A 427,181-nucleotide genomic window follows, 5' to 3' on the forward strand; every position below is an offset into this window, starting at 1 on the left:
AATTTTTGTTACAACCTGTTAGTGTTTGTTACTGTATTTCTACATAAATTCGACAATTTGAACCATAAAAACCCCAAATATATAATTTTTTTAAAAATAAATATTTACAATTAAATAACTTAATTCATTTATATGACTACCTATAATTTAAAATACTCTCTGTGTTTTTAACCATCCATATTTTTAAAATAATTTACACTAAAAAACTTAGTTTTTAATTTTTAAACAGAAAAAGATTTTTTTTTAAATTAAATTATAATTCTTTGAGTTCAGCTCTGGCCTTTCTCAACAAATATGAGGAGTTATCGTTGGTGATCTCAGCCAAATCACCATCTACTTCTAAATTATTTTCTAGATCTTTTCCTTCTATCAACAGATTTGTATTTTTCAACTTCAACGTATTATCAGGTATTATATCTAATAAATCGTTTAACAACTTTTTCACTGTTACATACATTTCGTCTGTTACTTTAATAACTTCATCTATACCCTTGTTATCTTCTGAGGAATCTGTAGTAGCAATATCCAACAGGACGTCTTCAGTTGTATTATTTAGTTTTGTAATTTCACTTCTACGAGCACCTGAATTATTATCAGCATGTTCTCCTTCCGATAGTTTTGTAGAAAAAACTACATCTTCAGATTTAATTGTATTATTCATAATGCTAGTTATGCTCTCCATGTTTTCATTAAACCTAGGTTCAACAGATTTTGCTTCTTGAATTTCTTCAGTGATCAATAATTCTCCTTGTAAGCTCTCAAATTTTTGTAATTTATAATCTTTGCCATTGTCATTGTTCTGTGCAATAACATCGAGTAGAGAAATAGTTTCTTTTTTAAGATCTACACAGCCAATCTCAACTTCATTTGAGCTCTCATTCTCACATATTTTATCAAATTTTGTAACAGATAAAGAGCCATTCTCTGCAGTTTCAATCTCCTCCTCAGAGAAGAGCTTGCTAGTTTCTACTTCCAGAAATTCAACCTTTGGTTGCTCAAAAGATTCTAAAGATTTGTTATTCAAAGAACTATAAACATGATCACTGCTTTGTAAAGAATTCGATTTGGTTTCTTCTATTTCTAAGAAATATTTTGTGTTCAGAGAATTATTAATGTGACAACTGTTTTGCAGAGAATTTGATCTTTCATTCATTTCTATTAAATCAGTAGACGACACTTTGTCAAAATTTTCGCTATCATCCTCCATATCGTATGTAGTTTGCGAAATTATTTCAATCAAAGGTTTTGTTACCATTTTGTTGCTGCTATTTCGATAAAATAAACTTTCGGAATTCTTTTCACAAATTTCTAAGAAAACATTGTCATCTTTATTAGATTTGGATTTATTTTTTATGGTTAATTGCATTGTTTCTTCATCAATATCTGACTCATCACTAGAAGTCTGTTGATCAGTGTTGGTAAAATCTATAATATTCATCAAAGTTCTAAAATTTTCGTTTGAACTTTCTTCTTTTCGTTCACTAAATAAATTTTCATTTAATACAAGATTTGTATTTGTATTTATTTCTACAATCTTTGAATTAGTGGTCATAGTACAATCAATTTCCTCGATGTTGAGAAGTGTATTCGAAGATTCTTGTTCATGAGGCTGACTTTCATCTAAAATTCCTTTAGAACTGACTTCTAAAAAACTTATTGATTGCGCAGAAGCTGGATTGTCACATTCAGGTGTAACTTTGGTCAGTTTATTTTTATTTGATTCATTGAGGTCTGAATAATAATTTACATTGTTGAACTGATCAGCAGAATCTTGAACAATTGGTCCATTTAAAGACTTAGTAAGATTAGAACTATCTTCAGCTTTCTTTTGTGCAAGTATATTTTGTTCAGTTGGTTCTTCTGTCGTGTCACTTCCGCCAGAAGTGATAAGATTATTAATGCTTTCATATAATTGTGAATTCCTGTCTTTTTCCAACAGCTGATTATTACCATCTGGTTTTAAATTAACACTGTTTTCCATCGAATTTGAGTACTCCTTGAATTCTTTTGTTGCTTCTATTTTAAAGTGACCATCAGAACAACTTACCTTGTCATAAAGGTGATCTACTGAATCTTGTGCTATTTTTTCCACTAATGGCTTTTTACTATTAGAGCAGCTATCAACAGAATTTTCTAGCGCAAGTACATTCTCTTGTATAACCTTGTGCAGGACTTCATCTTTCGAATCTTTAACCACTTTCTCAACTAAAGACATAGGTTCAGATACTATCTGTAAAATTTCATTTTCATGTGCCATTTCGTTATTGACAGCAGTAGAGTTTGAGGTACCTCCAAAATTTCCTGCAATTATCTCATCGTCTGACAGTGTTCCAATAACAAAACTCTCTTTAGGTTCAGCAATTTCCGCACCAACAAGATTAGCTACATTTTTGCTCGCCAATTTTGGTTCCTGCGGTTTTAATATCGAAAAACTACTAAATTCAACATCACTTTCACCTTCACTGCTCATATCTTCTAACGGAGGTACGTCTAAATTTTTGTGCTCCAGTACTTGATTTGAAGTTTGATTTTCATCACCTGACTTACCATCTTCTTTTTGAGCTTTAAATAAATTTAGGAATTTAGAAATTTCGTCATCACTCTTTTCATCACGGCTCATTTTCTCCGAAGTTAGTTGCATTTGAGTGGTCTGATTATCTGGTTTTTTAAATGGTGATTGAACTTTTGCATCTGCCGAAAAAACTTTAGTGAAATCAACCTTTGAAAAATCGGTTCTTTTCTCTTCATTTTGTGAATTACTATTTTCGCGTTCATTTCTCTCTTTCAGGAAATCTTCAACGTTAGCCTTTATATCTTTGTGTTCCTCTAAGAATGTAGAATTTTCTTCGAGAAATTTGGCCTGTTTTTTAGACTGTATATTTTCATCTTCTTCCAAATTTCTTTTGGAACCTCCCTGTTCTTCTAATGATGAATCAGAAGAATCTGGATTATTAGATATTTCCTTCTCAAGATTAGCAAAATCTTGCCGATTATCCGCAGCCTTCATGAACTCCTAAAAAATAAAATACATCAAATTAATGTATAATATGTAAATGTTACTTTAGACTATGCTCCTAAAATTATTTTCCCTTATAGCTAGCTCCAAAGTGCCTTGCTAGTCAAGGAATTGCGAACGGCAATCATTCCTGCCTTAAGTGGCTTCGGTTTGTGTAAGAAAATGTTTTGAAGGGCCCTAATGACAAAGAAATGGATTTTTTTTCTTTCTATTGATAGGTTTCCTAAATGACACGAATGGGAATTTGCTTCAAGGGCACAGTTTACACATAAATTACTAAAAACGTTCTGTTACAGTGTTTAGCAAGTCCTAGACTCTCCGACAAGAATTTGAGTTCATGCAGTAAAAACTAAAGTTGTTAAAATTAAATTGAATTTGTCAAAACATACCGAGATCGAAGGAGTGGAATTAATGGCATTCCATTATCTTTCCCCACAAGTCAAACTCGAAATGGGCTATTATCGACAAGAAGTCTTACACAACATCCTACTTATTATTTTAGATCAGTTTTCCCATTGTACATTCTGTTGTCTCCTTGATTTATACGACAATCACCAAAATCATCAGATGTCACAGATGTACTTTCTTAATTAAACACTAAAATGTCCATTTAATTTTTATAAACATACCCCTTCTCCTTTTTCTTTATAGAACTGACTAATTTCTTCCATCTTTTTGTCAGAGTTGTTCATCCGACGTTTATAATTTAGCACAGCTGTTACAAGTAAATTATATTTTCATTATGGTATAGTTTTATTAAACAAAGTAATAATTTACAAATAAATGAACTGACCTAATCCGCAGTTTGTTATCCTGTTATGTTCATCCTCTCGCCATTTTTTCCTAGTTGCCCTTTCTGCTTCAACACCTCCTACAGACCTTAAAGAATACGCTGTGAATTATTTACTCCAAATGACACCAAATGAAAAAAAAAGTGTTTATAAGTTGGACTAGGGCAAATCTTTCTATTTACTACTGACCATATTATGTGGCGTAATTTATTACCAAAAGGTTAGCATTCTATAGTTTAAATTTTAGGATTTTAGGGAAATATAAGTTTGAATACTGTCAGCAAAAATCCAATGGTTTTAAAATTTGGAGTGCTAAGAAAGGAGAAAGTCGTGAGAAAATGTTCAGATTCTTTTATTTTAAGGCGCATCAACATCAAAATCTTTGATCCCGAAGATTTTTTCAGTGCACTACAGGTCTTCTGATAATGTCTGAAAAGAGGCTCATAAAGAAAATCTGTGGGAAAGGCAACAGGGCTCGAACCCGGAATGTCAGCGTTCGAAATCACGAAGTTTTAAATCTCTTCCTCCTTTCCTCTTTTGAATATTACAAAATAATAATCATAATACTGATAACAGATAAAATAAACAAAAATAAATAATAACTCCGTTTACCAAGCTTCTGCCGCCGCTTTATCTTCTGGAAATACAGGTCTGTCGTCTAAGTAAGTTAGTTGTTTCTGAAAATAAAATATTCGCGCTAAAATTTAGCACCTGTTTTATTTAAAAGTGTATTAACAGAAAGGTATTCAAAATTAAGTAAATAAAGCAGCTTACACATTTAATAGTGAAATTGTTCCGATAAAACTGAATCTTCCTAACCACAGGATTCCCTATCAAACAGAGTACTCTGAGATTACACATAGCGCTAAAAATCTGAAACGTTGCATGCATCATCATTTTCAAATATGGATTAATTAAAATATCTATTAAATATTAAAGAGACATTTCAATTGATTTCACTATGATTTCCATTTCAAGTAAGTATTTATATTGTGTTGTATTGGTTATCATTAAAACAAAACAAAATTCTTAACAAAAATTGTACTTACGTCTATGATTGATGGATCTTCCAGCCTATTGTGAGATAACTCCACTACGCACAATGCTTTGCAGTCTCTTAAGTGGACGATATCATCGTAATAGCGAAGCTTATTGTGTGTTATATGCAATGTACTTAAAGCGGAAAGGCAACCTTGACCAAGAAATATGTATTGATAACAGAATAAGTACAACTTACACGGTACATTGTGGATTTAATCAAAATAGGTTTAAACAGTACGGTAATGCATGGTGAGTAGGAATACACACGATCACTAACTGTGAGGTACGGCCAATGTGAGGATATGATAATTTTATTAGTGTTTTTTTTTTAATTTCTCTAAAAATTCAGAGAATTATTTTCTTTAATCTGAACCATCTGTAAACAAACAATTTGATGTACTTTCCGTTCTTTCGGTTTCTTTGGACGCATAGAAGCTAGCATCCATGGTTTTACCTCCTTCGTTCGTAAAACGTAAGCTTCGGAACGATTGGGGTATTAAAAGGGAGTCAGGAAAGGCAGAATGAGAGAGAACAATCGAATGGATCATGCACCATCAGGGTCCTACTGTCCCGCAAAAAAGTTAGTGATGTTAAATTAAAATCTGAGGACACACGATCAAAACAAAATGTGAACCAATATGGACACAATCTCAAATTGTTCTTTAAAAAATAATAGTAATAAACATTTTGATACATAAATCATAATATTAAAAAACATACTTAGATTCTCAATTTTTTCAATGAAATTGTAGCTAACATTCAAGGTATCCAAGTTTTTCATGTTTTCCAAATTTTCAATACGTTTTAGAACATTATAATGAAGAAATAAACTCCTCATTTCTGGCTGGCAATCTAGATTTTCAATTTTTTCAATACCATTATTTTCTAGCCACAGGCATCGTAATCCAGTATATTCTTCCAAATTTTCAATTCTTGGAACACCTGTAATTTAAAGAATTTAATGAATAACAACAATAGATGCGGACGAGATTAGGAAAGTGGTTGGCGAATATTAGATTATAAAGCGGAGATCACGGGTTCGAATTCAGCTGCTGGTCCTAAGATTTTCTCTTCATAGGGGCTTCTTATAGTTCTCTATTCTGCCGTTTCAATGGATATTGAAAGAGTGCTTCACTCTGGATAGTGATAGTGATGGCCAAGCATTGGTTAGCTTGTTAACCGTTGCCTCTGAGAAACAGTTGGATGATCTCTACTACTACGTTACTGGCGCTCTAAAGCTTAGAGCACTTTCCATAAATGAGTGAATTATGAAGGCTATGAAGTTTGATGGGTAGTTGTAGATGCCTAGGTTATCATTAAATATAATATATGTAATAATAATAAATTTAAGATAATCATTATATATACATATTATACAGATATTATTATATTGAAATTCCAAGTATAATTTTCTTCATTTTCATTTTTAAAAGTTCATTTTAGTTTTGTTTATAGTTTGTTTCATTGTAGTATCTATTTTTTGTTTTTGTTCTGTATAAATATGTTCTGTTCTTTTATTTCTGTGTTACAGAACCCCTGTAATGTTTTTTTATATAAAAAAACAAAATACAGTATTTTTCTATCTATCTATCTATCTATAGTTCTCAATCCGGTGACCGGAGGCCGGCAGTGCACTGGAAAAAAAACTACGGGCGCCAATAACCTCAAGATGACCTGCCTTAAATAAAATTAAAAAAAAAATAATTAAAGTAAATAATTTTCCATTTTCTTAGAGAAAAAATGTGATACACACTCTCGTTACTTCCTCTTACGACAGTAGGTTCCCTGTAGTTTTTTTTAATAACCACAAATTTTTACTAAATGTCTTTAGCTTCATCTTTATTAAAACGTACGTTCATTATTATAAAGAAAACACCTTCTCTGACCAAGAACTCTCGCTTTAAATCAACCCTCAAATCAAAAAAAAAAATTTTAAAAAAGCCACAGTTCTTTTATTCAAGTAGACTGTTTAAGAACATAAACAATAAGTCGAGAGGTTCATACTTCCGGTCTACTTTCTTTAACCTCACGAGTTTTAAAAACATAATTGTTATTAATCCTACATAGATAATGTATCTTACGAGTTTGGGGTGAAGGCAAATGAAACATCCTTCAGAGAACTCGAAGGTAGGTACCTGGCCTCGAATCTAGAGGTCAATAACTGACCCCGGAACACGCCGAGCGCTCAAGCCGAGTCTCAATCTAGCATTTGGCCTCTATTGTACGGAAAGCGATAAGCTTAGGAGAAAACAACTCCAATGCAGAATTATTTCTTTCCAGTCTCCTTTAAAGACCTTTCATTTTCTATCTCATTGTGTAGATATTGTTAGCTTTCGGAACGGAACATTTTTACCTTTGGCACTAGAGGAGATAATTTGCTAAATATGATTTGTGGGAAACTTGGAACTAACAAATAGAAGAGATTTCTGCTCCTAGACTTCACAAAGAGTAAGCACAATAAGCTTCTTTAGACTGCATTCAAAACCGGCTTCCTCAACAGTTTAACTTAATCTCTTAAAAAAAAAAGCACGGTATAAAAACAAACACATACCTTGAAAATGAAGATAAAGTACATCGTTTAGATAAGGTGTTGAACAGAGGTCGTGCTTCGCACACAGTTCTTTCAAAAGTTTTGGAGTAATTCTTTAAAGAAATAAATTGAATAATTAGTAATTGTTTAATTTTAATTTTAAAAATGAATAAAACGGTTCTTTAAAATAATATTATACTACAAAATTTTTGGCAGTTTTTATGTAGCATTTTATTACATATATAATTTCTTAGGCGGCACGATAGCGGAGCGGCGAGGCCCATAAAGCTAATACCTATTGTGGTACTGGGTTCGATTACCGGTCTAGGCCTTGTATTTTATTAAATGGCTAATATAAGAAATTGTAAGTATGTTTGCAATGTTTCTCCGTCAAAGTCACCTGATAGATATTTAGAAGTCTACCTGAGAAAAGGTACAGAACATTTTTACTTCTTTTTTTTTTTATATAATTCTATTTTTTATAAATCAAATATAAGTTCAGTTCTTCATACGTCGTAAATCAGTCTTGGTTTCAGCCTTCTAGAGACTGTAGGCTCGCCAAGGAGATAATGAGATGTTGACAGCAGGTGTTGAAGGTGAGGAAGAAGTTCGTCTATTAGTTTGGTAATGTGAATGGTTTAAATGTCGAGTTCTCTGTATATTTGTGAGTTCCTAGTGAACCATGGGGGCTTTCTATGTAATTCGTAGTATGTACTTAATTTTGAAAAATTTTTATTCATTCGTTAGTATGTAATAATCCAGACTAGGCAAGCGTATGGTTAAAAGAGGTCTAAAAGTCTACAGCGCGAGGTTTTGATCGGTGTCTATTTGTTAATTAGTAGATATCACTGTTTCAGTCTAGTGCACACTTGTTGAAATTTTGTGTTGGCATAAACAAACTGCAATTTCATGTGTAGATAGCAAGCAGGACTTAGGACAGCAATAAATTAGATCAAGATTATAACTGATACATTAATTTTTCAATATAAATAATGCAATTTATTAAATCATAAATAAATGTACGTAAAACACTAAAAGAGAAGTAAAGTAAAATACACTAACCTTCTCTCAAAGGCTTCCTTATCGTCCGAAATCACCATTATTTTAGAATCTACTTTAAATAACAATGAAAGAATTAATATAGCATATCGATTGTTGAATCAATACCATAGTAACCGACCGTAGTAGTCATGTGTACACTAGTTTTTCTTTTCACAAATTATTTTTTATCCCCTTTTGAATAAGTTAGGGATGTTTGTGATATTTATCCTAATTAATAATTTATATAAATTATTATAAAATAAGATTATTTGATTCGTTTGGAAGGCATTCTAAACGCCGTTAAGATGGTTGGATTAGTTTCTAAAAGATTTCCATAAAGAACAAAAAATGAATATGGAATTTTACAGTCGTTTCTGTTACGCTTATAGGTAATGTTGTCTTAGCAAATTACCAGATAGGCAATTTCAGCATCGAAGTTGATGATAAATTATGATAATCTTGTAGAGGGAAGCTTTCATTACATCGGTCTTAGGCTAGGCCGTTGAGAAGCGCAGGTCTAAATAGTTATAAAGCAGCTAATATCTATTAAGAAGATAAGAGATAATTATTTATAATATTTACAAGCCAAAGGATAACAATTCTGAGTATATAGGAATCTGAGAAACCAAACAACAGAATCGCCTATAGGGAATTCAAAAATGATTTATTAGTACTGTACGATCGATCTCCACGACATTTCATGCAGAAGGATGTTCCAAGGAAACACATTAAACTAAAAATCGATACTTTGGAGAATAAGCGACATTACAAAGTGATTCGTACAAAGTGATTAAATTAGGCAAAAAGAAAATTAAATAAATCTACATTGACAACTAAGATCACGAATAAGTAAGACATGTTAATTTTCTTCGCGGACTAAATTAAAAGCTGAAAAAATATTACTTTATTTTCAGCACAACCGTGAAATTTATAACCCTTAAATATGTATAAAATGAATCGGAAATGGCAGTTTATCATTTATATAAGTAAGTTTTAATATCTTATAATTTAAAAGAAAAAAAAAATATAAACGACTTGTACAAAGTGGCGTGTTAATAAATAGTGTTCACTTAAAACGGAAGTAAAAGGGAGTATAACAAACTGGGTGTATTATTGAAGGACATTGCTCCAATATTAGAAGGACAATTAATAAGTATTTCTTCATATGCCTATTTTATTGGCAGGGTTAATAATTAGATTAGTCTAGATTAGAAGAATGATTAATAAAATGTATAGCTAATATTTGCACAATAATTTAAGTAAAATTTACATTCCTCTTCATTTTTCACTTTCGCAGTAGTAAAATTATTTATCGATTTATTATGCTATTATATTTACATATTACTCGTATAAGTACATCCTTAAGTGAAGTTAATTGATTTTTGGTTCTATAAAACTATGCGCTAAATCTCTCGAACATGACCTCCTCAGTGTGCGAAACGAATTATTGGTAGCCTTACTTGAAAAGTATAACTAATTAGGGATTGAGTGTAAACTATTGTCAGTAAGTCGGAAGCGGCGTGTCAAATATTAGGGTTGTATGTAAAATCACGTTTTCTTCATAACATGATGTGTCTCTCAAGTGATCAACTTTAAGATCGATTTCAATGCCCTACACTGGAGCTATGCTTCGATTTTTTTTCAACAACCCAGATTGCTTAAGACTAATGCCCATGCAGATTTCAGTTGACTTATTCATGATTAAGTTAAAGTAATGTTTCTCATCGTAGGTGTGCGCAGTATTGGGTTGTTAACAAAGAGTTCGATTGACCAAAGTTTCTCTCAGAATAGTAAATGAGTTTGGAGCAAGCTTTTTGTGGGTAAAGATACTTTTGCAGTCTAGTCAGCACTTGTAGCAGTGAGTAGGCTTATATTCCATCAAGAAAAGATGAGTTCACGAATAAATCTACTAAGTATTCGCCTGCTTTATAGCAACGAATTAAACGTAACAAAATATTACTTTTATTGCAGTGAACATTTGAAGCCAGCAAACAATTAGGAAACGTTTGAAAAGTAAAGAGTTTTAAGATGTCAAAAAGATTCAGTTTCTCAGCCTCTCCTCTACTCAAATCTGTCGAAACAGGTGGGTAATTTCTAACCAATAATAAATTAATACAAGTATCATAAATTTAAAAATAAAAAGATATGTATGATGTATGATAATTATACTGCGTGTGCAATAAACTTATCTTGACGTCTAAAACTACAAGGAAAACTACTGGCCAAACAGGGAGGTTTGTGGTGGTTGGCATTAATAATGATCTAAGGCTTTTTATTTCGAGTGGTAACGGAACTGCGTAACATTCCTTATGTAATGCAATTATTATTTTTTTTTGCAACCATAAACTCTCCAATCTACGTGTTCGTCCTGCAATTGAAAAACATCCTTTTTATGTAAAGAACACTTCGATAATTTCTTTAGATTTAGATTTGTGCAATTAATAGCTCTTTTTTATAGATTAACAAGATGCAACAAAAGCTTTATAAAATCTAAGCAAACGAATACTCACATGGTTTTTTAAAAAAAAGGATCTGACATATCTTTTCTTTAAACTTTGGCCTTTTCCTGAAATGTTAGTTGGGTTCAATATAAACATAGTAGTTTACGGATGGACGGGTATTCCTCTTCTCGTACTCGTATCACAGATCTAGAATGTATTGAACAATATATTAAAATTATCGCTACCAATTTCTTTACAAAGTGTGGACTCTATACACAAAGTAATTAGAATACAATCATAGCTGTACGAGTATAGGCGACTAGGACGATATTTACGGACTTAGAATAATGAAAAACGCTCAAATATAAATATGCCTAATCCCAACTTGGCTTTAAAAAAAAATACATTTTTCTCAAATACATCAATTGTTCGCAAATTCATTTATAATTCGAAGAAGGAGTTATATTTGATACAGAAACTAAAGTTTATGGTATTTACAAAATAATTTTTTCTCTTATATGCGGCTCCTGTGTGGTCCAATACTTGTTGCACCAACTACGGGAAGTTACAAAGAGTTCAAAACAAATGTTTAAGACTGGTTGGGTCATATCCCCGATGGACACCCATAGACTACATGCATGTGGCACTTGATGTTGCCAGCATGTCTACATTTATCTACAATGCCATGGACAAGCTTGTAACTTCCTTTATAATAGTCCCTCCCTATTCGTATGTAACAAGTATTGAAGACTACAACTTAAGCTCACTCAGTTATAAAAAATATAAGCATAAAAGGTTTAAGCATATCTTGCTTTAATTAACTGTATATAGTAAGGTTTTTTAAAGTTTTTTTTGCCTTAGTATTAAGTTTGACAGATTTACCAATGTAAATATTTAAGTTGTGGAGAATATATAGGCACTGCAGCCTGAAACCTCCTTTTGAATATACATTTGTACAACTGTTTGTAAATTGTAAATAAACTTTTAAATTTCAATTATAAATATTCTTTTATATTTATCACATTTAAATATTTATATTAAACACATTTTATATTTATATATACAGGTTGACCAGAGTTATATGCTCCACCCACTTTTTCTAAGTGGGATCGTTAAGATCCCTGAAGAATGGCCTGTCCATTTCCCCTGTCCATGTGGTACAGTTAGCGGACAAGAGAAAAAGAGATGGCTGAAGGAAAAATTAGAAAAATAGACATACAAGAACTGTTTTTCTAATGGAACTGTAATACAAAATAGTAGCCAGCAGTAGTTACCGCCGTAGAACAGAATAAATAAATTTTGTAAATATTTTGACAATGATATATTAGTCATCTTTGAATAACTTTTGTTGGTGTATACGACCCCATGATGTCTGAGGCATTGGAAACATTTCTGTAAATTGCCAAGAGATAACAGATACCAAAATTAGTTTGAAGCAAACCAGTTCCAGTGAATTTATTTTTTACACAGTTACAAATGAACGGAAGGAACAATCTGTGCATTACATAAAACGTGATCGCATTCAGAAGCACAAAAAAAAAAAGAAAGTAAAAATACATTTGGACACCACACCTTTGCATGAACGGAAATACCCAATGAATTAAGTGTAAGTGCACGCATTTCACTCCTACATACGTTTTACATTTTTTCCCCCATATTTTTCTTGGCAAAGTGCCATAAAAATTTGATGACGTAAAAACAATTCTATGAATAGATAATAAAATAAAATTATTACTGCATTTTAAATTAAAAAAAAGTACTCAAAAGGACTGGCCTTACGTGCCCAGGTGAAAGTTGTCTCTGATTTTGTGATTATAACAGAAACGTAGACGGAAAAGAAAATTTAGAGTAACTTATTCTAATGAATTATACTTTAATGAAAAACTGTTTAGGTTTTCAATCAGTTTTTGGGCAATCATAAGTTTTTCAATTAAAACTACAAACTGAAATTTAAACACAACATATAGCTCATTGTTTGGTCGGTCATAAAAATGGAGTATTAAATAAAACTTTTCTCTTACCTTTCACGAAAGATGAAATATTCCATTGGCGCACATTTCGAATTTTCACCAGATATGAAGGTTTGGAAATCACATGAGCACGAAAAGGTGATTGTTACAAATCGGATTGTGTGTGCATGCAAGACGATCTGCCTGTTGTGCGCGAGAACAGCATTGGGTTTTCGCTGATTCCTGGCGTTCGTGAAATTATATCGTACCTATTCCGCTAAGACACGTAAACTCCATTCTGGCTGAAAAATATTATCTCTAAGTAGATAATCAAAAAAGAATTCTAAAAATTATAGAGCCAGTACTTACATCGACCGTCCTCTTCCGTAAACGGAATGTTTGGAGCAGTTTAGTCAACAAACTTGTACATTTATCACATGAAAACAATATTTTGAACATTGCAATGTGAATAATAGATGGCAGAAATTCCTCAAAATAATAATTTCTATAAGAGAAAGTAATAATCATATCTGTTATGGACACGTTCTCTAGGATTTAGCGGAAGGTTACCGATACATCATACTTTCAAGGACATCGCAGATAACCAGGATAAGTATCCCATCAGAAATACCTCTCTCCAACACTCACTCTCTCTCTTTCTAAGGAGCACTTTGGATTATTACAATAAAAATGAAATGGATATGTACTCGTATGTGTATGATATAACCACGATAGTATCAAGATAATAAATGCAGAACTTCGGTTAAATAAGAAATTTTTGAAATGATATTTGGTTTCTCCTTTTCAACCTTTAACAAAATTTTTGTTTAAGACTAGCAAGAAGACAAGTCGATTCGTAAGGCCAATCTTAAACTTAAAATAAGTCAACAATGGGCGCCAATAGATGATGAAGTGACTTAATTTAAAATAAACCATAAAAATGAGGAAAAACAAACAGGACGTCATTTAATTCACTCTGTGGGAATTAGTTTCCTATTGTTCTCTTTTGTAATATTGTCTTTGAACTTGACCTTTGTATAATTTTTTTACATGTAACAACCCATTTTGCGTAGTATGTACGTAAGAGTGTCCAGATACTATGTTCTGTTAAGATGTTTTTAGCAATTAAATTTTAAATACTGTTTTAAGGAAGAAATTACTACGTAAGCAAAAATTATTGCTTTCCATCATGCATTGAGAAAGTTACGCCAATTTTATAGAGAATAAAATTACTTAAGAAATACCTGGATGTTGCATTAAAGTGCAAAATAAAATGAGAAGTGTAGGGATGAGTTATTGAGAACAACGCGAAAACAATATAAGTTCAGGGATTTGCAGCTGAAGTTAAGCGATTTCCTTCAAAAATGGTATCTCAGTAACGTATTTATTACTTATTTTCTTCAGTAAGTAAGATGCAGTAAAATCCAGTAATTCAAAATGCGGTAATTCTCTTTTTATTATTTAGATTTTTGATTAGCAGTTGATCGGCCAGTTTACCCAGTTTGGAAGGGAAGATGGCCTACTCAGAATCTTCTGAAGCTTCTGTTTGTTCGACAAGTTCAAGTTCAAATAGTTAGGGTACCTGCTATCATGTGCTCCACTCCTAGTCGGAAATTTTAATGCTCGCTTTTTTGAAGCATAGAACACACTTTTATTTTAGTTAGTCTAATTTTAGTTTATATCAGTTAGTTTTAGTTATGTTAGTATTAAAGTGTAACAGGTAGTTTTATTTTCTATTTTAAAAGGTAGGAAATAATTCACAAAAGAGAATTATTTTTTATACGTATCTCGTAAAAATATGGATCATTATTAATTCCTTGGTGATGGTTCTCTCGCAAGGGAAAATGAGAGAGGAGAGAGAGAGAGAGGGGTGAAGGATATCTTCTAAAAAATCACTTCTCGAATTCACTTCCCCAAAAAAATTTTACGCATTTCTACACAAACTACACATTGCTCTAGTTCAACCTACAGAAGTGGAGGTTCTTCTATGTATGGAGGTTCTACTCCATTGTGGTTACAATCAGGTAATTGCAACATCTGCTTTCTTTGTTTTGTTTATGTAGTTATGTATTTAGGATTAAATTATTTTTGTTTCATAATAAAATAAATGGAACAAAAATAAATGGTGTATTATTTGTAATATATTTTTTATTTATTTTTTGAAAAATATTGTGATATTTTTCAGTATGTTTTGGTCAGGGTGCTCGGTCAATTAGCAGTTTCAGATAATGAGAAGATGGAAATATAAATTAATTAGGCGCCTCTCTTTCTTTTATTGGTCCCGAACCTGCGGAGGCTTTATGATGCTCATACCAGAACCATTTTTTTCAGTTGGTGAAATTAATAAAAAACACTTATTAATGAAGAATTGTTACATTGTGAGATTAGGTTCAGGTTCTTCGACAGAACAGATTAATGGTGGGAGAGCCTCAGCTTGTTTCCCCTTAAATTAATTTGTCCGGACAGCTGTGAATCTGAGATGTTCAAGCTAGGGTCTCTATTTTTGTCCAAAACTCGACTTGGGTTGATGTTTTTCTTTCGGGTAGCTAAATGGGTTGATGAGCTTTGCAAAGCTTATACTTCCAACCTACAGACCAATAATTTTAACAATAATAACCCACAAAACATATTTTTGATAAATATATAAATCCTCTCACTTCTGGAAAAATGAGGTTTGATATCACGTTGTCTAATTTCTTATACCTAAAAAATTAATGGTACATGGACCACTTAACACCAACAGCAAAACCAGAAAATAAAATAAGTATAAAGTATATATAAGTATGATTATAAAATTATAAATTGTTTTCAATAAGTTTCACGAACTTACGAGTATATTTATTTTAAACGATTCTGTATCTAATTGAAATGTGAATGCATGGAAATAAATTCTTATTGTTGAGTACACTTTAAAATAGAAAATTAGTTTTTCCAATACAAAACTGATTATCATTAAGACTCAAGGGCATTAACAATTTGTCTTGAGTATCAACAATATCATCTAATTTTAGTTTCTGTTCTGCTAATTAGGGATCATTTTATATGATTGTAGATAAATAAGCTCCTGGACATTAAATGCCTTTGATTGCAATCTTTTGTTTCAGGCATTATTCAATTTTCAAATACAAGGAATAAGCTGTTGGTATTAAAACAATCTATGGAGATATATTCAAGAAAAGCTGGCAAAATAAAAAATAAAATAAAATAATTCAGTAAAATAAATCTTCTAGAAGTCAGATTACCGTCCAGACCAAGGAGTAAGATGCTGAAATAATAAATAGAATACCCCTAAGGTAGTATAGTTTTGGTCAACAGCAGTTCCTACTTTACGTACACTCATTTGTACTGATCTAAAACTTTTTTTTTCGAACGTACTTTAATCTGAATTTTAACGTGGTCTTACCTTTCTTGAAGATAATGTGCAAGAAGGACGTCCCGAATCAGCAATTACAGATGAAAACATCGAAAAGGTACACAGTATTGGATGATCGATAATTAAACGTGTTCAAGGTAGTTCACACCTCAGGCATATCTGGAAGAAGAGAAAATTTACATTAAGAATTATTATTAGAAACTTTCTAGTAAGATGTGCGCTGTATTTGATACATGATGGCCAAAAACAAATTTTGCCAACCTTTAAAAAAATATATATTAATTGATTTTGAGCACAAATTTGATTTATCTACCAATGCATAACAGAAACGATTTTTATGGGTGGAAACCATTGATTGGGTTCACACTAACATGGGTGTTTCATCAAACAGAAAAGAGCTGGTCAACCTCTGGGATTTGCAAGGGAACCTTGCATTGCAAACAGAAAAACCTGATTGGCAGATACTAGACAAGTATGGAAAAAATTGTCAATTAGGATGTTTTTTTCTCTTATAGCCCAAGAGAAAATTGTATGAGGCATAAGAATTTTTTATATTCATGGAGAACAAAACTATAACATTAACTTTTACTATTCGGCAATTTTTTTTTAGCGAGGCATAGAAGAAAGTAAAACCGAAAAAGTCACATAAAATTTGAAGATTCCCTCGTTTAAATAATCAGAAAAGAAATCAGCAAACAAAAAACTGAGAAAAAGAAAACTCTTATTATTACTGCAAACAATTTATTGTTATTACACAGTGCTTATTTAATGCCATAGAAGTTTTTCCACAGGAAATTAAAAATTGCAGGTAAGAAATTTTCTAGTAACGAACAATGAAAACGGAAGTCAAGAATTGGTGTTTCAAAAATAATTTACATGATAGCGAATAACAAGTACTTTAAGTTGTCCACTTTACAATGAGAGAGAGAGAGAGAGACAACAATTAAGTTGGAATTAAATGTTAATATCTGACATGGAGTTATGACAGCCATTGTATTGAACATGAAGGAGGCCTGTCGTCACAATTATTCGTTACAATTTCTTAACACAAATAGGAAATTCTGTAGACGTAACACTAACAGAAATGTACCCAAGCTACAATAGCGCATTTACAAATTGGAAATTTCCCTTCCTATAGTCTATCTAACTTATCAAAAGTGATTTTAAGAATTTACTTTAATTTTAAGTTTTTTGACATATTAACCAATTAAAAACTTTCATATTAATGAAATAAGGCATTTTTAATTTTTCTTACCAGTATGAGATTTTAATTGTAACTTACTTATTTTCAATTTTGACTTTTCACCAGAAATACAGTTTGTGCGAAAAGTCTGGTTTGTTAAGTCACACAACTTTGTGTAACTACTATATTAAGGTTCTAACACTAATTTTTTTTCGAACTCCGAACATTTGAGTCATATTTAACCAACATCATGAGTTTTTATCCACTCATTACTCTCATTAGTCAATGTAACCTTACAAGGAAACCTCTCTGAGAACTGCCCGTAAATGAAATTTCCAAGAAAAAATTGTGAAAGATTAAGTTATAAATCTATATGTATAAAATTTATATTCCAAGTTTACATCATAGTCTAAGAGCCAATATAAAATATAATTGACAGTTGCAGGCAATGGAATCTAACAGTAATCACTTACGTTCACTGTCCGGCGACAGCCTGTGTTTTCTGTAACAAGAGAGAACAAGGTCCGAGGAGCGGGCAGGGCATTGAAAGAAGTGCTCAGCGCCAATACACAGATGTTGACGCGCCTTGAATTACAAAAAAAAATAAAAATAAATAAAGGATTTACCCAGTACAAATTAAAAACATTATCTGGTACTAAGAAGATATTGCCAGAGATGAATGTATAATAAACGAATTATAACCGCAGATCTACATAAAAACTGAAGGTCAACTACTTCTTTTCAATTATTTATTTGAAATCTTCTGAACAAATCGCGACAATATTCAGTAAAAGGCCACCAGAATTGTCAAAAACTGAATTACAATTCTATTTTTAATTGGATTTTAATATTTGATTACAAAAGGAAAATTTTTAACGGTTTCTGATTTAGAGTAATTTTGCAAAATTTCATACGTAGTTTTCTATTTTAAAAAGATTCAAGGTCATTCTAGATAAGCATTTAGTTCGGAATAACGGAAATAACCTTGCTACTATTGCATTCTGTGATTTAGGGCTTTATTGTGGAAATGCGCTCCATGTAGAGAGTTTGTTGTACTATTGCAGCTCAATCCTAATTAATTCGAGAATTCATTTCAAAATCCATTTGGAAATCTATTTTCAAGTGAATCTAAAGAACAGGGAATTTAATGAACAGGCAAAATGAGCCTTTTTAGACTTTTCTATCGCCTGCCTGGGTATTTCTGCTAAATACGTACCATGCACGTCACAAGTTGATTTGCATCCACGCTGGCTATTCAGCATCCACAGCTGAACTCTGCATTGGCTCCAATCTTGAAATGATGCACAGATATTCGCCTTAAGTGACGAAAGTCAGGCAGCAGTTCTTGGCGTCCCACTAATGTGATTGTCCGCAAAGTTCGATCATAATAGTTGATTTTATCCGTCGAGGCTGGCAGGTTTTTTTATTTGTTATTTATTTTATTTTATTTCGGAGCGATTTAGGATTTTCATCTTGATTAATCAGTTTGATGTACAGAATTTGACTACCACCATGTTTCTGTCATTCACTTTTGAGTCAGCAACTACAGTTAATTACAGAAACCTAGAAGAAGTAAAATTTTATAAGAAAGCAAACAATCAACGTCTGATGATGGAGGAACCGGTGACGAAATGTATGCTAAAATAAAAAATATATATATTTTATAAATAATTCAAAAAAAAAAAAGAAAGTAATATATACAAGAGTAAAGCAATAAATTACTACTATTCAAGAAAATAATAATCTAGTATCCGGGTGTATATAAAAAGTTAATAAGAGGAGTATGTTTTAATAAGAACTGATAGTTCAAATCCGGGAGAATCCTCAGGAAACCTTTGGAACCGATATGCAGGATATGAGAAGACTAGCTGACTACACCATATAGACAACCTCTTAGTCCGTGACTGGATTAGAAGCAATATTCTTGGTACTTAATTAGACGCATGTTATAAGAAACAAAATATTGATTCATCACATTAATCTATGAAAAAAAATAAAATAAATAAATAAAATAGATAAATATAAAGGAAATTAATTTTTTTACAACTTTCACACCAATAGGAATTAAAATTCTTATTAATAAACTTTCTTCTAATCAGAAATTTCCTCCTTCACTTCAGATAAACATACAGATAGACTATCAATTAGAATTACTGGTATTTTCGTTTAGTTTATCGGAACGGGATTTACATTATGTGAGGCGTCCTCAGCTTAATCACGTGAACAAGTGTGCTACAGAGTGGAAAAGCAGGATAATCAGAAGTTACTGTAAGCTGAGTCATCTAATAAAAAAAATCAAAAGTTAAAAGTAAAAGGAGTTCTATGATACAAAGTTTTTGTCTGTTCGGACTACCGAAATAAATCTATTTTTAAACGCAAGTAAACAACGTTTGAATGAAATGAAAATCACTCAGTATTTGGAAAAATATTAGGCTGCAATGTACAGTTTTTCAAACTATATAATGTTAGCGCAAGAAATAAACATATTAATCTCTGAATATGAAAAATATACATAAGTTAGAACTTTGAAGATTATAGTAAGTGAAAATCAAGTGTGTGTTCAAAACTGGTTATCTTTTGTTTTAGCAACGCAAATCGCTGGGATTTCTAGATTCTACTTATCTATTTTTTTTAAATCGCGTAGATCTTTTCATAAGCTGAGACAAGAGTAAATTGGGTAACTTAAAAGGAACTTTAGGTAAACATGTTTGTAAGCTAAGAGAAATACAGTTTTGGATTAATATATAAAAATAAATAAACACGGCAAACTTTTCACCGATTTAATTTATTTAAACAACAACCATTAATAATGCAAACTTGATTGGCTCGATTACTTTGAATAATAATCTCATTCACACATCTTTTCCCTAGCTACCACTTACATTGAAATATAGAAAATTAATTATACACAACTCCTCTGTTACAATACACATAGTACAATACGTAGAATTCAAAAATCTCGGTTGTACGTGAAAGAATTTACTAACAGTTCATTACTTTATTCTAAGAATTTGATTGATCATAGTATAAAATACCATAAATTTCTAATTAAAACCTAGCAGTATAAATGCCAATTATGGCAATACTAACTTCAGCACAGTGACCACAAGTTTCGTTATCAATCTCAATATAAAATAATATATGAATGGATATTCGTTTATACGAGTGCCAGTCTGTAAGCAAACAGTAAAGCTTCATATGCCGACACTTCGAGACATTTGTATCTATCATTTCTTAAAAATTTCAAAATATTTTCCTTTATTTTTTAAGAAAGGTAGGCAGAAGAATGAACATTCTAGAAATGCGATCAAGTTGCTTTATTCAAGAAAGTGACCAATCAGAAATTAATAAAAATGAGTTAAATTAAAATGTCTACAGGAAATGAATTACCTGTTCTTCTACCCATTTTTTTGTTTAATTCTTCGAAGTTGTCTGATTTCACCTTTAAAGGTTCCACTTCCAGTACAATTCCAAATTGCAGATAATCTTGGTAGCAATAATTATAATGCAATAATAAATCACCGAAGAATTTTTACTCACTGTTGCTTAATACACATGACACAAATTTCTAAGGACAACAGTAGTTGGAAAATCCAACTTATCCATAGCCATATTTGGAAATGACAAGTTCAGAAATGAGGATTTATTATTTTGTTATATATTTTTTAAGGTTTTCTTGTTAATTGTGCACATACGATTATATGTCAATTACTCCGGAAATGGTTGATCTATCGGAAATAAAACATCTCTTAGACAAATTAAATGCGGATTACCGTGAAACATCAGAAATTGACAAGGTCTTTCATTGGAAGCAACTTTTGCAAGGCAAAAGTTTTGAAACTCACAGGCGTTTCACTTCCAAGGAAATCCAAATTGTGGGGAAATATATGTTGTGACAGATTATACATCTTGAGCCTCTCTTCGAATGGATTTTTTTTTTGGCAATAGTTTCCAAATTGGATCTTTCTGTCCTTCCTTCTATGTTTGGCTCTACCCTACTTCTCTTCTGAGCCCTGACTGCTCACATCACATCTTGCAACTTGTAGGGGGCGCTTTGACGCCACTTGGCCCATTCGTAATCAATGTAATGATTTAGGGTCAGAATGTTTTTTTTTTGTCTTTCAACTATAACAGCCGTTGCTCGTTCGCCTATAAAGACAAATGATGTAGATTTATTGAAATTAAAAATACACAGAAAAAAGTTAAACAAAATGAATCTTCAGCAGGTATTTCACCGTCAGTCACATTAAATAGTAACATTATTACACCGTAGTATTATTCGTGTTAAGTAACTGCAACTAGTTTTCTTCAGGTTCTTATAGTATACATAAATGTATTTAAATACTAAACTGAATGATAAAAATTCTCTGTATTATTACGGTACGTTTGATACGCTAGCGGTTCTTATGTTCAACAGATGCAAAAGGCGATTTTGTAGCAATGGATTCCGGAACTATCAGCCCTTTTAATTAACTATAGATGCTGTCGAAGTTTACACAATCATAATTTAATAAAATGAAATCGTATATGTTACACATTATCTCTGTGTCAATATATATTACTATATTTTTAATTATTTCTTTGGCAAGGAGTCTTGTTGATCTAGCACTTGGTAATGATAAGTTTTAATATACAGTAAACAGTTTTATTATATGTGAAAACGTGGATTGAAAGAAAAGCAGATTCGAGGTAGGTATTTAGCCTAGGGAATGTTTGCGTGCCAATGAAAAGCACTTTTTTTGTAGACAAAAAATTGAACTTTCTTCTTCTTCAAAAAATCTGACTGACACCTTATGTACCGCTTAACAAATAATCGCGTGAACTTCAGCACTGAAGTCTTCTACTTTCTTTAAAATATTGTTAACACATTTAAGACTTCATAATGAAAAAGATTACTACAGCAAACAGAAGAGCTCCAGTTGTTATAGTAGTACACATTAAAAAAGCAAAATAAAAAGCACAGCCTTAATCTATTGGCGCTACTTATATTAATTTCCTTCTGATGTGGTTATTCAGGATTTAATTCAGAATTCAGGTTATTCAGCATTTATTGCCAGATGATACTATTTAACTGACTTCTTATGAAGTACCCTAATTTGCTGATATTAGAGATCAAAAATTAGTAAATTCTCAAACATTTTCGCAGACAAAATTGCCTACTATAAAAGGTGTCGAAAAGTCATGGTCATTAGGAAAAAAATTAGGTTTACAATACATCAACCAAAAATAAAATTCAGCTATCAATAGTTTCCATTGGTCCATCCTATAATATCGAAAGTCATTTGATTAAAATGTCACAGCTGTTCGGACTTACAAAATACTGGGCCATAGGTTGCGGTTTCTTTACGAGCAGCATTAATTGAACTCAAGGGGAAAGTGAAGGTTTTAATTACCGAAAATAAGGGAAATATTAATTTGAGATATTTTATTTTTTTTAAATTATCTAATTTGATAAAAACTAATAAAACGACAATACGAACCTTATCAATTATTTAACTAATGTTTTGTAAGGTTAGATTATTTGGTTATCTCATATAAACTAAACTATTGAACAATAAGTAAACGTTACCTCTTTGAAAGTAGATTAAAAAACAAAATTCTTACTTAAATATTAACAAATCCATAAATCTAACACTTCCCTTAATATCTTAATTTGCCAAAACTAAGACTAACTGTACTAATTCAAGTTAACTTTCGCCTCATCATTTTTGAAGCATCAAGTTCATTAAGCATTTTTAGCCTCAGACATTTAGTGTGTCGGTCTTGGAACTGTACTTGTAGATAATCAAATTAATGTTTTCCTAGATGAGAATTTATACTGTATTTTAGAAGTGGGAGTCTCTATCCTAATCAACAAATTTTCCCATTTTCATGCTTATTATCTTTATTCCTGCTAATCTCATTACAATACCTTTTCAAATCCGTCATATTAATAAACTTGTCCCCTAGAATGACACCCAATAAAAATGATTCTGGTTAACAAAACCCTATGAAGCTTAGATCCTTCCTACTCCATTTAATATTAATAAGCTCCATGGAGTCCTTAACAAAGGCAAAAAAATCTTCGAACAGGTGCACGAGTTAATTTGGCCCAAACTCATCCTTCGTATTATACACTCTTTTGCCCTTTTATTAGCTGCCAGTGTTGTGAAATCGAAGGTTCTAGGCCCAAGATTTAAGAAAACCCATAATCGCCATCTCATTAGCTTTTTCTATAACTAAATGAGGATTTCTCAAAAAATAAATAAACTAAGGAGAGTTTTTCTAACGATCCTCACCGTTACAAATGTATATCTGGCTGGATACAATTACTATAGGTTTTAGAATGATCTTATACATCGCCGATTTTGCTCCTCTAGAGCACTTCACAGTTTTCCTGAACACCAAATTGCAACCATTATTCTGATTTTAATTTGCAATTGTTTTTCTTCGTTAAGGGTTTGGAGGCATCATTAACCACAGAAAGTACACAGTCGAAAAAGATTGCTGATAATGAAAGGACAATATCTCAGACACGCTAAAATGTATCTAAGAAAACAATGAACACATGATGTAATTCATATGTTTATGAAAAAAATTACTGTATTCATTCATTCAACCTTTGTACGAATCAGACTAAAATAAAGAGAAAACAGTTTTATGCTTCACTGCCTACTTTCCATGATAGAAAATTTACGAAAACAACCTCTAAAAGACTTGAAGCACTTGACCTTTTGGCAATTATAGTACCTTCTTCTAGCTTCGAACAATAAGAAGAAATACGTCAGAGAACTTAAACCACAAATAGTGCCGTGTCGCCATATGAAATCCTACCTTACAGAAATAAACGCATACCTGTGACCTTCTATGAATTATAACTACAACTTTACACCACTATATTCTATATATAGAGAGCAATATAATTTAAAAACTAAGATTCAGTGCGATTCTAAGAAATAAATTACATTTACAATATTGTTGGCAACATAATTGAATGGTTGGTTTGGGATAACGTATGCTCATGTATTCGTAAATACATCAATCTCCACCACTTTTTTTTACACTCCTGAATTCATAATCACTATTGAGAAGTAAACAATATCTGATTCGTCTCTTTAGGGGATTTACAATATTCTTATATAAGTTTTACAATATATATCTTATTTTACCCGTCGCAGCACGCATGTTTACTGTATACATGACCGGTTTCGAAATTTAATTCATCATCAGAGGCAGTCTGGTGAAAAGACTTTACTTTCTCCCACTACAGTTGCTTAACAAATTTTTATAGTATATTATTAGCCAAACTAATTTTAGTAAATAATTCCCATAGGAAATCATAAATTACTTCCTCCAATCGCTCATATTACGTATATTACGTGCAAGTCTATATTTGATGATGAGTTTAGGTCGGAATTTCACGTTTTCAGCATTCCTATTCATCACCATCTTGCTTTAGCCAAAAATGTAAAATACACCAACAAGAGTTTTGATTTTTTTTTCCAGTTTTTGCAATAACTACTGTTATCTATAAAAGTACAACATCTGAAGAAAAATTCAAATAATATCTGATGGTGTGTAACTGCTTAATTTTAATTACCTAGTGAAAATTTTGATTTTCCACCAAACGGACTTACTGTCAGCACAAAATATTGCATTAATTCTTTAAGAATTGCTTTCAAGTGTAGCCAGGGGACGCAACAATAATGTTTTGGTCAAATCAGTGTAACAGAAATACAACTTCACAGGATCGTTTCTCCCTCAACGAGGCTTTCATCTAACTCGTGTGACGGAGAAAGTTTAACAAAGTTTGTGTTTAGATTATGCTGAAAAAAATGCGTCTGAACGAATGATGAAGAACATAAAAGTGAAGCAGTTGCCAAATAAATTGTCAGAGAAATCTGAGTAATTAACCCATAACAGTGCCTTACAAAATTTTGTAAAAAGAAGAATGTTAACACTAACAATGCTTGGTCTGCAATCAAGAAGAACAAAACCACTGCTGAACCGTGAGTAAGGAACCGATTAAATCACTCCTTAAATCCTAAATTTGATTTAAATCGATTCTCATGAAGAACACGTCTGCATAGAATGTATTTTCAGTTAATTATCATTTTCTGTAGAATTCATGAACATTCGAAAATAATAATGAATTGAAAAAATAAAGTAAATAAATAATACAAATAAAAATAACATAATTTTCTTCTTCAGTAACTGAACAATTTTTTACAAAAATCGAAAATATTAAAGAATTTTTAGAATACTTACTTAAAATACAAAAAAAAAAAAATTGTGTAAACACTCTTACAACATTCTCTTATAGCGAATTACGAATCACTTTTCTTGAAATGTACTAGCAATGCAGTTGGCTTCAATATCATAACATGTTCTCTCGATTAAATCTCAAAATCTCACTCAAATTCACTGATTTTCCATAAATAAGAAATTTCTATGTACTTTACATAATAACATGTTACTCATGGGCAAAGGATAAAATCCCACCATATGATGAAGATTAGGGGACAGTACGATAATTTCTAATGGCGCTTCCACGGAAATTAATAGAAGGTAAAACAATCCATAATAGTAAGGGATCACAAATATTCACAAAAACATAACTACATACCTGAACATAGACGTAAATAGAGAATTACTCCACAAATAACATCCAAATATAAAGACAGTTTTAATCAGGTGCCTGTACGGTCCAAGAAAATGGGGATCAATATTACGTCTTAAAGCAGAACTTTTGGGTACTCCAGCTATTCTGAACAACCAAATTATCAGTAGGACTATACATACATAAGATTAGAATAAGTTGAAATCAAAATATAATGATAACAAACATACCAGTTTACTAGTTGCGCATAGTCAATCATAACGTCAGTAACAATGTAATGAAGACAAATAGTTCTAATCTCCGTGGGCTCATTTAATAGGAATAGTTGACCTCTATAAGTTCTTAAGCGCCATCATCACGTACCAACAATACTAAAACATTCCAAATAATTCTGTTGATTTACGATAAATAAACCTTCATGTAAATAGGTTAATAAAGTTAGGTACAGTATCGATACAACTGCAGTAATTGTCAATATGTTTATGATATTAGCGTCAAGTTTACAATTCTATTGAATAGATTTTCATATTTATGAGATGATAACTATTTCTCACACACACAAATGTAAATACACACGTCTCCTTTCAGCATCCATGACTTACTTTTATATAAATAAGGTCATACAACAGTTTAAATTAGTTGTTCATCACCTCTTTTTTTTTATATAAGAGCAACTAATCCAATTTGTATCATATTTTGGGCATCGATTTATAGCTGGAAACATTTATTTCTGAGGTCATTCGAGCGGATAAAAGAAGTTTTTAAAAAATTTAAAAACCGATATTTCCGATAAACAAAAACCTGCACGATTAAACCATTTCCCTTCTCTAGCGTTAGCTGCTAGTTGGATTTGAGATTTGGATAGCTTCCTCGGTTGAAGATAGAAGATGCGAAAATACATTTTTTTTTATTAATATTTGAAACTGCACCATTTTTCTGTCTATATCCTGTTTTCAGCAGTTCCAGTTGTGGATTCAGGCTGCATTGCTTCTAGATTTTCCATTCCTGGTTACATCAATAACTTCTCCCATTCAAACGCGACGGTTTCGTTTCCTACACGCCTTTCGAAATAATATCAAGCTTACACTTTCCAATCGCAGATGATTTCTAATACTGTCAATTCTTTTCTCTAGTTTTCGGCGAAAATTAACAATCAGTTCTCAAAATTGAATATTTAAGAAAATTACCTACTAGAACTAAGATTTTTACCATCAACAACTCTCACACCCTCGCAATGACTCTTATGCACTCATCGCCCGGCCAGGTTACTCATCAAGAAATAATAGTGATTAACAGACGCCAATGATTACAGCTGTCAATGCGCAAAAAACAAAAATATATAATATATACGGTAAACCACATTGTAGTAAGTAAACTGCAATAATTAACGCATAGCTTAATAACCAGTAACATTAAATAGGCTATTAATTGACTTTAATTTAAAATTTATTTTTAATAAGTTAGAACTCCTCGCAGTAAACATGTGGATGCTTATCTTAAAACTTAGTAGGGCGTTGCTTCATTAATATTCAATTTATGCAAAATGTAAGAATTACACTGCTTTATCAGTCAGGGCAGCACAATATTACTGTGGTTCAACATTTGTAAACAATAATGCAATGTAAAAATGTGAACGAACTCTTTATAAATTTCAAAAGAATTGAGTATTAAATAATGACCAAAATAAAAAGATTTTTTTTTCTTCCAAATTTAAACATTTTATTCAATTCGCTATAACATTGAACTATTCCAGGAGCGCAATATAAAGCTGTTGGTATATTGTTTCTTTGTGCTGCAATGTGCGATTTTTCGTTCTGATGCCCCTGCACAATTCACTAAAATAAACCCCACAGGGTCAAAGAATAGTGTCGTCCTTGCGGTATCCCTGACTAACATCACAAAATAGCAGACAACACCGACACATCACACTCTCAACAACCAACTCTCCATTTCAACATGAGAAAATCACATTTCAGTTTTTTACCTTTCCAATGCACTTTAAACGATCAACATCAGCTGTGCAGATAAAGTCCAGTTGCTCCGCCATCCTCCTGAACTGATTACCATGGGGTCCTTAAAGCATTTATCTACCGATCGGTATGTGAGCTATCTTCGAGGTGAAAATTTCTGGTGCTCCAAACAGCATGAATTTCAGCAGAGCATTGTCCTTGATTTAACTCTTGAAAGAACATCGTCCGATTGTGTTTCTTAGCATACCACAATGGATCTAGAAAATTGGGAAAACAATAATGGTCTTCAATTTAATCTTCTACTAAACGCAACGCACAAGATATATGATGAAATAAATCAAGACCTTGTTGAAGACAAAGGAAAAAGGAATAATAATAAAAAAAAGATATCGAAGAATGTAAAGAACACTGACTACTTACCAATTCAGTTATGTGACTATGAAGATAAAAACAAAAAATAAAATCATTTCAAAAAAAGAACTTCTGCCGTCAGTAAACGAAAAAGAAGCAGTGCAATGAATCATATTGCAGGTCACGGGCTGAATTTCTAACAACTTTGTCATTTCCGAGAAACATTAAGTTATTAAAAATTTAGGGAAGGCGAAAAGTGCATATTCTTTTTTTAAAAAAATTAAAGCCAGGATTTGATACATTCCATTAATTTTCCTAATAAATTTTTTCATCAACTTGATAAACTTTTAAATATAATAAAAAATAATCTGAATAATCTACGAGGAAACAACTTTCTCCTGATTAATTATCTTAGTTTAAAATATTTTCATCCTTCGAAATACTAAATATTTCCAACGTCCAAGTTTATTAGTAAAAAATGGCTTATCTTAGAAATTTTCATATCAGTAATCTTCTTCTAAAGTCAAAGCAAATAATTAAATTTGCAGAAACATTCTCAAGATTGTCTATCGCCTTAATTTATATAATACAATATTTTGTATTTTTATTTTGAATTTCTTTTTTTTCAATCCATTTTTTGTAGTAATATGAAACTCCCAAATTTTATGTTTAGAAAATTTATCTATCTCACAAGAAATTGCGTGAATCAAAACAGGAGAAATTATAATTTTTGTATCTATCCAAAACTTTTATAAAGTTGCTGAATAAAGCACATTTAATGACGTATGGGAAATGCATTATGTTGTTCCACTACTGAGTAGATTTTTTTTCCGTTTTTTTATTTTCCCGATAATAGCTCCAACGATTTCTTTTAAACTTCGTACGCTCTTTTCCATGACTTTTACTCGAAGCATTTTCCAAGATGGGGTCAAACTTCGCTCTAAAATATCATTTAAGTATAATGTTTGTAAGGCAATTTCAATTGCCTTCATAACGCGGAAATTATATAAGCATATAACATATAAGTAAAAATTTAGATATAAATAAAATCGGTTTACCGGGAATGCTAATTTACTAAATAAATTTCGAGAATACTTCATTACGTACTTTGTGGTAAAATCAAGTTATATTAGCTTTACGCACAAGATTTGTGGGTGATTAATGTCAAAAATTCCAGCATTTCAACTTCAATAATTGGAATTATTAAAGACAGATTTCTGAGCCACCCTTCTCCAAGCAAATATTACAATGAACCTGGGCTATTTACCAGAGGGGAATGGGTGGTAGTAGGGAGGTGATATATATTTGAAACAGATCCTATACTAGTTACATTACTAGTGTTCTCAGTGAGGGGGGGAACTTTAAACCGTACGATTTGAAGTAGCCGGTCGTTCCAAGATTATCAATTAGTTATGTTTCTAACACTGCATCGTACATACTCCAAACTCTACACGGTAAGTAATTATATTTGTTATGTAACTGAAATTAAAGAAGTAGGTAAGATTCTTACTTTGACGAGAAGCGGTTATGCATATTTGTAAATCTAAATTACACTACAATGACTTTTTTTTTAAAGGGAAATTATTTCTGTGGCTTGGTACAAGAAGTGCCTGAGTCAATTTTTTCAATTTTTGTTTTTTTGTCTTAAGTGAATTAAAAAAAGCCCGTGCTTCATTTCAAGAAGTGTCCAAATAAATTCTACGTTTAGAAACACGATTCTATGAAATGAAAAGTAATTAAGTCACTTCTCAATTTTATCCAACTTTTCTGCAAGATCTGCCTATCTAAGACATAGTTAAATGTGGTTTACAAAATTTTGTGCAAGATTTGTATATGTGCACTTGAGCGTTTTTGTTATTTATTTTCAGTGTCAGAAATGCTTAAGTCATGACATAGGTATTTCTTGCACAAATATATTTATTTTTCATTACACGTGGCAGCAAGGCTGTTTGACTTAAGTCACACTGTAGGTCGCACTTTGATGCGGTTTTTGGCGGCAAATAATAGCAAACCAACCATTTTCCTTGTTACTTTTTACGCTGTATTAACACCGTGATAAATCTTACGCTCTATCATTTAAGTGATATAAAATGTATTCACACTTTTCACGCGGAAAAACTATGGTTAAGTTGTGTTCTGATGCGACGGATAAAGGTAAGTGTGAAATATTTAAGTTAAAGTACATTATGCATTAAGTTTTATATAAAATAAAATATTCTAGAAGAGATATGATTATGATTTTCATTTCAAGTTAAAAAGTGGGATGTACGATATCATTTAGAATTGGTTTTTTATTGCAATATTCTGATTTTTTATTATGTACAGATACTAATTTTGGAAATTTGTGAATAGTGTTTTTTTTTTTCAGTCAATTCAATTCACCGCGTTTTACCAGACGATACAATTGTGTTGGCTACACCATCAATCGCTGATGGGTCGTCTCATCATTCGGCGACTTCAGGGCCGTTAGCAAATATTCAGAATGTCAGTCTTTCAGAAGATCTTTTCATATCTGATGATAGTTCAGATGTTTATAATCCTTCGCATAGTGAGGAGTCATCTTCTGGTTATGAAGAAATAGAAAATGCTCAAGACATTCGAGAAGTTGAAGACTTGATTGCTGTAAACAACTCAGAATCAAGAATCCTGAATAAAAAAGGAAGAGGAAGAAATAAATTGGCCGAAAAAGACAAAACTAGAAAGAGGAAAAGAAATCCTAGTGGCTGGGAGAGAAATAGGCGTCATGAGGCAAGAAGCAAAGGTGACCCTTATTTCTCGACTTCAAAGAAGTATGTTCCGGGAAAAGCTCTAAAAGATGCTTGTACATGTAAAAGAAAGTGCAGAGAAAAACTTAGCGAAGAGATGAGATTACAAATTTTTCAAGACTTTTATGCATTGGATTCTAACTCTCAGAATCAGTTTCTTGCACAGAGCTTTGAAGAAATCGAAAAGAAAGTGGAACGGCTTCGTCAGAATCAAAAACCAAGTAAGCGACGATTTACTCTGTTATATTTTTTGTATAATTGCGAGGGGTATAAAATTCAAGTATGCCGCTCTATGTTTCTAAATACGTTAGATATCAAGCCGGGGAAAATTAAAGTTATAGCAAAAAAGAAAAGAGATTCTACAAGTGGTTTCATTTGCCCAGCCGATGAAAGGGGGAAACATGGTCACCAGCAGAGAATATGTGTTGATTCAGTTACAAAAATTGAAGAACATATAAAAAGTTTCCCTTCGTACATAAGTCATTATTCAAGATCACACACTGAAAAAAAGTACTTGCTCCAAGATTTGAACATTTCCAAAATGTATAAATTATACAAAGAACATTGTTCACATCAAAACATTGTACCAGAACTTGAATCATTTTATAGAAAAGTATTTGTCGAAAAATTCAATTTATCATTTCATCATCCTTCTAATGACACCTGCGCAAAATGCGACAAATATAAGATCCAGATTAATGCCTGTACAGATTTACAAGAAAAGGCAGTACTAGAAGAATCTTACACCCAACACCTTGCCTTGGCTGACCAGGCTTATAACGTAAAAAAAGAAGATAAAAGCCAAAGCTTCGATAATGGAGATGTAGCATTTTTAAGCTTTGATTTACAGAAATGTCTCCCAACTCCTATGCTTCAAAACAATATTTCTTTTTATAAAAGATGTTTGTGGACATTTAACTTAACTGTTTACAGTTGTGTTAGCAAGAAGAAACAAGCTTTATGTTACATCTGGGATGAATCTATTGGAGGCAGAGGAGGTCAAGAAATCGCATCCTGTTTAAGGCAGTACATCTTAACTTTACCAACAAATGTTTCTGAAATTAATATATTTAGTGATTGCTGTACGGGACAAACGAGAAATATTTATTTAACAGCCATGTTCTCACTTATAATAGAAAATTGCAGCAAAAATGGAAGAAAGCTTGTGATTAATCATAAATTTCTAGAACCCGGTCACACGCATCTAGAAGCGGATACTATACACGCGGCTATTGAAAAAGTAAAAAAAAATACAACTGCTAAAATAGAAATACCAAGAGACTGGGCAAACCTCATTAGATTAGTACCAAGGAAACCTCCGATAGAAGTGATAGAAATGAAACAAACAGATTTATTAAATTTCGAAAATCTTTTAAAAAGCCATTACGTACATCGAAAACTGAATTCAGAAAAAGAACGCATTAACTGGTTCCAGATAAAATGGTTACAATATTCAACCTTAACTCCTACAAAAGTTTCGTTTAAAAATTCATTTAGTTCTTCTGAACCGTTTAAAATATTGGACTTGGCCAGAAAGAACATTAGTAATGAAACATATTCCACCCGTTCAAGTACATTAACAAGAGTTAAAATGATAGAAACACCAACGCTAATCCCGATTAACAAAAACCGAATCCCTTTACCGGAAAAGAAAATGAAGGACTTAAAAGATTTGATGCCATTTTTGAGTGAAAGTAGCCGCTCCTTTTATGAGCCACTTATTTTAGGACCAACAGTGCCCCTTGAGGATGAATATTTACCAGATGAACGAGAAGATTAATCAACAGTTCATTTTAATATGGGGAACTTTCCTAATGTAATATTTTTAATTGTATAATTTAAAATAAAACAATGAATTAATTATTTAAATGTGTTTATCGCCTAAGTCAGTCTTTCATTCGGAGATTTATATCAAGAAGTTACTATGTCTGATAAAAATGTAAAGGTAAGCATAATTTTATTTTTTTTTACTGTAAAATTATTAATTCAGTGTTAACCTAACCATAAAACACAACTTTTTTTAAAAAATATCATAATATAAAAGATTTACATAAACATAAAAAAATCTTATGTGATAAATTGCCTTTCTTGAAAAATGATAAAATTTGACTTAGGCACTTCTTTTACCAAGCCACAGATTTATGTTATTAGAAAAATTATTCAAATAAAATTTGAATCTTCGGAAATATCTCTTATCTATAATTGAGAGAAAGTAAACAAATCTGGTGTGAATACTAAAACATTTTTTTGGTCGTAATGTTTGTAATTAATGAAATTTCTGTCCAGAATCACAGTCTGGCAAAATTTCAAGTGGTTGGCCTAACTTATGTTCATGAAACTTTTTAGCAATTCTCGAGCAAATTAAATCATATTTGAAACAGCCGTACTTTAAAGTACTTCCAGTTCATTCAACTCGGAATTTTCGCCACACAAAGTGAATATATAAATAATGAACATCAATAAACTTAGCGGAATAGCATGCTCTGGCAGTAGACATGATGTTTACAATCCTAGATTTACACATTTGAAAACATGACAATAAATTACTAGCATCCTATAATAAATAATTCGAACTGATCAATCACATATCATTTCTAAAATTTAGATTAATATACTCTAATGAGATTTAAATCCAACTATTGATTCAAATTTAATACTTTATATTTTTCAATCCCTAATACATTACCTATATGTTCAAATAAATAAATCTCCAATAATTGGCGCTATCTAAATCTTATTTTAGACTTGTCTTTTTTTATACAATGAATTGATAGTGAAGGGGTTATTTTTCAATGCGTCCTTTAAGAGGCTGGGATCAATATTTCAACGACTTTAAGAGAGAGCTTAATTCATCTCTTCCTAAAAAAAAAACCACCAAAATTTTCTCAGAGAATTATTCAAAATTTTAAATAAATAAAATACAAAATATTGATTTTGTGAAGTGGCCAATTTTCTTAAATATGCACTTTTGGTACTACAATTTAATTCCTGTCTTACTTACAAATGGTAAGACTGTATATTTCACGAAAATGACACAAAAGAAATAAGCCTAACCACCCACTTTTTCAGAAATGCCGCTAATCTTCTTTTTTTTCTTCTTCTTCTTCTTCTTCATATTAATATGGTAGGCCAATATAAGTATACTGTTGTGAACAAACTTTAAAGAAAATCGGGAAAGCACAAATTTACTAAATGGGTTTTTCAATTTTTTGAGACGCTCGAAAATGGTTCGCATTTTTTTTAAACTTGGTATACTCCATTTAATTACGGTATTCAATGTTTAGTTTATATTTTTTAAACGATAAATATTATTAAAGGCACTTCTAGGAAAGGGGATGGTTAGCTTTACTCTAAAAGTACCAATTTAATATGTATTTATTAAATTCGGTATTTAGTGAAGAAAATTGCACTTACAAAATTACCGCTTTATTGATTTTTATTGAAAATGGAACCAACAATTATTATTATTTTCTTCTAAACTATGTAGTATGTAGATGTCAAACTTTTATTTCCGAAAGTGGCTAAAGAGGCTTCTAAGGGAAGAAGGCTAACGTGAATTTCTCTCCAGAAATCTCAGAATAAATTTTTCTGGAACAAAACGAATTATAAGCACGGGATTAAAACATTTATTATGAATAAAATATATTTCAAAATTTGGAGATTGAAAAATGTATTGTATGAAATAAGAAAAAGTCATGTGAGTGTTCTTATCAGATTTTTTCCAACAACATTTGGGATCTATATATGGAAAACTATGTCATTATTTACTATTTAGTTCTTATCAAAGTAGTGATAGTGAATGGTTTGATAGTGCATTTTACAAGTTTTTTGTACAGTTTAGAATCATTAAATATTTCTTACATCCACTTTTGTTATGACGTCAGATTTTTTACTCGAGGGACCTCCAAATTTGGCGAAAATTCAAAATTGGCTATCTACATGGTCGCAATAATTCCTCTACTTATTCTAAAAGTAAAGTAAAATAAAGTAATCGCCTATTTTTTCAGGCGGGCTTTACGTCCAACTACCAATTAGGTGTCGTGGACGGAGGCGACTAGCAAACATACTTTACTGTAAATTTCTTTTTATTAACCATTAAATAAATTCCATGGCCTAAGACCGAGAATCGAACCCAGTACCACAATGCATATTAGCTTTACAGGTCTCGCCTCTAACCACTCGGCTACCGTGGCGCCTAATTCCTCTAGTTATTCTAGTTACAAGTAAAGTTTAAACCAGCCTACTTTAAAGATACAGCTGTTAGTCGAGCTTTTAATCCGCACTTAGTTCCAGGTAAATTTATTTTTTGAGATTTCTGGAAGTGCTACTTTCGCAAAATGAACTACCACTCGCGTCAAATGAATTCTAGAAAAAAATTTCGTCCCTCAGCTGCTTTCTGATTGGATTGGATGAACGATCTTAAGAGAAGAGTGTCAATGCGAATGGTTTACCATGGTATAATGTCATGTAGTCTCTAAATCACAATGACCATATTATATGGAAGGCCAAGTCGCATTGACTACATGAACTGCCACTAAATATTGATAAAAAATCCAGAAAAAGCCAGATTTATTATTTTTTCTAATGAAACTCATCAAATTTGTCGATTTTATCTAGCATTAAAAATGATGAATTGGGGAATAAGCAATCAAATAATAATTTATTTTGTTAATGCTAAAATTTTATCTTCTTTAACTAAGCAACCCATTCGCACATGACTGTAGAAAAATCAAATTATTTCTCTTACCAATAATGAATTCCAAGATTCTTACTTTCTAAATTCTTGTATCTGTTTACTAATGTAATTAACAGTGGTTAAGTTTTAAAAACTAAACTGAATTACGAAATTTGTTACAAATGTTTTAGATATTATATAAACAGATGAACTAGCAGATAGCGTAAAACAAACAAGGAATAAGCGAAAGTTAAAATCACTGAGCCGTTTATAAGTTACTTTTATAATTCATACTCGAAAAATATTTTGTGTTTTTTCCACTTTTTAAGAGAAAAGTAAATGAAAGTTTATCTCAAGGATCTTCTCCCAGACCTAACCTCCGGATTACGAACAATATCCCAACATAACTTCTAATACCATTTCCCATGTTTAACAGATACTGGTGAAATGGGTACACTGTTCTAAAATGAAATAGTGGTGAAATGGTTAATCTCAAATCCAAAATTCTAACATACTGACCGGTACCCCACTTGGTACATTTAAGGCAATGCATTAATGAAGATTAGTTAATTATTAATGGTATCCATGGATTATGTCAGCAAAAAAAAAAAAGTGAAGAGAATTCATGGCCACTAATGTGGGAGGGACTGTAATTCCTTCGTATTGTGTCTGTAAAACAGCTAAAGTGGACATATATAATCTACAGGTCTGTAATTTTGTTAATTTGCCTGCACCGAAATAATGAGAGATAACAATGCCGAGAGAACGTTTGCATCAAGATGGCCCATTATTGTTTGTATCCTGGTTGTAGTTATCCAATAAAGACCTTTCACTTAAGGGGCTTTAAGAGTCAGAGATGATGTCGCCATTATGATAACACTGAGTCACTGGGTTTGAGAATCCCTACTTTTCAAAAAAAAAAACCCTTTACCGGAAGTTGAGATAAATTCACAGGAGTTGATTTCAAGAAAAATCACAAAAATGTGGAAAAATATTTGGTCCTTCCAGTTTATTATAGTAATTTACTTCATATTAGGAATAGTAATAACTCACCTTAATATTACTATTACATGAGGCAAGACCCATAGACTTTAGGGCGAAATCTATCCATTTCCTCTCCCAGAAGTGTCACGCCCTTAAACGAATTCCTCTGAAAAAAATAAAAATAAACAAATCACAAAAGTAATCTATACATCGAGCATTAGGGGAAAAAAATTAAAGCAGGCTTTGACTCCCCTCTACCACCAAAAAAAAAAGAAGACAAAATATCCCTGATGAATTTCGGAGTTTAAAATAAAACTGAAAAGGATTTAGAATTCCATCTTCATTCCAAAAAAGAAAAACTGTACATTTAGGATTAATAAGAAAGGGATCATAATAAAATGAATTTCCGTCGAGTTAAGCTGATTACCCATAGCTTTTCTTTTTCTGGGATTGTCTCGATAGCTCAATTGGCCAAATAACTCCGGGCTCCTAAAAGCACTTCAGATGGTGGTGAAACACCTTAAATTATAATGGAAAATGAATATTGCTATATAAAAGTTTATAGGCAAACAAAATCGATTTATAGATATTTGGGATCTCTACTTTTATTGAAGACAATTTTTAACTGCTTTTTAAATAAGAGTGATTTATATGTGTGCCCCGTCTGTGAAATATTTTTTTCAGGTGGGTTTTACGTCCATTAGGTTGGAGGCGATTAGCGAACATACTTTACTGTAAATTTCTTTTATTAACCATTAAATAAAATCCAAGGACTAAGACCGGGAATCGAACTCAGTACCACAATTCATATTAGACCGTCTGTGAAATATAGATGTTTTGTTTTCGTGGAAAAAATAATAATGATGATTATTAGTAACCTTCACTCATAAGCATGTTAATACAGAATCCCCATTCCATCAAATATTTTTTAATAAATTAATCAATAGATATTAAAAGTAGATTCCAGATAAGTAAGATTAACATTTGAATTGATGTTGGGCCGCCTGTATGTGAAACCAACAAACCATCTGTGTAATGCGGGTCACAGCGCTAGCCAGATGATAACAGTTCTTTCTCCGAATGAAAAATTGTTGGGATTATTTAAGAAAGTAGAGTCTGAACGTAAAAAAATTAATTTGGCGAAGAAATGGGCTAGGGATAAAACTAGGGCTACAACCAGTTCTTGATAAAAACGGCGGTATAACCTGTAAAACATATTTTTTTATTGAGCGAAAAAATTTTCAAAATATTATAGAATCTTGAGATGCTGTAGCAATAGCAAGTTCATAAGTTTTTATTCAAGATTTTTTTTTTATCGCTAATTTCTTTTACAAATATTTTCTTTTGATGGTCCAGATAACAAATGGGAAAATAGTGATTCAATTATTTTGTCAAGATTTATAGCAAACCTAAATACAAATTATTAACACAAATATATATATATATATATATATATATAAAAAACCTCATTAAACCACCAGTTATACAGCCATAAATTTAAAAGTTAATTATTCAATTAATAACATAAAAACATTCGCTGATAATTAAGATCAAAATTTATCAATGACACTCCAATACACATATAGATAAAAAAAAAACTACCACCTAACTTATAAATAAATTTGATTAACAATTTCTAAAACCTTGCTTAATATCTTTTAAGATTAATATACTTTGTTTACTTTTACAAAAATTCGCAAACAAACAAAAAAATTAAAAATTTAATTAAATGTAAGAAATTTATAGCAAATATAATGTCCTTTGTGACAACGATTTAAATATGACCTTATGCGTCTGATAATATCGTGTCAAGAACGAGTAAACTCCCGCTGAAGCTACAGAAAGCTTAAAATGCGTCAAAACTATATTAATATCTGAACAAAAAGAAATGATTAGAAAATCCGGCTGGGTTACAAGATTTCAGCATTTTCGTTGAACTCAATGCTGCAGCTGCACATTTAATTAATATAATTACTGTAATATACAGAAATGTACTACACTGATATCTACTAGCAGGAAAGCCTAAAGGAATTCTCTGTAAAATAATTTTTTCTACCATTTTTCAATAATGTCACAATTATTGAAATCAAAAATCAAAGATTAACGATAAAGCGAGCATTCAATTTATTCTCGTGTTACTTTTATTTATTTATTTTTTTATTAAAGCTACTTTACAAAAGATATTTTGTGAACAAAGATAAGATTAGATTTTGAATGTTACAAAGAAATGCGCCAACAGCAACTGGCAGAGTGGGTATGAAAAAGAAAAAAAATCTGCAGAATTTAGAATTGTTGTGCACAAACTTAATAGACTGAGAATGAGTCAAATGTTTAATACAATTTTTTAAAAATTATCCTTTAATTGTGAAAAATCAAACAAATTTCTGAACAGATTCAGAACTTGACAGTTGGAGAGCTGAGAGAATCTTTACCTGATATCGCTTTTGATAAAGCACGATTCAAATTATCTTAGAAGGAAAACACGTTTTATGGGAGGCACGCACCGATTGCCAGGAAAACAGCAAATCGGTATGCGTGTATAAAATGCGCTAATGAGGTGAAATGATTTACTACTTATTTTTGTACTTCGAGTATAACAGCGTACTGCTACCTTAAGACTTATATTGCCACTATTACTGGTGGCAGGAGAGTCCCTATTTCACATCACCCATTTTCAGATGATGGAGGAATCCCAAAATGTGAGACGGTTCGAAGGAGGGTATCTGTATCTTCTGGACTAATGGCATAGCTAGTATTGGATTATATTGGAGTTTCCTCTATTTCCCTACAAAATTCTGCTTTGCAACATCATGCTTTAAACTAGGCTCCTACAGGTGCCCTCTGAGTCGACAATCCCATTAAGTTATAACTACCCACAAAGAAACTACTACGCTCAAAGTTATGAAGATTAACAGTGAAAAATTCAAACCTCTAACTATACTTCTTCAAATCGATTATTCTATGAATTTATTTATATTTTATTATTATTTATAATGATTATTCATTTATTATGAATTTCATGTACTATATAAGGTATATTGTTTTTAAAAATACATTGTATTTTAAATTTATTGTATACTGTTTCTTTTTTTAGATATCCAAGATATTTTGAGGTAGTTAGTGATAAACCTTGTGATACTGGTCGTACTCCATTTTATATTAATTATTTTCGCAACGTTTTACCTTCCAGGGCAAAACATGGACAATACCTTACTTAATAATATTAATTTACATATATTACAATCATTATTGCTAAAACTAACTTTTTCGCAATTTTTTCCCTCTCATGAACACCTTATTGGGTATATTATTAATGTAGATAGCATTTTTTTTTTTTTTTTTTTTTTTTAAATAATAAATTACGACCTTCTTATAACAATATGAAGTAGACACATATTCCCTTATTTTTCCCTACCAAAATTTGTGCATCAAAAATTTTAAGCCAGTGAATGTTTCCATTCAAAAGAATTTTTATTTTCATTTCATTTATTATTAATCTTGTATTCCAATTCAACGATATTAATTTAATATCCCTGTTAGCCCTGATGGTAGCCCTGGAAGGCTGAAACGATTGCAAATAAATAAAAAATTAGGACAAGAATTATAAGGTTATCATCAATCCAAAATAGACTTTGTTTTAAAACAAAAATTAGTAAAAAGCAGCTGTAGGCGTTTTGGTAGCTGAGCGAAATATAAAAATAGTACGTACTGCGGTTTTGAAACTGATTCTCGTGACTGAGCTCAGGTTTTAAATAAATGTTATAATATGATTGGTAGATATAAGTACAGTATGTTATCGAGAACTGATAGTAGTTATGACATAAAGGTTCCGCCAGAAGTTATTGTAAGCTTACATTTATATCCAGAATACTGGTGTAATTATAAGAATAACTTCACCGTTCATTGTAATAATTTATATTAAAATCACATTACCTGAAAAAGAATACCTTAATTATTAGTGTACTGGATTCTCAAGCGAAGATTGGAGTTCGAATTCAGCTGTCGGCTCCTAGATTTTCTCCTCCTGGGAGTTTCTTACAGCTCACTGTTCGGTGATGGTCAGTAACGAGGGAACATGGTCCGGAGGCCGGCAGTGCAAGGGAAAAAATCACCGGGCGCCAATGATCTCAGATGATGAAGCACCTTAAAAATAAAACATTAACATAACCAAAATTAATAATGAATAAATCATGATAATTTAACATGAGGGAAAGCTTTAGCAAGATTGGAAGCGGAGTACACTAGTAAGAAAGGAAGTCCTGGGTTCAAACTCAGGAAGGTTGTGAGACATTTCTCTTTCTAGGGGACCCCAAAGCTCACTACACTATGATGGACAATGTTGCTCTCCAGTAAAAGAACACTGCCCTCCGAGGCTAGAAGTGCACTGAAAAAGCTCAGAATGCCAATCACCTTTCACGTAATAATTCTATAATGAAGTGAAACTGACAATGACTAAAAAAAAATATTATTCAGGAAATCCCATTGCATCTATTTCTGTAACCAATTTTTGATTGATATGATTACAATAATTCCTCTTGTAAAGTAAAAGAATGATAAATAAAAGACAGCTGTTAACTCCAAACGTTAATTGTAAACATTAGTTTCACAAATGTTTCTTGTGCACTTTAATTTCCTTATTATATTAACAAAAAAACAAAAACAAACAAACAAAAACAAAAAAAGAAGATAAATATGCTTCTAATAAACACAGGCGGTTATAATTTCTACTCAAGGATGACACTGCTATCTATGCAACTAGATTCTATCGAAAAAACACATTGACCGCATGCAATTGCCACGGAAATAACGAGATAACCTCTTACACTTCAAGGTCGCCATCATATTTTAACGATACTTATTACATGAGATGATTTTCTTTAATAATAATTAATATGGCACATATACGTAGAAAAGATTCTCACAAGATTATGACAGGAATATTGTAAGAAAACAAAAAAACCTGGTTTGGAGTTTCTCTTTTTTTTCAAATCTCATATTTTGCCGCTGAAACACTTTCTTCAAATTTTTGAAATATTTTTTATTCTTACTAACATACAGTTATGTATTCTCAACTTCTGAAAGGCAATGACAAACCGAGGGTCCACATTGTATTAAAAACGTATTAACAACAAAAGATACCTTAGATATTTGAATTGATTTTCTTCTATTTAAGTTTTGCTTGCATCAACCATTAATTAAAGCGTCATATATGTACATATATGTTATAATAAACTCAATAAAATTTTGTTCAACCTTCATCATTAACCAGGTGGCTCCGCTTGAGGGATTTTTTTTTGTTTCAGAACGTTGGCATAAATTTTTGGATTGAATTATCGTAAGACTAAATCCATAGAATAGAAGGATCGGAACTAGATTTATAGCCGAAGGCTGCGCTTGGGTAAGCCTAGACAGTGTGCTAGAGTATTCCTTGCGGAGATTGATAGGACTAAGCATGCCTGGTTCAAAATTCTTATATCAATATAAATTGTTAAACAGTTAAGCTTGATTTTCTGAGAAAGACCAAAACCTTTATGGTCGCGTTCTAAGCGAAATATCAAACTTTATTGGATATGTATTATTTAGGTAATCACCAACGGATATTTTCAGTGGAATCGACTGAATAGCTGCCCGAGAAAACTTTCTTCATATGTGAAGTACAGAAAGTATGCGAATAAACAAGAGTTTGTTTAAGAAATGATGAAATAATAAATTAAAATAAATTATCTAATATGACCGTGGTTTGTTATTACTAAAACGGAAGTGATCGTATTCATAAAAATTAAAGAGAAGAAGTGGAAACTGTATTTCTGACTCATTTTGTTTCTGTAATGAGACTTCCCAACCCCCTCAGCATGTTAACTCAGTAGTTAGTAAGCTATTTGAGTGTATGTGATTAGTTAATGAAATTAGGTTATTGTGACCTCCAAGCTTGTGTGCAGCACACTTCCAATTCACTACTCAATACCCTCTCACTCTAATAAAACTCCAACACACGCACTAATATTAGCACAAGTAAATGTACGATCTAAATTTGAATAACACAACTACATCAACATTAATTTTATAAATAATTCTTCAAATAAATATTTCAATGAACAAATTTTTTATGTCCTTAACTTTTATTTTTCAGTGGACAAAAACAATATTGCATTAAAATGATTTGCATATGCTTTGGATATGCAAGCAGGGGTGGTAGCTGCCTTTTTCATGCATAGGGTTGCTTCGTTATTTCTATGAATCACGTCATGTCTGGGGCTAATTTAAGATTTCAGTCTGTATTTGGGTAAAAGACAGGGACGGGATCTCTCAGGAAGATTTTAAAACATCATCTGTCACTGACCCGATTCCTCTCAATGACAAAGTTCAGATATTTCTTGTACAAACTGGTAGAAGGAGGAGAAGATCTTTTATATCCTGTCTCATGCACTTACAGATCACAAGAGATAATAGAAAAAAAACACAAGTGAGAAAATTCTGCTTCTTGAAAGACGGAACGCCTACTTGTTCCAGTATAATCTAAATACGCATTCCAAATTTGAAAAAAGTGACCTAAAGGTAAGCTTAATCTCCTAGGAAGAGTTAGCATTACAAACAGCAATGTGTATAGGAAGCCCAAAAAGGACAATCGCTGAAAACCCCTTCAAGAAAACTGCGATTCCAGCCAAGCCAATTTTTCCAAACTCAGGATTTTAACAATCATTTAATTATTTCGAAATTATCCAAGTAACATTATCATTTATTTCATTAAAAATGGCACTTAAGAGAGAACCTATTCACGGAAAATCTTTGGATATAATGACCTCGTGTCATTTCGCTTGAATACTTGATGCTGACAATATGATACAATCACAATATTTATCCTTATTAGAAATAAGGGAAAGTAAAGAAAAATAATAAATAAAATGAAGCACATTCCAGAAAATTCAATTCATTAACTTCATGCAACTTATTTTTTATTGCAGATTAAAAAAAATATTCACAACAAATTAAAAATGCGAAATTATAAAGAAAATATAATTGTAGAACTGATGATGCGAACATTTCAGTGGTAGTAATACGAAGAGGAGATTAGAAAACACCGCAACACTTCATGCACAGCTAGGGAGTGTGTTCAATCCATTGTGGTCTATACCATTTTCCCTTTTAGTTCAAGGATGCCCACCAAATCTTGGTAATTATTGTATTTTTAAATAAATATGCAATGTGGTTTGCTTTTTAAATAAACAAAAATGCATATTTTTAGGCTACTTCAATAGTGTACTTCACAAACTGAATACACGAAATGTCTAACGTTCACAAGCAAGTCTACATTCTTATCTCCCTAATTAACAGAGCCAAATGCTCGAATTAGTTTTCAGGTATACTTTAAAACTTTATACTATTCCTGAAAAGTCCACATAAAAAACTGTTCGATTATTATTGTATATCTCTTCTTCTTGAACTAAAATTTTCACTAGGGAATATAGATAACTGTAAATATTGTCTTTTCCACGCTACGACGACTCACGCAACACCAACGATTAAGGATAGAAAAGAGTTCGCATCGAATTATATAAAAAAATTTCGAAGTCATCAAACCTGCGATTGTTTGGTTTGCACAAACGATGACCAATTTCTCAGTAGCTTCAAAACAATTATCTTAGTACTCAAAGAGATACTCCTGCTCTGCAAGCAGTTTTTAAAGTTACAGTATATTCAACTTATTGAATGAATGGAACATTAATTCTAAATTCACCTTAGCTCTTAATAGTATGTAGTATCGTTGAAGGTCAGCATGTTTGTGAACTTTAAATATAGTAATCTCCCACTTTACAGTAAAACTCCAAAATGAAAGATTTGGAGCATATTAAAATCCGTAATTAATGTGATCATCGTTCATCCCCCCAGACGATTAAAACGCCAGTGGCCTCACGATTTTCTCTCTTCTGAAGAGAGTAGCTAATCCTGGAGACGTCTTAGGAAGTGTTATCACTGGGTAACTTCTCCCCTCAGTTAGTGGAGTTTGTAGTGGTCAGTTATTGTCATATGTTACTTATGGCGTATCTAGCGCTGGTGTAACTTAACAAATAAATTTAAAAAAAAAAAAAAATGTGATCATCGTAAAGAACACCTGTACCTAATATCATCTACAATTAACAAACCATAAACAGGTGACGATAGAATACACTCCAATCATGAGAATATGCCACTAAGAGATTGAAATTCTGGTGAAAATAAAGGTCAAAATCAGATACAATTGCAATACTTTAAGGAGTGGAATTCATTTTCGAATTTAATTCACTCAATTTGAAAATTAATTCTAAAAGTTGTTTATAAATGAGCTTCCTCATTACATATACAAATAGCTTCAATATTACTTAACTAAACGGAAAATATTGATATTGTAACAAGTCTACAAAAGTTGATTAGCATAAAATTAAATAAAATGCAAAAATCATTGACAAATGCTTAAATTTAACAAGGCAAACATAACCAGAAATTTAACCTAAATTGGCACATTGACCGTGTTAGAGTTAATGGAAATTTTGAATTAATGCTTCTGGATAATGGCGAGTGGGGAGTCGATAAATCGAAACGAGCCTAGTCGATGGCATTCATGGGTGGCGGCAAGGTCACACTGATTTCCTTCTTTGCCAAAATCCTTAGTATTCTTTTATTTTAATAAGCCACACAAACATCATAATATCGCTTTTTGGATTCCAATAAGGTCATTTATTTCAAGCTCAAAAACATCTTAACTGATGGACATTGAATTAGCTTTGCTATTATATTCTGCAATATCTCTACATTTTTCTCTTTAATAAAACATATACACTTTTTTAACATTTTCTGCGATCTCGATAGTCTTGAGTACTAAAACATTGACTGAACCTGCGAAGAGCGTCACTTAACCTGAGACAAAGGGCTCCTATGGTTAAGGATATTGGAGGAAAAACCAAGGCCTGTGAGCTTTACCCAAGAGCCGCTTTCCAACATCAGGAGTCTGATTAAAAGGACAGGTCTGGAGGGTGAGCTTTAGAGTGAGGGGAGCCACAATAGGTCCAAAGGGGTCGCAGTGGCGTAGGCGTTGAGGCCGCCCTAGTTTAATCTATCTGTAAGCTGAGACAAATCCAAACCAGAAAATTCATCGGTTGTCCAAATCTTGTACGCAATCTTACTATACAAACTGACGAACTGACGTCATTCCTGCTATCTAGCTAAACCCACTTTTTACAGATTAAATTCCAGTCATGAAGCCCACTTTAACCTAACAAAATCTAGACCTGACACTCTCCTCTTTTTTGGTGAGGAGGGGTTCTTAGGCAAAGGATATTGGCATGTATCTTTTTTTCTTCAAAGAGCCGTACTCTAAGCTGTACCAGCCTATCGTAATATGCACAATGTCGGTTCATCTTCTTCTTGACAAACCTTAACAGGCTATTTTCTACCCTTGCCAATGCGAAGCATGTTAACTCACTATAGCCGTTTAGAAAAGCCTTCAATCTTTCAAAAGTCCGTCCAGCCTTGTTTTAATAATGCCTCAATAAGTTTAAGCGAGTAGCTATTAACAAACTTTTACGCCTGTCCCTAGATGGCTGCATTAGCAAGTCATTGTGCATTGCCGCAAAAGGTTCGTGTCCCTTGAGTACCCACAAAAGCACTCTGGAACCAAGTGATTACATACCTCTATATTCCCAATGATGGGGCAAAAAATACCTTACCCAACACTCGACGGGATTACAAATTCCACACTCGTCTTGAACAGATTCCATATACTGTAAGGCCACCCTGGCTGATCAAGAATATGGCCATCCTGGAATTAATTAAGTCGCCATCTTATCATCTCGGCAGCACAAAGATACATTGCGACTAGCTCCGCCTGAAAAAAAAAATATATAAATAAATAAAAGTAAATATTCTAAATTTGTAAAAAATCTTGAGTATTGAATAGAGAGAAAGTAGTGCTGGTATTGTCAGTTCCCCCCTTTTGAGTTATTCGATGTACCCAGAAAGAGTGAGTGTGAGCAATTTCTTCATGCTCAGTAAACTTTGATACACCTACGTTCGCAAAACTTAATGGTCGAGATTTGAAACTAACGTAAAACTTGAGAGAAAAAAAAGATAGTATTCAAACATGAATAAATTTTGTAAATTCACTGGCACGATAAATTTACCTGTTTAATTTATAAAGTAAACTTACATTATATGATAAATGAATAAAACTTTATGTACATATTAAAACGTACTACTAGCCAGCAGACATAGACTGCGGGACGCCAAAGCAAGGCCAAGTAGAAATTTATTTCACCAGCAATGAATCAGAACATGACCAGTTAACTTATTTAAATATCTGTGATAAATAATTCCTTTCTAAATTCGTTCATTAATATTTCAAAATTGCACAAATGTTACAAACTTGCAAAAATTGTTAGATACAGGGGATTACTTAAATGAAATTGGGATAAGATTGTTGAAGCAAAACAGTTTTTTTTTTTTTTTTTAATTGAAAAAAGTATGGATTCTTTTTTAGAAATTTTATCGTTAAGTTTACCGTAAACAGCCATTGAAGAATTTAAATGAAGTGTAAAATTTGAGCTATCTGTGATTTTACGTTAGGATTTTTCTTTCTAGGATTTTACGAATATTTAAATTAGGTATTCTTCACACATTTACAAGCTATACCCTAAAAACCAATTTTTTTGGACACAGCAGACCCCAAAAGCTGTATTAAATACAAGTGAAATGATGAAAAAACCAATTCTATACAAAGTGGAGAATTGGTTAAAAACTTTCTTATACAATAAAAAATTACAAGAAAAGAATATTACCTAATATCATAAATATTGAATGTTTTAAATAACAATCTATTGTTATATTGTTTGTACAATAGTGAATAGATAACTAAGTACGAGGCCACTAGAGGGCGCAAATTTGTTTTATGTCTTACACTACACAAAGAGTAGGGTGCCACAGACTAAAGAGAAAACCGTACAGAGTAAGTGTTAGCTCTTCTCTTCAAATATTTCCACAATCATTAGCTCAATAATGCTCTCGATTCTCTTTACTCAACTAGGTTTATAATGGGCCCATTCATTTGGTTCATATTGCAGAATATAGATAAATTATTGTAATGCAAAGGTGAAAGTCACCTGAATTTGTAATACGAAGTTTACAAATACAAAATTTTAACAATTCTTTTCTTTAAATGAATAATTAGTTCAAAATGTAAATTTTCTTCAAAACTTATACGTAAATGATGGTACTTTGTATAAAACTAGTTCAATGAACGTTTTATATCACGAGTACAGATCATTTTTCTGGTGATTTATGGAGATGAAACTCATGCATTTTGTGCCCTCGTGCAAATCATCGCGAAACGGCATTTGTTTAATCTTCTCAAAATAACCGCAGAAAAATATTGTACGATTGTATTTAATTGAATAATTTCATGAACACCTCTTATGATTGGAGTAAGCAAATTAGTTTTCTAAAATACTTTTTTTAAAATTCAATTTACAATTAAATTTTTAGCAAATTAATTCGTAAATTACAGCTGATGTGGTAGGAATAACCAACGTTAGTATTTCTGACTGGTTAAACAATTGAAATGGAGCAAATTTATTGGCAGTTGAGTTAGTGAATGAAATTACCAGATAAATATCCTCAGTTTTTGAAATTTCGAGAATTATTAAATGCTTAGAGGTTTTACGAAGTAATCTGTAAATTTATTTGGATTTCTGTTTAGTTGTTTGTTACTGCTAGACGTTTTCACAAAATATTAGAAATATCAACTAATGAGAAAGATTTGATTCTCCTTTGTAAAAAGACTAAGGTTGAGTATATATTTAATTCTACATCAGGATTATGTCAAGATTTTAATTCCTAAATAGTTAATTAGAACCGATCCAAAAAATTAAAGATAACATACATCAAAATTACTATAAAAACTCATTTATTCTAATCTTGCAGAAGACCACTCCCTGACCTTCGATTAAATATTAAAATTACAATGGCTTCAGGCTATACGAATCTAAGTTATAACTAAAAATTAGGAAAAAAAAGTAAAATGTTTCTACTTTTTTACAAACCTTAACAGTTCAAATACAGTGATTAAAACAAGTAAAATTACTTTGCTAACTGTTCCTATATTTACAACCTAAAGATTGCATATACATTTTTATTAATAATAGTAATAACAAAGGGAAGGGATTAGCTATGAGGTTAGCATACTGGACTCCCACGCGGAGGTCCCGGGTTCGAATCCAGCAGCTGACCCTTAGATTTTCTCTTCCTAGGAGCTTCTTACAGCTCACTGTCCGGTATTGTCTGTAACGAGAGAACAGACAATAAATAAAAAAAAAAAAAAAAAAAAAAACTGTTTCAGGTAAAAGGTTAAGGAAAATTCAATGCAACTACATATAAACAATTATTAAATAAAAAATAACATTAAAATAAAAGCTGGACGCATGTCATCAGCTGTGGTGGCGTTTAAACAAGTTAACGTTTATTGTTTAAAAATAACCTCTAAAATACAATATTAGAATTTCTAAGAATAAAAATAAGTTTATTATTTAATGATTAGTTAACTATTTATTCAATAATAAACGCTTAAATATAAATTATGTTTATTAAATAATAGCAGAGTTGGAGGTCAGCACCTCATATTAAGTAACACGTAATTTTCGTAACGTAACACAACTTTTGGAAAACAATGTTGAAAATAATACTGAATCTCTATTTATTTGGTTATTAATATTTATTTTTAAATTACACAACGATTTGGAATTTAAATTCAATTAAATGCATCACGATGATTCATTATTCATTAAGTCAGAAAGAACAAAAAAAAAAACTTATTTACTGCAATGTATGGGGTCAAATTTTACGAACAATATTAAGCACAATGAATGAGTAATCAGTACAATTATAAGCAATGTTGAACTTTATTTTAACTCTATTCCAAATTATTCTTCTGATTTATCTTTAATATGCCCTTTATTTTGAGTAGTCACATATAAATGCATGTTTAAGTAGAAAAAGACTAAGAGTCGGCTACTGTTTAAATTTGAATCAATGTTTTTGGATTTAAAACAATATTTCGGTCTTGAATTCGTCATACCGAAATATTCGTGAGCACAAATAACACACAGTTAATAAAAAGTAGATTATTCAACAATAATTATTCATTTCTCAATTGTAATTGAATTTAGTCCCCCTAATTTTACTTATAGTAAAATACTGGAACAATTAGCTGTCCTAAATATATGCATATCTTATTTATTTTATATATATTACATATATAACATTGTGGGAAGAAAACTTAGATTGAGAATGTAATTGAAGAAAACTATATTATTTATGATAAAGCCAGATTAATTTATTATCTATTATTATAAACGTTTGACTACTACATAAAATGACAATTACTTTAATCGAAGAATGAACTTAAACCGACAATTTTTATTTAAAAATACAAATAAATAAATAAAATAAACAAAATCATTAATATATGTTGGTGTGAGCATTTTTTTAAAAAAAGTATTTGAATTTTTTAGCCTCATATTTTCTATAACGTTTTTCTTTCTAACCTGTAATTAATAGTTTGATTATTATAGATAAATAGATATTATAGTCAATCTATAGTGCTACTTGAACAAATATTTTGTAGATGAAAAGGCCAGCATAAAGGTCTGTGACATCTAATAAATTTTAAAAAATATGAATGAAAATTAATGCAGTAAAATTACTTAAATAATATCAATGAAGTATAAATGAAATGTTGGGTACTTGCTGATTTGTGTACCTTTTGGCGTTCAATCAACCCTTATACTTAACTTTTTAAACTGTAAGTTTTTGTTAAGGAGATAGCAGAGTTGGAGGTCAGCACCTCATATTAAGTAACACGTAATTTTCGTAACGTAACACAACTTTTGGAAAACAATGTTGAAAATAATACTGAATCTCTATTTATTTGGTTATTAATATTTATTTTTAAATTACACAACGATTTGGAATTTAAATTCAATTAAATGCATCACGATGATTCATTATTCATTAAGTCAGAAAGAACAAAAAAAAAAACTTATTTACTGCAATGTATGGGGTCAAATTTTACGAACAATATTAAGCACAATGAATGAGTAATCAGTACAATTATAAGCAATGTTGATCCCAAAAAAAAGAATGAATTAAAAGTTATAGATCTGCACGTATGCAATGTTTAAACGAAGTTTTTAAAAAATTAGTTGGTTACCATTTCGGGAAAATTCCCAAAAACTGAAAAATCGATTCATTAGAAAAGCAATTCTTCTGTTTAGCTGACTTTTTCCAAAGGCCTTTCTAAGAATGGACGGGATATCTGAGTTTTTTTTTTTTTATATGCAACTACTTTTCACTTTTGATTTGAATTATTTTTTCGCAGAAAAACTAGTTTTAAAGTTTACTTTAAAAGATCCCTTTGATTAAGAAGTTTTAAGTTTACTGCGTTAAGAAATTTTCCATTTCTAAATAATTTCTTGGAAATATTTTATTTAGAAAACTTTGATTCCGGCATACTGGCTTATCAATCCGTATCCAAGACTCCCACGTTGTCAAATTTGGCAAACAAGTAACTAGCTTGAATGAGTTTGAGTAATTTATAGATTAACAGTTTCTTAATGGCTGAAGGCCCTGAGATATTAAAGTGTTGTCACTTAAACGCTTTCTAAATGTTAACCAAAACCTCTGAAAAAATGTTCCTATCTCATGTGGTTTCACGAATTTTTTATCAAATCATTAAAATAATAAGTTTTTAATTCGTGAAACTACTGAACCTGAAAAAATTTACTTTTTAATAAAGAATTTCATTTCATTTAATTAATAAATAAAATAAAATAGGAAAAAATAAAAAATGTTTAGTTACGTATTATTCACATCACTTTTCTTACTGCAATCTCCAATTTTCTTTCACTTGTATTATTTTCACTTGTATAACTTGTAAGTTATTTGGCTTTACTTCTGCAACTCTGTAATTTTAAAAAAAATCTGGTTTAAACACTCGCATAACTAAAAATTCTCAATATTACCACTATCTCTTACCACAATTCTCCAAATAAGTTATACATTTTTTCAAACTTCGAATTTTACGATACAATAAATTCTTACAAATAGTAAAGTACAGTTAAGTAATGCCTATTTTTTCAGGCGGGCTTTACGTCTTTCCAAAGTAGGTGTCTTGGACGGAGGCGACTAGCAAACGTCTTTTACTATAAATATCTCATATAAAGTATAAAGTATGATCTAAGACCAAGACCGGGAATTGTACCAGCACCAAAAAATACATTTTCAACTGTGCATTTTTAACAGCTCAGCTCACCTCAGCGCCTTCTTATTAATATTTAGATTGCAAAACTGCACATTACACCTTAAAATGACCTTTAAACCCAGCGGAAAATGAATACAGCATCCTCTCTTAATACCTTGCTTATACGGACGATGTGTCAAAACCAACAGTCTGCAACAGCGCTCAAATCCGTCATCAAGTATTTGAATGAAGAAGCGCCGTTATTTGTACAATAGGTTAACAAAGATGAGACTTAATATGTATTGAAAAGGAGGGTGACCTACAGATTGAAAAATATACCTTCAAAACCTCAAGTTAATTACCTTACTTCCCTTTACTTGGACTACCATAAATTAAATATAGGGAACATACAAAAAATTAGCTGATTAACTTTGTGAGAAATTTTAATTATTTTATGTTAGTTGTACGATTACGTTCAGTTCAATCAACTTAGTTATGGTTTTTCTTAGTCTCAAGAAAATTTAAATACATTAATTGGAATAAGAGAAAGTTGAGTTGATTGACTGACTGTTCTTGACAAAATTATTTAGGGAACAGTAGAGCTCTAGTTCCACTTCACCTAACTTACCTTGAACTTGATACAGGAAGTGCATTTTCTCTTTCAATTCCTCTTTTGTTTACATAATCAGCATTGAAATGCGCAACACTGAGATATATAAATGCAATCAAGTGAAAGGAATTAAAATGTCCTGAATGGAAAGCGCAATATGCGTGCTTTTGTATGGAGCAGGTGGGGAATAGAGTGCAGCACTGACCCTGGTAAAAAAGTGTACCTTCGGCGTATTAGAGTACTGGTTCTCCTTGATCCGTACTCTGTCAACTAACGATCTTATTCATAAAAAGTTTATTGCCTAAATAGAACGCTTCATTTAGTACCTGAAAAAAAAAGCTTTGAAGAAACCACCCTTTCATCAACTAAGAGACGGATTTAAAAGGGGGCATCCGAAGCTTCATATTCAAAAGACTCGAAAAAAAACCAGATATATATAGTTGAATAAATATTTTTTTAGAGAATGAACTGGTCAAATTATGTTTTTATATTTTAAATGAACATAATTAGAACACTCACGACGTACTTAAGATAAAATAACACAGAATAACCGTTGCCTACTAACCTTAGGCATGTGGATTCATTCTCACCAAAACGTTTAATAGCTGAACTTTAATTTCATATATATTTAAACACAAATTATAGAGTTCAAAGACTACGAAGACCTAGGATGATAGCGTACAGAGCAATTTCTTATTCGGCATCTATCATACTAGCAGGTATATGCCGATTAATACTGAATTGCAAGAAGTTGCAACAATTTATGAAATAGAAGGAGAACGTAAAGAAATTTAGGGCGAAGACAAAAGCAAAAGCAGATTATCCAGAATAAATTTAAACTGAGATTCCCAATGCCCTTTTTTGTTTTTCGAGTCATCCTGGAAAAGTACAAAATAGAGAAATCGTAGTATAATGATGGAAATTCTGCTTGGAGTGTGTCCATAGACGGAAGGAAAAATTAGGACCAAATAAGGATTGTTTTTGTCGAGTATAATGGGTCCTGCCTTTATTCTCTTGCAGCCTTCAGGAGTCAACTGAGAGCCACTACTATTACTTATATTGATTTCTCTTTACATATTTTGTGGCTGTGCCGAGAGATATTTAATCACATACTTGGAGGTTTTAGATCGGGAAGGTAGTTATCTACTTAGTAAAAGGGATTGGTCATCTCACTAATCACCGATAGACAAGGCGAATGGTGCTTTTAATGTGGCCTATAGGTTCAGAAACATTCTCTTAAGAATTCTTGTTTAAGGCTTAATAGATTTAGTCAGGATGAGGTATACAATACGCAAAGATGGTAGGAAAATCGTTGACTTTGTAAAAATAAAATGATTCTCTTCTTAGGCTTACAAGAGGTAAGCACAATAAGCTTCTTTCGGCTCTAGCACTTCTCTTCCACTAATCTAGAATTTACTTAACTGGACTCTTTGTAGTTATAAATCATTAATGAAGCAAAAATAACAAAACAATTAGATCTTTGCACGCATTAGTAAGAACACGACGTAGGCAAGGGCAAAAACACGACTCTTCATTGCAGTAAACATAACCTTGGCCTTTAAAATAATAAAGTCGTGTCCTACGATATGGATCTACAATTCCTTGTTATAGACATCGATATCGTGCAAGTGGATATGATTTTTATGTTTAACATAAGTAAAACTGTTGCCTAGTCTTATTTTTTGTTTTTAAATATTATTGCTACCAAATAAACAAACTCATTTGGCGGACTAATCTGGTTGATTCAGCGACTTTTCACCTTCCTAAAAAAGATTGTAAACATAATTTCCGAAAGCAATTCAAACGATTCAGAGACCCTAAAGCAGCTTTTTACCCTTCCTTCTCCTTTCAAGAGCAACCTTGCTCTACATCAGAACCACTTCTCACAAGCCGCCAAAGTGCCTCCCACTACAAGCAAATTTTCCTTGTTGAGCACGATCTATTTGCTTATAGAGCAAACTAAATTACAAGTACATAAATAATTTTTTTTATATAAAATCAATAAAATGCCTAATTAAAAAACCCAGAATGGAAACTGAAAACAATTTCTACATTGTCTTGAAACTCCAAATCAAACATACATAATTGTTACTAACATTATATAATATATATCAGGTGTCTTAATAATTTTGTAAACATATTCTAAGCAATAAGAAATATCCTGTCCTTCTATAAAATAATATAGATCACACACTCAATAAGCAAAAATCTTAAGAATAACTAACCTATAAATGAATTCCTGTTGCTGTCTAATTGTGAATAATAAGCAACATTTGTCCAATAATCGGTACAAGATTTAATTTCCTTAAGTTCTCTACAAGCTGGACTGCTGGACAAAGGTTTATTTTAAAGCTCTGATATAAGATTCATTGATAGCTGAAATTTAAACATTATATTTTTATATTAAAATTATGTTGAAACTTGTTTATTTGCGTGTTTTTCCAAAACTTAAATATACCTTTTGAACATTGTCAACACTGCTAGAAATGATGGGTGCCTACGAAAACGTTCTTGTAGCCATAAGGGTCTTTTCAATTGTGCTGAAGATTGGCCAGTAATACCACCAAACGGTATTAATTCTTTCATTTCTTCATTTAACATAGCAAAGATCATTAACCAAACTGAAAATATTCTTTTTTATATAACATTTATTTATTAAATGAAAAATTAATGCTTTTACTTATCAAACCAAACCCTCTCCCCCAAATAATTTCTGAGTGCACCCCCTCGAGCGAGTGAAGAAAAGAAAATAATAGTGGATAAATATCAAGAAATTTAAAAGAAACTAAATTGAAGGAAAAATTGCCTATGCTATATTAGATAGATCAAGGTAGAAGCTTAGGTGAGAACACTACTACAGACAAACAGTTCTAGAAAAACAGCGATGCAAGCAAGGGATCTCGAAAGATCAGTATGTAGAAGAAATGCCAGGAAAGTTGGAAATACCGAATGATTTAATTAACCAAACTGGATTTGTATGGAGATACAATAAAACGCCCTCTAGAGGTTCTCTAACTTATATTTCTTCTACCACCCACTTTGAGAATCAATTATTTTTTAGCGCCCCCTAAATTTTTTTAATTTACCAAATCTTAAAACTTACAATCGCAATCATTACTTTAATTTAATTATAGCGTGTCATATGAGTCTTATCCTGTTTTTGAGTTCAAACTTACATTTTAAATGAGACTGTTCTAATGAGAGCAATAAAAAGCAACTTTATAAATAATATTAAAAACAAACATTTCAATTTAAATTTTAAAACTACAATAATCTAATGTGAAGGATGAATTTTAAACAGATTTGTTAGTACCAGGCTCGAATTTAGTCAAAAACAGCCGTAAGTCGATGGTAATGCTATGAAAAATCGTTGAATAAATCGACCACAATCCAGGATTAAATTGTGGAATTAGCTTTTATTGCCAGAATTAACTAATCAACGAAATAATCGATGTAGTGTAGTAAGCAGATTTTGATTTTAGTTTAAAATATTAGACAAACACAAATAGCCATCGCCTCCCTGAACCACTTCAACACCCCCAATTTTCTCTGGGCCCTTTACCGCCCCCCTGTAGGCCACTAGCGCGCAGAAGGGGGCGTTATCGCCCTCTTTGATGAAAGACTGCTCTAATAAAACAATATTGTTGGCAATGGCAAATATCGATAAACACTCAGAATTGAATTAAATTTGGAAAAAAAAAATCGTGTTCTAAAAAAATTAATTGAAATAAACTTAGCAGACAGTTCGTTGTTTTCTATAACAAAGAAGTAAACAGAAAAGATGCCTATAAATTCACTTGATAAATTTATATCCTTGATCTTTACTACAACTAAATCTTGATAAGGTCTTAAAATTTGCATTAAACCAAAGTACTGAATAGCAATTCTCTCTAATAGTTATTTAATTGGTGGTAGTTACTCTAAATGACCGGTAGTCTTTGTTTCCATAGTGAACAATTAAGATTTAGAAAGTGAATCTCTTAACATGCAAACTGTAAATAATACAGTCCGTTAATTTACTTACCAGTCTTAAATAATTATTACAATATTCTTCAATATAATCAGTCAATCATTATTATGGGTCTTTTCTGGCATTTTTTTTTTCTTATATCACTGCACGGGCTTTTCTTTATCTGTAATTAATATAAAATTATTATGAATCTAAATGGGACAGGTTATTGCGGAGATCCTCTATTTCCCTAAAACAATCTACACCTGACATGCACTCCTTTTATTCCCATACAAATTGTAATAGCATAATTTTTTTCTAAATTTTAACTTTACTCTCGCTAAGTAACTTAAATCAGTGCTTTTCAATCTTTTGAAATTCGTGGACTGGCTAAAATAAAGAAATTATGTTATGGGCCGGCGGTCTATCAAGACGGAAATAAAAACGTAAAGTTAAAGAAAAAAATGATTATATGAATATATGAATGAATTATGAATATAAATACAAATTTATGACATTATTGGGAGTTGCTTCTTTGTTAGCAAAGAAAAGTGCAAAAAAAAAAAAAAAAATATGAGGCCACTGCTAATTTGTAATTTACTTAATTTTTCACGGACCACAGGTTGAAAAACACTGACTTAGATTATTTTCGGAGATCATCACCAAACCAGCAGCGTTTTAATCTACTTGGGACGTACTGGAATGTCGTGGAGATATGATTTTGTACATAAGGATTTGTGCAGAAAGGCGGATAGTCGAAGTGGAATCAGGATATTGAAGTCGTTGTGGGCAGTATATAGAGAATAACGGAGAATTCGTCATCTGATGAAGTATTTATGATGGAAAAGACTATCTTTTGTGAATTGAAAGTTTAGTTGCACCCCACAATTCAAATCCGTAAGTCCAGATCGCTGTTGTATATCGTTTGAGTTACAAACATCTACAAAAGTAGCTTTGATTGTCAGCCAATTAGTCGCAGTAGTAATTTGTTCCGTTAGTTAAGTTCAAGTTAAGTATTGATATTTTTGCAAATTAAATTTGATTGTTTTTGGCCCATGGTACTAATTTATTTGGCCAATGGTACTAATTTAACATATATCGTAGAGAAGCGGTCCGAGTATACTACCTTAAGTACCAACCCGCGATAATAATCGAGCAGGCTGATCCACCAGTAATCTGAAAGAAACGACCAGTCAGGAATGATTATATGAGATAATAGGTTGACAAAAGACTTCTTTTTAACTTCCACAATAATCCAGGGAGTCAAACTCGCTTAAAGGCCTGAGCTATGTCGAGAAAAGCCCCACATCATCTAATGGCAGTTTAAAGTTAAGATTATAAGCATTTAAACTTAGGATGGAAGATTTGCGAGGAATCGGTCAAATAAAACAACTCGTCTTTTTGCCAACGTTTCGACAAATATATTGTCCTCTTCAGGGCCTGGATATTTCAAATACAAAACAATTTACAGAGTCAGTAACACAGAAAAAACAGTAAAAATCAGTTCAAATCTTTTGGTTATTTGTTATTTAGTGCATAAGGGTTATATGGTTTCTCCTGTGTTTTGTGTTTAACGGTTTTTGTTGTTTAAAGAAATTTCCCAATATTTATTGTATTTACTCTTTTGTTGTAATTAGTCTATTGTATCTGTTCAATTGTAATTACCAAAATTCCCGTGTAAGTCCCGCTATATCTGTATATACTGTATATATGGTATATATATATATATATACCTGCTTCTCCATTTATGGCTCTTAGTTTCTGTAACTCAACTAACCCGCATAGCCACGTAAGTTTCAATAATTACAAAGAATTTATTGTATTTTACTGTTTATTTTTGTATTACTGATTTTTACTGTTTTTTCTATGTTACTGACTTTGCAAATTGTTTTGTATTTGTAATATCCAGGCCCTGAAGAGGACAATATATTTGTCGAAACGTTGGCATAAAGACGAGTTGTTTTATTTGACCGATTCCTCGCAAATTTCCATCCTAAGTTTAACAATTTGCGGTCACGAAAACTATACAGGGTGTCCCAAGCTATATGGATAACGACTTTTTCTCGGAAACTAAGATAGCTAGAAAAAAACTAAAAAATACGTGTTCCCTTAGTTTTTTGTTAGGAATCCAAATTTACTTTGTAAATTTTTTTCGGTGCTTCCAGAAGCGAGATACAGGCACCAACTTCATTTTTTCAAATGGGGAGGTGCGGTTTTTATTTCAGAAATAGATTCCTCTATTTTTTTTAAAGAAAAATTTACTTAAACGGTTTTTTTCTGTGAGCGATATTTTACAAGTTATGAATGAAAACATGATTCTTATAAGAAATTTCAAAATGATAATATTATAACGGTTTTTTGATAGAATAAGAAGAAAAGTACTATCTTATCATAAATTTTACTCCTCATTAATATTACAGATCATGCTCGAAATGGCTTCCACCATTAGAGATGCATAGACATGCACTTTCCTGCCAATTGCCCCTTACTGCCAAAGAAGTACATTCAGCTTTAACCGAGTTACAGGTATCTATTATTCTCTGCTTTAGTTCAACTACAGATGCAATCCCGGCTTGATTCTGATATACCTAGATTTAGAAATGCTTTTAGGTAAGCAGAAATAAGGAAAGAAAGAAAAAAGTTATGAATAATCACCTTTTTTCAGGTATCCCCAAAGGAAATAGTCCATAGGTGTCAAATCCGGTGAACGAGGTAGCCACTGAATAGCCCCCGTGATGGATATAACACCATCAGGCATGTAAAGAGATATCTCGATAGGCAATTTGATGGGCGTGTTATAACGACACGAGGGGAATTCAGTGACACCTCGTTCTGAATCAAGCCGGGTTGGGCATCTGTAGATGAACTAAAGCAGAGAATAATAGATACCTGTAAGTCGGTTGAAGCCGAATCTATTTCTTTGGCAGTAAGGGGCAAATGGCAGGAAAGTGCATGTCTATGCATCTCTAATGGTGGAAGCCATTTCGAGCATGATCTGTAATATTAATGAGGAGTAAAATTTATAATAAAATAGTACTTTTCTTCTTATTCTATCAAAAAACCGTTATAATATTATCATTTTGACATTTCTTATAAGAATCATGTTTACATTCATAACTTCTAAAATATCGCTCACAGAAAAAAAACCGTTCAAGTAAATTTTTCTTTAAAAAAATTGAGGAATCTATTTCTGAAATAAAAACCGCACCTTCCCATTTGAAAAAATGAAGTTGGTGCCTGTAACTCGCTTCTGGAAGCACCGAAAAAAATTTACAAAGTAAATTTGGATTTCTAACAAACAGAACTAAGGGAACACGTATTTTTTAGTTATTTTCTAGCTGTCTTAGTTTCCGAGAAAAAGTCGTTATCCATATAGCTTGGGACACCCTTTATATTCATATTATAAGCATTCTTGAACATACCAATATTAATTATACCCATTCAAAGTATCTATTAATTAATTGATTTGTGTCTATTAACTTAGTAAAATAAGTTTAAAAAGAATTTGATTTTGCAGGAAAGCTTGTCGTAAATACGCTTGGTCACTCCAAAGTAATTCAACCATTACCTTTAGATTTTTTTTTTCCTTACAAAAATATTATTTACGAGGTCTTGAAGAAGGGAACATTAGATCAGCAATCTTTCGAAACTTTCAAGTGCCTTAGTCAATCATAATGAAAATACCTAACAATACATCTTTAATAACAATGATGCATCTTAACTGTAAAAATACCGTTCTTATACTTTCTAATCAAGTTCCAAAAGTAATTAATAGTCCCTAACATTTTGTCCTAATATTAACTGATTAACTTTAATTAAAGCTGATTCGCCTTCCTATATCACTATAAAGTAATTGAATCATGGCAGTTTTAAGAAACTGTTTATTAAATGCTAATTCAGAGGTTGTCAGATTCAGAAAAAGAGTTTTGAAACAATTTTTCTGCTGTGTGGAATGGAAAGTCTCATTACTAATCGTAGAATGGAACAGCAAAAAGTCTTACGGAGTTTCCATGAAAGAAGTAGGGAAATTTGAACGAACCAGTAATCTGAAAAAATAACAGTTCAATGAATAATCCTATCCTTTGCACCGTCAAAGAAATTACTGCCAATGGGTACGTTATTTTCGATTTCATAACCACCCCATTTTGGGGGCTGGATAATCTCAAGTATTTTTGTAAATTCTTACAAGGAAGTGCTAAAAAAAATCGTGGTCAAAGATCACGATACATACTGTAATGAGTTGAAATTCTTGCAACTATTACAAGTCTATGTGTACAACTATAAGAAAGGAAAATTGCCTCACAAACTGGTTTTTCTTTGGTAAATATCAATAATAATTAGAATAAAGTTATTCAATTTCTATTATAGAGGAATTTCATGTTTTAGAGATAAATCTTAATAAATTAAATTAGTTGATGCATTTGAAAGAATGAGATGTTTTCAAATGAGATTATTTTTCAATTTAATGCGTGGTAAATTCTTCTTCTCTGCTTCTTAAAAAAAAGTACATTTCATAACAAGAGGAAATGAAGCTTTTGAATCAACAACTACATCTATTTTATATTACGGGGTCCAGTTTTATATTACAGCAATACCATGCTACTAAAAGGATTCAAAGAGTTTTTACGAAAAATTACATAAATAACTCCATAATTTCTTATGAGAAACGAACATTAATAAGTTTTCGCATATACACTTAATTGTCTATTAATTAAAACTGTCTTGTAGGACAGTTATGTAAGGGTTGATCGACAAAAAGTGCACGGAATTATATTTTAAAACCATCATAATTGTCGAAAGAATGAGTTGCAGTACAATAAGTCGAACGAAACGGTCGAAATAAATTCAGGAGACATGTTCAAGAAGATAGACGATTGAGAAATTTCTTACTTTTGTCAGTTCAATCATTAAAATCAAATAGAAATAATCGAAGAGCCGGGTTCTACAACGCTACTGCAAGGTAAAATATCTCGGTAAGCGTCTTTCAGACAGATCTACTTATAATTCGTTTGTGCCACTAGGTTATAAAATAATAGTAATTCAGGGTCTTAATTTTCGCACATATCTAGGCAGCGCTAATGGCTCCCAAGTCCAACCCTCGATGCACCTTTATGACGAAAGATGGACGGGAAACAAGGGGTAGTATTCTGGTATTGGCTTGTGTACCATTCCGTAAGAATGCCGTACATGTTGATTTCTTCAACCCTAGCCTGGATGTGCCTAAGAAGGCTACTGTAAAAGTGGAGACCAACATTCCCAGAGTGTAGTTTACGCTTGTTTATTTTGTGTGAAACTATGTCCAATTTTATTATACTTACTTGCTTTTTCTAATATGAATATTTTTTGCAGGTGTTGGTGGCGCTAGCAATTCATACGAACTCTATTTCAGTTGGTATGTCCCAAGGTTTTTCAGCGGTGCTTATACCACAGCTTCAATTACCAAATAGTTTTATTCGAGTAGACAGTCAAGATGCTTCATGGATAGGTAAAACTAAATTTGATTTAAAAAAAACTGAAAAAATGCGACTTTCTTACCTCTCATGTAGGCCGCCTGATTCTTCTTAGGTATCCGTGTTGAAACCCCCATTTACGCCTACATAAAATAATTTGATTTAAACGAAGTATGGCTAAAATTTAGAAACGTTCCTGGGTCACTACATTATCAGCTCGATACAAAAAGGAGTTTCGTTATTTTTGTCAGAAAATTGATGACTTTTTTTAGAGTCTTACTTTGTAATTTGTAAACTTATATTTCTGAGTCCAGATCAACCTCTAAGAAAGCAATTCATTCAAACAAATGTAATAAATAAAAAATTAAAAACACGACGATCCAATGTGCGGCCATGAAATTGAGACTGTTGCACAACTGAATATATCGAGTTACAGGAAATAGTACTTATATTAATTACAATAATAATCTGTAAGGTCAAGGTTATCATTTAAAACAAAAAATATTTTTTATTTTATAACTGAATTTTTTTGTTATCAAAAATCAATTGGTTCATATTACAGTTTCACAATGTAACAACCAAGCTTGTAGCACTTGTTTACACAACAAACATAACCTTTTTACTTGTCAATTTTGTCTTTCTAGAACTAACAAAAATCATACTTTTATATTGCATTAAAAATTAATAAAAAAAAAAGGGTCAAGTTGATAAATTCTTGTTCCAAATGTTTTTTACTTGCAACATCTTATTTCGACCCTGGTATGAATAAAGGTATTCTAAGTGATAAAGTAAAGACATAAATAAAACTTAAATCATTACTATTTGATGTTTCAGCCAGCTTAGGTGTAATTTCCACACCAGGAGGCGCTCTGGTTTCAGGCTTTATGGCCGAGACATTGGGTAGAAAAACTACTGTGCAAATTACAGCATTGCCGTTCCTTCTAGGATGTTTACTAATGGCACTTTCTTCTAATAAACTGTGGTTGTACATTGGAAGATTCATAACAGGATTTGCCATTGGTATTGAACTATTATTAATATTTATATTTATTTAATTAGTGTAGTATTTACTTACTTTTTAAAAAATGCTAGTCAACATCTCAGCTCATTGACGCCCGCAGCTTTTTTCAGTACATTGTTGGCCTCCGGAAAATGTTCTCTGTTACACACAACACTCAAAGAAGCTCCTTCGAAGAGAAAATCTAAGCGCCAAGAGCTAGATTCGAACAGTTTGAATCCAGCATACGCTAACCACTGAGCTAATCCCCCTATCTACTGATTATTAATATTTTTTGCGTAAGGTGCTACTACAACTAAGCTATTTTCAATTCATTGCCGGTTTTCTGAAAGTGTTCTCTCGTCACATAACTCTTTCGATCCCACGCTGTCACAAGAAACCCTTGGGCAAGGGCACGTAGCCTGAACGTGGGATCTCCGATCGGGAGTTCAATGCACTATCTCCGTTCTCCCTTTCTCCTTAATATTGCTATTTATTAAATATTAAGAATATAAAGAAACACTCCTCTTTACAAAACGTGAATAACTTTCTGTATTTAAAAGAAATTTATTTTATTTTTTGCAGGTATGGGTTCTACATGTTACGTCTACTTGGCTGAAATAAGTCAACCTGCAGAAAGGGGCATGTTGGCATCTCTTGGACCAGTATTTGTTTCGTTTGGTGTTTTACTTGTCTACTTATTTGGCTATATCCTGGATTGGCACCTAGTATCTGTAGCCTGCGCTGCTATTGCTGCATTTAGTTTAATAATTATCTATTTCCTACCAGAAACTCCTCCATGGCTAGCCCACAAAAAAAAATTTGAAAAGGCTCATCGTACCCTGTTAACTCTGAGAGGTTCCAAAGAATCAGCTGATAAAGAGATGGAACTTATTATGCAGTCAATCAACAATAAAACTAATTTAACTTTTTTAGAATATTTGAGTCAGCTAAGACAACCCGGAGTTTGGAAACCTTTTATTATTCTTATATTATTTTTTATTTGCCAAGAAGGTTCAGGAATGTACATTATTGTGTATTATGCTACTAGTATATTTAACGAAATTGGTTCTGTATTTGAGAGTTCTGTCGAATCGATAATTATAGGAGGAGTAAGGCTGGTTACCAGTGCAATTGGATCGATTTGTATTCAACATTTTGGTCGAAGACCTTTAGCAATGGGTTCGGGGCTAGGAATGGGCCTCTCGATGGGTTTGGCAGCTTGGTATGAATTCGAATTTGGCCATTTACCACCAATAGACAGACCTTGTCCTTATGTACCATTAATTTGTGTGATATTGAATGTAATAGCAAGTATGCTCGGTATGTTGCAACTTCCATGGCTTATGATCGGCGAATTGTTTCCATTGCCAGTTAGGGGTCTGATGAGTGGTACTGTCTCATCTCTAGCTTATCTGTTTATATTTACGATAATTAAAGTATATCCAGACATGATGACTTCATTACATCTGTCAGGAATGATGATACTTTTTAGTGCTGTATCAATAACAACAGTTCTGTTCGTATTTCTGTACTTGCCAGAAACTCAAGGTAAATCATTGCTTGATATAGAAAATTCATTCAAGAAAAAAACTGACTCAAACGAAGATGTACTCCCGGAAGTCATTAAAAGCTCGCCTTAAAAAAAAAAACTACAACACTTAGAAGAGAAGATAAAGGTGAGAAACGTTCATCTTTTTCATGTGGATTGAATATTTCTTTCTATTCTTTGCGCATCGATCATTGATACTTAGCGTGCTATGCAAGAAAGGAAGTTTTATTTTAATCAGAACGAAAAATTGGAGCACATAAGTGTTTCTCTCAAGTAGGAAGGAAGTTTTAAGCAATAAGGGGAACAGACCGTGATTAACATTAAAACTTACATCAGGACAAAATATACTTTCACCGTTCAGTATTTTATATATTTCTTAATTAGGTCTTAATTTTATAAGCATTCACCTTTATTAAGGAGATATTTAAAAAACAAAGTTACCTTTCCTATTTATCTGCAATGAGAATTAATTCTAGTATGAGAATTATTTGATTCAATACAAATATTACTTAGTTAACATTACATCAGTATTTTATTCATTATTTTTTATATCTTACAGCAAGCATCTTTTGTAATAAATGATCTGTTTTTATGTAATAAAATTTAAGAACTAAGGTGAATTGTTAACGTATAGGGAATAGTTCCTAATTTAACTATTTATTTTTATTTATTATTATTTTACCACGAAATCAACTTTGTGGCTTTATTGCAAAACAAATATAGATATTTTTTTTTCATAATTGACCGGATCCAGGTTTTCTTCCGTCTTAAACCTTTCCATCAGAAGATAAACTTTGTAAATGGAAGTCAAATTTTATAAACAAATCTGATGTATGAATTTATGAATTAGGATCAAAAACTGAACACCAAGAGGTTTAAGAACAGCAAGAATGAATGCTGTGATGGATAAAATCTTTGATATTGCAGTTCCGTCGTTCATGTATTTATTCAGTCTTTTAATTCAATAAAGTGTAGCAATAGGCGAACTATTACCATTTCTGTTTAAACCACAAATCGATCAATCTTTAAATGATTATTAAATAAATTCAATATTTGAAAACTTGCCCTACAAAATAGACTCGAAAAATTTAATGGGAATATTTAATGTAATTGAAATCATTTTGTTGTTAATAAAGGTTTTTGATATTGTACATAATATTGATGCTAAAAGATTAATCTAAATGGTTTCTGAAAAACTGTGTAACAAATTTTGCAATGAGCACGAAAAATATTATAAATGACTGTGATATTAATGTAAAAACTTTGTGATCGCATTAGAATGTTCACTTAGAATTCTTATTATTATTTTTAGATTTTAGTATTAAGAATTTAATGAAAACCGTCCAAAGAAAGGATAACGTTAAGCTTTGTTACTAAATATTAAAACTAATATTTTATATAAAATCTACAATTGGAATGAATATATTTTTTAGTTTTATAATTTTTTTTTTTTAAGGAATTCTTCAAATAAATGTGCTTTTTTTTTATCGAAATAATGTTTTTGTTAGATCAGATCTAGTAGTGAAAAAAGTAAGAAATTAAATCATCACAATGGTTAAAATATTTTTAATAAAACAATGCCTTTAAAAAATGCGATTATCTTTTTTTATTTGCCTTCGAATCCCATACCTAATTTTTACAACATTGTTTAAACATGCGGGCTCAACTTTTTCACTAAAAAGTTCTTTAAAATTTTAAAGTTTGATTTTTTCTTAACATATAATGCCATCGAAAAAAAAATTGAACCGTTAATTAAAAAGCTATTTAGAGGAACCTAAATTATCTGGTTTTCATACATCCCTGTACACAATATTCCAGAATAGACTTTTATTTATAAGAAACAGACCTGACTTTCGGCAGAGGCTACAAAACATTTAATGTACAACAGCATTGTGGAAAAATTAAAGGCAAGACTCCGCAAGCCCTTCTCATCACAGTTTTTTGTCCTGGTTCTAATTCAGTCTGTTGTTACCTGGTTACGCGAAAACACTAAAGCATCTAAAAAAACATCTAATCATACTGTAATTTAGTCTACGTTATATTTAATGGACTTGTACTAGTTCCATTAAAATCTAAGAATGTTTTCTTAAAAAAAGATTTTTACCTCCAGGTTTCCCAAGAAACAAATATTTTGTGCACAATTTTTAAAGTTCTATGAGCTTGGTTGGTGTACTTTTATCAGTAAGTGGTGTGTTTTGGAATAAAAAATAATAATTTAAAAAGTTCTGTCCAATTTTTTTAATCACTTATCTCTGAAAGCAGTGATGATGGATATTTTTATTAATTCGTTATTTTTATTTATTTATTTTGCGCATTAAAATCTGAGGACATTGGAGCACGAAGTTCTCACGTTAAGACAAAAACTTCATTAATTACTTTTCAAATTAGTATTAAATGAAATTAACTTGCATTAAAATATTTGTTTAATTTGTTTGGTTTCCATTTCGGAAAACCTGAAAAATTGAATATTTAGAATTTGAAGAACTCAAACAAAATTATTTTTCTGACAAGTAAGAGAACCTAATTATAAATATCCTAAGACAACTAGGAATATCCTAAGATAGCTATCTATAAGATTCCTTTAAATGTTTGAAGAGCTGCAGTTGTCCCATTCATTGTGGATGTTTAACAGGCCTCTACGCTTTTTGGATAGATTAATCCTTATGGTTCGGCATTGATTCGCATCGAATCAAATACAAAATTTCAAAATCTGAGATTTATTTGAGCAATTATTTTGGTGCAGCAATTCCCCTTTTTGTAATCAGATACTCTCTTCTCTATTAACCGGCTAATTTACTAAAAATCAAATTTAAAGCGGCATTTACTGTAGCTTATTTTAAAATGACTGGCTCTCATTAGCTCAGATATCTGAAAAGGCTGCTTTAGTTTATACTCCATTCCACCTTTCCTGGATACCTCTATCACCACTACTTATTGTCAACACCCTCATAAAAAAAAAACACTAATATTATTATAGAAATACCCTTCTAGAAAATTGTAAAAACTAAGGTGAAATAAATCTAAAGATAAACGCAGTTTTAAAAATGTTAATTAAGTTGTAAAACCAAAACATAAATCAAACATTACATATTTATATAACATTAGATATTACTTAAATTAACGAACTCCTTACAAATAATGCTTAATTTTTTGTAATGGTACCAAGTTTGAAGATATTAATTGATCATTTATAATTAAATCGATTATTTGATTACCTAAAAAGTTAAAGTATAAAATATTTATTTTTTTACCTCTTAATCATTTCGAAAAATCAGTGATAGATTCTATTTGTCTAACCGCAGATCTAAGATTTGCAACCAAGCTCTGCAGCTGGTGTATTGTGCAAACGAAGTTAATTCTTTGTGATTGCTGGTTATGTTCTGAATTAAACTGGTTGGTGACTAGTAATTCGATGAAATAAAGAGCTTTTTCGTCAAAATCCGAAAATGAAGACTAGAAATAAATACAAAGCAAATGAGAAAAAATAAAAATGCATGAATAACAGTTAAATAAAATGGACGTTACCTTGACACAATAACTCATTTTCCATTTTATATCATAGATATGTGGGGGATCACAGTTATAACTTTTAAGCGTTATCCGCAATGGAAGAGATTGGTTTGAATATAAATTTTGGATCTTCTCAATCTGATTCTTCGAAAAATTGTGATTCTTTAATAATTTAGAAAGTGTTTCTGTATCTGTTTGATGCCTTATAGACTCAATAATAAATGTCAAAAGGGAAGCATAACTTTCTTTAACTACATCAATCCTAGGGGTATCTGCAGGTATAGCTAAAAATTATACATTAGAAAACAGGAGAGCAGAAGAAAAATTCAGATTCAATACAAAAACTCATACATACCCACAGCATGGTTTAAACCCAATGGGTACTCTAAATATGAAGAAACCTCATTAAAAATTTGATCAAAATAATCTTCTGAAATTAAAGATGGATTTGTTAATCTTTTAAGTCCTGTACTTATTTCTTGTGACAATTCCATTTAAAAGCGCTTAAAAAGTCATAATAGAAATAACTTAATAATTAACTAAAACCAGTGTATTAAGTTAAAAAACCTTAATTATTTAAGCACTTATCAACTAACAACATCGGACAGAGCGAAGCGTGTTGGATAAAATCAGAACCCAACTGCTTACAATAACAAGGTTATAATAATGTCTCCTGTAGTGGGAAACGCTGTAAATGCATTATTTTGTTATTAATGATTCCCATCATGTTACAATTTATGATTTTTTTAATTATTTCGAAGTGAAACGTGTTAAAAATATGTTATGAAAATGACTTTTAAAAGTAAGCCAACGCACTTGTAAATATGGAATAAAATCTTTGAGGTCAGTGCCGTTCTTTAACCTATTTATTTTATTACTTTACTAAGGCGTATTTATTTAATCAAATTTTAATAAAGTATTTTTTTAATAAAATTAATTTTGCTGAAATTTCATATTGGTCGTGACATCTGATAAAGTTAAAATAATAAGTATTTTTCTTGTCCATTATTAGTCTTCATATTACTTAATCGGCATTTGTGTTTCTTGTAGGAAATCTAAAACATATAATAGAACAGTAAAGTGAAGCATTGCTCACTATGAAGTGTCATGCATATCACGATTTTTGGAATTGTAGAGTTTGCTACAATTGCTTCCGTTGTAAGTATTTTTTTACTAAGTTTATAACCTATTTAATGTTCATTGATAAATATAAAAAATAATGTTATATTTGACAAACCTTTTATTTGATAGATTTTGGCCAGTTGTAAATATACATAATGCACAGCCCTAAAAGAATTAAAATAACGGATGTTAATCCGCATTTGATTTGTGTGTTGTGCGGTGGTTATTACATAGATGCTACAACCATTATAGAATGCCTTCATTCATGTGAGTTACTTTTTCGAATTTGTTAAAAACAAACCTATGAATATATTTGTTAGAGTGTCCCATTATTAAGATTTTACTTTCTTTTTAGTTTGCAAAAGTTGCATTGTAAGGTACTTGCAAAAAAACAAGTATTGTCCCATATGTGATGTCCAGGTGCATAAAACTGCTCCTCTCTTAAACATTAGAAGTGATCGAACTTTACAAAATATTGTTTATAAACTAGTTCCATCACTTTTTAAAAGTAAGTAAGGATTTGTTCAAATGTTGTTAGTTATGTTCATTTAATTAAATGACGGCCTATCATTTGTCCTTAACTTTTTTTTTATTTGCAATGTGCTTTAAATATCAATTGCAAAAATTGTTAACACAAAAAGCATGTTTAAACTTGCTCTTTTTTTATCCCGGATTACATAGATGAAATGGAACGGAGGGTAGCATTCTATGAGAAGTATCCAGGAGCTATGCCTGCAGTGCCTGAGCAAAGGGGTGAAATTTCTGATGCAACACCTATCTTCTTTCCAGATGAACTATTAATAATTTGTTTAGAGTATCAATCGGACAAAAATAATGAACAGGTAAATTTTTTTCATTTATTTTAGTTAATAAAAATAAATTTCTTTTGCAAAAGCCATTCATAATTTTCATGATTTTAAAAATGAGGAATGCAAAATGCATTTCATGTTTGCAAATTATTAAACATTCAATCCAAGAAGTAGCACCTAATTGCTGCTAAAGAGATATTTGAAGTCCTTCCCAACAAAGCTTCGTTACAATCAGCCTCAAAACCGCTTTTTTTTAAAAATATAAATTAGTGGTTAGATAACTTCGTCTTGTGGGCAAACTTGCAGATCGCAGAAGAGAAATCTTCGTTTTGAGCCTAAACGAATTTGGCCGTAAGATATTGATTTCCCACTTTCTAGTGGCCTCCGGACTTTATCCATGAGTGTTACTTTTTTCTATCTTATTGAAAATCTGGATTATTTGCTCTAACTGAAATAGGTATATTTGTAACAATTTAATAAATTCAGCGAATATTTTAGGGCACAACACTTTGGCCAAAACGTTATCTCCATTGTCCAGCTGCAGTAACAGTGTCTCATTTGGTCAAATTAATAAGAGGAAAATTCGGTTTATCACATATTCATCGTGTTAGTTTGTTTTTCAAAGACGATTTGCTGCAGGATGACATCACAATTATGGATATTGCATATACCTACCAGTGTAGACGCGTAAGTAAATCATAGTTTATAATTACATAAAATTGTTGAATTCTCAACATTTATAGTTCTATTAAATGTAATTACGATTAATCTCTTTTCTTGTTCACATACGAAATGTTTTAGAAAATACCAATCCATTTGATGTACCGAATATTAGAGCTAAAGAAGAAGACTATTAGATTGATGCCACCAATTCCTCCAAACTGTCTTAATTCTTCGACTCAATTTGAACCGGTAGAGGAAAAGAAGGAGGAAGAACAAAAAGGCAAAGTAGATGTAAATCTTTTAATGGAAGGAATACCTTCTAAAAACGAAATAATTAAAGAGCAAAAGAGTGATGAAATGGTCTCAGCTCAAGGTAAAGATGCCAAAACTTCTCTTCAGATAGAAAAAGAAGCCTGTCAGAAAGAGCATGCTGAGAATAAAAATGGTATAAAAGAAAGCAGTATAAAAGAGGCTAATAACTCTGTGTCGGTAAGTAGTAAATCCCTAGAGGAAATAGAGGAAGTGAGTGAAAAAAGAGAAAATAAACTAGATTCAGAAAAAAACGAAAAGAAAGAAGAGCTAAACATAGTTAAGGACTCTAACGTGGAAGATTTAAAAAAGAATAAAATTAAACACGATCAAGCTTCTTCAACTGAGCCCGCAGGATCTTCTTCAGAAGGAGAATGGAAGGAAGTCCAATTACAAATAAGTGAAAATGGTGTAATGAGTGTACGTAACATGAAGAGTAGCGAATGTAGCCCAAAACCAGCTGTGGAAGCCCCAAATTGTCCCGTATCTCATCCAACAGCGACATCTCAAGCGAATTCTCAAGTAATGACTAATAAATTGTCATTTACCACAGTTCCCCAAAACAGAAATACTGAACCTATAGTCAGTGTTAGCAAAGTGAGCAAAGATCAAGTGAAAAAAGAAGTAAACCATACGATGATTCAATGTGAGAATAAGTTGAGCATAAGTAGGGTAACTCCGCCATCCACTACGACAAAAGGTGATGTGTTAAATAGGATTGTTAGCAAACTGAGTCCTAATGAGACGGTTATTGGTAATACAGGTGTTACTATAAGACCCGTTACAAAAGTATATCCCGGCATGAAATCTGTACAAGAAAGAAAAATTAGAGGAACGACAAATCATCTTCAGTCAAGGTACAAAACTATATCTTCTCCTACTTGGAATCCAAGTATAGATCGAACGACAATGTTGACGTTAAAACAAAACTGTGATCTTAACAAACCACCTAGATTTTTTAAAATGAGAAATGCGCCCAGATTTTTAGGTAATCCTGCTGAGGGCGTAAAACCAATGTATGGCAGTGCGGGCCGGCAGGAAGATTCACCACCCAAACAATCGCCTCCCAAATCTCCGGTAAAACAGCCGCCTCCGTACACTCCGCGTGGTCAGGATAAACCACCACCGCCTTACACACCTCGACCGGCTCACACGGGATGTGGGGGTGCTACAAGCTACCTTCCGCCAAATCCTTACCACCTACTTTATTCTGGATTCCCATTCTCAGGTGCTAGTCCTGAATTGTTGCGTTCGATGTGCGCATCGGCAGCATATCATCCATCGCTGCCGCCATCAATAAGTATGCTCTACAATAATCCTGGCTTACAACCAAACCCGCAAAGAGCACAGCCTCCACCACCCCCGCCCCTTCCACCGCATGAATTTAAAAGTGCACCATCCACTCCGCCTTCGATTCAGAGGATACCACCTTCTTCTTTATCACCCAAACCATCAGTAACTCTTGATGACAAGAAAAGAGATGTTCCACCAGTATCATCGTCGTCAACTTCTAGTGCCTGCCCCAGTTCTATAAAACCACACAAACCTTTGGAAGACAAGCCGCCACCACTACCCCCTCCACCTATACCGCTTCCTCCACCATCACCTCTTTCTTTGTCAGAAAAATCGACCACATTGCCTACTAATAATAACAATACAAAAGAATCTCCTCTCCCTGCAGCAACAATTAACCAACACACTTTAAAATAAAACCTCCATTCGTGATATTCTTGCTCAAAATTTCAAAATTCTCTTAATTTCCTTCCATACCCTAGCTTTTATTTTGTAAATAGTAATAAATATTTTATAAGAGACGACAGTCTTAAAACAGTATGACTTAAAGTAAATTGTAAATAACGTACATCACCGTGTACAAAAGTCATTGTATATTTCTTAATTAAAATAATTGGTAAAAAATATATTTTAGTCCTAAAAGATTTTTTCTCTAATATTTAAGGATAACTGAGTGAAAGCACCGTATTATAATTCTGATTTAAATGACAAATAATTAAAAAATAATAGTTGTTTTTAAGTTTAAGTAAATATATTAAGGGTGCATTTAGTTTGATTATTAAGGGGCCAGCTAATTACTAATTGGCAAATATTAGAAACAAGAATTATATTAAATGAATTTTTTTGTATAAATTTACAAAAATGTTTTAAATTTTTCTAAATAATCATAGCTCGATAACTTGATAGAATATATGTATTGTACCTTATATTTACAAAAATCCTCTTCAGCATATTTTTTCCTGACAGTGTTTTCCAATTACTCAGGTTTACTAAACATTCAGCTTTCTCTGTTTAAATGATATTAATTTAGTACCCATTCTCCTTTAAAAAAATATGTATATATATGTTTATATAAATTAAATCGTTTTAATTTTTATTTGGTTTTGAGATTATTAATTTTTTAAGTTAGTGAACAGAGGTGGACTTATAACTGATAAATTTAGCTACTACATACAGCTAAATTGATGTGAATGAAATTTATTTCTGTCTTTGTTATGTTATTAATCAAGTCATCGAGCTGTATGAAAATTTATACTTAATTTTAATTCTAGGTTGTAGTGCGTAAATTTAATATGTATATGTTTATTTTTGCAGTTGAAAGAATTCTCTTTTCTTTTCTTTTATTTGTCTTTAACAAGCCTTGCTTTATTTATTTATTATTTTTTTTATTCACAAACATTTTTTAAAGCATCATTGAATTTCACAAAGTATTAAAACTATTAAATTCACTTTTTATCTAAACACATTGCAACCACAGAGAGACAGTAAGCTAGCTATAAAGAAAAGAAAATTAAAGATCGTGCTGAACTGGAACCCGGAATCTCTGCATGGGAGTCCAAACCACTCAGCTAATCTCCTTCCAATTTTTCATTGTTATTGTTATTATTAACTAATAGATATTTTACCTTATTTTATTTGCAAGATGTTTGATAAACAACCCTCATATTATTTCTTTCCATGATTTGATTGAACAATCTTTTCTTTTGAAAACAATACTTGGTTGTTATAAAAGTTTTGTTGCTTGAAACGGTAAAATTACATAAATATTTCTGTTCAAAATAAAAACCACCTTTCTGCAAACATTTCCATATTTTTGAACTTACTATTCCTTTAGCTTTGAGTCTTAAAACATTGCAACCAGTTCGTATCGATTATTTTTTTTTTTAATAGGCGCATCGACTGCTTTGGTCATTATTATAACAATGCTTATTCATTCTGATACTGCTAATTTAATTTCACCTCAATTTGTATGTGGTTTCGCACATTAATTTTTGTTAACTTACCCTTCGGGTCCATTCTAGCGGCATGTCCTGTTTCCTTTGCTTCCCCAATTTTATCTCTTCACAATATCGTTTTCGTTAGCCTTTTCAGTTCAATGTTCAATGCTCCATTGGTTTGTGTGAACGCAACTTTCATCTGCCTTTGTTTTGTTCCGACCTTCACAAGCTAGAATTTGCAAAAGCTGGAGGTTAGAAAATTTGTATTTTCATCTCCCTCGATAGTAAGTGACTTGCAGAACTTTTTTAAATTTTAAGTTCTGTTGACAGTTAAAGCCTTTAACTTTACTTTAACTGACCTATTATGGGCTTATCGGTAGTGAACCCAGGAAAGTAAACCATCTACATTTTCAAAAGAGTATTGACTTCGTTCGAGGTAGGCTTGTTCTACCCGAAAGTCGTCAACGAAAATAAGTGAAACAGTTCCCGCTTAAGTTAGAATGATTTTTCAAATAACTAATATGAGATTACTTTTGATTAAAGCATCGTACAATTTTTTAAAACGTAGTTAAGCAATTTATTTACTATTACCTAGACCTTCTCATTGCTGAATACTTTCATTAGTGAAGATTACATTTTAATTTTGAAAAAACTCTTAGGAGTCCAACAGAAAGAAAGTCTCCTGTGCCGCAGTTTTTACAGATAGCACGACAGTAAAGTACAATGCATTGACATGAGATAGAGACTCACAATTCTTGATAATTTACCCTTCCTCTTTCCTTTCATGGTACCCCATAGTTACACTGTTTAACATTCTGCATTTAATGTATTACGCTTTCCTTGAAGTCAATAAAATGCCTTCAAAATTCCACAAAATCGCCGTAATGCCTTCCGGTGAATGTGACATTTCGCTTTTTTTAGAAGGTGGTCCAACACGACGCCATTCCATTGATCCTCTTTTTTCAGAGCATTTTAGTGGGGAATATTTTACTTATCTAAAATCCTATTAATGTAGTTATCAGTGAGACCCAGATATCTAACCTCTTCAATTCGTCTCGGTTTCAAAAACCTGATTTCCAATTTATACTTGCCCTTCATTTAAGTTTACAATCCTCTCCTTCCTCAGCACCAAATTTCTGATATCTCTTACTCTTGCAAAAATTTGCTAACGACCTAGTGATATTATTTTTTTTTCCTCAAAATATTCATGCATTGTTTTTTCTCGATTGTTCTATTATGTAAAATTGGTACATATTAGGCCGAAAAATTTTTTTTTATTTATTTAAGTCGTGTCAACATCTGAGGTTTTTGGCGCCCAGTAATAAGTGTATTTTCAGTGCACTGCCGGCCTCCGGACAGTGTTCTCTTGATGCAGATAACACTGTCCATCACCGGACAGTGAGCTGTAAGAAGCTCTAGGAAGAGATCATCTGAGGGCCAGCAGCTGGATTCGAACCCGTGATCTTCGCGTTGGAATCCAGTATTCGCTTACCACTCAGTAAACCCCCTCCCTCGTTAATGTTATTTAAAATGTTATTAGTGTTATCTTTTTGAAAGAGAACAGAATTGCTTTGCTTAATCTCAGGGCAAAACTGGAATAGCACCAACATAATAATATATTAATATATATTTTTAAATTATTAAAAAAATCAATATTTTTGGTTGTAGACTATAATATATGCCAAATTTGGCATTTTGTAATCAGAGTGACTTCTTGTGATATTTGCGCATTTTTTGTGCCTTAGCTATAAATGTATTTTATATTTCAAATGATAAAATAAATCTGGAAAATACCAAAGTGCAAAAATACTTTTTTGTATATATATATTTCTTTGAATTTGTTAATTTTTTTGTGGTAATCTAAAGAATAATAATTAGTACACATATATTTATTAATTTTACCTCAAATTTGTTTAAGATTTTCTTCCCATTAAGTATGCATATTTTTTACAATTTTAAAAATATTTTATTGAATCCCGTTTTTTTTAAATGGATAAAAAAAAATTACTTGCACCTTTGTTATTACTTAATATATTTATAGAAAATTTAAATTTTTCAATTTTGAAAACTTAGGCCTTCCGAACACCCTTTTATTGAAGCACCAGTGCCTTCAACTTTATTTTTTCTTTGAAAAAATAAGCAGTAAAATAAATTATTTATTTTTGTAATATATTAAGCACTCAGAATATGTAATATATTATACATAGATATATAAATACATATATAAAATATAAATAATATATTATAACAGTTATTCATAATTTTTGTCTTTAATAATAAACCTTTATATTTTTTCCTTTTTTTATTGAATTTGACCTTACAAATTATTTATTAAATTTAACTGCATGCCAAAAATAGAAATATTCTGCCATCGCTAATCTTTTTCTACCCATTATAGGCTTATTAAAATCCCCAGAGTTTCATGCAGCTATGAACCAGTTAAAACACTTATGATTCTAGATTTCTCTAAAGCCTTTGATCATAAAATAAACGGTTACCAGTATTCAATAATCTTAGTAATTTTCCTGTGGTTACAATCGTTTCTCCTTAATAACTCTAACTGCTCCTGTAAAATTCCTCACTTTCTGTTCAATTTTCCGTATTAAGAACCATTCTGCATTTTTAATATCACCTCTAAACTGTTGATTTTTACTTTTATTTATCCTTAGCATGCCTCGCAAAATGCCCCTTCCTTGGTTTGATGTGATTTTAACTATCTGAACGTCTGAAAGAAGAATCTACATACTTTATTTTTTGCAGTTCATCCAACATTGGCAACCTTCCGTCTTGAATACTGGGTGAATCACATCTTTACTAGCCCAATCCTTATCGGTCTCCTGACTTCTTCGGACTACCTAAAACTCAATATACTTTCTAAATAGGTTTGCCTTCTTAGAACCCGTATAATTAAATATGAAATCCTTAATTACCTTAAACAACATAAGTTTATTTCCTTCTCTAATACTTTCTCCAAGGGGCTTTTATACTTGGCATTCTGTTTTCATTATAGGTATCTTAGTTTTATTTATTAAGGCAATTATTACGACATATTCCAAGCTAAGTTCATCAACAGTACATATATTTCCTTCTGTAGATGTTCTTCAATGCACCTATTGTTATATAGATGTATATATACGAGTATGTATATTTATCAACGACATTTGAATTATACTTAGTTTATTTTTCAATTATTTTCTTATTTTCTCGTTAATTGTAAAATTTCATTGACTTTATCGTATTTCCACATTTCCTTTTGTAATCTACTTACAAACTTATTAATTCTATCATAACGGCGGGAAACTAAAAATTAACTTTAATCTGTACTATGATCCAGTCATGACAAAATCAGTATGTTTATTCAAAAGTAGTTTTATCAATTTTTAGCACATTGTATTTGAGGTAATGAACGCCTCTTTATCTTATACCTGGGTTTATTTACTAAGTTTTAGAAATGTTACACATTTCATCTCCCAAACAAATTTATTTGATTGGTACTAAAGACCGCTATTTGAACTTGAAACAAAGTACTTTTAGCACAATTGTATTTCATTGGCAGAAAGTTTTCACTAATTGAATCAAACAAACTTATGTTTTGCGTTATCACAACTGAAACATTTGAAACAGTTCTGCGATATCTACTGTTTCCATTTGCAAGCAATAAATGATTTGAGGTAATTAGGTAATATATTGATTAGCAAATAGTGGAAGAAAATTGCTTTCGTAATTGAGGAATTTATGTTCCTTAAACACTTTTAATCATCAAGCAAACGCATTGTTTAAAAACACCAGTTCTGAAGAATCTAAATATTCAAGTATCTTGGAATAGGCACTTCCTTAATCGATAATCTATTGGCGAAAGAATATTCAAATTCCATCAACTTCGAAGTAATAGTTCAATGCCTTTGACGAATGATGACATCATCAAAATTATGATATTATTAAACAAATAAAATATTTTAAGTATACCCTGATTAAGATAATAACCGTATATTTTTTCATAAAGCGTTTTTATTCCGTTGATGGAAAATTATTTTTAATTTTTAAGAAAGCTTTACCTTCTATTGCATTCTGGGATAGTAATGGTAGGCGCGTGATTTTGAACAAATAATTTTAAGATGTCCTAAGTAATTCAGGTTAGATGATTTAAATTAAATAAAATGCAAAAAACTATAGTGTTTGTATGTGTTAAGAAATTAAAGTAGTGCCTGGTCATGAAACATTAGGGAAAAAAATGGTATCGTAAGTACATCTTTACTTACGAATCAAAAAGCTGTGAGTATAGACAAGTTTGATTTCGTAGACATCCGTTACTGTAAATTCCTGACCGTTTTATGTCACCTGCTTTGAACATGAAGTTTGAATGATATGACTTCAACATGCATAATGAAAATTTATTAAATAACATTTAAAACATCGAATATTATTAACAATATATTTATTAATAATAGCTGCTTTTCTTAAATTCTTTCATCTCGTAACCTAACTAATTGAAATGGCGCCCATTACCTTCAAATTTTTCTTATGTGTTTTTATTTTAAATATAATAAAATAAAAATGAACTGGTTTTAGTTTCTTAAAAATAGAAGTTGGAAAACCTCATATAGAATTGGTAATATTCACGATGTATTTCCATTAATTCCTTCTAATGTTTTGCTTGAATATCTAAATGTTACAAAATGTCAGCTACGATCAGTTACTTATTTATGTTACACTTATTTAAATTTATAATTTTGGATATTAGTTTATACCTGGTTTTTGCTCTTTAAATTTAAAATATTTTCTTGCTTGCAGGTGTAATAAATCGAGATTATGACTGATTCCATGAATATTGACGCAGACATCGTTGAAAGTTTGGAAGAGTTTGAATCTTTGGATAGGATTCAAATGGATTACTTCCGTAAACCAGGCCACGACCATGGAAAACTCATAATACCAGATATAATGCCTGAAAGGTTATCAAAAGATGAAATTGAAATTAAGCCAGAACAAATTATTGTGAAGATGGAGGACGAAGATATGCATGAAGAGATCCATGAGAATATTTCCTCAGACATGATGGAAGAAACAATGTCTGATGAAGTTTGTGAAATGATACATAATGTAATGGAAGTAGAAATGAGTGAAGAAGGTGTGATTGAAGCCCATGACAGTCATGGATTATTCGCAGAAGGTGTTATTGGCGAAGAGATTATTGAGGATGAACAAGTTATTCAAGAAAGTGAAGAACCTAGGATGTACGAAGAAATGGAACAACATATAACTGAAGAAGAGGTAATAGTTTTATATTTTTTATGTGTGCTATAGTTGTTCTATCTATAATTTTTATAATAGCACTTCTTTCTTTAGTTTATTGCTTATCAAGGTCCTTTATAAATCGTGTCATTATTTTCTTTGCTCACATGTTGTAAACACATCCTAGCATTTGGCATACTTGACTATAAAAAGCATAATATAATCATAATTGTTTAGAGTGAAGTTTTTTCTTTTTTATGGTTTATGCAGTTTAAAGGACAAGGAATATATATGATGTTACCTAGGAGACTTCGGAATTAAAAACAGTCAAATTTAAATATTTTTACTTCATCAGAAGTATTTATGCAACTCCTAGATATGAAAGTACCAAAATATGAATAGGAATAACACATTAAAAAATTAAGCAATAAACTTCTATCCAATTTTTGAAAAAGGTAGAATGAAAGTAAAATAAATGGTTAAAAACAAGTAAATGTAGCTTATAATGTGTTCGGTTAAATGGGATTAGATAAACTAATTTGGATAGAATCAAACAATCAAATTTGGATAGAATAATGGGGAGCAAAAAAATCAATAGAATTGTTTGGACGAGTGAAATCTCCACCTCCAATAATTATGACTTCTGGGAACTGCCATTTTCTTTTTATTTTTTCATTCATTGTTATTGTAAGTATCTGGATCAACCAGTGCGTTATGCAACGAAGCTAATATCCTGGAGTTTTAACTTGGAGAGCCAAGAGCTGCCATAAAATAATTTCATCTAAAATTTTTGGTTAATAGGTTTAGGTTGTTTTTTTTTTTCAGATATTCATACCATCTTATGCCATTCACATGAATGACCTTTCCTAGCTTAATATATCTGCAGTGCCTTTAGAGGCTGAGTGGGAAAGAAAATAGGGCCGCCTCTTTGCCAAGTTTCTTTTAGAACATATATCCCTTAAATTAGGAAAGCAATAAAGTAATAATTATATATAATTCACTGTTTATTTACAGGTTTTGGAAGATGTAAGTAAAGATACCTATCATAGTACAATAGAAGATATTGTAAATGAGACAGTGGTTGGAGAAGAAACCGTAATAGAATCTACTCCTACGCAAATGCTGGAAGAAATTCAGGAAGAAGAAGAAGAAATATTGGACCAAAAACCACTAACTATAGAGACACATGTAATACAACAGCCATCAAATGATTCCCAACATCAGTTGCACCGAACTATTATTCCGCAGGTTACCACAATTAGAAAAAATGATAATCAAGGTAAAATAGGAACTTCTAGCGTGTACGTGATGAATACTACTACGGGAGCCATTACTGCGCAGTCACTTTTACAAGGCAATACTATACTTGCACCAAAAGATGCCGTAAGTTAATTTTTATCATTAAATTGATTTTTGAATTTAAAATGATCAAGAATGATTTAAATTGACTAGATTTGTAGGCTTTAATCTCTTCCCGGAAGGCTTCGAATTAGATGTTCCACGCAAAATATTATTTATGAAACTTTTATAGATCTACATGCATGCAATGGGTGTTAAGGAAAGTTAGAAGTCGTCCAACCAAAGTGGTGCCAAGGAGTTTGAAATCCGTTTTAACAAAGCATTAAATGTTCAGTATTAAGAATTTTCATGTGAACGTGGTAAAACTTTAGTCATGTTTATCCAATAGAAAAAGCTGCCAAAAAAATGTTTCGAAAAGGAATTATTATCAATCCATTAGGTTTTTTGGTTGTATTTTTTTTATATGTAGAAAAACCAAGAGTAGTTTCCACAATTTTTCATTTATTCAAAAGTAGTATAGCGGTTACTGATTAAATTAATATTAACTACTTTTGTAAAAATGAAAAAATAATTAAAATAATAAAATGTTTCTATATTTAAGAAAAATTACATACTAAGAAGCAAAACAAAATTGGTTTACAATAACTACATGGACGCTAATGATCGCAGCAGTGAAATAATTTTCATATAAAAATTATTGATTTAAAAGTTATAGATTTCTGAGTGTGTAATCCGAATAGGTAGTCTGATGTCGTGGACATCAGTGTCCAGAATTTCTCTGAAAAAACCCTAATTAAGTCTTAAAATCGTACTTAAAGCCGAAATGGCCCTTAAAAAGGAAGTTTCCTATCCTAAACCTTCTCTCTTCCATAAGTGCCCTTAAAGAATTTTACTTAAAAAAGTTTCAAATAAAAGTTTTAGTTCTACGATTTCAATGTACTCGCAAGTTTCAATTCATTGAGAAATCATTGGAGCCCATTCCGATAATATATTAATAAGAGAAGGAAATAAATATGTAAATGAGAAATGATTATTGGAAAGACAATTTCGGGCGGCAAGTCAAATCAAATTTCAGTTCGATGAGTTATAATCGCTTGCATTCTGTACTGTCGCACTGATACAGTTCCTTTGTTCTCTTAATGTAGAAATCAGTTGTCATGGCGCGATTTTGCAGTCGTTCCGTTAACTTTCAATGATTTTAGAGGCCTTCGGGATTAGATTATTTATCTTCCTCCTTATTATAAGAATAATAATTTTGCATGTTTTATTTATTCTTTTAGAAAATGACACGAGTAGTCCTGCCGAGTAATGTTGATACCGCACAAGCTATCAGAATAGTGGCTCCTCAAGGTAAAGTGCTTGGCAGTACTGCAAAAACGATCACACTTGCCCAAGCTAAGCAGATGGGAATATTACCTCAAGCTAAGATCAACCAGATCCTACCAGCTACAGCAAAGGTATACACATCCAAGTTTAAAATTTTTTTGTACGAATTACATAATATTTTGTTGGTTTATTGTAATTTGAAATAACAGGGTGGAAAACTAGTGGTACCTTCTAAGAAGACAGTCACTGTGGTAAAATCTCCTACTAAAATACTTCCAGCTCCTTTGGTAACTACAACTGTAGTTCCCACTCCTTCTGCTACAGTTGCTGCCACAGGACAGCACAAAACTCAGAAGGTTCTAATTAGAAGTAATTCTTTAAAACCTGGGGCAATTATTACCACGGCAGCTCCCGGGTCAAATACACCTTCAGCTGGTCAAGTAATTAGAATACCTACTAGTCAAGCATTGGCTGCTACTACTCTTCAGATTCCAAATGCAAAGTCTGTAAGTAAAATTAATTACTTAATTTTTACACTTCGTTTAAACTAATGTTTCCAGTCGACAGTCTAGTATTGTTCGCTTAAAGAGATAATGGATATTTTCTAAATATCTCGATAATGTGCGTAACCAACATTTTGAAGTTTCTGAACTAACTAATTATATTAAATATTGCTACAGGTGCAGTACGTGAAATTGGTTGGTAATAAATCTCAAACTTTGGTACCTGTCACTTTGTCAAAGACAGTTCCTTTAGCGTTATCTACGTCTCTGTTAAACAATTCTCAAACGGCATTTAAAGTTATACCTATATCAGCAACTCAAGGAAATCAACAAGCAACGGTAAATATTAAGAAATATTATTATTGTGTTGGAAAAATTATGTATATCACAACTATTTGAGATATTTATTCTCAAATATAAAGCGTCAGCATTGAGCTTCATCTTCCAAAGTCAGAATCTTTCAAACAATAATAGCTGTTCTTTGCAATGAAGTTTTTTTTTTTTTTGGCGGATTGTGCAAATGCCAATTTAACAATTAGCTTCTTTGACGTTCTTCTGTGAAAAGTACATTTTTCAAATGGCCTCAGAAACTACTTCAATGTGTTACAGCTGGTAATGTTCCGAGTTCAACAGCGAGCAGTTGGTAATTGCGCTTCTTCTCAACCACCGTTTGAGCTTATCTGTGATTTTGGCGGAGCACAACGTCTATTATTACGGCTTTGCATTTTTCTTTATCAAACAAAATGATATTGTGATATATTTGTCAATAATTAAATCAGAGTCAGATTAAAGCAGTATTATTGATCAGTCGTTTGGAAGCATTGGACGGATGAATGTGCTTCTGAAGTTAGTTAATCTTTGCAAAGGATGAGGGCCCTTTTTATTTACAGAGACGACAATCACAAAATATCCTGTTCCAAGATTGCTTCTTGAGTGTCTTCAATAGTATTGATGGCTTGGCGTTGGACGACTAACAATTAGGTGTTTTAATCATTTCCAAAAAAAAAAGTTTTGGAAAATAGTCTGTGTTTGTGTGTGTGTGTGTGAATATTACGTCTTAAACAGATAGCATTTTGGAACTTCCATTGGAACTAACGAAAAGTTGGTGATCAAATTCTCAAATCCCAAAATAACTTTTTTTCAGATCTTCTTGAACACTAAAATACAAGCTCTGCTTGTAACTTCGTTAGTGAGAATTGATCTTAGATAGATTTCGATCACTGAAGTGCTTCGCTACAAAGTGTCATTTTTGTAGCTTCAACTGATATACTCAAATAATCTTTTTTTATTATTTAAATAAATACTTATTTTTTTATTATTTAATAAATACGCTGCGAAACATCGGAGTTTGCGGAACTGTCATTTGTCACAATTGTTGAATTTTAAAGAGAAATTCTTATGAGTATTTCATACTACATTTTTATCTTTCACTCTGCTATTATATTACTTTCCTTGATTACTTTTCTTCAATGTAAAAATTGACAGTCAAACGACAGGGAGATTACGAATTACGTTATCGGATTCAAACTTCTGAATTATCCCAACTTTGAATTTAACTATGTTACTTAATTTAATCCTTAATTCCTTATTTTTTATTAGATTATAGACTTTATTAATAATTTTTTTTTCTAATGTTATTTTAATGGAAATTTCTATCAATTTAGACCACTCAAAGAGTTTTCATTCCTACATCCGCCGTCTCACAACAGCAGGCGGCAGGGGTTGGACAACAGTCACAGAGTATCGCTGTTATGGTGCCATCACATCTTATTCATCAAGTCAAAAAAGTATTTCTACTTTATTTAACTTCCTGCTAAATTTGAATAGATAATTAAGTCATTTAAATCTTAGAACTTGTGAAAATATTATAAATATCTGTTAAAGGTATTTTATTACTTCTTTGCATGCCTGCTTTCTTTATTATTATTATTATTATTATTATTATTATTATTATTATTATTATTATTATTATTATTTAAATGTACCACAATCCTAAATCAATATTGTTCTTAAGGAAAAAGTAGTTCCTGCAGTTAATACATTGAGGACCACTAATGGTAAAAGAGCGTCCACGCCAAGTGCCAAGGTTAGTTTGTGTTTAACTTATTAAATTAATCAAATTCTTTATTTCACTTTTCACTCAATTTTTGACTTTGAATTTGGTAACTTTGTATACTTCGAAGTTCATTGGTCCCTTCAAAATTCTCAGTACCATCAATAAGGAGAAAAGCAGAACGGTTACAGGCATTGCGATTTTGTAGTGATATCAATAAAGCCCCGAATAAATTAACGGCTGCACGATCTATCTTTTATTCAACTATAATACTTTCTTTTAGAATAGTAAAATGAGATAATTTTTTTTTAGAATAAGAAAAGTATCATAAATCAGAGATGCTTATTTTGGAAGCCAAATAAATTCATGTAATTCATTATTTTCTTTGTATAAATAAGAGAAATGATATTAAGGTATGTTGAATTTATGCTTTGCAGAAGGAATCTGTTAGTCCGCCAGCCCCTTCCACAACCACTGTTACCTCGAATAGTACCTCAGCTACTACTGCTGGAAATGCACAAACTGGAGCAGTTACTAACATCATTAAACATGATTTTATTATGAAAACTAATGATGCTTGGAGTGGCGACGAAGCTGTTCTTGAGGCTAATGGAATTCGTCCTAGAAAACCATGCAACTGTACCAAATCTATGTGCCTCAAATTGTATGTACTTTTTGTTTATATAATATTATTTTTAAAAAAAGGTTTATATAATTCTACCAGAACCTATTCTAACATTTAGAACAAATTCTACCAGAACCTATTCATTCAAGTCCTCGACAAAATCCTGTCTCTCTACCCTTACTATTTTTGTTCGTAAACATTTCAAATTTTAAACATAGATTGATCACTTTTTATAAGTGACAGCTTTCTAGTGAGTAAAAGTGGCAAATTTCATTTTAAATTATTACATACAATGAGTTGAACTAATTTACTTTCACTTTTTTCTCCTAGATATTGTGATTGCTTTGCTAATGGTGAATTCTGCAATCAGTGTAATTGCACCTGCTGTTCAAACAATCTTGAACATGAAGAAGAAAGGCAGAGAGCAATCAAATCATGTTTGGAAAGAAATCCCACTGCATTTCGACCTAAAATTGGTAAAACCTTTACGGGTAGTGAAGAGAGAAGGCATAATAAAGGTTGTAATTGCAGAAGATCTGGATGTCTAAAAAATTATTGCGAATGTTATGAGGTGATTTCTATTTTTTATTACAATTCTTTTTAATAATTTATGTATGTAAATACATAAGTGTATAATTCATACGTTTTTATTAAGGGACCTACTAGCAACTTTTGGAAGGCCACCCTAATTTTTGGGAAGCATGGCCATTCTTTTACTTTGATTCAGTCCGTTACACGTTAACAGGACTCCAATTTTGAAAAAAAGGATGTCTGGATTTTACATGTTGTGGAGAGGAATTGCAATAACTCCACCAATTGGATGCCTGTCGCAGTGCTCTTTCATTTTGTGCTATTTAAAAAATGTCCCTTCTGACTAATAGCGAAATCAATCCAAGCTGCATTTCCAGAGTGGTTATTAAGTTGAACGTTGGCAGCCAATGGGGCTAATTTTGGGTTCTGTCCAATTTTCGAGATTTGTCCGAGAAGCAGTTGTGAGCAGTTCTCATCCGCAATTATCAGCAGGCTCCACAAATGTCTTAAGTTACTAGTCATTTAGTCATAGTCAGGCTATAAAAGGAACATCTTTTTTTCTACCTTGCATTCATGAATTATCAATGGTCTTTGCACTTTGGAGCTTAGTATCTTAATGGACATCGCTTTATCCTGCAGTCTTAAGAAAAATATTATAAAATGTCAAAGAGAGAGATGGTTCTTGGATGGCAGGGTAAATGATTAAATGATAAAACACCCTTTCTTTTTCCATACTAGAACATATTTTATGATATCTGATTGATATTTTCAAGTTGCAAAACCTTTTCATTTATTTCTTTTACCCATTAGATAATAGAAATTCATGTTAACCTGTCCATCCCTGTAAAGTTAGTAAAAAAAAAAAATCTTGTTACAGAAATAAATGAAATATTGTTTTAAATATTATTAATTATTTCTTTTGTCGTTTACCTAGGCAAAGATTCCTTGCAGTAAAAACTGTAAATGTGTGGGTTGTAAAAACACTGAAGGAGCATCTGGTAAACGTGGTGGATCAGCTGCATTCGAAATAGGAGATGAACGTCTTAAAACAGAAAGTAATACTATGAAGCAAATCGAGTACAGCGTAAATACGCACAGGTATAATTTCTTAATAGATAGTAATTCTATCCTATAATTTTACTAACATTAAAGCGCTGAGTCACTTCAACTCTTGATTGATTCGGAAACGTATTGGTAACCTCAATCTGAGCAACAAAAAGAAAGTGAATATTTGGGTGACAGTGCATTCTACGGTTTATTAGAAAATTAGGCCGACTGTCTAGTTAGAGACTTTTCAAAAAGCTCTTGAAAGAGCAGAAAACCATCAAAACTAAGCTCTAAAAATGATTTTATGAAACCACTGAAAAATTTGGAGATTTGTCTGGACAGTTACAAACTAAAGAGATCTTAGGCTTTATCATACTAATTCTTAGAATTACATAATTTTTCTTTTTACTCAATTGTTTAATTAATGTGCAAAAAACTGTGTTTAAAACTGATCAAAATATTTTCAGGCAAGCTTTTAGCCAGATTACCGATGAGCTAGTTGAAGCTACATGCCAGTGTCTGGTGGCAAAAGCAGACAAATGGGAACGCCAATCAAGACACAGTGGTAGTAGTTCCAATGATGAAGATATTGCACAGTCTATGATTATTGAAGAATTCGGCCGTTGTTTAGTACAGATAATTGAAGTTGTAAAAAAATCTATAGCAAAACACCATCCACCAGTACCATCAGCAACGTAGACCTACCTGACTTGAGTTAGTAATATTTCATTTTATTATTATTTTTATTTATTTATTATTATTATTGTAAATAGCGTATTTTCAAAATTATGGGGCACTAAATCATGTTCAGATGAATAAATAATCGTAAACTTTTTTATGTTACAATTTGAGAAAGAATTTTGTTTTTGGACAAACAAATTTTTATTAGAAATGAAGGGTGCTAATTTAATTTTAAATAACAATATTATTATAGTTAGCTGTCACTCTACACTTTTCATTTACGTGATTTAGTGTGAAGTGATTATCAAACCCTAAGGCTTTCTTTAAACCTTTAAGTACCGTTATGATGAAACCGCAACTTAATTAACTTTCATTAGAGCTCTATTCTAAAGTTTTTTTGCAAATATTTTATTCTCTCGTTCAACATTGTGAGAGCAGTGATCTTTTCTGTATATCAATCGGTCAAATTTCTTTATAATATTCTGATCTTTTTACTGAGATTTCTAAAGACATTCAAATAATTATAAGTATAGGAAATATCATTGCTCAATAGAGAAAGTAAACAAATATTTGAATAAGTTAAGGTACTTTAAGATTCTTATCTAAAGGAAATCCTTGAGAACCCGAGCTAAATTTCTAGTAAAACAGCAGCTTTAGGATAGGTTGCAGTAGATGTTGTGATGAAGATGAGTTCTTGATAAGATTTCAGATGTATTCAACTGAAATGAATATATCTGTCAATGACAGTAGCAGATAAAGTAAGCTTGCTTGCTACAGCGTTTACTTTCTTAGATTCTTCTTAAAATTGCCAGATTTTATTTCCGTCAGAACTCGCATCCGCATTATTGTAGTATTATGCAATTTTTTGGGTTGCCCATAAACTGCGAAATGAAACTATTGTTAATATATCAAAGTATCGTGAGACATTTAACATTTTTATGGAGGAAAAATTTCCTCTTCTCAGCGGATTGAAATTGACATTAAATGAGTTTCTTCAGAATTCCAATTTCTTCATCTTATAAGCAGATGTCAAAGAGAATATCATAACAAAAGGTTTAATCAACAGTGAACTAAATTACCCGGCTTTGAAATAATTTACAAAGGTATCGCAATTTTTATTATTATCCGGTTAACATTGTGTCATATTCTCCATTCTAAAAATTATTTTTGCTCTTGAGATTACAAAATTTCTTTTTTTCAAATCTCTTGTGAATCACTTTTCTTTTCTTTTTTTTTACCAGAAAATATCAGGTTATACGTTTTATTAATAATTTCTTACTAAACTAAAGCATGCAACACTATTTAGCAAAACTTTTAAGATTTCTCTGAATAAAAATTATTGAATGTCCACTCTTTTATTATAGTGAAAACAAAACTTTTAAAGATTTAGGAGAATACTCAAGAATATATACATATATCTTTTAACTAGACAACAGCAACCTTAGGCATTTTTTTATCACTGGCTTTTAACAGTAAAACTATTAAAATCTGTTTAAACTACCTTTTTTGATTATATTTTAGATCATATAATTGATTTATAAAGTTATCATAGGATAGCTTCTGATCATTATTGTATTTTAGTATTTATTTGATGTTACATCTGTTATTGGACAATACTTAGAAAATAGTGATATGAACTTTCAGTTATTTATCTGATCATAATTTTAGACAATTCAATAAGAAATATTTTATTGTAATTATGAATGTATTGGGCGTAAAGACTAATAAAAAGTAAAATTCTTGCATTTTGATGATGCAGGATGATATCATAGTTAAAAAGAGTCTATTATCAGAACAAAAAAAAAAATTGCGCAGTTATTATTTTGTTGCAAAATTGTACTTTTTAAGTGATAAGATATCTTAAAAGTAAACCAACAATAATTCTGTAATATTCTTAATAATTCGCCCAAATTATTAAGGATTAGGAATAAGGAAGATTGAAATCGTTTTTATTTGAAGTTAAGGGCAAAAACAATCTGTCTTCATTAATTCTTAGAATGGCTCAATGTGCTTATCACTAAATTGATGAACTTTGAAATCAAAATTGAGAAAGTGACTTTTTTTTTCTCTCAAAAATGTAAGTAATTTTATAATGAACTAACAGTCTACTGTAAGTTTTGTTTAGTAGATCGATATGGAATCTTAGTTATACTATGTAAAAAAGCATTCGAATTTTAGCCTATATGTTATTTTCATTTTAATCGAACTACTTTCATATTTTTTTTCTAAAATAGTGTAGTAATTATAACTGTTGGCTATTACTCCAGAACATGTACTAAAAACACGTTAAATTTTCATTATGAATGAAAGTTATTTGTAGGGCTCACTAGACGTGATTTTTTGACAAATAATAATAATAATTACAAAATTAGTTGCTCCAAATTAAGTTTTCATTGAATATATCTATTTAAAATTTAAAAAATTCCTTGGTAAATACAAAGGGACCTAACAAAAATGACATACAAATAAATAAAATAACCTACATCCTCGCCCTGCCAAAATAGAGTGCAATTGGTGAGAGAGTTAGAGAAATGGGTTACCAATATTTTATGTAAATATTTTTAACATATAATGTGAACATTTTATAAAGATATATATATATATATATATATATATATATTTATATATTTTTTCTTTTTATTTTAAAGGTTTTATCTAGTGGCTATACATTCAGTGCGCATTTAAAGATATGTAAGCTTCTGGTTTGGTGACTAATATCTGCTGGGATTGGGATAAAATCTTATTTGACCAGATTTCTAAGAGCTTAGTATTTATCTGATATAACTTTTTTTTTAATTCCCCTCTCCTGGCAAGGTTTATTATAAATATAATCGCTGTTTCATGTTTTCATGATTCTAAGGACATTTAAATATTAGTTGGTTTTGTGAAACTTGTGGGAGGATTTTGTACGCAGAGGAGGGTTCCATTCTAGTTCGTTACAATTTTTTGAAAGTACAGTTGGTATCAATTCGTGAATCATTTTTTAAGTCAAACAGAAAGATCACATTAGAAATAAATAAAACCGTTTCTTTATTAGTTTCGCCTCCAAAAGTTGCCGTTTCCATGTAGTCTAACTGCCTTTAAATCATTAATACTTCTCACTTTAATTAATATTACATCGGAATCAAACGATTTTAATAAAATAATGACCGTTTACGATTATCATATCTTTTAACCAATCGGACGCTTTAAATCCGCTTATGAACCCTACATAGAAGTAGTTGGTCCACCATATTTTTTGAAATCTATTCAAAATTTTACGCCCAAAACCTTTCCAAGATATTTGGTCTCAATCTCGGAAACTTATAATAAACTTTCTCTTGTCAATAATTACATTTATTAAAATAAATAAAAACATTTACTGTTTTATACAAGCTCAAATGTGCAATTTTTCAGCATTGAAGTCATTATTTGAGCTTTTTTAAAAAAATTATAAAAATTATATGTAATTGAAAAAGCGAAAAATAACGTTAACTTTTCTATTTGTAAATGGCAACAAGTACAAAGCAGAAATAGCTATTATAAAAATAGCCAATGAGATTTGTAAGGTTTTTTTTATTATTTTTTTTAAATGTAAATTGAACAAAATTTATTCTTGTTATTTATTTTTTTGCGTTTATTATTGCGATAAATGTGAAAGATATTTGGATGTAAGTAGTAATTATAATTTACCATGAAATTTATTTATGCACTCTTGTAAAGTTTTAAAATAAAAAAATGTACATATGCATACAATAGCTTTCTTATATAGTGATCTCGCAAGAAAGAAATTAATAAAAATATTACTTTGCTAACAATTTTTGTATTGGAATGAATTGTTGGTTCATATTTGTTGTGTTTAACAGTTTTCTTAATTGTCCTAATTGAATTTGTAGTATACATTGTATAGAGAATAATATAGTTTGAATTATATTTATTTTTGACTTAATTTTTTTGTGTTATTCTATAATTTAAAATAGGGTGAAATTTCAAATGAACGAAGTTTAGCCAACGATATTCATGAGATTTTTAGGAAAATCCTATCCATTATTATTATTAGTTTAGTTTGCTTTTAGCTACCTTTGCTTTCAACTACCAGGAACCTTCATTGAATAACATAAAATTGCATAAGTTGAAATTTTCTACATATTCATCTTTTGTTAGTCTTTCAGCATCAAATTAAGATAAATGTCGGAGGCTGATTTGCAATAGGGATGGCATGATTCGTTCCATAATCTTCAAGATTCAGCTTAGCGTCAGCTCTTTATTGTCGTCAACATATAAAGAGATAGATAACTGGAAAACATTCTCTCTCTTTCTCTGCCCTATATTATCTAATATAACTTACCAGGTGAAATTTTGCGCCGTCAGTATGTATTGTGTATCTCAGCTTGCTGACAAATGGCTAAGATGCTATAGATAATAAAGGTACAAAACTAGGTGTTATTAATCTTCAAAATATAGCTCATTATGATAATTGTAAATTACCTTTCTGCTAGTTGCTGGATTTCGCGCTGAAACCATTCTCTAGATTTAAAATCAAAGAAAATTACTACACATCAGTGTCATTTTCGAAAAAGTTATCAAAGGAGGTTGGTTATAAAGTTTGGATAAAGGATAGGTTCATAGTACGTCGAGAACGTGTTCATGTTGAATTTCATATTTCAAAATGTTCTCTCTCTCCAGTCAAAAATCTGTTCGCGATCCAATTGATTGCTGTAAATGAATTTCTCAAAAGGTGCGCTTCATCATTTTCCTGCCACATTACTGAATAAGTAGACATAAAATAAAGACTTAGTTGGCAAGAACTCGAATTCTTCGTAGATTTAACCTCGTGAGAAACGATCCTACATCTCTGTTAACTTTTCTCAATTACGTTGGAAGCTGCCGGTCACCATACAAATTACCAGTTCTATAGCCAGTGAACTAATATACTTACGGTTTGACTTGAAAGAGTCTTAAATAAGCCTTTTGCTTAATGTTTCTTTTAAAACCTTATATACTGTAAAAACTATAATGCATCTTTGATATAAACAAATACAGGTCAAAAATAAATGAAACTTCCTTTCATTTAAAAAAAATTTATTCAAATTTTATAATTTTATTAACTCTTTTAGTGGGCACTGAAGATTGATTGCTTCTTAGTTTTCTATCTTCTTCTAAACTTTCTATCGAGTCTCCTATTGTACCCAAAGTGATAGTATTATATTTCTTTTTCTTTATTAATTCAGGACAGTCCCTTTTCAAATGAGTAACATCTCCACACACTCTACAGCCTCCTCCATTCGGATATAAACCTCTTGGATTGTCCGGGCACTGTTTTGATAGATGACCAACTTCATTACAAATAAAACACTTTGCAAATTTCAAATCATTACCAGGAATTTTACACTGATGTAGTAAATGCTCTGTAGATCCACATTTATAGCAGACCGATGATCCAACTGGACCATTTTGCCCATCTAGTTTGGGACATTGTGATAAATTGTGTTCACCTTCTCTACAATGAAAACATATTTTCTTCTTTTTTCTAGAGACAAACTTTTCCGCATTTCTTCGATGACGCCTGACAATTCCTTCAATTTCTTCTCTTGATCGTCCTTCATCAACCATTTTTTGCTTCAGTGTACGAATTCGTTCTGCATCAGTTTCTAATATGTAGAAACCATCAAACTTTGTCATCTTTACTTTTCTACCATCTACTTGCAAAGACATCTCATTTCCGAGACCTATTTTATTTTTTTTACTATTTTCTCCTTGGTTATGTTCGCTTCCGTATCGGTTCTTCTTCCTCGCTGGTACCCTGTCTACACTATCCACAACTTTTACTTTCTCCTTTTTATCATCTGAGATTTTATATTTTCTTTTATTTGAACAATTAGAACTTTCAGTAGTAAATGATTCCTGGTATCTTCGCTTTTTATTCTTAATTAAAGAATTCTCGGTTCCGAGACATAATTGTTCTTTATCGTCACAAATGACTGCAGAATTCTCCTCAGATTCACTAAGAAAAATCCTTTTCTTCGATTTAGATTTAGGGTTTACTTCGCTATCATTACCAGCCCAAAAATGTTCCTCTTTAAATTCAACATTTACATCTTTACTAAAATTGTTACGTTTCTGAAGCTTTCTTTTTTTTGATTTCCTAGGCGGCCCTTCCGCCTTATCGTCAAGCATTTCGTTATCTTCAATTCTTGTAGAATTCGTTTTACTACTTGTACTTTCTTCTGGTTCAAAATCACACCAACTACTTTTGTAAGTATTCTTAGAGTAATAATTATCATTTTCAGGGAATACACTTAAAACTTGTTGCTCAACTTGTGAAGTGTCTTTTTTATTTTTCATCTGTGCTTTGAATTCTGCCCATGATGTAGCTTCTTCAGGAGCCGCTTTGATATTTGCGCTCTTTTTTCTGTGTATCCTTGCAAATCTTGTCATTCTAAAAATAACATAATTATACATAATAATTTAGGGACATTAAAGTAGAAGAATGTGTAACTAATGTAGTCATATGAATGATTGTCAAAATACGGGAAATCAAAGAGCCATAAATTTTTAAAAAAGGAGTGACAAAAAAATATATCATATTTAAAAGTTTAACTTTTTTTTGACAAAGACAAGATTTTAATAAATAAAAACTGAGAAATAGAAGTAATGCCAGAACTAACAGAAGTGACTCCCTATAGAAAAACAAATCAATGCGAGGGAAAAGTAATATTTTTAACATAAATGTAACATGTAGAACGAAAGTTGCTGTTATTGCTCACAGGGATTCACAGTTGGTTCAAACATGTTTCATGAAAAGAGAAAAGTTGGCTGTTTGCTTAAAATAAGGTAGGAAAATGTTTCCAAACAGGCAAGTAGTAAAATTGCTCACAATGGAGGCGCAATAAGGAAATTCAGTATGAAAGAGAGAACAAATTACTTCAAGAGTTCAATGAGATATAAAAGCAAATCAGAATTAAATTTAATAGATAAATGTTATATCATGCAGTAAAAAGCATAACACACAAACTTTTCAAGTAGGCGTTCGCTTCAACATGAGAGTCTCGACCGCAAGCCTCTATTAATCTCTGTAATTATGAATACATTTCACCTCTTTATAGTTAGTGTGCTCTGATGCTGTAGGTATAAGGCAAGTGCTAATTGAAATCAATTTATTTCTACATTAAAAAAAAAAAAAAACTTTTTTTACCAATACGATAATCATTTAGATTGATTTCATTTACTTACTTATTTCTTATACTAACAAGTGCTACAACAGATCCTCTTGGTCGCGGTAAAGTATGCCTTATAGCCAATTTTCGTATAATTGGCTAATTATTTTGAAGAAAATTACTGGACATCTTGACACTGATTACTGATTTATTTATTTACGTTGCAAAGAGAAATTCGCTTTAACTGCAGAATTAATAAAAATCTTCCAAATCAAGTACTACACCTTGGGAACAGATTATGTACACTACATACTACATAACCTGCCCTACGTCGCATTTTCATATAACCTCCTTAAAGAGAAGGTTTCCCACTTAATTTAAATGCTTGCGAGGCCAATTATTCACTTCTTCCTACTGGATTCGTTTTAACATTTACAAAAAAAATATCTACATATACATATACACTCGATATATTAGTGAGTGGTGGATGCAAACAATGTTAAATTTTTTAGAATTATGTAATTTATTGAGGGAAAGAAGAAGAAAAGAAAATAATCTAATATCTTTAACAATTTTCTATTTTATGAGTTTGATAATAATTTAAACAAAAAAAAATTAAAAATGTACAGTCCTTTGGCACATCAGTAGGCTGCAGCAGTAGTCAGGAGCTCAGCGTCAGAAGTGAGAACCATAATAAATTTCTCGCTCCTTAATTGCTACTGGTGTAACTTATTAAACATTACAAATTTAAAACTGTTACTGATTTTTACAAAATCTTCTAATGCAAAATTGCAGAAATTAATTACTGTTGAATTAATTTCTGTAATTGCAACAGTAATTCTTTTATTTCTGAAAGCAATATTATTGTATTTTTTTATTCCTTTGTACAGATCCTAAGAATCTGGAAAGATAGAACTACATTTTGTTTTTTGTCTCTTACTATTTCTATTATTAAAGTTTTTATTCATTATTATATTTTTGTGATAGTGATAAACTCAAACAATTTTTTTTTCTGTAATTAATTAAAATGCTCTTAATAAACATTTTAAATAAACAATGTGGAACAGTGATAAGGATGCTATTTTTACAGTTGCAATCTCCATTCGATCTTGTATGGTACGAGTGAATTTTTTTGACATTCAGCCCCAGTGATGATTCTAAATTTAATATCTTTATAGCCTCCTCCAAAAAGGAGTAAGCTATTTTTCTATAACATTTTTTACATATTTCTGAATCTGTTGAAAAGAAATATAATTAAATTTTGGTGGAAAATAGTTTTGAATTTGGGATGTTAGCTTTTTATTTACTTATTATGAATTTGATTGCAGATGTCCTAGAAAAATATGTGACACATTTGAAAGAAAGCTTATAAATGCGATTAATCGACCAAAAATTCCTGACATAATAAAAAAAAGCGTAGTACATTCACGTTTCAGATGTTAGGGTTCATCAATTAATAATGAATGTAAGTAGACTTGGTAAGAGCACAGTTTCATAAAAGAATTATTATATTAACTAACTAAACTGAGAGATCAAGTAACTTATTTTGTTGATCCTATAAACATAAACATTTTAGAAATTGAGAACTTGAACAACTGCGGAAGTTAAAAACGTCGGGTTATTATCAGCTTCACAAACCATTAAGAAATTTGTCTTAATGAAAATGCCACATTAATGATTAGTTTTTCGGCACTCAACAACAAAATAACATCCTTTAGATTTGTCATCTAATACATTTTTCTACTAAAGTTAATTATCTTTTCTTATTTAAAAAAAAAAACAAACAAACAAATTTAACTATTTAACGGATGATTTTGCCAATCTAGTTATTTAAGAAGGTACAATTTTTTCTCTCTTTTTCTCTGCATACAATCTCTTTGTCCTTGTCACTATCTTAAATGTCCTTAAACTGCGTAATAAGATAACATTACATTAAAAGTTCTATATTTATCAAAGTTTCTTAAAAGTTTTCAAATAAAATTTAGATCTATCTTTCACTTTATTTCAACAAACTCTATAGAGACTTAAAACGAATTTAGCTGCCAGACGACAGCATTCGTTCCTCAGGTATTTGTTGGACAATGGACACAAATTACGTTTCAGTTGTCTATACAGGGTGAACCAGTAAGTATTGTCAATAGGCCTACAGCGTGTAGTACATCTAAAGTGGAGTTCAATGACGTGTTGGCCAACTTCATATTTTCCTCTGTTCTTGAGTGACGTCACTTTAAAGTTTTTTTCTAAAATCATTACTTTTTTCCAATAAAAATGTTATTACTCAGAAATTTTTAGTCCGAATTCGATTCTGATGACATGGTTAGAAAGACAGACAAATTTCCTAAAAATTGACACCATTTTGAAGCATAAATTATTCTCCAAACTGCCTTAATCTTCCACCGGAACCTAGGAAAATAAAAGTAATCGAAATTTTTAAGAAAACTCATTAGGCTCTTATGTGATCATTATCAGACCTAGGTGCTGGCACTTTTTACAAAAGTTTCCTTGTCTAATGGGCTTTCAAACGGTAGATCATTTTCCAGGATTCCTTTTATCTTCGTATGAGAAATTGCGTTTGTTTTGCAAGATAACGTGTTCACGAGCATACAGCAGTGATATTGTATTGTGTTGTTTAATTCATTAAACTCTTGTTTTAAACAAAAATTCATACAGTGGTATTTATTGACTCCAAATTACAATTTCACAAATAAACATAAACTAAAAATAAACTTCATAATAATACAAAAATAAGTCTTTACGTGTGCAGTATGCAAAAAGCATGAAACTCACCACAAAAACGAACAAGTCTTCATAAAAGATTTTCAAAGTGTCCACTTCTCTTATCTGTTAGACTTGGTATTTCAAAATTTTCTATTCTACCCTATTTGAAACTAAGCAAATTAGCCTTCGATTATAAAAATAGCACTTGTTTAAAATATTTTCTAACATTTTGTCAAATATTTCAGTCTAGATTTTTTTATTTGTGCAATAAGTAACCTTAGACTACCTTATTTTAAGACAATCTACTTTAAAAATTGACTACAACTCCATCTACAAGAGTTTAATGAATTAAACAACACAATACAATATCACTGCTGTATGCTCGTGAACACGTTTTCTTGCAAAACAAACGCAATTTCTCATACGAAGATAAAAGGAATCCTGGAAAATGATCTACAGTTTGAAAGCCCATTAGACAAGGAAACTTTTGTAAAAAGTGCCAGCACCTAGGTCTGATAATGATCACATAAGAGCCTAATGAGTTTTCTTAAAAATTTCGATTACTTTTATTTTCCTAGGTTCCGGTGGAAGATTAAGGCAGTTTGGAGAATAATTTATGCTTCAAAATGGTGTCAATTTTTAGGAAATTTGTCTGTCTTTCTAACCATGTCATCAAAATCGAATTCGGTCTAAAAATTTCTGAGTAATAACATTTTTATTGGAAAAAAGTAATGATTTTAGAAAAAAACTTTAAAGTGACGTCACTCAAGAACAGAGGAAAATATGAAGTTGGCCATCACGTCATTGAACTCCACTTTAGATGTACTACACGCAGTAGGCCTATTGACAATACTTACTGGTTCACCCTGTATAAGTATTAATGTCATATGTAAGTATTTCGATGTTATATTTCTTTCAAATTATTTAATAATTTATTGCTTTTGCAGAAGCTAAAATATTAATGTAAATGATTTCATCATAATTTTTTATTTTATAATTACATCAAATGAACTACGATTGTACGCCTCCCCTAAGATGGCTTCAAATTTATAGATTCTCTCTGAAAGAAGCAATCACTGAAGACCAGCTTGGAGATTAAAAATGATAGTACACGAAAAAAGGTTCATTGCTAAGAGAGAGTTCACCATAAGGTCAGAAATGATGGAATTACAGATACATATATCTGACTTCAGATGCACCTTTTAAGGAAGAGCTCATTTAAGTAAGTAAAAAACTTTGAATAATCAAGCACACTGGTATCTAGCTGACTGGATCATTAACGAATAATGTTATTTTAGATTGAAGCAATTTTTTGTTATTAAGGTTTAGTAATAGTTAATTGTTTAGCTTAAAAATGAATTCAGCCTCGTTCTGCTGCAATTTCCAAGCTCCAGTTACACCTTTAAAAAGATCTGGAAAATTTTATTTGTTACTTTTCCTTTTTCTTTGGTTCTAGAAAGAAGAATTATTGGGATTATATTGAATTTTTGAGATAGAGTTTTCGCCAGATGACTTGAGGGCTCTGTATGAGGAAAGATTGTAGCGTATTTTTTTTAGGAGCATTAGAATGCTTCTTAAGAAAGAAATTGGGGTATGCTTAAACTTGGTATTCTCTATACCACTTATACTCTGTTACAAAGAACCTATTACATAAAAAATTCGCATATTGCAATTAAAAGTTTTCATGTGATAGGAAAAAGTTGTGTGAAAGACACAATTAGTTAATAAAATGTGGATAGCATTCAATTCTTTTTGTTCTTGAGACGTATAATTTATTTGTTGAAATAACCCTCATTTTAATTATGGGTTCCCAATAAATCTTCTTCTTTTTTTACAGAAATATTTCATTATTAAAAAGAGTAATAGTTATCTGATTAACAAGCCTTCTTAAAAAACAGATAGTAAGAATTAAAAAACAGAAAAAAAAAACATCTTAAAAGAGAATGACATGACAGAAAATCGTATAACTAATTCAAACATTCAAGCCAAATTTTTTCTGTTTTAGTGAAGACCGTTTAGTTATCTAATGTCGTAAGAAAGTTCAGATAAATTATATTATTTGTTGTCTCATTATCTCCTTTTTTCTGACTTTCCAATTACAGAAGTAAAATTCTATCTTTCAGTTATCTAATTTTGATATTATAAAAATTTATCAAATTATGTTGTTAATTTTAGTTCTAGAATGTTCTGTAGAGGGAGCATTATGTATAAATGAACGGATTCAGAAGACATTTTGTATTTTAACTTAGTGCTACATTGTTCATCAAATCTTTTGTTTTGTTTTTCAAAATTTTAATAATAAAAGAGAATGGGATCATTAAGCAAAGTTTGTATAGAATCTGCTGGTGCAACATATAACGAAGATTACATCACAGTAACGAATTATCCATACTATACTTCTACTGTAAGCAAATCTTCAGGAGGAAGGTTGGTGGTAGGTTGATGATATTTCTATCTAAAACAGTATATGTCTTTAGTATTTTTTATTTGAACTAAGCATAATTTAGTAGCAATTATTAATTTAAATTAGAAAGTTTGAAGAAAATTGTAAAACTAGTTATCTATATAATTAAACATACAATTCATTGTTTTCGAATTGCTTATGAGCAGGATTATTTTGAAGTGATGTTGCAACATTGAAAAAATATAGTTTTATATATATATATGGTTAACACCTATTTTATATATTATATGTATGTAAATACTGTAAAATATATTTATATTCTTGCACTATAGATTTTATAATCAACATAGGAAATATAAAATAAATAGGATGGATGTGATTGGTTGAGCTAGTGAAGAGTAACTAGTGAGAATCTAGCCCAATGGTAGCATTTATCTTCTGATCAATCAAGAAGAGAAATTCTTGTATCTATTAGTGGTACATACGTTAGTCAGTGATCGTGCAAATCGTGACAAAAAGGAGTTGATAATTAAATCTTTCGACGAGTTTTGTTGTACACAAAAGTTTTCTTTTTAAATGAGAAGGTTTTGTAAAAAAAAAAAGTGAAAGAAGATTTATTAAAATTTTGTAATCGAAAAATTTTAAGGGTAGTTTTTGTCTAGACGTTGCTTTTGTTTTAATTTTTGTTTACGGATGCTAGTTATATTTTTATGAATAGTTCATACTACCGACTTCAAACAGTATCAGAGGATGTGGATTGTTATAAAGAATTTAGGAGTACAAGATTCCTGTTAAAGTGATGTAAAAACTAAGCAAAAGAAAGAATTATAGCTCGATCACGGAGGAACTTCAAATGTCAATCCGCCACCAATATCAGGTATTAACGATACTAAAAAAAATAATAGCCATTACAAATCATCCTAGCTTACCGAAATTGTAATGGCTACTTTTACAGATGACTTACGTGCTGCCAAGTTTAATGTATGTATTAACACAATAAAAACCCGAATGAAGCAGGGCTCATCCTCTGTTTTTCTGACTTTTTACCTGTATTCTTGTGCCGAGCGGACTATCTCACAATGACTCAAGATTTCTAAGATAGGATATTGTCATTGTTTAAGCTATTGGATGGCACAAAAATTAAAAATGTAAATAAATAAGTTATAGCCTCCATAAACATAGTCACTGTCGAAAAGAAAGCTGTTTACTAAATACTTCGTCTTAAAACATGGAAAAACCAACTTGAATATTGGAAACATAATATTCAAAATATTCTAGACATTCAAAGGAAATTGTCATTTTACATGGCTTTTATTTTTTGTCATGTAAAAATACCCATCAAAATTTTATTTCAATTGGTTTAAGGTCGTAAGAACAGTAGCTGACTCGTAATAGCCATTTTCTGTCAATTTTTCGACCTATCCTGTTTTCAGGCCCCTGAGGCCCATTCACATGAACGTCCGAATAAATGTGCCTTGTTTTTGACCTAGAGTAATCATAAAAAAATTTGAATGAATTTGGAGAGCGATTTACTGCGTCCTTTCCTTATAATTGTGTTTTGTCTTTAAATTTTCCTATCTAATTTATTTATTAATTTCTCAAAAATATTAATGAGATTTTCTTAGTTTTCTACAATGAATAATAGTGCTACGCTTTTGCTTCTATGTAATAATTTGTTAAATATGATAAGTAGGAGCTCTGATTTAATGAATGTTTTACGCAACAATTAAGCTTAACAATATTTTTTTATGTTAGTTGTGTTTTTAAGAGTACGACTTCTGCTTTTTATTTAAAGAGAAAATATTGTTGAAACCACTTAAACGCAAACTGTTTTGTAAGTCGTAATTGTGTACTGTACTTTTAATAAGAGTTAAACTTGTCATTTATTTTGTATTCCTTAAATCACTGAAGTTTTTGTTTGAATTGCTTAAAAAAAGCGGAATGAATTTTTATAGTAAAAAAAATAAAATAAATAACATTAAATTAATAAAGAAATTTACAATTCTCTTTTATGAAATAAATGGTATCTTTGTTTCGTGATTTAAGGAAATTAATAGTATTGTCCGTAAATTTAGTATTTAAATTTTAATAGAAAGCATAATTGCTGCATTTATTAGTTATTCATACGTATAAATTATTTATTACTTACGAAAATTATAATCCTCATAGTTTAACCAATTAATTGCGTGAATGTTTAGCAGATTTTGTACTTCTTCCCCAAATAACAGCGATTAGATAAGGAATCCAATTAATATTATTAATCCTTAGGTTTTAAAAAGTTATAATCAATTACACCATTGAACTAAAGAACAATTTTAATTTGGCTAGTTGCCAAAGTTATTACATTTAAAAGTGATAAAATTATAGGGTTCCATACATTTCTTGTCGTATTGTGGACAAAGGTCAGGGAAAAAAATTGAGTAATCGCGTTATGATTAATATTATTAATAAATTATCTGACGAAAACAAAACTATCAAACTAATATTGTAAATTTAATTTCATTGAAAGGTTTTTAAAATTATTTTATCAATGTATATGTATAAATAATATTGCTATCAATGCCTTTCTGTCAAATTTCTCCTAATTTTATGATCTTTAGAATTTTCATTCTCTTTTCTTGTTTAGGGAAAAAATTATTGGTCACAACTTTTTTTAATTTGTAAAGGTATGGATATAGATTGGTATTTGTTTTTAATGTAATTTTTCACGTTTACTAAGACAGTCCTTTCAATTATCAATTATTTCAATTATCTTAAAAGACTTTTCAGGAGGAATCCAAATACACTTTACCCATAACATAGATCCTTGGCAAAAATCTATATATTTTCTAATCCTGAAAGCTAATGTAAGAGAAATAAAGTTATGTTTATTTTTCTGAACCTACTTTTCAGAACAACTGCCGTTCCCTGTCTTCAGGGAAGAAGGCGGATAGCAAACATATTTTACTATGAATTTCTAAAACATTTCATAAAATGGAAGAACAAAGCGGAGGAAGAAGAAAGGGGAGGATGCACCCTTTCTTTGCCGTTCTTACCCCAAAAACGTTCAGCAATTATAAGGGAGTGGCTGGCTTTAAGATCAATTTATTTAAGTTATAAAAAATCAAAATGATTGGGAGTAGTGATCCTATGATCTTTGAATTTGGACGGCTGATTAAATTTTAATACGTGATTCTATTCAAATTTGGCATATGCCCCTAACCTTTCAGTTCGTCCTTTATCCAGATTATTTTCTATCAGTCTGTCAGCAATATTATTGTTGTATTTTAACAGCGTTATGTTATGTAGCAAAGTAAAATACATGATAATTAAACTCAAAGGGAAGCTTACTTCTCTTTTACTATATTTTACACTTATTTTAAAAAAATTAAATAACTTTTAATTTTTTTTTTATATTCTAAGATCAATTATTTTATTATTTCGGATATCGAGGTTACTATAAATTATGTTGACTACATATAAAGATATTGCTTTCAGTTATGGTCAGGTATGGTCAGAGAAAAATAAGAAATTAAAAAATAAAGAAGACGATCCACTGAAGTTGAAGAATGGAGAAGATCTAGAACATTGCTAATGTAATGTCAATTTTTTCATTTTTATTTATGAAAAAAACAAAACAAAAATTCGATAATAAGGTGATTTAAGTGTACAGTGTCTTTTTCAATACTACAGTTAATCAAATATTTCATTTCAGAATGAATGCCCCTAAAAACTAAAGTATCAATAATCATTTTTAATGAGGGAAGTGATTAGCTCAGTTTTAACTACACTGGACTCTATAAGGAGATCCCGAGATCGTGTATAGCTGCTTGCTCTTAGGTTTTCCTCTTCTTAGGAGCTTCCTAGCGCTTATTTTCTGGTGTGTTTGCTGAAGGGAACAAGAACGTCAATGGCATCAAATGTCGCGAGTAGATTAAAAAAAAAAATTTTTTTTCGTTATCATATTAACAGCTTTTTTAATAAAAGTAAAATGCATTTTGTATTTTGAACACTGTTACCTTACATCACCTTTAAATTTCTTAAAAAACAGGTTACTTTGACATTTTATATTTATATTGTACGTTTACATTACATTGCAGTTAGTGGTTTATATGTGATGACCATGAGCTGTTTTTTGTTTAAAAATTAATTTACATAATCTTGAATATTTTTTGTCTCTTAGGCTTTTTCTTATGAGGTGGCAGTTGTTCTAAAATCTGCACCCCTTTAAAACTACTTTTCTAAAGACATATTTTTAGTTTAATCTCAACAGAGTATTCTGTTGATGTGATATAAGGAGTAATTTCTTATTCTTCCATTCCGTTTCTATATTTTTAGAATTAATGCATTAATTTGTTAGGATTTGTTTAAAATAAAAATGGATGCATTCGCTTTTTTACAAATACCTGATAAACTAACTAAAGCTGGTTTTCATTGTAGGTCAGACCAGAAGTAAAACATTTGTCAATAAGAACAGAAAGGAAGGTACCCCGTTTAGGGGTAATGCTTGTAGGATGGGGCGGCAATAATGGTTCAACATTTACAGCAGCTGTTTTGGCAAACAGATTTGGCATCCATTGGGAAACAAAACGTGGCCAGCAAATGCCCAATTGGTATGGTTCTTTGACACAATGTTCTACGGTACGTCTTGGTCAGGATGGAGAAGGATGCGATGTATATGTACCTTTATGCGAAGTATTGCCAATGGTAGATCCAAATGCCATCGAAATAGATGGATGGGACATCTCTTCTTGCAATCTTGTAGAAGCTGTACAAAGAGCCAAAGTTTTAGAACCAGATTTGAAGAAAAAATTGCGACCACATTTGGAGAAGTTGAAACCAAGACCGTCCATATATTTTCCTCAATTTATTGCTTCTAATCAGGTGATTAATAAATCTCAATCAACTATTAAAAATATAGTAAAGTTTCTGTCAAGAATAGTTTTGGTAAACATCAATCAATGGTGATTTTAAGTAAATAATTTACAAGATCGAAATTAAGTGATTTTATTTTATCGAGTTCTAAAAAGGTTTAAAGAAGTTCTTGAGCCGCTTTCTTTGAAAATTGTATTTCTAAGTGAATGCTAGCTAGTGCTCTGCCTGGAAAGCTAATTTGTAGCAAAGTATTTCGTTTTTTATTAAGAAACAGCGTGGCGTTCAAAAATTCCAAATTTTAATGAATACAATATTTGACAGTTATACGCTTTTTGCTTGCATTTTGTATTCTTCGATTTTAGTTTATTCTAAAATTAATCTCCGCTCTTATTATGAATTGATCATATTACTTAAATTAGAAATAGCAAAATAGAAAAATCAAAATATATCAATGTGTTAAAATTAATATAAAATATATTTTTTAAGGCCACTCGTGCAGATCACGTATTACAAGGAACAATGACAGAAATGTTGGAGACCATTCGTCGTGATATTCGTGAAATGAAAGAACGTGTTGATAAAGTCATCGTAGTTTGGACAGCAAATACAGAAAGATTTTGTGAAATTGTGAAAGGAATTAATGATACAGCGGACAACCTATTAAATTGTATAAAAAATGAATCTTCTCATATCTCACCATCCACATTGTTCGCAGTTGCTGCCATATTAGAACAGGTAATTAATTACAAATGCTTATGTCATATTTTTTATTATTATTATTTCATATTTTTATTGTTTTACTTTAGTATCTGTAATGTGAGAATGCTAGAAAACAAAAAGATTTTTGTTACGTTGTATGACCGATTATTTTGATAAACTTCTCTTACCTTAGGAGATATCTTACATTCCCATGAGTTATTTTAGAAATTAAAATATGTGATTACTTAAAATCGGAATTATCAGAATTTATTTTTGATTACATCTGAAGGTCAAATTCCAAAGATCAGTTTTTACGAACTAGCAATGGAAAAATCTTTCTGAACTTATACCGTTTGCGTGGACTAAGAGGTTGGAAAACAATTGTTCTATAACTTTTAAACGAAATATCTGATTGAAAATTCCTACAATTTTTCGTTTAGAGTTATCATGACAACACACAGACTCCCATCCGAAAAATAGTGGGAAACCTCTATTTTTTACTTTGAGGTCTCAAACTTATATTATATTTCCCTTAAAGAAAGCAATTCTCTAAGGAAATATATATGAATATAATTAAAATCATCTCTTTTCTTGCAGTGCACCTTCATAAATGGTTCACCACAGAATACTTTTGTTCCTGGTTGTGAACAACTGGCTCAAAAAAAAGGTGTATTCATCGCTGGCGATGATTTTAAAACAGGTCAAACTAAAATCAAATCTGTTTTAGCTGACTTCTTAGTTAATGCTGGCATTAAACCAGTAGCAATCGCCAGTTACAACCATTTAGGCAACAATGATGGTGTAAATTTGTCAGCTCCACAACAGTTTAGATCCAAAGAGGTAATTTTATCTTCTAACCCAAATCATTTTGAAAAAAAAAAACAATTGGAGCTGTGATCAATATTTTATTATTATTTTTAAAAATGTTTCTAGGTTTCGAAAAGTAACGTCCTCGATGATATTTTAGCTACAAACCACATCCTTTACAAAGATGATGAAAAAGTTGACCATGTAGTTGTTATAAAGTATGTTCCATATGTAGGTAAGCTAATTTGAATATTTAATTTATGACAGATTTTTTAATATCTAACAATCGCTTAAGTAATGTAATAAGCATTAAGAAAATTGGTTATGTTACATTGAATTCAAAAAGAATTTGGCGAATTAGGAACAAAATTAACCTGCCAACACAACTTTCTCGTAATGTATTTATCAAAGTATTAACTTACAAATTTTACCCAAACTAGGATTTTTTACTTTCATTTATTTTTTATTACATATATTCATCAAAAGGATACGTTACTTTCACGAATAAAACGAAACATGGCATTTTCTCTAAATACTCTTATAAATAAAAATTATAGACATATGTACATGTGTTTAGTATCTACACAAACTTTTAAGAAAAAACAAAGATGTTTTAATGAAAATGCTGAAAACATCAAATATTATTTTTACCCTTTTCTCCTCGAATTTGTAATTATTAAACAGATAAGTTTGATATTAATTCAAAAATTAGAAACATAAAGTGTACTGTGAAGATGTTACAACACCCCTTATGAAATAGTAAAATTTCTGCTCTTTTAGTACGTTTGCAAATTATACTGCGTTCTGTTTCCGTTCGGACAAAATATCTCATATCTAAAGAAAATCTGTGAGGCTTTTTTTTTTTATATTTAAAGAATTCCGAACAATCCAAATATCCACTCTGAAAAGTTAAACTTCAATTCATAGATTGTATTCAAATTTTCAGTGATAGAAATACTGTTTTTCAACTTTGATTTTTTGCAAGCTAAATGTTTACTGCAAAAACCTAAATAAAAAATGCCAAGTTGTTAAACTTACGTCGTTGGTTAGTTCTGTTAATACTGCTTATGTATACGGCACACGCGAAAAGTCGTGTGAATATTCACACCACATTTTCTTGTTCTCCTTTTAAATAATGAATAATACATGAAGAGATTTTTTTGCATGCTATTCTCTTAAAAAATTTAAACAGTAGTAATACAATTGACAAAAAAAACAAAAAAAAACACATTTAAAAAATATCACAATTTATTGATATCGAATGTGGTTTTAATGTTCCATTCTCGGCTAATAAAAGATGTATTTTTCTTACAACAAAAATTCTTATAAATATTAATACTCCCATATGATTATTTAGGTGACAGCAAGCGGGCTATGGACGAATACACTTCAGAAATTCTAATGGGAGGCCTTAATACAATTGTTGTACACAATACTTGTGAAGATTCACTGCTAGCTGTACCAGTTATACTAGATCTTGTAATATTAGCGGAACTATGTTCAAGAATTACATTCAAAGCAGCTGTAGACAAAGATTATAAACCTTTTTCACATATACTTTCAATTTTAGGATATCTTTGTAAAGCACCACTTGTACAAAAAGGCAAGAATTTTTCGTTATTCATTTTATTTTAATTTTTTTATTTGTATTATTATGAAAAATAAGTCCTTCTTATTTGTCTTTAATTCCCATTAAAATTAATTTATCTCTTAAACTTCAAAGCAAGATGATCGAAGAGAATGAGGAGAGCGTTGTATTACAAAAGTATTTTCCTGGTTACGCGGATATGTTGAAGTAAAAACTTTCGCTTCTGTATTTATTTTTTATAATTTCATGCATGTATCCCAGTACATTATTCATTAGATTTAGATTAGAATCAACACGCGTTAATATCAATTAATAGCAAGTTACATTTTGTTATTCAGCTGCAGGATCCATATAGTTATGTTTAAATTTGTTCCTATTATAATTAAGAATATTTTTTATAGTTATCTAAATTTAATAATTATTTCAAACATAAGAACTAAAAAAAATCTGTTGTGTATCACATGTTTTTTTCTTAATACTATTTCCAGGTTCTATGCCACGAATATTATTTTAACTCATAATATTTTAGTCAAATTTAATTCTGACCAACATTATATCATTAACATTTATAGACCAAACTCTCACATGAAACCTATCGCTGTAGTTGAAATTTTATGAAAATAATTTCAATATTAGGTTTTGGTACATCATGCTTGCTTCCATTAATGGTAGTTAGTAGCAAATATGAAAGATAGTATTTATTAAAATGCTAAGTTTGAAAAAAATCGAGAATATTGTTGAAAGAAAAATTGTTCAATCCAGTTTATTTATTTGCACAACTTTAAAAACATTACGTTATGCTCACCAAATCCCTGAAAAGCGACTTAAAAAAAAAGAATTGAAACTTGCCAACTTATAAAAAAGATACATTGAAGAGAGTCAAAGGAAAATTTGTTCCTGCAAGAAGAAGACAGCTTTTTTTATGAAGTCCGTTTTGACGTAGTTTGTTAGCAATAAATAATTCCATGAAAAGAGAAAGAGTTTACGTTTGTTCAGGTGTATTTACTGATTATTTTATAGCTTTGTATTTATCCTTCAAACATTTTTTTAAATATTCAACTGAATGTTTAATGAATACAATTAAAATAGCAATTACTGGTCCAGAACTTATATACTAGATCACGCTACACTTTGCTAGCTTGTGTAACGATGCTTGATTTAGTAATTAAACTGAGTTACCGTTGTTTTGCAGGTGCCCCAGTGGTGAATGCCCTCGTAAAACAAAGAGCGTGTATTGAAAATATATTAAAAGCTTGCATAGGTTTGCCTCCAGAACATCATATGGATCTTGAACATAAGTTGACTTCAATATGGAAAGAAAAATATGCAAACTGTAACAGTAATTCAAAAAATACTAATGGATATATACCAAGTTTATTTTAAATTTAAAAAGCATAAAGTTATTAATTTTTTATTTGTTGATAAGGTCTTTGAAAAATTATTTAAGGTATTTAAAAAAAGGCATTAATGTATATGTCACCATTTAATATAAAAACATACTTCCTGAAATATGATTTATCTTACGAATAAATAGTTTATTTTATTTATATTTAAATGAAAAATTTATTATCAATTAAGAGCATTTATTGTGAGAAATGTTTTGTATTTTGTAATAATTTTTTTTATCTTTCTTTTTAATGCGTAAATCTAATAAAAGTGCCTAATAAGAATTTTGCATTCTTCATTGTAAATTCTTTTTCTTTATTTCATATTTTATTTTTTTTAAGATTAAGTACAAATTTTAAATTATGAGTTTCCTTGGATGTAAAAGTTTTTGTGTCCCGCCGAGATCGAGAATGGTTTTTTAAAAAAAATCGATAGTGATAAACTACAAAGGTAAAGTGGCCCTGCGGGACCTACAACAAGAAGCTTGCGATCTTTTCAACAAGAACACAAGTGTCACTTTACTGAACCAATTTTTCAATATTTTGTCGGTGTTTTCATTACTTATAAGTAGAGCCGCAAATCTCATTTAAAACATTTCCTTCATAAAAAATTCATTTAAGGGCTCTTTTGGGGTGAAGTAAAGGCTGCCTTTCCTCTGAAGAGCTATTTCTGAGCAATTTACGGGTCATCACATGTCTAATATTATCAAGAATTTAAATGTGCGAGTAAAATTACAAATTTGAACCATTTTAGGTCTCCTAACTTCGGGTCTTAGTAAACGTAAGTGGTTAATCACTTCGTTTTCGAATACCTCTGGCTTTAGTTTATCGTCCAGCATTTCTATGACTATTTGTATGGCCACGCTTTTTTGTTGCATTACTGCAGCATCTTACTTAACATAAATGCCTCAGGTTATTTGAGGTTTCCGAAGTGACTTATTGGGTCATACGTTTTTGTCCTGAATGCCTAGGCACCCGAACATATGTACTCATCAGATTGTCTATCCAAGCAGTTTCACATTGCTCGAATTAACTTCGCAGGACATGAAAACCAGCGAAGCAGTCTGGATGTCTGGAAAAATTACGACTCCGAAATTGATTGTCTTGTACAGTAAAAAAAATATCTTGTAATATCAGAAGCCCTAATGTATGCCACTAGTTCTGTCTGTACGGCCAATTTTCTTAACGCGATATTATATCTCGAATCGGTGCCGGAAAACCCAGCTCCGCTTCTTCTGACTTGGAGTTGTCCAAGACTCCGCAAAAGTAATAAAGACTAAGATTAGCCATGCCTTATTTTGCTTTAGTTCAAACTTTAAATATTGTATACAAAATGGTGTAATATGAATAAAGCGTTTATTATTATTAAGACTAAGATTAGGTCGTAAGTTTATGTAAATGAAAAATGTTAATTAGCCTACAGATTTCAGTTTACCTAAAAATTCTTTTAAGAAATTTAAAAATTCTTTACCTAAAAAACATATCTTTGGTTGGTGTTGCATCCTAAACGTATAGTTTGTTAAAAATAAAAAATTACTGGGTCTACTACTGTAACCCCCCAAAAAATGTCTGGGTTGTCCCTGTATGAATTCGTGTATAATGAACATTTTATTGTTGAAATGACGTTCGTCAAACAGAAATAGAATGCCTATAAAATCGTATTATTCTGCGTTCTACTGCTGCGTCTGCCATTGATTGCAGTGACAACTAGCGCTTGCGCATGCGTTTCTAAATGTACCTCTCTCGCCTTTCACGTAAAATGAAAATGGACACATAGTGTTATCATTGCTGTAGTGAGCCTGTGATCTAATTAGTTCATGTGTTCCTTATATTTAGTAGTTCAAAGACTTTAAATTTGTTATCATTTAGATTAAGGACAGTTTGTTTTAAACTTTACGACTCCCAAGATATGGCTATGATAACTTCACAAGTAACTAGGTGAGTTAACTTTTTTTTAAACAGCTTGATAGCATTGATTCGCAAGTATCTTCATTCTATCTAAACAGGAAAAATGAAAAAAATTAATTCATTTTTGACTCTTAACATTAAATTAGAAGTTTTCATTTTATAATATTTTATTTCCAGTTTCAATTACTTCTCTATTAAATTATAGATGAACGCAGATGATCAGTTATTGGTGCTGTTATCACACACCAAATAACTGACGTTTTAAAGAAGAATTTTTAAAATGAAACCATATGTTAACATTCTCATCGTTTATTTTTATCTTTCTTTTTCCTTTTATTGATAGAAAAATTACTGGAAAAGTTTTAATTTTCGTTTTATGTCATATAGTAATAATCATAGTGTCTGTTTTATATATTTTTGCCGATTTGCCTTATTGAAATTAGTAAGGTTAAGGAATTTAATAATAATGCAAGGTCGTAAAATGACCTTAATTTAAGGATTATTTGTTCATATCTTTTCTGAAGTATATATTTTTTATTAGTACTATAACGTAGAATTTATTGATCTGCGTTGAACTCCAACGATGTAAGTTTTCGATTTGTTTGGTTGTTTTCTCTTAGAAGTTTTAATCTGATAATTTACCTATAAATGCACTTCTCGCGCACTATTAAAATGACATTATTTATATTTAAGACCCATTAAATTTGTTGAGAGAGAAACACTCATTTCTTTTCGCCATCTGGAAAAAGAATATCCTGGCCAGATTGTTATCCATGTCTGTCAACTAAACCATTCAATAATATGACCTTTACTTTTTTTGATGACAAAACTAACGTAAAAGTAGTAGAATGGAGTTAAATGGAATAGGCAAATTTTGTTTATCTACCATTTGCAAGAACTTTAAGACATCGGAATTGAATGACTTGAAAAATTGAGGTTCACGATTTTGTGATAAAATCATTAGAAGTTTTTCTTCAATATTGACATTTTTATTGTATCTCAGAACAGAATGCAATACAAAAGTAAAAATACAAAATTTGTGCATACTTATTAATGATAGTAGGGAATGAAATTAAAATTTACCGGGAGTACTGACTTGAAAGAAATAAAAAAAATTAAAGTAAAATTATAATATAAATTTTAAACATTTTCAGCAAATGTGTTTGATGTTAGTATGTGCGTGAGAGAGGGAGAAGGAATAATGAACATATGTAACAAATGAAAATATAATTCGGCGAATGATCTGCTGTACTGATTTTCCGATGCAAAAGACTCTCTAGATCGCACTCCATCAGAGTAAATAACCTTTCTTAACTATTGCAGGATTGTATAGGTATTTTATTTTTCCTGAAGTTACCTGGTGGTGAGGGAGGTTTTGCTCTCTGTTTAGAAGGAAGAGTTTAGCACTAGGAATTCATATCCTACGCTACGGGCTCTCCTATTCCTTGGGTTTCCAGGATGTTACGAGCATTGGATAAGAGTAATCTCTCTGAAACCACTTTCTACTTCTTAATTTGGGCTGCTATCTTTGGGATATCTGGAGAGGGAGTTGTGGGGATACAGGAATAACTGAGCGAGATAAGTACGACAGTGAGGTCTTAAAGGCACTATAACATTTGAAAGATCTCCTTAAAACTTAATTTAGCAAAAAAGGTAGAATAATAAATATTTTTTTATTAAAATATCAATACTTTTTTTTATTATAAGCAATTTTGGCTGGATCGGATGTACCAGTTTATTCTGTTGAGACTTGTGTCAAATATTTTAATCACATCATCCAGGTTACGAACATAGATTGTTTTATGAAATTAAACTGATCAAAATTGAAATTTTTTAACATTTTAATTTCACACTCACATTGAGTTGCTCAGAATTTTAAGAAGTATTATTTAAATAAATCAATCAATTTTTTCTAACTTTTTAAAAAAAAATTCTGGAATAAATCTATTTAATTAAGCAAATTAAATAGCCGATTGGAAAACTGCGTAAAAATATTTAAAATAAGATTCAATGATAAGTTACTTTCATAAGGAGTTATGAAGCCGTTGACCCTAATTTGACTTGAAAGACACGAATCTATAACATTTTTAAGGTCTCCTTCAACACTTATTTTGGCAAAAAAGGAAATAATATGTTGTTAAACAGTTCATTTGAAACTGTATTATTTATTTTTTGTCTGTCCGGCCAGGGGTGTACCAACCAAATGTTTTATTGAAGTTAATTCTCTGAACCTTGCAGGAGGCGTGGTGACACTTAAATATAATTTTCAGTTTTAAAATCTAGATAATATTAGTAAGAATAAATATGTTTGGAAATCAGGTATTTGAAAGAAAATGTTAAAACGACGAAAATTTTAGTTAAAAAGTCTTATTGACGCCAGTTGTTTTATTTTTTTATTGTACGACTATCGTATTCATATCTCTTTGACGGCTACATTAGAAAACTATTTTTTTTAATGAATGTAAATAAATGTGGTAAAGAATTTAGTTTTATATTTAATTAGGAAGTCTTAATATTTCACAGATAACATTGCTGGTCATTATTTCTGTAAAATCAATTTCTTACTGGAGAAAGAGAATGTCCTCTCGAGCCAATGAAAAAGTCTTTCATTGGTGGTTTAATTTTTAGTTAATACTATAACATAAAAAACTTCTTTAAAAAAAAATCTGTGAAAATAAAAGAAAATTCAAGGGTCATAAACTCACAAAAATTGTTCTTAATTACAGTTATTTTTATTAGATTTCTAAGATTTAAAGGGGAAAGAAAAATAAATAATTAATGATTTTCGTTTTTGACGAAATTTTTGTTAAAATTTAAGATTATTTGCAAACAAAATGGATTCTTTATAAATAGAGCAATTATCCTTTAATTTTCTCCTTTATGATCGTCATACATAAGGGGTATATGGCACATTAATCCATAGGAGTTCGCAAAAAAACGACTGAAGGGCAAATCCTGGATATGCTAAAAAAAAAAGTAAGTTTCTCTTACTAGACCCGTTTTGCTTGAGAGTACAGGACCCACATCTAAACCTAATCTAATCTAAATAAATTCCTTCTTACTGTTCTTTTAATTTTGCGTTATTAAAGATACCTTTTATAGTTTCTCTTCCATTCAGCTTAGAATTCGGCAAGATTTTAGTGACCAAAATGTTTTAAAGTTGAACTCTATAAATTTTATTCTTCACTTTATGTGTTTGCCACAATTGTGCCAAACATATAGTAGATTTAGTGAATGGAAAACTTGTTTCAATGGTATTTGCGCGGTGAATGTGTAAAGAAGTTTATCGTAGCGGATAAAATATTCAGCAAATTTAAAAAGAGATAGTATTTTATTCATTCATGCAGAACTCAAAAATCATTAAAGTATTTAATTAAGTTATTTAAATAAATAAGTATTTAATTGTGTAGAATGACTTAATACAGCTTGAACTTTTTAACGATTTATATCCTTAATTTTTTTAAACCCCACATTACACTGAAAATTAACCTTACATAGAAGTCTACCAACCAATTCAAAGTTCATAGAAAAGCCTTGGAAAAGTGTAAATATCGTTTGAATAAAGACTGAATAACATAGTTAAATGTGAATATAAGTCCTGCGAGTCACCAACATGGTTATTTATGAGTCCTTATATTAAAGAATATTAATCTTACCCTAGATATTGAGAAATAATGCTAACCAATTGTTCGAAAAAACCATAATTCTCAATTTTCAAGAAATTTTTTATAAGTTAAGATAGTTTTCGCTAATAATAAATAGTTTCACTTTACTTTCTCATGAAAAGAATCTCGTATGAACACTCACTTGACTTTTTCTTACCATAATGTACGAATATAATTGAATTTTCTTGTAACTTAAAATTGCATAAGAAAAAAAGATCAATTTAATAATAATGTTGGTAGAATGCGACACATACCTTCTTAACCAAGCTATTAATTAAGAAAAAATTACAAGCCAAACTGACATTTCAGGATAAGTACGCCATTAGATCAGCTTCAAATGAATCCGTTTGGCTAATTCATAGTAAATTACAGGAAAAGCCTTTCTTTAAAATTGCATTTCCGGAGTATTGATATTCTATCTTCTTGGAAGTTGGTTAGAAATTTAATATTTAAATACTTAGAGGTTGTAAAACCTTAAAATATGTAAAATATAAGTGTAGAAAACCTCATTTGACCCTCGTAGAATGAGAGTATACTGTGGCCTCATGTGGGGTCTAGTGAGACACCATCATGTTCTACTATACCTAAGATGTAACAAAAGAGAGAGAAATATATAAGTTCTTCACAAATTTATTGATGGAATTATTAAAATCTAGAAAATAGAGTTAGGCAACTTTTGGTCCTAGAGGGCCAATTAGAAAGGGACAAAATCTGGTTTGAACTTCCACATTCTGTAAAGTAGAAAATACGCGAATGAATTACTTTAATTATGGACTTCTGCTACATCCTAATTTTACTAGATATTGTACATGATTTAGAACATAACTCGTTCTAAAGAGACGCTTGCCATGGTATTTTCCAGAGAACTTGCCAAATATTAAAGTAGTGGCTTTCCCGTTTAATTGAAACTGATATGATTAAACCAAAATCTTATTAGAAGCAACAAAATTTAAAACAAAGTAAGTTTGATCCTTCTACTTTCTACTCACTCACACTTTTACACACTAATACCTACAGACCATGCGATAAACACATTTTTTTTGCGTTCAGAATGCCTAAAAGCGAGATTGTGTGGAAACTTGGCCTTGGATTATATTTACGATGTGAAAAAAATGATTTATAATCAAGTATGTTTGCTTAACACCATCGTCCACGTCTCTGATCACCAGTGGGGCACAGAGCTCAGTAAATTAATAGGCCTTATTATTTTATTTTCTATACACAAGTTGCAGAACAATAAATTTAGTGAATATGGTTAATTTAAATATTTTATTATCCATTTTTTTTTTTGCGCAAGGGCTTGATAAAGAGTTGCAGAGTTATTTTTTTTTATAATCTCATACATAAGCACTTATGGAATAAATATTAAATTATTTAAAATAAAATGTTTCTATTTTTAGGTAAATAAAGATGAGTCGAACAGGCAAGAGAAGAGATAGTAGCGGCAGTGATGCTTCTATCAGCCGGATACCAGTATCTTACACACCTTCGTTACCGCGCAAACAAAGGCCAACCTTAAATAGACATAGAAGCTTGGTTAGTATGAGCTTAATTATTTTGTGGAAAATTATCTAGTTCGCTATTGACTGGTTTGTCAGTAAAGAATATTATCATTTTAATATGAAACATATGAGGGTAATCCGGAAAGTAAGGTAACAAGACGAATGGTCTCATAGGGATATGTTTTTCAAATAATTTTTTTCCAAGTTGGCACCATTGGAGTGAACGAGTATATCAGTAACTTCCCAACTCACATTGTTCTGAAGATAGAAATGTTAACATGAAGAGAGAAATGGACTGTTGTTCGCGGTCACTATTTTCGTTCTTATCGCCTGAATGTAGATCACCTGAACGAACTTTGAAGTCTCACGAATTGTCGTTCATTAAGTGATAGATTATCAATTGAAATATCGTAGGTAGTGGGAAAGATGCAGGATGATTGCAAGTGGCAGTGAGACACCAAAAAGAAAATTCGGTCCCGACACTTGGATTGCCACTGTTCTTACTATTAAAGCCTTTGGTTATTGTAGGAAGCATAAAGCCATCACGAGAAGTTCCTATCAGAAAGTTAAACACGATTTGAGTTTTTCCTGAGTTGGCCGTGTTTTCTAACCATGACAAATATCACCAGTTGGTTAACGGTGACGAAGGTGACTAATAAAAAGATTATACAATTTTAAGTTATTGTATTTTGTCTGTTGATGAATGAAGTCACTTTCATATCGAAGAAGATTGTTTTTAATTTTTTTTTTTTAAATAATTTGTAAAACTTTAATCTTTTTTAATTTTCACTAAATCAGTAGCATTAATTTTTAATTATTCATATGTTTTCGTTATTTCCGAAACATTAAAAGTGGTTAGTAATAATAAATTTTAATTTATAATTGTTAAATGTTTTTAAAATATTTTTATGATTTTTCAATCGCTTCTCTAATGGTGGGATGGGTTTTCGTGAGAAGTTGTTACCAAAACGTCTGTACTGCACGGAGGTAATTATTTTTAAAAAATTATAAGATATGTACTTAAATTTTTTGCTCATTTCAATTAAGGATAATTACTGTTATTGATTAATTGGATATGTTCGACGCATGGCAACGCTTTTAGCTTTAAATTAATTATTGTGTTTATCTGTAGTGGGGTTTTTGTTTAGTAATTTGCGAAGATTGTTCAGAAAATGTATTTTTTTTTCATTTGAATAACATTAGTTGGTGAAATGTACGTTAGAAGTTTTTGGAAGTTAGTCGCTACTTTTACATTGATTTAATGTTCCAGACATCTGTATCTATGTAACATGAATCATGTTGCGTTGGACATAATCTAAAATGTTGTCTTAACACTTCTTATCCAACTAATTAATTATTCGACAGTTTAAGAAAAGAAAGTAAAGTTACTTTCTTTAAGTAAACATGAGTATCAAAGAAATAAGCTAAAAGAGTAGTTTAAAGTAACCTTATTAGTACTGAAGATCCTAATTTCTTCGACGTCTAAAACGTTTGTAGGTCGGTATGTCGATAGACAAATTCAGTAGATTTGATAAGATTATCTTGTTGGTTCCAGGGTAAAACATTTGAATTTCAGGTACAGATCTTTGGTCAAAGGAAGAAAATATTCTTCTACTTGCTGGGGACTAGTGCATTTATAAAAAAGATATATTATATCTTTTTTAGAGAAATATTCCTTAAATATATGCAGGATTAAATCATTTTTTTTAAATATTAAGAAACAATATAATGGAGAGGCTTTCTTGTTCGTAATTTTACTGAAAACATTCTGTACAGCAAAGTTGGCTAGTTACTACTTCAGAAATCTGGTCCTGAGGGCATTCCAGTCTCTCACATGATAAGCAATACTCAATACGCTAGGATCTGCACAGGTAGTTGATATGAACAACTTTTGAGAGTTTAGCGAACCTACAGGCAAAATCTAGCTTATCATCATACACATACTCGTACAATCAGAAAGTGCTCATATTATGTAAACAAAATGTATTTATAAACAAACGCCTATTGTTTGTTCAAGCATTGACTTTAGGGAGTCACCGTGGACCTTATATGTAGCAATGAATTTAAAATGTAGCCCTTACTAAACAGTCAGTATATTTAAGAAAACAAAATTGGTAAACGAACTCATCTTAGGAACCTCTCTTCAAATTAATTCCAAAGACTTCTTGCTTTTGATATTGTTTAAGAAAACTAAACTTTTACTTCAAACAAAAAAAAAGTTTTAATATACTTTATCTGTAACAAAAATTTCAGAGATTAACACTTGAGTAATGTAACTCAGGGCTAGTTTCTAACAAAAAATTATAGAGTTAATTTGAGCCGAGCTGTGTAATCTTGAAGTTGCCCTAGTGACAAACGTCTGAAGTACGTATCTACCACGCTCATCACAATGAATGTAGCCTAAATAACTGGTACTCTCCGTAAGATTAAGCACCCGATGTGATCTTAATTTATAAATAAGTGAGAATACAAAGTGTTGGTCCCACTCAAGCGTTTGAAAGTTCAATAATCCTTGAAATAATTTCCTTAAGTGTTGCCCTTATCTATTTTCCAAAAAAAACTTGGGTCAAGACAGATCATTGACCGATAAAGATCAGAAAAAGGAAACTATTATTAGGATGGGCCTCAACAATCATCCTAATTGTCTTAGGCAAAAGCAGAAGCTCTCTCTCACTCTCACTTACATTTTGAGCTTCTATATTAATTAAGTTCCGTAATTTGTTACGAAATTGTGGTTGGAAATTATGTGATCCTCTAAATCAATATATTCATTTATCAGAAGTGTTATCCAAAGGATCGATTTCAATTACTTCAGTAAATATTTGTCTGGAGATTGCAAAATTGACTTTCATTTATCAAAATCTCTTTTCAGTCTGCAACTTTTTAAACCATTAATTTTATACCTTGTCAAAAGATAACAGTTTTATAGTTCCAGACTATGATATTATAATTTTTTGTTTTTATTCTTTTTTAAAAGTATTGTAGATTGTGAACTAATAATGAAGAAACTAATGAGATAGAACATAAATGTTGAGATTGCCTGTGTGTTCGCTAAATCCAAGAGTTTTATATCGCAAAATCTACTTTTGCATGTCCTGTAGTATTGCGTGAGGTCGGAGACAGTAGCAGAGTAGTTTTATTGTTAGTTTTAGATACCCGCATGGTAGCAGATATTCGTGTAGCGGGTGGCCATTTCTTCCGGTAGAGCGGTGAGGCTTATAGGGATTAAATAACACTGTTCAGTAGGACAGTTGGATAAAGGTCGTTCGATACAAATAGCACTAAAAAGTGTAATGTTGAGAAACAGCCAACTTAGACAAATTTTTTTCTCTTTTTATTAATTTTGAAAGCAAACTCCGTTTGACGATTCGATAATGATATTTAATTCATTGAATACAGATTTCATTCAACTTTCGGCATGATTAAGGTACTTCACTTATCTACTGTCTAGTTTTATATCGAAAAAAAAATCGAACATGGAAAATGCAGATATTATATAATTATTCTGGTCTGCCAGTCTGGAAGGAAAGTAAGTAGAAAGAAAAGGAGGTACAATTTTACTGTAGCCTATGCATTTGTAACAAATACTGTATTCTCTAAGTTGTTGCCACAAAATTCGTACATAGTAACAAAAGTAACTTAGAAAATTAAATTAAAATAACTAATTAATTTGTGAGAAATCTACAAAAAAAAAGATCGCTTTAACATCGATTCTTACTTCTTTTTTTTTGCTATTTAGAGGATGTGTTATACGAGGGTCGTTTGAAAAGTCCGTGCAAAAATAAAAACTACTTAATTTTTTGGGGTAAACCTTTTTTATTTTTCAACATAGTCTCCTTTTAGGCTTATACACTTCGTCCAACGCTGCTCTAGTTTGTTGATCCCTTCCGAATAATAGGATTTGTCCAAGTCTGAAAAATAGCCATTCGTTTCTGCAATCACCTCCTCGTTTGAATAAAATCTTTTCCTCGCCAGCCATTTCTTCTTATTAGGGAACAAATAGTAGTCCGAGGGAGCCAAGTCTGGAGAATAGGGGGGGATGTGAAACGAGTTGGAACCCTATTTCCATTAATTTTGCGACCACAACTGCTGAGGTGTGAGCTGGTGCGTTGTCGTGATGGAAAAGGACTTTTTTGTGGGCCAATCGTGGGCGTTTTTCTTGTAGCTCGGTTTTCAAACGGTCCAATAACGATGAATAATATGCACCTGTAATAGTTTTACCCTTTTCCAGATAGTCGATGAGGATTATTCCTTGCGAATCCCAAAAGACACTCGTCATAATCTTTCCGGCCGAAGGAACGGTCTTCGCCTTTTTTGGCGCAGATTCCCCCTTGGTAACCCATTGTTTAGATTGTTCTTTGGTCTCAGGAGTGTAGTGATGTATCCATGTTTCATCCACAGTGACGAAACGACGCTTAAAGTCCTGCGGATTCTTCTGGAACAGCTGCAAACCGTCCTTGCAACACTTCACACGATTTCGTTTTTGGTCAAAGTGTGAGCAATCGCGGCACCCATCTTGCGGATAGCTTTGTCATGTCCAAATGTTGATGCAAAATATTATGTACCCGTTCATTCGAGATGCCCACAGCACTAGCAATCTCACGCACCTTCATTCTTCTGTCATCCATCACCATATCATGGATTTTATCAATGATTTCTGGAGTAGTAACCTCAACAGGGCGTCCAGAACGTTCAGCGTCACTTGTGCCCATACGGCCACTCCGAAAATTTTGAAACCACTTATAAACTATTCTAATCGAACGTGCAGAGTCACCATAATGTTTATCAAGCTTCTCTTTAGTCTCCTGAGGCGTTTTGCCTTTCATAAAGTAGTGTTTAATCAACCCACGAAATTCTTTTTCGTCCATTTTTTTGAAAATCACTCGACTTCCTCGATTCAAACGAATGCTGAACACAAAGAAATAGACCGATTTGGCTGAAACTTGGTGTGTGTTCTTCCAAGAGATGCTACTAACTAAACATAACCTCGATACGCGCCAGTGGTGCTATCTCTCTGACTTTGCACGAACTTTTCAAACGACCCTCGTATTTGTATTAACCCGTTGAAATTTAAGTTTAAATGAGATACTCTTTTGAAGGTAGATTTAAATAGGCTGCCGTTTTTAAAGGAAAAAAGTTGAACATTTTGTGAGTTATCCTGGGGTTGGACTACAAAAGCATTATATTAAGAAGTGGTATCAAATGTGCAGACAACCAATCCATAATCGAAGAGACCTCCGTTAATTGCCAAAGATAAACCAGTGTACAAAGTGTTCCACTATAAGTAGCAACTGAATAAGCTATTTATGTAGAGTTCCATTCCTCAGAAATTAATGAGTTAAAAAGAAGAGATTAGGTTAAAAATTGGCCTGAAAGTAATTCAGCGCTTTAGCAGTATGTTAGCCTGATCTGATCAGGTAAGGTAGATCAGGGGAATCTTCCAGATCCAGAAAAAGGAGCCGACTTAAGGGGAGTACATTAGAAAAATAAGTGACAGGAGGAACAGAATGCTGAGAAGGACGAAAGGTGTGGAAGGTCTCAAAAAAAGGGATATGAAGGATAAAACAATGAAAAGATATAAAACTTTTATTTACAGCTATTCAAAACTTTTAGAAGCAATGAAACTGATCGTCATGCTTCCCTCTGAAGGCAATTTTCTAACAGCCATTATCAAGACAAATTGATAGTAAAAGCTTGACCTAAAGTTAATCGAATATTTTGAATGAAAATATGTAGTATTTTGAACAATTGATAAACTATTCAACGATATAATTATTATTTGCGCTTGAGGACGTATTTGATTATAATTGCTACATTCTCGATAATGTATGTTATATCTGCCTTGTCTTGTACTAGACAGTATTTTTTTTTTTTTAAGAGAGGCTTATAATAAAAGTTAATATCTAGTGCATGGAATGAAGGATAGTCGGTTGAGTGACCAGAAGACCGGATGTTAATGACAGTTCTTCTTTTGAAGGGTACGACGTACTTTTGGCCCACTTCTGTCACATACACAACATTACTGTACTTTAACATTACAGTAGAGTTATTGTTGTTGTATATTTATATTATTTTTTTTACAAAAAAGTGATGTGGTCGTAATAATTTTTAAAGGTTTCCTACCAATATTTCTTGTTAGATAATAATATGAGAAAAGTATTTCAGTTTTATTAAAACAGTTTAAGGAAAAATGCTTTGATGGAGCAGTAGAAGATTGAGCTTTGACTCAAAATTTAGCTTGCACAATCACGCAAAGATATTTGATTAAAATCATAACATGCTTTTTTTTTTTCTTTTTTTTTTTTAAAAAAAACTTCAATTTTGCACATTTATTTTCCTAAGTATACGATGTAGAGTTATCGTTCATACTGTTGAGCTAATGTATGAAACATTAATTATAATTAGCCTTTCTGCACTATTTAAGCTAGCTATTTTTATTCACTTTGCACAATCCAGATTATTCATAAATTTTAATTATTTGATGTATATGAATTCTAGATAAACTTATCTCTTTAGAAAGATGTTGATACTTTCTCATCCATTATGTAAAAACTGTGAATCAATAATATTGCAAAAATTGAAGCATACTTTCAACAAAGATAACTGATTTTTTTCTCTTTACAACAAGCCCAAACAATAAGAATAAAAACAATTATTTAGTTTCGAAAATTTATTTTTCAAGTACATTAATCTGGTGGGAAGAGAATGATAATTCGGTTTCATATCGTCCAATGATGTTTGACCAAAAGAATTGTGAAATCTGATAATTATTGTGTTTTTTCTTCTCTTCTCAGAGCAGTGGTTTATTTTTGTCATTATTATCTCCATTATATGATTGAAAGAATCATTATTTTTTTGCGGCCATCCGAAAAGCGGATATTCATCTTAACTTTGTTAGACAACTAGGTGCTCTCAACTTCAAGGAGGTGCAAGATGGTACTCATGATTTGTTATTCATTGCAATTCAGTTATTATTTTATTTATTTTTTATATCACAGAGAACATCACAACATATATTAATGAACTGCTATGATTCAGCATCAAACAACTTTTTTTCCAGCCTCGTTTTCCGATTAGGCACCACTACAGTTGGAAGTTTTTATAAGTAATTCCTGTAAGAGTAATCTATAAGAGTAATTTTACTAATCTAGTAAATTTTGTTGCATTTCCATTCTTTGAGGGTGTGATTTATCTGGGCTTGCTCATTACCCTTAGATAGAACGAATTTACTGGGAACCCTATGTAAATAATAGAAATAGAAATAGAAAAGAAATTTATTATTCTGGGACAATTGTCCCCTAAGAATAAATACAGGAACAAATAGAGGCCTTAATAGTTTGGCCTGTGATTATACAAAAATTAAATAAATAAATATTTACAAAAGTGAAAATATAATAAGTGAAAATGAAAGTAAAAATAAAATAATAAAACAGCAGAAATTAAGGAAATAAATTAAAACAATTAGAATTTCGGAGGAAGCTGAATAGAAAGTAGATAACTGAATAGACGGGATTTAAAGATGGATAGGGTAGGAGCATGGCGGACAGATGAAGGCAAGGAGTTCCAGAGAGAGGTAGCACGTATTAGGAAGGACTTGTCAAAGGATGAGGTACGGTGAGAGTGAATATAGAGATCAGATGAGCGAGATCTAGTGTTACGGGAATGGATGGAGGATTTAAACTTAAGGAGTTGAAAAATATAGGAAGGCCTTTGAGACTGGATGACTTGAACAAGGAAAGAAGCCAAAAAATATTGGCGGCGATAGACAAGAAAAAGCCACTTCAACTCATCGTAGCAATGCGAAATGCGAGAGTCTCTGGAAATGCTGAAAATAAATCTTATGAAGCAGTTCATGAGGCGCTTAAGCTTAGCTTCAATATCACCAGAAAGACCGCCATACACTAAACAACCATAGTCGAAATGGGGGAATATAAGAGAGGAAACTAGGAGTTGCCGGGTCTTAATTGGAAAAAGGTGATGGGAACTATTAAACTGCTTAAGGATATGGATGGAACGACGAGAGATTTGGGAAACATGGTTTTTCCAGGATAGGTTTTGATCGAAAGTGATACCAAGGTTTTTCACAGAGGAACAATATTTTATTGGGGTATTGTAAAGGAAAAGATTAGGAAGAGGAGCCAATGATTTAAGGAGTGGGTTGGAGCCAATAACTATAGCTTTGGTCTTTTCTACATTTAGGGTAAGCTTATTGTTCGTGGCCCATGCTGAGATATTATTGAGGTCTTCTTGAAGTTTCAATACAGCTTCAAACAAATCCGACGGGGAAATGGATAGGTAAATCTGAAAATCATCAGCATAGAGGTGATACTGGGAATGAGAGATGGAAAGAGGAAGGTCATTGATGTAAATTGAGAAGAGGGTGGGAGATAGGGAAGAACCTTGAGGTACACCGCGTGACAAAGGTAGAAGTGAAGAAGGATTACTATCGGGAGTGACAACGAATTGGGAACGATTAGACAGGAAGGATTAATACAGCATTCCTTCTTTCTACCTAATAATGGGATCAACCAAATCAAGCTAGGTCCTGCATTTCTATAATCTATTCCAGTTTTATTGAAAGGCATGCTATCAGCCAAAAGTATTCTCCACTTTAGGTATAATACCGCAATTCGTAGCACCTACTCTTCTTTTTCATCACAATGCTAGAGCAACTTAATTGCAGACCCTACTGAACTCTCGTACTCAAGGAGTAAATGTATTTTCAGAGCTATGTCGCTAGCTCTCCAGAGATGTTTCACCCCATTTTATTATAATTTGGGTATTCAAGATACAAGAGAAGGATTTACAATTAAAATTTTAGTGACATTTATAAAAAGTTTCTGTAAGAAGAATCGTTTCAAAAAAAATAAAATAAAATTACCAATTTTATTTTTTAACAAACATTATAGACGCCATATCTTCCTCTCTGGAGCGGAAACAATATTGCTGTGGGGCCTTTCTCGACGTGGCTCAGGCCTTTGATCGAGTCTGGCACCCAGGACTATTGTGGAAGTTAAAGAGTGCTCTTCCATCAACTTATTACTTAATTCTACTATCATTTCTTACCGACCGCTTCTTTAAGATAAGTTGTGGATCTGCCTCTTCCGACTACTCTCTGGCACGGGCTGGTGTACCTCAAGGTAGTATTCTCGGACCGCTCCTCTATACTGTGTACACATCCGACCTACCAACTGACTCAAACACACTGCTCTGCACTTACGCTGACGATACTGCTATTCTCTCTTCTAACTCAGACGCCACTACCGCTTCCTCTCATCTACAATCTCATATACACAAACTAGAACCCTGGGCCAAAAAGTGGAGAGTCAAATTCAATCCTCAAAAGTGCGAACAGATAACTTTTACTTTGCGTCGTAATTCTTGTCCCTCTATAAGTCTTAACTCAATTCCTCTTCCTTCTGCTAATTTAGTTCGCTACCTTGGGATGTACATCGACAAAAGACTAACGTGGAATCCGCACACTAAACTCAAAAGACTTGAACTCAACCGACGAAACAAATTACTACTGCGACTAATTGGCAGACAATCCAAACTACCACTGGAACATAAACGACTAATATACAACAGCGTACTTAAACCGATCTGGACTTATGGACTTGAACTGTGGGGTTCAGCCAAACATTCCAATTCACAAAGAATACAGTCCTTCCAATCAAAAATACTCCGTCAGATTACGAATTCTCCATTTTATGTCTCTAACTCCACCCTCCATAACGATCTCAAAATCTCATACGTAACTGACGAATCTAAATCTAAATATAGAAAATTCTTTGACTCTCTTCTATTCTGTACCAATCCTCTTATTCAAAATCTTGCCTCCACAACGATTCCAGATTGTCCTCCACGTCGATTGAAACGCTGTTGGCCTCGTGACCAGCTCCAGTAATGTAAGGAACTCCAGCGAGAGTGTTGCCGGAGGGCAGCTTCTCTCCTCAAGCTGATCCAGCCATAATGTCTTCTTTCATCTTATTCACTGATTGCATTTTATTCTTTTGTAGATTGTGAATAACAAATAAATTACAAAAAAAAAAAAAAAAAAAAAAAAAAACAAACATTATATTGTAACATATATATAATTTACTTTTCAGGGCTTATTGCTTAGAGAAAACATCTGCTTCAAAATTATCTACTAAAACCCTATTTATTGCGGCACAAATTATATTTACAGTTAAAATTGCATTTAAATTTAATAAATATTTTCCTACAGTGAATACATAGAATATAACCACAAGCTCGTATTTGCTTTCACCCACATTACTCTGGTTATATTTCGAAATAAAGAAACTACGGAATCAAGAAATTAACATAACTATATTATTATTAAATGTTATATTTTCTGATGTGAATGAAATTTCGTTATCTTAATAAAGTAAATATTCATTTAGAATAAATAAAAGTATGCTTAGTTCATTTGAATAGTACTAATTATTAAATAAATAAAATAATCTAATATTTATAAATTCTGATAAGAATGAAATTTGAACGTGAAAATTAAATAAAAATGGTTATAAAATTTTTCTAAAAGATTTCCTTTTTTAAAAAACTAAAAAGAAAAGCGTAATATTTATTTGAAGAGAAAAATTACTGAAAGTAAGCCTGAAGCCCTCTAGTTTGGGTCTGCCTGGGACTTGAATGGGTTTTAAAGCTGGAGAGCCTCAGGTAAGATCCTGAATGAATAGAAATAGACTTAGCAAGTTCTGCATAAGAATAGGGTATGTATTAAAAGGGTGGCGTCGCTTGCTAATATTTTACGAAATATCATTAAATGTACATCGAAGGAAAGATTAGCAATTTAAACATTAGATTTACATTTAAATTTCGCTCGCTTAGGTAAATAGAGACCAAAACAGCTGAAGTTATAGCTAACTTAACCACTCTGACGTGCCTGAGCCTCAGCCCTTCTCCAAGTAGGAGACGGATTGCCTAAGTAATTTTTGCAGGCCCAGGCAGCCATCTCGACCTAGATCTGCCTCGAATCATGCTTTCACTCTTATATTCTCCAGAGCCTCCCCATCGATCTGTACAAACCTCTCATGTAAGAAGAAATCTGTTATAAGATCGAGACTATTGTATCCGGTGAGATCAGATTACACTTTTGGCCCTTATCTGTTTCAAAGAGCCCTCAAGACTGGGCAAACCTAAAAGGACCTTCCACTAAAGGTTATTGCCCTATTTTACCCGGCACTGTAAATGTTGGATGGTTAAAACTAAAAATAGATTTGCTTTTAAAAACCTCTTTGTTCTCTTGGTGGTTTTGGATTTAAGACAGCTATTATAGCAGGCAAGAGAGCGGAACATAGTCAAGAAATTCATCGGTAGATTCAGCCAATTCCTTGGACTGTCTGAAGGTTATTATAAATGTGAAATTAAAAAAAAAGTATTTGAAATTAAAGTAGACAATTTTTTGTTTACAAGTTACATTTGATTAATAAATTTAGTTTGTTGGGTGAGAATTTTTAAATTTCTCTTCCTGTTTGTAGATTGTAGATCGAAGAAGGGTGTGGCTAAACAAAACCAAACCCGTTGCGACCATAAATGCCATCCCAGCTTTCATAATTTGAGAAGTACTTTTTTTACGTATGATTTTTTTTTGCAGCGCCAACAACATAATATAAAAAGTGAAAGTTCTTTATTATGGTCGTGTTGCAACATTTCTGCTTTAAAAGAAAACAAGAATTCTATTTATAGAATTACAATTAATATTTTCATAACGTGTTTTCTGGTTTTATTTTATACATTAAGACAATTTTTGAGCTAAGAGAGGTGTGAGAAGCATTGGAGAGATCTTATTTCTTACCAATCTTATCATGTTTGACATGACTTTTCAAATTTTGGCGCTTATTATATTTGGTCTTGATTTTAAGTTATATACATATGTAGGAAATTTATTTTACTGTGATCGTTATTGCTATTACAATTCGAACAATTGATATGATTTTAAAGTTTGCTTCAAAGAATGCATTAACACGTTCTTAATGTATTCTAGTCCTCCTATCGTGAATGTGCAAACTACCGGGGGTAAAAAAAAACTGAAACTCTAAGAGCATTTTTCTGTAACCTTCTCCAAACATCTCAATCCGTCTAATGACTGAAGGCGAGATCAGACTCATGTTAAAAGGCTACTTTTTTTCTTCAAATCTTTTCATTCAATCTCCAGCGTACGGTTCATTAGATCATCTAACCTCCACTGCAACTCTCGAAGAAGTTGGGATGATATAACTGCATCTTGAGCGTCAAAATTCTCGAACCTTGTTCTTTAATCAAAGTTTTCTTGATAATATTCCTGTCTTCCTGAAGCATTCTTAATTTGTTGTCATTGTCTCAGAAGGGCATTTATTGGCAAATAGAGTCTTCTTCCAAATTCACCACTGCTTCACATTTTGGGTGCTCTTAGAATGAAAGTACTCTTCTCTAAAATTAAAGGTTAAAAAAATTAAAATTTGCCAAAACAATGATACTTTATTTCTAGATTAATAAGTGGGAAGGACAACTTCTTAAGAGAAAGTTGAAGTCCAATATCTCATTTTACCGAAGAGTCAATGATTCCATCGACTTTATTATTTTTATTGTTGTAGCAAAGTATTTAGTTTTAGAAATAAAACATTCTTCTTTAAGGCTTTGTAAAAGAGACAAAAACTATTTTTAATGTTATTTTCACCATTCACAGCAATGTCTGAGTCAGAGCTTATGCAGTCCTCGTTCACCAGAAGAAGATACAGAATCCATACGAAGTGGCGTGAGTGGTTGTAGTCTGTCTTCGCAATGTGACCATGCTCATTTCGCTCGCAACGGCACAACATATTCAGGAAGAGATAAACGATTTATTGTCCATTGTTCACCAACACATGTGGAACCAGATAGATATCTTACCCCAACACAACGAGCTAATGCCACCATAAGAAGGCTTCAGGTAATCTGAATATAAATCTTTAAATTCATTTATTAACATTTTATGAAGAATCCTTTTGTTTCCAATTATAGCACTTCTGTAGGATTACTTATAACCTCTTTTAATTGTTAGTGTTTGATCTGTTTTCTTTAGTACAATTCTGACCTTAAAATTTCATTAACTACGTATTCTTTCATGGAAAAACTATTTTATGTATATCTTATTTTAACATTAAAAACACTAACTAATCAATGTTTGATCCCTGGTAGAATAAAATATCTTCTTACAAAATTTTAATAGTATGGTTCACTATAGTTGAAAACCACTCTAACATCGCAATAAATGTTTTATAGTCTGTGCTTAGCGACTCGCAGGCCGAGATCGCTGATAAGGAGCAAGAGATAGCAAAACTTACTAAGGAATTGGTCCAGTTACGTTTGATCAAAGCCGAATCACAAGCATTGACTAATGGACATTCAGCGGGTGGCGGGTAATTCATAATTCCATTATATAATTTTTTCCGAACAAAATTTGCAATCTGTTTTTTAATACTAGAGTATAACAAAAGTCTGAGCATTTTTGTTGTTGTTGACAAAAGTTAGCTACTTGCTAAAGTCCCTTAAACTTTATACTTGTATCACCTTATATGAAGATCTATGCGATCTAAATCTTAGCTCCCAACTTACAAGCTAATATTAGCGGGACTTTCACCTTGATCTCTTAGCTTCTAAATGCCTTCCAGTTTTTTTCAGTCTGTAGTTGCAAATATCTGCTGAAAATGTCGTTAAATAGCATCTAGTTACGTTTAATGATGCTACCTTCTAGACAATATTTCTTAGGTTTTGGTTCTTTCTGATCCCGTGTATCAGATTTTTCTGGATCAGACGTACATTATTCTTAATTATTTTGCTGTTCCTTGGTATTCAGTTTCGTACCATTTCACATAACGTCCAGGTCTCTGAGCTACACAGTAGTACTTAGCGTTGATGACTTATCGATAAATAGTGATTTTTGCTTTACCAACTACACCGTTTCAGCAGTAAATATGCAATAATATCTATGCCATGCCGCTGCTCGTTTTATTTAGTTAGCACAAGGACGTATGTAAATGTCACGTTATAGTAATATATGGTTGTAGACTATATGGAAATATATAGATTATTTCAATTTGAGCCTCTCCCTTGTTCAGATTTGTAATGCACTTATTTCGAGATTAAAAATTGGCAGATTTGGAGAAAGTGAAAGTGGAATTTTTTTAGTTTATTCCTGACTTGAAACAGAGTTTCTAATTATTGGCACTGGGTGAGTTCAGGTAAAGAAAATGATAACCTGTATTGAGAGGAATGAACTTAATAAGTGAATAAACAAACCATTTTTTTAAAACGACGATTGCATAGACTTTTGTTACATACTCGTTTTAGTATATAAAAAGAAGAAGGTATATTTATTTTCGAATTTTAGATTAAGTCGCTTGTGTTTAGTCTTACATTTCTTTTTCTTTCTTCTTAAATTAGTAACACTGACTTTATTTGTTATTATAGATCTTTGAATGATTAAATACTAAAAATAAAATGTTATATAACCTAATTTTCTTTTAACCTTTTTAACAAATAAAATTTCACTTTCATTTTAAAAGTGATTCATGCTGTTGATTCATGTTGGCTTTAATGTTTGTTTTTGTTTTATTTTCTGTGAGCCCCCAATAAATTAATTGTACAAAGTATTTCCTCTATACGAAGTACCATCGATCTTCAATCTCCAACATCTCCAATCGAAATTACAGCCTTTAAGGAGTCATGTCCGAGAAAAGATTTTTCCAGGACTTGCAACTTACAACGAGAATTGAAAGTATATAAAAAAAATTAGAAATTCATTGTTTATTATACAATTTGTATAGTCTTCCACTTTTCACTAAGTATATGGCGAATTGTTGCTGTCGTCTTTTTATGGTTGAAAGTATAGGATTGGGCCAGCCAGCATTTCGTGGGCTAACTTATCTCCTTCCTCATTTCTTAGACCCAAACGTTGATTTGCTTTTTTTCTATATTCATATCAACATGAATTCGATAGTTTAAATTCACCACAATGCCAAAATGTTCAACAATATTAGAATTAAAATTGAATTGGCAATAACTAAAGCACGAAATTAGCTAAGTCTAACTTATTGATCTTAAACCTGCACTGTAATGCTTCCTTAATATTTCCTTTTTTTTTAAAAAAAAAAGAAGGTTTTTGAAAATCATAATCCTATATGAAGTGCAATATTTACTATCAAAGACAAACAATTGACAGTGGTACAATTTTATTATTGTATAAAATTCGAGGAGTGAAGGAAAGTAAAAATATTCACTTTCTCTTTCTATAATTTTCAAGGTTATCTTTGGAGTTCTAAGTGTTATTGAAGTTAATTTAAGTCAAATGCGTTTGATAGACAGTTTACGAATTCTAAAATAACCAATCAAGTGATTCACTCTTAGGTTAATTAAAAATTATTTTAACTAGAAACTCTTTCTACATTTTTAATTTCCTTAATATTAAGAAGGTGGCAATTATGTTAAATGGTACATCAAAGGGTAGCAAACCCCCTTGCTGTTTGATTTAAATGTGAGTCAGACTTATTGATGAAGCATGACGTTCGAGAAACAAAGTTTTATTTATAAAACAAAGTTACAGCCTTTAGTAGGTAAAGTTCTCAGTCAAAAGTGCAGTAATGTATTATGTTCAAAGAAATCAGATGATATTGCTTTTGAGAATAATGCAGATAACTGTGAGAACACTTAAACGCTTCCGGTCTACCATTTTCTTCAAGCTCGGAATTTTAACCATCATTTATAAGCATCTTTAATATTACATATAGACATGGTAAAAGACCTTACATTATATCAAGATGGCTCTTAGTAGAGGGCCAAGTCTAACTTCCAACTCTCCCTAATCCTGCTTTTATTGCTTTTATCCTTTAGTTTTAAATGAATTTTCTTTAAATTTCAAGTAAAAGTTTTAGATCGAAAAAAAATTGCAAGAATGTTAGACATTTGTTCGTTAAAGTGGCACTTCTAGATAAGGAATTTACAGCTAATCTAAAGTATGAAAGTATTTTAAGAATTAATTAAAATTAAAAGAGATATGGGCTATTCTTATAGTGCAATTACAGAAATTATTTATATTTTCAAAAAAGATATTGCAACTATCTTATCGATCTTATTTTTAAACAAATTAAACGAGTACATTTATTTTAAAACAATATTTCACGCAAATAAACATTTTCAATATTTTCATTTTCCGTACCTTTTGAATATTTCGCTTATTCACAGGTTAAATTGGATATTCTCAAATAAAATATTTATGATCCTTGAAACCTTGCCTGAAATTTTATTCTTGTCTTTTATATCTACCATTTTATACAATTCAGTCTTCATTATAAGACACATTCACTTACAGAAAGAGTGAACATCGCATTTTCCTTTCTTTTGTTTTATGATTCTTTTTCTTTAAAATACTTATAGACCTTTTCAATTTAGTTTTAATCAATAGAATTTTTAAAAGTTTTATCTCAGTAACAAATATTTTTTATTCTGAATTTAGTGATGCAAGATTATCAGTAGAGACAACGCCTTGCTCTCTTGCAGATTCAGGTCATTTTGAGGACATAAGTCCTCAACCATCTCCAAGAAATACTCCGAACGGAGAAAAAGAAATTCTTAAAATCAAAACTCAATACGAAGATCAGGTAACTTTTTTAAGTAAAACAAGAATTTTCTTTTATTTTTTAAATATTATAACAAAAAAAGAGCTCCATGTAAAAAGTGACTTCACTTAAGAGCTGTACAAGAAATTGTTCTTTTAATTTTAACGTACTATTTCTTATTGATTTTTCTTAAAACTACCTTCTTCCTTGTCTTCAACACAGATCCAGGTCTACATGAGTCGGCGTTTCCATTAGTAATCCTTTTCATAATACTGTTAGTATCTACAGCTTTCTGTTTACAATTTCCCTTATCCTTCAAATTTTCAGCAACCTTGTTCTTGCTCTTCGTCTTGGGCCTCCCTCTTCTTCTCTACGTCTCAGCAATTTCTTTGTTGTCTAGACTATTTCCTACAACATCTCTTACTTTAGTCGATGGTACTGGAAATCTTAAATCTATGTGTTAACAAAGATTCTGTACGTTGACTTTCTGTCACTCACCCATTCATCTTCTCATTTCTATCTCTTTCAACTACTTCTCCTATCCCTTAAAATAGCCTGTTGTCAGATCATAGTGTTTTTTTTTTCAAATTAGTTTGGTAGCACTGTCTTCGCAGTTTTCAGCAATTTGTTTCCGAAGTTCTAGCTCCAGCATATCTTTATTAAATATTCTGACCTAATCTCTGATTAAATATTATCTTTATTAAATAGTTTGGCATCATTTAGCTTTTACTAAAGTAGTAATACTACTAAACTTTTTGCAGGTGCGATCCTTACAAGAGGCAAATAATGCCAAAATAGAAAGTCTAGTCCAAAGACTGGCAGAAGCCAATGATAAGTAAGTTCCGGATTGGTATGTAATACCTCTGTTGATAAAGTATCGTATTACATACTTAATGAAATTTGTGTTTCTAGATATTACGAATTAAGGCCACAGTATGATAAGTTACAAAAGAAGATTGAGGAATTAGAAAAAGAGAAAGAAGAATTAGTAGCCAAGTACAAAGATAATGAAGAAAAGCATAAGAGTACCTATCTTCAAATGTTCAACAAAGGACAAGAGGCGGCACTTTTTTCGGTCAGTATAGTTTTATCTTTTAAACGTTCAAATCCTTGTATTTACGCTTTCTAAGAAATCCCCTGGAAGACAGCAATCTGTGATAATCATGTCCTAATACAAGAACTGCTCATGTCAAGAAGCTAGCACATGATTGAGACTCGCTTTCATCAATCAAAAAGGGCATAAGCATTAATAAGACCAATTTATTCTCTTCCTTACTTCTCGAGAAATTCTGAATCTTAGAACTCATCACTAAACCCACTTTAAATTCATTATGCTTCTAACATTACATTGTGAAATTCAATTAGAAATCTACTTCTACGTAACAGTATAATTTTGTATTATAAAATACTGAAATTCAATATGTTTGTTGATAACAATTTATAGAATAAAAGAAACCGGACAGATTATTATGTGTTTTCTCTCTTTCTCTTATCATTTAAACATAAAAACAATGGAATATATGTGATACAGGTGGATGACACTGTTACTGATGGTCCTGCCAAAGCTGACACTTTACCTGCTCTTATCAAACAACTAGAAGTTACCAAATCAGAACTTGAGAGTGTTAAGGTAATTTTTTTTTTTTTAAATCTTAAAAACCTTCTTAATATTTACACTGCCATTGTTGTTATCTAAATTGCACCACTTTGTTTTCCGAAAAGATCCTTTTTATCCAACCCGATCGCATTTAAATGTTTTCTGCTGTAATAATCTATAACAGGCTGAAGCTTTTTTTAATTTTTAATAAAGTATAGATCGAAAATTTAATTTTGATTGTTTAGGAATATAATTAAGGTAGGAAATGAATAAATATTCTTAGAAAGATTTTCTAAAATAAATGTTTATTTTTAAGAATATTTTTTCATGCAGGCTACATTATACATCTTTAATAATAATTATATTTATAGTTACAGTAGAGAAATGAGTGTGTAAAAATAAAGAGCTATAATTTATGAATCTCTGCCATGACACCTAATTTAATTGGTAGTTGAACGTAAAGCCCACCTGGAAAAGTAGGCAATTACTTTACTTTTTATGAATCTCTGAAGATTAAAAAAGAACAATAATCTGAATTGTTTCAAAAAAACAGTTCAATGGTTGTCTTATTGATGTAAATATCAATAGCAGTTCTTACGTATCCATCTTTACATCATCTTCAATTAAAGGCAATGCTTGATTCATTCAATAAGAGAAGGAAGAGATTTTCGTGGGTCACTTTGTTCTACCAGTTTAAATTAAATGGCACAGGATGACACAGTGAGTTCTGGATTGGTCGTTACTTCTAACAAGCCTGGGTTAAGATACCAAAAGAAATCATATGGATACTTCATTCATATCAACTCACCCACATCGAGCATATACTATTATTAAAGTAAAATGGATGTCTCATTTTGACCAATACGAATTCCTCAGCGATTTTTTTCTGAAATGAATAATATCTCTGCAATACGACACGCAGTGTGTTGACTAATGCCTAATGTAAGATTCTACTTCGTCCACTTTATAACTAACATTGAAACCTTATGCACTTGATTCTCCATCCCATGGATTTTGACCATTCTCTCCCTTTCTAAGTGACTGGTTCTTTTATTTATTAAATTACTTTCAAGCACAATTACTTTTCAATCAGGTAAAACCAACATAAACGAAAGTTTTTTTCTTCGTTTTGATAATTAAAATGGCACTTGGATTCATTTTTACTTTCAAGTCCCCATCGGTTTTCTCAGAGATCATCTCAGATGTATTAGCTCCGGTTACAAAAGTAAATTAACTTTTTTACTCACTCATTTTATTTTTTAGAAATATTTTTCTTTTCTTTTGTTTTCTTTAAACAGTAAATGTGATTATTTTATTTTTATTTATTTTTCCTTAAAACTAACAAAGGTAACTGTTATGTGATGTGTTTTTTTTGGCAAAGCAGGATGTAGATTTCTGGGAGAGAGCGCGAGCTATAAGTGGAAAAGAGGCTGTTTCTATCTGGAATCTTTGTCGCAAGGTCTGTATCCTAGTGTCCAATGAATGCACGCTGTAAGCAATTGTATCTCGGACACAAAACAAAAGCATGTTAAAATTTAAACTAAAAAAAATCACCTTACCACTAAAGTCCTTTTTTTAAATAGATAAGTCCATATGCTGTGAATGTTTAATTTTAAAAGTTAATCTTAATTAGAACTGGTTATATCAATATTGGCTAGTACCTCTTTTTTGGAATATTTGTCCTAATTTTTCTTTAGACAGGGAGCATTTATGTTTTGAGTATTTATTTTTGTATTTCTCCTTCTAGTTTCGTTTGGTGATTCACAAATTTTGCCTTAAATACAGTCCCTTAAAATATTATTAATATGTTTTTAAAATTAGAATTAATCGACTAATTTTTTCTTACTCCAATAAAGGAGAGAGTGTTTTATCTGTATATGTATTCACCGGAAAAAACTTTTCTAGGTTTCTGAGACGAAAATAGATTATTTAGGAAATGGTCTGTGAAATATCGTACTAAGCTCACATTATCCGTTTTGATCCTTTTGTTGCTTCTTATATTAATTTTTCTGCAGAAATACAAAACAATTCGACTTCACTAAATCGTTTTTTAAGGTTTCAGCGATGTTCTCTAAAAAAAAAAAAAACTTTTAGAAGTATTCATGGTCGTAGATTGCTCAAGTAAGAGCAAGGCATCAGCTATCTCATTGCCGTGAATTCCTGACACCCGTTAAAGAAATTGCAGAAACTTATGCTAGTTAGTATGTTAATGCGGTTTAAATTTCTTTTAATATTTAATTAACATATTAGGAACCAATAACTTGAAGAACAGTCTTACGTTCTAAGAAATTGAGTTAGGAATCAATTAATGGTCGCCTACTTGAATCTCCTGCATGATGTTAGGCTTTTCTCTTAACATTCATTAATTCTATCTTATCATCTTTAGTTAAATGGATTATCAAATTTATATATTTAAGGAAGTTTGTTTGCGTAAACATTTTGCTTTAAAGTTTGTAAGAATGTCTTGAAAACCCATTGCTATTCACTTTCATTGTTGTTAATCTCTCACCCTGTATCATATTGTAAAATAATGTATATTATAAATATGTACGCTTTAATATTTTCTAATTTTCTGGTGTAAATTAAAGAAAGAAATATCTGTTCTTGCAATATTGAAGCATGTAATTTATTTATTTATTTGGTGGACGAGTTTTAGTAGTTTTTTGTAGATTTTTTTTTTAAATGTTACTTTTGTCTTATTGATTCATTATTCATGTTTTCTTTTTTTTCTATCCGAAACAATGATCCCTTTTCCATCTACCTGCATACCAATGATAGAAACAGCCTCAAGAAATAATTAAAATAATAAATTAATATATTATACGAGGTCAGGTAAGTTGCTTTATCACTGCTTCATTTATTTAAATTTTAATTATTACTTTTTTTTAATTTACTTTACTTTTAATTTAATTTACTTTTTTAGTTTTAATTTTAATCTTGTTTAATTTATGGTTTATAAAGGGCATGAATAGTATCGAGAGCACGACTGTAAATATAAATAATGCTTCTACACAATGTTTTGTAAATTTGAAAACAATTTGAATTGAAAGACAAGGCTTTTTTTGTTTTTCAAAAGTTGTTGTTTACACAGCAGTATTTTTAAATATTCAATTTATTCTGTGAAGCTGTAGTATATGAAAAATTTTACTGTTAGCTTTGCTTTCTTCTTTCTCCACTGCGAGGTTCACTTCCGTTCAGCCCCGATAATCGTCCAAATTAGCCGTCTTCTGAAACACGGCTTCCGAGCTCCCTGGTGTCCTTTATGCCTGTCTCGGTTCTGCTCTTCAATCATCCTGTGGAGATGTTTCATAGTAATACAGCCAGCCGTCTTTATTGCCGCGAGTCGAAAATGCGAAACACTTACTTTTTTTCAGCTGTGAGGATCCAAGTTTTCCAGCGCTGTACATGACTTTTGGTTACTGCTATGTTAATAATGCTGAAAAAACAACTATTCAGGTCGCAAGCCTATTCTTTTTACCTTTACAGTTTCGATTTTAATAGAGAGACTCGATTAGAATTCGGTAATCCTTTAGCCAGCTGTTTCCCCTCCTCAGGTCACACATGAATGCTTTAGATGATCACAATGTGTGCTTTTTAGATATAACCACTAATATTTCTTCCTTTACCGTAGGGTAAGAAATAATGTTATTTTCATGGAGCGTGAAAAACAGGGTGGACCTCCTTAGTTCGCTTTCATCCGCAGAAATTATTATTGCACTTCGTTTTTTCGATGAGCAAGTATAACAATAAAACTTAACCCGTCTTCAATACAGACGGGCGGTATTGCCATAAAATTACCTTTTATCTTCCTTGCCCATCATCAACCACTTAAGTTGTTTACGTTACTCTATCCACCCGCATGTGGTAGTTGTACCATTTAGCGCCGAACGGACCAATACAAACTAGCCTTTTCCGTCCATCTGACATCTGCCTCGTTGCCTCTGTTCAATGCTATGCATGACTCAAGTGCTCTGCAACATGCACATGCACAGGTATCTTTTAATGCCGAGTCGAAAATTAGCAGCCAAAGTTCTCTTTAGTAGTTCCGTTTTTCCTTTGACAAACTCTCATATTAATTAGACTGTTAATTGTCTAAAACCATTTCTTTTTTTGTATCAAGGTGATATGAAGTATTTTATAGGGAAAAACTTAAGACTTTTAAACTAAAAAATGAGGATGTGTTTTGAAATATTTACCATTCAAAAACTTAATGGATTTTTCTTCGTTTGATGTAAGATACCCAAGGATATAAGTAGCTCGGATCCATTAAGTTTGTTTTCATATAGGTTTTGAGGATCGTGTTGGTCTGTTCTTAAATATTTTATTTCTTCTTTAACTTTCAACAATTTATCTTCTTCCTTTATTACTACTTTTTTGACAATTAATATGTTAAACATGAAGCCGATGCACTTTAAAGCATATATGTATATATAATTAAGGAAAAAATAAAATAAAATAATAATCTTTTTTATAATTTTAAACAACTTTGAAGAAAAAAAAGGATAATTTTTTGTTCTAGACGATGTATCGTCGTTTGCTTGAATCAAGGAAACCAAGAAGCGAACAAGATGCTGAAGTGACTTTACAGTTCCTAAAATCGGCAGTCTATTATTTTTTGACTGATCGAGAGAATACAACTGGCCATCTTGCGGCCATACAAAGTATCCTTGGATTTACACGTGAAGAAAGAAATGCAATAGAACGAGCTTCGGCTGCTTACACATGGAAATAATATTAATCACCTTTAATTAAGATATAAAACTATATAAAATTTAAATTCCTCGTGACTTCTTTTTTTTTTTTTTTTTTATTGCCTCGGGTTGTTAAATTCCGTCCAAAAAAAGAAAATGATATTGAGAAAGAAAAGGAAGATAAGAGGGATTTTAAAGAAATTAACCTAGGGAAAAGTAGGTTTTTTACCGTTTGTATGTTCCTTAAATTTCTGAATTATGTATTGAAGGTTGTTTTGAATGCTAGTTGGTATTTAACGACCCATTACTTTCTTTTTAAAAAATGTTTCTATTTTTGTTTTAATGTATATAAATGTACATTGCACTTTTTTGTGATTATATTTGTTTTTTAATGTGCAATTTTTATTTATATATTTTAAGAAGATTAATTGAATATAATCTGAATGAATAAAATTTAATTTTTGACTGTCTGTTTAACTTTTTGTTACCGTAACTTCTTTTTTTATGGAAGCATTAACCCAAAGCATATAATTAGCATATGAGTATTTTTTAAATGTAATAGGAGCGAGTGAGTTGTGGAATCAGTTGAGAAACTCCCAAGTACCAACCATTTTCGACTCAACTTTGTAGAAGAAATTCCAGTTAAATGCACAGTTGTTTCGACGATAGGAAGCTCGTCCTTCTCCTTATAAAAATAAATAAATAAACAAAATCAAATACAATTACTTATAAGATTTTTAATGACTATGCGGTCCTAATGAATGAGTTTAGTTTGAACATTGTATCATCTCAAATTTTTGATTTATATAAATTAAAACTTTGTACATTAATTAACTGTCTATTTAGCAAAAATCTTGATGTCTGTGATTGTTATAATAAACCCCATAGAATCCTATTTCTTTCATTTCGCTGTCCTTCAGTAAAAAGTGCTTATAAGACCTTACTGCTTCAGGTTATTAATTTCTCTAGCGATTATGTTGATGGCCATAAAATAGTTCTTGTAGAATACACATGTATACAGCAAAACGTTATAACGTAAAATAAAATCAAAATAACATTTAACATTACAAAATTTGTACAGCAGTGGTATTTCCGATTTCCATTTTTTTCTTTCACTCGGAATTTCAGCATTACACTTAATCATTGCCTTTCAACCTGTCATCTATCGATACTCGATTTCGAGGGCACCCATCTTTGCAGGTACTTTGACAAATTTAAAAAGAAGGGATGCTAATCCCCACCTACACTCAACAAAAAAGAGTTTCAAATGCTAATTTAAAATGCGAAATAAAATGGTTATAGATGAAATTTAAACATTTGATTAATATTTCTGTTTGTATGCTACGCCAAACATGAAAGGAATAAATTAGATTTGTATTCAAAATATTTGTGCAGCAGCGGATCAAGAATGAATGGGTGGAGAGAAGACTGCTTGGAAACTGATTGTGATAAAATCATATTTCTCTAAGAAATACTTGGGATATTGGCTGACAGGTAAAAGTGAAAGTAGTTAGAGGAAAATTTCATCAATATTACTAACAAGAAAACTGAAGTACATCTGTATTTCCATTGCATTATAATGTATTATGGAAACTTTGAAGGGAGCATATTAAAATTTCCAAGTATATATTATAAAATAAATATATTTTCAAAGAAGCAGCAATTTTCACATTCTTTTTTTATTTGTATGAAGTAAAACTTGTTTTATCCAGATAGGGGACAGCGTTTCCCACAGCACTGTAATGTAAAATCCACTGCAACCTCAAAGATCTATTGAAGTTTTCTTGTTCATAGGTTGTAGGCGTCAAATATAAAGTAACTGTGTGATTGAACGTGTGTAGAAATATGCTAGAATTTCGGCTTTTAACCTGTGAAATTCAGTGATTCTTGAGACCATGCAATTCACCAATACAGCTTAGAGCCTGCAAATTTACGACAGCTGTGATAATTATTATCTTTCAACACGGTTTGGGTTTAGGAAAAGTAAATTATCTTTTTCATATTAAAAATGGTATGTAAGTTAAATATTCTTGAAGCTTGTAGGAATTTGATACTTAGCAGCAGATGAATAAAAAAAATAATTTGCAGTTAAAAATTAATGATTTAGATTTAGTATTGATTTATATGTATAATTTACCAATTTTGGTGAAAAGTTTCGTTTTATTGAAGAGCAGTATTAAAAAAATTTCCAATTCTAGCAAAACATAATTTGCTGTTAGAACATTAAAATATTACGATCGATGATTACTAAAATTAATTCTTAAATATTTGGTAACATTTACAATCCAAAACTTAGGTAAGGTAGTTATACCTTTAATATTATTTCAGCGTTGTGTTGGCAACACTGTCCATTGCCTACGTTATACGCCATTCGAAATCTCTCTTTTTAAGAAGGTTCCACATTAAAAATGGTGGTGGTGAGTTCGTATTAATGATTATTTTTTATCCAAATCCATCCTTATTTTATTTTGTTGTTTTTTATCGTGTTATTGCAAATTGATTCATACAATTTACGAGATTCTGAAATATATTGGTTAAAAATAAGATTGTGTCTACTATTCTTAGTAACCTTAAACATAAACAAGAACAATGTGTTTGAATCTCATGTATTGTATTTTTTTGTTATTTAGCAAGACAAAAAGAAGGAGGCTCCGGCCAAAAAATCCAAAAAGGAACCGAAAGATAAATCTAAAAATATCATGCGAGATGTTCGAATTCGTAAACTGTGTTTGAATATTTGTGTTGGTGAATCTGGTGATAGGCTTACAAGAGCTGCCAAGGTATTTATACTTTTTTGTTTGTATGTTAACTTGTCAGATAATTTGATGTTTTATTGTTATTATTTTAGTATACAGGAACGATGTATTTTAGGTTTTGGAGCAGTTAACTGGGCAGCAGCCAGTATTTTCGAAGGCAAGATATACTGTCAGATCGTTTGGCATTAGAAGAAATGAAAAGATAGCAGTTCATTGTACAGTTCGAGGTGCTAAGGCTGAAGAAATTCTTGAAAGAGGCCTTAAGGTAAATTTGTTTTTAAAATCTCTATGTTACTTAACAGCCAATTCCGTCAAATTTGTTGCTATTACATTTGTATGAAGTACCGTAGTTTTTAATATAAGTGTTTGTTCTGTCGGAATATTTCAACTAAAAATGGAAAACTGAAAGTTTCGACGGGCAGTCAATTATTTTGATTACTGGCGTGACATTTCTTTGTAAAGTATGCCCTACATTATTTTTCCCAATTGTGCGTATATGATGGATGCCAATATCATTACAATAATTTTTCTTGTTGGCACAATATCAACCAATTCTGTTGCAAACAACTAAGTAGTTGTTAACTAAGCTATATGTAGCTTATTACATCCGTTTATTAGACTGATGTTGCACTTAGGGAAGTTATGAAATGTCTTAAGAAAGCTGATCGCTAAGGTCCGCTTTCAAAGGGTCATGTCGAACATAAAAAAAGTTACAGAATGATGAATTTGCGATGAAAACATAAAACTTTTAAAAGGACATCGATGTTTCAGGAGAGATTTTTCTTTGTCATTTTGATGAAATTTGATTATAATCTGGCAGGTTTTTTAATGATTAAATGTAACTACTCAGTGTTATTTGACACTCGACTGCGTGTGTGTAATTAAACGTTACAATGTTTTCTTTATTTATATTTATCATACATTATCGCACGTTTAGGAGTAAACGCTAAATTTTAAGAAGGACTCTTTTGGTGAACCAAAACGTAATAAGAAAACTCCGTTTCGCACAATTCTAGATCATAATTTTGTCTAAGATAGTAATAAGCCATTTTGCGTATATTCCAGAGTACTCAAATACTACCAATGAAGTTACCTATGAAACAATAATTTAAAAAATAAAATTTACTTCTTGTTTGTTAACAGGTACGAGAATATGAGTTAAGAAAAGATAATTTCTCTGATACTGGAAACTTTGGATTTGGTATACAAGAACATATTGACTTGGGTATTAAATACGATCCCAGCATCGGTATTTATGGTCTTGACTTTTATGTAGTCCTTGGTAGACCAGGTAAGTTCCTATGAACTATATCAATTTAAAAAAAAATGCATTTACTTGAATCAGTAAATTTGTAAAAGTTACCATAATGAGGAAAACCCAATTTATGCACAAGTACAAATCTTATCTTATAATAAGATATGTATTAGTCGTTGTGCAAATAGTGAATTCTATTCGCAACTCCTCTTTACGTTCCATTGTACAGAGGCTACTTTATTCTAGAGACAATTTTAATGATAACTTATCCCAGCGCAGGAAAAAAATGTTTTTAAAGAAGTTTATATTGTATCTTTTAGTAAGATGTGTATTAGACGTTGCGTTAAATCATGTATTATATTTGCAACTCCTCTACGTTCTATTGTAAAGAGTATATCTTATTTTAGAAACAGTTTTTTATGTTACATAATTCAGCAAAATTTATCTGACAGTCTAGCACAAGTAGTGAACAGCCTAAAAAGTTCCAAAAGAAATAAATTATTTCATTCTGCAATGAGAAACTTATCTTATGCACAAGTACAAACCATATCTTATAATAAGGTGTGTATTAGTCGTTGTGCTAATAATGAATTCTATTTGCAACACCTCTTTACGTTCTATTGTACGGAATTTACTTTATTCTAGAGACATTGTTATTTATTAAAGTATTCTGCCTAGGAGAACAAACGTTCTGCTGCGCAAATACAAATAATTGTACTATCATGTATATATTATTTATCGTGCAGATAGTGTTATAGTAGTTAGAATCAAATATATTTAGTATAGACTAACAGAACAAATGATTCATTTGCACAAGTACAAATCTCATCTTGTAATAAGTTGAGCATTAGTCGTTGTGCAGATAGTGAATTCTATTTGCAACTCCTTTTTACGCATTATCGTATTGAGGCTACTTTATAATAGAAACAATTTGTTATTTATTTATACCTAGGAGAACAAAAATGCCTGCTGCGCAAGTACAAATCTCATCTTGTAATAAGTTGAGCATTAGTCGTTGTGCAGATAGTGAATTCTATTTGCAACTCCTTTTTACGCATTATCGTACTGAGGCTACTTTATACTAGAAACAATTTGTTATATGTTTATACCTAGGAGAACAAAAATTCCTGCTGCGCAAGTACAAATCTCATCTTGTAATAAGTTGAGCATTAGTCGTTGTGCAGATAGTGAATTCTATTTGCAACTCCTTTTTACGCATTATCGTACTGAGGCTACTTTATACTAGAAACAATTTGTTATATGTTTATACCTAGGAGAACAAAAATTCCTGCTGCACAAGTACAAATCTCATCTTGTAATAAGTTGAGCATTAGTCGTTGTGCAGATAGTGAATTCTATTTGCAACTCCTTTTTACGCATTATCGTATTGAGGCTACTTTATACTAGAAACAATTTGTTATATGTTTATACCTAGTAGAACAAAAATGCCTGCTGCGCAAGTACAAATCTCATCTTGTAATAAGTTGAGCATTAGTCGTTGTGCAGATAGTGAATTCTATTTGCAACTCCTTTTTACGCATTATCGTACTGAGGCTACTTTATACTAGAAACAATTTGTTATATGTTTATACCTAGTAGAACAAAAATGCCTGCTGCGCAAGTACAAATCTCATCTTGTAATAAGATGTGATTTGTCGTTGTGCAGATAGTGAATTCTATTTGCAACTCCTTTTTACGCATTATCGTACTGAGGCTACTTTATACTAGAAACAATTTGTTATATGTTTATACCTAGGAGAACAAAAATCCTGTTTTGCAAATTGAAATAATTGTAATAAGGTATGAATGGAAAGGGATTAACTGAGTTATTATCGAATACTAGATTCTAACGCGGTGATGCTGGTTCGAAATCAGTGCTGACCCTTAAATTTTCTCTTCTTAGAAGCGTATTTCAGTTGGTGATAGTCGTGTTTTACGTTACGGGAGAACCCCTTCCGGATGCTGGTGGCGCACTGAAAAAAGCTCCGAGTGCCAATAACCTCAAAAGTTGACGCGTCTTAAAAAATAAAATAAAGATACGTATTTGTAGTTATGGAAATAGTGAATTCCTTTTGCAACTCGTCTTTACATTATGGTGTTCAGAGGATTCTGTTATAGTTGAAACAATCAAAAATATTTAGTGTAGATTAACTGAATAACTATTCCGTTTGCATAAGTTCAAATCGTATCTTTATATAAGATATGTTTTAGACATTGTGCATATAGTGAAATCTATGTGCAACTCCTCTTTACGCAATATCGTACTGAGGCTACTTTATACTAGAGATAATGTTATTGTGTTTTTCTGCCTAGAAGGTCTAAAGTAGTTGCGCGCAATTGCTAATCTCATTTTGTATAAGGTAATTGTTAAGTCTAATTTATGTTAAAAGTTTCTACTTCGTAAGCTTAATTCTTTTATATATATTTTCGTAAAACGCGCTGATTGTAGCACAAATAAACGCAAAAAAAGATGACTAAGACTATTTTAGTATTTTATTTGCACACATTGGTAAGATGGCAATTATTAGTATTATTGTCTATTCAGTACGGAGTGCATATAGAAAAAAATATTTTTAGAAATATTAATTCACTTGGGCTACTAATATACATATTTGTATATTAATATATACTTATGTCTTTTCGTGAATACAGTATGTTTACTAATTCATTTTATCCAAACCTTACTATCTAAATTAGTTGTGCGGTTGTTGCTAGAATTTAACGTACACCACTGAGGTGATGAGCCTAGTCTCTGTGAAGTGCTGTTACTGTTACATCTCCGAAAAATTTGTCTTGTGTCTTTCACACTTTGGCAGGCATTCATTTGAACTCTTAAATCGAACTTCATAAGTAATTTGGGAGCTAATCATTGCCAAAATCAGCGAAGAAAAACTAACTTTTGGTTTGGAAGCAAAGGGAAGCACACCTCTAATCTATGTATGTCCATAATCTTATTCATTTAACTACTTGTGACTTGCCTTTCCAAAACTCAAAAAAAGCTATGAATTTTTCTATGTTCGTTGTTTATAATCTATGTTCGCGATTCCTTCTTTTAGCTTTTTTTTAACTTCGAGTAAAAGATGGTCATTCAACAGTAACTGAACTGACTTCTTAAAAAGAAAAAATGGTTCTTTGAGCTGTGGTTAAGAATGTCAATGTAGTTTGTGAAAAAATAGCAGATCGTTAGTGCGCGTCTATTATTACATTTTATTTTGTAATCCTCATTTATTTTTATGAATTATTTTATTTTTTAATCCTTCAGGTTTCAACGTAGCCCACAGGAGAAGAAAAACTGGCGTCGTTGGGTTCCAGCACAGGCTCACAAAAGAAGATGCCATGAAATGGTTCCAACAAAAGGTAGTATTTTTTTATTATATATATATATTTTTAAACATTTGATATCTTAAATTTTTTTCTTAATGTTTTGCACTTTTCTGTGTTTCAGTATGATGGTATCATTTTACCAGGGAAGAAGTAATTGTAAACTTCGTTTTTAAATAAATTTTTATTAATTAATTTTCTCTATTTACATTTTTTCTTTTTTTACAAATTTATTTATACATTTATACAAAATTAAGTACATCAATTTTTAGTGTAAATAACAGTAAACATCACATAATTTTTAAGTTAAAAAAAGTTTGATGAAGACTTAATTTTAAAAATTTACATTATAACATATAGAAAAGAAAATGGAATACAACAGTGTATTGGATGCAGTTGCACAAGGGAGAAAAGTTAAAGCAATTATCAAGCTGTTTGAAATTTTGTAAGTTCAGATATTATACAGTTACTTTTTCACGTTTAAAAGGCAAAAAGAAATTATTTAAGTAAATTACTCATTAAAAAAAAAAAGCTTTGAATCTTGGAACCAAAGATCTTCTTGACTGTATGAATATTTTTAATACGAGGGTTATTGATTATTGATCAATAAGTTAAAAAAGTTAGTGAAGAGAATCAATCATCAATCCCTTGCTAATAATCTTGATGCCTTCTTTACCCGAAAATACTTCATGTAATAAGAATATTTATATATAGGATAGGAATAGGCGTTGCTCCCAACAATCTTTAGAAATTATTGAATTCATGGTTATCAAAGAGAGGATTGGGAGAAATTATGATTATGATTCTCAAAAAATAGACAAATCTAACTCATCTTTTTTGAAGGTGGATGATATGAAAAATTATTGGTATGTAGAAAAACAATAGTATTGTTGCCTTCCATATTGTTAGTATTAAGATCATACACTTTCTTGGATTCCATATCTAACAAGTATAAATTTAAAAAATATTTTTCCAGAAAAAATACTATAAGTTTTCAAGACTAGAATTTTATTCGCCGTACAAACAACATATAAAATGAACTGAAAAATTGGAACCTGCTTTTTTTTTCCTTATTTTAAATGAGGTACAGACAGGTATTTAGCTATCAGTTATGTTTATAGTTATTTTCAGGCCTCACAATATTTTACTTTTATTAGCTTTATGTGCAGAAAATTAGTTTTAAAAGTGTTGGTAAAAGTCTCAATCTTATACACTTTAATTCTCAAAAAATAATAAAAATTCCAGCCCACCCAAACAACAATAACAAAATTGCTGGCTTAAAAGAAAAGTAAATCTAGAATGAATGCATACATTTGTGAGGTAGTGAAGTAATTCAATGAACAAAAGGGACCTTAGTAACCTTTTTAGAAGTTAAACCGAGAATGTAGCTTTTATCGTTGTAAAATTAAAGCTTATTGTTCTACAGTATATTTGCACAACCAATTTTCAAACCCCTACAATTTTATGGGATTTACTTCCAAGTGATTCAAAACAAAATTAATCGCGTATAACAGTAAAAGAAAACTCTTATATTACCATACTTTTGCAAACTTGGGAAAATCATACACATTGTGAACCATAATTTTTTTTTACATAAAATCTAAAGAGAGGCTTTGTATTTCATTTTTGTACAACATCCCTTCCGAATCTTTTAGTGGAGGCTAAATTCATTGGATCACAAAATTAATCAGTACACATTCCTATTAAGAATCAGAGGGCAGTTCTGTTTTTATTTCTCACGTTACCAGTTATTGTCCTTTGAAGTTCTTGTCTAAAATATGATACTGTTTGCTCCAGACCTTGTTTCAGAGGTACCTGAAAGAAAAAAAAAAATTATTAACTGATATTTAATCTAATACTGCAGTAATATGAAATAAAAACCTTCGGTTGCCAGTTCAGATAATTCTTGGCGCGTGAAATATCTGGTTTCCTTCTTTGAGGATCATCTTCTACCGCTTCTGTGCTTCCAATAGGATTGTTGTTTCCAACTAAGTTTCGAATTATCACAGCAAACTCTGTATAATGAAAAAAAAAATTAAAAAAGATAAAGATGCTTTTTATGAAATTTCTCCTCTGTAACAAATTTGTGACTTCTCAAATTCAAGTTTTTACGGACTGTAGTTCCCTAAAGGAAAATCGTAAAAGAAAACGGAACATCAACTTTTTAGTAACACCTTTGGTTTTTATTATATAGATTTGTAGAGCAAATTTATTGTCGTATCTATTGCACTTGCAATAAATAAATATTCGAAAGAACAAAAAATATCACACGTGATCATATATCTCTTGCAAGAGAATAAGTAATGTTTGAAGTACATTAAATTGAAGTATATTTCTCCTATAGACATAGTATTTCTAATATGCTCATTTTACCAGTGGAAGAATGCAAAATTTGTAAAACATTTTGTATTTTATTGAAATTTCAAAGATTTATCTTAACTACTGGTCCGGATTGGGTTTCACAGGAACGAGAACAAGATATTTATTAGTTGAGCCTAAAACTGAAGGGATCCTACTATTTCTAATATATCAATGACATTTAAAAAATTCAACATTAAAGGAATTGAAATTTACTAACCGGTGATCGAGTATTCAGTTGGATTGCCAATATTTACAGGCAGGGTATAATTGGAATCCATGAGAGCTATTAGGCCATCTATTAAATCTGAAACGTATTGAAATGATCTAGTTTGATTGCCATGACCATATACCTGAATTGAAAAGAAATGAATTTTGAATACACGTAAATTTTAAGTATACATAACATTACATTATAATAAACATTCAAGCGTGGAAATTTTTACTGACAGTAATAGTTTTGTTGTTTAACGCTTGTAAAATGAAATTGGACACAACTCGACCATCATCTACATGCATTCTAGGTCCGTATGTGTTAAAAATTCTAGCAACTCTGACAGAGACTCGATCATGTTTTGCATAAGCATAACTTAAAGTTTCAGCCACTCTCTTGCCTTCATCATAGCACGCCCTAGGTCCTGAAAATTATATTGTTCTCAATTTTATTTAATTATATATGGTTAAACAGCTAGAGAACCTTTTGAGGACCTTAAGCTGTAATTCATTTTCAATAGAGGACTTTTTTCAGGCGCTAATGAACAAGGTGTCGAAGCGCCGAAAAAAAATAGAGGACTTTTCTACTTTTAATAAAGATGTCGAAAAATCAGTACATTCCTTCGATGATTTAGGTGCATTAATAGCAATATTTCATGTAATTATTAGTACCAAAATTAGGGGAGTTGGGAGGATCAACAACGTTTTTCGGGTCATTTCTCGTTCCACTTGATTTTCATGAAAACAGTCGCTATTACGGTTCCTTATCTGAGAAAAAGTAAGACGAACGAACTCAATTAGAAAATGTGTCACAGCAGAGGGCAAGGCTGCATTTAATTTTATTTATTCAACAAACCTATGATATTCTCGAAGAGGAAGTGGTTTAGCCACTTCTTCTGGAATTTTGGTCTGCGGGTATCCAGTCTAACGATGAACATCACATACACCAATCCCTAAATACTCAATATACTCATAAGAATACCCAATAAACTAACTACCTGCGGAGATAGTTAAAGTGTAACAACTATCTGAGTTAAACTCGAGTTCATCACCTAAACACTCTCACACATTTAAAATATTTCAGGCGCCTGCAATTGCGTACGATCCCTAATAACCTAGGAAATTTCGACAGATATTTTAGGTCGCAAATTTTTGCTTTATATCTACTCCGTTTGTAATCTATAACTTTAAAATCAGCTTTAGCTCCGTGATTTTGATTTTCTATTTATTTTTTAGCAGATGCTAAAAGTGTTTCTAAAAATTGCAGTGCCTGACATTTTTCTAACCTTAACACTCTGAAAATTACACTTACATATGTAGATGATTCATTTTAAAATGTTAACTTTTTTCCCCTCTAATCAAAATATTTTTTTTTTTTGTTACTTAAAACAAAAACTAAATTGCTTACCAATTGGATTGACATGGCCCCAGTATGTTTCGGTTTGTGGATGAACTTCAGGATCTCCGTACACCTCAGAAGTGCTAGCTATTAAAATTTTAGCTCCAACTCTTTTAGCAAGGCCTGTATATTTTTAGGTGAAAATTAGCAAAAAAAGTTTAACTTGAAAAAAAAAATACTGAGAATAAAGACCATTCTTAAAAACCTTGTACAATTAGTACAATTTCTTTAGACAGTGGAATATTATTATTACCAAGCATTCAATAGGATGAAAAATTAATGCCATTTTCAGTCATGACAAACTTTATTATGCCGAGCTTTCGACCTAGTCCCTAAGTCGAAAGCTCGGCATAATAAAGTTTGTCATGACTGAAAATGGCATTAATTTTTCATCCTATTGAAATTATGATTCAGTCACCAAAAATAATGAACAGTAATACCAAGCATGTTAATAGTTCCGATAGTGTTGGTCTTGATAGTTTTCACAGGATTGTACATATAATGCGGAGGAGATGCTGGTGATGCTAAATGGTAAATTTCATCGACTTCAATATACAAGGGATTCACAATATCTTGATGTATCAATTCAAAATTCTCGTGACCTGACCAGTGTTCAATATTTCTTTTGCTGCCAGTGAAAAAGTTGTCCGCAACTATTACCTCATGTCCTTTCAGCATTAGGCGATCAACAAGATGAGAACCAACAAATCCTGCACCACCGGTTACCTGAATATTACAATCATTATCAGTAAAAATATTTTCCTACGTTAATTCAAAATAACTGCGCATTACGCACAAGAATCCTCTTTTTAGTGCGATAATTAAGAAATTTGACATTTGGAAATGGTTTAGGAACCCTTGACTCTAAAGACATCAGTTTTATCTCCAATGCTTTAATCCTTTCGTTCGCATCAGAAAGTTCTTTCAGCAAACTTAAATTAATTGATGGAAGTAAAATTTCTTTACGAGTTTTTGCGTGAGTTTTAATCTTGACATCAATTTCTGATTTGTCTTGAGTATAGAAAATCGTTGGGCTCAGGAGTACACCTTAAATTACATAATTATCAGTTAGATGTAATAAAACTTTAGTTATGTTATAAAAAAAGTATAATTACCGCTTATAAAAATGATCATGTATAGAACTGCTTTGAGTACAGAACGTTTCCAGATAATCATACTACAATTACTGATTACATTAATGTCAATTATCTAATGAAGTTCGAAATCTAATCCATGTTTCATTAATTTGAGTAAAATATCATTGCACACGTTAAAAATACTGTGTTTAACATTTTCTATTATGAAATTTGGTAATCAATAATTTGCACCTGCAGGATTATTAATAGTTACAACTCATTCATTCTTGTCACCTCGATAACATATTTACGAATAAATTAGTGAAAGAACCTAATCACAACCAGTTCCACATTAAAACTACTTTCAAACTGACATTCCATCAACCGTATTAAAACTCTGAACAGATGTTTTGAAAACATATGTTTATCGTTATCAATTGGTGTACGCATTCCCTCACGTGTTCACGTTCAGTACAGTCAGCTGTAGCTCGCCTGTCACAATCTCAGGACTTTTTGTCGGTCCTTATCAATTATCGTTGTTTTAATAGGCCATCAGTTTAGCTCATGACCGCAGCTTGTGCTGTCAATAATATGAGAAAGTGCAGTTCAAATGTTTAATAAGTCTGTAAAGTAAGGGATAAAAAACTTCGAGATAAAAATTATTTCTCCTCTGTTGTGTGATTATTGAGATGTCATATTTTCTATTGTAGTTTTCTCTAAGGTCCATTATTATATTTTGTGCAAGAAGCTATAAAGATAATGGTTACGTTTTTTGGTGCAGTGATGGTATGAGTGTTAAAAAAAAAAATCTAGTCAAAGATTTTTACACCATTCTCGTAGTTGTTGACAAACCTTGCACAAATTTTCAACAGATTTAAAATTTAACGATTATTATCGAATACACGTAACATAATACGCTTTCAAATTTGAGGAGCTTAAAAAACATTGTATGCATATGAATGTAGCTAAATGTGTGATACCCTTAAAACTATTAGTATCAGCTTGAGAATTTTAATTTAACTTGCTTAGGTTCGACAGAAAGCAGCTTTTTCTAAATAAAATAACCCTTCCCTCCCAATGTTTAGTGCTCCCAAGTTAAAGTTGAAAATCTGATCCTATTCATTACTTCTTTAAAGTATATTATTAGACGGCATTTGGAATAAAAATGTGAAAAAACACCAAGTTATAAATATATCTCTTTATTAAACAAACAATATTAAACATGTTTTGATGATTAATTTCTAACGAATAACATTCTTGGAATCTGTGAAATTATTTACATAAATAAATAATATATTATACATTTAAAAAGAAAAGAAAAAATTAACTTAAGTGATGTCGTCTATCGCGTCATCAAATTAACTTAATAGGAATGCCTCTAGCGACAAATCCAGCACCATTTGAGAAAAGTTCTGCGTGTTTTCTTACTTCAACAAGAGCTCTTAGAAGATCTGGTTCTTTTTTTATTTCCTCATTCTTTTGAAAAGCTTTTAAAAGAAAAACAGATATTTTAAGCATATTATAAAAATCTTAATAGTTTCAACTAGAAATTCCTAAACAAAATTTAGTAGTAAATTATAGCTTACTATTAATATCGATTGGTTCGCCTGGTAACCACATGTTTGCCAATACTAGAGTCATTCTATCAACATCACTGGATGTAACTGGCCACAGCATGCCCAAGGTGCAGCCACTACAAAGTTTAATGATGATAATCTTTTTAAAATTTTAGGTAAATACTAAGTGGGAAATAAAACAATGTACCTTCCTGCTATAGCAAACTGCAGAAAATCGCCAGTCATTTCTACACAACCTCCGTGGTCCTTTAAAGCTACGCTACTGCATCCAAATAATAACTGTACTGGTTTAACTTTTAAACGTTGAATACAATCACCCGTAAGATATTGGCATCCACTTCCATGACCACAATATCTGCAAGGTAAATATAAGCAGAGTACAATAGAACTTTCTAAATTTCAAGATAAATGAACAATTCAGTTCTAATTATAAAGGATTGATGTGAACCCAGTTTCAGCCTTGATTGCCACGAAAATAGAGAAAGTTCGCGGTCAAAGGATGTAGGTGAATATTGTATTATATAAATCGGCTCTATCATTAAGACTTCTTAATGTTTGAAAGTTGTAGAAACCAGTCGGCTAAAAAGAAAAAAAGAAGATATAACTTACATGAAAGCATTGCCACTTGTAAGAGCCTGGACTAGTTGTTCTTCAGTGGGTTTCTGCCCAACAATTCCAATCCATGATGGAAATCTTGTCTGAATAAACTTGCCTAAACGTTCTTCAACTGAGCGTAGATCTCCTCCAGGATTAAGTACATAATAGCATATACCATTGCTGTCTAACTCTCTGCAAAATAAATTTAAAAAATAGAACAATTTGGTTTACCAGATACTAAGTAATATGTTAGATACGTTTTTCCCATTTCTTTGGTAATGAACAACATAAAAGTAGCGAGCATCTAATTTGGCGAAATGGAAAAAAACTGTCAAATGCCCCCAAAAGAAACAAGCTAACTAAAATCTTATAATTTTATCTAGTATTATGAACCTTAGATTACTAAACAGTATTGAAAGCAATTGAATGTCAACTACCTGAGACCATTTTTTATTTCTTTAGCGTGAATTTTGTGGAGTGCATGAGCAAAATGCAACGATGGAACTCGACTAATAGGATGTCTCCTCAGTACAAGTAGACTCTCCCAAGGGATGAGATCCAGATGCTGAAATAATAAAGAAAAACTAATTTAAATTGTTGCCCCAAATTCTAAATGTCTGTATCTTGCTTTATTGACCTCATCCACGATAAGTATGACAGGATGTCTTCGGACAATGGCAAGGCATGGTTTTTCTCTTTTGATTTCAGCTAATACTTCAACAATTTCATCTTGAAGTTTTGTATCTTCTGGAAACAACTGAAGGAGTGCCAAATCTATTTCGTCATCAGAAACATGAGCTATTCCTTCAGCTAATAGGTGTGTCAAGTACTTCTGCCTTTTACTGACCCTAAGACATAAATATCTTAATTCAAAGATTGCTTACGAAAGGGTAACTAGATGAACCAAGCAATAACTTAGTATTTTTATTTTGTTTTTAATATTCAGTTGGACTAAAATTCAAAGTAAATATATATAATTTATTGCTACTTACCCTTCTCGTGGAGATAAAATCCTGTCTATTTTTCCTTTAATCCACGTTGAAAGACTTTTATCACATAATGTACCTAAGAATAAAACGAACCATTCTTTTAAACACACTTGACCTATTTCTCGGCAGTATTTCTGAAACAGTATAAAGCGAATGTTTCTAAGTCATAGAAATGGCGTTTAAAAGTTACTTTTATATGTAAATAGTCCTAACTTCAACATCTAATGCTGCTTCATTCCTTAACTTCCTAGTTAATTTACTTGAACCGCTAATTGTGCTAAGCTGTTTCTTTATTTTCCAGAATTCAGCAATCAAATCTTGTTGTGCACTTTCTGGCCATTCCCTTTCTACAGTAACAGGGCATCCAATTCTGCATTTATTATTTTAAGATGAGTTTTTATTAAAAAATATAAGTAGCGAAATAACCACAGTTTAACTTACTCCAATTCTAAACCACAAGGAAGTCTTGTCAGATGAAAGCCCTTTAGATGTGGTGTAGTTTCTGCAACCCTCATATTAAATGGTTCCATGATGTTAAATTCTCTTGTCAATTGCACTATCGTCCATTCTAAAATCAGAAAATCTTAACATATCGCTTTTTTCCTTTACAAAAGTTTATGCTTAGTATTAAAAAATACCTGATGGCATTTCTTTTAATCTCTGTATCATTCCCTTGGCTTCATTCTTTGCATATCCTTTCTCAAATGATATACAATCGGAATAGGATCTATAGAAGAAAACATTTAAGAACACCCACTGGAATAATTTTTTTCTATAATGTAAACTATTTTTATTTAAAAATAAAAGAAACATATTCAAAAAAAAATCGCTATTATGAGTAATAATTACTCACAGATAAATAAATGTTCGAACTGTTGAAGTGCTGTGCATGCCAATAGATAGATGTGGATGGAGTTAGAAGGATATGTGCTTAGATCAAGGATGTACGCAATTTAGTCAAAAGGGTGAATATCTGATTTGGCCAGTTATCTGTGAAATCATGTGATTTTCTGGTAGACTAAAAGGAAGTTGGTGCAGTGTGTAGAACATTATTTTAAATTGTGCATAATCATTAGCTGTTATCTAAACGAGGCAAGCGTTCCTCAGGAATAGGTAACAAAAACAGCTACTTCAAGTAGGTACATATATCTTTTATAGTACAATACTGATCTGCAGTTACCAAGCGAGACTTGAGTTCACAAGTCAGCACACTTCTTGGCCAGTCCGATTCAAATCAATTGCTCGGTTATTAACTAAGTAAAGGGGAACCTTCATTCCCAAATTTCCAAGAAGAAAAAAATATTGTTAATTTAGTTGTCTTTTCAAAGTAGTAGAGTTTAGAAGACCGTATATAGGCCAGATCGTGTACCAAGTTATCATGCAATAAAACCCTTTGTATTTCCTGTCCTCAAAGTTGTGTACGTAATTCTGTTTCTCATTTAGATCTTTTAAAGTGAACATAGGTCAGAAGCCAAACTGATGAGATTTAATTGTGATAGATAAGATAGAATTGTCGTGTGGCAACTAAGTTTTTTTAAGTAGAACTATAGTAAGATTTATTTTTTTTTAAATACTTACAATGCGTCTGATGTCCGAGCAGTCTGATTTATAGTAACCTGACGCAGCCCTACTCCATGAGATTCGGTTAAATTAAAAATACCGTTTATTTCATCTCCTTTATTTATATATATCATAGCCAAATGTCTTCTTGTATCTGAAAAGAAAAGCCTTTATTCGCTAAGTCCAAAAATTAAAGTAAGTGCATCATAAGTAAAATCATACTGCAATAAGTTGAGCTTGAAATCAATCCATGAGTGAAGTTTAAGGCATCTTTAATCTCTTTAATGTATGAATCATAATCCATAGTGGAATAAATTACAATAATTATTAAAGTCACATGCCACAGCAATACCAAATGTTATTAACTTTTAAGATTCAACTTGACAAAAGATGCAAAAGTTTGGCGCAAACACATCATTGTAGCCAACCTTCAACATGATAATATGAAAAAGATCATAAAATAATATTCTAAAAAGAACTGAAATCTGGTCGTTAGCTTTTTTTATATATAATTTCATGACTTCATACTTTCAAATTAACTTAAAATTTCTAGAAGAAATTAAGCAAAATATGAGGCGGAAAAATCAAGGAAGGTTATAACTGTTGATGTAGGTTTACACTGTGATAGTCTTCTCTGATTCTGAATTTTCCTTAATCAGCAAGAGTATATCTCGTAAGATGTATTTTAACAGAGTACGTTGTTTTTGAATAGGATGCTGTACTGTACCAATTATATTAGCTGTATTTAAAATTTGTCATTGTTTATTTAATTCTTTTTTTAAATAAAAATGGATTCTCTTATTACTGATTTAATTAATTGTTGTTCTGGCATTGATTCATCTAAAATTGCCGAAAGAAAGGTATGCCTGTTAAAGATGAACCTAAAATAGAAGTAAATCAAAACCAATTGTTTTATTTGAAATAAATTTCTTTCAGAAAAGGGTTGAAGAGATGAGAACATATTTGCAGAATCCCATCGTTATAGGTCGATTACATAATAAAATTGATAGTGACAAAAGTTCGTTAAATTGGAATCACCTCTATCAAGCAGTACATAGATCTATCCTCAAGGTTAAAATTAATTAATTTTATTTATTTGAAATGTTAAGGAAATTGCCGAATTTTATAAAGTTTTATTGTTCATAGGAAGGAGAAAGATATTTAGAAGAGGAAGCTAAAGGAAAAACCACTAATGCTTCTTTTACTGCATTAAAAAACAGTTCAAGTTTGCTAATATTAATTGCTTCTAAAGCAAATTCAGGTATTTAGAAATTTATTTGTTATAAGCATACAAGTAACAACAATCAAAAACTATGTTCTTAATGTTCTTCATCTATAAGAAATTTTCTGACCGTTTTGTAATAATTCTCAGGTAGCACTTTGAGTTCCTTTCTTGTCGCCCATTGGAATTCATCGCATAATTTTCTGTCTACTTGTCCCTCCAAGAGTTGTGCTTTAAAGAAAAAAATGTTTGCGCCTACAGAATGATTTCTTGCGTGCTTCGGATATTTGTATTTATAAAATCCACACGGACAGTTGCCTAAAAACCTAGCGTTGATGCTGTTTCCACATTTTTCCTGCAGTACTCGTTCGGCCGTTAGTCTTAGTGATTCCTCGCCTTTATAAACTCCTTGAGGAAGGATCCAATATTGCTTGTCACCAATTTTTTCTTTAATAAGAAGTAGTAATCGCCGATCTAGTGCTCTTCTAGTTGATTTTAAATCATTTTCTGCTTTTTCTTCCGCCTTGCGACTGCCAAATTTAAAAGATTTTAGTTCTTCATGACACATATCTAAAAAATCTTGAGCTGTTTGCTGTGGTGCTCCATCAAGATCAATATTTTCTAAAGTTCCTTCTTTCAGTTCTTTTGCTCTTTTCATATCATTTTCTAGGCGTACTTCAAAATTAGATTTGTGACTATTTTCAAGCTCTATTCGTGATAGAAGATTAAACATTTTTTGTTCATTTTCATCAAAATCCCTAGTTATGATAGGTAACCTCTCCAAACTTACGCCTGCTAGTAGGTCCCACTTCTCAGTTTCAGATTTTGCGTTTATTTCTTGAGTAAAGGCTCGGATTGCTGTATTCCTTCTTTTAAGTAGATTTCTTAACAACAAATTCATTTTTACTGTAATCATCATTAACTTATAACAAGTGGTTAGGTTATAAAGGTTACATATTGTTTTCCTTCACGAAAACATTGCTGCCAATAATGTATGTTAGTCGCATAAATTATCGTTCATTTAATTTGTGGAACCTTGCATTTTTTGTTTGTTTGTTTTGTTTTTGAATGGTTGTAGATTATATCCTTCAACATTGTATACGTAAATTATCTGTTTTTAGTAGAGAATTTTACTTTCACCATATTTCCATCATATATTACACTTGCTGCCTAATCAGGAAAAAAATCTCGAATAACAAAATCAGAAATAAGAAAGATTGAATGCTGTTTTGAATATTTAAATTCATTAAACTTAGATAATTGTGATCTTAATGTCAAGGAAGTTATTTTAATGTAACTTTAATGCAAAATGAATGCTTATACTTTCGGTTTAATGGAACTTTAAAAAACTTAGAATACACTTGTAGGGCAAATAGTGTTTTCATAAATCCACTGAGTAAATTTTTTGGTTTTTGCATCATTAGTAAGTAGTAGATTGTAGGCTGAGAACGCATTTGAAAGTGGAAGTATCCAAAAAACATCTCTTAACCCCAACAGAGAAATGTTACAGTTTTAAAACCAGTTACTGGAATAATTCATACCACACAACCCGCAACGCCTTACTTAATTTTCAGAGGTAAAACCTAGTAATCCTACAATTTTCGAATTATTAATTTCGTCGAATTGCCCGAAAATTAATTTTTCGCCTTTGTATAAAGAGAATCTTTCAGACCGGTTTAAAAGAAAGTCACAGAAAACTGAAAGAACTCTTCTGGAAATTCAAACTTTTGGTCACACCATTTTCTTCAAATTCATATTTTTTGCAACTCCTTTAATTATAAGTGTGATAGGCCCATATAACATACCCGAACAGCCCTCGAGAGGGAAGCTACATCTGTCCTAGAACTGCTTTCAAAGAAATTTTTCTAAGGAAATGTTTTTAAAATAGTTATAGACCTAAATGTATGTGAAGTAGTTTAATAAAGAAAAATCCGTGAACCATTTTAATATAATTCAGAAAACTACTTTTCTGAAAGTGGTAATTCAAATAACCGGTTTTAGCTAAATCCTTACCATTGCATTCGATGTTTTACATCAGTTCAAATATGTATCGCTAACACTTTTTGTGGTTTTCTACTTTTGGGTTTTGCTGACCTCACCACAATTATACACGCCGTTACTGAAACGTTTTTTAAAGTTGTACCTTGAAATTAAAAAAAAAAAAAAAAAAAATTAACCTTTCAGGTTAAGAGAAACCTAGAAAGCCTAATAAGAATAAAAATATCTTCTTCATGTAAATTTTATAATTTTGTGAGTGATCAGATTTGTCATTATAAAATAATATTTTTATTTTTAAGGATGTCCACAAAGTGTCAATATAAAATTCTATTTTAGCTAACATTTTCCTTTTGTTATTTAACAATACGGGCAATTAGCAAGGGCGATGTTATTGTGCTCTGTGCAACTTTTTACTTTATTAATTCCTCAATTGGAATTGGCTTTTTGTACAGTTTGGAATTACTTTTAATTAACGCCAAAATTAACCACCAAAGTCTTGAAACAATTACAGATCGACTTATTAGAACATGTAAGCAGAGCTAAATCTGAATTCGAAGCAGTGAAGTAATAAAGTTATTTTAGTTGAAATAATCGGAATATTTTGAGGCAAATCCTACTTTGGCCGAAATTATGGGCACCTAGTTTTACAAGTGACACGTTTACCCACTACATATTAAACATAATTCATTAATTAAACATTTATTTAATGAATATTAAAGTTTAAAGCAACGAAGGGAATTGAAATAATAGAATTGAAAAATAGAGGTAAAAGATACTTCTTAAAAATTATTAACATTATTATTATTAAAATTATTAGTAATAATTTGTTTTATGGAAACAATTGGGCTAAACCGATACCGAGAGTACTTATAAATTGAAAAGAAATAAATCCTTCTTGTAAATATGTGATATTCAGGACATTAAAAAAAAAAACAAGTTAACTAATTTTTAAGTTATTAGAACATTATAATGTAGCTAATTCATTTCCTTTAATTTAATAATTTCTTATAGTTAATTAAATAAAAGCTTTTTATATTTGTGAATTTTTTGGAATGTAATTGAATAAACTTATTTTTTTGTTTACTTTTTTTTAACAGACATTCCAAGGCTTTCATGCCGAGATGTGATTTCATCAGTTTTAGAAATTCTAGAAAATAATTGCTTTAGAAGAATTTCAGCAGTACCTTATATGACCATCTTAAATCAGTATGTTTTACTAAAACAGCGTTATTGGGGAGAAATTAATTTGTCACAGTGGATAGGTAAAGATAATTTAATAATTGAATGTGTTCATTAAATTTTAGTTGTTACTTTTTGTTTCTCTAACTCCTTGTAAGGAGTAAACTTCTGCGATGATTTCTAATCGATATTATTTTCTTTTAGATCTATTAGATTCAGTTTTACCAATGTTCGATGAAACAAATTCAGAAAAAGATAAATGTATTGTAATAGGTGTTCTTAACCAAGTATGTCTTCACGGCTCTCGATTAGCTGATTTTATGCCTCATTGTAAGAAAGTGTAAGTACCGTAAGTAAAATTACTGTAAGTGAGAGAGTTTTATATTAGGAAATTTTATGTACAAATGTATTGTAGGAAATTTCTAAATTTACGTTTTGAGAGTGAAAGTGGGATCGATCAGTTTATTGACAGTAAATTTTACGTCAATGTGCTATTACAGCTAATTTTAATGGTTTATTATTACAATTAATTTAAATTTTATTTTTTAGTTTAAAATGTTGTCCTGAAATAATTAAGCAAGTAGTATTTTCTACAAAATCTTCATTATTACAAAGTAATGTTCTTCAATTAGCATTGACTTTATGCAAATTGGTAAGTAACTAAGTATTATGATAACACAATTATTGTTACTGATAGATTTGAATTTGAATATTTATGAATATCTAATAGAATATCATATTATATGGTTTAAATATGATCTGATTTGTTGTTCCAGTTAAAAAAAGAATATCGCCTCTTCATCTGTAAGTTTGGTGAAGAAGTGATGGACTCAATAAACAAAATGATTGAATCTCGTGCTGGCGATGTCCTGAAAACTAAAGTAATTTTAATCATGAATTAGTCTACATTAGTATTCTATTTACAAAATAATAATTCTCTTTTATTGAGTTTTGTATGTGAGAAGGCAAGGGTTTTTCAACGCACTGCATTCTTTCTAGATCTGTTGTGCCAGATTACAGTGTCTCTTCTAAGAAAGTTAAGAATCTGGGACGGTTCTAGGGTGGCTAAGTCCAGTCTCCAGCAGTGGTTATTAGATGGACGTCTAAATCTGTTTTTTTTTTTAATGATGGCATTGCAGTACTTTGGAAATACAGTGTTTAGCTTTTTGATTTTTTCTTTTAAATTTCTGAATATTAAAAAGCTTACAATTCTAGCAATTTGTTACAACATCATACGGCAAAAGATCCCCCTAAAATATTGTTGCAAATATTTTACAAATCACAATTTTAATTCATTCAACATATTGTCTAATACAATTTTTTCATTTTTTTTTTATTTGTTCCAAGGAATTGGTTGCAAATTTGACATTAGAACTGATAACGGTGCACCATCCCTGTGGAATTTCAGCAAAGATGCCGGGCTCTATGGTGGCTACTTCTTGGAATTCTTGGATTACTAACCTTCGCTGCCTCTTTTTTGGTTTACAAAATGAATTAGATAATCTCGGCCATACTGCACCCTCTTCGGATTATCCTCCGATCATTGCTCTTACAGTTTCTGTTGCAAAGCTGGTATTGGTTAAAGTTGTCTATGTTTTTTTAAAAAATAGAAATTATTAAAAGATAATAATTTGATGAATATGATACTTGTTTTAGATAGTGAATGATACCAATGAGAACACGGATTGTAATCTAGACGTTTCTGGTGAAATGTCTTTCAATTCTCCAAGTGTCAAAAGAAGAAAATTGACTACTAATGTGTTAGGTATAGTGGACCACATTCGGTGCAAGAAGAGAAAGGTTGAAGCTTGGCCTTGGTAAATGATTTGTTTAATAATCATTTAGAAATTTACTTCCGCGTAGAGAATATTGTTAATCTTTGCGTTAATCTTTTGTTTTAGGCTTTTATTCATAGAACTGCTAATAACGAAATATCCAGAAATTTTGGAAGAAGTAGATTTTATTTCTATACTTCAATTAGTATCAGATTACCTTAGCTTTTGTCCTGATAAACATATCAGTATTAGTCTTTGGAGGTAAAACGTTCAATTGTGACTTTATTTACTTTTTAAGCTTCTAATACTTCGTAATTACTCTATTTTAAGTAAAGGACGAGTGTTTCAAAGTGTAAATTTGTAATATATTGGGCTCGTGAACAGATTCAAAGGAAAACAAATAAATGCTAATTTATTTATTATTTATTTATTTATTATTATTATTATTTATTTATTTAACAAATAAATGTTTCACTGGGCGATACTTTAGTATTTGAACGGATCTTTGGAACGACATATTTTTCTCATTCCAATTACCTCTTTACCAATATGTAATAATAACATTCTTTCTAGACTAATTGAACTTTTGAAGTAAGAGCAGATCGATCTCATTAGTTATCGACGACGGTGGTCCCCAGGCTTAATTCTCATACATATTTTATTTGCGTTCCTATATTTAACACTTCTGTTTTTATCTAGATGACCCTTTGTTCTCTAAGGTCAACAACATTTTTCCAAAATTATATTCTAAAGGAGTCAAAAGATTTAGGTTTGGATTTCCCCGCTGTAGTCACTTTACTGTTCTCATCTAAAATTTACTTTTAATCTGAAATAGTCACTAATAACTTTGAATAATTTTGAAATACGTTTAAAGAGAATAATATATCGTGTAAATTTTGTTGTCATTGATTTCTATCACAATAATTTTTTACTCAACAGATGTGCTAAAGCCTTATTGTTAGGAGAAAAGCAGAACAAAGAAATAACAAATGTCGAAGAAAAACAGAACCTTTGGACACATGTGTGGTCAACTGCATTGAGGTAATAGTTGTATCTACATATTGATTATTATCAGCAACACATTATAATCTATTAATGACCAACATTTGAAAATTACAGATTATTAAAAAGTAATTATTTTTTTAATTGTAATTTCATTGTTTTAAAGAGACTTCTCCAGACCTGAGATAAACTGTGATGCAGTAGCTTTGCATTTATTTATTCAAACAGCTTTAGAGATTAATTTTAGTTTTATTAATAGAGAAAAATTAGTGAGTTTGTATACGGAACAAATATTGACTGCTTCACGAGAAGCGGTAAAAACAATAGCAGTTTTATGTAGACACGCAGCTATCCCAGATTCTTCAGATGTAAGTTCGTACTTGTATTTTTGTAGTTCAATCATCCACATGGTATTTATATTTTGAGTTTTTGCTTTCTTTTTTTTTCAGAAGAAAATCTCTTTATTGATGCAGTTATTAGACAAGTGTGCAACAAATGACTGTGCATTCGCAATTGATTGTTCAATAGCTTCATTCGGACTTCTGATGAAGTCAAAGTTGCCGATATCCATTGAAAATGAAAATATTAGTTCATGGGATGAATTAGATATTTTTTATATGACTGTATCTTTAGAAACACTACCATCACTCAAGGATTTCTGCAAGAAAAATGGTACATTCTTCTTAGAAATTAGTTTAAGTGAAGAAGAAGGTAATTGAGTAAATAATATGTAATTGAGTTTTTGCTGAAAACAAGAAAAATAGTTTCTTGTGAGTTTTTCATGAATATCTCAATAGAGATAAATGCAGGGACTTGCTATTCCGTTTTGATACTATTGCCTGAAAAATCCGAAGCCTTTCTCAGGAAATATTTTAAAGGGACTATAAATACAACTTCCAAATTTGAAGGTGCGCTATGCAGTGTTGGGTAGAATAACCATTACTAATACTTACCTTTTTTGTTATTTATATTTAGTTATGCAGACTCAACTGAACTGACTTTTGTATAGTTTAGTATTATTCGTTTGTGTATTAGAATTGTGATAATAATAATAATAGGAGAAAGTCGCCAAATGTTTCCTGCAGATTTCTAGATCTGAAAATGCAGAAGCTTGGGTTCGGTGACAAGTAAAAGAAATTTGTGCTCTCAGGGAATGTCTACCCCCACAGAACTTCTAACAAGTAGTTCCTAAATTACATCACTTTTTTCATGCTGACCTTTTATTATTCCTAATTTCATCAGTGAATTAGGTATTTTAATTTCCTCGGAATGATAGGTGCTGAAGCCATACGAAAGTCTGTAAATTACATCTAATTTATTTTTAGATACCACAACAACTAAGCTGTTCGAGGCCACAGAGCTACATACGAATACTGTCGACTGGGTTAAGAAACCTTCGTCTTGGATTTGGTTAATTGCATTAAGAAAAATTTGTAGCGGAGAATGTTTTTTATCCCCTCAGTTCACGAAATTTGTTCGGACCAAAGCCCGCCAGAAAAAAAATATACGTTACTTGACTTTTATTTTTTCTTTTTAATGTCTAATTAGCATTTATTTATGAAAAAACTATTTTATTTATAACTATAGCACAAGTTTTACAGGACTATACGTACAATGAAAAATGAGTATAGAAGTAATAAGAAATATACATTTAGCTAATGAAAATACACATATAACCATCTGAATAGAGCGAGGTAGCTATACTATTTTTATTTATTTATTTTTTGTTTCTCAGACGAAACAAATGAAGTTAGTGTCATCGAAGATAAAAAAATGTGTCAAGAATTTATAAAACTTTGTAAAAATTTGGTTCAAAACATTGATGAGAGTAAATTGTTGAATTTCTGTTTTTTCCTACATCAACTTAAGTATTATGTGTCCAAATATGATTTATCTATAAAAAAAGAGTAAGTAATTATTTGAATTAATTTTTCGTTTTATTATTTTATTATTATTATAATAATTATACGTAATTTTTAGAGTGAGTATGGAATTTCAACTCATTTGCGATAGATTGTGGACCTACTTATTAAAAGAACTGAATAATTATGAAGTGAAGATTCCAATAACGTTAATAAAAGGATTCAATAGTTTTGTCTCACTAATAAGTGATAATCCAAATATATTTGCGGACAAAGATATAAAGACTGTAGGAAAATTACTTTTCAAGATTTTATTATGGCATCGAGAAAGTAGTAAGGATTTAATTTTTTGTATATTCAGTTTGGCAGTATTATTAATCACTATATTATCTTCAATCTTCAGAACAGAAAGTGGTAAATCTTATCTATTACATATTTTACTCAGAAATCATCTCTAATATTCAAAAATGTCGCCGAACTGTAGAAAATTTATCATTTGGAAAATTTCTTGACTGAAACAGTTGTAAATATTCATTTGGATGTGACGTTTGAAGCATTTAGTTTTAGGCATTTAGGTTTTTTGTAGTACATCTTAACCAATGATACTATTTTAATAAATTTTGTATTTTCAGTACATTCCAGTTCGCAGTCTTCTACTACTATTGAAGGTAAACATCATATTATCTAATATTGCATTGTTGATTGTTTGATTGCTATTATATAAAAGTGTGCGTGGTATTATCACATTTCTACCCCCATCTACCAATGACGCTTCGTTCCTGATAAAACCCGGCCTCTAAATATCCTTCTTTAACTCATCCCTATCTTTTGCCTTGGTCCTCGATCTCCTCTAGTGATCTTTACATCATCTCTTTTCTGACTCCTGCTAGTCCGCTATACAGTATGTGGATGGGCAAAGTTTTTGCTTCCATCTTTTCCACTTGCTACCCTAGTTTATTCTTAATTAATAAGAGAAATGTGGTTTCTTTCATGTACAATCGCCTCAATTCGGCATTTCTACGGATTATTTAATGACTACTTCATTTACCGAACGTATTTTTATATCCCTCTCTTCACTTTCTTTTGTAATTATCTATGTTTCGCTGGCGTGATCAACACCTGGTCTTATTAAAGTCTAGTGTACAACGAGCTTCGCCTTTTAGACTACGCCCTGAAGGGCAATACTTTTGGTGAGCGAACAGTCATCTTTTCCTTATCGCTATTCTGGCCTCCGCATTCGTTTCGTTCTGGGCTGACACAGTGTTCTTAAGAATGTTTTTTTCTTGTTAATTGGATTGAGTTAATTGCTTGTTTCCGCTTCAAGTTCTTGTAAAGCCTTACAGAGAGCTCCAAATGTGCGCATTGCAGTAACGATGTCTGGTATACGTCAGCTGTGGGGTACTCTTATTGTAAATCGGTGTTGGTTGGAATGCGCCTCATTGTAATCGCGTGCTATTTTATTTATTTTCCCCTGTCTGGGGCTGCATTGGTATTTACCAAGTACTCTGTCCTACCACGTCATAAGCCTTCGAATTATTGTGAGGTAACAAAAGCCTAAGATATAACCTCTATATTTCAGCATTACTTGTTACATCCCGTTGGTATGGGAGACTTGTTATTTTTGAGAACTTTTATTTTTTCCTGATCTCTTCCCTAACCAGTGGAAAGTTTTCATCCTCCACTTCGTTTCCTCCTTAATGATTATTAAAAAGGGACTCTCTCATGTATGGTTCAATTTCCAAACTCCTTTCCTGGGTTCCAAAATATTCTTAAATATCTTATGCACCTGATTTTCATATAGGTTTTCTACTTCATATTTGATAAAATCCACTAAATACTCTATCATAATTATGGTACTATCTTCTTTGGGCAGATAACTATGACAAGGAGCAGACGAAATATGATAAGTCATCCATGGAAAAAAACGTATTACTGCTAATAGCAAGCATTGGCTATTTGGAAGCAGCCATTCTTGGAAAGAGTATAACTGATTCAAACCTTATGAAATATTGTTCCGAAATGATTGATAAGAGTTCAGAAGAAGGTTTCCATATCGTTAGTGTTAAAAAAAATTAATTTGCATAGTTTTAAAAATGTCTTGCATAGTTTTTAAGAATGATACAGGTTATCATCAATATGACATAATTATTACAGGAAATTGATATATTGGCAATGATAGTTAAACGGAAATCTATCTCTGACAACTTGTTAGAATGGGCTATAAGTCTTTTGAAGGAGCTTTGTAGTATTTGGCGTAAACATACTGATGAATTCATAATTATATTACAAACATTAAGAGGTAAAAGCTATTTATTAAGTTTACGATCGTTCAACTTTGTAATAACTTTTTTTTTAACTTATTTTTATTTTTAGAATATATTCAGCATTTAAAAAAAAGCAATTTTAAAGAAAACCATATTAATTTTTGCGAACTTATCAGTAGATGCTCACAATTCATTGTTTCTAAAAATTTTGGTCCGAGATTAGTTAACGAATTTGCTACTGTCATTGGGACTATGATTAAGGTAAATTTAATGCTATTTACATCTTAAGCTGCAATGTTGAACTTCTATTAATAATAATAATAATAATAATAATAATATTAATAATAACGCAACATATTGTATATTTACATTTATTTCGTTTAAATGAGTGGAAAAAAATTCAATTTATGTGAGCAAAAGCTAAAATATAATAATATATTTTCAGGAAGATCATGACCGTAAATGGAGATTTTCATTTTCACAAGGTGAACCAGTTCTTGATGTAAGATTTCACCTAGTAGAATTTCTTAAAAGTAGATTTGTTGAAGTAAGTAAAAATTATTTTAATGATTTATACAATTTTATAAAGTTAATTTGTATAGTATTACTAATTTTATATTGTTACAGGTTCGTTCAAATGCCACACAATATGTGACTAATCTATTTGAAAATCAAGATGATAGGGAAATTCAGTCGGAATTGTTTGCTAAAATTATTAGTGTTACGATTGATCTGTTTACAGTACAGGTAACTTCTGGTCATAATTATTTTCCAAAAAGTTTTCGCTACTGTTTTCTCTACCCCCCAAAATTCGGGCCAATTTTCCACTACATTGGGACACTTATACACTCTTTATAAATATCTATTTTGTTATCACGTACTTCCTTTTCCTTTTTTAAATTACAATATAAGATTCAAAGCGAAATAATGAAACCAAGGCGAATCTGCAAACAAAGAAAAAGTGATGAATACCAGATCTTTTTGCCTTATACTTACCTTTGAAGAACTTATTTATTTTTCAAAGGCGCCACGGTAGCCGAGCGTGTTAAGTGGCGAGACCTGCAATACTAAGATGTATTGTTGGTTTAGTGGGTTCGATTCCCGGTCTTGGCCTTAGATTTTATTATAATGGTTAAATGAGAAATAGTAAAATACGTTTGCTAGACGCCTCCGTCCACGACACCTAATTGGTAGTTGGACGTTAAGCCCCGCCTGAAAAAATAGGCCTTTACTTTTACTTTAATTATTTTTCAATGAGGAAAACTTGAGAAATGATTGTTTTATTGTAAGCGTACTATGTTCTTACTAACAAGACAGGATCAAAGAACAAATGAAACCATGTTTTGAAATGCAATATCTGACTAATACGAACATATATGCTAGACCTGTTATTTTTATGTCAGAAAATCAATTATCAGACACAAAGCGGCAAAATATAAATGATATCAAATTTCTTTACGCAAACCTGTTGATTGAATCTCTGAAAGTGGCTGAAATTCCAAAATACATCGAAATGAAAGAAAATAGGCACATTTTGTTGGATAAAATTATTAAGATTTCTTAATTTGTAATCATAAACTGGGGAGCTTTTAATCACTCTCATAACAAATTCAGAAGTTCGTGCTGCAGCTGAATTTTTTTAATAAGTTTCTTGTTACAATTACAGGGAAATTTGTCTGAAACAGAAGTGAAGGAAGAAGGTATGATAATAACATCCAGTGTTCTGAGAATAATATTATGTTTAATAGTAAGCTCCACATATTGGCGCAGAACGTCTTTATACTTTTTATTTAAACTTATTTACGATAAAAAGATTAATAAAGGTAAATTATTTGTTAAAAAGAATTTAAAAAAAGAAGGTTGTAATGGTACATATAGACAGATAACTGCAGAGAATGTTTTTCTTTTTTAGTTTTGGCGCTAAAAATTCTTAACCAACTTGCACAAAAGTTAAATTTGACTAATGTGATAATATTTTTAGAACAAAATTTAGACTTTATCGCCGTATCTTGGCATAAAGATTACCTTAATTTTAGGGTAGGTTTGTGTAATTTTGTTTTTAGTAACTTTTATTTTAGCCAGTACAGAATATTTGAATAGTAAATACTTCCTTTTTAGGATTTTCCATACACTCTTTTGTCTTGTAATTCGAGGAAAATATTCTACACTGAATACAAAACATGTCTAATACCAATACTGTTGGAAAAAGGAGATGAAAGTACTTTAAAAGAAATTTGTGCCGAAATGGAAATTTCTGATCGAAAAGTAGTTGAGGTAAGTTTATAATTTTTTAGTTATGGTAAGTTTATTAATGTTAAAATATGTAAAATAAAATGTTAATGCACTTTGGTTAACGATAGGAATGTTTTCCTGAAGCAATTTCGTACCTTTTACCGAAACTTGGAGACCTTGAATGCAGACTTCAAGCTCAAGAAATGTACTATCTTATCGAACGAATTATAGGTTTGATATATTTTTTATCTTCTCCTTGCCTTAAATGTGACTTTGTGTATATCTTCATTGTTGTTTAAGTAGAAGATATGTTTACATGCAAGAAGAAGCAAATCATTTACATACATATATTTTTAAATATAGGTGCAGAAGCATTAAAAGATCTCTTGTCAGCAGAATTGGACAAAGTTTTAGTCTCATTGCATGAAAAATTACATGATGAAACACATTTTAAAGAACTTTGCTCAAGTGATTCTATAAAATTGGAATTCCCTCAGAGGACATCGTCCCATATTTATGTGAAAGGTGTAACATTTACGTTAGAATATTTGCAGGTAAGAGTTATTTTAAATTACTTAAAGCTCAACATTTCAATGAATTCAAAAAATGAAATAATATTTTTATATATGTGTTTATAAGATTATATTCTTAAATTTTTATAATAAGTTATAATAATACTCAATGTAAAATGGTCAAAGTCAATCAAAATAGTACCAAAAAATGTTGAAGGCGGAAGCTACATCTAGAAATATAGCTGCCATCAACTTTCTTCCTCGAAGTGGTGTATGATGTGAAGTGTACTCGATTAAATTTTTGGTCTAAATTCGAATTGATGTGGTGGTATTGTTTTTGATTCGGTCAGTTTTTTAGGAGTCGTTTATACATTATTTTTTCCAGTAGTTTAGGCAAATAATTTAAGAGACTGATTGGCCTGTAGCTATGGGATCACTTTTCGGCTTTCCATCTTTATGGAATACGATTTCTATTGTATTTTTCTAGCTTTCATTTTCGTATTCACCTCACTTTTACTATCTCCAGCCCACTTTGATACTTGAAGGAATGTTCAAACTCTGCGATGTAAAAAATCAAAACCGCAAAATATTGAATATTAACACAAAGACCGTTAAGTGATCGTTCAAATTTAATTTAGTAATTATGTTGCAAAAAAATATTTAGTATATTATAAAACGAATTAACACAAAACAGGATTGTAGTGTCTTAAGGAAAAAATTACTCCATTTAAAACCCTAATAGAAATTTTAATTTACAGAAAACTTCTCCAGATTCATCGATTCCATTGTTGGTATTTCTCTGCAAAGAATACCCTACACATATTCATCACATGGTGTACAGTTTGACCTGCAATATATTTGAAGCAGCTACCAAGGAGATAAAGTTCGTTTTAATGTTAATAATTTTTTTTAATTTATTTATTTTTTTTTAAATCTATAAATGTAATATTATGCTTATTTCTGTTTCATTAATAGATTACTTTGTTTTCATCAGTATGCTACTCTTTGCGATAATCTAGCCAAAAATATGGGTGATTTAGGAACTGTATCTGGTTACATCATTAGAAGCGTTGTTTACACACTTCTCTATTTGACGGACACAAATCTTACGATTCCTTCGCTATGCTTTTTGAACAGGTAGTTTTGTTGGTTGTTTCTAAATTTACATCAAACAGTAGTGTGGCTGACCTCAAAGTGCAATAAAACGATATATTGGTATCTTTTATCTCTTTAAAGCGGATGTAATTACAATGATATCGAGTCGTACTACTTGGCAATAAAGTTTAAGTCAAAATCTGTCGGCCGAAAGTTAACTTTTCCTTATTGATTTTTCAGTGAGATTTTCTCAAAAGTGGGTGTAACAATTTTTTTTATACATGAATAGTTATTGTAATACATGCAAGATGTATTACTGTTATTTGTAATGTTTTTGAAGAAAAATTCTTTTTAAGGCATTTTGTGGAATAGGGGGTAATTAAATCTCCCTCTGAAGTGCCAATAAAAGGAAATGTGTGGTCCATCACTTTTACAGTATTAATGCGAATTAAATTATTTGCTAAAATTTAGTTTTTAGAAAATAATTTTACTGAAAGTGCTCTTTTTTCACGATTTTCTATAAAACCTTTATATCTGGTTACATTATAGAAGTAACAGCTTTCCTAAAAGTCCTGTTTTTATTATAGTAAACTTTTTTAAATCTTTTTCTAGTCGATTAACATTCTAAACATTTGCAAGTTGAAATAACTTGGAACTATGCAGGAGGAAATCATTGAGATTCATATCATGCATTCTTTTCAGATTTTTAAGGCAGAGCCTTTCATCAACCACAAACCCTGAAAGTGAAGATGTGAAACACAATGATCTTCAAAGTAACAGGATTGTGAATAATCTCTTACATGTCATTGTATCCAAACTAGTACCAATGTCAAACATCGAAACTGGTGAAGGTAAATAAAAATTAACGTTGACAACATTTAGTTTTAATTTAAATAATGTTATTTTTTTTTAATTTTATGTTTTGGCAGGAAGAGCTAGTTTGCAAATATTGACATTATTATTGCTCACGCACAAAGATTCCTTACCAGCTGTTCGTGAATTGGATCCATTGCCTAATGAACCAATATTTTCTAAACTTAATTCTTCAGTATTAAGAGACAGTCTCGTAGCTGAACTTGAACATTTTTTGAAAGTGGGTCAACATCAAACAGTTGATCATTCCACGAGAGAATATGGACTTCGCCATCTTCATCAGCAGGTATGTAAGAATTTATTATATCTGGTTAAGATCTAGATTTATATGTATAATATTTAAAATGTACTTTAATCAATTTCTTATACTAACTTCTATTTTTGCAGTTGATAAATAGAAAGACAGAATTAATTGAATTATATTCTGAATTAAAGAACATGCGAGGATTTGCAGAGGATTGTGAGAAAAGTATTTTACACAGGACAATATCATCTTTAGTTTATTTTACTGGCAGTGCTAATGCAAGGGTAAGAATTGAAGACAACAGAGGTTGTCAACTTGTTTGTACTTGAAACCTACTTTTTTTTACAAAACTACTAATTTTACATTATTTATTTAGTGGGCATTAAGATTTTCCGCAAAAGGGTTTAGGTTCAAGAAGAGACTTTTTCTCTAAAACCATCTCATTGTTTCTTTGCTCATAGAAAGCGATGAATATAACCATTTTTAATGAATTTAACAATTTTTAATTAATTATCTTTATATTCTAGATAAGAGAGGTCGCCGGCAGATGTCTTGGAGAATTAGGTCCCAGAAATTTGTCTACCTTAGCTTTAAAACCTGCATGCAGCGAGAAATCTACAACACTCGCTGCAGATTTACTTGCCATTCTTTTACCTTTAATGGTAATTTTTTTATATAAATTACATTTTTAAATTCCATTTATTTTAGTATCGATTTTTGATTTCCATGTTATATGACGCAAACCATACTTAATTTTTTTTAAAACAAAAAATAAATATCGTAATAACTGTACATTATTTTAAAGAGAGAAAGTACATTACTTAAAAAATCAATCATTTCTGGATTTCTACAAAGTGATCCCGCGTTCGCATCCAGCTGCCTGTGCTTCAGGCTTAGGAGCCTCTTACAGCTGAATGAGAGCCACAATAGATTCATAGGGGTCGCGGTGGCGCAGGCCTTTAGGCCACCCTAATTTAAATCTACAGCTGAATGACTGGTGATGATGGGCAGTGAAATGTTTGGCGAAAGAACACTGCCTGTAGAGTATTGTTATTAATATTATGATCTTTCACATTTTTTCTAATACACTCGCGGAATGTGAACACATGCAAAATCACAGCAGATTTTAAGTTTGTTTTGATTAGGATCTGATAGTAAAGTAGCAATGAAAAACCCGGTAACGTCAATATTACCTTATTGGCTATTGTTTGTTTTTCCTTTTCACTTTCTTTGAGTTTATTTTGAAAACAATTCTGATTTTTTTTTTTCAAGTTGATAAATGCTAATTTCCTGAACAGTTTTTCAATTTCTCCACAAAATTCTCAAAAGCTAATCGAACAGAATTCTTTAAAATTTGGAGTACCACATATGGGATTATCAATTTCGCTTCGAACTTTTTTTTTTCGTAAAAATGAATTTAAGGAAAGTTTCAGGCATTGGGAGTGTTAGAGCTGCTCTGCAATGTATGATTTCTATATTAACATCTTCCTACCCTCATTGTGTTCTGCTTTTTATGTATTTTCCTAAATTTCTAAGTTTGTATAAAATGCAAATCATCTGTTCAAAGGTGCACAAAAATCCAAATGTTGCTGAAAGTTGTTGCGAAGTTCTGCGATCTTTACTTTTGACTAAGGAAGGGCATGATGCCGCAACAAGTAATAATTTTATTTATTTTGTCATACAAATCGAATTATTTTTTAAAAATATATATACTGTTATGAATATAGACTTCATTAGTGACACTACATGTAGACTAAATTCTATTAAAAAAATCGAAGTTTCGCATGATAACTTCACATTTATTTTAGGATTATCTGACATTGAAGCCAGTTATTTGTCACCATTGTTAAATGATCGAAGACAGAAAAGACCATACAGTGTAAATCTATGCGCCGATAGTTTAAAGAGAGCAATGAGATTTTGGTGTCCACAAGATGATTCAGAATCTCATTTTAAATGGATTTCTGAGCTCACTACCGCTTTATTAGGATCATTTCAGTCGGAAACTTGTTTCTTCAGACTACTCATACCTGTTGTCCAACACGAGGTAACGTATTTCTAAATAGTTGATTAATATTTTTTAGTTTTTGTTGCAATGAATATTTAATTTCTTAAGTCCATTCAGGCGGAAAGTAATTTGACTATATTAGTTCTAAATACAGTTTTAAATGGCTTCCTTCACTTTTTACTCCTTTTCCGTTTGATTTTCTGTTCGTTTTTTTTGGACTGTTGCTTTCCTTTCAGCTATTTCCGATCCTGCTTACAATCCTTGTTTTTTTTAATAAGTTGCTGCCTATACTTCAGTACGGTATTATGCAAGGGACTCTTCTGAGTACAAGTCTTGAGGCGCAACTTTGCTAGCCCATTAAAAAACAAACAGAGCTCCGCCTAATCAGTGTAATTTATTAATTTTCCTTAATGTCAAAAGCCGATCTCAAATCATATGTGCTAGGAACGGCTGCAGGCTGCAAGTCGTTGTGATTGCTTTTTTCCACTTGCCAGGAGAACAAGAATCTCGATCAACAACCTTTCGTTTCCAATAATCTACAAAATAAGCAATTAGATCTCGAATCTCAAATATTTGAATGTTCTTTATCTTGTGTTTGTTTGTTTGTTGTTTTAATTAAAGTACAGATAACATTATTTTTGCTTCAGGTTAAAGTGGCTGAAGCTGTTCTACCCTACATAACTTATATTGTACTTAAAGAGGTAGACGATATAATCCCAACATTACAAGAAAAGATCAACTCATTCTTTTATAACCATTTTCAATTAAACCGAAATTTAAGTTACCCTTACGAAAAAGAGAGTAAGTAATAGTTTAATTATAAATTTTTGTCTTAACCCTTAAGGGGACGACAAATTAAATTTATTTTATTTATTTTTTTTTGGTATATAAAAGGAGTGTATTAATTTCATTCTTTTATATAATACGATTTAAATGCCCTTCATTGTTAAAATGAGTGTCTGAGCATTTAGTTTTGATTAAAAGCATTAAGTTCAACCCGTAGGTATTTACTTTTATTGTAAGTTATTATTAATGTTGATAATAGTACAAATCTGAGCTATCACAAGAATATAACTAAATCAAAAGTGAGCAGCATCGACATCTGATTAGATTTTTGATCAGTCTTGCTCTATTAGCAACTTTTGATTAAATGGAATTAATAGTTAATGCAGTGAGAAAAAAAAATCTAGCACACATTTTATTTATTTTACCAATTTCATCGTCTTTTTTTCACATGGGAATAACAAACAATTAGGTGTTAAACATAAGAAAAGATTATACGTTAAATTGTAAAAAGATTATCCTGTCTTCGGTAGTCTTGATGCTGACATTATTAAAATCCAGACATGAAACAGACACAACTACACTATCGCCATTAAATGTTCTTCCTTTATCCAATTACTCTTTTGTAATTATGATTTTTATGTGAACTATTTTTAAATCATAGATATTTTGCAGGTAAATCAATATATATGAATAGAGCTTCACTTCAATGTATGCTTAGTGTAGTGAATTTCTATAGACAAAAAGAAATTAATGCCATTCAGAAGTAAGAATTTCGGAAATACCACTTACTCAAATATTACATGATAAACTATACGTTTAAAAATGTTACTTATAACCATAATATAATATTTAATTTGTCTAGATTCCAACAAAGCTTACATCTGAATTATTTGCACATATCAAAAGCAGCGCAATATTGTAGAGCCTACTTTACTTCAATTATGTACGCAGAATTGTGGACAGACTTCGCAATGCAGTATGAAGGATTTAATTAAATTATAAGTTGCTTTTTTGAAATTAATTTTTATTAATTAATTTAATTTAATTTATTTTTTAGTACAATAGAAAATAAAAATGTTAGTATAAAACAACGATCACCTCCTTTAGAATTGGTTTGCGAACATTTGGCTGACGAAGGTCTTGTTTTGCAAAATCTTCTTTGGGATGTAAGTAGACTCATTTATGATTCTAAATTAACCTTGTCAAACGAAATATTCATTAACTAATAATATTCAATAATTTTAAATTATCAACTGCCAGGCATACAAAGAGATTGGTGAACCTGACGCCGTTTATGGCTGTGGTAACATCCATTTACATGATAGCAATGGTAGAATTAAGTACTATAAACAGTTAGGACTTTGGTCAAAAATCATTGAAGAGTGTACACTGAACCAAGATAAACTTAACAATGACGGTATGATGATAGTTATTTATTAAGAAATGAGTGAAGTAATGTTTTTTGTTTAACTACGTGTATTATTAACATGATTTGTGAAATATATATATATATATATATATATTTGTTTCAATATTTCATTATGTAGAAATATATATAGCCTTTACATAGCCGCTCAAGTCAATTCACTTACATTTAAAATATATATATTTTTACTTTCGCGTATGCTAGAAGGTATCATTTGACATGTGAGAGAATAGGAGTCATTCTATATATCCCCAAGAAGTTTCTGGTGTTGGGCGCCTTGGGACCCGAAAGTAGAGGAACAATAAATTTTTTTAAAAAAAGATTATCTCTGGCCAAATAGTCCTCTAATAATTTAATATTTTAAGCCTAACGGATTGCTAATAAATCCGTAAATGGCTATGTTTAAAGAAAATTATTATTATTTTAAAGATCTTGTGCTGGCTTTGAAGATGAGCGGACAGTATGCCATTGCTATGAATGTTTCTTCGGACACTTCAGAAAGACTTGAATACGATTGTGCTTGGCGTTTAGGAAATTGGACTTTAGATGTACCCGTAAATGGTAAAAATAGTTACATATTTTACTGAGTTCTAATTTTAAACTTGAAAAAAAAGTATGTACTTGAATTTGAAAAATCCTATTTAAAAAAAAAAAATTACTTTTTAATGCATTACGTTTGTAGATACAGCAGATTACTCCGCTCTTTTGTACGGTGCTTTAAAAGCTGTTCAAATGGAAGATAGTGCTTCTATAAAAATGTTCGTTGATAAAGCAAGAATGCATGTTCTAGAAAACCTACAACATGCTAGTTTGGAAGTAGCTAACAGCATTTACTTGCCGTTATCCAGATTGCAAGCTCTTTCAGTAAAGAAAATCTGTATTTTTTTTTTTTTTATGTAATCAGTTAAATTATATAATTTTCTTAAACCATTTTTCAATTTCATTTTTCTTGTTTTTAGGAAATAGAATACATTTGTGGAAATAACAATTCTAACGATTTATTAGCAATTACTCAAGACTGCGTTAAATGGGAAATTATAGAACCTATTCTAGTTCAGAGAGCACTCCTGATGGATCCAGCCCCTCAAGTCTGGTTAGATGCAGCCAGATTTCAGGCTAGACATTCTTCTTCTTATGTTCTTGCACTCAGGTTAATAGAATTGTATTCATCCATTTTTTTTTTTTAATAATATGCTTGATGTGCGAATTAATAAAAGAAATCAACGCTTCCGTAACTCGGTCAAATAATAAATCATACTTGTTGGGTGACTTTTTAAAGAAAGTCGGCTGTGCGTCCATAACCATCTATTATTGTCTCAAATGAAGGCCTTCATCTGTAATTATAAAAAGTCTAGAAATATTTGTCGCCTTAGTGGTTGATACAAAAATAGTTCTGCGCTTCAAACAAATACCTTATTGTAATTGGCCTGGTTTTTATACTTCCAAAATTGTTCCAGGTCATTCATGACATTTGAAAATGTATAATTTGTTTTAAATAAGCTCTTCTTTTTTCTAATCTTCAAAAATGTGTGCTATTTACTTGCTTTTCAAGTAAATGCAGTCACAAAACTTAAACAATTATTATTTACTTTACTTAAAAAAAATTAGTGGTACTGGAATTATGTTTTGTTTATATAGTTAAATAGACTATTATACGTCAAATCTTATAATTATTTTTATAAGTATAGTTTTTCTATCCTTTACTATTAACTTACGTTTGATACTGATAGTCGTCTAACACCAGTGTGTTATATTGAGGTTTCTTCAGAGATTTGAAGTAAGAAACAAATCATCTTCTCCGGATTGTTCTTGATGAACTTATTTAAATAGAACATCGAGGCAAAAATCTAATTGAATATCCATTCAATATTAACACAATCAATCAATCCTGATCTATTTCACTTTAGAGAATTAAAAAACAAAATCTTTGTGATTTCTTTTAGGCTTATTCACTAAAAAGTGTTTATTATTTTCCAGTTACCTGAATAAAATAATGAAAATGGGTACCACAGGCCGATTACTTCATGAAGCAAAATTGGAAGAAGCTCAAATAGTTTGGACGGCTGGTGAACATCATCGGGCTAAGTAAGTCTATTTTTATTATCATTTTAACTTTTAAAGTTACATTTGCTTAATATATTTTTCTCGCTCTGTTGAAGGTACTTATTGAAAATGTTTTTTGCTGAAAATGATAATTTGAGCGATCCATATCTACAAACAGCTTTATTGACATATGGGCGATGGATGGCGGAAACAAAGACAGAAAAACCTTCAACTATTATCTATAAATATTTCCAAAAGGTTGGCTGCAGATATTTTTATTTTTTAAGTTAATTTTAGTGATTATTTATTATGTATCTATAATTTCGCATAATGTTTGATTTAGGCAGCTAGTTTATTTAACGAAAACAGTAAAGAAAGATTGGCTGCAGCAGGTTGCATAGCACGTTATGCTGATTCGGAATTTCAAAGAAAGCGTCAATACTTGGAATCAGGAGAATACGCAGCTAAGGTACCTAAACCAGTTATGATAACCCAAAAGCTCTTTTAGACAAGATAGAATTTAGTGAAACCATCTTTAGAGGTTTTCCATGATAAATTAGGAGATTCTTTCTTAATTCGTTAGACATTTTACTTAGTTCATTTAACATTTATAAATAATTGTTGATTTTAATTGGATGAAGGCGCTAATGGCCACAGATGTCGATGCGCCGGAAAAAAAAAATTGGATGAAAAATGAAGCTTTAAAAATTCTGTTAATATACCCGTTTTTGTTACCACATTTTTCTGTAAAAGAATATTTCTGGAGATTTCTGTGAAATCTGAGTGACGAAGTTTGCGAACGGAGAGATTTTAGAAGTTCGATTACCTATGGCATTTATACCTATGTGGAAAATTTTGTGTGCTATGAAGATTAAGATTTGTGTGTTAGGCTTATTTTAAAAAGTGTAGCAGGAGAAAGATGTGTATAAGGTTTAAAATTAAGTGAAGGTTTAATTCTTGATTCCCAATTTTAAGGTTTTATCTCAGCGCTTAACAAGTTTAAATGATTTTTATTATTACCGTTGTGTTGATTATTATAGAAGAATATTTTTTTAAGTCATTAATGTGTACGATGTCAGGTAAATTATTTAATTAACTGCCATTATAGTTATTAAAGAGCGATGAGATGCTAGGCTTTAAGGCAATTGGAGTAAGGGCCACTTCGGCCCCTAGATAGATTATGAACGATACCTAGATGCAGTCAGTACTAGAAGATTTGGTGGTTCAGTCTCCCAGTGCTTTGAGAGAGTACTTTTAATTTACTCTATTTACTATGATTGTTAATTTTATATAGCTTTATGTAGTTGTATTGGAGGCGCCACGGTAGCCGAGCGGTTAGAGGCGAGACTTGTAAAGCTAAGATGTATTGCTGGTTAGTGGGTTCGATTCCCGGTCTTAGTCCTTGAATTTTATTTAATGGTTAATAAAAGAAATTTACAGTAAAGTATGTTTGCTAGTCGCCTCCGTTCACGACACCTAATTGGTAGTTGGATGTGAAGCCCGCCTAAAAAAATAGGCATTTCTTTACTTTAGTTGTATTGGTTTCACTCGCCAAATAGCGTGTCCCCTCAACAATTGGACCAGCTGGCTCAACCGTAATCAACTGTAATTATGCAAAGCCGTCCTAGTCACACCAAGGACCTCCCTGGCGTGTCGACAGTCGGCATGGAATCTTCGGTAATTCATTAAAATTAATTTATAAATACCATCAGACTTCAACTTCAATTTTATTTCAGCTGAAAAACATACGTGACATTAACCAAACATTTGAGGAGTTAAAACAAGTGATAAGTAAAGATAAGGAAAAAGCAACTGTAGATAATAGAAAAGTTTTGTTGATCCACAAAGCTCAAGCGGAAAATGATGAAGAGGAAACACAGACAGTCCAAAAAGAATGTGCTGAATATCTGATGCTGGCTGTTAAGTGAGTCTATGTTTTTCTAAAATTTAAGAAAACATTGATTATTATTGTTCGTATTGTTATTGAAGTTGAAGTTGCCATTTATTAAAAATTATACATATAAATACATAATCTTTAAGTCAACCGAAGCTGTGGCCACTCGTATTGTTATTATATTGATTTATTTTTGATAATAGTGATTTCTGAGTGGTTTAGTTAATAAGATGCGCAAGTTTGTACCACCCTCTTCTTTAGAAGAGCACTTTATTTTATTTATTTATTTTTTTGATAACTTTGGTATTTTCTTTAAGAGAGACAATCTGTTCAATTCCTTAACTACGGTACTTATTCATAAATATTAAAATTTTTCAAATAAAATTTGTTCTGCAATTATTTACGGATTAGTTTAGATAACCTTCACATTTCCTTCCATTCATGGACTCTTATTTAAATATTCTCCATATCTTTTAGCTCTATGTTGATGGTGTACTTTAATATAACATAGAAGCAGCGTTTTATTTGAACTCGATTTCTTATTCATTATGTTCGTATCATCTGTTCATAAAATAATAAGTTCTTTTTGTTTTTATCTAGAGAATATTTAAAATGTCTACAGTGGGGTGAAGGTGATTCAAATAATCTGAAGATGTTTCGATTAGTTTCTCTGTGGTTCGATAATAAACAGAACGAAGGCGTAGAAGACATTTTGGATACTATGATTAATGAAATTCCAACTTATAAATTTCTACCCGTATTGCCACAGCTAGCTGTTAGAATTGCGCCGATGGACGGGTCACATTTTCTTACAACACTTAAAAAATTACTGAGTAAGTTAGAGCCAAATGTAGTTCTTAATTGTTAATTGCTATCTTCTACAGTAAATAATAGGATGAGGGAAAAAATAAAGAAGTACAGCTCATAATCACAACGTAGCTTTGTCAAGTTTTGTCCAACTTTCAGATGTTTTTGATCCCAATTATTGTAAAAAAGTTATGACTTGCTCTAATTGTTAAAACGTCGCCTGTGAAGAAATAGGAACAAATTCTAATCTGAGGTGCCAAATCGGAGAATTCAAGTACTTGAATTTTCTGCTTCATCAGACAGTTAACAGGGTATTCCATACCCGCTAGCATGTATTCATGAGCCATCGGAAATAAATTGTTAGTTCATAATTTTCTCGTAGTTTTCTAAAACATAACTTGTCTTGTATTTCAAATTGACATGTTTTCTATCGGCTGAATTGATTGACCAAGGCATTAATTAGGATGAAGCATCAATTTGGTCCGGATCGAAACGAAAGAAACGTTCGTCGAGTAAATTTTCAAACGGCAATTTCCCGAACATTCAGGATTTATGCTTGACTCATCTGGGTAGAACTATCTAATTCATCTTTACTATTCTTAATCGAACAAAAGAAATTGAAGGTGTTAGTATGTGGTAGTTTGGGGCGTCCCAGATTAGATATTATTTGTCGGATTTGTTCATATATTATTTAACTTTTGTAATGGTTCCTTATCTCTATTCTGCTACTGGAAGGAAAACTGTCGTCATCACTTTTGAAAATTGGAAACCAAAGATGAGCATATCGTTCATTCAGCCTCTCTTTTTAAAGAAAGAAAAAAAAAAAACTTTTTATCAAAGGTAAAGAATTAAGATTGTATGTGTTACTACTAGTTTAGTGAATAAACAGAATCCAATCGTCAATAAAGGTATTAAAACTTGAAAAACGTCTTATGTTTTTTCCCATTTAAAGATGTCAATGAAACTTCGAATATTAAAGAACATTAACGAATCTTTATTAATTGCAGTTCGTTGTTCTGAAGAACATCCTCATCATTCCTTGCCACAGTTGTTAGCCTTAGCTAATTCTGACAAAGATGAAGAAATAATTAACCAGAATATAAAAACTTCTAACAGAAAGAAAAAAGATTCTAAAGTGTCTGAGGTATTTCTTGTTTTATCAATTTAAAATTGTTGGTATCTTATTATTGCTACTACAATAAAGAAATTAGAGTTTAGATTTTCATTATTTTTTCCGATTTCAGGCTCGGGTATTGGGCTCACAAGAACTTTTAGAGATCTTATTAAAAAGAGGAAAAATTGGTGAATTAATTAAACTTTTACAAATACTATCAGTCGCTTACATTAGCCTGGCCAATTGTGATATCTCCAAAAATACAAAACCTGGTGGTAATTATATTCTTTGGATGAATTTAATTTATTATACTATCGGTTAAATGGAAAACTTCTTTTCTATGATTGTCTTCTAATGTGAAGCATTAGATTACTTAGATTTCTTTTTTAAAAACTTATGTTTATATTATTATGACTTGTGCTCCGTCTGAAAAACTTTGCAAACTCTTCTGTTTTATCATATAAGAAGTACAAATTATGATAAAAATAGTGATTGCAAATTTGATAAATTTGAATTGATTTGAGGGAGCATTCATTTAAGATAAGTAATAAAATCTTCGTGTAATTGTAACTTAATAAATTTACCTTGTGTCTTAAAGAAAAATCTTGCGAAGCTCAAACATTGTTTGATTCAGGGACTCAGTGTAATGAAAAGTTAAGGAGGATCTGTAGAAGCCATTTCTTAAAAGAAGTTGATTTTTAAAGATCGACTAGTTAGATGAAGCCATCATAACCAATATTATCTGTATCTGAAGTAATTCTCGACTTCATTCCTCTGTTATTTTATTTAATTTTTCATTTAATGATGTTGCAGATTATAAAATTCCTGCAAATGAACCAATTAGAAAACTTAAACGCTTGTCTAATATGCCTTGCATCACATTGACAGTACCTGTAAATAAAAATGGGAATTATAGCAATATTATTGGTAAGTATTTGATTTTTTGAGTTTAAGTAAGAGAAGGATTCACTGAACATCTAATCGTAGGCTTAGAGACAGTATTTTTCCTAAGATAAGCCAGTATTTTTCAGTTTTACTTAAAGAGATTAGCTAAAAGTCGAAAGATCATATAGGTAAATATTTTTAATCTCCCAGTCTTTTTGCTCATTTTGGGGCAATATCATGTACTAGCAAAATTGCACCTGTCACGGAGTATCATGTCGATCTTTCTAAGACAATAATTTTGGTAGGAGAATAATTTTTAATTTACTCTAGGTATAGAGAAATTCGACGATGTTTATACTCATGTTGGAGGACTTAATCAACCTAAAAAGGTGAGGTGTTGGTGTACTGATGGAATTTGTAGAGATCAACTGGTGAAGGTAACTTTATTTGTATTCTATTTAGTAATTTGTTGCATTTTACTTTTCTGTGACTTAATGTATTGAGGGAAACCTCAAACAGAAAGAAAAATCCTCTACATCTACAATAATTGATGATTTCTATTTACCTTCAACTGTCCAGTATTGGAATAACCAGTCATACTTTTTCTGTATGTAATGTGGTCCTTGAACCTCTTTTATTTTGATACGTTCTCTTTTTTTTTTTTACTGTTTGATCGATATTTATCAAAGGAAGAGCGACTTTGTTGAAGCGATTTTACAGTTTTCCGCGATTTTTCAAACAAGGCTTCGCCGATCATCTTTAAACTTTGCACAATATTTATCGAATTAAATGCCTCTTTTTTTATTTAACATTCCCAGTAGAATTTGTCAGGGAGTTCTGATAAAAAATGGTTTTTTAAGCTTTTTATTTGAAGTGCTCCTTCAGAACGCTTCAGTGCCGCCTGGGTAATGTCAAGATACAATAAAAGCATTTCTGAAATTCCAAATTTGAGGAAAATTAGTAAACTTATAGGAGTATCTGAGATATTTTACAGAGTATTATCTGTGAGTATTTTTTGGTATTTTCTCAGTAAGAGCTGCACTTACGCAAAACTAGTATTTGCCAAAATTTACTCTATATCTAACATTTTGCTGAAAAATCTATTTTTGGGGAGTTTCATTTAACCAAAATTTAAAAATTTAGCTTTCAGTTAGTTAAAATTAATTTAATTAGTTTCAATTTGTTCAATTTTAGTTTTAGACCTCTCTTTTGAAAATCTTTTTCACTATTGACGTACTATCCTAAATAAAATTTAGTTGTACTTAATAAATTATTAAAATAAATAAATAATTCTGGTAATGTAATTTGAATAGGGTAAAGATGATTTGAGACAAGATGCTGTGATGCAGCAGGTTTTTACAATTATGAACACTTTGTTGAGAAATGATGAAAAAACTGCCAACAGAAAACTAACCATAAGAACTTACAAGGTAAATTTGTTTCTTAAAATGTGAGAGGATTTGACCAAAAAACTAGATGGATTTTTTTAGATGCAAGCGAAAAGCAAAATTTATTCTACTTTTATGTAAATATATAATTCAGGAGAAATAAATAGATATATTTTTTGTTCAAATTATACAGAATGTGTAAAAGATAATTTTTACATAGGTATGAGAAAAGAGTTGAGTTAAGTGAATTGATTATCCATATTTAGAACATAAGCTTAGAATTAGTGGGAATGTCAGTCGTCATTACAGTGCTATTTCAAACAAGTGCTATTTACTTTTTGAGTTGTTTTAAATGTTATATTCTGTTAATTTGAAGCTGTTATGTTATTTTTTCTTTATCATTTGTTAGGAAATGCTGTTTTACATCATCGCTTTGGTTTTTTTCATATTTGTTTTTTCTCTTTTTCTAGCATAAATAATTTGATTTTTAACGAAAATTTTTACATTTTTTCTTAATTTTATTTTGCCATAAAAAAAGCATTAAATAATACTTTTAGTAAATCACTCTAGCGCTAATGTTCGCAGTAGTCGATGCATCCGTAAAATAAATAAATAAATCGCCCTCAAAATGTATCATTTCGAGCCGAGCCTTTTAAAAAGCTGGCAATTGAAAATATTAAAACTGTCCAGTAGGACAGTTCTATAAGGGTTGATCGTCAAAAAGTGCACGAAAAAGCGTAACGTTGAAAAACACTCAACTTTGACAATTTTTTCATCACCTTTTCCATAGAAGATAAAATTTCCAAATGTTCTGAATAATGTAGGGCAAATCCTCGTTTATAACTTTAATTTTTTCGTAATAACATACGTATGCATATATTTATATATACACTGGGCCAAAAAAGTCTGTGAACACTAACCTAAATTTTATTACTTTTATTATTATCTTATTAGAAACTTCTTTTATTTTCAAATGAAATATACTATTCGATAGAGAGAAACCAGAGTTTTTCATTTTATATTCAATCTTTTATTTTTGTTCAGCAGGAATATCACAATTAAATGTTTAACAAAACAACACCCCAAACGAATGCAAAAAAAGTCTGTGAACAGCTGTATAAATATGTAAAAACATTAAGATAACAAACAGAAAAACGATTGAATAAAGTTTCAAAGTTCTCTATTGTATTGTAGAAACCACTACAGTCAGTTTTGTGAATAAATAATCTAATTAGTACATATTTAACCACTAATATGGAAGTTCCCAGACCAATTCGAGAACTTATTGTGACGTTGCGAAATGAAAGAAAAAGTATTCGAGAAATAGGGAAGATAGTTCAAAAAAAACCCTTCAACGGTGCATAATATAATTAAAAAGTACGGAAATGTGATTAGTAGGCCACGCAGTGGACGGCCACCAAAACTTAATTCCTTTCATAAACGGCAAATTCTGAAGTCTGTTCGAGAAGAACCCAGGACAAGCGCTCAAAAAATCAGTCAAGAATTATCAAGTGGTTATGTGTAAGCGTAACACCACATACAATTAGAAATAAATTACATGAATACGATTATTGCGGTCGAGTCCCGAGGAAAAAACCTTTATCAATAAAATAAATAGTAACCGCCGATTGGATTTCGCGAAAGAATATGTTTCTAAGCCTTCTAGTTTCTGGGAAACCGTAATCTTTTCAGATGAGTCGAAATTCAATGTATGTGGGTCTGATTGACGACAAAAAGTGTGGCAAAAAAGAAATGAAGCTATGAAAATGAAAAATATGAAGCCTACTTTTAAGCATGGGGGAGGCAACATTCTGGTGTGGGGTGCATGAGTGCTAAAGGAGTGGGCAAGTTAGATCTAATTAATGGTATGATGGACCAATATGTGTATGTGGATATATTAAGACGCAATTTAAAAGAAAATTCAAAAAAATTAGGGTTGGAGGGAACGTTTGTCTTCCAACAAGACAATGACCCGAAACATACCGCACCAAAAACTCGGGAATGGCTTTTAAATAATACACTCTGGCGCCTAAACACCCCTCCACAAATGCCAGACCTTAACCCAATAGAACATTTGTGGGATGAAATCAGCCGCGAAATAAATAAACGAGGAATAAGAAACCGTGAACAACTAAAAAACGCTATTTTAGAAGAGTGGGATAAAATTCCAACATTGACGACCACAAAATTATTAGGATCGATGAAAGCTCGTTTGTTGGAAGTGATTAGGAACATAGGAGGTCCTACAAGTTTTTAAAATTTATAATTCACGTACAATGTGTAACAATGATTTATTTCTGCAAAGTGTTCACAGACTTTTTTTGCATTCGTTTGGGGTGTTGTTTTGTTAAACATTTAATTGTGATATTCCTGCTGAACAAAAATAAAAGATTGAATATAAAATGAAAAACTCTGGTTTCTCTCTATCGAATAGTATATTTCATTTGAAAATAAAAGAAGTTTCTAATAAGATAATAATAAAAGTAATAAAATTTAGGTTAGTGTTCACAGACTTTTTTGGCCCAGTGTACATATATATATTTATTTATAACCACTTATAACATCTACCAGTCAGCTGATCATATGGTCCACATTCAAACCTCTCTCACCGCTGAGGATATTTCCGTTCTTCTTTTAGAATAACTTAGGCCTAAAACCATTTATGTTTGCTGAGAGTGCGTTGTGATTATACATACATTAGCAATTACATTTTCCTCTTAAATAGAAGTAATGAAAAAATGTGTGGCAAGTGAATTGAACACACCTTCAACTTAATTTGCTAATCAAATTGAGAGCTGGTGATACTATAAGACTTATCTATCGGACAAATTCACCTTAATTAACAATAAAATTAATTTTCTCATTTTCAGGTGATACCATTATCACAGAGAAGTGGTGTGATAGAATGGGTGAAAGGTACTGAACCTTTTGGCAATTATCTATGTGGAAGTCAGCCTGATTATGGAGCACATACAAAGTATCGCCCCCAAGATTTGTTCCCAGTGGAATGTAGACAACGTCTGGCAAATGTAGCTGATTCTTCAAAAGATCGCAAAATTCAGGTGTTTAAAGAGATATGTGCGCGATTTAAACCTGTATTTAGGTATTTCTTTTTTGAAAAATATTCCACTCCTGGAGAATGGTTTGAAAGAAGACTTGCTTATACAAAAAGTGTGGCCACCAACTCCATGATAGGGTACATCTTAGGAATCGGTGACCGTCATGTAATCAACATATTAATCGATCAGATTACCGCCGAAATGGTCCACATTGATTTTGGTAAGTGTAACTGTTCGTTCTGTTTGAGTATACAAAATCCTGATATTTTCAAGGTTTAAGTTGTCATTTCCAAAATATTTATTTTTATTGGGCGCTAGGAAGTTACAGATAAGTATTACTTTCGAGTGTCATTAATTATGTTCACTCTAAATAGTAAGAAAACGATACAAGTTTTGAGAATTTTACTACCCAAATATCGCGAGTCATATCCGACGTATCACACATGCTATTTGAATTTCTGACTGGTTTTGGACTTACACTCATCATCAGAGGCTGATTATTCAGTTTAGGGTAGAAAATTTAACCCTATGTTTTCGTCAGACATTTTCAACCCAAATATGAGCGTAGATGGAACATTTGAAAAGGTAATTAGCTGTTTTGCAGTTACAAGTTAAAAAAAAAAACTGACGTGTTCTATAAATAAAATTAGACAAGTAGCTTAATATTTTTATTGAACTGTTAAAAGTTTGCTAATAACATAGGCTTTCACATTAAATTACTTCTAATGTCTCTTCCAACCAGACTAACTACATATTGACTTCAATGTTAGGCACTAAATGATAATAATAGTGGCAAGAAGCTGGTCATAAAAATTTGCTTTGAAAAAAGTGTTAAGTGAAATGAAGGTGATCAACTGAAGATGGTTGAATAAAAATAGAAACATAAAAAAATAGAACATAGAAACAGAATAAATGATAAAATTAATGATTTGGATTTTGAGTAAATGATTAGGTTTATTAATTTTCAATTCCCGAAGAAACAGTATTTTCTAAAGAAAAATTTAGAAACAAAAATAATGCGATGACGAGAAAGTTAAATCTTAAATTGGCTTTTGTAATGAACCTTACGTTTTTATAAAAAGATTGAAGATGTGAAAAGAACACACTCTCTTTGTTCAACATATTAATATTTGCATGAGCACGAGCGCTAGCAAATGTTTAATGGGAAGTGTTATGAGGCCGTTTATAAGGGGGTTAAGTTAATAAGATAGTCTCAGTCGAATTTTGGCCAGGCTAATCAATCCTCCTACTGCTGGCGAACTTTTTCTTATAATTTGCAATTTATTCTTAACTGTTAATTATAAAATTATTTTTTCAGGCATTGCTTTTGAGCAAGGAAAAAACTTACCATCTCCAGAAAAGGTGCCTTTTAGATTAACTAGAGACGTTGTAGATGGAATGGGTGTCTCTGGAGTTGAAGGAGTGTTCAGAAGGTAATAGTTTCTTTCGCTAGAAATAATATTATTTCTTGCAATTGAACTTTTTTGCCATATTTGAAAGAGATTGTTTTTAAACTTCCTTTTTTTTTCTAAGACTTCATTTCACCTGATTCTAACTTAATCAGGCTATAATGTCCTACACCTGCTAGAATTGTTTCAACGATAGCTACTTTGTTTTGTGCACATGTATTTTAACGTACACACATTTCAGTAAAAAATTTCAAAATGTCCAAGAATTTCTAAATTTTAAGTTTAACATACAGATCTATTTCCTTTAGGCTGATTCATTTTAAAACAAGTTAACCATTTAATTGAAAATCGTAAGGGCTTAAAAAAATAGAGGAAAACAGGCATTACTTTCGACGTACATTACTTTTATGAATGTAGACCAGCGAACAATGATTTCACGTCCTTTTAAGAGGAATCCTCATATAACCAAATATATATTTTCGCATATTCCAATCAGATTTAATTTTCTTAAAATATAACTTGTTTATCTTGTTTGAATCTCATTTTCTGTTTGATTTGAAGCAGTTAATAGTTAAATGTTTACTAAAATTAGCCGCAATTAGGTGGTTATAGGCATCACTCGATTTTTTTTTTTAGATCATAGAGGTTTAAAAACAATATATACTAGGAACTATTCTTTTTAAGCCAAATAATTTATTCTCTTTTATTGTTCAGATGTTGCGAAGAAACAATGACTGTGCTGAGAAAATGTCAGGAGCCGATACTAACCACACTTGAAGTCTTACTCTATGATCCTCTATACACCTGGACAGTTTCAACTATGAAAGCATCATCTTTAAGAGAACACAATACTATCCCATTAGAAACAGGTAGAAAGCAGTAGATTGTACTATCTCAAACTGGATGGTGATTGTAAATTTTTTAAATCTGTAAACATTTCCCTTTATGAAATTGATTCTATTTGTAGATGATGTTGCTGATAGAAATGTGAACAAGAAAAATGTATTGGCTGAAAGGGCCTTGCAAAGGTTGAAGGAAAAATTGGAAGGGATGGAAGATGGTTCTCATACAAGTGTTGAAGGTCAAGTAAATTTATTGATTAGAACGGCTAGAGAAACATCTAACTTGGCCGTTATGTATAGAGGATGGCAAGCTTATCTGTGATTTTCTTTTTCGAGTTATGCAAATAAGATAAACTTTCGATACTTCATTTCACCTAGGTATTCCAACTGTATCAGGTAATAATGCCCTTCACCTTCTAGTATTGTTTCAACAATAGCTACTTTATTTTGTCGACATGTTTTTTAATGTTCTCACATTTCAGTAAAAAAAGTTTCAAAATGTGTAAGACTTTCTGTATAAAAATGTACAGATATATTTCCTTTAGACTGATTCATTTTAAAAGAAGTTAAACTTCTTCGTATCAGTATAATTGAAAACCGTAAGGGCCTAAAAAAGAAGAAGAAAACTGTCAGTTCTTATGAGATTAAACATCACCCTTTTTTATAATGCTTTGGTTAAAGATCCAAATAAGTTACTTTAAATCAAACATCACCAGTTAGTTTAAATATGTGTGAAAATTGGTATTCGGACGTCAAGCCCGCCTGAAAAAATAGGGCGATTATTTACTTTTATTTATATGCAAACTTATATTTTATGTGCGAGAAATCTGTACTTAAAAAGTAATTCTTATATTTTTATTAAATTAAATGAAGAAAAATATGATTATTTTTAATAGTCTTTTATAAGAAAACGTATAATACATGTATATATTTCATTTTGTATGTCATCAATTATAAAGAAATACGTTTCTTGAGAAGATAACTGTGATTTTTATTATCGTCCAGCACAATAGAGGAAACTTCTAATGTGAATAGTTAGTTCATTGTTGAAAATAATGTTTTTTCCCTTAGAATAACGAAGGAAAAAGTGATAATTTGTAAAATGTGTTTTAGGTAAAATTTTCTTTGAATTTGTTGTAATAAGAACACATATCACAATTATGAAAGTCATTTATTTTAATAGTGCTACATTGCTTCTCTATTGCATTCTCTCCACCCAAACAAATTCAAGCTTCAAATTGACCACCACTCCTACAATTAATTAATTTAATCATTCAACATTAATGATTGATTTTTAACATCGAAAAATCAGGTAAGTTTCATTTGCTTTCTAAAAAGAGGAATCTTCATAAAAGGAAGGACAAATTGTAAGAAGAGAAAACAAGGCTGCGTACGAGCCGTCAAGAAAATTCAAAGTTGGAGCTTGTTATTGACTCAGTTTGCAGTCAAGACCGGATTTTTCTTGTACACTCTTTGTCATGTATTTCCTTCCAAAGCCGCTGGTAAAAATTAACAAATTCAGTGGTGGTATAAAAAAAAAGGTGTTTCTGTCTTCTAACGTCTTAAGATATCACCTAAAATCCTAAGGGGCTTTAAATGAGTTCAAATTCAAATGACAGAAAAAAGTGATGGTTTCCAACTCTAGCTTAATAGGTGAGTAAATGAAATATTTTGGAATGATATTGAAAATAAATAAAATTTCCTTACAATGTAATATTTTAAGTTAAAAATAATTTTTTTCCCTTCCATCTCCCTACGATAGCCCATGATTAGTTTATAATTTGAAGGTTCGGTAAGTTCTAACAGTTATTTTAAAATCTAGGTTTTAGCAAGAAACTGAATTGGGATACGTATCCCTTACAATTTAAATGTTTTTATTAGGTATTTTAATAGTAAAGTAATTCCTAATTTCTTTCCAGTGTCACAACGTCCAGTTACCGTTAGTATTCTAATGGTTTAAAGGTATATATATGTTTGGTTTGACATATTTTACTTTAGAAAAATTAAGTCATTAGACTTAAATGTATTATCTAAGTCATTAGACCATGTATTAACCTGGAGAAGGCGAAATTCTATCCATTCACACATACGATCGCACGAACATCTTCCTCGTCCTTCATATATAGCAACCCACAATCACTCCGCCTAGGCGAACCTAAAGCTTCAATAAGACTGAAACCATGACTTTATCAAGGTCTTTGAAGAACTGCACTCCATTTGGAAAATGCAATAACTTATAAAGCCGTACTGATTTGTGAGTAGACAAATAATAGAAACTACATTCTCATGCTATCTAGTGGCAAAAGAATAAACTAGTTTTCTAATAGTTCAAAAATATGCCGGTAGATAGCATTGATGTGCTATTTAAAAAGTACATGTGGTGGATGGACTAGTCAGACAATTTAATGAACTGAGACTTAAGAAGTTTTCACAAAATTCAATCTATGTATTTCGTTGAGCAAAACTTCACCCAAACATAAAAATAAAATAAAGCGTGAATATACCAGTGGGTTGCTTAATTTTCAGTGTTTAACGTTTTCAAGATTTTACTATTTACGTAATTTTCGTGAAGTAAATAGTACCACATATTGATCAATATTTAATTTTATAATAGTTTTTGTTAAATTTACAATAATTCCCAGTTTAAGTTAGTGTTTTCTGCTTACTTAAAGCGCCCCTCTAATGTAAAATACGATTCTAAAACAATACTTATAGGTATAAAAAAAAAATGCACAAGCTGTTAATTCATAATAAGTTTCATTTATTTTATTTCTACAAAAATTGTTTTACAGTTCATTAACTTTTTAATATCACACATAGACACCATATGGTAATGTAACCTCCCTCATTCAGTCGGTTTTAGTTGATGTCTGTACTTTGCACCGACGTATTGTCAGAACAGTATTACCGAAACAAAGTATAGTTCTGTAACAGAATAATATTGTTTTGTGTAGATTTTATAAATCTGGATGCGTTTCCACTATCAATTCGACAAACTCTAGATTTTATTTGTTGGTTAATTTGGCCTTATTTTTTTTAAATTCTATTTAACAACTTGCAACATAAATCGCGTGTTGAATGATTGTATTTGATTCACTTATAACATTCCGTCATTTCAAAATGTAAAACTTGTAGTAAAACATATGCCCAATGAAAAGTGTTAGCGATTATGAAATGTAAATATAATTTAAGGTATTGTTGTTTGTAAGCATTACTCGAGAAATTGTAATTAGTTTTAATAGTTCAAAAAGAATACTTAGATAATTCTTATTTTTTTAAAAAAGAATTATAATAAAGCCGTTAAAATTACGGAAACAATGAGTTGTTGAAAAAATAAAGAAAGAAAAGAAGAATTGAGAGTAAATAGAAGTTTGATTAGTTGTAAAGTTGCACATTTATCATTAAGTGTTGCTACCTGGTAGTCATCTCTTCAAGTAATTGATTTTTTAAAATTTTCTTTGTTTCTTTTAATTATCTATCATCTTGTACTTTTTTATTAATTATAAATTTTATTAAAACGTGGTATTATGTTGTTACTAACAGATTATAATAGAATTAAGTTGAAATAAAATAGATTTGTATGATTAAATCGCATTTAAATGAGGTTTCCTTCCCAAGTGGTCACACTGTCATCTCAGTTACTTAAGCAGGTAAAGTTCGCAGGGCGGGCGTGGTGGGGCGTTTAATATGTTACAATAATTACAACATAATCGTTGGACCGACACTTATCACTCTTACCTCTGATTAACCCTTTCCAGCTCGAATGATACCATATGGCATCACTAGTTTAAAATGCATTATTTCTTGCTTAAACCATAAGACATTTTGTTTTCCACGGTAACTTTTTTATTTTTTAGAGGTTTATTTGTAATAATAATTTCCTCAATATAAAAAAATGTTCTCTTTTAATCCGAACTAATCACACTAGTTGAGTGTATTCAGGCTCCAAACTTGAAACCTCCATTTATTATTTTTGTGTGCATAAAACAAAGTATTGTACATTAAATTGTTATTGAGATTCCATGAAACTTTTTCATGGTTAATGTTAGAAGACATATAAATATATCCAGATGGAGCGACGAGCGACAGAGCGATCTTCACTCGTCTAACACTAAAATCGTACTGAATGAAAATTGTCACATATAGAATAGAATTCCAGTGCTACCTAGTGGTCATCTTTAAAACTAATACTTGTACATGTCCAGGAAGTGTTGGTCTCTGGCGGCGCTTTTCGAAACTACATACATTTCCAAATCCAATAAGTGCTGTTATCTGGAGTCTTTTTCTGCAACTAATTTTTTATTTAATTTATATTTATAAATTTGGGTCCACACTACCCATACATTAAACCACGTGACATTCTAGATTTATATAGGTTTGTCTTACACTTATAATTTACTTAATTTTTACCGTGTCACATGCAACTTATTTGTTTTCTTTTTGTTGGTCAATTTATCTACTACATATGTTTCTATTTATTATTTGGACGACTAATTTTTATTAAAAACAGTTATAACAATTGATAAAGGTCTTTATTGTACGAAAGTTGAATGATTTCTTATTCCAATACAAAGACTAATCCAAAATTAATCATAAAAAAGGTTCTAGTTAAACGATTAAAACTTTGAAAGTTTTCGTGATAGTTCCAAGTCTGTTAAAAATTGTATTTCAGTATAAAATCTAAGTCCCATCAGTACTAACTATTTCCATTTTAATTTGCCGTAATTTTTTGGGCATTTTTCTGAACATCTATTTCCAAAACTAGCTTATCTAAAGAGTATGATCTAACCCTGGCATGAAAATCGACCTTCAAATAGAAACAACTTCAAATTAATGAATTATTAGTAGAATTAGCAAAGATTTTCCATTTTCCCTGTCTTTTCTGAAATTCTGTTTCCAAAAGTAGCCGACCTAATTTGTATAATCATCCATTGGCATAAAAATAAGGAATTTCTACTAAAACTAGAAGAGATTTTCCATTTTCCCTGTCTTTTCTGAAATTCCACTTCCAAAACTAGTCGACGTAATGAGTATGATCTATTTCTGGCCTAAAAACCGAACTATAAATGTTAGAAATAAGGAATTTTAATAAAATATTTATTTATAGATAATAAAATATTTATTTATAGATAATAAAATATTTATTTATAGATAATAATTTATAGTACTGAAAAGTAAGAAGTATAGGTTTGAATGTATTTTATTATTTAATATCCAGCTGAAATGGACAGCTCAGTTTGTTCCAACCCTGCCAGCTTGCAGCCTTGTAGTGCAAAGTTTCATCTGAAATGACGATCGCTATGGGCCCATCTTCAAATCCAGCAGCAGGTAAATAATAGGTGATACTCATCCTTTCTGTTATTGAGTATAAAGAAGTCAAGGAAATGTACCTACCACTCAGCCAGTGCAGGCCTGTTGTTCAGGTAGTCTTATCTTTCATGTTTTAATCCATTCTAACAATAAACTAAAACCATTTTTCTGATCATTTTTTCCTTTTAATATGAACAAAAATATAATTTTACTTACTTACGCATTTGTTATATTATTCACTACTTATTGTGAACCACTTATTCATCATTATTCCCAATACTTAAAAATAATTACTTTCCAGTACAAATGAAATAAATATTATTCTTGTGTTTTTTGTTATACAAACCCTCCAAATGATATTCAATTCCAGCTTTAAAACTTTTAAGTAGTACGAACGCACTAAACGTAAATTCCCTTTAATGAGTAGTAAATAAATAAATAAAGCCTTTATTCCAAAAAATATCATTCTTTCTTTTTTTTCTTTTCCATTTTGTTCTTTGATTTAATTTATTATTTTATTTAATGAGTAGTACGTTTCATTAATTTTTATTTTATTATTTTTACAAAACATTTTGCGATTTATTAACATTTTGAATAACACAAATGTAACACCATGTAATCTTCCTCAATTAGTCGGCAAGTGTAGTGCGTGATGGTAATATTACTAAAGTAGGTATACTTTATCATTTTGAACCAAGTTGTACTTTTTTTCAAGAAAATTGAGCACTGAATGGTTTAAATTGGTTGCTATGAACTCGAACTACTTGATAAAAGATTCACTTAAATAGAAATTGCTCGTATTTCTTTAGTCTTACAGAAGATTGAATTTAGTAAAAGTTCTTCAGGTAATCTTGTCCATTATTTAGTAAGTTTAAATCATAAAGTAAAACCTTTTTTATAATGATTAATCTTTCCTTTTCAATCAGAATAAGTAGTATTTCTACCTTCATAGAAGAAATGTTGAAGTTAAGGAAAAGTTGTAATGTTAGAGAAATTCAAATTTTATGTGTACTTTTTCGACAAATAAACCTCATTTTCAATAAAATAAAGTATTTTTGAAGATTTATTTCGATAATTGAGAGAGTTAAAGAAAAAGTTCAATTTGTTAATATTTACTGTTAATGTGTCTATTCTGTAGGTGTATTTCAACCACGATTATTAAGCTTACAAAATATACATGGGTGATTTAACTATCGTTTTTCAATCAGTTGAACCCTGTTGCTTTATTATATTTATTTATTTTTAAAAAAAGTTGAAAGGGGAATGGTTTAATTTTATTGGAAAAAAGTTGAGTTCAACAGTAAAATCCTACATTTATTCATTTTTACATTAATTATATACATTATTACATTAGTGTAAATTAAATTCAAATTATCTATTGAGGTTTTAATGTAGTATTTATTTTTAATTTTTTCCAGTGCTTTCTTCCTTGAGCTTATTTCATCTTTGTCAATTTGGAGCCCTGTTAAGCTCAGATTTAACGCGTTATGATTATTTTCAATGGTCTCTCTATACTTCCAGAGTTGATTCGCATCCAATCTATTTCCGACAATAAATTGAACCAGGCAATCAACTAAACTCCATCTGTGAAATTGTTCTGCAGGTACTTTTTATCTATTATTTAATAAATTAAAATATAAAATAAAAAACTATTTTTCAAGATTATTTATATCTTTTCCTTTGTATCTGAAGAAGAAAAGTTTTATATTTTTGGTTGAAAGAAGGTTTTTAATTTGAATTAACAATCAACAGCAAACGTGCATATAAATTGTGTATCATATTCCAATCACATTATTAGTCAAGAATTTTTAATTCATTTTCATAAAAATAAAAGAGAATATTAGAGAATAATGCGTGTTGTCTTAATGATAAGATAAAAAGGTTGTTTTTGGAATATTTTTCATTTCCATTGAAGTAAACTTAAGTTCTTTAAAAAATATTTAATTCTACATATCATTGCTTTACTTTAATTGCAGTCATATTTATTTCATTTTTATGAATTAATTTATCAATTGTTGTAGATGATTTTCCCTATTTATTTTATTTTAATTTTTTATATTCAAGTTCGAACTCAGTAAACACTTTATTTCAATAACATTAAGTAATGTTGATTTTCAGATTAAATATAGCAGATACTGGAATTCAGGATGGGAAACAGTTCATCAATTCAAGTCGAAGTAAAAAAGACGTAAAAACATTTATCCAGTGAAAGTATACAAATAAATTACCTAAGGAATCAATTAATAAAACAAGTATGTATTTATTGTAATTAATATGCATCTTTATATCACAATTATAAGGCTCTAGAGCAGTGGTTCTTAACCTTTTCAAAAACGCGGAACACAATTATGTATATATTTTTCTCGCGGAACACTAACATTAAAAAATTTGAAATTCGGTATTTAGCAAGAACTTAAAATTAATGAATAATAAAAAATCGAATATAATTTTAAAAAAAGATATATGTATTAATTAAAATTAAAAAGGATAAATTATTACATAGTTTTAAAAAATAAATTCTGAAAATGAAATTAATCAATAATGAACATAAAAAAACGTGACTACAAATAACGAAAAAAAAATCTTTTAATGAGAAATTTGTGCTTTGAGTGCCTTTCTTGACAAAGTTTCTAATTTTCAATACATTTAAAATTGAAATTTTGCGGAACACTTGGACCATATTCGCGGAACACCGGTTAAGAACCACTGGTCTTAGTGTGCAAATCAGTCGTATTTACTTATTTTAAATATTTCACATGCACACTCTCATGACTCTGCGGACCATTTTTACTTATTTTTAATATCATATTCTCATGACTTCCGACCATTTTTATTATTTCTTTCACATGCACACTCTCATGGCTCTACAGGCCATTTTTTACTTATTTTTAATCTTTTACATTGCACATTCTTGCGACTCTGATCATGTGAGAGATTGCGACCATTTGACTAAATATAAGTAAAAATGGTCGGCAGAGTCATTAGAGTTTGCATGTGAGAGACTGAATGTAAAAAAACATGGTCAGCAGAGTCATGAGAGTGTGCATGTGAAAGATTGAACGTAAGAAAACATGGTCAGCAGAGTCGTGAGAGTATGCATGTGAAACATTAAAAATAAGTTAAAATGGTTAACAGAGTCATGAGAGTGTGCATGTGAAAGATATAAGTAGAAATGGTCTGCAGAGTCGTGAGAGTGTACATGTCAAAGAAATAAGTAAAAGTTGTCAGCCGAGTCATGAGAGTGTGCATGTGAAAAAATGAACATAAGTAAATATGGTCGGCAGAGTCATGAGAGTGGGCATGAACATTAATAAAAATGGTCGGCAGAGTCGTGAGAGTGTGCGTGTGAAAGGTTAAAAATAAGTAAAAATGGCCGACAGAGTCATGAGAGTTTGCATGTAAAAGAAATAAGTAAAAATGGTCGGCAGAGTCGTGTGAGTGTGCAAGTGGAAGATTACAAATATGTAAAAATGGTCGGCAGAGTCGTGAGAGTGTGCATGTGGAAGTTTAAAAATAAGAAAAAATGGGCGGCAGAGTCGTGAGAGTGTGCATGTGAAAGAAATAAGTAAAAAATGGTCGGCAGAGTCGTGAGAGTGTGCAAGAAGAGCAACGCTTGCCATCTAGTGGGAGTGGCATTGTAGTGTGGCAGTTGTTATGGAGATATGGGCGGCGCATGCCATCTGGTGGGAGTGGCTTTGTACTTTGGAAGTTGTCATGGAGACATGACGCGCCGCCATCTTGCCTCCAGAGGGTATATAAGAAAGTTCGCGGCGCGGGCCGGGCCGGGTGGGGCGAATATTTGCCTTCCGACCGTCGAAGCGACAACATCTCCATAACCATTACACTACAATGATTTTTTGGAAGAGAAGTGACAGATGTCAAATTAGACGAGATATGTTTGGAGCGACGAGCGATATACCCCCCTGCATAACTCAAGTCGTACTGAAGAGAATTTGTTTATGTTTACGTATATATAGAGGACTAGCAGTGCTACCTGGTGGCGAATTTTGGAACTAGGTTGTTTATGTTTACATACTTTGTCAGCTGTTAAATTTGTTTGTTTACATATGTAAACAACTGGCAGTGCTACCTAGTGGTCATTTTTAGAACTATGAACTGCCAAACTTTCCTATGCACTCTCATGACTCTGCCAACCATTTTTATTTATGTTCATGCCCACTCTCACGACTCTGGCGACCATTTTTACTCATTTTTAAGGTTTCACTTGCCGACAATTTTTACTCATTTTTAAGGTTTCACTTGCACACTCTCATGACTCTGCCGACCATTTTTATTTATGTTCATGCCCACTCTCACGACTCTGCCGACCATTTTTAAGGTTTCACTTGCACACCCCATGACTCTGCCGACCATTTTTACTTATTTCTTTCACATGCACACTCTCACGCCTCTTCCGACCATTTTTACTTATTTTTAATCTTTCACAAGCACACTTTCATGGCGCTCTCTGACGCCTTTTTGTTGGAACTAATGCGTTATTTCTGTTTTTACGTCAACTTTCTTTAATTTTTCTTTGTATAAAGACTTTTTTGTATTTTAATTATTAATATAAGTATTTATGTCTATGAATATTAATGTATGTAAAAAATAGGTGTGCCAATAAAAAGACTTTTTTAAACAAATTATTGGTTTTTCTTTATTCTGCTCCTAAATAATACTATTTCTTGTTTACAATATTACTAATTATTGAATTAATTGGTAATTAATTAAGTTGTATTATAAACTTACATATTACAACTATATAATACATTTTTTAGTCATTGTTTTATAACAATAGCTGTTTGGATATTCACATTGGACGTTTTCTCAACGTCTTTTTCATTTTATCTGACGAACAGTTTTGCAGGAAGTACTCTCAGGATTGGCTGCTTTTAATCTGAAAATCATGATTATTTAATGAAATAGTGTTTATAAAAGTTAATCTTGAATTAAATATGTTCTATTCAACACAAATAAAAGTCGTTTTTTAATGATATATATTTATCTTCAGGAATGAATGAAATGAATTTAAACATTGAAAATAACGATTAAAGTTGAAATATTTTAAACAGATCAGTCTTTTAGAATGAAAACGTTGCATTGTATAACTCTGCCATCCATTTTTACTCATTTTTAATATTTCACAAGCACACTTTCATGATTCTGACGCCCATTTTTACTTATTTTTAATCTTCCACTAGCACTCTCTCACGTTTCTGCCAACCACTTCTACTCATGTTCATTCTTTCACATGCACACTATCATGCCGACAATTTTTACTTATGATGGTTAAATGTCAGTATAAGATAGAAGTACATAATTAAGTGAGTCTCCAACATAGTTAGATAAATGTAAGTTGGACCTATATAAGTTTAATGAATCTCCAACATAGATAAATTTAAGTGTAAGGTGAATATTTAGAGGTCTAGTGAGTCACCAACATGGTTAAATATGAGTCTGAGGTTGCAGTATATAAATCTAGTGAACCCTAATATGGTTATATATGAGTGCAAGCTGGTCGTCAATATGTCAAATATGAGTGTAAGGTGGTCCTATATAAGTTTAGTGAGTCGTCAACATGGTTAAATGTGCGAGTAAGGTGGTCGTATATAGGTCTAGAGAGTCAACAACATGGTTAAATATTAAGCTGAACGTACATAGATAGGTCTAGTGAGTCTCTATGGTGGTTAAAAATGCGTGTAATCTCAGATTAGTATTGTGAAATAAATATGCATATTACATGCAATTAATACATACTTGTTTTATTAATTGATCCTTAAGAAAATAAATTTGTATATTTTACCTTGATAAATGTTTTAACGTCTTTTTCACTTGGGTTTACGTTGATGAATAGTTGTGCAGCCTGCATTCCAGTATTTACGGCATTTAATCTGAAATTTAACAGTTTTTAAGGTAATTTAGAAAAAAAAAGTAAACTAAAGCATTGATATGCACATTTAAATCATTTTTTAAGAATTTAAACCTTTCCATCAAATAAAGTAAAAGTACAAAAAACATACAATTTATCAGTGGGACAATAATTCACATAATTAACTGATATTCCCTTTACTAATTTTTATGAAAATGAATTAAAAAATAATTAGCTCGACGGAAAACAGTTTTAAGTAATTGGTAAAATGATAAATACGTAAGAAATGCACGTGGTGTTGAATTTTTAATTCCAATTAAAACCTTCCTTCAACAAAAATGTAAAACTTTTCTTTATCAGATACAAAGGAAAAAATATAAATAATATTCAACAAATTTTAGTTGTTTTATAACATTAAACGTATTAAGCAATGGATTAAATTACCTTTAGAAAATTTCCACAAATGGAGTGTAGGTGTTTTCCTCATTTAGTTTACTATATCGGAAATAAGAGTGGATGCGAATCACATCACATTTACAGTCGTGCTGTTGGAAGTGTAGATGGATCCTAAAAAATAATCATTTCAGGTGAAAGCTGAGCTTATAGGGGCTACAAGTTGACGATAAAAAGGACGAAAGCACTGGATAGAAGGGAAAATAAATACTATATCTAAACCTCAGAAGACAATCCAAATTTAATTCACACTATTGTAATTATATCATAAACGTACGATTTTCAGTTGCACTTAACTTTTTTTTCGAGAAAATTAATCCATTCTGCTTTCAACTTACTTTAAAAAATATAAATAAATGAATAAAATAATAGGGTTCAAATTATCAAAAACGATAGACTAAATCCACACGTAAATCTGTTGTAAAGTAAATGAACGAGATTGAAATAAATCTACTGAATAGACACGTACTAATTAATCTTAACTTTAACATCTTAAACTTTATTTTAACAATAAAATCGAATTAAACTTTTAAAAATACTTAATTTTATTGTCAATTATGTTTATTTGTTCAAAAAATAAAATAAAATTCTTAAAATATTATGTTTTGAATAAAATTGAAACTTTTTTAATGAAGTTTAATAAAAAAAAGTTTAGATTTCAATACATAGAGAATAAATATTACTAAATATGGGCTGAAAAATAATTTCATTTGATTAAAAATGTTAGAGCATTCACATGAACGTTAAATGTTATATATTTAAATTAAACTCCTACATTCTTCTTCGAAAGCGGAAACATTACTTATTCCAATACAAAAGGAAAAATTAATCGAAATGTTAGATTTTAGTATATGATGTAAAACTTTGAACGCACTAAATAATGGATAAGACTACCAGAAGAACGTTTCTACAGGCAAGTGGTCAATAGACTTCCTTGACTTATTCATTCTCAAGAATATAATGGTTGAGAACTATCTAAAATACTATAGAGGTAATCATTTCACACGAAAGGTGAGCATTACTGGACTGTAAGCCGGCAAAGGATTAGAAAAGCCAATGGAAGAAAGGACAGGAAATTTATAAAGAATACATACATACCTTCATTATTAATTAATAATTTTAAGTAGATTCACACGTTTTGTAAGACAGCAGAAACCGGAGTGTTTATCTGTTAAAGTAAAACTTTAATCAAACAGTTTAATAAGTAGCAACCAAATTAAACTATACAATATTCACTTTTCTAAAAAAAAAATTAATTTGATTCTAAATGATTGCGTTTACCTATGCACTTCACTTACGTTCCCATCTCGCACTCCTCTTGCAAACTCTACCCCATCTTGCACTCCACTTGGGGAAGGTTACATGGTGTTATTCAAAATGTTAATAAATTGTAAAATTTTTGGTATAAGTTATGAAGTAAAAATTATTGAATCCTACTGCTTATTATAGGATATAATAACGTTCAGTGCATTGGTAACGCTTTAAAATTCTAAAATTGGAATCGTATTTCATTCTGAGCATTACTGGGTTGTAACCCGCCAATGGGTTAGAAAAGCCCATGGCAAAAAAGCAATGGGTATTTAAAAATAATAATTATATACATTATTAATTAATAATTTTCAGTAAATTCACATGTTTTGTAAGACTGCAAAAACCGGAGTATTTATTTGTTAAAGTAAATCTTTTATTAGGCAGTTTATGTACGCAGCAACTAAATTAAACTATCCTTTATTCAATTTTCTTGAAAAAAGTTCAATTTGGTTCAAAATGATTGTACATACGAGTATACCAACTTTACTCACGTTCCCATCTCGCACTTCACTGTTTTATGTGAGGAAGGTTACAAGGTGTTACATGTATGTTATTCAAAATGTTAATAAATCGTAAAATTTTTGATAAAAATTAAAGAAACCTACTACTTACTATAGGATTCTTAACGTTTAGTGCATTGGTAATGCTTTAAAATTCTAAAATTGAAATTGTATTTCATTCGGAGGGGGGCAAATTTAAGTAAACTCACAGAATTATAATTAATTTATTTTTATTGTGAAATAATGATTTTTAAATTAAATAATGCTGAATAAATGATTCAAATAATACAACAAGTATGTAAATAAGTAAAATCTTGAAAAAAAAACTTTATAAGAGTAAAAAACATGCAACATACTAGCTTATTCATATTGTGTACGCTTTTTAAGACAAAGGACTTAATGTCAAAACCAATAACCGCATCAAAAACACTGAAAATCAAACGATCAATGCAGGAATGGCAGTAACGTTACAACTCCATGATAAACAAGATTATAAATGACACTTAACGGCTGGAAAATATAAAAACAATACTGAAGACACAGAACTAAACAGACTATCGGGAACTACGCACAGCAAATAACTTAAAGACACAAATAATCTCGTATTAACTCTATTGGTAGTATTTACCCATTCAGACTGTGTTAACGAAAATACATCAATAAAAACAGACAAAGAGTTTAGCACGATCCTACACAAAACCCAACAGCAAATCTAAACATCTATAAAAAAAAAAATCAGCCACATTTATCATACCTAACTATAATGAGCAAAATTACGTATCCATGAATCCTACAACACCTAACCAGAGAGGACTCCCTTAAGCACACAAACCCTAAGACCCTTTTCAAAAAGTAATAGTAAAAAATCAAGGGTTTACTAATAAAGAAATGCTTATCAGGCATTAGAAGTAATTCCACTATTATCCAAAACTATTCCCTTTATTTTTTTTGAACTTTAACTTATAAAAATAAGTCGTCATAGCAAATACATGAAGTTAGGATTAAATAATAATAAAGATGAATATTTTGGCTTTCTGCATTTCACATGGCTTTTAACATTTTTTTGTCAAGTTTTTTGCATAAAGAACTTTTTTCCATTTTTACTTTATCTTTTTCCTTCATTTTTCTTTTTAAATATTTTTTAAAAAGTATTTAGTACCTTTTTTTTAGGGAATTTAATAATTTTTGGATTTTTATATGGTTCGTTACAGAAATTTGTGACGTTTTTATCATTTTTTTTTTTTAAATTTACAATTAACTATTTTTATCTTATTCTTTCGCAGCTCGTGCGACGTATTACTTTTGAGGTAATATAAATGATTCTTTCCTTTTTTATTGTAAAAAAATAAAATAAATTTGCAAATTACATTTCTATTCATCTATTTAAAAAAATAATAAATTATAAATGTAGAGTAAATACGCGTCATTAGGTAAAGCACATATTCAATAAATATAAACTATAATAAATTCTAAATCAAATAAAAACTTTTATTTACCTCTCTTAACCATATTTACTACATTTCGGCACAAATGACGAAACATGCAATGGTAGAATGTGAAGCTTCTGCTATAAGGGTACGTGCCCCAAGTTGTGTGGCGGGATTCCTCAAACACAAACTTTACTTCTACAGCACTCGGAGCAATATTCAAAAATAATTAAATCTCACAAAAAAAAAAAAAGCTTCTTAACAAGATATTTAACGATAAAATTAACCAGCAAGTATTATTTTTTTGTTTATTTTCGAATTATATCTCTTATTTTAGGCAGCTAATACATTTTTTTGGCGAATCGATTATTTAATCATCAGTAGTCAGTCAATGGTCCTTTTCATGTTTAAACATATGGTAGGCTACTTCAATCACTTTGCATGAATACCCATATTCATTATCGTACCTGTAAGGTTACTGATTATTATTATTTTGAAAAAATATTGGTATTAAAAAAAATAAATGCAGGAATTTGATTGTAAAAGGATATTTAAAGAGAGCATTTAAAAAAGAGGTATTTCTTTGTAAAAAATAAATATTCGTATTTTTTTTTTATTTATTCTCAAAAAATATGCAATATCCAACTGTAGACAAAAGTATAAAAACTATAGTATTGTTTATATAGTATAATACAGGAATACATGCTCGGGAAAACTTTAAATAATTAAGGCCTAATAGAGGTGAAGAAGAATAGTATCCAATTTTTCCAGCAACACTAAAACGTTAAAAAGACAAATATTCCGTTTATTTGGAATATTTTCTACAATCGAGAGAAAGCCAACCTCACTGGTCCTTTGACTGCATATGCAAGATTAGATCAACGACACGATTTGAATAGCCAAACTCATTGTCGTACCTAAAATGAACAAAAATAAATAAAAAGAAATGTATTAATAAGAAACATTAAAGACATTTAAAGAAAATTAATCCCGAAATGATAATTTCTGTGGAAAAATAATCCCCATTTCATTAAAAAAAAAACCTAAGAGCAACCCTAACGGGGGTTAAATCTTAGAATGTGGACTACAAGCACTTCGGAATACGGGTCAAATTGGTTGATCTTACAAGAAAGAGAGAAGATAACCGAACTTATGGGTGCCACCAATCAGCGCTGAAGGTGATAGTCTTAGATATTTAAAAAAAAAAAAGAAAAAAAATGTACCCAATGAAAGTATGATTTTTTTTTTAAAGTACGGAACAAAACTACAGCCAATCAATCCTAACTTACACTTTCGAAGTTACATTCCATGTATGCCAAATTAATTAATTTTGGACTTATTAGTGGTACATAATACAAATATTTTTTCAACGAAAGCTTTCAAGCATTTAAAGTTCATAAAAACCTAAACTATTAGCTCCACTGCATATCCTGGAGCTGTGGTGATGTCAGGCTACACTCACTGAACAATTTAAAGACGCGGAAAAATACGCTGGATGCGTGCAACTTCCAAACCTCAATTAAGACATTACTTTTCAAGAACATAATAATTAATTCAGTAGAGGACAGCTCTATCGGTCGAATAACTGAGTAATTTGTTATCTTTAACGCAAGCAAATGAAATAAAAATATAAAAAGCGATAGTAGAACTAATTTTATTTTAAATATGTTTCCCGCAAATAATAGGCTGCCAATTATATATATATATTTTTTTGTATTATGTTCTCTCCAATGCTTTTATGCCATAGCTCATTGCAATAAAAAATGTTAATTGAAAATTATCAAGAAGTCATAACGAAGATTAATTTGGGAAACCTTTCCGAATTCGTATCTGTTGAAAAATTCGACAATTACAAATGTCTAATTTCGATATTCAGAATTTTATAAATGCTAACACAGGATTGTGAGAAAGAATTATAATAAAACCATAAGTATTCCTATGACATTGTATAGCTTCACAAACGAAACTATCCTAAGCGACAATAATATTAAGTAAAATGAGAACTTACCATGAAATCAGCTTAACAAATTTCTTACTAAGCTGGATTCCAGCTTTTGCATCAAAAATCGAAGAATGAGTATCCCCATTAAAGTCCGATGACACCACTTCCTCTTCAACATAACCTAAAATACCCTTTAGTGGTCCTTCAGAAGCTTTTTTTACAGTTGCTTTGATTTCATCATAGGTTGCCTCTTTACACAATCTGGTTAAAAAAAAAATATTAATAGTTACTCGAAGGAGCTGGCCAATTTTGAAACATTTGTTCAGCAAAACATATAGGACAAGGTATCGTTAACAAGGTCGATCGCGAAGCGATCACAGACGACTGGAAACGACTTCAAAGCGCGCCCGTAACAGAGATATACATCGTTCTATACTTACTGATTCCCTCACTGAAGATTCCTTATTATTATCTTTGTCTGGATGATATACACCAAATTTTGATTCCTTGATTTCTCATTAGTGATAAAAGAGTCAAATAAAAAATAAATCTGTATTTTTCCTGTACTTATTTCTCAATTAATAAATATTATTAATAAGATATTTCGTTGATTTAATACACATTCCCCATTATTACTTATTTGTAAGTTTGTATTTATTAAATATCAGCACTTTATTAAGTGGATTGCGACAAATTTTTCAGAGAAAAAGTCGATCCTATATATACAGAAGTTGGCCACCCCTGACCCCTGATATTGACAGATGATTTTTCTAAAAGTGGAGAAGTTTAATTCCCTTCATGTTTAATTGACTTTACTATAAGTTTGTTCTAAAAAGCAATTTGTAATTAGTTTCAAATTGGAATGTGTTTATCTGACTGGTTTGAAGTTTAGTTCGGTTGGAACATTCTGATTGTTCTGCAAGCTCACGAATTTTGAAAGCCTCTGTAACCAGACAAGTGAATGCGACCGCTGTGCTGACTTTCAGTATATGGCTTGAGCACGATATATCAATTTTTTCACAATTTCTAAATCGTTATACCCATTAAGGAATACCCAAGGCAAAATATTTATTATGATGCATTACAATGCATTGATCATTCCGAAATACAAAATTACGTTTAGCTGTATCAACAGGGTAAGATTGGAAATGAGACAGTACTATAACTACTCATTAGTTGTTTATAAAATTACTTGAACACGCCTAAGACGATAAACCAAAACTTTTTTAAATCCGCAAGCATAGCCTTTGTTTTATAAATTGTTTTTAATTATCCACTACCCATCAACTTTAATGATTTATAATTTCATTGTACTCTCAGAACTGCCGTTTCATTTTCAATGACATTCATTGCAATAAAAATAAAATAAAAAATAATTAAATTCAACATACTTGACGGTTAAATCTACGACCGAAACATTGGGAACAGGAACTCTGAATGCCATGCCAGTCAGCTTGCCATTAAGATCTGGGATTACTTTACCAACTGCCTTAGCAGCACCGGTAGATGCTGGAATTATATTCTGGTTAGCTCCACGTCCATCACGCCAAAGCTAAAAAGCAGAAATATTAAATAAGGCGTAAAATAAATGATAAGATTATCATCAGGGAGCCTCAGCAAAGAGGCGGGTCCTTGCCTCTGGTACAATGTATGTTTCTCACATACTCAAGGACCTAAAGTGTTCATTAACAAACAGCTTCTTACGAACTCAAGCTTTATACTGGTGATAAGGCTTTCTGAAGAAAGTAGTAATATGATGTTTCACTAATTCGCTCACTCAGAACTGAATGACCTTCTAATTTTGAATAAATTGTTGTACAACCAAGCGAGCGTGCTCAATCAGCAATCCCACCAAAACTTAAACGGCAACCTACTAGGGAAGAACACTACATTTTTAATTATTTCCATCTAATTCCTTTTGTTATCTATATAACTTGGGAGGCACCCTTCTACGTTCCTTTAAGTTTTCAAAATCTTGTATACTCCTTTTTTTAATAACTCTAACACAAAATTACTTCTGTTCACTTAATTATGGAGCCAACTTGCAATTATTAATTAAAAAACTTAGAAAATATAATGATGAATAAAACAGACAAAGCCTACCTTTCCCGACGGTCCATCAACAGTCTTTTGAGTTGCAGTAATAGCATGTACAGTTGTCATCAGTCCTTCTTCAATGCCAAAGTTATCATGGATAACTTTAGCAAGTGGAGCTAGACAGTTGGTAGTGCAAGAAGCATTCGACACAATACACATTGATGGATTATAAGCGTCAAGATTGACCCCACATACAAACATTGGAGCATCAGCTGACGGGGCTGTTATTATTACTCTCTTGGCACCTCCATCCAAATGAGCCTGAAACATTTAAGATAACATTTTTGAGTTTTACTGTTTAATAAGTCCCTGTCCGGTTTTTGGAATTTCACCAATCTTCGTAGGTAGATTAATTAGTTTGGTGTAGAAATTTCGATTTCCCTTACGTTACAGCTATATACACTATATTTGCTGACTGAGCGAGGGAGTTATCATCATGTTATTCAAAATGTTGATGAATCATAAACTTGTTTTAAAAAAGTTTATTATTAAATAATAATAATTAAATAATTATAGTTACTATTTATCATTATAATTCAATGCAATATATATTAATAAAGTCTAGAACATGTTTAAGAGTTCTGTACTTTGGTGCAGGTGTTTTCGAATTGTAAAGTTGAGAGTTTCTTTATGTGGGGAGGAGGGCGAATTTAAGCGAAAACACGAAGCTGTACTTATGTATATCATTTACTGTTTATTAACCAACATTATTATTTATTCTAATATATTTAATAGAGAATAAAAGAAATCGCTTTAACTCTAAAAATTGTTGCACCAGCTCCAATGAGGAGGAAAAAAAGATTCCCAAACGTAAGGCACCAAAAAATTATTGTATTCTAAAGATCATTATCATTTACCAAAATACCTTTTTCTACCTTAAAGTTGGCTTTAATATTTTTGAAAGCAGAGAACCATTAAACTCGTTGAACGTGAATGCTGCAAGCTAATCATATTTAAAATAAGCCTTAACTGACAGTCCAATGAACAAAATAGAAGTCCTTAATTTCAACAGAAGGTCCAAAAATACGTTTTAACATGTTTCGAACGAAAAACTATTTGCAAATTGAGTCCAAAAAAAAAATCTTACCGATTACTAGAGTGTTTCGATATTATAAGAGAAGCTGAATAAAACTACTGTACTGGGTTCGATTCCGGGTCTTAGGCCTTGGATTTTATTTAATGGTTAATAAAAGAAATTTACAGTACAGTATGTTTGCTAGTCGCCTCTGTACACGACACCTAATTGGTAGTTGGACGTAAAGCCCGTCTAAAAAAATAGACATTACTCTTCTTTTATATTAAATCGTACATAATATAAAATTTATATCATTTAGTTACTTCCTATCATTATAATTGAATTCATAACTATATTTTATATATACTAAGGAAAGATTTGGACATTTAAAGAAATCCTCTATTCATTTTAAAACCGTTGTGGAACAATTCTAAACAAAAATAGTACCTTAGCTTTTTCCATAGTGGTAAACACGCCAGTTGATTCGACTATGTACTGGGCGCCATCATCGCCCCATGGAATGTTCTTGGGATCTTTCTCCTGGTGTACCACTATCTTCTTACCTATTAGATAAATGTAGTATGTAAAAAAAAACTATTGGTATCTTTAAATCAAAGGAGGGGACAAAAATGTCCTTCATCCCTGAATTAACAAAGTTTTCTTACTTTCATCATAAAGTTTCGTAGGGAACTTTTATATATTACTCCAATTATTCTAACTATAAATTTAAAATATGTAAAACAGAACAGTACAGGATGGGACAAAATATAAATTTCATATCTTTCTACTTGCGAGATACATGGGTCATACAGTTTCAATTAGTTTTAGAAGAAATACACAACAAATGCTCTCTCTGACTGTTATACGAGTATATACTGATGTCAAAATATAACACGAGTGATTTCAACTTCTATGATTTATGTATCGTGGATGTATACGATAAGTTGATTCTAATGTCAAAAATATGTAAACATCAGTGTTTCTTTGAAATGACTAGTAAAACAAAAACAAAAGATAAATACTTACCATTAATAACAAGGCAATTTCCTTCTACAGACACTTGTCCTTTGAATCTACCATGAGTGGAGTCGTACTTGAAAAGGTATGCCATATAATCAGGACCTAGGAAAGGGTCATTGACTGATACAACCTGCATATACAAAACAATAGGCATGAAATATTTAATATCTTTTTCTAATTCAGAAATTTTTTCCATTCAACTAAGCTTAGCTTAAAATAAAACCCATTTGGGCATTGAAACACAAGAATAAGGATACTTGAATGTCAGCAAACTGTAAACTGCACCCTTAAGGCAGTTTGGGAAAAAAAAATCAAGCTGGCAACAAATTCTATTTATTGAAGAGAGAGAAAATGAAAACATAATTAAATAAAACACATATTTTATGAAAATCGAAAACCTGTGACAGTTAAGGCATACATAAACTTTATAATAATCTACTATAAAGTTCCATTCTTTCATTGAGTCCAAAACTTGTAACGAAAAAAGAGTTATTTATAGAAAGTGAAACATGATTAAAAAGATTTCTTGGAACCGCAAAGCCATAAATCAAGCTTATAATAATGGCTTTGAATGAGAAAAGAGATAATTATTTTTGTTGACCTGCCAAAATAATACATTCATTATTTTTTGTCAAAGCAATTTATTACAAAGAGTCTCTTAGCAACATGTTCACTATTTAAAAGATGCTAACACCGAATGGGGGCAACTTCAGAAATAAACAGTTTGACATAGTACAACGTCGAAGGATTGTATTATGTATTAAGTATTATGTATTATTATTAAGTATGTATTATGTATTAGTTACGCCTTAGATTTAAAACATACATTACATTAACCAAGTCATTCCTCATTTCTTTGACTAAAATTGGACGAATCATTGGAAACAAAATAAAAAAAATCACTATCAATAAAACAGAATTTGGCAGTATTTTTTTTGGTAAGAAGAATTGAGAGGGAGAAAGGAGGAAGAGAGAAATTCTGAGTATAGTATCATGTTGATTAGTGTTATTAATTTTTAGTAAATACCTGAACTCCTTTTTCAAGAGCAGCTCTTAAGACAAGACGCCCAATCCTTCCAAATCCATTGATTCCGAGTTTAGCCATTGCCTTCTCACTAAAAATATTAAAAACCTACATTACTTTCTCTGAGGTAAAACAAGGATGAAAGGCATTATTACCTGAAAAAGTTATAAACCTCTTAAACCTGATGGAATACTTGATATTAACATTGTTTACCAAATATCTGAATCTATTAGCACACCACATTAAATTGAAAATAAAATCTTTTGATTAATTATAACTAAACCTCATTAATTATGTAGGGATTCTACTAAACATATGAGACAAGGGTTTACACCTGATAAAATTTTATTTCGCTTAATTTCTTGTATTGAAGGGCACTCACATACATAATTCTTATCCTTTTTCAAAGATAAATTACATTGCAGAATGTTCAATTAATGTGGACTACAATACTAAATGCAAATTTTTTACATGCTCTTGAGTGCTGCTATTAATGATTTCTTGAATTAAACTTACGTAAGATGTTGATAAAAATCTCTAAATTTAAAACAAGATAAGAATGGTCAAAAGAAAAGGTCACTTAAAGTATTCACCCGTAATTTAAAATAAAAGAAGAATGACATAATTCCAAAGAAAGATTTCAAGAATCTGTATTTTAATAAATTTAAAATAAAAATAAAAAGACAAGGTCGGAATGCCGGTCACGCCCGTCTACGTGCCATAAGCCGCTTTCTTCATTTAAACTTCTCTGTACAATTAAAATGGTGGAGAGCCTAGTTGAAAGAATTCCGAGGTAACTGATTCATATATTTGCCTTAAGTCATTAAATGGAATTAATGTAAAGATATGAAAGGAAAAATTCCCAAACCAGAGATTTCACAAATTTTATACTTTAATTACATACCTTTGTATTACTTGTTAAGAAAAAGTTTGGTCACCGAAGCTTTGATAATCACTGAAGGATAATGCGCTTTCTACTGAACAAATGCAACTGCCAACTGCACTATCGGACCGTTTCCTTTCCAATCCACTCCATTTGTCTCCTGTCACGTCCCACCAGCTTTACACAATAAGAGGGGATAATCAGCGCACCAGCTGCTGAACTCTATGAACTAATGCAGAATTAAACTTGTGGTAGTATTTTTTTAAATACAAATTCTTCTACGTGTTTAGCTGTTTAGACAAATTCCTTACGTTCAAATCATATAATCCACCTTAAATTAAAACTGAAAAAGTGAATACGATTAATCGATATAATAATTATGAGGTTTTATTTCTAATGGATTGCTGGCTCTGAGCGAGTATTTTCAATTTAAAATTTCTTCTTTAAACGATTTTTTTTTGGTATCCAACTAAGAAGATAGAGGCATCTCCCTCTTCTCCTTAGTCTTTCCACATCTCATTACTAAATTTCATTAGCTACCTCCATTTGTCTTTCGACTTACGTAGTCAAAACCAGGATTTAGAGTCCAGGGCAATCATTTTTTACATGTGTTGGTTTCAGTTCTTGGAAGTTTTTTCCCCTGGCTTTCCTTGCTGAGTGCCTCCTGAAATTTACCTCGCCCGGTAGGCAGTCAATTTGCAGTAGTTTCTTGACTGATCATATCTTCATCCCGTAAGAGATATGGTCTAACAGATTGTCTTAAAGATCAGAGATTGTTTTTAAAAAGGATAAGAGGGCTGAGTGCAACTGAGATCAAAAAGACAGCTGTCACTTTTTTCACACTCCTCTTCTTGTTTCTGTATCACAAAACCAAGATTTTAACTATGACCTAATTCCCTTGTCCTCGTACAGGTCTGGAAAGTTGTAAAATCAAGATAATAACAGTTTTTTTCGAATTCATTTGTTATGGGTTTAATAATTTTTACCTCAGCCGTTAACGGAGAAAAATTATATTTTAGTTACTAACCATAAACTCTAAATGAAAATTTGTAACCGTAAAAAGCCTCTTTGAAGCAGGACAGCGAATAGTCTCTTTAATTACGCTAATTCTTATTTACTGTAACATTCAATACAAAAACCAAGTGTACACAATGCATATTTTTGTTTCAGACTTCTTTCAGTTCATCCATGCGATATGGATGCATGTTAGGCGTTCTATCTGCTACAAATCCGTGAATTATCCACACTCAAAAGCATGTCCGAAAAGCACCAAGGGGGAAGACAATGGATAAATGAATTGAACGCTGTATATGAACATACTGATTGTATTGAGTTACTTGAAGCTTATTTCACTTGAGTTTTTTATATGATTTACTTAATGAATTTAAGAGGCAGGGTTAGTTCGAGATAGTGCGCGGTTGCCCCTTAAATTTTTCATTTTTATAGCTAACAAATTAATAAAGTAGAGTTGTCTTTCCCAGGGAATAATTATTACTGATAGTTTACAGCTTACAGTGAAAGCATCAACAAAGAAAAATTGTTAATACTAATTTGGAGCGTTGATTTTAAATAAATTCGTCAGATACAGCCAATAGTGAAATCAAGGAAGACTGAAAAAAACAATGTTCCCATTATAAAAGACAAAAGCCATGTATTCTGGAGGATTCCACTAAAGCGCAGACTTATAGAAGAAATTATTACAGAAACAAATGCCAAAAGCACAGTACTTCAGATTACAGAAAGAAGATGGATGAGGCAGAGTAATTTGCTAGCTCGATTGAAGTCCTAAACGTTAATGAATTTTCAAGGGAACTTACTCCTCATTTAGATCCATCATTGAATCTTAAGGAGAGAAAAAAAATGTTTGTATAGCGTAAACAAAATTAGTTAAAAAAAAGCACTAAAATGTTTCAACAGTAATTAAAGAAAATATTTTTATTTTCAATAACACTTGCAGTTAAAAGTTTAATTTTTTCCAGCAACTTATATTATTTATTCACAATAGAACATTTAACATTTAACAAATAATTGATAGAAATAAATAATATATTACAATTTCTTTTATAACAATCTTTTGGTTTTAAACTTGAAACAATTTTTAAAATTGCATTTCCACTCATGACTCTTTTACAGCCTTCTTTTATCATCCATTATTTGAGGGCTGTAATGATTAATTAAAAAAACAAATTTATTTACAAGTTTTTATGATTCTATAAGGCCACTATACGCTATATTGTGAAAAACAGTTAAGTAACACTTAAAAATCGCACCAAGACAACAATGATTTTCAGGAATTATTATTTTAGAAATTTTATTTTTTCATTTAAACCAAAATAATTTTTACCAAATTATCCAAGATTTTAATGTTTAACTCTGTTTATATTGTTAAAAAAAATAATACCTATGTTGTAGAAATTAATTTTGTTTTCTCTTTAAGTATCAAAGTACAAATTTAAATTTTCACATTGTGAAAATAAATATTAATAGAAAGTTTTTCACCCAATTAACACTGATAACTTACAATTTATGTATATTCAAGTTTTTTTAACTATTTTTTTTTTTGTATTATCGAAGAAAATACAATTGTCTTCTCAATATAATTGTATTTATTTAATTATTTTTACTTAATCACTGGAAGAAATAATATAGCACATGGTACTTGGCAGAGCAGGTTTATATTTATTTTTAAATTTTTCATTTTATATTTTATAAAAGAGCCTTATTTAGATTTGAATACAGTAAGATCTTCAATTATTTCTAAAATTAAAAATAAAAAAAAATCACAACCATTAACCCATTCTCAGCCAGAAATTTTACTAAATGAGGTGGGGATAACAGTAAGGTGGAAAAATTAATGTAGAAAGATCTTTCATACAGGGTTAAAAACCTATTTTTACAAGAACCTCAATTCGTTTGATAAAGAATATGATCTACTTTTATTAAAAGAATAAGGGGAAAAAAGTAAAAAAAATAACAACCGGTTTCAAATGCGACGTTTATAATTAAACTTAAAGCCAAACTTGGCCGGATGAACCCACCGGTGGTCAGACGTTGTCCTGAGAAGAGTTGCTTGCCGTATTAGCAGAGGCCACCGTTGTACTTGCTCCTCCAGAAGTACCAGCTGGTTCAACCCGTGGTGTCCTCGGACTCTGTAGCACAACAGCTGTTCCAAGCGCAAAATAACCACCTGGTTTTGGTTTAACGTGGCGATTATTCATTTCCATACTCACTATTCGCATGAATTCTATTTGTCCAGCAAGTTTTTGAATCTCCTCCTTGGCACATAGCAACAATATTAGAACATCACAGATAATCGTTTCTAAAAAAACATCATTTGATGGATCAATTAGAAAAATATCTGAGGTCCTATTCGTCAAAAGGGCTTCCATCAGTGTTTGCGGGCCCCAAAGGGCATCATTCTACATTGGGAGTGGTAGTTAAGTAATTCGTAGGATGGAACAAAAGTTTTCAAGTTTTTTCCCTCCCTTAACTGAATGAACTGTTTTTATAAACATAGCGTCATATCCTACTTGGTCACTTAACATTTCTTACAAGATATTAACTTTTCAGTAGGTTTTGTAGAATGTCTCAGCCCAAGAAATTCATAAAGTTCAGCTGTTTTGTAAATACGTGTAGCACTAAATAGGTTTTACAATTTTAGGGTTGGAGAATGTCTTGGAATTGAGGCAAGGAAATAAGGCATCTCTTGAACCACCTGTTTTAAGAAGCTATTTAAGCTGATTCTGAAAAGAAAACACTAGAAAACTTACCTCAGCAAAAAAAAAAAAAACACAAAAATTCTAAAAAAGTGTCAAACTTTTCTTAAAAATCCAGGTCATTTTCGATTTATAATGTGAATTGTCACTTGTCTTGAAAAGCACGCTTACTTTAACTCTCTAAAGTCTAAAAACTGTGAATTCTGTCTGGCCTATTAGCTCTTCCTTTGCGTCAAAAGAAAATGGTGCTGAACGTAACTTTAGAAGTACATTTCGAGTTGATGGCCGCGCTAACACTTTTTTATCTTGCTCTAAAATAACAATTGGAAAACCAAAAAACCATTATATCTAGAAGAAGGCGCCACGATAACCGAGCAGTCAGGGGCGGTACCCGCAAAACTAATACTTATTGCTTAACTAGGTTCGATTCTCGGTCTAGGCCTTGGATTTTATTTAATGGTTATTTAAAGAAATTTATAGTAAAGTACGTTTGTTAGCCCTGTGGCACGAGCTACAATTTGGTAATGGACGTAAAGCACGCCAGAAAAAACAGGCATTACTTTACATAAAGGAAATGTTCGGGATAAATGTAACTAACCAGCCGTTTCTGTAAAACTTTCTGGTAGTGAATAAATACATGAAGGACACAATGGCTGCTCCTACTGTACTCATGGCCAAGAAAGCATAATGAATAGGAAACCTCACTTTCACTGCAAACTACATTTTCATGCTGAGGCTGGAATCACTATATTCCCCATTACCTCTAGCGACAAAGATAGAATTATGAGTAAAACATCCAAACTCCAAATTAGGTTAGATTCTCACCTTCAGTTCCTCATTCTCTTGGTAGAGATCAGTAGTTTCTTCAGTGACCAGTCCAATACCATTTAGTGAAAATGATGCAGTAACGGCCCTAGCTCTTGCTCTTTTATCCCATTGATCACCTTGCCCTCTTAAAACTCGTACAACCTAAGAGAATATCATTGACTTTAATCTTTGATTGCTTGGATTAATTGGGACCATGCTAAGTAATCTCTGGGAAATTGCTGAGGGAAAGAAATATTTCGGTTAAAAAAAAATCTAAGGCTATTTGTTTAGATAAGAATGGGATTTTACGTCTATTATTAAATTTACGCGCAGCAACATCTGTGTTAAAAAATTAAAGGACCCACAACATTGGAATCAAATCCAAGATCCCCGGCAGACATCAGGACCAGTTTGCTACCATAGAGCTCATACTTTGTTAGAAGAACTCAATTTATTTATTAAAAATATTCTAGCACCCTGTAACTTTTTATAGTTCTACTAAAAACTCAATCGTATTAAACATGAAGTTAGGATCCGTGTACGTAGAAGATAAAAAAGATCTTTTCTAAGTGATCCTTTCACAGCTTTATTAAAAAACGTGGACAGCTTTATTAAATGAAGTTGAAAACTGGAATTGTCTTAGCGCATAAAAAGTATTGAGCATATAATTATGCAATTAAGAAAACATCGGCAAAAATTAGGGCTCAGATACAGTAAATAAGAAATAATAAATAAAAATACGTCTGTTGATGACCAATCTTACCTTGGGTCCAAACACTAAAGCTACTGTAACAGTTGTACTCAGTTGAGTTCTTATAAATCCAAGTAGATACTTAATGTCAGGTCCCGCTCTTGGGAAAAAAAACAGGCTGAAATGAAATAATAAGCGTTCATTGTATGTCACTCTCAAACTTTAGAAATCATTAAGTAATTACTTAATGCATCAATTTCAGTTTAGTTTTAACATTAACAAAACCGCTTTCTACTATATTTTTTAAAATTATTGAATTTATAAGGAAGAAATTACGAATGAAGAGATTAATTTGTATCATCTCGAACGATAAATAATTGTCTAGAAGCTGGTTATTCTCTGGTACTGGTGATTGTTCATTAACTAAATAACTTTTTAGCAATGTATCCTCTTATTCCAGACAATCAATACTCCAATTAGAGGGTTAGTAAAATTTTGTCAGGAGAAAGAAATCTGCCAACTTACAGGTTACAACCCAGTCTTGACTTTATGATTCAAGAATTTCACATGACTTATCTTTATCTTTATTATATTAAAATTCTCGTTTTTGACAATCTTCAGTTATTCTCAACGAAATTTATTCTGATTTGCATGTTTTAATCGCTACTTACTTAAACTTTTCACAGTTGTCCATAAAATTTGAACAAACGCCGTACAAGAATTTAAGACTTGATCTAACAAAATCCGATAGAAACAACTTCGTTTTTTTTTGTATCTTTTACTTGTAAGAGTAAGTATTGTGACAGTCTCAAATTTTCGTTATCGAATAAGGTCCGGAGTCCAAAAATGTGGCTTTATAAAACAGCCTTTGGGTGTACATGTGAACACTAGCTCAAAAATTGAAATACGCAGAAAGCTATATTCTATCATTTGAATATCAACATGGGATCTAACAGGAACTTGGGGAAAAAATATCTTTACCAGCATTTGTCTAACAGTTTTTGCTAACAGGATGAGAAATTTCCATCCACTCTTCGTACAAAATGAACAAAACAATAAAACTTTAATATTACAGCACTCAACAAAGATATTGTTTCTAAAGAATGGTGGAATGGTTGGTTCTGCTTACTCTAAAAGACTATATTTCGAATATATGACCTGTCCATCTGTCACTTTTCTCAAAATGACCAAACTACTAATCTCAAATAACAAATATTTCAGTTTTAAAGTTCAAAGTTGAAGAAACTTGCAAAGACACAAACTTACTGGAATGCAACCATGGCTGTATTGACCAGAGCGATATTATAAATGGCATAGCTTATGAGACGTGCTTCATTGAACAGCGATTCCGCATTACGAACACTATAGCACACTCTTATACCCCAAGCTAAAAAAAGTACTTCTCCTGGAATATAAATAATTCAGTATGACATCATCAGTGCTTTAAGTAACTGCAATAAAACTAAAACAAAAGACAAAAAAATCTCTATGCACTTACCAATCGCAATACTATGATCCCACCAATTGTAGGTGCACTGTTTAAAACTTAGACCATAATTATCGTGTATATCTTCACCAGTGGGTGGTGCGCTTAAGGTCCAAGTTCCAAGGTATATCAACATCACCAACAGAATGGGAAACATCCATTGTAACAGCTGTTTGTCGGTAAGTTTCACTTTGTGTGCTGATTTTACCCGATATGTCAGCGATACTCTATTATAAGCAAATTATATTAAGAAGTAAGACATTATCAAAAATTAATCGAAATAATTGGATACGGCTTTAAAAAATTGATTTCTGGTAGGCCTTCCAAATGTGTAACATAAAGATAATAGTAGGGTTCACTGCAAATGAATGTATCGCTTCTTGCTTTTAATTAAGTCTATTAAAAGCAGGTGTGGGACTCTTTAGATAACCTGACGAAAAATGACAACAAAAACAAGGTTTTTCTCGTATAGATACCACAGCACAGAGACAACGAGGCGGCGGATTGGTTAGCCCGGGAAGGGTCTTGTGCAGCTTTAACGGGAACTGAACTCTTTTGCGGCATTGTGATGCCTTATTGTTTTATGAGAAGCTACTCGTCTGAACTTACTTTGGCATTATTCTAGCAAGACGACCATGAAAAAGTAACAAGTAAACGCCCTTTAGAAAGTGAAACAGCACTATAAGTATTGTGTCAATTATGGCAAGTTTGGTTCAGGATACGACACTTGGGGCAAGAAAAATACTCGCCTTCAGCGCTCCGGAGTCACTCACCAGTCTAGCTAAACAGTCAGTACTGGAGGAAGTGCTCTAATTAGCAGCTTACAATAGACACTCTGCATCGGAATCGCGCTGATGAACGCTCTCTGGCGAACCTTTATAAAATCTGATCTAATTATTTAAGTAGTCCCAGTTATGCTTGCACAGGGAATTACAGGACTGGGCCATAACGATTTCTACCGTTAACCAAAAACGACTATTTGAACCACTCAAGTAAAAACCCTTTTCCTTATACAGACTAGGCCTTAAGGAATGCAAACCTCTGTACCTTCAATTAAGGCAAACAATATGGCACCCAAATCATCTTGTAAAACATTTAACGAAAATATTTTGATAAATTGCATGTTTTATAAAAGTTTTAGAATAAAAACAAAATTACAATAAAAAATAAAAAATGATTACCTCCAAGTCTTCATAAGAAGAGCTGTATATGTAATACAGAATCCCAGATGGCGGCTCCACTTGGTAGCAATGCAAGAGTACATGTCTAATATTGGATATATAGCTGCCATCTAACAAATTATAAATATCCATTTAGTAAAGTAAGAAGTGTTAGATAGGCACTTTACAAAATTACCTATTTATTTATTCTATTTACCGTCAACGGAGGAACATTAAAAATAAACACAATGAATAGCTGTACTTATATCAAATTGGCAACGTGATTAAATTCTGCACAATGGTAATTATAATGGCAATAATGATAACGTATACCTATACTTGAGTTTCGAAAAATTTAAAGACATTTGAAATAGAAGGCAGTTTCCAAATTTATTATTACTTTGCTATAGATCTAGGCCAAAAGAAAATATAATTTTCAAATTTACTGGTTGGTAGGGTTTTAATTGAACAATGCAAAAGTATATTCATTATTTCATTTGATTACTGTTAATTTTATTTATATTTGATTACAATCAATTCCTACTCGATCAATTTCTACTCGAACGGTTACGAATATTGTTTGTTATTATAGTACAATCTTCTTATTGCACTATTCTGTAAATTATATTTTACCGAAGGAGTTCTAATAATATTAATTTAAATTAAATATCTTTTATGTATTAGGTTTACTTGAAATTGCCAAAATAACTTCAGCACGTAAATTAAGGTCTTGAATTTTGAAAGAATAATACATTTTAGTAATTTGAAAATATTTCCTATAATCATATTATAATGATTACAATAAATAAAATAACTTCAATAATTTCTGTAAAATAAATTAAGAACTGTCACAATATGGACAAAATCCTCAAATTATTACTTACACACCTCAAGGTACATAATTGCACATCCGATCAATGTGATGCACAGGAATATTGGACTAGCAACTTTGAATACTTTTAAACGACGATGATGATATACATAGATTATGAGGCATAGAGTCATTGCAACACAGGTTGCAGAAACTGACAACAATGAAATTCTGAAAAAGAAAACAATTTCAACAATTTAGCCTCACTTTATTAGTATTATTATTATTTATTTTATTTCAAAAACAGTAGACCATTTTTTCTATAATGTTTACAATTATCAAATCATTTAACAAAACAAACAGGTAAATAAAATACTCCTAAAACACGTACTTGAATACAGAAAATGAATTTAATTTTGCTTTAAGAGTTTCTGTTTTTCCTTCAAATACTTATAAAATGATTACACAGAAAGCCATAAAAAAAAAAGAACACAAACTAAATGAGTTAGAAATGGAAAAATATTTTTAACGTAAATAATAAGATTTGAAATTAACTAATTCAATAAGCCATCAAATAGAAATTTACTTCGATTTACAAAACTACTTTTACACAAGCAGAACCGAAAATTGATTTAATGATACTCTTTCATATCTGAACACTTTCTGGATGATCTCTGTTTGATACATATTAATCTTTAATAAATGTCGCCTCAATCGCTCAAATACAAAGCTTAAATTGCAGCCTGTTTAACTACTATTATTGCTCACATTGACTAATCACACTCGGCATGCTTGTTCACATTGCACTAAAAAACGTATATGTATTTACACCATTCTAAAAACAAACTTTTCAATAAAGGTATTGTTTGGTTGAAGTAGAGTATACTAACATAGAGATATTATTAGGCGAACTTAATTTTAACCAGGATTAAAACAAAAAATAAATAAATTGTTTTAAGAGAAAAACTATTATCTAAATTGAACATTTGAATAACATAAGTGGATTTAAATGAGTTCACTGCTTTACGGAATTTTCTAGTTTCTTCAACACTTAACCTTATATATTGATTCAAATAAAATAATAACAACTTTGAAAAAATGGACTGTTGACCATAGCATTCGAATTCGCCCGGGAGTAAACTTTGAAAAGAGTTCCAAAGGATTTCACACATTAACTTCTCCAGTGCCTTTTAAATTTAATGAAACAAAAAATCTTTCTATATATACCCATAATTGTAGTCCAAAGATCTCGGGAATAGTAAAATGCTTTGAATTTAAAAATAATAATAATTTTGGCAAAACGAAGAGATCGAACAAGAGACAGTACACTCCATGAGGAGAGAATTTACTTCTTGCAAGAGCCTCTCAGCAACCTCTGCAGTTTTTTTAAGGACGGTAGATCAATGAAGGCCACAGTTCCACACCTTTTCATTAAAAAAAAAGAACTATTTCTAAAAGCCAAATCTTTTTCTCTCAGAGAAAAAGGGAAACGGACTCGAAGATTTTGATTTCAGTTGCTACGAAAAATCAGTTTGCTACGTTAGAATTTGTTTTTCTTTTTAAATTTTGAGTTAAGGCGTGACAACATCGGTGATCACTGGGTCCCCGGGACTCGGTATTTTTTTGTAGGTTATATGAAACTAGTATCTTAAAATAATTAATGTTAAAGAGAAGTAGGTTTGTGGTTACACCCAAAACGTTCAATTAAAAAAAAAAATAAATCATGCCATAACAACATCAAGTACTAAGACATATATGTACGAGTATGTATACATAATATATATTAAGGTTATAGCAGCAATCAACTTAATTTTAAAAATATGAATTAGTTTTTAGTTGTACAAATGTCATCTTGTAGAATTTTTTACTCTTTTTAATTAATTACAAAACATAAAAGGCAATTTTTATTTTTTTAAGACAGCTAAATGTGCAGCAAAAAACTCTGGTTAAATGGGCAGAATTACTTTATTGGAATTAATCACTGATTTTTTTAATATAGGTTTAAAAAAATAAAAGAGAGATTTGGGTTTTGTCAAGAAAAATATTGAATCTTCGTCATAAAGAAATCATTGTCATTTGAAAAAAAAAAGGTTTAAAAAGAAGTAGACTATTAATAAATAAGAAAAACTTTTTGACTAAGTATTTGTTAGTTAAAGAATAACTTCAATCTTTTACTAAATTCGCGACCGGCAGATCCTTACCACAAGATTAAGTCAATTGAAGCATTACTTGATTCAACAAGAGTATAGTTTAATTTTAATTTAAATAAATTGGGATGCCTCTAAATTGGGGGTTGGAGTGGAACACTTCAGAGTGTAGTTATTTCTGACAGTCGGCTCCTCTTTCTTAAAAACTTCTCTAGAGAAACTGGTTAGTTTGAAGATACACACCTCTTTGAGTGAACTGTTTAGACACCGGCTCCCCTCTCGTCCAGGAGCTCTGGAGTCAAGGTTACCAAGTTGTTTTTAGATAATAAGAGTGTTTCGGCAGAGGGAAGTTGGTAATCCCTAAATGCCAGCTTCCTATTCTATCTGGAGATTCTCTAGAAAGCCTAAGTACTTAGGGGTGGATAATTTTTAAAACTTTAACTTCGAAAAGCTGTATTCTGTCAATATCATAGCAATTAAAATGTTCCAACATTGTCTAAAGAATAATATACGTAGTTTGCAAGCGTATCGAGGCATTCTACAGCAAGTATGATATATTTTAATGGAATAGCTTTAGCAATAGTCTGGCAACTTGCAGCAAAAGAATATTTTTATTTCTTTACAAATACAAGTCACTTCTAAATTAAGTCCTTTAATTGCGCCTAGCTTTATTGAGCGATATCTAGATCTATATTTTTTTGTTACACTGCAATACATTAAATAAATTACCTATTTACTAAATAATATTGCTCAATTTGAATTATCAAATAAATATCTTTTTCTAGCGCAGGACTCTATAGAAGGGGTAAACGGGAGACGGTTACCGCGCTTGTCCGACCTGGGACGGCCTTACTTAATGATCGTACGGTAGATAGGGGAACTTCTGGAAATATACGCCTATGCAAGTGAATAAAGGCAGCCAATCATTGATGAAATGAAAAAGTCAGAAGTTACATTATAAGAGGATCATGCAAGATATATCAGAAGAAATTATGAAACCTGCAAGGTCAGAAGTAATATAGCGTATTTTTTTTTATATTCCAATGTTCATCAATGATTGAACAACATTACTTATCGATATTAACCGAGATTCTATATGTTAGTGAAGTACGACAGCTTACTTTAACCACTTGAAATGTGCATTCAAATGATTTTACTGCTTTCGAATTCTTAATTGAAAATGTTACTACGAGAATATATTCTTCTTCCTTGTTAAACTCACAATGAACACATATTTTACCATTATTTAGATGACATTTGTACAAACAAAAAAAAGAAGAAAGGAGGAATAAAATGGGGATATTAAGCTGGGAAAGAAGAGAAAGACCTGAAGGGCCAGTTGTAGTGAGCTAGGCAGGGTTCTGGGCCGAGGCAGGTGGCGCAACCCTCCGAGCAACGCTGGCACTCGAACTGTGTAGAGTAGGCCGAGGAGGAGTCGTTGGCCAGCCGCTCTAACCACGCCGCTGCAAACCGACACCCACCACCCATGTCATGCATCTCTCAAAGAACAAGCAACCACCGCTAACAGTTGTTTCTTTTCTCAAATCACAGTGTAAGGCGAAGAGAAATTTTTATCGCTGAATATTAAAAAACTAAAATCTTTATGGGAACATAAAGTAAGGTACAAAATTACAAGTCCTGGGGGATGCTAGTGATGTTCTAAACCCTGATTTGTTGGGTGTAAAGCCTTGGATATAAATCTTTCTTTACTTTCCAAACGATTCAACAAGGATGTGCCGTCAACAGTGATTCTCTGATATGATTGTCACTTAAGAAGAGTAGGTACATTTGGAGAAGTGTTACGCCAACCTCTAAAAAGTCATACAGGATAGGACTTGATTAGCATCTTCTTAGAGAATGACCTAATGACTGTTACTTAAAAAGTATACTATTATCATAATAATCGTAAGTTCGATTCTCGGTCTAGGCTTTGGATTTTATTTAATGTTTAATACCAGGACTTTTTAGTGAAGTATGTTAGCTAGTCGCCTGAAAAAATAGGCAGATACTTTACTTTTTTACTTACATTTGTTTACGCAATAAGTATCCCAATAATACGTCTTTGTAAAATAATTTCCGTACGCTTTTCTCTCATTTTGCTCGGTCATTGACAAGTACTGAACTAAATAAAGTAGATGATCATTTAAAAAAGGCTAATGAAAAGATCTTTACTGTTTGCCAGCACTAAAGTACCTCTACCTGCCATTCTGTCAACTTAAAGATGCTATCTGCCTACACAAAAGCTAATTTCTTAAAATAAACATTTGCAAAGGAAAGCTGCAAAGCTAGTGACCACTAAAAGTACTACTGCGATCCCCTTAAGTGTCAGAATTAGTGCATGGATTGTAGGAATGTTTCCACCATATACTTTTGAGAATTAATTCTTATAACATAAGATGTTACCATTTTTTTGTTTTACAGAAAATATTCATTCTGGGAGATTAATTATTGAAACTCGAAGTATAATAAAATCTTGTTCTTTCGTTCAAAATGATTAGAAATTATAAAACAGGAGAAGGGTTTTGGTTGCCTTACACTGTGACGTGAAAAAATTAATACTTCAATGATAAATGCTGTTAATTAAAACAAAAAAAATAACCTAATAGCAGGTTAAGAATTATTTCACATAACAAAATGAATTTCTTTTTACAAATAAAAAAATTGCTATTTAAGTGCACTTCTTAAAATTAGCATGTCATTATAGGGAAGAATTCCCACGTTAAAATAGTTTAAAAAAGTAAGTAAATAAATAATTACATAAATAATAATTTAAATTTTCATTGGAAATAAAATAAACAATTGCTGCATTCTCAAATTTGTGATTTAATACTTTTCATTTGAATATAAATATATTGTAAATGGTTTTTTTTCTTTTTATGTGCAAATTCGTCGTTCCTCAGGTATCTATCTTAAAAAGGAGGAAGAGTGGCCTCTATTGGTACAAAGTGCACAGTGCTAATTAGTTGTGCACAAAAGGAATTAAATTATAAAAGAAAGGATGTTTTACCTTCAACAAGACTGCCTAAAAAAGGCACTTGAGGCTGGCTCATATAGTAACCCGGTCTGCACAAACATACGTAATTTCCTCTTGACCAACTATGATGTTTTTCATTATGATATTTACACTAAAAACATAGTAATTGTCACTGTTAAAAAAAATAAATTATAAATCTTAAACATGTTTTGTAAGTTTTATTTCTGTTAATAAGTACTCCGTACCGTAGACTAACAATGTACATTCTTATTTTGAGAAGAATCATCATCTTTTCTCATTGCGAAACTTAATCTTTCAAAAATTTGCTGAATAAAATCAAGGACTGATATTTTTGAAAAAATCGAACTTGTTGATACCTTTTTTTTTTATTAAGCCCATGTTCATGTTTGAGAACCAGAAAGGAAATGTAAATTATTAGTACAATCTGAATGTGGCACAGATTCTGACTTTAAATGAAAACGAAAATAGAAAATTAGTTTTATAGGATCTATGTCTTTCTTAGATCACCTTTGTAAAAGTAAAAAAAACATTAAAAACTAAAGATATACACCAGTATTCTTAAAGAAAGCTCCACAGCAAGTTTAAAAATAATCTCCGAAAATGGTTCGCCTGAACTTCATCCAGGAATTTAAAAAATGTTATTTAGATTTGCTGGAAGATGTTTACTACGTACGACGGAAAGATCGGAACACTTGATGTATCTCTTTTCAATCAAATCCAATAGTAAACCAACAATTTACTATCACATCCAATAAAAAAAAGTTAATTTACAATAACAATAAAGAAAGATCATTCCTAACAGACTTTAGCACCAGTATCTTGTTAATTCTGAAAAATAAATAATCTGGAGATTTCAGCTTATTAGCCGATTAACTAAAAGCCTCCGAGCTATTCTACAGAGAAGATGATAGTTTTGCCAAAGCACAATCCTACGACCTCTATTCAATTTTTGTGAAATAAGTTTAGGAGAAAGTTAGAGTACCACAATTTCAATGTTCTTAATTAAACAATTAATAAAACTGGTTTTTTTACCTTCCGATAGTCATTATCTTAATAAAATAAATCTAAATAAAAGAAAAAATTTTCAACTAAAATCAACTGTGAACTTCAAATTAAAAAGACTTACTATTGTCGAATTATGGCATTTGTGTGATCCTTTGAATGTTATAATTTGATTAACGTCATCATTGTTGCTTGGATCACATTGATTTACTTGTAACTTGGAAATGTCAACATCAATGCTTAGAAAACCTCTTACACTGTGAGAAAAAAAAGTAATAATTTAATTAGGAAATGATTTCATAATTTTCCAATAACTATTTGCAATAAGAATTATGATGTATAATACAACTAGAAACTTTCTACAAAACAATTCTTAAAATTATTCCAGTTAAATTTCCAATATTTAGTTGCCTGCAACATTTATTTTACACGCTGTATAAGGACTTAGTTACTTATGGACTTTCTTTCACCAATGCATACGTTCAATTCTGTTTTATTGATTAAAGGAATCGAAAGAGAGTTTCTTTCATTAAGACTGCTTTGAACTATGATTATAAGTTGACTGTGATTTCGATAAAAATGCCAAAGGAGGTTATACTCAGATGGTGAGGTTATACACAGTGATGGCGGCGAATTTGGCGGGATTTTTGAATTTATAATATTAATATTTGAGCTAAACTTATGGTCTGTTCTTGGAATATCACTGAATCATTTAGTTAGCTATACGTTCCTAACAAATAACTTCAGTTGTTCATTACCAAAGCATTATATTCGAATTAAATCATATTTAGTATATTTTTTGGTAAATCATTTTGACGTAGCAAGCCAGGATTTTCATTATTCGGTTCTTTTAGGGGAGATAAACTAAATTAGCTTTTCTTTGGCTGTCATTTGTTAGGCACCCCGGTGGTTCTCAAGCGATTAAAGTGTTGATGAATGTTTATCTTTGAGCTAAATTATTTTCCCAGACACAACTTAGTTCCACTTTTTATGTACCATTTTATAGACTCTAAGGTTCTCAAAATAGATATAGGATCTGCAAAAAACTTGAGAACGAGAAGCTGATCCAATCACATAGGTAAGAGGAAAGTAGAAAAGTAGTAGTACTTACAAAAATCTAAAGCTGTCCTTAGATTTACCCTTCCTAGGATCTTTTAACTTCTAGTTTCTATTGATGGATATGGTTGCCAGAAAAGAAAGAACACAGATCCAGGGCCCCACCAGAAAGTTGTAGTGAAATATCCCTGGGAGCCCGTGAACTCAGATATTAATGCGCACAACAAATATACTCGTAGATAAAAGTTATACTTAAGAAAAACAATTTGTTAGTAAGGAGTAGAAAATTCTATTTCCAATTTTTGAGGGTTTCACGACAGACGATTTAAGTTGAGTAATTAGTACATTTCTAAAAAAGAGGAAGCTTAAAGGGGATTGTGAACTTCACAAGAAGGGAGAGTAGGTCACCAACCAACCCGCCACACATAATACCGACTGCATGATACACATGCAGATTCATCCCAATACTAGTGATTGTATGAGGTACCACACAACAATTTCTATTCTATTACATCTATCTGTACAGTTTGCCAGTGTGTATCTATAGAGGCTGACACCTGTTGGTTGTTTAACTTTGTGGATTGGTGATAAAAACGAAGTTGACAACGAGCCTAGGGTTTCACTCACCGTTCCCACATTCCATCCGCTTGTTTGGGTTTCGTTTTACATGATTTTAGCAAAAAAATAAACAAGCGATTTCTATATATTATTAGAATAAATAAAGAAAAGTAATTGCCTTAACACTCATCATATCTGTTACTCCATTTGCATTGCATGTAAACACAATTCGCAATACTAAATGCAATTAAAAAAATTGAAATAAATAAATAAGCCCTATTAGTTTAAAGGATACGTACGACTAAATATGAGAAAGGTTTTTTACTTCATTCATCGGAAATAGCCGTCCAAAAGTAGAACCTCTATAATCCAAAAAAGTGTTCTTTAGAAAATGTAACTTTGTGTATATATGTGATTGGGCAGTTCTGCGACTAGAGTGGTAATAGACTTTTTACTGAATTGTACAGTTTTATCACCGGTGTAATATTACAGATGAGAATTACGGTTCTGAAGAATGATAGCTTCAAATCCGAAACAAATTTATGAAGGAGATGGGTAGGTACGAATGGTGCCTCCAGGCTAAAAGGTATTTACAACGCTCAGAGGGGGAACCATAAAGATTCTTCTCTTCCTGAGTGAGTCGCCAAAGAGTTTTGGTAAATGTAGTGGCTGCGATCGCTGGTTAGTTATTCATCTACAGTCAAACCTGAAGGGTTAGGAGGTCGTCCGTGTACCATTATTATTCATTGTCTCGTCTCCTGAATAATCATGAGGTAATCAATGTTAACAATAATTAATTTAGGAACAACTCTGCTTACCCATGCTTTGTTGGTGGTATATGTACACCATAACTAAGAACCCATTTTCTAGCTTTACAAGAATAATATGGATAAGTCCAGAAGCCAGCCATATTTGCAGCCAGTTGTGGTGGTACTGCCATGATTCTACCATCATCGCTGGCACCATCTTCGTTTTCTGTATACCATGGTAATTCTAGAGGCAGTTCAACTTTGACCATCACCTCAGATGGTTGCCTCCACTCGGTCACCTTACCGCCTCTGTCTTCCCGTCTCCAAACGGCTGAACTGGTGACAAGATTTGTGGACACATTGACAGCGATCACTCTAGACGCCAATAAAGATCTTTCGGACACTAGTAGGCTGTAGGAAACACCGTCTACTACACCTGAAAACAACGAAAAAAAACTTGTATTATTTTGTCAGGTTCAAAAATAAAATTTTTAGTTATTTTACGCTTCTCATGCTAGCACCAACACAAGAACCTTGTTGCAGAGATAAGGCACCACTACATTCCCAATTTAAGATTCCGACCCCAGAGTCACAAATAAACTTGGAGCCATCTGTAAAACCAAAAATGTCCCAACATTTTTGACTTTTTAAAACATTTTGAAAGTCATTTACTTGAAAGCCGATGTTAAAAAACTAATAAATAAAATTACGAAAGAGTTAGTCAATGATATATTATTATAAAATTTAAGGACTACAAAGCCAAAATAAAGCAGAATAAATACTTAATAATTATGCTAAAACACAATAAACAATGACAATATTAAATAATTAAGCAATTATGGTTTGTTTTCTTCTGAATAGGTAATGAACTAAGTTCTGAAGGGAAATCAATACTGGCGAATTCTTTGTCTGACAACTATTCTGTGAGTTTTTAATAAATTGAAGACGCCATCTCTTCTAACATACTTTCAGAGGTGATAGCCTTCAATTCATTCTTTGCTCTCTCCTCACACGTTTCATACACAATAAGATCCAAATTTGCCCTTTGTAAAGCAGCGTAGATAAAAGGCTAGTAATGTGTAAATCATTGGAAAGATGTTGAACATATTTCATTTGTAATAATAATTATAAAATTTAATAAAAACAAACTATTTTAAATTACCTTCATTAAAATAAATTGAATTGCCGAAAGTTGAAACAAAATAATAGTACTATTTTTTTGAATTGATTAATTCAATTTTGTCTCATAACTTATCTACTTATTTTGCTTAAATAAATATTTCATTAATATTACAGGGGTAGAATTTGAATAATGACTATATGACTGTCAGTTGTAAAATGGAATGTAAAGTCAAATAAGTGGAAACACTTCTGTCTCAATTAGAACTCTTGAAAAATGCAGGTAAGTTCATCATCGTTACTTACTCTAACTAGGGCACTTCAGCGGAGAAGTCACCTGTTGCAGAGTAAATCATCATCATGTGGAATACTTTTCTTTCAAGCAGTGTCATTAAAAGACAAAAAGAAAACTCCACTAACTGCAATTCTCTCTCTAAAAATTGAAGATGAACCAGATATTTTTTACTTAACTTTGGATGGGTAGGCATCACAGAATGGTTTATTGAAATAAGATTTTATTATAGAAAGCCTATTGTGGATGTTTATGTTAGTTTGGGATGCCCGTGTAGAGGCTAAGCTCCCTGAAGAAGTGGCTAGTCTACTTCTCTCTACGAGAGCCATTCTCAAGCCATCACAACTTTCTGCGGTATTCTCTAGAGATAAGGCGCATTATTCTACAAAATTATTATTAACTATGTTATCTGTAAACAAAACTATCTATTATTATTTCAGAAATACAAAACCAATAGAAAAAGCTACTAACTGTACAATTGGGGATGTGAGATGGCCTGTGTGGAATGCCTGTGTGACAGTCCTAACTCCTGGAGCATGGTGGCGGCCAGATCAGCTTTTTGGCGGGCCATCTCGTACCTGAGAGGCGGCACTGGGGCTGGCAGCAAACGGTATCCCTCAGAGAAACATAAACTGCCCACATTGTTAGCGCCTACTTCCTCAATTATACGCAGTGCTTCTTCTATCTTCTCCTGTCATAGAAATTGTAGGCATATTATTAATACTACAGACATAGAAAGTGAAACTAACCTAGGATGTAACTATTTGACTTTGCAGAAGGCAAATGCACAGATTTCACACGGCTTAGCAAATAGGCGATTCTGTCTACTTAAATGCCATTTGCTTAGTCAAATAGTGATGGTTCCTCACGCAAAGGTTATGAATCTTATAAACTTTTTTTTTTAGGTACTCTTTATAAATACACAATAAGAGAATATATTTCTTTTGTTTTGTTTATTACTTTGTCCATAATCTTGGTGATCAAGTAACGTTTCTGAAAATTGTCGCGTTGAAGCTAAGGTGGTAGTTTTCTTTCTGTTAATTATATCTCTTCGCGCGTTGCCTCAATTCTTTTCTTCAAATTAAGCGAATTTTATCCAGTAAAGTCTTGGCAGATAATCTTTTGTGTTAAGTCAGTCTGTTTATTGTGTGACGACCTCCTGTCTTTAACCTCATGTTATCTATTCACCAAATTTCTTTTGAAAGCCATGAAAGAATGACAACTATAAATTATTTGATTTCGTGCGACCATTTATTTGAGGGATGTATGTATTATTTTTATACAGCAATTGAGAAGGACGAGCTATCCAAAAAAAACAGAGTTTAAAACATAAACGGTTAAAAAGAAGGGTCAACCAAGTAAAGCGAATAACAAATTTTATTGTTTTAATAAGAACCAGAGCGATTGTTTCTTGCTTTCGATTCGCTCGCCAATAAGTTATAAACAAATATGTAAATTTACAAATAAAAAATAACATTGAATCTGGGTCACATGTGGTCAAATAATCGCATGTCTGAACGAAGTTAACTGGAACAGAGTTAGCCATAGTTTTAAAAGAAAACTCTCCAAGTGAAGGGAATATAGTATCTAGGGAAGAGTTTATCTCGGGAAATATTCAATTATGCATACACATAATAATGAGGCCCTAAAGCAGGACTTTTTCTAAGCTTCAAGATTTCTTGGTCTATCGTATCAGGCAAGTGCTTAATTCCATTCTAGTCCCCATTTTATATATCCCAAGGGTAATGTAATCCACTTAGAACACTAACATATGGAACAAAATAATGAAACACATATTATTACTACTTTAATCTTAAAAACTTTTCTAAATTACCTAACTACAAATACGTAATGAAATACAACTATTGTGTGAAACTCGCACGAAAAGAGGTTCAAACCTAAGAATTAGCAAACATATGAACGTTACGTTCTAGTTCAAATGGTGCCCTTTGATGGCTGCCAAGAACATTGTAGCTTATATACATTTCCGGAGGAGTAACATTCTTCCCGTGCAATTAAAAACACTTTGTTTCTAATAATATCATGTCAAACGAAATTAAATCAGAACTCATAATTGGACTTTTACTGAATTCTGAAGCGTTCCTATTTGGCCAGAAACTTAAGATTTATTTTTCTCTTAACATCAACCTACTTTGATACTTTCATATCCTAACTAATTTTTATATTCCATTTATATTTTGGGCTTAGCCATGCAACCCACTACGTACAAAAAACTGAACTTCACCTCAAGTTTATTGTTGCATACTGTTATCAGGCACTTAATAGTACTGTAGCAATACTTAACATTATTTTTTGCTTTTCTTTCACACAAAGAACAGGTTTTTAACACTCAAATCTTCTTGCTTAATGAATTTAGGAAGTACTCATTATTGTTACTAAAACCAAACCTAATAGGCTCACAAGTACTAAATTTCCCTAAATAAAGCGCCTAATTAATATTTAAGAACAAAATTTCCAACTTCTACTGAATTTTGAAGGCAATATGAAAGAAGGTAATTTTTTCAGGCTTCGGGCCAAAGTAGGCCCTGTTGACGGTATATTTCTGAAATTCATATTAGGTATGTTAGTTAAAATTTAAGACAAATAAGAGGTATGAGGGTTAACAAAAGGTTTATTTACTTATTTTTTAATTCTAGGTGTTTCAATATTTATTCAAACTAGCGGAGATATGATTGGTTTGCGCCAATCTGAGCAAAACGAATCAAATAAACTGGAGATATTTCTGGACAGAGAGAACAAGTGGTAAACAAATAAATCAACTTTCTATATTTCTTCACAAAATATATTTCTGCTGTTTTAGAACACCCATCTAAATTGCATAATTTAACAAAATGAAAAATTAACCAGTAGAAAAACTGTTAATAGATAGAACATAATTCCTCAATATTAGTTGAAAGTAACAAACAAATTAGGAGCGAACAGAAGTTTTGGGATGCTAGGTGAAATTGTCGTTAGGGGATCTGGGACAACTAATTTTGGGATACGTCCAATTACTCAGATTGTAATCAACTAACATGGTTAGTGCTAGGGTCAATAAAGGTGTTTATTAAAGGGGCTTTACACTCACTGTCTGGCTTTGAAATGGAGACGGAGGCTTTGTACTTTGTAACAATGAGAGCAAGGTTCCTTGCTCCTAGTTTATTACATAATTGTGTAATCTTATATGTGTAAGAAGGGAACATGTCAAAGTGGGAAAATAAACCGTTTTTTCTTTTTGTGCTCTTCTAGGATTTTGGTCCAGTACTGTAAAATTCAAAACACAAAAAATTGATAACTTTAAAAACAGTACTGCTCGGATTTTTGAGAAAATCGTAGAAAGTTGAAAAACTTTGATGTCAGGTCAACTGTCTTTTGTTTTAACTTGGAATTATTAGCATATTATCGTTGTTAATACAACTTGGCTATAAAACACGATTTAAAGTTTGAACTAGGTTATTTCTGCCTGTGTAGATATCACATATAACTGTCCTATAACAATCGTTGGACTACTCAAAAATATTCTACTTGTTAATGCCTCATGTTTTATTTTAAGACTAACTCTAATATCTACAATACGGGCTTTTACATTCAAATTTAACCAAGGAAGCATTTTCTTTTCAATTGATCGATTTATGATGCTAAATCGTCAACTGCAGAATAATCTTCTTTCTGTGATGGAAACTTGATGACCGATACTCTTAGCACAGCAGACGCAGCGGCTTGACTTCTTTAAGAAAGAAAGTTTTTCATTTATGCTTTCTGTCTATCGTTAAAAGTTATCCACCATGTTTTATGAGTTGATTTTCTGGGTTCCCCACGATATTTTCAAAAAACTTTATATTAGGAATTTGCTAGTCATTGGTTTTCTAAACTACGAATCTTATTATTTCAGTTGATGTGAAAGAGATGGGTTACAGCCATGTCAAGAATTGTAGTTAAAATGCAATAACGAGAAATAATTACTGGAGGAGAGAAAGTGAGGAATAGAGAGTTGTCTATTCTACATTCCAGAATGAAAACCCGTTCGCGGGAGGGTGCCACGAGCAAATGAAATGGAGAATTAATTGTGTAATGAAGCCCCTGTTGAACTAATAACTAGGAATTGTAGCTAAAACGCACGACAAGTAAACAAATTGTGCTCACTTAAAGAGTATTTTCAGAGGATTCTTTTTCAATTACAATCCTCATTCACACAGTTATTCACAGCTCTATTGCCACTGTTTCTTTTTTCTTTTCTTTTTTTTTAATTAAAAAATTGTTTACTAACACAATTCTTTGTAAACATAAAACAAAATATTATTTTAATCAAACACATTAACCTAACTTTTTCTTAGCTTACTGTTTTTTTTTTTTTTTTTAAACAATGTCACACCACCTACAAAACAATGGGTAGTCGTAAAATTCAAAAATTGTATTCAAGGCTGTTTTAAGGTTAACAGCTATTTATTTTTAAAACTGTTTCTCACTTCTCAATTTCCAGAGTTCCATCTTCTTTCTTTTTCTGGTTGTCCTTGGGATAACTTTTTTTGGTGTATCCGTTTTCAGACATTCTTTCCAAGTGTTCGAACTTGATCCCGGTATAGGACTTTCAATTCCTCATTGAATCGTATCCTCCATCCTTCTTTCTCCTGAACAGGCCTTTAAAAAAAATCCTTCCAGAATTTTTCTCTTCCAAATAAAAAGCGGATGTTCGTTATCCTTTGTCTCAATCTCCTTGCAGCCAGCTAATGCTTACATATGTAACACTAGGCTTGCCACGTGATTGTCCCGACGATTAAGGAACGCACGTTACCCTCCACAATCCTAGCATTGATACCTACTACAAATAGAACCTCATTTTTCTTACTGATAATCAGCTCCTATATGCATATACTTTTCCAACATTCAAAAACGTTTAGGTACCTAGATTAACAAGAGCTTCATTACTGCATGAACCACTTTCTAATGTCCAAAATATATTTTGATTTGGGCTAATTATTGTAAATCTACTTCTTTACAAAACTATACTTTAAACTGTACTATACTTTAAAAAAACTATATTTAAAAAAAACTATACTTAAAAAAAAAATCCCAAGGATTTGGAGAAAATTGATAAATGAACGTCAATTACTTAGAACTAATACAGTTTAAGAATTAAGTATTTTATAAAATTAAAAAGAATATTTATGACGCAGTAGGTTTTCTTGCTTAGAAAAGTGGGGAGATTGGAAATGGCAGATATTCTCGAGGAACTTCCCCTCCTGATGTAGCTGTCAACCTGCCCCTACACCTGTAATCCACCAGTATCTCCTGCGGCAGTTATAACAAAAAAAAAAAAATAAATAAATTAACAAAAAAACTAAATGAAGAAGTTACCCTAACTGAATACACAATATCCATATAACTGCTGGTGACACGTTAAGCTCTTTTTTTTCTGACGTCATTACACAGACCTTCTTTACACCATTTAACTTGCAATTGTTATAACCACTCAAACAATATTAGCGCATTGATTTTTAAAATGTTAGCTTCGCTAAGACTCTGACGTAACACTCACAGGACTTACTTAGGATTATAGATAGCCTCGTAATAGCAGAAAAATAAATCTGCATTCCTGAGATTTTAGATTTTGAGTTCGCGCATTTCTCTAGTTGTCATGTTACAATGCTAATCACACGTGTTTATACACTGTACAAACGAAAAGTGATATTTATAATTAGTTAATTAACAAAAAAATAAAAATAAGACTATAAGCTGGCTAATTACAATTGCCTCTTCTCTTTTAAGTAAAATTTTAATGAGTTTCGCCATCAATAGATCAACAGGTTCTGGCTTATAGTTCTGAGTTACCAAGGTAGCAAGTAAATCTGGCGATATGCTGTAGTCCAAATTCCAAGCATAAAATTACTCTTATTTTATTGCAATTGACTCATGTTTACTGGATCCTTGACCACTTTCATCCACCATCAGAGGAGATTTAAATCAGTTTGATGAAACGGATGGTTCCGTCTCAGACTACACTTGCTGATTCTTTTATTGCAATCATATCCAAGTGATTGATATGTTCAAATATTTCGGGTTTCAATAGAAAATGATCTCTTTTAATGAAAAAAAAAATATATCTCAAAAACCTTAAGAAGCTGAAAATGCCTGTAACTAAGCGAACAATTTATTTCAACTGGAAGAATCATGTTAATGAATGGATTTTTCACTGATTTAAAAATTTCTTTGAAAATTGCTCCCACGTTGTTGTAAAAACTAGTTTTATTTATTATAAAAGTGCAATTCTAGAAGATTTAGTTGAAACATTTTTCTAGCAGAATTCAATTAAAGGTAGTACTTTTGGAAGAGGTACGGTGGGCAGGCTTCCCGACTTTCCTATTAAGTAAATCACTGAACAAAGGTCGGACTATGACATTATATAAAATATACTATTGTTGTTATACTTAGGGTAGAGTTCCAAACTATAGACGAAAATCTGTAAAGAAGCTTTCAATTTTTTGAACAATTGAAATCTATTTTAGATTGGTTGATACAATTTTTGGACTTTTTGAAAGAATAGTAATCGAATTCCTTACTTTTAACAAAAAAAAAAGAAGAAAAAGTAATCAGTCTTCTTTCAGACATAATTACGTCATCAGAGAATGTTATTAATAAAAGAAATAGAGGTTAAAAAAAAGAAGATAAAACTCCTTGCCAAGATATGAAGTGAACTAAGGTAATTCTGAGAACGAAGATCAATATATGGCTGGTAAAGGGATAAAGATAGACGGGTAGATTTAAAAAGAAATAATAAAGGAGAAATGGGTTTTGCAATGTAATAAAAGGTAGATAAAAGGTATGAAGAGTGGTATTCCACAGTACACGGAGGTGTGCGGGCATCAGATGATGAAATGATTGGAATTTTGACGAACATGGTGAATAAAGAAGGCAAACTATATGAGGGAAGAAAGGGATCTTCAGTATAGTTCTATACATACAGGCTCTGATCCTCTACATTAATGTATACGAAAAAAAGGGCAAAGTTCGATAGGTAATTTCCACATTTTACGTAACAGTAGCTAAGACGCTTGATTGAAATAACCATGAAATAGATGATAGAAAAGAAAAATCGTTTAGATCATAGATTCAAAGATACGATAGATCCGCATACTGCGAACAAATACTTAATAAACTAATCGGCCCGGTTGTTTAACTGACCTGGATTCTGGGGCTAGTTGGCATGGCAAGATATTTGCATTAACTCCCGCACAGTCTCAAACATATGCTTGCTAAAATAACTAATCACACTTCTTTCACAAATTGTCCCCTTACAAATCTAGATGCCACCCGGTGCATCCAACGTGATAGCGTAGATGCGCAGAATCTGTAAGGAGTACCAGGATACTCTGATACATCTTCTAAATATGGATGTCATCATTCAAGTCATGTACCACACAAAACGTCTCAAATTGCATATCCACACTTTACTTTAACTTTAGAGAAAAATCATCATCTTTCTGGGCTGATCCAGATCCACAGTTGATGGATGTGCAACAAATCTACGGGGAGTGTAATGAACTGACTGACGCTAATCCTCTAAACTTACTGGACTTAATTGTTTGGAGCTTAACACACACACACAAAAACGAGAAGCTCTTTTATAAATTACCTGCTTTAACTTGGTGCAGTGATGGTCACACATACCTTTCAGAGGAAACCAACACAGCCAAAGAATATGGACCTGTTGCTAGCAGAAGTTCTCCATCAGTTAGTTCGATTAATTGGAGAGAGAGAGAAACAATAAACTGTTGTCGACAGGTCGCCAAAGTACAGAAGAGTTTTGATACTTCTGACAAGCTTTTAAGGTCAAAAACTCTTTAAGGTTAAGGCTACTAATTTTCATTTGAATTTATTTTTAGCTGACCAGCTAAATTTACCTTTTTAACTGTTAGGGAGGCTTCGCTCTATGTGATCCCCATTTTATTACTAATTCGTGGGTTTCCTGCAGGATATATACCCAAGGTGCAAAAATTGTTCTTTCTCCCTCTAGCTCTCTGCATCAGTTAGTTTAATTATCCACCTTAGCTAAAAAACGAAAAATAGCAGATATATCCAAATAGATATTGGCTAAGTTTAACTAGAGATCGCGGAATAGAATTTCCAGTCTTTTGATATTTTATCGAAAACGACTCCAAATATATTTTTTTCTTCATATACTTCTCGCGCACAAATATATCCGAATCTTTTATTTGACACATTTTCCTGGATAACTGTACACTCTTAGCGAGAGTAGGTGCCTCTAAAATGCCACTTAAGCATAATTGAAGACCTTAGCAACTATTACTTATAATTAAATGTAATAAACTGAAGTTCTATTATGATGATAATTCTGAACGGAAATGGCACATTACTAAGTAGTATCTTAGTTTTTTCGATTTTTGTAACGCATTGCTTGGTTGGAAGATGGCACCGTTTAACAAATTTATTAAACTAGTCTAGATCTTGTCAATGTATCAATGATCACTAAATCTGCCTTAATATATGATCATTGAAAGACCTGATACCTAATGTCTACGTTACCCTTTACCGGGAGACCCTCCAGAGAACCTTATAAATGCCGATTTGGCTTCAAATAATAATTTTAAAGTTGAACCTTTCACCTTGGAACCAAATTGGGGACTCGTTACTAAAACTTACGTGGTGGACCTGCTGATGTCTTTCTTGGCACCATAGTGAATAGTGGCCTTCAAAATCGTCGGCGGAAGAGAAGACTTGCTTTTACGATGTATGTTCACAAGGGCATCTTTTGTTTAACCTAACTACCCCTATGGCTGGCCGAAAGTCTCACTTAAACGGAGGCTATTTCTTTCCCAAGAATGTCCACTCTGATGTTGGATGCCTTCCTCAGATTAAAATCTCCTTAGAAGTATGATTTGGGTTCAAAAGGGGGCGCGAATTCTTGGAAAGAGAATCCTACTGTATGAATACCGCCAATACTTCTCCGTTTCAAAGATGGTTAGATGTTGTCAAACGATTCTTGACGTTTCAGTAGATCACTACTCTACTTTCTCATAAATGTTTAGATTAAGAATGATTATTTTATTGAATTAACAATCACTAAAACTTAATTTGTTCCAGTATGACTTTTCTCCACCAATTTCTGGTTGAATAAACTGAAGAAGTTTAAAGTATCTCCCTTACTTAATGAGGCTAGTATTTTTTTTTGGCACGTAGTTTATTAATACTTTAATGATATATATATATATATAGTTATATATATATATAGTTATATATATATATAGTTATATAAGAAGAGAAAAAAAGTAAAAAGAAAAAGGAAAAAGAAGATGGACTCTGCGGAAGAAATGATTTGATTATTACCACGATAAAGTTGGCCAAGATGGAAGGAAACTTTTTAACTCTGACTTCTTCTACTAAATCAACAGATAAAATCTTTTATTGATTATTGATTTTATATGGAAATTCCATTGACAGATTTTATTAGAGCAGCTGAAAGCAGTGAAGCAAGGTGATGGTTTCTCTGAAACCAGATAGAAGTGACAAAATCACATGCAGCACAATTATCTGGGATTGATTTAGCAAGGACTGTAGTAGGGCAAGTTGAGGTTAAAGGGTCGACGCTTGATTAGCCTACTGGGAGGGTGACGCGAGTCGCTCACTCAACCCTCTCTCATTCTGCAGAATTGAGGAAACCTTACTTCCTGTTTAGAGAAACTAGATTGATTGATTAGTATCTCAGATAGTCCCTTTAGAATGTTGTTTTAAAATTTTTATTTTGTTACTCTCAACCCTGCGCGTAGGGCAGACGTAGCATTGTAATCGTGCTGATTTTCCGTTTTGATGTGTTTACAGTATGATCACGTTTAGAGGTTCCTAGAACATGTTAAACTGATTTAGAAAAAATGGTGTGCGCGTCAGTCTGGAATTTTATACCAATCACAATTCAAAGACGAAAAAATCGACGGTTAAAATATAACGCTATCAGTACTTATTTTATACCACACTTAACCTTGCTTGAATGAATTGTGTCAGAGAAAATTTAATGCATAGTAATGTCCTCCAAAATTTAGGTATATAAACGCTTACAGAGCTTGGCCTGACGAACCAAAAGAATCAGCCTATGCTGAACCAAGATTAGGGTACAGTTAAAGCACTCTAAGGAATATATTTCCGAATTTCTTGCCAGTTATTTCTTTAACGGAAAAAGTACCAACGATTTTTTTTCTAACAAGCTTGGCACCTAGCTCCAAGTAGCTCCACCACCTAATTTAAATTACCAAGTATACTAAAGAATGGGTCAAGAAGAGTTAAGAAGAGTCCACTTACACTTTTACAGATTAAAATTCTAGATAATATAGTGTAAGATCATTTGAAACAATGGATTAGTTTTTGCGAGAAAACAGCAACTATACTTTTTAAAGTTCAAAACAAGTTCCAAATGTAAGTCTTATTATCTCACTCCGAATTTCGTTATCGTTATTCGAGATCGTTATGAAATCTCTTACACTTTTATACAATAACATTTAACCACTTTTAATGAAGAACCCAAAAGTCCTTTTAAGGGAACGTGTGATACTACTTATTTGTGGTAAATTTTACTACACCTGCTTCTAAAAACAATAACCTTTATAGTTTTTGGTACCAGAACAAATTCTAAATTTCAAGTTAATTAATTTTTTTAAATAGCAAAAACAGAAAGTGGTGTGTCCACCCTTTTTTAATTTGTTTAGTTGAAGGATAAATCAATCAATCCCTAATGAAATATTAATTACAACCTATGTAGTTCACAACATAAGCCTATATAGTTCATTTGCAGACCAATCACAATGGTGTAGGTGAATACCTCATAACTGCGTAACAAAACTCAGTGATATGATTAACCATCGTCATAGAAGACCATACAATCATATCCAATTAATGGCTACTGCTAACTATTCAAAGTTGTAACAGTGCACTGCAGGTAAATGTACACACATTTACACGCGCAATTACAGCCAGGAAATTAATAATAACAATAGCAATTACCCTGGAAGTGTTGAGATAGGTGTGGTGTTGGGATAATCCACAGCACAATAGACACCACATGACCAGGGAGACGTCCCACAGCTCCATCTCCTGCACATTGGCCCTGCAAATTATACACATATTATATATATATATATTAGCTAGCTTGAACAGCGTTCGCATTAATCTTTATAATTTATATCGAAAGAAACTAAAATAAAGAATAACTATTAACATTTAGAATCATTAATACAAGATAATATAACATTACACGTTAATCTATAACTTTTTTTCATCAATTTTGTAAGAATTTTTTTTTGAAGCAGGCCTGGTGGGAGAGGGAAGCTTTCCTCCAAAATTTCATTTCAGTTTGTTATTACAGACTACAAACTTTAAAATGTTAGCAAACAAATTAATAAAAGTTTTAAAAGTTCTGAATTGGAAAAATGTTTCAATCTTGAATAAGCGAGAATAGAGCGAGTGTTTACACAATATTCTGCCCTATTGGGCCCCTCCCAAAGGAGGCCTTGCTTCATGCGGTGTCTTTTTCCATCTCAATGTAAATTAATGAAAAACTACATTAGCACAGCCTATGTTTGTCAGTAATCAGAAGTAAATTCAAACTACCAATTCTATGTGGCACGATCCCAATACTTATGTTAGAAAATATATTATTTTAAATTCAGTAAATATATATTGATCAAAAGGTTCATTCATTTGAAAATGTATCCTTTGAATTCAGGTATGCCCTACCAGTTGCTATGTTTAATAATGGCACAGTTTATAATTAACAACAGTTAATTAGAGAGTGCAAATTGCAGAGAGTATAAAAGCAAATGGCCAAAGCTTATAAATTAGGAGGAGAGAATTAAACACACTCACACACACATACACGTATATAACATGCAACATTTCAAAAACAAATATATAACTCTTTCTACAAAGAGAATTCACAATAACTGTCGTTCGTCAAATATGCAACAGAAATTCTCTTACTGTGATAACGTGTTGTATTGTTGTTGTATTTGTTGCTGTCAGTCATAAATAAGTAAGGAGTTAGAGAAAGTGCAGTTTTAGGCAACTAGGAGTGGTTAACCTGTTTGAAGTTTCTTTTCGTCTAAGGGTTTCTATTAAGAGCTTTATTTGAAGCTCTCTAAATTGTCGGTTGCTGCACTGAGCTGCACCATGTTAAGGAGTATTAAATGAGTTGCAATTTGTGAAGTGAACTTCTTAAAGTATTGAAGTGAACTAGTTTCTAGCACAAAATCCAAGTTGAATGAAAGAATAGTTATCTGTGGCTAAGGAAAATCGTGGGTGAGTTCAAATTAGAAGATTTTCAATTTCAGGAATTCAAAATAAGTATTTCCGGCAAAAACTTACATTACTAAAATTTGGAACGAATGCAGTACTTCCTTCCATTGCTAAAAAGAGTATTGAACTATTTTACTAATATTAGAGAAAAAAAATAAATTGTCTAAGCAATATTAAAACTTTATAAAATTTATTATGAATTATTCTGGTAACAAATGGTTCCTAATATTATGAAAACAAATTTCCAAAAAAGATAAATGTCCTTAAACAAAAGTACGGTCATTACTTTTTGACATTAAATACCATTTATTGTTTGAAAGTTTATTAATCCAATATTAGGGCCAGATTGTACAGATTATTCTCAATAGTCTAAAAGTGTTTTAAGCTCAATTAAAAGCTTATGGAGAGATCAAAGCCTTTTGATTGTTTATACTTAATCCACCTAAATATTAGCTTTTGTAGCTACCTTTCAGAACTTCGACTCTGTACTCTGAAAGTAATTTTCAAAAATGTAACTTTTTAACTTTTTTCATTCATAGATATAAGAAAATAAAAAGTTACTGCAAATTAATTAAATTATAATTCTTATGTAATGAATTTACTAAAGTTAAGGAGAACAATTTGAAGTTAAATTAATGGCTAGCTCCAACCTGGGAGTTTCCCTCTTGAGATTAGAAGAAAACTGCGAAGTTTTCGTCTTATTGTGGGCAGAATGGTGATCAAAAATCATCCAATAACTGGATAAATTTGTTATATAGGTACAAGAGTTTTGGAAAAAGACTGGCCTTTTGGAACAAACAGGGCGTATATTGGTATCCCCAAGGCACTGCAGCCATGATTTAATGAACAATCCCCGAGAAAGATTTAGTAGATATAACTCCTAGTCGTTTTTACAACATGACCTTCTCTAAGCTCAAGAGATCTCACGACCCTACCTAACGATTACATCGCCGGAAATCGGAGAGACCATTTTAACTTCTTACTCACACTGTATGGATAGAATTTCTGGGTTAAACAACCCTATCCTGAGAATTAAATGCTTGTTATAATGAACCTTAAAGTTCTAGCAGGAAAACCTTGCCTTTTTTACAAGGTCTCATGAGTGCATATGTTATCCCGACGCCAGACCTCAAAATTAGGTATCAAGCATCTCAGATTAAATTATCTATCTGCTCTAAATACTACTTACTGCTTCCTCATCGTGACCCCACCAAAGTCAGGAAATAAAGAGTGGTATTCGGACATGGTGAGAGGTATCTAATTCCCGCTAAAGAGCAAACATAGAAAGGGAACTCCAATTTAGCTCAAAGTCTTATATATGCATTAACTCGATCAGTAAGCCCCTAAATTTCCCATTATCGAAAACAATGTCTATTTTATCTCCTAAACTTAACAGCATACTTAGACTGACTCCATCAGGGTTATAACTATTTCACTTTTACTTCTTTTAGGTAAGTTTCCGACATGAGATGTTTGGCACTTGCGAGACCAGAAAGCCTCCCCCAAAAAATACCCCTGGACCTAAGAAAAGGAGAGACTCATTCTCCTTGGTCAACAAGCTGAAGTGCCAGAGGTAGAAACTGTCCCACGTTCTTATTTAATTATTCAAAATGTATCTGATCCAGGAAGTGAATAAACTACTTTTTCAACTCCAAAATTTACATCCCACTCAGCAATTTCACCTCAGTTCTTCACTTAATAAAAAAATCTCACCAAATTATTGAAGCTGACTAAGTTAAGCCGGGTATAATGGAACGACACACATACTCCCAGAGACCCAGCTGAAGTAATCATGTACACTGACGGAACATTGTTTTGTCTGTTAACTCTATACACTGAGTGAAGAGACAAACTTGTCTCTAACAAACGTTATTACTCTACGAGTTACCGACATTTTGAAGACACTATGTTCTACACAAATATACATTGTAGTCTGCTAACTATGTGGTCATAATTGTTGTATTCTGCGCATACAGAGTGAGTTACCAAGAAGACAAAAATATTTCTGCCGAACGTAAATTGGGACGAGGAATTAGATGAATGCCATAAATGGCGGGCTACTAGATTAGGCTCGGGATGGGACCCTGAAACCCCTGTGTCCTGTAGCCTTAGGAACCTCATTAAGCAGACATCTAGCGGATATCCCGTGTTCGAGCTCAGCCTAATTCTACGTACTAATAAGTTTCCGCCTAGTGATTCGAGAGAGCACTAGATAGACTGAGGTCGGCAATGTTCAGATCCTGGGCGCCAAGGATTATAAAAGTTGACTTGCCTGTAGTAATATTAATAATGAAAAAAAGAGCATTCGCATATTGCTAAATAAAAGAACATTTCGGCCTTTATTGATATTAATCCGCTGGTCAGAAGAAGACCTGTTTTTCTGCAGAAAAACACAACAATAAATTTACGCAGGATATAAATATTTTTTACTGTCATAATGATTATTGATTGATAGCCCACTGTAAAACTGCCTAAATAAAGGAAATAAGATAAATAAAAAGTTTATGTCAAAACTCATAAAAGAATTCAGAGAAAAATCATAGACAAGGAACTTCCTTGATAACTGTAAATATTAATGTAACTTCCTTCATACAAGTTCTGCAAGATTACAATTTCTAATGTAATCAACAAGAATGCTAAATATTAACTTGTGCTCAGTTATTACATAAAGAATTAGTAAGAAAAACAGATAAAACTTTCTTTGCTGTTAATGCTACTTACTGTAAGAGGAACACTTAATAAAAAAAAGAACAGAATCTTTTAACAGTGTTAACGTTCTTTCCTCAAGAGTGCCACTTCAACCTTTCTTTGAAGAAGCTGTTTTTCTTTAAGATTTACGGGGTTATTTTCTAACTTTTTAACTTCCTTACTTCATAATTTTAGTTTATTTAAAAATCAACTTTCTAATAATATCAACAGATTTTAAGTTTGGTTTAAAGATAATAATCCAATTAAAGCTAATTGGAGTACTGATAATGAATATTTTTTCACCAACATTTACAATACAACACAGTCCTAGGGCCTTAGATTTCTTCTAAACTTCTCTTTGTGAGATTAGCGTAATCGAAAAATAGTCTAATAAGATTGGTTATTCAAAAAAGCTATAAGATCTGGTTTTTAGTACAGATAAAATTTTTTATGAATTTTTCAACTTCCATTACCGTATATTCTGAAGCACTTTCTTCTCCTTGGTCACTATAAGGCCGGTTAAAAAGAAGTCAACATTTTGGTTTTATAATCGATTATAATAATAGTGTGAAAAAATTCGAACACATTTTTTTTATTCACAATTTACACGACGCAATTTTATAAAACTTAAGAATTTACATGGAAAACACCAAATTTATTTAAGAACGCGACTTTTCTGGCCATCCTATTTCTTTCATATTGGCAACTGAACTTAAATTTTTAATCCCTAATAATATTATGAAGAAATTTTACGAAGAAATAGTGTTACGACTGTTTCTGGTTCTTTCATTCTCTGTCTTTTTTATCATTGACTTTTTTTCCTGAATTCTTTCATTTAACCTTTACAACTTTGCTGTTCAATGTTTAGAATTTCAACAGCTTCTGCTGAGCGAAGTAAAAATTGTTCCAGGTGGGGACTCTTGCTTCTATTACATGATTCTTTTTTTTTTTTTAATTTTAATATTTATTTCTTTGAGTAACAAGGACTTGAAGTGGCCTGCTTTATTGATGTCAAGGCTACTATAACTCAATTATTTTACGTTTATACTTATATTTATACGTCTTCATCGTATACATCTTAGTAGCTTTTAGAACCTTGCGAGTCCCAGACCTCCTCAACGAGACTGTTTTCTTGTTTGACATTAATTTGCGATTACTTTTCCCTTTATGGAATCCAATTGAATTCTCGCAAAGTTGGACACAACCCCAGCCAGCCATTAAAATGCCGACTGACATGTTTTAGACATGGAATCTCTAGATTGATAAACGTGGTCAGAATACAAAAAATAAAAATCCCAGAAAAATAAAATTCAATATTTTGTTAGTTCTTAAAAACTCCTTTTTCAACGTTCAAGGGAACTTGAAGCATGTTTTTCCGGTGAACCCCAAATTACGATTACAATAATACCTTTTATGGAGGACAAGAGAAAGTAAAAGAACGAAAGGATGTAAATATAAACTATTAAAAAGTTCAATTCGCTTACCCTATTATTAAGTTTATCAAAAAATGATGACAACAAACTGAATTACATATAAATTACAAGACCATAAACTGATTTTTCTCAAATTCACTGATTAGCCCACATTGATTAAGATGTAATGCAGTTTACCGTTATCCACTATAGAAATCTCGCCACACACAGACATCACAGACTGGACAAAAACTTAAGCTGTTTCTGTGCACATTGCAATAAACAGAATATTATTTCCTAATTCTCTGTTTTTTAAAAACACTAATTAAACTCAGAAACGCGCATGCGTCAGCTAGTTGGAGATAATAGAAATGCTGATTAAATAATTGCTTCTTGAGATCTACTGCTTCCAAAACATTAATAGCAAGAATGAAGACTTTTTTTTTATTCTTTAGTTGAAATCTAGTTTAGGAGTCGAATGATACGCCCTACAGAAAGTTCTTTTTAATTTACTTTCTTACTAAAAGGATATGGTTTAATGAAAAAAAAACTGAAAACAATTTTATCATCTCCGCAAATCAATTAATCTTCAAAACTGGAAATCTAGCAACGCACTTAATAGATCAACTTCATTAAAGTGGTAGCACCTTTTCTGACCAGTCTTGCTTGTGTAAGCAGATTTCAAGCAGGGCAGGTGTCAAGGGAAGTATCTGTATCAAATAAAAAGAAGCAATAAAATGAATTGGGTTTACAAATATCCACGCTACGTGATCAGTAGACCAACCCCACCGATAGACGAGGTATAAATGTTTGGCTAAGTCAAGAAATTGTATTAGATCTTATTTTTATTTATTTTAACATAAGTAATATAGACATTTAACTAGCAAATAACATATTCTCGTCTGATAGGTGAACAAGATGGATGTACTATCCCATTATTGGACTATCACTTGAAACAAATTACCGTATAAGGTTGTAAAGTGGACTTAGGGTGAGAGGAGATTGGAGGCGGACGGATGATTTAGGGCGTACTACTCAAGGGCGAAAGTAAGTCCGCTGCTGGAGCTGTCTCTGGAGCTGTATAGGATGAAATAATCTCGGTTGAATGGGCAGACAAAGGGGGCCGACCCGGTGGACCGTACCGTGACACAGGAGGCCCGACCAACTGTGAATATTTCGTATCCACGTACTAACCTTTCTTAATTCTCCTGGTTTCATGTTAAGACTCTCATCTCGTATATTTTATTTATTTTAGTTTCTCCTTCAATCCTCTCTACTCCCCATCACTTCGTTGCAAAATCATGTTTGTTACACTAAAATCTATTTTGAAGATTTTTAATATTATTTTTTTAGAGGAAAAATTGTGTTTCACTTTATAATAAAGGGTCTTTACCATGTGACAAACTCTTTTAACTAAACCTAGATTTCTAAATTTGATGAAAATCAGTAAACTTGTAGAACAGGATTTAAGAAAATAGCTCCGATGAGTCATTAGAACATTATTAACTGTTTACTCAATAAATGATCATTTTATTTGAAACATTTTCCAGCGAATTTTATTTTATACGGTTGTGGCAGAATGTAGGGCTAAGTTTAAAGTCGCAGCCGTTCTGATACTGTTCAGAACTCGCTAAAAAGCTTAATGAATCCAGATCAATTATAAGCTCTGATCCAACTAAATTGCTACTAAGTTAAAGTTAAGTTTTTAAATTAGCTCTCAATTGGTGTAACTAAGTATAACTATAAGATCATTACGTAAAGTAGCCTATTTTTGACAAAAAAATATTAGCACTTTTTCTAAATAGCGGATGAGTGTATTAAATTAATAGATTTTGTAATTCTGTAAATACATTGACGAGGACAAGAAAAAGATTTTGTCCGTCTGGGAGGAACTAATATTTCCCAGCTCCATTCTGAAATATTACTCGGAGTCTGAATAACAACCAAGACTTAAAACTTCAAGTAAAGTTTGTAAAAACATAGAACAGCATAAAATAAAATAACGCAATAATGAAAGCTATATAACTTCCCAACAACACACCCGGACTTTACGAACCAGAATTTATGTCCATTGGCTGCTTAAAATGAAATGAATCCATCCTAGCTTCCACAGCATTATCTCCAAAAACATAAGTAGAAGATGGGAAAGAAGCTTTGTGAATTCCAAAAACTCTAAAAAAGAAAGGCAAATCTAAGCCGCTATCATATATAATATAAACCCTCCATGTATACTACTAAGTTCAGAAGACGCTAAAAGACTTTTGGTGTATCCGAGAAGCTAGTTTATTGATCATTTACTTGGTCTAGTCTTTGAGCTTATAAAAGGCTTCCTTTTCTTTTTCAGGGAGATCAAAATATATCTTGCAACTCTCCAATTGACACATATGTATAATATCTGGATGATTTAGCTAAAGTTATAACTTTAAGTCAGACAACTTTCTCTTACAGGAATACTCAACAAGGCAGGCAATTAGTTTATAGAATTAAAAAAAAAATGTTCGAGATGTTTTCGAGGAAACAACAAAAGACGATTAAAGTAAAATAGGCAAAGTAAGCTACCATATTGTCTTAATAATATCATTTCATAAACCTATTAGATAATAAAGAGAAATGACTATCGATATTTACTTTAGCTATGCAAAATAAAGCTTACTTTATTGCGAAAATATTGTAAATAGTGTTAATCAGTGTAAAAAAAACCCTCTCAAAACTTGCGCTTGGCACAAATTTTCTTTTTTTTTCACCCAACGAGAATCACATAACAGTAAGAAATACAAAAGATAAAGGCTGTCAAAGAAGGAAGTGGTAATACGGGAAAAGAATGCTGATCTAGCTCTGAGCCTACTCAGAGGATGGGGCATCATCATTTGTATTGGGACTAGAAAGTGCCCAACAACCTTTAGACGGAGAGGAGAGCTGGTTCTATAGTCACGACAAGAGTGGAAAAGCTAAACTTAACCCTATCGAAGGCTATAAACCGCACAAAATGCTACCCTGTCGAAACATTAGCTAGTTCACCACATGGGGTAAAACACCATGTTCCTTAACACATCCTCCTTATACTAGAACATCTCTTGACAAACTAATGTCTTCCCTAAACTGTGCATATTCCTTAGTTAGTACTAGGACCATGTTTTCTATAAATTTGATATTTATTTGTGCATGCGTTGCACAAAGTTTTTAACATTGTTCAGGTAAAGGGGCCGGAATTAGACTGGAATGGCACGTTAGAAGATAAGCCTGTGTCCAATCTTCCCTCTCTTAAATTGAATTTTCAGTGGTAAATTTTACAAATAATAGTTATTGATCTACATAAATGTGATTAGCCGCAGTTTTATATATTAATTCATTAATAGCACTTTTATATAATGTACAATTATTTTATTAATATCTGAAGTAATTTCTGCGCTATCATAATATTTTTTTTTTTTATTAATTGCACAAAATTTGTGCAAATAAATTGGGTCAGTTAGAAGTAATATTTATATTTGAAAAAAACTAATTGAGATTGATGGTAGCCGCGATGGTCGGATTAGTTATTGACAGCTGGGCGACAGCAAAGAGGAGCGCGCTACGTTAACTCAAAACACACGAACAAAGGGTGTGATCAAATATCGAGCGATGTCATGATCGACACTGATATCGAAGTGCTTCTAACACTTTCAACCTATACAATCATATATATCCTTTAATTGCTTATATCTATATAATAAAAATTTAATTCTATTAAACATGTTAAAACATTTATGAAGCAATTAAAACAAGAAAAAATTAATATCATTGTACATATTATGGAGTTAAAACCTTGGAAAATAGTAGAAGAAATTTCTGGAACAACTTCGAAATAACAGAACTCAGAAACTACTCAAAAGTTTTTCATTGCCCCAGAGGAAGCATTATGACGAACACTACTCCAAACAATGCCTGAAAAACAAAAGATTTTCATTAGAAATATTTTGCTAAAAAATTTAATTTTTTCAAATAAGAACTGTAACGCGTTTTATTAAATATAGCTTTATGCTCTATATCCATTTAGCAGTTAAGTAAAAATTCTATGCTTTTCTTGAACATTTTTAACTAGGTGTTAAGATAAAAATAGCAAAAGAAAGCCCAAACATCGGACTTTTTAAAACTTTAATTTGCTAAAATTACTGGAGTAATTTAACCTCTGTTTTCACTCCATTAATCATTTAACGTCTGCCAATCAACTTAATAGGCGCTTAATTAGCGAAGCTGATTAATTCATTACATTCTAAATTTTGAATGAGAAAATGTTCGGTGAAATTAACTGTTAACTAACTTCTTTCTTCTTTATTGTTAATGACTGGAATGATTGCGTCATGGTAGTTTGTAATTTTCTTAAGTTCTGTACCAAAAATACACTGATTTTAAGGGATTCTGGATACGAATAAAAAGTTTTTAGCTTATGTCCTTAACCTTCTCTCTTCCTGTGGGTGTTTCTCCTCTGTTTATGTATTAATATTTCCGGAAATTATAAATAATTCTTCTAGATTAAAAATAAATCCTTTCGTTCATTTCAAAGCGACAAATATTCCATGGAGCAGATACATTAATGCAAATAATATTTTATATAAAATATAAGCTAAACTTAAGAGACATGTTGAGAGGTGTTATCATGAGAACTGGTCCTCTGTAGTGCAGTGTAGTCGAAGAGTGCACCGCCGGTAGTGTACGTATGTTAGTGACTCCAGAGAGAGATATCTTGTCTTGGATACATTCCGCTACATCTTGATTGCACAACCCTCTCCCGGACAGCTGGCACACTTATCATCCTTATCAAGATACTACTTTCAAAAAGGAACATCATCTTTTGTTGATAACAACTTTTTCGTCCCATTCTGCAGTATTGTTTTTATTCATAACAGATTCTAGATATAGTTTTTCATCATTCTTTTTCTTCAATGACTTTTCTTAGATCTTTGCCCCCAGGAACTTGATTAAAAACAAAGTACACTAGATGATTACATTCGTCTGAAGTAATCTGGTAAGAACTATCGCTAGACTTTTTCTTTTTGCAATTCACATCAAAAAATTTTCTCCAAACTTACTATTTGCATTTTAAAAAAAAGAAGAAAAGATTACTTCATGTTACAAAGATCCTTATGGATCACCACGTCTGTACGCACTTTGGCCCCTACCCTCTTTTTTTAAATATCTATTTCAGTTTATTTCAATATTATACTTAATATAAATTAACTTTTTACTGAAGTTTGGTGTGCAGATATTTTTCGATAAAATAACAGACCATTATCTATTATTCAACGTAAATCCACAATTTTATAAATTTATTTGTAAATGACTGAAAATCCATTAATCTTCATAAGCGATAAAGCAAGTTTTTAAGCATTTTTAAATATATTTTTCGCAGGGAAGCTTTCTATTACTAGTACTTACTTTAAAAAATGTAATGTGGTTCAAATCTATTCTGCTTATATCTTTAATTATTAATATAATGATTAACTAACATCAACATCAGAATGAACAAAAACCACTCTACTTATGTTCCGTAACTACTAAACCAGTAAACAACAAGAAGTGTAAACTGGCGCTCGCAGACAACACAAATAAGACAGATCTAACATTACCAACATACAACCAAAATTCTATAATTAGATTGATTAATTCTACATTTATTAGTCAGAAAGAAAATCTCTAGGTTGCGCTACTGTCAAATAATAGGAACACGTTTGGTACTTAAAGAGTGAAATTATGAATTATGAAAATGAAGTTAACGGTTAAGTTTGATAGCGCTATCCACCGCCATTCACAACATCCTGTTGTGAAGGGGGGAGGGCTAATTGTACGTGTAGCACGCCTAAAAAATAAGGGCTACTAATTTTTTTTTTACCTATATTGTAAAGCCATGCAACCAGAGGCGAAAATATCAAACGAAAGCGCCTATAATATATTGATTGGCATTAGGATTTGCATCAGGATTCCTCGAACTAGTGGCAGAAAAATGTTGTTTATTCTTTTACCAAGTTTGCGGGAGGGAGGCAATTTACTAAAATTAAAAACAGGGCCCAAAGAGAAAATTAATTTGAGTAATAGCCAAGGATAATTTGTAGTGCTAAGAGAATTCTTTTTACAGAGAATATATATCAAGAAGTAGATAAAGCGGCGAGGTAAGATGCGAACGTAGGCCCTTATATATATGGCACAAGACATTATCCTAATAATATTAGACCCAGCTCTGTAAATAACCATGGAACAAAGTTCCTTTCATTCCCAGTGACGTGTTAATGCCTGCACTACATGTTCACGTCATCAATTAATTTACCTTCGCTGTTCCTACATCTCTCTCCCATTGGTGTGTGTGTGAAAGAGTACGATGTGTAAAGACGGTAAACTACATGGGGACCAATGATAAACTACTGTTTTATAAATTCTAATTGTCAGAGAGATACAATGAAAAAGTAAAAATGGAGCAAAAATCACAAATAAAACTGAAAACTATTGAAAATGGAATGAATTTTTTTTTTCTTTTATTTACTTCTACGAGCTAAAATGAAGAGAATAAAATTTAATCAAAATTAAATTTAAAGCAGATTTGATGAATAGAATATTTGTGGGCGATTATTATAACAGCCCTTCAGTTCTATCGGATAATCTCTTTGAAATGTATTTTCAATTAAAAAAAAAAGAAGAGAAAAGCCGTCCTAGAATGACGCAGAAATCAATAGATGAAATCCGACCATTAAACTCATTTTCTGGACAGTCTTTCTTAAAATAAAACATACATAAAATTACACTACGAATTCTAATTAAAATAAATAAATAAATTTGTGTCGCATGAGTTTCCCAAAAAAGTTTTAGAGGCGCAGGCTAATAAGACACATTTTAACATATACCACAAAATTGTACTAAACCAATTTTCCCAACATACAAACTAAATCTTTCTATAAATGGACGATGTTTAACGAAAATTAGTAAGCATTTTCGAGAAAAAAAAAAAATATCAGTTAACTTAAAAATCAATTCTGAAAATTCTGAAGTAGAGGGAAGAATACCAACCGGTTCCATCCAAAAGTTCTCTTAATCGAATTCTCCTGAAAAAATTTCGAAAACAAAAGGTAGACCAACAAACACTACACCAACACAGATCACTTTCTAAAAATCCATTTGATCTGACTCTAGGGACCTAAAAACGGATGTTCCTGCTGGAAATTAGAAATCAAAATGATTGCTATAGGCTTTACTATTCTTATGTTGTCAATAAAAGTATAAAAACGAGAAACAGTACTGTTAAAGAGAATTGTGGTTTACATTTTTAGATTATGTCTCAAGTTTTTGAGTGGGTCATTTTTTTTCTTTTAGACACAGTACAGAGGAATGGATACCTTCAATGACGATAAACAAAAGATTTTGTGTTCTTTTGAAAGCGCAGAATCCACAGCGCTGGCTGCAATATTCTTGTGATCTTTCTTGTTTCACCAATTCAATTCTAGATCATCTATTATAATCTAGCTCTATCCAACAAAGCCTAATCTATGCCTTCAAACTATCAAAACCTTCACTTGACAGCTTCCGCATCCCAAAATTGTTGGGGCTTCTTTATCTTGGGCGAGATCATCTGTAAAATAAAAAAAAGTCGATATTCTTCCAGTCGCTTAACTATTCTACACCATTATCATCTGTTGGTTTCTAAGCAACGCGATAAGTTGCGAGCCAAATCTGACAAACAAGCCATTGTATCAAATCGTATCAGTGAAATACGCCAGTTAGTAAAAAGTGGACATGTTGGCACATGATTATGTGACTAATTTTACCGCTCTCGACAAGGCTTAAGTTGCAGTTATTATTTTTTGTACAGAAGTTTTGTGGTGTGAAAAGTGGTTTTTGATAGCATAAGGAGAGTTGCTCCAATCAACTCCAAACCCCAAAGTTTATCAACTATATCTTAATTTAGTAAAAATTTGTTTATTTATATTGAGATGATTTCTACTTAACACAATTATTAAAAACATATGCAACACTAAATAGCAACAATAACGGTAATGTGGCGTAGAATGGCATACATATTTAGAATTATCACAGCGCTGAACGTATTAAAGCTTTAGATGGGTTTCCTTCCGTACTTGAGTTACCCGGGCAGTTACCATGACGACCTCCAACAATCTGCTGACAGTAAACAGTTCAGCTTTAATATCACTGCGTACCAAATATAAATTTCCTTACCTTTACCCACCTTGTACTTATATCATATATATATCCCAATTGTGGAAATAGAAATGAAATACCAGACATTTCATTGTGTTAGCTGTGGTATCGTAATAAAAGTGGTGAAGAAAAATTGTGTTGTGAATACTCGCCCCACAATCTACTGCTCCTCTCCGTTCTAATACATTTTCTAAAAATTCTGAATTTTCACTTACAAAGATACTTTTACATATGTTTGTAAAACCACACTCTTCATATAAATAATATTCTAGACCTTTAGTGGGTAGACGTATCTTCACCGAACTACGTTACTGCCCAAAAATAAAAATTTTTAGGAACAGGATTCGAATAAGTTATAAACATACCTGAATATAATTTACAAATGAGGAAGACCAAATCCGTTCTCCACCTTTTCGTGGTGTCTCCCAGATAACTGCTCCTAGAAGCAAGCTAAAGCACAGACGATATGAGTACTTGTCCAACAGCCAAGACTGAAGTAATCTTCAATCTCTCTCCTTCTTCTTCCCTAGTCCCTAGCCAAATCTAATGCGACCGATGCCGAAGAGTGAATCGCATACGAGTAACTGGGTCGAGTACGGTGCCACCAAGGTAGGTGCCCTTTTTTTTTGTAAAAGAAGCCTTTCTTGATTTGTTCTAGCTTCGTAGGGCATTAGAATAACCCCGGAAAGTCTGCATAATTACTAGTTAGAGGAGCGGATAAACTCTCTCTGTTTGAAAGGAGGGATTAACAGCTTTAGGGAATGGTTATCCAATTTTCCGACAGCTCCCTGGGAATTCTCTAGAGAGCCTGGACAGTTACCAGCGTTTAAAGAGGATGTATACCTTCCTTAGAACACTTTCAAATTTGGGATTCGATCTTTTGAATATAGGGGAAGAAAATACAACGGAATAAAGAAAAAATTGTTACCATTTCCGAAATACCAAAAATCCATTTAATGAAGCTTGTGAAATTTTGACCGCCAAGTTTTGCATAGGTCCCAATCAAAATATAAAATTTGAAGATCATGCGATTTTTAAGTTATTTTGTTCAAAGGCAATCTGATCACTTACTTAATTAAGTATACTTTTCTTTTATTGAAGGAAACTTCTCCCTGACAAAGATTATTTCATAATATGATTCCGTTTTTTTCAAAAATATTTCATTCATTAAATATTATACATTTAATAAAACCGTACATTGTATACCAATTGCACTTTGGAGGGTAGTTAACCCTCCGCATCCTTCCGTCCAAAAATGAATTTTTCCAGAAACGTTCCAAATGAACATCAACATCAACAACAAGAAAATCGAAAATCTCAAAACAGCGAAAAACTCATTCTTTATTTGAGAGGCAGGGATATCGAGGCAAACATTTTAACTCACTAATCACAATATCCAACTCAGTTTGTTAGTTCATGGCTATAATTGCTCAGCTAGAGTAGTGCCAGTGTAAAACTGTAAACTAATTCGTAACCAGCATAATTTTACTCTAATTTATACATAAATTGTTGGATTCATTTCGTCAAACTGGTTGAGTATCAATCTCAAAGTTGTCAAAACATGTTAATAATATATTTAATATATTAACGGATATATTTGCACCAGCTTTATTATCTATCTTGATTTGCATGTACTACATATGGCTTGAAATATGTAACCGCATAAATTACACACTCTGAACCATCCATAACTGAACAACCTCTCGTCACTGCCAGTTGTTACTCGTTAATTAACAAATTAAAGTCCTGAATATTTTAACTTATCGTTTCCTATCATGGCAATCGCAGAAAACATGTTTGGAATTCAGTTTTTAATTCATAAAATATTATATGTAACATAAATGCACGAAACACTGGAGTCCTGAAGTGTTCTAAAAGAAAACAGCTTTCTGTACAAATCAGTAAACCAAGTGCCAAAAAAAAGTTGATGTAAACAGGGACATCCCTGTCTCAAAAACCTAAGACCTGCATGATTGCATTACAAATAAGTAAAAAGACTTTTAGCCCTGTGTTGGTATTAAGAGAACCTCAAGTGTTAGTTTTAACAAGTTCTCAAATAAAAATTCAAGAACACAAAATTTATACTAAATGTAAAATTAAAATAAATAACAAAGACAAAATTTGATTAAAGAATGCATTATAACAGGAATAAATCAATTTTTAAAATTAAATCATGATAAGTTAATCTCGGGACATAGCTTAACTAAACGTCGAATATTAATTTGTGACATTTAAATTATAATTATTACTTTTGATCCATAATTATAAAAATTTCATTATAATTTACCTAATTTACTATTAAGTTCATGTTAAATTAAGTCTTTCTTACCTTGTTTAAAGGATTAAAATTATGGTTATCACAAAATTATTTGCTCTAAAACTGACTGCCACGCTTTAAGAATAAGTTATGCATACAACAAAATTGCGCTTCAAAACTGAAAAATATTCACAAAAATTAATAGAGAGGTAACATGTAAATGGTGCCAGTGGATGGCCTTATCAGCTGGTAAATAAAGGATATTTAGGCAGAGCGAGATGACGAAGGACATTTAGCCTAACTTAGATACGGATATTGAATTACATTTAATACTGCAAGCGTAAACAAAACAAACCTAAGTGTTCCAGGAATTAGCTTTTGCTCATAATCACTATTAACTTCTGTAATGAGCTATGTTTAAATCTTCTTCAATACTGTATCTAACAGGCTACAGCAAGCCCGAGCTTATTTCCAATTATTGCCTGTTAAAATTGGAGAACTATGCTTTATAATTGCCTTTGATTATTTATAAACCGCTAATAACAAATTACAAAAAAAAAAAATTAAAACATTACAAAAACCCAAATAAAAATCTCCACAGCGGACGATAAAAAAAAATTTATGAAAAATTACAAATTTAATGACTACTAAATGCAGTCACGTACCAAAAATTGCATTTTCTTAATTTAAAGTTTGCAACCAATTAGCAAACTGTTCGAACAAGTATAACTAGCGACGTCCACAATATTTTATTTGTAACCTCTATGAATTAGAAGAGTAAAGTCCGAAAAACTCGAAATAGCAACATGCTAAAGATGTAGGAAAAGTTGTAAATTTAAGTTCAAAAATTTCAATTTTCAATTCATTCCTATGTCAGACATTTTAATAAAATTAAAAGTCAAATTTTAAGATAAATCTAAGTTTACCAAATTTCTTCAAATAGTATAGACACGAAAACATTTGATTGTTTGAAAGGATATTTAAATAAATAAGACTTTTGATTTACTAATAAATCAGGAAAGGGTTTCTGCAATATGTACCAATCACTGGGTATCGTTCAGATCACACCTTAATATGAGTATATTGGTAACCGTCGCATAATTGTATATTAAATCTATGATCCAAAATAAGTCCATGTTTTATAAACATAATTGTTTTATATCTTTTCAGCATAAAATGTTCTTATTCCAGAAAATTGTATTTACCATCTAAACTTTATGGAAAAAATGTTCGTTGAGAATATAAAGTTAATAGAAAATCAGCGAAACCATTTTCAAGAACAAAAAAAGGGAAAATCATTGCAAAATACTACTTGAGAGGTTTTGTTGGAACTTCTATCAGATCCCAAGAGGATTCCCAAACGAAATGCCAAGTTTTAGCTCCCTGATAATTTTAATTTTTAAGCTAAAGGGATAACATCCATAATACACGCATGTATTATGCCACTTTTCCTTATTCAAGGAACCTGATAACAGATATTTTCTGTTAAAACGCAATTTCGAAGTTTTGACATAAACGTAGTACTTTTCTTACTAGTAGTAATAAGGAAGGAAAAAATATCCGCACCAAAAATTATAAGTTGCGTGGAAGTAAAAAAGAAAATACAATTACGTGCTCCTAAAAGCTTTAACTAAGGGCTCCTGTGTATGTAATTTACGCAACTCGAGGAAGCAAAATTAAACCTAAAAACCGCGCCAGAAGGAAGAAACTAAAACAAATATGATTGGTCCAGTGTAATTTGCTCCGAGGGTAATCTTGAGCGAGAAAACAGCTTTTCCTGTTACTTTCCTCCAAGGAATAAGAAAATCATCCTTACCAGTTCTAAACTGAGTTAGAAAAAGAGAGGAGACGAAAATTACTTAATTGCGTTAATTAATTTATCATTTGCCTAGCCACTTTTTTAATTAATAAAGACATCCATTTTATAATTTAAGCTTCTAGTAAGTTACATTTAATGAGTTGAGACATGATGGAAAGTTTAAAGAAGGGAAACAAAAGTCAGTCTGATTTATTTATTTCCAAAATTCCTAATCACCCAATGAATTTCAAAAAGATTAGGCTAATCTGTTATTCAAGTTTTTCTTTAAAATGTTTACTTAGAATTTTGGGCGAGTTTAGGTATAGGCGACTAAGAAATGATAAATAGATTCGGCCAAGATAAGAGAATGATATAAATTATATGTCCTTGTAGTGCGTAAGATCGGATTCCCGATGGATTCAAGAGAAGAAGGCATGGTGATAAGGAAATTGGCACAATCGAAGAAGCTTGAGAAAAGCGTCATCGAACGAACACCTGCACAAAGTTGAAAGACAAAATCCTACAACACCTTAAGAGTAGATACCCCAAAGAAAACAACTGCAACTACGTTTAGGAAGCAAAATCTAGATTTTGGACTTATAATTTTAACACTCATAGGGCCAAAACAAATCGGACGATAACCTGAAAAAGAAATGATGGGAGCTCTTGACGATAGTAGTTAGTAGATTTGTGGAATTGTCTTATTTAGCCAATCTACCTAACTCCTCTTATCGCGACGTATTACATTAAACTGGAACCGAAAGAATTTCCTTGTCAGAAGATACTTCTAGAACAATCCAGCACCAAGTTCGAGTTAAGACACAAGAATGGCCATTGGCGAATCCAGAACGTTCGTTTAGGAAGGGGAGAATCTAATAACGGGATGAGCCGAGATCGAAAAGTGAAGTCTGTAGGTTTAAAAATCTACAGATTGTTTTTTGTTTGGGTGTTTCATTAAAACTGATATAGAATATCTGTAGATATTGGCAATAATACTGAAGAAAGATCAGAAGTCAGTTGATTTGTCGGCAATGTGCTTAACACTGCTAAAAAGAGAAACCTAATTGTTTTCAATATTATTGATTTAGGGTTTCCCAATTGGAGCCTAAAGGGAATCATCATTTAATCTTAAGAATGATTTGACTACTCATTGTCTTCTTCGATTTTTGTTCGTTCTTCGCATGTAGTTAATTTAGTGAAAGATTTAAAATATTTTAATTAAATTTAATCGACATTGCAACAAGAAAACTTTGAAGCGTGAAGCAAGTAAAGGTAGTTTTTACTTCATCAATATGTAATGAACATTACAAAGGAGGCGATCGTCTCCTTCGCCCCTCTAGATACAACCTGCCTTCAGAACAGGCAAAAATCTGGTGGGAACACATATAGGACTTCTTCTCTTGTCACACTTATACGATTACGTTTACGTAATTACAATTTCCAGAAACTTGGGATTCCTTCTAAAAATATATTTGACATTCATATTATTCATGTTCGCAATAACAAAACTATTTTCGAAAAAAGTCGGGATGAACCTAGAAGAAATGTTTAATTTGAACTTTGTGTTATTTTCGATTCCGAGTTATTGTAGCAAAATAGTCACATGCTCATGAAGAGAGAGAAAGGATAGATTTTAAAACCTCTTAACATTCTCAGGGAGCCTCTAACTGAATATTTCCGATGAAAAGTTAAAAATAGGAAATGGGTAGTATTCTAACACTTTCTTTGTTAAAAATTAGATTTAATGAAAAGGTACATCTACCCCTTTTGTTGGAAACATTCGAAAAACCAGTTTTGATAGGATTCTGGACAATGGGAAGAGTGATCTCAGGCACATCTCTAATTTATTTGAGCGGAAATTGTCTCGCTCAAACCCTACCTAAATGTTGATTGGCAGATTATCGAAATAACTGGACCAAATGATTAATTGGTTTTTATCCAAAAGTTCGAGGTTATAATTGAAATTCCACTCGTACTCAAACGAATTTTTCTCTAGTGCTTTCGTTTTATTTTGCCAGATTTAAACTTCAGAGCTAAAAATCTTTTGATCATTGAATATTCCAGTATACCATTTGGTTCTTAAATTAATATTTACTCTAAGTAAGGACAATTTATACCTTTACCTCTTAACCATTTGTATTCAGTAAATATAGAATTAGTACTTTGTACATTTTGAAGAATACGGCGTGAATAAACACTTCTATTTATTTTCAAGGTTTACTTATAGAGAGTAATTTCTACTTACCAATAATATTTTTCACATCTTTGCTTCATATTCTAAAACTTTTGTATGACAATAGTCTTGCCTTTTATTTGAGTGAATAAATGGTGGTCCACTAAAGTGGAATATCAAAAATAAACTTGCCGTCAATAATGTCGGAAAAATTACCTCAGCGATATAACGTAGGGAAACTCGAGCTGCCATCTTCGTTACAAAAAGAGAAGAGGTTACAAAATTGTTATCGATCATTGTTATAATAGAATTAATGGGCAAGGCATATTTTCTGTCAACAGAGTGATCTTAATTTTTATTTTTCCTAAGGTTGGTGTGGCCAAAGAAAATCTAAACTAAAAAACATAATGTAGGTATGTGTCAAATAATTTATATAAGTCGGTGCCCCAGACAACCTCTAGCTTATCTCCACTCTCTTTCCTCACACTTACATATTGTCGCTCCGCAGACGACATAATTTTTAACCCAAACCAACTTCTTTCAAGAACAACTTGAATATTTCTAAGGTCAGATTGGTTTTGATGTAGCAACTTCATTGTTCCAATTTAAAACCCCTATTGTACCCCTACAGTGTATCACTTATAAAAACGTGTTGGTGGAGACTTATATTGACCAAAGGATTTTATGAAATGTCATACCTTGCTGATCCCTTCTTATATCCCACAGCGCCGCATACCAAGTATATTTTTTCACCAGGCTTTAAGGTTTTGCTTTCGTGTATGCTTTGGTCATTAATGAAGTAAACTTAACAAGATGAGCATTTTAATTATGTCCGTACTTCGAATTGCTAAAAAGAGCCCCGTCCGGTAAATCTAAGATCAATGTTTCCAGATTTAAGATTTGAACAACGAAATATTAAAAAAAAAAATGAAGATATACATAAAGGATGGTAACTTAAACTAACGAACAGCTTTTTCATATTGTAAAAAGTGTATGTTACTCAGTTTATACCATGATTTCTTTTGTGTCAGTGTAGATTCAAAATGTTTAAGAGTAATACTTTTGTGTGGCTTGTAAGGAACGAAATTTTTCTGGACTCTCCAGCAGTGTTTTAATATCCTGCGCCTTCGACTGGGAGCAGCAGTTTTGACATAATCGGTTAGTGATAAATTAATCAAAACGTGTTAAATTCTTTGTATGAAGTACTGAAAATTAAAAATGAGTTGAGAAAACAAATTTAGAAATTAAATAAATTGAGTGCTAATGGTAAATTTTGTATAGTTACATTCTACAGAACAAAATGATCCAGCATTGAACAAGAAATCTACCAATGAAATAACGTGCACCAAGAGTTTTTTGTGCATTTTGCTGCACTAATCATTTGTCTAAGTAAAGTGACCATTCATGGTGTTTCTATCTTGCTATTTCAATTTGCTCTCCTGGGAAACATACAGATCATTTGTCTCCTAGGTCAGGAAAGAAAAGATTTCTACTTCTCCCCTTCATTGCCTTTTACAGATTCAATACTTTAAGTTTTAAAATATGTCGAAGCTTTGAACAATTTATTCCTCTGCATTTCTCGACAGGAAAACAATTTTTAAATTAAACTAAAAGATATTGCGATTTATTTAATTTAATGGGAGGCTTTTAATAAACCACAGTAATGAAAACGTCCTATTACTGGGGAAACTATCGTTTTACCTCCCCAAGTACCTAGTATTTACCAAGTATTGTTACTGTGAATTAAATATATTGCTTAAATTAACACAATATTGCCACGTAGATCTATAAAAATTAGCGAAAAAGAAATTGTGTATATTAATTCATTATATTATTACTTTATTTTTTTTTATATATTTAAGGCACGTCGACAACTGAGGTCATAGGCGCCCGGAGCTTTTTTTGGTGCACTATCGGCTTCCGGACAATGTTATCTCGTTACAGACAACACTGTCCGGACAGATGATTAATTTACTCGTATGTCTATGTTTGGAGAAGCCTTGGACGGTATTTAACATGGGTATAATATTTGAAACTATAATGGCCAAGTTGAAGAAAATTGGATAAGGTGCATGTCACTTTTCTGACAAGGTCTTTTGTTTTGCCTTTCCCCCACCCCCAGATTTTCTTATGATAATTAAATTTTGTGAACAGAGTACAAGCAAGTAAATTCAATACTTTTTCTAGGCTCCATTAAAAAGATGAGTGAGAAGTCAAGCCTTCCTCTGACCCTGGAGGACCATTTCAGTTTACTGAGTGATTTTAGCAAATGAAAAATATTTAAGAGTTGGAAATGTGTAACCAAAATTCCGAAATGTTAGAATAAGCATTGCTAGTCAATGGAATCATGACAAAATAGTAATAGTAAGCCTTTTTGAGTTTTCTGTAATTTTCTTGGCAGTCGACAAAAAAATCTTTATTTGAACTTGGTTGTAACATATTTTAGATCTAACACTTTCGAATGTTGAAAAAAAAAATTAATTACAGTAAGAGAAATTGTGTATTTGCTACAGATGGTTGTTTTTTTACTTAAAGAACTTCAAAAACAAATCAGGAAAATGTAACATCTTAGTTTAAATTAGAAGCTTTGAAGTTTTCAAATTAGACTAATGGAAAATAATAAATTATGAGATGCATAACATTTAAACAAAAATCATTATATTATCAAACCAATGCTTAAAAAACTTAACTAAATTTGTAAATCCTAACTAAAGAATGTAAATTTCTTAAGTTGTCTGTTACTTAACAGATCGCATTCAAACTAAGTTAAGAATTATCGTGTATTGCTTAATGTTCAGATTTTGTACATCTGCTGCAATAATTGCTTCAAAGTAATAAACATTTAAGAAATGAATTGTACTAACTGCGATCTGAAAAACTTTCTCTTATACAACTTCATTTTCTTAAAACTTATAATTTTTACTGTAAGTTGTTTTCTTCAACATAATTTCTTTGTAATGTAATATAATCATTACTAGGCAAAGAAAAAGTGAAAATTTGAAGCAAATAATTTCATACTATCATAATTAATTTATTAAGTATAGTGATTTAAGTAAAATATCAATAATGTAGGAATACCGCAGAAAATGTTTAGTAAACAGGTGTTCAAATTATTTTGATATATTTAAATAAATGGTTGTAAAATAAACAAACTCCTTATCTATTGAACTACTGGATCAATATTTATTAAAGATATTTTTTGTGAGATAGATAAATGATGTTTTAAGGCAGATATAATTTTGAAATAGTTTATAAGATTATTACTATCTTTGATTGGAAGTGTTAACTTGGTTTTTTACTTTCTCATACTTTTTTTAGAAATTAGGAAATCTGCCTTTTGCGGTACCTTCTCTTACACGAACATGAGGAAGTAAAAACTTTTTAATCTGTTTTAATCTTATGAATTCATTCTAAATTGAATTGATTGTGAATTCCTGGTTTTCCCGTCATAGCTCGCATACAGTAGAGATTAGGTTCTTTATATACAAACAAATGATTACAATTTTTAATTATAATAGATTAAGAAAATGTTTGATCAGTTCTGAGAACCTTCATCAATTTAATTTGAGGCATTATACATTTTAAAGAATCAAGCACTGGATTAATTTTAATAATAATTAATCTAGAAATATTTTATTCCCAATCGAATTAAATGAACATGACCTTTAAATTGTGTTCGTAAACAGATACAATGAGTTATACTACTCAACTGATGATTGAAAACAACAATCAATTGTCCTGGAAGCAATCATTCGATTTCAATAGTTTTCAGCCTCTATTGATTGCCAATTTCAGTATGATGAATCTTATTCGTGTTTGCCAATCATATAACACATTCATTCATCTCTAAAGTTCATTGAATTCTCTCAATTTGTTATTTATCAACCAATAATAGAACATAACATTGTTATCATTACCATTTAGGTAAACAAATACTCAATTCTATTTAAATTAATTCATTTCCAATTAAGAACCATCTCATTATAGCCTGTTTATTATTTTTCTACAGGTACGATCATGACATTGTTTTTGTTTTCATAAACTAATTCTACTGCAGTGGGACTCAAAATTATCTATTTTGTTATCCTTAACTGATGTTAAGTATGATTACTCCCTCTTTAGCACTTCCGCGATATGAAACTAATTAGCCAGATACTTAAGAGGGGTGTACGGGATAAATAACCTTCTCTAGACTTAAACTTCTCTTCTTAAATTATTTTGGAGAAGAAGGAGACTCTCCTGAGCTAAAAGAAACTGGGAGGATCTTAAGATGGTTTAATTCTTCTCGAGATAACTACCCTCTAATAGTCAGATATGCTAAAGATAGAACTGTGGAGAAGTATTTGCGTTATAATACTTGATTCCTCGCTAGGATATTTCTATTTCTAGTGAAAACTCAGTATAGGAATTTTGGCATGAGTGCAATCTTTCTCTAAACAGGATTAAGAAAAGAATTCAATTTTAAAATTATAAATTGTAATGCTAATTCGCCGATTGTGAGTCAAAACAAATTCGATGTTCTACCGACTTGAAAGACCTATGCTTAGAGGATAAACAAGTCTTGTAAGACCAGTGTCAAGATTAAACAAATTCAAGTATTCATTCAATGAGATAGACATTTTAAGTGACCTCTCGTGCATTGTTTGGTTGAAGGAGTATTAATAGAATACTTGTAGATCTATAATCTTTAATAGAAATATTTTATCAGGAAAATTCATTTTAGAATACTTCTCTAAAAAATGTACTTTCATCTCCAGTATAATAACATTACAAATTTGAAGCACATCATTCAAAGTTTTACTTTACTTAAAGATTTTTTTTTGGATTTTCGTGCTTTTTTGAAAATGGTTCTGAATTTCTTTAAACTTTGTGTGTCCACATACATCATATAGATTTATTACATTTTTTTAAGGACATATTATAGCTGACTTAGAGATGGGTACAGTTAATCTTTCTTCTAAAGTGCTATTTTAATGTATTATAAGGTTCTAAAGCATTATACATTTTATTATCGATTTCAGGGGGTCCGTAATGTTCTATGTTGAAAAGGTGATAAGTATTTATTGATTTAGATATAAAGTGATAATTGCAATCACTAATTGAGTGGTCTGCTAAGAGTAGCTATAAAATATTTTATGCTTCAATTATTAAAGTTACTTTATTTGTTAACTAGAATATTTATTCTACATTTAAATAATCTATAATTACAAATACATGTATTTTTATAAAAATTTGGAAACATTACTGAAATTTTTTAAATGTACTTTCTTACTTTATAGAAAGAGATCTGGCTCTTGAATCTTCAACAAATTTTCAATCCGTTTGTGGTTTAAACTGTATCGAAGTTGTTAATTTGTTGATAAGGCTGAACTTATTGAAAATTCCTCGCGGTTGGATTTGAATTTTACCAAAGGAGTTAAAAATACTTTACTTCCATTCACAAGTATAAACATTTATGAAAAAATGTTTTCAACGTCAGTAACAGTTAAGAGAAAAACTGAATCGGCTGGATATCCACATGACATGGGCGACATCAGATTTCGGGTTATTATCTTTATTAATAATATTATCCTTTTAAAATTGTTTAAGAGTTTTACGTTTTTAAAAATATTATTCTGGAAAGGGGTTCGTGGAACAAAAAAAAAGCTTAAAAGGCCTATCTGTTGCAGCCTGGAAAGCTCCGAGGGCGCAGATGGACGGGTTTCCGTTACAACAGCCGCCAGATCTTCGCTGCTAGGGCCGAGTGTTCCTGCTCGCCCAATGCCTAACCACCTCCCAAGATGCCTCCTTCAACCGCCCAAGTAGATAGCTAGCATCCCATGCTAGAAAACTATCTCCTTAAATTCTAGTTCCTGCTTCTCTTCGTGACCCTACCTAAGTCTCATAAATGAAAAGAGAAACATGAGCAAGAAGGAAGTAGGGAAACGGTAGCCACTTCCCGTTTAGTGTGTGCCCTTAGAGGTTTTTAAAAATCTCTTTCTCATAGTCTTTCTTATTTTCAGTTTGTCAGAGCTCTACACAGTTCAACAAACAAAAAATTCTTTCATAAAATTATATCAGGTACCACCACGGGCATCTAGTAATAAAGTTTTTTTCAAAATTAATCAGAAAGTAGATTGAACAGATTAACACTGTATTAAATATTAGATTTTTCAGTGTTTTCACGGAAAATTGCTCTTACAAAGAATAAGCAAAAGTGATTAACTTTCACAACCTGTGTTGTAAAAGCTTGGTTGAGCAAAAGTGATGATCGTGTAATCCTGACGCAAGTATTAAAATTTTAATATTTTTTTCAGGTGCTCGGTAATTAGGTGGTTTTAAAGAAAATCGATCGTCCGGGGAAGTGCCATTTTTGGTGCAGTTTTTCTTCTTATCCCGATTTTTTTTTTTTTTTTTAAACTTCGTATATTATATATATGGACACTTTTATTTCAGTGAAAATTCATTTAATTATTTTTGACGAAGTATAATGTTTCAAAGCGCAATTTCCATGTATGGTGTTAACTCTTAAATACGTTATCGTTAAGAACACAATTCTGAGCTTGTAAGAAAGCTTGAAACTGGAAAGTTTTATTTTTTGGTTTCCTCCTCTCCATTTTCTATATAAAGATACCAATTTTCTTAGTTTTCTTTAACTTATTAATGAGAAAATAATGAAGAGTCGGCATACCTCTAGGTAATATTACAACTATTCAAATTCTCAGTTTAAAGTTTCATAAGGAGAGAAAGTAGTATTTATTTTTGTTTACAGATTATGTAAAAATAAGAAAAAAAATCCATTATTTGTAGAATGCTTGAATAATACAATTTTTGAAATATTCCATTTTGTAAATTTAAAGAAATCCATATTAAAAAAAAATCAAAATCAATAAAAGATTTACTGAAGCGTTATCAATGAATTGTGAACATTTTTTCAGTTAATGTTAAATGTTACGATTAATGAATTAAAAATATATTTTTTAGTTCAAATAAAAAATTAAACCAGAAAAAACGCCACATTGTAATTATTATAATTTTTTATAAACTAAAAATCAAAACGAACTCCATATAAAAGGAGTTGCTCTGTAAAGGTGAGGCTTTATCGAGGAGTAGGATACAGGTACTTATTGAAGTATGGTACCAGCGAGAAACGGTACTAAGAGCGATGTGTTTTTCTTTCTTTCTTTGTAGATAGTACCCAATTTAAAGAAAGACAAAGATTTGATTTACCAATGGTTTTGGACTAAATTATAAATATATTGTTATTAAAATTATAGCTTCATTAATTTTAAAATATAGTAATACTGACCTAATATGTCTTCCCCATGTTAATATTTTTTCGTTTTGTTTTTTTTTTTAGATGGCCAGCTTGTCTGGGTGAAAAATGAATTGAAGTGAAAAAAAAGAAATTAAATAAATCGATAAACAAAAAAGAAAATGATTTTTCTTTTTTTTTTTGTTCCGGGGAGAAAAATAAATATAGGATGCGAGCCAAAAAGAAAATTTCTTAAAGGGCGTACACGAGTTTAGGAGGTCCGAGACAAAACTGACGAGCTAGTGACTGGGCGAGATTCACGCGTGCGCTTTAGGGCGCAACCCTTCACATTAAAAAAGGGGGGCTATTTTCCCCTTTGGCCCTTTATCTTCTTTTTCATAAAATAATAATACAATAAAAAAAAACCTGAACTTTGTTTTTTATTGCTGTTGTCCAAGGCAAACCTTTTAGGGTATTGTTTTTTAGTAAACGTGAAAACGTCTGGCCAAAAAAAAAGAAAAGACCTGTACTGCACATTAATCATTTTAAGACTAATGTATTATGTGATTTTTTTTCTGACATATTTAAATTTATTTTAAATTGACTTCCTGTCACTTATAAAAACTTGTTTTTTTTTACCCCTAAAACAAAGAGGGGAAAAAAATAATTTTTATCAAAATGGAAAATCTCTTTTCTGTCCTAGGACTCGCAGGGAACAGTACTCCGACCGAGGTCTGTAATAACCGGTATTGATTTGTTCAGGCCCAACCTGTTGGACCAGAGCTGTCTCTTTCTACTGCCTCCCACCATACACTACATCCCACACCTTACAGTTTCCCGTTGCCGATGCTACCCCTCTTGATCTCGGTTGCTCAGTCAACACTACTACCATTAGCATCATAGGGGTCACGTCTGTTTCTACTGAATGGGCGCTCTCACAAAAGAGACTAATTCGTTGGCTGTCTTTTTTCATGTATGCTAATATTGTTGTTTATTGTAAGTACTTCAGGGGAGGGTCTCTGCAAAAGATGGTTCTCTCTAATGTACACTTGTCGTGAAAGCCCTGTTGAATATCAGCAGCTGAAGCAGTTAAAGACAAGAAGACAGGTTTTTTTTATGTTTTCTTTTTGCACATAAACAGGAGTTCGTTAAAGTAACAAAGGCCAGCTGCTCAGTCAAATCAAGCAGTGGAGCTAGAATGTCTTATAGTAAGTTAGTACTAAATAAACTTGAAGAACTTCTTCTTGAAGATTATGCAGCGAATAGAAAAAGACCAAGATGATTGTCTGACTACTCAGTATGTGGTGCTGGTAAGACATCAAACCAATTTGGACCTCCTGCAGAAAATCACTTCATGGAAGTACTACAAAGTCTGGAACTTCTTAAAAATAGGTTTCTGCGACATTAATAACATTTAACATCTAACTTTAATAACATTGTTCTTTACAGTACTAAGTATAAACCCTTAGAAACTATTTTGCAAATTCCTGGTTGTGGGCCAGTTCAGGAAGTACATATTCAGAATAAGTAAATCTATTTTGGAAATTTGCTACTAGACGCAATGCTAGTTAACCGAATTGAAAGAGGTTTTTTGGTAAGGGATACAGGTATACAGCCCCAAAACAAAAGTTACAACTAGAATGGATATTTATCTACTCCATCAATGCTGAAATATATCGAAAAGAAAGCCAGTTCAGTCACTTGAAAAAAGTTTTCCGCAAATGACAACAGAAGTAAATGGCTACTCGAGATGTTAAAACCAGGGTGGGGCCTTTTCTATTCACACGCTTCTGAAATCAAAGGAAATATTAGGAAAAGTCATATAGTTTGTCCAGTTTAAAGGGTTTTCCAACTTACAACAAGAAGTAAACAGGGCAACAAGTGATGTTAGAACCAAAGTGGACCTTTTTTATTCTCATACTGCTAAAAACGAAGGAAATATTTAAAAATGTGATATAGTTAGGCCACTTTAAAGGGTAATTCTGCTTATGACAAAAGAACGGCCAACACGAGATGTTAGTACCTGGATGGAAATTTTGTATACACATACTGCTGAAAACAAAGGCAATATTAGCAAATATGATAGAGTTTGGCCAGTTTAAAGGGTTTTTCCGCTTATGACAAGAAGTACAAAGGATAACGCAAGATATTAGAACCTGGATGGACCATTTTCTATTCACATACTGCTAAAACGAAGGAAATATAAGGTAATGTAATATAGCTAGGCCAGTTTAAAGGGTTTTTCCGCATATGACAAGAAGTACAAAAGCTAACACGAGATGTTAGAACCTAGATGGGCCCTTTTCTACTCACATAGTGCTAAAACGAAGGAAATATAAGGAAATGTAATATAGCTAGGCCAGTTTAAAGGGTTTTTCCGCATATGACAAGAAGTACAATGGCTAACACTAGATGTTAGAACCTAGATAGACACTACTCACATAGTGCTAAAACGAAGGAAATGTAATATAGCTAGGCCAGTTTAAGGGGGTTTTCCGCTTATGACAAGAAGTACAAATACTAACACGGAATGTTAGAACCTGGATGGACCATTTACTATTCACATACTGCTAAAAACCAAAGAAATATTACGAAAATTTATTTAGTTTGGCCAGTTTCGAGGGGTTTTTCGATTAAGACCAAATGTACAAAGGCCTACACGGGATGTTAGAACCAAGGTAGGCCTATTTGTATTCACAAACTTCTGAATACGAAGGAATATTAAGAAATGTAATAGTTTGGGCAGTTTAAATGGTTTTTTTGCTTCTGACAAGATATAGGCAGGCCAACAAGAGATGTTACAACCAGGGTGCACCTTTTTCTAATCATACACTTCTGAAAACGAAGAAAATATTACGAAAAGTGCTATAGTTTAGGCAGTTTAAAGGGTTTTTCTGCTTACGAAGGAAATATTAAAAAAGGAAATATTAGGAAATGTAATATAGTTTGGCCAGTTTAAAGGGTATTTCCGCTTATGACAAGAAGTACAATGGCTATCATGGGATGTTAGAACCTAGATGGGCTCTTTTCTACTCACACACTGCTAAAACCAAGGAAATATTAGGAAATGTAATATAGCTAGGCCAGTTTAAAGGGTTTTTCCGCATATGACAAGAAGTATAAAGGCTAACAAGAGATGTTACAACCAGCATGTACCTTTTCCTAATCTTACACTTCTGAAAACGAAGGAAATATTAAGAAATGAGATAAAGTTTGGCCAGTTTAAAGGGTATTTCCGCTTATGACAAGACATAGACAGCCCAGCGCGAGATGTTAAAATCAAGATGGACCAATTTCTATTCACATACTGCTAAAACGAAGGAAATATTAGAAAAATTGATATAGTTTGGCCAGTTTCGAGTTATTTTCCGCGTATGACAAGAACTAAACAGGGCAACGCGAGATGTTCCAACCACGGTGGACCTTTATCTATTCACACACTGCTAAAATTGAAGGAAATATAACGAAAAGTGATATAGTTTAGGGAATTTAAAGGTTTTTTTTGGTTATGACAAGAAGTACAATGGCTAACACGAGATGTTAGAACTTAGATGGGCCCTTTTCTACTCACATAGTGCTAAAACGAAGGAAATGTAATATAGTTTGGAAAGTTTAAAAGGTTTTTCCTAATGACAAGAAGTACAAAGGCTAACACGAGATTGTTACAATCAGGGTGTACCTTTTTCTAATCCCACACATCTGAAATCGAAGGAAATATTAGGAAAATTGATACAGTTTGGCCAGTTTCAAGGGTTTTTCCACTTATGAAAAGACGTAGACAGGTCAAAACGAGGTGTTAAAACCGGGGAGAACCTTTTTCTATTCACATACTGCTAAAAACGTTAGAAATGTTAAGAAGAGATATATTGTTTGGCTAGTTTATAGGGTTTTTTGCTTATGACAAGGAAAAGTGATAAATTTAAGTAAGTTTGAAGGGTTTTTCCGCTTATCACAAGAAGACCCAATGGGAGAAAAGATATAGGATGTACCTCATTATAGTCCATACAAACGTACGCATTGTCTTTCCCGAAAAATTCAATTTTTCTCGCCAAAGATCACTATTTTTCCTTCGTTTTCCACCAGAAAAGAAAAGTAAAATGTCTATTCCGGTTGTGAGATTTTCTATGAGGCATTTGACGTTACTGGTAAACAAGCTTTTCTCTCGTACTACTAGCTCACATTTACTTTGTTTTTGAAATGAAAGTAAATAAAAAGGTCTACCATTTCTAACACTTATTACTCTCCTATATTCAAAACCGTTCAAACTGGCCAAACTGTATCAATTTTCCTAATATTTCCTTCCTTTTTAGCAGTATGTGAATAGAAAAGGCTCACCCTGGTTGTAACATCTCGTGTTGGCCTGTCTACGTCTTGTCATAAGCGGAAAAAACCCTTCAAACTGGCCAAACTGTATCAATTTTCCTAATATTTCCTTCGTTATTAGCATTATGTGAATAGAAAAGGCCCACCCTGGTTGTAACATCTCGTGTTGGCCTGTTTACTTTTTGTCATAAGCGGAAAACCCTTCAAACTGGCCAAACAGTATCAATTTTCCTAATATTTCCTTCCTTTTTAGCAGTGTGTGAATAGAAAAAGGTCCACCCTAGTTGTAACATCTCTTGTTGGCCTGTCTACGTTTTGTCATAAGCGGAAAAACCCTTCAAACTGGCCAAACTGTAACAATTTTCCTAATATTTCCTTCGTTTTTAGCAGTATGTGAATAGAAAAGGCTCACCCTGGTTGTAACATCTGTACTGGCCTGTCTACGTCTTGTCATAAGCGGAAAAACCATTCAAACTGGCCAAACTGTATCAATTTTCCTAATATTTCCTTCATTTTTAGCAGTATGTGAATAGAAAAGGCCCACCCTGGTTGTAACATCTCTAGTGGCCTGTCTACGTCTTGTCATAAGCGGAAAAACCCTTCAAACTGGCCAAAATGTAACAATTTTCCTAATATTTCCTTCCTTTTTAGCAGTATGTGAATAGAAAAGGCTCACCCTGGTTGTAACATCTCGTGTTGGCCTGTCTACGTCTTGTCATAAGCGGAAAAACCCTTCAAACTGGCCAAACTGTATCAATTTTCCTAATATTACCTTCGTTTTTAGCATTATGTGAATAGAAAAGGCCCACCCTGGTTGTAACATCTCGTGTTGGCCTGTTTACTTTTTGTCATAAGCGGAAAACCCTTCAAACTGGCCAAAATGTTACAATTTTCCTAATATTTTCTTCGTTTTTAGCAGTATGTGAATAGAAAAGGCTCACCCTGGTTGTAACATCTCGTGTTGGCCTGTCTACATCTTGTCATAAGCGGAAAACCCTTCAAACTGGCCAAACAGTATCAATTTTCCTAATATTTCCTTCGTTTTTAGCAGTATGTGAATAGAAAAGGCTCACCCTGGTTGTAACATCTCGTGTTGGCCTGTCTACATCTTGTCATAAGCGGAAAACCCTTCAAACTGGCCAAACTGTATCAATTTTCCTAATATTTCCTTCGTTTTTAGCATTATGTGAATAAAAAAGGCCCACCCTGGTTGTAACATCTCGTGTTGGCCTGTTTACTTCTTGTCATAAGCGGAAAAACCCTTCAAACTGGCCAAACTTTATCAATTTTCCTAATATTTCCTTCCTTTTTAGCAGTATGTGAATAGAAAAGGCTCACCCTGGTTGTAACATCTCGTGTTGGCCTGTCTACATCTTGTCATAAGCGGAAAACCCTTCAAACTGGCCAAAATGTTACAATTTTCCTAATATTTTCTTCGTTTTTAGCAGTATGTGAATAGAAAAGGCTCACCCTGGTTGTAACATCTCGTGTTGGCCTGTCTACATCTTGTCATAAGCGGAAAACCCTTCAAACTGGCCAAAATGTTACAATTTTCCTAATATTTTCTTCGTTTTTAGCAGTATGTGAATAGAAAAGGCTCACCCTGGTTGTAACATCTCGTGTTGGCCTGTCTACGTCTTGTCATAAGCGGAAAAACCCTTCAAACTGGTCAAACTGTATCAATTTTCCTAATATTTCCTTCGTTTTTAGCAGTATGTGAATAGAAAAGGCTCACCCTGGTTGTAACAGACTTTTAAAATTTGTTATTTTATAGGTACAAATGGATATTGGAAAAAAAAGGATGCGAAATTCTTTTTTTCCACTTATTATGAGTACTTGCGAAGGCCATAAAATTTCACTAAGAATATAAGTCTCAAGTCAAATTTAAAATTTAAATCCCCTTCCTCTCTCCTTGCTCTAATCCTGTTGTACTGTTCTCTCGCCTCCTCTCAAACAATACTCGCCGACTGAATCGTAAATTGCCCGGCGACTTCCTTGCAGTCTGAAGACATAAAGATCATTATATCCTGAAAGATAGTGCTGGGTAGTTTCTCTCCTCCTGTCTTTCATGCATTCATTTATCTTTTATTCTTCCTATTTACTGATTGTATACATGTACGTATATGCAGATTGTAAATAACGAAATAAATTAAAAAAACAAAACAATCTCTTCTAAAAAAATTATGATTGCATTATTATTACATATTTGCTGAATTTAGTTACGTATTATTTACATGTATATTAAATAAAGCAATCTTTCAACCATTCCCTCCTTGTGATATTACTAATTTATTAATTTTTTCCACACACCAAATCATGGTAGGCATTACTAATAGAATTGCAAAAGAATTAGTTTTGATGACTTTGGAAAAATGACTTTTAAAATATATCTCTTTAAAAGAGTCTTCATTATTATCGGAGGTTGGAAAAAAAAATCAGTTATAATAATAAAGAATGATACAAGTTTCTAAGAAATAAAAAAAAAAAGAAATTTACTAAATAAAATTCATTTTATTTTACATAGGAGTGAATTGTTTATAAAACAATTTCTGTTTTTCTTCTTCTTTTCTTAAAACATGTTTGTTTTTCTCACATTTTGTATTTCTTCCAACAGGACAGAAGAATATGTCCTGTCTGATTTTATATATATATATATAATTTATATTTATAATATAAAACACAATAGTTTTGTCAAAATTTAAATAAAAACCTACATATGAACATCACTAACTTAGCGTAACTATTTACAACACAAAACAAAATATAATAATAATCATAATAATAATAATGATAAAACATACACTGTACAAATAATTAAATGAAATGTTTGTGAAAAGGAGAATAGAGATAGAAAGAGAGAGCTCAGATTTATTTGGAAAAGGGAAAGTAAATATTTGGCAGTAAATCTGAATTACAAGTTCTTCTTGTGATTGTTTTTATTACTGCTATGTGGTCTGCATATCTTCATTGTCGTGTATCCTTGATTTACTTCTAGACTGTAAGGAAATTTCCAGCCAACGCTGTTTATTGTCTCGAACTCCATCTACTAATGGAGCTAAAGCGTCTGATAGTTGGGCGAAAGCCTAGAAAATTAAAAATAAAATAAATAATGATAAGAATTTAAATAAGCATTTCAACTGAAATTTTTGTGGAATTATTGCTCTAGAAATTCATCATGCTGGGTATAAATTATTTATTTTGCTATATGCAATATTTTAAAATTTAAGAGTGAACTTATAGAACTTCATTGTATTATATAAACTAGATCTATAGAGGGTCGAAACCATAAGCTGTCATTTCACTGAAGTGTTTAAGGGAACAAGACCCACCTTCACTGAAGTGTTTAAGGGAACAAGACCCACCTTCACTGAAGTGTTTAAGGGAACAAGACCCACCTTCACTGAAGTGTTTAAGGGAACAAGACCCACCTTCACTGAAGTGTTTAAGGGAACAAGACCCACCTATGTTCTATTTATTACAAAAAACAAGTTACCTCATAAATAGGAAGGCAAATTGAATCGATGAATCCAACTTGCATCATCGGAAGTTCATCTTCTTTCTCTCTATTCATTATATCCTGTGAAAAAAATGGGAAAAATTACTCAGTATAAGTACTTCAAATTACTAGTAGACTGTTTTTATGTACAGTGTACTTCCAATAACCAAACTTATTTATTTACAACACGTGTCGAATCTCCAAGGAATCATCATTTTGAAATTAATAAGAAATAGATTCGGGAATATTTTTGTTTTTCTTCACACATATCAACTCTGAAAATGAACCCCTGGAGGTTCGAACGCTTTAAAATTAGAAAAAGTAGACTCGAAGTGCAGCTAATATTCATTCAAACAAAGAGCAAAAAAAAAAAAAACCTACAAACAGCTGAACCTTATTAAACACCAACTTAAAAAAAGTCAACATATCTAAGAACTTATATAAATTTTTTATTAATTCTTAAATAAATGTACATGTTAATATCAAAATTGTTACTTACAATAGGCGTAAGATTCAATTCATGCCTTTCTAAGTCTCCTTGTTCAAAAAACTCACTGGTCACCAAGTCTGCGACCTAATAAACAAGTATTTACAATTTGAAAAGAACACAAGAACAAACAATTTATCAACGATTCAGAAAAAAAAAAAAAAAAAAAAAAGAGATCACAATTAAATATTAAACAAAATCAATAAAGTCATTACAAACTTTTAAAGTATACATATGTACAGAAGTTCAAGAATTGTTTCAAATTGAAATTGTTTCGATCACAGGTACAAACTGGCAGCAAAAACAATATCTCTCTTTATAAGTTTAATTCCTTCATTGAATTTCGCTTCCAAATCTTGATTGCCAAGTGTTTTTGCTGCTTGAATTAATTGTCTTAATAGTTCTTCTAACAATCTCAAACATCTGATAATGTTTCCTTCAAACACGTCTGTCATTTTACAAATTTCTAAGAATGTAACACCATTACACCATGCTAACACAGCATCCATTAAGAATGGTTTCATTTGGTCAACATACATATCTCTATCCACCTCCATTTTAGCTTCAAGAAAGATATTCGCTATTCTTTTAGCAATATCTTTGCCCAAACGTAAAGGTTTCATCAATTCTTCGGCCATTTTTGTAGTACCTGGGTTTTTCTCTTCACAGACAAAACAACTGAGCAGACTGGTAGCTTGTTGTGGTGTTAGATCGTTGAAAACACCGCTAAATAAAAGTTCTGTCAGTAAAAGTTCATCGGCGCTACTGATCTCACAAGCCACTCGTCCTTTTAAAGTTATCACATCTGATTCTGTACAAAATTCCAACCTTCTAAGAACTCTTTTGCGACATTTTAATTCATCCATTTGTAGTAATGATAAACTTCTATCTATTTCTGCTTCTAGATTATTTCTTGCTGCAACTAATTTATCCTTTTCATGAAGAGTTTCTAATCTTTTATCTAGATCTTCAAAATCCTTAGCGTTGTGATCTTTTATTTTCTGTTCTAAAGATGCCAACTGTTCTTCAACAACTGCAATTCTAGGAGTAGAGTTACGGATCATTTTCAATGGATCAAGCAGCGGAAATTCACCTTTGAATCTCTCTTCAACTTCTTTGTAGGCAATTTTTGCCGTGGTCATATTGTCTTCAACTCGCAAATCCCGTGGCAGTACTACACAAACGCTGCTGAGCTGAAGTATATTTGTGTGAGGCATTGTAATGATCACCATTTGTCCAGTGATGCCGGGTAAACATTTCTGCGGATTTTTAGCCGTAGACTTTGGATCAATCATTATCAGAACATCTATATCGATGGTTGGGTTATCTTTTAACGGATGTGAGCTAGAGACATGTCTATAATTTAACAACATGGCCCATCCAAGTTCTTTATCGCCCACAGTTTTCACTTTTATTAGCCTACCTGGACGAAGGTATTGCTTCAGATTATTTGGTTTATGAACAAATGCCAGGTATTCTTTCATTAATACTTCCTTTTCCATGTTCAACTGTTTATACGAAGAAATCTTCTTTTCATCGGATATTTTAATTTGTGCAATTTTCTTTTCAAGTTCATCGTATTCTTCTCTCAACTTGGGTATTTTTGCATGATTCTGGAATTGGAAAAAACTTTTATCCAATAAATACTCTGGATTTATATCGTCTACACGAATAAGATTCAAAATCATGTTGTAACTTAAATGAAAAGCTGAATTCAATGCATCCGCTTTACCCTGCAACAGATCTTTTGCACTGGCAGGTGACAGTGGTTCATCAAACATAACAATTACTGTTCCTTTATCATCTAGACCTCTCCTTCCTGCCCTTCCGGACATCTGAATATATTCACCAGAAGTCAGACATCTGTTCTGTGATCCATCGAATTTTTTAATACTAGTAAATATAACTGTTCTTGCTGGCATATTTAATCCCATTGCAAAAGTTTCGGTAGCGAACAATGCTTTTATAAGACCTTCAGAGAAAAGAACTTCTATGGTTTCTTTCAATATTGGAAGAAGTCCTCCGTGATGTATACCAATTCCTCTTCTTAACAAAGGCAAAACATTTTCTACTTGCGGTAAACTGCGATCTTCCTCAGACAAGACGTCCATAGCATTTTCAAATATTTCATCCACTAATTTCTTTTCATCTCTTGTATTAAAATCAAGTTTAGCAATTTGCATAGCATAGATCTCACATTCTTTTTTACTAAATGAGAAAATAATAGCTGGTGCTAAATTTTTCTCCATAACCATACGAACAATTTTAAGGCATGCTGTTTCTTTACCTTCATTATTAAGCCCTCTGAATTGTTTATTTTCAGTCTTCTTCACTTTCCCAGTATTTGAAACTAACTTCATGACAATGTCAAAATTACGTTCATTAAAGGCACCTTTTTCGTCAACGACTAAATGAAGAGCATCACCACCAATTGGAAAGATGTAGTGTTGAAGAGGTGTAGGCCTGTAATCCGTGTATACTACATGACAAGGTTGATGGTGTAAATGTGCGACCCATTCGGCGAACTGCCTAGCATTTGGTATGGTAGCTGATAGGAACACAAAGTGAACGTTATCAGGTAAAAGTATTAATGTTTCTTCCCAAACTACCCCTCTCTCTTTGTCTCTCATATAGTGAATTTCATCAAAAATAACCCAAGATACTTCTCTTATTATCTCGGAACCTCTGTATAACATATTTCGTAAAATTTCTGTAGTCATTATCAAGCAACCGGCAGTTGGATTGATTGTAACATCACCAGTTATAAGTCCAACATCACCAAACTCCTCTTGAAATTCTCTGTATTTCTGATTACTCAACGCTTTAATTGGAGTTGTATATATCACACGCTGTTTTTGTTTTAATGATTTAATAATACTATATTCACCAACAACAGTTTTACCTGAAGAAGTATGGGCAGAAACTAGGACAGATTCATCATTCTCAATGCACATAATGGCTTCTTTTTGAAATGGATCCAACAAAAATTTATATTCTTTAAGAAGCTTTTTTGGTCTTGGCAATGGCCTGTAATCAATGTCAGGCGGAAGTGCTACCTCATGCACACATAATTCCAACGCTTCGACCACATGAACTTTTATCTGTGGACTTCTCAACTTGGCTCTGTTCAAAAGATTTGGGTCTAAACCTTTAACATGATTGTCGTCACATTCAATGAGATTTCCATTATTCTTAAACTCACCCACTTCATCAATTTTAAGTTCAGTAAAACTACTATCTTTTTCTGTATCATTTTCTATTGTTTCAGTGTTATCATTAACACTTTTATCAACATTGTTTTCTGTATTCTTAAGTTTTTTGTTTAAAAGCTTTTCATCTGCAACGTCTCTCTTTCTCTTCTCAATAATATCTCGCAGGCGAGATGAAGGTAAATCCGTTGATTCCTCTTCAGTATTATCTTCAAAAACATTGAACACGTCCATTTTAAAAAGTGGAACAAATCAAAGAGGTTGTTAAAATTTAAAACCTTAATTAAACAACACTACAATATTATATGCAACACGTAAACTTAACACAGCCTAACCTTAACCACATTCTTTCAATCACACGCCTGACCAATGCTACCAACTTAACCAATATTAATTTAAGTATATTTTTTCCCCGATTTGCGAAACAAATACTTTTTGTAGTAAACAGAAATAATTAGAATAATTTTTAATAAGATATATTTGATTACTATTTGTTTCAATTTAACCCTTAAGGCAAGGTTCATGGGGGGGTAACACCCATTAATTTATTTTTAACGGTGTAACCTTGAACTAAAACTGCAAGAATTAAAAACAAAATTCAACTATCCTGATGTTTAGAAAAAAAAGGTAATCTTTGATATTTACGTATTAGTTGGATGTTTAATTAGTATTCATTTTAAACAAAAATACATAATTATACAAAAACTCACTCTTATTTGGAATTCAAACATCAAATAATCAGACTTCTATAACGTTGAAGGCTACAAGAAACCAATAAATTGAGTTTAAATTACATTATCCTGTAGAATTATTATTCTAGTAATCTTTTGGGCCAAGAGTTCGACCAACAAACCAATACAACTTTCATTATACACGTTTTCCTACTTTCACTTTCTTTTCAATCTGTTTTTTACTACTTATGTTAAATTAGTATAAATAAACTGTTGTTTTAGTAAGACTTTTGTAGAACCTATGATCAAGGAAAATCCATTTTTTTTAAAGGTTTTAAAACGGTCATTAGCAGCAATTTACATTTTTTAGTTCAAAAATTGTAACTATAGAGAAATGTTTTTAAAGAAATTAAATAAAAAAAGATCAACATAGTTAAAATAAACCATGATTTACAAATTTTAAGCTTTCACAAACTATGTTCCTGGTTTTTCTGGGATTCGATGGTCAATATAACTTGCAGCGGCTTGATGACTAAATGTACAGTGAACTCGAACCTATGTAATTACAGTAGCATTATCTTTGGCAATATCCTCCTATCAATTGGCCAAACAAAACTTTTATTTTTCACCTTATAACTCACACGTAGCTACTTTGTTTACAAAACTTCGTTTAGAAGTATTCAGGTAGCGAAATCTTTTCAATCTCATAATATCTCTAGCCTTCAGATAATTAGTAATTTTATTGTTTAAAAATTACGGCAAAAAACAGACTAATATACAAGGCAAGATTGCAAATTACATACATCAGTAGCACTGAATTTTAGCTCGTCTTCATGAAACACCTGCTTGCTCTTCTTTCTAGATATAAAGTTCATCAGCCTCTCTATTTTTTTTTATAATAGTCCAACAATTCATTTTATCCAGAGCAAAAATTCACTCCTATTTTTAAATATTTGTTCCAACTGAATGTTTCTCTAGCTTCTGAATCATCAATTAAGATACAAGTTCTATCTGGTGATTTAATTATCCATATCTTATGACTATATTAATGTCCTGGCGAACCCTTGACTGGCAAGGTTTCGCGCAGTTCCTTAGTTGCAAAGGAAACTTTTGCGGAAAAACGATCGCAAATCATTTACATATCCTTTAAATAACTTTTTTCTCTTTTACTAAAATAAACCTCTCTGAGAACTTCTGGGAGACCAGCATTTTTCATAGACAGTGAATTTTAAAAATTTAAATGAACTTGTTCTCTTAAAACCTTCTCTAATATATTTAAAACATTTTACAATTTATTTTCATCTTTTTAATTAATTTTATAACTGTAAAAAATTGTCTAGTTACTTACAAATCATACAGCACTCAAAGCATTAAATAAACTTGTCACCAGTTGAATTGTCGAGAGAGAAAATTTATAATTTTTTAAAAACATCTAATATTTACCAAATATAAATTGCTTCAAAAGAATATTGTAATAAAGTGAAATCATTGTATAAAAAATGTCTCACCAGCTTCTTAAAACTCTCATAAAATAAACTTTCAAGATATAAAATTCACGACAAATGAAAAAAATACCTTTAGAGAATTCGCGCTTCTATTAAGACTTTTTTTTTTCAAACTGAAAATTTCTGGAAACGGAAACTTAAAATTTCTAGCTAGAATTTATTGTTCTTGTATTTTCGTTTAAGATATGCTTAGAGAAAGTTTCAAGAAAATAAAGGAAAATTATTTTCGAAAAAATAAAATACTAACCCTTTTCTCAATATGCCATGGCTTTGTAATGGCAGCCAAATCGCAGACTGTCATAGTCATGGCTCGAAGTAGTTCTCGATGTTCTTCTAATTCCCATCGATATGCTCTAGAAGTTACCAAACTCAAGAAAACACCTCGCTTCCTGAAGAGAAAGAAGAAAACAAGCCTCTCTCTAATTAAATTGTTCCGTTGATTACACAAAAAAAATAAATTCTGAAATTTTTGATAGAAATGCTGACAATTTCTAACATCTAGGCTACCTGAAATATACAGCAAGATCCGTCGAGAGTATGGCTTCTTCCAGCACTTTGATAACTCTGGAATATTCATCTGGTGAAAGATTTGCCAATATTTGATTTCCCTACATAAAAAAGAAGAAAAAGTAAATAATATTAAAAACAAAAAATAAGAGGTAATTAAACCTGTTATTTTTTTGTATTTATTAATATTTTACCGGACTATTAAGTATCATCAAACATTGGTCGAAATGATGATGTTCCATTGTAGAGGTAGAATATAACTGGGCCAACGGTGATGATGCCCTTAATTACCAGAAATCTCTTTTAATATTTCATCATTACAATAAATAAATATTTGAAATACAACATACTATAACATTAATAAAAACATACTTTATTTGGAAAGAATTATTTGTGCCTCTGTGATCCAGATCGTGACAGAGACAGGCAATAACTAGAGCTAAGCATTCAATATCTCCGAATATCTTCCACCATTGTGTCGCCTATAACAATAATAAAAAATATATATAAAGTGATGATTGAGATTTAAAAAAACATAAAATGAATCCTCAAAGAATTTTTCACTGCAGTTATTTAAGTTTTTAAACTATTTTTCGTTAAAAATCTGCCCGAAAATAATTCTGCCTGTTCCGTAGAGTAACAGGAAGAAGAGATTTATGAATTTTCATATTTCATACCGTAATAATGGAAAACATCATCTGGGCAACGTTGAAAGCGTGCCTCCAGTTATGGTAAGTAACATTTCTATAATTCTTTTTTACGCTCAACAACCATCTGCACAATACTTCATAGTCTATGTTGAATCTCTCCACAAAATCCAGATCCAGGAACATTCTTAGACATGACTGCACAGAATGGGAACAATTTATTTAAATAAACACTAAAATATTTGATTTTTATAAATATTTCAATATATATTTAATTTAAAGGAAATAATAAATCAAATTAGTAATACGTACCGTTAAAGTATCATCATCTGACAAATGAAGATCATCAAATTTAAAGTCGTACAACTGAAGTACCTGTGACGAAGGAACTCGGAAATCCTGTGAAATAATTTACATTAGCTTTTTAAATAATACCCATACTTTTGTACAAATCTCATATTGTAAGGAAATCTGTGGAATATTGTTAACTAAAAATTAAAGGGCTTTTTCTCTGGTGGCCTTCCGCCCTAGAATAAATTATTCTCGTAAGAGCAACCACATGCGAAAGACGTCAGTATGTTTTTTAGTTAAAGGCTCGTTTGAAAAGCTTGGTTTTAAAATTAGATAGCGAAAACTACATGATATGGAATCCTATAAAATTTGTCTTAGTATTAATTATCTAAAAAATAACGACTTATTCCTCATTGCTGACCTGCGATCAAGTAGTGGCAAAATGGCAGAGTCAGGTAAGAAAATACATTCAACTGTGGAAGAGGAAAAGTGGAGGAACCTCTTAAAACTTTTTGAATGTCATGTGGATGCATTTCTCGGAATAGACATAAAGAACTTGAGAAAAAAGTAGTTTTTGTACAATGGCTGCGACAGTGAAAGTCTTTTTGTATTACTTCCTTAACCAATAAATAACATTTTTATTTTTATATTTTCTTTAAAATCTACAATAAGAAAATTATCATTTCTCGTGACTGAATCAAAATGATTATAGTAATTTTAAGTATAAGTGAAAGAAATAATTTAAAAAACTAACCCTTAACCGTTGGGCATCTTCTAACGTCGCAGTTGCATGGTAACTAAGCACGTCTAATGTAACGCTTTGTTTAGCCATTGCTATCACAGCCTTTTCATACCTAAAGTGGGGATTAGAAATATATATTGGCTTTCAAAAGCTCTGATATTAACCACCATTAAATATATTGTTAATATATTGTTCACTTACATATGGGTATTGTGAATGCCCATGCCACAGAAGATAGCAAAGGCCTCTACAAAATTTTCATCGTTTTTAGAGAACGGTAAATCGTCAAATTTATTGATTAACTGTTAACAAAACATACGAGATAATAAAAATAATAATTTAACATTTAAAAAAAAAAAGAAAAGTAAAACAAAATTACCTGTATAACACCTATTATATCACCGGATGAATTTTTTATGGGCATACATAGGATACTTTTATGCCTAAATCCAGTTCCTTCATCTACACTGGCATCGAATCTTACATCATCGTAAGCATCCATTATGTTAACAGTCTGGGAATGGAATATTTTTATAACAATAAATATTTTGTTCATTCATTATTAAGCAATGATCCAGAAAAATTTGAAGGAAAGTTTAAATGTTTTTAAAGATTTTATGAAGGTTGCTTCTTCCTTAAGTGGACTCAGATATCTTTAAGAATTTCTAATCGATCGTTAAAAAGGTTAAACATTAAAAAAAAAAAATCAATGAATACCAACAAACCAAATTTTTGTTATTGAATATTTGGAATTCAGTTTACATATTTGTAAACTGCATATTGAAAAATTTAGATGATTAGATCTATTAAAAGACATCCTAGTTCATCCTTTAAAACGACCAAATTTAATAAAACTGTAGGACATACCTCACCAGTGGTGGCCACAAAACCCGTGATGCCAACATTAATAGGAAATCGGCTTTCAAATGGGCTATAACATAAACAAAATACAAAAAATAAAACTAAACGAAAAACACAAACTGAAATCAACACAATTTCTTAATTGTTATTATTATTATTATATGAAGGGAGTTTGTTTTTGTGTTCAATGTGTTTCACAAGGGTACTTTTTCAATTACATTTGGTTGGTGTCACCTTGTTCTCTCATCTTGATCCCTCTCCGCTAGGTCGTTGGCCTCGAAGTCGAATACTCTGGAGAAACTGCCCATGTTCGCTTTGTGCAGTAGCAAAACCTGCAATGAAAGAAAAGTTTTGTAGATAAGAAAATATTTTATACTAAATATAGATATATATATTTAAATTATTATTTTATAGAGTTGGCTTTTTATTTATTAATGGTACACACATTATTAAGATTTAAACTAGAAAGATTTTAACATGTTTTCAAACTCATTGTCATATGGCATAATCTGAAGACCAGAATTGGGACCGGCGCAAATTTAGTGTTATAAAGCCGGGGTTTAAATGAAAATGCTTACATTCAAGAATGAGGTAACTTCAAATGAGGCCTTCAAATCTTTAAGGAGAAGGCCATTACGTTGCACTTAGCAGAAGCCATTAGATAATCGTGACGTAGGATTGTTGTACTTTATGTACATATTATACTACACGCAATATTATGCCAATTAGAATAATGTGACGTAGACGTTTGGATGGAACAGTGTGCCAGGTTTTTTTTTGAAAAGGAATGGCTGAGACACATCAAGTAAGCCTGAAATAATGACAGCTTCACAATGGAATTTTATGGGTCTTTATAATATCCTTTGCTTGCCTTTTTTCAGACCGCTTTTCGATTAACCTTTATCTTTGGAGATTGGTGCATCTGGTTTAGATAGATTTTGACCGACCACTTATAAAGTTTCTGTCAAAATGGAAAGCGTGGGAAACAGCATGATAGTGTACTCAAATTATAAAAGAAACGTTTTCTAAATAAGATTAGCTGAAAGTAAATTCCTTTACATAAACCTGATAGGCTAACATTTGAAAATGGATCAAAACCAGAAACTGGTAAGCTACGATCAAGCATGCTATAATGAATAAAATCATTTTTAAAAAGGATTCATCATCATAAAAATGAAGGATATAAAAACTGTTTGAGCTTTAAAGGATGCTCGGAAAACACCTATGAGAAAGATACCAAACGTGGAAATGCCAAGGAGACTTCCAAAACGACACACCCTGGAAGCTGAGTAGATTTTAAGTTAAGGAAGTCACAATCACACAAACACACAAAAACAGAACATTACTTACTTGAACTCTTTGGCACTGGATAAGGGACTGAGTATGCGTAAGTATCCTGAACACCATGTGCTCTATTGTACTTTGCTCTTCAAATATCATCCTAGCCAGATCAAGTAATACCTGTAATGTAATTAAAAAAAATTGTAAAACCATAAAAGCTAACTGAAGACATTGAAATATTCTAAACTGTTTAAATTTTAATAGAATACTTTTTTAGATACTACCAATAGTAGGTATTAAGAGTAAATAAATTTACTTTGAGCTAAATAAAATACTGGGAGTGCACGTTAATCAAGAGACACAGATAAGCGTAATGGTCACAGAATTGATTTGTGACAACTTTGTTCCGAAAGATGGAAGAAGAAGAAGAAGTATTTAAGTCAAAAACTAAAGAAACGAGAAACATTATAAAGCAAATAAGAGGAGCATTTAACGCGTGAAATCACTCTATTCTAGGGTTCAATGCTGTACTGGCTCAGTCCTATGTTTAAAAAAAAGTGGCATATGGAAATATGGTATTTCGGAGAAAGTACAGAAAGATCATCAGAGCTAATATATCTTAGAAACTTCCAAAATACGGTGGAATGGAGAAAAACCGAAGGTTAGCATTTGGTCAGTCGTGAAATTATGATATGATTTTTCTTATTTATTTATTTTTTTAAATTTACCAGAATGCCATCTGAAGATGATTTTTATACGTTTATTTGTTTAAAAAGTACAAATTTCTTAATAATGGAAGAAATGGAGGAATTGAAATGTCTACAGTAAAGCAATATTTAAAAAAAAAATTAACAAAACATCTAAAAATTGAAAATTAACCGTTTTTATAAAAGAAATTCATTACACCGCATCTAGTGGTGAGACAAACAACTACTACATCAACAATTCGGTTTCTACTAAGAAAAAATTGAGTAACAAAAAGAAATTAATAAAACCATCTAAACGGATGCAAAAACTTCTACAAATTAAATCAGCTAAGAAGATTTAAATTAAACTAACTACTTCTGAGTCTGTGACAATATATATCCTATCTAAATAAGAAACTCACAAAGAAATCTCCAGGTAAAACTAGAGAAGGATAAGAAAGATGTTATGAACTTAAATTATTGCTTAAACAAATTACACACAAAAATGTAGCATGCAACAAATTTTAGGATTGCCAGAATTTTATGATTAAATAATCTGTGCAACGAACGAAAGCTGGATATCTGCTGCATGTACTCGTATATTTAATGCCACTGGCGGGGGCGGACTCCTTTTCTAGCATGACTGCCACTTTTTAGCCTCTATTGCCCCACATTGTAAGACAGAAGTTAAATGTACTTCTTTCGCGTTAGAGGCAAGCAGGTCTCTCTCTTCATAGTTTTAGGAAATTCATAGTCCTATAATGCTATCATTCGGCTAAAAGGTTTTCGAAAGCAGCACATTTCCTGAGAGAGACATTTCTTACATATATTCACACTTTTCTTCTAAATTTTTCTTCAAAAGTGAAATCTATTTTTAATCAGTTATTTTGGTAATCTATTTGGGAAATCTTGCCTTCTTCATTTATTGAATCTACTGCAAATTAAGGTGTGCAAAAATGATGAGTGAACGTGATCATATTTCAATCAAATTCAATTCAAACAATTCAATACAGAGTGTAGCTAAGCAATTCTAAGCAATCCTAAAATTGTCCTGGAAAACATCAACCGTTTGAAGTTACATTCTTTAATTTATAAATCATATTTTGCGAAAAAAAAACAAGAAAACGTGGACTAGTCCTCAAGTTTAGTTTCATTACGAAAACAATAAAAATATAAAGATGTTCGCAATTTAGTATTTACACGTACAAGATATCTTCCTTACTATTGACTTTTTTGATTGTTTTTTCCTAACTAATTTAAGTATATTCATTAAATTTTTTAGAAGAAATATACCTGAAAATAAATATTTATCTACGTATTTCTCACAAATATTTTTTAAAAACTAATGACTCCGTGTTCTTTTGGATTAAAAAATGTGATACAATAAAGTAAGTGGGAGGGATTCACATTTAAAACACTTCATTAAAATCTAATAATTATAAATTTTCTGGGTCTCTGCACTTCTCGAGATCCTCTTTGCCGGAAGATATGTAGATGTGTAAGAAACTGACTACTGCAGATATCAGGAGCTACAATGACACTATGATGAGGATTTTTTCCCTAATAATATAAAGATAATTAGTTGCTGCTACTCACAATCTGGTAGTACTTTTTGTAGTAAATATGTTGTTTTTTCAGTCATTAAGGAATAATAGTTGTTTAATGTTTATATAAAAACCTCATACGAATAAAATAAAACAATTATCGCAGCAATAAACAAATAATACTATAGACAAAAAAAGTTACAAACACTGACTAAGGAAGGTTATCATCATATTTCACCACAAATGCTTATATAGTAACAAAGCCATCTAGTCCTTGCATCGCAATGAGATTAGGTCAAATATAGACTAATCAATTTTCACGGGCAATACCCATTTAAGGTCCTCTGAATTCGAAAAAGTTCTTTTTGGAAAATTATTTGAGCGTGAGTATGAACACTATAGCTCAAAAAAAAAAAAAAAAAAAAAAATCGCAGGGAACTTTAATAAACTGAATTTTCATTTTTTTTTTGTGTGTGATTTTCTCGAAAACGGCACCAATTGAAGAACAAGGATAATAAATCTGGCTAAAATCAAAATCCAATTACCTGATTCCTCTTAACTTCAAGTTGACTTTTTTCATAAAGTTGTGCATTTCTGAGACCAATACCACAGAACTGCAGGTAACTACTAAATATTTTCTCATCATTACTCGTAAAATGAGAATCTCCCTGCTTATTAATAACCTGCAATAAATTGGAGAAATAAATAATTATTAGAAGCTAAAACAAAAAAAAAAAAAAATTGATGGCTTTTATAATAAAACAGACTTACCTGGGCAACTCCAATCACATCCCCATTGAGATCTTTGATCGGCATACAAAGAAGAGATCTAGTTTTGTAACCTGTCCTTGCATCAACATCTTGATTAAACCTTTCATCCTAATAAATACAAACTCAAAAATTTACTTCCATAATATTTTAAATATTTAAATTTTTATTTTGAATTAAATTTTTCATTACAAGGAAGTAAAAGTAAGAAGGAGGGGCTTAACGTCCAACCACTAATTAGGTGTCATGGAACATAATTTATTATTATCATTTTTTCTAACAAATAAAAGTAGCTAATAAACCCGGAATTCGAATTTAGGATCTCCTGTACTTACAAATCCACAGTTCATTACTGTAGTAACAGCAACACCCGCCCCAACACCAGGAATTTGATAAGAATTTGTGAGGACGATAGACTTGACTAAGTGAAGAGAAAGAGAAACGCAAGCAGAGGCATTATCAGGAAAGCCTAGGTCCCAACCCAGGGATGCAGAGCTGCTTAGTAAGTAAATTTTGAGTTTAGGTTAAGACCGAGAAAAAATATAGATAAATCACCTTATATGCATCAGGTATGTTAACAGGTTCACCAGTTTCCGCTACAAAACCTACAATACCAGTTCCCCAAGGTATTCGAATTTCTTCTTTACATTCCATTTCTTGTAAGGTAGATCTTGAACAAACATCGAATAGTTTCGATACTAAACATCTGTAAACAAACAAAAAAATGAAATACAGAATGATCATAAAAAGACTAATGTAAAAATAATTTTATCTTTCAATATTTAAAAGAAGACAAATTAAAATGTTTAAAAATAGCTAGTAAAAATTATTCTTAATGCTAGGTAAAAATAAATACACATCTCACGTAGTATGCAACGTACGTATGTACATGAAAAAAAAAATAATAATAAAAAATAATTTTGTGAGGGGATTGTATGTTTTATACGCTTTTTAACTCGTTAGTGCAAAAAGCACACTACTTAGTTTACAAGAATATCTCGACAATTATACTTTCCTCTGCTAATCTTCGAAGCTATCTTTTCTTGTTTCATATAGTATTATGTTACAACTTCAGAACATAATTATGATTTCATATCTGACTGTAACTAATTTTGGATGGAGAAAGAATAAATGGATCCTAGAATTTATGAAGAAAAAAGGAGAAATGAAGAGGGATGCGTCTAAAAAAAGGAAGCTGATGTAATCTCATGTGTAAAAAAAGGAAGATAAATACAGTCATGAAAACAAAGAGAATACTTTATGGTAAATCACAAGATAGAAAGAGGAAAACAGAAGGCTTGAAGACATGGAACTGAAAGATTGGCTGGAGAAGATGGCGGACAGACTAGTGTGTCGTACCGTGATCAATGAAATCTTGAGAAGGCACAGGTCCTTATAGGGCGCCCTCAAGTAAGTAAACATGAAGTTGTAAAGATGATAAATTAAAATTATTATTGTTTAAGAAAACATAAACATTTTGGTAAAAAGAACAATTCTTTATCATAGAATTAACAAAATGCCTTGCAGCCAGAGGAATGACTGTTAACTGAATACACTATATCTAAGTTGTAAAGGGCCTGGAAAGGTAACCTTTGTAGCTTTATTCAGGAAGAGGAAGTAACAGTAACTCTTCACTAAAAAGGGCTTATTTGCCTGAGAATTGGTAAACAAAAGAGGTCCTCAAGCCTCTCTTCGGTTGCGAAGTTTGATTGTAAAGAAATGGAGCTCTTTTACTGACTTTGATCGCCAAGAAATCCGATTGTAATGGTATATGCTGGCAGGCTACCCCTGTAGAGTATCAACCTGTAACGCGCATTAGTTTCAATTATCATTAAGCAGAATTTATAATTTGGACGCCTCGATAATTTTTAATTGTATTAATTTGTATTATCCTAAACCAAATTTTACTTTTGCCCTTAAAAAACATATGAATGAACGTAGAGTAGAGAAGATGGAGTTCAATGATCTTGAATGAACGATTTCTCTGGAGCAGCCTTTAAGAGACACGTCTGCAGACAGAAGGAAATGAAATTACGTGATGAAGATTAATGGAAGAAGGCAGCATCGAACTTTATTAGTTAATTTTAGATTGTGTGTGAGTGTGTAAAGATCTTCGTTTTATTTTTAGCAAATAATAAATGTCAAGAAGAATGTACTTTTTGCGCCATTTCCTTTTATAGCTAAATAAATAAAAATAATAAGTATAGGGGAAAAGAAAGCAAATATTTACCTAGAATGACATCCTGAAGGTTGAGGAGTATGAGGGGGCGTGGGAGGTGTAGTATCTTGTGGGTGTAGACAGCCGACAGGTCGGATATTACCTGAAGAAGTGGGATGAGGTCTTTCACCTTGTACCAGAAATAAAGATCCACGATCAGCATTCAGAAGTGTCCCGACGTTTTGCAAGATCTTGTGACAAAGTGACTTCACTTCCAATTCATTACAGATGTCCTTGACCTTCAAAATACGTAATAATAATAATTACTAGTTAGCCAAACGATAGATATGACGGTAATAACGGTAGATTTTTTTTTTTTTTTTAACGAACCTAAGCTGGTAAATTCAGAGGTATGATGCACTGACACCAAAATGTCTTAGTGCCGGAATGAGGCTTCACAACTCTTTCCAAGTCTAGCCCGCAAAATCCAAGAAGGTTCCTCGCTGTCCAACAGATATACTAGTAACTACGACCCCAAAGAATTATGGAATCCTATGTCCGTACAAAAACGTATAGCCCTCCTAATACATTAGCACACTCTAAAGCATGCTGCGGTAATTAGGAGGAATCTTTAATCCTTCCTTTATGTCAGAAACCTAAATATAAAACTTTCATTTCCCTTTATATTGTTTTTTATTAAGAAGTTCGATTTATTTTGACTATATAATCATTAACGAGTCTCTGATAGAACCTCCACTGCAGAATGATAAGTACTAGTCTTATAACAGTTAAAACAACATGCAGAAAATCTCTGCCTGAAATTGGTTAAAAAATGCAAGAATTTTGTGTCCTTATAAAATACAATTCACGTCACTTGCTTTATGAACAAATAAATATAGTTAAATAAGAGGCTTATTTGGCAAAGGTTATTACATATTTTGAAATTAATTTTAGTTACCAAATTACTTTCAATTATATTAAATCGGCATTAACTTCTGCATAATAAATCAATAATTTTTTTAAAAAAATGTACTACTTACCAATTCAAATATTAGCTCCTTTTCGTCAAGACTTCGAAGTTCATGCCAAGACTTCCTACAGTTATTCTGGTCAGCCTGGTTGACTGCTGTAGCAATTGGTGATGCAGACTGTGGTGGACTTACAGAAAGAAAGGTTGGCGTGCCATCTACAGTAGTTACCATTGGCTTAAGTAGGCCACCTTTCTCGAATTCATGAGCAGAAACTTTACGAACAGGTGTAGCAGCACCGGAGGAAGCTCGAGAAGTTGGACACGGAGTGGCCGGTCCGTCCGGACAACAGGATGGACCACCTGGAGAAGCATGACTAACTAACCAAGAATCGACCATTTGACGGGTCGCTTTCCTAAAACAGAAATATCAAAAATTATTTTTATTTTGTACTACAGATGTATACGTAAATAATGCACATTTAGTATTTTACATACAAGTATATTGTCTGCAGTTACGATAAAAAGTACGTGAAGTTTCCTGAAAACGAGAATCGATCGGGAAAAAATACAGACTTCAGCACTGGTGTACAGAATTCAAGAAAAGACATCACTATGTATTGAAATAAGAACCACAAGAAATCCGTCATTAGCTAAAAGTAAAGAACAGATTGTAATTAATCTGTGAGATGAAATCTTATAGGAAGTGCCAGTTAGCTATGTGAACATCCATCAATAATTCTGAAGAATTTGAAGAAATCAGTTCGTTGATTTTTAAAATCGATGATGAAAACATTTTTAATTATTTTTATTAAAGAAAATATAGCTGGGGTTTGTAACTTTAGTAAAAGACTTTTTACTTTAATAACGTTACCAAAGAATAATTAAATTGAAAAAGTTTTTTGAGGAACCACCCAATTAATTCAAGAGTTGCACTAAAAAATTAAATGAATAAAACATTTACAAAATGCAAAGTTACTGTAATTTTTTTTGTTTTTTTTTTTGTTTTGTTAAAATAAAAACAACGTGGTGACCAACGATATGTAAAGTAGGCTAAGTGCCAAAAAGAAAGGGTTTCTTCACCAAGCCTGGCACAATTTGGGAGAGCAAACGTATGACGTCACGAGTTCAAAATCCGAATTAATTTATATATATATATAAACACCTATAACAAAATACTGAAAGTAGATAGACCCTACGATAAATATAAATTGTTGCTGCCAAGTTTCTAATATATATTAGGAGAAATAAATGGATTATTTTTAATTTATTTTTGAAAAAAAAAGAGTTAAATCTAAATAGAATAAAATATATTCGGGAGAAAGAAGGAGAGTGCGTAGACAAGTCACAATTATTTAAACACAGAATGCCTCGACACCGGCGGGGAATTCTCAGGGCTACTCTTGACCCAAAAATAGTATTCACATTTATTAATACATGACTTAAGAATAGTTCTCGTTACAATAAATTATAAATAAATAAAACTATTTACTGCGGGACACAGTCTACATAGTTTATTGTTCAGACAATGGAGATCACTAACCAGTAAAATTTATTAATGGAAAATGATAAATGAAACAAACTTTTGCTAAAAATAGGGAAGGGCTTTTCAAAAATTAGAACTATAAGATTCTTTAATGAGAATCAAATAACTTGATCAAGAAAAAAATTCATTTTTAGCATCAATCTCCAAATCATCTAAATGATTTCTATAACCTATTCTCGAAACCTTATTCTATTTAGGAGCAGAAAAAAAACTAAACAATCCTAATGAAGAAACTATGTGCCGACCAAATAATTCAGGACCTTCAATTTTTTGATTGAACGAATTTTTTTTCAGCGTTAAAAAGGGCTATTATTTATTTATTTTGTCCCCAGCTGATCCCTTTACTTCCTTTTAAAATATAAGAGGGGAGGAAAAAATAACAAAAGCAATAATTGGAAAAGCATTGTGCCGCCGGTCCAGAGATTTGCAGCTCTAGGTCTGGTACAATCGAAGCTATTGGTCAGTGTGTTTACGTTATTAGATATTTTGCTATATTCAGCCAGAGAGTGGAATTTTCAGTTACGACCATTACTTAGCCAGAGATGGTGAAGTTCCATTTGATTTCGCTTGAACGAACTAAGAAATTCCGACAAAATACTAATTGTGTTAGCTGATCTGGAATTAGATTTCAAGTTTGGATTGAGAATTATAATTGTATTGATTAGACTTAAATTAATATAAAATATGCTGGCGATATAAAAAAGCCCCATAATAAATTTGGAGGGCATTTGACTTCTGATTTTTTATTTTTAATTTTGCTCCTTGATTCGACTGGAATTTTTGCTTCCAATTACTACAAAATTTTTGAGATATTTTCTTCACATACACAGAAAATGGAATACTACTTCTGAACATATTTTTTTATACGTTGAAATAAGCGCATAACTTGAACTTCCAATTAAAATTAAATTTCACCAGCACGGACATATTGGCTTCCCTTATAAATATAGTTTTGCTTATTGTACCTCAGCCTCTACAAAAACAATTCTACTTAAAATCTTGAAATTATTAATGATTTTGTAAACATTTAGTAATTCGCATTAAACTTATTATACTAATAATTCATCTTCAAAATTAAATCGAAATTATATCAAATCAATCAAGCGTTCAGATCGTATACTTGTCATTTCTTATCTGATTATATCATACACATCCACTTTTGCTTTTATTTATTTACTTTATTCCAACTCACTTTATAATATTTACTGTATCATTTATTAAGCAGTGAATCATTCTATTGCGTATTATCAAGGTTTAGTAAGTCCCAAGCCACAGAACTACAGAGAACACATGGAAAATTTTCTCAACCTAAAATGATCATATTCTAGAGACAAATTTTACACAGATTTTAAGAAACGTGTTTAGATTATGCTTTGGCCTGTCACACAACAAGTAGAAAAATTAAACTTAACACTACCAACCACCTTTCAGCGCCCATGTCAAATTCTAAAGAATCTATTCAAGTTCTTTTATCTAACCCGAAGTCTTTTAAAAATCATTTTGCTAGAAAAAAGCCTCATATAAAAGTGACATATTTATTATAATTTATAATTTTTCCATGAATTTCATTGCACTGAAAGCTTTCGCATTTATCCATTTTTTCTGTGTTAATCAAAAGTTTCTATACAAATAAGAAAAAATGGATGTCACTCAATGGAGAACTTACTAATAGAATCAAGGAAAACCTGTAAAAAAGGGAATGACGCAATACTCACAACAAAGAAGTATCATAAAACCACTTTAAAGATAATAAAAAAAATATTGCCTAATCTTTATTAGTCCTTGTGATTATTTAATGTATGAAATAAGAGTAATAATTACATGTTACGGTTATTTTGTGTTTTGGTTCACAATAATAACAAGAGTAAAGGAAAATTTTGAAGATAAGTTTGAGAGACGACTAACTGGGGACGTTGTACTAATGACGCTTTCTCAGAAACCAACATCTCTGTCTAAAAGCTCGTTTCCGTTTGATATGGGTTACTCATTAGATAACGATAAGAAAATATAATTGAGATTTTTTTTTGTTGTTGTTGTTGATCAATTTCTTATTCCAGACGAGAAAATGGAAAATTTCATTTGTACCTTCTAAGGGAATAAATACAAAGTGAATTTGACTGCTCTAGAAGCTTCAAATAACAATGTCTCAAAGATATGAACACAGATATCAAGCGATAATTTCAACATAAGCTCCTGATAATAAGTCTCCATCGTGTCGTGATTTTTTTTTTTTGTTTTGAACTGTCGCGATACAAAAATCTTCAATTCTTTAGTTTCCTATCCAAACGGGGAACATAATACTTGTTAAGCAATATTTCGTATTTAACATTTTGTATTTCGAGCCCAGTTTAAACTAGACTAAATAATTCTAAAATTTTAAATATAAGAAATCACTTAAACTGAAAAATATCACGTTACAGATCGCCAAAACTTACTAATAACAATTTATTGTAGCGAATAACAACTTTAACAGAAGGTTGTTAGCTCTACTAGCCTTCTAGAACATTCTAACACCAATTAGCGACTCAGAGATAAGACCAAGAGTACAGTAATAGTAGAAGCTGTCCACCCGAACAGATAAAAACATTTTTCCGGGGTGAATTGCAAATCTGCTCATACGAAGTACAATAATAAATACCCATTTTGAATCAATCTTTGTAATTCCCTATACTAATTATCAGGAATCATATCAGACGATGCCAGAGTTAACTAGTGTCCTCTAAATGGCAACCTCACACTATCAAAAAGGGTGAAAAGGTAATTTTTTTAGTTTTAACCATTTTAGGAAGGAATAGGAACTTTTACATCATCATCTGCCGATAAATGGAGAGTTGTACGTACCGCCTACCATGCCTGCTTAATTCTGCAATAGACTTTTGATGCCAAGATTTTCTTTATCTCCACAAAGAAAGAGACAGAATTCCCAACCAAGTACCCATAACAACTGAAATAGCAGCGCACTGGGTGACAGCCCAGTTAAATATTGCAAATAACCTTTTTCTAATAACAACTTTAAAAATCAAATTAAACATTATATGCTCACCTAATAAAATAATCATGCACAAAGTCAGTATGGTCATCCAGCCAAGCCTCCATTTGGGCATGCTCCTGATCATAACTCCTTTTTGCCTCCCCTTTGGGAGGACTTAAAGGCCACGTCTCCGCGGTCATCTCCACCCACCGGGACCCTGCAAACAAAAATATATTCATTTTTAAAAAAATTGTTTTCAAATAATTACTGACAAACATCCAAAATAAAAGTGAGAAATCCAAATCTTTTATTAAAGATTACACAGTACACTGCATAATGTTATAGATTTAAATTGATTGTAAACATTGTAACGCTATTTTATTCAAAAGGAAATTTGAATACAACACAGAAGTGTTTGGGATGAATAAATTCTGCAAACATTATTTCCTTCTTTTCAAATTGTGACCTTTTGTCTGTGACCTATTCATGTTTGTTTTGCACAAATAACCAAAAGATCCGAATATGTAAAGGGAAAAAAACGTATTGAATACTCATGGAGGCGTTCCTTTGTAAGTTTAAATTCAATAAAAAGAATCAATTTAATTATAAACATCGCAATTCTGTCAAAATTTTCAGAGATGCACATGCTTAAAAAAAAGCTAGAAGTTTAAGTTAACGATGAAGACATCACTTTAGAAAATATCCTAAAGTACTGATTTACCTGATTAATTGTAGAGAAGAATAAAATTGAATGTACTTTTATTGTAGAGAAGAATAACAAAACGTGTCAGCATTATTAACTAAGGAAGGCATAAGTTTTTTTTTTATCGTAAGTTATTGTTTTTAAAAATGATACTATACTTATAAACATGTGTTCACAGTGAAATACATTTTTTTAGCCAATAAAATTAACCAATTATTGTAATAAGATCTATTGGCGGTAATGGCCTAAGCAATCAATTAGTAAAAAAAAAAAAAAAAAAAAATTGTAAAAAATAATAATTATAAATAAGAAGGAAGCGCATTTGTAGCTCTATTTTATGGTTCAGCACACACTTCAGAATATAGAAACAACATGTGCAGCAAACACCTTAAATTATTAACATTTCTATACATAATAATTCACCATCAGACACTTAAAGAGTTGGATTGCAATATGTTAACAACACGAAGATTATCAATCTATTGATTAAAAGATTTTTGTTTTTTAAATAAAACTAGTAAACTTACACACCGAATGTGAAACAGAGATTGATTTTCATTACTACTAAAGAAAACAAAAATTTTAAATAGCTTTTGAAACACAATTAAGCACATCAAATGATGAACCCTCTATAAAACGCTTTCGTCAACTACTAAACAAGAAAAGAACCAAACCGGATGTGATTCTACATGGAATAGAAAATTTTCCCAATAGGAATTGATATGAAACCTGTTCACAACTTAATTAATTTTCTTAGAAATAAAAAAAGATTTCATTAAAATAAGAAAAAGGAAGTTATTCGCATTCATATTTTCTATTTTTTAATTTTTTTTTCTGAAACTTCCCTCTCATTTCGTTACAGTTGAATTCAGGGCCTCTGAACAGCGTTATTCGGACCTAGTCTAGCACAATGATGAGCAAATTGAATTCAAAAGATAATCATTTCTAAGTACCTGAGTGCTCCTTCAAAATCGCCAAAGCCAATGGAACCAGAACTTCTCCGAGCCTATGTGTTTCCTTTTTTACATGTAAGTGGACTTGTTTGAGGAAAAGAATCCAAGGGTTCGACGTCTTTATTATCACAATAATTTCATTAAGAAAATCGATTCCAGTGGCTGAGTGATTGCCAAAATAGTTTAACTTTAGGAAAACGGAATAAAGAAGCAAAACTATTAGCCCTAGGAAACAATTACTTGGTACATGAGTAAGTGGGGGCTTGAAGGCGCAGGACTGAATTAAGTAATTTCTGTAGTTGAGAAGGACTTGGGTCCTTAGTGGGCTGTATTACCAAAAAGATAGCGAGGTAGTAAGAGATCTGCTCTCAAATTCTTTTAGGAAAATCTTTGAGTCCTCCAAGAAGAGCTCCTTCATTGAACGTCTCTTCTTCTCTACTGCGCTTCAGAGGATTATGAAAAGAACAGGCCCAACTTAGCACTAAATAATCTGAAGGTGGAAACATAAGAAACAAGGCTGTAAAAAACCGCTTACAGAAACCTAATATCTTTCAAATCTCAAATTAAAAAAGAAAATATAGACAGTTCTACTTCTTGGCAAAAAAAAAATCCACAATAAAGAATAAATTAATCCTTTTAATTAAGAATTATACAATCTAGGAAGTGTTATTTGCAATTAATATACGATTATTATTTTAATTACTATCTCTACGATGTTGATTACCTTTGATTATATATCATCAAATAATAATAATAATAAACACAATTAAATCCGTTCTGATCCTTTAAATTCCATTAAACAATTTTTTCATATGAAATGAATTTTTAACCAACTTAAACTGTTTTATTTAAATAATTACGAAAACTGAATAGAAAACAATTACGGTTCTGAAATCAGATTTATTCGTTTAACCTTATTATTTATCGCTTATCCTTATTCGCTAAAACGAGACTCGAATATTCCCAGTTTCAAGAAAATGGAGTGATCGAGAATTTGATTGATTTATTTATTTTTTTAGGCTTAGGGAGCATGTATTATCAGTTTTGCTCTTTACGGTTTCTGGATGAGAATTTTCTCGGGGATTCCCTTGATACGAGTCATATCTGTGTATTCCGGGGATTTACTCGCACTGCAATGCATTGAATCAGATATCTGTTTAACCGAAATAATATTTTTTAAAAAAAAAAATATATAAAACATGCTTCCACAAGATGATTTGAGCATTCTCTGAAATTCGGCGCCTGGAGCGACCGCCCTTTTCGCCTCATCCTTCGCACGGCTCTGCCTAGGATATGACCATAGGTTTGTAAGAGAGGATTTCCAAATCTATTTCTGCATAACTCCGGTTAGGTTAGTTTTGATTTGAAGACTACCCACTCGTTCTAGCGCATTTACAAAAGATTTTTCGAATATTACCCCTTGTTATTCGCGTAATAAGACGCTTGAATAATTTCTTTTTTGATTTACAAGAAAAATTTTAAAAGTATTAAATTATACTCCTATAAGAATTTATAGCTATACTCAACCGTTTGATACTGATAATAGCGTATTATTTCTGGAGACAGCGAAGAGTGTTAACCACCCAAATAAGATGCTTTCTCAATAACGACTTCTTCATTTTGCAGAATAAATATATATTACAATTTGGAAGGATGAGCTGGTTCAGTTAGTTTTACAGCTAGCCTTAACTGAAAATTGATTGAAAAACCGGCAAAACACTCACTAAAAGAGATTTTTTTCTATTAGGTCCTTGAAGAAAGATGGACTCGAGATTTTTAACCGAAAAATATGATATTATTTTTAGAATTTATTTAAAAAAATTATAATTTGAATGTTTACTGGTAAAACACACAAAATGATGAATTTAATGAAGTTGAGATTTGGAATCTTCCATGAATTCGAAAATTAGTGCCACCTCAGAATCTAATCAAACTGAATTTTGTCATCTACAAGGCATTTTATTTAGTACAAGACAAAATACATGAAAACTGTTAATTCTAAATTATTGCATCTTGTTAGAGCACTAAAAAAAAAAAAAATTATTTAATAAAGGAAATTTCATAAACCTGATCAGTTGAAATATGTTTAGACGTGTACTTTTTTCTAATATTGTGGTATTTGTGGCCGAAATTAACATAAATACATTCACTTCCATTATAGCAATTTCAGTGATAACCTGTAAAAATGCAATCTATATTACTTAAATTAAAAAATTAAGAGTGTGGGTTTTGAAAATCAAAAGTCACCATTAAAGATAAATAATCATGAGTGAAGGGTAACAAGATTTGGTAAGATATATTTATAAACAAATCTCAAATACAAACTTAATTCTTGTAAATTTAGAATATACATAATTAATGCTAACAACGTCAAATTCTCATTTAGAAACTAAATTCCAAGAGTTAGTCGCTGGCGTACAAACATTGAATTACACAACTAATGGGGACATCCAAACTGGACGAGTATGTTCATTGATTATCAGGAATTATGTACGCGTCAAATGTTAATGTATACTTTTTTGGAGTGTTTTATTTTTTTCAAGGACTGTCATATTTATCTCAATAATATTGATATCATTCAAGAAAATAAAAAAAGTACGACTTTATGAATTAACACAACTAGTGATAAGTATTCAGTTTAAAGAGCGACAATCTCTAAAGGGGGAAGGCGCCCGAAATTTTCACTGTTCTCTCGCTATAAACAATACTGTGAACGCAGAAATTTTTTTGGAAAGAGAAAATCGAAGGCGCTACACGCCTGGATTTGATCTCTGGGCCCAGTCAACTGCTCTCACAAATATTATATTCAAATGCTTGGCAAAAAACTAAAAGTTTATACGCTACAAAAATAAATAAAGTCTAACTATCGTATCTTTTATTGCGCGCCACATGCAGTTAAACTAATGATCAAATAGTCTAACATACTTTTTTTACTTTTTGAATTTCTCCATTCGTAGATATTAGCTCAAATGTTTTTTTTTTTGTCTAATGTCTTCTTTTTTTTTTAAACATTTGTCAATGAAATATTATTATAGAGCTATTTCCATTTATAGTGCCTGTAAAAAATAAATATACAAATTTAATAACAATTAAAATTAAAATGCTAAACATTTCGAGCTTAAAACAAATCTCATGAAAGTAATTAAATTGAAATTTTTAGGAAGAACGCTTACCTAATAGCAAAAATTAAAGAAAAGCTAAACAAGAAATATCTGTTTAAAGACTGTACGACGATATTACCGCAGTTACCATTTTTGCGACTAAATTATTTATTTACCAACCGTTAAGCAGTGACACACGAAGGTTTGCTAGCTATCGAAAAGTATTAATAAAATATTGGAGCATTTTATTGAATCCTTGAATCATTTGTTTGCAATAAAATAATAATAATTTTTAATCATAAATGTAATCTTAAAAAATAATATAACAATGCAGTCCATATTAGAAATGAAAAGTTCTTTTCTAGTTCAAATCTGTAGCTATTTAAAAAACCAATAATCCCCTGGCTATTTAATATTTTTATTTTGACTTTTCAAAGTAGATTGCCTGCCCAACACTAACTTAAAATACTGTTTTTCTTAAGCATTACTTATTTTTCATCCTTAGTCAAGAACTCTACTCACTGGAAGAAGTGCCAATGCAGTAATAGGATAAATCTCGAAAAATTTGATTGGGCTACTGAAAAAATACGTGTGTAAGAACCTAAAAAGGTTTGGTAGACCTTTATTCTAGCATTTCATTTTACGGAGAGATCTGTTGTTTAGAAATGTAGCCCCTAATGGGTAGGATTTCTTAAAAGATCTATTAGTCTCTTACTCCAAAGTAACTTTGGCTTTTCCGAATCCATGAACAAGTGTGTAACTACTTAAAGGCAAACTCCGGTCTTTCGTCGCATACCAATCACACGCATTTACACCTAGTACACATTTATTTACACACTAGAAGAAAAGCCGGCCATCGAGGGGGGGCCAAACATTCGTGGGACGGGGTAGATTTGATTTCATAGCCAACACAAGAAGTTTTGCAATAGTGCAGATTTTAGATTCAGAGTTTACACCTTCTGTCTTACAATAGTTTTCATTTTCGTCCATTTTTTGAATTAATCAACTTTCCTGTAAAGCATGAAGTCAAAAATTCGACTTCTTTTTTGCTAGAAAATTGATTTAGTAATGAATCTCTGCACAGGTGGATGGGTGGTGGTAGGTGAATTAAGAAGGTAGAAGAATTCCAGAGGAAATTACAGAGTGAACTTGTGCTACTAAACATAAAGTTGCTATCGGTATGTAAAGGGGTATCGAGAAGTGTTTTACTAAACATTAGGCGCCTAAAAACCACTTATTCTTTTTTAAAACTACTAGCAAACGTGTTTGAGAAACACGTCTGAAAAACAACAACAGCTTACAAGATATAAAAGAAATACAAGAAGTCTCTCTCTCACACACAGCGCATGTACAAGAAGAAGAAGAAGAAGAAGAAGAAGAAGAAGAAGAAGAAGAAGAAGAAGAAGAAGAAGAAGAAGAAGAAGAAGAAGAAGAAGAAGAAGAAGAAGAAGAAGAAGAAGAAGAAGAAGAAGAAGAAGAAGAAGAAGAAGAAGAAGAAGAAGAAGAAGAAGAAGAAGAAGAAGAAGAAGAAGAAGAAGAAGAAGAAGAAGAAGAAGAAGAAGAAGAAGAAGAAGAAGAAGAAGAAGAAGAAGAAGAAGAAGAAGAAGAAGAAGAAGAAGAAGAAGAAGAAGAAGAAGAAGAAGAAGAAGAAGAAGAAGAAGAAGAAGAAGAAGAAGAAGAAGAAGAAGAAGAAGAAGAAGAAGAAGACGATGACGATGATGATGAAGAAGAAGTGAGGCCCGTACATGTACAAGGGGGCGGATCCTTGACCTCAACACTCCCCATTAATATATTCCACCACACATAACAATGCACATAACGCACAAGCAATACAAGAACAACAGGGTCAGACACGCCGTCTGTCTTAACTATTAACATTACATTATTACGCATACACTCACACAAGCATACATTATAATATATGTAATAAGTACTATACTATATACATGTGTATAATTCTGCTCCTCCTACTTGACGCCTTCTTATGTAACTGACATCGCACACATAGACACATGCAGTCTTTTATGTCTACAGTAATTACAAATTATTATACCTATAAAGGATGATTTTCGATTTGGAAGGACACGAAACATAACCTTTGAATATGGTTTCTCCTTTCCTTCAATATTTCGTTATCTTCTAAAAGAAACCAAACTTAAATAATTGTAATAATCTAAAAAAGAAAAAAAAATTAAGGAATGCAATCTTTGTACAAGACAAATCATTACAGTGCTTGGATTTTTGTAGATATGTTACTAACCACTTCCTTATTATACTCTTTCACTGAGGTTTGATATACTTTTGATTAATAAAAACCACCTCACCAATTTGAGCATTTCATTAATAACAACATAAGTTACAGTTCACTTCAGAAAAAAAATAAATTTAATCTTGACAATGGGTAAAATATTCTTCATTCCACGACCTTCGGATAAAAAGTGTCAAAACTGGATTTTCTTCTATTATTAAGAATGACTATGAGCTACCTGGTCCTAAAAAATATCCACGTGAGTTAATCCATTGAAATACATAAATAACTGAGGGCAAACAGCAAACAATGACACAAATTTCATATTGTCTGCTATTTCTGTGGTTATAAAGAATTTTTAAGTAGAATACCAGGCGATTGCATTGGAACTTGACAAATTACGAGTTTCGCACCGTTATTGAAAATGGAACGGAATTAATATCAAGAGAAGAGAATATTGCTGGATAAAAATAGTATAAAAATAGAGAATGTTTAGCCTTTGTAACCTTAAAGGCTATTAAGAGGTCTTAGCAAGTTGGCTCGACACGGCCCAATGAAGACCACCTTAGCTTTCAAATTAGCAAAACGTTAATAAATCCCGACTCAAAAGACTGAAGGTAAACCATAGTCTAGTCTAAAAACGAAATTCGGTAAAAATTTCGCCTATTTCAAGTCATACAAGCGTTATAATATAATCATTAAAAAAATGTTACCTTACATAATGAAATTAAATACTTGTTTAACTTACATGAAACTCCAATACTGCCATTGTCTTGTAAAACATCATCACAAACAACATGTTACGGACAATATGAACTACATACGTCATCAATATATTATTTCAAGGCACTATTATTAATGTATGAAATTATTCAAATTCATAATTTAAATAAATGAGAATCGAGATATATGTAGGAAAGTTGATTTTTAGCTTCCTCTTACTGTTCTTTTTCTTAGCAAGTCAAAAATATTTTCCTTCAACTTCTTCAAAATTATGTAAAATAAACTGAAGTCTTCCATAATAATGGGTTCCAACACATATCCAAGAAATCATTTAAACCAGCTCCATAACTACACAGAAACTCTTTTAAATCAATAATTCTGATTATCGAAAATTCACTTTAGGCTATTGTTTTTACTGTAAACCTTTCATGAATGGATGAAACTGAGATACAACGGATTCCAGCTTATAGATTGCACTGGATAACTAGATAATAGTGCTGTACTTCACCTACCTACTTACTACTGCGTGCAGATGTAACGGAAAGGTTAGAGATAACACTTCAGAAACCTATACATCATTCAGTACAAAGAAATTGTAATACAAATGTTTTCATATGTAAATTCTTCATTGGAAATCTGTGATTAGTGAAGTATTATTTAAAATTACAAGTTATTATCAAAATATCAAGTGGTAATCTTTTAATTTGTAGAGTTTTGGATTCTTGAATATTTCATCCGTTTTAAAATTTAATCACTCTAAATAGATTATCCTTGCAGTTATCAGGAGAGAAAGGTATTCCTTTTAATCAAAATAAATCACATAACGATTGCTTTCAGACAATAGTAAAAACAAGAACTGTAAATAGAATTGAGAATTTCAACAAAAATCTAGATAACTTTATAGGTATATCAGACATTCTTGTTGATTTTTGATAATTATTTGAAAACAACCTTAAGTGACAATTGGATAATTATATTGATAAAACAATATGAACTATTGCAAGCCAAATAGACAACATCAAAGGTACTATAATAATGGCTATCTGCTTGGGTACAGAAGGCCACAAAAAAAAAGAAGAAAAAAAAGTAGACATAAACAATAGAAACAAGTGATTGTTATTTAAATTGTAAACATGAAAATTTCTCACCCAATATTGAAAAATGAAAACTCTTACCATTCATGATCAACCGGCGAGATTAAAAACAAGGTTCTATTTTCGTTCAGTTTTTGATTGTCCTGCCGGACAGTTTTATTAAATAGATGTATTGTTTACAATAATTTCACATAGCATTTAAATATTTTCCATACATATGACAACAATTTCTTAAAAACGTAAGGTCCCAGGTAATAAAACAAGAAATTGATTAATTAGGTCATTATGACAAAAAGTGAAAATGACGTAATTATAAAAGTCAAAAGTGCCTGCATCAAAGGAACAAGAAGTTATTATTTATACGTGTATATGTATATATCTATCTACTAAATGAAAATTTCTAATTAATTTTAAATTTAAATTTCAGCTTGATTCTAAGAAAATTCATTTTGAAAATCTCTATTCTTGTGAATTTGGATTTCTAAAATATTATATTACATCACTGCCTCCTTCCTACACCATGTACAAGCGTATCTCAAGCCCATGATACGTCATCGTTCGACTTCTGTCTTCAATTGATGTAAGTAATTCAGTTTTGATAACTAATTATCGAATTAATTAATATCATTACCATGAAATTTTTAAAAACTAAAAAAATCTCTATTCAATCTTTCAAAATTTACTTAAACAATGGATTTATACTTTTAAAATGGAAACAAGTAAGGCAAATTATGTCTAATTGAAATTAAATATGGCGGGGGCTTATATATGGATTTAGATGATTTTTACTTAGCCCTATATTTTTGAAAAAAAGGTCATGAAATCTATTAAAAGGGTGAATGATACCTGAAAATTCAAGTACCTTGGTTCTGTTTCAAAGAGGAACCAAACTTGAGAAATGCAGATCTGGGTTTCCTTTAATTCGTTAAGTAGCACAAACATATGTTCAACATTTACGTGAACTTAGTTTTTTTTTTTTTTTAGGTTGAAGAGGAATTACAAACATATCCTAAGGCAAATTTCTCAAGAAAAGGTGACTGTATTTTTCTTCAATCTTATACTAAATCTTCTGCAAATTACTTCTAGATTTTCAGTTCAAGGACGATTATCTCAATTAGTAATTTTCATCAAATTATTATCAAAGATCGTAAGAAAAATCTTAATTATATGATAAAATTGCAAGCCGTAATTGTTTATTTTAGTTTTTTCATTGAGATATCCTACGAAAAAGGACAAATATATACATATTATGTGAATCTTGGTATCTATTAACAAGTATAAATTTCATAATTAAACATTTCAATTTCTGTCGGTAACCGGGTCATTCTCAACAGCTGTATACTGTTAATACATATATTTTGTTCTGTTGACGAAAGTAGTATTGACTAATTAATAAAATTGTAAATTTTAGGTTTCGTGGTTGATTGGCAGTGAACATTGAAGCATTGCAGTGAAGTGACTTCAGTGCTGCAATCTACATAATATTCTCACAAAATTTAGGTAAGAAAGTCACACAAAAATTGAATTCCTCTACTTGTTGCACTAATTAGAAAACTGATGATTATTATAATTTGTTTTTTACTCAAAGTATTTATTTTTTTCAATATCTTATTAATTATTTCCATCCAGTAACTTTTTTACTGAAAGAAAACTTGTTTGAAAAAGTGTATTTTAAAAACTACTATCTATATAAATAATATTTGTACTTATGACGTTGGTGAATTCAACTCTTGGATGTCGTGACATTTTATTTAGGTCAAATAGATCAGTAATAATTAAAATACAATAATTTTTATTTCTCTTTCAATTTTTTGTCGCAACGATCACTTGTGCCAAGAGTAAATCTTCATCTCTTATTTGCAATTTTGGTAAGAACTATGAGAAATACCCTCCCGTGTACTTCTTCAGGTATCCTGGCTCCCTACAAGTATCCCAGTCTTACAAACCAAAACAACAGCTAGGACCTGTAGGTAATCTGTGTTTGGCATTCAGCATACCCCACAGCTCTACGAGATTCACACTTACACATTGTACACTAACATTTATGCACAAACACTCGACACTTCAGGAAGTCACAATCGATTATCATTGACTCAGAAGGTTTGGCTTGTAGCCATTCTCTTTATTATCGATATCTAAAGGAACTACATTGAACAAAGTCTAATAAGAATGTTTAAAATTATGCTTCGCTTCTACCATATCACACTATTATGGAAGGTTAAATGTGTTGCACATATTTTGAGTTTGTAGACAATTACTTACACATTCGTAGATCTATCACATCTATTTGAGTAATTAATTTTAAGAAAATCGAAGTTTAGAACATTATTTTTTCAATCTTGAGAAATTAGTGTGTATTCGTATTAGATTTTGTATGTTTAAAAATTATTGTTTTTGAAGTAATACTTCTCTGGTTTCGCTGAAGCTAAGTTTATGTATGTTTTATTTTTATTTCAGCTATTTCAGCCAAGACTATTTCTTAATTTGAGCATTGATATAATATGTTTTTTATTCCTTCCTTACAAAATAAAAGCATTTTGTTGCACACATTTGATATTCGTCACAGTATATTTTTTTCCTCCCCTCTCTCCATGATCTGGGTGTATGGTTATCACGTTTAGTAGAAACGTTGTTTTTGTAAAGTTTTTGTGACATATAATACTTCAACGAATCGATTAGATTTAAGGAATAGTAACCTGCCATGACCAATACGATCTATTCTACTGTTATTGTGAACTCCATCAACAAATTCATAAGTCTCTGTCTGGCATGAGTAAAATCTGTGAGATAAGCACTTACTTGACTTTTTCTTTATTTTTAAGACAAATTTTTCTCAGATTTCGTATTTTTTTTTCCTAAATATTTATAGTAAGCAGTTAAAGTGAATCAGAATTTCTTAACTTTTCAAAATCAATTGATAGAAAAAATGTATGGGACCAAGTTAGATGATAATAACAATCTAGCAATCACTTCTTAAAGAATAAATGATTCTGTTAAAATAGACGTAAGATAGTATTAGTTCCCTATTGAGTTTATCCATTCCAAATGTAATCTCTTAAGAACGAATCTCTCAAATATGGATAAATTTGGATCCTTGGTTACTGCTTCGTTCAAAACAGAATTTACTTTGCGTTCAGCCACCAAGATTTCCATCGAATGCTGAATAATGTCATTTCGTTTATGTCATTTAGCTTAGTCGTTGCTACTATTTAATATTCCGTACGGTTTCTGAACTTCGTCAAGAAAAGGTTACATTCAAGGAAGTTTGGTTGTGGTGAATAGTCAATGCTATGTTTTGTTAGTCTTTATTTTCCTTAACTATATTAAGGAACCTTAAAATTTGGTCACAAATTTGATAACTAAGAACCATTTAATTTTTATTTTTCAGGAGTGCGAGAGTGCTAGACTATCGGGAGTGTTAGACTACCGGGAGTACTTGCAATGACCAAAGGGCTTTTGGTCTTTAGTTTAAGAAATTAATTGTTTTTTTTTTAATCAGTGCGCACAAAAGTAATTCGGATATTCCAAATTCATTCGAAAGAACAGTATTGCGATACAGTTTCTATTTGCGATATATAAATTTTAAACTGTGTCCAGTGAGGAATTGGAAGAAGACCTCAATGGTTATTGTAGTAACAGGTTTTTACTCATTTCGACCTTCAGCAATTCAAGGTAAGTTTTCTCAATGTATATTACATTATTTCTCGATTGATAATTAATAATTGTAATTGCATTATCATTTTCCAAGTTAAAGGGGCAAAAAAGATCGCTACAAACATTGACTCACAGTATAAAAGTAAAGTAATTGCCTATTTTTTTCAGGCGGGGCTTAAGGTCCAACTACCATTTACTAGGTGTCGCGGACGGAGGCGACTAGCAAACGTACTTTACTGTAAATTTCTTTTATTAATCATTAAATAAAATTCAGGGAATCAAACCCAATACTACAAAATACATCTTAGTATTGCGGGTCTCGCCTCTAACTGTTCGGCTACCGTGGTCCCTGTACTCATAATGTATATTTAGCACATTTTACTTAGTAAGGCGAACTGAGTTAAGAGTTTTAGATCGTAGAAGATTGTCTGGGACGACTCCTAGCCGAAGATAACGTCTCACGAGTTCTTGAAGATATTCTTCTGTTTTAAAACTTGTTAAAAACCTTTGTCAAAGCAAGTTGATTATGATGGCCTATGTGGGGAGGATGAGTAAAGTTTTTCGTATCATTTTTATTCGTCTCTCTTAAGGAATTGAAGAAATGAAGAATAGTGTTCAAAAAAATTGTGATCAAACAAATCTGAAGCAAAAATTAAATTGAAGCAAAGGAAATATTGAAAACATGGAAGAAGAAACAGGCATCAAAGAGGATGGGATGAAGCAGACTAAATGGCACCGAGGGGAAAACCTATTAAAAGTAGAAAAGGAACGGGGGATGAACTTGAAGAATATAAGGACCGTGATAATGAACAGTTTTAGTATCAAATAAAGGGACATAACCCAGAGAATACCTGTAGCCTCAGGGGTAATGGCAGCAACGTATCGAATTAAAATGTAATCTATACAAAAATCTGATAGTTATTAGATATTGTTTTGGTTACAAAAAGAAAAAAAAGAAAAGTCATTTGTGTTTTACGTAGCATTTAAGGTGCTATAAAATCTTTATATATTTTACTAGCGTATAATAAAACAATAAACTGCCTTGAAGAGAGTTTAATGCTGTTCATGACTACTCTACAAGGTGATGAATTATCCTAAATCTTAATAAATAGAGAGCCACCTCATCATATATGTCTCCCATAATCACTTAATACCTTAGGCACAAAAAAAAAGAAAAAGATAAAGGTGTAAATATTTAGGCATACATTTAGATTGTGGACGGTTCGCCTTCAACTACCAAATCAGAACTGCCAGAAGCCCCATGCAAGATCAGCTTTACCATTAACAATAAGTTTTTTTAGAATTGCAATGAATGGTGACATCTGTTTAGGAATAAATCAACAGATAATTTTGAAAATTGCCATTTCTTCGTTAGCGAAACTGTGAAAAGCAAGAGACAACGATCTTAGCAATTGATTCAACTAAAACCAATGCTTCAACATATTTTAGACTTATAATTGTAATTTTAATTCTTAGTTGCATTTAAAATATTCATATTTGGTCATGAAATTGTTTTCTTTGTTATGTCGTTGTTGCGGATATTGTTGAATATTAGTTTGTAAAAACTTGGCTTCCTTGATAATTAGGTGTTATTTTTAAAATATCATGCACTCATGTAGTGATTTCTTCTGGTCTACCAGTGTACTGACAGGAAAATCCAGGTATGGGACAGGTATGGGATGTTGCGGTCACCAAAGACGACCGGTACAATCGAAAATCAACAAGGCAGATATAATCTGGCTGGACAAGACTGTCCGGAGAACGTGGTGCTTATAGAGATTAAAAGCCGTAACATTATCCTTGTCATGACAGAGTTGGGCCGCATGTAGCTGGGTCTAGCCTGGCCGATATCTTGCATGATATGTGAGATCTAGCGGAAGTCGAGAGTGATGCCTGTGGTTATGTCTGTTCTTACGTTGTCTCCGCTGAGAGAATTGTCCTCGGAAGTGGTACGAGTGGGTTGCAAAGTGACGAGGTTCCTCAGTGTTTAGGTGAACTGAGAGGAAGTTTACCAAATTAATGGCTAGATAATCTTGGTTTCTTTTAGTTCCGTAGCTGCCTTTTTGTTCAATTATTATAATCAAATACTTTTAGCAAATAAATTCCTGTAAATCGTATATATTAAGTCCTTCTTCAGAACTTTTTTTTGAGTTTTAAAGAGCTGATTACGTTACAACTCCTCACAATTTAGGAGTAAAATTTTATTTATTTGTTAATTTTAGGAGTTCCTCAATTCTGAGGTTTTTTGGAACCAAATATTACTTTTAATTCCAGCCTTCCAACCTGGATCTATCTCTTAGTCTGCAACCTTGGAGGCTTTCTCGGACGCCATCTATCCTCTTTTCCTTGGGTCTGCTATTTCTTCTTCTTCTCCTTCGGCTTCTCAGTCTAGGATCTCTTTAGCCATTCATCCATCCTCCATTCCTTCTATATGGTCGCATTATGTTTCTTTTCCTCCACCTTCTGTTTTGAAACGTTCATTTTCTATCATGTTTCTTCGTTTCTTATTCTTTCTTAAGCCTTCATATTCGTGCTGCCCTTCCACCATTAATCCATCTCTTTGGCTAGAAGCTTTTTTTTTTTCTTAAAGCTTTATTCAAGTTCCAAGTCTCAGCAGCATATAGTAGCCTACTTTGTACTAAGCTACTATATGCTGGTACGGAGTTATGTAAGCTAATTGCTCTTTTTTTGCGCGCACATTTTTTTGCAACGCATCATTTTTACTTGCAGCATCCTTACCGAGCCCAACTATTTGAATTGCTCAATCCTTAGGATTTTTATGACTTCTGTAGTAAGTTCTTCCTCCGCTTGTTGTCGAAATGAAACATTTTTGCACAATTAAATAATAAATAATATCTATTTACTCAATAAACAGAATTATAGTTGTTTATATACAGATTTATTTGGCCAGTCAGCATCTCCTTCTTTGGAACTTCCAGGCCAAATAGAGTGAGGTCCATAATTGATTTATAATTGCATCTATTTCAACTGTTTCTTGAATACAACTGCAAGCTGTTCTTACACATGATGGCAGAATGTATTGACTTTGCTCTTCAGAGTTATTGCTTCTTCCACTTCTCTCTGCCCCTCTTCCAATATACAGTGCTTACAATGCTCTAGCATGTCACTAAAGAAGAGAGAATTTAGTTTACCCTTTTGCATTAACAAAAAAAACTATTTGGAACCTATTTCCGGAAAGCTGATTAAGGATATTTCAGGGTTTTGTACATTCCTGGTGGCACAGAACTCTTTAAGACATTTTTCTTCTATTTTTTTTATCCCCAATTCTTTTTCTACTGAACGAGAATAGGCACTCCTGTAATTATGAATTCTACAATCTTTTTAGAGTAGATATATGACTAAACCGAAGAACAAATACAAATGCCACACTGATCAGATCTCATCTACACATTCTTTCTCTTTTTCTTGGTCATTTCTGCCAAAAATCTTGGAGTTGTATTTGATTCCTCTAACTGTTCTTCTCTTTTGTTATTTTCTGCAATTTTGTCTGTTTGGGGGGGGGGGGGAGAGGCTCTCGAAAATCACATCATCCAGTCGTATAATACAGGTAGTCCTCGACTTACGACGTTGATCCGTTCCTACGCGGCGTCGCAAACCGTTTTTTCGACGTAAATCGGAACATACGTAAACTGTACCACATACAATACAGTACAATACTGTATTACCATAATAACAGTACAGTACTGTAAGCACTTAGCCTATCCTAGCACAGTACCCTACAAAATTATCAAAAACACACATAAAATACTTAAAGTACGTTTAATAATGAAATGAAACAGTAGAGTACTTTACGATATCTAATTTCACTTCCATGGTGATGGCCTTCCTTTTCTTCGATGCACCGCCGTCAGTAGAGTCTGCCTTACGTTTAGGAGCCATAATGAAGGGCAAAAAGTGATCTTGACAACGATGTTAATGGCTTACTGGGATGCTGGTGACGCCGTCTTCCTCGGTCCCGAGCCGCTGCACACCAAATCACGTACATTAAGTAGTTCGCGGGCTTTTCACTCTACTGTACAGTACATACTGCACACCAAAACATGTACAGTAGTTCGCGGGCTTTACATACTACTGTACAGTACTGCACACCAAAACATGTACAGTATTTCGCGGGAATGGGAGTCGTAACCACGAAACGTCGTAACTCGAGACCGTCGTAACCCGAGGACTACCTGTACTGAGTTACACTGGCTATACCCCGAATTCCCTAATCATTTTGGCCCTTTCTATTTCAAACTATTTAAATTAAGAATTTAATTTTACATCCTTTAATTCCTTCAGCCTTTAAATCCGCTGTGCTTGCTCTGGCCCTGCTGATCCTTATATTCCTTCCCAGCTCACAACAAATTCTACTTCATCCGCTTCATTTTACTTGAGACACATATAAGCGTGCGTTAACTAGGAATGTCTGCTTACTCCGTGAAGGCTTACTCCGTGACCAAGTAGTCACCACTGCACCATCCATCCTTCGTCGCTTAGAATTATGCTAGGGAAGTTATGCGAAGGGAGGAAAGCAGATGTCTGGAATATCTCACTCCCGTCTCTTCTCCCAGACATATTCCTTTGATGTTCTGGATATGTTTCTCTAACGCCCAGCTCTCAACCTGCGAGATTGAGGATCACCCTAATCCTGGTTATGGGACATCTTCTAGCGGAGGAGCTCCATAAAGAGCTAGAGTTGGATGTTTGCCTCCCCTGGCCAGCAGAGTTGCCCGTTAGCCGAATTCTAGGTTAACCACAAACTCAAACACTCCATTAAACGAGATAACCTTCCTATGCTCTTGAGGTCTTTTTAGGTAAAGAACCTTTTCTCAGAGAGGAAAGAAACACAGATCGTACTAGATTTGTAAACGCCTTTCGTTCTTGACTTCCTTTCCAGAAGTTCATGGCTACATAGTTTTACATTAAATTAGCATTGAGGTAACATAATCAACAGTATTAGATTCCTCACCATCTTGACGTAATGGAAATTAATATCGATACCAAAAAAAAAAATCAAAACAAAATTATAATGCTCTTATGTGAGAGTGTTGGTAACACTGTATGTTATGTTATTTAGAAAACAAGAAGAAAATATTCTTAATAATATAATAGCAAGGTCAGTGCAGTCAACATATAACAAACACGCACATTCTAGGCCTTCTTGATTATTACTAATACTATTGCTACTACTGAGTTATTAAAGAAATAATTGGGAACAAGTTGGCGCCAACCTCTCCCCGCAAACTGATAGCCATGGTCCTGTTGTACGCAATAGTAGTGGTACTTACAAGTTCTGATACTACACACTACCACTATCGCAACACTTCACCACTTACGGCGCCAGCTGTGACTTCTCCGTTAGCATATTTAAAAGAAAAAAAATATTATACACCGAAACATGGTAATTATAAAGTCAACATTTCTCTGCTCTCTCTTAAAAATTGAAAAAATAAAAATTACGTCAAAAGTTCGTTCTACCATCATCAGGATCTAAGAGAACTTATTGCAATCGTAAAGCAGTTTTTATTTTGAATTTCCATGGGCAATATCCGTTTTAAGTAAGCCTGAGAAAGAAAAAATGGATTTCCCAAACTGGTCGGTGCGTGCGTCTGTATATACGCCAAAAGTTTGTATCTGATAGTTTGCTGAGCACAACCAGAAACACGTCAACAAGTTTTGGGTCCAAAATAAGTTAACTGCAACTTGCAATATATCGATTTTTTTGTTTTTGTTCAAAAGAAAATTGCTACAATTGGTTTGTTTGTTACGCGCAAGATGGACATTTTAATAGGGGAATTCGATTGAGGGCACTTCCGGCCGAAGTGATGCCTTGGCCTTCCGTTTAAAGTAATATTTCCACGTAACGTAAGGACATATAAAGGCCCGGAGCTTGGTCCTAGTGGTTATGAAACTTGGCTTAGTCAATGGGAGATCCCCAGTTTCGAATCCTGTGTGTTGCTACTGTTTATTTGCTAGAAAAAAATGTTAATACAGTGGAGTCTCGGTTATCCGTCATGGCTGCGGGACCGGACACGTGACGGATAGTCGAATAGACGGATAATGGAAAAAAGCAGGAAAATTTCCAGATTCTTTTGTTTAACGTGTATAAAACTTTGTATTAAATGGTATACACATTTTATACGTTTATACGCTTAAGCCTTACAGGTCAGGTATCTTTCATTATTCAATTCATTCTATTGTGTATTAAAATTAATGAATACAATGTCTGCGACATAATTTTTTTTTTTTTTTTTTTTTAATTTTTAAACACTGAGGAGAGTGACGGTTAATTGGAATAGACAGATAAAAGGGTGACGGATAACAGAGACTCCACTGTATTTTGGCTAGTCGTCTCCGCCCACAACACCTAATTGGCTCAGTTGAACGTTAAGCCCCACCTGAAAAAAAGCATGTACATATTCTTAGGTTTAAAAATTTGGCTAAACGGAAGTGACAATTTATTAAGAGCTTTTTTGCGATTTTTTTTTTTCCGAAGTCCATACATCACTCTCGAAGGCGCCACGGTAGCCCGAGCGGCTAGAGGCGAGACCTGCGAAACTAATATGTATTGTGGTACTGGGTTCGATTCCCGGTCTTAGGCCTTGGATTTTATTTAATGGTTAATATGAGAAATTTACAGTAAAGTATGTTTGCTAGTCGTCTCCGTCCACGACACCTAATTGTGGTAGTTGGACATTAAGCCTGCCTGAAAAAATAGCAATTACTTTACTTACTTTACTTTTTACATCACTCTCGTTCATATCTTTAAAGGTGACTCTAGGGAGTAACCATGGTACCCAGCGGATGTTCCTTTCGCCCAGAAACCATACTCCCTCATCTATGCTGACGATACTGCAATCGTTCCTCCTCAAAGCAGCCTAAGTATTAGTCACCCACCGAAGTAGAAAAGAAAACAACTTTATAAGTTAATAACAGTGGAAAACTGTGCATATTAAATCGTAGTTATTCTTAAATAAAAATAATAGCGATAATTTAAATACTTAATATTACGAAAAGAGTAATGTTTAATTTAAAAGTTTAAAAGAAGTAATGATTAAAGTAATACGAATTTTATTACTGATTAATGATCATTTTGTATTTTAATTGCGCATTTTTAAAACAAATAAAAACTTTACATAAGAAATTATAGTCATTTTCGAAGCTGACTATAATTCATTAAAGGGGAAATTGTTGAAGTCGTTTTATGGTTCATTAAATATTAAATTACTCTTCAATAATTCTTCGACTTTTCTTTTTTTGGTCTTCGCTTAATGGTTAAGAATTTCCGTACGTCTGTAAATATTATGGAATATCTGTAAATAAATAGTAGGTAATAAATGATGCAGTTACTTCCGTAATTCCCTTAAATAAGCGATTGTTTTAATTATTATCTGCGAGGCAAGTTTTAAGTCATGAGAGAAATGTCTATCGCATTTCTTGTGAGTCATTTTTAGCTACAGGATGATGTACAGTTTTGAGATTATCACACGCATCTCCGTAAGCGTCACTGAGTAGAAATGAGCAGAAAACCACGATTCTAGGCTAAACAGTATACGAGGGTCGTTTGAAAAGTCCGTGCAAAGTCAGAGAGATAGCACCACTGGCGCGTATCGAGGTTATGTTTAGTTAGTAGCATCTCTTGAAAGAACACACACCAAGTTTCAGCCAGATCGGTCTATTTCTTTGTGTTTGGCAATAGTTTGAATCGAGGAAGTCGAGTGATTTTCAAAAAATGGACGAAAAAGAATTTCGTGTGTTGATTAACAACACTACTTTATGAAAGGCAAAACGCCTCAGGAGACTAAAGAGAAGCTTGATAAACATTATGGTGACTCTGCACCTTCGATTAGAACAGTTTATAAGTGGTTTCAAAATTTTCGGAGTGGCCATATGGGCACAAGTGACGCTGAACGTTCTGGACGCCCTGTTTGAGGTTATTACTCCAGAAATCATTGATAAAATCCATGATATGGTGATGGATGACAGAAGAGTGAAGGTGCGTGAGATTGCTAGTGCTGTGGGCATCTCGAATGAACGGGGTACATAATATTTTGCATCAACATTTGGACATGACAAAGCTATCCGCAAGATGGGTGCCGCGATTGCTCACACTTGACCAAAAACGAAATCGTGTGAAGTGTTGCAAGGACGGTTTGCAGCTGTTCCAGAAGAATCCGCAGGACTTTAAGCGTCGTTTCGTCACTGTTGATGAAACATGGATACATCACTACACTCCTGAGACCAAAGAACAATCTAAACAATGGGTTACCAAGGGGGAATCTGCGCCCAAAAAAGGCGAAGGCCGTTCCTTCGGCCGGAAAGATTATGGCGACTGTCTTTTGGGATTCGCAAGGAATAATCCTCATCGACTATCTGGAAAAGGGTAAAACTTATACAGGTGCATATTATTCATCGTTATTGGACCGTTTGAAAACCGAGCTGCAAGAAAAACGCCCACGATTGGCCCACAAAAAAGTCCTTTTCCATCATGACAACGCACCAGCTCACACCTCAGCAGTTGTGGTCGCAAAATTAATGGAAATAGGGTTCCAACTCGTTTCACATCCCCCCTATTCTCCAGACTTGGCTCTCTCGGACTACTATTTGTTCCCCAATATGAAGAAATGGCTGGCGGGAAAAAGATTTTATTCAAACGAGGAGGTGATTGCAGAAACGAATGGCTATTTTTCAGACTTGGACAAATCCTATTATTCGGAAGGGATCAACAAACTAGAGCAGCGTTGGACGAAGTGTATAAGCCTAAAAGGAGACTATGTTGAAAAATAAAAAAGGTTTACCCCAAAAAATTAAGTAGTTTTTATTTTTGCACGGACTTTTCAAACGACCCTCGTATGTACTAAGTGATTAAGTCACAATATTGGCATTATTTATTTATGTAAAAAAATATATTATGAAATTTGGTGCTTTAAAAAAAATATAATTGGTAAACAAAGAAAATGGACGTTACTTTGATGAAAACAAATCGTAATTCTGTGCTCTTTAAAACGTGAGATGTTGGTTTTGAGTATTTGAGCTGTGATGATTTCTGTTGCAAGTGTACGTACACTTTGAAGAAATGCCTTCGAAATTTTATTTTAAATGACCACTAGATTTGATCCTCACTTTTCTACCATCGTTCAATACATACACGATGTGAAATCCATGTAGAATGCTACTTTTCAAAAGAAATCCGACAGAAATCTTAATTCTAGAGTGTTAGTCACATTAATTGAGATTCTAAGGTTACCTACTTAGTTTTAAAGGTTAACAAATACTTCATAGTTCTATAGCTATTACGTCACACCTAAAACTACGTCTCAAAATGATGGATTTTTAAAATTGATAAATAAGATATTAACAGAATTTTGTTTACCATCTAACTTGAAACTTATGTGATAAAAGCAAAAAAAAAAAAAAAAAAATAAGAAATTTACTGATAAATTAAGAACAAAATGACATTGACATTAATTTTTTTTTGAAATTTCGAAGTATATTAAATTGTAACTAATATTAACTAGATTATAAAAAAAAAAAAAAACCGGAAATGGGACTTTAGAGGGTGGTGGTAACCCTGCTCTTACATTCCCAGAATGTCCTGAGAAAAACTATGCAAAATAAATAAATAATAAAAATCGATTTATAGCAAAGTGGCATTTTCTGGTTGCTGGGTTTTATTTTAAGATCCGATATTCGCGGTTACTAGAGATCAAATTTGGAACTTTCGGGGGGGGGGGGGATTTAGCGTCTTTTGCATTACACTAGGCTACACACTTCCGGGATCGTTTTCTGAAAAAAAATAATTTCCGATTCCGAGAAATTCAAGGTGGGTATTTCCGGTTTGAAAATTCTATTTTTGAAAGATTAGGCCAGATCGCAGCACAGTAAAGAAGAAAGTTGAAGTTAACGAGTAGTTTTGTTTTAAATGTTATGTTTATTTTATTTTATTTATTTCTGAGCTAAAGTGAAAGACAAGAGGCCAAAGAAAAGTGGCGTTAGAAATGAAAGTAATGAGAAACGTCCCGCAATGGAAACGAAGACAATAATTAGGATGCTGACAATGAAAAGTGGCCGCTAAGAAAAAAACCTGTCTCATTATTTGCGGTCAACACAGTTTTTTCTTTTACAGGTAAATAATACCTGCATCATACCAAATACTGCACAAATTACGAATTAGTAATGCATTTTTTATTCTGTTCGCTTTGATATATGGGGGAACTTCATATCTCATTAGAATAGTTGTGTTTACATAGATTTATTTACTTGTCTATTCGCCTCTTTTAACATTAGTTTTAGTTGGCAATTCGTTTTATCTCATTAACCAGAATGGAAGATATTTTTCTTCTTCTTTTTGTAATTTATGTCTTTTCTGGCAGAAACTTGCCAGTAATTGCAGTCAGTTTTATTGCACTTCTATTCTCATGCAGTTTTAATTTTAGTTTATTTATTATTATTATTATACAAAAAATTTTCGTTTACTACAAGTAAAACTATTTCCGTTTATTATGGTTTCTTTTTATGTTTTTTTTTAAATGATCGAGTAAATACCCAAAGATGGCCGTAACGTAAAGAAAACAGGAAACAAGAATAAGACTAAAAAAGACTTTTTTCCTGCAACCATGTAGGAATGTTCTCATTACTCAATTAAAATCAGCTGTGTATTGCCCAACTTTACCTCACCAGTGGGGAAAAATTCCCATTAGTGCCACTTTCCTCACTAGTGAGTGGAATAACTTTATTGTGCTTCCTTGATATAAGAAGTTTTGTTATTAAATATTTTCTGTAAAACTTTAATAAGCTTATTTAAATTTATTTTATCTAAATAATTAAAAAAATAAAATAAAAATTGAAAGGAATATAGAAATAAAAATAATACTTTAATAAATAATTAGATATTTTTAATTATAACAGTTAAAAAGGTTATAGTGTTACCTTATAGAAATTTAAAATGGATTCTAGTGATTCCTGTTTAGTTTTTTTTTTTTTTAGTTAATAACCCTAATGGTTGCAGAAAAAATATAATATTTAACTCGAGTGTAAAGTATTTTCCTCACTTAAACCCTGCCTCGCGTGAGGAAAAGTACTACTTTCCGCACTTGTTAAATAAATAACTATTTTTAAGACTAAAAATCCGAAATGTTTCTTATCTCATTGGATAAGTTGTAACAATAGAATTTCTGTTTTTTTTAACAATAATTATTTAATGCAAAACATATATGCAAGTTTGGTTAGTATAACCCTTGCTGTTATCTTGTACATAACTACTAATATAGAATGAAATGATTATGTTACTTACTAGCTCAGTTATGTTGCTGTAAAACAGCCTACTGTTCAATCAATCACGTTAGGTTACGTTTTATATCTCATTTCAAAATGGTGATTAAAATAATAATCATAATAACGAGTACGCGCTTAATGTAATTGAATCAACAAAATCAGTAAAAAGTACGGGCGGAAGTTATAAAAGTATAGGCGAATGACAATTAACTTGTTTTTGTTTTTTTAACAAATGAAATTATTATACCGCTAATTGGAGTTCTCCCCACTTACAAGACCACGCTTCCTCAACACTACATCAAAAACTGTCCCAAAATTGATAACAATACATTTTAATAAAGACGGAGTAGTTTAAAAAAAAAAACACATCTGTGAATAATTATTTAGTCAAATATGAAACGGAAGTGGGGAATTTGTCATCAATTTAAAACTAGTAGTTTGTCTTAGGGTGAACAAACTAGATCGTTTCGGTCTAAGAGAAGTTAGAAAGACGAAAGGCTGGTTTGGGACTGTCTGGGGGTGCCCTGAAGGAAACTAGTGACCAAAATAAGGTCTTTCTGGTTTGGGTACCTGGTCATTCAGGACAAAAGGGAAACGAAGTGGCAGATTTATTGGCCCCTGGAAGGCTCTGCAGAACACTTTGTTGGCCCGGAGCCCTGTTTTAGGTGTTCCGAAGTGTGTTAGAGACTTCGACCATTAACTTATGGGTGCAGAGTAGGTCTCAGGAGTGGTGGCTTGCCAGGCAAATGGCTAGCCTCTGTAGGTTCTGTCAGGAAGAGGAGGAAACGGCACTGCACTGGGGTTGTGTCAGCGTGAGGGGCTCGTGTGGCTAAGGATGTTACTTCTCGGGGGGAGGAAAAACCAAGGCCCGAGAGCTTTACCCAGGAGCCACTCTTCAGAATTAAGAGTCTGATCAAAAGGACAGGTCTGGAGGGTGAGCTTTAGAGTGAGGGGAGCCACAATAGATCCAAAGGGGTCGCAGTGACCCCTTAAGGCCGCCCTAGACTAATCTAATTTAATCTAGATAGACGAAATACTTATCGATTAATAATAATATTTATCGAACGTTAAGTTCTGTATAGTACAAGCTGGATAATTCTAGAGAAAGGAATCCATGAAAATTGTCTGCGATAAAAGCGATTGTTAAGTCTATTTCTAAACTTTCTGTGCACTGATATTTTTTTAAAAATATTTTATAATCAAGAGATTTGTAAAACTTTAATTCTTTTCACATAAAATGCCTTCATAATAATTTAACTCTAAGAGGAAGTGAATCTTTCGCGCCAAAAGGAAGGGTTCAGCTACTTAAACTATGTCGTTAACAAAAAATTCAACACTTAGTTGTAAAAAACAAAAAAAAAGAAGAAAAAGAAAACCTCTTACTGCCAATAGGAAAATAGAGTTCATGGATGGCCGTCATTGCTGGACAAAGATCTCCACCTAAAAACGCCAAATATCAAAATAAAGATAAAAAAATTAAAACAGCTAGTAGACAGAATGACAAACAAACCAGACTAGAAAAATAAATAAAATTAAAATAATATCAAAGCTGCTAATAATATATAAAACTAGAAAGCATGAAAAAAGAACGAAGTAAATTTTAGAAGAATTTAAAAAATGGATGAAGAACACGCTGAAGACTTTCTCAGTTACTGCAGTTAATACAAAATTTAAATACAAGAACTGGTTTCTAAATTGTCAATCAATTATTTTTCTCAACTGGTTTTCTAAATCAACTTTTTAATTCCTGATGAAGAGCCACCAATGGTATCTCAAAATGTAAGGAAGTAAAGATTTTACGAAAAAAGATTCTCAAATTAAAAGTTTATAAGTTCAGAAGTAAAGAATAGGATGTAACCTAAACTGTGTCACACCCAGCCGCTTAAACCTCCCTCTTTTAATATCAGTGATGAGACGAAAATAACTACAGGAAAGGGAAAGAGACTTCCGGTTTATCAGATTTTTTTTATTCAAATTCCGAACCTTTTGTAACCTATTTGATTCTAGCCAATAGTGCATGGGTGGTAATATGGTACAATTCTCTGAAATGCCAATTTAGAGGCTTCCCCGTCCCCCCACAAAATACTTTTAACAAAAATATAAGTACCAAATATTCATTTTAATACTTATATTGCTTCGAACATTATTCGTGAAGCTTGATCTAGGGGCAGCGGATCCCAATCTTTTTTCATTAGTGTACCCCTTTACCTGATTGTTTCCTTAGTGAATCACATTTATGAATAGGTAAACATTTCAAACCAATAACTATTGCAGGGGTCGTAAATTGAAACAGCAAAGCGTTAATAAAGGAGAAGTAAATTATATGCGGGCCATGTGTAATATTAGTCAAAACTAAAGCCACATTTTTTCGACATTTTTTACATTTTCCGCCATAATAACTTTTCTTTTTTTTTTTTTGCGTACCCCTAAACAATTTTTCACGTACCCCTAGGGGTACGCATACCCCAGGTTGGGGGAACCGCTGCACTAGGGAGATAAGGATATTTTTGAGAGTACCTGTTCTATGTGAACTCTACAATTACAAAATCATAACTGTTAAAATCTAAAATAAGGTAATGAAAGCCATTTGTTTCTGGCCTAATTTTTCTCTTATTCCGGGGAATTTTAAAATGCCTATTTCCTGTTAGTTTTTAACCGGAAGTCTGCCGTAAGAGAAAGTAAAAAAAGCGATTAAAAGAAAGCAAAAAAGTTTGTTGTTTACTAAAATTAAGGTTTTTGATATACAAGCAAATTGCCTTAAGCCTTAACATATAGTACGAGGGTCGTTTAAAAAGTCCGTGCAAAAATAAAAACTACTTAATTTTTTGGGGAAAACCTTTTTTATTTTTCAACATAGTCTCCTTTTAGGCTTATACACTTCGTCCAACGCTGCTCTAGTTTGTTGATCCCTTCCGAATAATAGGATTTGTCCAAGTCTGAAAAATAGCCATTCGTTTCTGCAATCACCTCCTCGTTTGAATAAAATCTTTTCCCCGCCAGCCTTTTCTTCATATTGGGGAACAAATAGTAGTCCGAGGGAGCCAAGTCTGGAGAATAGGGGGGATGTGAAACGAGTTGGAACCCTATTTCCATTAATTTTGCGACCATAACTGCTGAGGTGTGAGCTGGTGCGTTGTCGTGATGGAAAAGGACTTTTTTGTGGGCCAATCGTGGGCGTTTTTCTTGCAGCTTGGTTTTCAAACGGTCCAATAACGATGAATAATATGCACCTGTAATAGTTTTACCCTTTTCCAGATAGTCGATGAGGATTATTCCTTGCGAATCCCAAAAGACAGTCGCCATAATCTTTCCGGCCGAAGGAACGGTCTTCGCCTTTTTTTGGCGCAGATTCCCCCTTGGTAACCCATTGTTTAGATTGTTCTTTGGTCTCAGGAGTGTAGTGATGTATCCATGTTTCATCCACAGTGACGAAACGACGCTTAAAGTCCTGCGGACTTTCTTCTGGAACAGCTGCAAACCGTCCTTGCAACACTTCACACGATTTCGTTTTTGGTCAAGCGTGAGCAATCGCGGCACCCATCTTGCGGATAGCTTTGTCATGTCCAAATGTTGATGCAAAATATTATGTACCCGTTCATTCGAGATGCCCACAGCACTAGCAATCTCACGCACCTTCACTCTTCTGTCATCCATCACCATATCATGGATTTTATCAATGATTTCTGGAGTAGTAACCTCAACAGGGCGTCCAGAACGTTCAGCGTCACTTGTGCCCATATGGCCACTTCGAAAATTTTGAAACCACTTATAAACTGTTCTAATCGAAGGTGCAGAGTCACCATAATGTTTATCAAGCTTCTCTTTAGTCTTCTGAGGCGTTTTGCCTTTCATAAAGTAGTGTTTAATCAACACACGAAATTCTTTTTCGTCCATTTTTTGAAAATCACTCGACTTCCTCGATTCAAACGAATGCCAAACACAAAGAAATAGACCGATCTGGCTGAAACTTGGTGTGTGTTCTTCCAAGAGATGCTACTAACTAAACATAACCTCGATACGCGCCAGTGGTGCTATCTCTTTGACTTTGCACGGACTTTTCAAACGACCCTCGTATAATAACAGTAACAAGAAAGAGAACACAATAACAATTTTTTTGAGTGAGTGTGCGTTTTTTTTTTTTTACTATTACATTTACATACCTGTACCATTGTAGTAGTAGTAACTATAATGTTCACCTGTCATATTGTACCACTTTATTATTTTTAAACTTATAACACAAAAAAAAATGTTAAAATTTGGGGGAATCCATAATAGGTAGTTGTCTGTTTTTGATTCAACCAAAACACTCGCACATCACTGAACTCATGTATAATTCACTTCCGTTAACGAGCGCTAAACAAATCACACTGACTGCTGGAGGTACCTCGCTTAACAACATTTACCTTCTACAATTTTTATATTAAAAAAATTAAAAAAATGAAATCTCGACACTGATAAAAGACAATGCTACAATTTCAGTTAAATAAATAAATAAATAAATACAAATAAGACAATAGTGAGTTGGTCTTATAAATTAAAATGCATCTTATCTGTAGTATCAATTTGAAATAGATACGCAATTTAATTTTATTATTATTTATAATAAAAAGTCTTACAAAAAATTAATTAATTAAAAAACTAAAACGAAAAAGGAAGTAATGACTAAAAGAAAGGATGATTTAACCGCTTCCAATTTATTATTAATAATAAATGCTGCTTATCTATGATATCATTCATTGATTTTATCCTTACTTTAAGTGTTGTATATGTGTTTTTTTTAAGTACGTTGGTATGAAAGATAAAGGATGATAGAAGAAGGAGGTAAAAAAAAGACCTGATATGCAGTGTAAACAGAATGAATGCCAAGTTTTAAAAAAAAATAGGAAAAAAGATGAATCGCCAAGCTTTCGACCCAGGTGAATAGGTCCGTTTGGCGATAAAACAAATTTCGACTCAAATCGGTAATAATCGGTCTTTTTCTTTTTGGTTTTAACCAGTCACCAAGAAAACGATGAACAGTACTCTACAATTAGACTTGCACGACCTTTCTCTTACCGCCCAAAAAAAAACAAACAAAAACGCCAGCATCCTCGTTAGACTTCCGTAATTGTTGCACTATATTTGATTCTCACTAATAATTATATAAATAGTCAAAAAAAGCTAGAATTTACTGAAAAGTGTTGTGATATTAAGGTTGTTAAAACAAAAAATAACTTCCCGGCTTGTTTAGTCGAACCAGAGCTGAATCTCCCATATAAGGCAGTAGCCTACACCACTGCTAACTTGATTACTATTTAAGACTTACTTTTTACCACAATCTATCACTTCTAGAGAATTGCGGGTACAATCCATTAGTTTACAGGGCATTCTAAGTTTTACCGCTTTTTCTACAAAAATCTCCAGGTGCTTTTAGGCTCTTATCATTTTCAGCAACTTTTTGTTTTTTGCTGAAATCTATCAGATCTGGGTTGTTGCAAAAAATTACAGTTATAGAAGAGGATTTGCCCTGTATTTTAAAAGAAAAATTTGGGAATTTTATCTTTTATAGAAAAAGAGAAAAAATTATCAAAGTTGTGTGTTTTTCAACGTTACAGCTTTTTCGTGCAGTTTTTTGACGATCAACCCTTATAGATTGTAGATTGTATTAAAAGGGCGATTCCACCAAAAAAGGGGAAGGAACGCAGGCAATCCAAAATGCCCATTGTTCCCCGTCCAACCCTCATCTAATGAGAGATACCGGGGCTTTAAGACCAACAAATCCGGCTAAAGTTTGCCAGATGCTAATATAATAAACTAATAAAGTAGCATTAGGACACTAGGGAACGTGGCGACTCAATCGCTCAGTGCACTGGGTAAACCTAGAGAGTTCGTTAAGATTACCAGAATTGCCAGATGCTAATATAATAAACTAATAAAGTAGCAACAGGACACTAAGGAACGTGACGACTCAATCGCTCAGTGCACTGGGTAAACCTAGAGAGTTCGTTAAGATTACCAGATTTGTCAGATACTAATATTATAAACTAATAAAGTAGCAACAGGACACTAGGGAACGTGACGACTCCATCGCCCCAGTGCACTGGAATAAACCTAGAGAGTTCGTTAAGATTACCAGAATTGCCAGATGCTAATATAATAAACTAATAAAGTAGCAACAGGACACTAGGGAACGTGGCGACTCAATCGCTCAGTGCACTGGGTAAACCTAGAGAGTTCGTTAAGATTACCAGATGCCACAATCTCCTGTAGGGAGACATTTGACCTTCCGAAGACGCGATCAACCCTTAAACAAACTGTCTTACTGGGCACTTTTAATTTAAAGTATTATTATCTTTAGTTAATCGAAATTTATGTTAATTTTCATTCAGTAATTCGGTTCTAAGTTCAATACATTCACACACACATTGTCGTAACTAATAAGTTAAGCAATTAACTTTAAACCTTTTTTAGGAAAATTTAAGTTAAGCTTTCCTGTGTTGGAAGTACCAATTGAATAAATTGGTCGGCCAATCATCATTTGTGAAATTCGCCAATTTTAAGAAAAACATTTTTGCAGAATTACCACTTTACCAAATAAATTTATGGTTGTTTTTTAGCGATAATTTCAAACAAAATTATTTTCAATAAAAATTATATTTTTATTTCGTAAATTCTGATAAAAGAAGATTGAAAAATGTTTCCACAGCATCCAATTTTTGGTGGCACCTCTTTTCCCTCTCACCCCGCCACTTCGAGGAAAATTTTTGAAAATATTAAATTCAAGTGAAACATTTTAATGAATCAAAAAAGGTTTCCTACTAAATAAGATAATTAATAATACAAGTGTGTAAATACAAACAAAAATATTATTGTGTGCTCAGTGTGTGTATCTGTTATCAGTGGTATGGCGTCACACACTAAAACACGCCTCTTCTTCCATGCAGATTAGCCAGAAAATAAATATTATTTCATAGTTCATTGGTTCCTCCAATTGGATGGAGTAATTATTTCATAGAATAGGGAGTAAACCATGTTTTGTTGTTGATACTTGGAATGTGCCCCTAAACGTTACTCGTGAAATATGGTAGTTGTGGAAAGTAGAGGGACCAATCCCCCAAACCCTTCAGGAAAATGGCCATTTCCGGTTTAATAATTTTCCCGCTTTCAGCCGGTTTCTTGTTAAAACCTAAACAAATCCATTAAAGTTTCCAGGTACCTGCGTTTATACATTTTTTTCAAATTTTTGTCTACACCCAAATACACGTACGTTCGTACAAACATTTACTCAATTCGCCCTTTTTTTTGTCGAACCCTAGGAGCTTCAAAATTTCCAACTTAGAGAACACCCCATGATTGCAATGCTTCTCCTTACGGTAGTAAGAGAAAATAAAATATAGCCAGACCTGAGTACAGGCGCTCTATGCCTGAGTGATAAAAAATACTTGAAGCATTGGCTACTGCTGTCAAATTTGAGTTGAGCGGTTACATATCAGGAGAAATTTAGTAGTTTAACCGCAGTGCTTAGATGTATTGCGGGTAATAGGTGCAAGCTCGGATCTAGGCGTTTTTATTTAATGGTACATTGTCAGAAATTTATAGCAAAATACATAAAAAAAGGTTAACTCCTTTTGTCCTCGTCTCCCTGGTCGGCAGAAAGCCGATTGCTTTTTTTAAGAATGAGATAGATTAACAAGTAATTTTAAGAATCATAATTAGACTGACGTGTAACCTGCACGCATGACTTAAACGAACTGAAGTTAACAGGCGTTATCGACTGCTTAAAAGAGACTTACTAGACCAACGTTCAAATCTTTCACTTAACTCCTTAACAAAAACTTACAGTTTAAAAAGTTAAGTATAAGGGTTGATTAAGCGCCAAAAGGAACACAAATCAGCTAGTACCCAACATTTCATTCAAGCTTAGTTGATATAATTTAAGTAATTTTGCTGCATTAACTTTTCCTTCACATTTTTTAGAATTTATTAGATGTCACAGACCCTTATGCTGGCCAGTTCGTTGATAATATTATTTGGTTATAATTATGATAAAATGTATATTATATCTTCGTTTTTAAATAGGTACTTTATTTTAACTCTATTCCAAATTATTCTTCTGATTTATCTTTAATATGCCCTTTATTCTGAAGTTGTCACATCTTATACATGCATGTTAAAGTAGAAAAAGACAAAGTTAGAGTCGGCTACTGTTTAAATTTGAATCACGGAGGATTTAAAACAATATTTCAGACTTGAATTCGTCTTACCGAAATATTCGTGAGCACAAATAACACACAGTTAATAACAAGTAGATTATTCAACAACAATTATTCATTTCTCAATTGTAATTTAATTTTACTTATAGTAAAATACTGGAATAATTAGCTGTCCTAAAAGTATGCAATACTTATTTATTTTATATTACATAACATATATATAACATTGTGAGAAGAACAGCTACATTGAGAGTGTGATTGAAGAAAACTATATTATTTGCGATAGAGCCAGATAATTATTACCTATTATTATAAACGTTTGACTACTTCATAAAATAACAATTACTTTAATCGAAGAATGAACTTAAACCGACGATTTTTATTAAAAATAAAATAATCGAAATCATTGATGTATGTTGGTGTAAGCATTTTTTTAAAAAAGTTTTTAAATTTTGTAGCCTCGTAATTTTTTTTATTTTTTATACCGTTTTCTTTTTAACCTGTAATTAATAGTTTGATTATTATAGATTAATAGATATTAAAGTCAATCTACAGTGCTACTTGAACAAATATTTTGTAGATGAAAATGGCCAGCATAAGGGTCTGTGACATCTAATAAATTCTAAAAAATGTGAAGGAAAAGTTAATGCAGCAAAATTACTTAAATTATATCAACTAAGCTTGAATGAAATGTTGGGTACTAGCTGATTTGTGTACCTTTTGGCGCTTAATCAACCCTTATACTTAACTTTTTAAACTGTAAGTTTTTGTTAAGGAGATTTTTGTACCTTTTGGATAGATTTTCATTTTTGTCTATTTTGCTAAGTTACATATCTGCTTTACTGCTTTTTTTAAATTAGGAATAAGCAATTCTATCATTATAACCTGATAAGGTGTTAAGTAGGAACCGTAACTATCACTGGAGAGATCTTTTTAAAGAATGATTATAGTTGCGGTCCCCAAACCATCCTCAATAACAATTTTTTTGAGAAAGCCTTTTTATATAAAATAGGAAGGTATTTGTACGTAAAAAGCAAATTTAAACTGCGATTTCAGACCTTCCTTTTAAGAGGAGTAAGAAAAATAAACGGGCGATTACAGTACTTCTCCCTAAAAGGCAAAGAGGCAAAGATTTTGAATCGAACGACAATTCATTAATGTAAATAGGTTCATCCATTGATAATTTTAACGATTTCAGTACTTCCTCTTAGTAGGTGTAAGAGCATGATGGCACTTCACAGCCATGTAGAGGAGCTTTAATCACTTCTTCGTGCTAAATTTTATCAAAATCGGACAAAGCGTTATAGAAATATTGGTAATAATAGTTTTAGAAACGGCCATACTTGGGTGGGGCAAACTCCCCTCCATATGAGGCGTAGCGACGAGACTTTTAAAGTGCAAATCTGTACAAAATTTCGATTCGAATGACACTTCATTCATGAAAATCAGTTCACTTGTCGATAATTTGAAACGATTGCTATACTTCCCCTTAACTAGTGTAAGAGCAGATCGCCGCTTTAATGTTACGTAGGGGAGCCCTAACTCTATCATCCTACCAAATTTTATCAAAATCGGGCTAAGATTTACAGAGTAATTAGTAATAATAATTTTGAAGGGGGCCTTACATAAAGGGGGCTAACTCCTCTCTAATTCGGTGTACAGCGTCGAGACCCCCAAAAGGCACATCTACATAAAATTCCGAATCGAATGTCACCTCATTCATGAAAATCGGTTCTCGCGTTTAGGCGCTACGTAGTTTACAAAAAAGGTAACAACAACAACAACAAGAAGAAGAAGAAGAAGAAGAAGAAGAACAACAATTTCTGAAAATGCCGTTTTTGCTCATTTTCGGCAACTTTTTTCTCGAAATCTATTAGGTCTGGGGGGTTGCAAAAAAATTACAGTTATAAAGGAGGGTTTGCCCTATATTTTAAAGAAAATTTGGGAATTTTATCTTTTATAGAAAAAGAGAAAAAAATTGTCAAAGTTGGGTGTTTTTTAACGTTACGCTTTTTCGTGCAGTTTTTGACGATCAATCCTTATACAACTGTCCTACCGGACAGTTTTAATAACAAACGACTGATCTACAATTCTATACTAAAACCCGCCTGGATTAAACTGTGGGGTTCAACGATACGCTTCAATCTTCAAATTCAATCGCTTCAGTCTAAAATTCTCTGCACTATCGTTAATGCTCCATTTTACGTTTCAAATCTAACCATCCACACAGAGCCTGGAAATTCCGTTTGTAGGTCAGTTTGCCTCGAACTCGCTATAAAAGTTTTCATCCAGAACTTGCACACTCATTTCAATTTATCATCTCCTTCACCTTCCAGATCATCCTCTCTGACAATTGAAATCAGCCTGTGGCCTCGCGATTTTCTCTTTCTTCTGAAGAGAGTAGCTAATCCTGGGAGACGACTTAGGGAGTGTTTCCTCTGGGGTAACTTCTCCCCTCAATTAGTGGAGTTTGAAGTGGTGTCAGTTATTTCATTGCTACTAATATAGTGTATCTAGCGCTGGTGTAACTTAACAAATAATTTTTTTTTTAAATCTTACTTAATAATATTTGAATTTAATTTTACTAACAACTAAATAATATGAATGACTAATATTAAACACGAGCCACCAGTCTTATTATCTAGGAGCGAGCTAATAATTGAACCTGATGGGAACACTCTCACGACTTTGTCTTACTAATTTTTCAAAGGGGAAGGGGGTATATATTACTGGGCATCGTCAAACTGCTGGTTTCTAGAACAATATGCAAGCTTTATTTCATACAAATGGTTTTACAAGAATAAAACTCCAGATTGTGAAAATTTTTTAAAGGTGATTGTGGAGCCAGCCAGTAGTGCTTTGCCATTTCGTGCTTTGTACATTATTGGTTTGTGAGAAGGGGGGGGGGGATGTAAGCCTTGAAATTAAGACGACAAGGACGGGCCGTCCACAGGGTCCCTTGACCCACCTGAGTGAAGCTGTGGAGTAGATTTTTCTGACATGTTGTGGGCAGATTAGCAGATTGAATTAAAGCTAGATTAGATTGGACAGTACACAGGTTGTGTTGTCTGAAAGCTGTGCGATGATAAATCGTTGCCCATAGAAATAGTACTCGCAGGGATGAAGTTTTTACAAAAAGTCCTGGTGATTTTCAATTTAGGAAACGAACTGTCACCTCGTGATGGAAAAAATTGGTGAATTATTTTCTCTATTTTCTCTGTAATTAGAGGAAAACAAAGTTCTGGCCCCTGACAATGCAAGAACACACACTTTACTGCCTCAGACTGCCTTAAAAATATAATGTTCTGGAGATTGCATCTTCTTTCTCACTCTGTTTCTAGCCTAAACTCTTCGCTAAGTTCATTACTTTATGCTCATTAAAGTAAAACAGACAAAAAGGCGAACAATAATAGTGCACTAAAGAGGGAACACAACTAATCAGCCCACTTCTAAAAGAGAAAGTGTATCGAATAAAAGTTTATTTTAAATCGATAAGTGAGCGATCTGTGAAGTTTACAGAAAACTTCACGAGGCTTTAATTACTAGACAAACCACAATAGAATCGATTCAAATTCCGTTAGTATCAGTTATTGACGTGTATTCCAAATCGAAATATCAAAATTGAGCTATAAAAAACCAAATTTCCGTATTCATAAAACCTCAGAAGGCGTATATCTATTGGAATTAATAAAATCGAAAATCTGTAGACCAAATTAAAGTTTCTCTTACGAAAGTAAATTAAATAAAAAATATTCGATTAAAAATAAAATCGATACTAGTTGATAAACCCAGAGAGGAGAGAGAGATATTTGCTAGCGATATGTTTTATAAAGGACAGAACAGCTGAATGTGGTGGCAAGATGACTGAATCATTAGATAATGTTGGTAAGTTTGCAAATAGTTTTTGTTTACAACGAGTGTGAATTCTGAGAATGAGTTAACAAAAGCTTTGCGCGATCATGTAGGCAGTGGATTTGGTTTCTCAGAAAGATGGGTGAGTAGTTGTAGTTGTTGTTGTTGTTGGTGAGTAAGGTTGTAGAAATCATTGAAATTATTTGGGGTAGTTCTTGCAAGTTCATCCTAGTTTGTGAAAAACAATTCTTTAGCGCCTTCAGCTTGTATCGTGATTGTTCATCATTCAAAAACGTTCATCGTAAAAGAACTGGTTACACATAATAATTTTCTAGAGTTTAACAAAAAATATATTAGATATACAGGTGGCTCCAGAATCGAAATCCTATACGCATACTAAAGTATACTATAGCAGCGTTTCCCAACCTGTGGTACGTGAGTTGCTGGTTGGTGGTACGCGAAAAATAATCAATAATGGCGGACATCAAAAAATTTAAAAAAATGAAAGCATCAAAATATCATAAAAATGTTTTTTCCAATAATACTTAAAAATTGTTTTCATTAATAATATAAAATAATATAGTATAATATAACAGTAAAGTTGTTAATATGTACAGTAATAAGGTTGGTCTGTCTCAAGATATACGAGAAAATATAATAGCACATTTAACAGGATTAAAATTGTCTTTCATGGAAGTATTTTCCCAAAACCCGAAAACACAAATGATAATTGGATTTCAAACCCTTTCTATAAAGAAAATTTAGGAAAAGCTACATCATTATCGATAAGAGATAAAGAAAATTTAATAGAATTATTATGTGACAGAACTTAAATGATAACTATGTAAAAATCTGTTTAAAGAGACTGATTGTAATGAGTAAGCTCTATCCAAGCAACATTAAATTTAATTGGTACTTACAGGTAGTTGAATGCTTAAAAGAAATTAATTTAGAAGATTTGGTCAGGAATATAATAATCCTAAAGAAGAACTTTGTAAATTAATTAATAATTTTGAAGAGAAAAATATGTGCGTAATTTTTAATTATTTAAAAAAAGTTTTAAAACTAAGATCTTACACTTTACAAAGTTTATAAAGTGAACATGAACTTCTTTGTAACAGATACATTGGTATCTCTATATAAATAGAGATGATAATTTCATGAAATACAATCATTTTTACGAAGTGGTACAATTTAGCATGATGTACTACCAAGTGGTCTAAGCGAGCCAAAAAAGGATGGAAAACGATTTACTATAGTGCGTCCTTTAGATGTTTCGAGTACGTAGACTATACGACTTCTTATTGGTGAGAAGTGATGGTATTAATTTACCTAGTTCATCCTAATCAAATTTTACTGGGAAAATGAGTAAAATAATCTTGAGGCTACAGGAAACCGTTGAGTGTTAAGAGGAAAAACCAATCGCCTCAAGAATATGGTACTTCCGCCAGACATAAAGTTGCGATGCACACAAAAACTGTTTTTTGGCCTCAGGGAACCTCAACAAAAATATGTTCATCGAAATTAGTCTCGAAACTGGGAGTACGGAAGTGAGAGTAATTAACCAATTATTAACTGTAATTTATTTACAATAATAATGAATATTTTTTTACAAAACCAAAACAAACAAATGATACTAGGTTAAGAGTGGTGGTGGGGATGGGATGGGTTGCGGAATGGGATATTATAGCGGACGTTGTAGATTGGTGAGCTAGTCGCGAGATGGCGTTGTAGCGCGGCACATTACCGAGATAGTAATATAGGTTGTGGGCGCGCGTCAGTATGTGAAACGGCATGCTTGGGCAAAGCGGTGCGCTGAAAGGGAGAGGAGCGTGGATGCGATCGGCCGGCTCTAGGCGTGGTACTGTGGCGCCTCATGCAAGGTCGAACCTTCTCCAATCATCACCTCCCTCTATCCCGGCCTAGCCTGGCCACTCACACACTCACTAACTCAATATATCTATACACACATACACATACATACAGCTCCCCCCTCCTACCATCACTGATTACTTCACTCTCCCGTCGGTCAATTATTAACAATACCCTCGTATCAACACGCACAGCTTGTTGTTGTTGTTGTTGTTGTTGTGGCGCGAACGTCCCACCGACCGTTCTGGCGCCCAACGGCCGCGCCGCCGCCGTCTAACTTCCGCCTATCTTGCAACCGGTTTCCGTTTGTTCTCTCTCTCAATCCTTATACTCGTCAAACAGCTGACGCAATTTTTTTTATTTTTTTGGCAACTGTTTTCTTTTTCTTTTTTAAAAGCTTCTCTTTCATTTTATTTAACTTAAAAAATTGATTGTGGTTAGGAAAAGGTTATTTTAAAAAATAATTTATGAAAACAAAACTAAAGTTTTAAACTACGCACTTATGGATTAATATTCACAAAACATATTTTAAAGAGGCAAGTAGAAATATTATCTATTCCTCCAGGTTTTTTTCATTATTTAAGTTGAATGAATTGGAATCTTTTTTGGAATGTTTTTTCATTTTAAGTTCTAATTCAAAGGCCAAGGTTATCATCTACACTTAGTTAGGAGCCTAGTTATTTGTTTAGATTCAAAATTTTAAAATCTGCTTTGCGCATTGCTCACGAGAGGCTTTCTCTTAAATTTCAAGGTTCAACCCTAAAAATTTCTTTTAAACATTACGTTTTTTGTTAAATATTACCAGGTTAATCTGGCCATGGAGGTAGACACCTGTTGATTAAAGTGACGTACGTAACAACTGAGATGCACGATTTTAAGAAAGTGCACGGATTAGAATGTTCTTCACCAGATGGTTTCCTTTTGTGTAGTGGCTTTAACTTTCGAAGAGGATTAGAACTGGATGAATTCAATTCTACCAGAGAAAAAGGGCATTAAAATTTCTGTAGTATGATGATGTAATTTTTTCATAAAATTATTGCAAGGGGGAGTGATTATAACTCAATAGATCTTTTGAACTCCACTTTTTGGGCATCAGGTGATCACTACACTACTAATGAGAGCCGCCGATGCGGATAACCACTGTTTGAATCCAACTCAACACCCTGGACAAACGTCCTCCTTAAGAATTTCAAAGTAAGGCGTACTTTGGCTAATTGAACACTACCTTGTTTTTCCTTTCGCTATAAATTTAAAAATGTAAGTTCGTTTTTGTTTTGAAGTTATTTCACAATGAAGGGAAGTTGATTTGTTTTTTATGTCCTCTACTCCAAACTACAGGAACAGCAACCCTACAAACTAAATAAATGTACTCATTCCTTTTTTTTCTATCTTACGATATAATTAGTTCATCATTTTGATAGTTAAAGGCAGAAGTAGGGGGATTAAACGTCCAGATTAATCTACAGAGGGTGAAAAATCCACTGTTCAGGCATTGTCAGTGTAACGTGAGAACATTACTCTGAGACAATTTACTCTCGTAATGTGAATAAAAATGACGGGTTTAAAAAAAAAAAAAAATGGGCTCAAGTGATCGAAGCGATGGGGTGGATCAATTGGCGGCTTCATGAAATAAACTCCACGAGATATTAATTGGCAGTAACGTGATCCCCCAATATATTATCATTTTTTTGAGTATGACATATCCTTAATGACATAATGCCTGAAGAACTGGAAAACTCACACAGCTGCATTCACACTCAGATACACTCATCTCTGTTCTACCATAAATTTCCCATCTGACAGCTTCTCTTAGAAAAAGGAAACATTGCTTGATTTAAAATGACATTTTTTTTTATCAATGTTTACAATTTAATTAAATATTTCGAACTGGTGGACTCGCAGATTTTCGTAAAGTAAACGTAATGTGCACGGATTTTTGCTCATTAACTTTTATTTTCCATTTTCCGAACCAAGTTTCGAGAAAATTTAAATGGATTTGAATGTTCTGATTGGCTTGGACCGGATCGGAGTGGGATGAAAGAATTGCAGTATCCTGCGGAAAATCTAGAATGCACCAAACTACATCTCTGACCTTACCATACACACTGACCTTCACATCCCTTTCGTCACTGACCTAATAAAGTCTCGCTACCGCAACTTTCACAGCCTCCTAGCTCTCCATCCTAATCCTCTTGTCCAACAACTTTCCTCTCCTCACCTTCCCGACAATCCTCCTCGTCGCTTGAAGCGGAAGTGGCCTAGGGACCTATTGATGTGAGTGTAATATCCACCGAGAAAGAGTTTCACCAATTGGTGATTACTCTTATCACGACTTTCATGTGAATTTAACCTGTATGATCAAATTTACTTGATGCAACATTTGTTGTAGTTGTAAATATGGCTAATAAAGTGAAAAAATAATAATTAAAGATTTCATTTATCAGTTAAATAATTATTGGTGCGTACCATAAATAAGTTCTGATTATCCATAAACGGAGTTTTGGTCGGAATCCAGCCAAAATGACGTGGGTTAGCCTTTGGGCTGTGAATTGGGCTATTTACCTGGTTAATTAATCTGTTGTCTGGTTGGATACATGAACTATTATTATGGGAATTAATATTTACAAATAGTGACTGTACACGTAATAGTAACCTTCAACTGACAGCTGGTTCGACCTACCATAAATTGCACTTGCAGTTAATGCAACCGTGTCCTTAATTCACACCCAGAAACTTGTGGCGCCTACGTCGAATGTAAAAAAATTAACAATTTCTCTAAAAACAGAATTTTCTAGATAATTGTTGAAAATAAAAGGATTAGGAAAAATAGTGTACAAAATTTAGAGAAATAGTGGAAATTTTCCTGAAAATAAATGGTGAAAAAAAATCAAAATTGCTCAATAAGAGACCTTTATTGCCTAATTTCGATCAAATAATATATTTAGGGGGGGAGAATTTCAATTTTAGAATTTTAAAAAAAAAGTCAAATTCACACGGGTTTCAGGGAATATTTTTTCAAGTGCTTAATCGTATTTCCGGGACAACTCAGTTTCTAAAATTTCTCATGATTGCTGCTCAACTCTAAAGACAAAATCTTAGATACCAGCAAATTAACTATGGTGGCACTGTTGGAGAAGATACGAGTAGTTAAGAATTGGAAAGTAGTTGAAAGATCTTTAGAGATCGCTGCAAAAATGATGTGTAGAGTAACTCGAGCACGTGGTCCAGGATAAATGTGCCGGTGTTAGGAATTAAGACAGTTCCTAGAATGGAACTCGGAACTTAATAGAACGTGAAGCAGCAGGTGGAAGAGAGATGCCACTGCTGCCTAGAAAGACAATGCCTTCTGTATAGTTGAAGTGGCCATCATGGATGGTGGAAGAGCATAATATCGATTTTTTTTTAAAAGTTTCGAAAAATCACAAGCTCAAGTTTAATGACTTTTTTTTTTTATTATCTCATGCAATTTTCCATTAATAGATTCTGGTAACTGCATACTTCCATTAATGTAACATGATGGGGTAAAGTTCAAAGCGTAATCAAATAGGAAATACATAAAAATATTTTATTATAGAGTTAATTGCAACGAGCAGGTTATTGAACCTGGCCTTCTATAACCTAAGAATATTTAAAACCTTCATTAGATAGTAATTATGGAGAAGTACTATTAAAGCACCAGCTGAATGAGATGTGGCCGCAACAGCTGGCCTTCAGACCGGTTTCTTGTCCACATAAATTTTATTGTTTTAGTGTTGCACATTACCCCCTCCACCCAACTCCAAAAGAAATGTCAATTTTCTTTTACAATAACATTAATTTAAAATTTGAAAATATAAAAGTGAAAACTGACATAGCTTTTTCTTACCGCTGTTTATTATTTAAGTAAATTTTCTTAAAATTTACAATTTTTTCTAAAAAAGAGGTAGTTGAGTTTAATATTACGTATGTTTCATTGTTTATTATATGATAAAAATTATGCATGCGTGACGTCATAGCTTTCATAGCTGAGAGAAAACTGCAAAAAGAATATAATCTTTATATTCAAATGAAGTCCTTTGGCAATTGCCGGGAAATCTAAAATGCTTTTTTGAACTGTCGTAATCGTTCAAGGTTTAAATGAAACCGTTTGGTAACTTGCCTTAAACTCGAAAATGCCTTTTTGAACTGTCGCAATGGTTCAAGATTCAAATTTAACCCTTTGATAACTTGCCTCGAACTGAAAACGTTTGTTTTTCTTAAAAGATCTTACAACTCATTCATGTTCACATTAAAGATACAATTTAAATAATAATAAGGAGGGAAGGGATTAGCGCTATGCGGTTAGCGTATTGAATTCCCACGCGGAGGTCCCAGGTTCGAATCCAGCTGCTGACCCTTAGATTTTCTCTTCCTAGGAGCTTCTTACAGCTCACTGTCCGGTGATGGGCAGTATTGTTTTGTAACGATAGAAAACTGTCCGGATTCCACTGAAAAAAGCTCCGGGCGCCAATAACCTTAGATGATGACGCGCCTTAAATCATTAAAAATAATAATAATAAGATAAAATAACCGCTAATAACAACAATAATCTACATACATTTCCGGTCAGCCAATAATCTTCAAAGTTCAAAATGTTACGTACATATAAAATATATATTAACTACATTTGGAAACGTGGTAAGTTCATACATTACACTGGAATGGGACGTCAGAGGAAATTTTCACAGACAGACAGACACAAACTCACAACACAATTTGTAAAAAAGAAAAACCTTTTTTTTTGTGGACTCAGAGGGGGTCCTCAACTCAAAATGAGAACATTTTTCCGGCAATTACAATTCTTCATCTTACTTAGTATTACTTAGTAATAACTTTATTAGGACCAACTATGATTTTCAACTTTTACTAACCACAGACAGGCAATATTTCCGGTGATTACGATCACAATAACTCCTCTTTACGAGATGTAAGATCCGTAAAGTATTAGTTAGTAGTCATGCGAGGTTTCAAAACAGACGTTTTCTTCCCCCGATGTGTTTATATTTTGATGGGTTAGCATGAAACTTATTTTATTACCACCATTTCCTAAATATTACGTAGATATCAACCACTAATCTAGTATCTGCAGCCTACTCGCCTAGAATGCAGGTCAATGCTATTTTTTTTAATCTCCACTACTTTGATTATTTTTTCCCCCCTCTAATGTATTTTTGTACCTTGAATCCAACTAGAAAATTAGTGTAGCTCCAAAGCGATGATAGTTTTAAGTTTTTTATTCTGTAACTTAATCCTTGAATCGTTCTTTAGGTATACTAGTGCAATGATACAGTTTGAACTTAACTTATTTGGTACTCAAAACTATAATTCAGTTTTTTAATTTTTCATTTTTAATTGTTAATTATTATTGAACAAAATAATAACTATTGTTATCGTTAAAAATATTATTATTAGAGCTATAAAAAAAGTAAAGGCGCCGGGAATCCTGACTTTAATAAAAACTTTTCCACAACTTAAATCGATTTTGTAACCTGCAATTACCTTTGGTTAATTTGTAATAATGTTTATTTTGGATTATGTAACTCTTGGTTTTGTACAGATAAAAGAAGAAAAAACTTCCCGCAATTATGAAAATCGTACTTGCTCTTTCCGGTGTTCCCCAATGATGACGTCAGATCTCTTATTGCCTCTAAATATTGCCAGTTACTGTGTCTCAGGCTTTCTATTTGCTCCTCCAATATCCTTCTCTCTTCCAACTTCTCGCAGGCCTTCCTATTTCTCGTAAGGATACATGCCCCTAATTCTTCTGTGGTGTCCAAAACACATTAGTTTCTCTTTCTCTTTTTTATTCTCTTCTCCAGTATTCCCTTTGTCTCATTTCTCTCCTTACATGCATTTCTAGTGTTGATGTATATTTCATGAGTATCCTTTCGATGTTTGAATAAATAACTCTTCTTATCTTTTTGCCTCTTCAATAGAGTTTTATTACAGAACACTGGAGGGAATGAATTTGCGTCCTATGATTCCTAAACAACCCCAAGAAAATAGTAAATCTTGGTGACTAATGCAAAGTGAGCCTTCTTCTACAGTCTCTTGGTTAGGAATATTGCCTGGAGAGATAGACGCCACGGTAGCCGAGTGGTTATAGGCTAGACCCGCAATGCTAAGATGTATTGCTGGTTTAGTGGGTTCGATTCCCGGTCTCTAGGCCTTGGATTTTATTTAATGGTTAATACGAGGAATTTATATCGAAGTATGTTAGGCGGTTATAGGCTAGGCCCGCAAAGCTAAGATGTATTGTTGGTTAGTGGGTTCGATTCCCGGTTCTCTAGGCCTTGGATTTTATTTAGAGGTTAATAAAAGAAATTTACAGTAATGTATGTTAGGCGTTTATAGGCTAGACCCGCAAAGCTAAGATGTATTGTTGGTTAGTGGGTTCGATTCCCGGTTCTCTAGGCCTTGGATTTTATTTAATGGTTAATAAAAGAAATTTACAGTAATGTATGTTAGGCGTTTATAGGCTAGACCCGCAAAGTTAAGATGTGGGTTTAGTGGGTTCGATTTCCGGTCTAGGGGCTTTAGATTTTATTTAATGGTTAATAAAAGAAATTTACAGTAAAGTATGTTTGCTGGTCCCCTCCGTCCACGACACCTAATTGGTAGTTGGACGTTAAGCCCCGCCTGACAAAATAGGCGATTACATTACTTTTACTTTTTTTTATTGCCTGGAGAGCCGATGTATTGTTGTTACCATCCGAATAAGAAAAGATAATTTAAAAAAATATAATATAATATAATCTTTACCGGAAATCATGTTTGCGAATAAAAATTAAAATATATTTTGTAATTAAATTGAGTAAAACAATTCGTTACCTCAAAGTATGAGCGTACTAATTACGCTAAATGTTATTTTATTATTTATTTACAAAATCTTTGAAGGTGACATTAACAGCTTATTTAAATAATATTTTAAATATGGTTGAAAAAAAAATAAATGCATTTAATTTAGTCAACAACACGCCTCGCATATGGTACAGACAAACTGTCAGTGAGGTCTTTAGAATTGGGTCACTAGAAAAGTTAATGTTCACCTTTTGTTTGAGAAATACTACAAGCTCTTTCCCCACCTTTAAGGCATCTCTCTAAGCTGCTCTACGAGTGCCTAAAGAGTAATGTGATAATATTCTAGCGTCAAACTTACTTACGATACCAATTTCTTGTAAAATAATTAAATAAGTAAGAGTTCAGCCAGAAGACAATGTTGGTAACATATCCCATGATATAAGCTACACTTGGAGGGTGGAGACGAATTAGGGAGACAATTTTACGGATGGCTTGATGGGAGATTAAGATTATTGGATCATGCTGCTAAAGATGGAGTTAACAGATTCCAATTTAAACCTCGAATTCTGGCCATGTGTTTGGAATCCTGTGCAGTTGGAAGGAAGTTCAAAGCCACCTCTCAATCCACGGCCTTCTAAACAGTAATTTCTCTGGTTAAAAACAATCGCTTTAATAATCGCACAATGCTCAGACATAGTATTTCGATTCTTTTGAGATCGTTTGAACCTTTCCGGAAAGCGTGGCATACCTAAACCCCCCCAAGAAAATCAATTTTTCGATTTTAAAGAATTTTTTTTGTAAGGAAATCTGAATAGATGAATAAATCGTACAAGGAATTCACACTTCCGGTAATGTGACAATTTGAAAACCCAAAAAATTTAACATATTTAATTCTCATTACAATGGTAAGGTGAAGAGTGTCGTTAAATGAATCACCAAAATGCATCCAGTTCCAGGGATTTTGAGATGGGGAAACTAACTCAGTATAAAGTTACATCTTCGTGTCCAAAATAAAAGGTAAAGTAAGGTAATTGCCTATTTACTCAGACAGGTTTTTCATCCAGCTACCAATAAGGTGTCGTGGACGGTGGCGACTTGCAAACACTGCTATAAATTTCTCATATTAACCATTAAATAAAATCCAAGGCCTAGACCGGGGGAATCGAACCCACTAAACCAACAATACATCTTAGCTTTGCGGGTCTAGCCTATAACTGCCTAACATACTTTACTATAAATTTCTCATATTAACCATTAAATAAAATCCAAGGCCTAGACCGGGGGAATCGAACCCACTAAACCAACAATACATCTTAGCTTTGCGGGTCTAGCCTATAACTGCCTAACATACTTTACTATAAATTTCTCATATTAACCATTAAATAAAATCCAAGGCCTAGACCGGGGGAATCGAACCCACTAAACCAACAATACATCTTAGCTTTGCGGGTCTAGCCTATAACTGCCTAACATACTTTACTATAAAGTTCTCATATTAACCATTAAATAAAATCCAAGGCCTAGACCGGGGGAATCGAACCTACTAAACCAACAACACATCTTAGCTTTGCGGGTCTAGCTTTGTGGCGCCTACATCTTCGTGTCAAATTCCGTTCTCAAAGTTATTTCCTACAAACTAATAATCCTTTTTCCTGACTCAAGCTACCATATTACTAAGTAAGCTCATTACAGGAACTACCCGAGACAATTGCAGTATTACTTAGTATTTTTTTTTTTTTTTAAGAGAAAGTAGGTACAAGCAATGCAGTAACAGTGCACTTTTCATTGCAATAAAAGTAGTGGTTCTACAGTTTTCATGCTTGATTGGTCCAATTCACTTAACATTTAGCATTTAACTACAGCTGAACGATTGTGCAGTAGACCGTTAAAAATTACGATCGTCTATAGCCTCAATTCACTTGCATTACCTGCAACTTTCTCCGGATCATGTTGCAAGACCTTTTTTTTCTTTTTTTACGTCCATCTTAAGATGGTCTATGATTTGTCAGAGTCATTCTACCGTTAATGATTTTTTAGGACACTTCATTCTTTGACACGTACTTAAATGCACTTTCTATTTTTAAGATTTAGACATTTTGGCAGCAGCTTAAACTTTGAAACTCCACCTTTCCTAGAATGCGATTGTTTTTTTGTTTTTTTCTCATTAATAACGATAAAATGCATAGGTGTAATGTAGAGCGGAAATCGAAATTCGGAGAAAAAGATTTGTGACGCTGTGGGATGTTGTGTAGGTAGAAATGAATGGAAAAAACGAGGCTGGATAATTCATCATTATCTCCGCTATTTCCCTTTTACCAGAAATCAGAGCCAAAATTTTTAAATAAAATAGTCATCAAACGTCTTTTTTGGGTACGTCATCAAACTCAAAATAAGAACAATTTAACCAATCAATTTGGTTATTTAAAGGGTAACATTTCTTGGAAAATTTCTATTTAATAAAAAATCTGTTGCCTACACTCTCACGACTTCCGTTTAGTACATATTTTCAAGGTTTCAACTGAGATTTATTGTTTTTTACTTTGAATTTATACTACGTCATACGGCATCGAAGTATGGGGATCGACAAGGCGTTCCAACTCACTACGCCAGTCAAAAATACTTCGAAAACTTCTTAACGCTCCGTTCTATGTATCTAACCTCACTATCCATAATGACCTCAAAATCTCTTTCATTAAAGATCTTGCTAGAATTTCATTCCTCTACAGCAGCTCATCCTAACCCTCTAATCGAACAACTTATCTTCTTCTGCAATACTAGGTGATCATCCAAGGAGATTCCAAATAGATTCACGATCTATTGTCATCCATATATACTCACGATAATGGAGTGACACCACTTGGGTACCTTCTCCGATCAATATTCCTGATATTGTTTTATCTTTTATCATATTTGCTTGTTGCAACAGTTGTTGCACTTGTGAATTTCTATAAAAACCAAAAAATAAAATAAAACTTCGAATTTCGAAACAGTTCTTGCTCTGAACCTTTGAAAGTGCATTAAACTGTAAATAGCACCCAATAATATTCGCTCTTCCGATTGATGTTACGAGTTGCCCAAACACTTCTGTACCATGGCAGGATGTGAAGATAAATTAGCAAAGATGCAATTCAGAGTGGTATTATTTGTTTTATAATTTAATGATTATTTTATATTTTTTTTCTAGTTAACTTCACTGTTGTTGTTCATTTTCTCTATTCTGTACGATTACTTAAGGATGAATGAATTTCCTGTGAGTGGGCGGTGGGTGGACGTATTGGGATGGGTGGAGGAGGGGGAGAGAGAGAGAGAGAGATAGAAGCATTCTAACTCCTACCAATACTTAAAATAACACAATTAATATCAGTCTGTCAATTAGTTTAAATATTTTAAATTAGTTTAAATAAAATAATTTTGGCATCTTAGATATTTTTTGGTCCATCCACAGTTCATATAAACTTCACAATTCTTTCCGTCATCATGGGCGCCACCAAAGTGGCTCCACAACAGAAAGTTCATTTTTAAACTTAAATTGAGCTTAAAATTTTACTGAAATTTGTGAATTTGTCAAAACTGCTGCTGTAAATGGTAGAAGCTTGGTTCTTATCCAGAATAACTGGGTGGTCCAATTTCTAAGTCTTTATCGTATTGCTTGTTACTTTCAGTGGCTACCCTACAGACTTCAAAACCGAAGCCACCTTCTCTGTGGGTAGACCTTGCTTTCGTTATTCTTTTATAACCATCTGTATTTCCGGTGCAACTGTAATAATAATAATAAAAAAGACAATATTGAAATTACGTACTCTACGAATAAACGAATCCTGAACGTTCAAAAATTACCGCCACTATTCACTTCTTCTTCTTCCCATGGTGCTACAGTCCTATAATAGGACCTGGACCTAATTTAAGAGAGAGTGCCACCCTTCCCTATCCTCGGCTTTCAGGCGCCATCTTGTAACAACCACCTTTCGTAGATCTCTTTCTACGTCATCTAGCCATCTTATCCTGAGACGACCTCTACGTCTTGCGCCTTTCGGGTGTCCATATAGTACTTTTTTAGGAACTCGATGATGGGGCATCCGTTCAACATTACCGAGCCACCTCAGCCTGCCTTTTTTGATACAAGAAACTATGTCGGTTTCTCCGTATAGTTTCTTGAGCTCCTCGTTCTTTCGGAGCCTCCATTCACCCCGTCAATGTACACCGGACCATAGATTTTCCGCAACACTTTAGGCTCCCAAATCCTCAGCACATTCTCACATTCTTGTGTCATTGCCCAAGATACTCGCTACCGTCCATCACTACCGGCCTTATTATCGTGTTTTTCTAAATAATAATTTTCCCCGGACGTGACAAATTCTTAAACCGCATACAAACACACCTGTTTCCTGCAGTTACTCTTCTTCCTTTTTGTTTCAGCGGTTATGTCACAATTTGCTGTCAGTATGGAGTCAAGGTATTTGAATTTGTCGCATGTGGAGCAAGCTATAATTGAGAATTTGAACTTGCTCTTCTCGTTGACTCTGGAGCTGTGAGGTGCGCATGAGCTTTGTCTTTTCTTGGTTTATCTCCAGGCCTCGTTTTTTTTTTGCCGCTTGTTCAAACACTTCAAATGCTCTCCTCCTAATGCTGCCCTTGACCTAGCAATAATTAACATATCATCCGCATACGCCAAGTGTTGGGTCATCCTGTTGTATATGGTGCCCCCCTGGTTCGTCCTTATGGCTCTCATGGCCATTTCCAGGCATATCAAAGGAGAAAGCGGGACGCCTTGTCTCAATCCTCTTTCAATGGGGAAGCTCTCAGATAGCGAGTTCTGTACTTTGACCTGATCACATGTATCTCTCCAGGTTAAACTCACTATTCACTGCCACCTGCTTTTCTGCAGTTATCCCACTGCAATCTATTTAATACGTTACTGCTTTCCGCTCACCTCCGGAAGTTATCGGAACTAGTGAGGCGCTTTAATACGAGCCATTTTGTACTGGAAAAAAAAAAATCAGTAAATTTTTTGTGTTCTATCCAGTCACAAAACAATTCGCTCGTCAATAATGGACAAGTATATTTTAATATTGGTTTGTGCTTGATTTGTTAGTATGTTCTTCTTTTACGTGTGTGGTAGATGAATTTTGCTGATGGTGCATTATTATTAGAGCAAGACGGAGAGCTTGGCCTTAATTGAAAATAAAAAGAATGATTGAATCTCGTATTAGTTCTAAATTAGTACTAACAGCTGTACTCACAGTCTCTATGGAACCTTTATTTGAAAATATTACGTCACTTCCGAAAACAGTTTCAACTGCTTTTTTTTTTTTTATCAGGATATTAAAAAAATGTATTCATATTTCTGTATTAAAAGCTAACACTACATAAGCATCAAAATACAAGTAATTTTTTTAAAAAAAATATTAGCCCAGTTTTTTTGGAGGGGAGGCAGACCGGCTTCCCCCTCTACACTAACACCTAAACAAAAAATTGGCGTGCATCATCTTCCCGTTCCCTCCTGTAAATGGAGGATGAGAGAAAGTAAAAAATTAATTTAATCTTCTGGTAAATATTAGTAAAAATTCCTTTGGCAGTTGAAAATTTTAAATTAATGCGTAAAAAAAAAAATTACACACACAAAATGAGCACGTAGTTTTAAGAAGAAACCTAGACGCACATAAACACGTACATTAAGTTAATAAGTTGAGAAAAAGTTGATTAACCAGTTTTTTTACTAATAAAAATAAATAATTATAAAACAACTTTAAAAAAAATAAAAATAAGTAAAAATTATTCCTATTTTTTTTTCCGTTTATTTGTGCTCCAATCAGCGCGTTAGCGCTATAAGTAACAGTGATAACCGAGTATCAAATGATAAGTAACGAGTGGAGAAGTTACCGCAGTGGTAACACTCCCAAATATTAGATGGTTAGTCACTCTCTTCACTGGAGAGAAGATCATGAGGCCGCACTGCCTCTTAAGGCGTCTTGTCCGGGTTATCAGGAAGAGTTCTTGAAGAAAGATTTTGCGCTAGAGGAGATATATGAGATTGCAGGTTGAAATGAAGTTTTCTGTATCGTGTTTTCAGCGAGTTTGGTGATAAAAGGAATGTTAAGGTCAGTGTGTATAGTCCCAGGTTGGGAGACATAAAATGGAGCGTTTACAATAGTTCGAAGTATTTTAGATTGAAGAGATTGAATCCTTTGGAGATTGGAGCGTTTGGTTGAATCCCTGCAGCTCTATTCCATACGACACAGATGGGTTTCAAAATAGAAGTATAAATCAGTCTTTTGTGGTCCACAGAGAGTTAGTCTATAGCGTCTGTTTAGTTCTGCTCTTTTAAGTCTAGTGTGGAGGTTCCAAGAAAGTCTTCTGTCTAAGTAAAGCCCAAGGTAGCGGGCAATGTTCACTACTCGAGATGTTAGGTTATAGAAGAGTAATGCGACGAAGAGTGAAGGTGATGTTTTGAGGCTTGGTTTCATTCAGCTTTATAGCCCATCTCTTGAACCATTGCTCTAATGAAGAAAGATGTGACTGCAGGTTTCTGTGAGCTATTACAGGATCATGGTTTGTGGACAATAAGGCGGTGTCATCTGCGTAAGTGGAGAAGTGTAGTGTTAGGATCAATTGTCATGTCTGAAGTGTAAATGGGAATAAAGAATAGGACCCAGAATGCTGCGCCACGTGGAACTCCAGTGTCGATTGGTTTAAGTAAAATTTAAAAAAGGAAGAAGTACTTAAATTTTTCCGATAAGTCCTTAACTGTTCTAAGTTTGGATGAATATTTCAGGCAGGACTTCTACCAACATGAATAAGAAATATCCATAAAATATGAACGACGCAAATTCAACAATATTTTTAGTTTTATTAATTATTTGATTGATTGGTGTAGTTATTATTTGATTTTAATTTTATTTGACGTATTTATTACTCTTTTTTTTTAATTTTCTTTTAGATGTAAGTGAATGGTTGTAAATCATTTCATTAAGTACGTAATGGTTGTAAAACATATTACGTTTTCTTTTATAAACGAATGATTCATAATAATTAAACAAAAATTTAGATCATTTTATAACGCTCTTCCGTTTTACTAATGACATCATATGAATAACTGAGTGGTTACGTCAGAGAGATAAGTGGAAGGGTGTTCATTATGTTGTTTTTCCTTCTCTTTTACTATTTGTAGTAAGAGAAGTGTTACGATCGTTTAGATTTAGATTGGTTTTGAGTTCTCGCCGGAAGTAACCGTAGTTGAGGAGCTTGAATCCGGAAAAGGTGGTTTTCAATATATGGACTCTCTCTTTCTCTCTATTTTTTTTCTCTCTCTCAGTGTGTGTTTCCATCGTTACTCAATAATGAAAATCCAAGTTTAAAATTTTAATATTTCCTTAATCGAAGTATGGGGATCGACTAAGCGTTCCAACTCACTACGCCTCCAGACATTATAGTCAGAGAATACTTCGCAAAACTTCTTAACGCTCCGTTCTATGTATCTAACCTCACTATCCATAATGACCTCAAAATCCCTTTCATTACAGATCTTGCTAACACTCGTTTCTTCAAATTTCATTCCTCTACAGCAGCTCATCCTAACCCTCTCATAGAACACCTATCTTCCTCCACATTACCAGGTAATCCTCTAAGGAGATTGAAGAGAAGATGGCCTCGTGATCTTCTCTTATCTTAAGCACTTTACTGGAGTGGCACCACTGGGTGCCATTTCTCTTTCACCGTATTTGCTTGTTGCAACAACTGTTGCAGTGGTAAATTGCAATAAAAGATTTAAAAAAAAAAAAAATATTTCCTTTAATTGGCGATACAGGACGCTATAACAAGGTTCTGGATTCAAATCAGCCCAACTGCAAGTACTACTTTATCGAATGAATGGCTGTTAAAAACTTCGATTACTATTTACATTTAATAAAAATCGATTTAGTTTTGAATTGGTTGTAAAATTATTAGTTTAATAATCGCAATATTCCGCTTACCCGCCGTACTTTACACACGAACCAATAACACCTACCTTGATCGTTTTAAAGTTAAAAAAAAAACAATAAGAATGTACAGTCGAACCTCTCAATAACGGACACCGGCGGGGGAAAGCAAAGTGGCCGCTATTTGGAGGTGGTCGTTAGAAGGAGGTAGGCAAGTTTCATAATGAAAAAATATGTTTGTTTTTTTCCCCAAACATCTATTTGTTTATTATTAATTAAAATTGTTTATTATTAATAGATTTAAAAACGTGCATAATTGCATAATTATTGCAGCTATATGATGTGCATCAAATTTTTCAAAATTATCCAAAAAATTTATTATAAAACTACATATTATTGACTTAATTAATAATAATTTTATAATAATCACATTTATTCCTAACAATAATAATTTATGGTAAAATTATCATCATACTATTATCTATTATTAGAAAAATAGAACAAACCTTTCGGCAAAATTGACGATAGCTCGATTTGGTTTTTGTCAAAAATCTTCTCAACACATTTATTTTCTTTTTCGTTTGAGAGACATATCGGAAAAAATAATATTGTTCGTCCAAAGTAATATTGAAAAATGATTAAAATGGTACAAGATGTATGGAGCTTGTACCTAAAACTTTAGGAAAAACCAGAAAAAAAGACAAAAACTTGAGTAGGGATAATTACTTTTTATCACCGCGTCAAACGAACTTTTAATAATAAGGTGGTCGTTGGTGGGAGGTGAATAATTTAATCCGTTCCCCAAAATCAATGTCCGCGGTCGTTATGTAGAGTGACCGTTAGATGGAGGTTCTTTTATATATAGAGTGTATAGGTGTAAAACGGGGAAATCCAAAAACTGTCCATAAATAGAGATGGCCGCTAGTGAGAGTGTCCTTTATGGGAGGCTAGACTGTAACTACTTAGTGTTTGGCAGACGTTTAATTTGTTCTCCTTTCAAAGTAAAGTAGATATTACTTTAGGTGTAAATGTTCAAAGAGCTATTTACATAATCCTGAGTGGCGTCTACTATTATAACTGACCGCCCGCGGCGGGGTCTACCGTCTCCAAGTGCCAACATATCGCCTGTCAGCTTTCTACTCGATGTCTCATTAGATATTTTAAAATATGTATCTGTTATTTCAGATCTTTGGTTATGGATAACCAAATTTTTATTATTATTATTAATCAGTTTAAAGTGTTCTAATACTTCCTGGAGTTTTTTTATTTTTACTTCCTCTTAGCTGTGAATAAGAGGTTGTATTGCAATCGTGCGTATTTTCATTTTGAAAGTAAACGTTTTACCGGAATGAAGAATTTTGAATATGGTTAGATTGCTTCTTATTTAAATTAGAACGAACAATCTGATTCGTTCTCACTGTCCCCCCCTTCCTCTCTCGCTTCACCCCTCCCACTTGAGCCATATTGTGTACGAAATAAGGACTCCTAATTGTTCATAACAATGTGTTAGTAATTTTCTTTTTCCTTGTTGGCTAATTAGGCACCATTTATTTCATTTCAGTTTTCTTTAGCACAAAGAATTTTATGATTTATTGTTCAATCATATTGCGTAAGAAGTTGTTTTGTCAGTCTCAGTCTCAGTCAAATTGTTGTAGTGTTGCCAAAATTTATGAAAATGAATTTCAAAACGGAAACAAACATGTTTATATTGCATTCAAATTGGCTGAGATGCACTTCAGTTTCCCAAATAAACTTCTCGAAAATTGAGAAGAAATTTTCTTTTTCGAACATTTACTTCTTCCCCCTGACTCCGAATTAATGAAAAATATTCTATTTTTTTTTTTTTTTATAAATATTATATCCTTTGTCTTTAGTATAGGACTTTTCCTATACTAAATTGAAATGGCTTCAGTTTGCTATCAATTTATAACAAGGCAGAAAGGGAGTGGCACATAATATAGGGGCGTGGTTAGTTTCACAGTTTTCATTTTTGATTGGCTTTACAACCAACCTACTTTTCACACTTTCCATTCTTCACTGTGGTTGGCTACTTGTTTTTTTTTTTTAATTATTTCTAGGGAATAAACAATTTAAATTATATTTTTTACTAATTCTTCTCCCGTAGGTATATGAGGGATAGTCCTCCGCCGTATTGTTTAATGCTCCCTTATTATGTCACTAACCTCATCCTTCACAAAGACCTAAATATCCGTTTTATCACTGAAACAATCCATTCACGATTCCTCAATTTCCACAGAAGTCTATCCTATCATCCCCAATCCAACAGCTCAAACTCTTTCCTCATCATCCCATCCTGATAATCCCACACGACGTCTAAAACGATGTTGGCCTCGTGAACTCCTAACCTACACCTTTTCCCGAGAGTGTCAGCACTGGCTGATTTCACTCTTCCTGCGTCCTTACGGTTGCGGTGTGCGTCGGCTATGCCGGGCAGCTTTCGCATCCTATACTGTACTTGTACTATTCACAATTTGCCTGGTGTACAATTATTTTTATACAGGTAGCAAATAAATGAATTTAAAAAAAATAAATAGAAAAAAAGTTATTTGAAGTAGTTTCAAATTATGGAATAAAAAATTTGCATAATAAATGCACCCAAAATTAAGGTATTTTTCACTCGTAATAAATTATCTTTTGTGCTACTAATTTAAGGGAAAACGGAAAAGTGTAAAATAATGGTTATTTCATTGTTAATTGAATAAAAGGAAATTGTAGAACATGTTCAGCTATGATTTCGTTATTTACCATGTTTATTTGCATACTGCTGTTAAATTTAACAATTCAAAAAACTGTTTGCACGAGAAGATCACCTTTAATTATAATAATAATTCACAGTTTGAATAGTGCTGTTATAATGAAACCTGAAACTAATTATTTCCACTGAAAAAAACTCCATTTCCAACTAGAAACTGATCAGCATTGCAAACGAATGACTGGAGAAGAAAATAAAATAAAATCAGCACCGGATGAAATTAATAATTATTTGGAATTATAAAATATTTTTATGTTAAAAAGACTGAAGTGAAATAAATGGTGCCTAATTAGCCAACAAGGAAAAAGAAAATTATTGACACATTGTTATGAACAATTAGGAGTCCTTATTTCGTACACAATATGATCCCCAAGTGGGAGAGGAGAAACAAAAATCAGATTGTGCATGCAAATTTAAATAAGGGGCAATTTAACCATATTTAAAATTCATGTCATTTCCTCATTCATGCTAATGCATATATTCATGATAAGATTATGAATCACATGCATTATCTCTCTCACACTTCTCTCTCTTTCTCTCGCTTTTTTAAATTCACAAACAAAAAACGTTGCAAACGTTGATGACTCATCTAAATTCAGACTGTATTTTTTTTGTTTTACATACTTTATAACATATGTAATAAGATTTCTTGTTATAAAACTTGAACGGAACCAGTTAACTGTAATACTAGAACAATTATTCAATAGAATATTGTTCCTTTTTACTTTTTACACATTGTTTTAATTAAAATTTCAATTTTAAATATCTGATGAGTACCCTCGCAACACTTACTATTAGGGCGATTCATGAATTTAGGGAGGCGGGATGTGCAAGCTCCCTCAGAACCAAGGGGAAGGCAAGATTCCTACCGACAAATGACTTTTCTTACAACTTTTCTGAGTGAATGTGAAAAGGAAATGAGTGATTTCAAAACCATTTCAAGGGATTAGGATAGTCAGCCATATTTAAAACTGAACTGGGAAATGGTGGAGCAATAAGAGAATTTGACCCATAATTTTTCTTTTACCTGTTTCTCAATGAAATTACTATTTTTTCCATCTTTTTCATTTGTTCTTTGATTATTAGCTACGAACATTAGAGTTAAAATGGGAAAAACCTATTATTTAATAATATTATTTATTTTGCATAAATAGAAACTACATCAATTACCTACGGGGGAAAACTTAGAATAGAATAGAAAAGAAATTTATTATTCTGGGACAATTGTCCCCTAAGAATAAATACAGGAACAAATAGAGGCTTTAACAGTTTGGCCTGTGATTATACAGAAAATAAATAAATAAGTATTTACAAAAGTGAAAATATAATAAGTGAAAATGAAAGTAAAAATAAAATAATAAAACAGCAGAAATTAAGGAAATAAATTAAAACAATTAGAATTTCGGAGGAAGCTGAATAGAAAGTAGATAACTGAATAGACGGGATTTAAAGATGGATAGGGTAGGAGCATGGCGGACAGATGAAGGCAAGGAGTTCCAGAGAGAGGTAGCACGTATTAGGAAGGACTTGTCAAAGGATGAGGTACGGTGAGAGGGAATATAGAGATCAGATGAGCGAGATCTAGTGTTACGGGAATGGATGGAGGATTTAAACTTAAGGAGTTGAAAAATATAGGAAGGCCTTTGAGACTGGATGACTTGAAAAAGGAAAGAAGCCAAAAGATATTGGTGGCGATAGACAGGAAAAAGCCACTTCAACTCATCGTAGCAGTGCGAAATGCGAGAGTCTCTGGAAATGCTGAAAATAAATCTTATGAAGCAGTTCATGAGGCGCTTAAGCTTAGCTTCAATATCACCAGAAAGACCGCCATACACTAAACAACCATAGTCGAAATGGGGGAATATAAGAGAGGAAACTAGGAGTTACCGGGTCTTAATTGGAAAAAGGTGACGGGAAATATTAAACTGCTTAAGGATATGGATGGAACGACGAGAGATTTGGGAAACATGGTTTTTCCAGGATAGGTTTTGATCGAAAGTGATACCAAGGTTTTTCACAGAGGAACAATATTTTATTGGGGTATTGTAAAGGAAAAGATTAGGAAGAGGAGCCAATGATTTAAGGAGTGGGTTGGAGCCAATAACTATAGCTTTGGTCTTTTCTACATTCAGGGTAAGCTTATTGTTCGTGGCCCATGCTGAGATATTATTGAGGTCTTCTTGAAGTTTAAATACAGCTTCAAACAAATCCGACGGGGAAAAGGATAGGTAAATCTGAAAATCATCAGCATAGAGGTGATGCTGGGGATGAGAGATGGAAAGAGGAAGGTCATTGATGTAAATTGAGAAGAGGGTGGGAGATAGGGAAGAACCTTGAGGTACACCGCGTGACAAAGGAAGAAGTGAAGAAGGATTACTATCGGGAGTGACAACGAATTGGGAACGATTAGACAGAAAGGATTGGAACCAACGGAGGGCGCTATTGGAAAAAGAGAGGGATTGTAGTTTAGATAGCAGGATATGATGGTCAACGATATCAAAGGCTTTGGAGAAGTCTAGGAGTATAAGGATGGTAAGTTTTTGGTCGTCAATAGCCGTCTGCAAGTCATGGGTAATTTTCAAGAGTGCAGATTGAGTGGAATAAGAAGGACGAAAGCCAGATTGGAGTGGATTAAGGAGATTGTTTTGTTCGAGGTAATTAGAAAGCTGGGATTGCACTAAACGTTCAAAGGGTTTGGAGAAATTTGATAAAATAGAGATGGGACGAAAATCAATAGAGGTGGGACAACTTAGTGAAAATAATTTAAATTGTTTAGATAGATAGATAGATAGATAGATAAAGTCTTTATTTTCCTTTTATAATAACAAAAAAGTAAACAATCACAAAAATTATAAATTACCTTTAAAATAAATAATAAATAAGAAATCCTTCTTTAAATAATAAGACTAAACAAAATAAAGACGTACACTAGGTCTGAGACCATCAGCGGGGTTGTTGTTTGTACCTTATGATATCATTACAATGTATTATTCATTTCTCATACTTGACTATTTTTTAACTAATTATTATTATTTTATAAGCTATTTATTAAGAATTTTTATAGAAAACTATTATCCATATAACAATATTTGCTACTTTTATTTATTTCACTTGATTTTAGAAATTAAATTCTGCTATTAATTCTGACAGTAATTAATAATCGGTCTCCATTGGAGATCGCCATTTAAATATTTTAGCGTTTCTTCCATCGTCAATTCACTATTTTTAAGAAACGCTTGCCGAAACTCTTTCAAAATAGGGCAGACTGACAGAAAATGATACAGGTCTTCCGGTAGAGATTTATTACATAGAGAACACAGCCGACGTGGGAGTTCTCTTGAGGGTGCACTATTGAGATAAAGCAAGCCTCCTCTGGCTTTCAAGATCCATTTTATGTCATTAAAATGGAAATGGTCATTTAGATATTTATTATTACTATCTAATTCATAATCTAATTTACAATATAAACGACCAGAGGTAGAACTTCTTGCCTTATTAACACAATTTTCTTTATTAATTATTTCTAATTTGGAGCGCACTTTTCCAAACACCATTTGCCACATATCAATATTGTCTAAGGTTAAATTATTTGTTTCAATTTGCATACCACAGTGTTCTATTAGTTTTAAAAGATTGTTATACCAAGAGGTTTTCTTGCTTATAATTTCTTTTGTTATAATTTTCGGATACCTGTTATCGGGCAATGCAAGTGTTTTTAAGTTATAATCTTGATGTGTTGTAGCTAAGAAATTGTTTATTTCTTAGAAATAATTAACAATGAATAAATAGCCAACCACAAAGAAGGTGTGTAAAGTAGGTGGGATGTTTAGCCAATCATAAGCGAAAGTAACCACGCCTACACCGTGTACGTCACAACACGCCCCTATGGCGGCACCACGCCCCCCAAAAAGACAGATCTAGACTTTTCACTTTAGTTAAACATTGTTCTATTGTGTCTTACTTCTATACAGCAAAACTATTGCCAATAATGAATTTATTTATTTATTTTTAAGGAATTATTGGATTAAGGAAAATACGAAAAGAATATTTCAAAGTATTTTAACCGCTCTTTAGAGCCCAAGCCATATAGGTACTTAAAAATATCTCTTATTTAATCCTTGCGATTATCAACGATGTGGAAGTTGACATAACATGAAAAAGAAGTGTACATAAAGGACCGAACCTACTGCGTTTGGTGTGACGCTGACTACGAAGTAAACTGATCCTAAATAATAACTAAAATAACAAATAGACTATATTTCAATTATGCAATAACGATTAACAGAAGTACAAAGCCATTATTTAATTGATAAATAATACTGCAACTAACAGAACAATGAAGGGCCCACATTGTAAAGATGATGAATGGGGACAGGCCACCTGATATATCAGCCAGTTAATTACGTTAATTAAAAATAAAACATTATTACGCAATATATCTATGTAATATTGCACATGTGACGACATTATATTGCAACTAATTCGATCGCAACTCATTGTCAAAATTCTCTCTTTTCTAGAGATATTTCAAATGTAGCTCATCTTTAATTACTTAATTAATTTTTTTTTTTTTAATTGAGAAGGCTGAATAAAACGAAGGAATTTAATGAACGAATATTACGTCGCATTGCCTAATTATGTTAATCAATTATTTCAATACTAAACACTTATCGAAGATTTTTCCTTGGAGTATTGCGTACAAATTAAATTGGTTATATCTTCTCTCAGCTTCATAAATAAGTGTACATGTCTCATGTTTATATATTATCTTTCTGCATGAAAAGGTTCGCAATTTTACTGGTATTAATTTCTACTTTTTCTAACTTGACTCATGGAGCGTTGTCATGGTTACGAAATTGACTCTTCACCGGAAAGACATGTTGGCGCATGGTCACTCTATCTCTCTCTTTTGGTGGAAGGAGGAGGGCGACCTCCAATTAGGTTCCATGTTTAGGTTCCAAGAAATATTTTTTTAAAAGAAGAAAACTCTGTTTTCCTATTGAGAAAATAAAGCTTAGATATTTGATCTATATTATTTTTTAAGCGTACTTTTCGCAGCTCAAGCGCGATATTAAATCCTAAATAACGCTCAGATTTCCTTCCAATCCGAGAAATCCTTGTTTATTCCCGATTTGGCTGTCGTACATTTCTTGGTGTTTAATTCAGTCTGTAGATACCAGTTATTTACAAAAGGGTCCCAACAAACAAGGTTTACAATGCAATTAATATGCCAACAATCGAAAATGAAAATTAAACAGATATTTGAATTGAATTTTTCTAATTTATTCACTCACTTAGGAAGAAAAATGTGAAAATTCAAACATTTTTTAAGGAAACGATGAGAAATTTGAACATTTCCAAAAACAATTTTCCACTTGTTATCACGGAAATTAAAAAAACCTTAATTATTTCCGTCCTCTAATCTAAGGCGCCTTTTTTTTTCGCAATTTAAATGAAATATTAATTTCATCGTAGCTGCAGTCTACCTAGATAAAGCAGCACTGCGTCTAAACCTTTTGTCTACTTCATCTTTTTTTTTATGGATACATTCCTAGTTCTACTAATACTTAACTCTGATTATCTCATAAGGCTGCATCATAAGGAACCCACTCTATCTATTGGCTTAGATTTATTGCTGCACCTGGGGTCGATTTTTTGGCAAGGAAGCTGGCTAGCCGCCTCCGGCTTGTGAAATAGAGCAGCTAAAAGGCTCCTGTTACTCCCTAAATCGGCAGCTTAAAGGGAGAACAAGGAACTACTCTATTGGCTTACTACTCTAAGGAAAATCTATTGGCTTAGATTTGTTGCGGCACCTGGGGTCGATTTCCTGGCAAGGAAGTTGGCTAGCCGCCTCCGGCTTGTGAGATAGAGGCGCCAAAAGGCACCTGTTACTACCTAAAGGGGGAACTCGCTTAAAAAGATTGACTCTAACTTTACCATAATTATTATTACTTCGTTACCTTACTTTTATTTAACAAAACCATAAGTAAAATAAATATTCCAAATTAATTCTACTTCCTCTGTAAGAACTAAAAGTTTTTCCTCCAACATTAGCATTTTCTTTATTATGGTAATCATTGAAAAAGGTTATATTTTAACCTTTTCTTTTTTTAAAGTTAAGAGATGTGTGCACAGCTGATAGAAATCTTTTTAAAAAAAATTCTAAAACAGTGAAGTCCCGGTTTATTTACCATATCTGAACACCAGTTTTTTCAGTTGTTTCTAAAATTAACGTCTTAAACTGGATGTCACATGAAAATCTATCAACTTTATCTAGGAAAATTGATTTAGAGGGGGGCTGGGAATGGAAAAATTGGGAGTTGGATGGTGGTGGAGTATCAGGGAGCCGGTAGATTGGGGCTAATTACTCCCTGGTGCTAGGCTGGTTTTCTCCCATGCCCCTGGGCTGGGTATATCCCGTTCTGGGTGTTCTGGAACACCTGGTAGTCGTCCAGGCGTTCTAGGGAAACCCTAGGAATAGATAAGAGAGACCACACCTCAAAAAGCCTGAACACTCCTTCTTCACCAAATGAGTGAATTTCCACAAGACCGCGTGTATGAGGAAAGGCTACACAGTCGAAGGGGGCGCCTTGAAGTTAGCTCCGTTCTCGATTCAGCCATTGTTTAACCAAAAAAGAATTCTATCTCTGAGTAACCACAAACCTCATTTTTCAATTTAGAAAAGTTTTTAGAATCGTAATAGAGTCATAAAAAAGGAAGTCATAAATCAGGGTTTGTTAACTAATTTCCAGTGAATAGAAGACATAATCTTTAATAAATAAAAATCTTATCAACTGGTAATCTTTTAATATCTCGGCTCTGAAGGATAATTTTATTCAATATAAGAAGTTAATAAGCGGAAAAATAAAACAAGTATCGATGATAATATGTAAATGTTTGATTTCTTTAAATATGTCAAGTGAACATCGTCATGGAGGTGACATTTCCGGTATGTGACAGAATGAGATCCGCCGCTAGACTGCTGCTTACAGCGTGTGTACGTGTGTCATCTCATGGAGTTGACACTTCACCGTGAACATAACTTCAACGGATAACCACTTCAATCGGGTTATTACGATATTAAAGTTATTATTAGTTAATATATTTAGTTAAAATAATGAAAAAAAAAAAAAATGGTGACAAGAAGTTCATGTCTTTTTTTTAACTTTTCAAGACTCCAATTAGTAATCCACTTCCTGTGCAGACTGTGACAGGAAGTAGTCCCTTATATTGGGCCTAATTTAGTCGCAATCATCATCAACCTCGTGTGAAACGCAAAAAAAGGTCTCTAGGGAAAAATTCTAGATATCGGAAGAAGAAGAGTTATATCCTCCCGGACCCACAGAAAGACCACCTAACAGGTGTCTTGGGATATATTATATATCAGTAGCGGTTATATAATAATAATAATAATAATAATAAAGGGAAGGGATTAGCTATGAGGTTAGCACACTGGACTCCCGGGTTCGAATCCAGCTGCTGACCCTTAGATTTTCTCTTCCTAGGAGCTTCTTACAGCTCACTGTCCGGTGATGGACAGTGTTGTCTGTAACGAGAGAACACTGTCCGGAGGCCGGCAGTGCACTGAAAAAAGCTCCGGGCGCCAATAACCTTAGATGTTGATGCGCCTTAAATCATAAAAAAAAAAAAAAAAAAATTATTCTGTATTTATGCAATTTGACAAATTAGAGGGAGTCAGCTGCATACCTTTTTGGTTTTTGTTTTGCATCTAATGCATTTCTACTGCATAAAAATAAAATAAAATGAATATGAGATAGTTAGATAAATAAATGAATTGATAGTTAACCACTTTTGGAAAAAAATAAGTCAAAGATAAACGAGTAAATACATAAATAGCTCGAAATACAAAAAAAGTACACATATACAAAGAACAAAGAAAAATAAATAAATTAATTATTGTTCATTATTTTTCGTCACTGATTCATAATTTCAATAGGATGAAAAAATAACTGCCAATTTCAGTCATGGTAAACTTTATTATGCCGAGCTTTCAACCTAGGGGACTAGGTCATCTAGTGTTACTATCAGTCCATGAACAGACAAGACAGAAGACACGCCAACCCTCTAATGATGTAGAATAGTATATTGTAAATTAGCCCTGAAGATGACCTAGCCCTAGGTCGAAAGCTCGGCATAATCAAGTTTATCATTACTGAAACTGGCATTTATTTTTTTCATCCTATTAAATAAATTAATAAATAAAGTAAAATAAAATATCCCAAAATAAATTTAAGGCCAAATCTCTTCTTTTGATTCGGTTATACAAGTGCTATTATATGTACGAGATCCCAGTTCGAATCTCCAGTTCGAATAGCTACTTTATACACATAGAGCCCCATCCATGACACTTTATTCTGATAGTTGGACGTTAAGCCCGGTCCGAAACAATAAGCGATTACTTCACTTACATGTGTGAGTGTTACTATTACACAATCTTTGTGAACTGGGAAAACAAGAGAAATGTATGAGTAAAACAAGATGAAGAAATAATGGCGTCAATCATTCGCGGGAAAACTCGAGTTTTATTTCATTTTTTCCGGCTGAGACACGTAATCAACTTGTAATAAATGTAAGATTTGACAAAATGAATCATTAGATTGGAACTGTGAGGAGAGTGAAAGAAAAAAATTCAATTTATTAAAGTCTCGAAGTAGAAAAGGAAAGAGCTATGGGAAATTAGAAATGACTAAGCGTGTAGTAATGTAAAGTAACGGCAGTAGGAGCGTTACACAATGTGTACACAAAAATGGACCGTATTGCAATGAAACTATCTCTCTCCAGACTCTTGTAAAACGCGGGAAGTTGAACAAAAAAAGAAAAACACCGTGAGGATTTAAATCGGGGAAAAATAGGGCCTGATGTTCGCAGTTCAAGCAGGGCAAGTTTGAAACGGGAATTTCCATTTCTTTCCGGAAGAAATTTTTCTTGCAAGAAAATTTCCATGAAGAAGAGGATATTTTTATTTTTAGGGGAAAATCTTCTTTGGAAATGGTAGTACGGATTTCTGAAATTGTCTCAATGATTTTTCAAGGAAATCTCTCCGACAATTTTCGTTCAACATATCATACCACATAGTACCTACATAACTTTCATCGTAATACTTTTCTTTTAGAAAAACCATTGGATGTAGAGAAGATCAGAGTATGGTGTTAAAAATTGCAGGGTATTAGAAAAGAATGAAGTAGGTTCCCGGAAAACTCAGGATTTGAAACTCTGGAAAAACCAGATCCATTTCTTTAACTAAAAAATAAAAAAATTCTAACTAATCTATCAACGTCACAATAAATAAATAAATACACGAAGCGTTACATTATAACTTTTCAATAAATAATAAATTATGATAGAATATTGGAACACAACAATAAAGAGCATGATTCATATCCGGCTTAAGGAAGAACAAAAAGTCATATCATTGACTCGATAAAGATTAAAAAAGACAATTCCTGACGATGACAAATTGCATCAAAGTCAGCCATCATTAACGTGCTCTGCGTGTGCTATAGATGTGTGCGTGGTCTCTTTACAATTTTAGAAAGTAGATGATATAAGAAATTATCAAGAATTATCAATGATAATAATAAATTCTACCCTTTTTTCCTGGTGCTATTATCTGCAGGAAACAAATACTTAACAGGAGCATCTTGTTTACTGTATTCACTAAATAGAATTTACTGCACTTAGCCAAGTATTACTTTGGAAATGATCTAATTCTAGTGCAGAGTTTCCCAACCTGTGGTACGCAAGTTGCTGGTTGGTGGTACGCGAAAAATAATCAATAATGGCGGACATAAAAAATTAAATCATAAAAATATCATAGAAACGTTTCTTCCTATAATACATAAAAATTATTTTAATTAATAATATTATACAGTAAAGTTGTTAATATGTACAGTAATAAGGTTGGTCTGTCTCAAGATATACGAGAAAATATAATAGCACATTTAACAGGATTAAAATTGTCTTTCATGGAGTATTTTCCCAAAACCCGAAAACACTAATGATAATTGGATTTCAAAACCCCTTCTAATACAGAAAATTTAGGGAAAGCTATATCATTTATCAATAAAAGAAAAATGACTATGTAAAAATCTGCTTAAAGAGACTGGATTGTAATGAGTATGCTCTATCCAAGCAACATTAAATTTAATTGGTACTTACAGAGGTAGTTCGATGCTTAAAAGGAATTAATTTAGAAGATTTGGGTACAAATATAATAATGCTAAAGAACAACTTTGTAAATTCATTAATAATTTTGAAGAGAAAAATATGTACGCAATTTTTAATTATTTAAAAAAAGTTTTAAAACTAAGATCTTAAACTTTACAAAGTTTAATAAAGTGAACATGAACTTGAACTACTTTGTAACAGATACATTGTATCTTTTATACAAATAAAGATAATAATAATAAAATAATACACTCGGAATAACAAATTTCACGAAATACAATCATTTTTACGAAGTGGTACAATTTAGCATGTGGTAAGCGAGCCAAAAAAAAAGGTCGGGAAACGCTGTTCTAGTGAATCAAATTCTGTTGGAAAAGCTAATCGTAAATGGTGTAAGATAGGTGGGGGGTTTTAGATGATGAGGTAGCAGCTTTAGTCAAAAAGGTTGTTATGCAAAAATCTAATTTAAGACCTAAGAAGTAAACCGGAAATACGCTCTTCCCTTGAAAGAGAAACGGAAATACTATTGTGACTCCTAAGGCAGTGGCTCAGCACAAAATGAGAGTGATCTCACGTACCGGTTTTGGATTAGCTAAATTACTGACAGATACAACAATTGTAATATATGTAATAAATAAAAGATTCAACATATCGCAAATAAATAAATATTTATTGGAGCAACCTAAGCAACAGTGGGTTGCGCACACAATGTGCGAAAGAAAAGAAGAATACGAACTGTGTGTGAGTCGAATTGAGTGGACACTTCCCGTTTAGTTTATACTCGAGCAAATTGAGTAATTTAATACTCGACAATATTTTATATCCCAGTTTGTATGTATGTTTGTAGACTATGTCGGATGAAAAGATATTACAGATCTCCTCTATTTTATACCAATTAATCACTTCTTTCTTTAATTTCATTACATCAATACAGCGCACGGTCCGAGATTGGATAATGATCTCTGTAACGAGAGAAATTGTTACGTAGGCCGGCAGTGCATTGTAAAAGCTCCAATGGCCAATGACAAACTTTTCTATTAATTTATTTATTTATTTGATTTATAGGACTCACGTCCTGTCTCAAATACAGTTGGGTACAGCATAAATTAATACAAATATATTCAAACATAAGCGCAAAAAATAACTGAAAGAAACACTTTAAATTATGTCATTGAAATAAGTTCAAAGGAACAGCTCCTTTCCGGTATTTCATGGTATTTTTTAAGACCTTGGAAATAAGTAATTAATTAACTTAATTAACTTAATTTCTCAACTTATTAACTCCTCTCTTAAAGTGAAACATTCACACAGATAACAGAATACACAGTTTTCATTACAGCTCTACTGCACTAAGTTAACACAAAAGGTAGACCTGAAAGAAGCTCTGTCCTTGTACTTTTCACGGATGCCAAAAATATGCAGGACAAACCATGAACATATGGTACAAATCCTCTTTTCAGAACATTGCCACATAAAAGGCAATTACAGTTTAAATCTATTCTGTACGTGGTATTTTTTAATTTTAATGAAAATGTGTATTTATTAATAGTCCCTAAGTTGAGCAAATAAACGTGTGTATGAAATGGGTAATTGAGTAAGAAGATATTGTTGCGGGATCGAGCTATTGTTGTATAGCTGAGAGTAAAGAATACTACAAGTGGAGTTATGTAGTCTATCCAAATCCTGATTTACAAGAAAGTGTCGTATATTTTTCCAAAGTTGGAGAAATCATTGCTGAAAAAAATGTCATTTCAACAATGACAAACTTTTCTATGAAGTGCCACTTTGAGTAAATTATACAGCTAGTTTCATAACTTGTAAAATATTATTAGACTTATATAATATTACATATGAGCGCAATTCCAAAATCGAAGAAAACGCAGCATTCCGGAAGTTGTATAACTGTCATTGAAAACCATATCATTGAATTCTTATTAATAAAACTATTAATTCTAACTTTATAATATAACTGATGGAAAAGTTTTATAAAGTATGTTTTTAAGTTTAGTGCAGACAAGAAAAATCGATTGGCAGTTTAGACTGGCTTGCCCAGAGAGGGGTTGGTAGACTGATAAGAGTTAGCCCGACGGCTCGATATTTTCTAACTTCACTTAAACCAAGTTTATAATACGCCGGCGGCACAAGATTATATATTTTATTTATTAGTATTAAAAAAAAGAACATGTTTTATGGACATGAAATAACTTTAGATTAGAAGCATATATTTCTATTTGAAATACATTCGCTGGCAAATTGATTATTCTATTAACAGACTTAAAGATCCCCTCAAAAGCGCCTCATCACTTCCGTTTTTTGATATTGAGCAATACTAAATGCATTGGAGAAAGAGATATGCATATTCAGAACTCAGAAATAATCTAAAAAATTTTAACAAAGTTCCTGCAAATTACCTTTGTTATTTTATTCCCCTTCCAAAAAAGAGCCCCTTACAATTTAGACGTTTCTCAATTTTCTATAAGTCCATCATCAGTAAAAAAAAAAATGTAACTACAGCAAATATGTCTTGAAAAGTCACAATAAAAATGGCCTAATTATTTTAAATTTAAATCTTATTTTTACAACTTAAACTCCACAAGTTATTGCTAATGAAATCTATTCTACCTGTTCTTACATTCTATAATTCTAGAACAAAGAAAAACAAATCTTCTGTGCAGAACAATTCACGGGGTTTCTGGAAACTTGAAAGAACAAAGAAATATACCAAAGAAATCTTTGGATTCAGTTTCGCATATTTAACACCATGAAAATTCAAAATTCAAGCAGCAGTAGTTATAGAGAATATAATGAAAAAGTTCAATTGATTGAGATAATAGGAAAGTTATATTCATTAAAGATAAGATACATAAATATCTTCCATTATCATCCATACTCGATCTCAATTTAACATTTAAAAAAAATATATAATAATTACTTATAATTTTTTGTTTGTTTGAGAAAAATAAGATAAAACGAACTTGAAAAGAATTTCAATCAGTTTTCTTTTTCAAACTGCGCTTAAACGTCTGTACTGATTAGAACCGATATCATTATTTACTTTGTTATTTTCGGAGGACTCTAAACCTCGTACAATAAATAACTAAAGAAAGTAAAGTAATGCCAATTTCGTCTGGCTGCCTTTACGTCCAATTACCCACCCCAAAAATTAGGTGACGTAAACGGAAGCGACCAGCAAACATAATTTATACTATAAATTTATTAATAAACCATTAAATAAAATCTAAGACTTAGACTAGTACCGCAATACATATTAGCTTTGCGGGTTTAGCCTATAATCGCCTAACAAACTTTCCAATAAATTATTAAATACGATCCAAGGCCTAGAGACTGGGAATCGAACCCACTAAACCAGTGATGGGCAAAGTACGGCCCGCGGGCCAACTCCGGCCCGCGAAAGTATTTAATCCGGCCCGCCGAAGGTCTATCGACATGGATAGTATATGGCCCGCTATAATTACGTTTTGACGGTCGAGAAGTATAAAGTAGATTCTACTTAGTAGAATAATAGATGCATAACCTATAGGTGAAGCTAAACTAGCCGCGTAGTTACACAAGTGTGTAATGCTGTAATGTTTTTATAATATTATGATTAAAAGCTTTAACACAAAATGCATTTTTTCTATAATTCTGGCCCTCCTCTAGAATTTCTTAAACTTTGTGGCCCCCCCATTAAAAAAGTTTGCCCACCACTGCACTAAACCAACAATACATCTTAGCATTGCGGGTCTAGCCTATCACCTCCTAACATACTTTACTACAAATTTCTCATATTAACCATTAAATAAAATCCAAGGCCTATTCCGGGGGAATCGAGCCCACTAAACCAACAATACATCTAAGCTTTGCGGGTCTAGCCTATAACCGCCTCGGCTACCGTGGTGCCTCAATAAATAACTATTTCTAATAAATGGAAAAAAACGTTAAAAATAACTATATATCATTAATAACAAAATTTTACGTATTTAAAAATATTTTTTCATTATAAATCAAAAATAATTCTTTTAAATCACTAGATGTCCCGTATGGAGAGAGTCTAACTTTAAGGATCATTAATCACGAAGTGAGTGAAATTGACTATGTAGTTAGATAAACTTAGCCAGGCTGCATTCACTTCTGTCACTAGTTGTTGAAAGTTCCGAGCATAGTCTTACTTTATTTGGAATATTGTAGTATTTTTGCAAAAAATAGAAGTAGTATTTTGTATGAGACAAATTTATGATAAAAAATTGTTAAGCCTATAAATGTTTTGATTGAATGGTGACGTCATAATAGAGATTTAATAATTTGAATTTATGTCAAAAGAGTGTTAACTTTCCATTACCATTAAATGAAAACTTTCAATGAAAGTTGTTGACCCCCCCGCACTAAAAATAAAAAATGTTGACCCTAAAACAATTAATTTAAAAAGTGAATGGAAATTTTCTATTCAGAAAACATTTATTTAAGAAAACTAAAACTTACGTTACATTTGGCACAATCTAGAGAGCATCTGTGTTCCGGCTGGCTTTCTATAAAGGAGAGCAAATTATTAATGGCTAGCTTCTTTCCAATCTTTAGTGGAAGTCTCGCAATCGAGCCAGATTTTTTTTTCTATTTTTGTATTTTCACAGGGGAATTCCTATTTTGAATTTGGAAAAAGTGGTTTTTCCAAAGTTGTTAAATCTGTCTCTAGAATTATGTCTATTATAAAAATAATTTTAGGCAATGCTAAAAATAGTTTGAAATTTGATTTAGAGCAGTTTGGCCTAAATCAGCCAATCGGAAATGCTACGCAAAAGGCTTTTACTTTTGGTTTTTAGAATTTTCCTCTATATTTTCTTTAAAAATTTAGTAAACTCATTGCAAACCAACTAGGTATAGTACATTATACATATATCTACATTTTTCCAGCAAAATTAATTTAAGATCACTTTAGAGTGAAAGAGATCGTTTCAAGCTTCTCACATAACGTGCCACTTCAGTAAAACGTACAATTTTATCACCTACACGATTTATTAGTAACCAAAATTCCACTTTTTTCCCCCCGAAAATCGAATGATCAAAAGTACAAATTTTACTCAATTTATTTCTCAGTTTTCTTTTTTAAAATTTTTCTCGTAAATGGTTTCAATTTTTCTTTGCTTCTTATATCCTCTCTCTAACTTTCGAGAAGGAAGGTAAACAATTTTTTGATAACATTAAAGTGCAACTATAATAATTAATATCAACCTCATAGTATGTCAAGTAGTTTTAGTTGCGATTTTGTTTTTCTTGGATGATTTCATTAATGCGATATCCTAACGGGAAGATGATAGAGTTTTAACTCTTCTCTAGTAGGTCATTTATCGAACAGGAAGTAAAAATATTTATAGAGATTACTGTCTAGGATTGGCAGCCGTCAAATAGTTTTATTTGAACTTAACATTGACATATCATCAATTATTTATAGTAAAAAAGAAAAACAGAAATAATTTAAAAAAATAAATAAATACTTGAATAATTAGCGGAAGAAATAATATAGTTACAAATTTTTTAAAACATAAATTAATATTCATGAATAAAATGTACGTTATATAAATTATTCATGAATATTATGCATAACCGTTTATTTATTTTCTTGTCTTCTGTGGCACTTGAAGAAGAGGAGGTAAAGGGAAAAGGAAGATGAAGAGGTCAAGGAAGGAAGGGAATCAAGGGCTGATCAGTCTTCCTAAGGACGGCTTTATCCTGGATAATATAAAGAGTGTGAAAACCTAGTTGTTCTATTGGTGGGATGAAATCAAATTAGAATGAAACTTCCAACTGTAAATGAGCCAGACTTTTGTTCAGCCAACTGCCAATAGAAAGTAAGAGATGAGGGCATCTGTTTTAGTCTGAATCTTGAGGAAATAACACAGATAATGAGAGACAAAGAGATTTCCACAATGAAATCTCTCTCATCTAGTCAAACAATGAAATGTGAAAGTTCTAATGATTTGGCCAGCCTTTTCCCAGCTGGTTGTTGTAGTTGCAAAAAGCATATCTGTTGCAATTACGGCCACCTTCACTAGAACATAAATTACTTTCTTTGCAAAAGAAAAATTGTTTTTTAATGAGTTTCCAGGCTGGACTGGGTGCCCCGTTCCATTAGCTGTAGTGGATTATTGCCGATCGTTATAAGTGGAAAAGGTGTTCCCAGAAGAATGGTGAATGGTGTTCCGCGAGTTCGGTAGTTCAAGGAGTGCTTTAGATATTCTAAGGAGGCATCCATTTGGTTGGTAACAACAAACTGTGTGGTTTCAATTTTAGTGTTTTTATCGATCAGTTGAAAGAGCTCTAGACCGAACTTTATCATAACTCATTATAACACTAGTTTTCTTTTTTATAATTCATATGGTTTGTTGGGTGCAGGTCTCTGATAGGTTGACTTCCACTCCTAAACTCTCCTACACCAAAACAGCTAGGTGTTAATCCACGATAATAACAATAATAAGCCTTTATTTACATATTTTACAGAAAAATAATAACACAAATAAATATCCATTGCTCAGTTTAAATAAGACAAAATAAAACTACAATGATATAAATCATAGTTCATTGATCCATTCTGCTGTAAAATATGTAGGCCTTCCCATAGGGGAGTTTTGGTCCTTTGACGGTGACCAGCCGTACCTAAGAATAAGAGTTCCAGTACACATTTCTTGTTCCAGTAGGCTCTGTCTTCCGCCTTTCTCATCCAGCTGACTCCCTCTTCTTTTTCCATCTTTTGCGCTGTCTACCTTTTTTCCTTTTTCCTACTAAAGGTAACCACTCCGTAACCATCTTTGCCCATCTGTGGGTATCCTTTCTGGCCCAAATGTCCAGCCCACTCCCACTTTAACTTCTTACAGCACCGAGCGGTGTCTCTCACTGATCTTCTTTCCCTTATAATTTGACTTCTGATCCTGTCTCTTCTCTTTATGCTTAGCATGCTTCTCTCAACGCTTCTTTGCCAAATTTCTATTCTCTTCTCTACTGCTTTTATGGTCGACCAAGTTTGGCATCCATACGTCCAGCACAGGAAGTATATTGCAGTTGAATATACAGGGTCTTCCATTTAATGTCTATGTTTGCCTTCATTATGCACTTCAAGGACCAATATTTTCTCCAAGACAAAGCGATAGCCTCTGAATTTCTGAATTGGGAGCCTGTTTTGAAAAGAAACTGTTTCTCCCAGATAAACAACAACTTCAATACTGGGATCCGCTGATAATAACAGCGACAATTGGAGAACGATCCTTAAATAACATGAGTCTGAGGAACCAACAATACTAAAAGAAAGAGCATTTAAAGAAAAAACAAAAACAGACAGAGAAAATGATAAAAACAAAATTAAAATGTATATAGAAATGGTACATACTGCCTCTAAGATGTTATCTCAATTGATCAAAGGATAGACATAAAAATAGCTTTAACCAAATAAATAACCACAGTATCCATAACTCAATCGACATCCACCATGTTATAGTAACCACTTTGTAATCATAAAACCTACTCTTTCTTTTCACTTAGCACATCTGCACATCATATCGGCCATTGAGATGGAGGGCATCGAGCCCTCGAATTACCCCAAACAAATCAGAGTTCAAAATATAAATAAAAGGAAAAAATTGTTTTTTTAAAAAAAGATATACTTTATCTATGCACTGCAGATTACTAGAATAAGAAAGTTGTTATGAAGAAAAAATGACGTGTTTGGTTTATCTTAAAAGGAAAATTATTTTAAAAATTAAAAAAAAAGGGGGGATGAGTGATTAAAGGAAGTCTAGAGAGGATGTTCCATTGTGTGACAGAGTGACTGACGTACAAGGCTTGGCAATCTGGTAGGGAGGGGGTGGATCCTGATATAAATAAATGGAGAAGAGCAAGAAGATTATTTAGTACAAACTTGGTGTCTGGACTCCGGTGACATCAGACTGTTAGATTCCTCAGAATAAAGTCTTAAATCTCTCTTTACTCTGAATCGTTTACAACAGCTTCGTTTACCTTAGAGTGTGTACTAAAGTCGTTACGTTGTAAAGTAAAGTAAGTAAGTCCAACTACCAATTAGGTGTCGTGGACGGAGGCGACTAGCAAACATACTTTACTGTAAATTCCTCATATTAACCATTAAATAAAATCCAAGGACTAAGACCGGAAATCAAATCCAGTACCACAGTAGATATTAGCTTCTCAGGTCTCGCCTCTAACCGCTCGGCTACCGTGGCGCCCTAAAGACGTTACGTTATATTCTCCATCGTAAAGGATGCCTTAAGAATGTTGAAGGTTCAAACAAACAATCTAGTTATGTATCCTCACCGGACTTATTTTCACTTCCGCAATTTTTACTTTAATTAAATCTTTCTAGAAACTTAGCTGGCTTCAATATTACACCATAATTCGCTAGAAAACTAAAAGAAATTGTTGAAGGAAAGCTGACGTCGTAACAACTACCCCGCCAAAAATCCAATTACTGGAACATAAAATCAGACTAAAGAAATAGGCTTCTAAAAAATTACAGATCAAGAGAAATATAAACGGTGATTTCTGTGCTTTTTGATTGTTTGGTGACTTTTAAGTTGTAAATGTTCCCTCCAGATCGGTATGCGTCATCCCTATTATTTCCAAGAGGTGACCCATTGCATCCAAATTTTTTTTTGAAGTCAACAAATGACACATCCCGTAATAGTATTGGGATTTAAAAGTTCTTACTTACTCCATGGCTGTACAGCCCTTGTAGGGCCTTGGCCTCCTTCAACAATTCATTCCAAGCCGTTCTATCACTCGCTTTCCTTCTCCATCCTCACGCATTTAACTTGGAAAGGTCCTCCTCCATCTTGTTCAACCATCTTAGTCTTGGCCTCCCTCTAGGTCTTTAAAAGTTCACTAGGGAAATATAAATTAAAATAAACTTTGAAAACTACGATCAAAAATAAGATTGGATGGAAAATTGATGCTGTTTTTACAAAAAAGTTGGGTCAATCAATGATTAATCTGAAATCAGGCTGAAAAAGAATGGCCTACAAAATAACCGCAAGCTGACATTGCGCTGAAAACAATTACGGATGCCAATTACCCTCAGAAGTTAATGCGCCTTAAAAAAGTAATTACTCTTTTACCTGTAAATAGACCTGAGAAGCTAATATCTACTGTGGTACTGGATTTGATTCCCGGTCTTAGTCCTTGGATTTTATTTAATGGTTAATATGAGAAATTTACAGTAAAGTATGTTTGCTAGTTGCCTCCGTCCACGACACACCTAATTTGGTAGTTGGACGTTAAGCCCCGCCTGAAAAAATAGGCGATTACTTTACTTTACTTTTTTACTCTTTTGTAATTGCAGCATTTTTTTCACCCCCAAGCATTAAATACGTGACTAAATAATTAATTTCACCGGATATACTTAAGTTTACCGTTAAATCCTATTGTTCTTACAACAGGATGAAGAAAACTTGCAATCCAAACGAACAACAGACAGACAGACAAAACAAACAAAAAATAGGAGAGTAACTTGATAGGTATTTTAATAAAACATCATTAAAAGTGACTGCGCAAAACTATTAACCTTGTAGAAAAACCAACTCAGATCCACTAGACTAAACACACATTTCTGTTTATACGTGTGCGAATGTTTTAACTAACTACGCAAAATTCTGATTAAATTGTTATTTAATTTATCTTCATGATTTAAGGTTAACAAAAATTATTGGTCATTTGCTAAATAACTGTTTGAACCCCAGGTAAAAGTAAAATAGGAGAAGTACGAATGAATTAGAAGGCAAAAACTAAATTATAATCGGACGTGAACCTCTTAAAAACCAGTTCCCTTGGGAAGTCAAAAACCCTTCGAAATCTCCTCTCTAGATCATCCTTCACAGCTATTCTATCATTTAAAAAGGGCGACCTTTAAGCCTACTTTTCAATCTCAGGAAAGGAAAGAAGTCGCTAGCTTCTAGATCTCGTGAATAAGGAGGCTGTGTATAAATCTAATTCTAACTGTGTAATTTCCAGTCAACGAGGAAATTAAGTCGATTCAGTTGAACTTCTCCTGAAACTCTCCCCCCCTCTATAAACACATCATAGTTTATTTAAATAAAACCCATGGGTGGGCAAGAAGTTAAATTATTGCTAATTTCCATGGTTGGAGATAAGTAATTTTCTTTAAAAAAAAATGGCTAACATATGGCCGAGAATATTTTAAAATAAACAATGAAAAATTTAAATGTAAATTTTTTAAATAATAATAAAACAAATCATTAGGAAAAAAAAAAAATGAAATCATAATCATTCTATTCTAATAAAGGAATGATGGAATCATGCTGTGTCCAGGAATTAACCAATTACAATTCATATAATCACTAGCGCAGGCGCAAACATGCAATCTTCATTTAGTCTTCTAGCGGGAGATGGACGAGAGAAAACTTACCGAGATATTTATACGATATCGATCGATACTTCGAGAGAGAGAGAAAAATAGAAAAATAACTAGTATAAAAAGCGCGCGAGAATTTTCTTTTGCTCTAATATTGGGATTTGAAGATTCATTTAAATCACTGTAACAAGTAAACTAGGTGGCATGTTGGTAGATTTTTAAAATGGTACTTTAGAGGCAAGGCTTTTTGAGTTACTCTCAAAATGTATGTCTGGCAAAAACAATATAGAAAATTGTACACGATTACAATAGACCTCTTTCAAAGAGTAAGAGGAAGTAAAGTTAGTTTTTTTTTGTGTGTGTGAAATAACTTAAAAATTAAATAAAATTAAATTTTTTAGCTAAATAACTAATTCTACATATACTTTTTTGGCATAGAACTTTCTCGAGAATGGTAAATCGATTTTCGAAACGACCTGGGGTATTTTCGGCTTATACTACCAGCTTATACGAGTATGACTGTTCGTTGCAAACAATTATTTTGGTTTCATAGTATAGTAGTACATGAAAGAACAAAATAGCGAACGAAAGAACAATCAAAACATATTTCATGAACTCGAGCTATTCTATGTAATACGCAACACAGATATGTACGAGGGTCGTTTGAAAAGTCCGTGCAAAAATAAAAACTACTTAATTTTTTGGGGTAAACCTTTTTTATTTTTCAACATAGTCTCCTTTTAGGCTTATACACTTCGTCCAACGCTGCTCTAGTTTGTTGATCCCTTCCGAATAACAGGATTTGTCCAAGTCTGAAAATTAGCCATTCGTTTCTGCAATCACCTCCTCGTTTAAATAAAAATTTTTTCCCGCCAGCCATTTCTTCATATTGGGGAACAAATAGTAGTCCGAGGGAGCCAAGTCTGGAGAATAGGGAGGATGTGAAACGAGTTGGAACCCTATTTCCATTAATTTTGCGACCACAACTGCTGAGGTGTGAGCTGGTGCGTTGTCGTGATGGAAAAGGACTTTTTTGTGGGCCAATCGTGGGCGTTTTTCTTGCAGCTCGGTTTTCAAACGGTCCAATAACGATGAACAATATGCACCTGTAATAGTTTTACCCTTTTCCAGATAGTCGATGAGGATTATTCCTTGCGAATCCCAAAAGACAGTCGCCATAATCTTTCCGGCCGAAGGAACGGTCTTCGCCTTTTTTGGCGCAGATTCCCCCTTGGTAACCCATTGTTTAGATTGTTCTTTGGTCTCAGGAGTGTAGTGATGTATCCATGTTTCATCCACAGTGACGAAACGACGCTTAAAGTCCTGCGGATTCTTCTGGAACAGCTGCAAACCGTCCTTACACGATTTCGTTTTTGGTCAAGCGTGAGCAATCGCGGCACCCATCTTGCGGATAGCTTTGTCATGTCCAAATGTTGATGCAAAATATTATGTACCCGTTCATTCGAGATGCCCACAGCACTAGCAATCTCACGCACCTTCACTCTTCTGTCATCCATCACCATATCATGGATTTTATCAATGATTTCTGGAGTATTTCCAGAACGTTCAGCGTCACTTGTGCCCATAATGGCCACTCCGAAAATTTTGAAACCACTTATAAACTGTTCTAATCGAAGGTGCAGAGTCACCATAATGTTTATCAAGCTTCTCTTTAGTCTCCTGAGGCGTTTTGCCTTTCATAAAGTAGTGTTTAATCAACACACGAAATTCTTTTTCGTCCATTTTTTGAAACTTGGTGTGTGTTCTTCCAAGAGATGCTACTAACTAAACATAACCTCGATACGCGCCAGTAGTGCTATCTCTCTGACTTTGCACGGACTTTTCAAACGACCCTCGTAAAGTTGGTTAGTATAATCTTTGTTCTTAATTTCTGTAATTGAAAATAAGTATTATCAGTGTCCCCAACTGTTGTTAATTGATTTTAGTTAATTATTTAATTTTCTTTCTACACAAACGTTTTTTTTTTACAACAATGTTGGCAACGTGTTATATGCTGGTATAAATGTTTTCAATATATTATTATGAAGGATGGAATCGTGAAAGACGTTGGTTATATCAACGAAATTTGAAGTTATCTCGCTGAGGGTTTTACCCAATTTTGCAATGTTTTACAGTTTAAATCTTTTGCAAAAATAGTATCTTTTAACTTTGCATGTTTATCTTACTCATTCTTTCATTTCTTTTTAAATAAAATGTATCTTGGTATACAAAGAGAATAGCTGCCACAGTTCATGCCAACTTTTTCTTTTTACATCATTTGGCAATCTACAAGCAGTGAACATAAACTCTGGAGAACTTGTTACTTTGACAAACTGAATAGAAGCTGAACTACACTGTTTTTAAAGTTTTTATCTTTTATTTACAATCTTTAACCAAAGAAAAAAATCAAATGATATGATTTGTTTTTAACAAATTAAAAAATCAGTTGTGACCACTCCTACGACTTTCTATAATTACAGTTTACATAAATTATTTTTCTTGAAATTAATATTTATTTTAAATTAAAGTAGATGACGTCAGTTGTACCATTTTCGAAAAAAATCACTAGAAATTACTAAAATCCATCTATATTGCAATGGAACTTCCGGTCAGCCAATGTTTTAATTAAAACTTTATCGATAATTAATTAATTAATTCACCTAAATAACGTTTTCTAGCAAATACCTGACTCAGAACTGCTTTTTTTTCTATTTTTCAAATAACAGTTCTTGAACTATAAAACTATGTAGAGCAAAAATCAAAAATTAGATTCTAATCACGACTTCCTTAAATTATAAATTGCACAATATACAGCTTTAATGATTGTGTAGTAATAATAATTAAAAAATAGAACAGAACTAGTGAAACATGATTAAATGTGAGTGTAAGGTGATTCTACTGAGGTCTAGTGAGACGCCAACATGGTTTAATACGAGTATAATGCGGTCCTATATAGGTCTAGTGAGTCTCCAATATGGTTAAATGTGAGTGTAAGGCGGTCCTATCTAGGTCTGGAGCCACAATAGACCCAAAGGGGTCGCAGTGGTCTCAGGTCTTAAGGGGCGCCCTATTAGAATCTTATATAGGTATAGTGAGTCTCCAATATGGTTAAATGTGATTATAAGTTGGTCCTACATATGTCTAGTGAGTCGCCATAATGGTTAAATGCTAGTATAAGTTGGTCCTACATATGTCTAGTGAGTCTCCAACATGGTTAAATATGAGTGTAAGGTGGTCCTAAATATGTCTAGTGAGTAGCCAACTTGTTTAAATGTGAGTGAAAGGTGGACTTATATAAGTATAGTGAGTGACCATGTTTTTAATAAAAGTCAGAACTTTTATTTTTCATACAAATACTCTGGAAATCCATGAAATTCTATCCAAAAAAAATTTCCTTAAATATTTTCCAGAACGAGAAATGAAATAAAAGAGCATTTTATCCCTATTTACATATTATTATTACTTAACTTATATGGTTTATTGATAAAATATAATAAAATTGAGTCAACAAAGCACATACATATACACATTAAGAAAAAAATTAATTCTTTGTAAATAATATTTATTTACATCAATATTACATCACATTATTTACAAACAATTAAGGTGTACATGCAACAAATATTTATGTAATCACATCATAACAAAAGGACTATGATGTTTAAGGATAAAATAAATAAAAAAATATGTATAATACGGCGCAAATCTTTTGTATTGTGAATATATAAGTAATTACGCAAAGAAAAAATCTACTAATTAAGAAAGTATTAAAGGAATTACTGAATTTTTCACACATTTGCCGCAAAAAAAGAAGAAAAAAAATGGAAAAAGTTGAAAATAAACTAGAACCAAACATGTGGGAAAATCTCCTTTTTTGGAAATATAGTTATTTTCCACAGATGTTGAAGCAAAAAACTCTGAGGCCCCAATTTTATAGATCGAGAACGTTAACAAAATGTGACCTTTTCTTTTTTGTAACTCGCATGATGTTTCAAGCGTTCGGCTTGTTAATTGAATTACATTTTTTAGAATAGATAAACTTTATTTAACAATTGTACATATGTACAGAAGGAGTTCCAGTAAAAAATACCATAACCTCCAGCTAATTACATAAATTGTTACTATAGTATAAAAGTAAGTAATGAGGGGGAAAACAATGAAAAACCCTCAGTCTCTAGGGAAAGTTTTACTTCAGGGAGTCTTTAACTCTCCTGTGCCTGTGTACCGTGTCCAAACTATAGTCCCCTATTAGTCTGCATAGGTGGTTGTGACTTGATTCACACTTACTGAAGAGGCCAGTAGCGAGGTACTTGATGTAGTGTTCTACATAGTCCATGTTGGTGTTAGAGTGTAAGTCTATAATTACGGGTATAGCGGGGGGGAAGTTGTGACAAGCCTAAGGAATTTATTTTGGCATGATCTACAGCGAGGCCGGTATTGGATCGACATGTCCAGATTCCAAGAGGGGCAAGCATAAAGTACGTAACATGGGCCTAACCACTACCTTGTACAGGAGGAGTTTATTCTCTTAGGGACAGTTTAGAGTCCCTGCATGAATTGAATTTAATGCAAAATTGATAAATGTATTGAGATTTGTTAGCGTTAAGCGGTTTTCGTTGCTGTATGATTTGTTGGTGCTAGTCGTATTGTTATGATAAGAAATAAATGTCGCTGTGTGGAGTAATGGGTGTTGAATGTACATTGAAGTTTCGAATCTTTTACAACCCTTTGTCACCTTAAATATATTTCATTCTAAATACTCTGAAATAATCCTAATCTCTTAAATTGCAACTACATAGTTTAATGAAAGGTGCGCTAGCGTCGCAGCAATTAGAAGTAGTAGCTCCTGTTTTCACTTTTTTTTGGGTTGTAGTAAGAGACGACGACACAAGTGTAGGTGACAAAGTAAATAGTTGGGAACCTCTTATCTCCAGATCAACAGAATACTGGGAGTAAAACAATGTAACTGCACTATCTATGATGGCTGCCACAAATGTCAAGATTTGGAGCGGTGATTTTCCATAGTTTACTGAAAAAATATTTATGTTATGCACCCATCCATTGTAAAGACAAAAAGATGGGAATACTTTTATTTGCTCGTCTTCTTTCTCCAGATCTATCGCCCCAGCATATTATAGGTCTTCTTTTTTTTAACAAAAATGCTACAAATAAAAAGGGTTAATCGTGTAAGGCTACAGACTTTAAATCTCATTGACAATTTTTTTTTTTTTTGCATTCAGAATGTTACTATACAACACTATTCTCGAACCGATGTGGACTTACAGGACTAGAGCTGTGTGGGGTTCAGCCAAACCTACAAACATACGGACTATACAGACATTTCGATCAAAACTACTGCCGACAGATAGTTGACGCTCCTTTCTACGGTGACTAACCTCACCCTTCACCACGACCTCAACATTCCCTTCATAGATCAACTCGCCAAGACTAAATATCAAAAGTTCTATACTGCTCTCTCGACTAGCTCTAATCCTCTTGTACTGTCTCTCGCCTCCTCTGACATCCCTAATACTCCTCGACGACTGAATCGCCAGTGGCCCCGCGACTTCCTTGCAGTCTGGAAGGCCTAAACGCCATTATTCTCCTATCTCTCCTCTCTCTTCCTCTTCACATTCCCCCTATCTCATCTAGAGAGTGCTACCGCTGGGTAGTTTCTCTCCTCCTGCTCTCCTCCCGCACCAGCTCATCTCATTCACCTCCTATTTACTTATTGTATATATTTATATAGATTGTAAATTACAAAATAGATTTAATAAAAAAAGAAAAAGAAAAAAAGGACTTTAGATTTTGGCGGCTCCAAAATATTCTGGATTCTGAAACAGTTTAGCTCCCTCCCCCCCCCAAAAAAAACCCCTGCCGGAAGTCTAGTATGGCTTCTCAGCGCTTTCGACTGTTAACTTCTTCCTTACAAAACCGTATTAGTGAGCTTCAAGTACCCTAAAATTTCTCTATTTATTTATTTTTTTTTACAGACAATACTTTATAGGGCAATTCGATTACTAGTCCGTATTAACGAGTCGTTGAAACTCTCCCCCTGAAGGTGCTAGAAAAGTTGATCGTCGAGCTGCTTGGGACCTTAAAAAAAAACTTCAACGGCAAATTCTTTTAGATCCTGCTTACTGTTCCATTTCAGTCTCAGTATTCTAGTTTCTAGCTGGAAACAACTAAATTTCTCGAACAGAGATTTAATCTCCTGGGGCAGGGATATTATTATCTTCACTTCTTCCACAGTAATGCCCCTAATCTACCACAAGATTATGCAGGCAAATCATCCCCTCTGTGACGTTTTCATTCATCATATCGAACAAAGTAACCTGAGCCCCATTTATAGCATCATTTAAGTGCTTCAAAGACCCCCCCCAAAACAAGAGAGCTCGTTTTTTAATTCATCAATGTTTATTGTTTAAATCAAATGGTATCCTTGAAATTATTTCTTTTTCTTTTACAAAACCATCATCGTTTTAAATTCAAACTATTGATGAACAAGTAAACATTAATTATAAATAACATTCGTTCATCATTGACCACCCAAATATAAACGATGATCCTCTCTCTCTCTGTGTGTACGTCAGTTTGTGCGAACGATAACAGAAAAACAAATGACTCATATAAAACATAAATCATTGCAAAACTTTGGAACATAACACCACAACCATCATCATATCATCATCGCCATTTTATTTTATATTTTATATTTTGTTTTAATGATACTTTTAAAATAATTTTTTTTGGGGGGGAGGCTCCGCTGCATTAAAATGTTTCCAAAAAAACAACAAAAAAATTCAAATTATCTAATTAAATTTTATTTTAATGTTAATTTTCTGTATCTATTATAATTAAATGGATGCGTAAAGATCTCTTTATCTTTTTAACATTCAGAACTTTTTTTTGTCAAAGGCCTTCTTCTCAGAGATATCCCAGTCAATGTTTCTCTTTGTAAGTCACATCCGTTTTATATGTTTATTATTTTCGTTTATACTGTTTCCGCCGTTTTTTCTTTTATATACATATATATTTTTTCTCTTCTTCAAAGAATATTTAAGAAGCAAAAAGATGAAATACGCTCTACAAAACAAACAAAAACAAAAAAATGAAATTTCAGTTCTGTAAAGGGGAAACCATATAATTTTATTTTGATATCTTATCGCTGTAATGAGGGAAAATTTTTTGAGATTTCTTGCCTCTCTCTTCTAATTGTAAAGGCCGTTACCTTATTGACACATAATTTTAAATCAAATAAAATAAAAATAATTATCTAGTGGGCAGTGACGTGATTTCCTTTATATGTATAAAACTCTCAAGGTTCAAAAGTTGAAACTTTCAATTATTGTAAAATATATAATTCATTAGAACAATATGAATGATACAGTTAGTAAAACCAAAATATCACACTAAAAAGGCACTTAAGAGCAATGTCTACCCGGTACAGTCCTCAAAGGAAATTTTCTATTCTATGAAAAAAAAACCTATTTACTAGAAACTAGATGTGGGTGTATAAGTAGTTTTCAGAGAAAATAGAAAAAGCAGTTTGAGAGAGAATTCCATAAGGTGTGGATCTTACCCAATCACTGGCTGAGCAATTCTCTTTGAACTTGAAATCTTGGCAATTCATTTGATTCTCTTTAATGTTATGTAATTTATAAGGTGATACGTTACGGTAAAGTGGCACTTCACCGGCAATTCTTCCCCCCCCACGGCTATTTCACCTAAAAAGTGTAGTCAATTGAATTCCCCTAAAATTTAAAAAAAAAAAATTAAAGTGTGCAACGTGACAGACACGCGTAGCCAATGGTTACCACCCACGAAAGAGAATTCCAGGCTTTCTAAACTGAAGTGAGTGTAGAGAACGGAAGGAAGTTGATAGTATAGGAAGGAATAGATGGGCAAACGTGGACAGGAAGTTATTAACTGTAACAAAACTAGTCAGAAAAAGAAAAAAAAAAACTGAATTAAACAAACATATTTTTGTAAGTAAGGCGTCAACACGGTAGCCCGAGCGGTTATAGGCTAGACCCGCAAAGCTAAGATGTATTGTTGGTTTAGTGGGTTCGATTCCCCCGGTCTAGGCCTTGGATTTTATTTAATGGTTAATAAAAGAAATTTGCTGTAAAGTATGTTAGACGGTAATAGGCTAGACCCGCAAAGCTAAGATGTATTGCTGGTTTAGTGGGTTCGATTCCCCGGTCTCTAGGCCTTGGATTTTATTTAATGGTTAATATGAGAAATTTATAGTAAAGTATGTTAGGCGATTATTGGCTAGACCCGCAATGCTAAGATGTATTGTTGGTTTAGTGGGTTAGATTCCCCGGTCTAAAGGCCTTTGATTTTATTTAATGGTTAATATGAGAAATTTATAGTAAAGTATGTTAGGAGGTTATAGGCTAGACCCGCAAAGCTGGGATGTATTGTTGGTTTAGTGGGTTCGATTCCCCGGTCTCTAGGCCTTGGATTTTATTTAATGTTTAATATGAGAAATTTATAGTACAGTGTGTTAGGAGGTTATAGGCTAGACCCGCAAAGCTGGGATGTATTGCTGGTTTAGTGGGTTCGATTCTTAGGTCTCTAGGCCTTGGATTTTATTTAATGTTTAATATGAGAAATTTATAGTACAGTGTGTTAGGAGGTTATAGGCTAGACCCGCAAAGCTGAGATGTATTGTTGGTTTAGTGGGTTCGATTCCCGGTCTCTAGGTCTTGGATTTTATTTAATGGTTAATATCAGAAATTTACCAGTAACGTTTCTTTGTTAGTCGCCTCCGTCCATGACTCCTAATTTGGTAGTTGGACTTAAAGCTCTGCCTCAAAAGATAGGCAATTACTTTTACTTTTTTACACATATTTGTAAGCAAAGGTCCCAAAATTGATTCTGTTGATGTACCTAAATCTATGCGATAAATACAAGATTTTAGTGCCAAATAATATTAGATTGCCAATCAATTCGTTTGCTTTTTTAAAATCTACTTCAAAACATATTCAAAGAACTCGAGATAACTTTTGATTTTTATTGAGCCGCAAGTTGCACAGTGAATGTGCACAAAAATGTTCATTCACTCGAGCACAAGAGAGATGAATGATTTTTTGCACAAACTTTACCATATCAACAAACAACAAGCTTTTACAAAAAAAAATAATTCATTCACAAATGTAATAGAACTCAACAACAATCATTCCCAGCAATAGTTTTTTTTTTTAAGGACTTCCTGCCTGTATCCGTTTATCAATGGCGGAAAGAGGAAATCGTAGTTCGTAAAATGAAACTGGTTCACCAACCCATTCTTCTAGTTTTAGACAAACACTGTTTTTCTCTGGGATATGGCTATGAACTGTGACCTCACTTCCGTTCTTTCTCGTGCCAGCCCGAATCCCTATAGTATCCTTTCCAATTCCAGATGTGGACTAATAACTCCCAGAATCTTGAGATGTTACTCAATCAAAGACTTATCACTAATGAGGCAATATTATCCTTATTAAAAGGATAATATCAGAAAAATGAAAAATCTCTTTTCAGTAAAATGAAAACTGCGGATTTTTTAAAAACTCCACTATTTTAACCCTAAATTTTGTAATCCGTTATAAAAATACTGTTCCATTACTCTGTAAACAGGAAATACCCCCGGATCAGCCCAGCCCAAATAAAAATAACTATGTTAGAACTTAGTCGCCACTTTTACTAAACATTTCTTACCAGAAAACTTGAACCAAATCTTATTAACCAAACAAAAAAAAAACCCTCACAAAAACGACTAATTATTAATGAATGACCTTGGAAATTAAACATAATATTTGTTTTATCAGAGTTTAGCTACGTCAGCGTTGCATGACAGTTTGATAAGAGCTGAATGAACGAGTTTTTAAAGAAAGGGAATAATTTATTATAATCAAAATAATTAAAAAAAAATTATTGAATTATTGTAACGCTTTTTTGTTTATAGTGGAATTCCGTACAGACGTACAACTAATATTATTATTTAATAAATAATTATTTGCTTGCGTGTTATTTACTTTTTTGCTGCATCCGCTAAAATTGATTCTTTATTTCTATGAATCAACACCATGCAAAGTACTGTGCCTCCTGCTGCTGATAAGATACTTCATCTCTTATCGGAATAATTAGTTTATATTAAAAGGAAGTTTTTTTTAAAAAAAGAACTCGATTTGAATGTATTTTCACTTCCTCGTGTTCATTATTAATTATTTACTACAATCGATTCAATTTATTTAGTAAAATAGGTGCACTAACACTGTAGATTATAAAGGTTACCAGCTGAAGGTTAGGCTAGGTTGTTATAAAATATTGCTATTATTTGTTAGGTTTCTGTAAAAAAAATTAATCCAATTATATAAGAAACGTAAGGCATATTTTAATATAATTTTGGTTACAAATTATGTATATGTAGAAAGGAGCTAGTACTCCCTTCATTGGCCCGGAACCAGTCCTGGGGATCACTAGGGGTGCAGTTCGTGAGGCTCTCAGAGACTGGATCTCGAGAGAACATGAAAAGAACTGGGTGATACTTCCTGGGGTCAAACACAGCAAGAGGGTTATGCCCTTGTTGTGCAAACAAAGAACCAAAGTGACTCTAGGTTTGGGCAGGAATCAGATCACTCTGATTACAGGCCTATTCACTGGGGCACGGTAGGTTCAGGAAGCACCTGCACAAGGTGGGGGCTTATTAGCTCGGAACCGATGTGCAGATTGTGCCAGGAAGAGGAAGAAACGGCCTCTCACCTGTTATTCGATTGCGTTGCACTCGAAAGACTGCGCTACGAAATCTTTGAAATCCTTGAGACCAGAGGAGATTATAGCGCAGATCGAACTGGTAGCGAAAGCCCTCAACCTTCTTAGAAGGGAACGTTTCACCTACTAGACTCAAGGGAAGGCACAGTAAGCCTCTTGGTGGCTGCAGTGCCGTGGGGCGTGGGTCCCGTCCCGCCGAGTAAAATCTAAATCTATGTATATGTTTATTGATGTTTAAGTGGAATAATTTGTGCAGAACCGGAAACGATTGGTAACATTGCTAGTGGAATGGTTTCCTTTTTTTGGGAGGGGAAGGATCTTCTATAAGCGTTACTTCACATTAAATAGGTATTGAGTCGAATTAATTTAGGAATATATAAACGGAAATTAGTGGAATATAAGAAGATTTGGCTAAAGATTTCACCGAACTGAGCGGGCCAAAAATTCCATTAAATGTTGTTGGAAATTTTAATTATAGTTCACGGTGGAATTATTTGCCATTAAAAAAGCAATGGAGTACTTATTGAATAGTAAAGAAAAGAAAATTATTATCTGTTCTGATTCAAGAAGTTCTCTGGAGGCAATATGCAAATTAGATGCGGACAACAAGCTGATCCAGTCCATACATACGCTGCTATACTCCTCTGTACGCAGTCACAAATCAGTCATTTTTCTGTGGATCCCGGGTCACACTGGGATAAGTAACAATGAAGCCGCTGACAGGGCTGCTAAAGATGCCACGTTACTGAACGATAAGTATGAAATTATTCTGCCCTCAGACTGGTAAAGTTTTCTTAGACCAAAAATTATGTCCCAGTGGATAAGAGACTGGGAATTAGTTCCTCTAACTAACAAATTGAGGAATATAAAGTCAACACCAATGAAGTGGGTAACATCATGTCGAAACACTCGCCGTGAGGAGGTGGTGTTAGCCAGGTTGAGGATTGGCCACACGCTATTTACCCATGGTTACATCTTCAGAAGAGAAGAACCACCTATTTGCTCTGAGTGTAATAACGTCCCTTTAACTGTACGCCATATCCTGGTTGAATGCCCCAAGTATTCCAGATCTAGGCAAAAGTGTAACGTTTCCTCACAACTGGAAGAAGTATTGAAGGACGATGAAAACAGCGTACAAAACACTCTGCGATTTCTCAAAGATATTAATGTTTTTAATTCAATGTGTAACAATAGACACTTTACTACGCGAGGCCACTTTTAACATACAAACTTATAGAAATCGGTATTTTACAAAAGTTTGGTAGCAGTAAAAATAACAGTAGTATTTCATAATAGTAACAATTTAGGAAGGAGTAGGTTAGGCAGTGTGAATGTGTGTCTGAAAGAGGTGTAGGGGGGCCAATGCCGGGGCAGGGGTGGCAAACAGTTGTCTTCTTGTCTCACAGGACGTCTTCCTGCACTTTCTCGGGAGCCACTGCTTTCTAGGACGGGTGGGTCTGTGTCGGGATTGGCACCCTGGCACGCGTATGAATGGGCTGCGTAAGGCTGCTGTGAGAGGAATATAGAGTACTCCACTCAATGTATATATAGGAATATATCTATTAGGATGAATGTATTTATTAGTATGAATGTATTTATTAGGATGATTGTATTTTTAAGGATGATTGTATTTATTAGGATGAATGTAATTATTAGGATGGGTGTATATACAAATTTTGTGTACGAGGGTCGTTTGAAAAGTCCGTGCAAAGTCAGAGAGATAGCACTACTGGCGCGTATCGAGGTTATGTTTAGTTAGTAGCATCTCTTGGAAGAACACACACCAAGTTTCAGCCAGATCGGTCTATTTCTTTGTGTTTGGCATTCGTTTGAATCGAGGAAGTAGAGTGATTTTCAAAAAATGGACGAAAAAGAATGAATGGGCATCTCGAATGAACGGGTACATAATATTTTGCATCAACATTTGGACATGACAAAGCTATCCGCAAGATGGGTGCCGCGATTGCTCACGCTTGACCAAAAACAAAATCGTGTGAAGTGTTGCAAGGACGGTTTGCAGCTGTTCCAGAAGAATCCGCAGGACTTTAAGCGTCGTTTCGTCACTGTGGATGAAACATGGATACATCACTACACTCCTGAGACCAAAGAACAATCTAAACAATGGGTTACCAAGGGGGAATCTGCGCCAAAAAAGGCGAAGACCGTTCCTTCGGCCGGAAAGATTATGGCGACTGTCTTTTGGGATTCGCAAGGAATAATCCTCATCGACTATCTGGAAAAGGGTAAAACTATTACAGGTGCATATTATTTCATCGTTATTGGACCGTTCGAAAACCGAGCTGCAAGAAAAACGCCCACGATTGGCCTACAAAAAAGTCCTTTTCCATCACGACAACGCACCAGCTCACACCTCAGCAGTTGTGGTCGCAAAATTAATGGAAATAGGGTTCCAACTCGTTTCACATCCTCCCTATTCTCCAGACTTGGCTCCCTCGGACTACTATTTGTTCCCCAATATGAAGAAATGGCTGGCGGGAAAAAGATTTTATTCAAACGAGGAGGTGATTGCAGAAACGAATGGCTATTTTTCAGACTTGGACAAATCCTATTATTCGGAAGGGATCAACAAACTAGAGCAGCGTTGGACGAAGTGTATAAGCCTAAAAGGAGACTATGTTGAAAAATAAAAAAGGTTTACCCCAAAAAATTAAGTAGTTTTTATTTTTGCACGGACTTTTCAAACGACCCTCGTGATTAGATTTTTTAAAATTTAGGTTAGATCTCTATGGGGTGCGAGGAATATCGAGTTTAGGTGCAAAGGACCCTTGTTGTTGCGCACCTTACAAAATAAAACAAAAAAAAAAAAATTATAGTTCTATTTCTGCAGCTTAATGATGCAATTTAAAAAGTGTCAATGGGAACAAAACCGAAAGATTTTGAATATAGAATGATTTTTACCAATAAGTATGATCAAAATCAAAAATCAAAATTGATTAAACAGCACAGCGTTCCATATTAAACATCGATGTTTACACAGTAATATGAAAACAATCACTGTTTGCACAAATGTGCCCGCCTTACAGCACATTAAAAATTACAAATTTTGCTTTAAAAAAAGTAGCATTAACTCTAAAATTGCCTTAGAATTGAATTAAAATTCGTCAAACTATTTCTTACTTTATATCTTTTTCTGTATCACCTACTGAGGGGGAGTATAATCTCTAATCTATTTCTTTTGAGCTAGACCTTTTTTTGGGTGTTTCTAGGGGACATGAACAGCTCAGGGAACAGGGTTCAAACCCTTCCTAGAGATAGTTCTTACGGTTAATATTTCATACCCAACTACATACAGACAATTAATTGAACTAAATATATATCAACCATATTAACAAAACCCAATCAAGATAGCATCGCCAACATCTGCCATTCCTAGTATCCATTTATAATTATAACAGACTATAACCTCCACCACACACATTGTTCATCTTCATATCATATAAATACTTCCTTCCTCTTCCGATTAGATTAGTTAGAATAAATAAAAATTCTTGGCGATTGCTGAAAAAAAGTGCACTCTGAACAATTATGAATTTCTCTTCCGGTATTTCTTGCGATCATATCCGTTGTATTAAAAATTATGAAGTTGATTTTATCGACTCTCCGGATAAGATCAAACAAAAAAAAATATGTCCCACAAAACTCATTTCCGGCTTCTTAAGTTAGCTCTCAGAATGGTGCCTAAAATATTTAAAATAATTTAACGTTAAATTATTAAAACATTTATAGTGATACTGTCTACCCAGCTGCAGCAGAAAATGCCGTTCTGTATAACATTCCTGGGAATCAGCGAAGCGGATAATTCACGAGTACATGCATTATTATAAAATTGGTACTTGCAAAAATTAAGGTGGCACTGTGTAACAGGTGTGAGCAATGAATGGCTACATTTCCGTTAGGTTAGAATTTTAATTTAATTTTAGGTCTTTTGATGGCCGTTTTCCTTTTTCTTTCTTTTTTTAAATTTTTATTTTCACGAAAACGGCTCCAGCAATTTTCTTTAGTCCTTTTATAGTTACAAGAAAATTTCTTTTACGAGCATTTTTGTGTGAGAGACATGCCCGTTTGGCTTTCAAGTAATTAAAGAGTAGTTTACAGTGAATATCGTATACAGGGTGTATACGGAGGAGTGGTCGAAACTTGGGGAGGTGATTCAGCAGCTCAAATGTAACAAAAAATATTCTCTTCACTTTGGCCCGATTCTCAATTGTGTCCAAGATATTTGCATTTTTAACTTTTCCGTCGATATTCGCGTTTTCCACTATAAAAACAGCCGTAACTTTTCTATCCTTTATCCTTACAACAAATCTGCTCATTCCAAACGAAAGAGCATTAAATTTCCTATAAATTTGCTTGGTACACAGCCTCATAACGATTCTTATAACAATGAAATTTTTACTTGAATGTCTAAAAAATTCGTTCTCGATGATTTTTGTAATAATTTTCAACAGCATTTTCTCAGTGAACTCAGAGGAGTCACATAATTTCGGAAGAAGGTTTTTTTTTTTAATTAGTGGAAAATATATTGCCAAACAAGTTTTGTATTATTGGAGAATTAGGACGAAAATTTCAAGATTTTCTCCCTCGGAAGAAGGTTTTTTTACTTAAAATGTCTCTAATTGAAGAAAAATTAGTAACTTATGTCGGAGGTGTCAGTTCTTCAAAAATTGTCGTACACATAATGATAGAGAAATTCGTCATCTTTGAATGAGCTGTAAAGGTTGCATAACCTGCATCATCAGAGGACAAGTGGTTGCTTCAAACTTGACAAGGATAATCAGCTGTTAATAAAAAATAATATCTGATCTTATTTATCATCCTTTTGAGAATAATTCTGTTGTTTTCACGTCGATTTTTGGTAAAACTTTAAAATAGGATACGTACAATAATGTTCTAGGCAAACAAAAATAGTGCAACTTAATAATTAAAGTGGCTAGCTCATAAACAAAAAGAATCAATTAAAACCACCATAGTGGAACTATGAACTCATTAAGAGAAGAAATAACACCTAGTTTAAGTTATAAAGACTTCCGCTAGACCTGGATCACAAGACCAACAGCAAGAGATGAAACGGACCCTGGCCGACTGTGGCAGATTGAGTGAGAGGGTGCTAATATGCAGAGAGGTAGTGGTGGGGATGAGAGACAGAGAGAGAGAAAACTGAGGATGATTAATTGGTTACATTCTGGTTACCAATTTGTAAAATTAACACACTAGCCACCTAACCAATCTAGACAATCTGACTAAAAATAAATCATAACACCACTTGCCAAACACCACTACTGGGTCTGTAAAGTTTCCAAATGTAACACTTTTTGTTTAAAAGGGGAGGGGTGGGGGGGGGGAGAAATATGGCGTGAGTGGCCACAAAGTTTCTCTAATAGCGTAGTTATGGCAACAGTAACTTACACAGTTTCCAAATTGTGTAAGGAGGAGATAATCCGCCTATTTTTATGGGTGGGGTGAGGGTTCGTCCATCTATCCAGACTAGGTCATATAACCACTATATCCAAACCTGCTCGTTCTCTAATCGCTGAGTTTTACTCAATTGTTTGGGGGCAGTTTTATAGACAGTTCCATTGTCTTAGTAGTTATAGTAATCGCCTACTTTTTCAGGCGGGGCTTAATTGTCCCAACTACCAATTAGGTGTCGCTTAACCGTCCCAACTACCATTTCAAAAGGATGAAAAAATAATTGCCATTTCAGTCGTGATACATTTATTCTGCCGAGCTTTCGACCTAGGGACCAGGTCATCTTCAGGGCTGTAAACATGTTCCGACTGAAATGGCAATTATATTTCCATCCTATTGAAACTATGAACCAGTCACCAAAAAGAATTAACTACCATTTCAAATTTTTTTTTCTAACAAATAAAAAGTAGCCATACACGGGATTCGAACTTGGCCATCCTCCCACTCTTAAAGCCAAATTCTTGACCACTAGACCAACAACACCTGCCCCTTCTTTTGCCGTTATAAAGGGTCAGTTATTGTCTGGAAATCAAGGGCCCCCTGTGTAGGGGATTAGCGATGTGTGCAGGGGGATGCTCTGAAATACCATAAGGAAGCCCTTTAAGTTTCGAGTTCAGATTTAAATGGACGTAGATTTTTCTAGTACCTACGAACCCTCTTACAGCTTACTGTCCGGGGTTCTAAGAAGGCTCCAGGAGCCAATTACCCTATTTTTTTGTTTTTTAGTATGTAGATATACTAATATACGTTTGTAGAAATGTAGGTGCAGCGTAATTCTGCAAGGACATTAATAATCAAAAACCTTGCAGAATCCCTGAATATTGCTCAGCACAAAATTAAATTTTCAATTTACTGAAATTTTTGTTAATCCTTATTTGGATTTGAATTGGAAAACAAAAAAAAGAGCCTTTGAAGACAAGTCATTGGGTTTAAATGATATACACCAAAATGCACTTGATATTAAAAACAAAATCACCAGTAATATTTTGTTCTAATGAAGGGGAAAGGCCGCGAACAACTTTCTATTCGGAGGCTACAACAGTATTCTGGATCTACTTAAAGGAGAAAACTATGTTCACTTACAAAGATAACAAACAAATCTTATTCAAAAGTGATTGGAGATCAGAGAACTGTGTCTGTACTTTATTAAATCAGAGCACACTATATCTTGTCCGTTTGTCTGTCCATGTTGTAGTAACATCTCCGTTAATAAAATATCATCAACCAATAAATAACAATAATTATTATCATAGATTGATTGATAATATTGCTCACGATGGTGATAATAATAATAAAAAATGAATGCATTTTTTTTTATTTTATTTTTTTATTCATTCATTAATAATGATTTTACTGTCTTTAAAAATTATAACCATACAGAAAGGTTTCAAATCAAAGAATTATACTGTCACAGATATTAATCATATAAGGAAATTGAAAAGTTTTCCTGTATAACTAACTTAAATTATATTTTTATGATTGAGGAGGCATTGTGAATTTAATTAAAACAGCTGGCACTGCTATAGATATGTCATTGGGTTTAATCTACGGTGGCTTATTTATAGGCAAGAATATTAATTAGATGAGCATATATTTCTAGATTAATTAGTGATAAAGGAAGGAATAGTTTTAGTCGTAGTAATTTATTATAAATTCCTATCGGAAGTACTGCATCTGGCGAATTTATTAGGTTTTAATTAATTAAACGGAAATGCTGTATTGTTCCTCTGTGAAGAAGAACCTCGGTATCACTTTTGACCAAAACCTATCCTATCCTGGAAAAATCATGTTTCCCAAATCTCTTGTCGTTTCATCCACATCCTGAAGCAGTTTTAATAGTTCCCTGACACCTTTTTCCCAATTAAGACCCCAGCAACTCCTAGTTTCCTCTCTTATTTTCCCCCATTTCGACTATGGTTGCTTAGTGTATGACCCGGTCTTTCTGGTGATATTGAAGCTAAGCTCAAGCGCCTCCATGAACTGCTTTATAAGATTTATTTTCAGAATTTCCAGAGACTCTCGCATTTCGCACTGCTACAATGAGTTGAAGTGGTTTTTTCCTGTTTATCGCCGCCAGTATTTTTTGGGCTTCTTTCCTTTTTCAAGTCATCCAGTCTCAAAGGCCATCCTATATTTTTCAACGCCTTAAGTTTAAATCCTCGTAATCCATTCCCGTAATACTAGATCTCGCTCATCTGATCTCTATATTCCCTCAAACTGTACTTCATCCTTTGACAAGTCCTTCCTAATACGTGCTACCTCTCTCTGGAACTCCTTGCCATCATCTGTCCGCCATGCTCCTACCCTATCTATCTTTAAATCCCGTCTATTCAGTTATCTCCTTTCTACTCAGCTTCCTTCGGAATTTTAATTGTTTTAGTTTATTTCCTTAATTTCTGCTGTTATTTTTATTTTCACTTTTTGTAAATACTTATTTATTTATTTATTTTCTGTTTAATCACAGGCCAAACTATTAAGGCCTCTATTTGTACCTGTATTTATTCTTAGGGGAAAATTGTACCAGAATAATAAATTTCTTTTCTATTCTATTCTATTGACTTTGAATTTTACTTTTATATTTTTGCGATTTTCACAAGCGCAACCCACCAAATGTGAATCGATTGAAGCATATCACTTAGCTTTTATTCGACTGTTCTAGACTGATCGTCTAGATTTGCTGGCAATCGATCCGCACAAAAAACAATCTAGTAATTTCTCATCCTGCCAGTTGTGTAAAGAGAACCATTGCATTAAACAATCCTGAATATACTAAGCCACTAACAATTTCAAAAAAAAAAAAAAAAAAATACTGGAAACCACAATCTGATAAATGAAAGAACAATTTATCTTTCGTGGCAGTGGTGGGGGTGAGGGGAATGTATGTAAATCGATTGTAATAAAATTGAATGAGGGGAGAAGACGTCCTTGTGGCAAGGTCAAACTCCGATCAAACTGTGCATAAGAAATTTGCATATTTATTTTTTTCCTTTATTTTACTAAACACTTACGAGTCAAACAGTAAATGTAAATAAATGAAGGCATATATATTCTAAATATTTCACTTTTTTTTTCTTTATTTTTTGCAGCAATAAGAATTTTTTACTTTGATACAAACAACTTTCTCTGTTTCTGCAAATATAATAAATTTTATACAATTCTCTAAACTTGCAATTTTTACCAAACTTCTAATTGGATAAGTAGTTGTGAGCAACGTTTAAGTCCAACATTAGTGATTGATCACAATCAGCTTGGGTTTAGAGAATTTAACTTCAAACTAAGTCTTACGTTTCAAACTACACTTGCTAACTAACTAAATAAGGGAAATGGAAAATCTAAACATAATTTAAGTGAAATTCTCTATGACAAACTAATTATTGACCTCTAGTGAGGGCTGAAAACCGGTCAGAAAATGAATTTATAACAAAATTTGCGTGCTACGACGAATAAAATCAGAGATATTTACGACACTGGCGGGTCCTGGACACATTTAATTATTTAATTTGGTGGAATTAAGAATAATTCAGGAAAGGGATTAGCGTTTCGGATGCCCACGCGCAGGTCCCGCGTGCGAATCCATACTCACTATCCTATGGTGGACAGTGTTGTCTGTAACGAGAGAACACTGTCCAGGAGGCCGCGGCAGTGCACTGTAAAAAGCTCCGGGCGCCAATAACCTCAGATGTTGACGCGCCGTAAATCATTAAAAATAAAAATAATGATTTTTGGTGAATATCGAGGTGTGGTCATCAATAAAAACAACTTTTTTGCTTTACACCAACGTTTCGGTAATGTTTACTACCTTCTTCAGGGTATTATAAAAAAAACGTTTGTGAAGTTTAATGTAGTGCTACGAGCATAACTCAACAGTTATGATGATATACTCATAGCTCTACATTAAACTTCACAGACTTTTTTTTATAATACCCTGAAGAAGGTAGTAAAAATTACCGAAACGTTGGTATAAAGCAAAAAAGTTGTTTTTATTTAAGACCGCACCTCGATATTCACCAAAAATCATCTATCAACAACGGTCGAAAAAAACCATAACCATCATTGAATAATAATAATAAAAATAATGAAAGAGCTTCCGATTATAAGGAACCAAGTAGACATTGAGGAAGAACTCTTTTTTTATTATTATTATTACAAACATAATAATAATTGCCATTCAAGATCAAGAACTCTATGAAGCGTACAATAAAAAAGGTCCCAATGCCGAAGAAGACATTTGCCGATGTTACCATGTTAAACCACAAACTATTCCGCCACATTACGTCTGTTTGAAGACTTAAATCGGATTATTTGCAATCCTCCAAAGGTTGGCTATTGAACTGAAATTAATTCATTACAGCACGCCATATTGATTGAAAGTATGGGCCATCTTTGTTCTTGATACGGATGACAGCACGATGAATTCTCAGCTGCGGGATAAAGAAAAGTGCAGAGGTGCATAGATGTAGCTGTGCATTTAGAGGAAAACCAGAGAAATGTAGAGTTGGGCGATGAATTTAAAGAGATTATTGTCGATGGAGAAGATGTCTAGAGTTCCTATTGTTGTACTAGGGCTTCAAGATTCTTGGATGCAAAAAGGGCAGCAATTTTATAGACATCAAGAATTATTAGGCGATTTTCAAGGGGAACCTCTTTGACGAGAAAAACAAATTAATAAACAATAATATTAGGCATAAGTATAATATTGGAAGATGGAAGTGGGCATGTTAGAAGTAAGGAAGGGAGGGAAGAAGAAGGAGTAGATATGAATGCAAGCTGCAGAGCACCGGTCGGAGGTGACGTTCTAAAAGGCCGCAACACTGCAGGTCATTCACTCCCCATAGAACTGCAGCGCGCTACATTCACTCTCCACAGTAGACAGACGAAACGTGCATGGCCATTTCCTGCCCTTTCTTATTCATCCTAAATAAATACTTTCCACCACATTCTAATTGTTTACGAACAGACAAACAAAAATATCTGACAGTACTTTCTTTTACTGTAATTCTTGAGAATTTGTTGCCCTTTAAGGGTTACATTTGTGAGGCCAAAAGCTACCCCACTTTATTAGATCTAATCTGAAAACTCTCTGGAAGCAGTGAATGGATCCTTCCAAACACTTGTCAGCGGTCAAGAAAAGAAAAAGTTGAACAAAGTCACGGTTACATCCTTTATAAGCTCAAAATAGGATGAAGCTCTACTAAGGCGGCTAGAAAAAAAAAGGTTCCCCGCGTTCGGGGGATACCACCGTACTAGCAACATAACCTCAAAGTTGAGCCCACCAGTAACCACCGGTCGACCAACGGTAATCCAAGATGAACTGTAGTGGAAGGTGAGCCAGGGATTCACAAGGTTGCCTTACTGTGGTCTTTTTCCAATGAAGTCACCCGTACGTTTTATTTGAACTTGCACATAAATCTTTCAACTACGAATTTAATGATAGTGAAGTACACCAATGAAGGCAACCATCTTTATGCTATAAATTTCTAAATTTTCAATAAAATTTATTTAATTAACGTCATTTGTGGAAATAAAGAGAAAGTCATGTTAATATTTTCACCAGATTTTTTCAAATCACAAATTAGTATCGTAAGCAATTTTCCTATATTATATAAAGTAGATTGTTTCATAGCGTGTCCTAAAATAATAATTTTCACGCTTTTCCTTTTTTTTAAAAAACTTTCAAAAACATGCTGACATAGATGTTTTCATCACGTAGTCTTAGTTTTCTTTTGTTTACACGGTCTTATCGCGGGTCCACGCAATACTCGGCTGATCTGTTTATCTGAATTTTGTCTTGTTCTTTCCCCTTGCCGAAACTGTTCTGAATATATATTATACATGCTCCTTGGAGTTCAGGACTTTGTAAATATTTACTATCATTGAATTTATCTTGAAAAATTTGTCTTAAATTTGATATTTGTACGGTTGAACTGAAAAAAATTGGAAATAGAGAATATTGAATCATTTTGGTAAATGTTTCTAGCTTTTGCTGTTTAAAAAATATAGATAACTAGGCTTGTGGCAAATTTTTGTAACTGAAGCGATTCTGGGGTGAACCATCTTAGATTTTCTCTCACTAAAATTTTTTAAGGTTTACTTTAAACTTAGAATATATACTAAATGTTCGCTTCCTTCTATGTAGTGGGTTAATTATAATTAAAAGATTAATAGAATTCTCTTCATTTACATATTTATTTTCTCAAATGAAGACAGGAGGATCTGCTGCCTCTACAAACCTCCACGAACTACAATTAACTACAATTTTCAAAAAATACCCAACCTACCCAAAGTCCATAATGGATTGTACTTAACTCTTCTAGGTCTGTAGTCAGTGTCCTAAGTCATTGACAGTAAAAAAAAAGGTCTTTCTAAGGGAAGCATGACCACCTAGATTCCCATTATCTTAAAATCAATTTTCTTGGGAAATTATGGGTTTTCTGGGAAAAGTTGGTGTAAAAATGGCTAAAAAAAGGAAATCCAAAAGATTCTACACTTCCAGCTAAAATTATTTTCTTTAAAGACGTCATTTTAATGACGTATTTAAAAAATTTTTCTATTATAACACAACACTATTACGTAAAGAGTGATGAGACTTGGAATTATAAAGAAAGGTATTTTTTAAAAAACCTGGAACAAATATAATGTAGAACTCACTTCATTATTTTTTTTTTTTTGTTCCCTCAACATCAGGGGTCCCCAAACTTTTTACACAGGGGGCCGGACTATAAAACAAACTATTTTAAAGTAAAAAAAAAAAAAAAAACGGGAACAAATAGAATATTTCAAATAAAGGAACAAGTAAATTTAAATCACCAGACTGCCCAGTACTTCTGGTGGGAATTATGGTCCTGCTTTTGGCTAATGAGATGGTCAATGTCCGGTTTAGTTATAGTGCTTTGCCTTTCTTCTCTACTTCTGGCTGTTATTTTACACTGTTTTCGGAGCCGTGACACGTGCATCCCGCGCGTCATCGGAAGTAGTACTGTACATGAGCGTTTTGTTGCGGCACCGCCACAAATATAGTGTTCCTCTCACTTGACCACCAATGAAAGAGATGCCCCTTCCGGAAGTGCGGCGGTGGCCGCGGATAAATGTCCTCAGGGGGCCGCATGTGGCCCGCGAACCGTAGTTTGGGGCTAACCCTGCTCTAGATTGTAAACATGTACAAACTTGTTCATTGCTTTTAAATGATTCCTCATAGAACACAAAATTCAGTTCGCTATGTAGGATATCTTCTTGTTTTCCAAAGAGGATGATATTTCCGGAAGAATCAGGCTTGCTTTTCTGCATTTAAAACGGTCTTGTTGGCTTCCCGAAAGTTTAACAATTTCCGTTTTCTGTTCAAAATCAGCTACACTAAGCTGTAGATTTCCATTCCACCGCTAATTGCTCTAAATGTGAAAACATTTTTTTTGTAAATAATTTCTGCAAAAGACTTGAAATGAACAAGACGATAATATTTATAGCGTTTTAGATCGAATTTTCGATCTAATAAATTCAGTTTTGTAATATTTATTTGTTTTTTGTTGCAGGGATTAAAATTTATTTCAAGGGTTTCTAGATCATTATATTATAGCGTAGAAATATGTAAGAGAGTATATTTCATCAGATTTAAGAATAGTTCTCTTAAAAGGCTTAAAATTAAATTAATTTAATAATAAATAAATAAAAAATGCCCTTAGAGAGCAAGAAAACAAATTTTACATAAAATATAATAACCCTGAAAAAGGATTTACATACTTCTTAACGTAATATTAAATATGGATGTGGAGTACGCGACCGTAACCAAATTGTTATTAAAGTTAATATTATTATTATTATTCTAATATGGAGAATAATATAAGAAGAGGATATTAAAGTAAATAAAGGAGTAGGCTTACCTTGACTCCTGAGATAGGACCATAGAACCGGCGGTGGCCTCGCCACTAGTTTGTACCTGCTATCAGCCAGTTTGTACACTTCCCTCAACCCTGTGGCGCAGATATCCAACGGTCCAAGGTACACGTCACCAAGAACACATGGAACACAAGAGAAAGGGGGGAAAAAAATTGATAAAATAATTTTGCAAACAAAAATCATGAAGATCAAAGTGAATCATGAAATGAATCAATTCCGGAACTTGTATTACATCCGGTCTTGCATAATTCACGAAATACTTTTTCTCAAGCTGTCAATGTGCATATTGAACATTGATTGCGTAAAAACATTTACTGAAATAGATTTTTTTTTTTACGAATTGCACATCATTATACAAACATATCGGTCACTTGATTTTCTTCGTCTATTTGACGAAGACAGTAATTCTTCTATTGATCAGTAAAAAGTGATCTGCAGAGTTAGAGCTAAAGTAAATTATGTAAATCGATCAAAAAGCTCATTAATTTTAAAAAATAAAAGTAAACAGGCAATTTTGTCTAATATTATCTTCTAAGATTTTAACCCCACACTAGACTTACGAGTAAAAGAACAGAACTAAACAGACGCTATCGACTACTTAAAAGACTCTTAGACGATAGATCAAAACTCTCTCTGGCCAACAAAAAGACTGATTTATACTTCTATTTTGAAACCCATCTGGTCGTATGGAATTGAGCTGTGGCGTTCAACCAAACGCTCCAATCTCCAAAGGATTCAATTCTCTTCAATCTAAAATACTTCGAACTATTGTACACGCTCCAACCTGACTATACACACTGACCTTAAACATTTCTTTTATCACCAAAGTCCCTGAAAACACGATACAGAAAACTTCATTTCAGCCTGCAATCTCATATAAATACTCTAGCTCCAAAATCTCTTCTTCTAGAACTCTTCCTGACAACCCGGACAAGACGCCTTAAGAGACAGTGGCCTCGTGATCTCCTCTCAAGTGAAGAGAGTGACTAATATTTGGGAGTGTTACCACTGGAGTAACTTCTCCACTCATTTACTTCTACTGTTCACTGTTATCATTGTTACTTATAGCGCTTACGCGCTGATTGTAGCGCAATAAACGCAAAAAAAAAAATTAAATTTAAACAATCTTCATAATTTTCGAGATTTGGGGTTATAAAAAAAATTAATCTCACAATATTGCTTCTTTTTTGAGCAATAAGATACCAAAAAATTTCTTGAAATTTTTCAAATGCATATACTCTTTGTAAATTTATCTCTAGGGATCGCTGTACTACCCAAGTGCACATTTATAACAAAAAAAAAAAAAACCTGTCAAACAGTGATAAACAGTCAAAGGGAAAGGATTAGCTATGCGGTTAGCGTATTCGATTCCCACGCAGAGGACCCGGGTTCGAATCCAGCTGCTGGCCCTTAAATTTTTTTTTTTTCTTTCTCGGAGCTTTTAACAAATTGCTGTCCGGTGATTGGACAGTGTTGTCTGTAACAAGAGAGAACTTTTGGAGGCCGGCGATTACAAATAATTAAAATGATTTATTAAAAAAATTAATAAATAAAAATAGTCAAATTCAGGTTAGTGTAAAATGGGTAAAAGTGAGGGTTGTTTTTTTATTCGTGGTTATGTGCGTGGTTATGTACTGGAAAATATTTCGTGATTTTCTCGTGAGTTGCGGCAGAAACTAACTACGTGTTAATCCGGAAGTGCCTCCCATCTTAGAAGAATTTTGACAAAAAAAAAAAAAAAAAGATTGTGAACATACAAAATGTGTTGGGAAAATTTTGTCGATTATAAATTTCAATTTAGAAAAATTTTATAAGAAAATAAATAAAGATCAACATCCAAAAATTTGGGACCAGCAATCAAGAAAATTAAAATTGATTGACCAAAAGATACAGCCATTCAAAAAGGTGTGTTGGTTCCGTTTAAGGAATTTTTTGATCTTGATGCATCATCATTTCTGGATACAGTTGCCCAAAAACTTGCATTTCTGGCGGAAATGTAAAGTTGTCAAGATCGTAGTTACTGTTACTAATAAATGGTGATTAACAATCAAAATATGTACGAGGGTCGTTTGAAAAGTCCGTGCAAAGTCAGAGAGATAGCACCACAGGCGCGTATCGAGGTTATGTTTAGTTAGTAGCATCTCTTGGAAGAACACACACCATGTTTCAGCCAGATCGGTCTATTTCTTTGTGTTTGGCATTCGTTTGAATCGAGGAAGTCGAGTGATTTTCAAAAAATGGACGAAAAAGAATATCGTGTGTTGATTAAACACTACTTTATGAAAGGCAAAACGCCTCAGGAGACTAAAGAGAAGCTTGATAAACATTATGGTGAATCTGCACCTTCGATTAGAACAGTTTATAAGTGGTTTCAAAATTTTCGGAGTGGCCATATGGGCACAAGTGACGCTGAACGTTCTGGACGCCCTGTTGAGGTTACTACTCCAGAAATCATTGATAAAATCCATGATATGGTGATAGATGACAGAAGAGTTAAGGTGCGTGAGATTGCTAGTGCTGTGGGCATCTCGAATGAACGGGGTACATAATATTTTGCATCAACATTTGGACCATGACAAAGCTATCCGCAAGATGGGTGCCGCGATTGCCCACGCTTGACCAAAAACGAAATCGTGTGAAGTGTTGCAAGGACGGTTTGCAGCTGTTCCAGAAGAATCCGCAGGACTTTAAGCGTCGTTTCGTCACTGTGGATGAAACATGGATACATCACTACACTCCTGAGACCAAAGAACAATCTAAACAATGGGTTACCAAGGGGGAATCTGCGCCAAAAAAGGCGAAGACCCGTTCCTTCGGCCGGAAAGATTATGGCGACTGTCTTTTGGGATTCGCAAGGAATAATCCTCATCGACTGTCTGGAAAAGGGTAAAACTATTACAGGTGCATATTATTCATGGTTATTGGACCGTTTGAAAACCGAGCTGCAAGAAAAACGCCCACGATTGGCCAACAAAAAAGTCCTTTTCCATCACGACAACGCACCAGCTCACACCTCAGCAGTTGTGGTCGCAAAATTAATGGAAATAGGGTTCCAACTCGTTTCACATCCCCCCTATTCTCCAGACTTGGCTCCCTCGGACTACTATTTGTTCCCAAATATGAAGAAATGGCTGGCGGGAAAAAGATTTTATTCAAACGAGGAGGTGATTGCAGAAACGAATGGCTATTTTTCAGAGCTTGGACAAATCCTATTATTCGGAAGGGATCAACAAACTAGAGCAGCGTTGGAGGAAGTGTATAAGCCTAAAAGGAGACTATGTTGAAAAATAAAAAAGGTTTACCCCAAAAAATTAAGTAGTTTTTATTTTTGCACGGACTTTTCAAACGACCCTCGTACTTCCCTTTATTACCGATAATTATTATTATTATTATTCCAAGATGGTCCACCTCAAAAAAGAAAAAGAAGCAGTATATAATAAAAAAACATGCAACTTTATAAACACGCATTTACTTTAAATTCACATAATCAGTAAAAATTTACATGAAAATAAATTGTAATCATCTTAAAAAGTATATAATAATAAAAAAAAATAATACATATTTATTAAACGTCTCCTCTCAGTTGGTTCTTGGGGAGAGATATTTTATTCCGATTAAGTTAGCCGAGAAGAGTTAGCCATGCAAAGTATCCCTGGACTTTGCATCTTAAAGATGACTTCTTCCTCCATTATTCTATAATATTCTTAAACTAGAATTTAGAATACATATATTAGCGAAGATTTTTTTTTGTGTTGGTTTTTAATCAAAAAGAAATCTGACTTTTATGCAAGATTTGTCCTGGAATGGTAGATAATAATCTGTTTTATACTTACAGACGTCTGGAAGATTCTAAATTAGAAAAACTGTGGGGTAAATTTCAAGAAGGAGTCTTGTGAACTTAAAGTATTTGTATTTTTGAGAAAAAAACAAAAAAATACACACGACCGTAATTTTAGCGTCAAAAAGATATTAATGAACAACGGCTTATCCAGTTCGATTTCATTAATAAATTTTTCGATCCATGTGTGGGGGGACATTCCATAAAAATCTTGGAAAAGACCTTAACCAAAAATGCGAACAAATATTAATTGATTCCAGTGTCAGTCACAAGGCAATCTACTACTGGGAACTTACAATTTGTACGTATTCAAAATAGGTGAATTATTTAAAAGTTAGTAATGAAATCTCTTTTAAATGGGAATACAGTTTTTTATAAACAGGTAATCCTTGAATTAGTAAAATTCAATCAGATCATTCTAATTCATACTTATTGATTTTTTTTTACCAGATAGGTTAGCTTTAAATGCATATTGATTATTTAGCGCAATTAAATGTGAATTTTCATTGAATTTGTTTTGAATATATAACCTCCATTAGATACAATTTTATTTTGTATCGTTATGTCTTTAAAACATTCCATTTTGTTCATTAAAATCTATCAGAATTGATAGATTCCTCTCCAATCAACCAATCATCTACTGCTTACCCTCTTAGTTAGACCTAAATCATCAAGATAACATTATTTAGATCGTTCAACATTTAACACTGTTATCTAGCAGCAATAAGTACGTCGAAATAGAGTTTTAACGCAAGTACTTCGAGAAAAACATTCCTTTCTAGCCAATAAAGTGAGTTTGAACAAAATGTCGTATTAACAAAAAATAGTTTGCAAAATATTGGTTTGACTAAAAAATAATACTAATAATAGTAAATTATTTAAATATTAAGAAAATTATTTTAAACTTTATCCACTGCTGAATATATCTTCAAGAAATAAATTCAACTTAAAAAAAATGGGAGGAAAAATAAATTAAAATAAAGGAAGAGAAAATGAAATGAATAAAGACTTTCTACGAGCTAAAGTAGATATACTCGTAATAACTACTTGTTGGCAGATTTAATTATTTGATTGTGGTGCGTATAGTTGAAGAAAAATCCGCCGCAGCATTTTATCTTATTGCTGTGCGACTTCAATCTTCATGCTCAAAAACTATGGCTATTAACTGCTATTTTATGGATTTAAACTACAAATTTCTAGCATCATCCACCACTTCCTTCCGTTTGTCCAGTTTAAACTCAGCTGTTAGCACATTAAAGAAGGCGTAAAAAAAATAATAATCTTGATTCTTAGATCACTCTTCATTATTTTATTCTACAGAAATTATTATAATTTTTTTTGCTTTGTTTATAACGTTTAAAGCTTACAATTATTAGCAACAATAAAATAAAAAAAATATGGGCATTTATACGTCGGCTTTAGTTCTTAATTTTGTTGATTATATTGTGTGGCAGCACTATCAACTTCAAAATGCTATCCACGACAAGACTAAACACTATACTCTTCACCAAACGCAGACCCACTTTTAACCGACAAATCAGTTGTAATAACACTCTCATCCCGTGGTCTACCCACGTTAAGTACCTAGGCCTTAAGTTATACATAAGATATATCTGTATATAGCGCGACTATTTTCAGGATATCATTGACGTCACTTTAGACAACAAACTGGACTTTTACTACGCACGTTCAGCGACAAAGTAAACGCAGGCAAACTGGACTACAAGACTATTATTTCCTCTACTCTCACGTGACTCCAAAATGACTGTGACTAACAAACTACTCCTTTACAAAGTAGGCATTAGGCCGATGTTGCTCTACGCCTACTCTGCCTGGAGCCCTGACTTGTAAGTAGCAACATCAAGAAACTTCAGTACAACACAGAACAAATTTCTCAGACTCGCAACAGACTCTCTCCACGACGTACTAGAATTGACTCACTCCACAGAGACTGCGTCCATTATCCCGCCCCGTACACTCCTATATCCAAAAATCGTCTGCTCACAACTCCTTTCCATCCTAGACTGCCATCCCAATCCACTATGCCGCGACATAGCCTCCTACAGATCCTTCTACAACATACAGGACACAGAAGACTAAAACATATCCTACTCTAACTCTCTTCACTAGCTGCAGGTTTTTCCTCCTTTTTCCCTGCATTCCAATCCTCCTCACCTAACTTTTCTCTTACTTCACTCAGTTAAGAAGGTTGAAATGTTTTTATATACATTTATACTTCTTTATTTATTTTATGTATTGTATATATTTATTATAATAAATATTTATTCTTCTTCAAAATGCTATCGAGCTTTAAAATATGAGACTATTAAAATATACGATTAAAGTGAATTCTCAGTAAATGAGAATCATTGTAAAAATTTTGACTTTACTTTCGTTTATTTCATAGTTTTCATTTCAAAAAAAAACAAAAAATTGAATGAATACATTCAATTCGAGAGAAGACAGGAAGTCGATGATGATGACACAGGTCAGAAAGTTATACATACGTATATGGAGATCTACCAAAACCATTTATTTAGACGAAGATTCAATCTATGAAGCAGTGTTTGTATTTCTTTACTCAAGTTATACATAAGATATATATATCTGTATATAGCGCGACTATTTTCAGGATATCATTGACGTCACCCGACACTTGGTTTATTTTAGCAGCCATTGTTTATGTATTCCCTTCTAGCTGCGTGAGGAATTTTTGTTATTTGTTTAAGTTTTGGGGGGGAAAAAAAATTACCTATTTCCAGAACCCTTCTTGCCCCGATTGTACTTTTTGTATTTTGTCAAATTTTCCAAATAGTTTTCTAGGTGCTCCCTCCTGAACACCATATAATAAAAATATGTTTGTAGCTCACGATCTCTGCGTATGTAACTATGTTTGTTGTTCACGTTAATAGAATAATTTAAATAGTAATAGTTATTATTATTTCCGTTGAACTAATATTTTTGTTTGTAATTTTGTAATTGTTTTCCATATTTAGGTACCAATTAATGTTACAATATATAGAGACAAACTTTATTACAAAAAATTATATTAACGAAGTATCAAATTTGAATTATTATCAAAGATTTTCTTATTTTTCCAGATGTGCTGACTACCAATAGACAGACAGACAAATACTCGAAACATTCCTTTTTTGTTTTTGAGTTAAACGTGCAGAGAAAAACCGAGAGAAAAACCCGGCCTTCTCTTATTATTAAAAATAAAGTAAGTAAAATTATAAGATTCAAAACTATGAGTTCGAAATAAATAAACACTACGAGGGTCGTTTGAAAATTCCGTGCAAAGTCAGAGAGATAGCACTACTGGCGCGTATCGAGGTTATGTTTAGTTAGTAGCATCTCTTGGAAGAACACACACCAAGTTTCAGCCAGATCGGTCTATTTCTTTGTGTTTGGCATTCGTTTGAATCGAGGAAGTCGAGTGATTTTCAAAAAAATGGACGAAAAAGAATTTCGTGTGTTGATTAAACACTACTTTATGAAAGGCAAAACGCCTCAGGAGACTAAAGAGAAGCTTGATTAACATTATGGTGACTCTGCACCTTCGATTAGAACAGTTTATAAGTGGTTTCAAACTTTTCGGAGTGGCCATATGTGCGCAAGTGACGCTGAACGTTCTGGACGCCCTGTTGAGGTTACTACTCCAGAAATCATTGATAAAATCCATGATATGGTGATGGATGACAGAAGAGTGAAGGTGCGTGAGATTGCTAGTGCTGTGGGCATCTCGAATGAACGGGTACATAATATTTTGCATCAACATTTGGACATGACAAAGCTATCCGCAAGATGGGTACCGCGATTGCTCACGCTTGACCAAAAACGAAATCGTGTGAAATATTGCAAGGACGGTTTGCAGCTGTTCCAGAAGAATCCGCAGGACTTTAAGCGTCGTTTCGTCACTGTGGATGAAACATGGATACATCACTACACTCCTGAGACCAAAGAACAATCTAAACAATGGGTTACCAAGGGGGAATCTGCGCCAAAAAAGGCGAAGACCGTTCCTTAGGCCGGAAAGATTATGGCGACTGTCTTTTGGGATTCGCAAGGAATAATCCTCATCGACTATCTGGAAAAGGGTAAAACTATTACAGGTGCATATTATTCATCGTTATTGGACCGTTTGAAAACCGAGCTGCAAGAAAAACGCCCACGATTGGCCCTCAAAAAAGTCCTTTTCCATCACGACAACGCACCAGCTCACACCTCAGCAGTTGTGGTCGCAAAATTAATGGAAATAGGGTTCCAACTCGTTTCACATCCCCCCTATTCTCCAGACTTGGCTCCCTCGGACTACTATTTGTTCCCCAATATGAAGAAATGGCTGGCGGGAAGAAGATTTTATTCAAACGAGGAGGTGATTGCAGAAACGAATGGCTATTTTTCAGACTTGGACAAATCCTATTATTCGGAAGGGATCAACAAACTAAAGCAGCGTTGGTCAAAGTGTATAAGCCTAAAAGGAGACTATGTTGAAAAATAAAAAAAGTTTACCCCAAAAAATTAAGTAGTTTTTATTTTTGCACGGACTTTTCAAACGACCCTCGTATGTTTGCTAGTCGCCTCTGTCCACGACACCTAATTGGTGACGTTAAGCCCCGCCTGAAAAAATAGGCCTTTACTTTACTTTACTACACTCAACTCAAATGTAATTTAGAGCATTCTCATTAATCAGTCTCTTAGATAATTAAACATTATATTTACATTAAAGAAGAAAAAAAGATCGTTGTTAGTACAACAATCGATTTTGAAAAAAATATTGATTACGTAAAGTTCAAATTGCTCCCATGTCCCAAAAATCAGTCTTAGATGTTAGAAACTCCTCAACAGTTAGCCAAAGTGATGTCGCTGGAGTGACAGTCCCCCAGTTATGTTAAATCAGTATTGTAATCACTTCTACTAGAGATGGCCAATAAAATTAAATAGACTTAGATTTATTTAAGTGTGTCCAGTTTGTATTGCACACTACAGTATTGTTACCATAGTTACAATAGTGTTTACTGCGTTACAGTTTCCATTTGGAAGAATACTACAAGGTCTAATCAATAAATAGTATGATTTATACTGATTCTACTTAATGAAATACTAAGTGATACCATTACTTTTATAGACTACTTTTAATTCATTTGTTTTGATTTTTATTGAAAATTAAATTTTATATATTTTTTTAAAAAAAAGAGAATTTTAAGGAAACGTTGATGTTATTATTTCCTCTAAATGGACAACTAAGTGTAGAACCAGTCAATTAAAAAATCATAATAAAATTAAATCAAAATTAAACCAAAATTCATGCAATTTGAAATGCAAATAATCCAAATTATTTAGTAAAAAACAAGGAGGAATACGCCAATTTCAAAATTAAATTTAGTTTAGAAATTTCAATTTCCAACAGCAATAACTGGTTTTAAAGGCTAAAGATTATTTGAGGAGGAGCCTACTTCCGGGAGCAATTTCAGCACAACTCATCAAAGAATTACGAGGGTCGTTTGAAAAGTCCGTGCAAAAATAAAAACTACTTAATTTTTTGGGGTAAACCTTTTTTATTTTTCAACATAGTCTCCTTTTAGGCTTATACACTTCGTCCAACGCTGCTCTAGTTCGTTGATCCCTTCCGAATAATAGGATTTGTCCAAGTCTGAAAAATAGCCATTCGTTTCTGCAATCACCTCCTCGTTTGAATAAAATCTTTTTCCCGCCAGCCATTTCTTCATATTGGGGAACAAATAGTAGTCCGAGGGAGCCAAGTCTGGAGAATAGGGGGGGATGTGAAACGAGTTGGAACCCTATTTCCATTAATTTTGCGACCACAACTGCTGAGGTGTGAGCTGGTGCGTTGTCGTGATGGAAAAGGACTTTTTTGTGGGCCAATCGTGGGCGTTTTTCTTGCAGCTCGGTTTTCAAACGGTCCAATAACGATGAATAATATGCACCTGTAATAGTTTTACCCTTTTCCAGATAGTCGATGAGGATTATTCCTTGCGAATCCCAAAAGACAGTCGCCATAATCTTTCCGGCCTAAGGAACGGTCTTCGCCTTTTTTGGCGCAGATTCCCCCTTGGTAACCCATTGTTTAGATTGTTCTTTGGTCTCAGGAGTGTAGTGATGTATCCATGTTTCATCCACAGTGACGAAACGGCGCTTAAAGTCCTGCGGATTCTTCTGGAACAGCTGCAAACCGTCCTTGCAACACTTCACACGATTTCGTTTTTGGTCAAGCGTGAGCAATCGCGGCACCCATCTTGCGGATAGCTTTGTCATGTCCAAATGTTGATGCAAAATATTATGTACCCGTTCATTCGAGATGCCCACAGCACTAGCAATCTCACGCACCTTCACTCTTCTGTCATCCATCACCATATCATGGATTTTATCAATGATTTCTGGAGTAGTAACCTTAACAGGGCGTCCAGAACGTTCAGCGTCACTTGTGCCCATATGGCCACTCCGAAAATTTTGAAACCACTTATAAACTGTTCTAATCGAAGGTGCAGAGTCACCATAATGTTTATCAAGCTTCTCTTTAGTCTCCTGAGGCGTTTTGCCTTTCATAAAGTAGTGTTTAATCAACACACGAAATTCTTTTTCGTCCATATTTTGAAAATCACTCGACTTCCTCGATTCAAACGAATGCCAGACACAAAGAAATAGACCGATCTGGCTGAAACTTGGTGTGTGTTCTTCCAATAGAAGCTACTAACTAAACATAACCTCGATACGCGCCAGTGGTTATATCTCTCTGACTTTGCACGGACTTTTCAAACGACCCTCGTACAGTACGATAACCCACAAAGCTAATCTCTTTCCTTTGTAATATAATTCCTCTACCATTCGATGTATAGCGCCGAGACCTCCAAAAGGCACATCTACATGAAATTCCAAATTGAATGACACCTCATTCATGAAAATCGGTTTGAGCGTTTAGGCGCTACGTTATTTTTTACAAAAAAAGGTAACAAGAACATTTTCTGAAAATGCCATTTTTGCTCATTTCTCGAAATCTATTTAATCTATGTTGTTGCAAAAAAAAAAAATTATAGTTATAAAGGAGGATTTACCCTAAATTTTAAAGAAAATTTGGGAATTTTATCTTTTATAGAAAAAGAGAAAAAAATTGTCAAAGTTGGGGTGTTTTTCAACGTTGCTCCTACCTCGGGCAGTTTTTTGACGATCAATCCTTATACGAGGGTCGTTTGAAAAGTCCGTGCAAAAATAAAAACTATTTAATTTTTTGGGGTAAACCTTTTTTATTTTTCAACATAGTCTCCTTTTAGGCTTATACACTTCGTCCAATGCTGCTCTAGTTTGTTGACCCCTTCCGAATAATAGGATTTGTTCAAGTCTGGAAAATAGCCATTCGTTTCTGCAATCACCTTCTCGTTTGAATAAAATCTTTTTCCCGCCAGCCATTTCTTCATATTGGGGAACAAATAGTAGTCCGAGGGAGCCAAGTCTGGAGAATAGGGGGATGTGAAACGAGTTGGAACCCTATTTCCATTAATTTTGCGACCACAACTGCTGAGGTGTGAGCTGGTGCGTTTTCGTGATGGAAAAGGACTTTTTTGTGGGCCAATCGTGGGCGTTTTTCTTTCAGCTCGGTTTTCAAACGGTCCAATAACGATGAATAATATGCACCTGTAATAGTTTTACCCTTTTCCAGATAGTCGATGAGGATTATTCCTTGCGAATCCCAAAAGATAGTCGCCATAATCTTTGCGGCCGAAGGAACGGTCTTCACCTTTTTTGGCGCAGATTCCCCCTTGGTAACCCATTGTTTAGATTGTTCTTTGGTCTCAGGAGTGTAGTGATGTATCCATGTTTCATCCACAGTGACGAAACGACGCTTAAAGTCCTGCGGATTCTTCTGGAACAGCTGCAATCCGTCCTTGCAACACTTCACACGATTTCGTTTTTTGTCAAGCGTGAGCAATCGCGGCACCCATCTTGCGGATAGCTTTGTCATGTCCAAATGTTGATGCAAAATATTATGTACCCGTTCATTCGAGATGCCCACAGCACTAGCAATCTCACGCACCTTCACTCTTCTGTCATCCATCACCATATCATGGATTTTATTAATGATTTCTGGAGTAGTAACCTCAACAGGGCGTCCAGAACGTTCAGCGTCACTTGTGCCCATATGGCCACTCCGAAAATTTTGAAACCACTTATAAACTGTTCTAATCGAAGGTGCAGAGTCACCATAATGTTAATCAAGCTTCTCTTTAGTCTCCTGAGGCGTTTTGCCTTTCATAAAGTAGTGTTTAATCAACACACGAAATTCTTTTTCGTCCATTTTTTGAAAATCACTTGACTTCCTCGATTCAAACGAATGCCAAACACAAAGAAATAGACCGATCTGGCTGAAACTTGGTGTGTGTTCTTCCAAGAGATGCTACTAACTAAACATAACCTCGATACGCGCCAGTAGTGCTATCTTTCTGACTTTGCACGGACTTTTCAAACGACCCTCGTACAACTGTCCCCTACTGGACAGTTTTAATTATTTGAAATGAAATTAATTCGCGTAATACTTACGCCTACACTCTGTAATAGGTTAACTAGATCAGTTTAGTTGTTACCACTTAAAGGGAACAGTAAACATTTTCTAGGGATCTTTAAACTAGATAATGAGCATCCATAATTTACATTGCGAAAAAGGGGCAATTTACGTTCATATTTGAACATGGAAGTTAAGCGTTCTGAGTAAGCTAACTAATTTGGTAGAACTGGTAATAACACGTCATTCTATCATTTATTTTTTCAATTTAATTTCTTTCGTTTTTAGCATTTTTTTTTATTGTTTCAAAATATAAAAGAAGAGAAACAGTCGTCAGCAATTTAATTAAACAGAGATGAGGTTGGAGGGGCAATCTGGGCGGTAGAAGCCGCGGCAGTGAATTGAAAGAACTAGTAACTATTATTGGTGCAGAAGAATCTGCAGTGCAGTAGATTTTATTATTATTAATCAATAATCTTGATGTCTGGAGTAGCTTAGAAATCTGCAGGAGATAAGATAGAAGTACCAAGCAAGCAATTAACTTGGCAAGCACCACGAATATATGGAATAAACAAACATTTATTAAGAAAAATGCTTCTTCTGCTTTTTAATTAAAAAAAAAGTTAAGTTTGCTTTCGTCACATCCTCTTCTTTCCCGCAAAAAAAAGGTAATGCACTTTACGTTTAGACCGGAAATAACCCTCGAATTTGAAACAATTTTAGTTTTTAACAAATTGATCTCTGTGTGAGAAGTTCAAATTTTAAATTTCCCTAATCGTTCGAAGATAGTTTTTTTTAAAAAGGCGATAATTAAACATTAAGTTTACAAAACATTTTAATACTGCATACAAAAAGTTATACAGACCAACGAACATTCCATTAGACTCACGGCCATTAGAATATTAATAATAATAATAAACTTTATTACATAATAAAGGAGTAAACTACAATGACTCTTAAAATAAAAGAATCGAATAATTACCTTCGCAGATAGCTGTGTTCCCCGTACAGACAAGATAACAGACAATAGTTTTCATCTTTGCTAGCTATTAAATATTTTCAAAATTCTAACCTCTACTAAGTAGTTGCAATAAATGTAACTCTAGATTACTCAATACATGATCCTTTTACAGCTGAATATGGTTTAATTATTTTTTGCTTATTTAGCGTTTATTTGTTTATATATTCAGCAAATTTTAGTTTCCAATCTTCTTTTAAACAGTTAGGTCCTTAGCAAAACTAGAGTAAATTGTGTAAAGGAATATGAGAAACCCCTTAAAAGGAACACCCTTTTTTTTCTCCTTTAGTTCAATTCTTACAAATGTATGATAAAGTTTCATTAATGGTTTACTTTTACACAAATAAATGTAGACAGTTCAGTTACAGATGTAAATAAAAGGGCCCTTGTTGTTGCGGTAGTAGTAGTGGATTAGACTTGCGTAGCATTTCAAATCGAAAAGGACAATCGGTACTGACAGTCACACCGAATTACTTGTCTGATCGATCACCATAAAATGTTTTCAAAACTAAATTAGTAATACATGAAGCCTAACTATTCAGAGATTCGAGCTCCAATCAAGCCGAATTGAAGGAGATGTTGTCAGTAAAAGTGTTCTTGTATAATCACATCAGGACCTACCAATGAATGGACTAACCTTTTCGACAACAATATCCACGTGGATTCCATCGACAACAATGCTTCATTCAATTACTCATTTCTAGAGCATCTCTGGATTTTTATGAATTTAAAAAAACTGAGGCAAAGGCAAAACCATTTTAATCTTGCAAAGAAATTAAACCTGACTAAAGAATAGCAGATGTAAACAAAACAAAAAATCGCATCCGAAACAAATTTTGTATCAAAAAATAGGTCTCTAAATATCTGTACATCTCTCCGAGGTAGCGTCAGTGGTAACATCAGAATCAAAACGGTTATACTCAGGTGTGAATACGAAATAATATGTTATGTAGAATAACCATGTTTACGCTCTTTTTTAATTTATTTAATTCACGCCAGCATCGAAGTCAGTGGTGCCCGGAGTCTTTTCAGTGCAATGTCGGCTTCTCTCGTTATCGATGAGACCTTACTAACTATCAAAATGTTTAAAACGAAAATGTCTACATAAATATTCTCAAAATGTTATAAAAAGTTATGTATATCAGTTTTTAGGTACATTATGATAGAGCCAATCACACCTTACCGTTAAATAAAACACTCATTAAAACAAGATAGGAATAACAAATTTTTGTGTCGGCAACGTTGGAGTTTTTTAAGAATAATATGATTTAAACTTGAGTGATTGAACGAATTAAAGTAAACATTTCTTTGTTTAAGGCAAGTAGAATAATCGAAATTTGAAATCTACTTCATGATAAATCGATTTGTCTAGCTTTATATCAAATGCTGAATTTTTTATAAATCCTCAAAAATGAATAAGAAGTCAAAAAAATCTAGTCGTACACATTGAAGGCACGAATAACCTTAAAAGATAGATACACGTCAGTAAATCCAAATAATTTAACTTTTTATGATCTGAATTAACGATTTAACAAATTATTACGCTTGCCTGAAGTATATTGTTAATACTTTATATTGTTTAATAACACTGAACTGTGGATTTAGGACAAAATTTAATTATATTCAGAAAATTATATTCATTATTTTTAAATTATTGGAATTAGTGAAATTACTGTGTGTTTTTGGTCAGCAAATTTGAAAATATAAGGACACCTTCACAAAAACTCTCCATTAATGGGAGGAACTTGTCCAAATATACTTTCAAAAAAATAAAAAGGAGTAGAATCTCTGTTGAAGGTAAAAAACGTGAATCATAGTATGGTTTGAAAAATATTATCGACAAAAAAAAATTATTAGTTCCTGAATGAACTAGTTTGAATCCAATAAAATCGCCTATCATTTAAAAAATATTTGTAAATAATTTTCAATAGTCATAGTCACTTGACTTAAACAATCTTTACAAGCACTGGCAACACTGCGTCATTTAAAACAGCTGACCAACTACGGAATGAAAATAAATCACAAGTAAACAATGGGGGAGGATAAGATAGGGTTACAAAAAGAACCGTTATCATAAAATGTGATGGAAAACATTTTGTGAATAAATTATTATTTTCTAGTATCTTATAGGCGGGAATTCGCGGCAAATTCAAATAGTGAGGTGTAAGCCTAAGGCTATTTTTGTTCTCCCCACCGTTTGACTGGGCCCGGTCAAAAGAGACCACTCTTCCTGCGTGAACAATTCATTAGTATCCTTATCACTTAAGTTTAAACGAGCCAAGGGAAAATGGAACAAGCTATGACGCAATTTATCTTTACGTTTCCAACAGTACAGGTTAGAAAAAATAATTTTCATTGAATATAATTTATTAAAAAAATCAATTTGTATTATTTTTTTACTTACATAATTTTCTATGCTTTTCCGTTATAAAACTAGGGTAGTGTGCTAAGGCTGAAGATGGTGGAGGAAAAAAAATTATTTACTTTTTTAAAACACTTTTTTATTTTATGAAGAGATATTTTAATAAAAATTATTGTCCACACACTAAGTAATAAGTCACACACGATTAGCACTTAACACTTTAGAAATGAGAACTCAAGTTATGAAACACGATTTTAAAGAAGACAGCGCATATAAGTACGTGCGTTACCTTCGAACGAGTGGAGCACATTGTAGTAAAATGTAAAAAAGATAGTGTGGCTGTGCTAGGGTATTGGTGGGCACGTTAGTGCTGCTCCTAGTGAATAAACTCAGAAATATTTAAGGGTCAAACAACATACAGACGCGCCTGATCGCTCTCCCAGTCGACAATGACAAATTCTCTTTTAATTAACAATTATTTTGGTGAAAGCAAATTTTAAAACTATGTTAAATAATTTTAATAATCTCGGCTCGGGGTTTTCATTAGACAAAGAAAAAAATTCAAATAGGGCTGATTCAGAGTATTACTCGAGCAATGTTGTCTAAGCGCAATAGGGCTGAACAAGAAAGAAAATCGATTTTTGTGGATATATTTGGAGTTAAGTAAGTAATTAATATTTTTAGAAAGCTTGTGCATTGAATATATTTTTAAAAAAACCTTACAATATTGTCTTTTTTCGTTTAAATAACATATTGCATTATAATTTACTTACCACTGATAACGAAGATAACAGCAGACTGTTTTAAGGTGGCTCAATGAACACACGTTTTATAAGACGTAAACTGCACTGATGTTTATTTTGCATGTGATAAGAGAATAACGGATGAGGGATAGTGACAATAATAAACACCACATCCTATTCAACCGCACCTGCGCCCTAATTCCTTATCATCCGTCAATAACCATTTTTAAATAAACACTTCCCTATGTTGTACCTACTGAAACCTAATGGTAACTTGCCGACAAAAAGTAGAAATTTTAAAAACATTACAGTAAAGGCAAATTATAAGTTTGAACCTTTAAGACCCCGCAATTTAAATTTATTTATTAAAGCTCAATAAACACTACTGTAAATAAAATCTTCTTTTTTTTGTAGGAAACCTGTACCCATGAATTTTGCCTTAAATTTAAAAAGATAAAAAAATGTATAAGATTAATTTGTAATTTTTAAAATGATTTCCCCCTGTTAACTTAGATGGCATTGAAAAAAAGGATTCCCCCACTTCAGAAGAGGTTCTAATTCAATTTTTTTTTCTTTTAGCAAGGTTATCTAACTCTGACTATAAACTTAACCATTAAGTAGAACAATCTTAATTGTCAGTACTTTTTTTAGTGTTTTATTGCAATATATAACATTTAATCACTGAAACCATTTTGTTAGGTTAACCTTCACTTGTTAACCCAATATGTAAGATGTCATATATTTAATTGCCAAAACTTAATTTTTGCGTCTAAAAATGGATTTATCTGCTGACTATGGAGTGGATCGTGGAAGGTAATAATTTATTTTTTTAATTAATATTGATCTAAAAAAACGCACTGTAAGTAATGTCTTTCAAAAAAAGATATATTTATTGTTGTTTTAGCTTAATCACTAATTGATTAAGCAGATGACTTAGCTGAAGTTCGTTAATGATTTCAATTTTGGAAATAATATGAATTCTATGAGCAGTTGCCTTTTGCTGAGATATGCCAGCCAGAATTCGTTGGACGAAAGTTCACAGAAACAAATACCGAGATCTGGTGCCAAAGAGAAAACACCTTACAGAAATCAAGTGCACACACATCGTGCTTTTGAAGTGCTTAATGAAATGAGAAAGTAAGTATTACAAAACATGTTTTTTTTAAAGTAAATTTCTTTTTCGTTCTTACTGGGTCAAGTAAAATCATTAGTAGATTTAAATCTGAAGTGAAAACTAAATATAGGTTATTTGCAAACGTTCTGATACGATATTTACTTTTAATCCTTAACTTAAAAATAATGTAAACTTTAATCTAGTTCACTTTAACTATTGCATATGACTGAAAGCATTATTAGAAACTAATTAGTTCAATTTCAAAAATTGAAAATACTGCTATACTTAACACATAATTTTGCTGAATGTTAAATGGTTTGGAATAGTTCAAATGTGCCAACTACATTTAAACGAGTGCGAGATATTTACGGTAATATTCCTTCATTCAATAAGGAGAAATAATGGTGTGTAAAATTGTATGCAAGGGAATTGCTTAGAAAAGATCAAAGGAATATTAGTTAACAGGCTGTGATTCTTTTAAAGCACTTCTTGATTTTATATGTTCTTTATATTTTGTACGTATGCTCAAGATTTATAGTTTTATTATTTGAGTTCGGTAGTAAAATGAACTTAACCATTTTAACTATAACTATCGTTGATCAAACAAAAAACCTCATCATAATCAGCAGTATGCTTTAATGGTAGATATCAAAATTACATCTTATCCGCGAATTAATAGGTTATTTAGGCGCCAAGATAGCCAAGCGGTTAATAAGAGTAGATTTCAAAAATAAGATATTATAGAATTGTGTTGATTTGTGGTTTTGTATGTTTTTTTTAATTGTAATAATACAGGGATTTATAAATAAAGTCCAAGACCAAGATATCTGATGGCATTTCAGGTTCAATTTAAAATAAAAATCCTGTCTGAAACCAACTTAAAACACCTGTTTTCATAGCAATAATATCAGTCACTCCACTCGAACGAAGAAGTGTTTAATACCATAGCTCGTCATCAATTTTGGTCAACAACAGAAAAGAATAAATGTGTAAAGGTGGGCAATGTGTCAAGAAATGTTTGGAAACCTCGGCGACTAGCTTTTCAAAATTATAATCCACTTTTGGATCGTCTAGAGAATGAACAAAATGGATTAACAAATTTAGTGGATATCAAGACTCGAGTCATTGAACTGATAATCGACTTTAAAAAGTATTTGTAAAGAACTAACACGTACTTGTTTTACTAAATAAGTCAGGATTTGCTGTCAAGATATTGACAGGTCTATGACCTATTTCTCAGTATTAAAACCATTAAGTCGATTCAAGTCCTGGTTCTACGAACTAAATCAGCCATTCTAAAAGATTCCGTTGTAGTCCATTGAATAAGGATAGTTTCCAGCACAAAGAAGTCAGACTTATTACATTTAGCAAAGCTAGGGAGAATCTAAAGATTTAAAGATTTGATAAAAATTTTCTTATACACTAGGATTCCTGAGCCACTTTATTAATAAAATTTAAATAATACAATAAATGAGTAGTTATACAAACAAAAAGTAATTTTATTCTAAGCAACATTTTTTATTTACAGGCAACATTTACTTTGTGATGTACGCCTTGTCGCAGAAAGTGTAGAGATTTCTGCACATAAAATGGTACTCGCGGCGTGTTCTTCCTATTTCCACGCCATGTTTACAAGTTTCGAAGAAAGCAGGCAAGAGAGAATAGTACTTCAAGGCGTTGATCCTTTTGCTCTGCAATTACTCATAGATTATGTTTATACAGCAGAAATTCATGTAACTGAAGAAAACGTACAGGTTAGAACTTTTGATGATTTTTACTGACATGTTAGTGGAAACTTAAAAAAAAAAAATTAATGGAGAAAATTTTACAGGTTTTGCTGCCGGCAGCCAATCTGTTACAACTTTCAGACGTACGTGACGCATGTTGCGATTTTTTACAATCCCAACTTCACCCAACAAATTGTCTAGGTATTCGAGCGTTTGCTGATCTACATGGTTGTATTGAATTATTAGCGAATGCAGAAACCTTTATTGAACAACACTTCTCGTAAGTATAAATTTATGTTTAAAGTGATTATAAATTTAATTTACAATTCTAATATAATTAGCAATATATCAAATGTATTATAGAATTTTTTGGATTTCTGTAATATTTATCAAGTTTTTGCCAAAACTCTCATAATTGTATAAATCACACATAATGTAAAATTGAAAAAGAGTGCTGGACTAAGCTTTAGTACAAAATTATTGCTCGAAGAATAGTTCAGACATGCTGAGATTAAAGTGAAATTAATTCAACGAGAGTGGAAGTAAAGTAGGTTGTCAATACGAAGTATAGTGGATTTGATTAGTGTTCAAATTCTGCTTTTGTGAAGAATTTGTCTTCGAAGCTGAACTCCTAGAGAGAATAGAGCGGTAAATCTGCATTTTCGCTATTAAAGAACATTCATTCGTGGATAAATTTCCCAATATCTTCTATAAGGGAATACACGCAGTTTACAATTTAGAGAAAATTTCGGAATCAAGATAATTTGTATCCATTGTCATTATTGTGGCCGCCATTAATGCGCTAGCTCTAAAGTCATCAGCTATGAAAAAATTAGAGGGTTAATGCCAAATCTTCATTTTGGTGAAACTCTTTGAAGGCTATCCTTATGATAGGCGCAGGAATGAGAAGGAGGTTGGCAGAGTTATGCTCTAGAGTCTAGACCAACCTCCCAAACGAACAAATATACGGCTTAGCTACCGTAGCCGGGAGAAATTAAATGTGTGTCTCCATCTTAGTAAAAAATAGGCTCCTTACGTTGATCGATTTTTTTACAGTTTGCTTTTGAAAACTGTATAGTTATCAACAATTTCTTTGGATGCATTTTCGCTGTCGGCAACATGAGGCGTTCTTTCAATTCCGTCCACGAGAACTTTGCCAAAAAAAGTAAGTTTTTGAGTCTCATCTCGTTCAGTCATACAAATAAGTAATTCTGATTAGGTCATATTGTGGAACCATTATGGCTGCTTAGTAATTTCCGGTATCATTTTTATTCGTAATTTTTTAATTCGTATTTGTTATTGATTACTTAAATTTAATTGAACTTCCGACAACTGAAAATACTATTGGACAACAGATCGCGATCTCCTCTCTGATGAAGAGAGTTAATAGAAAGAAAAATTTTATTGGAGTGTTACCATTGGGTAACTTCTCCATTCTGAGAGTTATATGTTGTTTATTTTTATTTATTTTTTTTTTTTTTGGCGCATCAACAGCTGAGGTCATTAGCGCCCGGAGCTTTTTCCAGTGCACTGCCGGCCTCCGGACAGTGTTCTCTCGTTACAGACAACACTGTCCATCACCGGACAGTGAGCTGTAAGAAGCTCCTAGGAAGAGAAAATCTAAGGGTCAGCTGCTGGATTCGAACCCGGGACCTCCGCGTGGGAGTCCAGTATGCTAACCTCATAGCTAATCCCTTCCCTTTGTTGTTTATTGTTAACATTGTTGCTTATAACGCAAAAAATGCGTTGATTGTAACTAAATAAACGATCAACAAAAATGTTAATGTTTATTTAAACTTTTTGAAAAACAAACTATGAAGCATTAATTATCTTTTGGCTGATTCGCCTCATTCCTCTCTATATAAACAATTTCAATGATATTTATGTCCTCATGCAACTATATTGATACCAACCCTTATCCAGCTGTCCTACGGGAATCTTTTTAGGAAGTACCATGTGTTTCTTAAAGTCGGTTTTCAAAACCCCAAGGGTCACGAACCCTAGGTAAAAAACATATGGTATAGATTTGCGCCAGACTTTATCAAATGGCTTTATTTTAAGACTTGAAGACAATGTGTAATACGAGTTCTCCAAAGAAGTTTCGTTCGTAATGTTCATTCTTATTGGAGTAAAAACTAGTTCTCCCTTAAATTTCCTTTTCAGGGACCTCACAAAAATATCACATTACTTTGCTGGAATGAAATGAAATTGTTAATCATTTCCGTGCGTAGATAAAATTTGTTTGTTTCAAATTAGTAGAACATGTTTTTTAAACATTTTCAAAACTTATTTTACAGTGAAGTGGTTGAATGTGAAGAATTTTTAGCTCTGTCACATCTTCAAGTGTGCAAATTAATTTGTTCAGACAGGCTTGCTGTGAAATCCGAAGAAAAGGTTATTGTTTTTAAATTTCTTGGTCAAATTATATTTAATGTTTAGTGTTCTCAGCATTACATTAATGAAGATTTTTTTTAAGGTATTTGAATGTGTAGTATCTTGGGTAAATCATGATCTTGAAGAAAGACAGTGTCATTTAGGTGAACTGATGGAATATGTAAGACTTCCGCTTCTTCCTCAAGAGTATTTGGTGCAAACGGTTGAAGAAGAACCACTTCTCAAAGCGAATCTTAAGTGTTAGTATTTTGGCGGATTTAGTAGTAAAAACATTTTTAGGCATTATTTTAGTATTAATTTTATTCAACTATCCTTCTTCTTTTTTAAAGCTTTATAAGTAGTTTTTAAGTTTGCATACCTCTAATCTTTTTTTTTATGTCTGTATTAATAGGTAAGGATTATTTGATAGAAGCTCTCAAATACCATTTGCTAAAATCTGACCAGAGATTAATGTTCAGCACACCTCGGACCAAGCCTAGACAACCGGTCGGCCAACCAAAGGTAATACAGGTTTTTTTTTGTTCTCAGGAGGTCTTTTCGACTTCTTGAATGTTAAGTACAGAAATAAGAACATAAAATTGGGAGTAAGCGAGAGGCAAAGAGCATTTATTCTAATTGAGAATAAATTGAACATCGTGAATGTTTAAATGAGCTTACACTCTTGAAAGACTCTCTTTACAAGGTTATTTACACACACGTACTAATCTAATAATATAGTACAAAATGTTTGAGTACTGACTTTATAGGTATTTTTATTTTGAGTAAACTGAAGATTGATCAGTGGTTCAATCAAGAAAAAAACTCGTAAATTTTTTTTTCAGTACCTAAAATTATTCTTAGTTGAAAAAAATAATGCAAATATTTACTGCAGATATTTTTTTAAGTTTCAGGTTACGCATTATGACCTTAAAAAATTTTAAGAGGTTCCACATAGCCAAGGTTTTATAGGTATTATATGTACACAGTAGAAGTACGGTAATATTTTGGACACGGGCTGAGTCCTGTTTTCCGTTAACTGAAGCTACAAATGCTTATTGTACCGTAGTAATTAAGAAACAAACTTCTGCAATTTTTAACGTAGTAAAAAGCGCCCTAAGTAGAAACAAATTTCGTTTGCAACACTGCAACTCATTTATATTCTCATGCAACTCATGAATTCTTATTAATATATCTTTAATTTTATAATATATTCAAACCACTTATAAGACTATATTTATGATAAGTTCACTTTTACTGTTATATTTTATTTATTTAAAACAAAAAATATATGTGTACACTGTATTTCTTGTTAAGGTTATGCTAGTAGTTGGTGGACAAGCGCCAAAAGCTATCCGCAGTGTAGAATGTTATGATTTTTCTACTGAAACATGGTCAAATGTAGCTGAAATGCCTGGACGAAGATGTAGAGCCGGACTTGTTGTGTTACATGGTAAAGTTTTCGCAGTTGGCGGCTTCAATGGTTCACTAAGAGTACGTACGGTAGATGTGTACGATCCAAGTACTGATGTATGGGCAACATCAACAAATATGGAAGCTCGCAGGTCGACTTTAGGTGTTGCTTCATTAAATAATAATTGTATATATGCTGTGAGTATTTCTATTTTTGTTTTTTGTTTTTAATTTTGTCTTGATATCATCTTAATAAAAGCCATAAATTAAATAAAAAAGACCATTTATTTACTTTATTTGCAGAATCATTTGCAGAAAAAAAGGTTATCTTAAAAATAAAAATACTTTTGTCATCTAAAAAGCTTTTATTCTTTTTGCCTTTTATAAATATTATTGCCAATACTTGAAATAATAGATTATGAAATATTTATTTCATTTCTCAGGTAGGTGGATTTGATGGGTCTACTGGATTAAATAGTGCGGAAATGTATGATCCTAGGAAACAGGAGTGGAGAATGATTGCTTCCATGTCTACCAGGAGAAGTAGCGTTGGAGTTGGCGTTGTTAACAATTTACTTTATGCCGTGAGTCTTGTTTCTTAACCTAATAGATATTTGGAATAAATGTTTTCAGCAAACAGAACAGTTAAATTCAGCATCTCACTGAACAGTTTTTTACTCTGAGAATATATTGCGTCAGACTTTGTGTCGTCATCAGGGATGTACGATTCAACAGAATGAATATAAGAATTAATACTCTAGTTGAATATAAAATTGTGCACAGTATTTTGACAATACTTGCGAGTGGTTGAAATAGATTACTTGTAGGTAAACTATCAATCTTATTATAAATAGTTACTAATACTTTTTTTTAAACCTGTTGCTGATATTTACTCTCTAGTAAAAGGCAATGATTTTCAACTTGATTTCATAAATTTTTCAGAGTATCACTGATCTCAAAGAAAAGAAAAAGTTGCTAGAAACTTTAAAGTTTTCCAAGTACAATAAACTTCTCGTATGTGAAGAGACTCAAATTTGAGTTGTTTTATCTTTACTATTTTTTACTTTTCTACTTCTATTTTATTACTAGTAAGAGGGACTATTGTGATATCAAATTTTTATTACTTTTTGTATGTGTTAACATAAAAATTATCTGATAAATGTCTCAAAATATATAGGTTCAAATGATCTTGACTTAGTGATCGAAACCCCTCTGTTTGAAATACCACTTTTAACTAGTTTAATGTTGTGATATTTCAATTATTTGCGGGCGGCCCCTGCTATTTTCTTTAAATTTAGTGCTCATTAATGCAAGATTACTAACAACAATTCATTTCATACCTTTTCAGTTCATTTTAGGGCAGCCTCATAGCTGGAGGAAGGGGCAGTAGTATTTGCCCTAAAGTGCCATTTCTGTGTATTCTTTGGTATTACTGCTGTTCAATGGTTCTAGGAAGAAGAGGTGGTCAAAATTCCGAATTTGAATGAACAAAAGAATTCATTTCCAATCGCAGTTGTATAATTTGCAGTGTTTTTTGCCAGTTTCTTTCTTTCACTGCTCAGTTCCCGTCTATAAAGCTTGGACTATTGACTCCTATCTTGAACTCAGGGCTTTCGACTTGTTCAAGGTAATTTCTTGTTGGACAAGAAACTCCGTATTCCTCACCTCTCATAAGAAAATGCTTCGTCCTACCTCTTCTTTCCAGCCCTGAGTTTTATGGCTGTTCTGGTCGAACTTGTAAGTTTGTTATTTAAATATCTCACCTCATTGTTTGAAGTGCTTCTTAATCTTGTTTTTAAAAGTTTAAGACCCCCAGGAGTAATTTAATCCTGGCAAAAAATAACGATTAATGGCAAAAACCTTTCTTGACTAGTTGCCAGCATCAGTTTTCTGTATTCGTAATCTCTACTGCCCTGCAGTTCTAGTTATCCAAGTTATTTAAAGACATACCATCAACTCATCAGACACACCATTCAATTTAAGGACCAAGATACCGCCGGTTGAATTCTTAAATTTGTGGATTATCTCTACGTGTAGCCGTCTTAATTGATTCTAGAAGTTTGAATCATAGAAAATTCAAAATAACATCTTTCATTTAGACCTACGAACAATTATTTTAATTTTTTGCTTTGCATTTTATTTTATTTAGGGATTGCAAATTTCTAAATTACTTACATTTCTTTTAACTTCGTTTTATTATTTAATAAAGATGTTTTTTCTTTAATATAATTGTGGATCAGAGTAATGAAGCGTTTCAAAGTCTGTCAAATATTTTGTACAAATAGACAACCATCTTTTATATTTATACAAACAACCATGTTTATATTTATTACAAATTGGATTCACGGTCTAGATTATTTATTAGAAGAAATATGTTTATTTCGTTTGTTATCTAATTTAAAGTTTTTCACTTCATGAAAGCCATACTATTCCTTTGTAGGTTGGCGGTTACGATGGGGCATCACGTCAATGCCTTAGCTCTGTTGAATGTTACAATCCAGACACTGACCAATGGAAACCTGTAGCAGACATGGCCGCCAGACGAAGTGGTGCTGGTGTGGGAGTATTAGAAGGAATATTATATGCAGTAGGTGGCCATGATGGTCCATTAGTTAGGAAATCTGTTGAGGCTTATGATCCTGAAAACAATAGGTGGACGCCTGTGGCAGATATGGCACTGTGTCGAAGAAATGCAGGTAAGCTTTTAAATCTTAAAATGATTTCCGACTCCTGTACAAGTTTTTAGGAAAAAGTACGGACGTTCTTTTTATCTACAAAATTGTAATTTTAAAATGGTAAGAGAAAGTTCAGTATTTCATTCAGATTCATTGTACAAAAATAACAACAAAAAATGTACTTTGGCTTTGCGTTAGAATCTTGTGATGGATGCTTTGTTTTTTGTTTTTTAGGTGTTGTAGCATTAAAAGGCCAGCTGTACGTAGTTGGCGGTGATGATGGAAGTTCGAATTTGGCCTCAGTAGAAGTATATAATCCTAAAACGAATACTTGGACAATGTTACCTTCCTGTATGAGTATAGGACGAAGTTATGCTGGTGTTGTAATCATTGATAAACCTTCGCATTCATAGTGATAGCTTCCATTAGTTATCAATGAACCGTATATTAAATATTGAAATATCTATTATTGTGTTAACAAAATAAATGTAGAGAAAAAAAGAAATAACATTTGAAAAGATTGTTCTTTATTCAGTTGTGTTTGCAGCAAATATGTTGTAGGATAATTAATAGTGCCGAATTTTGTTTTGTTTTGTTTAAATAATTCTATTTATTTGAAAACTGAATTAGTACAACTTGTTTGGTTTTTTGGATGAGAATCTTGGAAGTTATACCTGCTTTTTAAACAGCTTTACTTTAGTATGTGCCAATATAGGGTTTTGGTATTTTGCTATTAAGTTTAGTTTTCTAAAATGAAAAATTGCAGTGTAACTATTTCCGATGATCTGAAGTTAAAAGAATACAATCAATAATTTGTCTTTTCTTTTTAGAAAATAATTGTGAAAAATAAGAATAATAAAGCATTTGGGCTGTGATGAAGATGAGGGTCGTAATTATAAACCTTAAGAGTTTGTTGAGGTTTTAGAAAGGAGGTAATGAACGAAAATTGTAATCTACCTAAAAATAGTTAAATTTGGAACATTTTTGTAAACAGTAAGTACTTACTAATTCATTTTGTGTATTGTTAAAAGAATAAATATATTTTGAATATCAAAGATTTTTTAAAGTCTTTCAAATAATGTTCTGGCAATGATAGGTATTTTCTAAAATGCAACTAAATTTATGTACTAAGCGTTAAATTTTTAAAAAGTATACATAACAAAAGATTTAAGTTTTTTTTAAGCAAATAAAAGAGAATAAGATGCCAAGTAAAATCATCTCATCTCTTCTTTTCTTCGAAGAGATAGTAATGTTTAATGTTAAAGATTAACCTATTTATAATTATGTTTTACACGTCAAATTTTTAAAATCAAAATATTTTTATAAAGAGTAAAAATATTCCCTAAGTCGTGGGTTTTAGTTTAGCAATTATTTTCTTAATTTTGTAATGTTTATTTTTGAACATTGGCAAATAATATTACTTAGAGATTTAAATAAAATCACTAATCTGATAATGTAGATTTCTATCCGTAATAATTAATACTTGTAGAAAGTGGTTAATTTAGTTATTTTAGATGTTGAATCTAATCTATTGTATTTGTTGAAAAATTCTAAAAACATTTGTGTTTTAGAGACAGAAAAATACATTTTGTACAAAATTTAATAAATTGTCTGAGACAGAAATTTTAGTTTACTGCAAATGAGAGGTGCCACTTTATATTTTTCCATGGGAGTTTGTAAATTAAGGTAGGAATCATTTATTTTCTTTTTTGCAAAGAATACGTTTTTATTTTAAAATGCAGATCAAGATGTGGTTATCAAAGCAAAATTCAGTCCCTAGAACGCTCTAATCTATTTTTGCAAAACGGTTCGGATTAACCCTGGGTCCATCATCTGATTATAAAATAATTCAAAGAATTGACAAAAAAACTTTTTTTATCAATTTAAATACTTCCTTTGGCTTAGATTGTGTACGCACAATTGTGTCAATTGTTTAAATTGCTTTGTAGACTGACTATATGGACCCAGGTTTGGTCCATATGTGTTGCATAATAAATAAGAGGCTTCTAAAGAATTATTTAGCTTTTATTTAGAACCACAACTATTAGAAAATTTTGAAAAGATTTCTTAGGGCTCGGATACTGCAAAGCTATCTGTCTGTCCGAAAAGATGACGTCTCTGAAATTAACTATCATTTAAAAAGTCTTCCGATCTCTGCTTAAAAATAAATACCATCTTTGCCCGACAATAGCTAGTCTAAATTCAAACTTTGATGGATCAGTTCGTATTTTCTTCTCAACATTGATTGCCATGCAAAAGATAAATTTAGGAGACATGTCAGGAACAAAAACTGTATCATCAGGGAATATCATCAGAAATTTGGTTATACTGGATTCATTGAGACCATAAAACACTTCCCTCCAAGTACACTTACAAGATTTGCCAGGTGAAAGTTGTGGTAATGTTAGATTTTAATATACATATATATTAATATATAGGCGCCACGGTAGCCGAGCGGTTAGAGGCGAGACCTGCAAAGCTAATATGCATTGTGGTACTGGGTTCGATTCCCGATCTTAGGCCTGGGATTTTATTTAATGGTTAATAAAAGAAATTTTCAGTAAAGTATGTTAGCTAGTCGCCTCCGTACACGACACCTAATTGGTAGTTGGACGTTAAGCCCCGCCTGAAAAAATGGGCGATTACTTTACTTTACTTACTTTATATTAATATATGTAATAATATATATACTATATTTAAAATTGCTCCTTTATAGTTGTATCTTAGTTTACAGCGGATTTCACTCACAGACTTCATCTCTATACTCTTCATTTTATTTGAGACTTTTACTGTTCAGGTATCCTCGAAATTTCAATAAGTCTAGAAGGGATAGGAATAGAGTCAACATAAGGTCTCGAGGAGTTTAAGAAAAGTAGATTTACTAACCGTTGGACGCCTCAAAGGAAAGTTATGATTGTCAATTCACTTTGAAATGATACTAGAGTAAGTAAATGAACCTTGAAAATTGTAAATTCTTACGAGAGATGACTGGAGAAGGGTTGAGCTCAGTTTTAATGCATACATGACTCAGAAGGGAAATCTTTCACCACAGTTGGGCGAAAAAGAACACTGACAAGATGAGTATTTGGTCAACGAAGCATATGGAAAGAGAAAAAACAAATGGAAGAACTTGTTGAGGATAAGAACAGATCAAGAACGTAGTTTGCCTCATACTTTCTTTGGTCACGTTAGTAATTAAAACCTCATTAATTACAATTAATTTGTTTATTTCCCAATACGGAGTTAGAATCTTTCAGTTGTGAATTAGTTCCAGCCTGGCAAAACAGATGATCAAATCAAACAAACGGCAAGATAAGGAATCATGGAATGCCAGTTTCTAAAATTTTCAAGTAGCA

General features: G+C 32.2%; 18 protein-coding genes and 6 long non-coding RNA genes across 77 annotated transcripts in view; 12 read left to right on the forward strand and 12 right to left on the reverse strand.

Annotated features, from left to right (window-relative positions):
* The window catches only part of LOC141458413 (uncharacterized), a 17,103-nt gene extending 762 nt beyond the window's left edge, over positions 1–16,341 (reverse strand). Inside the window, exons 1-13 of one of the 6 annotated variants that reach the window (XM_074136355.1) lie at positions 16,213–16,341; positions 12,882–13,111; positions 10,930–11,067; positions 8,832–10,787; positions 8,441–8,492; positions 7,400–7,491; positions 5,569–5,790; positions 4,857–4,999; positions 4,582–4,680; positions 4,420–4,484; positions 3,810–3,895; positions 3,646–3,731; positions 1–3,013 (exon numbers count right to left, since the gene is read on the reverse strand). The exon at positions 1–3,013 is cut by the window's left edge and continues 762 nt beyond it. In XM_074136355.1, coding sequence (XP_073992456.1) covers positions 254–3,013; positions 3,646–3,731; positions 3,810–3,895; positions 4,420–4,484; positions 4,582–4,680; positions 4,857–4,999; positions 5,569–5,790; positions 7,400–7,491; positions 8,441–8,478 — 3,591 coding nt within the window. In that variant the 5' untranslated portion in view covers positions 8,479–8,492; positions 8,832–10,787; positions 10,930–11,067; positions 12,882–13,111; positions 16,213–16,341 and the 3' untranslated portion in view covers positions 1–253. Of the gene's footprint in view, positions 3,014–3,645; positions 3,732–3,809; positions 3,896–4,419; positions 4,485–4,581; positions 4,681–4,856; positions 5,000–5,568; positions 5,791–7,399; positions 7,492–8,440; positions 10,788–10,929; positions 11,068–12,881; positions 13,112–13,178; positions 13,914–16,212 lie in introns of those variants that run through there. The other 5 variants (XR_012460935.1, XM_074136354.1, XM_074136357.1 and 2 more) reach the window with 5 other exon arrangements.
* On the forward strand, positions 13,916–16,359 carry LOC141458423 (uncharacterized). The gene is made up of 3 exons (XR_012460939.1): positions 13,916–14,833; positions 15,914–16,102; positions 16,224–16,359. It is a non-coding gene; the product is annotated as an uncharacterized lncRNA (long non-coding RNA).
* Positions 16,360–29,595: 13,236 nt separating this feature from the next.
* LOC141458418 (trehalose transporter 1-like protein) lies at positions 29,596–64,629 on the forward strand. Of its 3 annotated transcripts, none has more exons than XM_074136369.1 (4): positions 29,596–29,739; positions 61,880–62,015; positions 62,815–63,000; positions 63,563–64,629. In XM_074136369.1, the coding sequence occupies exons 1-4, from the start codon at positions 29,698–29,700 to the stop codon at positions 64,618–64,620; spliced, it is 1,422 nt and encodes a 473-aa protein (XP_073992470.1). In that variant the 5' UTR covers positions 29,596–29,697; the 3' UTR covers positions 64,621–64,629. The 3 variants fall into 3 exon arrangements, with proteins under 3 accessions (XP_073992470.1, XP_073992471.1, XP_073992472.1); XM_074136370.1 differs by lacking the exon at positions 29,596–29,739 and adding an exon at positions 60,898–61,793; XM_074136371.1 differs by lacking the exons at positions 29,596–29,739; positions 61,880–62,015 and adding an exon at positions 62,415–62,739.
* A 1,266-nt stretch (positions 64,630–65,895) lies between these two features.
* LOC141458421 (COMM domain-containing protein 3) lies at positions 65,896–68,676 on the reverse strand. Its single transcript, XM_074136377.1, has 3 exons — positions 68,395–68,676; positions 68,055–68,323; positions 65,896–67,982 (listed from the first exon to the last, which is right to left on the reverse strand). Exons 1-3 carry the CDS (start codon positions 68,531–68,533, stop codon positions 67,788–67,790), a joined length of 603 nt encoding a protein of 200 aa, XP_073992478.1. The 5' UTR covers positions 68,534–68,676; the 3' UTR covers positions 65,896–67,787.
* Positions 68,677–68,706: 30 nt separating this feature from the next.
* LOC141458416 (uncharacterized) lies at positions 68,707–76,468 on the forward strand. Its single transcript, XM_074136360.1, has 7 exons — positions 68,707–68,882; positions 69,090–69,197; positions 69,291–69,428; positions 69,517–69,669; positions 69,843–70,003; positions 70,469–70,657; positions 70,772–76,468. The coding sequence occupies exons 3-7, from the start codon at positions 69,317–69,319 to the stop codon at positions 72,650–72,652; spliced, it is 2,496 nt and encodes an 831-aa protein (XP_073992461.1). The 5' UTR covers positions 68,707–68,882; positions 69,090–69,197; positions 69,291–69,316; the 3' UTR covers positions 72,653–76,468.
* Positions 76,469–76,613: 145 nt separating this feature from the next.
* On the reverse strand, positions 76,614–78,648 carry LOC141458422 (uncharacterized). 2 transcript variants are annotated; one of them, XR_012460938.1, is made up of 3 exons: positions 78,432–78,648; positions 77,103–77,282; positions 76,614–77,027 (listed from the first exon to the last, which is right to left on the reverse strand). It is a non-coding gene; the product is annotated as an uncharacterized lncRNA (long non-coding RNA). The 2 variants fall into 2 exon arrangements; XR_012460937.1 differs by lacking the exon at positions 78,432–78,648 and adding an exon at positions 78,228–78,356.
* On the forward strand, positions 78,307–91,397 carry LOC141458414 (protein lin-54 homolog). Its single transcript, XM_074136359.1, has 13 exons — positions 78,307–78,444; positions 78,964–79,443; positions 80,419–80,787; positions 81,984–82,160; positions 82,239–82,535; positions 82,710–82,871; positions 84,197–84,319; positions 84,547–84,618; positions 85,023–85,249; positions 85,541–85,781; positions 86,676–86,839; positions 87,256–87,502; positions 88,834–91,397. The coding sequence occupies exons 2-12, from the start codon at positions 78,982–78,984 to the stop codon at positions 87,485–87,487; spliced, it is 2,526 nt and encodes an 841-aa protein (XP_073992460.1). The 5' UTR covers positions 78,307–78,444; positions 78,964–78,981; the 3' UTR covers positions 87,488–87,502; positions 88,834–91,397.
* A 1,116-nt stretch (positions 91,398–92,513) lies between these two features.
* Positions 92,514–102,017, reverse strand: LOC141458419 (uncharacterized). Of its 5 annotated transcripts, none has more exons than XM_074136373.1 (3): positions 94,699–95,097; positions 94,464–94,611; positions 92,514–93,887 (listed from the first exon to the last, which is right to left on the reverse strand). In XM_074136373.1, the coding sequence occupies exon 3, from the start codon at positions 93,884–93,886 to the stop codon at positions 92,531–92,533; it is 1,356 nt and encodes a 451-aa protein (XP_073992474.1). In that variant the 5' UTR covers position 93,887; positions 94,464–94,611; positions 94,699–95,097; the 3' UTR covers positions 92,514–92,530. The 5 variants fall into 5 exon arrangements, 4 of the variants coding, with proteins under 4 accessions (XP_073992474.1, XP_073992476.1, XP_073992477.1 ...); XM_074136375.1 differs by having other exon boundaries at positions 94,464–94,590; positions 94,682–95,097; XM_074136376.1 differs by lacking the exons at positions 94,464–94,611; positions 94,699–95,097 and adding an exon at positions 101,877–102,017.
* Positions 95,097–109,345, forward strand: Inos (Inositol-3-phosphate synthase). 7 transcript variants are annotated; one of them, XM_074136362.1, is made up of 9 exons: positions 95,193–95,799; positions 95,934–96,070; positions 98,377–99,757; positions 104,147–104,590; positions 105,068–105,316; positions 105,878–106,120; positions 106,214–106,322; positions 107,445–107,690; positions 108,868–109,345. In XM_074136362.1, exons 3-9 carry the CDS (start codon positions 99,632–99,634, stop codon positions 109,056–109,058), a joined length of 1,608 nt encoding a protein of 535 aa, XP_073992463.1. In that variant the 5' UTR covers positions 95,193–95,799; positions 95,934–96,070; positions 98,377–99,631; the 3' UTR covers positions 109,059–109,345. The 7 variants fall into 7 exon arrangements, with proteins under 7 accessions (XP_073992462.1, XP_073992463.1, XP_073992464.1 ...); XM_074136361.1 differs by having other exon boundaries at positions 95,097–96,070; XM_074136363.1 differs by lacking the exons at positions 95,193–95,799; positions 95,934–96,070 and adding an exon at positions 97,897–98,212.
* Positions 109,346–110,789: 1,444 nt separating this feature from the next.
* On the forward strand, positions 110,790–139,488 carry qtc (GRIP domain-containing protein quick-to-court). Of its 3 annotated transcripts, XM_074136384.1 has the most exons (11): positions 110,859–110,998; positions 116,034–116,169; positions 117,093–117,122; positions 128,824–129,066; positions 129,399–129,535; positions 132,628–132,772; positions 133,492–133,565; positions 133,643–133,805; positions 134,262–134,360; positions 135,712–135,786; positions 138,847–139,197. In XM_074136384.1, the coding sequence occupies exons 2-11, from the start codon at positions 116,044–116,046 to the stop codon at positions 139,057–139,059; spliced, it is 1,305 nt and encodes a 434-aa protein (XP_073992485.1). In that variant the 5' UTR covers positions 110,859–110,998; positions 116,034–116,043; the 3' UTR covers positions 139,060–139,197. The 3 variants fall into 3 exon arrangements, with proteins under 3 accessions (XP_073992486.1, XP_073992485.1, XP_073992487.1); XM_074136385.1 differs by lacking the exon at positions 117,093–117,122 and having other exon boundaries at positions 110,790–110,998; positions 138,847–139,195; XM_074136386.1 differs by lacking the exon at positions 135,712–135,786 and having other exon boundaries at positions 138,847–139,488.
* Positions 139,489–141,346: 1,858 nt separating this feature from the next.
* RpL11 (ribosomal protein L11) lies at positions 141,347–146,545 on the forward strand. Its single transcript, XM_074136390.1, has 6 exons — positions 141,347–141,435; positions 141,649–141,798; positions 141,890–142,039; positions 142,918–143,065; positions 146,292–146,386; positions 146,475–146,545. The coding sequence occupies exons 1-6, from the start codon at positions 141,427–141,429 to the stop codon at positions 146,505–146,507; spliced, it is 585 nt and encodes a 194-aa protein (XP_073992491.1). The 5' UTR covers positions 141,347–141,426; the 3' UTR covers positions 146,508–146,545.
* Positions 146,546–147,658: 1,113 nt separating this feature from the next.
* Uxs (UDP-xylose synthase) lies at positions 147,659–151,790 on the reverse strand. Its single transcript, XM_074136387.1, has 8 exons — positions 151,436–151,790; positions 151,117–151,367; positions 150,761–151,046; positions 150,330–150,443; positions 149,159–149,346; positions 148,929–149,061; positions 148,232–148,365; positions 147,659–148,165 (listed from the first exon to the last, which is right to left on the reverse strand). Exons 1-8 carry the CDS (start codon positions 151,494–151,496, stop codon positions 148,061–148,063), a joined length of 1,272 nt encoding a protein of 423 aa, XP_073992488.1. The 5' UTR covers positions 151,497–151,790; the 3' UTR covers positions 147,659–148,060.
* A 780-nt stretch (positions 151,791–152,570) lies between these two features.
* On the reverse strand, positions 152,571–156,545 carry Sse (extra spindle pole bodies like 1, separase). Of its 2 annotated transcripts, none has more exons than XM_074136382.1 (12): positions 156,342–156,545; positions 156,138–156,273; positions 155,198–155,286; positions 155,001–155,127; positions 154,773–154,929; positions 154,563–154,693; positions 154,208–154,418; positions 154,008–154,135; positions 153,583–153,762; positions 153,161–153,328; positions 152,983–153,089; positions 152,571–152,883 (listed from the first exon to the last, which is right to left on the reverse strand). In XM_074136382.1, exons 1-12 carry the CDS (start codon positions 156,421–156,423, stop codon positions 152,750–152,752), a joined length of 1,650 nt encoding a protein of 549 aa, XP_073992483.1. In that variant the 5' UTR covers positions 156,424–156,545; the 3' UTR covers positions 152,571–152,749. The 2 variants fall into 2 exon arrangements, with proteins under 2 accessions (XP_073992483.1, XP_073992484.1); XM_074136383.1 differs by lacking the exon at positions 156,342–156,545 and adding an exon at positions 155,413–155,549.
* Positions 156,546–156,721: 176 nt separating this feature from the next.
* On the forward strand, positions 156,722–190,926 carry tefu (Serine/threonine-protein kinase tefu). Of its 4 annotated transcripts, XR_012460940.1 has the most exons (57): positions 156,722–156,979; positions 157,056–157,190; positions 157,266–157,380; positions 160,437–160,601; positions 160,723–160,858; positions 161,068–161,170; positions 161,295–161,399; positions 161,866–162,090; positions 162,175–162,335; positions 162,420–162,554; positions 163,233–163,334; positions 163,462–163,663; positions 163,745–163,967; positions 165,031–165,202; positions 165,276–165,490; positions 165,790–165,825; positions 167,031–167,212; positions 167,312–167,456; positions 167,531–167,682; positions 167,867–167,968; positions 168,049–168,168; positions 169,088–169,244; positions 169,334–169,458; positions 169,540–169,695; positions 169,782–169,884; positions 170,017–170,207; positions 170,924–171,048; positions 171,141–171,302; positions 171,963–172,111; positions 172,190–172,419; positions 172,521–172,661; positions 172,905–173,039; positions 173,945–174,032; positions 174,186–174,424; positions 175,033–175,186; positions 175,844–175,934; positions 176,034–176,147; positions 176,229–176,337; positions 176,432–176,588; positions 177,027–177,158; positions 177,280–177,461; positions 177,557–177,747; positions 178,575–178,682; positions 178,757–178,898; positions 178,984–179,109; positions 180,377–180,564; positions 181,135–181,367; positions 182,349–182,485; positions 182,586–182,730; positions 183,269–183,382; positions 183,671–183,777; positions 184,654–184,770; positions 187,599–188,007; positions 189,106–189,220; positions 189,911–190,065; positions 190,164–190,434; positions 190,521–190,636. XR_012460940.1 is itself a non-coding variant. In XM_074136379.1 (56 exons), exons 1-56 carry the CDS (start codon positions 156,908–156,910, stop codon positions 190,358–190,360), a joined length of 8,427 nt encoding a protein of 2,808 aa, XP_073992480.1. In that variant the 5' UTR covers positions 156,722–156,907; the 3' UTR covers positions 190,361–190,926. The 4 variants fall into 4 exon arrangements, 3 of the variants coding, with proteins under 3 accessions (XP_073992480.1, XP_073992481.1, XP_073992482.1); XM_074136379.1 differs by having other exon boundaries at positions 190,164–190,926; XM_074136380.1 differs by having other exon boundaries at positions 156,783–156,812; positions 190,164–190,926.
* Positions 157,376–158,316, reverse strand: mRpL46 (mitochondrial ribosomal protein L46). The gene has a single exon (XM_074136388.1). The coding sequence runs from the start codon at positions 158,258–158,260 to the stop codon at positions 157,439–157,441; it is 822 nt and encodes a 273-aa protein (XP_073992489.1). The 5' UTR covers positions 158,261–158,316; the 3' UTR covers positions 157,376–157,438.
* A 4,009-nt stretch (positions 190,927–194,935) lies between the features above and the next one.
* LOC141458735 (uncharacterized) lies at positions 194,936–199,964 on the forward strand. Its single transcript, XR_012461155.1, has 3 exons — positions 194,936–195,461; positions 196,767–196,951; positions 197,467–199,964. It is a non-coding gene; the product is annotated as an uncharacterized lncRNA (long non-coding RNA).
* Positions 199,965–199,972: 8 nt separating this feature from the next.
* LOC141458732 (uncharacterized) lies at positions 199,973–203,512 on the reverse strand. Of its 5 annotated transcripts, none has more exons than XR_012461151.1 (5): positions 203,452–203,512; positions 202,769–202,838; positions 201,662–201,784; positions 201,152–201,239; positions 199,973–200,245 (listed from the first exon to the last, which is right to left on the reverse strand). It is a non-coding gene; the product is annotated as an uncharacterized lncRNA (long non-coding RNA). The 5 variants fall into 5 exon arrangements; XR_012461152.1 differs by lacking the exon at positions 203,452–203,512 and adding an exon at positions 203,303–203,429; XR_012461150.1 differs by lacking the exon at positions 203,452–203,512 and adding an exon at positions 202,952–203,296 and having other exon boundaries at positions 202,769–202,852.
* Positions 203,513–205,202: 1,690 nt separating this feature from the next.
* LOC141458731 (glyceraldehyde-3-phosphate dehydrogenase-like) lies at positions 205,203–213,070 on the reverse strand. Of its 4 annotated transcripts, none has more exons than XM_074137101.1 (8): positions 212,911–213,070; positions 212,010–212,097; positions 210,989–211,112; positions 210,410–210,525; positions 208,954–209,208; positions 208,242–208,402; positions 206,917–207,111; positions 205,203–205,375 (listed from the first exon to the last, which is right to left on the reverse strand). In XM_074137101.1, exons 2-8 carry the CDS (start codon positions 212,085–212,087, stop codon positions 205,297–205,299), a joined length of 1,008 nt encoding a protein of 335 aa, XP_073993202.1. In that variant the 5' UTR covers positions 212,088–212,097; positions 212,911–213,070; the 3' UTR covers positions 205,203–205,296. The 4 variants fall into 4 exon arrangements, with proteins under 4 accessions (XP_073993202.1, XP_073993200.1, XP_073993203.1 ...); XM_074137099.1 differs by lacking the exon at positions 212,911–213,070 and adding an exon at positions 212,179–212,319; XM_074137102.1 differs by lacking the exon at positions 205,203–205,375 and adding an exon at positions 205,512–205,825.
* On the forward strand, positions 212,345–214,369 carry LOC141458734 (uncharacterized). The gene is made up of 2 exons (XR_012461154.1): positions 212,345–212,799; positions 214,060–214,369. It is a non-coding gene; the product is annotated as an uncharacterized lncRNA (long non-coding RNA).
* A 471-nt stretch (positions 214,370–214,840) lies between these two features.
* Positions 214,841–269,817, reverse strand: LOC141458730 (probable G-protein coupled receptor CG31760). Of its 7 annotated transcripts, XM_074137093.1 has the most exons (19): positions 262,357–262,512; positions 258,669–258,795; positions 258,386–258,491; positions 256,422–256,506; positions 255,237–255,469; positions 251,680–251,799; positions 242,486–242,588; positions 231,950–232,169; positions 230,137–230,503; positions 227,829–227,961; positions 226,715–226,832; positions 225,035–225,170; positions 221,638–221,791; positions 220,771–220,880; positions 219,602–219,816; positions 219,370–219,508; positions 218,176–218,281; positions 217,431–217,574; positions 214,841–216,164 (listed from the first exon to the last, which is right to left on the reverse strand). In XM_074137093.1, the coding sequence occupies exons 7-19, from the start codon at positions 242,570–242,572 to the stop codon at positions 215,934–215,936; spliced, it is 2,160 nt and encodes a 719-aa protein (XP_073993194.1). In that variant the 5' UTR covers positions 242,573–242,588; positions 251,680–251,799; positions 255,237–255,469; positions 256,422–256,506; positions 258,386–258,491; positions 258,669–258,795; positions 262,357–262,512; the 3' UTR covers positions 214,841–215,933. The 7 variants fall into 7 exon arrangements, with proteins under 7 accessions (XP_073993194.1, XP_073993195.1, XP_073993193.1 ...); XM_074137094.1 differs by lacking the exon at positions 256,422–256,506; XM_074137092.1 differs by lacking the exon at positions 258,669–258,795 and having other exon boundaries at positions 262,357–262,504.
* LOC141458733 (uncharacterized) lies at positions 262,549–267,557 on the forward strand. Its single transcript, XR_012461153.1, has 3 exons — positions 262,549–262,697; positions 263,321–263,442; positions 264,472–267,557. It is a non-coding gene; the product is annotated as an uncharacterized lncRNA (long non-coding RNA).
* A 6,515-nt stretch (positions 269,818–276,332) lies between the features above and the next one.
* On the reverse strand, positions 276,333–414,760 carry Pde11 (Phosphodiesterase 11). 12 transcript variants are annotated; one of them, XM_074135467.1, is made up of 26 exons: positions 305,932–306,390; positions 305,196–305,427; positions 304,989–305,108; positions 302,760–302,890; positions 301,902–302,011; positions 298,251–298,395; positions 293,735–294,077; positions 292,767–292,993; positions 291,092–291,242; positions 290,540–290,647; positions 290,314–290,451; positions 287,608–287,718; positions 286,492–286,589; positions 286,264–286,327; positions 285,776–285,910; positions 285,598–285,698; positions 285,409–285,508; positions 284,676–284,762; positions 284,394–284,561; positions 284,089–284,198; positions 283,911–283,998; positions 283,717–283,817; positions 283,457–283,598; positions 277,837–277,911; positions 277,335–277,418; positions 276,333–276,924 (listed from the first exon to the last, which is right to left on the reverse strand). In XM_074135467.1, the coding sequence occupies exons 6-26, from the start codon at positions 298,376–298,378 to the stop codon at positions 276,787–276,789; spliced, it is 2,697 nt and encodes an 898-aa protein (XP_073991568.1). In that variant the 5' UTR covers positions 298,379–298,395; positions 301,902–302,011; positions 302,760–302,890; positions 304,989–305,108; positions 305,196–305,427; positions 305,932–306,390; the 3' UTR covers positions 276,333–276,786. The 12 variants fall into 12 exon arrangements, with proteins under 12 accessions (XP_073991568.1, XP_073991566.1, XP_073991562.1 ...); XM_074135465.1 differs by lacking the exon at positions 305,196–305,427 and having other exon boundaries at positions 305,932–306,240; XM_074135461.1 differs by lacking the exons at positions 301,902–302,011; positions 302,760–302,890; positions 304,989–305,108; positions 305,196–305,427; positions 305,932–306,390 and adding exons at positions 323,315–323,371; positions 398,032–398,121; positions 414,557–414,700.
* On the reverse strand, positions 277,836–283,120 carry Mtr4 (exosome RNA helicase Mtr4). Its single transcript, XM_074135456.1, has 2 exons — positions 278,044–283,120; positions 277,836–277,911 (listed from the first exon to the last, which is right to left on the reverse strand). Exon 1 carries the CDS (start codon positions 281,265–281,267, stop codon positions 278,103–278,105), a length of 3,165 nt encoding a protein of 1,054 aa, XP_073991557.1. The 5' UTR covers positions 281,268–283,120; the 3' UTR covers positions 277,836–277,911; positions 278,044–278,102.
* On the forward strand, positions 306,504–425,448 carry kel (kelch protein). Of its 6 annotated transcripts, XM_074135471.1 has the most exons (17): positions 306,504–306,699; positions 307,428–307,580; positions 307,985–308,033; positions 308,412–308,500; positions 310,389–310,672; positions 404,987–405,108; positions 415,226–415,339; positions 415,517–415,663; positions 417,169–417,394; positions 417,472–417,647; positions 419,665–419,761; positions 419,844–420,000; positions 420,153–420,262; positions 421,055–421,348; positions 421,594–421,734; positions 423,591–423,846; positions 424,060–425,448. In XM_074135471.1, exons 7-17 carry the CDS (start codon positions 415,302–415,304, stop codon positions 424,236–424,238), a joined length of 1,821 nt encoding a protein of 606 aa, XP_073991572.1. In that variant the 5' UTR covers positions 306,504–306,699; positions 307,428–307,580; positions 307,985–308,033; positions 308,412–308,500; positions 310,389–310,672; positions 404,987–405,108; positions 415,226–415,301; the 3' UTR covers positions 424,239–425,448. The 6 variants fall into 6 exon arrangements, with proteins under 6 accessions (XP_073991572.1, XP_073991573.1, XP_073991571.1 ...); XM_074135472.1 differs by lacking the exons at positions 306,504–306,699; positions 307,428–307,580; positions 307,985–308,033; ... (1 more) ...; positions 310,389–310,672; positions 404,987–405,108 and adding an exon at positions 413,732–413,756; XM_074135475.1 differs by lacking the exons at positions 306,504–306,699; positions 307,428–307,580; positions 307,985–308,033; ... (1 more) ...; positions 310,389–310,672; positions 404,987–405,108 and adding an exon at positions 414,254–414,446 and having other exon boundaries at positions 415,431–415,663.
* Positions 425,449–427,181: the final 1,733 nt, after the last annotated feature.

The sequence above is a fragment of the Rhodnius prolixus genome, unplaced genomic scaffold (genome assembly GCF_049639745.1).
Source record: "Rhodnius prolixus isolate KJV_2025 unplaced genomic scaffold, Rpr scaffold_5, whole genome shotgun sequence".
Taxonomy (NCBI): Eukaryota; Metazoa; Arthropoda; class Insecta; order Hemiptera; family Reduviidae; genus Rhodnius; species Rhodnius prolixus.

Excerpts from the sequence above, each read along its gene's own strand:
- LOC141458418 (XM_074136369.1), top strand. The coding sequence starts at position 29,698 with ATGTTTCTAACACTGCATCGTACATACTCCAAACTCTACACG. Across the intron at positions 62,016-62,814 it reads TCAAGATGCTTCATGGATAG|CCAGCTTAGGTGTAATTTCC; the intron begins GTAAAACTAAAT and ends TTGATGTTTCAG. Across the intron at positions 63,001-63,562 it reads CATAACAGGATTTGCCATTG|GTATGGGTTCTACATGTTAC; the intron begins GTATTGAACTAT and ends TATTTTTTGCAG.
- LOC141458421 (XM_074136377.1), bottom strand. The coding sequence starts at position 68,533 with ATGGAATTGTCACAAGAAATAAGTACAGGACTTAAAAGATTAACAAAT. Across the intron at positions 68,324-68,394 it reads GGGTTTAAACCATGCTGTGG|CTATACCTGCAGATACCCCT; the intron begins GTATGTATGAGT and ends TATAATTTTTAG. Across the intron at positions 67,983-68,054 it reads AAATGAGTTATTGTGTCAAG|TCTTCATTTTCGGATTTTGA; the intron begins GTAACGTCCATT and ends ATTTATTTCTAG.
- LOC141458416 (XM_074136360.1), top strand. The coding sequence starts at position 69,317 with ATGCACAGCCCTAAAAGAATTAAAATAACGGATGTTAATCCGCATTTG. Across the intron at positions 69,429-69,516 it reads TATAGAATGCCTTCATTCAT|TTTGCAAAAGTTGCATTGTA; the intron begins GTGAGTTACTTT and ends CTTTCTTTTTAG. Across the intron at positions 70,004-70,468 it reads CGGACAAAAATAATGAACAG|GGCACAACACTTTGGCCAAA; the intron begins GTAAATTTTTTT and ends CGAATATTTTAG.
- LOC141458414 (XM_074136359.1), top strand. The coding sequence starts at position 78,982 with ATGACTGATTCCATGAATATTGACGCAGACATCGTTGAAAGTTTGGAA. Across the intron at positions 82,161-82,238 it reads TCCTACCAGCTACAGCAAAG|GGTGGAAAACTAGTGGTACC; the intron begins GTATACACATCC and ends TTGAAATAACAG. Across the intron at positions 85,782-86,675 it reads ATTATTGCGAATGTTATGAG|GCAAAGATTCCTTGCAGTAA; the intron begins GTGATTTCTATT and ends TCGTTTACCTAG.
- LOC141458419 (XM_074136376.1), bottom strand. The coding sequence starts at position 93,886 with ATGACAAGATTTGCAAGGATACACAGAAAAAAGAGCGCAAATATCAAA.
- Inos (XM_074136361.1), top strand. The coding sequence starts at position 99,632 with ATGGGATCATTAAGCAAAGTTTGTATAGAATCTGCTGGTGCAACATAT. Across the intron at positions 104,591-105,067 it reads AATTTATTGCTTCTAATCAG|GCCACTCGTGCAGATCACGT; the intron begins GTGATTAATAAA and ends ATATTTTTTAAG. Across the intron at positions 105,317-105,877 it reads TTGCTGCCATATTAGAACAG|TGCACCTTCATAAATGGTTC; the intron begins GTAATTAATTAC and ends CTTTTCTTGCAG.
- qtc (XM_074136384.1), top strand. The coding sequence starts at position 116,044 with ATGAGTCGAACAGGCAAGAGAAGAGATAGTAGCGGCAGTGATGCTTCT. Across the intron at positions 116,170-117,092 it reads TAAATAGACATAGAAGCTTG|TTGTTACCAAAACGTCTGTA; the intron begins GTTAGTATGAGC and ends TTTCGTGAGAAG. Across the intron at positions 129,067-129,398 it reads CCACCATAAGAAGGCTTCAG|TCTGTGCTTAGCGACTCGCA; the intron begins GTAATCTGAATA and ends AATGTTTTATAG.
- RpL11 (XM_074136390.1), top strand. Across the intron at positions 141,799-141,889 it reads GGCTTACAAGAGCTGCCAAG|GTTTTGGAGCAGTTAACTGG; the intron begins GTATTTATACTT and ends GATGTATTTTAG. Across the intron at positions 146,387-146,474 it reads TGAAATGGTTCCAACAAAAG|TATGATGGTATCATTTTACC; the intron begins GTAGTATTTTTT and ends TCTGTGTTTCAG.
- Uxs (XM_074136387.1), bottom strand. The coding sequence starts at position 151,496 with ATGATTATCTGGAAACGTTCTGTACTCAAAGCAGTTCTATACATGATC. Across the intron at positions 151,047-151,116 it reads GCACTAAAAAGAGGATTCTT|GTAACCGGTGGTGCAGGATT; the intron begins GTGCGTAATGCG and ends TGTAATATTCAG. Across the intron at positions 149,062-149,158 it reads TAAACAACAAAACTATTACT|GTATATGGTCATGGCAATCA; the intron begins GTCAGTAAAAAT and ends TTTTCAATTCAG.
- Sse (XM_074136382.1), bottom strand. The coding sequence starts at position 156,423 with ATGGATTATGATTCATACATTAAAGAGATTAAAGATGCCTTAAACTTC. Across the intron at positions 154,419-154,562 it reads ATTTTATCTCCACGAGAAGG|GGTCAGTAAAAGGCAGAAGT; the intron begins GTAAGTAGCAAT and ends TTTATGTCTTAG. Across the intron at positions 153,329-153,582 it reads ACAAGTGGCAATGCTTTCAT|ATATTGTGGTCATGGAAGTG; the intron begins GTAAGTTATATC and ends TTTACCTTGCAG.
- tefu (XM_074136379.1), top strand. The coding sequence starts at position 156,908 with ATGGATTCTCTTATTACTGATTTAATTAATTGTTGTTCTGGCATTGAT. Across the intron at positions 177,159-177,279 it reads TTTAGATGTACCCGTAAATG|ATACAGCAGATTACTCCGCT; the intron begins GTAAAAATAGTT and ends TTACGTTTGTAG. Across the intron at positions 182,486-182,585 it reads AAGATTCTAAAGTGTCTGAG|GCTCGGGTATTGGGCTCACA; the intron begins GTATTTCTTGTT and ends TTCCGATTTCAG.
- mRpL46 (XM_074136388.1), bottom strand. The coding sequence starts at position 158,260 with ATGATGATTACAGTAAAAATGAATTTGTTGTTAAGAAATCTACTTAAA.
- LOC141458731 (XM_074137099.1), bottom strand. The coding sequence starts at position 212,249 with ATGTGGTGTGCTAATAGATTCAGATATTTGGTAAACAATGTTAATATC. Across the intron at positions 208,403-208,953 it reads TTGATGGACCGTCGGGAAAG|CTTTGGCGTGATGGACGTGG; the intron begins GTAGGCTTTGTC and ends TCTGCTTTTTAG. Across the intron at positions 205,376-206,916 it reads TTTGTTAAGCTGATTTCATG|GTACGATAATGAATATGGGT; the intron begins GTAAGTTCTCAT and ends GTAACCTTACAG.
- LOC141458730 (XM_074137091.1), bottom strand. The coding sequence starts at position 242,572 with ATGGAGCTGTGGGACGTCTCCCTGGTCATGTGGTGTCTATTGTGCTGT. Across the intron at positions 219,509-219,601 it reads GGATCATAGTATTGCGATTG|GAGAAGTACTTTTTTTAGCT; the intron begins GTAAGTGCATAG and ends TTTATATTCCAG. Across the intron at positions 218,282-219,369 it reads ACAGCCATGGTTGCATTCCA|CCTGTTTTTTTTCCCAAGAG; the intron begins GTAAGTTTGTGT and ends ATTTCATTTCAG.
- Mtr4 (XM_074135456.1), bottom strand. The coding sequence starts at position 281,267 with ATGGACGTGTTCAATGTTTTTGAAGATAATACTGAAGAGGAATCAACG.
- Pde11 (XM_074135457.1), bottom strand. The coding sequence starts at position 411,440 with ATGAAAACTATTGTCTGTTATCTTGTCTGTACGGGGAACACAGCTATC. Across the intron at positions 398,122-411,385 it reads GAACACAGCTATCTGCGAAG|GGTTGAGGGAAGTGTACAAA; the intron begins GTAATTATTCGA and ends TCTGCGCCACAG. Across the intron at positions 290,648-291,091 it reads ACATACCTGATGCATATAAG|GATGAAAGGTTTAATCAAGA; the intron begins GTGATTTATCTA and ends TGTATTTATTAG.
- kel (XM_074135470.1), top strand. The coding sequence starts at position 414,379 with ATGTTGTCTAAGCGCAATAGGGCTGAACAAGAAAGAAAATCGATTTTT. Across the intron at positions 420,001-420,152 it reads TCTCAAAGCGAATCTTAAGT|GTAAGGATTATTTGATAGAA; the intron begins GTTAGTATTTTG and ends CTGTATTAATAG. Across the intron at positions 423,847-424,059 it reads ACTGTGTCGAAGAAATGCAG|GTGTTGTAGCATTAAAAGGC; the intron begins GTAAGCTTTTAA and ends TTTGTTTTTTAG.